Below are 576,716 nucleotides of genomic sequence, written 5' to 3' on the forward strand. Positions count from 1 at the left end.
TTTTATGCAACAAACAATGGAAACCATAGGGCCTAGTGTCATTAATGTGGTTTTTCCTAAGCTTTATTACTTTCATCCATCTCAATTTAGGTTTCTCTACTCCTAACAGAGTTCAAATGCAATGTTTTCGTATTGACTACCTTAACCTCTAACACTTGTTACACTTGACTATTGTCCTTGCAATCGACTCACAACATGATTTAGTGACTAATTCACCATTTCTACTATAGCATGAGCATTTCCATAAACATATTTCACATGCATGTTTTCACCTTCATAGTTAAATGTGCTTGCAATTATAAAATGTATCAATTTACATATGTATATGTTTTCCATTTGCACATTTTATGATTACTCGTACATATCTATTCAATGTGTCTTTACATTGTTTTTCTTGTCAACATACCATTTCAGAGGTATGTATCTCACCATGGTGCATTTGGAAGGTCTAGCTAGCACTCTAACACCTCATCCACGCACTTCCCCACTACTTGCTTGTTAGGTCCCTATAATACTAGTGTATTCCCTCATTGTTATTGACAGTGTAGCCCCCTTATTGTTATTTTTGTGCCCATGTAGTCCCCATATTGTTATTATTGTGCCCCATAGAAGCCCACTATTATTATTGTTGTGCACTTACATTATTATTGTTATGTCGACTCTAATTATATTGTGACCCCTTAGACTCCTATATACAGAAAAGAGGTTTTTTCATTTGAATCATCCAAGAATTCTTCATTTGTGTAATATAAAGGAGGTTTCCCCCTCAAAGCGGCTAGTTTTGAAGTCGTTGATCTATCCCTTCTTCTATTTTGTGAGCTGGTTGCATATCATTTGGTATCAAAGCTTTGGATTCTAGGGTTTTGCTTCTTCAAATAGGTCATCTTGGAATTTTCACTATAACTTTTTTTCTACGCAGTTTCAGAAGCTGAAATTTTTACCACGTGGAGCCGAAATCTCAGAGAAATTTTTGTAAAAATTTCATATCTTGGTTCACTATATTTTCAAAGATATGGCCTGAGGAAGTTTTGGTTTTTTCGAGCTCCTGAATTCTGTCTCAAACAGGTGACCTAGGGAAAATCGTCATAGTTTTTTTTTCTAAGAGGCTTCCGAAGCTGAAATTTTTATCATGTGAAGCGAAAATTGATAACTTCATGTAAAAATTTTAGATCTTGGTTAGCTATATTTTCAGAGATATGCTTTGAGGAAGTTATGGTTTTTGCGGGCATTAGAATTCTGCCTCAAACAAGTGACCTAGGGAAAATTAACATAACTTTCGTTTCAGGCATCAGATTTGAATTTTGTAAAAAGTGGCTAGAAGAGTACGGACTTTAGTTTTTTGTGTAGCAATTTTAAGGCCAAAGTTTGAAAAAATGACACATGGCATATCGTACAACTTTGCTCTACTGAACTAGTCCATAATCAGGTCATCATGGGCGATTTGGCATAACTCTTTCTTGAAGAATCCAATCTTGATCAAACTTGTGGGGTTGGAAAGGGGACTTCGAGAGCTACCACAAGAAGAAATTTCAGAACTTGGAGATCCAAAATTATAGAGTTACAATTGTTTCAAGATCGAGCTCCTAAAAGCAAAAAAATGTGTGTATTTTTTTAAAATTGCATAGCTTTTGTTTGAAAAAACAGTTTGAAGTGATTCAAAGGGCATGGTGAAGCTTATGTATCATTGTTTGATTTCAAAATGCCTCGAAGCAAGAAAATGGAAACACCTAGTAAGAAACCAGAAAGCTCTACTATGATGCATGAAGAAGAAGAAATGCAACATGATATATCAAAATTATGAGACCAAGTGCAACAAATTTCACTCTCACAAAGAGTAACCAAAATGAAATGGAAGCTAAGATGGATGGTTTGAAGAATAGCTTAAAATCAGACATGGAAGTTTTGAAGGATGGAATGAAAGCTAATATGGATGGCATGAAATATAATATGGATGGTATAGAATAAAAAATGAAAGGCAACATGGAAGATTTGAAGAATGGTTTAAAAGCAAACATGGAAGGTTTGACAAAGTTGCTACAAGAAATGCTTCCTAATGGTGAAAATGTATTAGATGAAACTCATGATGAGAAAAAAAGAAATGTTAATCATGATTTCATAGACTCTAACATTGGATTGAAGACCCACCATATTCCAAATATCGATATGAGGAAGTTTGATGGCAAGGATACGGTAGCATGGATACTACAAATGGAGCAATATTTTTATCTTCATAATGTGCAACACACACAAAGGTATGCATTGCAACTTTATATTTAGAACCCAATCATTTTGTATGGTATCGATGGCTTTGTTCTCATAAACCACTTGTCACTTGGTCAATTTTTACAGAGGAAATGATAACACATTATGAGGATACAAAGAGAAACACCTTCTTTAGCCAATTAATAAATCTCAAACAAAAGGGTTCAATGGTAGAGAACATTGAGGACTTCCAAAAATTGAATATAAGGGTAAATGATATTCTACAAGAGCATAGGATTGATGTGTTCACAGGGACTTTAAAGGATAACATCCAACATGAGGTTCGCCTTTGGGAATCCAATTCATTGGAGAAGGCATTCAGGTTGGCAAGAAACTTTGAAAGCAGAATTATGGAAACAAGCAATCCTACCACTCACAACTATAAATATGGAAGTGTTGTTGCCCCTAGCCTTCCACAACCTACAAGGTTGACACCACAACAAATGGAAGAAAAAAGAGCAAAAGGGATTTGTTACAGTTTTGATAGCAAATACACTAAAGGTCATAAGTGTGCTTAGAAGAAATTATTTTGCATAGATTGTGAAGAGGAGGAAGAAAAGGAACACGAAATGTCAAAATAAGAGGATATACACCAGGAACCGGCCCTAGATAAAGAAGAAATAAATCCGACCATATCTTGTAATGCATTGACAGGAATTACCACTCCTCAAACTCTCAAGATAGAAGGGCATATCAAGAAGAAAAATGTATTAGTGTTGATTGATTTTTGTTTTACCCATAATTTTATTCATTGTAAGATAGCCAAGGAATTGAATTGCTTTGTATATCCAGCACCAGAGTATCAAGTGATGGTTAAAAATGGAGGAACCATAAATTTTTGTGGAAATTTCCATAATATCAAGCTATCCATGGGAGAATATGTATTGAATAGTCCAATGATTTCCATTCCAATGGGTGGTGTTGATATTGTACTAGGAGTCCAATGGTTACAATCTTTGGGTGTGATAACTTTTAATTTTCAAGAACTTTTCTTGAAATTTTTTTGGGAAGGAAAGGAAGTTGAATTAAGGGGCATCGCAAGGAAAACAGGAAAGATAATCAACTCTAATGGCATGACAAAGCTTCTAAAGAAAGAACAATGGGGTGCAATTGCACGATTATGTTCACTAGAAGTTCAAACATCGAAATCATCTATTTCTCCAGATCTCCAAAAAGTCTTGGACAATTATTCCAAGGTTCAAGCATTGGAAGATCACATCAAGCATCAACAACAAGTTCTCCAACTCTTAAAGGATAACCTCACTTTGGCGCAAAATAGAATGAAACAATAGGCATATCAACATCGCAAAGAAAGAGGTTTTGATGTAGGTGAATGGGTATTTTTACGACTACAACCATACAAACAAATGTCCCTCAAGCAAGCTAAGAAGGATAATAAATTATCATCAAAGTATTATGGTCCTTACAAGGTGTTGCAAAATATTGGTACTATTGAATGCAAATTGGAGCTTTCTGCATCTACCCAGTTTTCCATGTTTCATGCTTAAAGAAGGTTATAGATTGCAAGCTCCTAGTTCAAACAATATTGCCAGAACTTAATGAGGAAGGAAAAATCATATTGGAACCCGAAGAAGTCATGGAAACAAGAACTCGATAATTATGAAATCGATCAATTTCATAGTATCTCATCAAGTGGAAGGACTTACCTACTGAAGATTCCACATGGGAGGATGAGAATTTTATACAGAAGCATCCATAACTACTCAAGAATTGAGGACAACACTTTTTTGAAGGAGAGGGGCATGTTAGGTCCCTATAATACTAGTGTATTCCCTCATTGTTATTGTCAGTGTAGCCCCCTTATTGTTATTGTTGTGCCCATGTAGTCCCCATATTGTTATTATTGTGCCCCATAGAAGCCCACTATTGTTATTGTTGTGCCCTTACATTATTATTGTTATGTCAGCTCTGATTATATTATGACCCCTTAGACTCCTATATATAGAAAATAGGTTTTTTCATTTGAATCATCCAAGAATTGTTCATTTGTGTAATGTAAAGGAGGTTTCCCCCTCGAAGAGGCTAATTTTGAAGTCGTTGATCTATCTCTTCTTCTATTTTGTGAGTTGGTTGCATAACATTGCTTAATTATTTGGATTCCTTTCTCTTCAACCCAAACACAAGACGAAGGACTATTATCCTTGGTGCTCATTAGTGTTTGAAAAATGGTTGCATCCCAAATATCAATTAAAATTAGAGACACCTCTAAATATTGGCGTACTGTTATAGCCTTTCTATTTTGATTCACCTATGGTTTCATACGTGGTTTAATTGGTTGATAGTTATTTTTTGGCTACTTACATCAGCCAAGGCATTTGATTTCTTTGTGCATATGATAATATTTGACATCACTTATTATTAGGTTATAGAATTATTTGCTTTAGACATGAAGACTTTAGCTAATACTCATGACCTGAAGCACATGCTATAAATTGTATTCACTTCCTCCATTCAAATTCATGCATTCCCTATACACATTCTTACCTAGTTGTTGTCCATTATGATGGCTCTCATATGCACAAATCCTTAGGATTTGTATCATTTCCTAGGTATTAGCAGCTTCCTTCCTTAATCATACTCCTCCTAGTATCCATGTAACAAATGCATTAAAGTAATAACATAATATTCAAATTATATCTCAACTTTGAAGGAATCCTTACCCAAATGCTTCAACTTATAAACCATTGTAACATGGTTGATTCTTATGCTTACATTGTTGCCACCACCATTTTACGTAGCTGAGAATTCCCTCGAGGAGTTCACCTGGGTCCTTACTTGGCTTCCCTTGATAAGAATTCTCTTGTCATGTTCCATAGAGTTTTTTCCAATCATATTATCATGCCTTAGCAATCTATCACTCTTGGCCCTAGGCTATTTCACAATTCAACTTTGTTTAATCTTAAAGATAGGCCTCACAACCCATATAAAGATAAAATTTCAAGGCTAAGTCCCTTTCCTCAATCCTTCCCTTAGCTCTAGCTCCTTCACCTAGTTGTTTACATCAACCCATTCAGGTCACCTAGACTAATTCTTATCCAATTATTCCCTCTTATGCTATTATGCAATTAGCTCAACATGGGTGCTTTGCAGGTTCATCCAGAACTTAACATGTTAATATATGTGGCAACTTTTATTTGCTTAATACTCTTACCAACCCAAAATATCACTTAATGAGCTTAGGGGGGCCCTCTCCTCGCACTCCTATGCATCTTTGTTGTCTCAACATATATTATATCGTTATCATTTTATTTGGCCCATATAATTGAAGCCATAATTTCTTTCAAATAATAATATGTAGCTTCTATCATTTGCATAATCCTATCTTCTTGGTAGAATGTTTCCCTAGTCCACCCAAGGGACCATCCATCTAGCAACCCTACCAGCTAGATTCAGCCTAATCCTATCAAATGATTTTAAATTTTGTGACAAGGCCAACCTTACTCAGTTGGTTTCTAGTCATCCCCATGCAGACCTTGCACTTCATAACAAATTCAATCAACCTAAATCTTAATTCAACCCCCTTTTCTCAATGATGGAAAATATCATATCTATCTTATCTATTAAAATGGTTGGAAAATAGTCCTACATGATTATTACAGGTTTATATAATTTAGCTCCCACTTGAAATTAGGGTATCATCCCTTAGTATTACCAACACTTACTATGTTGGTTTCCATGCTCATTTATGTGCAATGCTTGCCACCAATGAGAGAATCCATTTCACTTTAATACCTCAGGTTCTATAGAAATTTCTTGTAGATTCAAAGTACAGATTGTGATATGCTAAAACAATTGATTTGAATCTACTCTACTCATCAGCAGAAATAATAAACGATCGATGAAATCATGAAGCATAAACAAGAAAGAATTCAATCACACATAACACAATAAATTTCTGGGGAAATCCATAGCTAAAAACCCATGCTATCTATATATTGCATTAATCAGAAAATATGAGAAGATTACAATGCTTTTCTCAAGCCTGAGCAACCTCTGCATTATCTCAATCTATCTCATTGCTTCAAAAACAAGCTCCACCAAATACTTAGCCAAATCTGCTTCCTATCAAGCTCTTATTTCCTTGTGCAATTTCCTAGGGAATTAACCCTTATTTAATTGGTAAATTCCTCATCCATAACTGTGAAATCCATCATAGGCCTTCCTCTGATTGCATGCACCATCAATACAATTTGGATGATTATACAACTGACAGTACACTGTCCCTGAAATCCAATCTCAACTGGGTCTTTCTCTAATCTGAAATGCATGAGTTAATTATGAGTGAATCTTCAATTTATTGGTTGAGCAGTGTTGGTTACACCTCACTACTGGATCTTCCACTAATTCCTCCATCAGTTGGAACTAGTTTAATTGAATTTAACTCAGTTAAACCGAATTAAATAATTACAACTCAAAAGAACTCAATCTGGCCCCTAAAATTTAGAAACCACTCTACATGACTCTAGATAGAATCCCAACTCACATTAACTGAGCCAACTAAGTCAAATCAACTTAGTTAATTATTACAAGTTGTCATGAGATGTGGAATTACAATTTAATTCAAGGACAAATTAAATTAGGATTTTTTTTCTTGATGATATTTTTAACATTTCTTGTTTCTATTTTTAACACTCCCTCTCAACAAGAAAGGAATTCAACTCTATCCCGATCTGGTACCTTTGGAATATTCTACATGCAACTCTTGTCACTGTTGTTGTTGCTATTGCAACATCTACAACCAAAAATCATCCAAACAAAATAAATTGAATCAATTGTGTCTACAACTGCCAACTCAGAAAAATTGTGTTGTTGTTGACTTTGCTACTAAGCCTCCTGCTTTGTTGTCCACACTGCTCTGCACTACTTAGTATTTAACTAACGTTAATCCTCCTGCTACTGAATATTGTGGGCCACCTGCCCAAATTTCTACAACTCTTTGACTAAGGAATCCTTACCTCACACTTGGCTCAAAATTTCCCCCTACTAAAGGTCTCTACTTGAGTGGATATTTCCTCCCAGTCTCCTCTATGCTTCTCCAATTGTTGGTGCTCCACAATTGTTGAGGCTACTTATGAGGTTGCATGTTGAGAGGTAATCATGCTCCCTCTCAACCACCAAGTCTCTAGCCTTTTCCTTGCTCCTCAAGGCTTTGCATGCATCTTGTACCTCAAGAGCATACAATTTCTTGACTCGCACACTAGTCTGTTTCACTTGTCCCGTGGCAATGTGTCTAAGGAAAACATTTCCTTTGCTTAAAAAACACATCGTAGCCACGGTCTTCCAATACCACAATGGAAACAAGATTCTTCCTTAGTCCTGGAACATACATCATATCTATGAGTCTAAGAGGGGAGCCAAACTACCTCTGAAAAGTAACAGTACCGATGTCAGTCACGCTATACCTCCCATCATCTCCAAACTCTATGTTCTGCTTGAGGTCTTTCTCCTCCAAGTCACTGAATAGATCTCTATTCCAAGTCATCTGTAGGCTCCTTCTTGTGTTTTTTCTTCTGTGGGAATTTTATGGCATAGTGCCCGAATTCGTGATAGTGAAAACACTTAATGTTCGACAAGTCCTTCTTATTTCCACCCTCCTCGCCTTGGGATTTCTTTCCCTTGGTTTTATTTTCTTTTTTGACTAATGAAAAGTCCTCTTCCACTTCTTTGGATGAGGTTCCATCTCTGGTATTCCACCGAAACTCTTCTTGTACCAAGTCGAACCACAATTGCTCCCACTCTGGTAGCTTCTCCCTCCCATTACCTGAGTCCTGGTAACTATGCCAACTCTTAGGAAGGCCTAGAAGTGTTAGGCTCACTAGATCCTCTTCAGAAACTATAACACCGACACTTCCAAGCTCATCCTGACATTGGGTGAACTTGGTAAACTACTTCAGTATTGAGTCACCCTTCTCCATCTTGATCTTTCTAAGCTTGTCCTTCAATGCCAACTTCCTATGGTCACTGTTGTTTTGAAACAGGTCCTTCAAGGCCTTCCACATTGCAAATGGAGTTTCCTTACCATGGAGGTTCGAGACAATATGATCTCGAACTCCTTCTAGGATAATCCTTCTCGCCTTTGCCACAAACTTTCTCCACTCTACCATATCCTTAGCATCAGATGTTGGAGGCTTCGAGATATCATGATCTATGAATTCCTTCATCCCATTGTCTTCCAACACTGCCTCCTTCTTGTCCTTCCAAGAAATATAGTTCGAACTACCCTCAAGGGCATATTCGAGTCTCAATCCATAGAACGACATTCTGATGGCTCTTGAAGTATGATATTGCAAATTCGATTTCTCCTACAAGATACAAACTCGTATTATCCTCTTCTATAGAAATTTGAACTCTAATAACATGTAGAAATTCCTTATAGATTCAAATTGTAGATTGTTATAGGCTAAAAGAATTGAATTGAATCTACTCTACTCATCAGTGGAAACAATAAATGATCGATGAAATCACGAAGCATAAAAAGAAAGAATTCAATCACACATAACACAATAATTTTATGGGGAAAGCCACAGCTAAAAACCCTTGTTATCTATATATTGAATTAATTAGAAAATATGAGAATATTACAATGCTTTGCTCAACCCCGAGCAACCTCTACATTATCTCAATCTATCTCACTACTTTACAAACAAGCTCCGGCCAATACTTAGACAAATATACTGCCTACCAAGCTCCTATTTCCTTGCGCAATTTTCTAGGGAATTACCCCACATTTAATTGGCAAATTCCTCATCCATAACTGCGCAATCCATTATAGGCCTTCCTCTGATTTCATGCACCATTTGTACAATTTGGATGATTATACAATTGATATTACACTGTCCATGAACTCTAATCTCAACTCTGTCTTTCTCTGATCGTACATGCATGCGTTAATTAAGAGTGAATAATCAATTTACTGGTTGAACAGTGTTGGTTACACCCCACTACTACAGGTTACACCCCCCTACTGGATCTCCCATTAATTCCTCCATCAGATGGAACTAGTTAAACTAAATTTAACTCAGTTAAACTGAATTAAATAATTACAACTCAAAAGAACTCAACTTGGGCCCCTAAAATTTAGGAACCACTCTACATGAATCTATCTAGACTCCCATCTCGAATTAATTAAGCCAAGTCAAATTAACTTAGTTAACTATTACAAGTTGTCATGAGATGTGGAATTACAATCTAATTCCCAATTTAATTCAAGGAAAAATTAAATTAGGATTTTTTCTTGATGTTATTTTTAACATTTCTTGTCGCTATTTCCAATAGGTTATTTCTCATACCAATGAAAATAGTAACGAACCCTTCTATATGTCTCACATCACTCTCACAGCCTTGCTATGGGATATATTTTTTTCAAATTCAAGCATCTTCAAGGCCTTGCCATTTCCCTAATGGAAATTCACCTAAACACTTGCACAAGGAGGCCTTCCTCTTCCATGAGGAGACCATATATACATACATCAGTCTTTTTTTTGTAAGTGAGTAAAAGACATTGTATTAGCAAAAATATGTTACATAGAGTACATTCAGAGAGTAACTAAGAGGGCTAGTTATCATACAAAAGGAAGTATGCATGGTGCCCAGGCCCAGCTTAAAAGAACTAGAAATGAACAATATTCCCATGGAAGGGAAACCAGATGGCCCCTCATAATGAACATAGGTCTAACTGAAAAGCATGGATCATACAAAAATGTATAAAAGGCTTACAAGAGGAGTTGTTGCCCTTCAAAAGGAATTCGTGTTGGTGTGGCCATCAAAACTAAAACCATATAATGAACTAAGGAGACATAACAACAAATGAAACATAAAGAATGAATAGTTCAAGCCACCTGCTTGCCCTTAGAATTGGATGGTGCTTGTTGCACTTTAATTTTTCCTTCTTCACCAACTCTTGCATTGCTCAAAGGATTTTCTTCAACTATTAGGTAGCCATAGGAGTTGGTGTATTGTTGGGAGGGTTCTCATATAGTAGTATGGGTGGCGTTAGTTGGTGACTTCTTTGAATCTATCTCTTTTGTTGTAGGCTTCTGGCTTGGAGAGCCTTGAACTATGGGACTTTTTCCTTGCATTTATCCACTTAGGGATCAAGGAGAGGAGGGGAGCCAGGCTAGTTGGAAGAATTTCTTTTCTCAGAACTTTCCAAAGAAATGGAGGTCATCGGAGATAAAGGAATAAGTGTGAATTCAATGCTAATGGATCTAGATAAGTGTCACAATGAGAGACAATCACTGTTGAGTTGAACATATTCCTCGTCCATCCTACATTCAATACCCTCTCTAGTTAACTCCATGGTCCAGAGGTGGCACGCCAGCAAGTTTCGGACTTCCCAATGCCAATCTGCAACAAATGTTGATAGGAATATATGGGTTAAATAGTTCCATATGTTCGGCATGCCACATAATGAGAGGTGGACGTCCACAACCTCTACCTCCTTGTCTTGCTCTGTCGATCCTTTCTCTGACCATGGCAGTAAACTATGATTCAATGTACTTGGTGTAATGACCTCTAGAGACTATGGTAGGAAGAGAAGTGGAGTGGTTGTAGTTTTCATCTTTTATCCCCTGCATGAAGGAATGAAGGAATGAAGGGGGAAACCATGAGGCTAAGACATGTGAATTAACTGGTGCAACAAAGCAATCGTAAGGTTGATCACGAAGAGGATGTGGGAAAAACGAATCAAACAAACTATATTAACTAAAGTGTCTATCACCTTGAGAGAATTTGCAGTGCATGACCACCACTTGGAGGTCTCAATCACGTCGAGATTAATTATTGTCCTGCCCTATTTGACAAGGCTTAATGATCAAGAAGTTACCCAGATCCAGGAATACGTACAACAATCTTACTCACTTTTCGAGTGTGCATTTGCACTAGATTTGTTCAAGGAGATCATTATCTCTATAAAACACAATTCTTTTATAGGTTTAATTTCCCACACTTTACCTTGCTAGCAACAGGCCTTCCTACTATTCCATACACACATTTGCATTCATACATTTTTCCTACATATATGTTATGCATCATTCCAATACTAAAAGGGTACCTTTAGGTGTCCACTGCATACTTCACAGGCACATGCATATACCCTTGTACATCACTTCAATAATGATTTATTCTACTCAAATTTCATTACCTAATATGATCTGCAAGATCTCACCTTCCTTCTCTTCTACTAAATCACCTTCATCCTTTCCCTTCAATAATATGGCTCTTTTTTACTAGGAGATCCTTCTCTCGTGCACTTACTCCTATGAGCACCACGTGCCACATAGCCTCCCACTAAGGTAATTAGGTTGTATCTAGTCTAACCAACATAAACAAGCCTTGGTTTTTTATTCACTTAGCTAATCTACGTATATATCCTCATACAATTCAGTCAATCACAACCTTGTTCCTCAACTCTCTATTGCCCCATGCTCTACAATATATCTTTTCCTTTCTCTTCAAGGCACCATGCCTTAGTCATCCAAGTCACATATCCTAGAATTATAACCAAGGCCTTGTAACTCAGGACCTTCCTTTTTATCTCCTTATTAGCTTCAGACTTTCAGGGCCTTGCCTCATTAATCAAACTTCTCATTCTCGAGGGAACATTGTTCATAGCCACATCATCCTTATAGTGATAAAATGTTCCAAGCATATCCAAATATGTTCAATGCCGTTCCACCTTCTCACAGGTAAATATCCCTAACCCTTTTAAGGAACTCACAACCTTCAAAACAGGGTTGCTAGGCAATATCCCCTTTGCCCAATATTCTCACAAGTTGTATTCCTTGCACCTTCCACAAATCTCATAAATATTCCCCAGTTGACATCCACTTATCCACAACTATATCTCAATAATGTATTTTATCATTTCTTTTAATTATTCCCTTTTAAAGACACCCTAATTAGTACATACACACATATCCATATGTGTTTATTATGTAATAACACAACGACCACAATATTCATATTTTTATTCTTCCTAGTTGATTTCATCATTGGAACCAGTTACAAGAGTCATGCTCCTTTTAAAGAATCTTCCTTAGGGCACAACTTCTAAGGCATCAGTCTCTTTTCAACAGAAGCATTCTTCCACATATTTATTCCTTCTTAGGAAACATAACCTTCTTCCCAAGGTTTAATATGGGCAATGCTACTATTTCCACACACCACCAACAAGATTTATCGTATTCCAAAAAAAAAATCTATGATGTATCTTTGGCCCATTCAATACTAGAGTTTGAACCATAGCTCATATACCACTTTGCAATCTACCCAATCCCTAAAGTGACTTTAGGGAGGTAGAGTATCAATTTTTTCTTCTCTTCCCACAATCATCTTGGAACTATTTTATAAAGCCAATATTGTCTTCTACTTGTCGAGAGATTTCCAAATATATAAATTATACCTCATTCTAATATTTGGGCACAAAGTTATGACCCTCATAATATTTTACAGTTTATGCCATGTTAGCTTCTATACAATTGACACGTGGTTGACATGTGGCAACCTCCTCCCACGTGTTTCCATCATGCAATGCCACATTCATAGCTAAACATGTCATCCTACCCAATCCACTAAAAGTCATATTTGCCAACATGACATTAGGAAAATATACCACTCGGTTAACCCTTGTGTTCTCTCTTCCATTCAAGCTAATCATATGGTCAAATTGTTAATTGATGTACTCTACTTATCCATCAACCACCATCCCTATTAATTGGGCCACAAATCACAAGAGGGAATAACATGTTTCCCTTATAACTTGGTCCAATCCACTTGATGATTTTTTGACAAATGGAACTCCACCTGTTTCTATCAACAATCAGTTTTGTTAACTAGGCATGGGAGCCTTAAATAATTGGCTCATTGGTAGGATTCTCCATCGGTACAACTAGATCTAGATAAATATAAAAACATCGAATTTTCCAAAGTTTTGGATCCTTGGACTCCCAGTCTTCACATCATGTTCACCATGGGGCCCCACATCAACTACCATAACATATTCCTGGCCCTACTAAGCCACATTGGCATGCCACATCGGCATGCCACATCATTCATTGTTATCCTTAATACCACATCAGTAATGACATGTAGGCTGCTACTTTAGTGAAGACTCATCAATGACCCTTCCATGTGGACTCCATTGATCCTTTGTGTAGTCATCTTGTTAGCATCTAGATTTGGGTTTTTCGATTAATCCCCTTTATAAATCTTTCCATGATTCTAATATCTTACTATTAATAGACTTTAGTTATCAACATTTACAACTTCTAGATTCCGGTGTTTGCCACTTGACAAGTTCTACTAGCACTTCAAAAATTATTTGGATATATAGGTTTTCATTTCTTCTGAACTCATATAGGACTTCGAATTCCAAATCTATTCGAATCCAATAAAAAACCCAAAATGACATTTTCAAAAAACTTGGATTCCATGTTCTTTTACCATGCAGATTCGACTTATTCATACAATCGTGCCACGTCAACATGCCACATCAACCTACAATGTTAACCAACCCCATCCTATTCCATGTTAGTACCCACATCTATTGATATGTTATCTTCCTTATTAGCATCCAAATCTGAGTTTTTCTATTAGGGTGCATTTTCAAAAGTTCTATAATCCTAGACTTTCATCTCCAAATTTTGCTAAGTGGTGGGAAAACTTAATGGATATGACATATACTAGATCTCATATTTGTTATATATCCAAGTTCTATAACTAAACGAGAAAATGCTCGAGAGCTGGAAAAAAAAGGGGGTACTTGCAGGATTATAGTCCTTCATATCTATTGCAGTTCTACCAAGTGATGGAGATTATATCATTTCAGCAAACACGCTCAAATATCCTGGGTTTAATGAGGCAGGATATCAATTGCAAAGGTATTAACTCCTTGGCAGTGCTTGGGGCTAGAGAATGAGTAAGGAAGAGGAATGTTTCAATTTATTGATGAGAGGTTATGGGTTGATTAATGCAAGCCTACATGTATAGAAAGGTTGGTGGTGCATTTTGGTTCCAATAGTATATAGAGATTACTGGCTCCAAATCTCAGCACTGAGGATAGTTATTAAAGTTGCAAACATTATGGAGCATTTGTTCATTACAGAAAAGGAGGAATTTAATCGGAAGCTAGGTTATTTGACAACTACGATAGAGTATATAATGATTATGTTATTTGAGTAGGGGGGGATGAGCAAAGTTGATTCTAAGGCACAATCTTTTCCCTTGCACTAGAAAATTGCCTTATTGTAAACTAAGGTTGATATACTTCAAATGCCTTACAATACTTTGGGTTTGAAGAGGGATAAAGTGATTTCTTTTCTTGAAGGAAGAAACAACGATGTGGATAAGGAATTGGACCTTGAGATTCCTGAACTTTAGGCACAAATTCTAGTTACTCCAAGGGTAGCAGCTCCTGAGGACATTATGGCCTCGACTTCTCTTTCCTCTCAGCCACAAAGTGCATATTCTGAAGATGGTACCCCTCTTGGGTTGAACATTGGAGGACAACTTTCTTTAGTTTTCTTCCATGTTTTGTCAGTTTGTTTTTGTATTAGGAGTTTTTTGGCAACATTATAAGTTATCCCAAATTACTGTAGTAGTATGTTGATAGAGGGCCAAATGTGTCAACCCTTTTTCGTTTTTTAAGTGCACAAAGAATGAAGCTTATGAAGCAAATGTAAAAGGCTCTGGCCTTCAACCCAATTAAATTAATAGAAAAATCCTCTACCCATTCCATTTAAAACGCACACACACACATAATTTTTTATTTTATTAAATTACAATTTAAAAGATTTGGAGCAATAATAAATATATTATATTATATTAAAAATAATATATTAAAAAAAATTAAAAAATTAAAAAAAGAAGAAGAAGAAGTTATTTTTTATTTAAATAATGAAATAAAACACATACAAATATAATCATTATAGAGTTATATGTATACTATTAAACACTGTGAACTGTAATTGTGGTGCTGCATGTGGGTGATGTTGTAGTGGTATAAATGTTTGTTTGCAAACATTTACATGTTAGCTCAATTAATATTAAAAGTTGTAATTGTGGCTAGGAGCTACATGTGGGTGATGTTGTAGTGGTATAAATGTTTTTTCGCAAACATTTACATGTCTGCTCAATTAAAAATAACCAGCATAGATCCATCTAAGCTTTGGATCTATAAACTTAGAGGGATTAAATCTCTTGAATACAAACCTCTTTTTAAGTGAAAAAAGATTTGATCCCTCCCAATGCCTAGTAAATTCTGAGTAAAAATAAATCTATACTGGTATAATTATTAATTATAATTATAATTATTAATTTATTTTATTTTTATGTAGTTTGATCCACTCAAAATGTTTTATTGATCATTACAATTAAAAATTAAAAATTATTTTATTTTTATTTTATTTTGACTTAGTCAAACATTTATAGGACATTATATTACATTACAACATCTCTATCATACTGAGCTTGAGAGTGTCTCTAGCTAATAAAAGGTTAAAGTAAATGAGCAAGGAGACTCATTCTACATCCCAGCATAAGAGATGTGTGAGTTTGTTCTGTTCCCTTTAAAATAAAAATGTTAAATATAAATTATGTTCTAAATAGAAAAACAATTTCCGTTATAAAAAAAATGAATATGCTTTAATAATAAAAAAAATGTGTTTGTAAGACGTTTAAATCTTAAACTTTTCAAAATTATTTCAACTAGAGATTTAAATAAACTATTTGAAGATCTATATTAACTAATTTATATCGATATCAACTTCATATATATCTATATAGAGAAAAATAAAATATTTTAACATTCAATATCTATATATATATATATATATATATATATATATATATATATATATATATATATATATATGAGGTTAAAACCTTTATTTGGTCTTATATATGCTCTATTTAGCATTTAAAATTACAATTTAAATAATGAAATTTTGCACTCTAAAGAAGTTTGTACGTGAAGAAATTTGATCCCTCTCTGCTCATGTTAGATCCGTACTTAGGATGGATCTATGTTGATATAGAGCACATACTTAAGATGGATCTATGTTGATATAGAGAACATTTAACTGTCTGCTCAATTAATAATAAAAAATTAAAAGTAATAAAAATAAAATAAAATAAGATAAAAAATTCAATTTGTTAAATTAAAAAAAAATAAAAATAAAAAATTCAATTTGTTATATTGTAATTTTCTTTTTATTAATAAAATTAGGAACAATCTTCTAGATAAAACAAAATTTTAATATACATATCACATGTAAATAATGGCTATAAATTAAAATCCATTTTATCATATAAAATAAAATCAACCTAGATTAATCTTAACTCCAGATCTAGGAAGAGTCAAGGGAGATCAAATTTCTTGAGATGCAATCCTCTTTTAGAGCGAAAAGTGATTTGATCCCTCATCTTGAGTCAAGATGGATCTAGGCTAATTTTATATTAATATTTAAAAATAATTTTTTTATTTTTATTTTTATTTTATTTTATTTATAGTTTTACGTAGTCTCACTAAGTCAAAGTTACAATACCGAGTCAAAGTGTTAAACATTACAATACGGAGTCGCACAACACGTCTCCCTCTAGACCCAACTAGCAAATGTAAAATGCTAGAAGATTGGTGTTGTTTGTGGAATTTGTGGTTTTTTTAAGGATTGATTTTATAAACAATAAATATGAACAATTAATTAAAATAAATAAAACAAAAATTCATGAAAATTAAGTTCATACATTGTTGTCTAATGATCAGACATATTGTAAATTTGAAAGTAAACTAAACTAGTGTAGCCATATAAAGTAAAGGTGCAGTGTAAAGTAATGGTTTTTTTTGCTACAATGTAGTAATACAATTTTTATGGGATTGTGATTTCTTGTTATTTAAAATGTTTTTTTGAACCCATGGGGTGTAGACTAGTTTGTTTGTGTGGGGTTTAGTCCCTCATGGGGAGGGGCTGAGGAGTGGAAGCCACTTTGGGGAATAAAACTTCCTCATGGGGAGCAGGGGGAATAATTAACCTAGTTACAAAAAAAATGCATAAATAGATTCAACACTCTCAAAAACCTTTGAGACACTCAAAGTTTACAAATTGTACAATTTAAACTAATGATTCTTAAAATTCTCTACTTAATTTTAGGCAAAAATGACACTGACTTCTAACACTTACCTTGCCATAAATATCACATTACCAAGATTAAAAAAAAAATCATAAAAGTTAAACAAATTGTAACTTTATTTTAAATAATAATAATAATAATTATTATTATTATTATTTTTATAAAAAGAATTAGACCGTGGGGTATAGAGTAGACAGTGACAGGATGTTTTGTTAAGACACTTCGTGGTGTAAAGGTCACCCATCTTTGTGGGAAAAAATCCAACCATGCTAAGGGTTGTTGTGGTTGATTTTGACAACTTAAATGACCTTGGGTTGCAAAGGTCACAATGACATGATGTTTTTTTAAGACACTTCGTGGTGTAAAGGTCACCCATCTCTGTGGGAAAAAATCCAACCATGCTAAGGGTTGGTGTGGCTAATTTTGACAACTTAAATGACCCTGGGTTGCAAAGGTCACTGGTTAGAATCTTTGTGGGAAAAAATCCAACCATGCTAATGGTTGGTGTGGCCTAGGGGGTATGTGATCCTCAACTGATTTTGACAACTTAAATGACCCTGGGCTGCAGCTACTCAAACCACAGGTTAGGCGTGCTAGTCATCTCAGGAGGATATATGAGTTAAACATTTTTAACCAACCTAGATCCATTTTAACATGGGATCTATCAAGAGCCAAGAGATATCAAATATATTTCCACTCTAAAAAAGGTTTGCACTTAAGAGATTTGATCCCTCTCAACCCTTGGTAGATTTGGAGTTAAGATGAATCTAGATTGATTCTATTTTTAAAATGCAAATATTTTGTTAGATCTAAGGCTTTTGTGATACATAATGTAGATAAATGTCTTTCAGATTAATCCTAAAAATGTGATTAATCCGAAAGACATTTATCTGCAAATATTTTATTAATATAAATTTATTTATTATTTTAATCATTTTAATCAAATTATTTTAAATACAAATATATTTATAAATTTAAATTAAAGTTAATTTGAAAAGATATCATTTTAATTTCAAATTTTTATAAAATTTTAACTTGAAATTAAAATTTGATTGAATTTGATTTGAAATAAAAATAAATAAATTCACTCCTAGAAAATGAAAATATTATTGGAGATTATTTTGGAATAGACACTCATCACAATTCTTATATTTGAAATTTTTTATTTTGCATGATATATACTATCTATAAAATGAAACTCTAAAAATAATTTATTTTCAATTGATTTATTTTCAAAAATATATTCATAAGTATTATAGGGGGCATATAGATGAGCACACATCCAAGTAAAATTCATGTTTTATCTTACACAGAGAAAGTTAAACTACATGGAATTTTATGCCTTTAAATAGGCTACACCAGCATAGATCCATCTAAAGCACGGATCTAACATGAGTCGAGAGAGATCAAATTTCTTTCGTTTCAAAATTATTTTAGAGTGCAAAAAACAATGTTGTAATTTTTATTGTTTAAATTACATTTTTGAATGTTATAGAGATTACATAACATGTGTATTGAGTCATTTTATATTAATACATATTAAATATTCCATTCATAACCTACATTTAATATTTTCTTCGATACAACATTAAAATATTTTATTTTAATATATATTTTTCTATATATAGATATATAAAGTTGATATCACGTGTTAAAATATTTTTGAAAAACATAAGGTTTAAACATCTTACTCACATATTTTTTTTTTACTTCTAATTATTTTACTTAATATTAGATCATATGGACAATTTATTAAAAATGGATAGCATGTATTTTTTTCCCTTTTTTATTATAGCCCACATTACTTTTCTATTTAGAGAAGACATTAAAATATTTTCTTTTAACATATTTTCTTTTATCATTTTTTCTATACATAGATATATATAAAGTTGATATCACGTATTAAAATACTTTTAAAAAACATAACGTTTAAACATCTTACTCGCATTTTTTTTTCTAATTACTTTACATGATATTTTTTTTTCTCTGTAAATACTAACTTCTATTAACTGAAAGGCAAAATATTTTTACATATGATCGAGGCGTAACAGCACTCGTCAGAACAGAACAGCCCCATTACAGACATGAGCTGGGGAAACCAGTTACAAAGTGCAGGAGACCAGAAATCAGACAAAGAGAGAGACATGCTTTGCCGTGAAGGAGAACTGAGCCAACACAGAGATACAAAAGATTTTGCAACCCAGTATATAAAGAGTCATCAAATTCCACCTGGGAGCCAAAAAAACGATAGGACATTTGCATAGAAACCTGACCATAAACCTGAAACCGAAGCCGATACAAAAAGGAACAGTCCCAAGTGGCGTTACTTCTTCTCTGCTGGTGCATTGTTCTTCTTCTCAGCCCGATCAGTGTCTCCAGTCTTCAGACCTTCACTTCCGCTTAAATCACTGTCAGTGATAGCTATGGCGTGCTCCGCCTCGCCCTGAGTTCGGTCCTCGGCTGCAAGTCCTGTGTCTTCGGTTGGAGGAGGATTTTTAAGAAAAGCCTCCTGCTCATTTATCTATTTTCCCAATTCTTCATGCCATCTTTGCCCGAGGAGTTCTCACTGCCTGGAGAGGGGACAGGGGCGATGCAGGCCAAAGGGGATACAAGGTTTTCCTCTTCCGAGAGTATAAGGGTAATGTGGGTGGTGACCAGGGGTCTGTGCAGGTTTCTCTGAAATTTGAAGTGCGTTGTTTGAAAAGCATTGTTCGGAATGGGTTTCCTGCCAGAGCCAACAGAAGGTCTAGCATCATGGACAGGGGAGGGATTGAACGAATCTGGCGCTGTTTCCATGGCAAAACCAATTGGAGGTTGCAGACGGGTGTCACGACGTCCCTCAGAGCGTTGCCGCTTGCCTGAATGCACCATGATGACAGTATGAAGGTGGGACTCAAAAGGGTTATGAGTGGGATGACTACCAGGACGGGGTCGGGTAAGGCAGGAGGGTTGCTCGCCAGAGCTAGCGACCGATAGCACAGTATAACAGAGCGTATGGACCGCTATGAGAATTGCAGACAATAACAGAGAGCGAGAATCAAGAACAGGGGCGAGATTACCTTTGAGAAGGATGGCTTTGAGCCCGCAGCGATGCACCAGATTTAAACCAGCTCCCGCAAACCTAGTTCTATCACCGCGCGACAGAGCCCAAAGCTTGATGAATAAGTCTTGGATCGGCATGATTATAACCGGAGGCATAATGCATCGATCAACGCAGATCTTAATTGCAAAACCACCACCCGAGCTCGCATTAATATCCATTCCTTGCTCGCATGAGGTTACGTCCCGGGAGGCCACGCTGCTCTGCAGCTGGCAGTACTGGGCATTAAACTCATGCATGGAGAACTGTGGGATCTGTAATGACACCCGGATCCGGGATACTTTACATGATATTAGGTTATATGGACAACTCATTAAAAATGCATAGCATATATTTATTTTTTCTTTTTTATTATAGCCAACATTATTTTTCTGTTTAGAGAATATTTTATTTTTATTTTAAGAGGGTCGAACATACTTACACATGCCCTTTACACTGGGCTGTAGAACCTATAGATGCATTTTACCCACATAACTACCAAGAGCCTAGAGGGATCAAATCTCAAACTTGAAAAAAAAATTACATATCAATTAATCCATTTTAGTGTTTGATAAATATGTGATTAATATAGATTTATAGTGGTAATTTTCATTGTTTAAATTGTATATTTTGATATTTTATCATTATTAATAGTTTATATTAAAAATTGAATGGGTTACACATTTTCCTCTTATTAAGAAGTAACTACTCTAGCTTACCTTTAATTACTTTTTCTTTTCGAGCTAAAGTTAACATTAATACAAACACACACATATATAAACACACTTTCTGTAGAAAGAAAGAAAATTCATACTGAAATATATTAGTTAATATGGATATTCAAACAATTTATTTAAGTTCTATATTGAAATATTTATAAGAGAAATATATATATATTTTTGTAAAGTTATAAAAAATTAGATTATTTAAGATAGGCATCAAAATATTGTATTTATTACTTGAAGAGTGAAAGTGAAATATCAACCACGAAGTTAATTGTTGTGTTAATAGATTTTTCATTGTTTATTTGTATGGTTATTTAATTTTTGTTTTTTTGTTTGGTTGACATGAGCCAAAATTATTTTTATTATTATTTTTATAATGTGACATACGTACACGTCCCTTATACTGGATTGTAGAATGAGCCTATCGACTCAATTAGAGAATAATACCATGGGAAAAACCATAGGTTAAGAATACCATGGAAAAAACCATGGGTTGTCAAAACTTCTAAAAAACCATGAACTACTAATTTACCTTAATTTTATTTGTATTTTTATGTAATTTGATCGAGTCAAAATGTTTAACATATTGGATAAGACATTACAATATCTTTATGTAATTTGACCAAGTCTAAATGTTTAACAAAATAGGATAGGGCATTACAACATTTTTATATAGGACATTACAACATCTTTATGTAATTTAATGAGTCTAAATGTTTAACATGACAAGACAGGATATTGCAACACCTCTTCCATAATGGGTTGGAGAGCATTGCAATATCTCTTCCATAATGGGCTGAAAGCTCCTCCATAATGGGCTCGAGAGCACCTCTCAGTGCAACCATGGAGGTTCACCCCCATTTTACACCATAGATTATTAACATGTAAATACACTTTGTTGCAATACCATGGGCCTATATTAAGAATATTCTAGAATATTTTCTAGAGATTAAGTCTCTACCACCCACCTAATAACTAGCTCAACCATATAAATTAATTGGTTGGTAACTGCCAAAAGAAATCAATTCATAGTAAACATCAAAGCACTTCATACTACATTTCAAGTTGTTAACAAAAAAAAAATTATAAAACCAATTGAATTATTAGTATTATTATTACTATTATTACTACCCTAATATAGACATGTTTATTGTAGAATAGAGTTTCTAGAATTTTAATTTAATTATTAATAATCATTAGGTGGATGATAGAGATTTAACCTCCATAAAATATTCTAGAATACCCATAGTAGTATACACAAACCAAAGGTTGAGATTTATCTCCAAAGTAGTTATGCTCTCTTTTAATTTTTAATTAAATTGATTAATTTAAAAAATGTCATATGAACAAGTGTCATTTGAAGTGAGTTATGCTTTATGAGCATGTGGTAAAAATAAGCCATGGTATTGGCCCATGGTATTGTAACAAAACATATTTACATATTCTGAATGTCTATGGTAAAGTGGAATGAATCTCTATGATTAAGAATCTTGTTCCATGTTATTTTAAATGTATATACGCTTAAATTTATATATTAATAATTTTTATAATTAATAATTATCGGCCTAGACCCATCTTAACTTTGGATATACCAAGCAGGATGAAATCTCTTGAGGTGCAAACCTCTTTTACAATGAAAAGAGATTCGATCTCACTTGGAGATTGATAGATATGGAGTTAAGTTGGATCTAAACTGGTTTAATTATTAATAATTAACAATTATTATCAAAATGTTTACATAACATTATAGAACAAGACATTACAACATCTTTTCCATAGAGCACCTGTCAACCCAATAATGATTATGTAACTATATTTAAATTTAACTGATAAACACGTAAAAACTTTATAATTGCAATATAGCAAGATGCTTAACCATGAATATTCACCCTCACTTTTCCATGGATATTAACTTACGATGGACCAATATCATGACTTATCAATAACATATGTCCAAAAATCATAACTCATTTCACATTCAAAATATTTTATTTTATTTAATTTTATAACATTTTTTTAATTAATCCAAAAAAAAATGTAACAATTACTTTTGAGATATATCTAAACCCCCCATCCTATTCCATTGAAAAATAAAATTAACAATGAGAATAATTTTATATATAGAAATGCGAAATTTATATAATATGAATAATATTATTAAGGATTTACGTACATCCATTTTAACTAAAGGTCTACCAAGCTATGAGAGGAATCAAATCATTTGAGGTGCAAATATTTCCTCAATTTTGCACTAAAAAAAAGTTTGCATCTTGAGAGATTTGATCCCTCTGGGTGGTTGGTAGATCTAGAGTTAAGATGGATCTATGTTGGTGATTATGAAGAATGAAATGAAATGAGAGTGGGTGTAATAATTATTAAGAGTGAGAAGAAATTAAAGTGATATGAAAAATGATGTTAGTCAATATAGATCTTTTAGCAAGTTCCAAAAGTTATCATCATAAAGAGGGATCAAATCTCTTAAGACGCATTTTTTTCTTTTAATTACAAAAATTGAAGAAATGTTTGCACCTCTAGAGATTTAATTCTTCATAACTTCGTGAAGGATTCAAAGTTATGGAACATATATGAGTGTTTTATTAAAAAATAGAATGAGGATCCAACCTAGAACCATTATATTTCTTTAGAATTGGCAGTATCCCTTATGCGTTTCAAATTAAGCATGGTGACTCAATCCAAACCCTCAAGCGATATCTCTAAGATCCAAAAAATTGTTCCCTTTCCAACTAAAGATTTTCCAAAAAACTTCCAAGATCTAAATGCATTTACTTTCCATTACTGCTTATCGTTTATATTTTGTCTAACTTTTAGTTTTTCTTGGCGAGATGTTTTTTCCTTTTCCCAACTTGGATCCAATTTGTGTTTTCTAGTGGATCAATGGCATTGCTCTTCTGAGAGTGTTATTTGTCAGCTTTATCACTTTGTCCATATACCCAATCAACCTAGTAGATTGTGTTTTCAATCTTCCTATATACTTAGTGGGGGTTCCAAAGTTCACAAGAGTTTGTTGAACTTTTTCCTCCTTTGTTTCTAAATTCGGTGAATCTGCTTTGACTTGCGTTTCTTCATGGTTCTTTTTTTCTTCCTTCAACAAATATTCTTTGTCTTCTTCCTGGTTTTCTTTTTCTTCCTCCATATCTTGGAACTCTTCTTCCATGTGTACTACATAATGTTTTGTATGAGCACATTCCCACCATTTGGGCTTCCAGTTGCTTTTCCGAATTCTATTATTTAGTAGCCTCTTGGGACAATTCTTGATTACATGCCTTGTTTCATAATGTGAAATTTTGATTACTATTGTAGATACTTGTTATTATTCACCTATTTGAATATGTTATTTGTCTTTTGCAATTAACTTGCAACAAATATTGAATAAAACACAAATGCAACTTCACTGAAAAATAAATAACCATAGGAACTCATATGTGCACACACACATAATGAACACCAAATTTTTGGACAAATGTCCCTGGAAAAACCCTGAAGGGAAAACCAATTCTACATATCAAAGTTTTATCATTAATTATTTAGGAAAAATATTACAATTAGTTGCCATAAAATAGCAAACCTCCAAAAAAATATTTTCTTCACTTCTGCAAGTGTATCTGCCCTTTTGGGAGCAACTCAACCCCTCAGATCAAATTCAACGACCTGACAGATAAATTCATCCCTCCTGGCAACTCAACTTAGCTGAGAAAAGTGCTCGACCTCCTCTCGAAAATTTGATCTCACTGGCAAATCAAACTTCCTTATGCAAACCGACCCTCTTCTAGGAATTTCTTCCTTCCTCCGACAACTCAACCTCCTTGATCAATTCACACCACTACTGGAAATTCAACCTCTCTGTATAAGATCGATCTTTCTCTATCACTGAGAATTTGGAAATCTCTGTGAATATTTTCTCTTTGGAACTTTGATCTTTGATCTTTATTGAATCCCTTCTGCTAGTGTCCTTGTGTTGCCTTTGCACCCTTCCTCTCCCTACAATGTTGTGTCTCGATCTCTCATTGATCTTGTCTGTTCTCCAAATGACCCATTGATCTCCTCTTATAATCTCTCGTTGATGAATCAACAACCATGATCTTATCTCAATCGATGGCTAAGATCATCTTGACCCCTTCTCATGACTTTTCTGGAAGTCTCTAGAGGAAAATTGATTTACCCCAATTAATACTGATTAATTAAGCTATTTCCCTAAGTTAGACTTGAGAATTAATTAACTGCTTAATTAATTCTAATCAAGGATTTTTCTTGCAAAACATTTTTTGGATATTGGAGAAAATGTGTTCCCTAGCTTCATAGACACAATTTGAGACTAGAACACTTTTCCAAGCTGCACAAACCAACAATCCCTCTTAGTGAGGAAGGTGTTTTTCATAACACCCAAATTGTCTATGAAGAAGATGAATCTCACCTTCCCTAAAGTCTTAGTCAATATATATGTTACTTTCTTGTCTGTAGGTATAAACTGTAGTTAGGCAATCTTGCACTGCACACAATCCTTGATGAAGTGGTATATGATGTCTCTATGCTTGGACCTGTCGTGAAACACCAAATTATTTGACAACCTAATGCAACTTTGATTGTCACAATGTATCATTATCATCTCAACCCTCTGACCAAAAAAGGCTACTAGCAGCTTCCAAAGCCATATGGCCTCGCATGTAGCCATGCTTGCTATATGTACCCTGCTTATGCAGAACTTGTTGAGTTATGTAGCTTGGGAGGTACTCCACAAACCTAGGAGTTGGGTTTGTGTCAGTTTGCACCATCAAAGGGTTTGTGGCTGAAGAACCCAAGTAGAGGGATTTTAGGCCCAAGAAGGGGTTTAAAAACTAAAAAGGAAATATTATTATTTCCTAAGGTCTAGAGGACTCAAATCCTAAATCTAGAGGGTTCCTAAGAGGCCTAAGGAAAATCTATTTAAGAAGCCTTAAGGATTAAGGCTAGAAGAATCAAGTGAGTGAGTACCATGATTTGATCATAAAGGCTAGAGTTGTAGCCCAAGGAGAGGCCAAGATAGTAGGCCAAGTAAGGATGCTAGAGAAGGCCTAAATCTGGTCCATCCAAGTGCATTTCATCCAATAGGAAGACAACTCTAGGTTGTTGCAGGTCAAAGGAGCCAAGATGGAAGGTGAGGGAGGACGTGAGCTAATGATTCTTCCTCCATGTTTTATTTGGTCGTGTTGAAGTAGTTTTTGGCTGATTTTTGGCTGTGTTTCGGGCATACAGATGAGGCACATTGTCTCTATGATCTTGGTCGCAGAAATTATGTTTCTGTGAGGAGGAGTTGAGACATGGTTTATATGTGATTTGTGGTCATATAACCTAATGACAGAAGGTTGAGAATCCTTGAGGTATAACCCAAAGCATGAGGGGATAAATGTGAGGGATGAGCGAATATATGGAGGTTTATTATGGCTGAATTAGGGAAAACCTGTGGAAGCTACAAGTGCCCTAATAGGAGGCCAAAATCCTCAAGGTATTATGCTCATATCAATGCTTATTTGGACTGATATAAGAAGGATGACAACTTGTCTTCCGAGGTGGATGAGTGTTAGGGATGGATGGTTGTTCGAGATTTCAACAACAATTGTTTATATCCCCTAGTTGAGGGCCAAACCCTAGCTTGTAAGTGGGATGAACTCTATCCCAAGGTTCAAGTATATATGCTCAAGTTCGAGACCCTATAAACCATATATCCATGGTTGTTTGAGGGTCGTTAGTCCTTAAGAAAGCTCATTGGTGTGTTTTATAGGTTGAGCAAGCCTTTCAAGGAGAGAAGACCTACCTCTAGTGTGAACAAGAGAAATGAACAAGGGGATAAAAGAGTTGGGTATGTTCAGAACAATGAGGGACTGATATGAGGTTTGTTCATAGACTTTGAAAAAATATTTGAAGTAGGCTAATTAAAGATATCCTTGATGATTCAAGGACTATTAGAGGTTGAATTATGGTTTCCCTAGTTCACTAGTTTGATGTTACAAATCAAAGATAAGAGGGTTGGTTGCAAAATCCCTAAACAATCAAGGAGTGAATATATGTGGGCATATTTGAAAGCCCTAAGAAGTGTGACAGAAGTAGTTGATATGTCATTGAGGTAGGGCAATTTTAGAGACCCTAGGATCAGCCTGTTGAATTGGTAAGAAGGTTGACACATGAGAATATCTACATGGTAGTGCATTGTTCACAAACGAAGTTGCGAACAATGACTTTCATATGTAGTATGTAGAATCTTGAATATCTCAAGTACAATGTGCATGAAAGGAGCCATGAACTGTTAGGAGACAGATTGTTGGAACCCTAGTTCAAGAGTTGTAGATGAACAGACTCTAGTGAAAAGTGGGTAGTTCCATAACACCCAACGTGCGTTCATCCTAATGGAGTGGGAGGGTTGCTAGTGGGCAGATTGATATGCTAAAGTTCAGTGACACAAAAGGAGTTGTGATCATTGATAGTGGTAGGTTGAGAAGCTAAAGATGTAGTTGCAGTGATTAGCAGATGGGAAGGCAAGAGGACCCACTAGATGTTTTCAAGGTACGTGGATTGAAAGGGTTGTGTGTGGCCACCATCAACAAGTAGGCCAAGTAAAATGTGTTTAGCGTAGATTGGTGGTCAAAGTGATTGACACCAAGCCTTAGTTGTGTCCTTATATTAGATTGTATGTAAGGCCCATGATCCCTGGTACGGGAGCACTAAGATTTTTGTATTTTAGATTGTAATATAACAAGTAGAGGGTTTAAAATTTAAAAATTGTCTTGTGCACTAGTTGATTCATTGGTGTTTGTTATTCTGTTGTGAAAATTAGAAGTGTTGTGGCATTTGAATGTGTTTGTGTTTGGGATTTTAAGACCCAAACCAAATTCTTGAGTGTCATGGAAAATCAACAGAACTCAGTGCCATAGACTTCTACTTCCTATTGTACCAAGAAATAACTCTTGATCCCATGGTGAAGTAGCACCATGAAGTGATTTTCTGATCCACTGTGTTACCTGCCCAGTCTGCATCTGTATAGCTGACCAATTTGACACCATCACCTTGAGCACATCTAATCCCATACTTGATAATGTCACACAAATACCTCAAAACATGTTTAGTCGTTGTTTGATGCACTCTCTTTGGCTCCACCATGAGCTGACTAAGAGATTTTACTGCATAGGATATGTTTGGCCTAATGTTGACAAGATACATGAGAGAGCCTATCAGTTTCCTATACAAGGCAGGGTCCACATCCTTCTCCCTAGATGCATCTATATTCCTCTAATTTGTGATCATGGAGGAGACATGGCTCTGCAATCCTCCATCTCGAATCTCCTCAGGATCTCAATGTAGTATTTTTCTTAACCAAGGAAAATCTTGCCATCCATTTTCCATACCTCCATGCCTAGAAAAAAGTGCATGAGCCCTAAATACATCATCTTTAACTCAACTACAAGATCCCTCTTACACTCCTCGATGAACCCCAATGAACCTATCAAGAACAAGTCGTCCACATATAGGACAAGAATGAGAACATCACCCTCAATGACCAAGTAGTAGAGGTTAGAATCTGCCTCATTGTTCATAAAGCCCAAACCCTACAAGTATCTATCAATGCACTCATACAATGCCCAGGAAGCCTACTTGAGTCTATACAAGGCTCTATTCAACCTGCACATGTGGATCTCTTTGTTGTGTGCCTCAAATTCCTCCAGTTGCTCAGTGTACACCTCTTCCTCCAGTTCACCATTCAGGAACATTGCCTTGACATCTAATTGATGGATATTTCATCCCATCTATGTTTCTAATGAGATTACAGGTTGTAAAAAAGTGTACCTAGAAATAGGAGGAAAAGTATCCTCATAATCTATTCCCTCCTTCTGAGAGAACCCCTTAGCCACGAACCTAACCTTGTATTTCTCAATGTTGCCACCTACACCATGATTGATCTTATATATCCAATGTGATCTAATAACCGTCCTATCCGTCAATATGGGTATAACCTCCCATACATTGTTCTACATGATTGAGGAATATTCTTCAATCGTAGCATCTCGTTTCACCCGTTGTTGTTTGGCCTCCTGATAGTTGGAAGGTTTGTTATCCACCAACTGGTTGACCAATTCCATGCAACCAATGTAATGTTTTGGTTGTCTCTGCTCTCTCATGCCCATCCTATGAGTCCCCATAAACCCTTGAGCTTCCCTGAGTGTCTATTGAACCTCACTGTTCCTCCTACCAACAGTGGAGTTAGGAATATCCACCTCCATGACCTCCGGATGCATCTCTTTGATATGCCAAATCTGTTGATCCATGCTCTGCAAAGCCTCATGAGCACTCACATATAAAACCATGCTTGTACTCATTATTGTACTCGTGGTCTTCTGTTTCCCCTGCTTTTGCTTCTCAACTCTATGAGCTTATGCTAGTTGCTCACTCTAATCTTTAGTTGTTGGCAATTCTCTGGATCTCCTGTATGCCTTGTCCTCCATGAAATTGACATCTCACCCGTCTATAATCCTCTTGGCCCATGACATGATGATCTTGTATGTCTTTGAGGTTTCATTGTAGACAAAAAAGTAATCTCGCTCTGTAGTCTGATCCAACTTCAAACATGTCTCCCCTGGAATGTGTCAATACGCTAGGCTACCAAATACATTGAAATGACTGACATTTGGCTTCTTCTCATTGAATGCCTGCTTTGGTTTCATCTTACCAAACACTCTATGTGGGAACATTTTTCATATATAAATTGTCATACTACATGCCTCTGCCCATAAGTAACGTCTCATTGCAATGTTGTATCTCGATCTCTCATTGGTTTTGTGTGTTCTCCAAGTGACCCATCGATCTTCTCTTATAATCTCTCGTTGACGAATAATTTACCATGATCTTATCTCAATAGATGGCTAAGATCATCTTGACCCTTTCTAATGACTTTTCCGGAAGCCTTTAAAGGAAAATCGATTTACCCCAATTAATTATGACTAATTAAACAGTTTCCCTAAGTTAGGAAAATTAATTAACTACTTAATTAATTCTAATTAAGGCAATTTCTTGCAAAACCTTTTCTAGGTATTAGAGAAAATGTGTTCCCTAGCCTCATAGACACAATTTGACACTAAAACACTTGTCCAAGCTACACAAACTAATACATAACATGTGCGAAATTAGAATGAAACATATGCATAATCAAGCTTTTGAACCCATACATAATCTGGCGTTGTTGGATTGATGTCAGCAAGAAAACTCTCATTAAAATCCATCTTTGCACAATTCGAGCACATGTGGTTTTAGGGAAATGCTCATATCCTAGGCTGCAACTGTAATATTTTCCTATTGTGTTTTCAATAGTAGCGAACATAGATAAATTCCAAAGATGTAGGGGAAGGTTTTGAAGCATTACCCATATTGGAGCTAAGGAGATTGTCCATGTAACTGGATCAAAAGAAGGGGACCATGGTTGCATGAAGAAACCGACACTACCCCAGAAATAGGGCTTGAAATGCTAGTCGATCTTCTTATCCTCATGGTTAGTGAAGAGAACAACAAAAAAACCCTAAGCCAGAGAGAAAATATTCAGATCTTAATACAAGAGGGGTTTCCATGTATCAGAAATACACTTATGTAAATCAATCAACTACGACCAAAATCCATTAAATATACAGATCAAACCAAGTTCTAAAAAATATTTTGCACTGATGATGGCTTCATCCCCCGAAGGGACATTAAAAGTAGGAGCTTCATGTGCAATCAAAAAAGCATTTCCGGATTTCAACATGTTACCATAAGAAACCCCAACTTGATCTACTTGAGAAGAAAGAATTGCTAAACTAGCTGCGATTTCTTTAAGGTTCACTAACTTCTCTGTTGGGACACGAATATGCAAATTTATGTTGATTCTTATTAATATTATTTATGTTTATATACATTTCACATATCTATATAGAAATATTCTTATGTTTAATTTTATTAAAACTTTGGTAATACATATAGTTATATATTATAATGTTTTTTTGGTAAGCTCAAAATTCTATATTAACCAATGTAATATTTACATCACAAACATAAGATTATCCTATCAATTTTCCTTAGTTTTCCAGTCTAGAAACCAAATCAAAGGCAATATTTGAGACTTAGACATAAATCCTGCAAAACTAGCATTACATTCTTGGAGTGGCTAGTGTTCCTTGTACAAAACTTAGCATCAATACCAATGACATATCAACAACAAAAACAAAAAGACACATAGAACTAAGTAACTAGAAAACATAAAACATGGTTTCCATCTACAACATATCCAACAAAGACAGTGAGGATAATTGACAGGTGGAGGGTGCTCCAGGTTGCTTGGTGGAGATGGTTTGCTAGTGTGTAGAATGATTGCCTCCATGTGTTCCATGCACTCGTCCATAAGTTGATAACGCAAGTGTAGTTCCTCCATGTGGAGGAGAAGCTCATCCCTATTTTTGTTTCTCTTAGACAAAAAATTGCATAGAAGATTATTGTTTTTCCAATAAAGGCCAATAGTGTGAATATATTGATTTTTTCAACCTCTAGCGGTACCAAGATCAGGGACCTAATTTAGAACCAACATCATAACCTCTAAATTAGAAATATTGTCCCTTTCTTCTACAATATCTTGTTAAATATCATCAATTTCCCATTGAATGACCATTGGAGTGTGCTTCTGATATCTATTAGCAGAGGTGTGGGCTTTAGCTTGAGCTCGAGCGTTGCGGCCCCCATATCCCCCCCTTGAACATTGCAATTTTTGAGGCATAAAAAATTACCAAGGAAGCTCTCGATATGGACTAGAGGTGAAGAAAGGATAGCCAGTAAAAGAGGGGAGGGTGATACAACATAAATCATAAGGAGTAGGAGGTCAAGGAGAACCCAACGAAGGAGGGCACTCAAATGTTTGAAGCCGAAGATAATAAAAAGAAGCAAAATGTGCTGAGAAGGCGGTTGGAAATAATATAACAAATAAAGCGTAACAAAGACTAGCATAAAACAAGTGAGAACCACACTAATGAGAAATAATATACCTGCAACATAGTAGTCAAATTATGGTCAGGGAAGGGAGGCAACAATGCCAAATTTAAAGATTTTATGTAGAATTTGAGTTCCCCTTGTAGTTTGATGACCAAGGAGACAAATGTGATCAAACTTGATGATAATAAACATAGAGAAGAATGAACCCTGCCAAGAGGACCTAGTCCTTTCTATGCCAAGCAAAAACAAGGCAATTGACAATTTCCATTAAAGATTGAAAGTTCCCAAACTCTCTGCGAGACTTACCATTTCCTCTAGCATAAATTAATGAAAGGAATTAGAACGTTCCCCTTTGGGAAATATATTTTATGTGACAAGCTTTGGGACTGGTGTTACCATCAATGACAACCTCCCCGTTATTACAGACCTTTATTACACAATGAATTCTTAGGGACCTATGTTTGGTCAGGTTAGATCTTGCTCGAAGCTTATTAAATACTCACCTAATATAATCCATGTGGGAGGGTGTTCGACGACACATTGCAGGCCAAATTTTCACAGGTGCACAACCAGTTGTTGGCCCAACTCGTCACGCTCTCTTCTCAAGTCACCCCTAGCAGGGAATATATATATATATTCTTGGCATTTTTTGACATGTTTTATAATTTTTATAATTCAATCTTTTATATGTTTATTAATTACATGTTATAAAATATATGACTCATTATTATTTAACTTTATTTTAATATGATATGCATACTATGTTTTTTTGGTCGAAATGATTGTTTGTAATTTTATTAATAAAAATAAAATTACAATATAACAAATTAAATGGGCCTTGAGTATGTAATAGCCCTGGTCAAAAATCCATGTAATAAAGTTAATAAATGCAAAATAATAACCAAGGTCATGGGACATGTATTGCAAGATGAATGTTGGGCAAAAAATAGTGACGGGGATCACTTGTGATTAATTAATGGCTATGGAAATTGGCAAAGACAAAGGCAAAGGCTTTGGAAAGGCATGAGACATTTATTAGAATTTTATTTATGAAAATAATAAAAAATAGGAGAAAAGGGAGGTGAAAGGTCACAGGTTGCATGTGAGGAGGAAAATGAAGGAAAATAATGGAAAACTAAAGAAAATAGAGGCCTCATTAATAAAAATTCTTCTCAGAATGAGTTTGTAACCTTTTGTCAATGTGATAGATTTTTGTTAGTTTAGTTTTGGAGCTCTCATTTTCTACTCTCTCTCTCTCATACTCTTGGACACTTAGAGTTTTCTTGGATTACCCATGGAAGAGTGTGGCATACTTGGGATTTGGAGCAAGAAGGCAAAATAAGAGAAGCAAAGCGTAAGAGGACATTGGGATCAGCAACACAACAGGTTTTGCTTGCAGGTATTGAATCACATGTATGATTTCTTTCTAGTTTTGGCATGCATGGCGCATGCATGTGGTTTCTTGGTTACGATCTGTCATTGTCATGGAGGATTGCTTGCATTGATAGTGGCTTGCCTAGCCTTGCCATTTCCTGGATAGCCATGGTGTTCTGGGTTTCTTTCCTCTTGTTTTCTAGTTGGTTCTCATGTTCCTTATGGCTATGGGTTGAATTACTAGGTCCTGGAGCCTTGGTTGGACAAATTCTCTAGAAGCCCTATAACAACTTGGATTGAGTTACTAGTCCTGGAAGCCTTGGTTGGAAAAACGCTTTGGAGCTGTTAGTGGATTGAGTTACAAGTCCAGGAAGCCCTAGTTGGACAAACGCTCTGGGGCCCGACAACAGTTGTGGGTTGAGTTACAAGTCCAGGAATCCCTAGTTGGACAAACGCTCTGGAGCCCGACAACAATTGTGGGTTGAGTTACTAGTGTGGGAATCCTTGGTTGGAACAAATTCTCTTGAGCCCTAGACAACTTGGGTAGAGACTGATCTGGTGATGGTTAGTCATGTCCGACCGTGAGGTGGAATCACTGGTTGAGGGTTGAGGTGGTTTGGCCTTTGGAAGCCATGGTTTGGTTTTGTTTGATTTATTTCATGAGATCCCACATTCATGCTTGGAATATGGCACAGGGGTGATTAGCTAAAAGAGAGATTTGGTTCAGCCCAATCTATTGTCGGGTTGGTACGTGGAATTCCCTGACTGGTTGGAATTGCATATGTAAATAAGAGCTCCTTTTCCTTTGGTATTTTATGAGTAAATGTGATTGCCATTATGTGACCTTAATGGTTGTTTCCTCATTGATATATCTCTAGTTATTTGTTGGTTATAAGCATGTTTTATGACAATTATCATATATGTCTCTCATCATGTTTTGGCTAGTATATGAAATGTTAATGAATCAATGACTTAGTAGATAAAAATGCAACTATTGTGAGGAGATATCAGCTATCTTTGATGATTCTCAGATAAGTATGAGATCCCTATGCTCAAATCTGTTGTTGTGAACTGTAGATTACCTGTTTATGATATGTTTGACGAAATGCCTATCATGGCTAGTAAGGGTTAGATCAATTCCTTGTTCAAGTGTTTGAATTAGTAACCTAGTTTCAATGTTATTTATTATTTCTAGAAGTTTCATGAAGTTCTAGGCACTGGCCTGAGTCTTGGCCCTAAAAAGGTGGCACAAAATTCAAGGTCACTGGCACTGAACTGCATGAAAAAGGCCATAGTCGCATGGATGTCTTCTTGTGTGAGCGACTAGAGGGTCCCAATCATATGCATGCCTTGTCATGGGAGTGATTGAGGCTCTAGATCAGTTAAAAAGCAATTTCTCTTAGGGGTTGGACACCTGAAGGGGTTGGTTGGCCCTTGAAGGTTCTGAAGCTTTTGAGGAAGGTCAGATTCGTCTTGTCTTGTCGATTCCACTTCCTTAACTATACGTGGGGATTTTAATCATATCATAGTAACTCTTCGTCACATGTTTACTCCGGTGGACTGGTTAGCTTGGGTAAATGTGGGAAGAGGGTGTTATAGAGTGGTATCAGAGCATGGTTCATTCTCCTTGGAGGAATGTGTTGTCATATGTACATGTTGGTTGCATATGTGGCCTTATGCTTGTGGTTTGTGTGCTTATTGTGTATGCATGGTGGTGTTCATGGTTGTTGTTGTGATGTCATGCAAAAGTTGATGGTGTTGTTTCCAGAATGTGTTCGTCATGAATTATTATTATTATTTGTATGTATTGTGTATGAATGTGTGTCGTACATATCTGCATGCATTGTGTTTGGTTGGCGTTGTAGTTGTGGCATCATGTGTGGTAATTGGGTGATGATTGAGATGATGTGCATCTATTGTGATGATTATGATTATACATGTATTGAGCTAATCTGGTTATTCTTGCAGATGAGATATCCTCCCCTGAACTAAACTGAGGTACGTTGGTTTGTTTATTATTTAGTTTAGCTAGCATGATATAACTTGCAAGAAGAGAAGATCAAACATGACTAGCAATATGGTAGACTGCATATCACAAGATTCTCCCTATAGATCAGATGAGCAGCATGGTGAGGGATATTCTCCTGACATAGCAAACACCCTAAGAAGTTTGAAGGAAAAAATAAGAAGTTGTAAAGAAAATAATAATTGAATCATTCAATCACAAGAGAGACTTGTTAGGGTACACGAGGAATAAGCATAAGTCAATGCAGTGATTCTTTAGAGCTTGTCAGACTTGCAGAGACAAGGGCTGCTTAGAATCAGTCATGGACCGGAGGATAGGAGTAACAAATCATGTGGTAGCAGGTCACACGGTGGGCACAGGCTGGATAGAGATGACATGGTCAGAGATGGAAGATTCTTGGATACACCTAATAGATGAGGCAATGGACATGGGATTTACTCTAGTTCTAGTTTAGATAGGTATCATGGTCATCATCGTTATCATCCTTACAAGAGGAGTGATAGGGGATATTTTTCAGATGAGTTCAAGAAAGAAAAGCCACCTACATTTGATGGGGAAATGAAGAAGTCACAGGATTCCGAAGAATGGTTGCTTGGGATGAATAAGTTCTTCAGGTTGCATGATTACTCAGCGAACATGAAGGCTAGAATAGCTACATTCAGTCTTAAAGGTAAAGTAGATATTTGGTGGGAAGATGTAAAGAATGTCAGAGGTATTCATGAAGAGGAGTTGACCTTGATTGAGTTTGAGAGACTATTCAGGAAGAAGTATCTATCAGAGAGATACTATGATGACATGGCAAAAGAATTCTATGAGTTGAAGATGGGATCTATGACCAATGAGGAGTACACTAGCAGATTTTTGGATTTATTGAGATATGTGCCTTACCTCAAGGAGGAGAAGGCCAAGATTAAGAGATTCATCAGTGGGTTGTCAGTAGCATTTAAGGACAGGATTGAGTTTGATGAGCCTAGATCATTGGAGGAAGCCATCAAGAAGCTAAATCATTGTTATGAGAAATCAAAGCGTAGATCTGAGACTAAGCAGGTTTGGAAAGGTAATGAGAATAATAAAGGAAAATGGGATAAGATGCGAGCAAGACCTCAGGACATAGGTAAAAAAGATAATGCAACACCACCTAAGAAGTTCAATGCATATGATAGGGGACAAGGATTGCAGTTTGAGGAGAAGAACAAGGGTGATGGCAGGAAGCCCTCGCAATGTTGGAGTTATGGAGGAGAGCATCGCAGAAGAGATTGTCCGCAACATTAGGGTGGTAGGCCTCAGATCTACAGTGCACATGAAGCATAGAAAGTGGGGGATGTTGGACAGAGTATTCCACGGATTTTTGCAGCACTGGATAACAGGTAGGTAAATCACCAGGCGTCTATTATCAAGATGGACAGTAAGCTTTGTGATCAAGTTGTTTCTATTTTGATTGACCTGGATGTAATTATCGTTATGTAAATCCTGACCTAGTGGATAAGTGTGGTTTGAATAAAGAAGTGCATGTAGAATCTTGGTCAGTGCAGTTGGCTACAAGTACACATAAGAGAGTTCATCACTGGGTAAGAGCTTATGCATTTGAGGTGAATGGTATGCCTACATCAACACATATGAATGTACTTCCATTGGGATCATATAATATGCTTTTGGGTATGGATTGGCTATATCTTCATAGGACCAAGGTGGATTTTTATGAAAAAGCTATTGAGTGCTTGGATGACAATGGGGGCCAAAAAGTCTTGCAGGGTATGAAGAAGGCAACATAAGTTAGAATGGTGACAACCATGCAGGCTAAGCGCAGTCGCAGGAAAGGGTGTGTGTTATTTGTAGTGCATATTTCTAGTGATAAAGGTAAGGATGTTGAGGATGTAAAACTTATGAAGAGGTACCCAATCTTGCAATAGTTTTAGGATGTGTTTCTCGCAAAAATTTTAGAGTTCCCACCTCACAGGGAAGTGAAATTTTCTATTGAGTTGGTACGAGGGGCAACACCGGCGTCAAAGGCACCAGACAGGATGAGCACACCGAGGTTGGTGGAGTTGAAGTTACATTTGAAGGAAATGCTTGACAAGGGATACATTAGGCCAAGTGTGTCGCATTGGGGTGCACCAATGTTGTTTGTGAAGAAGAAGGATGGTACTCTCAGGTTATGCATTGATTACAAGCATTTGAACAAAGTGACCATCAAGAATAGGTATCCATTGCCGAGGATTGATGACTTGTTTGATCAGTTGAAGGGAGCAACAATGTTCTTGAAGATTGATCTGAGATTAGGATACCATCAGGTACACATTAAAGAAGAAGGCATCTACAAGACTACTTTTCGGACCAAGTATGGGCATTATGAGTGGTTTGACTAATGATCCAACTACTTTTATGTGCTTGATGAATAGTGTATTACGTCCTTATCTGGACAAGTTTGTTATTGTATTCATTGATGTTATATTGGTATATACTAAGAATGAGGAAGAACATGCTGAACATTTAGCAACTATGTTGATTGCTAAGAGAGCATCAATTGTATGCTAAGCTTAGTAAATGAAATTTCTTTTAGATAGAGGTACATTACTTAGGGCATGTGGTTTCCAAGGAAGGCATAACAATGGATCCATAAAATATAAGGGCTAACATGGAGTGGGAATCTCTTAGGAATGTGGATGAGGTAAGATCATTCATGGGATTAGCATGTTATTACAGGAGGTTTGGCAGGAACTTCTCACATATTACTTATCCTATTACATCGTTGCATAAAAAAGGTGAGAAATTTGAATGGACAATGGAATTTGCAGCAAGTTTTGAGCAGTTGAAGTAGTTGTTGACAAATGCTCCAATATTAAATATTGCAAATTGAAACAAAGTGTTTGTGGTGTGTACAGATGCTTGCAAGAGAATACTTGGTGGAGTCCTTATGCAGGAAGGACAAGTAGTATGTTATGAATCAAGGAAACTGAATGAACACGAGCAAAATAATCTGACGCATGATCTTGAGTTGGCACCAATTGTCCATGCATTAAAGATGTGGAGACACTATCTTCTTGGTAGGAGGTTTGTATTGATGAGTGATCATAGTGGATTAAGGTATCTATTTGACCAACCGAATGTAAATTCCAGGCAAGCTAGTTTGTTGGTCACTATTAGTGAGTTTGACTTTGAGTTGAGGTACATTAAAGGTAGAGAGAACAGGGTTGCAGATACTCTCAACAGGAGGATACAGGTACATCATATAACAAATATGAACTCCTATGGGACATATTTACAGGATCAAATTTTACAGGCAAGACAACTAGATGGCAGGTACATGGAGCTTATGCACATGTTACAACAGACTCACAGAGTACAGGTGGTCAATATGTGGACTATCATCTTACAACAGATGGTTTGTCAAATTTAGGGACAAGATATACGTGTCGGACAACAATGAGCTCAAGAAACTTATCTTGAGGGAACTTCATGCTAAACCATATTCAGGTCACCGAGGATATCAAAAGACATTGACAACAGTGAAGAAGTTATACTATTGGCTGAATTTGAAGAAGAAAGTGGCAAAGTTTGTGGCTAGATGCTTGGATTGTCAATAGATAAAGGTAGAATGTAAGCACCCAGGTGGATTGTCAATATATAAAGGTAGAATGTAAGCACCCAGGTGGATTACTACAACTGATTCTGATTCCAGAGTGGAAATCTGAGGTCATTTCCATGGATTTCATTACAGGTTTGTTGATGACATCTAGACAACATGATTCTGTCAGGGTTGTGGTTGACATGTTAACAAAGGTAGCGCACTTCATTCCAGTGAAGTCTACTTATTCAACCAATTATGTAGCACATGTCTTCATCAGAGAGATAGTAAGGTTGCATGGTATTCCGAAGAAGATTGTGTCAGACAGGGATGCCAATTTCACTTCTATATTTTGGAAAGAGTTATTTGCAGGTTTGGGTACAGAGTTGGCCTTCAGTACAACTTATCATCCACAGACATAGAAGGTCAGTAGGATTTTGGAGGACATTTTGAGGATGTATGTGATTCATCAACAATGGAGGTGGGAAGAGTATCTTCCACTTGTTGATTTTGCTTATAAAAATGGGTAGAAGGAGTCACCAAGGATGAGTCCATTCAAGGCACTGTATGGGTGGAGTTGTAATGCTCTCATCAATTGGAGTGATCCAGTTAACAGGGTGTTGATAGGACCGAACATGTTGACAGAGATGGAATAAGCAATGCCAGTAATCAAGAAGAATCTAAAGGAAACACATGGAAAACATAAAGGTTATGCAGATCAGAACAAGATGTTTAAGGAGTTTCAGGTTGGGGAACAGGTGTACGTACACATCAAGCCCAAGAAGAGATCCTTGAGGATTGGATCATGTGCCAAGTTGGCGCCTTGGTTTTTTGGACCTTTCAAGATCCTTGAGAGGATCAGACCAATAGCTTATCGACTTGCACTTCCTCCGACAATGAAAGTCCATGATGTTTTCCATGTGTCATTGCTTAACAAGTATGTTAAAGATGTTGATCATGTGATTGAATGGTTTGTATTGCAGGTGGAGCCATAAGGATAATTCCAGCTAGAACCTCAGTGCATTTTATAGAGAAATATGCTCATGCTCTGGAACCGAGAAATCGAGCAGGTTAAAGTGCAGTGGAAGCACTTTGGGCCCGATGAAGCTACATGGGAGATGGCTGATTAGATGTGGGCTATGTATCCTTCTTTATTCGTTGGTTGAGCAGATGCTTTGGTGTGATGTTTTGGTATATGTGTATATATGTATATGGATGTAAATACTGCCATGAATTGTGTTATAAAGATCCAATAAGCGGTATGGGTGTCATGTCCTTATGGTTGTCATGTTGTTATGTTGTCATGTTGGTTTTCTTTTAGCAGTCTGATCATTGTAAATACTGCGTCGACCTAAGTTATAAAGCTCCATGGGTAGTATGTTTTGTTTTTCAGCAGTCTTGTTGGTTTTAGGTGTCATTCAACACCGAGGACGGTGTCCCCCCAAGGGGGAGGGTTCTGTAACAACCCTAGTCAAAAATCCATGTAATAAAGTTAGTAAAGGAAAAATAATAACCAATGTCACGGGACACATATTCTAAGCTAAATGTCGGGAAAAAAAACATAATGATAGGGATCACTTGTGATTAATTAATGGCTATGGAAATTGGCAAAGGCAATGTCAAAAGCTTTGGAAAGGCATGAGACATTTACTGGCATTTTATTTATGAAAATAATGGAAAATAGGAGAAAAAGAAGGTGAAAGGTCGCAGGTTGCATGTGAGGAGGAAAATAATAGAAAATTGAAGAAAATAAAGGCCTCATTAATAAAAAGGCTTATGAGGATCAGTTTGTAACCTTTTGTTAGTGTGATAGCTTTTTGTTAGTTCAGTTTTGGAGCTCTCATTTTCTACTCTCTCTCTCTCTCTCTCTCACTCATACTCTTGGACACTTAGAGTTTTCTTTGAGCACTCTTGGAGGAGTGTGACATATTTGGGATTTGGAGCAAGAAGGCAAAAGAAGAGAAGGAAAGTGCAAGAGGGCATCAGGATCAACAACTACAATGGGTTTTTCTTGCATGTACCGAATTGCATGTATAATTTCCTTGCTAGTTTTGGCATGCATGACACATGCATGTGGTTTCTTGGTTATGATTTGTCATTGACGTGGAGGATTGCCTAGATTGAAAATTGTTTTTCCTAGCCTTGCCATTTCCTGGATAGCCATGGTGTTGTGGGTTTCTTTCCTCTTGTTTTCTGGTTGGTTCTCATGTTCCTTAAGGTTGTGGGTTGAGTTACCAATTCCTGGAGCCTTGGTTAGACAAATTCTATGGAAGCCCTGTAACAACTTGGGTTGGTTTACTAGTCCTGGAAGCCTAGGTTGGACAAATGCTCTTGAGCCCTTGGTGGGTTGAGTTAATAGTCTTAGAAGCCCTGGTTGGACAAATGCTCTAGAGACCAACAACAACTGTGGGTTGAGTTATTAGTCCTGGAAGCCTTGGTTGGAACAAATGCTCTAGAGCCTTGGATAACTTGGATAGAGACCGATCTAGTGATGGTTAGTGATGTCCGATCGTGAGGTGGAATCAGTGGTTGAGGGTGGAGGTGGTTTGGCCTTTGGAAGCCCTGGTTTGGTTTTGTTTGATTTGTTTCATGAGATCCCACATTCATGCTTGTAATATGGCACAGGGGTGATTGGTTGAAAGAGAGATTTGGTTAAGCCCAATTTATGGTCGGGTGGTACGTGGAAGTCCATGACTTGGTTCGATTTGCAGATGTTAAGAAGAGCTCCTTTTCCTTTGGTATTTTACGAGTAAATGTGCTTGCCATTATGTGACCTTAATGGTTGTTTCCTCATTGATATGTCTTTGGTTATTTGCTGGTTATAAGCATGTTTTATGACAGTTATGATGTATGGATCTCATCTTGTTTTGGTTAGTACATGAAATGTTAATGAATAATTAGCCTAATAGATAACAAGGCAACTATTGTGAGGATATATCAGTACTCTTTGACGATTCTCAGGTAAGTATGAGATCCCTATGCTCAAATATATTGTTGTGACCTGTAGATTACCTATTTATGATATGTTTGACGAAATGCTTGTCATGGCTAGTAGGGGTCAGATCAAGTCCTTGTTCAAGTGCTTGCATTACTAACCTTGTTTTAATGTTATGTATTATTTATGGATTTTTCATGAAGTTATAGGTAGTGGCCTAAGTCCTGGCCTTGAAAAGGTGGCACAAAATCCAACGTAGCTAGCACTAAAGTGCTTGAAAAAGGCCAGAGTCGCATGGATGCCTTGCTCTGGGAGTGATTGGAGGGTCCGAATCGCATGCATGCCTTGTCATGGGAGTGATCGAGGCTCTAAGTTAGTGAAACAGCAAGTTATCTCAGGGGTTGGACACCTGAAGGGGTTGGTTGGCTCCTGAAGGTTTTGTAGCTTCTGAGGAAGGTCAGATTGGTCTTGTCATGTCAATTCCACTTCCTTAATTATATATAGGGAGTTGAATCATATCATAGTAACTCATCATCACATGTTTACCTGGGTGGATAGGTTAGCTTGGGTAAATGTGGGAGGAGGGTGTTATAGAGTATGCCCTAAAACTGCTTATGTTTGGGTAAGAGTTCATCTTCCCCAAATGTAAGGAAACATGTTAACGACCCAAGGCTGAAAGGCATCTCGTAGAAGTGAAAGCCTATCCCCTTATGGACCACCATTTGGTCATTCCAAGTGGTGTGGTTTTCCTTGAATAACTATGATGAGTCAGCCCACATTCGCGGATAACAATCAAAGATGGTTGTCCTCACTGTTAGTTTGACAATTGAGTTATGATAAGTTTTCTCACTTAAAAAAAACGAATTAAATTGAATCGATTTATTATTTTTATTACTTTTTACTTATTTTTTAATTGATATTAATTATTTTAAAATGTGCTTTTTCTAATCATTATTAATTAATTTAAGAGGTGTTTTTTTGATAATTCAATATAAGGTAGATGTTTTAAGTATTATTTAAAAAATATATTATTAATAGTATAAAAGTTTTCATATCAAACATAAGTAAAATATTTTAATGTAGAGAGTGAATGTTTATTATTTACATAAATGTTTTTTACATTCCAGATAAAGGAAAGGTGTAATGTTTTTCAGGTTTAATATGGATTTAACATAAATATTTTAATTTAGAGAGGGAATGTTTAATATTTACATAAATGCTTTTTACGTTCAAGATAAAGGAAAGGTGTAATATTTTTCATGTTTAATATGGATTTAACACAAATATTTTAATGTAGAAAGGCAATGTTTCTTATTTATATAAATGTTTTTTACATTCAAGATAAAGGAAAGGTGTAATGTTTTCTATGTTTAATATGAATTTAACACATGGTATTTAAAAAAATATGAATAAAAAAATGATTTCAATATGTATTATAAATAAATTATTTCAATGTTTACCTTAATCTAAATATTTTAATATATAAAATACATTAAAATAAATAAATTTTTAAAGTTAAAATAGTTTAATAACAAGTTGATAAGTGCGAGGGAGATGTGTAATTCTTTACATGTTTAACGCAAAGTTTACAAACACACACACTATTGTAATAACCTCAACGATATATAAAACATACTAGAAATCAGAGAAAATCATAAAAACGTAGTATGATTCTTGAGTTGAAAATGACATAATGCATAGTTGTATGAACTTGATAGGCCAAAATATTTCATGTTGATGGTACTATTTCTTATGTTTGGTTTGTTGGCCGAGGATCCTCATTGAGGATTTGGTTGGTGGGAGTACCTTGCGATCCTAGGATCCTCATTGAGGATTTGGTTGGTGGGAGTACCTTGCGATCCTAGGATCCCAGTAGACTCTTTTGTGTCCTCATTGTCATTATCCTATGGTTATGAAACTATGACACTGACACCACAAACTGCTTTAAGCACCATCTTGATTTTTTTATCCATGAGGTCCAATTTAGATTACTTGATGTTAAATGCGCCTCTTCTCCACCACTTAAGATATAAGGCCTTTGTTAAGCCAATAAAGTTTAATTAATCTTAAAATCTCAGGTTTTAGATAATCCTAAGTCCAAATTCCACCCTTTATACTCCTTTTCTTTGCATTTTAGAAACACTTTTCCTTTTCTATTTCACAATATTCTTCATGCATGTGAAATTGCGAGAACCACCTCTCTACCTTGAGGGCATCCTTTATTACTCTAGCGGAGTGATGGGGAGGCCCTGTGTCAATATTCTCCATGCATGCAAAATTGTGATTGGAAGTGCTTCTCTACCCTGAGGGCATCCTTTATTACTCTAATGGAATGATGGGGGGGCCCTAGGTATTGTAGTGCCTAGAGATACATTTTAGTCTCCTTCGAGAGCTTTTTCAATTGGACTTTAGGTTGCCTTCTAAGAAATATTTCACCATGCTTGTTGTTTAGGATAAGATAGGGTAACTATATACTCGAGGGGGCCAAATATGGTATGATTGGTAGTAGAGGCCACATAAGTAGGGTTTCAAACATAAAAATTATAATGGGTAAGTTAAGTTTATAAAGAAGATTAAAAAGGTTAATAAGGTTTGATAAAGGTGGCCCTTATTCCCTATGGGCTTTAATTAGGGTTTGAAATTGGTTCTTGAAATTTTGAAAAGGAAATTACAGTGAAATCCATAGTACTACTGGAATATACACCAAAGTGAGGCTAGCAGAATACCTAACTAAAGAGTTTGTGGATGCATTAACGACTCTTGGTTTCAAGACTAGGTTCTCTCCATGGTTCATGAATTGAATGCCATATACCTTTGCATGTTTACTTTCTTTGCAAACTCTATATAGTTGATTACTCCATTACTGGTTACTCCTGTGATGGACCAAGCTTACAACCTCATTAAGCATTCATTTGCCCTAGGGCGGGCCATACCACCTTACTCTAACATGATCCTTCTTAATCTGTATCCACTCTGGTTTTCCTTTTCCCTCTTGTACCAAGTACTACTTGCCATTCGAAACATTATATCCTACAAACCTTTGACATTGACCATTTAACATAATGGAAAATATCATTTAAAACCAATATTATACATATAGAAAAAGAAATTAAGTAATTTAATCATTTAAAATAAGTTACAAATACTAGAATACCTAACTAAAAAGTTGGTGGATGCCTTAACGACTCTTGGTTTCAAGACTAGGTTCTCTCCATGGTTCACGAACTGAATGCCATATACCTCTGCATATTTAATTTCTTTGCAAACTCTCAATACTTGATTACTCCATTACTGCTTACTCCCATAATGGCCCAAGCTTATAGCCTCATCAAAGATTCATTCGACATAAGGACAGACCATACCACCTTACTCTAACACGATCCTTCTTAATCTGTATCTACTCTAGTTTTCCTTTTCCCTCTTGTACCAAGTACTACTTACCATTCAAAACCTTATATCCTACCAACCTTTAACATTAACCATTTATCATAATGGAAAATCGGCTCTTGGTTTGCAAGAGCACTTACTATCCCTTAAGCATTTTTGTAGAAGTGTGGGGATGCAAGTCAATATCAGCAAAACGAAAGTAATGGTTTTCTCTAAGAAAAGAAAACATAACCAGTATAAGTTCTACTTTGAAGGCAACATTCTGGAAGAAGTTACGGATTACAAATACCTCAGAATTGATTTCAACAAAAATCTAAGCTGGAATGGTTGTAGAAAGAAAAGAACTTTGGGGGGTTGGAAAACATTTTATGTTTTTCAAAATAGGTGTAGAGAGGCAGAGTTATGGGACCAGAAAACCACTCAAACTCTTTTTCGGCTTCTAGTGATTCCGGTGATTCTCTATGGTTGTGAACTATGGGCCAGCAATACATCCGACATGCAGTGGAGACAAATTGAGAAAATTCAGAAACGTTTGTTTACAAACAAACTTAAGATTAAAAGTGCAGTTCCTTATGCTATCTTGTTAAGTGAAACAGGGACTGCACCTATTGAAGCAATTGCTATGGTGCGAGTCATAAGGTATTTAAAAAAAATTGAGCAAATGGAAGAGGGTAGATGACCTAAGGTTGTCTTTAATGATAGATTGTGCAAGACCAAAAAAAACTTGGATGCAACAAAATAACAAATGGTTTAGTAAATGGGGTATTTGCTTGAACGCATGTCCCATAAACAACAAAGAGATAAAAGCTTTTGTTATGGAAAAGTTCCACAAGCGTACTTGGGATAAAGAGCTAGGAAGAAAGAAAAAGTACTATATTGAATTGTTTAATCCCGCTCATAGTCATCAACCAAATGCATACATAGAGGCCAATATCTCTTGGAGAGCCAAAATTCTTATTGCTCAGTTAAGGACTAATTCTCAACAACTCTGTTGTGAAACGGGGTGCTGGAAAAGGCCAAAGGAAGTGTGGGAGGAAAGAGTATGCATTTTTTCGTTCTTCTGGAAAAGTGGAAACAAAAAAACATTTCATTTTAGAATGTGAGGCCTTCAAAGACAACATGGAAAGTTATGCAGGTATGATGGCAGCTAGCTCTTAGAATAATCTATTTAGCGAGGGGTTTGTCGAGAAGCTGGGAGCATTTATTTTGAAGCTTCACAGAAAAAGGGCCGAATACATAAAACATATAAAGAAATAATATGTCCCATAAACTATCTTTAGCCTCGTAAACATTAAAATAATTCCTTTCTTTCTTTCTTCTTCTTTATTAAAACCAATATTATACCTATAGAAAAAAAATTAATCATTTAAATTAAGTTACAAATCCTATACCTTTCAAAATTAATAATACAAAGAGATTCAAACAAGCTTGTATGCAAGCCCCTCTTGGACTTCATTCTATGCCAACACATATACCTCTATCAAAGAAATACATATTAGCACATAAATAACTTTTAACAAATGAATAACATCATGAAATAAACTAACACTAATGGAAAGGATCTGCAAGTACCAACTAAGCCTTTATCGCACTGCATTTTCAAAATGGAATAAACAATTTATGACATAAATATGCGCTGACAGAAACGATCCCTTCCATTGATAGGATTGGGTTTAGGTTGGGGCAACATAGCCGATGATCATGATTGCCGTCCCTCTTTCCCCTTGTTGCCGTGGATGTCATATTATGAATCCTCGCCTCTTCCTTCACCTTGACATTTATGCATCTTAACATCATTGCGGACGGACGATAGCAGGGAGGCAATCTTAACATGGCAACCCCTGCGTTGCTCTTTGCGGGTAGTAGATTGGTGCATTACATCTTCATACGTTCATTCTCAGCTGCTGAGACCACAGAACAACGTACGAAGATGATACCATTTACCTTTCGCAATGGTGTTTCTCTTTGCAGGTAGATATACTAATTGTGGTTTAGCGCAACAAAGATGGTGCCTGTTGCGTTCGGCAGCAATGCATTTGGTGGCTGAGACTCGACCTCAAGTTGTCGTGACGAGGGAATTGGGGAAAAACGCTAAATTGATCAAGAAGCTGGTGCGTTTTCTTCCTTTCTCTCTTCTTGTTATTCGCGATATCAGCTCTTGCCTTCTTTAATTTTTTTCAAATCTGAGATAGCCAATCTATTCAATCCAATCTGTTGACAAACAGTTCAAGTCGACTGTATTTCTAATTTTGGTAGGAGCCCGATTGACATTATAAATTGAATTTTGTTTCTTAATTGCCTCATCGATTTAATATCCATTCAAAGGAAGAATCAAATTTGCCTCCCTGACAGCAGTAGTTTAGTTGCAAATAACAATTGTTTGTTCGTTCATAATTCATAAATAGACAATTGTTATTGTTTAAGCCTGAAATGGTTTAATTCACTATTTAATGATAATTATAATTTCCTCTGATATTTGGCTTTTCGATATACCTATCTCCTTTCCGTTTACAAAATTGCGGGCCGTTTTGTAACATAAGTTCGCCCGGGAGCAACTATACTAAATAAAATAGGAAGCTTGAACTGACTGGTTGCTATCCACCCCACAATTTACGGAGGAAGTGATGCGAAATTTGATATTTCAAGTGATGCACAAGCAAGACATGTCTCCCTTTAACATTCAAAGCATCAAGCAAAAAACCGTTTAATTAACTAAATTTTATCACGAGTTCAACGAAATTCATCAATATTACAGCCCTACTCTCTGCTGGATAAATATGCTGATGCTGCAGGGATTCAATGACAAGCTTCTTGTGACTACCTCGTTTTTCTTATTAGTCGCTCATACTGGAATTAACAACGCAGGCCAGCTGTCTTCCTTATGCTACTATCTCACAGTCAAGTATGACTGGGAGTGAGATTCTTTGACAACGAGGAGCAGTCCATTTTTATTTTTTTGTGCATTATAACGGATTTTAGAGTTTCTTAGATTCCTGGCCAAGATTTCTCCTCGTCTAACTCGTAAGATTACTTCCCCCAGGGCCTACATTGCTTGTAACTTGTAATATGACATCCCCAAGCTCTAGGCTATGTATTTTAGGGCTTAACTTATAGGCTCTGCAACTTTACTACATGATCCTTAGTTGCAACTAGATGAACAGAAAGCAGTCCCTACAATTACTGAACCATCTTAAATTGTCCTCGTTTCCACTTCAAGAAAGTAGGTGAGAGTCATGGTGTAATAGAGCCTCACTTAGTAAGTTGAGGTATATCTTGACTAATATCCGGAGGTTTCTTTGGGAGAATTGCCTCTTCATTGCTATAAGGTGTCATGATGGAGGGAATGATTCTGAAATCTGTACTCAACCTCAACTCTTGACTATGCCTTCTATGTTGATATACTTAACTAGGTTCGGATTTGTGAGTTTCTTGGATCACTGGCCAAGATTTCTCCTCGTCTAACTTGTAAGATTACTTCCCCCTGGGCCTACATTGCTTGTAACTTGTAATATGACATCCCCAAGCTCTAGGCTATGTATTTTAGGGCTTAACTTATAGGCTCTGCAACTTTACTACATGATCCTTAGTTGCAACTAGATGAACAGAAAGCTGTCCCTACAATTACTGAACCATCTTAAATTGTCCTCGTCTCCACTTCAAGAAAGCAGCTGAGAGTCATCGTGTAATAGAGCTTCACTTAGTAAGTTGAGGTATAACTTGACTAATATCCGGAGGTTTCTTTGGGAGAATTGCCTCTTCATTGCTATAAGGTGCCATGATGGAGGGAATGATTCTGAAATCTGTACTCAACCTCAGCTCTTGACTATGCCTTTTATGTTGATATATGTAACTAGGTTCGGTCTTCATAATGACATATGTAATCATGATTTTATGTATTTGATGTAAAGAGAAAATAAATTTATTATTATTATTCTTGAGGCATGGGTTTCATACTCAAGGGAAATTTATTTTTAGGTCAAGCATCCATTGTGTGCTTCTAGGGCTTGTCATGTAGTCTACAAGTCAATTGAGTCATTGTCATGTATTGAAGACCCTTTTGGGCATGGTACATATTGTAAATAAAATTTATTTGAGTAAAAAGTAGAGTCAAAGACCCTCCAAGACCTTATCAAACAAGTAGCAACAAGTCAGCCTACATGAAGGGACAAGTCGGTCTAAAGATAGCAATTTGTACCCCACAAAAGCCTATATATAAGAAGGAACTCGACCTCATTTGGACACACTCTCAAGCAAGTTCGATTTCCTCAAGATAGAAGTTGGAAAAGGACAAAAAAGAAGAAGAAGAAGAGCAAGATCAGAGTTTTTGGGCCTCTCTCTCTCTCTCTTATGTTAGGTTTTCTACAATTGTTGGGCAAGTCAAAGTGTTGGATGGTTGTTGGGGTCGAATTTGCAAAAGAAACTGTTGGGTCGAAGTTGCAGAAGAATCTGTTGGGCCAAAGTTCCAAAAGAATCTGCTGGGTCGAAGTTGCAGAAGAATCTGCTGGGTCGAAGTTGTAGAAGAATCTGCTGGGTTGAAGTTCTAGAAGAAACTACTAGGATCGAAGTTGCTGAAGAAGTCACTGGGGTCGAAGTTGCTGAAGAAGTCACCGAGGTCGAAGTTGCTGGAAGGAACACTCATTAAAGAGGAAAGGTTTGACTTGATCTTGTAGGGGTATTGGTCAAGGTTATAGGTCTTGGAATTCGTCAATTAAAGTTCTATAAGAAGAGAAGAATTCTTGTGTTTTTTCCTCTCAGTTAGAGAGGTTTTGGCCCTGGCTGATCGCCTATATCTTGTGTCCTCTTGTCTTATTGTTTTTTATGGTTTGGTAGTTGTTTGGTGAAAATAACATTAAGCATAATAAAAAAAAGAAGAAGCTAATTAAGTTAAGTAAAATACATCACAAATAGTTATCAAAGTAAAAGAAATCACCTAATCTAGTTGCCCTAGATTTCTCAACATGGTATCAGAGCTAAGGTGACTACATCAATGAAAGGCAGTTTAAAGAAGGATACTTAAGGGCCAAAGCACAAGAAGATGATCTGAGAAACATCGAGAGCATCAATCATCAAGAAGGACTAGCACGCTCATCATCTTGAAGAAAGTAATTAAGAGCATCAAAGAAAACCTCAAAACCCTAGCTCATTCAAAGAAGGGTTATTCAATTGAAGCATTCTTGGAAAGTTTATAATATTCATCACAAAGGAAAGAAGACCTCAAGGACTTGACATCCAAAGAAAGACCCTACATTTGAAGTACCTTGGGAAGACCATCACATTCTACACTATCATTCAAAGAAGCAAGAAGAGGTGTTGTCATCATCATCAAGGAATCAAGGTGATCTCCCTCTCTTTGAGCCAAGGATCACTTTTGAAGGAAGACATCTTCTATTATCAACATCATCATCAAAATCAAGAAGGCATCAAGTTGAAGATATTGTCATCAAGGAGTATCTTCACAAGTAAGTATCTTTATATATATGTCTGAATTTGTTAAAATGACTTCATTTTGCAAGGAGAGCAACAAATTGGTTGGGTCATCAAACTTCCTTGCATGGAAGAAGAGGACAAATTTGATCCTCATAGAAAATGAAGTCATTGGACATGTTAAGGGTTCAATCACTAAACCTCCAAAGGAAGAAGCTCAAGCTCTAGCTAAGTATATGAAAGGGGAGATAAGGGCTCAAAGGATCCTTATAAAATCCATCAAGGATCCCCTCATACCTTATGTCTCAAAGTTGGAGACATCAAAAGAAACATATGAGAAGTTATTAGAATTGTTCTTTGTAAGCACCAATGGAGAAGTCACATCTTTAAGAACCGAGCTATACAAGATGAAGATATCAAAGGAAGAAGGAATAACCTCATACTTTATGAGGGTGTCAGAAATACGAGACCAACTGCAAGAGTTAGGGGAAATAATGTCCGATAAAGAGATGACCACAATTGTGCTCAATGCACTACCTAATGAATGGGGCAACTTCGTATCAAGCATCTATGGAAAGAAGGAAGCAACCCCATTCAGTGAACTCTGGTCATTATGTAAGATTGAAGAAACTAGGTTAAAAGCAAAGAGCGATGTGGGACCAGGTGAACAAGTTCAAGCATTTGCTGCCATGGCTAAGAGAAAAGGAAAGTTTGGGAAATTTGGTTCTCAAAAAAAGAAGAAGGATATGTCGAAGATCCAATGCTATGGCTGTCAGGAATATGGGCATTACAAGAGAGATTGTCCGAAATTCAAGAAGGACAACAAGAGGAAAGAAAGAAATGAAGCTCATATCACCGAAGAAGTGGAAGAACCTGATGAGAAGAAGTCCAAAGGGATAGATCTTCACTATTAGGGTTTCTCCAATGCATAGCAAGGAGAAGTAGGAGGTGAAGAGATCTCCACCATGGCAGTCAAGATGAGAAGCATTATGACTAGATACATCTTAGTAGAAGATGGCATCATACTATTGTTGAAAAATGTAACTAGGTTCGGTCTTCATAAATGTATTTATCAAAAGAATTTTTATTATTGTTATAATAACTTATTAAAGCATGGGCTTTATGCTTGGGTCATCATTTATTAGTCAAAGTCCCCATTGTGAACTCCTAGGATTAATATTGAGTCATTAGAGACATTGTATATTTTATGAGGCCCTTCTTGGGCTTTTGAACGATGTAAAAAGAATTATTTTTGAGTCAAAGATGAATTATGTAACCTCCACACCAAGTCGACCTCAACTGGGCAATTTGACCTCACCAAAGGCCTATATATTGGGGCAAATCGAATTCATTTGGACACACACTCTCTCACAAGTTCGATATCCAAGTAAGAGCTGGAAAAAATGTGAAGTTGAAGGAGGCTAAAAGGAGTGCGAAATTGGTCAAAAAGGAAGGGAAGGACAAAATCAAAGTTTTGGGATGTCTCTCTCTCTCTCTCTCGTGTGGGCTACTTTAGGAGATCGAAGTCTCTCTGCAAAAGTCGAAGTTGTTGTTGTTGCCAGTTGTTTCTTGTTGCTACCAAGTCGAAGTTGTTGGGGTCGAAGTGTTGTTACTTCTAGGTCGAAGGTTGGATCGAAGAAGGAAAGACTGACTTGGTGTGGAGGAGGTCTGTGTCTAGGTTGAAGAATCTCAAAAAAAACTATTGAAGGAAGAGATTTTTGACTAGGTTTTCCCCTAGATAGGGGTTTTGCCCTGGCAGAGTGCCTACATCTTGTGTCTTGTGTTTTTGTGATCTTCATGCACACATAATTTGGTAATTGCTTGATGAAAGATAATATAACAAATAAGTAAAAGAAACCAACATAATTCACAAGTAATTATCAAGAAAGAGAAATTTAACCCTAATTCTACTAGAATTGATTTCTCAACATGGTATCAAAACTAAGGTTGAAGAAGATTGAAGATCACTTCGTTGGCTTGAAGGAAATGATTACTCCCTCTATGTCAATACTACAGGAAGATGGATCAAGAAGATTGTCTACTACTTATTCAACAAGGTCAAAAGTCAAGGGTTCTTAGCTGCACTTACAGGATCACTTAATGATGATAATGCATGGATCATTGACAGTGGAGCATCAAGGCATATGATAGGGGAAAGTAAACAACTTCAAACTCTATCAAAGGAACCATCTTCTCATGCAGTGGAATTGGGAGACAACAAAAGCTATGATGTTAGAGGCCTGGGATCAACATCTTTGAAGCTGGAGAATGGAGCAAAACTACATCTCAACAACATACTATATGTTCCAGGTTTGAAAAAGAATTTGCTTTCAATTTCTTGCTTAGAAGATAAAGGGGATATAGTTTTGTTGATGGAAAGGTCTTGGTTTGGGGAAAAGATTCAAGTATTGATAAAGCTAGGGTTATTGGAGTTCGTGAAGGAAGCTTGTATAGAGTCATTACACCACCTCCTCAAGCCCTAGTTCATATGGAAATCAATCCCATTGAGCTATGGCATAGAAGATATGGTCATCTTCACTACAAGGTCATTCCCACTCTTAAACATCTAGTTCATGGCATCCCCGATATCAAAGAAGATCGTGAAGGAGTTTGCAAGGGATGCTCTTTGGGAAAACATACAAAAAAACCATTTTCAAATAGTGAAACAAGGTCTAAAGAAATATTACACCTTATACATTCTGATGTGTGTAAGCCCATGTCTAACAAATCACTTGGAGCCTGGAGGTCATCTTTACTATGTAACATTTATTAATGATCACTCTAGAAAGACATGGCTCTACCTTCTCAAGAAAAATGATGAAGCATTTGAGAAATTCAAGGAGTTTAGATGTGAAGTGGAAACCCTAACCGAAATAAAAATAAAGACTTTGAGATCCGACAATGGTGGGGAATACACTTCTAAAGAATTGATTGCATATTGTGTAATGTCCCTTTCCGAAATTTTGTGGTATTTTTCTTAGAATTCTCTTTATAAATTTTATGTCGGCATTTTCAACAAAAACTCACGAAATTGTACAAAAATGCACCAGCAAATAGCAACCCAGAAATTATACAAGCACGACAATACATTGACAATTTGCATAAGTGAACCTAGAAACTCAAATAACATCAAAAAATGCAGCAAAAGAAATGACCCAACTTTATTTATCATAATATAGCATGCAAAGTACACCAGGAAATATTTTAGACAAAAGAGAAAGATGATAGTTGAGTGAACCTCCAAATATTCTGCTGATATGTCAATCCTGATCTCTCAAACTCCACAACGGCTGCCACTGAATCAACTAAAAGACGATGAAGCACCAATTGAGGACCTGAATGATCCTCACTCCAATATCCTTGAAGCTCTATGAAACTCCTAGATGAAGTCTCCTCAAAGAGAGTTGGGTTTCCGTCCAACACTCAACAACATACCTGAGGGTTTCTGCCCTAGGGCTACCAATGAAGTAGAGAACCAGGTTCTCAACCTCTCATACAAGAAGAAATATCAAATCCAAGATGTCCTCTAATGGCCTCCTCCTCCTCTTTTATAAATCTGATGGACCCCTCTAGAACCTCCTATTTTATTATTATTTTAATCATGGAGCACTTTTCCCTCTTTTATTTCAATTAAAATATTCTTTTTAATGTGGGAAAAGGGTAAATTGGCCACCATGCCTCCTCAGGTCACTGAAAATCACTTCTAACCATCCTATCCTGTAGATCTTCTCATTTTGGTTCCAACAAGCTATTACACTAAGGTGTTCTGCCAAGTATTCCTCCCAAAATGCCACCTTAAGCGTAATTAATTGAGTCAGGCCCATTAATAACTCTGTTTTTTGAAAGTTGTCAGAATGCAATGGAACGAAAGGCAAATTGTGTGAATAATGGAATATACCAAGCAAATGCCATGGGACCTCGTAAAAACTCCTCAAAACCCCTCCAAATCCCCTAGGTCCGCTGAGGACGCCAACCTGCACTTGTGACCTGTCTGCCCCCAACTCTAAAAGTCCATCCTAACCATGCTATAAGGAACACCAAAAAAAGGAACATTACATATTGTAAAGAAGCAAGAATTAAGAGAGAGCTTATTATTCCCTACTATCCCGAACAAAATGGAGTGGCCAAAAGAAAGAATAGGACAATTGAAGAAGGTGTACGAACAATGCTCCTTGATCAAGACTTACCAAAATTTCTATGGGGAGAATCAGAAATGGCAATCGTATATATTCAAAATAGAAGTCCTCATAGAATTCTTGAAAATATGACACCTGAGGAAGCATTCACAAGGAAGAAGCCAAGTGTGGACCACCTCCGAATCTTTGGGAGTCCTGCCTATATCCACATTCCTAAAGACAAACGAAAGAAGTTGGATTCTACAAGCATCAAAGGGATCTTCGTTGGCTATAGTCTCTCCTCAAAGGCATATAGAATGTACATCAAGGGAGACACATTGAAGTAAGTAGGGACGTTATATTTGATGAAAATCAAGCCTACAAAAGATCCAAGGACATTCCTATTGATTCTGATGACAAAGATCTACCTATATTTGAAGAAGAAGAAGTACAACCCGACAATCCTTCTACAATTCAAGAAGAAGAAGAAAGACCGAATGAGCCTATTCAACTTGTGATCATACCGAACATAAAGAAGAGGCCAAACTGGTTAAAAGCTGCTCTTGAAGATACTAAAGGACATTGAATTGCAAAAGGAACCTTTAGAGAAAGCAAAAGGTCGAAGAGATATTATGGATATGTTACATATATGACAAATTGAAATCATACCATCTAAATTTCAAGAAGCTGCTCATCAAGAAGTATGGAAGAAAGCTCTGCAAGAAGAATATCAATCCATCATGAAGAATGGGGTTTGGGAAATCGTTCCTAAACATAGTGACAAATCGGTTGTCACCTCTAAATGGATTTACAAGATCAAACACGCTGTTGATGGAAGTATAGATAAATATAAAGCCAGATTTGTTGCAAGCGGTTTCTCTCAAAAAGAAGGCATAGATTATGAAGAAACCTTTGCACCCACTACAAGGTATATTACCATTATATCTTTGGTTTCATTGGTTGCTACAATGGGATGGAATATCCATCAAATGGACATGAAGACAACATTTTTGAATGGGAACATCGATGAGGAAGTATACATTGAGCAACCCGAAGGCTTCAAAGCAGCGATGCAAAAGTCGCGATATTATCAGATTATCGCGATTTTTATAATTTAAAGATATTATCGGCCGATTATTAAACGTATTTTTTTCGCGATTTTTTCCTCGTGGTTTTTTCCGAAAAAATCGTGATAAAAACGAAAATTTCGCGATTCGATACGGTTGTTATCGTTGGGCCGACGGACAGCGGGTTTATAACACCAAAAAACAATTTTTTTTAATTCATTTGGACAGACAGCGGCAGCGGCATGGATTGGGAGTGACCTAGGAGAAAAACCTTGGTCGATTGGGAGCTGATTGGAGGAGAAAAACGACTCAAAAACCCTGGTGGATTGAGAGCTGAGGAGGAGAGGATCAATTTTCTCCGGCAAACCGGTATGGGCACCAAATTTATGTGTTTTGTTTTGGTTTTTTTTGTTTTTGGTTGGGTTTGGATAACCCATTGTTTATCAAATATTTTTGAGTTGATTTGATGGTGTTTTTGTTTGTTAAATTGTCAAAAATTCAATGTGTTTTGTCATGTTACTCATGTATGTAATTTTTTTTAATTTTTGTAACTTGCAATCCTTATTTTGCCATAGGTTCACCATTCAACTTCAAAGTTCAAAGTTCAAACTTCATCTTACAAATTTAAAACTCAAGAGTCAAGAGTTCAACCAAGTTACAAACATGCCAAGGAAATTGGACCCTCTGTGGGAATTTGGTGAACTTGATGGAGGGTTTGATAGAATAAACTTGAGTTGCAAGTTGTGTGGGCATCATATGTCAGGGGGGGTTTATAGATTGAAGTATCACCTTGCACAAATCCCTGGATTTGATGTAGGGCCTTGCACAAATACAAATCCGGAAATCATCTGAAGAGCCATGAGATCATTGGAAGAATTAGAGCACGAGAGAGAGGCCAAAGTAGAAATGAAAAAGTAACTAGCAAAGAGGGTGTTAGGCTCAGGTGAACAAGGAAGTAGCATTGGTTCTACTTCAGCATCAATATCTACAACCAACCCGGTAGCTACCTCATCATTTTTTGTTCCTAGAACCACGCCTGATTCACAACCATCTATCATTTCAATGCTTAAAAAAACTAAGAAAGAACAAGCTGACAAATTGTTGGCCAAATTTCTCCTTTAGGGTGATATTCCTTTCAGCGTTGCAAGGAATAATCCATTTTTCCAACCTGTTGTTGATGCTATTGCCACTGTTGGCCTAGGGTACAAAATGCCTTCTTATGATGACTTTAGAGGTCAGATTCTTCAAAATGAAAAGGTTGACTGCACCAAAAGATTGGAGGAGTTTAGGGCATCGTGGGCTCAAAGAGGATGCACTGTGATGTCAAATGGTTGGACTAACCAAAAGGGGATAACCCTTATAAACTTCTTGGTTAGTTGTCCCAAGGGGGCAATGTTTATGAAATCTGTTGATGCATCTTCACATATCAAAAATGCAAAAACTTTATGTGATTTGTTGGATGTGTTTATTTTGAAAGTGGGTGCAGAACATGTTGTCCAAGTCATAACGGACAATGCTGCAAATTATGTTGTTACTGGCAAGATGCTTATGGAGAGGCATCCTACTTTATTTTGGACACCTTGAGCTACACATTGTATTGATTTGATGTTGGAGGACATAGGAAAAATTTCCTTTGTCAAAGATATTGTTGACTCATCAAAAAGCATTACAAAATTTATATATAATCATACATCTGTGCTTAGCTTGATGAGAAAATTCACCAACAAGAAGGAGTTGGTGCGCCCCGCCATTACATGGCTTGCCACCAGTTTCATATCTCTTCAATCCCTCTTGAATTCTATGTGGGATGTGAAGAGAATGTTTCTCTCAGAGGAGTGGCATGCTTTGACAATGAGCCGCAAAGCAGAGGGAGAGGCCATATGCAGATTAGTTTCATACCAAGAAGAATTTTGGGCGGGAGTGCAGGAGGTGTGCACGTTACTAACCTTTGGTAAAGGTTCTTCGATTAGTTGATGGTGAGAAGCCCGCAATGGGCTATTTGTATGAGGCCATGGACATGGCCAAAGAATCCATTCAGGCCTACTATGATGATAAGGGAGATGAGGGGTTTCAGAAACAACTCCTCCTACGGGAAGTGAATAATGAACAATGGAACACACTCCATCGTCCCATTCATGCTGCAGGGATCTACCTGAACCCCGCATTTTCTTACCCATGTGGGTTCGTATTTGATGCTGAGATCATGGTTGGATTCTTAACTTATGTTCAGAGGATGGTGCAATCTCCAACAAAACGTACAAAAATCTCCAAAGAAATCGAGACATACAAGATGGCAGGTGCCACATTTTTCTTTGATATGGTTGTGACTGATAGGATGACTAAAACGCCAGGTATTTTTTAGTTTGTTTCAAATTTCATTGTCTCTTCAAGTTCATAACTTCATATTTTGCTTCAACTTTCAAATTTCATTTTCTTTCTTAAGTTTATTTAAAATTTTATTTGTAATTTTGTTGTAGATGCATGGTGGAGAATGTATGGTGCCAGGGTACCCCATCTACAAAAGCTTGCCATTTGAATTCTCAGCCAAACATGTAGCTCCTCAGGATGCCAGCGCAACTGGAGTGTATTTGAAAAAATACACAACAAGAAACTCAAGAAGTTAAACTTAAAACTTAAAATATTGCAAATTTCCGATTAATTTTTTGAATTCATTAAACAATAATTTTTTTATAATTATTATTTCATGATCTTTGTACAGGTTGGAGTCCCGGCAACTTAATGACATGGTCTATGTCCACTACAATCTTCGATTGTGGGTGAGGCAACTTGAGAGGATACCTAATATGGAGGCCATCTCATTGGATGGGATTGACACCACTGTTGCATGGAGGGTTGAGGCCGAGAGGCCTCTCATGGAGTCTGCCAATGATTGGTTAGAGTAGGAGGTAGTGGAAGGCGTAGAGGAGGAGGAGGAGGAGGAGGAGCAACAGGAGGAGGAGGTGACACCACCTACCCGAGCTACCCCTGCCACCAGTAGAGGTGTGGTCTACTTCCTGTAGCTCCTAGTTCTTTAGCTTCTAGAGCACAACAGAGTCCACTTCCAACTCCATTGGTATGTACATCTAGAGGGAAAGGGAAAGCTATTACATTTTCTCGCAAGAGGGGCAGAGGAAATCAATAGTATTAGACTTTAGTTATTTGGTTCATTTCATTGTATATGACATTATGACTCACGGTATGAGATGCATTATTATATTTTTTGTTGATATTTTGAGGCTAAGTTGGGACTTAGGAGTTAGGACTTACTTTTCAGGACATGATTCAATGTTATGTGTGATATAGCACTAGAAATGATATTACACATCTTATATATTAGTTCTTTTATCATATTTATGTGTCAATGTATTTATTTTATGTTGTAAATGCTTTAGATATTAAAAAAATTGAAAAAAAATGAATATTTTTGTATTTTACGATTTTTTTTGATTTTTTCCCTTGCCGATAATATCTCGATAACGATAACTGCAACATTGCTTTGAAGTAAATGGCAAAGATACTCATGTATGTAGACTCAAGAAGGCCCTATATGGTTTGAAGCAAGATCCTAGAGCATGGTATGTAAGAATGGATGCATACCTTCTAAGAATTGGGTTCGTGAAGAGTTTCGCTAATCCAAATCTCTACATCAAGGTTGTGAATAATGAGCCAGTCATTATTTTATTATATGTGGGTGATCTATTCATTATGAGTGTGGAGAGAAGAATATAAGAATGCAAGAAGATGTTGGCCACTGAATTTGAGATGAAGGATCTAGGACTAATGCACTATTACCTAGGTCTGGAAGTATGGCAAAATCTTGGGGAGATATATTTGTGGCAAGGAAAGTAAATCATCAAGTTGCTGCAAAAATTTGGGATGATGGATTCCAAGCCCATGACTACTCTTATGATCACCAATCTCAAGAAGTTGAGGAGCTCTACTCAAGTCTCGCAGATCCTACCTCCTATCTTCAGTTGGTGGGTTCTCTGATGTATCTAATAAATACTAGGCCAGATATATGCTTTGTTGTGAACATTCTTAGTCAGTTTCAGTTGGAGCCTTATCATGATCACTGGATAGCTGCCAAGCATATATTGAGATATCTTCGTGGCACGATACATCACTGCCTAAGTACAATAGCAAAGAAGTCAAGCTGATTGGCTTCACAAATTCTAATTGGGGTGGCAGTGAGACAAATGGAAGAAGCAATACCGGTGGATGCTTTAATTTTGGATTTGCCATGAACTCATGGATGAGTAGAAAGCAAGATCATGTTGCTTTGAGAAGTGTTCAAGCAGAGTACGTGGTTGCATGTGAAGTAGGAAAGGAGGTTGTATGGTTGAGGAAGCTTCTGACAGATTTGTTCAAGAAGCCTCTGGATCCTACTGTGATAATCAAAGTTGCATCAAGATGTCTAGAGACCACGTGTTTCATGCTATGACGAAACATATCAAATATAAGTTCCACTAAATTAGGAACTTGGTGCAGGATGGGATCGTGAAGCTACAGCCCACAGAAGATCAAGTAGATGATATACTAACAAAGTCTCTTCCTAATAAGAAGTTTGAATAAATTAGAAGCATGCTTGGTTTAGTTGATATTGTTGATCTTATTGATGATGATAAATTTTGGAAGAGATTTGTTGAGGCTTTGTGTGTGAGACTAATTGTCTGGGAAGACATCTGGCCCACATTATGTGTTGATGTCTAGTTCTCGAAGTAGGGAGGGTGGCGTTGGTCATGGAACTCTGACCTCGGATACGCACCTAGATCCCTGGGTTGATGGTTAGCATGTCTGATGGTACCTAGAGAGGTTGAAAGCTTTAGTCCATCTTAGTCCCACTCAGATAGATTTCCCTGGTCAGGAATCTAGTCTGTGGCATTGTGGTGCCTAAACTATTGAGAGACCTTGGATAGATTGCCCTGGTCAGGAATCTAGTCCATGGCATTGCGGTGCCTAAACTCTTCATAGTTCATATAGTTTGAGATCTTCCTTGTACTTGTTATGAATACCTCCCTAGTTAAGAGGGAGTGTTGAAAAATGTAACTAGGTTTGGTCTTCATAAATGTATTTATCAAAAGAATTTTTATTATTGTTACAATGACTTATTAAAGCATGGGTTTCATGCTTGGGTCATCATTTTATTAGTCAAAGTCCCCATTGTGGACTCCTAGGATTAATATTGAGTCATTAGAGTCATTGTATATTTTATGAGACCCTTCTTGGGCTTTTGAACGATGTAAAAATAATTATTTTTGAGTCAAAGATGAATTATGTAACCTCCACACCAAGTCGGCCTCAAGGAGATCAAGTTGGCCTCAATTGGGCAATTCGACCTCACCAAAAGCCTATATATTGGAGCAAATCGAATTCATTTGGACACACTCTCTCTCACAAGTTCGATATCCAAGAAAGAGTTGGGAAAAGTGCGAAGTTGAAGGAGGAGGCTAAAAGGAGTGTGAAATTGGTCAAGAAGGAAGGGAAGGACAAAATCAAAGTTTTGGGATGTCTCTCTCTCTCTCGTGTGGGCTACTTTAGGAGATCGAAGTCTCTTTGTAAAAGTCGAAGTTGTTTTTGTTGTTTGTTGCTGCCAAGTCGAAGTTGTTGGGGTCGAAGTATTGTTGCTACTAGGTCGAAGGTTGGATCGAAGAAGGAAAAGCTGACTTGGTGTGGAGGAGGTCTGTGTCTAGGTTGAAGAGTGTTAGGAAAAACTATTGAAGGACGATATTTTTGACTATATTTTCCCTAGATAGGGGTTTTGCCCTGGCAGAGTGCCTACATCTTGTTTCTTGTGTTTTTTTTATCTTCATGCACACATAATTTGGTAATTGCTTGATGAAAGATAACATAACAAATAAGTAAAAGAAGCCAACATAATTCACAAGTAATTATCAAGAAAGAGAAATCTAACCCTAATTCTACTAGCATTGATTTCTCAACAAGTATAAGGCTGAAAATGTGTTCATGTGTCATGATCTTCCATCATTTGAGGCATATCCCTCCAACTTCCAAATAGCTCCAAGGACCCCATGTCCACAAAGTGTCACCACATCATCTCCATGTGTCTCTAATGGTCAATCCAAGGTCTTCTCTCTCCAACATTATGACTCCATTAGAAGCAGCAAGCCCTCCCTAGTCATCTCATGGAAGACCATCCTCATCTGTGATCCAAATCATGGCCTACCCATCAGGTAGTGTCAAGGCCAACCTAGGTGCATGTTGGGTCTAGTGGTGCAATCATCAAGAATCTTCGATGTTAGGTCAAAGAAGATAAACATCATGGGTCCTAGGGGCGCTCTAGGGCATGCATTAGCTGCTCAAATAATCACAATTCCCAATGCTTTGATGTAAATGGGCAATGTTGCATCTGCTAAGTCATCAACCTCTCTAAAAGGCCTGAGCACTTGTGGAGTGGGTGTCCTCAAGGCCCAAGTTGTTGTGGACCCCCTGACAAAACCAACTCAAACTCCAGTGAAAGAAACCTTTAATTAGAGACTAAGATCATATAAGCATCTAAGTGGACCAAACTTGTATATTAAAGGCATATCAATACTTCAAACTTGGATCAACTTACGATATCTAACTAGACCAAGTCTCGTAATGGTGTTCCCTACCTTGATAGAGGTGGCTAACTGTCAACCCTATTAGGTGCTTCTAGCCCCTAAGGGGAGGTGACATTTCAAAGATAACCCCTCAATCAATAGGTGTTAGTGTGAATGAGTGGTAATGGGGGGAAAAGGATTCATGGCCAAGCGTCATGGTCAAGGGGACTAGCTAATGGGAGTCCACATCTTGAGTGTATAGATGTAATGGAGGGAGCAATCATGGAAGCATGAGTTACCCTACTCAACCTACTGTTTCCACCCCTCTAATGTGCATTTTACTTCTTTTTAATGATGCTTTTTATTTTGGGCATATAGCTCAAGGGTTAGAGCTTGCTCTCTATGATATAGCACTTAATTTTACCCCTTAAGATGAGATGTTCATCGTTTATCAGGGTTGCGACATGCAAAGATTCCTTTTGATGAAATGGAGCACCAAGTGCTCAAGAACCAAGGGATGACCAATGAGGAGGGTAGAGCTCATGCTAGGATTTTGCCCATGCGCTAATCTATGTCTCGGCCATCTTTTGCATTTTGATTTTCTTTGTTTTCTTTTATTGTAGCCATGATATGCTTTTCCATTCTTTTAGTTGCATTAGCCTCTAGGGCAATGTTTCCCGACCCTACTCAAGGATGTGTATAAGAGGGTGTCAAATCCCACTGAACTAATGATAAGTTAGACCAAAAGAATGGATATGGTCTATAAGGAGTTTATATAGTGACATGGAAAATGTTAAGTATGGTGTAAGGGAGAATGAACACACTATTTCAATCCATGTTTTCCAAGTAGTGCCCCTCCTATAACTCCAAGGTTTCAAGGGAGGTCCCATTAGACTAGGGCTAATGATTAACACCCCTGGTAAGATGAGAGAACATATTTATAGTCAAGATTGTTCAATCTTCCAAATCACCCCTTTATCCATACTAAATGCTCAAAACAACAAGTATAAGCACCCGATAGCAAAACTATCAAAGTACATGTTGAATAGTAACCCACCTTCATTTCAGAGGCAATGTCGGATTGTGAGAGGTACGCAGTTGATGCTGACGGTAGAGGCATATGGCATATCATCATCAAAAAGTGAATATCAAGGGTTTTTGACTAGCTGCCTGTCAAATGTAAGAGAAAAGTTCTCTCCTATGGGGTCACCCATTTTGGTGGGTAACAGGGCTAATCATCAGGTGTTAATGAGGGAAAAGACATGTACATTGGCAGCAAAGTCAATCTTGAGGGCATTCTCCTCCAGAGTACGTTGCCCTCAACTGTTCTAAAAATGGTGGTTCTATGCCAATGTTGGTCAAATCTCAAAATTACAAAGTTCACATGAGTTGGGGTGTTAATTTTAGGTATGTTCTATGCTTAGAGCAATTTACTTCAATTTTTCCATTTTAGCTCAATATCAATTCCAAATTTAGCAATCACGTCAGCATGATAATGAAGTGCAAATAGAACATAAACATAAACATCAAAAAACAAGCCAAGACAAGAGGACACAAGATGTGGCGCCAGCTAGGGACAAACCCCAATTTGGGGAAACCCTTGATCAAATCTTCTTATATTCTTCAATAGTTCAGCAGAGAGATAGATAGTACATATACATTTGAAGTCAACACTTTGACTTGCCAAGATAGGAGATCAAACATCAGAGATCTTCACCATGAAGATGACACAAAGCAGCAGATGATAGGCCTAGAGCAGGTCCACCAAATACCCAGAATACTGAAGCTTTCCTTCTATAAAGCTACTCCATTGATCATGACAAGGCTGCTGATCTGGCACCTTTCATATGCAATAAGGACTGATGCATTTCATAGCAGACCTGGACACTAGATAGAGCACAAACGTTGTGAGCTACAGCACTCTAAACAAACCCCACAGTCCACCTATTGACTGCAGCTTGCCTGCACACATTTTCTCCAATGATACACGGCCTTATAAGGTGTGAATGCAGCACTTAAAGAGGCCTTCAACTACTAGCTATGGCTTGCGGCCTAGCCCAGCAGTTGACTGTAACCTTGTCCCTTCATACAATGACCCAATCAGCCTTTATGCAGCAGCCCCATAGCTCCTCCTCATTGGATACTTTTGCCCAGCATATCATACCCAAACAATACAGAAATGGCCATGCTGTCACCTACAGCAATGTGGCATTATCCCAGCAGCTAGGTGACTGTGTAAGGCCTCCTTCTGGACAGCAACCAGCTGTTAGAACTCTAGCTGTGAAACAGCGTGTAAGGGCCTCTTAGAACAGTCACCCTTAACTGCGGATTGAGGCCTCTAATAACAGTGTATTTAAGACACCTTAGAACAGCGTATAAGGGCTTCTTTGACTCACCCTTAACTGTGGATTTATGGCACCTCTTGACCTGCGGTTTAGGGCACAATGGAACAACAGATCTGGTCTCCTTTTTACCAGCGTATTAGGGCCTCCTTATTACAGCGTATAGGGTTGATGATCAGCCCTTCCTTTGTTGCAGATACAGCCTCTTCATAACAGCGGATAAGGCCTCTTCCTTTACTGTGAATACGTGCCTCCTTTGCTGCATAAAAACCCTTTTTGACTGCGGCCTAAGGAACCCTTAAATGTGGCTAAGTCTCTCCTTTAGGACTGCATATGGGAGCCTTCTAGGACAGCGGATTAGGGCATCATTTGTTGTGGTTAGATCTCCTTCATGGCTGTGATTAGGGCGTCTCCTTACCTGCGTTAAAGCCTCTCCTAGGACTGCATAGGAGAGCCTCCTTTAGGGCAATGTAGGTGCCTCTCTTCAATGTGATAATCATCCTCCATGACTACGTCTATAGGGCCTGCGTCTAGATGTCTCATGACTGTAATTTAGGGCAGCGTATAGGTCTCTTTAGACAACGTCTAGAGCTAGGGCATCTCCTCTAGGGCAGTGTATTCTCTTAGGGACTTCTCCTTCCACCAAAACCCAAACAAGTGGAGAGGAAGAGATCACAAGAGGTGTGTGTCCAAATGACTTGAAGGCCACCTCTATTTATGGTGCAACGTTGAGGTTGAGTGGGGGTAATTTGGTTGCTGGCCGACCTTGATGAATTGTCACATAACGCAAATAAATTCATATCTCCATGAATACATGTCGAAATCGGATGATCTTTAGATCAATTCTACACCTCTCGACAAGAGGAATCCAAGAAAAATATCAGCTGCCATAAATAAGTAGACCCGCATGGAGTTTGGCCCTAGTTGCCAATTTTAACATGGGGGTTTATGTTTGTCAAAGTTGAAGGAGGAGTGGCCACCTCTTCCATCGAAGGGGAATGTGGTCACCTTAAAGGAAGAACTTGTGGTGGGTTTGAGCCAACATACAGAGAATGTGGTTAGTTCGATGCCAATTGAGGAGCCTTTTGTGTCTTAAGGGTATGTTACCTCCTTGTATTGCATAATGATAACTCGTGATTTTCATCACAAGATATGATTTGCAGCATGGTACCCATGAAGTTTTTGATTGATTGGGGGTATACACCTTCATTCTTTGCTTAGAAATATGATTTTATTTATTGATTTGGTGTGTTGGATTGGCGAATATCCATTGCTCTTTTGTGATGGATTGTCATATCATGGTTGCATATCTTTCGTTCATGGAGCTTTGGGGTTATTATTTTATCGTTTCACTGGATGCCTTGATTGATAGGTGCGAGATGCTCTTTAGAGCAATGGTATATCATCGGTAGATGTTGTTCATGGCAAACTTAGCCTAACACCCATATGTTTCACTTGTGGAACACCTTAATAGTTGTTGATGGATCAATAGAGACAGGGTGTGATTCTAGTTCATGATAGTATTTGTCAAGTGTAACAAATGGTCTCTTTAATTGTGACTTTGACTTAAGGTAGGGCTTACTGGGAGATACCATTTCTAGTTTCATGGTACAAAGCTTTTATGAAGTATACACCTTATTGGCACATACATGGCGGCAAGTATATTTTATTTTAATGGGACCACCCTCTTTACACCTTGTTGACTACTCTGTGTCAACTACCCTATAGCAGTACACCTTTTTTGCAAAGGGATTCCATCATGTTCGAGCATTCAGATCATCCTGGATTCATCATCATCAATCATCAGTTTGTCAAAGTTGTAAACCCATTCTGCAAAATGTTAATGTAAATGATGCTAGTAAGACCATGTATGTATGTAACAACCTAATTAAGCCTATTATCTTGGCGACAAATTTCATCCTAGGAGGTTTTTCGTCTTACTGACTCATTTGTGTTTTTAAACACAGATGATCGGCAAATTTTTTCCCTCCAACCTCACCCCGAAGCTAGGGTAGAATTTATCGTCAAGGTCTTAGGTGAATCCTAGTGTTTTAGTCGAATCTTCTGTAAAAGTGATTTGGGAATAATTTAAGCTAATTGGCTAAATTATTTTATTACAAATCACTTGGTCTACTAGATCATATTGAGTCGCAGAATTGGGTAATAATTTGAGGGTCTATAACGAATGGGTGTCCCCCCCTTTGAGGGTTGAAATCTCATTATCTTATGTAAAAAATATTTTAGTGCAAGATCCCTCATACTTGGACACCATGGCTAAAATATTAGAGGGTGGAAAAATATTAAATCCCCTCAAGTGTCAATTAATTAAATTTTCTGGCAAAAAATAAATTAAAATCCTAAGTCAAAAATTTAATTAATTAGAGTCAAAATTAAAATCCTAGAGAAATTAAATTCCCAAGTGGAAAAATTCGTGGGTATCAAAGAAATTAATTTTTGGAGGTCCCCCACCAAGGGAATATTGAAAATTTCAAGAAAAATTGGACCCTTGGGCCTTGGTGGTTAAGTCAAAGTCAACTTTTTAGGAAATTAGCTCAAAATAATTATTTTTGAGCCAATAAAAAATGGTATTTATGAGAAATTCGAAAAATCCTAAAAAATAAAGATTTTCAACAATGGAGATTAAAAGATTATCAAATATTTATCAATGGTCAAGATAATTTTGACGGGGATCAAACCAACTAACCGTTATTTTCCACTTGGAGGATTTATCTATAAATTATAAGTCATTTGCTTCTAAAGTTACCGAAAAATTTGGTAAAGAAGCTCCGAGTCAAGCTCTGTTGTAATATTTTTTCTGGAAATAATAAAAAACACTTTGGGTTTATTTATGGTGGTATTCCTCTTCTGCTTCTTATGGTAAATTTTGGATCATGTCCTTAATGCTCTATTGAATAATATTTTACAAGTTATTTTTTCTTTAACCATTGAGTGGATTAACTATTTGCACATGTATCTTGCATTAGTTACTGGGTTTAAACAGGGATTATAACTTGATTGATCTAGTAGGTATCTCTAAATCTTGAGGCTTATGGTGTTTATCCAGCCCCTATTGATCTAATAACTTGATTTTAAGTGTGTAGAGATCTCAAGGATCTAGATCTTGGGCGTGAGGGGAAGTCTTTGGTTGGACCAGCCAACTCCCAAGACAAGAAAGTTTAAGAGCCCACTGTATTAAATTGCATGCCTTATCTAATGATTGGTTTTTTGCAGAGATCTTGGCCAATTTCACACCCATTTAAAATATTTCACTCATCTATTTTGATCTGTTATGCATCTAACATATAGATCTGTTCATAAGAGCCATAAACCATTGTGAATATTGTAAAATAAAATTTTGTAGATACTTTTATTTTCTAACCCTTGTGTGCAGCTAGGGTTTTGGGGTTTTAGGCTTTATTTTATTTTTTGCACATATTGGGGTTTTGGGCTCTTGTAATTTTATTTGTAGGTGAACTTCAAGCTAGATCTGAAGATTATTCAAGGGTTCTCAAGGGTTTCAGTCCTTGGAAATTTATTCACCATCTATTCTTCCCTCCAAACCCAACATACAAGCTCAAACAGAGAACGTCAAGCTTCAAAGAAAATTTTGTGGTCATTTGAAGATAAATTTTGGAAATCTGAAGCTAATTTAAAATTTATGCAAGGGTTTGAAATTCATTTGAGCTCCTTGGTTGATTTCACCCCAACCGACACCCTTTTCTCCTAGCCGTGGGCTTCTCCTCATCTCTACTGCTCAATCAAGCCTGCCGCAACCCTTTTCCCTTTCTTATCTTTCCACAGTTGCCCTCCCTTTGCTAGCCGCCAGCCTTCCAGACCTGCTGGCCTAAGCCGCAGGCCTGTTGTGGCCCTTCTCCTCCTTAGCTAGGCTTGTCGCAGCCTCCTTTAAACTCTGACGTAGAGTGCGTTCTGGAGAAAATGGTTGGGTGCGTTAGACACACCTGGTGGGGTGCGGGCTCGCTGATCGAAGAACCCGGCTGCTTCTCATCCAAGAAAACAACGGGCTGACTAGTTGAAGAAACAACAAACAGCTGGGAGAAAAAAGAAAGAAACGTAATTGCTTTGAGGCTAGAACCGTGATGCTACACGAACTAACCTGACGAGTAGGCTTCGCGCTTAGCAACCTTTTCAACTACTCGATCTGGTCCTGCTCCTGGAACATACGGCTCTGAATACCGATCACGCTCACGAGCATCTTAATTACCACCATGAGCATCCCACTTTTCATATCCATAAACCGCCTTAGCTCCTAGGGGCATGGTATTAATTGACATCCGATTTCATTGATGGCGGCTCTTATGGTCGAGCGATTTCATTCCAGGTTCAAAAGAAAGAAAAATCTAGTTTCAAGGGTGAGCACGCGAACTCTCGACAAGGGGGAGAGGTACGTTAAGTGGCTATTACCGGCAGCTAAGACAGACTAAGGCTGCTATTATGGAATCACTTACTAGGGCTAGTTACCTTATCGCATTCTATGTACACAACTTCAGAGAGAGAAAGTCGTTAGTAGAAGTCAGGCTTAGCAAATAAGCAAGCCTAAGGAAAGGACAGGACCAACAAGCTCATTTCTTGCAGGTGTCACTGGAACCAGCGAGCTCATTAATCAGCTCCTACCGTCCCTTTCCGGGTGAGCCAGTGGAGCAACTACTACGGTGAGCGGGTTGGTGTTCTCAGTGAGCCTATAAGGTGTTACCCGCCATTGAGTAAGTTCCGCCTAGCTATGTTTTTGGATCCTTTCCGACCGGAAATAGAAAGCTGTTCTCCGGACCCGGTAGGCCCGGTAGGGGCTCACTATTCATATGGTGAGGGGGCTCGACCAAAGGCCCGTTAGGGGCTCGGCCGAGGTTACGAGGTCGAGGAAAGCTATCAAAATCATTCTTACTATCGTGAGGGGGGACTTCCTCGTGAGTGATGCTTGTATCTATCTAGTCAGTCTATATCTATTCTATAGGAAGCTTTGCACCATGCTATGAGTTTCTCTAAACTTCCTGTAAGTAGAGGTATACTTGGCAACAGGAGCAAAATGATCCTTTTAGTAAACTACCTCTTTTTGGGATAATCCTCCCCTGTTAGTCGAGCATGCTTTCGCATCAGCCCACCGCAGTCTCCATCTCTTCCTCCTTCTTTTCCTACCAATGTGACCCCTTTCTTCCCTGCGGCATTCTTTCTCTCATTGTTGTAACCTCCACAACCCCTTTCTTGCCCTGCGTTCCCCTTGCTTTCCTCTGCTTCCTCACGACAGCTCTCCTTCCCTCATCCATGAAGCCTTTAAAGCTGCAATCCCTCTATCGCAGGCCCTAGTGGGTCTCCTCCTTGCTTGAGCGTTGCTTTACCAGTCTCCCTTTGGCCCTTGTATCTCATCCTTGCTCCCTTATTCGTCTTCTACTCACTGTTTGAATCATTTCTTATTTCTAGGTTGATTTTTGATATCTTCCAGAGATATTGGTCACAGGAGTTATGTGTGCAGGTGGATGACATACTAAGGAAACTTGGTGCAAGAACACTATTCATCAGCAAAGCTTCCTAAACCTCTATATCCTAACTGTTCATCCACAACTATCTGTGTTGATTTCTGGTAGCATAGGATGTGCTCTAAGCCTCAAAATTTGTAGGGAGGATAGGACACATGTATTCCAGAATCTGTTAATTTTAGGTATGTTCTATGCTTAGAGCAATTTATTTCACTTTTCACAGTTAGCTCAATATCTTTTCCAGATTAGCAATCACATCAGCATTAAAGTAAACTGCAAATAGAACATAAACATAAATCACAGAAGACAAGCCAAGACAAGAGGACACAAGATATGGCCTAGCCAAGGACAAACCCCAACGTGGGGAAACACTTGATAAATTCTTCTTATATGTTCTTCAATAGTTCAGCAGAGAGAGAGATAGTACGTTTACAACACAAGTCAACACTTTGACTTATCTAGATAAGAGCATAGATCATTTCTAAGAAGATGATACATGAGATCAGTTGAAGACACGTTGCTTCAATTGATTCTCCAAGGTGACTCCTTCACCTATCGTTGTGCTGCATTTCGTCATCATGCTGCACCTCACCGTGTTGCACCATGTTGCACCCATCATCACTATGCTGCATCTCATCATGCTTCATTAATCATCACTGTACCCATCACTGTACTACATTATGTGCCATTGCTGCACCACGCTGCCATACTAACCTATGTGCTGGCTACATCTTGCTTTCTTGTTGTCCCTAGCTTGCTTATTGTCCATAGCATGCTTGTTTTCCCTAGCTTGCTTATTGACCATAGCATGCTTGTTGTCCTTTGCATGCTTGTTGTTGCATGCTAGCTGTAACATTGCATGCTTGGTGTATTTGCTGCTAAGTACCATACAACTGTCCCAATGTTAGTTAGTTGTCCCTTGCATGCTGCTCTCCTTCGAAGACAAATGCTTTGGCTGTTCCGGCAATTTCGGTTGTTCCCGGTAATTCTGGTAGTTCCAGCAATTCCGGCTATTCCCGGCAGTTCCGGCTTTTCTCGGCAGTTCTCGCTTCTGCCCTCTGCGTAAGCTTTCCCAGCTATTCTGGTAGTTCCCGACAATTCTGGCTATTCCCGGCAGTTCAGATAGTTTCGACTATTCCCGACAGTTCCAAGAGTTCCAACAATTCCGGCTATTCCCGGCAATTTTGGCAACTCCAGCTTTTCCCGACAGTTCCAGCAATTCCGGCTATTCCTGGCAGTTCTAGGAATTTCTGGCTATTCCCGACAGTTCCAACAATTCTGGAAATTCCGGCTATTTCTGGCAATTCCGACTATTCCCGGCAGTTCCAACAGTTCCGGCTTTTCCCGGCAGTTCTGGCAGTGCCCAACAGTTCCGGCAGTTCCGGCAATTCCGGCTATTCCCGGCAGTTCCGGAAATTTGGCTATTCCCGGCAATTCCGGCTATTCCCGGCAGTTCCTACAATTCCAACAGTTCCGGCAGTTCCAGCGTTTCCCGACAGTTCCGGCAATTCCGGCAATTCCAGCAGTTCCCGGCAGTTCGGGCTTCTGCCCTCTGGATTAGGGCAGCATTATCCCTTAGGATCTCTCCTCCTACTAAAACCCAAAGACAAGTAGAGAGGAAGAGATCCCAAGTGTGTTGAGATGACTTGAAGGCCACCTCTATTTATACTAAAACGTTGAGCACAAGTGGGGTTTATTTGGTTTCTGGCCGACCTTGACAAATTGTCCCATAACACAAATAAATTCATATCTCCATGAATACTTATCGGAATCGCATGATCTTTAGATCAATCCAACACCTCTCGATGAGAGAGATCCAAGAAAAATATCAGCTTCCATTAATAAGATGACCCACATGGAGTTTGGCCATAGTTGCCAATTTTAACACTCCCTCTCAACTAGGGAGAACTCCATCCGCTAATCCATATGTCCGACTGTACTATCTTTGCCATCAGTGCCCTGTACTGCTCTGCTCTGCTAAGCTCTGCTAAACCATGAAGAAGAAGAATTGATCGAGAATGTCTCATACCATTCTGTACTGATCCGAAGTCAGTTTTATTGATCCAAGATCAATATCACAAGAGAGTGTCTCAAACCACTCATACTGATCCCAGATCAATGGAGGTCATCCTAGCATAGGGAGTGCGGTAGATACATCGATGCGTCCATCGATAGTACTACTATGGTCCCTAACCCCATTTCCCTGCTCGTTGATCAGATGAGAGGTACTTCCCATGAGTCCCAGACTGCATGGGTAGGATGCCTTGACAGGAGAACTAATCATCTTGTCCACAGGAGAACGAATCATCCTGCCCCACAGTCACCACGGGAGAACTAATCATCCCGGCCCACAGGAGAACTAATCATCCTGTTTCACAGTTGCCACGGGAGAACTAATCATCTTGTTCCACAGTTGCCACGGGAGAACTAATCATCCCGGCCCACAGGAGAACTAATCATCCTGTTCCATAGTTGCCACGAGAGAACTAATCATCCCAGCCCACAGGAGAACTAATCATCCTGTTCCATAGTTGCCACGGGAGAACTAATCATCTCAGCCCACAGGAGCACTAATCATCCTGTTCCATAGTTGCCACAGGAGAACTAATCGTCCCAGCCCACAGGAGAACTAATCATCCTATTCCACAGTCGCCACGGGGTATCACAGGAGAAGATTGAACGTGTCATCTTGTACATAACACACCACCAAGGGAGGGTGAGTCGCCCTATGGTCGTATGTTGCTCCAGTAAGTACCCCAAGCCCCCAGAGCTCCCAAAGCTCAATGCATGCAACATGCAGGACCCTTATAAGAAGGTCTCTCAACAACTCCAAGTCGTTCGGGAAAGTCACACATTTGACCTTTCCCCGAGGCTTTGACAAAATGTTTCCGACCTGTACATCAGTGTCAATGCGATGGAGCCTCCTCGCTCATCGACTTACTATATCCCAGATAAGGTAGTATCTGATGTCTATCTGCTGGAGCAATCATCGAATACGAGATTCCTCAATAAGCGAATCCCCCCTCTAGTTGTCACAGAGAATCACAGTGGTATTCATCATGTGTACAAACAGCTCACTTAAGAGCTTCTGCAACCATGTAGCTTCACACAAGATCATACTCGTAGATATGTATTCGGTCTCGGCGATGCTTATAGCAACCGACTTCTGCTTCCTTCTCATCCATGATATCGAAGCAGAATCCAAAGAAAACCAGCACTGAGAAGTGCTCTAGTGATCCTCCACATTGCCTACCCAGTCAGCATTCGAATAATCATGCAGCTTCATATTTTTAGCAGTTTATCTCAATCCATGAGAGGTTGTGCCCCGAAGATATCTCAGAAGATTCATGGCACCAATCCAGTGAGGCTCAACCAAATATGAGCTCACGTTGCTAACTGCAAAGCATATGTCCGGACGGAAGTTCACCAAGAACATCAACGCGAATGAGTTTATGAAACTCAGAGGCATTTCCCAAATCTAGTCCGACATCACTACCATATAACTTCTGAAAGTTAAGATCCTCGAGGTAGTCACAGGCTTGTAGTTTATCATTCCACATCCGAAATCCAACTCCCTCTTACTTTTGCAAATGAGAGGGTTTGCACTTGTGAGAAATAGGTCATCCTCATAAGGTGTTGGTATGAGAGGTCTATCATCCACAACCTTCAAACAATGGTTTGGATCGACTTCACTCTTAGTGAATCTCAGCTTCATCTGATAGCTATCAATCCTCTCATACTATGCCTGGGGAGTTTTGCTTCAAGCCATAGAGGGCTTTCTTCCACCTGCATATGTGAGATTCCTAATTATCAATCTCAAACCCCTCGGGTTGTTCCAAACTTGTGGACATGCTACATGAGGGGAATGGTCCCCTTGTAATATTTTCCTTCGGTACATCTCCGACATGTACTTTCATGCTCTTTTTGAATTCAGGCATCTGAGTCACCATCTGACTCACATCGGGTAGGGTCCCATAGGTAGACCTCCTGTGTTATAGATGCGATATGTCAATTGACATGATCCCAATGGACCATCCTGCAACTTGATACAAATTGCCAACCCTGAACCCATGAGAAAAAAGAATCTTTGAAAATTCTATTTTCAAACACATACCTTTCCATTGATGAGTGCAACCTCGTAACCTTTGACTTCCATTGTTGAAATAGACACCAGGTTCTTCTTGCGATCAAGTACATAAAAGAGATTCTGTAAATGAATCGAGTTACCCTCATTCAATTGAGGGGCAATATTCCCTACACCCTTTCCAGGATAGGTGGCATCGGCTCCAAGTATAATCCCACGATTGTTTCCATCTCTACCAAATTAGAGAGTGCACCCTTCTATCCGATGAAGTGCCTTGAAGCACTACAATCAATAAGCCAGATTCCCAAAGAATCTGAAGGAGAGGGCCAATACAGGATAACGCTTCTTTATCTTATCAAAAACAACATTTGATTCTTCATACCTGGGGTTCCTTGCTTTCTTTGAAGATTCGGCCATTTCCTTGATGACCTGCATTACCTGTCATTCCTTTGATCATTGAAGATGTCCCTGGAATGATTGTTATCTTCATCAAGAGATGTGTGTTAAGTTATGGTATGTTCTATGCTTATAACAATTTACTTCTTTTTCTTATTATATTCCACAGATTAGAAATCACATGTACATAAAGTAAAGTGCAGATAGAACATTAAATGATCGACAGAAAACAAGCCAAGACAAGAGACACAAGATGTGGCGGCTAGCCAGGGACAAACCCCACAATGTGTGGGGAAACCCTTTGATCAAATCTTCTTTTATCTCCAATAATTAAGCAAAGAGAAATAGTACAATAAATTTGATTTATATCAGCAGTAACAAACCCTAGATCAGCAGCATCAGCATTAGCGGCGTCATTATCAAACTAGGGCAGACGATATCTCACAAACCGACCGTCAGATCAGCTTGATTCCACCACCAAAAGTTGCGGCTTCCAGAGGAGGTTTAGATGAACCTATAGTGCAGTTCAGATGAAAATATCTTCTAGTCCACGTAGGTCAAACTTTACTTCTGCAGTTGCAGCTTCAGTTTCGGCTGCTTCCGGCTTCAAACTGGGGCAGTCGATATCTTGTAAACCGTCTGTCGAATTGACTTGATTCCACCACCAAAAGTTGCGGCTTCCAGAAAAGGTTCAGATGAACCTACAACGCAGTTCAGATGAGGAGATCTTCTAGTCCACGCAAGTCAAACTTTACTTCTGAAGTTGCAGCTTCAGTTTTGGCAGCTTCCGGCTTCAAACTAGGGCAGTCGATATCTTGCAAACCGTCCGTCGGATTGACTTGATTCCACCACCAAAATTTGCAACTTTTAGAGGAGGTTCAGATGAACCTACAACGCAGTTCAGATGAGGAGATCTTCTAGTCCATGCAGGTCAATCTTTACTTCTGTAGCTTCAGTTTTAGCAACTTCTGGCTTCACGTGTGAGGGAGAGACCCTTTTCTGCGCAGTAGAGAAGAGGCTCTTTTCTGCGCAGTAGAGAGAGAGATGTGATGAGATGAGTGAGTCCAAATGAGGAAAAGTTCTCCTGTATTTATACACAAAGTTGGTGTTTGAATAGATGCGACTGTTGGGCTTCTGAGCCTACATGAGTTGTAGGTCGACTTTATAATAATTCCATAATCAAAATAAATTCACATCTCCATGAATACTTATCGGAATCGGATGATCTTTATATCAATCCTACACCTCTCGACGAGAGGAATCTAATAAAAATATTATCAGTGATGAATAAGATGACACACATGAAGTTTTGCCCTGGTTGCCAATTTTAACAATGTGTCTTTGCCATTCAGGCACTCCTTCGCATAATGGCCGAACTTATTACAACCAAGGCATCTGCCTTTCCTTCCACCCTTAGATCTGGACTTCCCAATGAAGTGATCTTTCGGTAGGCCATCAGAAACTTCTGCTGCGCTATTCTGATAATATTCTCTACTTCGACTTCACCCTCAGTGAATTTGAAGAGGGATGAGGAATCCACTAATCCTTTTGTCCTTTCCCAACTGTCTTCAGTGATTGCTCTTTCAGTCTTTCTTGGGCATTGGCTTCACCTCAGCTCTAATACCATGTTAATTTTAGGTATGTTCTATGCTTAGAGCAATTTATTTCAATTTTCACAGTTAGCTCAATATCTTTTCCAGATTAGCAATCACATTAGCATTAAAGTAAACTGCAGATAGAACATAAACATAAATCGCAGAAGACAAGCCAAGACAAGAGCACACAAGATGTGGCGCTAGCTAGGGACAAACCCCAATGTGGGGAAACCCTTGATAAATTCTTCTTATATGTTCTTCAATAGTTCAGCAGAGAGAGAGAGATAGTACGTTTACAACACAAGTCAACACTTTGACTTATCTAGATAAGAGCATAGATCATTTCTAAGAAGATGATACATGAGATCAGTTGAAGACATGCTGCTTCAACTGATTCTCCAAGGTGACTCCTTCACCTATCGTTGGCTACATTTCGTCATCATGCTGCACCTCACCATGCTGCACCATGTTGCACCCATCATCAATATGCTGCATCTCATCATGCTTCATTAATCATCACTGTACCCATCACTGTACTGCATTATGTGCCATTGCTGCACCATGTTGCCATACTGATCTATGTGCTGGCTGAATCTTGCTTGCTTGTTATCCTTTGCATGCTTGCTGTTGCATGCTAGTTGTTCCTTGCATGCTAGCTGTAACATTGCATGCTTGGTGTATTTGCTGCTAAATACCATACAACTGTCCCAATGTTAGTTGGTTGTCCTTGCATGCTGCTCTCCTTCGGTGACAGATGCTTTGGCAGTTTCGGCAATTTCGGTTGTTCCCGGCAGTTCCGGCAATTCTAGCTATTCCCAGCAGTTCCGGCTATTCGCGGCAATTCCGACAATTCCAGCTTCTGCCCTCTGCGTCAGCTTTCTCGGTAGTTCCGGCTATTCCCGGCAGTTTCGACAGTTCCGAAAATTCCGGCTATTCCCGACAGTTTCAGCAATTCCCAGCAGTTCCAGGAGTTCCGACAATTTCGGCTAGTTCCGGCAGTTCCATCTTTTCCCTGCAGTTCCAGTAGTTTCGGTAATTCCGACTATTCTCGACAATTCCGGCAATTCCCGACAGTGCCGACAATTCCCAGCAGTTCCGGCAATTCCGGCTTTTCCCGGTAGTTCCAACAGTTCCCAGCAGTTCCGGCAATTCCGGCTATTCTCGGCAGTTCCGGCAATTCCGGCTATTCCCGACAGTTCCGACAATTCCGGCAGGATCCCGGTAGATCACGACAGTTCTGGCAATTCCGGTATTCCCGACAGTTCTAGCAGTTCCGGCTTTTCCTGGCAATTCCGACAGTCCCCGACATTTCTGGTAGTTCCGGTAGTTTCGGCGATTCCCAGCAGTTCCAGTAGTTCAGGCAATTCCCGATAGTTCCGACTTCTGCCCTCTGGATTAGGGCAACATTATCCCTTAGGATCTCTCCTCCTACTAAAACCCAAAGACAAGTAGAGAGGAAGAGATCCCAAGTGTGTTGAGATGACTTGAAGGCCACCTCTATTTATACTAAAACGTTGAGCACAAGTGGGTTTATTTGGTTGTTGTCCGACCTTGACGAATTGTCCCATAACACAAATAAATTCATATCTCCAAGAATACTTATCGGAATCGGATGATCTTTAGATCAATCCTACACCTCTCAATGAGAGGGATCCAAGAAAAATATCAGCTTCCATTAATAAGATGACCCATATGGAGTTTGGCCCTAGTTGCCTATTTTAACAGAATCCCCAAAAATCGCTTTGGGAAATTCCACCCGGAGACAATTTTATTAAAATAATTAATTATTTTTAATGGATGCCTAAGTATAAACCTAGGAAATTAAAATAATTAAAGGGTATTAATAAATTGGGTGTGAATCTTCTAGAAAAAGACGGAGATCTAGTCAATATGATCTAAGTCATTGATTAGAATTTAATCTATGTTGTTGATTGATCAACGAGAGGATTATAAGAAGAGGCTTGATGGGCATTTGGAAGATATATCGAGTGAGAGATCAAAGATCGATTTCCTCAAGAGAGCAGCGCAGCAGTTGCCGAAGAGTTCATCGAGTAGATTTTTTGCAGTGAGGAGCAAGGATAGTTTTCCAGTTGGAGAGTTTCCTGATCTGAGGATACATTGCAGAGGAGGCAGAGAGAGATCCAGAAGAGGCAACAAGAGCCATGTTGAGGCAGCACGGAGCCTGAGAGGAGATTCAAAATTTGTTGGAGAGTCGAGTTTTAGAGCCAGAAGTCGGGGTGTGAGACTGGAAGGGCAGAAAGTCGAAGTTCCATAGGCAAATCGACCAGCAAGAAGGGTGACGCAGAGCCTAGTAGCTGTGATGTTGAACTGCGTAAGCTGACGCAGAGGCAATGTGGGGCTTGCCATCCAAAGCCTGGATCAGTATTGAATCTCCAGTGATAGTGTGAGGTATTTCTCACTAATTTCTCTGCCAGTCAGATTCTCTATATCGGATAGCCAGTAAGGCATCCAAAGATTGTATTTAGAAACCACTGCATAATAATACAAACCCTCAACTGTTGCACCGGTTTTCCCACATTGGGTTTTTCTGGGGACATTTGTCCAAAAACAACGGTGTCACTTGTGTGTGTTATTTCTTCTTGCTCAGTTCTTGTTTCCACATATAATTTAATTAGTGAAGGTTGCAGTCGTATTTACTTTGATATTTACAATGTAACACAGTAAATAACTTGCATGAATTAACAAGTAGGAGAAGTAATATCAGTTTGCTGCAGTAGGGATTTGGGTCTCCAAATTTTCACAATCTGATCATTCCTAAAGGTGATATTAAACACATCTGATATGATATGAAACTGATTGATAAGCTCCCTCAGATATTGTTGTGTCATCTCTTTTGTTTGGGCATTCACTTCTTTGGGCAAATTTCACAAACTTAGATGACTTTCATCTCTGTTAGAGCTGCATAATAAGATCTAAAATATTCATCAGCAACACAACCATTTTTCCACTGTATGCTTTATGTCTCAGATTTTTTAATTTAGCTTGAAAGGAGGTGAAATTTCTAGATCTGTTTGATACATTTGGCATTTGACATCTTACTGCTGTCCTAAAGATAATTTCTGTTCATTAATAGCCATTGAAATATAAGTGACATCAAAAAATTTGGGAACTGTTTGCATTGTTTGCATTAATAAGATTGGAGAGGTATTTCATGTGCAATTATTGGCATTGGTGAAGTTGGATGAGAGAACTAATGCTTGTTGTCTTATAAGCTCATTCTCTTTGCATATTAAATGTGCTCTAACTAAATCTAACCCTCTGCTGTCATAAAAAATTATCCACTGCTGTTATAACATTGGAGAACAAGTGACTTAAAGGCTATTGTTGATTGCATACTGTGAATGGGACAGCTAGCATTAAAGTGAGCTCATTGTTGGGTTATTGTCACATTGCTTCTATTTGTCTCAAGGGCACTAACACATCCTTGCCTTGTGTATTCTCAAAAGGTTTCAGGTTCACTCTTTAAAAGCACATTCATCTCATAATCTAATAATCTGGGTTTCCTAAATAGATAACATTCAAACTTTGGTAAAGAAGTGCTCTCATATTGTCATATCTTTCATTGAATGATAGCTTTACGTTGGCATCTCAAGAACTTAAAGACCTTCTTGCTTCAAATTGAACATCTACTAAATTAAATGATATTTCCTAATTCGAATAAAGAGCATTGATAATCTTGTGGTGTCATTGTCTAATAATCATTGGCTAAGTGCTCTAATTGTCATTTGACTTGCAATTCATGTGTTAAGTGGATATCTATTTTTGAACTCTATATTGGTGAATCATTCATTGGAATCTTTTGTTTATTTTGGCACTTGTTAACGTTCTCTTATGGTTAGGGATTGTCCCTTAATTTCCATTAATAAGTACTTATCGTCGTGATTGAAGAATAATTTTAATTGAAGTACTTAATCATTAAGAAAATCTTAGCCTAAGACTCGCTCATCATCCTTGCATCACATCCTAAGTTAATTTTCAACTTACCTCCAAGCATAAGCTTGGTTGATAGACCTCTAGGGCCACCCTTCTCATCTAGCTTGAGGGGCTTAGCAACTCTTCAATGGTTAACACGGTGACCTTACAGTCGTCAGAGCCACAATCTCTGCAGTGCCGGAGGCATCAGGTGATAAGAGTCTAACAAAAGGTATTGTTAATCAAGCCCTTGCTTGCTTCCTATTGGCCTCCTTCCCACAACCTACCTTGGAGCCTAGCTTCAAAACAATTAAGGGAAGGTCAAACTTAGATTAGGCATTTAACTAAAACTAACCAAGATCTTTGCATCATATCTAGGATTTAGGATTTGCATTTCATTTAGGTTAGTGAAGCATCAAAGCAGCAATTGTCCATCCAGTACTTGGTCTTAATTTTATAAAGCAAGAGTATTGACTCCATAAGGCACTGGTCTCAAATACAAATTCAATCTAATCCTTAAAATCTTGCTAGATTTAACCAAGTAACTAGGCCACTCAACTGTGTCTCCCGGACTCCTTGGTTCCCAACTTGTCCTTCATCATCTCATTTCCACAGGGTCTAACCCCCCCATAGCCTACTATTGGGAGATAGCTAAAACAGAGAGGTTGGGGTTCAGGGTGATAGCCCCCGACCTGAGTCGTTATCGCAGAGCCTGTACAATTTGAGCAACAACACACCTTAAACCATATCTTCATTGGAGCAAGATTATGCTAATAACAAACATGAAAGCATTTTACAATGTTTTATTTCACAATGGAGCCATCCCTTTCTACCTCATGTATTAACCTCATTATGATGTATCACTTTATACCATGGTGGGCACATATGTGGAGGCAAGGATACTATATTTTACCAAGGATTAACTTGTTCTTGCATTAGCTCGGAATTGTGGGTCATCATGGAATGTTAAATTTCCTTAGGACTTTGCAACTACTTAGTAACTTTCACAAAGATACAAAGTTCTTTAACTAATACGTAGCAGAATATGAACGCAAGGATAAAAACACAGTCACACAAAAGACACTATTTTTTCTTGGGAAACCCAACTGGGAAAACCCTCTCCTTGTTGTAGAATTTATTGATAGAGTTTGAGCAATTAGATCTCTTACAAGGCAATTTGTTCCGCTTTGAAAACCCACTTGTTCTCATTGCTAAACTAGCTTGAAACACACTGCAAAACCTTGACCTAGTTCCTACTTCCTTGTGGCTTGCCTAGCCCTATTTCCTTGCACTAATCTCCTCCTATTTCCTAGTGCAATCTAGCCCCTATTCTTTAGGACGAACCTCCTAAATCCTAGAGCAGAAATCCCACAAGGAAGTCTCTCTACAAACTGCATATTGGATCCTCCAAGGTATGCACTCTCAACAAGAAGATCACACACAAACTCGTGCATCAACTATCAATTACAATTGTGCCTTTGTCCTCCTTTTTATCAATTCAATCCATGCTAAAATTAGACAATTAACAAATTTAGAACACAAGTTGTGATTGACAAAGTTAACTTAGTCGAACTACTTGTTTAACTCATCCCTTGCTTCAATCAAGACTGAAGCTCGCAACTCGTCCTCTTCCAAACTTGAACTGCCACTTGGAGATCCACTTAATTGACCCTCCAACTTTGCGCATGAATTTACAATCTCCGCAAACTCATCCATGGTCAAAGGAAGACAAATCATGTTATCTCTGGCTAAGGCACCAGCTAAAGAAAACCTTTCCTTGCTACCATTTTCAACACTCCCTCTTACCGAGGAAGGGATTTTGTACACCTCCCAACTTATCTCTGAATATATACAAAATTGCTTCTTGCCAATGTCTTGGTCAAAATATTTGTTGTCTGCTCCTCTGTTGGAATGTATGGTAGCTTCACTATCCCTTTCTACGCACAATCTCTAAGATGATGATACCTGATCTCAATATGCTTAGAGCGATCATGAAACATTGGGTTCTCAGAGAGTTTAATGCAACTTGATTATCACAGTGTATCACAATAGGCTCCATCCCTTGTCTGAAAAGTCCCACAAGCAACTTCCTCGTCCAGATAGCTTCACATGTTGCCAAACTGGCAACCATGTACTTAGAGTCTTAGACTCTGCTAAACTGCGTGCAACTGATGTTTGCTTCCTATTATACAAAGAAACAGTTGTTGATCCAATGCTGAAAACGCCACCAGTGTTGAGAAATCTAGAGCAGCTAGATTAGGGTGATTTTTCTTACTTTGATAATTGCTTGTGATGTTCTTTTACTTCAACTTGTAGAATTCATGATCAGCTTCTTCTTCTCTTGATTAATATTGTGTTCTTATCATCAAACAGCTACCAAAACATGAAGATCAAATAGTACAAGTGGACACAAAATGTAGGCTGCAAGTCAGGGCCAAAACCTTTCCTAGAGAGGAAAAACCCACAAGAAATTCCTCTATTTTTATAGAATCTTGAGACCCCTCCACCAAGTCAACCTCTTTTAGATGAGCTTCACTTCCACAAAGTCAACATTAGTCAAACAGCTTCAAACTTCAAATTTCAGCCTCTATTTCAGAATTTCAGCTACAGCTTTAGGTCTGCAACTTTTTGGCCTCTACTACAGTGCTAGTATTCACACATGTGAGTGGCTTTAGGGAAGAATTAGGTCCTTTTGGACCCTCACTTGGATTGCTTCTTTCTCCTTAGTACTTCGGCTTCTTAACTTGATCCTTTTGATACCAAACTTTGTCTCCTTTAGATGACTGCAATTTGGATCTTGCTGCAACAAAGTGATGACCTAGTTCTTTGCATGTGTGAGAGATATGGATAGAGAAACTTAAGATTTTGGTTCTTCTTGTTATCTTCTCGCCTTCTTTTGTTCTTCGCTCTTCTTTCTTGCTTAGATAGAACTTGATTGATGTCCTTCAAATGAGGTCGAATGCTTCTTATATATAAAGGCTTTCTATGAGTGTGAATTGCCCTAATGAGGCCAACTTCATCTTTTTCTAGGTAACTTGTTCTCTTGCAGGCTGACTTGGTCTTGGAGGGACTATTGACACAATTTTGACTCAAATAAATTCTTTTGAATTGATACAAGATGCCCAATGGGATTTATTACATATAACAATGACTCTTTTAACTTCTTGACTCAATGACAAAAGCCTAGAAGCACACAATGGGTGCTTTGACCTAAGACAAATTGACCTAAAGCATGAAACCCATGCTATAATAATAATAATAAATTTATTTTTCTCTTTTACATCAAATACATAAACTCAAGAATACATAAGATATTATGAAGACCGAACCTAGTTACATATTTCAATACTCCCTCTTAACTAGGGAGGAATTCATAATACATAGAAGGTAGATGGACATTCTTATACTAAAGAATTCTCATAAGAAGAGTCGAATTGGTAAGACATCTCATAACCTATCTTTTCAGCTTATATTAGTGCATCTCATCATATCAACCAGCATTGTCATATAGCAAGGCCTTGATTAACAGCTATATCTCTCCACTAGATTAGAGCACAATGTTGGGGAGACAATGATTTATAGAAACCTTCATCATTGTCTCTCAAGGCACATACCCCATCCGGATGTTCACAAGGTATGTCCTTTTAGGACCATTCCCTTCTTGGATTTACACATCCTCAAGGAATTTCCTCTTCGTCTATTCTTTCCTATTGGATGCCCTACCTCATCCTCAAAAAGTATCGGTATCGGTCTCAAATGCTTACCCAATCCTCCATTCTTTCTTCATGATATGAAGACAAGAATGATGTATCTATCTCTCCCTTTGAATTGGGGAGGATCTACTCATTCCTATGAAGGAATATACCCAAGCTCCTTCTTCACTAGGGACTTGTTTCCAACAACATGTTATCTATTTTTCGTGGAGATCATGGTACTCTCAGCTACTTGTAGGGCTCCTCTTTCTATATGTCTTGAATAGACTTCAACTTCTTTATCATGGAGCCAACTTCTTCCACAACTTCTTCGTAGGGCTATTGGATGCCCTACCTCATCCTCAAAGAGTATCGGTATCGGTCTCAAATTCTTACCCAATCCTCCATTCTTTCTTCATGATTGGAAGACAAGAATGTTGTGTCTATCTCTCCCTTTAAATTGGGGAGGATCTACTCATTCCTATGAAGGAATATACCCAAGCTCCTTCTTAACTAGGGACTTGTTTCCAACAACAACTTATCTATTTTTCGTGGAGATCATGGTACTCTCAGCTACTTGTAGGGCTCCTCTTTCTGTATATCTTGAATAGACTTCAACTTCTTTATCATGGAGCCAACTTCTTCATAGGGCTTCGGCCATCTTCTACATCACTTTCCCTTTAGCGAAACATAGTTTTGAACCAATTAATGCTAGTCATGTCATCCTTCTTTGCATCGGAAAGTAGCCTTCTTTGTCATCGTCTGGTTGTCCTTCATACTGCTACCTCTTCCAAGTCATGCTCTTTCTAGAACCATTCATTCAATTCTAGTTGTAGGTAAATCTCAACAACCTTCTATTGGTAGCCCTGTTCCAATCCAACCATATGCTTGTTTTTCAAAAATAAAAAATGAACATCAAAACAAAATTACCTTTTTATGATGCCCTTTCGTCATAACATCTACTTCTACAACATCAACATCTTTTCTTTACGAATCCATCTCCAAAGCTTCCATTACAAAGGTTATCCTTCTTCATCATATTTATCAACATCTTCATAATTTCTTCATGGAGATGTCATAGCAAATCCCTTTTAACATCAAATGTTGATTATCCATACTATCTATGTAGTTGTAGACACGTCTTCATGAATTCTCCTATCAACTTCTTCACATACTGCTCCCTCGGGATCTCTATACATAGCTCTTCTTGCATAGAGACAATTGTTGTCCACCACCTCATATGAGGTCATATGATGTTGATTCTATCATGTCATAATGTAGAAGAGTTCAAGGCATATTGTTTTATGCCTTCATGTATCATTCATACGGAAGAGTTCCATCTTCTTCAATCATGCTCATGAGATGGAGTATTCCAACCATTCTATCTGCAACTAAGTAATGACATGACTTTACCTATCTATTAAAAATTATCTGATATATGCATACCTCTTCCTTCATGTGATCATCTAGACTTCCTTTAGCAGCTTCGTTTCCCTTGCTTGAAGATGGAGAAGTAATTTAACTAAATTATCATGTTGCACATTTTTGTCATCTTACCTTCATCCTTCCAAACTATGGATCCCACACTAGGTGGAATGTAGACTATCTATGTAACACTTGCTTTTTCCAAGTAGAGGTGAACCATTTTCAACAAAGATTCCGGTGGAGGATCTTGATGATCCTTTTCTGCAGATACTTCATTATAATGATGATGAGGTGTGATGAGCTCTTATCTTCCAATCTTGCTAGATGACTTACTTCAACCATGCAAATTGTTGTTTTTTCTATCCTTTCATGCTTCTAGTATGATGTTGTCTCAAATTAGGTTACTTGGGAGTGGGAGCAGGGAGCGACATTTTCAAAAGCTCCCGATTTGGGAGCGAACCAGGAGCGAATTTTTATATAGTCTATATTTTTATATATTTTGATGCATATATGTCAACAAAAGCATGTCGAATGATGAATTAGATATAAAAAAACATAAAAACATGGATTAAACCATATAACATCAATCATCTAGAAGTTACAATCCTCATCAACCATGTCCACAAGTTTGTAACATACAAGATATCGAGTCTCATGATTTATCAATCTTAAAGTATCAAACTTTCAAATTTCAATATATAACATTTATCATCATTGATCACTAAAGTTGTAACTTGTACTTGTAACCATTACCATTACCAAGTAACCAAACAATAACAAAGAATATCGAACATGAAATGAAATGAAATGTTTCAACTTTCATGAAGCATCATATTCATAATTCATCACTAATGGGTTATAATTGCCAACTTCAAACTTCAAACTTAAATTGTCATATATTGTTTACAAAAAATATCATAATAAATATGAAAGAGTCAACAATTATAAAAACTACTAGAAACTAGAAAAGACGAGTAAATCTATTATCTATTGCAAATACTTTCTCGCTGCCATGAGAAATATCTAATTTCTGAGAAAGCATGTAGAATGATGAATTAGTTATAAAAAAGCATAAAAGCATGGATTAAACCATATAACATCAATCATCTAGTAATTAAAATCGTCATCAACCACACGTCCACAAGTTACAAGTTTTGATTTATATAGCATGTAAGGGTGTACATAACCAAAATAGCATCGAGTGCAATCCATCTCTGAACTGAAAATACATCAACAAATAGGTTCTAGATGGCCTCTATCATCCAAAAATGTCATGCTACAACCATAGTTTTAAAAACCAAAACCGGTGACCGAACCGGTCCACCAAATAAATCGGGTTTCAAACCGGAACCGATCAAAGCAGGACTGGTCAAATCTCAATGAATTGGTCTTTAAAAAAATACATGAACTAATTAGTTTTTAATAATAAAAAAACTATTTTTAAGATTTAAAACCATGATTCCAAACCAACAGAAACAAATAAGCAATATTTTCTCATCTATATACCATGTAAAGGTGAATATATCCAAATGGCACCAAGTGCAATACATATCAGCAAGAAAATACATAATCAATGAGGCTCTAAATGGCCTCTAGAGTCTGAAAACAATGCTTTAAGCTATGTGGCCACTAGCCTACTACAAGTCTGCATATCAGTGATCAACAACATGATCACTCCTCATCGTGATCAAACTCATCACCACTACTAGACAAGGGATCATCAATATGAGCTATATAAAAAATATGGCTCAGAGTTTGAGGACTCCTAAAACTTCTCTACAACTTTAGTACTAGTAATAGTATTAGCAAATATAGAAATCAAAACTACAAATCACTAATCAACATGGTCACTCGTGAAACTCATCATTGATTCAGTGCTACTAGAAATGGGATCATCAACAAGAGATACATAAACATCATCTAGCTCAAAGTCTTTAGAGTTCGATTGCTCAACCTTATAACATGATAGAAATTGAAAATGTTTAACATACCTAACCAATGATTTTGGTTTGAGTGAAGGATTCGTCTCCTCAACCTTATAATGCGGTAGAAAAAGACTAGCATGCCTAAGCAGTTGTTTTCCTTTGAGCGAAGGGTACATTCTTGTTAAGGCCATGGTAGAGGAGTTCAACAATCAATGCCACCAACATCAACAAAGTTCAACAATCAATGTCACTAACATCAAGGTTCTTAAAGGGCTTCATGCTCTTGATCAAATGCCAATCTCATACCCTCACGGATGATAAAATCAAATGGAAACATTGCAAACCCCCAAACCATGAAATTCTGAAAGCCATTAAGTCTGCTGAATTTTGAGTGAAATCTAAAATTCTAGTTTCTCTGTATGAAATCCAATGAGGTTGAAACCACTCTCAAACATCCTGAGTCATTTCATGGTAATGTTAAAAATTTAAGTAAAAGGATGAAAATGAAAAATAAAGGAAATGTCACTTTTACTTTAAGAATTTAACATTACCATTAATTGCCAACATTGCTAGGGTTGAGATGTGTCAAGCAAATAAGAGGGTAGGCATGCTTTTCTTGGAGGGGCTGTTTTTTGAGGAAAACAACCCCAAATTTCCCTCAAAACAATTTCAAAACTCACAAAATTGCATTATGTGGGGTCTGTAGCTGGCCTGGCAATAAATCGGCCAGTTTATGAATGAACCGGCTAGTTTGGTTCGGTTTTTGTGATTTTTTGGTGAAGTCAACCCTTAAACCAAGTTTTTTGCCCGGTTCGACCTAGTTGCCTAATGAACCGACTGGTTTGACCAATTTCCGATTCATGCCTGTCGGTTTTTAAAAACTATGGCTACAACAAATACCTACTTATCATCAAAATCATTGCCTATCTTGGGATCTTTGTTATTAATATCGCAATCTAAGCATTATCATAAGATAGAAAAACATAGCATGCCAAGTCAAGGTTTTGTTTGAGTGATGGGTACATTTTTAGTAGGGTCATGATAGACGAGTTCGACAGCGAATGTCACTAACATCAAGGAACATAGAGGGATTGGTGCTCTTGACGAGTTCCATACCCATCACATGACCAAATCCAATGGAAACATTACAATCCCCCCAATCCTGAAATCCTAAAAAACTAATAAGTCTGCTGGATTTTGAGAAAGATCTAATATTCTACTTTCTCCATATGAAATCCAATGAGGTCAGAACCACTCTCAAACATCCTAAGTCATTTCATGGTAATTTTAAAAATTTAAGTTAAAAGATGAAAATGAAAGATAAAGGAGAATGTCACTTTTATTATAAGAATTTAACATTACCATGAATTGCATATCAATATTAGGGCCATAGGGCCATAGGCTTGATCATTAGGTTGTCCAACTCAAAAATTCTTGTTTCTTTGAAAAAAACTACGCTTGGAATGTGTTTGTATAAAAAAAATTGTGAAAAAAGCTAGGGAGCGAAAGAAAATTAGGGAGTATGCTCACGAGGCTCCCGAAGGGAGCGCGCTTCAAGAGCGGGTTTGGGGGGGGGCCGCTCCCCCGCAACCCAGGTCTCAATTACTGCTATAATGCATTTTATCATAACTGTAATGCTTCCTACTATGATTGTTGTCTTGAAGATAAACTTAATAAAAGAGAGACCTTTAATAGCAGAGATCTTTTACTTCTTCCTTCTTAGATTTCTTCTCTTCCGGTTCTTCTACTTCTTCGATCACATGGGCTTCACTTCTTTCTTTCCTTTTCTTGTTTCCCTTCTTGAGTTTAGGACAATTCCTTTTGAAGTGCCCATATTAATGACATTCATAACATTGAATCTTAGACGTCAATTTTCTTTTGAAATCTCTTCTGAGGCTCGAATTTTCCAAACTTTCCTTTCTTCCTTGTCATAGCTACAAATGCTTGTGTTTGCTCATTTGATCCAACATCATTCTTTGCTTTTAATATGGTTTCTTCAATCTTACATAATGCCCATAGATCATTGAATGGCGCAGCTTCCTTCTTTCCATAGATACTTGATACAAATTTTCCCCATTCATCTAGTAGTGCATTGAGTACAAAAGTGGTCATCTATGGATCTGACATTGTTTCTTGTAGCTCTTGTAGTTGATCTCTAATTTGAGATACCTTCATGAGATATGAAGCTACCCCTTCTTCCTTTAATAATTTCATTTTGTCTAATTTGATTCTTAAGGATATTATTTCCCTAGTTGTACTTACGGAGTATAGCTCTACCAATTTGTCATAGATCTCTTTTGATGTCTTCAATTTTGCTATAAAGGGAATGAGAGAATCCTTGATAGATTCAATGAGGATTCTTTGAGCCCTTATTTCTCCTTTCATATATTTTGACAATGCTTGAGATTGTTCTTGAGGAGGCTTTGTGATGGAGCCCTTGAAATACTCAAAAACTTCATTTTCTATGAGAATCAAATCTATTCTCTTCTTCCATGCAAGGTAGTTTGATGTACCAACAAGTTTATTGTTCTCCTTGCAGAAAGTAGTCATTTGATTTGTAGGATGAGACATAAATATAAAGTAATTACTTAACAAATGACGATGCCTCCTTATTGATGATGTCTTCTACTAGAGCGAGATTTAGAATAACGTAGAGATGATCTACCTTCTTCAAAATGATGGTTCCTTTTCTTCAAGATGAAAGAGAGATGTTCTTCTTCCTTCACAAGTGCTTGAGGTGTGATCTTTTCTACAATATGAGGGAGATCACTTTGATTCCTTTGATGACGATGAATAATGTGGAGGCTTCCCAAAATACCTCAGATGTGTCGAGTCCTCCTTTCTTTGAGATGGAGGTGGGGTCCTTGAGGTCTTCTTTTCTTCTTCCAAGAGTTCTTCCTTCAAGATGATAAGGTCCTTGTGATGTGATGATTATATCTTCTTGATGTTCTTCCTCTTATATTCGGCCCTTATGTATCCTTTTTCAATTGAATGATCATCAAGGCTACCTTTCATTGTCACCTTGGCTCTGAAAACGTGTTGAGAAATATAGGGCAGCGAGATTAAGGCGATTTCTCTTACTTTGATAATTGATTGTGATGTTCTTTTACTTCAACTTGTAGAGTTTATAATTAGCTTCTTCCTCTCTTGATTATTATTGTGTTCTTATCATCAAATAGCTACCAAAACATGAAGATCAAATAGTACAAGTGGACACAAAATGTACGTTGCAAGCCAAGGCCAAAACCTCTCCTAGAGAGGAAAAACCCACAAGAAATTATTCTCTTCTCATAGAATCTTCAAATGATGAATTCCAAGACCTTAAAGACCTAAGACTTAGACCCCTCCGAGACCAAGTCAACCTCTTTTAGATGAGCTTCCTTTCCACAAAGTCAACACTAGTCAAACAGCTTCAAACTTCAAATTTTGGCCTCTATTTCAGAATTTCTGCTACTGCTTCAGGTCTCCAACTTTTTGGCCTCTACTGCAGTTTTGGTTTTTGCACGTGTTAGTGGTTTTAGGTCAAAATTAGGTCCTTTTGGTCCCTCGCTTGGATTGCTTCTTTCTCCTTAGTACTTCGGCTTCTTAACTTGATCCTTTTGATACCAAAATTCGGCTCCTTTAGATGATTGCAATTTGGATCTTGTTGTAACAAAGTGATGTCCTAGTTCTTCGCATGTGTGAGAGATATGGATAGAGAAACTTAAGATGTTAGTTCTTCTTGTTATCTTCTAGCCTTCTTTTGTTATTTGCTCTTCTTTCTTTCTTAGATCAAACTTGATTGATGTGCTTCAAATGAGGTCGAATGCTTCTTATATATATAGGCTTTCTAGGAGTGTGAATTGCCCTAATGAGGTCGACTTCATCTTTTTGTAGGCCAACTTGTTCTCTTGCAGGCTGACTTGGTCTTGGAGGAACTATTGACACAATTTTGACTCAAATAAATTCTTTTAACTTGATACAAGATGCCCAATGGGGTTTATTACATATAACAATGGCTCTTTTGACTTCTTGACTCAATGACAAAAACCTAGAAGCACACAATGGGTGCTTTGACCTAAGATAAATTGACCTAGAGCATGAAACCCATACTAAAATAATAATAATAACTTCTTCTTTTCTTTCTCTTTTACATCAAATACATAAAATCAAGAATACATAAGATATTATGAAGACCGAACCTAGTTACATATTTCAACAACATGAAGTCCTCTTCCGATCTATGGAGCTCCATACCCAATATACATTTGTGAAGCTCTCAAGCCTCACTCCATCAACATGTTTGTACCACAATCCATAATTTGTTGTGCCTCTGAGATACCTCAAAACATGCTTTGTAGCAACCCAGTGAACTCTGGTCGGTTCCATCATGTACTGAAGCAACTGGCTCACTGCAAAACAAATATCAGGTTGTGTAGCATCCACTCGCTCGCTCTGCTCTGCTAGCATTTAACTTCCTCAAATTTGTGACTAAAGGCATGGCCATGGACCTACAATCCTGCAAATGAAACCTCTAGGGAATCTTTGTAGTGTACTTTGTTCGAAAATGCAAAGTGGTAGCTTATTAGTTCAATTTTTCTTGACCTCAATACTTGCTCGTGAACTTAGTTAGTCTTGTGTTCTTTATTTGGATCTTTTCATCAAACAAATATCAAAAACAGAAATATCAACAACAAAGGACACAGATATTAGGCTCTCAGCCAAGGCAAAACCCTCCAAAGGGAAAACCTGGAAAACTCTTCTCTTTTTATAGAATCTGCTGCAAATGAGACAACAAAGACCCTAGACCAAGTCCTTCTCCAAGTACCAATTCAGCCCTCCAACAAGTCCTTCCTGCTTTTGCACCAACTAGCTTCAAACTGCAACTTCGACCTGCCAGCTTCAATATTGCAACTTCAACCTTGTAGTTGCTACAGAAACCCTAATTCAACTTCCTCCTGAGACCTTCCTAGAGCAAGACACCTCTTCTCAAGATCAACGAGGTCAAGATACAGTATTCTTCCTTGTAGCTACAAGATATTGCACTTTGTCTTCCTTCAACTCGAACCTGCAGTTTCGACCTCCCTTTGCAACACCAGAAACCCTAGAACTCTGCACATGTGAGAGAGATAGAGCCCAATAAAGAAATTTTGCTTCCTCCTTGGATTCTTCTTGCCTTCTACACCTTCGCTCTTCCTTCTTCTTACTTCCCAGCTACAAATAGAATTTCTTCCTTGAGAGATCAAACTTCTTGGTGAGTGAGTGCCAAATGAGGTCGAACTACTCCTTTATATAGCCTTTCCAAGGGGTCGAATTCCCTCCTTTAGGTCGACTTGTACTTTTGGAGTTTCCAAGACTTTCTAGACTCGAAAATAATTCTTTTTCAAATTACATTTTGCCTGGAAGGGTCTTATAAACATGATGTTGACTCCTTTGACTCATGACAATAAATCCTAAGACCTAACAAACCCTAGAAGCATGAAGAACATGCTTTTACCTAGAAGACCATCAATAAAGAGCGCGAAACCCATGCTTTCTAATAATAACTTTTTATTTTCTTCTTGTGTTTGTTACATATGATACATATTGAAATGAGTAAAACAAGAATTATGAAAACTGAAACTAGTTAAATTTTCAACACTCCCTCTTAACTAGGGAGGTATTCATAATTGTACAACCAGTACAACATCATTCTCAAACTGAAGAGTTCTCATAAGAAGAGTCGGATTGATAAGCCAATTGTAAGCATCAACAATATGACCAATATTTTCTTTGAGGCCTAACTAGACAAGCTCCACTTCATTCAGGAGCATTATGTTGGGATAACGCACTACCTCTACAAGGCACATACCCCATCCGAATGTTCACAAAGTATGTCCTATTAGGACTATTCATATCTTGGATCTCCAATCTTGAGTCCTCAAAGAATACCGGTCCTCTTCGACCACTCTTCTCTTGGATACGTGTCCCATCCTCAAAGAGTGTTGATACCTTTTCTTTCTTGGATTCTTTATCCTCAAGGAAACCACAGATGCTTATCCAATCCTCCAACATTCTCTCTTCATTACCTGAAGAAGAGAATGCACATGTGATGTCCAACATCACTCCCTCTCAATCAAAGAGGATATCCCTATTCCCTTTCGATTGGGGAATAGATCCTTGCTCCTATCAAGGATACTCCTTTACTCCTTCTCAAAACCAGAGGAGATTTTGGACTTCCTTTCAGACTGGGAAGTCAACACCACAAGCCTTATAGCTTGTCTTTATGAGAGTATCAGCTACTTGTTCTTCATAGCCACATGGCTCCCTCTTTCCTTTGCATCTCTTGCATCGAGCTTGCTTTCTTTTGAGGTATCATGGAGCCATCTCCACTCTTCGATCTTGTGACAGGATCCAAGTCATCTCTCTTGCTCATCACTTTCATCTTCGAAATGAAGGCATTGCATTGAGCATTTCCAAACTTCAAGTTGATCATAGCTTCCTCATGGAAGTGATCTCCTTTGACCTTCAAGTTATCTTCTTGCACTACTACCTTTCAATCCCAAGATGGGCACATCTTGTCTTCGTAGTTGCCAGGTACTAGATGTTGAGCTTCTCTCAACATTCTTCATACATTTCTTGTCCATGCAGCTGAACTTGCCTCAACTGTAATCATGTATTCTTGTAACATTCTTCTTCGTAGTAAAATAATATGTTAACCAGATAACCAAAAATAATTAAAGTCAGACTTACCTCAGCATGATGTCTTCGCACTCCATCATCATCCTCATGGTCCATCTCGATATGAATCTTCCTTCATGCATCAGAGTGCCCAAGGATCGAACTTGATTACCAAGTTACACTAGATGTTAATCATTAATTACATATTCTAGAGAAAGTCTTAATCTTTTATACATCCTTAAGTAAGTCACATTCTTCCTTTTAAACATCAAACAATCATACTAAGCATGTTACAAGATTCTACACATGAACCTTAACCAAGAATCACTTTCAATGTGTTACAAATAAAACATATATAAATAATGTAAACAATAATAATCATAAATAATGATTAGTTAATTAGTAATTAGGTTGAAGAGGCATGTCTAAATGAGACATGACTCTTCATGAAGAGACACTTGCTTGGTATATAAGCAAGCCTCTTGATCTCATTGTAATCATTCATTCATTTTCATATTCATACATTTAATATATAATATTTGTAACCTCAATGGATATCTTCATATTCCAAGTCTTTTGGAGTAATTAATTTGTAGAAGGAACTTTGTTCGCTTCATTTGGTATCAGAGCCTCATTCTCTGGTCACCGGCCCTTGGCCATCAATCGTCATCAAGCTTGTTGCTGTCATAATTGAAGCGTTTCGCTACACATTGGGAGATTCTTCATTTTTCAAGCCTTTGGCCATATCAAGAAACAACCAAAAAAAATATATATATACTATATAAATCCTTTGGGGATTCGTTGGGTTTTATTCACGGTTTATTGCAGGTCTAACCTAGCTGCAGTCGTGAGCACCCTTTTTAAGCCTTCGGTCCTCCAAGAGCAAATCTCTAAGCAATAAATAGCCTAAACGGAAGTGTGGATTTTCTTAGGAGCAGGAACAGTAACCTAAGTTGCAAAACGTGTGATCTTTTTATCCATCTCTGTGGTTTCGGCCCTCTAGGGCAATAACTCTGTCCATAAGGGTTGTTTATTCATCTTTGAACCAACAAAGAAGCTTCGTTGTCCCCTGCGGCCTTGTAACCTCTCCGGACTTGGTATATGATTGAAGAAGGACATCTAAAATCAAGGAAAAATTTGTTGGGAATTCACCTCTCAATTTCGGAGCTCCTAAAAGGTATCCATGTGGTTTTCTTCTTGAAATAATTGTGGCCTAATCTTCACTGCGCACGCTGGTTGTTCTGAGGATTTGTCAAGGGGTTTTTATTGTCATTACTTATAGGTCTGTGGTACAAAATTCTGAACGTTGAATGTCTGCACAAACAGCGACAACTTGTTCGATCCGCAACCAAGTCCATTGAAAGTGCCATCAGTAAACTACAGAAGGGTTTCATAACTGGCGAACCATAAAGTTATTTACACTATAATTACATATTTGGGGTTCCATACGAACAAGTAGTTAGGATAAAGTCACAACGCTTCATCATATAACCATTGGTTATAAAAAACAAAAACTCCGGCTAAATTCACATTGCTTCTAAAAAGATTTGAAACTCTCATATCGTTTTGCTTTCCATAAAATAAATTCTTAATGGAATGTAATCTACTCCTATTTCAATTAAACAAATTGCATAAATAAATAAACATTATATGCCGAGATAAAGAAAAGCGGAGATTATAAGATCGAATCATTACAAGTATAGAATTATAAAGGTGAAAAAGTGAGGAAGTGGAAAATATTATATTTTAATAAAGTCTTATTGAAAATATTAAAGTGTCTAAAAAAAGGTGAGGAAGTGAATATAAAGTATCTTTTCATACAAAAAAAAGGAACAGTTATAAAAAGGTATTATAAAAATTGGAAAATTTGTGAAGGTATTTATAAAGGTAAATATATATATATATATATATATATATATATCACTGTTGATAATATCGGCGATATTCGAAAATATCGCGATATTTTCGGCAAAACGATATATCGCCGAGAAAATATCGCGATATTTTCAAAATATCGGCAAATATCGGAAAATATCGGCAAAATATCGCGATATTTTGAAAATATCGGCAAAATATCGGCTATATTTAAAAATTTGAAAAAATTATTTTTTATGCTTGCCGATATTTGCCGATATTTTGGCGAGATTTTTGCCGATATTGCCGATAAGATATTTTCTGGACCCTTGCCGATATTTTGCCGATACCGATATTTTCAACACTGATATATATACTCCTAAGAAGTACATAAAGGGGTATATTTTGTGAAATAAAGAGAAGATTCATAAAGTGAAATAGATTAAGAGAATATATCATATATAAATAAATAAATAAGAAAAAAAAATATGGAATCTCTAAGTAATAAACAAAAACAATTCCAAAGAGATGTAGAACAAGTAATCACAATACTTAAGCAACAATATGCTGAGGAGAAAGAGAGAAGGGAATCCCTATTCCATTCTCTACATCCATCATCACTCCCATAGAATGATGTAACCCAGTGTACCAAGAAAGTGCAAGAAGATCAAGAGAATGGAAAAATAGTCAAATCCAGCAAAACAAGAAAGCGTTAGAACACGAACATAAAGATCTTGTGGATATGCCTTACAAGGAAATAATGGAAAAGGACGAAGAAATTTCTCGTCTCAAGAGCCACGTCGAAAAATCACTGACGCAAGTGAAGAAGACTAAGGTCAACAAAAAAGAACTCAACAAGCACTTATCAGAACAAGAAGAGGAAACTTTGCGTTTAAAGAACCTTAATAAAAATTTATTGAACAAATCAGAGATCTAAAAGATGAAAAGCTTAAATTTCAAAACACTGAAAATAAAGTTGATCAATCAGAAATCAAAGAACTTTTACGTTTGAGAAACCATAATCAAAGTCTACTCACTCAAATTAAGAAGCTTAAGGATGATAAGAAAGCATTAAAGGATAAGTTGGAACAATGCACTCAAGAAGAAGTATCAAAATCTCCAGTCGCAACAGTTCAGGTTGAAAATAAGAGAACAAATACCGACCAAGTGAATATGACAACTCAAGAAGACAAGTCAGTTGAAACGACACACTTAGATGTTGCAGTTCAGACAATAAACACCCCCAGTGAATGTTTCATAACCAACTCTACAACATCTTCGCCAGAAGAAAATATAAAAATTGTTGCATGCCCAATAAGGGAAAATCAAACCAAAAAAGTTCCCTATCGGCATCCGAATCATGAGAGTAAACAACTCAACCATGCTATGTATCAGGACCATTCAGAACAAAAAAAACAAATTGATGTTCCAGAGAAGAGTAATGTAACCTCAATCCAATCCTACGATGACAAGTCGTTACAAAATTCCAGTGATCAGAATATTCCACAGAAGATTAATCTAGGATGGTCTGATCCCTTCTCAGTGCGACAATTTTGTTTGTCACTAAGAAGATCATATCAACTTGTATCGACGAAGATGACTATTACGAGATGAGGAGACATTTGAACCCGAAAAAGAGATCAAGCCTTTTTCATCGACAAGCTTTGAGGACAAAGCTTTTTGAAGAAAAAGGCAATGTTACAAATAAAATATGTTAAATAATGTAAAATAATGTAAACAATAATAATCATAAATAATGATTAGTTAATTAGTAATTAGGTTGAAGAGGCATGTCTAAATGAGACATGACTCTTCATGAAGAGACACTTGCTTGGTATATAAGCAAGCCTCTTGTTCTCATTGTAATCATTCATTCATATTCATATTAATACATTTAATATATAATATTTGTATCCTCATGGATATCTTGATATTCCAAGTCTTTTGGAGTAATTAATTTGTAGAAGGAACTTTGTTCGCTTCACAATGTGCATCCTTATGCCTCTTAGCCCATCATCTAGCTATATGTCATGTATTCTGACCCATTGCATTTCTTCATCCCTTTACCAGTATTGTTTCCACATTACATGGAATGCATACTAAGCTTATCATAGTGCTTCTCCCCAGAACCTTTCACAATAATGGTTCTTCCAAGATCATGATGATCCACCTAAGAAAGATGACTACCTCTAACATAATGTTAGATAATGCATGGATGAGCAATATGCAAAATGGTCTATCTATCTACTTTTAAAGACTAGATGATTTCTACAAAGCAACTTAACCAAGTAGACTCTACATATGCTACTACCACATGCTTTTCTCTATGATGTTATCAAAATTCATGTAAGCATCAATGCATACTATTCTAAACAAAAGATCAATATTCATAGAGAACCTAACCACCAAGGTGCCTTTTTCAGTAGTAAAGATCCTTTACTTCTTCTTTCTTCGGCTTCTTCTCTAGTTCTCTCGTTTCTTCAGCTATGTGAGCCTCACTTCTTTCCTTTCTTTTGTTGTTATGTAAACTAGGACAATCCCTCTTATAATGTCCATACTCATTGCACTTAAAGCATTGAACCTTGGACATATCTTTCTTCTTGGACTTCCGAAATTTCCTTTCTTCAGCTTCTTGACTCGAGCTAGAAAGGCTTGAGACTGTTCATCTGTACCAATGCCATATTTTACCTTGATCCTTGATTCTTCCAAAATGCATTGTGCCCACAACTCATCAAAAGGAGTTGAATCTTTCTTAGAGTAGATGCTTGTTGCAAAGTTGCTCCATTCTGGAGGCAATGCATTTAGTACACAGATGGTCATTTCCGAATCAAAAATAGTCTCTTCAAGTCCCTGCAAGTGATCTCTTAATTGAGAGATCTTCATCAGAAAGGATGCCATGTCCTCATCCTTAGATTTCTTCATTCTATATAACTTGTTCTGCAAAGACATCTTTTGTCCTGATGTACTTACAGAGTACAAGTTTACTAGCTTGTCATACATAGCCTTGGAAGTTTTCAAATTTGCAACAAATGGAACAAGAGGATCCTTAATGGATTCAACTATGATCCTTTGTGCCCTTACTTCCCCTTTCTTGTACTTTGCTAGATCTTGAGTCCTGTCTTTGCTAGGTTCAGTAATTTCACCAGTGACATATTCCATTACCTCATGTTATGTAAGTGTAAGGTCAATCCTTTTCTTCTCGTCTAGGTAATTTGATGCTCCAACGAGCTTATTGCTCTCCTTGCAGAAAGAACCCATATGACTTGCAAATTCAGACATAGAGTAATAATATGATACTTACTTGATAACCAAGATTCTCTTCTTCCTTGATGATGTCTTCAACCTTTCTTGATGCCCTCAAGACCTTTGAAGAAATTTCAATAATGTCCTTGAAAGATGTTCCTAGGATTCCTCCAACAACAACTTCCAAGAGCGATGAATGATACCAAGATCCCTTGATGCTTCCTTCAAATATACCTTCCAAATAGATCTCTTTACAACAGAGATCAACAAACTTCTCGTAATCTCCCTCTCCAACCTTCCTTTAATGAGAGCTTGATGTAGACTTCATCTTCTTCCATGTAGAAACCCTCCTTCCAGATCAATAGGTCTTCTACTTCTTTTCTTCCACGAATGATTCCCCTTTACAAGCAAACCCTTCCTTGTGTCCACAAGATGATTCTTCCAGTTGCCTTTTTGTTCACCTTAACTTTGATACCATGTTGGAAAATGCAAAGTGGCAACTTATTAATTCAATTTTCCTTGACCTTAATACTTGCTTGTGAACTTAGTTAGTCTTCTTGTGTTCTTTATTTAGATCTTTTCATCAAAAAAATATCAAGAACAGAAATATCAACAATAAAGGACACATATATTAGGCTCTTAGCCAAGGCAAACCCCCTCCAAGGGGAAAATCCAAAAAACTCTTCTCTTCTTATAGAAACTACTTCAAATGAGACAACAAAGACCCTAGACCAAGTCCTTCTCCAAGTACCAAGTTAGCCCTCCAACAAGTCCTTCCTACTTCTGCACCAACCAGCGTCAAACTGCAACTTCGACCTACCAGCTTCAATACTACAACTTCGACCTTGTAGCTAATATAGAAACGCTAATTTAGCTTCCTCTTGAGACCTTCCTAGAGCAAGACAACTCTTCTCAAGATCAACGAGCTCAAGATAAAGTATCCTTCCTTGTAGCTACAAGATACTGCACTTCATCTTCCTGCAACTTGGACCTATAGTTTCGGCCTCCCTTTGCAAACACTAGAAACCCTAGAACTTCACATGTGTGAGAGAGATAGAGCCCAAAAACCGAAATTTCGCTTCCTCCTTGGATTCTTCTTGCCTTCTAGACCTTCGCTCTTCCTTCTTCTTGTTTCCCAACTACAAATCACATTTCTTCCTTGAGAGATCGAACTTCTTGGTGAGTGAGTGCCAAATGAGGTCGACATGCTCCTTTATATAGCCTTTCCAAGGGGTCGAATTCCATCCTTTAGGCCGACTTGTACTTTTCGAGTTTCTAGGACTTTCTAGACTCAAAAATAATTCTTTTTAAAATTACATTTTGCCCAGAAGGGTCTTATAAACATGATATTGACTCTTTTGACTCATGACAATTAATCCTAAGACCTAACAAACCCTAAAAGCATGAAGAACATGCTTTTACCTAGAAGACTATCAATAAAGAGCATGAAACCCATGCTTTATAATAACTTTTTATTTTCTTCTTTTGTTTGTTACATACGATACATATTGAAATGAGTACGACAACAATTATGAAGACCGAAACTAGTTACATTTTCAACATAATTCCCCTGTCCCATGAAGATCTCACGATCGCCTTGCCAAACCTCCAATCCGAGGAAATAGTGCATAAGCTCTATATCCTTCATCTCAAACTCCCTTGCAAGGTCCTCCTTGCAATCCTGGATCAAGTTGTCTACTCCAGTCAAATGAGGTCATCAACATAAAGCACTAGCATGAGCGGAAGCCCTCCAACCATGATGTAGCATAGGTTAGCATCTGCCTCACTCTTAGTGAAGCCCAATCCTCGAAGGTAGATGTCAATACGAGTGTGCCATACTCTCGGAGCATGCTTGAGCCCATAAAGAGCTCTCTTTAGCCTACACACATGCTTGTCCCTGTTGAACTGCTCAGACCCCTCTGGTTGCTCTATATAAATCTCCTCCTCAACCACTCCATTGAGGAATGTTGTCTTCACGTCCATCTGCTGGATCTTCCACCCCATCTTTGCTGCAAAGGCCAGAATAGTCCTAATGGATGAATATTGTGCTATTGGGGAAAAGGTCTCGTCATAGTCTATGCCCTTAATCTGTGAGAAGCCCTTGGCCATAAACCTAGCCTTATACTTCTCCACACTCCCATCTGCTCCATGCTTCACCTTGTACACCCAGCGTGAGCCTACTACTGATTTTCCCTCTGGTCGTGGCACAATCTCCCAAACATCGTTCTTCATGATGGAGGAATATTCCTCCACCATGGCATCCTGCCAAACCTACTGAGAAGTTGCCTCCTTATAACAAGAAGGCTTAGTATCCACCAAACTTGTCATTAGTGCCATATATCCTGTGTACCTCTGTGGTTGCTTGCTCTGCTTGAACATGGTGCTAGGAGCCTCAACCTACTCATGGGCCTCCTGGATCAACCTATCAGCCCACTTGGCTCTCTTCCTCCCTGTAGTAGGAGTCTCTAACTAAGTAGTTTCCTGCTCTCGTCCTAGTCTCTCCTTGTCCTTTTGTTTGTCATTTGTTGGGTGGCCCTCTTGTGACCAGGCTATGACTCAAATTGTGATCCTGGCTATGACTTTTGCTTATGAGCGAGTACCTCCTGCTCAGGTACTCCAACCTATGCTCGCTCTAAGAATTCCCTTAGAGCCTTGTCCTCCTGGAACATCACATCCTACCTGATAACTATCTTCTTGAGTCCTAGTAGATACACCCTGTATGCCTGAGTTGTCTCACTGTATCCCACAAAAATTCCCTTTTCTGTTGTGGGCTCCATCTTCTTCCTGCTATCTTTGGACACATGGCAATAAAATTTTGTGCCAAAGATACGAAAGTGTGAAACATCAAGCTTCTTGCCTGTGAAAGCCTCCTTTAGTGTAACTCGTCCAAGCACCCTATGTGGACTCTTAATCTGCAAAAATATTGCAATGTTGCATGCCTCTTCCCACAAGAACATAGGCAGTCCCTAATCATGCAACATGGCCTTGGCTGCTCCAACAATATTGTGGTTCTTCCTCTCAGGCACTCCATTTTGCTGAGGGTTATGTGGTGCTATCAGCTCTCTCCTAATGCCCCCCTTCGCACATAAAACCTTAAAGGCATTGGAGATAGATTCTCTGCCATTATCACTCCTCAAAGCTTTGATCTTCTTCCCTGTCTAGTTTTCTACCAAGGTGTAATGTACCAGATACAATTTTTGCAGAAAATTTCTTCAAAAAATTAAGTCATCAAATTAAATAACAATTTGCGCACATTTAACCATAAATTTAATGGCAAAACTGGCATACACGATTTGCAACTGAAGAATAAACAAGACAAAACATGCAGAAGAAACTCAACCTTATTTTATATGCAACAAATATCATATGCTAGTACAATAATATGGGAATGGATGAAATAATGGTCACTCAAGAAATTTGCAACAATATTGCACTGGCCTCCAAAAGTAAAGCTAAGTTGATCACTGCTCTTGTGAATTCTGGATGAATCCACCAAGGGGAGAAATGGGTTATCACCCACTCTCACTGAATCACCCGGGGGTTTCCGTCCTCGGGCTACTAGAGTAGAGAACTAGGTTCTCAAACCTCTCACACAAAGACAATGCACAAAACCAAGATGTCTTCTAATGGCCTCCTCCTCCTCTTTTTTATAAATCTGATGGACCCCTCTAGCACCTCCTCTTTTATTATTATTTTAATCATTGAGCACTTTTCCCTCTTTTTATTTCAATTAAAATATATTTTTAATGTGGGAAAATGGTAAATTGGCATGCCTCCTCAAGCCACTGAAAATCACTTCTAACCATCCCATCCTGTAGACCTTCTCGTTCCAGTTCCAACGAGTCATTACACTAAGGTGTTCTGTCAAGTATTCCTCTCTGAATATCACCTTAAGTGTAAATAATTGGATTAGGCACAATAATAACCCCGTTTTACGAGAATTATCAGAATGCGATGGAACGAGAAGCAAGTTGTGCGAAATCAACCCTGATGATGGAATATGGCAAGTGAACTCCTCTAGACCCCATTAAACATCTGCAAAAGCCCCTTGGCCCACTGATGAAGTAAACATGCACCTATGATTTGTCTGTTGGAAATACTGAGAGGGGGCGTGAATCAGTATTCCTTAGCAATTAGCACTTTTAAATCTTTTCAGAGCATTAGTTAATCTTCAATTATTATTAATGTTTATGCAGTAATAATAGTAAATAAAAAAACACAGTAGGCATAAGAATTTTAGGTGGAAAACCCCCTCCGGGTCAAAAACCACCAAACACTTTTCTAATAAATTTGTTTATCTTCAGCCCCAATTGAAATGAAAGAAACAACTTCCTAGAATTCTAGAAAAGCATTCTTCTCCAGCTCCCACTGGAAGGACGCCCCAATCCCTTGGTTTCTTCAGTAATCAACTGAATGGATGCCCCAACACCCTAGTGAGCCTCAACTCACCCTAGCACCACCCTACCACCCTGAAGTGTTTACAGGCCCGAACCTGTAGGTGACTTCATTCCCCTGCCTAGCACCACCCTACCACCCTATAAAAACAAAAATTAAAAACAAAAGTGTGGACACTCGTACCAGGGACAATGATCCACGATACATGATTTTCAATGATTTTGACCGAACACCCAATCACACTATGACCTGCAACCCAACCATGACATCATCCCAACAAAGACTCCTATACCTCCCAATAATGCCTTTTCGACTCTAGGTAGATTGACTCTTTTACAATAATGACTCTTCCAATGATGACTCTTTTACAATAATGACTCTTCCAATGATGACTCTTTTACAACTTTACAATGATGACTCTTGGCCTTGACACTTCTTTACAATATACGGATGGTTGTCATGTCTTCAAAGGATGTCCCACTGCAATGCTTCCTTTGATTTGATACTTCTGCTCTTGAATTCTTGCTTGAAGTTGTATTTGAATCTTCTTCTACTTGCATGCAAAATTTGCCCGGCGAAACCAATCCCAAAACAAAACAAAATACCTTCAACTTAGCTCTGCATGTAAAACACTTGTAAGTGCATAATAATGAATAAATACAAATTAAAATTACAATGTGTACCTGAAGTGTGCTTATCACTTTTGTTGTTTACTTGTTGCAGCAGTAGACAAAGACTCCCACTCTTCATATAGGTCTGGACTCTATGCAAGACTATATCCAAAACTGACCTAAAGATATATACACTAAAAACTGATGACAGACCCTAGACTTGTGATGGACCAAGTTCTATGTACAACAACGAAGACCATTCTATCAACTATGAAAAGACAAGTAACATGAACTTGCAACATCATATAGATTTAGCAGACTTGGTGTAGCATCAAGAATATGTAGCATCAAATGTGTAGTATCAAGAATAGGACATCCGAAATATGGTATCAAAATTAACTGTGACATATAGAGACATAGAGATATAACCGAGACCCTGTATATACTTACATTGTCTTGCAAAAACATATGTCAGAGATGATACTCATATTTCAAATATCAACACTAATCATACATACCTTGTTGTAGGAGACTTACCCTTCACTGTTGATGTTGATGTGTGGTCCTTACTGCAGTGATCCTTGAATGCATGCTTTTTCTTGCTTTCTAGGAGCTCGATATTGAATCTGTTGTATCTATCTAATTTCAGATCTCCAGGGTCTGAAATATCGTCCTGTGGTAGCCCTCTGAGTCCTCTTTCCAACCCCACAGGTGTGATCAAGATTGGATTATTCAAGAAAGAGTTATGCCCAATCTACCATGATGACCTGATTATAGACTAGTTCAGTAGAGCGAACTTGTACGAAGTGCCACGTGTCACTGTTGCGACCTTCGGCCCTGAAAACGCTACTCAACAAACTATAGTTCGTCCTCTTTCTGTGACTATTTACGAAATTTGAATCCAATGCTCAAAGAGAGTTATGATGATTTTCCCAACATCACCTGTTTGAAATGGAATTCAGGAGCCTGCAAAAACCCTAACTTCCTCAGATCATATCTCCGAAAATATAGCGAACCAAGATCTAAAATTCGGTCCGAGGTTCATCAAGATTTCGGCTCAAATGGTTTTTAATTTCAACTTCTGAAGCTTCACAGAAAAAAAGTTATAGCGAAAATGCCACGATGACCTGTTTGAAGCCACAAAATCCCTACTAGAGGAGGATATGAGGGTCAATATTTATATGAATGTCTTGAGTTGAGAGGGTCCTCAATAAGTGAACGTTGGAGGGATTTTAGGAGAATTTTTTTTATTAATTATTGACTATTCAATGACCACAACCAATTATGAGTGCCATGCCACAACCCCATAGGGTTTTAGCCCACTAACTGGGATTACTAACTTCAAACACGAATATCTCTCAGACCGTGAAGAATTACTTGGCGTGCCATGTATCAACGGAAACATCTCGACGAGTATAATCCATCTAGAAGATCCTTGACTCAGAAGAGAGTAAGTTTTCAAGGCAAAATGCCCATGAAAGATCGGGGTAGTCCCTGGTGCTGCTTGGGTTGACATCAATGACAACCATTGATCAACACTGTCAACCTCCAACTCTGAAAGTCCATCCTAAACATGCCATAAGGAACACCAGAAAAAGGAACATCACACAAGGCCTTATACTCCATGAACTTGGAGAAGACCTCATTTTTCTTCTTCATAAAGAATATCCAAGTTTTACAAGAATAATCATCTATGAAAGTGACATGATACCTATGTCTCATAAGAGATGGAGAAGAGAAGGGCACACGTACGTCTCAATGCACCAGCTCCAAAATCCCTTTAGCTCTGATGTCTCGGCCCTGAAAAGAAGTCTTGGCATACTTGCCGAGTGTGCACACCTTGCACACATCATGATGATCAAAACTGCATGTTGGTAATCTTGTGGCTATCTACTGAAGAATCTTCAGCGCCCCATGCAAGTGTCCCATGCGTTTGTGCCAAAGTTCTCCAACATCTTTGCTCACCACCTGCCATGTTGCTCAAGGCTACGCATGTTTCAACCTGCAACCTGTAAAGGTTCTTCATTGTCACACCTATCTGTTTCACAAATCTAGAAGCTAAGTGCTTGAGGTGTAAGCCTTACCTCTGTTGAAGATGATATTATATCCCTTGTCCTCGAGGGTAGCTACTGAAACAAGGTTCTTCTGCAAGCCTGGAACATAGAGGACATCATTGAGATGGAGAGGGCTCCCAAACTCTCTCTCAAAGCTAATAGTACCAACTCCCCTTTATGTGTACTTGCCATCATCTCCTAGCTCGATCTGAAACTGCATGTCTTTCTCCTTCTATTGGCTGAAATACTCCTTGTTCTTGGTCATATGGAAGAACACTCTGGAATCAATATACCACGTGTTGCTCCCTACTAAGCTTTCCATGCAAGCTATCAATGAGAAATCTTTCTCAAATTAAGAAAGAAACACATCTACCTCAACTAATGCAGCCACATGATCCTGGTTGGATATCTTCTTCCTATTAGGACACTTAGTAGCATAGTGCCCAAACTCGTGGCAATGGAAGCACTTGATCTTGCTCAAATCCTTCTTCTTCTTGCCCTTCTGACTGGACTCAACCTTTCCTTTGCCTTTCTTGCCCTTGGCTTTGACTGCCAAGACAAAAGTTCTCCTCGTCCTCTGTCTTTGTTGATCTACCATCTCTAGTCCCTCTCCGAATTTCTTCTTAAATGCAATCACTCCATAACCTTTCCCAACTAGGAAATTTTTCGCTACCATTGACTAAATCTTGGAAGCTATACCAAGACTTATGAAGTCCTACTAGTGCAAGACTCACAACGTCAATTTTTGGTACATTCGCACCCACGCCGTCTAGCTCATCTCGAAAATGAGTGAACTTTCAAATATATGAGACAATGGGATCTCCTTTGCTCATCCAGATACTCCTTAGCTTATCCTTGAGAGCAAGCTTCCTAACATCACTGGAACCTTGATACAGATCTAAGATAGCTTTGAACATCTCGTATCCAATCTTCTTCTCATGGAGATGAGGAATTATATAATCTTTGACCCCCTCTAGAATAATAGTCTTTGCCTTTATATCATTCTTAGTATGTTGGGCCAATTGTTGGGGATCTTGAGGTGGTGCTATAGCTTGCTTGATAAACTCTTGCACCCCATTATCTTCCAACATTATTGTGATCCTCTCATTCCATGAGTAGAGGTTATAGGCTCGCTCTAAACAATGGTCTGCTCTTAGTCCTTGGAATGCCATCCTCTTTGTCCAAAGAATTGCACTTCAAAAAAAATCACAAACTGATCTATGTTCTTCACAAACTGATCTTTGTTCTTCGCAAACTTATCTCCGTGTGTTGGTCTTTATGTTGATCTTTGCTCTAATGCCATGTTAAATTTCCATAAAACTTTGCAACTACTTAGTGAATAACTAAAAACAAAGTAACTTTCACAAAGATACAAAGTTCTTTCACTGATAAGCAGCGAAATAAGAACACAGAGATAAAAACACAATCACACAAAAGACAATAATTTTTTTTGGGAAAGCCCTCTCCTTGCTGTAGAATTTATTGACAGAGTTTGAGCAATTAGATCTCTTACAACGCAACCTATTTCACTTTGAAAACCCACTCGTTCTCACTACTAAACTAGCTTGAAACACCCTGCAAAACCTTGAGCCAACTCCTACTTCCTTGCGGCATGCTTGGCCCTATTTCCTTGCGCTGATCTCCTCCTATTTCCTAGTGAAATCTGGTCCCTATTCTTTAGGACAGACTTCCTAAATCCTAGCGCAAAATTCTCGCAAGACTCTCTACAAACTGTGTATTGATCCTCCAAGGTACACACTCTCAACAAGAAGTTCTCACACACAAACTCGTGCATCAACTATCAATTACAATTGTGCCTCTGTCCTCCTTTTATCAATTCGATCCATGCTAAAATTAGACAATTAACAAATTTAAAACACAAGTTGTGATTGACAAAGTTAACTAAGTCGAACTGCTTCTTTAACCCGTCCCTTGCTTCAATCAAGACTGAAGCTCACAACTATCCTCTTCCAAACTCGAACTACCACTTGGAGATCCAATTAACTGACCCTCCAACTCTGCTCATGAATTTACAATCTCCACAAACTCGTCCATGGTCAAAGGAAGACAAATCATGGTCTCTTTGGCTAAGGCACGAGCCAAAAGAAGACCTTCCCTCGCCACCATTTTCAACATGGAATAGTGGAGTGTTAATTTTCCATAGGGCTACATTGTTCTTTGCTTTGATAATTGCATTTCTTCATTAACACATTAAGTTCACCCCATAACATTATAACATTATTCAGATTTACATCATTATTCATCAGCATATGCAACTATATAGAAAGAACAATATCATCATCATCAATGCAGCGGAACATAAAGGAACAATAGAAGAAAAGCATGCACACATAGAGACACCAAGATTGGTCGGAGACTAGGGCAAAACCCACTACGGGGAAAACCCTTGCAAATTCTTCTTCTTCTTAGATCATCATCAAATGATTCAGCAAAAAGGAGTACAATAATCCATATCTTCATCAATGCAACAAAACAATTAGAACATCCATGACATGACCCTAAACATACTTGTACTCAAAACCCTGATTCTAAGACTGAAATGCACCGTCATTGCCTATAGTCAACTGCTAAATATGGCTATCACTAAGCAGAATCTTCGGAATACTGATACTTCATCTTTTGGTCCCAGAAGCATGCTGAGACATTGTGTGCGTGCGTTTGAGACTGATCTGGACGCTCTCTGGAGAACTGGATGAGAACATCTGGGGACCAAACTGAACTGCGAAAACCCTAGCCTCCCAGACGCTCCCTTAGACACTGTGTGTGACCGTCTAACCCTGATCTGGATGCTCTCCGGAGAACTGGATGTGAGCATCTGGGGACCAAACTGAACTACGAAAACCCTAGCCTCTCGGACGCTCCCTTAGACACTGTGTGCGAGCTTCCGAGACTTCCCAGACACTCTCAGGACCATATTGTACCAGCGTCCAAGGACGAAAATCCTTAGTTACGAGCGTGCATCCGAGACTGAGAAACCCTAGACACGTACGAGCTTCGACCCTATAGTCTCAGACCTTTTGCGCGATCTTTCCTCCGTCAGACCTATGCGAACCAAAAAATAGAAGAGAGAAGAGAGTGCTTGATGATTATGTCCAAACGAGCTTGAGGTCTCTTCTATATATAGGCTTCCATGAGGGTACACTTAATGTTGAGACCAACTTGTCCAATTGTACATGTGCTTAGGGCTGACCTAAACCAATATACATGAGTAAATAGATAAATTCAAAAACCAACTTCTGATTATCCAAATAAGGTGATCTTTAGGTCAATTTTGGTCCTCTCGAAAAGAAGAATCTATTGCAAGTATTATCTTCATCATATGAGTTGTCCAAAGTGGAATTTGAGAGCAGTTGCATAATTTTGAACATGGAGTTCTCATTTACCATTAGAAGGGGAGGCCATAGTCTCCAAACCCTCTGATTGTTCAAAGCAAAATTGAAACTCCAAAAGAAGTTAACATGTCAAAGGAAGAGTATCATCCACATTTTGAAATGTGTCACAAATCTCTTTAGCTTGTTGGCATTTTTGAAAAAATCTATACATGTAGACTTATTTGTGGACCATTAAGTAGTTTAAACAATCAATTTTTTGGCTTGTAATCATGGGCAAAGGAATTAACTCTTATTTGTGCCCTAAACTAACTATCCATTTGAGACATGATCCACTTATGAAGTGTATATATGTGTTCTAGTAGCACTAATTGAACATATCATGAAAACAAACATTTCAAATCAAATGCCTGGAAACATGAAACATTCGAAAGACAGTATATAGATATACAGAATAACGAAAAAGACCATAGTTGATGTTTGGGATGAAAAAATTATGTATCTAGTCAAATAGTTATCTTTCCTCAAGAAATGTTCTAACATTGTTCCCGTCATCCATGCCTTTCTAAATAGTAAACAAGCCAATGGTCTAATCTATGCATTGTTGAAATATGTAACTAGGTTCAATCTTCAAAATGACATATGTAATCGTGATTTTATGTATTTAATGAAAAGAGAAAAACAAATTTATTATTTGTGTTCTTGAGGCATGGATTTCATGTTCAAGGGAAATTTATCTTTAGGTCAAGCACCCATTGAGTGCTTCTAGGTTTGTCATAAAGTCAGTTGAGTCACTGTCATGTATTAAAGACTCATTTTGGCATGTTACATATTGAAAAGAAAAATATATTGAGTCAAAATAGAGTCAAAAGACCCTCCAAGACCTCGGCATGGCACAAAGATGAAGTCGGCCTACATGAAGGGACAAGTCGGCCTCAAGATAGCAATTCATACCCCTCATAAGCCTATAAATAAGAAGGAATTCGATCTCATTTGGACACTCACTCAAGCAAGTTCGATCTCCACAAGATAGAAGCTGGAAAAGGACGAAGAAGGAGAAGAAAAAGTTCGAAGTTTTGGGCCTCTCTCTCTCTCTCTCTTGTTAGGCTTTCTACAATTACCAGGCAAGACAAAATTCTGAAGCTGTAAGGTCAAAACTGTGAAGCTACAAGGTCGAAGTTGTGAAGCTGCAAGGTCGAAGCTATGAAGTTGCCTCTAGGTCGAAGTTGTGAAGCTACTTCTATGTCGAAGTTGTGAAGCTGCTAAGTTGAAATTGTTGAAGCAACATCAAGGTTGAAGTTGCAGAAATTGTTGTTGGGGTCGAAGTTGTTGGAGAAGTTGCTGGAAGGTCAAAGTTTGTTGTTGGAAGTCATTCAAGAAGGAAAAAGTTGACTTGGTCTTGGAGGGTCTTGGTCAAGGGTTATAGGTCTTGGAATTCGTCAATTGAAGTTCTATAAGAAGAGAAGAATTCTAATGGGTTTTCCTCTCAGTTGGAGAGGTTTTGGCCTTGGCTGATCACCTACATCTTGTGTCCTATTGTCTCACTGTTCTTTATGATTTGGTAGTTGTTTGATGATAAAGAACACTAATAATAATAAAGGAAGAAGAAGTTAATCAAGTAAAGTAAAAATACATCACAAGCAGTTATCAAAGTAAGAGAAATCACCTAATCTAGCTTCCCTAGATTTCTCATTATGGTATCAGAGCGAAGGTGACTTCATCAAGGAAGGGCAACATAAAGAAGGATACTCAAGGGCCGAAGTATAAAGAAATCATATTGGAAACATCAAGAGCATCAATCATCAAGGAAGAGCTTGATCAAGGAAAAGAAAGGAATCTAATACCCAACAAAGGAAGAATAAAGAAGAGGGAAGCATTTTCTTATCTATTTTGGGCTAATTCTCCTCCACTCATGCAAAGTTTAGGGCCTCATTTGCAGCAGTGAAAGCCAAAAATTGTAGTCACCCAAAGAAGCCAAAGTTTGGGTCAAATAAGGGCTATTTAGCAAGTCGAATTGTCAAGAGGAGTCAAGGTCAAGTGAAGTCAAAAGGAGGCAAATCTATCCATATTCCAGCCACACGTGTGACCTAGGGTTTCTGCAAAAAAGGCCGAAATTGCAGACCTCCTACAGCAAGCCGAAATTCTGAAGAAGGGCCGAAAATTTGAGGTTGTGAAACAAGTTTGACTAGCATTGACTTGAAGGAAGAAAAACAGGAAAAAGCGTTGTCATCATCAAGGAATCAATGTGATCTCCCTTTAAGCCAAGGATCACTTTTGAAGAAAGACATCTTCACCAAGAAGACATCTTTTATTATCTACATCATCATCAAAATCAAGAAGGCATCAAGTTGAAGATTTCATCATCTAGAGGTATCTTCACTTGACAAGTAAGTATTTTTATAGCTATATTTGAATATGTCAAAAGGACTTCATATTGCAAGAAGAGCAACAAATTGGTTGGGTCGTCAAACTTTCTTGCATGGAAGAAGAGGATAGATTTGGTCCTCATAGAAAATGAAGTCATTGATCATGTTAAGGGTTTAATTGTTGAACCGCCAAAAGAATAAGGAATAGCCTCATACTTTATGATGGTGTCAGAATATGACACCAACTCCAAGAGTTGGGAGAATTAATGTCTCACAAGGAAATGACTACCATAGTGCTCAATGCACTATCAAAGGAATGGGGCAACTTCACATGAAGCACCTATGGGAAGAAGGAAGCTACTCCATTCAATGAGTTATGGTCACTGTGCAAAATCAAAGAAACCAAGCTGAAGGAAAAAATTGATGTAGGATCAAGCAAGCAAGCTCAAGTTTTTTCTACCATGGCTAGAAGAAAAAGGGAAGTTTAGGAAGCTTGGTCCTCATAAAAAGAAGAAGAACATGTCGAAGGTTCAATGCTATGGCTATCATGAATATGGGCACTACAAGAGAGATTGTCCAAAGCTCAAGAAGGACAACAACAAAAGAGGAAGGGAAGAAGCCCATATCACTGAAGAAGTGGAAGAAGCTGAAAAGAAGAAATCCAAGGAGGAGGAGGTAAAAGGTCTCTACTATGATTGAGATAGTCTTCCTCACCTAGTTCTTTTCAAGTTTTTGTTTCAGGTTTTCTGTTGTAAAGTATAACTATCATGAGAAGCATGATAGGATGCATCATGTTAGGAGATGGCATCATAGAAGCATATGATTGAAAGCAAGAGCTCATGACATCATCATAAAGAAGCATGAAAGATAGCTAAAATAGAAGTCTATGGTTGTCACCTATAGAAGGATGTAGCTCTTGGTAACCTCATTAGAAGCATAAGTAGTACTTATGGGAAAAAGAAAGTCATCTAGTATAGAGTTCATCATACATCACTCAAAAGGAGCATTCGCAGGATGGGAATGATCAAGATCTTCCGTTGGAATCTTCATTGAAAGATTCACCTACTAGAAGAAGCAAGTGTCTCGTCGGGAATTCCAACTTGTATGGGATTCATGGGATGATGGTATGATGTCAAAAGAAGTGAAGCGGGTCAAGGGATTGAAGTTTTTTCAATAAAGGAAATTGTCGAAGGAAGTCTAATTAATGATACCTCCCCCTGTGTTCCACTCACCCAATGCCTCCGGCACTACAAAGACTGTGGCTCTGACAATTGCAAGGTCGCTGTGTTAACTACTAGCAGAAACTAAATCTCTCAAGCTAGTGTGAAAAGGGTTGCCCTATATCTCTATCAACCTAGCTTATGCTAGGAGGTTAATTATTAATGCAAGCTAGATTTAGGATGCTAAATGCAAGATGATGAGTGAGGTTATCTTGAATTAAAATTGTTTGAGTTTCTTAAGTACTTATGCTATGATTACTCTTCATGACAATAGCACTTAACAACAATGGGAAAAACGATCTTAATACAAGATGAGTGCTTAACGATACAAGTGTAAAATTCGACTATAGGTCAATCTACAAGATGCTTAAGTAAATCAACTTATCTATCAATGATCATCAACACAAGATATTATGCCAATTCAAACTTAAAAGCCCAAAATAACTATCAACAAGATTAACTTCAGATTTTGAGTGCAAAGTTAGACAACCTTTAAGACCAAGATGAGATAAGCCAATTTCAGATTTATGACAGTCTATATTAGCAGTAATAATTCAGAAATTCCAGACTTTATTAATGTTATGACAACAATGAGGAAGCCACTTTAAATCATGAAATTTTGGTCAACCATGAAACATAAAAATTGTGAAAATTTCTGAATCTACACATCAGAAATCCTACTGCAATCACTGGTTTATCATCTCCTACTTGTTTTTACATTCAACAAGTTATTTACTTATTTAAACAGTGATGAAAAACACTATTGTAGACTACACTGACATACAGATCATAAACTGAAATAGATATGAGATAACCACACAAGGGACACCGTTATTTTTGGACAACACGTCCCTGGAAAAACACAATGCAGGAAACCGATGCAGCAAATACAGGGTTTGTATTATTAAGCAGTAGTTCTGAATACAACTCTAGATGCCCTCTTGACAATCTAGTTACAGAGATAAAATATACTGGCAGAAACCTAAGTGAGATTACTCACTTCACCTGGAAAAATCCCTCTGATCCGGCAACTGAACTGACTATCCCCAGCTACAAATGCACTGCCCCTTCGCAGTGGCTACGTGGGCCTGCGTGGAGCACTATGAGACTCTACATCAGCCTTGCGCTGCCTCTTACTGCCTCCTGGAGCTCTAACGTCAACCTTCTCGACTAATCTTGTTGCTCCCAGGTTGAATTCTGACTTCTGCAGGAGTACAGCTCTTTTGCTACACTGGCATTGCGTCAAGCAATGCGTGGGCCCTCCTGGCCCAGCGTCAGCCTCCCTTGGTCTGCACTGCCTCCTCTAGTGTATATCTACCTCTCTCTGCTGAGTATTCAGGGTCCCGAAGAAGATCCTCCAACTCGAAAAATCCCTACCCCTCTGCTGCAACTCAGATCACCTATTCGACTTTCTCAGCAAACCTCACCCTAGAAAAATCGAACTGACTGATCACTTGGTGCATCTCCAACTAACCCTCAAGCTTCGTCTTATACTTTTCCTGTTGATGAATCAACGGTCGAGATTAAGTCCCTAATCAACAGCTAAGATTAAAACAGATTTGATCCTCGTCTCTTAGAAGCTTCTCACCCATATTTTTATTAATACCCATTAATATTTTTATTTTCCTAAGTTTAAACTTAGGAACCCCATTAAAAATATTAATTATTTTAATAACTCACAATCCAGATGGAATTTCTCCAAACGATTTCTGGGTCTTGGAGATCTTATGTATTCTAGCCCCTCCACAAAATTTCGGAGCTAAAGCACATCCGATGCTACCCAAAATCAACACTCCCTCTTAGTGAGGAATGTGCTCTAGCAATACTTCCCAATAGAAGCATCACACTGATCCACAACATCGGTCCTCTGTGTTGTTGATGCTTGGTCTGTTGCCCTTCATCCACTACACTGCTGCATCATGTATTGTTGTCCATGGCACTGCCACTGTCATTGCTACATTTGTACTACAGCTCCCTCTCAATATGCTGCATCATGTTGCCCATAGCACTGCCACTGTTAACTGTTGCATTGCAACTCAGTTGCTGAGAAGTAAGAAATAAAATAAGTCACCCAAAAGTTGACATGTTGGTCAGTCTGGATACCCTGTGATGCTGAAGCTACCTCTGTTGCTAATCTGTGTTGACCCTCTGCTGCTACTGCACTGCTGCAATCTGCTCTATGCCTCCCGCACTGCTGCAACCTCCACTGCGTTGCTTCAAACTCTGGCACTCTAGCTCTCCCATTATTGCTCCATCATCCCTCGCACTAACTGACTCCCGTCAATCTGCTATTGTCATTAAGGGCTCTCGTAGCTGTATGTGATCCAAAAGTTTGGGCACCTCAAGGATCCTGCCCTTGTGTATTCCTCCCGACTACAACTCAATGTCGCCCCACCTCTTCTCCAGAGGTGCATGAGCACTCATGGCACAATCCTCATCATAATCCTCATTGTCAGCGTTCGTTGGAGCAGCCTTCGAGTCAGACTTCTCTTCCTTGCCCTTCTTTCAAGGGCACTGGGTGGCGAAATGTCCCAGTTGCCACACCTAAAGCATCTGACTTTGGTTATGTCTTTCTTTTTCCTCTTTTGTTGCCCTTGTTGTCCCGATGATGCAATCGTTGCATCCTCCTCCTCCTCCTTGACCCGGGCTCCTCTACCGCTACTCCCTGCCTTGGTTAACCTCCTAATCTCTTCCTGTCGAAGAGCTGCCCACATCTCCTCCCAACTGGGGAGAGAAGCTCTGCCCAAGATACTCTAGACAAATGTCTCCCAGTCTTCGATGACTACATTCAGGGCAAACCTGACCATAAACTCAGGGTCTAGTGTAGACCCCACGAAAGTCAGTTGGTCTTGAATCCCTTGCAACTTGAGAAGGAAGGTATCGATCTCTTCTCCCTTCTGCATTTGGTATTGTCTCAGTTGATTCTCCAATACCATCTTCCGTTGAACGGAACTCCCCTCGTTCAAAGTGGTCATCGTCTCCCACATCTCTCTTGTTTCCTTTTCAGCAATGTGTGGGACCACATGATCTTTGACCCCATCTAGAATCATGCATTTAGCCTTCACCTGGGCCTCCTCGTACTTCTTCAGCAGATCAGCATCGACGGGAACATCAACTACCTTGAAGGCATAGTCCTTGATGCGATTCTTGTTTAGGACTGCCAGGATCTTGGCCTTCTAGATGACAAAATTGGATGCGCCATCCAATCTGTCATGATCCCTTAGTCCATTGACTACCATCTTTGCTCAAACAAATGTAGGATTGGTTCTCTTCTCCCTCTCCTGCTGCTACTCCAGCAAGACTCGGATCCAGATTTCTTTGGCGCTAGAAATCCTCTAAGGAACAAGCTCCTCTAGACTCCCTCTGAGTCCTGATTTCCTTCACGGAAATCCTCCCACCAAATGTCGAATCACTCCTCTCCAATCCTCCTTTGTTGTTGCTCAGCAACCTGGATCTAGATTTCTTTGGCAAGAAATCTGCTAAGGCAGTGACTCCCTCTACCTCGGATTTGTTTCCTTAGACACTGTTTTGCACCAACAGTAACAACATCCCACCAGATTCTCAGATCGAATCTGCATTGCTCCTCCAACCCCGGCAACTGACTGATTTGAGCCTCTCAGGCTTTGCGTTGGCCTAGAGAGCTGACGTAGTCACTGCGTGAGCTCCTCTCGGGTACTACACCACCCTCTACAGACTCAAAATGTTGACGCAGGCACTGCGTGGGCCTCTGCATCACCCCTTTAGCTGCTCCTCCGCCTATGAAACAACACTGTCACTCGGGACAGTTGCTTCTCTGCAGCAAATTCACTGGATCTCCTGGCGGATGTCTTCAGTGTCCTATGATTTACAATGCTCTGATACCATGTGAAAATTTCTAAATGTACACATCAGAAATCCTACTGCAATCACTGGTTTATCATCTCCTACTTGTTTTTACATTCAACAAGTTATTTAATTATTTAAACAGTGATGAAAAACACTACTATAGACTACATTGACATATAGATCATAAACTAAAATAGATATGAGACAACCACACAAGGGACATTGTTATTTTTGGACAACACATCTCTAAAAAACCCAATGTGGGAAAATCGGTGCAGCATATAGAGGGTTTGTATTATTAAGCAGTAATTCTCAATACAACTTTGGATGCCCTCTCGGCAATCCAATTACAGAGATAAAATATACTAGCAAAAACCTAAGTGAGATTACCTCACTTCACTCGACAAAATCCCTCTGATCCAACAACTAAACTGACTATTCTTGGCTACAACTGTGTTGCCCCCTCGCAGTAGCTGCATGGGCCTGTGTGGAGCACTTTGAGACTCTATGTCAACCCTACGCTGCCTCTTATTGCCTCCTGGAGCTCTGACGTCAGCCTTCTCGGCTGATCCTGCTGCTCCTTGGCTAAATTCGGACTTCTGCAAGAGTACAACTCTTCCCCTGTATCAAGCAATGCGCAAGCCCTCCTGGCCCAGCATCAACCTCCCTTGGTCTGCGTTGCCTCCTCTGGTGCATTTTTGCCTCTCTCTGCTTAGTATTCGGGGTCCCGAAGAAGATCCTCCAACCCCAACTATCCCTGCCCCTCTGCTGCAACTCAGATCACCTGTTCAACTTTCCCAACAAACCTCACCCAAAAAAATCGAACTAACTGATCACTTGGTGTATCTCCAACTGACCCTCAAGCCTTCTCTTATATTTTTCTTGTTGATGAATCAACGGTCGAGATTAAGTCCCTAATCAACGGCTAAGATTAAAACAGACTTGATCCTCATCTCTTAGAAGCTTTTCACCCATAACTTTATTAATACCCATTAATATTTTTATTTTCCTAAGTTTAGACTTAGGAACCCCATTAAAAATATTAATTATTTTAATATTCATAATCCAGGTGGAATTTCTCCAAACAATTTCTGGGTCTTGGAGATCTTATCTATTCTAGCCCCTCCACAAAATTTCGGAGCTAAAGCACATCCGATGCTACCCAAAATCAACAAAAATTTCCAATGACCAACCAGCAAATGTAAATTAACTTGTTTAGCCCACTTTATGATGAAGTATTCAATGATATTTTAGATCTGATATATTTATAACAAAAATAAATAGATCACAGATCAACAAACTAATGAGGCCCAAAACAGTGCCCAAGATGTCCAAAAATAGTAAAATTTCACCAAAACTTGAAAAAAATAATTTTTAGGGCTATTTAGAGGATGTGATTCAGAAATTTCAGATCTAATCTATTTATTACAGCAGTAAACAGATGACATATCAGCAACCAAACAATGCTCAAGACAATCCCCAATATATCCAAAAATAGTAAAATTTTGTTGGAAATTCAAAATTCAAAATTTTTGGCCCTCTTTAAGTATTTGATTCAAAAAATTTTGCAGGCTTGATTCAGCAATTTACGCAGAAAATTCCAGCAAGCAAAAATTTAGATCTAGGTCAAATCCAAGATGCCCAAGTGGCCAAAACTCATGAAAATTAAGATTTTACAATTTTAAGTGATTTTGACCGTTAAATATGTGATTTTAGGGCTTAATTGTTGTTGATTTGACTGTTGTAATAAAACTGAAGTAAAACAAGGGTTTAGAGGTCAAACCCTAGGCCCAAGGCCTTGTAGAAACACTTGCCCAAGTGACCCAAAATTTTGGATGAAGATGCCACTTGAAAATCAGAATTTTTGAGCCTCAAAACCTGCAAAACCACCAAGTATTTAGCCTTAAAAATTTCAGATAAGGGTTTAGGGCAGATTAGGGCAAAAGAGGCCAAGGAAAGCCAATTTGTGGGGATAAAAGGGTTGAAATGATAGATCGGGGGCTGAAATGGCAAGAGGAGGCCAAAAACTAAAAACCCGTGTCTCGGAAAAAAAAATTCAGATCTGAATTTTGTCATCAAATATTCAATAAATGTCCCTGCAAAATTGTCTAGAAGCTAGATCTTACCCTCAAGGGCCTAGATCTAGCTCTTATCTCACTTGATCCTTTGATCCAACCTACAAAAAAGAAAATTAAAACACCCAAACCCCAAATATATTCAAAATAGATTTAAAACCCCAACCCAAGTTAGAAAAATAATTTACACTTAAAATTACAAAATTATTTTACAAATTGTACATGGATTTTTAAATAAATTTTGAGAAAATAATTTTTATAATATTTTTTCTTGAAAGAATGGCTAAAACGCTTCAAAAAAATTATTGTTCACTATAGCCCTAGCGAAGATTTAATCCACCATATAAAAACTAGGAATCCAAGCAAGATGATCCTTGCTCACAGTCTGTGAACTTGGAGACCAAGGATTGAGTACCTGCAAACACTATGTATTATCTCAAAATATATCAAGTAAAGCACCACATAAGAAGTTCGTAGTCAATATATACCACAGATCAATGAACAAGAACACCTTGAGTTGCACCCCAAAGTCTTATTATAGTAGAAAAAATAGTTCCCAGTGGGTCAATAATTTACAAAATGCTTCAGCAACGATTTTAGCCAGAGATCAAGATGACCAGAGACTCAACTGACACTCTAATTTATAGATAAATCCTCCAAATGGAAAAATAATGGCTAATTTCGTTGATCCTTATCAAAATAATCTTGGTCGTCGATAAACACTTCAAGATCTTTTAATCTTTGCCCTTGATTTTTTATTTTTGAGGAATTTTCGAATTTATCATTTAATTCCATTTTAATTAGCTCAAAATTAATTATTTTGAGCTAATTTCCTCAAAATTTTGAATTTGACTTAACCATCAAGGTCCAAGGGTCCAAATTTTCTTGAAAAATACAATATTTCCTTGGTGAAGGACTTTTAAAAATTGACTATTATAAGACCTACGAATTTTTCCATTTATAGAATTTATTTTCCTAAAACAATTTAATTTGACTCTAATTAATTAATTTTTTGACTTAGGATTTAAGTTTATTTTGTCAGAAAAATGAATTAATTTACACATGAGGGGATTAATTATTTTTCCAACCCTCTACTACATAAGATTTTCATTTACAAGACTCAAAAAGGGAATACACATTTGTCTTATTAGACCCTCAAGACACACAACCCATCTGCGACACAATATGATCTAGTAAACCAAGTGATTTGTAATAAAATAATTAAGCCAATTAGCTTAAATTATTCCCAAACCACTTTTACATCAGACTCGACTAAAAACACTAAGACTCACCTAATAATCCAACAATAAATTTCACCCTAGATTTGGGGTTTAAGCTGGAGGGAAAAAACTCTTATGATTAGCTATGTCGAAAAACATAGGTAATCAGTGAGGTTAAAAAACCTCCTAGGATAGAATTCAACATCAAATTATAGGATTACCTAGGTTATTACATAGACTCAAGGTTTTACTAAAATCATTTACAATATATAACTTGCAGAATGGGATGACCATGACACACGGACTGCTGATATGTGATCTGATCCTTGTTGAAAAAGCTGGTACTTCCGCTTCCTTGGAACTTTGACAATTTGAGTGCAACAAGTTTCATGCTCAAGGGAAATTTATTTTTAGGTCAAGCACCCATTGAGTGCTTCTAGGTTTGTCATAAAGTCAATTGAGTCATTGTCATGTATTGAAGACCCATTTGGGCATGTAACATATTGTAAAGAAAAAATTATTGAGTTAAAATAGAGTCCAAAGTCCCTCCAAGACCTCGTCATGGCACAAAGATCAAGTCGGCCTACATCAAGGGACAAGTCGGCCTCAAGATAGCAATTCGTACCCCTCACAAGCCTATAAATAAAAAGGAATTCGACCTCATTTGGACACTCACTCAAGCAAGTTCAATCTCCACAAGATAGAAGCTAGAAAAGGATGAAGAAGGAGAAGAAGACCAGGCTCGAAGTTTTGGGCCTCTCTCTTTATCTCCTTTTTTAGGGTTTCTACAATTACTGGGCAAGACGAAATTGTAAAGCTACAAGGTCGAAGCTATGAAGCCGCCTCTATGTCGAAGTTGGGACGCTACTTCTAGGTCGAAGCTGCTGACGCTGCATCAAGGTCGAAGTTGCAGTAATTGTTGTTGGGGTCGAAGTTGTTGGAGAAGTTGTTGGAAGGTCAAAGCTTGTTGTTAGAAGTCGTTCAAGAAGGAAAAAGTTGACTTGGTCTTGGGGGGTCTTGGTCAAGGTTTATAGATCTTGGAATTCGTCAATTGAAGTTCTATAAGAAGAGAAGAATTCTGATAGGTTTTCCTCTCAGATGGAGAGGTATGGCCCTAGATGATCACCTACATCCTGTGTCCTATTGTCTCACTGTTCTTTATGATTTGGTAGTTGTTTGATGATAAAGAACACTAATAATAATAAAGGAAAGAAGAAGTTAATCAAGTAAAGTAAAAATACATCACAAACAGTTATCAAAGTAAGAAAAATCACCTAATCTAGCTTCCCTAGATTTCTCAACATGCATATGAAGATCCATCACTTCTCACAAAAATGTTTGTTGAAGAAAACATTTCACTTTTGACAATTTAACCTAAGTATGCACATATGTAAAATTGTTGGACCTTCCATGTTCCTATGTCCATGAAAAATTTAGAGATAATCATCAATGGGTTCTAATTCTAACATACATACACACAGAGTTAGGACCCATTGAACATTATCCCTTGGTGTTTTATTTTTTATTATCAAAACATTTTAGAAAAATTGATGTATTATTTATCAAACCATAATTAAACAACAATAAATAAATTTGCATAGAGTCGTCTGAACCTTGGATCTACATCAAGAATGATCAAAAAAGGTGGGGTGCAAAATTCAATGTCTATTAAATAGTGTCTAAGGGTGCAAAAACATTAAAACTTGACCTCAAGTTTTTTCATCCCTGACACTACTTAATTGATCCAAGGCTAAGACAAATCTCTAATAGTAAAATGAGCAATCAAGTTAAGAGGCAAAATATCATATAAATGATCAAACCAAGTTAAGAGGCAAAATTTCATATATAGGATGTGTTCTCAATGCCCACAATCAAACACTTTTCTTTACAATGTTAAGCACTTTTATGATAGCATAAACATAACTAAAATGTTGAGAAATCTAGGGCAGCTAGATTAGGTGATTTCTCTTACTTTGATAACTGCTTGTGATGTATTTTACTTAACTTAATTAGCTTCTTCTTTTTCTTGATTATGTTTAGTGTTCTTTTCATCAAACAACTACCTAACCATAAAGAACAATAAGACAAGAGGACACAAGATATAGGCGATTAGCCAGGGCCAAAACCTTTTCAACTAAGAGGAAAACCCACAAGAATTATTCTCTTCTAATAGAACTTCAATTAACAAATTCCAAGACCTGTGACCCTTGACCAAGACCCCTCCAACATCAAGTCTAACCTTTCCTCTTTAATGAGTGTTCCTTCCAGCGACTTTGACCCCAACGATTTTTTCAGCAACTACGACCCCAACAGTTTCTTCTGGAACTTCCACCTAGCAGATTCTTCTGCAACTTCAACCCAGCAGTTTCTTCTGCAACTTCAACCCAGCAGTTGCTTCTGCAACTTCGACCCCAACAACCATCCAGCACTTTGACTTGCCCAAAAACTGTAAAAACCCTAACACAAGAGAGAGAGAGGCCCAAAAACTTCGATCTTGCTCTTCTTCTTTTTCGTCCTTTTCCAACTTCTATCTTGAGGAAATCGAACTTGCTTGAGAGTGTGTCCAAATGAGGTTGAATTCCTTCTTATATATAGGCTTTTGAGGGGTACGAATTGTTATCTTTAGGCCGACTTGTCCCTTCATGTAGGCCGACTTGTTGCTACTTGTTTGACAAGGTCTTGGAGGGTCTTTGACTCTATTTTTGACTCAAATAAATTTTCTTTACAATATGTAACATGCCCAAAAGGGTCTTCAATACATGACAATGACTCAATTGACTTGTAGACTAAATGACAAGCCCTAGAAGCACTCAATGGATGCTTGACCTAAAAAAAAATTCCCTTGAGTATGAAACCCATGCCTCAAGGATAATAAAAATAAATTTACTTTCTCTTTACATCAAATACATAAAATCATGATTACATATGTCATTATGAAGACCGAACCTAGTTACATATTTCAACACTCCCTCTTAACTAGGGAGGTATTCATAATCCATACAAGGTACTTGGACATTCTCAATCTGAAGAATTCTCATAAGAAGAGTCGGATTGGTAAGCCATCTCTTTGCATCATTCCAACCAGCATTGTCACATAGCAAGGCCTTGACTAACAGCTCTATCTCTCCACAAGATCAGAGCACAATGTTGGCGAGACCAATGACTACTAGACACCATCATCATTGTCTCTCAAGGCACATACCCCACCCGGGTGTTCACAGGGTATGTCCTTCTAGGACTATTCTTATCTTGGATTCCCAATCCTCAAAGAATATCGGTCCTCTTTGACTACTCTTATCTTGGATGCCCTACCACATCCTCAAAGAGTATCGGATGCCAGATGCTTACCCAATCCTCCATTCTTTCTTCACGAAGTGAAGACAAGAATGATGTGTCTATCTCTCCCTCTCAACTAGGGAAGATATACCCATTCCTATAAAAGGAATGTTCCCAAGCTCCCTCTTATCCAGGGACTTGTCCAAGCTCCCTCTTAACTTAGGGACTTGCTTCCAGTAGCTTTCTGCTCTTTGGTGGAGATCATGGTACTATCAGTTGCTTGTGGGGCTCCTTCTTTTGATGTCATGAATTTCATCTTCTTCATTATGGAGCCTTCATCTTTTGTAGGGCATCGGTCATCCATCACTTTCCTTCATGAACCATATTAGTCATGTCATCCTTCTCTTCATCAAAAAGTGATCTTCCAGTCCACATTTGGCTTTTATTCATACAACTACCTCTTCCAAGTCATGTTTCCTTCAGGATCTTCCAACCAACCACGTGAGTGCTAGTTGTAAGTGACATCTACAACTCTCTTTCGGTAGCCCTGTATCAACCCATCCAAATGTTGTTCAAAAATAAAAATTGAACATCAAATCAAAGTTACCTTTTATGATGGCCTTTCATCATGAAATCTGCTTCGTGCAACATCAACATCTTGCACTTTCATAAACATATCTCCAAGATTTCCAATGTCAAGGGTCTTCTTCCTTTTCAGACTTTATCAAGGTCTTCATACCTTCCTCATGGAGATGCCATACCAGATTCTTCTAGTCATCGGATGTTGATTCCTTATCTTATGTGACCATAGTTGTAGTTTTTCCAAGAATCCTTCTTCTTTTCCTCACATATTGTACCCCGGGAACATAGTTCCTTTATCTTGTCAACCACCTCATATTCCATATGAGGACATATTATGTTGACTTCATCTTATCAATATGTGAACTAGTTCAAGGTGTATACCTTTATGTATCAAGAAGAGATTCTTCTTTTTCCATCATGCTCATATTCAATCATGCTTTCTACAACTATATGATGACATGACTTAATTTATCAAATACATGCATACATACCTCTTTTCTTCTTTTGGTCATCTAGACTTTCTTCAGCAACTACCTTTACTTAATTGAAAGGATTTCAATTATCTTGACCTGCTGCACTTGCCTGCCACTATACCATCATCCTTCTAAACAATGTATCCCACACAAGATCAATGAGACACTTGCTTCTTCCAAGTAGAGGTGAACCTTCTAATGAAGATTCCAACAGAGGATCTAGATTATCTTCATCCGGCAGAAGCTCCTTTATCATGATGATGTTGTATGATGAATTCCTTCTATCATGCTAGATGACTTTCTTTCAACCATTTGCACTATATATGCTTTCAATGAGGTTACTAAGAGCTACATATGATGACTATTACATCCATGTAGACTTTACTTCAGCTATTCTATCAAGCTTTTCTAAAGATGTCACGAGCTCTCGCTTCAACAATATGCTTATAATATGATCAAATTCTCACAATCACAAAGCGTTTGGAAACCAAAAAGGGCATGGCGTCATCATTTTGAGGCTTACGACTCACACGTGTGGGTCTCTTGTGTCATAATTTCAGATTGAGCTAGTGGGTTGGCTTGCAACCCAAGGATTATTTTATGTTTACTCATTGTCAAACTTGTTTAGGGGCTTCTTAGGCTAAAATTAGGTGAGGTAGACCTCATATAAATAGAAGGTTACCTCACATCTCATTTCATCATCAATTATGGACTTTTTTGGCCTCCTTAGAGATTTCAGCCTAGTTGTTATAGCCTTGTGCTTTTGTGGAGCTGTGATCTTTGTGGATGATTTGCTATTGGAGACTAATCCTTGCTATGGAGACGTTAGTTTGGGATAATGAAGGATTGTTCATGCATACCTTGTGAGCCTTTTTGTTGAAAAACTTTGAATGTTTGTTACATGCTACATATTTGCTAAGGTTTCTATGTTCCTATTTAGTTGCACATACTTATATGAAATTTTCGTGAAATATTGTATGCTTTAATAAGAGAATCTTGGACATCCCTTAAGGACCTGCCAAAGAGCTTTCCTCTTGATTTTATCTCCACATAAAGTGATAGCTAGGGTTTTGAAAAGTGGAAAACTAGGGTTTACCCCTCTTACGCCCTTCTGGGGTTTGATATCTCCATAGTAGGTTTCCCATAGACTCCATCACCCAAGAAGTAGGCACTAGCTTCCACAAAGATGATTAAACATCACCAAAATGTAATGATTCTTTCTCTTTTTACCAATTTTGGCCCTTCAAGGCAAGTTGTCAGGGCGAGGGCATAGGGCCAAATTCAACTAGGGCTAAGTTGTTTCCTTGTTTGGAGGATTTTATTTTGGGTGGAACCTTATAGCATCAATATCTAGTCTTTTCCAAGATTGGAATTACCTCCCTAGGGCTAACATCACAAAACGTAGGCAATTTTGCCCTAGGAAACCCTAATCTAGCATTAAGGCTTCAACTTAGGGCTTGTTGAAGGCTATTGGTTCCTTTTGTTAATCATACATATTTTTCACAAGCCTTTTCTTTATATGCCTATGAAAGCCATTTTGTTGCATATTCCTAAAACCCTAGGCTATAAGTGCCCTTGATAGGTTTCTTGGAGAGCACATTGTTCCTTGTTTCATTGGATTGAGCCTTGTTCTTAGTCTGAGTGCCCTCCTTGAGCTTATCCCAATTGTCACCTCTGAACCATTGCCTTAAAATATCCATTAGGTGACTAGAACTGGGAAGCCTCCCTTGTGGTGAAAATCTTCAATAAGTAGGAGGTGGTGTGCTATGGTGAAAGTGGGCCTCCACCTCGTTGTTGTCCCTTGGTCTAGTTCTTGCCATGTGAGACCTTTCACAAGACCTGCTAGATCTTGAGGTAACATCTTCTAACGCCGTTGCCAGGGAGGATTTGAGAAATCTTTTCGTAATCCGAAGTTTGAACTTCATTTTCTTGGTTTAGCTTATCCCATACGCAAGGATAAATTTGCTCTTTTGGCGACTCCACTGGGAGAACAAAGCCCTAGTTCTTCATTGAGCTATACAATATCAATCTCTTAAGGCATTTTTGAATTCACCTTGGTGACTCCCTATTTTGGTGTTATGCAAGACTCAAGGCAATGGCTTCTTGGGATTTGCATGAGATGTACCCTACTTTGGATGTCAAGGATATTCCTAGATACCCAAATCGTTGGGATACTAATTCTATGGCAATTGTTCCATAGAATTTTCATTTTTTTGGTCGAGCTTATCCATAGGCAAGGATAACTTCGCTCTTCTAGCGACTCCATTGGGAGAACAAAGCCCTAGTTCTTCATTGAGTTTTAAAATTTCAATGGTTGTAGGGTTAAGCAAGCATCTCTTAAGGCATTTTTGAATTCACCCTAGTGACTCCCTATTTGGTTGTTATACAAGACTCAAGACAATGGCTTCTTGGGATCTGCATGTGACGTACCCTACTTTGGATGTCAAGGATATTCCTAGATACCCAAATCATTGGGATACTAATTCTATGGCAATTGTTCCAAAGTTTGATGGTGATCCATCTTCAACTGTGGATTGTGTTGTGAAATTCATTAAGTATGCTTCAGAGGTAAATGTAGTTCATGAGGATGTTCTGATGAGGTTTTTCATTACTTCTCTTGGGACTCGTCAAAGAGAGTGGCTTAAATATTCTTGTGGACCTAAAAACATCCATTCCATTAAGGTATTTATTGAAAACTTTCTCAAATATTGGGGGCCAATGTGTCATTTCAAACATACCCTTCAAGATTTAGCCATAGCCCTCCAAGAGGGATGCTGCCTTGATCATGTTGAAGTTGAAGATGAAGACCATGATCTAAGTAGAGATTCTACTTGTGATGAAGATGAATACCATGAGTAAGAGGAAGAATCCCTTCTAGATCATTAACATGAGTATATTGAAAGTAATCTTGAAGATGATCCAGGAGTGGAGCAATGTGTTAATAAGGAGAGTTCTGCTAAAAATGATGCTTTGACAAGTGAAGTTGAGGTAAGGTCCACCTTTTCATGGATATTAAGTTTGATGATACTCTTTGTGAAGACTTTGAAAAGGATGATCCTATTATTTCCCTGGAAATTAGCATTGATGAGTTTTTGCATGTGGAAAATGGGAAGTGGGATATGTTGATATGTGGTTGTCATTGATGTCAACCCAAGCAGCACTAGGAGTTACCCCACCTTTTGTTGACTAATATGACATGGCAGTTCATGGTTTTTTGTGTCAAGATCATCCTTGAATTCTCCTTGTCAAGCTGATTCCGGTGGTATGTGGCACGCCACATGGTTCTTTGCGGTTTGTGAGATATGCCTATTTGAAGGTGTAGGGCCCAATTTGTGGGTCAAAACCCCAAAGGATGGTGATGTGGCACTCTACCATTGGCCAACTCATTATTCAAATAAAGGACCTAGGGTTTTTCATCAATGTTGTGGATAATATAATTCATGGAGGGTCTCAAAGATTAAATTTTTGAGATTATAAGCCATGATGGGTTTTTGTTTCAAGTTAAAAATAAAATTTGATTCCTTGGGCTTCAAGCTTTCAAAACAATTCAAACTTTAAATTATATTCCTCCCTCCCAAATAGGAATCGAGCATCCTTTGAAACCCCATGGGTGGTAACCCATGTGGGAACAATTTCCCACAAAAATCTCCACCAAATATTCTCCCAAATCCTCCCAAATGTGCATTAACTTCATAAATTCAAATTTCCAAGTAGCGTTTTCATTTAATGCCAGAAATTCGATTTTATTTGAGCACATGTCATTTCCTTGATTTTAGGAGTCCACATCACCTTGGGACTTCACTTTAACTCCTCCATAATTTTCCACCTCATTTGCACAACATTTAGCATGTGTGGATATTTATTTTTTTCCATTTATTTAATTTTTGGCTTAATTAATTGCCAGATTTCCCACTAAACTTGGGAAAAGTGGGTTTTTAGGGTCCAAAATACATTATTAATCCTTCAAAGTGTGTCATAGTAGAAAGTTGAGGGTGAGAGGTGTAATTTTGATTACTCATACCCCATACAACTTCTCTAGACTACACTTATTACAATTTAAATACAATTTTATTTGCAATTTTTGCCCTGCGGGAAATCTAAAAAATTAAAAAATGACTACCTAGATCTAACCAAATTCCACGAAATTTTTTGTGTGATCTAGTATGGTAATATACATCGACTCTAGACACTAAGATGTGTCAGGGGCTTAATCTTCAAACCGTCTCCCCGGCTTTGGCGTAAAATGTGAGTGAAAAAACTTAGAAAATTATCCGCTTGTGAAAAAGAAGGGATAATTAACCAGATAAAAAAAACACTCCAACTTGTACTCATTTGCTAATCGAGTCCCAACATCCTAGGCCTGCTACAGACTCAAAACTCATCATTACTAGTATCACTTATTACAATTCCCTGTAGGGTGTGGAATTTGAGTACAAGAAAGATGATGAGAAGATTGAAGTAGAGTTAAAAGACTCTGTTGACTGATGATATCTGATGGTACAAGTGTCCTCTGGATCATCCTTGGGCATGGAGTCTTCATATAATCATCAGGTGCCACTCCAGTGGTCAACATTTGGCTCCATATGGGGATGCATGCTAGTGTACAAGAACCTGGAATCTGCATCCACTGACAAAAGACATATCAACAATATCCATTCAAAATATCATCAAATGACATAAAGTACAGAAACGAGGAAATGGAAATTTATTCTAAGAGCATAAATGACAATTTATTCATGAAATAAAATTACTTAAACAAAAATGACACGAGATAAGGTTAGAAATATGATACAAAAAGATGCCCCATGGCATTAGATGTCTTCGGTGAAATCCATCATGAGAGCCTCCCTACTCATAGGTAAGTCCATAGGTTCTATTTTTTGATGTGCCTTGCCAAATTTTGACTATCTTGGGATTATGACTTGCCCCAATTTTAACATGTTTGTGGCCATCAGATATACCAAACCTCTTCCTTTTCCGACTATTGATGTGTTGAGGCTTGATCCTGCTCAAGACTGGTGGTTCATTTTTTATATCTTTTTTGTTTTTTTTCGCTTTTTTATTTTCTTGGTGTTTAGTTGCGATGGTGGTGATGATTTATTTCCAATCCTACTGCTTTGTCTTGAAAGTGCTCTGATGGAAAATTTGAAGTACCCAATCTTTTTGAGCTATGCCTAATCTCTTCGTTTTGAATTTGTTCTATTAAGGGGGGAAGGAAATTTGTCAATAGTGCATCACCCCCTGTCTAGCATGATCTATAGATAATCTCATTGTTGGGTTTCCTTGGATCTTCAACATGATATCTTTTCTCTAACTCTTGATCAAGTCTGACAAAGGTATTATCAGGCATGGGGATGGTGGCATATGATAAGTCCATTTGAACGCTGCCACCTAGATCTAATACCCATTTTCTTGATAGGAGCATTCGCCATGAATCTGGAACATCTATCAGAACAATATCCATAGTCATTATTCTATCTGTGTATGCAGTTCGGAAAACCTGTAAATTTTTAATTGTCCCACACACTTCAATTCTTTTAGAATCCATTGAACATATGTTGTGATAGGGCCTAGAAACCTTTAAATTCAGTTGCTCCATGACTTTCTTGGTCATGACATTTGATGAAGCCCCTGAATGAAGCATGTAGTTGTGTAAAAGACGATCATTCACTATCAAAGAAACATAAAATGGTGGATGATCTTCATTCCCCACTTAACAATTCATACTTTTCAATACAATTTCCTCATCTTCTGGTTCGTCACTAGGCTTTTCTTCCCTTTGAGTAACTTCAATGGCACTTAGTAACTTGGCCCTTTGAGATGGTATCTTTAAAAGTTCTGTCACTGGAATAGAAACCTTTGCATTATTCAACCAATTGCCTAAGTCAAAATTCAATTCTGAAGTAGGAGGAGAAAAATTTCTGTGATTATTCTGGTCTTGGATATCCCTTCTCTGATAAGTCATCCCTTTGTGTTTTGCCATAGCAAGAATCTATCCAGATGTAGGTTTTTCCCCAAAAATCTTAGTGACCTCGTCAAAATTTGCAATCATATTGTAAACCCCAAGATTATTAGGCATATGGTCAATCTCTTGATTTCTCTCAATCATGTATATCTGATCCTCTATGGAGAACATATTGATTTGACCAATTGTCCCTACATGTTCATCTCCTAACATGCCACTTTCCATGATTCTCTTCACATATGGGCATGTGGCTTCTTCATGGAACTAATTACATGGCCTACAAAAAAGGGGAATCTAATCTAACATGTTGGTGGATTCCAATGGATTTGGAGGCCTATGCTCCTATTGAGGGCCTTTATTCTTTTGCCATCTATCATTTGGCCTAGGTTGGAATCTTTGCACTTGTGATCTCTCCATGGCCACCAACCTATTTTGCATGGCTTGCATTTCTTTAATGTGATTTGCTTCCATGCTCTTGATGAGTTGAGTTAATTCTTTTACAGGATCATGTGTAGTCTCTTCCTTGGCCTTGCCTTTGGAATCATTTGATTTTGATGGCCCTCTATTGAAACTAGGAATTTCAGATTTCCCTGATTACTTTCTAGTCCTTTCTATCTTCAAGGCTTCAGATTGAGTTACACTTGGATTCGTAGGCTCCTTCCTCCTCAACTCATAGGCAGTGTCAACCCCAAAAGCATCTAGATATGAGCATAAAAGAAATTCATCAGGAGGTTTAACAGTAGCAGGCATGCTTTTTTACTAATTCATTGAATCTCATGGTCTCATTCTCATTTTTCTTCATGTTGTTAATGGCATTAATCAAATGCCTATTTTCTTTCTTCTCTCCAAACTTATCTAAAAATGCAGTCAGAATGGCTTGTAAAGAGTTATATGAGTTAGCAGGTCGCTCAGTGAGTCAATCAAGAGCATCCTCTTCTAAAGATAAAACAAAAAGCCTCATCTTCACATCCTCATAATTAGCAGTGTTACACCATTTAAAGATACAAACATTAAAGTTTTTCACATGTGATGTAGCACTAATGGCATTGTTACCTTGAAAGGAAGGCAACTTTTCAATAGCCTTGTCAGGGATATTGTGAGGATAGCCATTTATGTTAGTGAAGTCACAAGGAGAAAAAAGATCATTCATGATGCTAGGCTCTACTTGTTCTTGAAAAAGCAAATGAATATTAGAAATAGCCTCTTGCCCAAGACTAGCAAGAGCTCTACTATGAGAAAGTCTATTCAACCTCTCTCTAAAAACCTTTTCAGGATCAGGAGAGGGGCTAACTAGACCACTTGAATTTCTCCTAGTAGAAACTCTTGCAAAATTTGGATTGAGTCGAGTTGCCACTTGAGCAAGAATCTACATCTGCTTAAAACCAAAAGGTTAGTCGATTTCCGAGGTACAAGAAAGCGTGTCCTCCGCAATAACGCCAAAGAATGTTGACCCTGCCACGTACACCTACCTAAAAGTCAGTGAGAAAAAGCCTTCAACCCCCCAAGGTGTGGTTGGTTGTAGGGAACTCAGAGAAGGGGTTGTCACACTAATCCCGACTCTTTCCATTTGAGCTATCTCCTAGGTTAGCTAAGTGGGGTGGTCTCTCATGAAAAGTTAAGTTAAAAGATGTGAGTTTCTAGGAAAGCGTTATAGTGAAAATGGATTACTTTTAAGGATTTATGGGCAAATATGAAGTGAGCAACTTGAAATAACAATGCCAGTCATTATTATGATTAAAAACTATAAAACCAGTCTCTTATAAGGAATTTGCTCAAAGTAAAATGCAATGCTCTCAAAAGAGAAAACAAAGTAACCCTGAAATGTAAATAAGAATTGTTAGCACAAGATATGTAAGAGACAAAATGCTTTTGAGATAATCAACTTTATAAATCAAAACATGTGAAACATATCTTGCCAAAACCCAAAAATTAGTAATTAACTTGGAAATGTAAAAGAAAGGAAGTGCTAAACCAAAGCATCAATATGCAATTAGACTTGAAACATGAAAAGAAAAAACTTGTTTGAAATGATTACAATACTTGCTTTTGGAATAGACTGCATATGAAAACTCAAACCATCAAGAGACAAGTAAAGTAAATGTAATGGAAAGTGCTCTTGGTTAATTTTATTATTTTTTCTCTACAACAAGATTACAATTTAACTCTTCAATCCTCAGACCTCATCCTCGCCCAATGATATGGATTTCACAGTGAGGAGTCAATAGAAGAGTAGAGGATCCCTAAGATATCTACTTCAACCAATTTATGTTGGAGGTAAAATTTTATGAGGCTTGGGGCCTTATTACACTAAAATGCCTAGATGAAATGCAAGTTGTGTTAATTCTCCAAATTAAAATAATGATACATGCAAATGCTTCAAAGAGATTGATTTGCAATGCTTCAACATAAGTTGCAATTATAACTTCAATTGGAGGAATAAAATTAGCTTACAAGTGTTGCATCAATGAATTAAAATGATACAAGTAATTTGCTTGAAAGTAAAATTTGTTTCAAATAGACAATGACAATAAATTGCTCCAGTATTCAAGATAACAATGTAGCGCAAAATTGAAGCATGCATTCAAGTGCTCATGAAACAATTTACCAAGGTAAATGGAAACAAATCAAAGTTTGTTACAAATATAAAATGCTTGCATGTAAATGATGAATTGCCCAAAGTAAAGTGTAAGCTTGTAGCTCTAAGCAACAATGAGAAAGAAAATGCAAAGCCCAAATGAAATTGTAACAAACTTTAGCTTAATGAAATGTGGTAGTGAGGTTGTGTTAATTCCCAATTAAAGCATGCAAGTGAATGAAGTATGAAAGCTTAAACCATGCAAATGTCAATCCACCCAAGAGAAGCCTCCCTCTAAATGGGGAGATAGGATACCATGGGAGAAATCACAAGCTTCCACAAGCAAGTTAGATCTTTTATTAATATTACAATGAGAAAAGGGCCCTTTAAAGTTCTCAACTATACTTCAAGGAGAGTCCTCACAATAATTTCTTGAAACTTGGACACTAGACCTCTTTTCTTGAGAAAGTAGTGACAAGATCTCACAAAACTTATGTAAGGGAAACAAGGTGTGAGTTTCTTCCAAATGCCCACAGCTTAAAGAGGAAAATGGGCAGCCCTCTAGTGAACTTGACTTGGCCAAAATAAGCGTCAAAATGGCTCACGACATCTTGGGAAATCGAACCCCCAACACTTGCCAAAGGTCCTGCAAACACTTGCTAGATGTTGCGGGAAGTTTCTCTTCAAAATCTGCCACACAAGAGTTAGTAAACAATCCAAACAATGGCTGAAAAATAAGTTAAGTATTAACGGAAAAATCAACGAGATAAAATGTATATGTACAATTATAATTTACAAAAGGCTAAGCTAAAGAGTGAGAGTAAATTCTCGTCTTTGCTTAGCCATCTTCAAGCTCTTAGATAACAAATGAAAGAAATGAAGTACAATATTTTTTTAAAAGAGATTTAAATTTAGAAGTTCTCGGCTTGTGTACAAGCTATATGCCGAAATCCCTGCACAACCACTTTGTAAGATAAGACTATGAAGGTTCAAAGAACAAATGAGAGCTCCTTTAAGAATGCATCAAGAGTGGGTTGGTCTCTCCAAAGACTTCCCCTCACGCTTGATTCTGTAACCCCAACAAGATGTTCCCTCTACAAAACTTCAATCAAGAATTAGTTCCATATAGATTTAGCAATAAACAATGATAAGAAACTCTAGAGATTTATTTAAAACCAACTAGAGCATTCTATACCTAGAGCATACTTCCAAATCAAATGTCAATGCAAGATAACTCTAAATTAACAAATCTACAAGAGAACATGGAAGCAAATTAGATCAAAGCATGAGTAAAAGGAATTATACCAATGCTCAACAATTCATCACACTCGTAAAGGAGGAACACCTCATGAATGAAACCCCAAAGTCTTTATTGATATTTCTAAAAGTGTAAAAGGTAGCAGTGCTTCTGCAAGCACAATAGCTAAACTCTAGAGATTTATTTAAAACCAACTAGAGCATTCTATACCTAGAGCATACTTCTAAATCAAATGTCAATGCAAGATAACTCTAAATTAACAAATCTACAAGAGAACATGGAAGCAAATTAGATCAAAGCATGAGTAAAAGGAATTATACCAATGCTCAACAATTCATCACACTCGTAAAGGAGGAACACCTCATGAATGAAACCCCAAAGTCTTTATTGATATTTCTAAAAGTGTAAAAGGTAGCAGTGCTTCTGCAAGCACAATAGCTAGTAACAATATTATATAATGTGAGAGCCCATGGCTCTATTATATAGACAGTTGGGAGCCAATCTCAATGTAGAAGTGATTAAACAAGTGGCATGAAGTGACAATTCCAAAGAGAAATTCGAATTTGTTGAATGGAGCTCCAATGCCAAGTGTAAAAATTGAATTCTGGCAAGTGGACATCATTTTCTTCTTCTCTTATGTGCCAAATTTGAATTTTATGGTGGAATGACAAGTGTATATGGGTGGTAACCCATGTGGGGACAATTTCCCACAAAAATCTCCACCAATTATTCTCCCAAATCCTCTCAAATGTGCATTAACTTCACAAATTCGAATTTCCAAGCAGTTTTTTCATTTAATGCCAGAAATTCGATTTTATTTGAGCACATATCATTTCCTTGATTTTAGGAGTTCACATCACCTTGGGACTTCACTTTAACTCCCCCATAATTTTCCACCTCATTTCCACAACATTTAGCATGTGTGGATATTTATTTTCTCCATTTATTTAATTTCTGGCTTAATTAATTGCCAGATTTCCCACTAAACTTAGGAAAAGTGGGTTTTGAGGTTCCAAAACACATTATTAACCCTTAAAAGTGTGTCATAGTAGAAAGTTGAGGATGAGAGGTGTAATTTTGATTACTCATACCCCATACAACTTCTCTAGACTACACTTATTACAATTTAAATACAATTTTATTTGCAATTTTTGACCTGTGGGAAATCTAAAAAATTAAAAAATGACTACCTAGACCTAACCAAATTCCACAAATTTTTGTGTGTGATGTAGTATGGTAATATACATCGACTCTAGACACTAAGATGCGTCAGGGGCTCATTCTTCAAACCGTCATCTCGACTTTGGGGTAAAACGTGAGTGAAAAAACCTAGAAAATTATCCACCTCTGAAAAAGAAGGGATAATTAACCAGATAAAAAAAACACTCCAGGTGTACTCGTTTGCTGATCGAGTCCCAACATCTTAGGCCTGTTACAGACTCAAACTCATCATGACTAGTATCACTTATTACAATACCTCGTAGGGTGTGAAATCTGAGTACAAGAAAGATGATGAAAGATAGAAGTAGAGTTGAAAAACTCTGTTGATTGACGATATCTGATGGTACAAGTGTCCTCTAGATCATCCTTGGGAATGGAGTCTTCATATAATCATCAGGTGCCACTCCAGTGGTCAACAGAACCCATAAGATTTTTGGGAAAAGACTTAGGAAGGAAAAGGAGGCGGAAATATTTTGTTGGTAAAGCATGGGGGCCACCCACATGAGGAAACATGCACTTGCCTTAGGGGAGAATTCGAATGGCTAAGAAGGGAAAGTCAAAAGGCTAGATGGAGGGACCCATGTGGGGAAAAGAGGTCCACAAATTATAAATAGAAGAGGCCCAACCTCATTTGGTATCTTTTGCCTATTGAATCAACTTAGTTGCTTGAGCTGCTTAGCTGGGTCACTTGCTATTTAGCAACAAGTTTTCCAAGCGGAGAACTCACCATCTCTTCGGTGGACCACGAGTGCCACCCTAGTGAGGTTCCATTCTACCGTTTTGGAGGAGTGCTGGAGAGAATTTAGAGCATAACACTCAGCATCATTCAGCCAATGCGTATTCTTGGAGGACGTAGGAAGGGAACACATGGGAGCTATTCCAAGGATATTCCAGGGTGCAATTGCTGGGAGAATTTTGGTGAAAGAGTTTCAGGGGGACACTAGACTTTGGGAGAAGTTTGGGAGCACGAGCTTGTTGCTTGAGAGTAGTACGATTTGCAGCATCCAGGGCCAACACAAAAGCCTATCACTGGGCACATGTGGGAGTTTGTGGGTCAAGTTGTGGGGCAAGTATTTGCTAGGAGAGATAAGGGGAATTTTATGGGAGAGTATCTCAACATTTTTGGAGTGTTTTGGAGGGTTTTTTTATGGAGTTGCAGGCAGGTCGTACTTTTCAATAGTTGGAGGAGGGCATGGCTCTTGGGACGCCGAATTTCTGGTGTCACAACCAGACCAAACCGTTTCTGCGTTTTGTTAGGATTTGTTTGAGGAGCTTGGGGTTAATTTGGTGGAATTTTCTGAGCACCAAAGGTGGGGTTTCTAGCCGCATCTTTACAACAGACAACACAGTTTTATTGGGGCAGCGCATGGCATCATTGCAACAACTGTTACTACCATCTGGGTATGCCATTTTATCACTTGGGCTTGGTCACGCCTGCCATTGAGGCAAGCCCAGGTGCACCTCTTCCACATTATTGTACTATTGCTCCCGTATCATAATACAATGGCTCAGCTAGTTGTTATTTTTGGATTTTACATGGGCGTGCACTGAATGTATGAATTTTATGGTGTTGTTTTTATTATTTGCTTTGCATATCATTGTTTTTCCTAGTTTGGAACATTACAATGGTATCAGAGCTTAGATCTTGGCTCAACCATGGGAGACTTTTCCTATGAATGAGGAGGACAGGCAGAACATCACTTACCAGAGGCAGAGGTATAGGAGTAGGGAAAGAGAGTTGGAGATTACACCTGATCTGGAGGCACGTGGGAAGACAGTAGTTGTAGCTGAGATGGGGGAACCAAGGAGTAAGGAAGAAGCAACATTCGATAGCCTCTTGAAGGCCTTGAATGACTTGGCTAGGGGACAGAAAGAGATGCTAGAGGAAATCAAACAACAAAATAGGGACAAGAGCCTCCATCTTGAGTTCCTATTTGGAGAGACTTCAGGGGCTTCACAACAGTATGACCACCCTTCACTAGCCACTCACCCATCAACCATTAGTGGGCCATCCAGAACCACGCTCCCTGCTTTGTTATCATCAGCACCTAGTGGGCATGGAGGACCGGATGATTAGATGCCCATGGGAGATTTCTTTAGGGAATGGCAAGCCATGGGGGAAGATTTCGAAGCAGCCTTGTCATTTAGAGACTATTGTCAACTCAAACAAAATGAGAAGGGCAGGTAGAATGGGGGACCGAGTTCACAAAACTCAGAGCTACAACGTACCATTCGGAGAATGTATCTCCCCACATATGATGGCTCTACCAAATGCACAGCTCGAGCTTGGGTGGAGAAGTTGGATATTTATTTCTAGCTTAATCGGATGACGGAGGTGGAAGCCATCAAAATGGCTACAATGCACTTGGATGGGGAAGCGCATGAGTGGTGGTTTCATGGCTTGTCCACATTAGGGCATGTCAGCGTGACTTCTTATGAGGACTTCACATGGAGAATGGTCGAGCGATTTGATAGGAGGGATCCAGAGCCTCACTCCAGAGAGTTGAACCAACTTAGACAGACCAACCAACCAGAGCATTACATATTAGAGTTTTTGAGGGTTTCAGTTATGGTGCTAGACCTATTTGAGGTTAGGAGGGTGTACACTTTGATAGAGGGGTTACTGGAGACATTGCGTGGACTGGTGAAGTCACACAGACCCTCGACCTTGTAGGAGGCACTTGTGCTAGAGGCTTGCATGGGGCAATCCCCAAGACTAGAGCACCTTTCCCCTCACGGACTCCCTACCCATAGAAGGGAGGTGACACCAGATCCCCACCATAGCGAGCAACTAGGGGCATGGGCACCAGGAGAGACATCTGGAGGAGGAAACTATATTTTACTTGTTGGAAGCCATGGCCACCAGGCCACTGGTGCATAGTCGGCAAGGCTCACTATATCGTGGTCTTCTCGGATACTGATTAGGAGGACGATGTGGATTTGGAGCTTGGTAGGGGAGATAGTGAGGGTCAAGCAAAGAGGGGATCCCCACCACCACCACGACCTGGGGGAGCATCTTTCACACCTACTGGGGGAGTCCTTGCTTCTTTGCATGGAGTTCCTAAGTTTTTGACTTTGAGGATACCAGGCATAGTACAAGGACAATATGTCTCAGTCTTAGTAGACAGTGGGGCCACCCACAATTTCATTGATGCCTAGATGGTTTAGAGGAGGGGCATCACTATAGAGGAGTTCGCGGGATTCTCAGTCCTGGTGTCGGGGGACTGGACTATGTAATGAAATCGATATGTTCTCGCATTGACAGTGACCATGGGGAACTATTTGGTGACAGATAATTTCTTCGTTGTGGATGTGTAGGACACCAACGTGGTGATGGGTGTCTAGTGGCTCTACTCCCTTGGTCGGGTCACCACTGAATAGAGGAAATTGGAGATGGAGTTTAGAGGGTCGGATGGCAAGTTGGTGGTTCTTCGGGGCATGCACTCATACCCTCCATAGATAGTTTCAGCGCACATGATGGAGGCTGACTCGAGGCATGGGGACATAGCGTGGGTAGTGGAGCTGAGGATTTCGGAGGTTGGAGGACAGCCCAAGCCACCTCACCCAGACATACAGACTATTTTGGACAGATACCCGGTAGTGTTTGGGGACATACCACCAGGGCAACCACTTGACAGGGGTTTTGAGCACACCATTGAGTTGGAGCTTGTGGTGCAGGCGGTCATCACCACTCGTTATAGGCATCCTAAGGCCTACAAGGATGAGATAGAGCAGGCTATCATGGAGTTGCTAGCGTTGGGGCATATTAGGCCGAGTTCTAGCCCCTTTGCTTCATTGGTAGTACTAGTGAAGAAGAAGGATGGGATCCTGTGTATGTGCATTGATTACAGGGCGCTCAACAAGAAGACCTTGAAGAACAGATACCCCATCTCACACATTGATGAGCTGAGAGGAGCCAAGTACTTCTTTAAGATAGATCTGTGCTCGGGGTACCACTAGATCAGGGTGAGGGATCAGGACATCCCCAAGATGACTTTCAAGTGCCACTATGGGCACTTTGAGTTCTTGGTCATGCCCTTCAAGCTGACCAATGCGCCTGCCACTTTCCAGTCACGCATGAAACATGTATTCCATGGGCAGTTGCAGAAGTTTGTATTGGTGTTCTTCAATGATATCCTGATTTACAACCACACATGGGAGGAGCATATGCAACAATTGGATGTGGTGTTGCGTATTCTAGAGGAGTAGCAGTTTTACGCCAAGTTGTCCAAGTGTGAGTTTGGGCTAAAAAAGATGCTCTACTTGGGACACATCATTGGCGCAGATGGAGTGAGGGTGCACGAGGAGAAGATTAGGGCCATCCGGGATTGGCCTAAGCCCCAGAATGTGATTGAGCTTAGGGGATTTATATGCATATGCATCTACTACAGGAAGTTGGTGAAGGGCTTCTCACAGCTAGCAACTGCCCTCACAGATTTGACAAAGAAGGGGGCTTTCACATGGACAAAGAGAGCACACTCAACATTTGATCGCCTTAAGGAGGTGATGAGCAGCTGCCCAATTTTGGCACTTTTGGATTTCACGCAACCATTCACATTGGAGTGCGATGCATTTGGCAAGGGGGTTGGCGTAGTATTGACTCAAGATGGAGACCCCATTGGTTTTAAGAGCCAGAAACTCCTCCCACATGAGAGGTCGTACTCCATCTATGACAAGGACATGTTGGCCATCATGCATGTGTCAGCCAAATTCTGGCAGTACCTAGTGGGCAATAGATTTCGGGTGAAGACAAACCACAATAGTCTTCGCCATTTCATGGGGCAACAGGGCCTCAATGACGGGCAACAGAGGTGGGTTAGCAAGGTGCAGGCCTACGATTTCGACATTGAGTATGTGAAGGGTAAGCACAACATAGTGGCAGATGCATTATCTAGGAGGCACATGACACTTTCACTCATGAGCATTTGTCATGACTGGAAGGCGCAGTTGCTGGTGGAGTACTCTAAGGACTGGAGGGCATTCACCTTGCTGAGCACTATAGGGTGATCGTTGAGGTTATTTACTACAAGGGGCGTATATTCTTGGTGCCGGGTTTGCAGTTGGAGGAGAGGATTCTCCACGCAGCTCATGACTCCCCACTTTCGGGACACCAGGGGTTCCGTAAGACATACATGACAGTCAGAGAGCGGTTCACATGGGAAGGCCTTAAGGGAGATGTGTTGAGATATGTGCAGGAGTGTGAGGCTTGCCAGAGAAACAAGGGAGAGTTGATTCACCTTGTTGGGTTATTACAGCCACTTCCCATTCTCGAGGGGAAATGGGAGAGTATCTCCATGGATTTCATCACGGGGCTCCCATCTGTGCAGGGGAAGGATTGTATTTATGTGGTGGTAGACTGACTGACCAAATATGCACACTTCTTCACCATACCAACCCGGTATACAACGTCACAGGTGGCCGAGTTATTCTTCAGGGAGGTCTTTCGCTTGCATGGACTCCCTAAGACCATAGTCAGTGACAGAGATAGTCAGTTCATGGGAGCGTTTTGGCAGGAGCTTTTCAGATTAGTGGGTACTAAGCTCACCCCTAGCACGAGTTACCATCCGTAGATTGATGACCAAACTGAGAGGGTCAACAAATGGTTGGAGGGCTATCTTCGGAACTACGTGACCGGGCAACAGAGAGCATGGATTCAGTGGCTACACCTAGGCGAGTACTGCTACAACACCACCCACCACATGTCCATCGGTATGTCACCCTTCCATGCCTTGTATGGATATGATGCTTTGTCTTTTGTTGACATTGTTTTTGGAGACAATAGGGCCCCAAAGGCCAAAGATTGGATCCAAGAGATCCAAGACATCCTCAAGGCTCTCAAGGATAACCTATTGACAACTCAAAACCAACAGAAGATGTATGCAGATAGGCACCGTGTCGAGAGGCAGTTTGAGGAGGGGGACTTGGTTTATTTGCAATTACAGCCCTATTGCTAGTCCATCGTGAAGCAGAAAGGGGCCAAGAAGCTACAGTCGATCCGGAGAGTTGGAGAGGTGGCTTATGAGCTGGAGCTTCTCCTAGGGAGCAAAATCTACAATATCTTTCATGTTTTATGCCTCAAGAAGATGTTGGGCCAGCAGGTGACAACATCTATGGAGTTGCCACCATTAGATGACGAGGGGCATTTGGTTTTGGAACTGGAGGCCATTCTGGAGACTAGGGAGAGGAAACTGAGGAGAAAGACTATTAGAGAGTATTTGGTGTGTTGGAGGAACTTTACCAGATGAGGATGCCACCTCAGAGGGTGAACACATACGTAAGCATCCAATGCTGAAGTTGCTTGGGGACATGCAACGTTTGGGAGGGGAGGGCTGTAATGTCCCTTCCTAAATTATTTTTTCACATGTTCATTGTTTTGTAATTTTGACAATTTTGGAAGCCTTGGAACCCATAAGATTTTTGGGAAAAGACTTAGGAAGGAAAAGGAGGCTGAAATATTTTGTTGGTAAAGTGTGGGGGCCACCCACATGAGGAAACACGCACTTGCCTTAGGGGAGAATTTGAACGACCGAGAAGGGAAAGTCAAAAGGCTAGATGGAGGGACCCATGTGGGGAAAAGAGGCCCAACCTCATTTGGTATCTTTTGCCTATCGAAATCAACTTAGTTGCTCGAGTTGCTTAGTTGGGTCACTTGCTGTTTAGCAACGAGTTTTCCAAGTGGAGAACTCACCCTCTCTTCGGTGGACCACGAGTGCCACCCTAGTGAGGTTCCATTCTACCATTTTGGAGGAGTGTTGGAGAGGATTCAAAGCATAACACTCAACCATCATTTAGCCAGTGCGTATTCCAGGAGGACACAGGAAGGGAACACGTGGGAGCTATTTCAGGGATCTTCTGGGGTGCAATTGCCGGGAGAATTTTGGTGAAGGAGTTTCAGGGGGACACTAGCCTTTGGGAGAAGTTTGGGAGCAGGAGCTTGCTGCTTGAGAGTAGTACGATTTGCAACATCTAGGGCCAACGCAAAAGCCTCTCACTGGGCACACGTGGGAGTTTGTGGGTCAAGTTGTGGGGCAAGTATTTGCTGGGAGAGATAAGGGGAATTTTGAGGGAGAGTATCCTAGCCTTTTTGGTGTGTGTTTGGAGGGATTTTTCTAGAGTTGCAGGTAGGCTGTACTTTCCAGCAGTTGGAGGAGGACGTGGCTCTTGGGAGGATGAATTTCTGGGGTCACAACGGGGCCAAACCCTTCCTTGGTTTTGGTGGGTTTTGTTTGAGGAGCTTGGGGTTAATTTGGTTGAATTTTCTGAGCACTAGAGGCGGGGTTTCTAGTAGCATCTTTACAGCAGACAACATAATTTTACTAGGGCAGCGTAGGGCATCATTGTAGCAGCTGTTACTACCGTCTGGGCTTGACATTTTATCACCTGGGCTTGGTCACGCTTGCCATTGAGGCAAGCCCAGGTGCACCTCTTCCACATTATTGTACTATTGTTCTCGTATCATAATAAAATGGCTCAGCTGGTTGTTATTTCTAGATTTTACATGGGCGTGCACTGAATGTTTGAATTTTATGGTGTTCTTTTTATTGTTTACTTTGCATATCACTGTTTTTCCTAGTTTGGAACATTACACAGTCCCACAATTGCATTTGAGAGTAGCCCTTCTCACAACGTTCTTGTTGTAGTACACAACTACTCTGAAGCTAGAATAGCTACTTCATCTTTGACACAATGCTTTACCATTCAAGTGCAATGATTTTAAAGACACAATATCAATGGTATCTTTAGAGCATCAGATTTATGGTCTTCAACAGTAAGGTAGCTTCATCATCTTGCAGTAGTTTGTGTCAAAACTTCAACAAGCCAATCACTAGTAAGGGTATCACTTAACAAGGTACAACTATCCTATGTTACATCAGTGTGGAAGAAGAATCATTCACATCTTGTAAGAGCCTTTCTGTCATTGTACTGCAAGGTTTTTTGGAATATGGGTTTTGGAATGATAAGAATAACAACCTTTAATCTTATCTTGGCTACAACAGTGTTATTATTGGCAAAGACTACATTAGTGTGTCAGGGTTTCATCTTCAATCAACAGAGAAGGTTTCTTCCAGTCATCCTACAACTATCTCTCTATCGAACACTTTTGGCAAGGGATTGTCTTGGTTGGGTTTTATTGCTATATCATTTGCAACAATATTCATTCTAAATGGGTCATTATCCCTGGTACGGGAGCCCATATTGAATTGCAGAAGTTGATTTATTGTAAGTGGGTCATTGTCCTTGGTACAGGAGCTCACATTGGTTGATTTTATTCGTTATCATTTTTAGGGTGGTTGGGTGGTGCTAGGAAAGTGGTTGAATTCACCTTCATGTTGGATTTTGAAAACACTTCAGGGTGGTATGGTGGTGCTAGGGCGAGTTGGAGGTTGCTAGGTTGTTGGAGCATCCTTTCAACTGACCGCTGAGAAAACCAGGGTGTTACAGCGTCCTTATATTTGGAGCTGGAAAATTGAATGCTTTTCTAGAGTACTAGGGAGTTGGGGCTTCCTTTCAGTTGGAGCTAAAACATTTTAGATGTACTCACAAAATTATTAGAAAAACGTTCAGTGGTTTTTTGTCTCGGAGGGGGTTTTTCATCTAAAAATTCTTGTGTCTATTGTTTACTACTCATTTATGATTTTGAATTGATGTTGAAGATTAATTAATGCTCTGAAAAATGTTAATAAGTTACTAATTGCTAAGAAATACTGATTCACCCCCCTCTCAGTATTTCCAACAATGCGTGGCCATCGTTTTGATAAGGATCCAAATTATGACACTAATGATGATGGAAAATATGATTTCAGTTTGCCTTGCACTCCATATGTTGATCATGAGGATATGATTATTAATTTGTTTGAGCCATCTTCTCTTCCTCCTTGTATAATCTTTGAGCCTTATTCAAATTTTATAAAGCCATCTTTGGTTGTGCCTTTTGAATTTGGTTTTCATAACAAGTAGCCTGTTTATCAAGACCTTGCCCCTCAGTCATCTCCATCCTCATGCAACCCGCAACATGTCCGTAGGGACATCAATGAGAGATGTATGCCTGAGATAGCTATTGAGCAAGAATTCCTGAAATTGAATATTGATTATTCCGTATTCAGACTGTAAGAGAGGATTTGGTGGTGTAAGTTGAATTCCTCCTTTCTCTCTTCATACTTGACTCCTTTTCATGATCTATGACCATTTCGTTTTCCCACCACCCCCCCTTGTTACTCTAATCTAGTTGTTGAGTATTATGAGATAGTAGTTACTAATCGCGATATTGCTTTGTTCTATCTTTTGATTAATCATAAGGGTAAGGGGTGTGATATTGACTTGATAATATGTTGGTTTCATTGGTTGTATGACTATACTTAGTTGTTAATTTTAGGTATGTTCTATGCTGGAGCAATTTATTTAATTTCTTTTCCATATTAGCAATCACATCAGCATAAAGTAAACTGCAGATAGAACATAAATATAAATCGTAGAAGACAAGCCAAGACAAGAGGACACAAGATGTGGCGCAAGCCAGGGACAAACCCCACAATGTGTGGGGAAACCCTTGATCAATTCTTCTTTTATGTTCTTCAAAGTTTAGCAGAGAAAGAGAGAGAGAGATAGTATATTTACAATAGAAGTCAACACTTTGACTTATCTAGATCTAGCATAGATCATTTCTTATAACGATGAGATCAGTTGAAGACATTCTGCTTCAATTGATTCTCCAAGGTGACTCCTTCACCTATCATCATTTTGCATCTCGTCCATTTGTTGCACCTGATCGTGTAGCACCATCATGCTGTATCATCATGCTGCTCATGATCATTGTGTTGCCCACACATCATGTTGTCCATGACCTCATACATCATGCTGCCCATGTGTTGTGCTGCTTCATGATGCTGCCCATTCATTATGTAGTGATGCATCCAAGTATCACTGAGCTGTTCTTAACATCATCACATTGCACCTATATGATGTGTACTCAATGACTGTTATGCTGCTCTTCTTATACAACATCACATTGCTACCCCAAATCAACAAGTATGTTGAGAAAGACAGATCCAGTCTTTTTATTGTAATATACTCCTTTAGTACGGCTGTGGGGTTAGTACTGCTGTAGGGTTTCATTGATCCCATTTATGGAGGTGAATATCACCAAGGAGGTTACAGAGATGAAACTCGAGTTCTGTTCCTCTCGATATAGCATATACATGTGCCCAAATGCGAAGTTCTGTATCTCCTTTTGACAGCGAGAACAGATCTCATAGCTGTGCTTAGATGTCTCCATTTATAGCGCTGTAGGAGTTTCATTGATGGAGTCTTCACTAACTGCGAGATTAGGGCTTGCGTGCCTGCTAAGCCTGTGTGGATATACTTGCGTGGATCATCCTCATCAGCAGCGTGGATATCCTCATGACTGTGTATGACTGCGTGGTGTATTATATGAATGACCAACATATATATTCAGTGTATATATTTCCAGCATATATACATGATGTGATGTATGGACTCCATATTGCGTTAACGTGGTTCCATATTCATATGACATGAACAACATTTGATATATAACATGAACAACGTTTAATATATGAACAACATTTGTATACATATCTCACCATGAACAGGCCTACGCTATCTGCGGCATTTTCATCACGTTGACTGCTGCTTCAATCTAGACATTGCCAGGTCTGCGTTTCACCATAATGCCACAACGTTCACCATAACTGCACTTCATCATAATGCCATGGCTGCCCAAATTACGCGCTGCCTGTTGTTCTACGCTACCAGATCTGTAAGGCAACGTAGGTTTCTTCTTGAACTGCGTTATGAGATCTTGAGCCTTCCTGTTGCTGCGTATTGAGTGACAACTTCTAGGGTTTCTACCATAACAGAGATTAGATCTAGATCTTAATGCTACTGCGGCTAGGGCATCATAGCAAATACTCTTAGCATTTTCTCTTTCTCCAAAACCCAGACGTGGAGAAGAGATCACATGAAGAGTGTGTGTCTAATGACTCCAAATCCTCTCTTATTTATACTAAAAGCGTAAGGTTGAATGGACATGACGTTTGGGCTTCTTGAGCCTACGTAAGAGCTGGTCGGCTAGATAATAAAACCATAATCTAAATAAATTCATATCTCCATAAATACATATTGGAATCGGATGATCTTTGGATCAATCCTACACCTCTCGACAAGAGGGATCCAATAAAAATATCAGCTGCCATAAATAAGCTGACCCACATGGAGTTTGGCCCTAGTTGCCAATTTAACACTCCTTCTCAACTAGGGAGAACTCCATCTGGTAATCCATAATTCCGATTGTACTATCTCTGCCATCAGTGCCCTGCACTGCTTTGCCAACTCAACTCAACTCTGCTGGCTTTGTTATGCTTTGCTCAGCTCTACTGGCTCTGCTCAGCTCAGCTCTGCTGGCTCTGCTCTTCTCTGTTCAGCTCAGCTCTACTGGCTCTGCTCTGCTTTGCTCAGCTCTGCTCAGCTTTGCCGGCTCTGCTCTGCTCTGCTCAGCTCTGTTGGCTTTGCTATGCTTTGCTCTACTCTGCTTAGCTCTGCTGAACCATGAAGAAGAAGAATTGATCGAGAATGTCTCATAACATTCTCCACTAACCCGAAGTCAGTCTCAAAGTGAGTAGCACTGGTCCTAGACCAGTCTTAACCGACCGAAAGTCAGTGTCATAGTGGGTACCACTCCTATCACTGGTCCCAGACTAGTATCACAGGCTTATAGAGGGTATCACTAGTCCCAGACCAGTCTCAATCGACCCGAAGTCAGCGTCATAGTATGTACCACTCTCACTTGTCCTAGACCAGTCCTGCACTGACATGAAGTCAGTCTCACCGTATGTACCACTGGTCCCAGACCATTCTTAACCAACTCGAAGTCAATGTCATAGTATGGTACAACTCTTACCACTGGTCCCAGACCAGTATCATTGATCCCAGATCAATGGAGGTCATCCTAGCGTAGGGAGTACGGTAGATACAGCAATGCGTCCATCGGTACTACTATGGTCCCTAACTTCATTTCCCTGCTCATTGATCAGATGAGAGGTACTTCCCATGAGTCCCAGACTGCATGGGTAGGATGCCTCGACAGGAGAACTAATCAATCCTGTCCTCACAAGAGAACACATCAATCCTGCTACAATCGCCATGGAGAACACATCAATCCAGGCCGCCATGGAGAACACATCAATCCAGGCCTCACAGGAGAACACATCAATCCTGCTATAGTTGCCATGGAGAACACATCAGTCCAGGCCTCACAGGAGAACACATCAATCCTGCTACAGTCGCCAGGGAGAACACATCAATCCAGGCCTCACAGGATAATTAATCATCCTGCTACATAGGAGAGTGAATCATCCTGTCCACAGGAGAGTGAATCATCATGTCCCACCAGAGAGCGAATCATCTTGTCCACAGTGCGCACCACCAGGGGAGGGTGAGTAACCCTGTGGTCGTATGTTGATCTAGTAAGAGCCGTGCACCCCCCAGAGCTCCCAGAGCTCAATGTATGCAACATGTAGGACCCTTTTACAAAGGTCTCTCGACGACTCCAAGTCGTTCGGGAAAATCACAAATTTGATCTTTCCCCTGGGGCTTTAGCAACCTGTACATCATCTCAGTGCGATGGAGCCTCCTTGCTCATCGACTTTCCATATCCCAGATAAGGCAGTATCTGATGTCTGTCTACTGGAGCAATTGTCGAATACGGGATTCCTCAATAATCGAATCCCACCTCTGGTTGTCACAGAGAAAAACAACTCACTTAAGAGCTTATGCAACCATGCAGCTTCATACGAGATCATACTCGTAGCCATGTATTCGGTCTTGGCGGTGCTTATAGCGATCGACTTCTGCTTCCTGTATCAAAGCAGAATCCAAAGAGAACCAGCACTGAAAAGTGCTCTAGTGATCCTCCACACTGCTTGCCCATTCAACAAATAATAATGCAATTTCATCTTTTTGGTAGTGTATCTCAATCCATGAGAGATTGTGCCCCGAAGATATCTCAGATGATTCTTGGCACCAATCTAGTGAGGCTCAACCAAATATGAGCTCACCATGCTAACTGCAAAACATATGTCTGGACGGAGGTTCACCAAGAACATTAATGCAGATGAGTTTATGAAACTCAGAGGCATTCCTAAATCAAGTCCGACATCACTACCATATAACCTCTGAAAGTTGAGATCTTCGAGGTAGTCACATGCTAACTGTTTATCTTTCCACGTTCGGAATCCAACTCCCTTTGTCTTCTACAAATGAGAGGGTCTGCACCTATGAGACATAGGTGCCGGTATGAGAAGTCTGTCATCCACAACCTTCGGATGGTTTGGATAGATTTCACTCCTAGTGAATCTCAGCTTCATCAGACAGCTGTTGATCCTCTCATACTATGCTCGGGGTGTCTTGCTTCAAGCCATAGAGGGCTTCCTTCCACTAGCATACGTGAGATTCCAGTTCATCAATCTCAAACTCCACGGGTTGTTCCAAACCTGTGGACCTGCTACATGAGGGGGAATGGTCCCCTTGTAAGATTTTCCTTAGGTACATCTCAAACATGTACTTTCATGCTCTTTTTGAATTCAGGCATCTCTGTCATCATTTGACTCACAAATCTCCGATGCTGTGTCAATGGACATGGTCCCCAGTGGACTTCTTGCAACTTGATACAACCTTGAACTTAAAAACATCTTTGAAAATTCAATTTTCAAACACGTACCTTTCCATTGACGAATGCCACCGTAAAACCTTTGACTTCCATTCCCTTTTCAGGATAGGTGGCATCAGCTCCAAGTGTAATCCCACGATTGTTTCCATCTCTATCAAATTAGAGAGTGCACCCTTCTATCTGATGAAGTGCCTTGAAGCACTGGGGTTCCTTGCTTCCTTGAAGAGTCGACCGTGTCTTTGATGACCTGCATCTCTGTCATTCGGACACTCCTTCGCATAAGGGCCGAACTCATAACCAAGACATCTACCTTTCCATCCACCCTTAGATTCGAACTTCCCAATGAAGTGATCTTTAGGTATGCCATCAGAAGTTCTGCTACGCCATTCTGATAATATGCTCTGCTTCGACTTCACCCTAAGTGAATTGTGAGGAACCCATTGATCCTTTTGTCTTGTCCCAACTGTCTTTGGTGATTGCTCTTTCACTCTTGCTTGGGCATTGTCTTCACCTCAGCTCTGATCCCATGTTAATTTTAGGTATGTTCTATGCTGGAGCAATTTATTTAATTTCTTTTCCATATTAGCAATCACATCAGCATAAAGTAAACTGCAGATAGAACATAAATATAAATCGTAGAAGACAAGCCAAGACAAGAGGACACAAGATGTGGCGCAAGCCAGGGACAAACCCCACAATGTGTGGGGAAACCCTTGATCAATTCTTCTTTTATGTTCTTCAAAGTTCAGCAGAGAAAGAGAGAGAGAGATAGTATATTTACAACAGAAGTCAACACTTTGACTTATCTAGATCTAGCATAGATCATTTCTTATAACGAAAAGATCAGTTGAAGACATTCTGCTTCAACTGATTCTCCAAGGTGACTCCTTCACCTATCATTGTTCTGCATCTCGTCCATTTGCTGCACCTGATCGTGTAGCACCATCATGCTGTATCATCATGTTGCTCATGATCACTGTGCTGCCCACACATCATGTTGTCCATGACCTCATACATCATGTTCCCCATGTGTTGTGCTGCTTCATGATGCTGCCCATTCATTATGTAGTACTGCATCCAAGTATCACTGAGCTGTTCTTAACATCATCACATTGCACCTATATGATGTGTACTCAATGACTGTTATGCTGCTCTTATTATACAGCATCACATTGCTACCCCAAATCAACAAGTATGCTGAGAAAGACAGATCCGGTCTTTTCATTGTAATATACTTCTTTAGTATGGCTGTGGGGTTAGTACTGCTGTAGGGTTTCATTGATCCCATTCATGGAGGTGAATATCACCAAGGAGGTTACAGAGATGAAACTCGAGTTCTGTTCCTCTCGATATAGCGTATACATGTGCCCAAATGCGAAGTTCTGTATCTCCTTTTGACAGCGAGAACAAATCTCATAGCTGTGCTTAGATGTCTCCATTTACAACGCTGTAGGAGTTTTGTTGATGGAGTCTTCACTAACTGCGAGATTAGGGCTTTGTGCCTGCTAAGCCTTTGTGGATATACTTGCGTGGATCATCCTCATCAGCAGCGTGGATATACTTGCGTGGATCATCCTCATCAGCAGCGTGGATATACTTGCGTGGATCATCCTCATCAACAACGTGGATATCCTCATGACTGTGTATGACTGCGTGGTGTATTATATGAATGCCCAACATATATATTCAGTGTATATATTTCCAGCGTATATACATGATGCGATGTATGGACTCCATATTGCGTTAACGTGGTTCCATATTCATATGACATGAACAACATTTGATATATAACATGAACAACGTTTAATATATGAACAACGTTTGATATATGAACAACGTTTGATATATAAATAGCGTTTGTATACATATCTCACCATGAACAGGCTTACGCTATCTGCGGCATTTTCATCACGTTGACTGCTGCTTCAATCTAGAGATTGCCAAGTTTGCTTTTCACCATAATGCCACAACGTTCACCATAACTGCACTTCATCATAATGCCATGGTTGCCCAGATTACGCGCTGCCTGTTGTTCTACGCTAAAGATCTGTAAGGCAACGTAGGTTTCTTCTTGAACTGCGTTATGAGATCTTGAGCCTTCCTGTTGTTGCGTATTGAGTGACAGCTTCTAGGGTTTCTACCATAGCAGAGATTAGATCTAGATCTTAATGCTACTGTGGCTAGGGCATCATAGCAAATACTCTTAGCGTTTTCTCTTTGTCCAAAACCCAGATGTGGAGAAGAGATCACATGAAGAGTGTGTGTCTAATGACTCCAAATCCTTTCCTATTTATACTAAATGGGTAAGGTTGAATGGACATGATGTTTGGGCTTCTTGAGTCTACGTAAGAGCTGGTCGGCTAGATAATAAAACCATAATCTAAATAAATTCATATCTCCATAAATACATATCGGAATCGGATGATCTTTGGATCAATCCTACACCTCTTGACGAGAGGGATCCAATAAAAATATCAGCTGCCATAAATAAGCTGATCCACATGGAGTTTGGCCCTAGGCCAATTTAACATTAGTCAACCTGTCATGTACTACAATGTTAGTGAGTTGCATTACATATTGTGTGAACATTCTAACTCTTGTAGTGCCATATTGTTGTGTTTCATTATAAATTTGTTTGCATTTTAGATAGATTTTACTTTCTCTACAAATTTTATTATTATCATATAAAACAAAGGTGATAACCAACACCCAGTGCACATGTTTCCAAACAAGTTGATTTGAGTGTGCAGGTAACAGGTCTACGAGCCCAGGGATTGCTGGAGTTCTCATGAACTCCTTGTTTGAGCATATGGATCATGCACTCTACGGTGAGCTCGTGTCTCCGAGTTGGAGCCAGATGTTACCCACCAGAATGGGTGACCCCATAGGAGAAAACTTTCCTCCTACATTTGACAGCCAACCAGCTAGTAGTCCTTGACATTCACTTCTCGATGATGATATGCCATATGCCTCTACCATCAACATCAACCACACGCCTCTCACAATCCTGCATTGCCTCTTAAATGTAGGTGGGCTGCTACTCAATAGGTACTTATACTTGTAGTTTTGGGTATTTACTATGGATGAAGGTTTGATCTGGAAGATTGACCGATCTTGATTTTAACTTGTTCTCTCACTTTACCAGGGGGTTAATCATTAGCACTAGTCTAGTGGGACCTCCCTTGAGGCCTTGGGGTTATAGGAGCGGCATTACTTGGAAAGCTTAGATTGAAATAGTGTGTTCATTCTCCCTTACACCATACTTAACACTTTCCATGTCACAATATAAACCCCTTATATACCATCTCCATTATTCTGGTCTAACTTGTCATTGGTTCATTGGGATTTGGCACCCTCTTATCCACACCCTTGAGTAGGGTCGGGAAACATTGCTCTAGAGGTCGATGCAACCAAAATAATTGAAAAGCATATTATGGCCACAATAAAAGAAAAAGAAGAAAAGTAAAATGCAAAAGATGGTCGGGACATAGATTAGTGTGTGAGTAAAAGTCTAGCATGAGCTCTACCCTCCTCATTGGCCATCACCCAGTTCCTGAGCACTTGATGCTCCATTTCATCAAATGGAACCCTTGCATGTCCCAACCTTGACGAGTGATGAACTGTCTCAAGGGGTAAAATTAAATGCTATATCATAAAGAGCAAGGTCTAATCATTGATCTATGCACCAAAATAAAAAGCATCATTAAAAATAAGTAAAAGGCGCACTAGAGGGTTGGAAAAATAGATCGAACAGGGTAACTCATGCCTCCATGATTGCTCCATCCATTATATCTATACACTCAGGATGTGGACTCCCATTAGATGGTCCCCTTAACCATGGCACTTGGTCATGAAGCCTTCGCCCCCCATTTCCACTCATCCAGACTAACACCTACTGATTGAGGGCTTGACCTTGGAAATGCCACCTCCCCTTAGGGGTTGGAAGCACCTAATAGTGTTGACCATTAGCCACCTCTATCAAGGTATAGGGAACACCATTACAAGACTTGGTCTAGTTAAATATCAGAAGGTGATCCAAGTTTATAGTATTAATATGCCCTTAACATACAAGTTTGGTCCACTTAGATGTTTATATGGTCTTAGTCTCCAATGAATGGTTGCTTTCACTGAAGTTTGAGTTGGTTTTGTCAAGCGGTCCACAATAACCTATGCCTTGAGGGCACCCATTACACAGGTACCTAGGCCTTGAGGGCACCCACAGGTACCTAGGCCTTGAGGGAACCCACTCCACAGGTACTTAGGACTTTCAGAGAGGTTGATGACTTAGCAGATGTAGTTGCCCACTTACATCAGAGCATTGGGCATTGTGATGACTTGAGCAACTGATGCATGTCCCAAAGCCCCCCCAAGACCCAAAACGCTGATCTTCTTTGAGCCAAAACAAAGGATTCTTGATGATTGCACTACTGGACTCAACATGCCCCTAGGTTGGCCTTGACACCACCTGATGGGTAGACCATGATGCAAAGGCCAGATGAGGATGGTCTTCCATGAGATGACTAGGGAGGGATTTTCGCACTTGATTTAGCCCTAAAGCTAGAGAGAGAAGGCCTAGCGTTGACCATTGGAGATCCATGGAGATGATGCGGTGACTCCCCAGCTGGACGTGGGACCTTTGTAGTTGTTTTGAGGTTGGAGGGATATGCCTCGAATAATGGATGATTATGACACATGAACACATTTTCAGCTTTATACTCACCATCACAAAGCATATGGAGCCCTAAAAGGGTCTGGTGTCATCATTTAGAGGCTTATTGCATAATTTCACATTGAGCTAGTGGCTTGGCTTGTAACCCAAGGATTATTTTGTGTTTACTCATTTTCAAACTTGTTTAGGGGCTTCTTAGGCTAAAATTAGGTGAGGTAGACCTCATATAAATAAAAGGTCACCTCACATCTCATTTTATCATCAGTTGTGGACTATTTCGACCTCCTCGGAGATTTCAGCCTAGCTATTGTAGCCTTGTACTGTTGTGGAGATGTGATCTTTGTGGATAATTTTTCTATTGGAGACTATTCCTTGTTGTGGAGACATTAGTTTGGGATAATGAAGGATTGCTCATGCATATCTTGTGAGTATTTTTGTTGAGAATCTTTTAAAGTATTTTTGTTGAGAATATTTTAAAGTATTTTTGTTGAAAATCTTTCAATGGTTATTGCATGCTTTATATTTGCTAGGCATTCTATGATCCTGAATAATTGCACATCCTTATATGAAATTTTGTTGAAATCTTGTATATGCTTTAATTAGAGAATCTTGGACATCCCTTGAGGACCTTCAAGGGAGATTTCCTCTTGATTTTATCCCCACATAAAGTGATAGCTAGGGTTTTGAAAAGTGGGAAACTTGGGTTTCCCCCCCTTATGTCCTTCTGGGGTATGATATCTCCATAGTAGGTTTTCCTTGGACTCCATCGCCCAAGAAGTAGGCACTAACTTCCAGATAAAAGATCAAACATCATCAAAACGTAATTATTCTTTCTCTATCTACTAATTTCAGCCCTTCAAGACAAGCTGCTAGGGCTAGGGCATATGGCCGAATTCAACTAGGGCTAAGTCGTTGCCTTTTTGAGGTTTTTCTTGTGGATGGAACCTTATAGCATCAATATCTAGCCTTTGCCTTGGTTGGAATTGCCTCCCTAGGCTGATGTCACAAACCCTAGGTATTTTTGCTTTAGGAAACCCTTATCTAGCATTAAGGCTTGTTGAATGCTGGTGGTTCCTTTTGTTGCTCATACATATTTTTCACAGGCCTTTTCTTGGTCTTTAATGCCTACAAAAGCCATTTTTTCGCATATTCCTAAAACCCTAGGCTATAAGTGCACTTGATAGGTTTCTTGGAGAGCACGTTGTTTCTTGTTTCACTGCATTGAGCCTTGTTCTTAGTTTGAGTACCCTTTTTGAGCTTATCCCAACTGTCACCTCTAAATCATGGCCTTAAAATATCCATTAGATGACTAGTACCAGGAAGCCTCCCTTGTGGTGAAAATCCACTAAAGAGCAGGAGGTGGTGTGCTGTGGTGACAGTGGGCCTCCACCCCATTGTTTTCCTTTGGTCTCATTATTGCCATGTGAAGCCTCTCACAAGACCTGCTAGATTTTGTGGCAACAGGCCCCTAGAGAGGGTCTGCCCCCCAACTCCAATCAAACCAGCTGAAAAAAGACTCCCACCATTGACTATATGGCTCTGTTCTCCTACAGCAAAACCCACATGTGTGGAGGCTGTACCTGCTGAACTCAGACCCACAACTGATGCTGCATCCTTTCCTGTATCTTCAATCAAACTTGCAACTGCTGAAACTGCAACTGTGATTGTACCTGTGCCTGTACCACCACCTAAGATTGTACCCGTGGCCATAGCTGCCCCTGAAACTGTACCTGCACCCTTTCTCTTAATCTTATCATCTTTATTTTTTCACATCTTGAATTGAAGAAGCCAAAGAGTCAATTGGCTTCCTTGAATGAAAGGCAGACCAAGCATGCTTAATGAAATTTATTTTAGCATTTTTTGCTATGAAGCTATAAGATATTCTTTTCCTCATTAGAAAATGATTATCTTGACTATCATAGATTGTTAGGTTCAACTCACATTTTTTGTGTTTTATTCCTATTGACAGCATCACTGTTGTCATTCTTGCTGTTCCTTATTCTATGTCTTCTCTATGGATTGATTCTCAGCATGCTTCATGTGAAGGTGCTTTACTGAAATATTATATGCTGTACACAAGTGGAGAGATCTAGTGGCATGCTCTCTCCAGTTTCAGTTTTTAAAAGTTTGTTTTGTTATGCTTCTCGAGGTTTGATGGAAAACTGATGCAGCTGGAAACACATGAATTCACCTTGTCAATAAAGGACATGCATTTTGGACCCTGTAATTTACTTGTTACATATGGAATTTCATGTGACAACACTTAAGATAGCAGGAATCCACAGGCTATTCTCTGAAACACAGTTAATGTCAAATTTACTGTAACAATGTGGAAATAACCCCATAAAACTCAACTCTAACGGGAGGGAGGCATCATCAATCAGGAAATAGTAAGTTGTATGCGAGAATAACTATATTCCTGTTCAAGAGATAATATTCTGGACTGTGAGTATCGGTCATGTTGTACATCTGCATATGTTACCCATAATCCTGGGGCTGGAGAACCTGTGACCTTAAAATAGTAACATTTTTCATGTTTGTTGGGTAAAATTATTTTGATATAAAATTGTTATTTATATCTTTATGTTATAATTATAAATCATTTGTGCTGCAGGGTAACCAAGGGATATCTTGTTTGGAGCTTCCCCTTATAGAACACAAGGATGGACCAGACTTAAAGAAACTCGCTTCTACACTTTGTGGTATTCTCTCTGCATCTGATGTTGTGGATCTTGTAAGAGACCATCACCAACAATAGAGAGGAACAATGGAACTTTCCAGAATTGTTCCCCAAAAATTGCATTTCATATTGCCATTATCTTTTTTCCTTTACCTCCTATGCTGCTTATCAATAAGATTTTGGATTTAAATTCTTTCAGTGCCTAAACTTGTTTTTCAACTAAAGAAAACTACAAGAAATTTCAAGATGTGTAGGTGAGAAAATTGAGGTTAACATTTCTGGAAAAAACTTTGCTGGATTTTTTTTTTCTTTAGTGACAAAAAGCTAGAAGATATCAACTATTTCTTTTGTCATGGAGGTAAGATAATTTAAGATAATTTGATAAATGTCCAACAAGTGACCATAAATAGGTTGAAGGGACTGCTAGGTACATCACAGGACACAATGGGGGTGTGAGTGCAGCTCCTGCAAAACACATATCTAACCTTTGGGGTCAAAGACCTAAAATCTGAAGTCTATTGTGTATGACATAGAAGGATACAAAGCTGGGAGTCCTAGAGAAATAAGGATCCCTCTTAAGAACTCTATAGCATAAAAGAAATGTCTTGATTGGAGGTGCCTGGAGAATGTCCTCAATGTCTGAAGGAGCCATTCCCTGCTGATGAGGAGGAGGATGAGAAGCTGCTAGCCTCCAAATCTGTATTAGCAGTAGGTAGAACTTTCCTACCATCCATGGTTGAAGTGAAGAAACCCCTTATGCAGGACTGTTTGGATGAACTGGAAGTATTGGAAGATTGTTTGAAGATTTCTGTGGAGGGTATCATGAGCTTTAGTGTTCGGAACTAATTCCACAGTAGTAGCCATTTTATGAATCGACGTTTCGAGTCTACAGCAAGACTCATCTTCAGGACAATACTTGAAATGTCAAGTATTTTCCTGAAGATGAGTCTTGCTGTAGACTCAAAACGTCGATTCATAAAATGGCTACTACTGTGGAATTAGTTCCGAACACTAAAGCTCAAGTATTGGAAGATTTGAGTGGAATATATTGCCTGGAAGAGGTTGTGCCTTGCTAAGATCTGGATGACCTCAAGGAAGGTGTTTTCTATGTATGAATGGAAGAGATGCCTAGGGCCTAAACCTAACACTATCACACAGGTCTCATAGGTAGAGGTCAGGGTCTCTCCAAGAATTCACAGAGGAATTTCTCTGTGCTTGTGCCTTGGTGGCATTGTTTTTGAGCATCGGGAAGTGTTCATATTGGTAGTGTCTAGTGGTGGTGGTGATGTAAGCATAGATTATCAAAAGCTTGTTACCGCTCAAACTAGCAGGGGACCTAAAGGGGATCCCTAAAGGGCAAATGTAGGTCAAGGGCAACAAATGGAGGCTTAGCCCATTGTCACCTTAGCTAAGGCTCCCTTCTATTTACAGATTTTCACTGATGGGAGGAGATCCGGTATATTATGGAGTCACCGATGAAGGATAAGTCAATGAAATGATGTGGAGTGACCCAGATAATCCTTTTCCTAGAAGAGTTAGAAGGATAAAGCTTGCTTGCTTTCTAAGCAAGGTACAATGTCTTCTAGGGAAAGGAAAGAAGGATTTGAGGATTAGGTTTATAGGATATGACTTAAGAAGGAGTTTCCCAATCCCTAAAATCCTTATTGAAATTGGTATTTCGGATGGTTCTTGAAGAATTGTCTCTTTAAAGGAACGGGACGACACGGGACCAAGTGGACCCAGTCTAGGGTAAGGGGAGAAGAGTAGGGAAATCAATGATTTTCCCTAACCTGGACCAGGTATGGAAATGGATCAAAGAAAGAATATCCACTTGAAGGTTTGAATTGATCCGATAAGGTACTAGCCTTTGGGGATGCTAGGGCAAATTTTGATATCAAATCTAGGGCTTGGCTTTTCTCACAACTCCACCGTCGGAATGGCCTCAAATTTGGAGCAGGACTTGAGGAAACACCAGCGCAGGAGACCCTACGAGATCGAGCTTTTTGGATATTAGATTGCCGGGAAAACGATGCCCTAGGTGGCCCAACTTGGCTAGACCTGGAGAAATGTGAAAAGGATGTGATTTTAGGTGACCACCTCTTGGTAGATCAGTGCCTCATTCTTGGGAGAATGGAGTCTATGATGAATATGAGTGAGGATCTTTGATTCCAGTCAAGGAGGCCTCAAGACCACTTTGCTAGCCTTCTAGGTCAAGGAGAAGCAATCTTGCAACTTTTATACTTTGATGTGAAAAGGGGATGGCAAATCAAGGTCAATTTGTTGATAGAATTACCTCTAGGAGATTTCGTTCACATTACATGGCCCATACATTGAGAGGTGCTATGATAGAGACAAAATTCCACAATTTTAAGTAGTAAATGCATGCAGTGATTAGCCCTAGAAATAGCGAAAATCCCTGTCTAATGTATATGACAAAGTAAAACAAGAAAAACATTAAAATCATGTACTTACATGTAATAGAATATATCCAACCATCCATAATTGACAAAAGAGAAGCTCCAAGATAAGATAGACCAATATCCACACATCAAAATTCATCCATAAAGCTCCAATTCATCCTCTAGAAAAAGTGCGAAATTCTCAAGAGAGAGAAAAGATCCAACCCAAAGTGATGATGAGAAAATGAACTCATCTTGTATTTATACACAAATTAGGAGTTCGAATTAGCCTCCTTGGCTTACATAAGCCCCAAAAATAAAGTAATGTTCTAATAATTCAACTTTTGGTGACAAGCCCACCAAACTAGCTCATAAATGAAAGAATAAGCCTCTCAAGAGGTCAAATAATAATCTATGCATGCCGTAGGGCCCTCTAGGAGGCCTAATGAGGTCATGGGGTGCCAAATGAAGAGTAGGACCCTCAAAAGCAGTGGACAAGGGGTTGGCCCGTTGTAATAACCTGTGGTGCTCCAAATGAGATGTGGGGGCACACAAGTGTCCTCATGGGTCTCCAAACAAATCGAAGGTGCTTGTAGATCGCTTGCAAGGGCTAGGATGATGGTGTAGGTAATGTCACATCATCATGCAAGTCCTAGATCATTTGCCAAGTGTATGGTGGACATTGGGGCCAGTTGGGCGTGATGGATCAGGTGCATCTTCCTCATCCAATGAGTGAACCATGAGCAATCTCTGAATGGTTATGGGGATCCATGGAGTGCTGTCTGCTGCTATGGAGGCCCATGGCTCTCAACGCACACCCTAGATGTGCCAATGTAACCCTCGGGAGGATTAGGACCTCGTATAGGGAGACCAAAACCAAAATGGAGACCATTTGCAATCTTGCATAATATCCAATGCGTCCCCTAGCCTTCCAGTACAACAATTCACTAGAGAAATTGAGGAAATGAGCTTACCAATCATGGACCATAGGTGGGGAATTCATAATGGCCTGCCCTTCCATAATGGGTTTCGAGATGTGCCAATGTCTCCTAAACTCCAAATGGGGTTAACCAATAATTCTATTAGGTGGTTTCTACTTCTAAAGGGGATAATATAGTCAAGGTACATCCTTCAAAAGGTGGTGGCATGTGACAGATAGGTGAATGAAGTAGGGGATGAGAAGGGGCAACAATGGGTCACATGTTGGAGTACAAGTGTGATATTCCCACTTAGCAAAATTGCTAAGGGAAATATCAATCTTGCCCAATTTTGTCTTATTTCATGTTTGCACTTAGGAGATGTGGGTTTAGAGGTTCCACATGAATTTTGGGATTAAGTGGGGGTCCAAATATTATGAAGGATGGGAAATATTGTAGTTCTAGTGGAGCGTGGGGGTCACCCCATGGAGAATTACAGCCCACATGTGGAAGACACTTCCATTGGAGCAAAAGTGGTGGGGAAAGTCGAGCTGGGCCCACATGGGAATCTTAGAGGCTCTTTGATAAATAGAAAAAGAGGCACTCACTTTAGTCATTCATTCATCTATTCAGAAATTGTGTCTTTGACATAGCACACTTGAGCTAAAGGCAAGTTTGTAGTGTTGTTTAGCATGTGAGTGTCTCTGAGCGGAGATCTCAACCCTTGCTTCGGTGGGCTTCGAGTGCTAGTGCAAGGAGGGAGTCCTACCTATACTAGTTCGTACTAGTTGCAGGGAGTGCGAGTTTGTGGAGAGGATTGGCAGCAACATCACAGAAACTGCACAGTTCTTGGAGGAGGCATGCTTGAAGGTTGAGGTGTGAAGGGAGTTGGGGGCTAAAACTTGAGGTGGAATCTGAGGAAGTGTTGTGGGGGCTTTTCCAGCATTTTGGCGGAGCAGCAAACAACATTTGTTACAGGTTACATCTTCTGCTTATGGAGGACATCCAAGCATTTGGGGGTCAATTTTGGAGCATCAAAATTAGGACAAACCCTTTCTGGATTTTTTAGGGTTTATTGAGGAGAGGCCAAGATTAATTTAGCAAAATGTTCTAGGCAGATTTGAGGGGTCAAAAACGGACCCCAACTCAGCTAGTAGCTACATTCCCTAGGGGGAAATTGGGCCGAAATTCCAAGGTCAACATTTGGCCAATTCCTTTGTGGGTTATTGGCGGAGAGCCCAGGGTTAATTTCTTGGAATTTTCTGAACATCTGAGGAGGCCCTAAAAGTAGTTCTTTGTAGCCAGCAACATATTTTCTGGGTAGTTTCAGCATAGAGCCAAGAGAGAGTAGCAACAGATTTGAGTGGGATTTCTTATTGTTCATTTGGGCTTAGCTAACTTGCCTTGAGGAAGCCCAGGTGCACTCTTTCCAAAACCACATTGTACCCTCTTATTATTAATAAAATGGCTCAGATCAGTGCAGTTCATGGAGATTTCTGGTTGTTAAATGTGCTGTAAATTTTTGTATGTGTTTTTGCTATGTTTGCTTTGTTTAACGTTGTATATTTCCATTAGGAATATTACAACAAGGGTAGCTAATAAGAGGGAAGCCCACACTTGGGTTTATAATGTATAGGAGGGAGCAATCATGGTACATGAGTTGCCCAGACCTTGATTTTTCCACCCTTTTTTATATGCCTTTTGCCTTTTTATGATTTTCTTTGATTAATTGCTCGGGGCTCAAGAGGTAAGAGCATGATGTATAAGATATAATAGTGAATACCCCCTTTTAAGGTAGGGCGGTTCATTGCCCTCCAGTGTTTGGGACAATCATGGGTTCCTATATGATGAAGGAGGTTCATAGAACCTCCTTCACCTAGGGTGATTGTTATGAAACCAGCTCACAAAAAGATAGAAAAGATAGATGAATGCCTTAGAAATAAGCCTCTTCGAGGGGGCAAACTCCTTTACATTACACAAATGAACAATTCTTGGATGATACAAATGACAAGACCTCCTTTCTATATATAGGAGTCTATGGGGTCATAATATAATCAGAGCCGACATAACAATAATAATGTAGGTGCCTAACAGTGATGGCCATGATGATGGGGTAGAGCTCATGTATTGGCTTTTTCCCATGTGCTAAATGTTTTTGTCCCGATCATATTTTGCATTTTGTGGTACATTTTCCTGTTGAATGTGGCCAAATATGCTTTTACCTATTTTTTTAGCTGCATCAACGTCAGGGCTTCATTCCAGGCTATGACTCAAGGTGTAGGCAAGAGGAAGGGGCAAGCTATCCCTATGTGGACCCAGGTGGGAGAAATGATGAATGGGGTAATAATGAGTGGAAAGAGGGTAATAGAAGTGGATAAGGGAGCGGGATCACGCAACCAAAATCAGAGTTTCCCATGAAATACCATCCCTAGAGCCAAATAGTCAGTAAAAGAGATCCCACGGGACTAAAATCCAAGGTTAATACCCAAAAGGGGTCTAGAAGACAATAGCACAAACCTAGCCCATTCTTTCCGTTGAATCCCTCCATTAATCCATGCCCAGAGGTGTTCATGATAAGAAAACTACATACTCAATTTCCAAATGACAAGGCATACCTTTAGGTTTGCGAGGCCCACTTTCAAACATACAATCAAGGCAGATGGGAAAGGGACCACATGGTTGGCTCAGGTGGCGGAGAAATGACACAATGAGCTAGCTGGTGACTGTAAGGGGCTGCCAACTGAGGACCATCTTGGAGAATTTTTTTCTCCTAGGGATATCACTCACAAAATAGTGGGTAACAAAGCCCAAAAGCCTTTCTTGTGTATAGAGCCAAAACTGTTGATCTGGATATTTAAAGAAGATAAAGAGGGAGTTCTAGGTCTCTTTAAAAGGAGTGGTATAAACCTTGGACATAATTGATAGGGCACCAAAAAAAGAAATACTCTATCTCAGTCTCATGTAGGTTGTGTTACCTCCCGAGTTCTCTCTTGGTGGAAAAGTTCAAATCCCAAGTGTGAGAATCCAAGGGAAACTTAGGCAAACTGCCCATTATCACCTTAGTATCCTTTCCTTTCTTTATTTAGACTAGTGGAGATCTACCTCGTTACCACAAAATCTAGCAGGCCTTGGAGAGGGAAACCCTACAACAAAAGAGCTAGACAAAGTGCTAACAATGGGGTAGAGGCCCAATGTCACCTTAGCCAAAACCCCTTTCTCTTTACGCATTTTCATTGATGGGAGCAGTCCTAGTAGATGAAAGATCAATTAAAATAATATGCTAGGGATGAGGTACAAAGTGATCAAGCTAGATCTCATTCGGAAGAGAGGCTTAATAATGGTTCAAGGCTTCAAGGAAGCAAAACGCTCTCAAAGGAAAGCCCTAGGAATTAAGGTTCAAGACCTAGGGTTTTGAAATTTTCAGTTAAAACAAGTGTTCACAATGTCAAGAGCAAAGAGAAAGGGTTTCTTACAATACTAATCAACTATCCCAAGGCTCATGAAACCCTCAATAAAGTCCTCAAGTTGATGGAGAAGAAACTACGGTTTCCCTCTTAGGGCAACAACTAGGGCTAGAGATTTTATGGATGAAATTTTAGTGGATGCCCACCAAATTGATAGGTTAGGTAGGCTAGACCTATCTCTTGATGTTTAGTCTATCAAATCACCCAAAAGGTTCTGTTGACCACTACCGGTCAACTACCCATAGCAGTACACCCCCTTTTCTTTGCAAAAAGGGTAGCGCTTGATCGACATGTCCGTGCCATTCGACAGTCATCGACAACTTGATCAATTTATGTTGTAAACCCAGTCTGCATGTATAAATTGTAAATAATCTTAGCAGATATGAGTCATGTATGTAAATTGCCTAGGTGGACCTAATTTTCTAAGTGATAATCTACGTTTCGAAAGGTTTTTCGTCTCACCGATCCATGATCGACAGAGTTTTCCTTCAGCCTAACTCCGAAGCCGGAATTGATTTTGTCATTAGAATCTTAGAAGAATCCTAGTGTGTTAATCTGCTAGATTATAGTTGTGTCGCAGAACTGGGTGGTTTTTGAGGGTCTATGTCAAATGGGTTTTCCCCCCTTGGGATGTAAAGTTGTAAAAGTCATGATGTAAAGTGTCTTGAGGGTTAAGAAATGTTTTAGTCCCCTCATAAGTCCTAGGTCCTAGGTGATTTTCCCAAAAGCTAAGTTCGAGGATCCATTTAAAAAAAAAAATTTAAGAAAAAAATAAAAAATAAAAAAGTAAATATAAATAATAATAAAATAAAGTAAAAAACCTAAAAATAATAAAATAATAATATTTTGAGTAAATAAATGCAGAATTTCAATTTTTTAAATACATTAAAAATTCGACGGATGAGATCAAGAGATATCTTGATCCTCATCGACGGTCGAGATCATTTTGACGTGGATCACTCGAACTAGCTGTTGGGAATTTTTCCTTTAAATAGGGTGCTAGGGGTCATTTGAGATGATTGGATCTTGGAGTCTTGTGCTGAAGAAGCTCTCTTGTAAACTTGTCTGGTGCTAATAAAGAAAGACTTTGGGGTTAAAAATCTTGCTGGTGTTACTCTTCTGAAAATGCTGTAAGATTGTTCTTTTTTTTTTTTTTTTTTTCTGCATAATTTTATTTTCAGCCATTGATGATAGCTTAATGAAGATTGATCTAGGCACATGTATCTTGTCTGATCTTTGGAGTTTGAATAATAGTTTAGATTCTGAAATATAGTGGCAGGTATCTCCATTTGATCGGGGTTTCACTATTGTTTTCTCCTTCTATGTTAATGGTTGATTTTAAGCTGTGTAGGAAATCCTTTTTTCAGATTATCGGGCGTTAGGGGAAGTTCTCGGCTGAACCAGCCAACTCCCGGGTTGTATTTTCTGAAAGAGCCTAGCCAGTTCTTGATCCCGAGATTATCATTCGAAATATTTTTTATGAATGCATGTAGGGTTTTTTGAAGCGTTTTACATTAAAATTAAATTCTGATAATATTACTGTGATTATTGATAAATCTAGCTTCTTAAAAGCTTTCAGTTTGTAAATACTGTAAATTTTTTGCTGGGTTTACGGTTTTCAGTTTTTTGTTTTATGCACATATCATTTTTGGGTGATTCTTCCTTCCAGGTTGCAGGGTTTCTGAAGATTTCCAAGGTTTATCTGCGCCGTTTCGCTGTCCAAGGGTTTCAATCATTGTTTTAAGAAACGGCCGTTTCGAAACCGAAACGGCCGGGTTGATCCGAGCCAATACCTTTTTCTATGACCCGGCCTTTGGAACGGTTCGACTGGCTGAGTCACAAAAAACGCCCAACATCATGTCAAACTGCGATTTAATAAAATTTTAATGGATTTTTAAATTGTTTTTTGGTTGGTTTGGACTCCAAGCAGTTATAAATTTTCATGGTAATGTTAAATTCTTAAAGTAAAAGTGACATTCTCCTTAATATTCATTTTCATCTTTTTACTTAAATTTTTAACATTACCATGAAATGACTCAGGATGTTTGAGAGTGGTTTCGGCCTCATTGGATTTCATATGGAGAAAGTAGAATTTTAGATTTCATTCAAAATCCAGCAGACTTATCAGTTTTTCAGGGTTTCAGGATTGGAGGATTGCAATGTTTCCATTGAATTTTGTCATGTATTAGGGTATGGATTTTGGAACTCGTATTTAATCAAGAGCACTAATCCCTCTATGTACCTTGATGTTAGTGACATTGGTTGTCGAACTCCTCTGGGATTCACTCCCAAACCAAGAGCTTCTCAAAATGTTGCTCTCGCTCCCCACTTTCGCTCTTGCTCCCAAGTAACACTGAGCCAGATGATGTTGGCAACTCTAGCAGTAGCCAGTAGTACTGGTCACAGAGTTTTGTTGTAGAGGCCATTTATAGCCTCCTTGATTATGTGTTTTTGTTTTGATCTCTATATCATCATCGTGTATGTATTGGACAATGTACTGGGTGCCATTTTGATATAATGGATATATTCATGAGCCTACTTTGATCATATGTTGTCTTCTATCTATATTCTAATGCTGTGTGTTTGGAAACATGAATTAAAATCTTTAAAATTATGTGTTTTTATAAAAAATAAATATTTAATGTACTTTTTACAAGGACCGAGTCATTGAAATCGAGCCGGCCGAGTCGATACCAAGTCGGACGAGTCGATACCGAGTCGGAGTCGGAGTCGGAGTCAACCCTCGGCCGAGTCGGAGTCGGAGTCGGAGTTTTAAAACATTGGTTTCAATTTCAATTGTTTTTCAGGTCCGGAAGAAATTTTACATCGGTTTCATTGATATCAGCTTCTGGGGTTTGGAATATTTTTCCAAGGACTGCAAAATCGTTTTTCAAATTCCCCAGCTATCCTCAGCTGCCAGAAATCTGCATAAAAATAAAAATAAAAACGCAGCTCCTTCTTCTTCTCCTTTGCTGTAACGCTGCCATTCACTTGCTGCATACCCATACTGCATGCGTCTATACCACAGCTCCCTCTCTCCCTCCGTTCATTCCAAAACTCAGCCATATTGCACGTTGCTCTCTTCCATCTGCTCGCTGCCCATCTCTCCACGCAGATAATACTCAATCCCTCTCTGCGTATTCATTCCAGCACTCAACGCTGCCATCCGTGCCAATCCCTGCAAACATCCTCCCCTCATTTTTTATCACCCTACGCTGCAGCCTTCTCCAGCTTACGTTTTCCTCATAGCTCCCACGCTGTCCATCAGCTCTTCTCCACGCAAACCTGCAGTCAACAACACAAACAGTTCTGCGGCCATTTATCTCTGCTCCATACGTTGCCCATCATCCATTGGCTTGCAGCTTGCTCATCCGAATCCCTGCAAACGACACTCTTGACCCCTCATCCGCTGCCCTTCCTGCGTACACTACCTAGCCCTCCTTTCTCCTGCACGCCATCGAAACCACCCGCTGGCCATTGCTCCAGCTCTCTCTGCTCGCGTCCAAACTCATTCCATTTCTTCGCAGTCGTTTCCCGCAGCCGCCTGAACAAACACGATATTTTCAGCGTTCATTTGCATTAGTTCGATTTTTTTTATTTTAGTTTGGCTTACGGTCCTGTATGTTGTATGCGTTGGTCTATTTAAGATTTAGATTTTTTTTTTTATATATTTTCATTTTGTTATAAATATTAGACATCAGTTCTTTTTTCTGTTTAGATTTATTAAATTTTAGCTTTAGTTTTAGTTATAGATTTGGACATAAATTTAGATTTAACTTTGGTCTTAATTTTTATTTCTATTTTAGTTTTTGTTTTATTTAAAAAAAAAAATCCTCTTTTAAATAGATTTTAGTTCTAGATTTAAATTTAACTTTACTTTCTCTATAGTTTAATATATATATATATATATATATATATAAATTAAAAAAAAATTAATTTTCTTTTGTTTAGTTTAGTTTAGAATAAATTTGAGTTTCATTTTCTTTTAAGTCTAGCTTTGTTCTGTTTTTACTTTGAAAAATAAAAAAAATAAAAATTTCATAAAATATAAAAACAATAAAAATATAAAAAAAAAGCAGTTTTGGGTTATTTTTAATTTAGATTTATATTTCAGTTTAGTTTAAAAAAAAATAAAATTAAAAAATCATTTTGTTGTCTTTTTTGTGATATTTTTCTATAGCTAAGTGCATTTAATGTTTATTTATAAGTTGGCTATGTGAAAGTGGTGGCAGCCAGCATTTAAATTTTATGATCTTTTAAAGCATTTAATTTTTCTTGAAGTTTAATTGCTGGATCATCGTTAAGGCGTTGTGCATTTGTGGAAAATCTTACATCGCTTATAAGTGATTGTTAATCATGGAATTATAAAGTTCATATTCCTGCAGCAATCGTTTAATCATTAACTCCATAAGGCACTGGTCTATTAACTTAATAAAATCATTTTAGTGTTGGTTGTCCTTCGTGTCTCCCAACCCAACTGATTCACAGTTGGTCATCCATTTTCCTATAGGGTCTACCCCCCTTAGCCACGGGAGACAGGCTTAAACGGAGAGATCGGGGATCAGGGTGACAGCCCCTAGTTTGAGCGTTGTTGTGACAATCTGTGCGACAAGAGGTTCCTTTGTAAAATTTTGCTTCTAGCTGTAGTTTTTCTCCCTAGCCTTAAAAGGACAGAATTTGAAAAGAGAAATTTATGGAGAAAATTTAAGGTTGATCATCAAGTGATAAGACCAGTACCTTGTCCTATGGGGCTATGGAGTCAAGGATGTTTAACATAAGCCAAATTTCTTCTAATGAGGTCCAAATTTGATGCCTTAGCTATCAAAATGTAATGTTCCGAAATAGGAAAAATAGTGATATACAAAGCAAATAACACATGCAAGCACAAAATTTTCGAAAATCAGTGAACACCTATGAAATCTCCACAAATACCAGGCAACTGAGTTGTTTTATTAAATATATGGAGCATGAGTACAATGGTATGGAAGGAGTGCACTTTGGCTTGCCTCAAGGCCAAGCTTGACAACACCCAGGTGAGAAACTGCAACACCTAGAAGGGAGAGTGAGCTGCCCCAAATAGGCCCTGCGCTACCCGAGAAAACTACAACGTCTACTGGAAAGATATTGCTGAAAGTCCTACCTTTGGTGCTCAGAAAATTATGAAAAATTAGCCCTGGGCTCCTCTCAATAAACCCATCAAACCCAGAAAGGGTTTGGCCTAGTTTTGACCTTCAAGAATCGACCCCAAATACCACGTCCTCCTCAAACTAGCTGGAAAATACGACCTGTCTGGAAATGTGCTGAAGCAGCTTTCCAATTCTCCCAAAAATGTTGAACTCCACTCCCCGAATGATCTCCTCAAACTCCTAGAACAACCCAGCTCCCAAACTCCTTTTCTCAACCTTTCACGTGTGCCCAGAAATTAGCTTCTACGCTGGCCCAAAAATTGTGCCACTGCCGCTATCTGAAAGTCGTTCGAGTCCCCTGCTGGAATACCTGGATTGGCCTGAATTTGTTGATGTAGTTTCCGCTTAATTTTTCCCACAAGACCCAGAAAGGAATTGATTGCAATCCTTCAAACCAAAAAACCCACAAAATGGAGCAATATTACCAACAATTGCTGTTTGGAAAGTGACACCTGTTTGACATTGCTAGAGTGCTCAGAAAATTCAGCCAAACTAACCTTGGCCTCTCCTCGATAAACCTAGAAGAACCCAGAAAGGGTCGGGCCTAATTCCAAACTTCCAAAATTGGCCCCAAATAATGTGAGCACCCTCTACAACTGAGTAATTCATACTACTTGGTAAATAGCTGCTAGATCCCTCCAAAATTCGCTGAGGATACCTCCAAGAATTATCCTTATGCCCCCTTGCAAATCTTCAGCCCCAACTCCGGTATAAGCCTCCACAACTTACATGCTCCTCTAATGACTGCGCAATCCTAATACGATTGCCTCTGCATGTGCACTGGAGGAAGAATTTCAGTTGGATGACCAACCACTGATTCAGCCCGGTAAACTCCACCCAAGAGTAGCAAAATCCAAGACAATTATGTCCCCAAAAGTCCGGAACCAATGCTTCTCTGAAGCTCCCTCTCCCGGGAAGTGCGTACTTCCCTTCTGCGTCCAGTCTTCCCCCAGAACAATTCGATTTCCTCTGTATAATACTCCCGAATTAGCTCAGAAGTGTGGAAATGTATCCCCTAGGGTGGCACTCGAAGTCCACCAAAGTAGGAGTTGAGATTGCCCCTCGGAAATCTCGTGTGCTGAACATTACTTTGTTGACGAAGCTAAATAGCTTGAGCAAACTATGTTTCAAATATCAAATTAGCAAAAGATCCCTGTTACCCACCACTTTGTGGGTGATATCCCTAGGGGAATTTTTTTCTCCATAATGAGACTCAGCCGACAACAAGTAGCCCCTTGATGCCTCCTACTAGCTCGTTGTGCCATTTCTTTGCCACCTGAACCAGCCATGTGGTCCCTCACCCACATGTATTGATCATATGTTTGAAGTTGGGCCTCCCGAATCTAAAGGAATGTCTTGTCATTTGGTAATTGAGTATTGGGCTTACTTATCATGGATACTTCTTTGTATGGATTGATGGAGGGATCTCCTTTATTGACCATTTGGTTCTAGGGTGGTACTACCTGGGAAACCCTGACTTTGGGTGCGTGGTCCTATTAAGTTATGGTATGTTCTATGCTTATAACAGTTTACTTCTTTTTCTTATTATATTCCACAGATTAGCAATCACATGTACATAAAGTAAAGTGCAGATAGAACATTAAACGATCGACAGAAAACAAGCCAAGACAAGAGACACAAGATGTGGCGGCTAGCCAGGGACAAACCCCACAATGTGTGGGGAAACCCTTTGATCAAATCTTCTTTTATCTTCAATAATTCAGCAGAGAGAAATAGTACAATAAATCTGATTTATATCAGCAGTAGCAAACCCTAGATCAACAACATTAGCATTAATGGCTTCATCATCAAACTAGGGCAGACGATATCTCACAAACCAACCGTCGAATCGGCATGATTCCACCACCAAAAGTTGCGGCTTTCAAAGGAGGTGCAGATGAACCTACAGCTCAGTTCAGATGAGGAGATGTTCTAGTCCACGCAGGTCAAACTTCACTTTTGCAATTGTAGCTTCAGTTTCAGCAGCTTCCTTCAAACTAGGGTAGTTGATATCTTGCAAACCATTTGTCGGATTGACTTGATTCCACCACCAAAAGTTGTGGCTTTCAGAGGAGGTTTAGATGAACCTACAACGTAGTTCAGATGAGGAGATCTTCTAGTCCACGCAAGTCAAACTTTACTTCTACAGTTGCAACTTCAGTTTCAGCAGCTTCCTTCAAACTAGGGTAGTCGATATCTTGCAAATCGTCCGTCGGATTGACTTGATTCCACCACCAAAAGTTGCGGCTTTCAGAGGAGGTTGAGATGAACCTACAGTGCAGTTCAGATGAGGAGATCTTCTAGTCCACGCAAGTCAAACTTTACTTCTGCGGTTGCAGCTTCAGCGTCAGCAACTTTCGGCTTCACATGTGTGAGGGAGAGACCCTTTTCTGCGCAGTAGAGAAGAGACTCTTTTCTGTGCAGTAGAGAGAGAGAGATGTGATGATATGAGTGTGTCCAAATGAGGAAAAGTCCTCCTGTATTTATACACAACGTTGGTGTTTGAATAGATGCGACTGTTGGGCTGCTGAGCCTACATGAGTTGTAGGTCGGCTTGATAATAATTTCATAATCAAAATAAATTCATATCTCCATGAATACTTATCAGAATCGGATGATATTTATATCAATCCTACACCTCTCGACGAGAGGAATCTAATAAAAATATTATCAGCCATGAATAAGATGACCCACATGAAGTTTTCCCTAGTTGCCAATTTTAACACTCCCTCTCAACTAGGGAGAACTTCATCTGCAATCTGTCTATCGGTCGTTACTATTCATCCATCAAATGCACTGCCCTATACAGCCTGACCCTTACCCTGCTCTGCTCTATTCTGCCTATTTTGCTTTGTCTTGTTTTGCCCTGTACTGATCTGTATTGTTCTGCTCTACTCTTGCATTGTTCTGTTCTACTCTGCTTTTGTCCGAATTATGAAGAAGAAGAAATGATCGAGGATGTATCATAATGACTCAAAGTCAGTCTCAGAGTATGTACCACTGGTCCCAGACCAGTCTCAACCAACCCGAAGTCAGCGTCATAGTGAGTACAACTCCACTGTTCCCAGACCAGTGTCATCCTCCACTGACTCAAAGTCAGTCTCAGAGTGCATACCACTGGTCTCGGACCAATCTCAACCGACCCGAAGTCAGCTTCATAGTAAGTACCACTCCTACCACTGGTCCCAGACCAGTATCGCAGTCTCAGAGAGTGTATCACTGGTCCTAGACTAGTCTCAACTGATCCGAAGTCAGTGTCATAGTATGTACCACTCTCACTGGTCCCAGACCAGTACTGCACTGACACGAAGTCAGTCTCAGAGTATGTACCACTGGTCCCAGACCAGTCTCAACTGACCCGAAGTCAGTGTCATAGTATGGTACAACTCCTACCACTGGTCCCAGACCAGTATCATTGATCCCAGATCAATGGAGGTCATCCTAGCATAGGGAGTACAGTAGATACAATGATGCGTCCATCGGTACTACTATGGTCCCTAACTTCATTTCCCTGCTCATTGATCAGATGAGAGGTACTTCCCATGAGTCCCAGACTGCATGGGTAGGATGCCTCGACAGGAGAACTAATCAATCCTGTCCTCACAGGAGAACACATCAATCCTGCTACAATTGCCATGGAGAACACATCAATCCAGGCCGCCATGGAGAACACATCAATCCAGGCCTCACAGGAGAACACATCAATCCTGCTACAATCGCCATGGAGAACACATAAATCCAGGCCTCACAGGAGAACACATCAATCCTGCTACAATCGCCATGGAGAACACGTCAATCCTGCTACAATCGCCATGGAGAACACATCAATCCAGGCCTCACAGGAGAACTAATCATCCTGCTACACAGGAGAGCGAATCATCTTGTTCCATAAGAGAGCGAATCATCTTGTCCCACAAGAGAGCGAATCATCTTGTTCCAGTGCGCACCACCAGGGGAGGGTGAGTCACCCTGTGGTCATATGTTGCTCCAGTAAGAACCGCAAGCCCTCAGAGCTCTCAGAGCTCAATGTATGCAACATGCAGGACCCTTGTACAAGGGTTTCTTGACGACTCCAAGTCATTTGGGAAAATCATAGATTAGATCTTTCCTCGGGGCTTTGACAAGGTGTATCGACCTGTACGTCATCTTAATGCGATGAAGCCTCCTTGCTCATCCACTTACCATATCCCAGATGATGTCTATCTGCTGGAGCAATCGATGAATATGGGATTCCTCAATAATAGAATCCCACCTCTGGTTGTCACATAGGATCACGGTGGTATCCAATGTAAATCCATATAGCTCACTGAAGAGCTTTCGCAACCAGACTGCCTCACAGGAGGCCATGCTAGTAGCAATATACTCTGCTTCGGCGGTGCTCAAAGCCACCGAATTCTGCTTCCTAATCATCCAGGATATCAAAGCAGATCCCAAGGTGAAATAGCTCTTACGGTCCACCACACTGCCTGCCCAATCAGCATCAGTATATCCAAGTAGTCTCACATCTGCGGCAGTGTATCTTAACCCATTAGTAATTGTGCCACGAAGATATCTCAGAAGATTCTTGGCATCAATCCAGTGAGGCTCAACCAAATATGAGCTCACAATGCTAACTGCAAAACATATGTTCGGACGGAGGTTCACCAAGAACATCAATGCGAATGAGTTTTTGAGACTCAGAGGCATTTCCCAAATCTGGTCCGACATCACTACCATATAACTTCTGAAAGTTAAGATTCTTGAGGTAGTCATAGGCTTGCAGTCCATCATACCAAATCTTTTCAGAATCTTTTTAGAATTTCCCTTGGCTTCTGCCACACTTCAAGTCCTTGGTTCTTCATTTCCAATTCAGAAGCCAACTCCCTCTTGCATTTGTGAATGAGAGGGTATGCACCTGTTAGAAAGAGGTCATCCACATACAACACCAGTATGAGAGGCTTGTCATCTTCAACCTTAAAGTAAAGGTTAGGATCAGCTTCACTCCTAGTGAATCCCAGCTTCATCAAGTAGCTATCGATCCTCTCATACCATGCTCGGGGTGCTTGCTTTAGCCCATAGAGAGCCTTCTTCAACCTGCATACATGAGATTTTCAATCATAAATCTCAAATCCTTCGGGTTGCTCCACATAGACCGCTTCTTTGATCGAACCGTGCAAGAACGTCGTCTTGACATCGATTTGATGTAGGTTCCATCCTTGTGAAGCCACAAGGGCTATGATCAAGCGGATGGTCGTATATCTGGCAATAGGTGCAAATATCACATCATAGTCTATACCTTCCTTCTGGGAGAAACCACGAGCAACAAAACGAGCCTTATACTATTCCATACTTCCATTTGCTACAACTTTATCTTGTAAAGCCATTTTGAAGTAAATATTGTCTTGCCCTGGGGTCACATCATTCTCCATAATGGTCATAGCATCCTTCCATACTTGATGCTTGACGGCATCTGAGAATGATGAAGGCTCATTTTGTATGATTGTGCTCATACTGGTCAGGTATCCCTGATACCTGTTGGGTTTCTTACTTTCACGGAAGGTTCCTCGGGGTGCAGCATTTCCTTCAGCATCATCAAGTAGCCCCCTAAGCCATGAAGGCCTCTTCCTGGAAGAGGAAGGCTCAGGTGGATAAATAGGATCCATCGGTTCTTCCATATCAGGCATTGTTACATCATCTAACCATAGAGACGGCTTCCACAATCGTACAGTGCCACACCATTCTGCTCTAGAGTATGTGGTGTGGTAGTCTCCCTCTTAATGGCAACCATAGGTATACTTGAGTGAACCAACTGTAATATATCAGAGGTCTTGCTTAGGCTTGAGGGGAATGGTCCCCTTTTAGGCTTTCCTTTGGCACATCTTGGACATACACCTTTCTCTACTTGGAATTCGGGCATCCCTATTACCATCTATCTTACATCGGGTAGAGCTTTGTAATGAAGGTGGGAAAACCTTCGATGCCAAAGTTTGGACTGAAGAGTTGTGTCACAAGACATGACACCTAGCAGACTTCCATTGACCTGATATAATGAATCGACATGAAACCCAAGAGTAAAGGCATCTTTAACATTATTTTTTCATATACGTACCTTGCCATTGCTGAAGGTTACCTTGTAACCTTTGTCTTCCATTGCTGAGATGGACTCCAATGTCTTTTTGAGGTCAGGTGCATTTAATACATCCTTGAATTTCTAGCCTTCTTGAATGGTTGTCCTCTTCCTTGATTTCCAGCATTCCTTTTACCTTTGCTATCAGAGGGATTTTGATCATCGTCCTGGAGTGAGTCCTTTCTATCAGGGCACTCCCTTGCATAGTGCCCTGCTTTATCACATATGTAACATCGTCCTTTTCTTCCACCCTTAGGTCCAGCCTTTCTTTTTGATTTAGTCCCGGAATTATTTATTTTCTTAGCATGAGAAGAAAAAGCAGCAAGAGGACCTTTAGGCAAGGGCATTTCTTGCTCTTCTACCCTTGTTTCTTCTTGAATGCATCTAGCCATTAATTCCTCGAAATTAGGAATTACATTATTGTTCAGAAGAGTAATCCTGAACACGTACCATTCGGATGGTAATCCTCCAAGAGTCGTGAGTGCCATTTCTCTGTCAGTAATAGTCTCCCCAATAGATAGGAGATCGTTCTTGATCTCGGTGATTCTTGAGAAGTATGCTTGCATACTCTCATCTTTACCCTTTCCTTCAGCTTATTTCTAAGAAACAAAACTTGATTTGCATCATTAACTTTAAATAAACTCACCAGTTTATCATAGATTTCCTTGGAGGTGTCTAGTTCAGAGATGTGGGCCACCAAGTGCTTGTCACTAGAGTCCCAGATGATCTTCTTTGCTTTAATTTCTCCATTCTTCCATTTGTTCTTGGCAGCAGGAGGTGCATTTGATGGAGGCTCAACAGTATTGCCTCTCACATGATCCAACACTCCTTGATCCTCAAGGGTTAGATCGATAGACATCTTCCATCCGTGATAGTCAGCTTTCTCACGGAGCTTGTCTTTGGCAGGAAAGAGTGTTGAGGACCCCATCATTCTTTTAGGATAGCCTTGCCAATCTTCTCTTCGGTGATTGCTCTTGCTCTTGCTCGGGCTTTGTTTTCACCTCAGCTCTGATACCATGTTAAGTTATGATATGTTCTATGCTTATAACAGTTTACTTCTTTTTCTTATTATATTCCACAGATTAGCAATCACATGTACATAAAGTAAAGTGCAGATAGGACATTAAACGATTGACAGAAAACACGCCAAGACAAGAGACACAAGATGTGGTGGCTAGCCAGGGACAAACCCCATAATGTGTGGGGAAACCCTTTGATCAAATCTTCTTTTATCTTCAATAATTTAGCAGAGAGAAATAGTACAATAAATCTGATTTATATCAGCAGTAGCAAACCCTAGATCAGCAGCATTAGCATTAGCGGCTTCATCATCAAACTAGGGCAGACGATATCTCACAAACCGACCATCGGATCGGCATGATTCCACCACCAAAAGTTGCGGCTCCAAGAGGAGGTTCAGATGAACCTACAGCGCAGTTCAGATGAGGAGATCTTCTAGTCCATGCAGGTCAAACTTCACTTTTGCAGTTGCAGCTTCAGTTTCAGCAGCTTCTTTCAAACTAGGGCAGTCGATATCTTGCAAACCGTCCGTCGGATTGACTTGATTCCACCACCAAAAGTTGCGGCTTTCAAAGGAGGTTCAGATGAACCTACAACGTAGTTCAGATGAGGAGATCTTCTAGTCCACGCAAGTCAAACTTTACTTTTGCAGTTGCAGTTTCAGTTTCAGTGGCTTCCTTCAAACTAGGGCAGTCGATATCTTGCAAACCATTCGTCGGATTGACTTGATTCCACCACCAAAAGTTGCGGCTTTCAGAGGAGGTTCAGATGAACCTACAATGCAGTTCAGATGAGGAGATCTTCTAGTCCACGCAAGTCAAACTTTACTTTTGCAGTTGCAGCTTCAGTGTCAGCAGCTTCAGGCTTCACATGTGTGAGGGAGAGACCCTTTTCTGCGCAGTAGAGAAGAGACTCTTTTCTGCGCAGTAGAGAGAGAGATGTGATGATATGAGTGTGTCCGAATGAGGAAAAGTCCTCCTGTATTTATACACAATGTTGGTGTTTGAATAGATGCAACTGTTGGGCTTCTGAGCCTACATGAGTTGTAGGTCGGCTTGATAATAATTCCATAATCAAAATAAATTCATATCTCCATGAATACTTATCGGAATCGGATGATCTTTATATCAATCCTACACTTCTCGACGAGAGGAATCTAATAAAAATATTATCAGCCATGAATAAGATGACCCACATGAAGTTTTGCCCTAGTTGCCAATTTTAACAGGTCCCTCTCCTTTACTTGCACATATTACTCCCTTTCCACTCACTATACCCCCATTCATCTTTTCTCCCATCTTGGGTCCACATTCCCATTCTGGGTCCACATAGGGCTAGCCTCCCTATCCCCTTGCCCCCACCTTGGGTCAGGCCTAGAATGATGCCCCAGAGGTTGAAGCAATTAAAAGAAAAAGTGAAAAGCATAATTGGCCACATTTAACAGGAAATTGTACCACAAAATGCAAAAGATGGCCGGGACAAAATAATTAGCACATGGGCAAAAGCCATTGCATGAGTTCTACCCCAATCCATGGCCATCACCCTGGTTCCATAGGCCCTAGATGAGCCTCCTCTATCATTCAGGAACCCATGATTGTCCCAACCCCTGGAGGGCAATGAACCGCCCTACCTAAAAGGGGGTAATCACTGCTATATCTTACACATCATGCTCTTGTCCTTTGAGCCCCGAGCAGTTAATTAAAGAAAATTCATAAAAGGCAAAAGGTATATAAAGAAGGGTGGAAAAATCAAGGTTGGGGCACCTCATGTACCATGATTGCTCCCTCCTATACATTACATACCTAGGTGTGGGCTTCCCCTTATCTAGCTACCCCTATGCCCCACTATGTGGCCCAGGACTGCCCCTCTCATTCCCTATTCCATCTCACTTATTTGTCACTTGCCACCCCCATTAGAGGGATGTACCTTGGACATACTATCCCCTTTAAGGGCTGAAACCACCTAATAAGGTACTTGGCTAACCCCCTTTGGAGCCTGGAGACACTAGCACATGCCAAAGCCCACTACGGAAGGGCATGCCATTATGAAGTGCCCTCATTGTTATCCATTATTTGTAAGCTCTTTTACCCGATTATTTTAATCACTGGTTGTACTGGAAGCCCAAGGGACGCATTGGATCTTATGCAGGATTACAAGGTGGTTTCCATTTGGGTTTGGTCTCCCTACATGGGATCCTATCCCCATAGTTCTACATTGGCACATTCAGGGTGTGCATAGAGAGCCATTGACCTCCACAACAACAAACAACACTCTACGGATCTTCATGGATGCTCAAAGATTACTAGCGATCCACTTTTGGGATGATGGTGATATGCTTGGTACATTATGCCCAACAGACCCCCACAAGAGCCCCACGCTCTTGACAGGTGTCCTAGGACTTGTACGATGTCATCGCAGCATTCATTCCACCACTTGGACCCTTGTAGAGGATCCCCAATTCATATGGAGACCCATGGGGTCATTTATGTGCCCTCAGACCCACTAAGAGCACCACAGGTCTACTACTTAGAGAACAAGGGGCCATCCCCTGTGCATCATATTTCAAGGAATTTATTCCTCAATATGGCATTTCTAGATATTATTATGCCTTTGGAGGGCCCTACGACATGCACATATTATTATTTGGCCCCTTATGAGGCTTATTTTTACATTTATGAGCTAGTTTGGTGGGCTTGTCACCAATAGGGGTTTTATTTGCACATTATTTTATCATTAGGGGCTAATGTAGGTACATAGGCTACTTCGAACTCCTTAGGAGGCTATATATTGATGTTAAAAACATTCATTTGTATCATCAATTAACTTGGGATCTCTTTAATTATAGAGAATTTCACACTTTTTCCTTGGTGGATATTTTTTGGAGATGGATGAATTTTGATGTATGGATTTGGGCTATTTCTCTTGTTTTGGAGCTTTATTGAGCAAACGAAATGCTGGTTGGATATAATCTATAACGTTGTAAGTAAATTTTAAATGCTATTATTCTTGTTGCTGCATACTCCTAAAATTAGGGCTAGTTGTTGCATTATTGAAATGTGGAATTGAGCATGTTTTAGCTAATTTATTATTTAATGTATGGGCAATTTTATATGAATGAAATGTCCTAGAGATTTATTTATCTCGAGAATCTTGCATCATTTGCTTTGAAGTATAAATGCTTGAAGGTCACTTTTCTTTTCTTTTTCTCAACACTGGATGAAGTTGACTTTCCGGACCTCCTTGATCAAGAAACCAAGTTCTTACTCATCATTATCCTTGACTCCATATCCCCAAGTGAACTAGGCATTGATCCTTCAAAAAGGGTGATCATTTTAACCCTCTTTTTACCATTTTCCCATTTTTCCTCAAGTCAAGCCCCACTAGGTCACCTAGGGCATCAATTTCTCGGGAATTGACCCAAGGAAAAACTTCGATCTCCTGTAGGCTATTGAGCTTGTGGGTCCCCTCCCCTCCTGTAAATTTGAGGCAATTATGACAGTGGAATCTCTGGGAATCCCAAGCCCTAGCTCTAGGATCGAATTTTGCCTAGGCATCCCCAAAGCTAGACCTCAATAGGATCAACTCAACCTTTTGAAGTAAATATTCTTCTTTGGTCCTTTCCCCTCACCTTGTCCAGGATAGGAACATCACTGGTTGCTACATTCCATCCCTGAACTTGGGCTAGGTCCACTTGGTCCCATGTGGTCCCACTTCTCATTAAAGATGATTTATTAAGGACCATTTGGGAATCCAAGTTTCCCAAGGATTATAGGGATTGAGAACCTTGTTTATAAGCCTATCCTTTCTCCCTCAACCCTCCAATCCTCACCCCTTATCCCTGGTGGACCAAGTTCCTTGCTTTAAGAGCAAGCGAGCTCCATTCTTCACTACATCCTCGGGAAAGGGTTTTTAGGGTCACTTCTCACCTATCCATTGACATATACTTTACAAGTGATCCCTACACTACCGGGACTCCTCTCATCGGTGACAGTCCATAAAGAGCAGGGAGACTTAGCTGTGGTGATAGTGGGCTAAGCCTCCACCGTTGCCCTTAACCTAGCAGTTGCCCTCTTAGGAACCGCTTTATGTCCCTTGCTGGTTTGAGTGGTAACAATCCGCAAAATTAGGCCCTCCAGCTCTATTTATCTTCTTGCCCCTTCTATTCCTTCATGTGGCCCCCACAATTCGAGTTACCTCTCCTCTTTCTCCCCACAAGTTCGAACTCTCCTAAGGGGTATGAATTCCCTTTGGAGTGGCCCCCACATTCCACTTGCACTTTGATTTATTACCTTTTCTAATGTTTGGAAGCCTTCTTTTCCTAAAAAGCCAAGTGGGGTCCTCCTAATCCACCTTTCCTAAGTTCTAATGCCAAAATATCTTCTGATGGTCAAAATTGCAAAAATGGAATTCCTTCATAACCATTGGGGACATTACAGTCCTCCCCACCAAAAATTGCTTGTCCTCAAGCAATGGTTGAACAAGCACCCCCTCTATCAACCGACCCAGAAGGTTACTGCAAACAATATCGGGGTCCTAAATGTGCCACCGAGTCATCTTTGATCTTTGCTCTACCTTGCCAGGATCCCAAGGCACCCTGATCAGCGTGAATCATCCCTTGCTCCACTCGCTGTCCAACTTGTTGAAGAATCTAGGGGAGACATAATTTAGATGATTCTTCATTACATGATAACAATTTGTGAAGCATTTATACCAATGTTGCATTAATCGTTATCGGGATAAATATCAGCGCTCAGAAAAAATCGTAATTATCGGGAAAAAATTGTTTGGTACAAAAATATTCATTTTTTTCAATTTTTTTAATATTTAAACCATCTACAACATAAAATAAATACATTGACACATAAATATGATAAAAAAACTAATATATAAGATGTTTAATATCATTTCTAGTGCTAAAATCACACATAACATTGAATCATGCCCTGAATAGTAAGTCCTGACTCCCGAGTCCCAACTCAGCCTCAAAATATCAACAAAAAATATAATAATGTATCTCATCATGTCATAATGTCATATACAATAAAATGAAGAAAATAACTAAAGTCTAATCCTATTGATTTCCTTTGCCCCTCTTGCGAGAAAATGCCACAACTTTCCCTTCCCCTCTAGATGTAGATGCTGGTGCCGGTGGAGTTGGTAGTGGAGTCTGCTATGCTCTAGAAGTTGAAGAACTATAAGTAGGAGCTATAGGAGGTAGACCACGTCCTCTACTGGTGGCAGGGGTAGCCCGGGCATGTGGTGTCACTTGGAAACATTACAATCTCCCAATCCTGAAATCCTGAAAAACTGATAAGTCTGCTGGATTTTGAATGAAATCTAAAATTCTACTTTCTCCATATCAAATCTAATGAGGCCGGAACCACTCTCAAACATCCTGAGTCATTTCATGGTAATGTTAAAAATTTAAGTAAAAGAATGAAAATGAAGATTAAGGAGAATGTCAATTTTACTTTAAGAATTTAACATTACCATTAATAGCATATCAATACTAGGGCCTAGACTTGATCATTAAGCTGCCCCACTCAAAAATTATTTGTTTCTTTAAAAAAAAATTGCATTTCGAACATTTAGCATCCCTTATAAAACCTCGCTGCCCCGACTGCCCGCGATAATTTCCGATTTTATCGCGATTTTTTGGAAAAAATCGCGATAATTTGAAAAACTCGCGATAATTTCCAAAAAATCGGGCAAAAAAAATACCGGCGATAATTTCGAATAAAACTCGCGATATTTTCGTTCTGCTGAAAAACTCGCGATAAAACGATAATATCGCGATTTTCACAACACTGATTTATACAATTTATCTTAGCTCAATGTTTCCTTCATTATTAGTGTGTGTATGGTAGCTTCATCAAGTTATTGTCAAAACCAAAAGAGACAAGAACACAAATGTTTGGCTTTTTGCCAGGGCCAAAACGTCTCCCTCTTGGAGAGGAAAACCCACGCAAAATTCTTCTTATGGAGATATTATTGACGAATACCAAGACCATAACCCTTGACACATTCTGCCTCTCCAAGACGAAGACATCAATCGTTTTCCCCATCGCTGCTGAGATCTTCATCATTCCTTCACTGCTGCATTATTGAGACCCTTACTGCTTCTGCATTACCATGACTGCTCCAGAGATTACCACAGATGTAATCTCTATACCTTCATCGAGAACATGATCTTCAAGTACAAGATCATATCTTGTGTCTGCACCTCGTTATCATCATTGTATCAAAGCTGTGATCATCATGGTTATTACTGCTCCTAGTAGCACGTCAAGACTGCATCATACTAGATCTAAATACTGTCTCCTTTATCTGGTATGCCAAGGATCTCTTTATCATCATCGAAACTTATTTCGTTATCAGAGTTATGCCAGGACTGTAACATCTAACATAATCTTCACTGAGCCAAAAGAATAGATCGATCATTGCTGTTCATTGTGTTTGGGCTGCTACAGGTATGCCACCGAGGTTTATATACCAAGACAATACGGTACCCTCGTCTGAGCTCTTCTCTACTTCAAGTCATAGGTATGCCGAGAGTGTATTTAGTCCAGAACTTTGGTCAACACTGCGTCCTCATCACACCTCCTAGATTTGGTTACGACTGTACCTCAGAGACATCTCTATGCCGAGACTATCTATTTGGTGACCTTACTGCTCCATCAATCTGGGATCCAGCTTGACTGCACCTTATACCCATCCGAGGTGTAGTCAAGCCTTTAGACAAGGAGACCTTAATTCAATGCGGATCTACTGCTCCTTAATGCGAAGACTTCAGAGAGAGATAATGTGAGATCTATCATCCTTGAATGCGGATCCTTGTACCCGAGTTCAGTTCACTTCATTTGCGGATACCTTATGCTTTGACTGCGGCAACTACACCCAAAATTTCAGAGAGGAAGAATGCAAAGTTCTTATTTGAGTTTGGAGGATACCTTGGTGGGGTATTTATAGTGGTGAGTACTTCATATTTGAGCCGACATGATCCCATGAGCCGACGTGACTTTTGCTCAAGCCGACTTGACTTTAATTTATGCATTTAATTTATTTTTGGAGCTGACATGAAGACCTGTTCCTTGTTTTCGCTTGCAGACTTCTTGAAGGATTATGCTTGGTCTTTGGAGGGCTTTTTCACAACTTTGTAGACTTGAATACATTTACATAAACTCATAAAGAGTTTCTATACATATGACATGACTCTTCAACATATAAATAAATCCTAAAGACATCAAGAAGAAGTCTTTCTCCTAATGACACTTCTTGCTCATGAAACCCATGTAGCAAGATTACAAAAAATAATAATTTATTACATCAATTACAAAGATTATGTCATTATGAAGATCGAACCTAGTTACACTTTCTTCAACACTCCCTCTTAACTAGGGAGGTATTCATAACGGTACTTGGTCTTTCTTAATCTGAAGAATTTCTCATAAGAAGAATTGAATTTGCAATCCATCTGTTACAACATCATTTCAACCTACGTTGTTTCCATTTACCAAGGCCTTGACTAACAACTCCATCTCTCACTTAGTTCAGAGCACAATGCTGGCAAGACCAATGATTGATAGACACGCATCATCATTGTCTCTCTTAGGGTCATACCTATCCGAGTGTTCTCCGAGTATGCCCTACTAGGACTATTCTCATCTTGGGTTCCCAGCTCTCAAGAATATCGGTCCTCTTGCCCACTCTTGTCTTGGATGCCCTACCACATCCTCAAAGAGTGTCGGATGCCAGATGATTACACAGTCCTCCATTCTTTCTTCCAAACTGAAGACAAGAATGTCATGTATAACTCTCCCTCTTACCCAGGGATGAGTTCCAAGTTTCTCCTTACTCAGAAACTTTCTCGAGTTCCTTTACTCATAGGAACCTCCCAGAGCTCCCTCTTACCCAGGAACTCTATCATCAGTGCTTTATAGGGTCTTCTAGTTGACGGATGATCCGAGATTTCGATGTCATCAATTTCTTCACATGTAGGGTTCAACCATCCATCTCTTTCCTTCGTCATGTCATTCCTTCTTTCCCGAAAAGTATCCTCCTTGGCTTGACATCTGGGGCTTTCTTCATAAGGCCATCTATCTTCACCTTTCCTTTAACGGTGATTGCTCTAGATCACGAGGTACATAGTTGTGACAACTCTTATTACCATGGCCCTGCACACATACCTAGACTTTCTCCAAGAGGTTAGAAACCAAAAACAAATCACATATTACCTTTCCGGTGATGGTCTTTTCCAGTGACATCTTCTTGTAGGTATCAACATCCTGCATACATGTTGACACATCTCCCAACGATATATGTTGTCAAGGGTCTTCATTTTTCCATCAGAGTCTTCACATCTTTCCGGGAGATTCCCTGATCCTCTGGATGTTGATTACCTTCACCATGGTTGCATGTTTCACGATCTCTTTCATCCTCATGTCTTTCATTCCTAAGAGCTCTCAGAGTTCTTCAATTGTAGTCAACTACCTCATACTTCATATGAGGACATATTATGTTGATTTCATCTAGTTTGACTTATGTCTTTCTGCATCCTTTCAGAGGAGGAGATCCTTTCCCTTTTGATCATGCTTGATCCATTTTACCTGCAACCATATATCATGACATTACGATATCAAATACAAATACAAATATAGGCATACATACCTCATTTTCCCTTTAGGCTACTTTCAACAACTTTCTTGATTGAACGGATCTTCAATCCCTTGATCTGCTTCATCATGTCATCAGTCCTTCATCTCATGATTTTCATAAGTTGGAATTCTTGATGAAGCACTTGCTGCCTTTCCAGTCTTAGGGGATCCTCTGCTGAGATTTCCATCCGAGAATCTTCAAGATCTGGTATATCCCCATCTGACAAATACTTCCTTTGTCCTAGATGACTTCTTCCTTTCCCTTAATGTACATTGAGATTCCCAAGAGCTATGTCCTTCATGGTTCCCATACGAGCTCTTGGTTCCATGATGCCATGATGCATCGCACTATCATATCTGCAAGGACTTCTGATAGGATCCTTTTGAGAGGGACACCATCTTATTCATAATGGAGATCTATTACTCCCTCTTTCCCTGATCCTTTCTTCAACTTCCTCCATCCTTCAGGTAATCTTTCCATAGTACTTATCTTGTCAACCTTTTCTTTGCACATTTTATCTCTTGTCTTTCTCTATTCAACATAGGGACCACAAATTGTTGATCGAGGTAACCTTCTTATTCACAGACATTTGTTACCTTGCTTATCAATATCAATATCAATGATGCTTATTTTCTCATCATTTTTCTCAGATCTCGTAACTGAGATCTCATGAAAATATTTCTTCATTCTTCTTTATTGTATTTCAAATATTATATCCTCTAGCATTTCATGTATCCTTCTTATGTCTCCTTACTTTATAGAACCTTAAGAGTTCTCATGACTTCAAAGGAGACCTTGATGTACTAACTTCACTTCTTCATAAGGATTCTATCAATCCTACTACAACAACTTTTGATGACTCATCTAACCTAGAGATCTTCTTGCAATGGTGAAGTCAATGAACCAAACTTGATTATAGAATGAAAAGATACTTACTTGATATGTGAAGATGAGATCTTCACCTTGATCACGCTGGCTGTTGTTCAGGTAGATGTATTGATGCTTCTTCTCGATAGGATCCTTGTTGAAGCTTATCTTCAAGCCTTCAAATTGATTGACTTGAATATTTGATCCTTGCAACATCGATTTGAGGTTGCTTGCCATGATGTAGAGATCCATCAATTAGTGTTATTATGGTTGTGGCAACGAACACCTCCATTCTACATCAAGCACTGTCCATAGAACTCATGCTATAGATTATCTACTTCTTTGAGTAGGAATTCGAGTAGATCTTTATTAAAAGGATATGCCATGATGTGGATTGTGGGAGTTACCAAGGCAGTTGCTATGCAACTTGAGATCTGACTATTTCATCCCCTGATTGATGTCTTTCAAAACCCTTTGCTGTAGACTTGATGATGTACACTGCCCCTAAGATCTAGGTCTTGTTCTTTGATTGTAGATCCTTTAGCTGATTTGATGTATTGACCTCTGAGTGTCTCTGTTCTGTCGCTTTTCTTGACTGCTGAACCAATCCCTCTGATACCATGTTGAAGAATCTAGGGCACACATAATTTAGATGATCCTTCCTTAATAATTTGTGAAGTATTTATATAATTTATCTTAGCTCAATGTTTCCTTCATTATTAGTGTTTGTATGTTAGCTTCATCAAACTGCTATCAAAACCAAAAGAGACAAGAACACAAATGTTTGGCTTTCTGCCAGGGCCAAAACCTCTCCCTCTTACAGGGGAAAACCCACGCAAAATTCTTCTTATAAAGATTCCATTGACGAATACCAAGACCATGACCCTTGACACATTCCGCCTCTCCAAGTCCAAGACATAAATCCTTTTCTCCATCACTGTTGAGATCTTCATCATTCCTTCACTGCTGCATTATTGAGACCCTTACTGCTTCTGCATAACCATGACTGCTCCAGAGATTACCACAGATGTAATCTCTATACCTTCATCAAGAACATGATCTTCAAGTACAAGATCATATCTTGTGTCTGCACCTCGTTATCATCATTGCATCAAAGCTGTGATCATCATGGTTATTACTGCTCCTAGTAGCACGTCAAGACTGCATCATACTAGATCCGAATACTGTCTCCTTTCACTGGTATGCCAAGGATCTCTTGATCATCATCAAAACCTATTTCGTTATCAGAGTTATGCCAGGACTGTAACATCTAACATAATCTTCATTGAGCCGAGAGAATAGATCTATCACTGTTGTTCATTGTGTTTGGGCTGCTACAGGTATGCCACTGAGGTTTATATACCAAGACAATACGGTACCCTCGTCCGAGCTCTTCTCTACTTCAAGTCATAGGTATGCCGAGAGTGTATTTAGTCTAGAACTTTGGTCAACACTGCGTCCTCATCACACCTCCTAGATCTGGTTACGACTGTACCTCAGAGACATCTCTATGCCGAGACTGTCTATTTGGTGACCTTGCTGCTCCATCAATCTGGGATCCAGCTTGACTGCACCTTATACCCATCCAAGGTGTAGTCAAGCCTTTAGACAAGGAGACCTTAATTCAATGCGGATCTACTGCTCCTTAATGCAAAGAATTCAGAGAGAGATAATGCGAGATCTATCATCCTTGAATGCGGGTCCCTCTACCTGAGTTCAGTTCACTTCATCTGCGGATACCTTATGCTTTTACTGCGGCTACTACACCCGAAATTTTAGAGAGGAAGAATGCGAAGTTCTTATCTGAGTTTGGAGGATACCTTGGTAGGGTATTTATAGTGGGGAGTGCTTCATATTTGAGCCGACATGATCCCATGAACCGACGTGACTTTTGCTCAAGCCGACTTGAATTTAATTTATGCATTTAGTTTATTTTTGGAGTCGACATGAAGACCTCTTCCTTGTTTTCGCTTGCAGACTTCTTGAAGGATTATGCTTGGTCTTTGGAGGGCTTTTTCACAACTTTGTAGACTCGAATACATTTACATAAACTCATAAAGAATTTCTATACATATGACATGACTCTTTGACATATAAATAAATCCTAAAGACATCAAGAGGAAGTATTTCACCTAATGACACTTCTTGCTCATGAAACCCATGTAGCAAGATTACAAAAATAAATAAATTATTACATCAATTACAAAGATCATGTCATTATGAAGACTGAACCTAGTTACACTTTCTTCAACAGAACTCATCATAGTCTCCCGACTCCCTCTGCATGTCGTCACTAAGTAGATCATCATGGTAGTATAAGATCCTGATCATCTCCTCATGAAACTGCTCTATCGAATAGTCCCTCTCGTGCACCTCAAGGGTGGACTCTTGAAGATGCAATCCAATCCTGGTGGTATTGAACTGTCGTCAGCCCAAGCCTCCCCTGATCTCCTCCTGCCGATCACCTTGTCGTACTGGTGAAGTTCCCCACACCATCAACGAATCACTAAAACCAAATGGAAGATCTGGATGACCCTCCCCTGTAGAAACTAGCTCACCTCTACGGGTAGTTGAACTGCTAAGCCCTGCTATGCCGGAATCCCCTGCCAGTCGCAGAAGGAACCTATCTTGCTGACATCGTGACACCCTGGTCATGCCTCACTGCTCAGCTTGCTCGTACTGGACCCTCTTGAGGCCAAAGGCAATGGTTCAGGTGGTCTTCGATCACAACAAAGTCCAGTTTATCTGCCCCATAAGCAATCTATGCTATATCGGTCAGAAACGGGCTTGACACGCCCACTTTTATTACTTAAATTCCCATCTCGAGAACATATTTTGTTGAAATTAGTTTGAATCAAACTACCTTTTCTGATCCGGGTTTGCCAGCATGTGGGGCGTCTAATTTCTCTATCGAGCGGTAGGCTCTGCAAGAAACCCTACTAATGGGGCAAGCAATAGCGAAGCGATCAACGCAACAATTATTCCGGCAAGCCTTAATGCATAACCTTAATGCGGTAAAGTGAATGCGGGGGAGGATGCGCAAGCAGGCTCGACTAAAAGGAGAGGAGAACTGGGCTTCATTCCAGGTTTCGTTATCTCGTCGTTAGTTGATAACGCGGATCCTCTCTAATCAACGTGTCCTGATATATAAGAGTTTATGCACCCCACTAACCAACCCACTTGTAGAATCGTAAATAAGCATGTCGTAAACCTCGCTCCTCTCTCGATCCACTTTTGCATAGAACATAATTGTGTCACCCTATCATTGTGTCAGCAAGCTAGCAGCAACGCTCAACCACAATTTTCGTCTCGATCAACGATATGACCAACCTGCCAGGGCAACTTTGCAATGCTCGAGTCTACCACTCTATGAGTAGCCTCGATCCTGAGCGACAACCTGCCTTGCCATATGCCAAAGGTCTCAGCGACTCTCCATGTGTCAGCCTGGAAAAAGGTTGGATCAGCCTCCATCGTAACCTTGCCCATCGATAAGTGGATGGATCCTCTCGCCAATCGGATCCCTGGATCCCCTAACCATACTAGGAGCTTAAAACTTCAACTCTCCATGGGTTGCCTCTGCATACCACTGCTACCTGCTAGAACCCATCCGACTCTCATCTTTGACCCCTGTCTGTCTCCCATAGGTGGACCCCAAGTGCTAAGAATTTGTCCCAAGCACGCAAATCTGCTCTGCTCTTGCCAACCCATACAATGAAATCTGCTATCCCAACTCCTAATGATAAACCTGAACACAACTCGGAGTCTGGGTACCCTCTTGTAGACAAAGTCTACCATCCACTGTCCCTCAGGCTCCTGTAGCGCCTCAACTGCCTCACCAAAATTGTTTCATGCAGCTCCCTAGAGATGACCTCCCCAAGTGTGAGCCTAGGGGTGGAACATGGGCTCCCTCGGTAGTAGACCGCCATCCCTAAGCCGATATCCTTCAGCTCGTGCACCCACCAAATTCCTCAATTGGAGCTTCTCCCTCTTGCCCATGAAACACTGTGTCCCATCCAACTGTCTAGGGTGAGCCTCCCATGTCCTGCTACCTGTACTAAGGGCACCATGGGGCAGCAACCCGACCCTCAGCAACTGTAAGCCATGCTGGAGAGCGATAGGTATGTAAGTCCCCACGGGTATGACCAAGAGTTCTACTGGACACCGAAAGGTAATCCCATGGATGCCCCTCTCTTTACCCTGGTTTTGCTGATAACTCCATCGAAGACCTGACTCTGCTGAGCAAGATGTCCCTAGATGCTCAACAATGCCCCCATCCATACGGTTGCGCTGCATTCAATGGAACGCCTCCTCTCACTCCATGGTATAAACCCGCACACCACAACACACTGCCATGCATTTACGTGCTCGCCCGCAAACCACTGCTCAACGCTACATGCTCCTGCACGCCATTGAATGCCCAGATCGAAAATTGAGATAGTACACGTCGACCCGCACCCTACTAGTATCGCCTCCTCTATTGTCGTATCACCGTACCCTTTGATGCATGGGCCTCGCCTCCAAATCCTCCCTGAGAGACATAAGGGGAAAATTTCCATATGTACCAGTGGCGATGCCACCACTGCTCTGCTCCTTAGTGATCGCTGAGTCCCAACTAAACGCAGAGAATCCATGGCCCCAAACAAGGCACTATTTGGTGGCCTGCCAATGCCACCTCCTCCAACAAACTCTTGCTAGAGTATGCTAATCATCTTGTGATCCCATGTATGACCATCATACCAAAACTACCTAGGGAGTCTATCCATAAACTGGTTGGCCACTAGTGCGGACCGAGATTCCCCTTAGCAAATGCGTGTGCTCAATCGCTGGGTCAACTATACCACCACGGTTGTAGTCAACCGACATATTCGGGGAATGATAGGTAGTCCCACCCGGATCCCAATGCCATTTTGGGCTTCCTGTATCCCTAATGCCTGAAAGCTGCTACTGAGCTTCACGCCCATCCACTACCATCTCCATAGCCCACTCCACTGGGTACCAACTCAGAACCTCTTGCCACCCAACCCCGAGAGAGGGATTGAATGTACGAACTCCCTTACACAGGACAAGCCCTCCATCCTCGAATGCTGCACCCTGTGCAGCTCATGTCGTCTTATCTCATCAGCTTGGTCAACACATAAAATATGTCGAGGTGGCTTTGCCTCTCCCTTTCCAAGCTGCAAAGGTAACCTAATGGCGCTACAAGCCCCATTTGTGTATATCTGAAGAGGGCTGCTCTGATGCTTTAATGTGCACTCTAGTTGTACCATTAGGGAATCCAATCGTTCCCCAATGCGAGTCAATTTAGTCGCTAACTCGGCACAAACAACTCTCATGCCCTCTAGCTCGTTTCACTGTAGAATGGCCTCTCGTACTGTCGTGGCCTTCTCTCTCAATGCTAGAAGGCCGACCTAGAACCGATAAAACTGCCGTGGGCATCTAACACCTGTAAATTTAGTCACAACTTCAGATACCTCAACAATTGTCAACATCTCATCCCCGGGTGGCATCTCCTCAACAAATGACTCTATGGGTGTATTCTCTATCCTCTCCACCATGGTGTCAACTGGTGCTATCGAAGAGGTCTCTAACAATGGTGACCCCTGTGCCCTACCGGGTATATCGATGTGCCCCTCACCTTCATGCTCAACCTCCTCCTCAGGTTCATGGTATCTAAAGCCAGGTCTCCACCAGCAAAAGCACCCCCTGGTCTCACTCAATTGTCTCTGTCCCGCCTGCTCCATTTCAGGAGATCTAGTGCCCTGATTCTGTTGACTTTCTCTAGATGATGTAGAGGGCTACACCCCCACGACTTGCGTACCTCTAGTGTCTCTGCTGTAAGGGTGAGGATGGGTTTGGACTGTCACCCTCCTCAACTGGGTCAACCTCTCATCGTCCCAACGGAGTCCACCCCAAAATTTCTACACACTGAATTTCTCGAGCCATGGATTTGTCTATGGTTTCACCTATCAATGCATATTCATACTCAATCCTCCCGTGTTCTTGTTGACTACCCACAACTTGGCCAAGATCAAGGCTCCGATACCACTGTATTGCTCTAAAATAGGAAAAATAGTGATATACAAAACAAATAGCATATGCAAGCACAAAATTTCCGAAAATCAGTGAACACCCATGAAATCTCCACAAATACCATGCATTTAAGCCTTTTTATTAAATATATGGAGCAAGAGTATAATGGTATGGAAGGAGTGCACTTGGGCTTGCCTTAAGGGCAAGCTTGAAAAGACCCAGGTGAGAAAATGCAACACCTAGAAGAGAGAGTGAGCTGCCCCAAATAGGCCCTGCACTGCCCCATAAAACTACACTGTCTACTGGAAAGATGTCGCTGAAAGTCCCACCTTCGGTGCTCAACAAATTATGCAAAATTAGCCCCAAGCTCCTCTCAATAAACCCACCAAAACCCAGAAATGGTTTGGCCTAGTTCTTACCTTCGAAAATTGACCCCAAATACCATGTCCTCCTCAAACTGGTTGGAAAATACGGCCTGCTTGGAAATTTGTTGAAGCAGCCTTCCAATTCCCCTCAAAATGCTGAACTCCACTCCCTGGATGATCTCCTCAAAGTCCTAGCACAAACCAGCTCCTAAACTCCTTTTCTCAACCTTTCACGTGTGCCCAAAAATTAGCTTCTACGCTGGCCTAGAAATTGTGCCACTGTCGCTATCTGAAAGTGGTTCAAGTCCCCTGCTGGAATCCCTGGATTGGCCTAAAATTGCTGTTGTAGCTTCCTCTTAATTTTTCCCACAATACCCAGAAAGGAATTGTTCCCAATCCTTCAAACTAGAAAACTCACAAAATGGAGCAATATTACCAACAATCGCTGGCTGGAAAGAGACACCTTTTTGACCCTGCTAGAGTGCTCAGAAAATTCAGCCAAATTAATCTTGGCCTCTCCTCAATAAACCCAGAAAAACCCAGAAAGGGTTGGGCCTAATTCCAACCTTCCAAAATTGGCCCCAAATAATGTGAGCACCCTCTACAACTGGGTAATTCATACTGCCTGGTAAATAGCTGCCAAATCCCTCCAAAATTAGCTGAGGATACCTCCAAGAATTATCCTTATGCCCCCTTGCAAATCTTCAGCCCCAACTCTAGTACAAGCCTCCACAACCAACATGCTCCTCTAATGACTGTGCAATCCCAATAATACTGCCTCTGTGTGTGCACTGGAGGAAGAATTTCGGTTGGATGACCAGCCACTGATTTAGCCCAGTAAACTCCACCCAAGAGTAGCAAAATCCAAGACAATTATGTCCCCAAAATTCCGTAACCAATGTTGCTTTGAAGCTCCATCTCCTGGGAAGTGCGTACTTCTCTTTCATGTGGCCTCCACAATTCGAGTTCCCTCTCCTCTTTCTCCGCACAAGTTCGAACTCTCCTAAGGGGTACAAATTCCCTTTGGAGTGGCTCCCACATTCCACTTGCACTTTGATTTATTACCTTTTCTAATGTTTGGAAGCTTTCTTTTCCTAAAAAGCCAAGTGGGGTCCTCCTAACACACCTTTCCTAAGTTCTAATAACAAAATATCTTCCGATGGTCAAAATTGCAAAAATGGAATTTCGTCTTAACCATATTAATTAATTGGGGACATTACACAAAATTTCAACAATTAACCACTTAGTGAAATAATGGATTTTGATGGAGAATAATAAGAAGTACTCCACTAGGAACATTCATTACATATTACAATGAGTAATATATAGAACATTCATCTAGATATTCTTCAGTAAATTGATCTTCAACAAATTAGGGCACATAATTTCAAGCTAGATTCAATAGTTCCATGCATTAGACATTCAAGAAAAAGATATTCAACAAAAAATTCCACTTACAAGATAACATGCAATATATCCTTCCATTAGACCAAGAAATAACTCTAAAGAATATCAAAATCAGCTTCCATATATCAAAATGCATCCAAGTATCTCCAAAATCATCCCCAAGAAGCAAGTGCAAATTCTCTAGGAGGTCCAAAATTCATAGTTTTGATGATGATTGATCACGAACGAATGATCTCTTATTTATACATGTTCTACTAGTTCGAATTAGAGCAAGAAGCCCCTCCTAATTCATAAAGTAATGTGGAAAATCACTCTAGGTCACATGCTGACCTAGTAGCCAATGTGTAAACATAAGAATTAACCCACAAAGAAGTCGAAATGTTGACGTCATGCATGCTTAGGCCCTTCTAGGGCATGCGTTAGGATCCTCTAGTGCTAAACTGAGTGTAAAGGGCTCCAAAAATCATGATCTAGGCGTTGGCCCCTAGATCTCCATGCAAATTAGCGTGTGGACCCTAGTTTGTGTTTGGGGCACAAAATGGGTCTCGTGGGTCTCTTGGTGACAAAATAGTCTAATTCTGCTCCAATGTTGAGGGCTCTAAGGATGGTGCTAGCCCTCTCGTGTCTCAAAGGGTGAGACAAACTCATTTGGGCCTTGGATTAGCTTTCAAACCATGTGTGCACTGCTAAGCCGGCTGGTGCACGTTGGTCCAAGTGCATAAGCTCCTGAATAATGTGGGGCGAAGTGCAGACTACTTGGGAAGCTTTAGGTGTCTGTGGAATGGAATGACGCCTTGCAAGTGGTAGGAGTCCCATGGCTCTCAACACTTCCCCTGTAGGGTGTCATAATGCTCCTCTAGTGGACTTGGGCCCCAGTTAGGTTGCCCAACTCATGATGAAAACCATTTGCCAATCACACACAATGTCTAGTGCTGCATATTCACCATTAGTTACAATAATCATTAATGCACCTAAGTGGACCAAGCTTCCTATTCAAGGGAAAATTGACACTTCATATGGGGCTTCCCTTCCAAATTTGAGGCTTTGATCACATAATAGTGGTACCTCCCTAGGTAGGAGTGGCTAATGGATGATCTTCTTAACTGTTCTCAGCCCCTAAGGGGAAAGACAGGCCTGTGGTACATCCCTCAATCAATAGGTGTCACGTGAATAATGATGGAACAAAGGGGGACACAAGGTCTTAGGGCCATATGCCATGCTCAAAGGGGTAGCAATGATGAAGAAATCCACATTTTGGGCATACAGATGTGAGGAGGGAGAAATTGTGGATGCATGAGTTACCCTGGTCTTTGTTTTTCGACCGCTCTTATTGCCTTTTTCCTTTTCTTGATTTTTCTTTGTATTACTCTTGAAAGTTCTAGGAAATGAGAGAATGCTTTGAATGATGTGTAGCAGTGGTTAGCCCCTTAATGGTGGGGCTGTTCATCGCCCACCACGGGTTGGGACATGCAAAGGTTCTTTTCCATGATGTGGTAGGGCAACATTGGTCCCAGGAACCAGGTGATGGCCATAAGAATAAGGGATAGAGCTCATGCTTGGCTTTTGCCCACGTGCTAATGTTAATGCCTCGATCATCTTTTGCATTTTATAATTTTCTTCATTTTTTTTGTTTCTTGCTTGTGGCCATGATATGCTTTTTACTTTTCTTTTAGCTGCATCAACCTCCTGGGGCAAAATTTCCAGGCCTGACCCAGATATGTGGACAAGGGGGGGGGGATGTGTGCTAGAACCCAGTAGACCCAAAGATGGGAGGTGGAGTATAAGGCTTGTAATGTAAGGACTCCGGAGGGAAATGATAAGTATGGAATGGGAAAACAGGACCATGCTATCTCAATCAGGGTTTCCCAAGTAGTGCCCTTCATAAATGCATGGGCCATTGGGGGAGATCCCACTAGACTAGGATTGAAGATTAACCCACCATTTAAGGCGAGGGAACAAAACCACAGTCAAAGCCCTTCCTTTTTCCAAGTCACCCAATAATCCATGCCAAATGCCCAAATGAAAAACAAGCATAAGCACCCGATTGCATAATGAATAACATACCTTTTGGATTGGATTGCCCACCTTCTAACACGTGCTCTTGACAAATGGGTGAGGAAACATATGGTTGATGCAGGTGGTGGAGATAAAATGGCACATCACATCGGCTACAAAGTAGCAGTGAGGGGCTGATGGCTGCTGGTTGGAAGAAGATGATTAGGAGAAAAATTCTCAATAGGGATACCTCACTCTTGGTGGGTTACATACCCTAAGGGGGCTTTCCTATGTTTAATGAAGCTTAATGCATGTAGTATGGAGTGGGAGCAAGAGATAGCTTAGCAACACAAAACAAAAGACAAAAATGTTTTCAAAGCTTTTTGTTTTTTTGGGGTGATGGATGAAATGGAAGATCAATGCTTTTATTTGCTTGGGCTATGGGTTAACACATGCAACTTTAGGAGGTTATTCTAATGAATATCAAGGGGTAGAAGATAGCCAAGGTAACATGCATGATAGCAACCCCAATTTGGTTGCTAGATCCACAAGTTTGATGGGGAGAGTGTCTATCTAAGATCCACTACTCAAGGCAACAATTAGGGTGGCCCCAACCAAAGATTATCTACAGATGCAATGATTTAATTAGATCACATGCATAATGTTTTCATCTTGAATGTAAGCAATACAAAAAGAATTCGGAAAATAGGGAGGAAAGCTATAATCTTAATTGTTTCCAACGTAGTAGTTGTACTATTCTATGGACTTGTATTGATTCCGCCAAGCAAAAACTTGCAAAATAAAGCTTCCAATGGCGTGCCTAGAATAATAGATGCCACACGTTAATGAAATTACACATACAATACATAAAGTTTAGACAAAAGTAGAGTACATTTGTTCCACAAGTTTGGAGCTCTTTCACTCATCAAATCCCACTTATAAATGGAGAGAGTAAAACCTTATATAGGTTTCAACTCTATCTCCCTTAAACAAATATTTGTTTTCCTAGATCCATTAGTCCTCCAAGGAAGAAAAATAAAATAATGCTCTCAACAACTTGCTCACTAAACATAGTGATAAGTTTGTTGAGATCTAGAATTTCCTCCAAGAAGTTACAATAAAACAATCATCCTCCACAAGGAAAACAATATATTATTGTTCTCATCTTCAGCTACCTTCATGAGACTATTTCAATAACAATAAAAAAATGAGTTAGGCACAATGTCCAAGACAATAACCTCCATGTTGTAAATTGATTTTGACCTTCAAAAGTGGCCACAAAAGAAATCTAGTAGTTGACTTTGGCATCCAGAAACTTGTGAAATAAAGCTTCCAATGGTGTGCCTAGAGTAGTAGATGCCACACATAAATGAAATTGCACATACAATATAAGAACATAGAGCATTTTGATTCCATAAGCTTGTAGCTCTTTCACTCACCAAATCCCACTTACAAATGGAGAGAGTAAACTCTTAGATATGTTTCCATTTTATTTCTCTTTATAATAAATAAGTATTTGTTTTCCTAGATTTGTTAGTCCTCCAAGGAATAACAATAAAATAAGTCTCAACGATTTGATTACCAAAAGTAGCAATCAGTCGAGAAAACAATAAAATATTTGTCTTTCGTGAGGAAACAATATACTAATATTCTTAGCTTAACTAACTACATGAGACAATTTCAATAATAACAACTATGAGTTAGTCAAGCAATAACTTCTCAAAACAGCTAGGAAGCTAACAACTTCCTCGTAGTAAATTGATTTTGACCTTAAAAAATGTTCACAGAAAGGAGATTGATCTATGTACTTGTGAACAAAGGGATGGATCCATGAGTTCATATGTCTTCATAATGCCATGATGTTACTTGAAGTGTTCGATAACCATGATCTTTATCTTGATCAATGAACAAGGTGGCTCCACAATTAATATCGTATGCACAAGGCCAATAAATACAGGGATTGATGGCTCAAGGTGAAAACTTAATCCCATGCAATAGATCTTGGAACATACATATTTGTGGTCATGAAAATTGATGGGAAGTGTTAGCCACATAACACACTCATAATGGCTCAAATTGGCTTGCATGAGCTAAAAAATCAAACAACGACCTGTGAAAACAAAAGGTGATGATACAGACAATGGCTCTTCATAGAAACAATTATAGTGGTTCCATGTGATATCCACCAACCATTAGATGGATGTATGACACCGCTAAAACTTATTTCATGAATAATTCAAATGTCAACGACGACTAATAAGGAGTTCAACTTGAGATGACAGTTCCATCCTTTGCACCAACTTGCTTTACCATGCCACGTGCCATAAAGACTTAGGGTATCACATAAGATAATAAAGTGGCAACTCCTCCAAGTATAATGTGGTAAACATAGACTTAGGCTGTCACATGAAATAAAGTGGTGTCTCCATCATTATGCACGTTGTGGCCCAAATATGCATCACCCCCCTCCCATATAACACATCTTTAATTCAAAGGGGTTTCATGCATTAATATTTGTGGAAGTTGTATGGCCTCCTCATTACATGAATTTATTCACATCATCCCATAGATCTTGGGCTGAGGTAGGAGACAAGGAAAAGGCCCCCTCGCATGAGGTTATCCACTTTATCATATGAGTTAAAAGATAGTAGTGTATGGATAAGTGAAGGGGATGGCCCCTTAAAATAATACCGTGTTCCTACTTTTCCTTGTTCATGGTTAAATTATAAAAGGGCATGGCCCCCTTACAATAGATTTGCTTGTAAAGATTTTGGCACCATTGATGGGCTTCTAAATTAGACATAAATTAAGGCCCGTGCCTCTAAATTAAACATAAATTAAGGCCTATGACCATCCTTCAACACATTGAACCTCTCTTTTTGCATTAGATAATGTATTTTTAACTTTAATATATTCATTAAGAAAGTTCATGAATAATTGCATATTTGTGCCTAATATTATTTATTTTTGTGGAATATTATCAGAATATTGGGCAAATTATGAAGATTTGGAGGAGGAGATAATTTAGGGACTTGCTCCCTACTACAAGAAGATCAATATTAAATAATGAATCAACAAGATATTATGGAATTATGACACAAATTGTGGAACTCCAATGATTGAGAAAATCTAGGAATGTATTCCTTGCCATTTAATGCAGATTCCTAGTATTGGGAACCAGATCCACTAATCAAGAGATTTTGGTGGGGAAAGCTTCCTCCTTTCATGGGGAATGATTCCTAATCATTTTGTATAAGTACCAAGTCGAATTTGCTTCTAGGGATAGATTTTTATTAGTGTTCTTGTGGAGATAACTCATATTTCTGCAGTTCCATTGTATTTTCTTGCAAGGATGTAATTGTATTGATGCAAATAATGAAGATTGGTGTCATGTTCAACTTCTAAATCTTTTTCTCCTCCATAGGTCTCTGAGTTTCCTTGGGCTTGGCCATCTTAGGAGCATCAAAACCCTTTTGTATCATTTTCTTTCCTTCTTTTCACTTCTTATTCACATGCATATCTTGTTTTATTTCTTTCTATTTTTGCGTTTAGTATAAATGATTTCTTGTTGTAGGATTGGTTTAAATGGTTGATGTAAGTTATCTTGGAAGATCACAAGCATTATTTCATCATTGGAAAAGATTCAGAAGGTCATAGTAATCATTGAGCTACTTGGATTAGTCTTTTTATTCCCAAATCTAGATTTCTGGTATTCTTTTGTGGCAACTAGCAGTAAATTTCTGCTATTTTTTAGAGCAAGCTAACAAGCTTCAATCAAGTTGATTCCACTTGTATTAGATCACAAAAACATTCTATTTCATAACAAAATTTACTCCATTGCATTTGCACTTGATTAGGTTATGCATTTGATGGATTTACTAGCTCATTAATTCTCAAATTTCTGATTTTTAGACTAGTAAATTTCTGTTATTTTTTAGCATGGGTTAACAGAGGTCTTTTTGAGTGATTTCACATGGAACGAAGAGCTAAGACATCCTAGTCAATAAAAAATTTGTCCCATCCAATTTGGATTTGATTTGCTTGGTAATTCAATGAATTATAATTTCGTATAGTAAATCTGTAACATCCTATAGTAAAACAAGGGATCCTGTAGGAGAACTAGTACATCCTGTAGGAAATTCTGTAGCGGTCTATTTTGAACCCGAATTGAGAAAAATCATCATTGAAGCTAGGATTAGGCCTCTACTTGACCTCCATGCTATCAAGACCATTTTAACCCTCTTCCTCCATACCTGTCTCCCCTGCCAAAAAACAAGTGAGGATTAGCATTTGCATTTATAAAACAAAAAGATTAAAAAAATAGTTCTTTTATATTCACATATGCACATAGTAGTTAATACTCCTTAGATCAGACTCCACGCTCAGTTAGTTTACATCATTGCATGTGATAAATAAGGTTAAGTTAGGTTTCTTTTACATTTAGTTCATGATCTTTATGCAATTAGAATATGTTTCTTTCCTCATACTTTATTTCTTGCAATAGGTTAAGGTTTTCATTTCAAGCATTTCATTTTCTGCAATTAGTTTAGGATTTGGTTTTAGTACATGCACTCCATTACATCATGAAAGCAAAGGAAGGACACATTGTATGCTGCACATATAGTGCCGATACCTCTTAAGTTTGTATGAACCCCGAGTTGATAATTAAAGTTGGTAGCCTTGGGAGTTGCAACATTCTTGCTGTAATACCGAGGCTCATCAACCATGCAATAAGAAGTGGTATCTCCTAGGCTACACATTTCATTATGCCAAATACCATCATGCTAGGGTCACACTTGATCCAATAGTTGTTATACGAGTGAGATATATAATTGTTTGGTTAGGGTAACCTTGAACAACATTTGCCAATGATACACCACAACACTAAAGGTATTTCACACTTATTAATCAAGGCATCAAGTGATACCATAAACTCATAACTCGCAAGCTCCATCAATCAAGGATATGCATCCATGAAGAAGGAACCTAGTTAAGATGATCCACCACATAAACCATTTTTCATTCCATGCATCTAAGATCCAATCCTTGGAGGTCTAGAACCATCATGCAGAATGAAGAGTACTGATAAATGAGCCATTTTCCAAAGCACCAAAACATGTCACCACTATACATATGAGCATCAAGTGTAATCATGAGGAACAAATCTATGCATCAAGATGAGCCACCATACAAACGAAGGAAAATGTAGCATCCATGCATCACTAGGATGTGTTAATTTTTAGGGCTAGATTGTTCTCTGCTGTAGATAATTGAATTTTCAAACTTTTTTCAATATTTTCATATAACATTCACCCCATAACATCATATCATCATTAGCAATTATGTAGAGAGAACAATAACATCAACAATGCAGCGAAACAATAAAGAACAATAGAAGAAAAGCATGCACAATAGAGACACCAAGATTTAGGTCAGAGACCAGGGAAAAACCCCACAAGGGGGAAAACCCAACCAAATTCTTCTTCTTAGATATTCATCAAATGTTCAGCTGAGATACAAAGTACAAATATCATGAGACAAGAGTCTTTCATCATCAATTACATCAGCAGACATGTATATTAGAGAGGCAAGCACAGGCCTCCATATCACACTGTCATAAGAGCACAATGTACATCACTGTCACAGTCATATATGATCTGCCATCATTGTCATATCATCATCATAGAGACAAGCCATAGATCAGATTGTCATTGCCATACACCAAAGGTCACTTGTCATCTCAAGGTCACTATCATATACACATGCATCAAGGTCACTGTCATCGAGAGTATTGATTATCACTGTCATCAGGGATGTTGTTGTCACTGTCGTATCAAGGTCAAGGTTATTGCCATAACAATGATCATTGCCATGGCAAGGACATTGTTATATCAAAGATCATTGTCATGCCTCTAGATCATAGTCATATGAATCATTGTCAATGTCTCCAGGTCTAGATCACTGTCATAATTATACATCATCAGACAACTATTATTTCAAAGTCAATGTCATATAATGTTATTGCCACGTTCACTGTCATCAAGAGTTCTGTAGAGTGTCACTACCATACAACAATTACTTTTACTTCCATGTCACGTTATCATTGTCATATTGATCAAGGTTATTGCCATACAAGGTTGCTTCCATCTCAAAGTTATAAGGACAACAATGCGAGCCACAGGTATAGAGCGATCCATAGATACCATGCAAGTTTAGATATGCAACAAGATATGAGCCTTAGAGAAATTGAGTTATAATGATTCGAGGTCATAACAAAAACGAGCCATAGAGATCTGAGCCACAAAACAAAATGATGCCACAAAGTGCTCAGAAAGAAATGCGAGCCTATGAGATATAATGAGACACAAAGATAATAATGCGATCCTGTGAGATATTTCATGCGATTTGTTCATGCGAGCCATTGTAACATAGAGATGCAAGCTAGCGAGAAGATGTGAGCCACAGGGTTATGCCATAGACTTTGAAACCGGATTCATCCAAAATAGGCTACATGTCCGAATCCCACGAATCCGACACGATTCGAATCCAAAAATGGGACACGATCGTGTCCCAAAAAAGTGAGGGTTTATGAGGTTTATGAGGTAGGGTTTATGAGGTTTGTGAGGGTTTATGAGGGAGGGTTTATGAGGTTTGTGAGGGTTTATGAGGGTTATTTTTGTTAGAACCGTACTGGCAGCTATGTACCCATAAGGATTTTTCAAGACTAGATTTATTTTATTCCTTGTCATGATTGCACTACCAAGGAGTGTTATCAGGACCAGTTGATCCACACTGGTACATATGTTCAGTCTTCAAACCAACAGCTGAACCAGATCAGGGGGCTAGTTCAGACCCATTCACAACTGGTTTGGTACTGACACCAGCTGGTTCACACCAATTCACACACTAATGGACTGTGGGAACACCAGTGGTTCCAGGGAGGGGAATGAAAAATAAGGGGAAAAGAGAAAACCCTTCCTCCTCACTGCCAAACCCTGAAATGTGCAAAATTTACATATTGGTGCCTAATGGTTAAGATATACCTATGCGTGTGTGTGTGTGAATTATTAAATTCAACATATTTTGTGTTTTTTTAGTAGACTGGTTCACGGGCTTGTTCTGGTTCTGTACCAGTCTGACTGTTGGTTGGTTCTGGTTCTAATAACACTGACTAAGTGTCGATAGAATCAGATTACTGAAGTCGAAGTATATATTATATTATTTTAGCAATGCCTTAGATATCATCAAATCTTCACCATTAGACATGTTATCTTTTAACATTGCATTCTGCCACCAATGTCTCCACTGCCACTGATTCTCTGTATGCATGATTCATTGATTTGTCCATGCTATTGACATTATGTGGCTTAGAATCTGATGAGTAAAACTGTTGGGAACCTATCTACATTATAGTAAATCTAACATCTAGATGAAGATCTATGTTTGAAATCAATGAATTTGTATCATTAATGAGAATTTGTGTAAGAAATATCTAATTTTAATATATATATATATATATTTTAAAATATATATATATTTTTAATAAAATAATATATAACGAATCCTACGTGTCCTGTTCCGGGGGGTCAACGTGTCCGAATCCGACACTCGAATCCCCGTATATATATATATATATATATATATATTTATATATATATATATAACGAATCCTACGTGCCCTGTTTCGGGGGATCAACGTGTCCCAATCCGACACTCGAATCCCCATATCCTATGAATCCCGAATCCCCGTGTCAGGTGACTTAGGCCATAGAGAATGAGTGCGGACCAAAGATATGTAGTACAAGCCACAAAGGTGTATAATTGAGCGAAAAATATATAATCGAGCCATAGATATATAATTGTTCCAAAGAGAATAAGTGCAAACCACAGGAGAGAGTGCGAGTCATCACATAGATTAGATGCGAGCCTTAGATGTGAGTGCGAGCCACAAAGTAAGACGTGCCACTGTAATGTGAGCCTCATAGTCACCAAAGCGAACTGTTGTCGCACAGATTGTCACGACAACGCTCAGATTGGGGGCTGTCACCCTGATCCCCGATCTCTCTGTTTAAGCCTGTCTCCCGCGGCTAAGGGGGGTAGACCCTATAGGAAAAGGATGACCAACCGTGAATCGGTTGGTTTGGGAGACACGAAAAGAAAACAACACTAAATTGATTTTATTGAGTTAACAGACCAGTGCCTTGTGGAGTTAATGTTTAAACGATTAATTATCAGATGCTGCAGAAATATAAACCATGTAGAGTAATCATTTATCATCAAATAACTCAAACAAAGATTTATTTTTTATTAAATGCGAGAAAATGCTTAAATGATACTCTAGCAATTCAAAACTTCGAAAGATAAAGTTCGATACACAACCACGAAATTTTAAACGCTAACCAGATATCACACTCATGATCATTCAAGCATACTAAATCACATCAAAATGATGAACATTAATTCCACATCAAAATTTTAATCTCAGCAGGAAAAAATAAAACGTGATAAGTCCCCGAGCCAAGACTGAATCTGGCAAAATATTTCCAAAATATTTTTTATGTTTTTCAAACAAAAATTTAAAACAAAAATTTAAACTAAATGCAACTTAAAAATCTAAATCTACACTTTAAAAGAAAAGAAAACTCCCTTTTTTATATTTTTTTTTATAAATTTTTATTGATTTTAAAATTTAATTTTTTTTATGTTTTTTCTTTAAAACTTTACACTTAAAACCTAAAAATAAAATCCTATATAATCTGTTCTAACACTAAACTAAAAAATATTAAATCTAAATCTAAGGTAAAAATCTATTAAAAATAAAAATGAGCCCCTTTTTTTTATATATATTTTTCATTCAAAAGAAAATAAACTAAAACTAAACGATATCTAACCTAGACTAAGTGAGATCAACATTTAAAGAAATATATACAAAACCGATTTATATGAAATACCTAACACGTGAATATATATGAAATCAAACGCAAATGAACACCTACGCATATATCTCTTCGCATATTATGTTTACCTCACACGAAAAAAAATTTGAAATCGGAGTTTCGTTTGCTGCTGCACCTGGAATGTTCGATAGCAAACGGCGGAAGACTCACGTGGGCAGCTAGCAGGAACAAGCTTGACGGCGCGTGAAATGAATGAAGTATGGCAGAGAGCTTTGCGTATGGTGTATTGCTGCAGGTTTAATGTGTAATGTGTGCAGGTGCATGGAGCTGAAGGGCGTATGGTGAGGAGGCAGCGTGCAGATTTACGGATTAGGGAGCTGCGTGGGTGCCCAAGACAAGGGCTGCGTAAATGGTTTTGGTTTGAGGGACGCAGATGAGTGTGGTAGCGGGAGGATGGAGGACTGTAAGCAGAGATTCCGGTAGCGTGAGATAGATAGCGTGAGGGGCGTTTTAAAAAAAACCAACGCTGCAAATAAACCAGGAATTTGATGTATGCTGTAGGAATGACTGCGTGTAGGTGAAGATAGAGGTTTGCTGGCAGATTCGGCACGTTTGTAGAACAACAACTGATGATGGCGTACAAATAGGAGAGTGAGGGGTATAGTAAACACTGCAAGGACACTTGAAATTTTTCAGAGACTTTAAAAATTTCTTCAGATCTGAGACAAACACCTCTGCAAAAGCTATTTTCTGGGGCCAGATCTGGCTTTACATAAAAGAAATTTTTATCAGACCTGCAACCTGCAATGGGAAAACAAGCACCCGGAGAATATATGCAAATATTAAAACTAAAACCCTGCAAACTGGTCCAAAATTACAAAATTATAGCTCTACAACAACCAAATTTGTCAGTTATCATCAATAATATTTTCAGAACTTTAGATTTGTTATGAAATGCTTTAGAAATCTCCCATGCAAATCAGAAAACAAACTTAAATAATAAACCCAGGATCGAAATTGGCTGGGCTCTGCAAGAGAGTGCTTGCGGGAGTTGGCTGGTTTAGCCGAGAACTTCCCCAAATGCCCACTGGTCTTCTTCAATAAGGGTTTCCTGCACAGCTCACTTCAACCATCAATAAGGAGAGAAAAAACAGTGCTAGATCTCAAAAAGCAATGGAGATACCTGCCATTACTTCAGAAATTATAATACCATTCAAACCCTAGCAAGTGAACAAGATACCTGTGCTCAACAATACTCTTTAATAAGCTGTTACTAATGGCTAAGAATTAAAATATGCAGAAAATAAAATGCTCACAGCACTTCCAGAGAGTAACACCAGCAAGATTTCAACCCCAAAGTCTTTCTTTATTAGCATCAGAAAAAGTTTACAAGAGAGCTTCTTCAGCACAAGACTCCAAGATCGAATGATCTCAAATGACCCCTAGCACCCTATTTAAAGGAAAAATTCCCAATAGCTAGTTCGAGTGATCCATGTCAAAATGATCTCGACCGTCGATGAGGATCAAGATATCTCTTAATCTCATCCGTCGAATTTTAATGCATTAAAAAATTGAAATACTGCATTTATTTACTCAAAATATTATTATTTTATTATTTCTAGGTTTTTTATTATTTTATTAATTTATTATTTTATTTTTACTTTTTTATTTTTTTTCAACTTTTTAAATTTTTATTTATTTATTTTTAAATGGATCCTCGAACTTAGCCTTTGGAAAAATCACCTAGGACCTAGGACTTAGGACTTATGAGGGGAGTAAAACATTTCTTAACCCTCAAGACACTTTACATCATGACTTTTACAACTTTACATCCCAAGGGGGAAAACCCATTTGACATAGACCCTCATAAACCACCCAGTTCTGCGACACAACTATAATCTAGCAGATTAACACACTAGGATTCTCCTAAGATTCTAATGAAAATCCATTCCAGCTTTGGGGTTAGGTTGAAGGAAAACTCTGCCGATCATGGATCGGTGAGACGAAAAACCTTCCGGAACGTAGATTATCATTTAGAAAATTAGGTCCACCTAGGCAATTTACATACATGACTCATATCTGCTAAGACTATTTACAATTTATACATGCAGACTGGGTTTACAACATAATATGATCAAGTCGATGATGACTGTTGAATGGCACGGACACGTCGATCAAGCGCTATCCCTTTTTGCGAAGAAAAGGGGGTGTACTGCTATGAGTAGTTGACCCGTTGTGGTCAACATTTGGCTCTACTTGGGGACACGTTGCTGAACTGTAGGAATGTGAGAATCCAGAATCTGCATCCACGCAACGCACAACAGAAATAAGTAGCGTCCATTCAAAAATCATCATATAACATTTAAGCACATAAAAGATAGAAGCTCTTTAACTATCTAGTAACATGAAAAGTAAATCTAATTCTAAAACAGAAATGAAATGCTGAAATGACAAGGAGTAGGGATAGAAATACAATACAAAGGATGCCCTATGGCATCAGATATCATCTTTGAAGAACAGCTTGAGCATTTGGCCATTTGCAGGTAGATCAAGTGGTTCGCCATCCAATCTGCTCAAGTGGAATGAGTTTGGTCCAATTATGTCTCGAATGATGTACGGTCCCAGGCACAAACTATCGAACTTCTTATGTTTTCCTAGTTTTTCATTCTTGCGATCCCAAAGAAGTACCATATCTCCCACCTGCAAAGATCTAGATCGAGAGAATTTATCAAATCTTTTCTTAATGTTAGATTGATTTTTACATATAGAATCAAAAGTTGTCCTACGAGCTTCATCTAACTCCACAATCTGATCTATTCTATTCTGAACAACATCCTTATTAGTAGAAAAATTTTGAAGGAGCTGATAAGCTGGCAATTTCAGGTGCACAGGTAAGGTTACATCCAAGCCATAAACTAATTCAAAGGGAGATTTACCAGTAGCTTTCTTCTTAGTGATTCTATCTGCCCATAAAGCATACTTGATTTTGCTATCCCATGATCTCTTATTATCTCCTACTATCTTCTTGATAATGGTTATGAGATTCTTGTTACTTGATTCAGCCAGACCATTACCCTGAGGATAGTAATTTGACGAATGAGATAAGACAATGCCATACTTGAAACAAAAAGATGAAAACTCTAAGGAACTAAAAGCTTTGGCATTGTCAGTAGTGATCTTAGCAGGGACACCAAATCTAGTAATGGTGTTATTTTCAATGAAATCCATAATAACCTTTTCAGTGGCATTCTTAGTAGGAATGGCTTCAATCCATTTAGTGAAATAATCCGTAGCAGTCAAAATCCATGAGTAGCCATTGCTAGAATTTTCATGGAACTTCCCTATGAAGTCCAGACCCCAATGCTGAAAAGGTGCCTCTACAATGACAGGTTGTAGGGGCAAGGCAACAAGCTTCTGTTTCCCAGTGAATAGTTGACAGGCTTGACTAGCTCTAACAAACTTGTGCACATCAGAAAAAATAAGGCCAATAATAGCCAGCTCTCAGGATTTTGTGGGCGGTAGTTCTAGCAGCATAATGACTACCACAAAAACCTGAATGAAACTCAGAGCTCAATTTCTTGGACTCAACGTCATCAACACACCTAAGCACTATGCCCTTAGGATTTCTCCATCCAAGGCCATCCTTCATAAGGCAATAATTAGTGGCTTTTAGTCTAAGAGCCCTTCTCTTATGAGCAACTAAATGGTTAGGACATGCAAGATTCATCAAGTAATAAACTATGTCCTTGTACCACTCATGCTCTGCTAATCTTTGCAATTCCGGCGAAGATAGATCGCTAAGACAGAACAAACCAAGAGTCTTTTCGTTACCTTCAGTTAACATTTGAGCCAAACCTTGGCCTTTGACCAGCTTGGTGGGTCTGATTTCTAAATCATATTCTTGTATTTTAGTAACCCACCTAGCACGAGTCCCTAAGCAATCGGTTTGAGTTAATATATCTTTAACAACAGAATGTGGGACGAAAGCAATGATTTTAGAATAACCCACATAAGTTTTGAAATGCTTAAGAGACTTGACCAAGGCATAAGCCTGCTTTTCCATGGTATTGTACTTCAATTCGGAATTTTGAAGCGCTCTACTCATGAAAGCGATAGGCTGCTCATGACCATCTTTATTTTTTTGTAACAGGACACCAGCAATGGTATCTTCGGAAGCGAAAGAAAAAATCATGAAATCCTTGGAATAATCGGGACTAACTAAGACAGGAGCTCTTGTAATAGCGCATTTGATTTCTTGAAAAGCCTTTTTGCTGTCTTCTTGCCAAACAAATTTTGCATCTTTCTTTAGAAGACTTTGAATAGGCTTAGCTATTTCTGCGTAATTTGGAATAAACCTTCTAATAAAATTTGTCTTTCCAAGGAAAGACTGAAGGGATTTAAGATTATGAGGGAGAGGAATCTTTTGGATTGCTTCAATTCTTTCAGGATCAATCTTGATTCCTTCCTTAGAAATGATATGGCCAAGTAATTTCCCTTCCGTTACTCCAAAAACAGACTTAGCTGGATTCAAAGAAATCCCGTATTCTCTGCATCTATCGAAAACCTGCCTAAGATGATTTACATGACTGATACCATCTTTAGAAAAAATAGTAAGATCATCTTGATAAATTTCAATAAATTTCCCGATCAACCCTTTGAAGGCATAATCCATAGCCTTTTGGAAAGTAGCCCCAGTGTTTGTTAATCCAGACGGCATTCTGATGTATTCAAAGGTACCCCATGGTGTGGTGAATGTGGTTTTATGACGATCTTCCTTCTTAACCCAAACCTGATTGTACCTAGAAAAACCATCTAGCAGCGACATCATTCCAGAACCGGTTACTCTTTGCAACAAAGTCTCCATGTTTGGCAAAGGGTAATTATCTTTCTTGCATGCTAGATTAAGGTTTCGAAAATCGACACACAGCCTTATCGTACCATTCTTTTTCCTAACAATCACCAGATTCGAACACCATGTCGAATGCCTTGTTTGAGCGATAATTCCTGCTGCAAGCATTTTCGCAAGTTCTTTTTGAACTAAAGGGGCTAATTTGGGATTAATTTGCCTAAGCTTCTGGCGAAAGGGTTTAGCATTTTCATCTTTTAAGGGGATAGTATGCTCCATGACATCTTCCCTATAGCCTTTTAATTCATCATAAGAAAAAGCTAAAACATCTCAATATTCGCGAAGTAAATCAATTAACTTTTTTCTTTCCTCCACACTAGTACCTCTACCAATTTTAACGATCTTTGGGTTTTCAGAAGTACCAATGTTTATCTCGAGATATTCGCCTGGGTCCATCTTATTTTCTTCTCTCAGCTTCGTGGCATCATGCTGATCAAAATGTTGCTCTAAGGCAACCACATTCCTAAGAGTAGGATTTATGATATGCTCATGATTTAAAGATCCATCCTCCTTAGAAACTATCCGGAAATCCTCAAACTCATCCAAACTATTAAGAAAACGAATGACTTGCTTTTCATCATTGAAGACCTGCCAATGCTCTGAGTTATCTGGAACAAATGGTCTAAATATTACTTCCATTTTGATCTTATCATTAATTAGCTCATCAAATAACTGGAAAGTAGTAGCAGCTACGGCAAGTTCATCTGCCAAACTATTTTGTTCTCTTGGGATAGCTTTGAGGTCAAGAGCATCAAAGTGCTCCATAGTATCCCACACAGCATTTCGATAATTCCTTAGTCTTTGATTTCTGCATGTGAATTTATTTTTAAGCTGCATGATAACTAAATCAGAATCCCCCTTAATGCTAAGCAATTTAACCTTCAAAGATTTTGCCAACTCAAGCCCCAACAATATAGCCTCATATTCAGCGACATTGTTGGTTGCTTCAAATTCTAATCGATAGGCAAACTTGAAAATGTAATCAAGGGGAGATTTAAGCACTGTTCCAGCACCTTTACCATGCCTAGACGATGCACCATCGAAGTACATATACCAAACTTTACCCTTGAGATCCTTAATCTTATCATCGGGAGGAATTATAAAATTAGACATGATGGCATAGTTCCCAATGTCAGATTGCTCTTTGATTATTTCGTTGTGAGGTCTCTTAGGATTTTCGACATGAAATTTTCTTTCGGGCTCTCTATTTAGTCTTACAAAACCATCACCCCTAGGAGAAGGAATCATAGCATATGACCAATTCATTTGAATACTTCCTCCTAGATCAGAGGCCCACTTTCTAGATAACAGCATACCCCAGGCATCAGGCACATCCACAACAACAATATCCATGACAATCATGATGTCTGGGTAAACTGATAGATGAACTTGCAAATCTTTGATTAAACTATGCACTTCAATTTTCTTAGAATCCATGGCGCATATGTTATAGTAGGGTCTAGAAACTCTTAAGTTAAGCTGTTCCATGACCCTTTTAGTCATTACACAAGCTGATGCAACAGAATCCAACATGCAATTATTCAATTTATATCCGTTAACTAACAAGGTGATAAAGAAAGGCTGGTGATCTTTGTTATCAGCATCTAAGCTTTGCAGATATATGGGAGCATCGTGATAGTCAACTTCCCAAGTCTTCTGTTGAGAAGTATTTACTTGAGGACCTTGAATAGCTTTTAGTAACTTGTCTCTTTGGGAAGGGATTTTAGCAATCTCGGAGACAGGAACCCAGATTTTTGCATTGTTAAACCAACTTCCCAAATCGACATCTAATCCAGGGTTCATACCAGGGTTAAAAGTTCGAGGGGGAATTTGATTCCCGCTTTGATCTTTATCCCTTCTCTGGTATGTCAAACCTTTATCTCTAGCAATTTCCAAGATTTGCTCGGGAGAGGGTTTTTCACCATATAACCTAGCCAAAATGTCATCTTCATTTTCAAGGTTATTTATACTAAAAGTTAATGAAGGATTCATAACGTCACGACTCTTTTCCTTGACCTCTGTCCAATCATCGATAGACAAAGGAAACTTGCAACCCACTACATTTATTTGATCACCTGTCCCAAACATTCCATTATCTAAAATTCTTCTAACGATGGGACAAGTGGCCTCTTCATGAAGAGCATCGCAAACCCGACAGTAAGGAGCATTATCAACCAAATTAGTTAGTGGATTAGGAGGTCTCTGCTCACTAGATTGACCCTTCTTTTGCCAATTATTATTTCTATTATTATTATTTCGAGGCTGAAAATTTTGCGTTTGCGTTCTTTCCATTTGGATCAACCTATTCTGAAAAGTAGCTATCTCTTTATTATGATTGATTTCCATCGTTTCGATTTTTTGGAGCAATTTGAGAACAAGTTCGCTTTCAGGTTCTTGAACTGCTTTTCCTTTAGGTTCCTTTAGTTTCGTAGCAGCCCTATCGAAACCTGGGATCTCAGACTTCCCAGATGCTGCCTTGTCCTTTTCAAGCTCTATAGCCAAGGCTTGGCAATCTCTAATCATTAAGCTTAGCACGCCTTAATTCATAAGATGGCTCAGGACTAAAAGCATCAATGTAAAAATCTTGGAGAGATTTATCTGTAGGTTTATAGTCTTGAGGTAATTCTCTAATAATACCATTAAACCTTTTATTAAATTTTTCAACAGTTTCATTCTCTCTCTTTTTTATTATGCTAATAGCTTTTACGAGGTGTCTTCCCTCTCTCTTATCTCCATATTTTTCTTTAAAGGCATTAATGATTGATTCTAAGGAATCAAATGAATTTTGAGGTTTTTCAGTAAACCATTCATGAGCATCACCTCCCAAGGTTAAAATGAAAAGAGTCATTCTAACATCTTCATGATCGAAATCAGGAGACCTCGCGTACTTAGCCATCCATATACTAAAATACCTCAGATGCGAATTTGCACTAATTGCATTATCTCCTTGAAAGCTAGGCAACTTATCTATCCCAACTGATGGAAGAGCATTGGGATATCCCGGAATGTTAGAAAAATTGCAAGGGGCATACATATCCATGGTGCTGTGCCTAACTTGACTAGTAAAAAGCAAATGGATATCAGAGAGGGCTTCTTGTCCAAGGTTAACAAGAAGTGTACGAGGAGAGTTTGTGTAATCGTACCCTGAGGACCTTTTCAGGATTAGGAGTAAGATTGCACAGACTGCTTGGATGTCTTTTAGTATACACTCTTGAAGATAATATATGAAGTGGAGTCGCCACCTGAACAAGAAGTGAAACACGGAAAAGCTCGAAATGAAAGAACCAAGGACAGAAAAACTCTATCCCCGGCAACGGCACCAAAAAATGTTGTCGCACAGATTGTCACGACAACGCTCAGACCGGGGGCTGTCACCCTGATCCTCGATCTCTCCATTTAAGCCTGTCTCCCGCGGCTAAGGGGGGTAGAGCCTATAGGAAAAAGGATGACCAACCGTGAATCGGTTGGTTTGGGAGACACGAAAAGAAAACAACACTAAATTGATTTTATTGAGTTAACAGACCAGTGCCTTGTGGAGTTAATGTTTAAATGATTAATTATCAGATGCTGCAGAAATATAAACCATGTAGAGTAATCATTTATCATCAAATAACTCAAACAAAGATTTATTTTTATTAAATGCGAGAAAATGCTTAAATGATACTCCAGCAATTCAAAACTTCGAAAGATAAAGTTCGATACACAACCACGAAATTTTAAACGCTAACCAGATATCACACAAGCATACTAAATCACATCAAAATGATGAACATTAATTCCACATCAAAATTTTTATCTCAGCAGGAAAAACTAAAACGTGATAAGTCCCCGAGTCAAGACTGAATCTGGCAAAATATTTCCAAAATATATTTTATGTTTTTCAGACAAAAATTTAAAACAAAAATTTAAACTAAATGCAACTTAAAAATCTAAATCTACACTTTAAAAGAAAAGAAAACTCCCTTTTTTATATTTTTTTTTAATAAATTTTTATTGATTTTAAAATTTAATTTTTTTAAAGTTTTTTCTTTAAAACTTTACACTTAAAACCTAAAAATAAAATCCTATATAATCTGTTCTAACACTAAACTAAAAAAAATTAAATCTAAATCTAAAGTAAAAATCTATTAAAAATAAAAATGAGCCCCTTTTTTTTATATATATTTTTCATTCAAAAGAAAATAAACTAAAACTAAACGATATCTAACCTAGACTAAGTGAGATCAGCATTCAAAGAAATATATACAAAACCGATTTATATGAAATACCTAACACGTGAATATATATGAAATCAAATGCAAATGAACACCTACGCATATATCTCTTCGCATATTATGTTTACCTCACACAAAAAAAATTTGAAATTGGAGTTTTGTTTGCTGCTGCACCTGGAATGTTCGATAGCAGATGGCGGAAGACTCATGTGGGCAGCTAGCAGGAACAAGCTTGATGGTGCGTGAAATGAATGAAGTATGGCGGAGAGCTTTGCGTATGGTGTATCGCTACAGGTTTAATGTGTAATGTGTGCAGGTGCGTGGAGCTGAAGGGCGTATGGTGAGGAGGCAGCACACAGATTTACGGATTAGGGAGCTGCGTGGGTGCCCAAGAAAGGGGCTGCGTAAATGGTTTTGGTTTGAGGGACGCAGATGAGTGTGGCAGCGGGAGGATGGAGGACTATAAGCAGAGATTCCGGTAGCTTGAGATAGATAGCGTGAGGGGCGTTTTAAAAAAAACCAACGCTGCAAATAAACCAGGAATTTGATGTATGCTGTAGGAATGACTGCGTGTAGGTGAAGATAGAGGTTTGCTGGCAGATTCGGCACATTTGTAGAACAACAACTGATGATGGCGTACAGAGAGGAGGGTGAGGGGTATAGTAAACACTGCAAGGACACTTGAAATTTTTCAGAGACTTTAAAAAAATTTCTTCAGATCTGAGACAAACACCTCTGCAAAAGCTATTTTCTGGGGCCAGATCTGGCTTTACATAAAAGGAATTTTTATCAGACCTGCAACCTGCAACAGGAAAACAAGTACCCGGAGAATATATGCAAATATTAAAACTAAAACCCTGCAAACTGGTCCAAAATTACAAATTTATAGCTCTACAACAGCCAAATTTGTCAGTTATCATCAATAATATTTTCAGAACTTCAGATTTGCTATGAAATTCTTTAGAAATCTCCCATGCAAATCAGAAAACAAACTTAAATAATAAACCCAGGATCGAAACTGGCTGGGCTCTGCAAGAGAGTGCTTGCGAGAGTTGGCTGGTTCAGCCGAGAACTTCCCCAAACGCCCATTGGTCTTCTTCAATAAGGGTTTCCTGCACAACTCACTTCAACCATCAATAAGGAGAGAAAAAACAGTACTAGATCTCAAAAAGCAATGGAGATACCTGCCATTACTTCAGAAATTCTAATACCATTCAAACCCTAGCAAGTGAACAAGATACCTGTGCTCAACAATACTCTTTAATAAGCTGTTACTAATGGCTAAGAATTAAAATATGCAGAAAATAAAATGCTCACAGCACTTCCAGAGAGTAACACCAGCAAGATTTCAACCCCAAATTCTTTCTTTATTAGTATCAGAAAAAGTTTACAAGAGAGCTTCTTCAGCACAAGACTCCAAGATCGAATGATCTCAAATGACCCCTAGCACCCTATTTAAAGGAAAAATTCCCAACAGCTAGTTCGAGTGATCCATGTCAAAATGATCTCGACCGTCGATGAGGATCAAGATATCTCTTAATTTCATCCGTCGAATTTTAATGCATTAAAAAATTGAAATACTGCATTTATTTACTCAAAATATTATTATTTTATTATTTCTAGGTTTTTTATTATTTTATTAATTTTTTATTTTTATTATTATTATTATTATTTTTTTCAACTTTTTTAATTTTTATTTATTTATTTTTAAATGGATCCTCGAACTTAGCCTTTGGAAAAATCACCTAGGACCTAGGACTTAGGACTTATGAGGGGATTAAAACATTTCTTAACCCTCAAGACACTTTACATCATGACTTTTACAACTTTACATCCCAAGGGGGAAAACCCATTTGACATAGACCCTCATAAACCACCCAGTTCTGTGACACAACTATAATCTAGCAGATTAACACACTAGGATTCTCCTAAGATTCTAATGACAAAATCCATTCCGGCTTTGGGGTTAGGCGGAAGGAAAACTCTGCCGATCATGGATCGGTGAGACGAAAAACCTTCCGGAACGTAGATTATCACTTAGAAAATTAGGTACACCTAGGCAATTTACATACATGACTCATATCTGCTAAGATTATTTACAATTTATACATGCAGACTGGGTTTACAACATAATATGATCAAGTCGATGATGACTGTCGAATGGCACGGACACGTCGATCAAGCGCTATCCCTTTTTGCGAAGAAAAGGGGGTGTGCTGCTATGGGTAGTTGACCTGTAGTGGTCAACACGAACCATAGATAAACATATACGAGCAACAGAAAAATTAATGTGATCCTTAGAAAATATATGAACCATTGAAGTAAGCGAGCCACAAAGATTAGCCATATGAATTCTCAAATCTTGTTGATGATCCTATCCATTTGAAGATGCTAGAATGAGCTTCCATGAATCCTTATTTATACTAAGTGATGAGGTGCCTTTTTGATGCCAATGTAACTCTTACTTTTGGTGAGGCTCACTTGGAAGAGACCCTTCTAATTTGTTCTTAATATTATTTAAAAATATTTGCCAAATGCTTAGATGAAGGTTTGCCCAAATAAATTTGTAATGCCATATAATAATAGGAGGACATTGAAAATAATATTTTCCTTTGTCCAATTTGAATTCTTCTTTGGGGCTTCTTTTGGGGTATATGGATTTTCCTTGGTTTCCTAAGGGGAAATTCGTCCCATAGCTGCCCTAATTTTCAACACTCCCTCTAAGCTAGGGAGGAATTTCCATCTGCATCAAAAGGCCTCATCTCGAATGTACAAATCTGCTGCCATGTCCCATCTCGTTTCATCTCATCTCATCTCATCTCATTGAAGAAGAATAACCCACAATCAACAATAGGGGAGATTGATTTACCGCAAGGGTAGAGATCCTCCAAACCATACTAGTTTCCAGGTCAAGTTCCATGACCTTCATCTCAATTGCATCAAGAAGACATCCATCTCATCACATCGCGTCTCAACTTGTCTCCTCTGATCATCATTTGAACAATATTGTCTCGATTTAAAGAAGAAGAATCATCATAGGGGAGATTAAACTACCACCCTATATCTAATGACAATAGGCAGGATACTACTTACCATGAGAGGTAAGAATCAGAACCATCCTATTGTCCCCTGATCTCGACAATAGGCAGGATACCACTTACCATGATAGGTAAGGATCACAGCTATCCTATTGTCCGCTGAACCATGAGAGGTAAGGATCACAACTATCCTATTGTTTGCTGATCTCGATGATAGGAAGGGTACTGCTTACCATGAGAGGTAAGGATCACAACTATCCTATTGTCCTTGATCTTGAGAATAGCCAGGATACCACCTACCATGAGAGGTAAGGATCACAACTATCATATTGTCTGCTGATCTTCCCACCTTGACCCTCAAGAATCAAGTGGTAGAACACCTGGATCCTTTAACTTGGGGAGGATACCCAACTTACCATTGGTAAGGATCACATACACCCAAATCTCTCCTCACCCATTTGTCAGATGGGTGGCAATCCCAACAAGCCTATCTTGTGGGTAGGATGCAAATTGGGGTATACTTGATAGTATGTGAGTTACGACTTACCATAGTTAAGGATCAGACACATCCTACTGTGACAATAGGCAGGATACTATTTATCATGAGAGGTAAGGATCACAACTATCCTATTGTCCATGAGTTCCCTCAAGCCCAGGAGCTCTCTGACTCCATCCCCCTTTTGGGAGCTCAAACAGGGGGGAAGAGCATAGCTCAATGTTCTCGATCAACCGTGACCACTTCTCGGAAGAGTCACACCCACCAGTCCATGCTGCTCTTTGAAGACCAAGAACTTCCCTTTTGGCAAAGACTTGGTAACAATGCCAGCTATCTACTCATCAGTCGAAATGTGATGGAGTCTCACTACTCTCTGCACCATCTCTTGGATATAGTGGTATTTGATCTCATTGTGCTTGGACTTGTAATGGAGCACAGGATTCTCTGAAAGTCAGATCCCACTCTTGTTATCATAGTATATCACAGTTGTATCCAGTATCTGCTCAAACAACTCTCCAAAGAGCTTCCTCAACCATACTGCTTCACAGCTAGCCATGGTAGTAGCAATATATCCAACGTCAACTGTGCAAGGGAAACAAACCTCTGATTCCTGCTCATCCAAGATATCATGGCAGAACCCCAAGCTACAACAACTAGATGTGCTTTCCTGTCAACACCATTTTCAGTCTCAGTCAACATTGGTGTATCCATCAAGTTTCCAACAATGTGTCTCCATCCATGATTAATAGTCTCATGTTTGGCAGCAACTCAATATACATATTTAGGCTCTATTCGGCTAAGAGTACACGATGCACGACAAGAATCCATTAAATCTGAATATGAAAAGGAATCTCTCTCAACTTCTTCAGTCATATTTATCAAGCCAAAAATCTCTGACAGCATACTTCCCACAACAAGGAATTCCTCATCATCTCTCTGTCACTCTTCTAAAAGTAGTTGATCATCAAGGCTCAAAGGTCAACTTCCTTTGGCACTGAACACGGAAATGACCTGATCCTGCTAGAAATAAATTGTTAGTATGTAAAACCTAATATCAAAGACATACCTTCAATCTTGAATAGGGGTTGAAGTCTGCATCAGATGTCCATCAATCCAAGCATGCCAAGTCCAAGGGACTAACTTGAGTCCAGATGGTACTTTCTTCAATATGTAATCATGAATCTCATCTCATCTGACTTAAAGACTTATTGCCAGCCCAAAACTTGATGGACAGTCTAAGTTGGTCATTACTAGTTGGGAGCAGTTCTTCCTATTGATGGAGTTCCTAAAAGATATTCAAGAGTAGATGTTAATTTTAGGTATGTTCTATGCTAGAGCAATTTATTTCAATATTCATAGTTAGCTCAATAGTTTTTCCAGATTAGCAATCACATCAGCATTAAAGTACACTGCAGATAGAACATAAATATAAATCGCAGAAGACAAGCCAAGACAAGAGGATACAAGATGTGGCGCTAGCCAGGGACAAACCCCAATGTGGGGAAAACCCTTGATCAATTCTTCTTATATGTTCTTCAATAGTTCAGTAGAGAGAGAGTGAGAGATATAGTACATTTACAACAAAAGTCAACACTTTGACTTATCTAGATAAGAGCATAGATCATCTCTAGGAAGATGATACGTGAGATCAGTTGATGACATGCTACTTCAACTGATTCTCTAAGGTGACTCCTTCACCTATCATTGTGCTACATCTCGTCATCATGGCGCACCTCACCGTGCTGCACCATGCTGCACCCATCATCACAATGTTGTTCCTCTTGCTGCTGTTGTACCAGTGTTTAGCACTGCTGTACCTAGCGCCACGGCTACACCATGCTGTCACCCATGTGCTTGCTGCACCATTGCTGCACCAAGTACTATACTGCTGTACCAATGTACTTTCAACATTGTGCATGCTGCTGTCCATGCTTTACCATGCTGTTGCTGTCCATGCTTCTTGCTACTTTCCATGCTTCTTGTTGCTGTCCATGCTTCACCATGCTTGCAGCTGTCCCAAGCTTCTTGCTGCTATTCATGCTTCACCATGCTTGCAGCTGTCCCATGTTTCACTATGCTTGCAGCTGTCTCATGTGTCACCATGCTTGCATCTGTCCCATTTATTAGCTTGTTGTCCCTTACATTGCTTGCTGCTGTCCAACTGCTGCATCTAAACATGTTGTTCCGTGCACATTACTGCACCATGTTGCTGCAATATACCATACTGTTGCATCCATCACATCATGCTGCACTCCTTTGGGGTATTCAACACTCCATGTTAACCCAACACGTGGCTCCCATAGGTTGCTCTGAATCTGATCCAAATCTGGTTAATATCCTTGACCCAACGCACCTCTAACACTGCTCCAAATCAACTTGTCACTTTGCTGTTCCTAACTATTCTGGTTAGGGCACTTGGGCAGCCCTAAACTCCTCTCAACAGTCCTTGAACAGCCCTCCAAATCTGCTTGTCGCTTTGTTGTTCCTAATTGTTCTGGTTAGGGCACTTGGGAAGCCCTAAACTCCTCTCAACAGTCCTCGAACATCCCTCCAAAATCTGCGTGTCACTTTGCTATTCCTAACTGTTCTGGTTAGGGCACTTGGGCAACCCTAAACTCCTCTCAACAGTCCTCGAACAACCCTCCAAATATGCTTGTCACTTTGTTGTTCCTAACTGTTCTGGTTAGGGCACTTGGGCAGCCCTAAACTCCTCTCAACAGTCCTCGAACAACCCTCCAAATATGCTTGTCACTTGGGCAGCTTCAACATGACTTTGTCTTAGGCAACTTCACCATGACAACGTCCTAGATCTAGGGCACATAGAGCTAGGCATCATCTTCTAAGAGTTGCATAGATTTTTTTCCCCATGGCAGCATCTAGGGCAACTCTTCTTAGGGCAGCATATCTCTTAGGATCTATGCTTCCACCAAAACCCAAAGACAAGTGGAGAGGAAGAGATCACAAGAAGAGTGTGTACAAATGACTAGCAAGCCACCTCTTTTTATACTAAAATGTTGAGCACATGTGGGTGTTATTTAGTTGCTGGCCGACCTTGACGAATTGTCTTATAACACAAATAAATTCATAACTCCATGAATATTTATCAGAATTGAATGATCTTTAGATCAATCCTACACCTAAGAGGGATCCAAGAAAAATATCAGCTGCCATAAATAAGATGACCCACATGGAGTTTGGCCCTAGTTTCCAGTTTTAACACTCCCTCTCAACTAGGGAGAACTCCATTCGCTGATCCATATGTTCGATTGTACTATCTTTGCCATCAGTGCCCTGCACTTCTCTTCTCTGCTTTGCTGAGCTCTGCTCAGTTCTGCTCTGCTGAGCTCTGCTCTACTCTGTTCTGCTGAACCATGAAGAAGAAGAATTGATCGAGAATGTCTCATACCATTCTCTATTGACCCGAAGTCAATTCCATATGAAGAGAGTGTGTCATATCACTTTTACTGACCTGAGGTCAGTTTTATTAATTCCAGATCAATATCACAAGAGAGTGTCTCAAACCACTCATACTGATCCCAAATTAGTTGGAGGTCATCCTAGCATAGGGAGTATGGTAGATACAACGATGCGTCCATCGATAGTACTACTATGGTCCCTAACCCCATTTCCTTGCTCATTGATCAGATGAGAGGTACTTCCCATGAGTCCCAAACGACATGGGTAGGATGCCTCAACAGGAGAACTAGTCATCCTGTCCCACAGTAGAACTAATCATCCTGGCTCACAGGAGAACGAATCATCCTGGCTCATAGGAGAACGAATCATCCTGTCCCAAAGTCGCCTCGGGTCTCACAGGGGAAGGCTGAGCTATTCACCCTATACACAGCGCACCATTAGGGGAGGGTGAGTCACCCTATGGTCGTTTGTTGCTCCAGTAAGTACCCCAAGCCCCCCTAGAGCTTCCAGAGCTCAATGCATGCAACATGCAGGACCCTTATAAGAAGGTCTCTCAACGACTCCAAGTTGTTCGGGAAAGTCACAGATATTGACCTTTCCCTGGGGCTTTGACAAAACCTCTGTGACCTGTACATTAGTCTCAATGTGATGGAGCCCCCTTGCTCATCGACTGTAATATCCCTTATCAAAGATATACCTCAAACACAAGCAAACTCCTGCCAGAGAAATAACAGTAATGCAACATACAATAACGCATACATGGAATATAAGCAGATACTCGAGAAATGCAGAGAGAAATGCTAAGCCATTTTATTCTACTGAGTAATGGAAAGAGTACAAGAGGTGATTAGAAAGATAGCACCTCTCTTGCACAAGGCAAGTGAAGAAATACACTCAGAATGGTAAGGAAATGGCCTCTCTCTGAACTGCGTCCAAACTGTCGGAGAACTACTGTGCTGCTGCTACTGTTGGAATCAAATGAGGATTTGGGGCTGTTCCCCTCCTCAGAAAATGTTGAAACTTTGGAATCAACCTCTGCTCAATAAACCCAGAAAAGCCCAGAAAGCTTTTCTAAAATAGCTGACCCCCAAAAATCACCCCCTTGGGGATCTACGCAATCCCTCAAGGCTCTGCGCTGCTCCTGAAGGGAATCCTCCAAAACTCTACCCGAAACTCTGCCAAAATCCTCCAATATGCAAGGGTTGATCCCTTGCTCAATCTCCAAGCTCAAATCCTCCACAAAACCCTAACCCAGAGCTCCTACGAAAAGAAACTGCGTCCTCTCCTCTCAAGACTGCACAGTCATCAAAATGCTCAGCTCCTCCTCAACTCCAGAAATCTCTCCTCCTGCAAAATACTGCTGAAACTACCTTGCCCGAGCAGGCACTCAAAGTTACCCGGGGCTAAGGGTGAGATCTCCGAACGGAGACACTCGATGCACTAAACAGTGCTGCAGACAGGCTAAACAACCAGCGTGCTCTAAGTCGAAGTGACTAGCTCAAATGCAACATAATCGAATAATCAAAATGAGGAGGCTCCTCTCTCCTTTATAGCGTTGGCCTCTCTCAAAACCCTAAGTCCCACCTCCTCCAACGTAGCCTCTCTCTTGCCATGTGTTCCTTCTCCATTTGCATAGTCCCTCCAAGTGTCTACGTGGGCCCCTTCTCTACATGGTCCTTGGGCCCCCTTGGCTCCCCTTTTAAGTTACAACATTGTGCTACTAAGGAGTGACTTTATTCACAAAGTGAGTTATGTCCCCCTTTCCTCACCTTTTATTTTATAAATAACTATAGAAGGCAAAATTGAGCAAAATCGAATATTCCAATTAGCCATGGCTAATTAGGAATATTACAGTCTACCCTGGAAAAATGTTGCTTGTCCTCAAGCAACTGAAGTGATGGATGCTGTAAAGTTTCCTCACTCTCCCAAGTGGCATCCTCATTTGGTAAATTCTTCCACCTCACCAAGAATTTCTGGACCGTCCTGCTCCGTAGCTGCCTCTCCCTGGTATCAATAATAGCCTCTGGCTGCAACACTAAACGCCTCTCATCATCCGTAGGTGGTAGCTCATTTGTCACTGTCACCGACTGCCTCAATGCCTTCTTCAAGCATGATACATGAAAAACGTTATGAATCTTGTTGCCTTGGGGCAACGCCAATTCATACGCAACCTGTCCAATCCTGCGTATCACCCTGTATGGCCCATAAAAGCGGGGCTTGAGCTTATCAACTCCCTACTGCTTTAGTGACGTCTGTCAGTATGGCTGTAATCATAGGTAGACTAAGTCCCCTACCTCAAACTATCTCTCCACCCGACCCCTGTCAGCATACAGCTTCTGTTAGTTCTGCGTTGTAGCCATATTATCCTTGAGAGGAGGATATCCTGAGTCTCTTGGATCCAAATCTTGGCTCTCGGAGCCTTGCTAGCACCAAACATCACGTTAGCAAAACATAAAGGATGATATCCATACAAAGCATAGAATGGTGACATACTAATGGACATGTGATGTGTAGTGTTGTAGCAGTACTCCCTCAGATGCAACCACTTCAGCCATGCTCGCTGCTGCCCACTGACATAGTTACGCAAGTAGCCCTCCAGCCACTTGTTAACTATCTCCGTCTGCCCGTCTGTCTGTGGGTGATAACTGGTACTCGGTGTCAACTCCGTCCCCACCAACCGGAAAAGCTCCTGCCAAAACCCGCCCATGAAACAGCTGTCCCTGTCATTGATGATGGTCTTAGGAAGACCATGTAGCCTGAAGACCTCTCTGAAGAACAGCTCGGCCACCTGCGCTGCTGTGTAGTGTGCGGATATGGCGAAAAAATGTGCGTACTTTGTCAGTCGATCAACGACGACAAAGATACAATCCTTGCCCTGCACCATGGGCAACCCTGTGATGAAGTCCATCGAAATACTCTCCCATTTCCCCTCCAGAATGGGAAGAGGCTGCAATAATCCTACGGGATGGCTCATATCCCCCTTGTTCCTCTAGCAGATATCGCACTCCCGAATATGCTGGAGTACGTCCTCCTTGAAGCCCTTCCATGAGAACCTCTCTCTAATGGCCCTGTAAGTTTTGGTAAACCCCTAATGGTCGGCTAATGGTGAATCATGTGATGCCTGAAGTATCTTCTTCTTGAGCTGAGATCCCTCATTCAAGAAGATCCGGTCCTTATAGTAGATGATCTCATCAATTACCTTGTACCTGTCATCCGCCACCTGCCCATCCAGAACCTCACATGCAAATCTGTCCTTGGAGTACTCTACTAAGAGTCGAGCCCTCTAGTCTGTGTCCAAGCTCATAAGAGACAACGTGGCTGGTCTACGTGAAAGGGCATTTGCTACCACGTTGTTTTTACCCTTGACATACTTAATGTCAAAGTCATATGCTTGGATCTTACTGATCCACTTCTACTGCCTCTCCTGTAGCTGTTTTTGCTCCAAAAAGAACCTGAGGCTATTGTGATTAGTCCTCACCTTGAACCTGCTGCCCACTAAATACTGCTGGAATTTGGCCAATGCATGCATAATGGCCAGCATCTCCTTGTCGTATATAGAATACAACCTCTCATGCGGAAGGAGCTTCCAGCTCTCAAAGGCTATAAGGTGACCTCCCTGCATCAACACTGCGTCGATCCCCTCTCTCGATGCATCACACTCCAAAACAAATGGCTGCGAAAAATCCGGCAATACAAGCACTAGGCAGTTGCTCATAACCTCCTTGAGCCTGTCAAAGGCTCGCTGTGCTATATCCGACCAACTGAATGCCTCCTTCCTCGTCAGATCTGTCAGGGGTGCAACAAGATATGAGAAACTCTTGTCATGTTCCTCGGCTCCGGCCAATCTTTGATGGCCCTGATCTTCTCCTCGTGGACTCTCACTCCGTCCACCCCTATGATGTGTCCCAAGTACAACATCTCCGTCAACCCAAACTCACACTTGGAGAGCTTGGCATAGAACTGCTACTCCTCCAAGATGTGCAACACTGTCTCAATGTGCTAGAGATGCTCCTCCCAAGTGTTGCTATAAATGAGAATATCATCAAAGAACACCAACACAAACTTCCTTAAGTGACTGCGGAACATGTGATTCATGCAGGACTGGAATGTAGCTGGGGCGTTGGTTAGCCCGAAGGGCATCACCAAAAACTCAAAGTGCCCATAGTGACACTTGAAGGTGGTCTTGGGCATGCCCTGCTCCCTCATGCGAATCTGATGGTACCCAAATCTCAAATCAATCTTTGAGAAGAACCGTGCCCCTCTCAACTCATCCATCAACTCATCGATCCTGGGTATGGGGTACGTGTTCTTCAGGGTCTTCTTGTTCAGGGCCCTGTAGTCAATGCACATCCTCAATGTGCCATCCTTCTTCTTCACCAACACCACAGAAGAAGCAAAAGGACTTGTGCTTGGCTGAATGTGCCCAAGAGCTAGCAACTCCTGAATGGCCCGCTCAATCTCATCCCGATAGGCCAATAATCACCGCCTGTATGCCCTGCTCAAGCTCAATGGTGTGCTCAAATCCCCGGTTCGATGGCTGTCCCGGCGTAATCTCCCCAAACACTGTGGCATACTGGTCAAGGATGGACTGTATCTCTGGGTGCACCGTCTGTCCTGTAGTCCTTGACTCTGATGCACGCAGCTCTACTGCCCACTCTACGTCTCCCTTTCGAAAGACTGCCTCCATCTGATGAGCCGAAACAGTCTAAGGCGGATATGTGTGCTTTCCCCGTATCTTCTCATGCCTCTCTGTCTTCTCATCATCCCAATCCATCTCTAGGGCCTTCCAATTTGTCGTGACCTTCCCTAGAGTGATAAGCCACTGAACACCCAGTATCATGTTGGTGTCCAGAATATCGACCACGAAAAAGTGGTTAGTTAGATTGTAGGTGCCCATCATCACTGATAACTCTGAAACATAACGAGCACACACCATGGTCTGATCTCATGGGACAAAAACTGAAAAGCCATCGAAGCTCTCTGTTTGTATACCTCTCTGCTCAACCATTTGTGCATCGATGAAGTTGTGGGTTGCCCCACTGTCAACCAAAACTGATACTTGCTGGCCACGTACTGTCCCCCGTATGCGCAACGTCAAATACTTGGGAACTCCTCGCAATGCTGCAAGGGCCCCTTTGGTAGGTGCAAAAGCTGCACCACCTGCTGGTGGTGGTGGAGGTGGCAAAGTATCCTGCACGAAATGACTATCTCCTACCTCCACATCAATGTTACTTGGGAGCGGGAGCGGAAGCGGGAGCGGGAGCGACCATTTTCAGAAGCTCCCGGTTTGGGAGCGAATCCCGGAGCGATTTTTTAAAAATATATATATTTTATATTTTTTAATTTTTGATACATATATGTCAACAAAAACATGTAGAATGATGAATTAGATATAAAAAACATAAAAAAGCATAGATTGAACCATATAACAACAATCATCTAGAAGTTATAATCTTCATCAACCACGTCCGCAAGTTAGTAACATAGTAACATACAACATATTGAGTCTCATGATTCATCAATCTTAAAGTTTCAAGCTTTCAAAATTCAATATATAACATTTATCATCATTGATCACTAAAGTTGTACTTGTAAGCTAAGTGTAATCATTACAACAAATAATATCTAACATGAAATGAAATGTTATAAAATGAAATGAAATGAAACAACTTTCAACTTTCATGAAGCATCATATTCATAATTCATTACTAATGAGTTATAATTGCCAACTTCAAACTTAAATTGTCATATATTGTTTAAAAAAATATCATAATAAATATGAAAGAGTCAATAGTTATAAAAGCGACTAGAAACTAGAAAAGAGAAGTAAATCTATTATCTATTTCTTATGCTTGGGCCTCTTGCCACCACGAGAAATGTCTAATTTTTTAGTCTTGTTGCAAAATCAGGATCTTTGTCATTAATATCACCCTCCAAGCATTAATATCTAGAGGTATCTTTGTCATTACCTTTGTATCTGTATAGGGATCTTTGTCATTAATATCACCCTCTAAGCATTAACATAAGATAGAAAAAGCATAGCATGTCAAGTCAAGATTTTGTTTGAGTGATGTGTACATTTTTAGAAGGGTCATGATAGAGGAGTTCGACAACCAATGTCACTAACATCAAGGTACATAGAGGGATTGGTACTCTTGATTAAATATGAGTTCCATACCCTAATACATGACAAAATTCAATGGAAACATTGCAATCCTCCAATCCTGAAATCCTGAAAAACTGATAAGTCTGCTGGATTTTGAATGAAATCTAAAATTCTACTTTCTCCATATGAAATCCAATGAGGACGAAACCACTCTCAAACATCCTGAGTCATTTCATGGTAATGTTAAAAATTTAAGTAAAAGGATGAAAATGAAAATTAAAGAAAATGTCACTTTTACTTTAAGAATTTAACATTACCATGAATAGCATATCAATACTAGGGCCTAGACTTGATCATTAAGTTGCCCCACTCAAAAACTATTTGTTTCTTTCAAAAAAAATTGCATTTCGAACATTACTACAAAAAAAAAATGCAAAAAAGGCAAAACGCTCCCGAAAAGGCAGGGAGCGAAATTTTTTTTAGGGAGCGCGCTCCCGCCCGGAGCGCGGATCGGGAGCGGGAGCGAGGGGGGGGGGGGGGCGCTCCCCCGCAACACTGCTCCACATCATCCTCCTCATCCTCTTCCCCGCTGCTCTCGGAGAAGACCTCAATAAAATGTGCTTTGCCAGCAGCACATTTGTGTCCCAGTGCCCACGCCTCCTGACAGGTAAAGCACAACCGCTTCTTCTTCAGCGCCCTCTTGGCATCATCATCAATTTGTGCTCGTCCTGGATTTCCCTTTGGAGGTGGAATCCTCACATCCTGCCCCTCAGGCTGGAAAGCCTGTCTCTGGGGGTAAGGTGTCGGGGTCCTGGGTAAGGCATAATGTAAGTCCCGGGTCCTGCTAATAGCATCCTGGAGTGTGGCTGGTCTAGTGGATCTGACTAGACCTCGAAGTGGCTCTGCTAGCCCTCAACAAACATGTGGATCCTCCGTGCTGCGGATAGATCTGGCACCATCACTGAAACCCTCAAGAAGTCTGCAATGTAGGTCTCTGGGTTCCTAGTCTGTTTGAGCCTCGTTAGCTCAACAAAGTGCTATTCTGGATCCCTCCAGTCAAACCTCTCTATCAGTCTCCTGGTGAACTCGGCATATGTCGTCACTGTGGAGTGTCCGAGTGTAACCAACCCATGGAACCACCAGTCCTGAGCCTCACCATCCAAATGTAATGTTGCCACCTTGATGGCCTTTGTCTCCGACATCTGGTTAAGCTGGAAATAGATGTCCAGCTTCTCCACCCAAGACTTTGCCGAATTGTTTGATGAGCCATCAAACGTAGGCAAGTGGAATCTACTAGTTGTGCGGTGGGTGTCTCCATCATGATAATGCCGGTATCCTCTGTGATGGTCGTGGGGTCTACTATCCCGTTGGAGCTGAACAATGTCTCTGAATGAGAGAGCATCCCTGAACTCCTGCCCATAGGCTTGGTACTCTGCAAAATTATCACCCATATGACCGGCCTCTGCCTCCTGCTGGGCTCCGGCCCTCGTGTCTGCTCCTAGGAAAGTGGGCATGGTAGAATGTGTAGGGGCATGTGAGGCCATCTACTGAGTAGTATCATGCTGAGTGGCACCCTGCTCTGGAAAATGGTTAGATGTATCCGATCCCTCACCAACCTGGAAAACCCATGGGTTCTCATGCTATCTAGCCTCCACCGTCGTGAATCTCTGCCCCATCACCTTGATCTGCCTCGACAGATCTTGCACTGATTTGAGGAGTATGTTCGCAAATCTCTTCCTGTCATCATCTGCCATTGGATCCTCCTGCTTTGCGTCCACCACAGGCTCCTCCTATCCTGTGTTCACCACAGGCTCCTCCTGTCCTGTGTCCACCACTTGAACACAGTCTCCCTCTCCGTAGGTGTTCTCCAACCTATGCTCGATATCTCTGTATTTCCTACCTCTGTAACAGATGTAGGCTTCTCCCTCGGTGTCATAGACTGCTAGCTCCACAGGTTGAGCCAGATCTATGCTCTGATACCACTGTAATATCCCTTATCAGAGATATACCTCAAACACAAGCAAACTCCAGCCAGAGAAATAACAGTAATGCAACATACAATAATGCATACATGGAATATAAGCAGATACTCGAGAAATGCAGAGAGAAATGCTAAGCCATTTTATTATACTGAGTAATGGAAAGAGTACAAGAGGTGATCAAAAAGATAGCACCTCAACTTGCACAAGGCAAGTGAAGAAATACACTCAGAATGGTAAGGAAATGGCCTCTCTCTGAACTGCGTCCAAACTGCCGGAGAACTGCTGTGCTACTGCTACTGCTGGAATCAAATGAGGATTTGGGGCTGTTCCCCTCCTCAGAAAATGCTAAAACTCTGGAATCAACCTCTGCTCAATAAACCCAGAAAAGCCCAGAAAGCTTTTCTAAAATCGCTGACCCCCGAAAATCACCCCCTTGGGGATCTACGCAATCCCTCAAGGCTCTGCGCTGCTCCTGAAGAGAATCCTCCAAAACTCTACCCGAAACTCTGCCAAAATCCTCCAATATGCAAGGGCTGATCCCTTGCTCAATCTCCAAGCTCAAATCCTCCACAAAACCCCAACCCGGAGCTCCTACCAAAAGAAACTGCGTCCTCCCCTCTCAAGACTGCGCAGTCATCAAAATGCTCAGCTCCTCCTCAACTCCAGAAATCGTTCCTCCTACAAAATACTGCTGAAACTACCTTCCCCGAGCTAAGGGTGAGATCTCCGAATGGAGACACTCGATGCACTAAATAGTGTTGCAGACAGGCTAAACAGCCAGCGTGCTCTAAGTCGAAGTGACTAGCTCAAATGCAACATAATCGAATGATCAAAATGAGGAGGCTCCTCTCTCCTTTATAGCATTGGCTTCTCTCAAAACCCTAAGGCCCACCTCCCCCAACGCAGCCTCTCTCTTGCCACGTGTTCCTTCTCCATCTGCGCAATCCCTCCAAGTGTCTACGTGGGCCCCTTCTCTACGTGGTCCTTGGGCCCCCTTGGCTCCCCTTTTAAGTTACAACGTTGTGCTACTAGGGAGTGACTTTATTCATAAAGTGAGTTATGTTCCCCTTTCCTCACCTTTTTATTTATAAATAACTATAGAAGGCAAAATTGAGCAAAATCGAATATTCCAATTAGCCATGGCTAATTAGGAATATTACATCGACTTACCATATCCCAGATAAGGCAGTATCTGATGTTTATTTGCTGGAGCAATCATCCAATACGGGATTCCTCAACAATCGAATCCCCCTCCTGGTTATCAAAGAGGATATGGTGGTATTCATCATGTGTACAAACAACTCATTGAAGAGCTTCCACAACTAGGCAGCTTCATACGAGATCATACTCATGGCTATGTATTCGGTCTCGACGGTGCTTATATCAACCGACTTCTGCTTCCTGCTCATCCATGATATCGAAGCAGAACCCAAAAAGAATCAGCACTGGGAAGTGCTCTAGTGATCCTCCACACTGCCTACCTAGTCAGCATAATCATGCTGCTTCATTTTTTCAACATTGTATCTCAATCCATGAGAGGTTGTGCCCTGAAGATATCTTAGAAGATTCTTGGCACCAATCCAGTGAGGCTCAACCAAATATGAGCTCACCATGCTAACTGCAAAACATATATCCAGATGGAAGTTCACCAAGAACATCAATGCAAATGAGTTTATGAAACTCAGAGGCATTTCCCAAATCTGGTCCGGCATCACCACCATATAACTTCTGAAAGTTAAGATCCTCGAGGTAGTCACGGTCTTGCAGTTTACCATTCCACATCCGAAATCCAATTCCCTCTTACTTCTGCAAGTGAGAGGTTCTGCATCTGTCAGAAATAGGGCATTCTTAGAAGGTGCCGGTATGAGAGGTCCATCATCCACAACCTTCAAACAATGGTTTGGATCGGCTTCATTCTTCAGCTTCATTTGACAGCTATCAATCCTCTCATATCAAACCCGGGGTGATTTGCTTCAAGCCATAGAGGGCTTTCTTCCACCTGTACACATGAGATTCTTGATCATGAATCTCAAACCTTCTTGGGTTGTTCCGAACCTGTGGATCTGCTACATGAGGGGAATGGTCCCCTTGTAAAATTTTCCTTCAGTACATCTCAGACATGTACCTTCATGCTCTTTTTGAATTCAGGGATCCCTGTCATCATTTGACTCACTAGCCTCCGGTGCTATGTGTCAACTGACATGGTCCCCAATGGACTTCTTGCGACTTGATACAAATTTCCAACCCTAAACCCATGAGTAAAAGCATATTTGAAAATTCTATTTTCAAACACGTACCTTTCCATCGATGAATGCCACCCTGCAACCTTTGACTTCGATTGCCGAAATGGACAACAAATTCTTCTTGCGATCAGGTACATAAAAGAGATTTTGTAAATGAATCGAGTTACCCTCATTCAATTGAGGGGTAACACCCTTTTCGGGATAGGTGGCATCGGCTCCAAGTATAATCCCACAAAAGTTTTCATCTCTACCAAAGTAGAGAGAGAGGACCCTTCTATCTGATGGAGTGCCTTGAAGCACTACAATCAATGAGCCAGATTCCCAGAGAATCTGAAGGAGAGGGCCAATACAAGATAACACTTCTTTATCTTATTAGAAACAACGTTTGATTCTCCATACCTGGGGTTCCTTGCTTTCTTGAAGAGTCAGCCATTTCCTTGATGACCTGCACTGTCATTCTTCTGATCATTGAAGATATCCCTGGACTGATTGTTATCATCATCAAGTGATGTGTCCCTGCCATTCAGACACTCCTTCGCATAATGGAATCTGCCTTTCCTTAGATCCGCACTTCCCATTGAAGTGATCTTTAGGTAGGCCATCAGAAACTTCCTTTGCACCATTCTGATAATATTCTCTGCTTCGACTTCACCCTTGGTGAATTAGAAGAGGGATGAGGAATCCATTGATCCTTTTGTCCTTTCCCAACTGTCTTCGGTGATTGCTCTTTCACTCTTGCTTGGGCTTTGTTTTCACCTCAACTCTGATACCATGTTAATTTTAGGTATGTTCTATGTTAGAGCAATTTATTTCAATTTTCACAGTTAGCTCAATATATTTTCCAGATTAGCAATCACATCAGCATTAAAGTAAACTACAGATAGAACATAAATATAAATCGCAGAAGATAAGCCAAGACAAGAGGACACAAGATGTGGCGCTAGCCAGGGACAAACCCCAATGTGGGGAAACCCTTCATCAATTCTTCTTGTATGTTCTTCAATAGTTCAGCAGAGAGAGAGAGAGAGAGACAGTACATTTAGAACAGAAGTCAACACTTTGACTTATCTAGATAAGAGCATAGATCATCTCTAGGAAGATGATACGTGAGATCAGTTGAAGACATGTTGCTTCAACTAATTCTCTAAGGTGACTCCTTCACCTATCATTATGCTACATCTCGTCATCATGGCGCACCTCACCGTGCTGCACCTTGCTGCACCCATCATCACAATGTTGTTCCTCTTGCTGTTGTTATCCCAGTGTTTAGCACTGCTGTACCTAGCGCCACGGCTGCACCATGCTATCACCCATGTGCTTGTTGCACCATTGCTGCTTTGTGTCCTTGCTGCACCAAGTACTATACTGCTGTCCCAATGTACTTGCAGCACTGTGCTTGCTGTTGTCCATGCTTCAGCATGCTTGCAGCTGTCCCAAGCTTCTTGCTGCTGTTCATGCTTCACCATGCTTGCAGCTGTCCCGTGTTTCACTATGCTTGCAGCTGTCTCATGTGTCACCATGCTTGCAGCTGTCCCATGTATTAGCTTGTTGTCCCTTGCATTGCTTGCTGCTGTCCAACTGTTGCATCTAAACATGTTGTTCCTTGCACCTTACTGCACCATGCTGCTGCATCCATCACATCATGCTGCACTCCTTTGGGGTATTCAACACTCCATGTTAACCAAACACATGGCTCCCACAGGCTGCTCCGAATCAGATCCAAATCTGGTCAATATCTTTGACCCAACACACCTCTAACACTGGTCCAAATCTGCTTGTCACTTTCTTGTTCCTAACTATTCTGGTTAGGGCACTTGGGCAGCCCTAAACTCCTCTCAACAGTCCTCGAACAGCCCTCCAAATCTGCTTGTCACTTTGCTGTTCCTAACTGTTCTGGTTAGGGCACTTGGGCAGCCCTAAACTCCTCTCAACAGTCCTTGAACAGCCCTCCAAATATGCTTGTCACTTTGCTGTTCCTAACTGTTCTTGTTAGGGCACTTGGGCAGCCCTAAACTCCTCTCAACAGTCCTCAAACAGCCCTACAAATATGCTTGTCACTTGGGCAGCTTCAACATGACTTTGTCCTAGGCAGCTTCACCATGACAATGTCCTAGATCTAGGGCACATAGAGCTAGGGCATCATCTTCTAGGAGCTGTGTAGATCCTTCTTCCCCATGGCAGCATCTAGGGCAGCTCTTCTTAGGGCAGCATATCTCTTAGGATCTGTGCTCCCATCAAAACCCAAAGACAAGTGGAGAGGAAGAGATCACAAGAAGAGTGAGTACAAATGACTGGCAAGCCACCTCTTTTTATATTAAAACATTGAGCACATGTGAGTGTTATTTAGTTGCTGGCCGACCTTGACGAATTGTCTTATAACACAAATACATTCATAACTCCATGAATACTTATTGGAATTGGATTATCTTTAAATCAATCCTACACCTCTCGATGAGTGGGACCCAAGAAAAATATCAGCTGCCATAAATAAGATGACCCACATGGAGTTTGGCCCTAGTTGCCAATTTTAACAGCAGACCATGGGAAACATGTAACTCTCTATTGCAGTAACTTTCTTTAATGTGATAATTTTCTCCTCATGCACCATGGAATAATCTCGATCACCATCTTTGAATCAAGTATGTACAAAAGTTAAATTATTTCACCTAATGAGGATTTCTTCTTTTGAACCCTTTATACATTGATAATCGGAAGTTAAACCCCTTTGACTTAAAGGTCAACCAACAAACTTACATGAACATTGACATGCTTAAAACACCAATAGAGATTTATTGCCTATGGTTAACTTCTTTGAGCTGAAGGCCTTTATAGTTTCATCAAAGTATCTTCCTAATTCAATCTCGAGCCCTTCCTGGTCATGGCCATTCTATACACATAGTAGATGTCCACTCTTTATACTCTGTATATTATTTATATACTTTATATACTAATATATACAGGGGAAAAAGCACACTAAGCATAGTTGATAGTTACACGTGTACACATTTGTTGAGCTTTGTTTACCATTATTACAGGATGCATGCTATCCTTTTGCCTGTTAGTGAGAGATTGGGCCCAATGAACAAAAGCAATGCTGTTGTAATGAACTAGAGAGAAGGAAAATCCCTTCTGTTTGTCTTGCCTTTTTTCTTTCGAGTAATTTGGGCAATTTGGAAGCTGATATTGTTTTCCTTTTTGGTATGATATATGTATTGTACTATTTTCTTGAGTCAGTTTGTACTATTTTCTTTTAAATATAATGAAGCTATGAAATAATGAAAGAAAGTCACTTTTATGGCCTACCTTTGTTGTTGGTGTATGTTGCAGATAATACATTTGATTGGATTGTGATAACCTCTCCAGAAGCAGGCTTGGTATTTCTAGATGCCTGGAAGTAGGTGATTCTGTCTTCTCTTGAAAAATTGGTATGAGTGTTATTATTGAAACTATGAGTTTGTATGTATCTAGAATGCAGTGGAGCATTTTTTTGTTATTGTTCATTTTTATTTTGATATTTTTTTTTTGTCCGAGGAAAATCCAGGCAGATCCACCCAAAGGGATCACATCCTGCTGGCTAAACTAATCAGAGCCTAACCCCAGGGCGTCGAGGAGAATTGACCTCATGAACTCCCAATGGTGAGATGCTTTAGCAATGGGACCTTGACCAATTGAGCTAACCCTCGGGGCTTTATTTTGATAAAAGATACTTTTATATACAGAAAATTATTTACATAAGCAACAAGAAAATAAAATGAAAGGGTATATATAATGGAATTTACATCCTCTTCATTAATGTACCTAAGGGCTAAAACAGCTCTGAAGTTAGAATAAGTGGCAGAATCTAACAGTTTGACATCTTTTATCAATAATGACCCTTCCTCCAGCAGCCACATATGTACCTTCTCTTCATAACTGACAAAATGCAGCCAAAGAATTGACCTCATTTTCAAACTCGTATTTGTGACAAAATTTCCAAAAAACAAATAAAGCTGAAACTTTCTAACCATGCCAAGAGCTTGCCAGAGAATCCATAATGACAGATCGGGAATTCCCCAACAAGGCTGCCCTCCAATACAGATGCTGCTGTGTGAGCTGCAACTACTCTCCAATGCAGATGCCCCTGTGCCAACTGCAACTACTGCTGTCCAATGCAAATGCTCCTAAACAATGCTTGCCCACTGCAACTAAACCTGATCCCAACAAGACCTTGCAAAAAAGCACTCCCAAAGGATGTGCTTGCCAGTTTCTTCCTTTAGATAGGAGAGGTAGAGTTCATCTGAAAGGCCACCCTTCGCCAACTGAGCCCTTGGGGGGGAGAGCCTGATAGGTCACCAAGCAAGCAAATAAACAGAGTTTATAGAAACTTGCATAGACCAAATACTATGCAACCACTGAATCCAATGACTTAGAAGGAGACTTGGAAGGTTAGGTTTTTTATTGCATTAGCAAAGTATCAAGTAGGCAATAAATCATTTTGAAACTTTACTCACGAGGGTTCTCTTTATTTTTAGTTATGATTTCTGAGTTCCAAACATGTTACTGCAATCCACTGGTCATCATATGTCATTATATGTGTTTGTGGTTTAATAGATTGGTTGAGTGTAGTTTTCCTCTAGGAACTTATCATTGTTGTTTGGGTTTTGGCAGGTCTGCAGAGTTTCCAAAAGTTCAGATTGGAGTTGTTGGTTCTGGTACTGCGAGAGTCTTTCAAAATATAGTACAATCAAATGACAACCTGCTGAAAATTGGTTTTTTACCATCCAAAGGTGTAACCTTTTTTTCTCGTAAATTTTGCCTTGTAGCCAATTTAGGCAAGGATGAGTATTGTACTTTCTCATAGCACATGCCTTTTCTGTTTTCCTCTCGAGGAACAGACAGAAATGGCTTATTCTATTTTTCTCTGGGATGGTGTACTGTTGTCGCGCGGATTGACACGACAACGCTCAGACCGGGGGCTGTCACTCTGATCCCCGATCCCTCCGTTTAAGCCTGTCTCCCGCGGCTAAAGGGGGTAGTCCCTGTGAGATGATGAGACCAACTGTCGACCAGTTGGTTGGGAGACACGAGATACGATATAAAAAGCACTAAAATGATTTGATTAATTGAGCGGACCAGTGCCTTAAGAGATTATTGTTAAAATGATTACTTGTTAGATATAGAAAAATAAACCGTGAACAACAATCATTTGTCATCAAAAGGTATCAGCGAAATCACATAACCAAACGATATCCAGCGACTGAGAATTTTGAAAAAAAGATAAATGCTTTAAACCACCACGAGAATCCTAGACCATTAACTAGATATCATATTCGCATCTCGACTTGAAAAATTCAGATCTTAAGATATAACATGAAAAACAACTGAAACTGGCAAAAATGATTTTCCAAATTTTTTATGTGATAAAATGAAACCTAAAAACCCTAAACCCTGATAAAAACAAAGAAAACAAAACCTTAATCTGAAATCTGTATATAAGCGAAATTTTGGAAACCCTAGATCAGCTAATTTAATGTACAGATTTGGCCCCTTAACAGCCAGATTCAGCAATAAGAACGGAAATATTTTAACGAAACGAAAATTTCAGATTTGTCACTGTGAAGAACTTCAGAAAATTTCTCATGCAAATCAAATAAATAAACCGAATGATAGACCCAGGATCAAATCCAACTGGGCTCAGCAAAAAATGCTTGCGGGAGTTGGCTGGTTCAGCCGAGAACTTCCCCGAACGCCCACAAAATTCCTTCAGAAAATGTTTTCTGCACAGCTCAAGACAACCGTCAACAAAGAGGGCAAAAATGCTGCTAGATCTCAAACAGTAATGGAGATACCTACCATTACTTCAGAAACCCTAACAGCACCCAAACCCCAGCAAGTGAACAAGATACCTGTGCTCACAATACTCTACGAAAAGCTATTATTAATGGCTGAAAATAACATATGCAGAAAATGAAATGATCTCACAGCATTCCAAGAGAGTAACACCAGCAAGATATGGACCCCAAAGTCTTCCTTTATTAACCAGAAACAGATTTACAAGAGAGCTTCTTCAGTATCTGACTCACAGATCGAATGAATCTGAAATGACCACCTAAGACCCTATATAAAGGAAATGATCCCAACGGCTAGTTCGAATGATCCATGTAGAAATGATCTCGACCGTTGATGAAGATCAAGACATCTCTTGATCTCATCCGTCGATTTATTCAATTAATTTTTTATTATTATTTTTTAAATTTTTTAAATTTCTTATTATTTATTATTTTATTATTATTTTTTAAATTTTTAAATTTTTTTTATTATTTTTTATTTATTTCATTTTTTTAAATTTTTAAATTTTTTATTTATTTCATTTTTTTAAATTTTTAAATTTTTTTATTATTTATTATTTTATTATTATTTTTAAAATTTTTAAATTTTTAATTTTTTTTATTTATTTCATTTTTTAAATGGATCATCGAACTAAACCTTTGGAAACATCACCCAGGACCTAGGACTTAGGACTCACGAGGGGATTTAAAACATTTTTCGACCCTCAAGATACATTACATCATGACTTTTACAACTTACATCTCAAGGGGACAAGCCCACTTAACACAGACCCTCATAAATCACCCAGTTCTGCGACACAACTATAATCTAGCATATTAACACACTAGGATTCTCCTAAAGTTCTAATGACAAAATCCATCCCGGCTTTGGGGTCAGGTTTGAAGGAAAACTCTGCCAATCCATGGATCGGTGAGACGAAAAACCTTTCGGGACATAGATTATCATAGAAAATTAGGTCCACCTAGGCAATTTTACATACATGACTCTGATCTGCTTAGATTATTTACAATTCATACATGCAGACTGGGTTTACAATTGAAATGATCAAGCTGCTGATGACTGTAGGCTGGCACGGACACGTCGTTCAGGTGCTACCCCTTTCTGCCAAGAAAAGAGGGTGTACTGCATGGGAAGTTGACCAGTAGAGGTCAACATCTGGCTCTACTTGGGGACACGTTGCTGCTTGCAGGAATGTGAGAATCCAGAATCTGCATCCATACAACACAAAAATAAGTAGCATCCATCCAAAATCATCATATACATTAAGCACAATAAAGATACAAGCTCTTCATTTATTAACTATCTAAAGCAGAAACGAAAATGCGGAAAAAACAAGGAGTAGGGTTAGAAATACGATACAAAGGATGCCTTACGGCATCAGATGTGTTCAATATAGTGCATACTGAGCATTTGCCTGCTTTCAGGCAAATCTGTCGGCTGCTTGTCGGATGTGCCATGTCCCATTTTGCATATGGTAGGACTCTTTCCTATCCGAAAATCAAGCTGCTTGCGGCCGTCTGATGCGTCAAATCTTCTTTTCATTTTCTTTCTTTTGCGCTTTTTCTTTCTGGCTGGTTGAATTACTGATGACCTGGTACTTTCTGTTTCAAAGCTATTAGATGAAGTATGTAAGATATGCGTGCTATGTCTTTCTTCATCTTGCATCTGATCTTTATCATTCTTAAGTCTGTCTGGATCACCCTCAATCAACCATCTTTCAATCGAATCAACAACCTCCCAATAATAAGATGAATCTTGTTGCAGCAAATGAGAAGACTCCTGATCTGTTGATGTTTGCTGGTTTCTCTTATCTTCCAATTGTTGAAACCTTTGAACCTGTATTCTAATGGCATTTATCTGTCTAGAGCATTCATCCCTTATAGCACTGATTTGTATGGCATGGTGCTCTTGCATGTGTTTTATTACTTTATCATTCTTTTCTTTTATGTCCATCAAGCAATGTTGCATGAAATTTATTTCTTCTTCATGATTCGCTTGCATGTCAGCCAACTGATTGTTATGATTGAACGTTATGATAGTCATTTCCTCATCCATAGTTAATAAATTGTTTTGCATAGAGTCAATTTCCCTATCATGATCAGCTTTAATGGTCACCATATTCTCTTCTAACTCTGACATCTTGCTATGCATGTTTCCAATTTCTGTTTCATATTTAGTTTTCATGGCCTCAATTTCTCTAGCATGGTGACTTTGCGTGACCTCAATCTCCCTATTACGTTTTTCCAGGTGGGCGCATAAAGTTTTCACATCATTGACATAATTAGTTTGGTTGATTTCCATATTCCTTACCAGCATCATTAGATTTCGTAAAATTTGCTTTTGCTCTTCCCTTTCATTGTCATTTGTCCCTGATTTTTCACTATCATGAACTTGATCTGCAATATTTCCGGTGGATGACACATTCTGACATGATGAATTGTCTTGGGATCTTTCAGCTGGACCTCTTATCAAATTACTTTCATTCTGTTGCACAATTTTAGAGGCAGAAGGCAAGCTGTTTGGACTATCATATCTATCTTTAAAAGCATTGAGAATGTCTTGTAAAGAAGTGAAAAAATCATTAGGAAAATTATTAAACCAATTCAAGGCATCACCCTCTAAAGAATGGACAAATAGACGCATCTTGAAATCTTCATGATTATATTGAGGAAATCTACAATATAAGATCATTACACAAGTAAACCTGTTTAAATGCTGTTCAACAGTGACCGAATCACCACCCGAGAACTTAAATAATTTACCAACGGCCTCTTTCGGAAGATCATGGAGATTATCAGTAAAATGACATGGTTTATATGAATAATCCATGATGAACAATGAAGGATCAAATGGATGATAGAAAGAGATTTCTGCTCAAGAAAATTAAGAGATGAGAGAAGTGGAGTCGCCACTTGAACAATGAATCTGATTCTAGGATCCAAAAAGTAACCACAAGCAGATATGAGGAAAGCTTTTTGTCTGGGAAAAATGAGAAAGTGGAGTCACCACCCAAACAAAAAACAGACCGAAGAGATGCTACTGATATGGCGAAAAATAAAGCAATAAAAGATCCAAATGATAACCCAAAAGGTTGAATTTGCCAGCTCAAAATGAGAGATGAGAAAGATGATAAGGTGAATGTCGATGAAACTCCAGGAACAGAAAAACTCTATCCCCGGCAACGACGCCAAAAAAATGTTGGCGTTGCCGGGCCAGATGAAGAGATAAGAAATGAGAAAAATGATTTGTCGTTTGAAACACCGAGAAAAAGCAGTCCCCGGCAACGGCGCCAAAAAATGTTGTCGCGCGGATTGACACGACAACGCTCAGACCGGGGGCTGTCACTCTGATCCCCGATCCCTCCGTTTAAGCCTGTCTCCCGTGGCTAAGGGGGGTAGTCCCTGTGAGATGATGAGATCAACTGTCGACCAGTTGGTTGGGAGACACGAGATACGATATAAAAAGCACTAAAATGATTTGATTAATTGAGCAGACCAGTGCCTTAAGAGATTATTGTTAAAATGATTACTTGTTAGATATAGAAAAATAAACCGTGAACAACAATCATTTGTCATCAAAAGGTATCAGCGAAATCACATAACCAAACGATATCCAGCGACTGAGAATTTTGAAAAAAAGATAAATGCTTTAAACCACCACGAGAATCCTAGACCATTAACTAGATATCATATTCGCATCTCGACTTGAAAAATTCAGATCTTAAGATATAACATGAAAAACAACTGAAACTGGCAAAAATGATTTTCCAAATTTTTTATGTGATAAAATGAAACCTAAAAACCCTAAACCCTGATAAAAACAAAGAAAACAAAACCTTAATCTGAAATCTGTATATAAGCGAAATTTTGGAAACCCTAGATCAGCTAATTTAATGTACAGATTTGGCCCCTTAACAGCCAGATTCACAATAAGAACGGAAATATTTTAATGAAACGAAAATTTCAGATTTGTCACTGTGAAAAACTTCAGAAAATTTCTCATGCAAATCAAATAAATAAACCGAATGATAGACCCAGGATCAAATCCAACTGGGCTCAGCAAAAAATGCTTGTGGGAGTTGGCTGGTTCAGCCGAGAACTTCCCCGAACGCCCACACAATTCCTTCAGAAAATGTTTTCTGCACAGCTCAAGACAACCGTCAACAAAGAAGGCAAAAATGCTGCTAGATCTCAAACAGTAATGGAGATACCTGCCATTACTTCAGAAACCCTAACAGCACCCAAACCCCAGCAAGTGAACAAGATACCTGTGCTCACAATACTCTACGAAAAGCTATTATTAATGGCTGAAAATAACATATGCAGAAAATGAAATGATCTCACAGCATTCCAAGAGAGTAACACCAGCAAGATATGGACCCCAAAGTCTTCCTTTATTAACCAGAAACAGATTTACAAGAGAGCTTCTTCAGTATCTGACTCACAGATCGAATGAATCTGAAATGACCACCTAAGACCCTATATAAAGGAAATGATCCCAACGGCTAGTTCGAATGATCCATGTAGAAATGATCTCGACCGTTGATGAAGATCAAGACATCTCTTGATCTCATCCGTCGATTTATTCAATTAATTTTTTATTATTATTTTTTAAATTTTTTAAATTTCTTATTATTTATTATTTATTTTATTTTATTATTATTTTTTAAATTTTTAAATTTTTTTATTATTTTTTTTTTATTATTTTTTTATTTATTTCATTTTTTTAAATTTTTAAATTTTTTTATTATTTATTATTTTATTATTATTTTTAAAATTTTAAATTTTTTATTTTTTTTTATTATTTTTTATTTATTTCATTTTTTAAATGGATCATCGAACTAAACCTTTGGAAACATCACCCAGGACCTAGGACTTAGGACTCACGAGGGGATTTAAAACATTTTTCGACCCTCAAGATACATTACATCATGACTTTTACAACTTACATCTCAAGGGGACAAGCCCACTTAACACAGACCCTCATAAATCACCCAGTTCTGCGACACAACTATAATCTAGCATATTAACACACTAGGATTCTCCTAAAGTTCTAATGACAAAATCCATCCCGGCTTTGGGGTCAGGTTTGAAGGAAAACTCTGCCGATCCATGGATCGGTGAGACGAAAAACCTTTCGGGACATAGATTATCATAAAAAATTAGGTCCACCTAGGCAATTTTACATACATGACTCTGATCTGCTTAGATTATTTACAATTCATACATGCAGACTGGGTTTACAATTGAAATGATCAAGCTGCTGATGACTGTAGGCTGGCACGGACACGTCGTTCAGGTGCTACCCCTTTCTGCCAAGAAAAGAGGGTGTACTGCATGGGAAGTTGACCAGTAGAGGTCAACAGTGTACCATTAGGTTATTTTTGATGTATGGTTGTGTTTACATTATCAAACATTTCTTATTATATATTTAGATAAGTGAATTATTTATTTAATTTATTCTTAGAGTTGTAATCGCTGTTATTTAGTGGCAAGAACTGTCATGTATTTTTTCGTATTGGCATTTAGATAAATATAGTTCAGCCCTTTGAAGTAAGTTTTTGTTCAAAATTGCATGGCGATAAATGCTTAAGTTTGTGTCATTTCATATTGAAGTACTTATTTAGGGCCCCATCAGATTCTATGCCATACTTTACTGGAATAATTTGACCCCACAAAGTGTTATTAAAAACTAGCTATCCATGGTTATTATCTTGCTCTAATTAATTTAAAGCAAGGGAGAGTTACATTAAAATTGAATTGGAAATTGTAGTAATGATGGTCTAAAACAAAAGAAAGATAAGATAATTTTATTAATGTCTGACAAATGACCACAAAAGTAGGTCAATGGGAATGAAGAGTATAATCAGTGTGGATACAATGTGGGAGTGCCAACGCAATTCCTAGAAAATGCCGAAAATAATACAAAGAAAGGGTCCTACATAAATATAACATCATAACATATATATAAAACCGTGACAAAGGTATAGTGATATGAAACATTAAGTGAGTTTATCCAAGATTGGAGAGATGGAGAACCCAACCCACAAACCTGTTGAGAGAGAGAGAGATCTTACAATGAGGCCGATGATGTCAAGGTCCCTTGAGTCTGATGGCTGAGGGTGAGGGGGGAAAATTGGGCACTAGCTTGCTGTCAGATTCTTATGGAACCATCAAGGAGCCCGACTACTCTATTTGGGGGGTTGTGAGGGGTGTACGAGTGAGGAATACTCCTAGCATCCAAGGTCAAAAGAAGGAAACTAGAATAGATATTTGGTTGCTCCTATGGATATGGGAGGTAGTTTGATGGATGGCAGGTGCTCTACTCGGGATCCATTTGGAGTTGATCACAGTAATGCTCTGAGAAAGTGTAGCCTTGTTACCCACCAAAATGGATAACCATATAGAAGGAAACTTTTCTCCTATTCTTGATAGCTAGTCATCCATCCACATAACTAGTAGCCCCTGACAACCACTGTTAGCGGATGATCCACCATTATTTTCTTTGCCACTTGCATCAACCATACACTTCTAAGTTCTCACCCACACCCATCCAGCATGAACACATGGATGAAGGTGGGTCTCCACTCAAAAGGTACTTTGATCATTTTGCAATTGGGTGCTTATGCTTGTTTGTTTTTGGGCATTTGATATGGATTATCGGGTGACTTAAAAGAAGGATGGGTTTCGACCGTGATCTTGTTCTCTCAGTGTAAATGGGGGGTTAATCTTCGATCCTAGTCTAGTAGGACCTCCCTTAATGGCCCAATGGGGTATAGAAGGGGCACTCCTTGGTAAGCCTTAATTGAGATAGTTTAGTTCCATCTATCCCTATTTCATACTCAACACTTTCCATCATACATTACAAGCCTTTATTTCACATCCATTCTTCGGGGTCAACTAACCATTGGTTCGTTGGGATTTGGTACCCATACATCCTCATACCTTGCTAGGGCTTGGAAACTTTGCCTTATGAGGTCAATGCAGCTAAAAGAAATAGAAAGAGCATATCATGGCCACAATAAAACAAAATAAAGAACATCAAAATGCAAAAATATGGCCAAGGACATACACATTAGCACATGGGAAAAAACCTATCATGAGCTCAACCTCACTCATTATGGCCATCACCTAGTTTTTGAGCACATGTTGCTCCATCACATCATAATAATTAACCCTTGCATGCCCTAGCCTTGATGAGCGATAAACTGACTCATCATTGAGGGGTAATACAACTGCTATATAACTCAAAGCAACCTATAACCCTTGAGCTATGAGCAATAATACAAAGAAAAATAAAGAAAAAATAAAAGGGCCACAAGAGGGGTGGAAAAACAAAGGTCAAGTTGGTAACTCATACATCCATGATTGCTTTCTCTTCACATCTATACACTTAGGATGTGGATCCCCATCATCCAGTCCCTTTGACCATGGCACTTGGCCATGAAGCCCTTTTCCCTCCCTATTCATCATTATTATTAACTAACATCTATCAATTGAAGGTTGGACTGAGGAAATGTTACTTCCCCTTAGGGGTTGGAAACACCTAATAGGGTTGTCCTTTAAGCATTCCTACCTAGGAAAAAAATACCATTGCGAGCTCAAGGCCCTAATTTTGGAAGGGGATATTTATTTGAAGTATTAAATTTCCATAACACTCAAGCTTGGTTCACTTAGATGCAATAATGATTTTTGTCGCTAATGGTTGGTTTCTTTCACTAGAATCTATGTTGTGATTGTCAGTTGGTTCAACAACCCTTTTCTTGGGCACTGTTACCCACCGCGCTTGGGTGATATCCATAGGAGATTTTTTGTCTAGATTGTCTTCATCTGATAGCCAACAATCCCTTGCAGCCACTAGATAGCTTGATGTGCCATCATCTCCACCACCTGAGTCGGCCATTATGCACCCTTGCCCATCTGTCATGATCGTATGTTTGAAGGTGGGCCTTTCCAACCCCAAAGGTATGACTTTCATTATGTAGTTGGGTATTTTTGCTTACTTTTCATGGACAATTATGGGCATGAATTAGTGGGTGGATTTGGCAGAAAGAATGGGCTAGGCTTGTACTCTTGTAGTTGTCCCCTTGTCCAACTTGGTGTTTAACCTTGTATCCTAGTCTCGTTGGATCTCCTCTATTGGATAATAGCTTTAGGAGTGGCATTACATGGGAAACCCCGATTTTGGTTATGCGGTCCCACTTCCCGACATCACATACATCACGCCCCTCTGCTCATTAGAGCCCATTTTCACATATTTCCCATTCGAGTCTACATTTGTCCATTGGGTCCACAAAGAGTTAGCCTCTCGTCCCCTTGTCCACACTTTGGGTCAGGCCTGGAACGATGCCCCAGAGGTTGATACAGCTAAAAATAAAGTAAAAGCATAATTTGGCCACTTACAACAGGAAATATACCATAAAATGCAAAACATGGCCGAAACATAAAAAATTAGCATGTGGGCAAAAGCCAAACATGAGTTCTACCCCTTATCATGGCCATCACCCTGGTTCCTAGGGCCCCTATATGAGCCCCCTGCGTCATTAAGGAACCCATGATTGTCCCAACCCCTAGTAGGCGATGAACTGTCCTACCCTAAGGGGGTATCCACAACTATATCATTTACATCATGCTCTCATTCCATGGAGCCCCAAACACCTATAAAAGAAAAATTAATAAAAGGCAAAAGGCATACGAAGAAGGGTGGAAAACAAAGGCTGACGTAACTCATGTACCACGGTTACTCCCTCCTACATCTATAAACCCATGTGTGGGCTCCCCTCATTATAGCTACCCTTGTATCATGGCATGGGGCTTGGAGCCTTCCCCTGCTACCCCACTCAATTCCACCATTATTTACACCTGCCATTTGATGGATATACATTGGACTAGTCGCTCCCTTAGAGGTTGAAGCCACCTAATAGGGTCCTTGCTTAACCTTCTTCTTGAGCCTGGGGACACCTGTACATTCTAAAGCCCATTATGGATGGGCATGCCACTTGGTTCCATGATTTGGAAGTTCATTTGCTCAATTGCACTAATGAATTGTTGTACTGGAAGGTGCAGAGATACATTGGATCTTATACAGGATTGCAAATGGGTCTTCATCTTGGGGTTTGGTCCCCTTATATGAGATCCAAGCCCTCTAGAGGGTCTTAATGGCATTTATAGGGTGAGTGTTGAGAGCCATGGGTCTCCACTACAACAGAGAGCAGATAACCACACCATGGGATCCTTAGCACCACTCATTGTTTGCTCGTGTCCCACTTATTCAATGATGATGATGCACCTGGACCACCTTGCCCAACCAACTACACACTTGCACCACACACTTGGCAGTTGATCTAGGGCCCAGATGGGGTTTTGTCTCACCTAGGGAGACAAGGGAGGGCTTGCATCATTGTTCCAACCCTTATAGATGGAGCACAGGCTTGTTCGATTCAGTTGGAGACCCATGAGGATGTTCTTAGTGCCCCCACAACCACTTGGGAGCACCACAAGTCATTTGCTTGGAGATTAAGGGGCCACCCCCTTCATCACTGTTATTGGAGCCCTCCTATTCATTATGGCACATGAGGGACTTCATTTGGCCTTCCAACAGGACCTTCTAGCTACTTTTCTATCATTTCGGCCCTCTTGAGAGGCTAATTATTCATGTTATGGAGCTATTTGGTGGGCTTGTCACCAAAAGTATTGTTATTTTGCACATTATTTTATTATAGGGGCATCATTAGGCTAAATTAGGCTATTCGAACCCCTTAGAGGATTGTATAAATATAAGAGAGGTGTTCTCTTTCATTCATCATCGCTTGCATTTGGGATGTATCTTTCTAAAGATTTCGAGCCTGCAATTTGTGGAATGATTTGGATGATTAAATGCATTTTGATGTGTGGAACATTTTCGCTCTCTCTCTTAGAGCTTCTATTTGGCAAGTTTATAGATGGATATACTTTTTGTTGTTGTGTAAGTGCTCTTTTCATATGAATTTCTTAATGTTTCATGTCTAATGTATGGAATGCTATGTCATGATTTTACTTATAACCTAAAAAATAATGCGGATTTATGAAACACTTATAATCTTGGCTCATTGCATATGTTATTCATCTTGGCAAGAAGAACGAATTTTCCTAGGGGTAGGTTGTGCACCTTTTACTTTGAAATTCCATCAAATATTGCATATCGAAGTATACAAGTCTAAAGTTGCTGTGGAGATGCATCCACAAAGAGCGTAGCTGCTTCTTTAGGCCTCCTTGTAGAGTGAAGGTCCTAAATCTTAATCATTTTGACTCCAACCTTCCCAATAGACAGATACTGGTCCTAGATCCTTGGTGATCACATTAACTTAATGAAATATCATTCTTTCACCTCTTTTCTTCATCCCCTAAGGATAATGAGATTTGCTAGGGTTTGGTCCAAATTTTAGGGACGAGGAATATTAGATTCCGTTCGGGCAAGTTTCTTCATTTATGTCTCCTCTAGGCATCCTCCAGTTTTGAATGAATTCCGACGATGGAATTTCAAGTAAATTGATGCCCTATCTATCACACCAAGAGGGAACCCTTGAAGTTGATTTGACTTGGGGATTTCTTGAAGGTTTGCACTTTGTAGTTCATCATTCAAAACCTTTTATATTAGCTATAGGTGATCATTGGATGAGCCTTTACCATGATATATCTCTCAACCCATGATCTCTTATAGTATTTCTCTCAAGGGGTTTTTCATGGAAAGTCACCCTCGCTTCTGCCAAATCTCACACTTTAATTGAATCTTTCCATTGAATGAGCCATCCTTGGCTCACTTTGAACCCTAGTATAAACACATCAATCACAAGTGATGGATTTTGGACATTTTGATCTTAGGCATTCATCATTTTTGAATATTCCTAAGCCCGAGGTCATCCTTCATAGGTCTTTCTTGGGGAGCCTTTCGACTTTTCTTTAGGTATTTGAACCATTAATTTAGCCTCTCCTTTAAATGGGTGTAGGAAATCACGTTATACCTTACCATTGATCCTATCATTCATGTGATTTCCTCCATATCGGGACTCCTCCCATTGGTGAAAGTCAGTAAAGAGCAGGGGACATTGACTGAGGTGATAGTGGGTCCTTGTCTTGTTGTTGCCATTTGGTGTAGTAGCTGTTCCTTAGGAACCCCTCCTAGGGCCCTTGTTAGATTGAACAGTAACATTTTTGGCACCATTGCTGGGGAAACGAGACGTGTGTCTTGTTACCCTTACGACATCATTGATATATCATTCTTGGCGACTCCATTTGAAAAACAAAACCCTAGTACTTCATTGAACTTCAAGATTAGTGCCTTTAGGGTGGAGCAAGCATTCCTCTAGGCATCTCTAAATTCATCTTAGTGACTCCTACATAATTTACATGTATATCTCAATAGGATGTCTTTCTTTGATGATTTTCCCACTTTGGACATCACTAGCATCCCTGGGCACCCTAATCATGTCATAGGGAGGATGGTATGTGGGGTGCCCATGTTTGATGGTGATCCACTCTCTGCAACTGATCATGTAGAAAGATTTATTGCACATACTTCAAAGATGAAAGTGGTCCACCAGGATGTCCTTATACTGTTGTTCATGAGATCCCTCCATGGTCATAATTCATGGTTGCATAATCACAAACCTAGGAGCATCTCATCTATTGAGGAATTCTTTGATGGCTTTCTTAGACATTTTCAAGTATGCCCTGCACTAAACATTCAAGAGGAAGCCTTCATTAAGCATCATGATGATGAGCAAGGAGGGTCCTCCCTAGGTCCACATGATGAAAAAGGTGATTTTTAGAACATGTGTGATAGGGAGGATGAGTCTATGGAAAGTGAAGTTGAGATTAGCCCTACCTTTTCTGAGGATACTATTTTTGATAATCCCCTCTCTGAAGACCTTGGAGAAGGTGATCCTGTAACCACTTCAAACATTGATATCAATGATTACTTGCATATTGAAGAAGGGAAATGGGAGGTTTATGGGAATCGTTTTGACAAGGTCCCTATCTATGACACTGATGATGAGGATACCAATAAGACCCTTGTCTCTCTTCACAATCCTAGGGTTGTAGTTGAATTACATGTGGACCCTTTCCTTCAACCCCTCTTGTAATAAAGAATCCTTTCTCTCACTTGAATATGATCATCATGAGCAACCCGCTTGTTGTGTCTCCCCATGTCATCAATCTCCCTTTCCGTCCAATCATGACCCTAGGGTGGCCATAAAGTGTGATATGAATGATAAGGACCATGATGGGGATGATATGCCTGAGGTTGCCATCCATCGAAGGTTTATGAGCTTGATTGTTGATATCTCTATCTTTTGGTTGGAAGAAAGGATCTTGTGAAGTAGAATGCATCCTTTTTTTCCCTCTTCTCCCGTGATACTCGATGTGTGGTCATTCTATTTTCCCACCTCCTGCCCTTGTGACCTTCCATATAGCCATTCCTACCCTTGCCTTTGGATCTATTGCATGAGTAAGCAGAAGGGTAGTTGTTCTCATATTGACTGGATGATATGTTGGTTGCATTGGGTCTATGATTACACTTAGTATTTGTATGATGTAATATGCATATTAGAGTAGGATGCATTGCATGCTGATTTTTGCATTAGAACTAATATCATATTCCTTTTATCATGCTAGACTAAATGCATTTAAAGTAGGATTTGCATTTAGAATTATATTTTATTTCTTGTTGATTTTTTTTATGGCCTAATAAAACAGGGGCGGTCATAAGATGCCACAAAAACACGCTGCCTTGTGTGCTTAGTCTTTAATGTGCAATTAACAGGTCTCTGGTCCCAAGAGATTGTTGATGTTCTCATGACCTCCCCATTCGAGTGTGTTTGTGCAATCTACTGAGAGATCATGTCCCAGTTGGAGCTAGATGTTGCCCACCACTCATGGGTGACACCTATAGGAGAAATTTTTCTCCTAGATTGTCATTAGCTGGCAGACAACAACCCCTTGCAGACACCAGATAGATCAATGTGCCATCATCTCCGCCACGAGCTGGCCATTATGCACCCTTGCCCATCTGTCATGATCATATGTTTGAAGGTGTGCGTTAAGGTATGGCTTTCATTATGTAGTTGGGTATTTTTTCTTACTTATCATGGACACTTTTGGGCATGGATTGTTGATTTTTGTTGCTTGTGAGGTACTCCAAGCCTTGAGGATCAAGGGTTTGGAGGAAGGAGCTCCACAAGTGGCCTTGTGGGCTTGGAACCCAAGCTTGGGGTTTTGCACCAATCAATGTTTGGGCCAAAACCGTGACGAGATTGTGACATGTGATGGATGATAGTAGATGATGAGACGAATCGAACGCATCGAGAACTGTCCAATTCCGAGTTGTCGTTGAAGAGATATGAATTTTTGAAGATATTATGTGTGCTTGTGGCACAAAGTTAAGGTCGGCTTGATAATTTAGTGACCTTATGATAGTTGGTAAGCCCTCTTGGAGGAATTCATTGAAGCCTCACACAAAGGTATAAAAGGAGGACTTGTGTGAGTTATTATGACACATTCAAAGGGAAATACGTCAAGGCTTTTCTCTTTGATTTAGGCGCAGATCTAAGGCATCCCTAGCCGTAGCTTAGGAGGAAAAACGATGAAGCAATAAGAGACTGTGTTTGGGTCTATGTGTGCCTATTGCAGTTCAGAAGTGGAGCAGAAGGTGGCCATGTAAGATGAGGGCTATGATGGTAGGTCTGTGTGTGTCTCTCTTACAAATCAAGGCCGAGAACTTTAGAGAAGCTATAGGTAGGGTCATGCCCTAGATAAGGGCTGATCTATGGTTAAATGAAGGCTAGAACAACACTTTGGAGTGGCCCTTGTAACAACAAAGAAGGGTAGGGTTACTAGCAAGGAGGACCAAAGTTTTTGGTGGAGAGAGGTGGTTGTTTTGATGCATGTCTGAGATAAGTTTTGTCTCTAATTCAGGCAATAATCTTTTTGTCATAATTACATAGGTCAGAACCTCATTTTGAGGAGGCCGAGAGCCCAACCTAGGCCGCAGTCACTGGAAGTAATAGCGAGCTTGAAGGACCTATTTTGGTGGACAAAACGCAGAGTTTGCAATAATGGTTTAGGGATAACAAGTACCCTAACCAGGTCTGTCAGTTCTTAGTGGAAATGCATAGGTGCCAAGGACAAGTGGAGGAGAATATTAGGCATGGCTGTCTTCATTTGTTGATGTATAGCTAGAGGATAGGAGGTCCTAGTGTAGGACAATTTTGGGTTGGTGTGTGCAAGTTTTGGTGTGGTTTTGTCTTATTTTTGTGAGCAACAGAATTGCAGAGAGGGCAAAAGGTGTAGTGGTTGTTTGGAGGAGCTTAACAGTGATCTATCGAAAAGGTGCATATTACATGTGTGGAATTTTTTTTTGTTTTCATCACATGAGAACATTTTAGGATGACACATTGGGATACTGATGGGACTTGTATCCTTCTTCAATATGCTTGGAGATAGTTCATATTAATGGTTGTTGATCATCCTTCCTAATCATGGTGTTACATATTGGTTCTCTCTTCATGGTTGCACTTGATGGATAATTGTGATATGCTTTTTGATAATGTGATATGTTATTGATGGATGAATCATGATTATGTGTTCATGGTTAGCCTAACCTATGTGTTGCTTTTTCAAAGAGAAATTTGATCTTCTAATCTGATAATTACTTTCCAATGATTTCTTAAACAACTTAACTTATGTCACACACATCATTAAACAATTATACATAGAAAATATCATCAATAATGCAATAATGACAATAGGATCATAAAGAGACAACGAAGCACAAGAGAGACACAAATTTACCCTGGGAAAACCCAACCTCGGGAGAAAACTAGCAACCTTTTCTTAGGAGGAATTGTTCAATTCAACAAAGTACAATTTGATATTTTTCTATTCAAGGTTGCTCAAACAAACCGAGGAAACCAACCCAGGTCAAACTTGGTCAAACAGACCAAAATTTGACCTTCCTGCTGCTGCCCAGAATTTGGTCAACCCTAGTTAACATGGCTGAAATTCGGCCTCTTGTAGCTTCCCAAAAGATTTGGCCAACCTACCCAGAATTTGATCAAACTATCCAAAATTGTAGCCCACACGTGAGGTCAAGGTGCTGGCTAATGTTCATCAAATGCTATATAAATTCAATTGCCACAAAAAAATCTTCCTGAGGAAACTCGGCCTCTTCACATGTGTGAGAGAGATGTGATGTGTTGGTGAAGAGTGGGTTGTCCAAATGAGAAGTTCGACTGTCTATTTATAGATTTTTGGATGCCCAAGTGGTGCGTCCTTTAGCTTGGCTGACCTATACTCTGGGGCCCATTTGAGCAATAAAATTCAAAATTCAAATTTTAGTTTCCCTCCTTTTCATGAGCCGACTTGTAACTGGGGAATACCAACCGCAGCTACCCAAAAAAATCAACACTCTCTCTTAGCTAGGGAGGTATTCACCTTGACTTCCTCAGATGTCCTCTTCGTTGAACAATTTCTCGATCCCAAGAAAAGATTGAATGAGCTCGCTATGTTAGTGTATGCATCCACTTCATGTTCTATCCTAGAACCATGTGGAAAGAATCCTGCATCAACATCATGCAAAGGATCTAGTTACCCATTAGCCAAATATCCTTTGCAAATAGATCTTGTCACCCACTAGCTAAATACCCTTTGGCAATATGGTCAGGTACCCCCTGACCGAAGTAAACACAAGACTAGTCTTGGGTCACCAACTATCCAAGTCATCACTTGGAACTAGGTCACTATCCCTGACCAATAGTGAAACCCTGGGCCATATTACCATTCCTTCATGTCTTCACATGATACTTGAATGGACCGTAAAACACTTGCCTGATGCTATGGGGCATTCACTCTAGGGCACTTTCTCTACTCGCTAGCTAAGTAACCCTTAGCAATATGGTTAGAACCTTTTGACTGGGGGAGCACTCTAGGCCCTAATGCTCTTTGGGCCATTTTCCGTAGCCACATTACATCGTGGTCAGTTCCCTTGACCTAGAGAGAATGTCTACCCTTGATGTTACAACATCAAAACTACGTCTAAATGAGGGAAGCATTCTCAACCACTCCAACCTTATCCCTGAAGTAAGCAAAGTTCATCTAGGATAGAGGCTTTGTGAGAATGTCAACAACCTGCTCGTCTGTAGAAATGTACCAGAGCCTCATTGCTACCTTTTGTACCATGTCTTGATACTTGATCTCAATGTGCTTCGACCTATCGTCACAGTCGTCTTCAACACCTAGTCGAACAATCCTGGAATCAGCTTCCGAAGCCACAATGCTTCACAACTTGCCAAACTAGCTGCAATATACTCAGTCTCTGTAGTGCTGAGTGTGACAAATATCTGCTTCTTGCGCATCTAAGGTATCACAACAAAACCCAAAATGAAGCAACATCCTGATGTGCTCTTCCTGTCTTCTGCACTCTCTCATCAACCTGAATTTGTATATCGCTGCAACTATACTTCATCATTTGACACATATCTCAATTCATTATCCAACAGTAGCATGCTGGTATCTCAACACATGTTATGTTGCATTCCTCGACTCAACCATAAACTGATCGACTTCCTTCACTGGATCCATCACCACAACTACTTTCCGGTCACCCTAATTGGGTGCTCCCTCTGACACTAAAACAAATCCAGTTTGGCAATCCTGGCTGCTCCCTCTGCCACTATTGCTTCCTCGTCACTAAAGCATATTTGCTATGTGGCATGGTCCACTCATAGAAGGCATATTGCTCTTAGAGATTTCCCGTCTTTGAGCGTCTAGTCTGACAATCTTGCATTCCATCATCTGAAGGATCTCAATTATATACTTCTTGACCAAAGAAGTAATGCATCAAATCTAGATCCTTCATCTCAAACTCAAAGGTCAACTCCCTTTGAAGCAGGGCTTCATGAGGTAATCCTAACTGCATCCTTTATCACTGAAGCAAATCCTCCTACCATCGCTGCTCCCTTTGTCACATGATTCCTTTTGCTCCTGTCAGAAACAAGTCATATAATAACAAGGCGTTACACTTGATGAAACCAAGACTCATCAAATATCCATCAATCTGAGAATACCATGCTCGGGGTGCTTGTTTGAGTTCGTACAAAGCGTTCTTTACTCTGCCAACATGAGATTCCCTCTCATGTACCTCAAAGCCTTGAATTTGTTTTATGTACACTTCTTCCTCAATTACTCCTTTGAGGAAAAGCTTTACTTTGTTCTTCCTCTTGTCACAAACTTTACTTTGTTCTTCTTGATGCTTCCATTTGCTGTTAGAGCTTTGGTAGCCTTCACGATGTACTTGCAAACCTCATATGGAGGCCATGGAAGAAATGATTATAACCAAACAAAAATATACAAAGACAAGAGGTTGACCAATAATAAAATAATAGTAACCAAGGAGGAAAGATGTGAAGTACTTGTCTCTTGATTTGAGGATTGTAGGGAACTATCAACTCGCTCTTGATCCTTGCCTTCTTGCAGAAATCATTGCAATCCAACAACAATCTCATCAAGCTAGAAATGCTCATCCTCATCATAAACTACTAATGCATGTAGCTTTCCTTTCCTTCCTTGCATGAATTTTATGAGCTAGGGCTTCACCAAAGGCTCAACTGCAAGCTAAGACATCTTCATGCTAACAGGAAGATGAACCAAGTATAAACTCCACTGGTATTCGACACTTTATGTCTTGTTCGAGGGTTTCACAAACCCTTAGGACCAAGACTTCAATACAAGTCATATCCTTCTAGACTTCTAAGGTAAACCCTAAGACTTTCAAATTTCATCGAATCCCTTTACAAGTCCAACAAACTTGTCATGTGCAAATTTACCATATTGAATCTTTGAAGAATATTTACCACCTACGGATTTGAGAGAAAATGACAAACACTTGCCAATGCCATGAAGAATTCTTCAAATAATCTGGTATTTCAGTAAGGTTTGAGCATTGCTAATTTCCCTTAAAAACATGCAGATCTCTTCATTCATCTCTTCTTCTGATTCACTATCCTGCTTTTCAATTTCCATCTCTTTTTGCTATACCATAATCTGTTAAGATTTCTACATCATGAGTGTCCTAGAAGGTAGTGAAAAAAAATATAAGATGCTTCTTAGGATTCACATCGCTTGTCAAATCATCTTTCAAAAAAGGTTGCCGCAGAGCACACTCATAAAAGCACAATATATATATATATATATATATATATATATACATATACATATATATATATATGTATATACATCTACATATATACATATATATACATATGTATGTATATATATATATATATATATATATATATATATATATATATATATTTAAAACCCTTTCAATCATTGAAACAACTTGATCTAGGTCAATTCTTAGAATCCCAAGGCAAGATTAACACTGTGATCAATGTCCATTCTTATTAGAGGTCTAAGCGCTTCCACATGCTTTTGATCCTTCCAGTCAAATTTATTGCTTTATGTAAAAGTAGGAGGCTTTCTCCTTAGCTCCCTTTGGCTCCTGAGTTCTGCCCATGGAGATGCCATGAAACCAACCTTTATTCAATCCCTCAAATCTTAGCTCGTTGGCCTCTCCATTGTCTGAGGCACTTTAGACCCGCCTGATTATCATACTGAGGCCTTTTCGACTCTCCTGTTCATTGTCTGAGGTCTTTCGGGCACTTCTCGAGGTCTCTCGTCCTCCTCCTATGACAGATCTGTGGCTTCTTGCCTCCTCCTAGGGCTTCATCCCTCCCTTCTTGAACATAACAGGCTACAAGGATAACTCGGCCAGACATGCCTGTGGTTAGCTTTCTTGTTCAACCGTTTTTACTTAATCCAAACCATAACCAACCTTTCTTTTGTGATTCATCTTCAGATATCCAGACTTGATGGCTGCTCTTTCACCTATGCTTTGATACCATGTTGATTTTTCAAAGAGAAATTTGATCTTCTAATGTAATAATTACTTTCCAATGATTTCCTAAACAAATTAACCTATTTCACATACATCATTAAGCAATTATACATAGAAAATCTCAACAATAATGCAATAATAACAATAGGATCATAAAGAAACAACCAAGCACAAGAGAGACACAAATTTACCTTGGGAAAACCCAACCTCGGAAAAACTCAACAACCTTTTCTTAGGAGAAATTGTTCAATTCAACAAAATACAATCTGATATTTTTCTAGTCAAGCTTGGTCAAATAGACTAAGGAAACCAACCTAGGTCAAACCTGGTCAAACAGACCAAAATTCAACTTTCTTGTTGCTACCCAGAATTTGGTCAACCCTAGTCAACAGGGCTGAAATTTGGCCTCCTGTAGCTGCCCAGAAGTTTCGGTTAACCTGCCCAGAATTCGGTTAAACAGAATTGCAGGCCCTCGTGTGAAGTTAAGGTGTTGGTCAACGCTGGTCAAATGCTAGATAAATTCCGCTGCCACAACAAATCATCTTCCTTGGGAAACTTGACCTCTTCCTCAATCCTCTTCGCACGTGTGAGAGATATGTAATGTGTTGGTGAAGAGTGGGTTGTCCAAATGAGAAGTTCGACTGTCTATTTATAAAGATTTTTGGATGCCCGAGTGGTGTGTCCTTTAGCTAGGTCGACCTATAGTTTAGGGCTGACTTGAGAAATAAAATTCAAATTTTAAATTTAATTTCCCTTCTTTCCTTGGGCCGACTTGTATCTGGGAAATATTGACTACAACTACCCACAAAAATCAACACTATGGAATATTTGAATAAGGATAAAGAGGAAGAATGGTGTGATCCTAGTTCATGATGGCATGTTTATTACTTGGTCCCATTTTATCAGTTCATTGGTGTTAGTTTCTGGTAGCATCAGATGTCCTCTAAGTCTCAAATTTTGTAGGGAGGCTTAGATGCATGCATTCTCCAATACCGAGAAATCGTTTTGGGAAATCCCACCCGGAGACACTTTTATTAAAATAATTAATTATATTTAATGGGTCCCTAAGTCTAAACTTAGGAAATTAAAATAATTAATGGGTATTAATCTAACTGTGGGTGTAACTTCTAGAAGAAGACGAGGATCAAGCAGAAATGATCTTAGCCATTGATGAATGTCAATGAGAAGATTATTTAAGGAGGCTTGAGGGTCATTTGGAAGACACAACGAGAGAGATCAAGAAGATCAAATTTCTTAGAGAGGGCAGTGCAACAGTGGCTAGAGGAGTGATGGAAGTGATCTTTTGCAGTGAGGGGCAGAGATAGTATATGCAAGAGGGAAGTTTTCCTGGGCCGAAGAATACAAGGCAAAGAGGGCATAATGACGTCCAGAGAGAGGCAGACGCTGTCCCACACAAAGTTGACGCAGTGGCAGCGCCGGTCTTAGAGGGAGATCGAATTCCTGCTGAGGAAATCGAGTTTCAGAAGCCGGGAGTTGGGGTGTGAGACTAGGAGGCAGAAATTTGGAATTTCCAGCTAGCAGAGGGCCCGAAGGAGGAGCAACATAATTCCCAGCAGGGGTGACGCAAAGACTGCATGAGGCTTATGCTGTTCTGCGCAGAGGCCACATAGAGGCTCCAATCCATTGTGATCATACTCGGATTCTTCCAGTGACAAGGTGAGAGCATCTCACTGTTTGTTTTGTCCAGTTTCTCTCTGTATCAGATTGCTAGTTGAGCTTCCAAGGAATTGTACTTAGAATTACTACTACATAGTAATAAAACCCTCAGATCTACTGCACCGGTTTTCCCACATTGGGTTTTTCCGGGGACATTTGTCCAAAAATAACGGTGTTATTGTGTTGTATCTCTCTATTGTTCAGTTTCTTGTTTCTACATATTATTTTAAATGGTGTAGGCTGCAGTGTATGTATTTCAATGTTTGTCCTAGGAAACTGCAAATAACTTGTTCATGTAAATCTAACAAGTAGGAGAAATATCACCAGTTGTTGCAGTAGGGATTCCGGTTTAGGAATTTTCGCAATTGTCTTATGGAAGAGTTTGCTAGAAGATACTATTTCTAATGATCATCCTCACCATTACACAAATGTGATGGTAAATGGTAAATGTATTATAATAAGGCCAAACCCTTTTATCATTTTAACCATTGTAAAGGGATATATATGATAAGGCAAAGTTGAAGGTTACGTTAGTAATGGGGCCAATTGCTTTCATCATCTCATACACTAAGCCGAACCACTATGTTCGCTCGTGATGAATTAATGTGAACATGACGTCATGACATATAATGGTTTATATGACCCTAAAGTTATATTACAAAAGGAGGTGCCCACTTTCCTTAACCATGCGATATCTTGTATGGTGTGGAAATTGCTGAGTTGAATAATGAGGGTGTTGTACAACCCCACATACATTAACATCATGCCTCATGGACTCCCTTTGAATTAATGATGTACTATATAAAAGCACACAATGCATGTCAGGTCCACCATGTGCATACATACCAAGGATAGAGCTATTGTTTTAATTTGTCTTGATGTGGATTGCCCATAAATTAAGACATGAAAGGGGGTTGGGGGGAAGTTGCAATGCATATATACCAAGATGAAGCCACATCTTCACTTAATTGCGAATTTCTAATCCCTGAATTTGTGTATGCCATATCATGTAGATCCATTGTTCATCAATTAAATTATGGTGTAGTCTAACTATTCTAGATTTGGCGTTTTTTTGCCTAGAATCCAATGATAGAATTTTTGGTGAGATCTTGTTTTTGTTGTTTAAAATGTTCTTTTGAATGCGTAAATGGATTCAACGTCCTAAACAACCTCTAGAGCACTCATATTATGCAGATTCCGCAACTCAAACTTGTGATTCCAACAAATACCTGCCAGGATTTGGGTAAAAATGACTGGAAAATATGCTTGGAAAAGGGCCAAAACGTATAAGAGTTAGGCTATGGCTTAAATTATTTGGTAAATCATGCAAATATCGTCATGAATGGGGCTGCTTCCCACTTTCGAACTTTGGCATATACAAAAGAGCCTGATACATGTGCATGTGGGACAAAGTTGCTATTTCTTATCTCCTTTATCTGCCCTCTCATTTTCCATTTTGTGCCATACATCCACGTTCCTAAGAAAGAAATGATCAACGTGGAGCCCCTTGGAATTAATGTTATTTTATGCTTCATTGACTTGAGGACGCTGGTACATGGGTCCATGAGTGCACGTCCAAGTTGTCGTCATCTCTAGTCTTCATTTTTCACAAACAAACCACGTCAAAGCTACATATGCTTCATTGACTTGAGGAGGTTGGTACATGGGTCCATGATTGCACATTCAAGCTATGATCATCTCCTATCTTCATTTTCCACAAACAAACCACGTCCGTTGAAGGGAAAAGTTCCCAAGGGCTAGGGTTGAGAGCCCCAATAGAGTGGAATAAAAAGATAACAAAGAAAACTGATGCAATTTGATCAAGCACTTGAATTCACAAAAGTTTGGACTAGAGACGTACATGTTTGAAGTAGATCTCGTAGGGTCCAAACCCTCAATCTTCGCCCAAGATGTGCAAACTTGCAAATATATCACAGAGATACGAGCAAATCACCGAATTCAAAGTACAAGTGTATATATATATATATATATATATATATATATATATATATATATATGTTAGATCATCATAATAATCATCACAAATTAACATTCATAAGATAACAATGCAATTTGGAAACAGGACATGAGTTTCTTTATTAACTGAAAAAAGCAAGAATAGGTGACGCTACAACTTGATCCTAACCAAAGGTACTAACGAAAGCTTCCTCTAGATCCATCTAGCCCGAGCCATCGAAGACTTCTCTTCAATATATCCAAGAAGATGCCATGTAAGGAGGCTGAGCATCTCTGAAAGGAAACAAAGGTTTCCTAGAGATTGGGAGTGCAGGAGGCATGGGAAAAATGCAGACCTGATCTAGGGAAATTTGGGCATAATATGGATGCCTCTCATTAGTAATGAATTAGGCCTACCAAGGGGGTGTATATATGCCACCTCAAACCAGTTAATTCGGCTAGGCCATAAGCTCTTGTAGGTGAGCTTTTGGTAAAACCCATATACCTCGCCCAAAAAATAGTTTTTTATATATTTTTTTCAAATTTAAAAGTGTGTACGTGGGTATTGTTCATAAGAACCGCGTACATATGCGCTTTTATAGTGGGTAGAGTCACATATGGATTTTGAAAAACACTATTTTTGAAATAAGGATAGGTCTGTAAGGGGAAAGGGAATTGCCTAGGCCATATAAGAGCATCTGGTCTACAGGACTGATAAAAGATGCTATAACAAATGCTCTCTAGTGTATGATGTAGAAGGGGGACAAATGGCTGAAATACATTTAAGTATAAAAGGGAGTCATTCAAAAGGCCGAAGAGGAGATCACCAGATTCCAGTCCATCAAATACTTGTAGAAGGAGTCAGAAAGAAAACTCATATGAGGCGGGCATACCCATGCTCAGAGATAGTAAGGCATGTCCGCTGATTAAGTTTAATACGGATCCAATATGTATACATAAGTGTGATGATGATTAGCAGAATAGATAATGGAACAACAGATCGTAGCCGCGAAAAAACACAACAAAGCTATGTGTCAATATCATATAGGAGGAAATTTGTACAAAAGATGTTGTATAACTGATCCTCACAAAAGTACTAAAGTCATATGAATGGAGTAGTGGTACTGTATAAAACTTGGGTGCCAACATATAAGATGCTGCTGAAAGAGTGTGCAACATATACATATGGATGTCACTAGCAGAAAGCTGAAGGAACTCTCAAGTGATCTGAGATGCTGACACAACCCGAGGTCTTCACTGACCGCAGATGGTATATTTCTACACCATGGGAATAAATGAGTTGAAGTCGACCATGTGAGAAATCGTTTGATTATTGGTCATTGATGTATACCGTTAACAAACGCGAGATAACTTACCAATAATGATAATGAGTGTCAAGGTACCCTAGTACAATCTAACAAGTGTGAATAAAGGAGTTGAAGTCGAACACTTGAAAGAATCTATCAATCAAAGGACATTGATGTATTCCCACCGTCAATAGCGAAGGAGTTTGCCACTAATAATTGCAAACCCTAAGGTACTGATAAAAGAACTTTAGACCTTGTTCCCAGAACAATGAGTTGGAGTATATGGGAAAAGATCTGCTGGAAGAAAGGCATTATGTTAATTTTAGGTATGTTCTATGCTTAGAGCAATTTATTTCAATTTTCACAGTTAGCTCAATATCTTTTCCAGATTAGCAATCACATCAGCATTAAAGTAAACTGCAGATAGAACATAAACATAAATCGCAGAAGACAAGCCAAGACAAGATGACACAATATGTGGCGCTATCCAGGGACAAACCCCAATGTGGGGAAACCCTTGATCAATTCTTCTTATATGTTCTTCAATAGTTCAGCAGAGAGAGAGAGAGAGGGAGAGATAGAGATAGTACATTTACAATAGAAGTCAACATTTTGACTTATATAGATAAGAGCATAGATCATCTCTAAGAAGATGATACATGAGATCAGTTGAAGACATGCTGCTTCAACTGATTCTCCAAGGTGACTCCTTCACCTATCATTGTGTTGCATCTCGTCATCATGTTGTACCTCACTGTGCTGCACCATGCTGCACCTATCATCACAATGCTGGACCTTATGCTGCATTGCTATCCCAGTGTTTAGCACTGCTGCACCTTGTGCCACTGCTGCACCAGGTTGTCACCCATGTGATCGCTGCACCATTGCTGCTTTGTGTACTTGTTGCGCCAAGTACCATACTGCTGTCCCAATGTGCTTGCAGCACTATGCTTGCTGCACCTTGTTGTTGTTGCTGTCCTATTATGCCATTGTTGCACAATGTCATAGCTGTCCTAATCATTGTGTTGTCCCAACATGCTGCAGTCCTAACATGCTGCTGTCCCAACATGCTGCGGCGCAACATGCTGCTGTCCCATCATTGTGCTGTCCAATGAGTTTGCAGCACCATGAACCATTGCTGCTATGTACAACAACACTACTGTCCCACTATTGGCATTGTTGCACCTTGTGCATCATGTACTTGCTGTCCATGTATCCACCATGAACCATTGCTGCTATGTACAACAACACTGCTGTCCCACTGTTGCTGGTTAGGGCATATTTGCCTGCTGTAATAACCCTTGATCAGCTACTAAAACAACCCTTCTTGACTGCGGCTTACCCTTGGAGAAGTGGTGGCTCCCATCGCTGCTGTTCTGGGCATAGACAGCCCCCAATACACCTTCACACTGCCTTGTTTTGGAGTGGCTAGGCCTGCGGCCTACCACAGACCTCCACTGCCACCTACAGCCCACTCAAACCACCATACGTTGCCCTCCAAACAGTTTGTAGGGCTGCGGCTTACCCACAACAGTCTACACTGCCCTTTACCAAGCGTTGGGCACCTAAGAACTCCTCCACGCAGGCTGCAACAGCCTTTCCTTGTCTCGGCCCTTTAGGGAGTAATCTCGACCTCCCTTATGGCAAACTCGACCCTCCAAAAGATCATGAAACAGGCCTCTATAACCACGTTGTTCAACTCTCCTTTGCTGCAGGCAAGGGCTATCTCCTTCACAACATGACTGCATCTTCTGGGATTAGGGAAGACTGCGGCTAGACATCCTTTAGGACTGTGTTTTCCTTGCTAGGGCATCATCTCTAGGGCATCTCCCTTAGTCTTCTTTCCTCCAACGTCTAGGGCTTCCACTTCTAGATTTCTCTTCCACTAAAACCCAAGACAAGCGGAGAGAAATCAAGATAGAAGTGTGTGTTGAAATGACTCTCAAGTCATCTCCTTTTATACTAAAATATTGAGCACATGTGGGGTTTATTTGGTTGCTGTCCGACCTTGACGAATTGTCTTATAACACAAATAAATTCATAACTCCATGAATACTTATCGGAATCGGATGATCTTTGGATCAATCCTACACCTTTCGATGAGAGGGATCCAAGAAAAATATTAACTGCCATAAATAAGATGACCCACATGGAGTTTGGCCCTAGTTGCCAATTTTAACACATTAAGGCATCCCACATCAACCAGCACAAGCGTAACTTGCAGGCCAATAATTTGAAAGGACTCAGATGAATAAGAATGAAGTAAACATCAGCAAGTACATTTCCGGTGTGCACAAGATGCGAAAGAAATCCTCTATGTTGATTTTCTAGTGCCATTAGGGCTAGCACAATATTTCTGAATTTTTGATAATTACTCTTGATGTTGATCTTCTTTTTAACTTATTCCAATATATCATTCAACAATTATACTTTAGAAATTCTATAGTAAAGTGTTGTAGAATAGTAGAGATCACAATTTGCAAAAGAGAGACAAGATTCACCCCGGCGAAAAACCCAACAACCTTTTCAATAGAGAAATTCTTCTTTTTCAATGAGAGAAACACCTAGACCTATGGTCAAACCTAGTCTTCTTCCCCAAGTCAAGTCACCTAAACTGGTCCTGCACTTTGTTCTTGATCTTGCAATTCCTGAATTTCAACCCTATAGCAGTTGTTCTAGTAGCCAAAAAAATTTCGCCCCCCTACAATGGTTGCCCCAGAAAATGTGAACCATAGAGAGAGACTTCTTCACATGTGCGAGTTGCTAAAGAGAGAGAGGAGAGAGAAAATTCAACCTTCTTCTTTGTCCTTCTTTGTCCTTCGCTCACTTGCCCAGAAACTATCTTGTGTGTGGAATGCATATTGCCCAAATGAGGAGCTCGAGTTACCTTTATATAGTAGTCTGTTTAGGGTGAGTGGACGTGTCTCTTGGCCAGGGCCGATTTGACTTGGAGGGAAGCCGACTTGTCACTTTTAGAGCCAAAAATTTCATTTCAAAAACTCAGATTTACATCTTTTAAATATTCACAATGTGACCTTGACTCATTTTTTCTCCTTTGACTCAAGCATTTATAAATATGCTTTACAATGATAAATATCATTACATCAAGTGACTAAAAGTACATTATGAAGACCGACGATAGTTACAAATTCAACACCATGAACCTACCAATAATGAACGCTGACATAGAGGTGAGGAATCCACCAATGGGGTCAAATGGAAATCAAGGTATTGCACAGATCCGAATGTGTGATAATGTAAGTTGACATTGAACACAAGGGAAGCCACTTAGTCAAAGACCCATGATGTTGATTGATGTTGGGCATAAGGCCACCTATCAATAATGTAAATAGGGCCAGGGTGCAATTCTAGGTCTACTCTTAGAGCAATTTGTCAAACTCGATAAGAGCATACCTGCAAGCAAGAAGTCAACGAGGACCTTCTTTACGGACATGAGTAAATGACCAAAGAAATGATCTGATACTGAGAATAACTTGACACACTGGGTATCGCTGACAGAAATGAGTCAAGAAACACCGCAGAATCGCTGACACAAAGGCTAACTTCCCTTGAACAAAAGCACGACATTTTGTGATTTTAAGGCAGCATAAAATGGACTTTGTATAAGTTTGTGATGCAAGAGGCATCAACAAACTCTCTATATGATTGGAAGAGTAACCAATTGGAGGAGTATTGATTCTAAGACAAGCTTTTTTGGCTTCCTAAAAGTCAAACTAAATCCCAACCTGATGGAGGGAAAGACTTATTTTTTAAGTGCTTTGTTCAAGGGTGACACAACCGACTCTACTGCCAAAGTGATGAATGAAACTCTTTCGGTTCCCTCTCTTTTTTGGAATATTTGTTTTTTTTGTCTTTTTCATATTATAAAGCCTGAAAGGGAATGAAACAATGCTTATAACATAGTCGAGGGAACGAGTGTGAAAGGGAAGCTAACTAGTTCCTGGGTTTGGAACATCCCTATTCTCAATGTAAGGTTACGGATGCAGGTCATCGACACTCATGGAACATTCCCTCCAATGTTAAAGGTGTCAAGTTGCAAAGGCTACTAAATGCATGGTTTGATCTTGCAGAAAAGTCATGTACAAAAGTGACTTATATGAGAGTAAAATGAATCTGGTTTAAGGTCAAAATGGAAAGGAAACTGATAATGCACAATGTAGGTGGTAAACCTAACCTATATGCCAGTTTCAAGATCTAATACTTGTCAGAGCAGATCAACGATGAAAATACCCAAAGAAGATGTCTTCAAAGTTCTTTTATGTACAATATGGTACAAGGTGTTAGTGTCAGTCTTTCCAGCCTTCCTCGAGTGATCAAATATGCTCTTACAAAGTGGTCTCAGAGTGTCCAGGTCAAATTTTGTCATTTCAAAGAGTTTTCAAGCAAAATTTGGTCACTAGGCATTAGGTCTAGGGTTTGCTTTCACTCCTTTCAAAATTGTCCAAATGTCGGTCCATGTCATCATTCTTCTGAGTTTATCATCATTCATAGGGTTTTCATTATCATGTCAGTGTCTAATGAGTCTTTTTACACCTTGTTCATGCTTCAGTTGCGCCTAGGTAAGGTCATTTTCCTCTCCTAGGGTTTTGAAGCCAATTTCTCTTGAACGGTCAAATCATCAGCAAAACTTGTATCTTGATGTTCATACACCTTCCCCTATCCTTAAAGTACCTTATCAAATGCTTCCCATCATTGAGATCCCCCAAATTCCTCATTTTTCCACAAACCCTAGTTTCTTGCTACAACCTGGCAATTTTCTAGGTTGGGCCTGTGTTTTGCCCTTTTGGACCCCTTCCCCTCACTCGATCTCCGCGATTCCACTTTCCCCTGCTTCCTAACATCCCTCCCTACTTCCAAAAATTTCCCCAAAAATTTAGAAGCCTCTTATCCCCTTCATTTCGCTTCATTTTGACAAAATCCCTTGTTCCACACATCGGGATAAGTTTCACTCAAAAGCTGTTTCAGAGTAATCAAAGATGAATTTTGGAAAACTGAGAGAGGTTTTTGTCCACAACATGCCAAAGAAGAAAAACCTCCTTCACTTTTTGCACAGGTGTCATGGTTTTAGAGAAATGTCAAAAATACAATCGCCAGATCCAAGGAGGTTGGCCAAGGCACTAAAACGACGGAAAAGGCCCGATCCACTCCAAATTTTGGCCAAATCCTCTTTGACTGAGCATGGTACTTGATTGGGGACTCCCAACCCAAATTTCAAGAATCAAGAAATTTGGAGAAAATTTTGTCAATTGTGAATTTTTTGTGCCACACACAGGTTTTTGCTCTCAACGCGTAGCGCGCCGCGCGCGACCCTTAAGATGGGCAACTCCATTTTAGGAAAACTCAACATTTTTGGATTTGTCATGCAAAAATACACTTGCTCAGCAATTGCCAAGAAATTTCACGAAGTTTTGAGCCTCCAGAAGGTCAAAAAAATGCAAAAAATGACTTTCTGCCACTTTTTTGACACACAGGAAGCAGTCTTGGGAGATTGCAATTTTGGAGGGGCAAATGGACACCAAATTCAGAAATTCCACTTGGGTTGGAAAGTAGACATCCAGACCTTTCCAACAAGCCCACTTTTGCCTCATTTGGACACCTGGAAGTACCTCAAAAGTTGCTCCAAAGGCGCGCTACGTGTTTAGAATCAGGGCGCTACGTGTTGGGCAATTTTCACAGAAATGCACCTACAGCTCAGCAAAACGCAGTTTTGACTGGATTTGACTTTTTGGAGTGGATTTTGATCCTCCTTGTTGTAAATGATGTAATTTTATGATATTTTGACACTCATTTATCTTTTCTAGAAGATTCATTCATGAGATAGGCAAAAATTTAATGAATGAATTGGTTTCCTAGCTTATAGAGGCAAGTTGTTTTGACTGCCTAGTTTTCAGTGCTCAGTTTAGAATTGGTTGAAACAGCTCCTAGGATAGTGAGCTCGACCCCTAGAGGCAAGGAAAGATGTTAGATTGCCTATATTATGTACTTTCTTGGTCATTTTCATGGTTGGACTCTTGAGGGAGAAAGCTTCTATTGTATTACTCATTGTATCTCTGCAATTTTGGCAAAGAAAGAAAGACCAGGGTTTTGCAGTCCTTTTTGGGATTCTTGTGGTTACATGTATTGATGGTGTGTTTCTCTTTGTACTTGTAAGTTTGTTATGTGAATCATCTTCTTACTTTTCCTTCTGCAAATTAGGCAAATGAAGTGTTAAAGTAGAATTCATGATTGCCATGCTCTGCTTTTAAGTTTGCTTAATATCAATGTTTTCATCTGTTTAAGGAGAACTCAAGGTGTTTACTTGCTCTCCTTAGCTCCTCACCAGTCAATCTTACCCATCTGACTCTTTCAAAGGCATCAATACAGTCTCCTACCTTGCCCCAAAGAACCCCCTGCAAAAACTGTGTCCAATCCCCGCACCCAAAATTGCCTTTCCCCGATTTTCCACCAAAATCCCAAAAATCTCAAATCAAACCTTTTATCAGTTTACTAGCCTAAAATCAGTGTTCTTTATTGGTTATCTCCGCCCTTAGAAGATCTTTGCTGAGATATACCGGAGAGAGCCCTCTCCTGCCCCGTAGGGCTAGCTACGAGGCTAAGTGGTTTGATGTTGCCTTGGAGTTTGCCTTTCTCAGCCTGAGGTGAAATTTCAAGCGCTACTAAGACAAGGTTTTTTGGCTTCCTAAAAGTCAAACTAAATCCCAACCTGATGGAGGGAAAGACTTATTTTTTAAGTGCTTTGTTCAAGGGTGACACAACCGACTCTACTGCCAAAGTGATGAAGGAAACTCTTTCGGTTCCCTCTCTTTTTTGGAATATTTGTTTTTTTTGTCTTTTTCATATTATAAAGCCTGAAAAGGAATGAAACAATGCTTATAACATAGTCGAGGGAACGAGTGTGAAAGGGAAGCTAACTAGTTCCTGGGTTTGGAACATCCCTATTCTCAATGTAAGGTTACGGATGCAGGTCATCGACACTCATGGAACATTCCCTCCAATGTTAAAGGTGTCAAGTCGCAAAGGCTACTAAATGCATGGTTTGATCTTGCAGAAAAGTCATGTACAAAAGTGACTTATATGAGAGTAAAATGAATCTGGTTTAAGGTCAAAATGGAAAGGAAACTGATAATGCACAATGTAGGTGGTAAACCTAACCTATATGCCAGTTTCAAGATCTAATACTTGTCAGAGCAGATCAACGATGAAAATACCCAAAGAAGATGTCTTCAAAGTTCTTTTATGTACAATATGGTACAAGGAACCACACAACCTTGCAACTTACGAATAATAGTTCTTCAAGACAAGCCCCTTGTGGGACTCAAGCCAAGGAATCCTTTGGTAGCTAGAACCCATAACTTCAAGTTCTGGAAGAGAATAGGGTCGATCAACCATAGTCATGGCTTCAAGGAAATCCTCCTGTGAAGGCAACTCAACATCCAAGAAATCATGAGAACTAGAAGGATCAACAGGGGGAAGCAAGGGTTCCCATGCCCCCATTGGAGAAATCACTCGATCAACTGCTGGGAGCAAATCTCGAGAAGGAAAATAGGAGTTCAAAGGACCCTTCATAGAAGCAATTGAACATTGAGGATATAATACCACGTAATTCACTCGTGGCGGGGTAGAGTCTACTTGGACACTTGGAACACACAAAGGGGTATTTTGAACTAAGGTCAAATTAGTATGGTGATTGTCAGATGCAAGCTGATTAATAGTGACAATGCTTACGTTGTGAGGAAAATACATCACTCGAAAGAATGTAGACACCACAACATTCATAACATAGACATAATCATGCCCAAGGAGCATATTAAAGTCTAAAGGGCCATCAACCACCATCATATCACTAAGACCATCTTCCCACCTAATGTGATAGGAAATTGGGGAAGAACACCCAAAGACTCACCTGGTCTTCTATCATAGGCTAGCAACTCACTGTCAGCTGCCAGCAGCTTTGTAGAACCCAAAGCTTTCCAAGCCGAGAAGAATATAATACTTGCAGAGGATCCTTCATCCACTATACATCGATAAACATTTGTGGAATTGACTCTAACCCTTATTTGAAAAGGTGCAGAAGAAGGAAGACAAGACTCTTAGAACTTGGGGGAGGTACACTTGAAGAGACCAACATGTCCCCTAGTCCAAAAGACTCTAAATTAGAAATCAAGAAGACTTGGTCAGTAGACACTTCACCCCCCAAAGGAGGAGTAGGATCGACCAAAGATTGCATTGGCTCGACCACTTCATCAACCAATGGCTGAATAGATTGCTAAGAAACAATAAGAGGTCCAGGAGTAGAAGAAACTTTAGACTTGGACAACAACCTTTGTACCACTGAAATCTCAGGGCACAAATAAGTAAGATGATCTCCCTTACATAGCCTACAAGGGAACTTAGGTTTAAATCTTCTACACCTAACTCTCTTATCAAGATCAATGCCCCCAACAAGAGTAGCAGTGGCTGGTGGTAAGTCTCCAACATGACTTGCAGTGGTTAGTGATTGGTCTCCAACATGACTTGCAAAGGTTAGTGGGTCATTCCCAAGAGAGACAGGAGTCATGCCCCTAACATCATTCAGAGAGGCTGGTAAGTCACCACCAACATGACTTACAGAGGTTGGTGACTCATCACCTACATGACTTACAAAGGTTGGTGACTCATCACCTGCATGACTTACAGAGGTTGGTGACCCATTGCTAGTATGAGTAGCAGTGACTAGAGTTATGCCCCCAACATGACTTGGAGCGGTTGAAGGCTCATCTCCAACATGAGTTATATAGGTTGGTGATGATTCATGGAGAGAATTCTTCTTTTTGTTCCTCCTCTTTCTCCTCCTTTTAGATTTCTTATTATGAGATGGAGGAGAAAGAGGAAGCCCATATTTCTCTAGCAAAGAAGATGAACAATTAACTTCCATTTGATGCCCTTGAAATAAAGTGTTTATCTGAGAAACTTCAAGAACATTCGGAATATTCGGAGTGGACCACAACCAAACTGGTAGTCCAACATTCAATCCAGGAATATTCAAGGTGGCCATCAAGGGGCTACCAACGTTTCTGAAGAAAGGAAAAGCACAAGGATCCCCTTTTGAAGAGGTCCCTTGGTTGGTATCCTCAGGAACATTGACCATACCCAACTTATGCACAGGTTCTTCCCTTGAAATAAAAACCCTCGGTGAAGGATTTGCCTTCGTTGCGTTAGCTTGGCTTGGCTCAAAAGAACCATAAAAATTTCTCCTACGCCTTCTAGGTGAAGGCTCGACACTCGCAAGTGAAAGCCCATAAAGCCTCCTAGATCGATGAACTAGCCAATCAACCACCTTTTATGAATAAAAGAAAATCAAAAGACTCAAATCACCTAAGGCAAGCTAGGAGCACAAAGCACTCACTAAAAAGTCCTAAAGATACAAACAAGCAAATGACCTTCAAGTATTTCCGCATTAGGTGATTAGGACCAGACACCAAGTCCTACTAGTGAAGGTATGAGAAACTATTTCGTTGACTTTCATACAGTAACCTTTGCCAGTGCAAGTACCCTCGCTTCGCAGGGCACCCTATAGAAGTATTATGAAAGTGATACAATATCTAGCTCAGGTACCGCAGGCATTCCCCTCCGCAATCACCTATGTGGTCCCTAGGAAAGGAAACTAAGGTTACCAATGCTTAATCAAAATCCAAGGGGGAACAATGGTGAGCATGTGGTTAGACAAGTAGGAGAGGGGGTATCTCTCTTTCCTTATCGTTGCACGACCTAGTGCTTTACTCCTGTGTGAGAGGAGCTTTCCCCGAAAACCTATATGACACTGGACTTCCACTCTTTAATCAACTTCTATACTTTAGTTTGAGTGGCCTTGGAGAGTTTACTCTCCACACACCTATTCCAAGGCCCTAAATATGCCCTAGACTAGTTGGTGTTTCTATGAAAAAAGAAAAAAGTCTAGTTCATTTTAATTAAGCGTTCATTTTAATGTCTGTTATTTAGGTCAAAGGATATGGAAGTGCAACTTGTGATGTTTTGACGCAAAAGAAACCAATAAGAAAACCTAGGCTACATGCAAATGCAACTCTCTTTTCTTCAATGAAAGCGATTTCTACAAGGTTCTGCAAGAATCTACTTAAGCAAAACCTTTTTCTTTTTTCTTTTTCTTTTGATAAGCACTCACACATTCAAAATCATTCAAAAGGGCCTAATTTCTTGTTCTAATGCACTTAACCCTAATGCACATTGATATGCAATGCAAGATTCAAATACAAATCTTAAGGTAAGCAACTGTGACAAGCAAGACTATGGCAAACCAAACAAACAAAGAAGAAAAACACTTCAATGCCAATCACACTCCCAAAACAAAAGGAATGTTTGAATTCACCACAAAGACTCCCAGGTTGACAAAACCAAAAGACTTCAAACTAATGAAATGAAAACAAAAGAAAAAAGAAACACAAGAAAATTTTCTTTTTCTTTGTTGAATGAAACCCAAATCTTCAAGAAACAAAGAAAGCAAAGCATCTCAAAACCATATGTATGAAAAATACTCAAGTTTACCAAGTTTAGGATTACAAATATAAGGAGTTTAAAAGGCTAATGCAAACAAGAGCATGAAACACTCAAAAGCTTGGCAAAGAAATATGTAGGAGGTTCAAAAGATCAAAAAGGCCTCAAGTAAATGAGGTCCTAGATCTTTCAAATGAAACTCAAATCCTTTCAAGCAAAAAAAGAGAATAATACAAAAAGATTAACCTCTAGGTCATACAAAGAAGCAAAAGAGAAAAATGGGCTACAAACAATCTTTAGACAGACATAGAGTTGTTCCTGAGAACAAAAACAATTAGATACTTCATAGAGAAGATCTGGATCCCAATTCCCTACTTCATAGTCTTCAGAAATTAAAAACCCTAGGTTGACGCAAGGTTTCTTTCACACAAATGAAAGATACCAAGAAAAAACTATTGACACCAAGATTTTCTCAATCCTCAACAGGGACACAAGACTAGAAACAATCATATTTAGGCTTTCAAAAGAATCAATCAAGTGAATCTCACTTTTTAGAAACATATGCGACTGTCAAGAAGAAAGTCTGTGTATGTACTATGTACACACTGTTTATATAGACAACCTGTGTATACTCGAGTTGTAAATAATACAACTGCGTATATAGTATATACACAACTGTTCTAAATAAAAACTACCTATAGATAACAAACTAAGGAAAAAATAACAAGCATGCCCAAATCTAAAAGATCAGGTTGACATATCTAATCGAACAAGATGCCAGGAGTCTGAGAAAAGAGTAAAACAACAGACCAAACTCCCAGATCAATCCGGACAACCCTTTAGGAAATACTTTAGAAGTATTCCTCCAAAGGAGTCACCAATTCTGTTGAAGGGAAAAGTTCCCAAGGGTTAGGGTTGAAAGCCCCATTAGAGCGGAATAAAAAGATAACAAAGAAAACTCATGTAATCAGATCAAGCACTTGAATTCAAAAAAGTTTGGATTAGAGAGTGTTACCACTCAAACCAGCAGGGGACCTAAAAGGGGTTCCTAAGAGGGCAACTGCTGGGTCAAGGGCAACGATGGAGGCTTAACCCACTGTCACCACAGCTGAGTCTCCCTGCTCTTTATGGACTTTCACTAATGGGAGGAGTCCCGATAGTATAGGGATCACTTTGTAAAGTAGATGTCAATGGGTAGGTGAGAAGTGACCCTAAAATCCTTTCCCAAGGATGGAGTGAAAAATGGAACTTGCTTGCTCTTTAAGCAAGGGACTTGGTCCACTAGGGGTAAGGGGTGAGGATTGGAGGGCCGAGGGAGAAAGAATAAGCTTATAAAGGAGTTTTTCAATCCCTATAATCCTTGGAAACTTGTATTCCCAAATGGTCTTTGACAAATAGTCTTTATTGAGAAGTGGGACCACACAGAGCCAAGTGGACCCAACCTAAGTTTGGGGATGGAATGTAACAACCAATGACATGCCTATCCTGGACAAGGTGAGGGGAAAGGACCAAACAAGAATATTCACTTTAAAGGGTTGAATTGATCCTATTAGTGTCTAGCCTTTGGGATGCCTAGGCAAGATTCGGTCCTAGAGCTAGGGCTTGGGATTCCCGGAGACTTGACTGTCAGAATGGTCTCAAATTTGGAGGAGAGGGAGGGGACACGCCAGTGCAGTAGCCTAGAGGAGATCGATTTTTTCCCTTTGGCCAATTGTCGGGAAATTGATGCCCTAGGTGACCCACTAGGGCTAGACTTGGGGAAAAAGGGGAAAATGGTAAAAATAGGGTTAAAATGATCTCCCTTTTTAAGGGATCAATGCCTAGTTCACTTGGGGATATGGAGTCAAGGATAATGATGAGTAAGAACTTGGTTTCTTTGATCAAGGAGGCCCAAAAAGTCAACTTCGTCCAATGTTGAGAGAAATAAAAGAAAAGTGACCTTCAAGCATTTATACTTCAAAGAAAATGATGCAAGCTTCTCAAGAAGAATAAATCTCTAGGACATTTCATTCATATAACATTGGCTCATACATTAAATTAGCTAAAACATACTCAATTCCACATTTCGATAATGCAGCAACTAGCCCTAATTTTAGCAGTATGCAGCAACAAGAATAATAGCATCAAAATTAACTTACAACTTTATAGCGTAAATCCAACCAACATTTTGTTTGCTCAATAAAGTTCCAATACAAGAGAAATAGCCTAAATCCATACATCAAAATTCATCCATTTCCAAAATATCCACCAAAGAAAAAGTGCGAAAATTCTCTATGATTAGAGAGATCCCAAGTCAAGTGATGATACAAATGAATGTATTTAACATCAATATATGGCCTCCTAATGAGTTTGAATTAACCTAGGGGCCCCTAAATATAAATAATGTGCAAATAATAATTCCTAAAGGTGACAAGCCCACCATACTAGCTCATAATGTAAAAACAAGCCTCAGAGAGGGCCAAATAATGATGTATGCATGTCGTAGGGCCATCTAAAGGCTCAGTAACATCCTGAAGTGCGATATTGAGGAATAAATTCCTTGGAATATGTTGGACAAGGGGGTGGCCCCTTGTTTTGCAAGTAGTAGACTTGTGGTGCTCTCAGTGGGTCTGAGGGCACATCAATGACCCCATGGGTCTCCATATGGATCGAAGATGCCTGTAGATCCTCTGCAATGCTCCAAGTGGTGGAATGATGCTGCCATGACATCGTACAAGCACTGGGGCATTTGCCAAGAGTGTGGGGCTCATGTGGGGGCCTATTGGGCATAATGCGGTGTTGATAATATCAATATTGGCAAAATATCGGCGAGGGTCCAGAAAACATCTTATCGGCAATATCGGCGAAAATATCGGCAAGCATAAAAAATTAATTAATTTTTTTTCTCAGATTTTTAAACATAGTCGATATTTTCAAAATATGGCAATATTTTGTCGATATTTTCAAAATATCACGATATTTTGAAAATATCACGATATTTTGAAAATATCACGATATTTTGAAAATATCACGATATTTTGCCGATATTTTGAAAATATCGCAATATTTTCAAAATAGAAAATATCACTATATTTTCTTGGCGATATATCATTTTGTCGAAAATATCCCGATATTTTCGAATATTGCCGATATATCGCCAATATTATCAACACTGGCATAATGTACCAATCATGTCACCATCATCCCAAAAGTGGGTCGCTAGTAGTCTCTGAACATCCATGGAGTGTTGTCTGCTGCTATGGAGTCCCATGGCTCTCTATGCACACCCTACATGTGCCATTGTGGACCTCTGGGGGTCAGGATACCATATAGGGAAGCCAAACCCAAATGGAAACCACCTGCAATCTTGCATAAGATCTAATGCGTCCCCTAGGTTTCCAGTACAATAAATCATTAGAATAATCGGGTAAAGGAGCTTACAAACCCTGGATAACAAAGTGGGCACTTCGTAATGGCATGCCCTTCCGTAGTGGGCTTTGGCCTGTGCTAGTGCCTCCAAACTCCAAAGGGGGTTAGCCAAGTACCTTATTAGGTGGTTTCAACCCTTAGAGGGGATATTATGTCCAAGGTACACCCTTCTAATGGGGGTGGCAAGTGACAAATAGGTGAGATGGAATAGGGAATGAGAGGGGTAGCCCTGGGCCACATAATGGGGCATACAGGTAGCTAGATAAGGGGAAGCGCACACTTGGGTATATAATGTATAGGAGGGAGCAGTCGTGGTACATGAGGTGCCCCGACCTTGATTTTTCCACCCTTCTTTATATGCCTTTTTCCTTTTATGAATTTTCTTTAATTAACTACTCGGGGCTCAAAGGACAAGAGCATGATGTGTATAATATAGCAGTGATTACCCCTTTTGAGGTAGGGCGGTTCATTTCCCTCTAGGGGTTGGGACAATCATGGGTTCCTGAATGATAGAGGAGGCTCATCTAGGGCCTATGGAACCAGGGTGATGGCCATGGATGGGGTAGAGCTCATGTGTTGGCTTTTGCCCACGTGCTAATTATTTTTGTCCCGACCATATTTTGCATTTTGTGGTACAATTTCCTGTTAAATGTGGCCAATTATGTTTTTTCTTCTTTTTTAGTTGCTTAAACCTTCAGGGCATCATTCTAGGTCTGACCCAAAGTGGGGGCAAGGGGTTAGGGAGGCTAGCCCTATGTGGACCCAAATGGGAATGTGGACCTAGGTGGGAGAAAAGATGAATGGGGGTATAGTGAGTGGAGAGGGAGTGATATGTGTGGATAGAGGAGCAGGACCACACACCCAAAATTGGGGTTTCCCAAGTAGTACCACCCTAGAACCAAATGGTCAATAAAGGAGATCCCACGGGACTAACATCATAGGGTAACAACCGAAAGAGATAAGGGGGCAGGAGCACAAACTAAGCCCACTCTTTCTGCCAAATTCCCCCATTGATCCATACGCAGAAGTATCCATGATAAGTAAACCCAATACTCAATTACCAAATGACAAGACATACCCTTAGATTCAGGAGGCCCGCCTTCAAACATATGATCAATACAGGTGGGTGAGGAACCACATGGCTAGCTTAGGTGGTAGAGAAATGGCACAACGAGCTAGTAGGAGGCATCAAGGGGCTGCTGGCTGCCGAATGAGGCTCATCATGGAGAAAAATTTCTCCTGGGGATATCACCCACAAGATGCTAGGTAACAAGATGTACCCAGAGGTCCTATGTTTGAAGTAGATTCCATAGGGTCGAAATCCTCAATCTTCTCGCAAGATGTGCAGACGTGCAAATATATCACAGAGATACGAGCAGATGACCGACTTCAAAGTACAAGTGTGTGTGTGTGTATATATATATATATATATATATATATAGATATATACAAGTTAGATCATCATAACAATCATCACAAATTAACATTCATAAGATAACAATGCAATTTGGAAACAGGACATGAGTTTCTTTATTAACTGAAAACAACAAGAATAGGTGAAGCTACAACTTGATCCTAACCAAAGGTATTGAAGAAACCTTCCTCCGGATCCATCCAGCTCAAGCCATCTAAGACTTCCTCTCCAATATATGCAAGAAGATGCTAGATAAGGAGGATGAGCATCTCTGTAAGGAAACAAAGGTTTCCTAGAGACTGGGAGTGCAGGAGGCACGGGAAAAATGCAGACCTGATCTAATACCACTCATTAGGAATGAATTAGGCCTACCCAAGGGGTGTATATATACCACCTCAAACTAGTTAATTCTGTTAGGCCACGAACGTAGGTGGGCTTTCGGTAAAACCCATAAACCCCCCCTGAAAAATAACTTTTTATATATTTTTCAAAATTAAAAAATGTGTACACGTGTATTGTTCATGAGAACCATGGATATACGTGCTTTTATAGTGGGCAAAGTCACGTATGGATTTTGAAAACCACTTTTTTGAAATAAGGACAGGTTTGCTAGGGGAAAGGGAACTGCCCAGGCCATATAAGAGCATCTGGTCTACAAGAATGATAAAAGATGCTATAACAACGTCAAAGCCACTTTTGTCCACTTCAAAGAACTTAATCTCATTATGCATGGGTGAATTTCTTTTGTGGACGTTTTTGAAGGTCAAAATCAATTTACTACATGGAGGTGGTTATTGTCTTGGGACACTATGCCTAACTAACTCATTTTTTCATTGTTGTTGAAATAGTCTCATGGAGTTAGTTGAAGCTGAGAATATTAGTATATTGTTTTCCTTGTGGAGGATGATTATTTTATTGTAATATTTTGGATCTCAACACTCATTGCTAGTATTAGTAAGAAGTTCGTTGAGGAGGTTAGAAAATGTAATGTTTTATGGCTATTCCTTGGAGGACTATTGGAATTAGGAAAACAAATACTTGCTTATTGGAAAGCGAGATACAGTTGAAACCTATATAAGTGTTTACTCTCTCCATTTGCAAGGTATGAGTGAAAGAGCTCTCAAGCTTTGGAATAAAAATGTTTCATCTTTTGTTTAAGCTATTGTATATTATGCGTACAACTTTATTTATGTGTGGCAGATATTCATGGTGTGCATATTGGTGGCTTGGTGTGTATTTTAAGATGCAACTTTTCATGAGTTATGCTGACATTTACTGAATTTTTTTTTGTACTAATCAAAATCACAAAAAATCTGACTATATTGTCACAGCAACTGGGGCAGTATTGGCCAGAGAACTTCCAAAGTCACGAGATCGTTGTACAGTTCTGTACCCAGCTTCTGTGAAAGCCAGTGATGAAATTGGTATGTTATACTCCAGGGTTTCCATTGACATATTCATGTTACTTCAAAATTTAGTTTGTCTGATACTTCAACACAGATAATTCAACATTCGAGAACATTGTGTCTACTAGATTACGTTGAACTAAAATTGGGAAGCTCTGAAATGAAGTCTGAATAATTTTGTCTTTTAGCAAATTTAACTGGCCTCCAACAATCGCAAAACAAATAAGCATTAAAAGGCCTGTCAAAATAAGGTGTATGCTATTCTTCAAACAAGGGGCACTGGGTTTCACCTTAGCATTGTTAAATGATTGAGGCACAGTTGATTGCTTTCCTGATGAGATATGGCAAAAGCTTCAGCATTTCTTTTGCCCGTAAGAACAATACATAGAAAATCATTACATCAAACAATAATTCAAGGCTACTGGAAAGATCACTAAATTATTCTTATGTTGACGTGAGCACTTGACATCCTCATTCCCACTTGTGATGGCCCATGGTGGTTCTTTGTAATGATCAATAAATAACACAGCCTTCTTTATCTGTTTCTAATGACTTCAAAATATCTGTTGTTAATTGGAGTTATTCATCACTATTTAGCTTCATTTCACCATTATTATCATTTTAATTATGCAACTTTCTTTGTTTGAATGAGAATCTCAGTTAGATGTTTTTTCAAAATTATGAATGTAACAATTTTCTTCTTTTCTATTTTCTGGTTTGCCAAAACGTGTAAATATCAGATTTTATATATTATATATCATGTTTTTTGAAACTCAACTATCTGAGAGCATTTTTTTGTTATTCTCTTCCAGATCACTTGAGGAAAATATGCTTTATTAGTAGATGATAAAGAAGTAACAATTTTAAGGCTTCTTGTGCATTGGCCACAGAACACAGTCTATCTGAGCGTGGATTTCAAGTAACGAGGCTAAACACATATTCAACTGTATGAATTCATGTATCCCAGCTTCATACTGATTACTAAGGGAAATTATTGACTGCCTTTCTTTATCTGCTTTGATGCAACCTACTCATGAGAGTGTAATATGTTTGTCTTGTCAGAAAAACGAAAGTTGGGAATTTGTTTTATTAAATTGAAAAGTCTAACAGGAACCATGGTGGGATGGATTGTGATCAGGTACCTATACACGAGGTTAACCAAGCAATGCTGGCAGAAGCAGCTTTGGCGCCTGTTGTTGCAGTAGCATCTCCATCTGCTGTTAGGTTTTCCCTACCGATAACCTTCCCTGTCCACAAATAACCTCACTGTAAATTTGTTACTTCTTTACATACTGCTTTCATAAATGTTGTTCAGATATCCCATTGGATAACTTCATATAACTGTGTTGCTAACAGGGCTTGGGCTAATATCATTTCAAAGTTTGAGAGTTGGAATGGTGCTCTTGCTTGCATTGGAGAAACATCCGCTTCTGCTGCTAGAGAGGCTGGCTTGCAGAAGATATATTACCCAGAGAATCCTGGGTTTGAAGGGTATCTCTCTCCCTCTCTCTTTTATTTTCTATTAACTAGTACTGTTCCTTTATATATGGTTGGCGGGAGTATCTGTAATTTAATGTTCATGCTTCTCAAATCAGTTTTTTTCATTGATTTTTCTCTCTTATTTTATTTCAGTACTGGAATCAGTTTGGCAAAACTTTGTAATATTAGAGGCTAATGCAAAATCTGCCAAAACAATGTCAAAAGCCTTCCCTCCTCATCTAGAGTAAAAAGGTAGATATCAAGTTTACTACCCCCACCAAGGAGAGAAGACGAGAATTGATGGAAAATAGTTTGAACAAATAAAGGATGGTGGAGGATGAGGCAATACCTTGGAGTTGAGAATATCCCTTATGGCTAGATGCCTCATGATGAACAATTTGCTATGTTGTATCATGAAATCCATGGTAAGGATGATGATGAAGAGGAGGAAGTTGACATCACAACTAGATGGACAACTCAAAAGGTAGAAGGGCAGGCAGTTCAAGAATCAATAGCTCAAGCATAGGCCCAAGAGGGAGACTCAAAAAAACTCGTGTATCTAAAAGGTTCTACCATGATTGAAAGCATGGGATTTACAAGAAAATGGGGATTAGGCAAAGAAGGACAACATATATTTGAAATGCCCACTATTGATTGAAGTCCTAAAGGATCAAGATTAGGAGTTAATCCTGCTTCAAGCATAGGCCCAAGAGGGAGACTCATAAAAGCTTATGTATCTTAAAGGTTCTACCATGATTGAAAGCATGTGATTTACAAGAAAATGGGGTTTAGGCAAAGAAGGACAACATATATTTGAAATTCCCACTATTGATTGAAGTCCTAAAGGATCAAGATTAGGAATTGATCCTACTACATTGATAATAGATAAGGGAGACCTCCAATCGACCTTCACACCAACATTAGATAAGATAAGATAATGATATTAACATCCAAAAAATGACCACAAGAGTAGGTCAATGGTTGTTGAAGTTTTTGTAACTTCGAAAGGTATTCTACATAGGCTTGGTGTCTTAGCATGTAGAAAATATTTGATTGCCTCTTTAGGTGCTTGTTTAATGGAGCAAGTGATATTATGATTTCTTTCCTAAGTCTAACTTAGGAAAAGTACAATAATTAATCTAATTAATTATTATGGACTATTAGGCCAAAATTCTAAGGATAAATAATAAAATTATTTATGTGACTTTGATATAATCTCAACTGTTGATCTCAAGTGAAGCTTAGGATTTAATCCTAGCTATTGATCACTTAGAAGATTAGGGTTAGGGATTTTGGCTTAATGAAATTATAAAATAAGCCTAAGGGAGAGGTGAATAGACATAGTTGTGGAGGAAGCAATTTTCTCTAGAGGCAGAGGCTCGACTAGATTGAGGAGATGCGAAGAGAAGTGCAACAAGGAATTTTGGGAGAAATTCAGGGAGGTCGAGTTGCTGAAGAGAAGGGATGAATTGTGGAGGAGGTCAAAATATTCAGAGAGGCCAATCTCTCAAGTGCGCAGAGGCTATATGAGGTGAGACGAAAGGTGGGCGGGGGGGATTCACTGGTGAGACATGTCAAATTCTATCGGGTTAGGTTTCTTTAGGAGGGTCGATTTCCAAGGCCCGATTTTTCGAGTGGGGTCGAGTTTCCAGGTTCCAACAGTTGCATTTTTCTATGTGTTCTTTGTGGGTCTAACCTAGAATTTTCCAGAGTTTAATAATATGAAGGAAGATTATGTTGGGTGTAAATTTATTGTAGTGCTTGATCTCTCCATTTTATTTCTGTTGCATTTTATTTTTTGAGTTAATATACCAATACGTTTATTTTATCAACAATTTTATAAATAGCTAAGATAAATATTTTTTGGGCTTTTAATAAATTGTTGAAGCAAAGTAAATTAGATTTGGTATAATAGAATTTAACATGGAATCAGAGCTATAGAAACTCTGTGGGAGAGATCTAATATCACACAGGTTTTATGACAAAGAATTATTTTATGGCAACATAATTTTCATTTTGTAATGAGGGTTTTGTGGCTAAAATCGATCTGGTAATATGGCATCATCAAGTCTAATGTATGGAGATAGATTGGAGGGGGCTGTAAACTTTAGTCCATGGAAGGAGCGAATCACCCTTGTTTTAGTGGCAAATGTGTTGGAAATGTTAGTTTTTGTTGATGCAGCTAAAATGAAAGTTAAAAGCATATATGGACACATTCAATAGGAAAAGTACCACAAAATGCAAAAGATGGTTGGGACAAAAATATTTAGCACATGTGCAAAAGCCAATTTATGAGCTCTACCCCACCATCATGGTCATCACCCTTGTTCCAACAGGTTCTATGAGCCTCTTCATCATATAGGAACCCATGATTGTCCTGACCCCTGGTGGGTGATGAACCACCCCACGTTAAGGGGGGAATTCACTACTATATCTTATACATAATGCTCTAACCCCTTGAGCCTCGAGAAGTTAATCAAAGAAAATCATAAAAAGGAAAAAGGCATATAAAGAAGGGTGGAAAAATCAAGGCCGGGGCATCTCATGTACCACGATTGCTCCCTCCTACAGCTTATAACTGTTGATTTTTTGTAGCATCGAATGTGCTCTAGCTCCGAAATTTTGTGAAGGGACTAGAACACATGAGATCTCCAAAACCCAAAAATCGTTTGGAGAAATTCTACCCGGATGAGGAGTCATTAAAATAATTAAGATTTTTAATGTGTTCCTAAGTCTAAACTAAGGAAAATAAAAATATTAATGGGTATTAATAAAGATATGGATGAGAAGCTTCTAAGAGATGAGGATCAAGTCTGTTTTAATCTTAGCCATTGATTAGAGACTTAATCTTGGATGTTGATTCATCAACGGGAAAAGTATAAGAGAAAGCTTGGGAGTCATTTGGAGATACATTGGGCAAATACTCAGTAACCCGAGGGAAATCGATTCTCAAGGAGAAGGAGTTCGATTTCAGAGGGAGAGTTGCAGGGTGAAGGAAGAGGGAGGGCTTTGATGCCGTGTCGCAGTGACGCAGAGGGAGAGCTCTGACGTAGTGACGCAGAGGGAGAGTAGTGATGCAGAGGGAGAGCTTTGATGCAGTGATGCAGGGGGAGAGCTTTGATGCAATGGCACAGTCTCGTAATGACGCATGTACTTCTGCCGAGTTTATTCTCTGTTGGGTGAGCCGGATTTGGTGCCCTAGTTGTATTCATAAATCTTCTTAATAATACAAACCCTCTATATGCTGCACCGGTTTTCCCAAATTGGGTTTTCCGGGGACAATTTTCCAAAAACAACTGTGTTGATGTGATTGATTCTTGTGCTTGTATATCACCGTTATTTTCTCTATGTAATTATGTGATAACTGCAGTAGAATTTATTTTAATTTTACTGAAGGGTTTCGTAAATAACTTATGGTGGGAAATAAGTAGGAGAAATAAATCAGTTACTGCAGTAGAATTTCGTGTTAGAACTTTTCACATGAGATCAGAGCAGAGATCGGGCAACAGGATTGAAGATTCTGCTGAGTCAGGAGCATGATGCTGGGGCATCACCTCAGAGGGGCTCATGAAGATCTCTAGAGAAAGAAGAGAGCATGAAGAATATGGATCATGATTATTCTATGTTAGCTTCTAGACTAGAAGGAGAAGTCGCTTGCCTAGCAAGTTCTGCCTCCTCTGAGGTTTGGTATATAGATAGTGGAGCTTCCTGGCATATGATAGGTATACGAGAATGTTTTTCGAATTATCAGGAAGAAAGGATGAACTTCCAAATCACCACGGGAAATATGTCAAAATGTACCCCCTAGGAAGAGGCACTATAGTCTTTCAAACAGAAGCAGGGATCGGCTTCGAGCAACCAATGTGCTACATGTGCTAAGATTTGGGATGAACCTACTCTCTGTATCTCAGCTTCAAAACAAGGGCTATGACGTTTTCTTCATTAAGGAGAAAGTATATGTCAAACACCTGAGTTGGAAAAAGGAGGCCCACATTGGAATCAGAAGTAACAGGTTGTATAGATTACAACTAGAATCTCAAATGGCACTGATAGGCAGCAGTGGGAAAAAGATTTGAATGAACTATGGCACAGGAGGATGGGACACTTGCACCATGGGGCTCTAAGAATTCTCAGGAGAACAATATCAAGAGTTCTAGAATTAAGTACTAAACGAGATGATGTATGCAAAGGATGCGCACTAGGCAAGTACACCAAGGAAACATTTTCCAGAAGCAACAATAGGGCTAAGAGTGTTCTGAGATTGATACACTTAGATATCTGCGGACCCATGTCCACAAAAGCTCTTACTGGTGCCGAATACTTCGTCACCTTCATTGATGACCATTCCAGAAAGACTTGGATCTACTTTCTAAAAAACCAAGGATAAGTTTTTCGGTCGATTCAAAGACTTCAAGGCTCTAGTTGAGAATCTGACAGGAAAGAAGATAAAGATATTGTGCTCAGACAATGGTGGAGATTACATCAACAAGGACTTCACTAATTTCAGCGCAAGGGAACTCATCAGAAGAGAGTGGACAACCCCCTATAATTCGGAGCAGAATGGAGTAGCAGAAATGAAGAACCGGAATATTGTTGAAGTAGCTAGGGCGATGTTGTATGATCAGGATATGCCCAACTTTGTATGGGCAGAAGTATGCAACATGGTAGTGTATGTCCAGAACAGGACTCCTCACAGGGCATTAGGTAAGATTACTCCAGATAGTGTCTTCATTGGTAAGAAGCTTGAGGTAAGTCATTTCAGGATATTTGGGAGTTTGGCATACTGCCATGTACCCGAAGAAAAGAGGAAGAAATTAGATCAGACTGCAGAGAAAGGATATCTTGTGGGATATAGCGAGAATGCTAAGGCATATAGAGTCTATCTTCCGGGGAATTGGAAGATTGTAATTCGTCAGGATGTAAAGTTCATGGAGGACAGAGCTTTAAGGAAATCTCGAGAAATGCCTTCCGGAGAGAAGTCACAGGATGATCTATTGGTCCAGCCACTTCGACCAGCAGAAACTAGCACTAGTGTTTCTCCTAAAGGTAAAACTCCAGAGGTGGAGGCTCACAAAGAGGATGAGTAGATAGATATACCCACTACGAGTGGTAGAATGAGCCGGGAACTTCGATAGATACTACGAGATGTAGAGGATTTCGTGGGGGCAACCAGGAACGAGAAAAGGGAGCGTAGACAACCAGAAAGATACCAAGCCTTGGTGGCTCAGGTTGGAGAACCCTCCAGTTTTCGGGAGGCCGTTCAACATCAAGTATGGGTAGATGCTATGGTGGAGGAACACAATTCCGTAATGGTCAATGATGTTTGGGAAGTGGTACCTAGGCCTCAGGACAGGTCATTTGTAGGGTCGAGATGGCTCTTCAAAGTCAAATACGCTGCAGATGGCAGTGTGGAAAAATACAAAGCCAGGTTTGTGGCTAAGGGGTTTTCTCAGAAGGAAGGGATTGACTACAAAGAAACCTTTGCCTCAGTAGCCAGGTATACTTCTATTAGATCCGTGATATCCCTTGTAGCACAGATGGGGTGGTAGATTCACCAGATGGACGTCAAGACGACGTTCTTGAACGGGGTGATAAAAGAAGTATGCATTGAACAACCAGAGGGTTTTGAGACACATGAGACGAAACCTCATATATGCAGGTTGAAGAAAGCTCTGTGTGGGCTTAAACAGACACCTATAGTATGGTACAGTCGAATTGATGGCTACTTGTAGAAGATGGGATTCGTCAAGAGTGACGCAAATCCTAACCTCTACTATCTGGTTGTAGAGAATGGGCCTCTAATCTTGGTTTTATGTGTGGATGATCTCTTTCTGACAGGCTCATCCAGGCTCATCAAAGATTTGCAAGGAGAACCTAGCCACAAAATTCGACATGAAGGATTTGGGACGGATGCATTATTTCCTGGGGTTAGAAGTTTGGCAATAGAAGGGTGAAGTTTTCCTTGGGCAAGGGAGATACGCTATAGAGATTTTGAAAAGGTTCAGAATGCAGGACTGTAGACCTATGGCTACTCCAATGATCACCAATTGGAAGAAGATTGATGCATCCAAAGATAAAGAAGTCAATCCCACCTTGTACCGGCAACTCATAGGGTCCCTGATGTATCTCATCAATACTAGGTCGGACATTTGTTATGCTATCAACACCCTCAGTCTGTTCATGGTGGAACCAAGGAGGGTGCACTAGGAAGTAGCCAAGCATGTTCTCAGATATATACAAGGAACAATCGAGCATGGAATAATGTACACCGAAGGCAATGACATCAGGTTGAGTGGGTTCACTGACGTAGATTGGGCTGGAAGTTTAGTAGATTAGAAAAGTACCACTGGGTACTGTTTCAAAATTGGATCAAGAATGACCTCCTGGTGTAGTAGGAAACATAAATCCGTAGCTCTGAGCTCAGTTGACGCTGAATATATGGCAGCTAGCATAGCTTTGTGCGAAGCCATATGGCTTAGGAAATTGCTTGTGAATCTATTCCAGAGAAAGATGGAAGCAACTAGTATTTTGTGTGATAATCAGAGTTGCATCAAGCTCTCTGAGAATCTAGTCCTCCATGATCGGTCGAAGCACATTGAGATCAAGTGTCACGTTATCAGAGACTGTGTCCAACAAGGGGCAGTACAGTTGAGGTACACCCCAACAGGAGAACAAGTGGCAGACATTCTCACCAAGGCTCTAGGAAGAACAAAGTTTGTTTACTTCAGGGAGAAGATGGGGATGATGAAGAATCTGTTCTAGCAGCAGAAGCAAATAGGATAAGGAGTTGCACTGTAGCAGTTCGCAGTGGCAGTGCTATGGGCAACATGATGCAACATATTCAGAGGGAGTTGCAGTACAGATGTAGCTGTGACAGTTGCAATGTCATGGGCAGCAACACGAGTTGCAGCAGCGCAGTGGAAGAGGGGCAGTTGGCTGAGCATCAACAACACAAAGGACCGATGCCGTGGATCATTGTGATGCTTCTATTGGGAAGTATTGCTAGAGCACATTCCTCGCTAAGAGGGAGTGTTGATTTTGGGTAGCATCGAATGTGCTCTAGCTCCGAAATTTTGTGAAGGGACTAGAACACATGAGATCTCCAAAACCCAGAAATCATTTGGAGAAATTCCACCTGGATGAGGAGTTATTAAAATAATTAATATTTTTAATGTGTTCCTAAGTCTAAACTTAGGAAAAAAAAATATTAATGGATATTAATAAAGATATGGGTGAGAAGCTTCTAAGAGAAGAGGATTAACTCTTTTTTAATCTTTGCCGTTGATTAGAGACTTAATCTCGGTCGTTGATTTATCAACATGAAAAGTATAAGAGAAGACTTGAGAGTCATTTAGAGATAAACCAGGCAAATACTCAGTAACTCGAGGGAAATCGATTCTCAAGGAGGAGTTCGATTTCAGAGGGCGAGTTGCAGGGTGAAGGAAGAGGGAGAGCTTTGCCGTGGTGACGCAGTGTCATAGTGATGCAGAGGGAGAGCTCTGATGCAATGACGCAGTGTTGCAGTGATACAGTGATGCAGAGGGAGAGCTCTGATGCAGTTTCGCAGTGACACAGAGGGAGAGTAGGGATGCAGAGGGAGAGCTCTGACGCAGTGACGCAGGTACTTCTGCCGGGTTTATTCTCTGTTGAGTGAGCCAGATTTGGCACCCTAGTTGTATTCAAAAATCTTCTTAATAATACAAACCCTCTATATGCTGCACTAATTTTCCTGAATTGGGTTTTTCTGGGTACAATTGTCCAAAAACAACTGTGTTGATGTGATTGATTCTTGCACTTGTATATCAATGTTACTTTCTATATGTAATTATGTGATAACTGCAGTAGAATTTATTTTAATGTTTACTGAAAGGTTTCGTAAATAACTTATTGTGGGAAACAAGTAGGAGAAATAAATTAGTTACTGCAGTAGAATTTCGTGTTAGAAATTTTCACAATAAACCCAAGGATGGGCTTCCCTCTTATTAGCTACCCTTGTGCCCTAGCATGTGACCCAGGGCAACCCCCTCTAATTTACTACCTTATTCACCTATTTGCCACATGCCACCACCTTTTGACGAATGTACCTTGACTATATTATCCCCTTTAGAAGCAAAAACCACCTAATGGGGTACTTGGTTAGCCCGATTGGGAGTTTAGGAGACATTGGTACATACCGAAGCCCATTATGGAAGGGCAGGCTATAATTTTCCAAACTTGGATAAACAATGATATATAAAGCAAAATCGATGTACAACACAAAAATTTTAAACATTCAACGAATACTCATAAAAACTCTAGAAGTAAGAACCAACTGAGCCATTTTATTAATCCAATGGAGCAAGTACAATAGTATGGAGAAATGCACCTGGGCTTGCCTCAATGGCAAGCATGATAGAACCGAGGTGATAAGACAATGATATCAAATGCTGATAATCACTGCTCCTCTAATGCTCAACGTTGCCTAGAAAACTGCACAGCTAGCTAGAAAGAAACTGCTAGGAACCCCACCTTCGTTGCTCAGAAAATGCTACAAAATTAACCCCAAATTCCTTGACCAAAACCCACAAAAACCCAGAAAGGGTTTGGTCTGAATCCAACCTCTCAAAATCAACCTCGAAGAAGCCCTATGCCTTCCAAGACTAATCAAGAACACAACCTGCAAAGATACCAACAAAATCCTCCTCCAAGGCTTCGGAAAAATAGCAATCTCCTCCACAAGTGCTTCCCTTAACTCTCCTCGCAAAGATCAACCTCAAAAGCTGAGACTCCACCTACCATGTGTGCACAATACTGCCTCTGCACTGGCCTAGGAAGTGCAAAAGTCACACTGAATAGGAGTTCTCTCCTCTAGCTCTAAAACTCACCAAAATGGCAGCCAAACACCTATGCCTCCTTTTCGAAATTTCTCCTGTCCAAAGCTCCTCTGGAAGATGTCACAATCACAACTCGGCCTCCCTTCACTGCGTCCTCCAGAAATACGCACCACCTGGAGATGATGAATGCAACTACTGGAAATCACAATGAAATCCTCCTCCGAAAGAATGTAGATGAACCTCTCTAGGGTGGCACTCGAAGTCCCCCGAAGAAAGGGTGAACTCTCTGCTTGAAATACTCTTGCTAAACAACAAGTGACTTGGCTAAGCAGCTCTAGCAACCAAAAAGAAGCTCAATATGCCAAAGATAATGAAATGAGGAGAGTTGCCTTCCTTTTATAGATTTCGTGGAGCACTTTTCCCTCCATTTTCCCTCCATCATGGGCCCCTCACTTAACCATCGACTTCCCCTCTCATGCAATTCGAACTAGGGAGTGTGTATTCTCCTAGTGTGGGTGGCCCCCCATGTATAACTTAACCACACTAAAATAACTTCTACTAAGTCTAAGCCTCCTAATATAATCGAATGGGCCCAATCACCTTCAAAATTGGCCCCAAAATGTAGTGATTAATTCTATTCGAAATTAATTTAGGAAGGGACATGTAATATCCCTATCCCAGAATATTCCTCAAACCCCAGCAAAATGTTAACCAGAAAAACGTACAAGTGGTATAGTAGCCAAGAAAATCACAGAGATATAATAACAGTAGTGCAACAACAATAATGTATATATGAAATATAAACAAATACTCAAGAAATGCAGCGAGAAATACTAAGCCATTTTATTATACTGAGTAGAAGAATGAGTACAGGAGGTGATCAGGAAGATGGCACCTCAACTTGCACAAGGCAAGTGAAGAAATACACTCAGAATAGCAAAGGAATGGCTTCTCTCTGAACTGCGTCCTAGCTGCTGGAAAACTGCTGTGTTGCTTCTGCTGCTGAAAATCAAATGAGGGTTTGGGGCTGTTCCCCTCCTCAGAAAAGGCTGAAACTCTGGAATCGGACTCTACTCAAGAAACCCAGAAAGCTTTTCTGAAATGGTCGACCTCCGAAAATCACCCCCTTGGGGATCTGCGCAGTTCCTCAATGCTCTGCGCTACCACTGAAGAAACCCCTCCAGAACTCTGCCTGAAGCTCTGCCAAAAATCCTCCAATATGCAAGGGCTAGTCCCCTGCTCAATCACCCAGCACAAATCCTCCTGCAAAAGCCCAATCCAAAACCCCTGCCAGAAAGAACTGCGTCATTCCTCTCAGTGCTGCGCAATCATCCAAGATGCTCAATCCTCCTACCCAAAATGCTGCTGAAACTACTGCAAAAATACTGATGGAAATACCTTGCCCGAGCAGGCACTCGAAGTCCCCCGGGGCTAAGGGTGAGACCTCCGAACGGAGACACTCGATGCACTCAACAGTGCTGCAGACTAGCTAAACAGCCAGCGTGCTCTAAGTCGAAGTGACTAGCTAAATGCACATAATCGGATGCCAAAATGAGGAAGCTCCTCTCTCCTTTATAGCCTTTACCTCTCTCAATCCCAAGGCCCACCTTCTTTAGCATAATTCCTTTCTTGCCACGTGTTTCTTCCCTTCTACGCAGTCCTTCCAAGTATCTGCATGGGCTCCATCTCTGCGTCCCCCTTTGGCCACCTTGGCTCCCCTTTAAGTCACAACGTTGTGCTACTAGGAATTGACTTTTATTCTAAAAGTGAGTCATGTCCCCTTTCCCTCACCTTTTTATCCATAAATAACTATAGAAGGCAAACATAAGCAAAATCGAATATTCCAATTAGCCATGGCTAATTAGGAATATTACAGTCTCCCTAGGCGAAATGTTGCTTGTCCTCAAGCAATTGAAGTGATGGATGCTGCAAGATTTTCTCACTCTCCCAAGTGGCATCCTCATCCGACAAATTCTTCTACCTCACCAAGAATTCCCGAACCATCCTGCTCTGCCGCTGCCTCTCCCCGGTATCAATAATAGCCTCTGGCTACAACACCAAATGCCCCTCATCATCCATGGGTGGTAGCTCATCTGTCACTGTCACCTGCTGCCCCAATGCCTTCTTCAGGCATGATACATGAAAAACGTTATGAATCTTGTTGCTTTGGGTCAGCTCCAACTCATATGCAAACTGTCCAATCCTACGTATCAACTTGTATGGCCCATAAAAGCTGGGCTTAAGCTTCTCAGGCCCCTTCTGCTTTAGTGATGACTGTCGATATGGTTGTAATTGTAGGTAGATCATGTCCCCTACCTCAAACTGTCTCTCCACCCGACCCCTGTCAGCATATAGCTTTTGCTAGTTCTGCGCTGTAGCCATGTTATCCTTGAGAGCTCGGAGGATATCCTGACTCTCTTGGATCCAAATCTTAGCTCTCGGAGCCTTGCTATCACCAAACATCATGTCAACAAAAGATAAAGGATGATACCCATACAAAGCATAGAATGGTGACATACCAATGGACATGTGATGTGTAGTGTTGTAGCAGTACTCCCCTAGATGCAGCCACTTCAGCCATGCTCTCTGTTGCCCACTGACATAATTACGCAAGTAGCCCTCCAGCCACTTGTTAACTATCTCTGTTTGTCTGTCTATCTATGGGTGATAACTGGTGCTCGATGTCAACTTTGCCCCCACTAGCCGAAAGAGCTCCTGCCAAAACCCACCCATGAAACGGCTGTCCCTGTCACTGACGATGGTCTTAGGAAACCATGTAGCTTGAAGACCTCTCTGAAGAACAGCTCGGCCACCTGTGCTGCTGTGTAGTGTGCGGATATGGCAAAGAAATTTGCGTACTTCGTTAGCCGATCAACGACGACAAAGATACAATCGTTGCCCTGTACCATGGGCAACCCTGTGATGAAGTCCATCGAAATACTCTCCCATTTCCCCTCCGGAATGGGAAGAGGCTGCAATAAACCCACGAGATGGCTCATCTCCCCCTTGTTCCTCTAGCAAACGTCGCACTCCCGGATATGTTGGAGTATGTCCTCCTTGCGGCCCTTCCATGAGAACCTCTCTCTAATGGCCCTGTAGGTTTTGGTAAACCCCTGATGGTCGGCCAATGGTGAATCATGTGATGCCTAAAGTATCTTCTTCTTGAGCTGAGATCCCTCAGTCAAGAAGATTCGGTCCCTGTAGTAGATGGTCTCATCGACCACCCTGTACCTGTCATCTGCCACCTGCCCATCCAGAACCTCACATGCAAATCTGTCCTTGGAGTACTCTACTAAGAGTCGAGCCCTCCAGTCTGCGTCCAAGCTCATAAGAGACAACGTGGCTGGTCTATGTGAAAGGGCATATGCTACCACGTTGTTCTTACCCTTGACATACTCAATGTCAAAGTCGTACGCTTGGATCTTACTGATCCACTTCTGCTGCCTCCCCTGTAACTGTTTCTGCTCCAAAAGGAACCTGATGCTGTTGTGGTTAGTCCTCACCTTGAACCTGTTACCCACTAAATACTGCCGGAACTTGGCCAATGCATGCATGATGGCTAGCATCTCCTTGTCGTATATAGAATACAACCTCTCGTGCAGAGGAGCTTCCGGGTCTCATAGGATATAGGGTGACCTCCCTGCATCGATACTGCGCCGATCCCCTCTCCCGATGCGTCACACTCCAAAACAAATGGCTGCGTGAAATCTAGCAATGCAAGCACTGGGCAGCTACTCATAACCTCCTTGAGCCTGTCAAAGGCTCGCTGCGCTGTATCCGACCAACTGAAAGCCCCCTTCTTCGTCAAATCTGTCAAGGGTGCAGCAAGCTGTGAGAAACTCTTGACGAACTTCTGGTAGTAAGTACAAATTCCAGTGAATCCTCGAAGTTCTGTCACGTTCCTCGGCTCCGGCCACTCTCTAATGGTATTGATCTTCTCCTCGTGGACTCTCACTCCATCCACCCCTATGATGTGCCCCAAATATAACATCTCCGTCAACCCAAACTCACACTTGGAGAGTTTGGCATAGAACTGCTGCTCCTGCAAGATACACAACACTGTCTCTATGTGCTGGAGATGCTCCTCCCAAGTCCTGCTGTAAATGAGAATGTCATCAAAGAATACCAACACAAACTTCCTCAAGTGACTGCGGAAGATGTGATCCATGCAGGACTGAAATGTGGCAGGGGCGTTGGTTAGCCCAAAGGGCATCACCAAGAACTCAAAGTGCCCATAGTGACACCTGAAGGCGGTCTTGGGAATGTCCTGCTCCCTCACGCGAATCTAATGGTACCCAGATCTCAAATCAATCTTTGAGAATAACCGTGCTCCTTTCAACTCATCCATCAACTCGTTGATAGGGTATGGGGTACCTGTTCTTCAGTATCTTCTTGTTTAGGGCCCTGTAGTCAATGCACATCCTCAATGTGTTGTCCTTCTTCTTCACCAACACCACGGATGAAGCAAAAGGACTCGTGCTCGGCCGAATGTGCCCAAGAGCCAAAAACTCCTGAATGGCCTACTCAATCTCATCCCAATAGGCCTTGGGATGCCTATAGGGGGTAGTAATCACTGCCTGTATGCCCTGCTCAAGCTCAATAATGTGCTCAAACCCTCGGTCCGGTGGCTGTCCTGGCAGAATCTCCCCAAATACTGTGGCATACCGGTCAAGGATGGATTGCATCTCTGGGTGCACTGTCAGCCCTGTAGTCCCTGCCTCTGATGCTCGCAGTTCCACTGCCCACTCTATGTCTCCCTTCCGGAAGACTGCCTCCATTTGATGAGCCAAAACAGTCTGAGGCGGATATTTGTGCTGTCCCCATATCTTCTCATGTCTCCCTGTCTTCTCATCATCCCACTCCATCTCTAGGGTCTTCCAATTTGTCGTGACCTTCCCTAGAGTGATAAGCCACTGAACACCCAGTATCACATTGGTGTCCGGAATATCGACCACGAAAAGGTGGTCAGTCAGTGTGTAGGTGCCCATCGTCACTGACAACTCTGGAACATAACGAGCACACATCATGGTCTGATCTCCTGGGACCAAGACTGAAAACCCATCGAAGTTCTTTGTCTGTATACCTCTCCGCTCAACCATCTGTGCATCGATGAAGTTGTGGGTTGCCCCACTGTCAACCAAAACTGATACTCGTTGGCCACGTATTGTCCCCCGTACGCGTAGCGTCAGATACTTGGGAACTCCTTGCAATGCTGCAAGGGCCCCTCCGGTAGGTGCAAAAGATGCACCACCTGCTGTTGGTGGTGGAGGTGGCAAAGGTCCCTGCACGGCATGACTATCTCCTGCCTCCACATCATCCTCATCATCCTTGTCCCCACTGCTCTCAGAGAAGACCTCAATAAAATGTGCTTTGCTAGCAGCACATCTATGTCCAGGTGCCCACGCTCATGACAGGTGAAGCACAACCGCTTCTTTGTCAGCTCCCTCCTGGCATCATCGTCAATCTGTGCTCGTCTTGGATTCCCCTTTAGAGGTGGAATCCTCACATCTTTCCCCTTAGACTGGAAAGTCTGCCTCTGGGGGTAAGGTGTCTGGGTCCTGGGTAAGACGTCCTGTAAGTCCCGGGTCTTGCTAATAGCATCCTGGAGTGTGGCTGGTCTAGTGGATCAGACTAAACCCTTGTTAAAATTGGCAACCAGGGCAAAACTTCATGTGGGTCATCTTATTCATGGCTGATAATATTTTTATTAGATTCCTCTCGTCGAGAGGTGTAGGATTGATATAAAGATCATCCAATTCCGCTAAGTATTCATGGAGATATGAATTTATTTTGATTATGGAATTATTATCAAGCCGACCTACAACTCATGTAGGCTCAGAAGCCCAACAGTCGCATCTATTCACCCACCAATGTTGTGTATAAATATAAGAGGACTTTTCCTCATTTAGACTCACTCATCTCATCACATCTCTCTCTCTCTACTGCGCAGATATGAGTCTCTTCTCTACTGCGCTGAAATGGGTCTCTCTCTCTCACACATGTGAAGCCGGAAGCTGTTGAATTTGAAGCTGCAACTGCAGAAGTAGAGATTGACTTGCGTGGCCTAGAAGATCTCCTCTTTGGAACTGCGCTGTAGGTTCATCTGAACCTCCTTTGAAAGCCGCAACTTTTGGTGGTGGAATGAAGTCAATCCGACGAACGGTTTGCAAGATATCGACTGCCCAGTTTGAAGCCGGAAACTGCTGAAACTGAAGCTGCAACTGCAGAAGTAAAGATTGACTTGCGTGGCCTAGAAGATCTCCTCATCTGAACTGCTCTGTAGGTTCATTTGAACCTCCTCTGGAAGCTGAAACTTTTGGTGGTGGAATGAAGTCAATCCGACGGTCGGTTTGTGAGATATCGTCTGCCCTAGTTTGATAATGAAGCCGCTAATGCTGATGCTGCTGATCTAGGGTTTGCTACTGCTGATATGAATCAGATTTATTGTACTATTTCTCTCTGCTGAATTATTGAAGATAAAAGAAGATTTGATCAAAGGGTTTCCCCACACATTGTGGGGTTTGTCCCTGGCTAGCCGCCACATCTTGTGTCTCTTGTCTTGGCTTGTTTTCTGTCGATCGTTTAATGTTCTATCTGCACTTTACTTTATGTACATGTGATTGCTAATCGGTGGAATATAATAAGAAAAAGAAGTAAACTGTTATAAGCATAGAACATACCATAACTTAACATGGTATCAGAGCTGAGGTGAAGACAAAGCCCAAGCAAGAGCAAGAGCAATCATTGAAGAGAAGATTGGCAAGGCTATCCTAAAAGAACTATGGGGTCCTCAACACTCTTTCCTGCCGAAGACAAGCTCCGTGAGAAAGCTAACTATCACGGATGGAAGATGTCTATCGATCTAACCCTTGAAGATCAAGGAGTGCTGGGCCATGTAAGAGGCAATATTGTTGAGCCTTCATCAAATGCATCTGCTGCTGCCTGGAACAAATGGAAAAATGGAGAAGTCAAAACAAAGAAGATCATCTGGGACTCTATCGACAAGCGCTTGGTGGCCTACATCTCTGATCTAGACACCTCCAAGGAAATCTACGACAGACTGGTGAGTTTATTTAAAGTTAATGATGCAAATCAAGTTTTGTTTCTTAGAAATAAGTTGAGGGAAATCAAGAAGGGTAAAGATGAAAGTATGCAAGCATACTTCTTAAGAATCACCGAGATCAAGAACGATCTCCTATCTATTGGGAAAACCATTACTAACAGAGAAATGGCACTCACAACTCTCGGAGGATTACCATCTGAATGGTATGTGTTCAGGACTACTCTTCTGAACAATAATGTAATTCCTAGTTTCGAGGAATTAATGGCTAGATGCATTCAAGAACAAACAAGGGTAGAAGAGCAGGAAATGCCCTTGCCTAAAGGTCCTCCTGCTGCTTTTTCTTCTCATGCTAAGAAAAGAAATAATTCTGGGTCTAAATCAAAAGGAAAGGCTGGAGCTAAGGGTGGAAGAAAAGGATGATTTTTCATTTGCAATAAAGCAGGTCACTATGCAAGGGAATGCCCTGATAGAAAGGACTCTCACCGTGACGATGATCAAAATCCCTCTCATGGTAATCGAAGGAATGGAAAATTCAACAACAAAGGAAAAAGGAATGCGGGAAATCAAGGAAGAGGGCAACCATTCAAGATGACATGAAATACCCAGTGAAAGGTGTAGGCAATGTTTCTCTTAAACTGAATCAAGGTAATACGATTCACTTACAAGATGTATTATATGTACCTGATCTCAAAAAGAACCTGGTATCCATCTCGGCAATGGAAGACAAAGGCTATAAGGTAACCTTTAGCGATGGCATGGTACGTATATGAAAAAATAATGTTAAAGATGCCTTTACTCTTGGGTTTAGTGTTGATTCATTATATCAGGTCGATGGAAGTCTGCTAGGTGTCATGTATTATGACACATCTCTTCAGTCCGAACTTTGGCATTAGAAGTTTGCCCCCCTTCATTATAAAGCTATACTCGGTGTAAGACAGATGGTAACAGGGATGCCCGAATTCCAAGTAGAGAAAGAAGGTGTATGTCCAGGATGTGCCAAAGGAAAGCTCAAAAGGGGACCATTCCCTTCAAGTCAAAGCAAGACCTCCGATATATTACATCTAGTTCACTCAAACATATCAGGTATGATGCCTGTGAACTCCTTGGGAGGATACTCATATTATCTCACTTTTACAGATGACCATTCTCGAAAGACCTGGATATACTTCTTGAAAAAGAAGGATGAAGTGTTCCCTTGGTTCCGACACTTTAAAGCCCTAATCGAGAATCAAACCGAAAAGAAGATCAAGATCTTAAGAACTGACAATGGGACTGAATATGAATCTAATGAGTTCCATGATTTTTGTAAAGAGGCTGGCATCAAGAGGGAGACTACTACACCATATTCTCCTGAACAAAATGGTGTGGCAGAAAGGAAGAACCGCACAATTATGGAAGCTGTCCGGGCCATGCTACATGATCAAAGTCTTCCTAAGTTTCTATGGGCTGAAGCTGCAAACACTGCTGTATATGTACAAAATCGATGCCCTCATCAAGCATTGGGTTCCAAGACTCCTAAAGAAAAATTCACCGGTAAGAAACCTGAGGTTTCTCATTTTAAAATTTTTGGAAGCCCTGTATACTTTCATGTGCCAAAAGAGAAAGGAAATAAATTGGGAGCATCTGGAAAGAAGGGAATTTTCGTGGGCTATGGTGAAAATACTAAAGGCTATAGAATCTATGTAGCCGGTCAAAGGGAAGTCATAATTAGTCATGATGTCACCTTTGACGAAGATATGGCTCTCAGCAAGGTGATCAATCTTCCGACTTTGAGGAGCTCTCAAGAAGCCGACACCAGGGAACCGAAAGAAAAGGATGATGAATCAATGCCTGATGTAGAAGAACCCATGGATTCGATTGATCCTCCTCCATATGAGCCTTCCTCTTCTAGGAAGAGGCCTTCATGGCTTAAGGGGTTACTTGATGATGCTGAAGGACATGCTGCACCCCGAGGAACCTTTCATGAAAGTAAGAAACCTAATAGGTATCAAGGATACCTGACCATCATGAGCACGATCATACAAAATGAGCCTTCGTCATTCTCAGATGCCGTCAAACATCAAGTATGGAAGGATGCTATGACCGAAGAATATGAGTCTATCATAAAGAATGATGTTTGGGAAGTAGTTCCCAGACCCCAGGACAAGACTGTTGTTACTTCCAAATGGCTTTACAAGATAAAGCATGCAGCAAATGGAAGCACAGAAAAGTATAAGGCTCGTTTTGTTGCTCGAGGTTTCTCCCAAAAGGAAGGTATAGACTATGATGAGATATTTGCACCTGTTGCCAGATATACGACCATCCGCTCGATCATAGCCCTTGCCGCTTCACAAGGATGGAACCTACATCAGATGGATGTCAAGACTGTGTTCTTGCATGGCTCGATCAAAGAAGAGGTCTACGTGGAGCAACCCGAAGGATTTGAGATTTATGATCGAAAATCTCATGTATGCAGGTTGAAGAAAGCTCTCTATGGGCTGAAGCAAGCACCCCGAGCATGGTATGAGAGGATCGATAGCTACTTGATGAAGCTGGGATTCACTAGGAGTGAAGCCAATCCTAACCTTTACTTTAAGGTTGAAGATGACAAGCCTCTCATACTGGTATTGTATGTGGATGACCTCTTTCTAACAGGTGCAAACCCTCTCATTCACAAATGCTAGAGGGAGATGGCTTTTGAATTTGAAATGAAGGACCAAGGACTTGAAGTGTGGCAGAAGCCAAGGGAAATTTTCCTATCTCAAGGAAAATATGTGGTAAATATATTGGAAAGATTCGGTATGATGGACTGCAAGCCTGTGACTACCTCGAGGATCTTAACTTTTAGAAGTTATATGGTAGTGATGTCAGACCAGACTTGGGAAATGCCTCTGAGTTTCAAAAACTCATTCGCATTGATGTTCTTGGTGAACCTCCATCCGAACATATGTTTTGCAGTTAGCATTGTGAGCTCATATTTGGTTGAGCCTCATTGGATTGATGCCAAGAATCTTCTGAGATGTCTTCAGGACACAATCTCTCATGGATTAAGATACACTGCTGGAGATGTGAGACTACTTGGATATACTGATGTTGATTGGGCAGGCAGTGTGGTGGACCGTAAGAGCACTTCCGGGTATTGTTTCACCTTGGGATCTTCTTTGATATCCTGGATGAGCAGGAAGCAGAAGTCGGTAGCTTTGAGCACCGCCGAAGCAGGATATATTGTTGCTAGCATAACCTCGTGTGAGGCAGTCTGGTTGCGAAAGCTCTTCAGTGAGCTGTTTGGATTTACATTGGATACCACTGTGATTCTCTGTAACAACCAGAGGTGGGATTCGATTATTGAGGAATCCCGTATTCGTCAATTGCTCTAGCAGATAGACATCATCTGGGATATGGTAAGTTGATGAGCAAGGAAGCTCCATCACATTAAGATGATGTACAGGTTGATACACCTTGTCAAAGCCCTGAGGAAAGATCTAATCTGTGATTTTCCAAAACGACTTGGAGTCGGCAAGAAACCTTTGTACAAGGGTCCTGCATGTTGCATACATTGAGCTCTGGGAGCTCTAAGGGCTTGCGGTTCCTACTGGAGCAACATATGACCACAGGGTGACTCACCCTCCCTTGGTGGTGCACACCGGAACAAGATGATTCGCTCTCTTGTGGGACAAGATGATTCGCTCTCTTGTGGAACAGGATGATTCGCTCTCCTGTGTAGCAGGATGATTAGTTCTCCTATGAGGCCTGGATTGATGTGTTCTCCATGGCAGCCTGGATTGATGTGTTCTCCACGGCGATTGTAGCAGGATTGATGTGTTCTCCTGTGAGGCCTGGATTGATGTGCGATTGTAGCAGGATTGATGTGTTCTCCTGTGAGGCCTGGATTGATGTGTTCTCCATGGCAATTGTAGCAGGATTGATGTGTTCTCCATGGAAATTGTAGCAGGATTGATGTGTTCTCCATGGCAATTGTAGCAGGATTGATGTGTTCTCCTGTGAGGACAGGATTGATTAGTTCTCCTGTCGAGGCATCCTACCCATGCAGTCTGGGACTCATGGGAAGTACCTCTCATCTGATCAATGAGCAGGGAAATGAAGTTAGGAACCATAGTAGTACCGATGGACGCATCGTTGTAACTACCGTACTCCCTACGCTAGGATGACCTCCATTGATCTGGGATCAATGATACTGGTCTGGGACCAGTGGTAGGAGTTGTACCATACTATGACGCTGACTTCGGGTCGGTTGAGACTGGTCTGGGATCAGTGGTACATACTCTGAGACTGACTTTGAGTCAGTGGAGGATGATATTGGTATGGGACCATTGGAGTTGTACTCACTATGACGCTGACTTTGGGTTGGTTGAGACTGGTCTGGGACTAGTGGTACATACTCTGAGACTGACTTTGAGTCAGTATGATACATCCTCGATCATTTCTTCTTCTTCATAATTCGGACAAAAGCAGAGAAGAACAGAACAATGCAAGAGCAGAGCAGAACAGAGCAAAACAGTACAGATCAGTGCAGGCAGAACAAGACAAAGCAGAACAGGCAGAATAGAGCAGAGCAGGGCAAGGGTCAGGCTGTACAGGGCAGTGCATTTGATGGATGAATAGTAACGACCGATAGACAGATTGCAGATGAAGTTCTCCATGGTTGAGAGGGAGTGTTAAAATTGGCAACCAGGGCAAAACTTCATGTGGGTCATCTTATTCATGGCTGATAATATTTTTATTAGATTCCTCTCATCGAGAGGTGTAGGATTGATATAAAGATCATCCAATTCCGATAAGTATTCATGGAGATATGAATTTATTTTGATTATGGAATTATTATCAAGCCGACCTACAACTCATGTAGGCTCAGAAGCCCAACAGTCGCATCTATTCACCCACCAACGTTGTGTGTAAATATAAGAGGACTTTTCCTCATTTAGACTCACTCATCTCATCACATCTCTCTCTCTCTACTGCGCATATATGAGTCTCTTCTCTACTGCACTGAAATGGGTCTCTCTCTCTCACACATGTGAAGCCGGAAGCTGTTGAATTTGAAGCTGCAATTGCAGAAATAAAGATTGACTTGCGTGGCCTAGAAGATTTCCTCTTTGGAATTGTGCTGTAGGTTCATTTGAACCTCCTTTGAAAGCCGCAACTTTTGGTGGTGGAATGAAGTCAATCCGACGAACGGTTTGCAAGATATCGACTGCCCTAGTTTGAAGCCGGAAACTGCTGAAATTGAAGCTGCAACTGCAGAAGTAAAGATTGACTTGCGTGGCCTAGAAGATCTCCTTATCTGAACTGCGCTGTAGGTTCATTTGAGCCTCCTCTGGAAGCCGAAACTTTTGGTGGTGGAATGAAGTCAATTCGACGGTCGATTGTGAGATATCGTCTGCCCTAGTTTGATAATGAAGCTGCTAATGCTGATGCTGCTGATCTAGGGTTTGCTACTGCTGATATGAATCAGATTTATTGTACTATTTCTCTCTGCTGAATTATTGAAGATAAAAGAAGATTTGATCAAAGGGTTTCCCCACACATTGTGGGGTTTGTCCCTGGCTAGCCGCCACATCTTGTGTCTCTTGTCTTGGCTTGTTTTCTGTCGATCGTTTAATGTTCTATCTGCACTTTACTTTATGTACATGTGATTGCTAATCGGTGGAATATAATAAGAAAAAGAAGTAAACTGTTATAAGCATAGAACATACCATAACTTAACAACCCTGAAGTGGCTCTGCTAACCCCTCAACATACATATAGATCCTCCGTGCTGTGGATAGATTTGGCACCATCACTGAGACCCTCAAGAAATCTGCAATGTAGGTCTTTGGGCTCCCTGTCTGTTTGAGCCTCGTTAGCTCAACAAAATACTACTCTGGATGCCTCCGATCAAATTGCTCCATCAATCTCCTGGTGAATCGGCATATGTCGTCACTGTGGAGTGTCCGAGTGTAACCATCCCATGAAACCACCAATCCTGAGCCTCACCATCCAAATGCAATGTTGCCACCTTCTCCACCCACGACCTTGCCGAACTGTTTGATGAACCATCAAATGTAGGCAAGTGTAATCTACTTGCTGCACGGTGGGTGTCACCATCATGGTAATGCCGGTACCCTCTGTGATGGTTGCGGGGTCTACTATCCCGTTGGAGCTGAACAAAATCTCTAAATGAGAGAGCCTCCCTGAACTCTTGGCCATAGGCCTGGTACTCTGCAAAATAATCGCCCATATGACTGGGCTCTGCCTCCTGCTGGGCTCCGGCCCCCGTGTCTGCTCCTTAGAAAGTGGGCATGGTAGAGCGTGTAGGGTCATGCGAGGCCACCTGTTGCGCAGTATCACGCCGCTCTGGCAAATGATGGGATGCATCCGATCCCTCACCAATCTGAAAAACCCGCGGGCTCTCACGCTGTCTGGCCTCTACTACCGTGAATCTCTACCCCATCACCTCAATCTGCCTCGACAGATCTTGCACTGATTTGAGGAGCATATCCGCAAATCTCTTCCCGTCCTCGTCTGCCATCGGATCCTTCTCTACTCTGCGTCCACCACAGGCTCCTCCTGTTCTGTGTCCACCATAGGCTCCTCCTGTTCTGCGTCCACCACCGGAACACAGTCTCCCTCTCCATAGGTATTCTCCAACCTACGCCCAATGTCTCTGTATCTCCTACCTCTGTAACAAATGTAGGGTTTTTCCCCTAGTGTCATAGATTGCTAGCTCCACAGGTTGAGCCAGATCTATGCTCTGATACCACTGTAATATCCCTAACCTGGAATATTCCTCAAACCCCAGCAAAATCTCAACTAGAAAAACGTACAAGTGGTATAGTAGCCGAGAAAATCATAGAGATATAATAACAGTAGTGCAACAACAATAATGTATATATGAAATATAAATAGATACTCAAGAAATGCAGCGAGAATTACTAAGCTATTTTATTATACCGAGTAGAAGAATGCGTACAGGAGGTGATCAGGAAGATGGCACCTCAACTTGCACAAGGCAAGTGAAGAAATACACTCAGAATAGCAAAGGAATGGCTTCTCTCTGAACTGCGTCCCAGCTGCTGGAAAACTACTGTGCTGCTGCTGAAAATAAAATAAGGGTTTGAAGCTGTTCCCCTCCTCAGAAAAGGCTGAAACTTTGGAATCAGACTCTACTCAAGAAACCCAGAAAAACCCAGAAAGCTTTTCTGAAATGGCCGACCTCCGAAAATCACCCCCTTGGGGATCTGCACAGTCCCTCAATGCTCTACGCTGCCACTGAAGAAACCCCTCCAGAACTCTGCCTGAAGCTCTGGCAAAAATCCTCCAATATGCAAGGGCTAGTCCCCTGCTCAATCACCCAGCACAAATCCTCCTGCAAAACCCCAATCCAAAACTCCTGCCAGAAAGAACTGCGTCATCCCTCTCAGTGTTGCGCAGTCATCCAAGATGCTCAATCCTCCTGCCTAAAATGCTGCTGAAACTACTGCAAAATACTGATGGAAATACCTTGCCCGAGCAGGCACTCGAAGTCCCCCGGGGCTAAGGGTGAGATCTCCGAACAAAGACACTTGATGCACTAAACAGTGTTGCAGACTAGCTAAACAGCTAGTGTGCTCTAAGTCGAAGTGACTAGCTCAAATGCACATAATCGGATGCCAAAATGAGGAAGCTCCTCTCTCCTTTATAGCCTTTGCCTCTCTCAATCCCAAGGCCCACCTTCTCCAGCGTAATTCCTCTCTTGCCACGTGTTTCTGCCCTTCTGCCCAGTCCTTCCAAGTGTCTGCTTGGGTTCCATCTCTGCTTCCCCTTTTGGCCCCCTTGGCTCCCCTTTAAGTCACAATGTTGTGCTACTAGGAAGTGACTTTTATTCTAAAAGTGAGTCATGTCCCCTTTCCCTCACCTTTTTATTCATAAATAACTATAGAAGTCAAAAATAAGAAAAATCGAATATTCCAATTAGACATGGCTAATTAGGAATATTACAGGACATTACATTCCTTCCCTCCCAAATGTTGCTTGTCTCCAAGCAACTTCCATGATGGATGCTCAAGTATGTGCTCACCCTCCCAAGTAGCATCCTCATTCGGTAAGCTCTTTTGACGCACCAAGTATTCTCTCATTATCCTGCTTCTGAGCTACCTTTCCTTGGTCTCCAAGATGGCCTTTGGTTCTAAAACTAGGTGCTCCTCATCATCAATTAGAAGCAACTCCACAACTGCTGTAACCTGTTGCCCAACACACTCTTGAGGCATGAAACATGGAAAATATTGTGGATCCTGCTCCCTGGTGGTAGCTCCAACACATAAGCCACTTCTCCAACACTCCTGATAACCCTGTAAGGCCTAAAGATTCTCGGTTGCAACTTCTTGGCCCCCTTTTGCCTCAGAGTGGATTGTCGGTATGGCTGGAATCGAAGGTACACTAAGTCCCCTTCCTCAAAATGCCTCTCCACTCGATGCCTGTCAGCATACATCTTTTGGTGATTCTAAGCTGTCTGCAAGTTATCCTTAAGAGCCTTGAGGATATCTTGGCTCTCTAGGATCCAATCTTTGGCCTTTGGGGCCCGACTGTCTCCAAAAACAGTGTCAGCAAAAGACAAAGCATCATAACCATATAAAGCACGGAAGGGAGCCATACCAATGGACATATGATCTGTTGTGTTGTAACAATACTCTCCCAAATGCAACCGTCGAATCCAAGCCCTCCGTTGCCCTGTCACATAGTTCTTGAGATAGCCCTCTAATCACCGGTTCACCCTCTCTGTCTCGCCGTCGATTTATGGATGATAACTGGTGCTCGGGGTGATCTCGATGCCAATTAGCCTGAAAAGCTCCTGCCAAAATACCCCCATGAATCGACTATCTCAGTCATTGACTATAGTCTTAGGGAGTCCGTGCAGGCGAAAGACCTCCCTAAAGAACAACTCTACCACCTGTGAAGCTGAATATCATGTCGGAATGGCAAAGAAATGTGCAAACTTGGTCAGTTGATCGACCACCACAAAAATACAATCCTTCCCTTGTACCGAGGGAAGTCCGGTGATGAAGTCCATAGAGATACTCTCCCATTTCCCCTCAGGGATGGGAAGAGGCTGCAATAGTCCTGCTGGATGGGTCAACTCCCCTTTGTTCCTCTGACAAGCCTCACACTCCTACACATGCCTCAACATGTCCCCTTTGAGGCCCTTCCAGGTGAAGTGCTCTCTCATTGCCATATAGGTCTTCCTGAACCCCTGGTGTCCAGACAAAGGAGAATCATGAGCTGCACGAAGGATGCACTCCCTCAACTAGGACCCCAAAACCAAGAATATGCGCCCTTTGTAGTATATAACCTCATCCATCACCCTGTAGCACTCATCTGCATAACTTCCCTCCAAGATCTCGCATGCCCGACGATCCTTGGAGTACTCTACCAATAGTTGTGCCTTCCAATCATGGCAAATGCTCATGAGTGAAAGTCCTACGAGTGTCCTGGATAGTGCATCTACCACCACATTGTGTTTTCCCCGCACATCAATATCGATATCATAGGCCTGCACCTTGCTGACCCATCTCTACTGTCTATCATTGAGGCCCTGTTGCCCCATGAAATGTCAAAGATTGTTGTGATTTGTCTTCATTTGAAATTGGTTGCCCACCAAGTACTGTCTAAACTTGGCCAATGCATGCATTATGGCCAACATCTCCTTGTCGTATATGGAATATGACCTCTCATGTGGTCGGAGCTTCCGACTCTCAAAAGCAATGGGGTACCCTCCTTGGTACAAGACTGCCCAATCCCCTCACCCGATGCATCGCACACCAGTGCGAAAGGCTGTGTGAAATCTGAGAGTGCTATACTGGGCATCAAATCATCAACTCCTTGAGGTGCTCAAATGCTGCTTGAGCCCCATCTATCCATGCAAAACCCCCTTCTTAGTGAGATCAGTAAGGGGTGCAGCCAACCGTGAGAAGCCCTTAACGAACTTCCGATAATAAGTACAGATACTCAAGAATCCTCTCAGCGCTATCACATATCTAGGCTCTGGCCAATCCTGAATGGTCCTGGTCTTCTCCTCGTGCACCTTGACCCCATTTGCACCTATGATGTGCCCCAAGTAGAGCATTTATGTCACCCCAAATTCGCACTTGGACATCTTGGCATAGAACTGCTGCTCCTCCAAGATATGTAACATTGTTTCTAGATGCTGCAAGTGCTCCTCCCACGTCCTGCCGTAGATCAAGATGTCATCAAAGAACACTAGTACAAATATCCTTAGCTGACCTCTGAACACATGGTTCATGCATGACTGAAAGGTAGCAGGTGCGTTGGTCAACCCAAAAGGCATGACCAAGAACTCAAAATGCCCATAATGACACCTGAAGGTTGTCTTCGGAATATCCTGCTCCCTCACCCGAATTTAATGATACCCAGACCACAAATCTATCTTAGAGAAGTACTTGGCTCCTCTAAGTTCGTCCATCAACTCATCAATACGCGGAATGGGATACTGGTTCTTCAATGTCTTCTTGTTGAGGGCCTTGTAGTCAATGCACATGCGGAGAGTCCCATCCTTCTTCTTCATCAGCGGAACTGATGTAGCGAATGGACTAGAACTCGGTCTGATATGTCCCAATGCCAATAGCTCCCTGATTTATAGGATTTTGGATGCCTATAGGGTGTAGTAATGACTATCTGCACACTAGGCTCCAGCACTATAGTGTGCTCGAACCCCCTGTCAAGAGGTTGTCCTAGTGGTATGTCTCCAAAAACTACCGGATATCTATCCAGTATTGCCTATATGTCTGAATGTGGTGGCTTGGCCTACCCCCCAACCTCTGAAATCCTCAGCTCTACTACCCATGCTATGTCTCTGTCCCTCAAATAGGCCTCCATCCAGTGGGTTGAAACTGTTTGTGGAGGATATGAATGCATGCCTCGAAGAACCACTTGCTTACCATCTGACCCAGTAAACTCCATCACTAGCTGCTTCCAATCGGTGGTATCTTAGCCAAGGGAATACAACAATTGGACACCCATCACCACATTGGTGTCTAATACATCCACCACGAAGAAGTGGTCTGTCATCGAATAGTTCACCATGGTCACTGTCAGAGTGGGAACATATCGAATGCACTGCATAGTCCTGTCTCTTGGTACTAGAACTGAAAACCCCTCAAACTCTGTAGTGGTGATGCTTGCACCATCTGGGCATCAATAAAATTTTGGGTGGCCCCACTGTCTACTAAAACTGAGACACATCGCCTCTACACTGTACCTTTGATCCTCATGGTTAAAAATTTGGGAATCCCACACAAAGAAGCTAGGACTCCCTCAGCTGGTGCAAAAGATGCTCCCCCATGTGGTGTGGTGGTCTCCTCTCTGCTAGATCCTTGTTGTCTCCCCCTCCAAGCTCCAACTGTACCTCATCCTCCTGTTCGCTATCCGAGAAGACCTCGTTGTATTAAGCCTTGCCTGCTATGAATTGATGGCGTGGTGCCCAAGGCTCTCGACATGTAAAACACAACTTCCTCCTCTTGAGGTCTCTCCTAGTCTAATCATCCAACCAGGGAGAATTTTAAGGATGGAAGCTTATCTTAAAGTTTAGAAACCTTGGTGAATCTTAGTAGTTCCTAATATGCAAATTGTAAAAATTTTGTTGATATTTTTGTATAAATATTTATATTTCCAATTATTTTATATTAGTCGATATAATATTTTGGTGAATTTAAAGTTAAAATAATGTTGTAATATAAAATTTGGGCGAATCATTTTAGAAAAAAATGGAAATTTGCGATTTTTTTTGTTTTAGAAAAAGCATGGGAAATTAACCTATCTGCGAATATGAGCCCCTAAAATTTTCCATGCATCCAATTGTCGCCGCCCTTGGGATGATCTTTGCACTGTGGGTGCTCTAGTGTCACTTCCCTTCTGAGGGTAGGGAGTGCGTGGAGGAAAGGGTGCTCGAGTCTTGGAGATGGCCCCTTACAAATCTCTAGTACAAGTCACTGCCTCCAGAAGATTAGATGTCTGTGTGACATCACCAGTCCTAGCAATGGCTTTGTCAACCCCTCCACAAATGTGTATACTCTCCTAGCATCTCACAAATCTCGCACCATGACTGAGACTCCCAGGAACTCTGAAATATAATGCTCGGGATGTCCTGTCTGCCTGAGCTGGGTCAACTCGCTTAAGTGAGACTCTGGATCCCTCCGATCAAAACACTTAGCTACTCTCTATGTAAAGTCCTCATAGGAGGTCACGTTGGCATGCCCCAGAGTGGACAAGCCATGAAACCACCAGTCGTGTGCCTCCCCCTCCAAATGCAATGTGGCCATTTTAATGGCCTCTACCTTTGTCATCCTGTTGAGCTGGAAATATGTGTCCAGCTTCTCCACCCAAGCACATGCTGTGCACTTGGTAGTGCCATAGTAGGTGGGAAAGTACATCTTCCCAATGGTGCGCTACAGCTCATAGTTCTGCGTACCATGGGCTCCATAGCCCTTCCCCTTCTCATTCTATTTGAGCTGGCAAAAGTCTCTGAAAGATAATGCCTCCCTGAAGTCTGCTCCCATGGACTGCCACTCCCTGAAATGCTCCCCCATAGGTGATTGATCCTCAACTCCACTCGTTCACCTTGTGCCAAAGGTAAGAAAGACGGTAGAGTGGCTCGAGTTGGCCCACTCGATGATGGAGGTTGCGCAGTGGGTGAAAGATGATCAAGTTGTTGAGAGGCCCTCGAAGTCTTTCCAAATAGAAACTCTTGGTGAGTGCTCCGCTCCCGATTTTGCATTTTGATTTTATCCAACATCTCATTCTACCCCTTCGCCAAATCGCTCAGAGGCTTTAGGAGACTCTCAAAGGCAATCTCTTCTTTGCTCTTGGGCTCCGCCATGTCCTCTGTTACCACTGCCTTCCCACAGTCCTCTGTGTTGAGTGATCTCCAACTCCCTCTCCCTGCTCCGGTACCTTTGCCTCTTGTAAGTAATATTCTGTTGGTCCTCCTCACTCATAGGAAAATCCCCATGGCTGAGCCAGGATCTGAGCTTTGATACCACTGTAATGTTCCAAACTTGGATAAACAATGATATATAAAGCAAAATCGATATACAACACAGAAATTTTAAACATTCAATGAATACTCATAAAAACTCTAGAAGCAAGAACCAACTGAGCCATTTTATTAATCCAAAGGAGCAAGTACAATAGTATGGAGAAATGCACATGGGCTTACCTTGGCAAGCGTGACAGAACCGAGGTGAGAAGATAATGATATCAATTGTTGATAATGACTGCTCTAATGCTCAACGCTGCCTAGAAAATTGCACTGCTGGCTGGAAAGGAACTGCTAGAAACCCCACCTCCAGTGCTCAGAAAATGCTGGAAAATTAACCCCAAGCTCCTTGACCAAAACCCAAAAAATCCTGGAAAGGGTTTAGTCTGAATCCAACCTCCCAAAATCGACCTCCAAGAGGCCCTACGCCCTCCAAGACTACTCAAGAACACGACCTGCAAAGATACCAACAAAATCCTCCTCCAAGGCTCCAGAAAAGTAGCAATCTCCTCCACAAGTGCTTCCCTTAACTCTCCTGGCAAAGATTAGCCTCAATAGCTGAGACTCCACCTCCCACGTGTGCACAATATGCTTCCTCTGCATTGGCCCAGGAAGTGCGAAAGTCACACTAAATAGGAGCTCTCTCCTCCAACTCCAAAACTCACCAAAATGGCAGCCAAACACCTATGCCTCCTTTCCAGAATTTCTCCCGGCCAAAGCTCCTCTGGAAGATGTCACAATCACAACTCGACCTCCCTTCACTACGTCCTCCAGAAATATGCACCACTTGGAGATGATGAATGCAACTGCTGGAAATCACAATGAAATCCTCCTCCGAAAGAATGTAGATGAACCTCTCTAGGGTGGCACTCAAAGTCCCCTGAAGAAAGGGTGAGCTCTTTGCTTGAAGAACTCTTGCTAAACAACAAGTGACTTAGCTAAGCAGTTCAAGCAACCAAAGAGAAATTGGATATGCCAAAGATAATGAAATGAGGAGAGCTTCCTTCCTTTTATAGATTTCGTGGACACTTTTCCCTACATTTTCCCTCCATCGTGGGCCCCCCACTTAACCATCGACTTCCCCTCTTATGCAATTCGAATTAGGGAGTGCATATTCTCCTAGTGTGGGTGGCTCCCACATATAACTTAACCACGCCAAAATAACTTCTACTAAGTCTAAGCCTCCTAATCTAATCGGATGGGCCCAATCACCTCCAAAATTGGCCCCAAAATGCAGTGATTAATTCTATTTGAAATTAATTTAGGAAGGGACATTACAATCCTCCCCTCCCAAATGTTGCTTGTCCCCAAGCAACTTCAATGTTGGATGCTCAAGTATGTGCTCACCCTCCCAAGTAGCATCCTCATCCGGTAAGCTCTTCCAACGCACCAAGTATTCTCTGATTATCTTGCTTCTGAGCTTCCTTTCCCTGGTCTCCAAGATGGCCTTCGATTCTAAAACTAGGTGCCCCTCATCATCAAGTGGAGGCAACTCCACAACTGTTGTAACATGTTGCCCCAACACCCTCTTGAGGCATGAAACATGGAAAATAGTGTTGATCCTGCTCCCTAATGGTAGTTCCAACTCATAAGCCACCTCTCCAACCCTCTTGATCACCCTGTAAGGCCCAAAGTATCTTGATTGCAGGTTCTCGGCCCCCTTCTACTTTAGAGTGGATTGCCGATATGGCTAGAATCGAAGTTACACCAAGTCCCCTTCCTTAAAATACCTCTCTACTCGATTCCTGTTAGCATACATCTTCTGCTGATTTTGAGTTGTCTGCAAGTTATCCTTAAGAGCCTTGAGGATATCTTGGCTCTCTAGGATCCAATCTTTGGCCTTTGGGGCCCGACTATCTCCAAAAACAATGTCAGCAAAAGACAAAACATCATAACCATATAAAGCACGGAAAGGAGTCATACCAATGGACATATGATGTGTCATGTTGTAACAATACTCTCCCAAATGCAACCATTGAATCCAAGCCCTTTGCTGCCCTGTCACATAGTTCCTGAGATAGCCCTCTAACCACTGGTTCACCCTCTCTGTCTGGCCATCGGTCTGTGGATGATAACTGGTGCTCAGGGTGAGCTCGGTGCCAACTAGCTTGAAAAGCTCCTGCCAAAATCCCCCCATGAATTGGCTATCTCGGTCACTAACTATAGTCTTAAGAGTTTGTGCAGGCGAAAGACCTCCCTAAATAACAATTCTACCACCTATGAAGTTGAATATCGTGTCGGAATGACAAAGAAATGTGCAAACTTGGTCAGCCACTCCACCACCACAAAAATACAATCCTTTCCTTGTACCGAGGGAAGTCCGGTGATGAAGTCCATAGAGATACTCTCCCATTTCCCCTCAGGGATGGGAAGAGGCTGCAATAGTCCTGCTGGATGGGTCAACTCCCCTTTGTTCCTCTGACAAGCCTCGCACTCCTGCATGTGCCTTAACACGTCCCCTTTGAGGCCGTTCCAGGTGAAGCGCTCTCTCACTCCCATATAGGTCTTCTTGAACCCCTGTTGTCTAGAAAAAGTAGAATCATGAGTTGCACGAAGGATGAACTCCTTCAACTGGGACCCCGAAACCAACAATATGTGCCCTTTCTAGTATATAACCTCATCCATCACCCTGTAGCGCTCATCTGCATAGCTTCCCTCCATGATCTTGCATGCCCGATGATCCTTGGAGTACTCTCCCAATAACTGTGCCTTCCAATCATGGAAAATGCTCATGAGTGGAAGTCCTGTGGGTCTCCTGGATAGTGCATCTGCCACCACATTGTGCTTTCCCCGCACATACTCAATATCGAAATCATAGGCCTGCACCTTTCTGACCCACCTCTGTTGTCTATCATTGAGGCCCTGTTGCCCCATCAAATGGCAAAGACTGTTGTGATCCGTCTTTACCTGAAATTGGTTGCCCACCAGGTACTGTCTAAACTTGGCCAATGCATGCATTATGGCCAACATCTCCTTATCGAATATGGAATACGACCTCTCATGTTGTAGGAGCTTCCGACTCTCAAAAGCAATGGGGTTCCCTCGGGACAAGACTGCGTCAATCCCCTCACCTGATGCATCGCACTCCAATGTGAAAGGCTGTGTGAAATTCGTGAGTGCTAATACTGGGCAACAACTCATCACCTTCTTGAGGCGGTCAAATGTTGTCTGAGCCCTATCTGTCCATGCAAAATCCCCCTTCTTAGTGAGATTAATAAGTGTTAAAATTGGCAACTAGGGCCAAACTCCATGTGGGTCTTCTTATTCATGGCAACGGATATTTTTCTTGGATTCCTCTCATCGAGAGGTGTAGGATTGATCTAAAGATCATCTGATTCCGATAAGTATTCATGGAGATATGAATTTATTTGTGTTATGGGACAATTTGTCAAGGTCGGCCAACAATCAAATTGCCCCCACTTGTGCTCAACGTTTTAGTATAAAAGGAGGTGGCTTGTTAGTCATTTGAGTAACATACGTTTTCTCTTGTGATCTCTTCCTCTCCACACATTTGGGTCTTAGTGGAAGGAAGAGTCACTAAGAGTATACGCTGCCATAGAATGAGTGCCCTAAGCATCTACGCTATCCTAATAGAGAATCATGTATACTGTCATGAAATGAGCCTAACTCCTATACATTGCCATGGAACCTAAATCCTATATGTTGTCATGAATTGAGCCTAACTCCTATACGCAGCTATGGAACCTAAATCCTATATGCTGTCATGAAATGAGCCTAAATCCTATACGTTGTCATGGAAGGGATGCCTAAACTATACGCTGTCCAAATGAAGCCTATACGCTGTCCTAAAACAGAGAGCCGCAGAAGGGTATTGACTGCACCATTGTCTTGGGTTTAGGTGTAGTCATGACCATGTGTAAGGACGCAACAATAGGTTGATATTCTCGACATATCTATCTCAGTATAACAATGATATAGCAGCAGTCATGACATATGTTGATCATGGTGAAGACTAGACAGTGAATAGCAGACTATGTATATGTATATGTATTACAGCCTTGCCATAACTCTAAAGGTGTAATAGGTCTCGGAGATGTACAAGAGATCCTAGGCATACCTATGAATGGAGATAGACAGTCTCAAGAGGTATCATTTGGATCTAGTATGATGCAATCTTGATGTACTTCCAGGAATAGTAACAACCTTAGCCTTGATACAATACATCGTCTCACTCTACAGTAAGGCACAGGCACAAGATATGATCTTGGAGTTGAAGATCATGATCTCAATGAAGGTTACATCAGTGGTAATCTCTGAAACAGTGATGCATAGTGCAGCATGGTGCAACACAGTGATGATGGACATGGTGATGGTGCAACATAGTGCACAGTGATAGTGGTGCAACACAATGATGCATAGTGCAGCATGGTGCAACACAATGATGATGGACATGGTGATGGTGCAGCATAGTGCACAGTGACAGTGGTGTAGCACAGTGATGCATGGTGCAACGCCGTGATGGACATGGTGATGGTGCAACATAGTGCACAGTGACAGTGGTGCAGCACAGTGATGCATAGTGCAGCATGGTGCAACACAGTGATGATGGACATGGTGATGGTGCAACATAGTGCACAGTGACAATGGTGCAGCGCAATGATGATGGACATGGTGATGGCGCAGCATAGTGCACAGTGACAGTGGTGCAACATAGTGATGCATAGTGCAACATGGTGCAGCGCAATGATGATGGACATGGTGATGGTGCAGCATGGTGCAACACAGTGATGATGGACATGGTATGATGGTGCAGCATGGTGCAACACAGTGATAGGTACAGCAAGGTGATGGAATCACCTGAGTCCAGATCAACTACCTCATGTGACATCTTCTTAGAGAAGATCTCTGCTCTTAATTTTGACAAGTCAAAATGTTGACTTCTAAATTATATGTACTCTCTCTCTCTCTGCTAAACTATTGAAGAACATATAAGAAGAATTGATCAAAGGTTTCCCCACATTGGGGTTTGTCCTTGGCTAGTGCCACATCTTGTGTCCTCTTGTCTTAGATTGTCTTCTGTGATTTATGTTTATGTTCTATCCGTTGTTTACTTTAATGTTGATCTGATTATTAATCTGGAAAAGATAGAGCTAACTGTGAAAATTGAAATAAATTGCTCTAAGCATAGAACATACATAAACTTAACAGTAAGGGGTGCCGCCAACTGTGAGAATCCATTAACGAACTTCCGATAATAAGTACAAATGCCCAAGAATCCTCTCAGTGCTGTCACATCTCTAGGCTCTGGCCAATCCCGAATGGCCCTGATCTTCTCCTCGTGCACCTTGACCCCATCTGTGCCTATGATGTGCCCCAAGTAGAGCATCTCTATTAGCCCAAACTCGCACTTGGACATCTTGGCGTAGAACTGTTGCTCCTCCAAGATACGCAACACTGTCTCTAGATGCTGTAGGTGCTCCTCCCACGTCTTGCTGTAGATCAAGATGTCATCAAAGAACACTAGTACAAATCTCCTCAGCTGACCTCTGAACACATGGTTCATGCATGACTGAAAGGTAGCAAGTGCGTTGGTCAACCCAAAAGGCATGACCAAGAACTCGAAATGCCCATAATGACACCTGAAGGCTGTCTTTGGAATATCCTGCTCCCTCACCCGAATCTGATGATACCCAGACTGGAAATCTATCTTAGAGAAGTACTTGGCTGCTCTAAGTTCGTTCATCAACTCATCAATGCGCGGAACGAGATACCAGTTCTTCAATGACTTCTTGTTGAGGGCCCTGTAGTTAATGCACATGCAGAGAATCCCATCCTTCTTCTTCACCACCACAACTAAATAATCAAATGGACTAGAACTCAGTTTGATGTGGCCCAATGCCAATAGTTCCTTGATTGCCCTCTCATTCTCATCCTTATAGGCTTTTGGATGCCTATAGGGTGTAGTAATGACTGCCTGCACACCAGACTCCATTTCTATAGTGTGCTCGAACCCCCGTCAGGAGGTTGTCCCAGTGGTATGTCTCCAAAAACTACTGGATATCTATCCAATATCACTTGTATGTCTAGATGTGGCGGCTTGGCCTTCCCTGCAACCTTTGAAATCCTCAGCTCTATTGCCCATGCTATGTCGCCATGCCTCAAATCGGTCTCCATCCTGTGGGCCGAAATTGTCTTTGGAGGATACGAATGCATGCCCCGAAGAACCACCTGCTTACCATCCGGCCCAGTAAACTCCATCACTAACTGCTTCTAATCAGCGATATCTCGCCCAAGGGAATACAACCATTGGACACCCATCACCACATAAGTGTTCGGTACATCCACCATGAAGAAGTGGTCTGTCATCGAATAGTTCCCATGGTCATTGTCAAAGTTGGAACATATCGAGTGCACTGCATAGTCCCGTCTCCAGTACTAGAACTTAAAGCCCCTCAAACTTTGTAGTGGTGATGCCTCTCCTCTACACCATTTGGGCATCAATAAAATTGTGGGTGGCCCCATTGTCTACCAAAACTGAGACACACTGCCTCTGCACTGTATCTCTGATCCTCATGGTCAAAAATTTGGGAATCCCGCACAAAGAAGCTAGGACTCCCAAAACTAGTGCAAAAGATGCCCCCACATGTGGTGGTGGTGGTGGTAGTCCCCTCTCTGCTAGATCTTTGCTGTCTCCCCCACCAAGCTCCAACTCCACATCATCCTCCTAATCGCTATCCGAGAAGACCTCGATGTAATGAGCCTTGCCTGCTGTGAACTGATGGCCTAGTGCCCAAGGCTCTCGACATGTGAAGCACAACTTCCTCCTCTTGAGGTCTCTTCTCATCTCATCATCCAACTGTCTCCCCCTGTTGGAATTTCTAAGTCTATCCGTTAGAAATTCTTCCTGTACTATCTGATTTATTTCTTCCTACTCGTTCATTTACTTAATAAGTTATTTACCATGTAGATACTAAAAATAAATACAAGTACAATATCAACACATACAAATCATCAACTGAAAGAAACAAGCACACAAGTGACACTGTTATTTTTGGACTAATGTCCCCGGAAAAACCCAATGCGGGAAAACCAGTGCAGCTATTAGAGGGTTTTATTATTAAACAGTTTCAGAATACAATCTGGGTGCCAGAAATGGCTCACCCAACAAAGAATGCCCTCGGCAGTAGTACCTCTCAACCAGAGACAGATATTCTAGCTAAATCACCAGATAAACGGTCCCATAGCAACACTACAACACTTCTGCTGCTCCTTGTCACCCTGATAGGGACTGCGTCACCCTATCCAGATCTTCGGCTCCAATCTATCCCACGAAATCTCCCAGTGTCAGCCTCTCTGGCCCAACATCAACCTCTCTGGCCCAGCGTCAGCCTCTCGGGGCTTTGCGTCAGCCTCTGGAGCCTTTGCATCTCCCATGCTGGCCCTCCTCAGGCTTTACGCAGCTCCTAGCTGCCTTTGCGTGGCCTCTAGCTAGCTCTACATCAACCCTCTCCCGGATTCTGCGCTAATACACCCAGTACTATCTCTACCTCTCTGCTATTGTATTCACTGCCCCTTAGCTGCAACTCTGATCACTCCGATTTCCTCAGCAAGCCCTGCCCCAGAAAATCGAATTCTTGATCAACTCGGTGTGTTCTCCAAGTGACCCTCAAGCCTCCTCTTATACTTTTCTCGTTGACAATTCAACGACCAAGATTAAGTCCCTAAGCAACAACTAAGATTAGATCTGCCTTGATCCATGACTTTTGGACCCTTCTAACACAGTTTTATATTAATTCACATTAATATTTTATTTTCCCTAAGTTTAGACTTAGGGACTCCATTAAAAATATTAATTATTTAAATATCTCCAAAACTGTTTAGAATCTGCCCAAACCATTTCTGGGTATTGGAGATCTCATGTGCTTTAGTCTCTCCACCAATTTTCGTGGCTAGAGCACATCGGATGCTACCCAAAATCAACACTCCCTCTTAGCGAGGACTGTGTCCTAGTAATAGTCTTCACTGAGCATCACCCTGATCATCTGGCATCGGTTCTGGTGCTGATGCTAGGCCTACTGCGCAACATCCTCTGTATTGTTGCATCATGTACTACTACCCATGGCCCTGCCACTGCCACTGCTGCATCCGTACGACAACCCCTCTCATCATGCTGCATCGTGCTGCCCATAAAACTGCCACTGCTAACTGTTGCACTGCAACTCAGTTACTGAGAAGTAAGTAACTGATCTCTCTACTCTAACATCTCTGTCAGGCTAGAGACACCCATGATGCTGAAACTCCTTCTGTCACTAACAAATGCTCCCTCTCTGACCTCTGCCAACTACTGCAACAACTCCATGCACCTCGCACTACTGCCTCACGCTGTCCTGGGACTCCTGCACTATAGCTCCCTTTGTCGCTCCATCCGCATCTGTCTCCACTGACATCCGCCAGTACTGCTACTCCTCTTCAGGGCTCCCGTAGCAAGGTATAGTCCAAGAGGCTGGGTATCTCGAGGATCCTGCCCCTTCTTGCCTGTAGTCCATCTGACTACAGCTCGATGTCTCCCCACTTCCTCTCAAGTGGCGTGTGAGCACTCATGGCACAGTCATCATTTGTCTCCACTTCCTTCTCCGCCCTTGCTAGCGCAGCCTTGGTCTCGGAAGCCTCTCCCTTGCTCTTCTTCCTCGGACACTGGCTCGCATAGTGACCCAGTTCCCCACAATGGAAGCATTTGACCTTGGAGAGGTCCTTCTTCTTTTGTTTCTCCTGCTTTCCCTTAGATGCTAGGGCAGCATCCTCCTCTTCCTCCTTGATTCTGACCCCCTTGCCGCTACTTCCTGCCTTGGTCACCCTTTTGATCTCTTCTTGGTGAAGAGCCGCCCACAGTTCCTCCCAATCTCGAAGGGTTGACCTGCCCAGTATGCTCTGGACAAACATCTCCCAGTATTCTAAGACTGCGTTCAAGACTGTCCTCACCATCAATTATTGATCCGACATGGCCCCTATGGAAGTCAGCTGATCCCAGATCTCTTTCAATCGATCGAGGAAGGTGTTGATATGTTCTCCCTTCTGCATCTAGTATGACTGCAACTGATTTTCTAGTAGCATCTTCCTCTGCATGGAAGTATGTTGATACAATTTCGTCAGGGCCTCCCACATCGCATTTGCCGTTTCCTTTTTGGCAATATGTGGTACTACATGGTCCTTGAGCCCATCAAGGATGATGCTCTTAGCCCTCGCCATTACCACCTTGTACTTGTCGTTCTCAACCGAGTCAATTGGGATCGCTATTGTCTTCAAGGCAAAGTGCTTGAGACAATTCCTGTCTAGAACGGACAAGATTCTGGCCTTCCAGACTATGAAGTTTGAGGCTTCGTCCTGTCTGTCGTAGTCTCTTACCCCGTTCACTGCCATTTCGCTACTCTACTTCCCTTCTGGAAGTTCTCTGTGTGACTCCCTCTAAGCCTCGATTTCCCCCCTGGAAACCCCTCTGCCAATGTCGAGATGCCCCCACTCCGATCATTAGTGCAACTACACCACTAATCTGGATTTTTTGGCTAGAAATCCTCGGCAGCAACTCCATCCTCCTTGGTCTTGCCCTGTTAGGTACTGTTCTAACCACAGTACCCCACCAGCTTCACTCTGCAACTTACTCACAACCTACTATGCCTCAGCAAACTAAAGATTAGAGCTTCTAGGCTCTGCGCAATCCTGGGACTAGCAAAATTTGCAGCTCCTAGCCATGGGCGTCAATACTTCCTGACTGAGAAAGATGACCAGGCACTACGTAGGTCAGGTCTGCTCCCTTCTGCCACTGCGTTGATCCTCCTCCCGGCTCAAACTTGATGACGCAAGCATTGCGTTACCCCTTCCTTGCTGCTTCTCCTCTAAGGAACAACTTCTGTCACTCGGGACAACTGTTTTTGCTGCTGCTACTCTGCTCGGCTGATGCCCTCAATTCTCTTGTGATCTGCAACCATGCTCTGATACCATGTTGTAATTTCTAAGTGTAATTGTTATAAATCCTTCATGTACTTTCTGATTTATTTTTGCCTACTTGTTCTGTTTAATTAACAAGTTATTTACCATGTAAATACTGAAAATAAATACAAGTACAATATCAACACATACAGAGCATCAACTGAAAGAAACAAGCACACAAGTGACACCGTTATTTTTGGACTAATGTCCCCGGAAAACCCAATGCGGCAAAACCGGTGCAGCTATCGGAGGGTTTTATTATTAAGCAATTTTAGAATACAATCTGGGTGCCAGAAATGGCTCACCCATAAAGAATGCCCTTGGTAGTAGTACCTCTCAGTTGGAGATGGATATTTCGGCTAAATCACCGGATGAACAATCCCACAGCAACACTGCAACACTTCTGCTGCTCTCTATCACCTTGAATGGGACTGCGTCACTCTATCCAGCTCTCCAGCTCCAATCTGTCCCACGAAATCTCTCAGCGTCAGCCTCTAGGGTCTACGTCAGCCTCTCTGGCCCAGCGTCAGCCTCTCGGGCTTTATGTCAGCCTCTCGGGGCTTTATGTCAGCCTCTGGAGCCTCTACGTCTCCCACGCTGGCCCTCCTCAGGCTCTGCGTAGCTCCTGGCTGCCTCTGCATGGCATCTAGCTAGATCTGCGTCAACCCTCTCCTGGCTTCTGCGCTAATACTCCTAGTACTATCTCTTCCTCTCTGCTACTATATTTATTGCCCTCAGGTGCAACTCTGATCACTCCTTCGATTTCCTCAGCAAGCCCTGCCCCAGAAAATCGAATTCTTGATCAACTCGGTGTGTTCTCCAAGTGACCCTCAAGCCTCCTCTTATACTTTTCTTGTTGACGATTCATTCGCCGAGATTAAGTCCCTAATCAACTGCTAAGATTAGATCTGTCTTGATCCATGAGTTTTGGACCCTTCTAACACAGTTTGATACTAATTCACATTAATATTTTATTTTCCCTAAGTTTAGACTTAGGGACTCCATTAAAAATATTAATTATTTTAATATCTCCCAAACTGTTTAGAATCTGCCCAAACCATTTCTGGGTTTTGGAGATATCATGTGCTTTAGCCTCTCCACCAATTTTCTTGGGCTCCCCCATGTTTTCTGTTACCATTGCCTTCCCATGGTCCGCTGTGTCTGGAGTGATCTCCAACTTCCTCTCCCTGCTCTAGTACCTTTTCCTCCTGTAAGTAATGTTTTGTCAGTCCTCCTCACTCATAGGAAAATCCCCATGGCTGAGCCAGGATCTGAGCTCTGATACCACTGTAATGTTCCAAACTTGGATAAACAGTGATATATAAAGCAAAATCGATTTACAACACAAAATTTTAAACATTCAGCAAATACTCATAAAAACTCCAGAAGTAAGAACCAGCTAAGCCATTTTATTAATCCAATGGAGCAAGTACAATAGTATGGAGAAATGCACCTGGGCTTTCCTCAATGGAAAGCGTAACAGAATCCAGGTGATAAGACAATGATATCAAATGCTGATAATCATTGCTATCCTAATGCTCTGTGCTTCCTAGAAAACTACATTGTTGGCTGGAAAGGAATTGCTAGAAACTCCACCTCCGGTGCTCAGAAAGTGTTGCAAAATTAACCCCAAGTTGCTTGACCAAAACCCAGGAAACCCATAAGGGGTTTGGTCTGAATCCAACCTCCCAAAATCGACCTCGGAGAGGCCCTACGCCCTCTAAGATTGCTCAAGAACACAACCTGCAAAGATACCAACAAAGTCCACCTCCAAGGCTCCGGAAAAGTAGCAATCTCCTCCACATGTGCTTCCCTTAACTCGACTAGCAAAGATCAGCCTCAAAAGCTGAGACTCCACCTCTCATGTGTGCACAACATGTTGCCTCTACACTAGCCCAAGAAGTGCCAAAGTCACACTGAATAGGAGCTCTCTCCTCTAGCGCCAAAACTCACCAAAATGGTAGCCAAACACCTATGCCTCCTTTTCGGAATTTCTCTCGGTCAAAGCTCCTCTAGAAGATGTCACAATCACAGCTCGGCCTCCCTTCACTGTGTCCTCCAGAAATATGCACCACCTGGAGATGATGAATGCAACTGCTGGAAATCACAATGAAATCCTCCTTCGAAAGAATGTAGATGAACCTCTCTAGGGTGGCACTCGAAGTCCCCTGAAGAAAGGGTGAGCTCTCCGCTTGAAGAACTCTTGCTAAACAACAAGTGACTCGGCTAAGCAGCTCGAGCAACCAAAGAGAAATTCGATATGCCAAAGATGATGAAATGAGGAGAGTTGCCTTCCTTTTATAGATTTCATGGAGCACTTTTCCCTCCATTTTCCCTCCATCGTGGGCCCCTCACTTAACCATCGACTTCCCCTCTCATGCAATTCGAACTAGGGAGTGCATATTCTCCTAGTGTGGGTGGCCCCCACATATAACTTAACCACACCAAAATAACTTCTACTAAGTCTAAGCCTCCTAATATAATCGAATGGGCCCCTTCACCTCCAAAATTGCCCCCTAAATGTAGTGATTAATTCTGTTCCAAATTAATTTAGGGAGGGACATTACACAAGCCATTATGAAGTCCCCACCTATGGTTTATGATTAGGTAAGCTCATTCTCTTAGTTTCTCTAATGACTTGTTGTACTGGAAGCCTAGGGGACACATTGGATCTTATGCAGGATTGCCACTGGTTTCCATTTGGGGTTTAGTCTCCCTATACGAGGTCCTAACCCTCCAGAGGGCTACATTTCCACCTGTAGGTTGAGTGTTGAGAGCCATGGTCCTCCACAACAATAGATTATACTCCATGGATCTCCACAACCATTCAGAGATTGCTCGTGGTTCACCTATTGGAAGAGGAGGATGCACTTGGTCCATCATGCCTAACCGGCCCCAGATCTACACCATACACTTGGTATATGATGCAGGAATTCCACAATGATGTGGCATCACCTACACCATCATCCTAGCCGTTGAGGGCGACCTATAGGCATCTTTGATTTGTTTGGAGACCCATGAGGACACTTGTGTGCCCCCACATGTCATTTGGAGCACCACAGATTATTACAAGGGGCCAAACCCTTTTCCAATGCTTTTGAGAGTCCTATTCTTCATTGTGGCACCCATGGACCTCATTAGATCTCTTAGAGGGCCTTACGAAATGCATAAATTATTATTTGACCCCTTGAGAAGCTTACTCTTTCATTTGTGAGCTAGTTTGGTGGGTTTGTCACCAAAAGGTTGTATTATTAGAACATTATTTTATTTTTGGGGCTTATGTAGGCCAAGCCTCAAGGAGGCTAATTCGATCTCCTTAGATGTGTATAAATAGAAGTGAGGTGAGATCATTTCTCATCATCACTTTGGATTGGATCTCTCTCCTCTTTAGATAATTTCACACTTTTTGTTGGAGGATGAATTGGAGCATTTATGGATGAATTTTGATATATGGTTATTGGTTTATCTTCTCTTGGAGCTTCATTATTGTCATTTGTGAATGGTTGGATATACTCTACTGCACTTTAAGTACAAAATTTTTGATGCTATTCTTGTTACTTTGTCATATATGCTGGATGGGATTTTCGTTGTTTTAAGGCTAATTGTTGCATGCAAATTGTTGCTTAATATTGTGGGATTGTTTATATCATAACGTTCTCTCCATGCATTGGCCCTTGTAGTATGAGCAAAATCTCCTAGAGCTAAAATTTGACCTTGACAAGCCGTTCCTCTTGTGCGTTTGAAGTATAAAAGCTGCTAGATTGCTTTCAGTTGACCTAGAGAGTTTTTGAAGTAATCTTGAGGCCTCCTTGATTGGAAACCAAGAAATCTTACACGTAATCAACATAGACTCCATTCTCCCAAGTACGAAGGCACTGATCTACCAAGGGTGGTCACCAAAATCCCTATTCTTTCACCTTCTCCCAAGTCTAGCCACATTGGGGTGCCTAGGGCATAAATTTCCCGACAAGTTAGCCACTGAAAAAGTTCAATCTCCTAGGGTATCCTGCGCTGGCCTCCCTTATAGACCTCCTCCAGATTTGAAGAGATTCCAACAGTGGAGTTGGGAGAAAAGCCAAGCCCTAGCTCCGGGACCAAAACTTGCCTTGCCATCCCCCAGGCTAGCACTTCCTAGGGTCAAACAACATCATTGAGTCAAATGCTTTCTTTTATCTGTCCCACCTTGTCTAGGGTAAGAAAATCATTGATTATTTCATACTTTCCTCATACCCTAGACCAAGTCCACTTGGCCCTATGTGGTCCCACTCTTTGAAAGGACTATTCTTCAACCACTATCTGGGACACCAACTTTAACTAGAATTTAGGGTGCAGGGAACTCCTTTCAAGTTCTATTCTCATACACTTAACTCCCAAAATCATCCTCCTTTTTGGAAGCACATAGTCCCTTGCTTAGAAAGCAAGCAAGCCCCATTCTTCAAAACCTTCTCAGAAAGGGTTTGGGTCACTCATATGCATTGACTTAATACACATTGGTGACTCCATACATATTGGGTCTCCTCCCATCAGTGAAATTCCGTAATAGAAGGGAGCCTTAGCTGAGGTGATAGTGGGCTAAGACTCCATTTGTTGTCCTTGGCCTAGCATTTGCCCTTTAGTGATTCCCCTTAGGTCCCTTGCTAGTTTGAGCGGTAACAATTTGGCGCCATTGTCGAGGTGGAAAGCAGGTCTATTTCTTGCGAATCATCGAGGAATTGATTCATGGACGACATATATAAATGCATTCCTTTGGCGACTCCACATTCTCTCTCCCGAATGGAAGATCTTGAGGTTATAACATACCATCGAAGGAGAGATGACGAACCCCATGTTCCTTTCTTCAACAAAAAGCTCAATCAATATAGGAAGAAACATAAGATATTTAGACCTTTAGACCTATCCTCCATGACCAGGGCTCTCTTTTGTGCAGTACCTGAAGATCCCGAAAGACCTATGTTTACAGGGAAAGAGGATCCCCAGGAACATCTCTTAAAGTTTGAGTACCAAACATGTGATGGACTATATAATGACTATAGCTAGATAATTGCCTTCGCTACAACCATGACAGGGAACGCCCGGGATTGGTATTTCAACCTTCCACCATCTTCCATCTCTACATGGGAAGGATTTGTCCAAACCTTTATAAGAAGATGGTTCCAAAAAAGGATGTGCTCCAAATATACAAAGGGCTCTTGTCTAGTGAAAAGAAAGAGGACGAGACCATTGCTGAGTTTAATCAACGATTCAATATGATTATCCGTTCTATCCCTCAAGAAATGTCTCCCCGAAAGGATGTAGCTATGACTGCTTACCTCAATGCCTTCAAAGGAGAGCTGGTCTTCGATGTTTGAAATAAAAACCCCTCTAATCTCTTCCAAGCTCAAAACATGATGGTTGACCTTGATGAAGCCATGAAGCATGTTTCAATTAACATGTTGCAAGTTGAAGATGATCCTCCCCCCTCAAATAAAAGTATTCCCCATCATGAAGAAATCATGACACAAAAACTCAACAACAAGGCAAAGGAACCTCCTGACCCCACTCCCAAAATTCCCTTGAGATTGATTTTAAGTTTGAATGATCCTTTTTATGTGGCTCTGGGAATAAATGGGCATACTTTGAAGAATTGCATCTTAAATTCAGGGAGCCCTATCCATATCATGCCTTTGAGTATCATGAAAATGCTTGGGATTACTCTTTCAAAAAAGTGTCAGGCAAGGTGATTCTCAATTGTGAAGAATCCAGGGTATGTGGGCTGGTAGAAGGTAGAAAGGTCTTTTTCCATACATATCCTGAGAAAGAATTCTCCATAAACATTCTCATTATCAAAACCAATCCAACATGGGGCATGATTATATCGAAACAATTCGTTGAGAACCTTAACCTGTCCATCAGTGAAGATAGTTCCACTATATACCTTCCTTGGAAAGAAAATTCCTACGTGTCCATCCCTAGGCAAGAATTCTCTGCCCCAATGATTGCCAACTCTCAAGAAACTGATAATGACTTGGAAGAAGAGGATGATAAACTTGGAGAATGGAGAATTTTCAAAAGTGAGCATATCAAAACTACCCCTCTCCATGGGATATGGGTCATGTATTTTGATGGGTCTCACTCTCAGGCCAGATCAGGGGCTGGCATTGTCATCATATCCCCTTCACATGAACACTTGTTATTCTCCTTAAGACTCCAATTTGCTTGCACCAATAACATAGCTGAATATGAAGCCCTCCTATTGGGACTTGAGGCAGCCCGATCAAGGGGAATCCAACACTTACTCATAATTGGGGATTCTGACCTTGTCATCTCGCAAGTAAGAGGGACTTTTGAAACTAAAGATGAAAAACTGAAGCCTTATAGGGAGAGAATCACTAGCATGATCAAGGGGTTCGAAAAGCTACAATTCTTGGCTCGAAAAGCTACAATTCTTGGCCCTAAATCGATGCCTTAATGACATGGCCAATGCCCTAGCCATAGTTGCATCCACATCCTCAACTATCCGCAGCGATGTTGCTAAAAGAGGGAAATGTATAATTGACACAATCCACCGACCCTCTGTCCCTAATTATGAAGAAAATTGGCTTGTTTTTGAAGATGATCAAGATATAGCCAATTTCCTTCAGGACCATGAAGATCCCGATAGAAGAGGCAAAGACTTAATAAATGAACAACAATTTGATAGGGATGATGTTACCACCGCTAAAAAGGATGATCAAGAATCACTTGATACATTGGATCTCAATCTTGGATCTGAAACCTCTCCTCAAATGGTCAAAATCGGAAAGAACTTGTCTAAAGAAGAGAGGGAAGAACTTGAGAAATTGTTAAGGGAATTCAAGGATGTCTTCGCTTGGTCTTATGATGACTTAAAAGCCTATAGCCCTGAGGTTATCCAACATACTATCCCTTTCAAGGAAGGTGCCAAACCCGTTAAGCAAAAGTTGAGAAGAATAAACCCCAAGCTTGCACCTTTGGTTAAAGAAGAGCTCCAAAGGATGGTCGATGCAGGGATAATAGCCCCCATATGACATTCATCTTGGATTTCCAACCCTGTGATCACCCGTAAAAAGACTGGAAACATTAGGTATGTATTGACTTCAGGGATCTCAATCGTGTGTGTTTAAAAGACAATTACCCCTTGCCCAATATGGAAAATCTCTTGCAAAGAATAACAGGTTCCCAAATGATGTCATTCCTTGATGGCTTTTCGGGGTATAACCAAGTTATTGTGAAGGAGGAGGATCGCTTGAAAATTGCTTTCACCACGTCGTGGGGAACATACATGTACCTTAGAATGCCTTTTGGTCTCCTCAATGCTGGATCTACTTTCCAAAGGGCCATGGATTTTTCTTTTAGAGACCTGTTGATGATGTTGGACCCACCAACATTAGGGGATCACCCCGGTATGCAGTCCCAACTAGACCTCACACTATTTGGTGTGGGAGTCCCATCCGGTATGATGGCTTGGTTGCTATTATCTTAAATATTTGCCTCAACTTTTGCTTGTCAGCGTATGAGAGTGGTATGCTTTGTCTTGTGAGAAGTGAGGTTTACGTGCTTGGTGATTGCTAGTGTCACTTGTGTCAATGGTTCTTTCATTGTAGAGGGAGAGGATGGGAGTGAGTCCCAAGTTGGTTGGGAGGAAGCCCCAACTCTGTTAGGAACACACAACACAATAGGACGTGCACAACTTCCAGAAGAACAGTCCACACAGATGCGGTAGTCACAACACACAAGGGAAGATAACACGTACAACACTCAACGGATGAGTCCGCGCGAGTGCAACGGTTGTTATAGCAAGTTTTATGTGAAAGGTCTGTTTGATGTCCGGGGAGGTAACCAACACAGGCGAGACAACGTTAACACCATATACAACACTTTTTCATTAACATATATGTATTACAAAAAGTGAATGAGTTCAAGTGTTAAACATAGGTTAAAGCAACATGCATTACAAGTGTTCAAGATTAGTCTTACAATAGTTACAATACATGTGTGAAAACGTGCTGGCCTGTTAGCAGGCTTCTAAATTAAGCGAAAGTTCCAAGACACATCGTTACACCATACATCACTAACCCTGTGGGTGGGGCGTTGGAGCCACTACTTACTCCTCAAAGAAAAGATTACAGACTCTCAAGGCTATGCAGGAGGAGCTGAGGTGAAAGAGTCCTTTGCATGTACAATTGAGGGGGTATTTATAGCCAAGGGTGAAACTGACCCTTGTGGCTGTTCGACTACCCTCACGACTGTTTGACTTCCATGACTTTTCGACTTTACATGACTCTTCATACAACAAGTGGGTCTCTTGGACTTCCATGTTACATTACATTGATTGACAACATGGCCCATAGTAGAGATGTGGACGACATAACTCGTGACATGACTCGACATGACAGTGCTGGTACATTCGAGCTGTTGTTGGTGTACATGTCAAGTTGCAATGCTACTGGGTGATGGATGTCCTCATGGTGTGTCACAGCTCTACCTCCGCATGGCAAAGTGCATGGAGTCTTCGATGGTCTTTGGTACGCTTGATGTTGGCTTCACACATTGCTTCTTGCTTGTATGTTGGTAAGCTTGATAGGTTTGTCTGTTCACGAAAGGTGCATGTTTGTCCGTTCGTCTATGTGTGAACACATCTTGCATGTTTGCTCGTCCGTCTGTCCATCTGCGAACACATCTTTGCATGATCATCCATTTGTTCGTCTGTTGGTGAACCTGTCCTTCTACATGTGCTCCCTTCGTTCATCCCATCTATCGTCGCGCCATGTTTGTTTGTGTTCCTGTATCTACAGTCACTCATGATGAGACGACATCGAATCCAAAAACCTCTTAGTCTACCATGTTGCATGATCGTTTCAGATGTAGGTGACCGAGAGAGGTAACAAGGTTGCGAGGTGGGATGGAGGCTCCGGGCACTGCTGATAAAAATTGCGCAAGAGTAACTGGGTGATGAAGATGGGCAATCCGGATCGACAGTGACTGTCCGTAGGGTCTAGGTTAGCTAAAGGACAAAACTATGCAGTTTTTGGGAGGAATAGTCCGGGTTACGGGAACCTGGGCAGGAAAAATCTACGCAATTTCCAGAATGAGCGGGTAGCAGGAGCTTGGCAGCTAAAACTGTGCAATCCCTAGAGGGCACTGACAGCTGGCTCCCGGGACACCGGTAGTTGGCTACTGGGACACTGGCAGCAAAAAATACGCAATTCCCGAGGGAACTGGCAGTCAGCTGCTAGGTCAGTGGCAGCAAAAACTGCGCAATTCCTGAGGGGAATTAGCAGTCAGTTGTTGGGTCATTGGCAGCAAAAACTGCTTAATTCTTGAGGGGAACTAATAGTCAGCTGCTTAGAGCTACTACTGGGAAAAATTGTGCTGATGTTGGGAGGCTGGCCTGCTGATCACCTCTGTGCAATTTCTGAGCTGAGCGGACTACTGGGTAGCAGAGGACTTGCTCATGAAAACTGCGCAATTTTCTTGATGAGCAGCCGGTCGACTGTCGGAAGGGCTAGATGGAAAAACTGTGCAATTTTCTGAGGGAGACAGGGACAGGCAAGGACATGCATTGGGTGTCTGTCTGGCCTGTCTACGCAATTTTCTCAATCAGCGAAGCGGGCAAGGTCTGCAGCCTCTGCGCAATTTTTGAGGGGAGTCAGTCCCGGCGTGGCTGTGGGGTCAAACTCTCCAGTTGACTAGCATGAACATTGATTGATTTGCTTGCAGGTAGCGCAACTTGAAATGGCTTGCTTGGTGCTTTTGTGCTGTTCTGGGTGACAGTCGATCGAGTTGATGGCGGGGTGATGGTCTGGCTATCAAAGGGGAGGCCAGTGGTCAGAACTTCAACAAAATGACTAAGTGTGTGAACGGGTGAAATATGCATATGTGATCTTGCAAACACACTTACATGAATTGACGACGAGACGACTCAAAACATCTAGACATACATGCTCAACATGGCTGATCGACGGTGTGAGCAACAAGTGCGACACTTGTGATTGATCGTTGGTTGACCATGACGACGTTTGCGCAACCGTGTATGTGACTCCATGTGTGAGTGCGACAAATGTTTTCATAGTGAACACAACATGTACACACGAAGCGAAGACCTTGAACATGGCCAAAACATGGTCGCAAGCATGACATTGACCTCAACATGCAAAAGTTTGGGTGAAATGATCAAGCAATGTGGGTGCGAAGACTCACACGGGCTCACGAAGTGAACCCGAGTGTGTGCAATCATCAAGTGAAACTCTCAAGGGAGGCTCCAAAATTAGATGTAGGCCAAAATTTTGGAGGGTGGTTGTAGCCACTACAACAAGACTTTATTGGAAAGATCATGGAGATCTACCAAGATGATTTAACTGTCGCTTCTAAGCAAAGACATGATCATTGCAAACACTTGAGAAAGGAATTTGAGAAATGTAGGCAATACAACATCTCCCTGAACCCTAAGAAATCGATATTCAGTGTTGACAAGGGTAAACTGTTAGGACACGTGGTCTCTAAGGATGGGATTAGTATTGACCCTGAGAGGATTCAAGCCATCAAAAGCATTCCCCCTCCTAAAGATCAAAGTGCCTTACAATCCTTTTTTGGCAAAATAAACTTTGTGAGGAGATTTGTGCCAAATTTTGCTGAAATTGTCAAGCCCATGAACGATCTCCTTAAGAAAGATACTCCCTACTCATGGAATTAGTCTACAAATGAGGCCTTCGAAGATATTAAAGAAAGAATTGCCTCTGCCCCTGTCTTAATCATCCTCGACTACACCAAGGACTTCATAATATATTCTTTTGCATCGAAAGACAGTATAGCTGGTATTCTCATGCAAAAGGATGAGCAAGGAGGGGAAAGGCTTGTGGCATTCATGAGAAAGCCTCTCAAAGATGCTGAGACAAGATACACCATTATTGAAAAACAAGGCTACGCTCTTGTCAAATCCCTTAAGTTCTTTAGAGCCTATGTATGGGACAATAAGATATATGCATATGCCCCTTACCCTACTGTGAAGGATGTGCTATCGCAGTCTGATTGTCTTGGATCTAGAGACAAATGGGTATCCAAGATCCAAGAATATGACCTTGATATCTGCCCTAAAAAGGTCATCAAAGGACAAGGGTTAGCTAAGATGCTTACTTAGGGTAATAATCAAGCCATTAAAAAAGGAGAAGAGGAGCAACTATGCGCTACATCCATTGAGCTCGAGAAAGACGATTGGTATGTAGACATAGTTTATTATTTGCGCAATCTTTCCGCCCCTCCCCATCTTGTTGATCACAAGAGGCGGTCCTTGAGGCTAAAGGCATCCCAAGATGGCCTTGGATGGATGAGTCTCGATGGGGTAATCCTTTGGTGTGTTAGCAAGGAAGAATTCGAAAAATTGATGAATGAATTCCATGCTGGTTTCTGCGGTGGACATTATGCTGCCCGAACTACCACTCATAATATTTTGAGAGTAGGTTATTACTGGCCCACCATCTTTGCTGACACCCTTAACTTTGTAAAACGATGCCAACCTTGCCAACTATTCGTGGGAAGGCAACACCTTGCCGCTATGCCATTAAAAAATGTTGTTATCGATGCACCTTTCCAACAATGGGGCTTAGATTTTATTGGTGAATTCAAGGATAATTCCAGCAATGGGCATAGATGGATCCTCACAACAACTGACTACTTCACCAAGTGGGTTGAAGTAATACCAACCAAGAAGGAAACTGACCAAGTGGTTATGGATTTCCTTGAGGACAAGATTATTACCAGATTTGGTGTTCCTGCCAAGATTGTCACTGATAATGCCAAAGCTTTTGATTCCATGGCTCTGACATCCCTTTGTAACAAGTACGACATTATCTTATCGCATTCCTCTAACTACTACCCTCAAGGAAATGGGCAGGCTGAGTCTAGCAATAAGAACCTCATAAAGATTATCAAAAGAACCATTGGTGATAATAAGAAAGGGTGGGATAGCAAGATCAAGTACGCCTTATGGGCTGACCAAACAACTGTGAAGGCTTCCACTGGTTTTAGCCCATTCCAATTGGTTTATGGTTCTGAGGCCAAGTTTCCTATTCAAATGCAGTTGCCCATCCTCGAATGCTTGAAGGCTTTCCCCGATCAACAAAGCACCATACAATCCCCGATCGGTGAACTAATTGAAGGCGATGAAAATAGAAGGAAAGCTTTTGACCAGATTGGCCGTAGTCATGATAAAATGAAAGCCACCTTCAAATATAGCTGACACAAAGCCTTCAAACCTGGTGACCTTGTGCTCTTGTGGGATAAAAGAAGAGAAAAACCTGGTATGCACAAGAAGTGGGATAACCTCTAGATAGGCCCATTCAAGATAAGAGATGTGGCAGGTGTGAACTCATATCATTTGGAGACTCCAGATGGAGAAGCCATTCCCCTTCCTGTGAATGGGCAACTCCTAAAGGAGTATTATCCTGAGGCTTGACATTGTATCATATGCATAGTAGAGTAGGATGCATTGCATGATGATTTTTGCATTAGAAATAATGTCATATGATATTTCTCATCATAGATTAGTTGCACTTAGATTTAAATCTGAATATATTTATATTTCTGTTGATTTTATGGCCTAACATATTAGCATGTGCGATCATGAAACGTCGTGAAAGCATGATGCCCCATGTTTTTCCATCTATTATATGTGCAGGTGACATGTCTACGATAACCAAGAGATTGTTGGAGTTATCGTGACCTCTTGTTCGAGTAGCTTCGCCCATTTCTTTGAGAGATCACGTCCCAGTTGGAGCTAGATGTCACCCACCATTTTGTGAGTAATAACCCTAGGAGAATTTTTTTCTCCAAGATGGTCCTCAGTGGACAGCTAGTAGCTCCTTGCAACCATCAACTAGCTCATTGTGCCATTTCTTCCCCACCTGAGCCAGCCATGTGGTCCCTCGTCCATCTGCCATGATTGTATGTTTGAAGGTGGGCATCCTAAAGCTAAAGGTAAGCCTTTTCATTTTGAAATTGAGTTTTCTAGTTTGCCTATCATGGACACCTCTGGGCATGAATTAATGGGGGGATTTGGCGGAAAGAATGGGCTAGGTTTGTGCTTCTGTCCCCTAGGCCCTTTAAGGCATTAACCTTGCATTCTAGTCCCGTGGGATCTCTTTTACTGACCACTTGGTTCTAGGGATGGTATTTCACAGGAAACCCTAATTTTGGTTGCATGCTCCTGCTCCCTTATGCGCTCATATTACCCCATTTTCCATTCATTATTACCCCATCCATCATTTCTCCCACTTGGGTCCACATTCCTCCATCGGGTCCACATAGTGTCAGCTCACCCCTTCCCTGTTCCACACCTTGGGTCATGACCTAGAATGAAGCCCGGAGGTTGATGCATCTAAAAGGAAAGGTAAAAGCATATATGGCCACATTCAACAAGAAAAGTACCACAAAATGTAAAAGATGGCGAGGACAAAAACATTAAGCACGTGGGCAAAAGCCAATACATGAGCTCTACCCCACCGTCATGGCCATCACCTTGGTTCCAACACGTTCTATGAGCCTCTTCATCATATAGGAACCCATGATTGTCCCAACCCCTGGTGAGCAATGAACCGCCCCACCTTAAGGGGGGCAATTCACTTCCACCACCTTTTGACGAATGTACCTTGACTATATTATCCGCTTTAGAAGCAGAAATAACCTAATAGGGTACTTGGTTAACCCCATTGGGAGTTTAGGAGACATTGGCACATCCTGAAGCCCATTATGGAAGGGCAGGCCATTATGAAGTCCCCACCTGTGGTCCATGATTAGGTAAGCTCATTTGCTCGATTTCTCTAATGACTTGTTGTACTAGAAGCCTAGGGGATGCATTGGATCTTATGCAAGATTGCAAATGGTTTCCATTTGGGGTTTGGTCTCCCTATACAAGGTCCTAACCCTCCAGAGGGCTACATTGGCACTTGTAGGGTGAGCGTTGAGAGCTATGGGCCTCCACAGCAGTAGAGTACACTCCATGGATCCCCATAGCCATTGAGAGATTGCTCATGGTTCACCTATTGGATGAGGAGGATACACTTGATCCATCATGCCCAACTGACCCCAGATCTACACCATACACTTGGCACATGATCTAGGACTTCCACAATGATGTGGCATCACCTACACCATAATCCTAGCCCTTAAGGGCGGCCTACAAACATCTTCGATTTGTTTGGAGACCCATGAGGACACTTGTGTGCCCCGACATGTCATATGGAGCACCACAGGTTATTACAAGGGGACAAATCCTTGTCCACTACTTTTGAAGGTCCTATTCTTCATTGTGGCACCCATGGACCTCGTTAGGCCTCATAGAGGGCACTACAACATGCGTAGATTATTATCTGACCTCATGAGAGGCTTACTCTTTCATTTGTGAGCTAGTTTGGTGGGCTTGTCACCAAAAGGTTGTATTAATAGCACATTACTTTATTTTTAGGGCTTATGTAGGCCAAGGAGACTAATTCAAACTCCTTAGATGTGTATAAATACAAGTGAGGGGAGATCATTTCTCATCATCACTTTGTATTGGATGTCTCTCCTCTTTAGAGAATTTTTGCACTTTTTGTTGGAGGATGAATTAGAGCATTTATGGATGAATATTGATGTATGGTTATTGGTTTATCTTCTCTTGGAGCTTCGTTATTGCCATTTGTGAATGTTAGATATACCCTACTACACTGTAAGTATGAAAGTTTTGATGATTCTTGTTACTTTGTCATATATACTGGATGGGATTTTCGTTGTTTTAAGGCAAATTGTTGCTTAATATTGTGGGATTCTCTATCATAATGTTCTCTCCATGCGTTTGGCCATTGTAGTATGAGCAAAATCTCCTAGAGGTAAAATTTGACCTTGGCAAGCCGTTCCTCTTGTGAATTTGAAGTATAAATGCTGCTAGATTGCTTTCACTTGACCTAGAGGGTTTGTGAAGTAATCTTGAGGCCTCCTTGACTGGAAACCAAGACATCTCACTCATAATCAACATAGACTCCATTCTCTCAAGTACGAAGGCATTGATCTACCAAGGGTGGTCACCAAAACCCCTATTCTTTCACCTTCTCCCAATTCTACCCACATTGGGGTGCCTAGGGCATCAATTTCCCAACATGTTAGCCACTGAAAAAGTTTGATCTCCTAGGGTTTCCTGTGCTGGCCTCTCTTCTAGACCTCCTCCAAATTTGAAGACATTCCGACTGTGCAGTTAGGAGAAAATCCAAGCCCTAGCTCCGGGACCAAAACTTTCCTTGCCATCTCCAAGGCTAGCACTTCCCAGGGTCAAACAACATCATTGAGTCAAATACTTTCTTTGATCCTTCCCACCTTGTCTAGGGTAAGCAAATCATTGATTATTTCATACTTTTCTCATACCCTAGACTGGGTCCACTTGGTCCCTTGTGGTCCCACTCTTTCAAAGGACTATTCTCAAGCACCATCCGAGACACCAATTTTAACCGGAATTTAGGGTGCAGGGAACTCCTTTCAAGTTCTATTCTCAGACACGTAACTCCCAAAATCCTCCTTTCCTTGGAAGCACATAATCCCTTGCCTAGAAAGCAAGCAAGCCCCATTCTTCAAAACCTTCTCAGAAAGGGTCTGGGTCATTCATATCCGTTGACTTATTACACATTGGTGACTCCATACATATCAGGTCTCCTCCCATCGATGAAATTCCATAAATAGAAGGGAGCCTTAGCTTAGGTGACAGTGGGCTAAGACTCCATTTGTTGCCCTTGGCCTAGCATTTTCCCTTTAGGGATTCCCCTTAGGTCCCCTGCTAGTTTGAGTGGTAATAGTACCAGAGAAAATTTGATTAGATAGGAAGCTTAGAAGCGGAAGGAAGAAATTGTCCAGATTGAGAGGGATTTTGGCAGTTCGATTTGCGCAAAAGCTAGCCAGGTAGTTTGAACTGTTGGGCAAAAGGTTTGAATTTTCTAGGGCAAGTGACAGGAAAAATTCGTAGCGCCCAGTGGTAGTTCTAAGCAGGCAATAGTGAAGCCGGGAAGTTATTCTAGTGAAGCAGATCAGTATTTTTGCTGAGCAATTTCTTTTGTCTGGGCACATAAGGTTTTGCAGTAGTTTTCCAAAGCAAGATTAGTGCTGGGCAGAAGAGAAATAGCACGCAAATTTGTCTGCAGTAAATTCTTCTGTAAAGTCATAGACATAATTGATATTTGTGAAAATTTGATTACTCGAATCACCATTGCAACAACTAATTAAGTTCCTTCTATTTGTTAATTACTGAACAAATTATTTACTGTTTCCTATAGTAAACACCGAAACTAATACATTGTAGTCTTCACCAATTAAATTAAAAGAGGAAACAAGAAACTGAGCAAGAAAGAAATACGCAACACATTACACCGTTGTTTTTGTACGAAAGTCGTTAGAAAAACCCAATGCGAGAAAACCGGTGCAACAGCTGAGGGTTTGTATTATTAAGCAATAGTTTTTCTAAATACAATCTCTCGATACCTTGCTAGATATCCAGTACAGAGAATATCACTGACATAAGATTAGTGAGAAATGCCTCACACTATCATTGGCAATCCTGACTGAGCCAACTACAGAATGGCTAGTCCCTTGCTGCCTTTGCGTTGCCTCTCCACAGTCACTGCGTAGGCCCAGTGTCACAGCTCCTAGGGATTGTCACTCCCTCTGCTAATCGATCTGCCTCTCTGAGACTTCGATTTTGTCCTCATGGTCTCACACCCCGACTTCCAACTTCAGAAATCGATCTATCCAACAAAAATACATATCTCCTTAAGGCTCTACGCTGCCTCTGCGTCAGCCTACGCTGGCCAGCGTAGCCTTTGTGTTGCCTCTCTCGGATCTCTCTCTGCCTCCTCTGTTGAGTATTCTCGGATAAGGAGAAATCTTCAACCGGAACTATCCCTACCCATCTCTACAGGAAATCACTTCAAATCTCTCTAGCAACTGTTGCACTGCTCACTTCAGAAATTCGATCTTTGATTTCCCACTCGATGTGTCTTCCAAATGCCCATCAAGCCTCCTCTTATAATCCTTATGTTGAGAACCGACAACCCATATTAGATCTTAATCAATGGCTCAGATCATTTTGGCTTGATCCTCATCTTCTTCTAGAAGTTTCACCCACAGTTAGATTAATACCCTTCAATTATTTTAATTTCCTAAGTTTAGACTTAGGCACCCATTAAAAGTAGTTAATTATTTTAATAAAACTGTCTCTAGGTGGAATTTCCCAAAACGATTTCTGGGTATCGTGGAATACATGTGTCCTAGCCTCCCTGCAAATTTTTAGGCTAAGAGCACACCCAATGCTTCCAGAAATCAACACCCCCTTTTAGTGAGGAATGTGCTCTAGTAATACAACCTGCTAAAGCATCACTCGGACTTTGTAATATCTCCCTTTGTGCTGCTAATGTTTGACATCACTTCCCACCAACTATTGTGCAAATGATGCATATGTACTGCTGCTGACACTGCCACTTCCAACACTGCATCTGTATTGCAACTCCCACTCAAATTCTGCATTCGTGCTGCTGCTGGCACTGCATCTGCATTGCAACCTTCTCCAACTGTCGCTGCTACTGCATCAACAACGGAAAGGTATCCAAAATTATTGAACATGTATTCAGTATGAAGGATCTTGTTGCTGGAGTTCTGACTGCTGCTAGTCTCTGCGTTGACCCTTTGAAGCCTCTGCGCTATTGCTAACCTCTGCTCTGTGCCAACTACACTGTTGCCAACTCTAGCTCTATGTTGCTCAGTCTTCGACACTCTTAACTACTGCAATTGTCACTTCGGCACTCCTCTGCACCAACTGACACTGGTCCATCCTGCTATTTCTGATTTGGGCTCCCGTAGCAAGGTATTGATCCAAGAGGTGGACTCCTCAAGGATCCTTCCCAACTGCAGTTCTTTCAAACTACAGTTCTATATCACCCCACCTCTAGGCAATCATGGAAAACTCCTCGATTTGTGCAGATGCAGCCTTCAGATCATGCTTCTCGTCCTTGTCATTCTTCTTGAGAGGACACTGCATAGCCATAGTGACCAAGTTCTTGACACCAGAAGCACTTGATCTTCGAAACAACTTTCGTCTTCTTCCACTGCTCCTACTGTCCCTTAGATGCGAAGGCTGCATTCTCATCCTCTTCCTCGGGCTTCGACCCACTGCTGCTGCTGCCATCAAGTTTACACTTGACCAAGTCCCTGCTCATCTCTTCTTGCTGAAGAGTGGCCCACATTCTTTCCCAGTCTGGCAATTTCTCCCTGCCCAAGATGCTATGGACAAATACTTGCCACTCTTCTGAAACTGAGTTCAGGGCCAGCCTCACCATCTCGGTAGGTTGAGTTGTTGACCCCACAACTGTCAACTCGTCTTAGGTTTCCTGAAGCTTTGCAAGGAATGGATCAATGCGTTCCCCCTTTTGCATCTGTGTGGATCTCATCTTCTGCTCCAAGTACATCTTTCGCTGCTAAGAAGTTCCCTAATATAGTGCGGACAAGGCACCCCACATCTCCTTGGCAGTCCCTTTGCTTGAGATGTGACATACTACATGATCCTTCACTCCATCGAGGATCATTCGCTTGGCCTTCGCCATCTCTTCCTTGTACTTTTTGAGCGGATCTGGATCTGCGAGCTCAGCTACCACATTGTCGACGTAGATCTTGAGAAAATGTTTATCTAGAAGGCATGACATCCCCGCCTTCCAGATCACATAGTTGGATGCACCATCCAACCGATCCTAATCTCGTAACCCAGTGGTTGCCATCTCTGCCAACAAAAGTGTCGAATTGCTTCCTCTCTCCTTTGCGCAGCACTGGGCTCGCCTACGAACTCCCTGCTAGAGTTAGTAGATCTGCTGCTACTCAGCAATAGAGAAATCGAATTCTCTAGCTAAGAATTCTCTGAGGAAGAAATTCCCTCAATCGTGTCTCCCTTTTTCCTTCTGACGATTTTCTGCCCCAACAACTGCTGCAAAAAATTGCGTCACACCAAAAAACTGCCTCTTCGCTAAAGCTGTTGCGCTGCTTCCTTTGACACTAGCAAACTTCGATCTAGAAGTCTTACCTCTTTGTTGACTCACTCAGAGAGAGACCTTTCTCGAAAATCTTTTTCCTCCTAACCTAGATTGCGCAATCCCTCTAGGGATTCAATTTGCTGCCTACACAACACATCGACTCTCCTCTTTAGCACAGGGCTCTTCCGTCTCTGCTCTCTTGCTTTACCTGCACCTCTAATACCATGTGAAAATTCGATTACCTAAATCACCTGTTGAAGTTTCTAACTTAGTTAGAAACCCTCCATGCACTTTATCTGATTTATTCCTACATACTTGTTATTTTCCTTAACAAGTTATTTACAATGTAAATATTGAAAATAAACACCAGTGCATGCTCAACATATTACAGATCAACAACTAAAAGAAACAAGAACAAACACACCATATGACACCATTATTTTTGGACTAATGTCCTTAGAAAAAGCCAATGCGGGAAAACCGATGCAGCTATCTGAGGGTTTTCTTATTAAGCAATATTAGAGTACAATCTGGGTGCCGAAACTGGCCTACCCAACAGAGAATTTCCTTAGCAGTAATACCTCTCAGTTTCTAACAAATCTACTGGCTGAAACCCCGGATAATCCTTTCGGCTGCTACTCAGCGCCAATCTGCCCCAGAAACCCTAGCGTTTGCCCAATCTGGACTGTGTCAGCCTCTCCTAGCCCAGCGTTGGTCTTGCATCAGCCTATCTTGGCATGCGTCAGCCCCAGGAGGCCCTACATCAGCTCTCTGAGCCTCTGCGTCAGCTACGCTGGCCCCTCCGATGTTCTGTGTAAGACTTAGCTGCCTCTGCGTGGCCCTGCGTGAGCACTGGCTGCTCCTTCGTCTCTCTCTCTGGCTACTCTGCTGCTATCCCGACACTATCTCTGCCTCTCTCTCTCTCTGTACTCAATGCCCCTCAGCTGCTCTCCCGATCATTGATTCTATCTCTCTTAGCAAACCCCTCTCTAGAGAATAGAATGATGGGTTACTTTGGTGTATCTCCAAGTGACCCTCAAGCCTCCTCTTATACTTTTCTTGTTGACATATCAACGGCCGAGATTAAGTCCCTAATCAACGGCTAAGATTAGATCTGGCTTGATCCATGTCTTTTGGACCACTCTAACACAAATTCATATTAATACATATTAATATTTTATTTTCCCTAAGTTTAGACTTAGGGACTCCATTAAAAATATTAATTATTTTAATATCTCATGATCTATTTAGAATCTGCCCAAACGCTTTCTGGGTATTGGAGATCTCATGTGCCCCAACCTCTCCACCAAATTCCGTGGCTATAACACATCCGATGCTACCCCAAATCAACATCACCGCTGCAACCACTGATTAAGTTCCTTCTATTTGTTAATTATTGATTAAATTATTTACTGTTTCCTAGAGTAAACACCGAAACTAATACACTACAGTCTTCACCAACTAAATTATAAGCGGAAATAAGAAATTGAGCAAGAAAAAAATACACAACACATTACACTCTTGTTTTTGGATAAAAGTCCCGGAAAAACCCAATGCGGGAAAATCGGTGCAGCAGCTGAGGGTTTGTATTATTAAGCAATAGTTTTTATGAATACAATCTCTGGAAACCTTGCTGACTATCCATTACATAGAATATCACTTACAAAAGATTAGTGAGAAATGCCTCACACTATCATTGGCGCTCCTAACTAATCCAGCCACAGAATGGCTAGTCCCTTGCTGCCTTTGCGTAGTCACTGTGTAGGCCCAATGTCACAACTCCTAGGGACTGCATCATTCCCTCTGCTGATCGATTTGCCTCTCTGAGACTTTGATTATGTCCTCTTGGTCTCACAACCCGGCTTCTGACTTCAGAAATCGATCTCTCTAGCAAAAATATAGATCTCCTCAAGGCTTTGTGCTGCCTCTGCATTAGCCTACGATGGCCAACATAGCCTTTGCACTACCTCTCCCGAATCTCTCTCTGCCTCCTCTGCTGAGTATTCCCGGATCAGGAGAATTCTCTAACAGGAACTATCCCTGTTCCTCTCTGCAGGAAATGAATTCGAATCTCTCTGGCAATTGTTGCGCTGCTCACTTCAGAAATTCGATCTCTGATCTCCCACTCGTGTCTATCGAATGCCCATCAGGCCTCTTCTTATAATCCTTCTGTTGAGAACCAACAACCCAGATTAGATCCTAATCAATGGCTCAAATCATTTTGGCTTGATCTTCGTCTTCTTCTAGAAGTTTCACCCACGGTTAGATTAATACCCTTTTATTATTTTAATTTCCTAAGTTTAGACTTAGGCACCCATTAAAAATAATTAATTATTTTAATAAACTGTCTCCAGGTGGAATTTCCCAAAACGATTTCTGGGTATTGTGGAATATGTGTGTCCTAGCCTCCCTGCAAATTTTGAGGCTAAGAGCACATCTAATGCTACAAGAAATCAACAATATTTAGGCAGCTTCATAATTATCTTCTAGATTGGATGATGAATTTGCTTGTTTGTCAGACTCAACTTCATAGGGTGTCTGGTATGTAGACAGTGAAGCGTCAACTCACATGACAGGGGTCAAAAAATATTTCTCTAGCTACAAGGAGGAGCAAATGGACTTCTAGATTACGATGGGAAGCAAAACGAAGTGTACACTAGTGGGGAGAGGTACCATCGATTTTTAGAGGAAGTCAAGAGCAAGTACTAGCACTACAGATGTACTTCATGTGGTAGGATTAGGTACGAACTTGATTTCAGTATCCCAGCTACAGGATAAGAGATATGATGTCCACTTTGTAGCGAAGAAGGTGTTTGTCAAACACCCGAATTGGAAGAAGGTGAGGCAGATTGGAGTTCGAAGCAACAGGTTGTATAGGTTGCAACCCGATTCTCCAATGTCACTAGTAGGCAGTTACAGTAGCAGTGGGAAGGAACTAAATGAGCTATGGCATAGGAGAATGCGACATTTACACCATGGAGCACTCTAGATGCTTAGGGAGACAGTAATAGGGGTTCCAAAACTTGACACGGAACACGATGATGTGTGTAGGGAGTGTGTGATTGGGAAATGTGCTAAGGTAGCATTCCCAAGAAGTGACAACAGAGCAGATGGCGTGTTAGGAATTATACACTCAAACATTTGTGGCCTGATGTCCACTAGAGCTCTTAGTGGGGCTGAATACTTTATCACCTTTATTGATGACCATTCTAGGAAAACCTAGATCTACTTCTTGAAGACCGAGGATGCGGTCTTCGATTGTTTTAGTGAGTTTAAGGCTCTCGTGGAGAATGCAATAGGGAAGAAGAATAAGATGCTTTGCTCAGATAATGGTGGAGAGTATATTGATAAAGACTTCACAGATTTTATGCGAAGGAAGGCATTAAAAGCGAGTGGACAACTCCATATAATCCACAATAGAATGGGGTAGCAGAATGAAAAAACCAAACTATAGTCGGGGCTGCAAAAGAAATGTTATATGACCAAGATTTGCCCAGGTTTCTTTGGGTAGAAACATGTAACACAACAGTGTATATTTAGAACAGGACTCTTCATAGGGCATTGAGGAAGAAAATGACAGAAGGAGTCTTCACAGGGAAGAAGCCAGAAGTTAGTCACTTCAGGATCTTCGACAACATTACTTATTGCCATGTGCCAGATGAGAAGCACACCAAATTGGATCAGATTGCAAAGAAGGGGTTTTCCATTGGGTATAGTAAAACCTCGAAGGCATACAGGATCTACATTCCTAGCAAAAGGAAGGTTGTAGTGAGACGGGACGTAAAGTTCATGGAGAACCGAGCTTTCAAGAGATCTCATGAGTTGCTTGCAGGTGATTAGAATCAACCAGTTGAAGCTCCATTAGTCCAACAACAGGGGCAGCTAGTGGGACCACCAGTGGTACAATTACAGGGATCCAGTAAAGTGACCAATACTAGCATTTTGTCAGGTGCAGGGTATCTAGTGAGATCATAGGAGACAGAGTAGCAGAGGCAGGATGAGGAGGAGTTGGTTGAACCTCCCACCACTAGTGGTCGAACCAATGGAGAAGTTTAATAGACATTGAGAGATGCGGAGGAGTTTGTTGGAGCTCCTAGAAGGAATAAGAGAGAGCGCAGACAACTTGACAGGTACCAAGCATTCGTGGCTCAGGTTGTGTTCCAACTTTTAGTAAGCCGCACAACATCAGGTGTGGCTAGATGCCATGGTAGAGGAGTACAACTCTATCATGACAAATGATGTTTGGGAGGTGGTGCCGAGGCCTGAGGACAGGTTAGTTGTAAGTTCTCAGTGGATCTACAAGATCAAGTACGCTGCAAAAGACAGTGTGGAGAAGTACAAAGCTAGATTCGTGGAAAAGGGGTATGCACAGAAAGAAGGGATAGATTATGAGGAGACCTTTGGCCCAGTTGCCAGAGACACTTCTACCTAGTCAGTTATATCCCTAGTAGCTCAGATGGGGTGGCAGATTCACCAGATGGACGTCAAGACAACATTCTTGAACAGGGTGATAGAGGGGGAGGTATACATAGAACAACCCAAGGGCTTTGAGATTCATGAAAGGCACATTCATGTGTGTAAACTGAAGAAAGCTCTATACGGGCTCAAGCAGGCTCTCAAGGCATGGTATGATCGGATTGATAGCTAATTGCAACAAATGGAATTCGTCAAGAGTTACGCAAATCCCAACCTTTACTATTTGTTAGTAGAGGATGAGCCACTCATCCTAGTGTTGTCTGTGGATGATCTCTTCCTGATAGGGTCATCAAGGTTCATAGAGGACTGCAAGAGGAACTTGGTAGCAGAGTTTGATATGAAAGATTTTGGGTTGATGCACTATTTCCGAGGATTGGAAGTATGGTAGAAGAACGAGGGGATCTTTCTTGGCTAAGGAAGATATGCTACAGATATTCTGAAGAGATTTAGAATGCAGGATTGTAGACCCATGTCTACACCCATGATCACCAACTGGAAGAAAATCAAATGACAAGGATGTTGACCCCTCCTTGTATAGACAACTCATCGGTTCTCTCATGTATCTTGTCAACACTAGGTCAGATATTTGCTTCACGGTCAATACCCTTAGTCAATTTATGGAGGAAGAGGGTACATTGGACAACGACAAGGCACATTTTGAGGTATGTGCGCAACACAATAAAGTATGGGCTGAAATATTTCCAAGGGGATGACGTCAGACTATGTGGGTTCACAGATGCAGATTGGGCAGGTAGTTCAGTGGACATAAAAAGTAACTTTGGGTACCACTTTAGTGTTGGATCAAGGATGGTTTGTTGATGCAACAGAAAGCATAAGTTAGTATCACTGAGCTATGCGGAAGAAGAGTGTATGGCAGCAAGCATAGCTATGTGCGAAGCTATATGGCTTCAAAAGCTTTTGGTAAGCTTGTTCAAGAAGGGGATGGAAGCAACGAGTGTCTACTATGATAATCAGAGTTGCATCAAGCTCTCTGAGAATCCAATATTTCATGGCAGATCGAAACACATAGATATTCAATGTCATTTCATTAGAGATTGTGTGCAACGTGGAGCGGTCCAACTACAATATGTTTCCACAGATGAGCAGGTTGCAGATATACTCACAAAAGCTCTAGGGAGAATTAAGTTCATCTATTTCAGAGAACTGATGGGTATGGTGGAGAACTCGTTTCAGTAGATGGGATAGAGTATTTTAGATGCTTCTCAGTTGCAGTAGTTGTAGTGGCAACAACAACGGTTGAGAGGGAGCATTAGTTTAATTGTAGTGCAGATGCAGAATTGGCAACAATACAGGATGTATAGTGCAGTGTCAACAACAACACAGATGAGGCAGTTTGCTTTAGCTACAGTGAGTGGCCGATGAATCAGGGTTAGCAAAGTGGTTAGTGGATAGTGGCAGGCAGATACAGTTGTCAGACATCAACAGTGTGGTTAGAAGATTTTGCAGATATCGGGTGTTGTGACAATTGTGCAGCACTAGTTGAAGAGAACTCCTTCCTCGCTAAGAGGGAGTGTTAGTTTTTATAGCATCAGATGGTGTTCTAGTCTCGAAACTTTGTGGAGAGGCTAAAACACAGGAGTTCTCCAAAACCCAGAAATTGTTTATGGAAATTCAACCTAGAGATGGTTCAGTTAAAAATATAGCAGTGGATACACCCTTTAAGGTGGGGCAACTCATTGCCCACCAGGGGTTGGGACAATCATGGGTTCCTAAATGATATGGGAGGCTCATCTAGGGCTTATAGGAATCAGGGTGATGGCCATGTAGATGGGGTAGAGCTCATGGATTGGCTTTTACCCGTGTCCTAAATATGTTTGTACCGACCATCTTTTGCATTTTGTGGTACATTTCCTTGTTGAATGTGGCCAATTATGCTTTTACTTTTATTTTTAGCTGCATCAACCTTCAGGGCATTGTTTCGGGCCTGACCCAAGGTGTGGGCAAGGGGAAGGGCAGGCCAATCCTATGTGGTCCCACTGGGGAAATGTGGACCCACGCGGAAAAAAATGATGAATGAGTTTATAATGAAAGGAAGGGGAGTAATGTATGTGGATGAGGGAGCGAAACCACACAACCAAAATCGAGGTTTCCCATGTAGTACCATTGTACCACCCTAAAACTGAAAGTCAGTAAAGGAGATCCCATGGGACTAAGATCCAAGGGTAAACTCCAAAAGAGGTCTAAGGGACAAGAGCACAAACCTAGCCCACTCTTTCTGCCAAATTCCCCCATCAATCCATGCCCAGAAATTTCCATGATAAGTAAACTACAATACTCAATTACCAAACGACAAGACATACCATTAGGTTTGGAAGGCCCACCTTCAAACATACAATCATGACAGATGGGTGAGGGACCACATGGATGACTCAGGTGGCGGAGAAATGGCACAACGAGCTAGTTGGTCGCTGCAAGGGGTTGTTGGCTGCTGATTGAGGACCATCTTGGAGAAAAAATTTCTCCTAGGGATATCACCCACAAAATGATGGGCAACATCTGGCTCCAACTAGGACGTGACCTATCGAAAAGTGGGCGAAGCTAGTCGAATGGGAGGTCACGAGAACACCAACAATCTCTTGGTTACCGTAGACCTGTTACCTGCACATATCAAAGACTAAGTCCACGTGGCAACATGTTTGTATGGTGTGTTATGATCACCCATACTTAATGTTAGGCCGTAAAATCAACAAATAATAAAACATGCAAATTTTAATCCAAGTGCAACTAATCTATCATGAGAAATATCATATGACATTAGTTCTAATGCAAAAATCATCATGCAATGCATCCTATCCTAACATGCATATGGTACAATGCTAATACTAAGTGTAATCATAAAGCTAGTGCAACCAACATATCATCAAATCAATATAAATATGCCAACCTATATGATTACTCATGTAGCAAAGACCAAAGCGAATGTGGACAAAATCACACATATGATAAGGCTGGTGGGACGCAGGAAACTAGAATGCCCACACATGGGTGATCAAGTGAGAAGAGGTAAGAAAAGGATGTAATCTAGTCCATGAGATCGTCTCTTCTAACCAAAATATAGAGATGTCAATGATTAGGCTTATAAATTTTTGATGGATGACAACTTCGGGCATACTATTTCCATGATGGTCGTCATATTTTATGGCCTCTACAAGGTTATGATTAGTAGGAAAGGGAGACTGATGAGATGGAGAAACACAGGTAGGTTGCCCATGATGATCACAATGAAAAGGGGAGATTATAGATTGATCATGATTTTGAGGGGGTTCCCAAGGAAATAAATAATTCTCAATGAGGGGGTCTTCCTCGACCCTATACTCAGAGAGGGGAGAGGGATCAAGGTCACTTGAGATCGTATGAGAACAGGCGCGGAAATCACTCTCAAAATGATGACTGAGAGAAGAAGGCAAAGGGGAGGGCAGAGTGTTATATGCAATAGGTTTCTCTTCCCTAAAGTCATAATCTGAAGGCTCAGGTGATTTGAATATAGAATCATAAGGAGGATAGGTAGGAGCCTTATCGATTTCCTTAGTATCACATATTGGGTCTCTCTTGAGAGGAGGATCAATCACTTCCAACTGCCCCTCTTCGTGCAAGGGAAATGATAATTCTCCTTCCCAAGGGTGTCAATGTATATGTTATCATAAATAGTACCTGAAAGAAAGGAGAGACCAATCTCATCCTCTTTGTTGATGTCAGAAATGGGAGCACAATCAAATTGAGGACCAATAATTTCCCATTTCTCTTTTTTAATATGGAAGTAATCTCCAATATCATCTTCCAAGGGGCAAATGGGATCACCTTCTTCAAGGTTCTCAAAAGGAAAGTCATTAGGAGTGATGTCCTTGAGAAATGTAAGGTTGGTCTCAACTTCCCCTTCCATATACTCATCCTTCCCAACACATGTGTTCTCAAAATCATCCTTTTGATCAGGTGGACCCAAAGAGGACTTGTCTTCATGCTCATTAGCTAGATCTTCAATGTCTTGATGATGCTCGATGAAGGCTTCCTCTTGAATGCTTAATGTCGGGTGTACTTGAAAATGTCTAAGAAAGCCATCAATGAACTATGCAATAGATGAGATACTCTTAGGTTCGTGATTATGAAACCATGAGTTATGACCACAGAGAGATCTCATGAACAACAACATAAGGACATCTTGGTGACCCACTTTCTCTTTTGAAGTATGTGCATTAAATCTTTGTACATGGTCAATTGCGGAGAGTGGATCACCATCAAACACGGGCACCCGACGCACCATCCTTCCTGTGACATGATTAGGATGCCCAAGGACGCTAGTGATGTCCAAAGCGGGAAAATCATCAAATCAAGACACCTTACTTTGGGTATACATGTAAATTTTTTAGGAGTCACCAGGGTGAATTTAAAGATGCCTAGAGAAATGCTTGCTTCACCCTACAAGCATCGACCATAAAGTTCAATGAAGAACTAGTGCTTCGTTATTCCAATGGAGTCGCCAATAATGATATGTCAATATGTCGTATGGGGAACAAAACACGTCTCCTTTCCTCGACAACGATGCTAGAAATGTTAATGCTCAAACTAGCAAGGGGTCCTAAAAAGGAATCCTTGAAGGGCTACTACTAGGCTAAGGGAAACAATGGAGCAATAGCTCACTGTCACCTCGGCTAAGGCTCCTTGCACTTTACGAACTTTCACCAATGGGAGGAGACTCGTTATGATGAGGATCACGAAATGGATGGACCAATGGTAGAGTGAGGGGTGATCTTGGAAGCCTATTCACAGAAGAGGCTCAAATATATGGCTTGCTTGCCTTGGAAGGCAAGGTTGTAAGCTCTCAAGGAAGGGCTTAAGGTGAATTTCAAGGTTTAGGTTTAGGGTATGTAGTTAAGAGGTCCCTAGGCCTTAAAATTCTTGTGAAGACTTGGGTTCCAAGTGACCCTAGAAGAATTGTCCTTAATGGTGTATGGGACCACACGAGACTAAGCAGGCCCGAGGTTAGGTCAAGGGAATGGGGTTGAGAAACCAATGATGTGCTTGACGTAATCAGGGAGGAGAAGGTGATCGAGGAAGGAATTTTCAATGAAAGGTAATGCAATGATCTCAGTGAGGTTTCTAGCCAAGGGAAACCTAGGGCAAGGAATGGTCCCCGAGCTAGGGCTTGCAATATCTTGAGATCCCACTATCGGATTTTCTTGAAATTTAGAGGGCCTCTAGAGCAAACTTCGATGTAGTTGTGGACCAAAAATCGAAGTATTTGGATGGCTAGAATATGAGATGAGTGATGCCCTAGGTGACCTATGGGCTAGACCTAGAAAAGAAGAAGGGGGAGAAGAAATAAGGTTTAAGGTGATCACCTGTATGGTGGACCAGTGCCTAATCCTTTGGGGAGATTTGGAGTTAAGAGTAGTTATGACTATGGACATTGAATTTTCTATGTCAAGGAGGCATCAAAGACAACTTCACACGACATTAGGGCAACAACAAAAGCAGCTTCAAGAACTTTATTCTTCGTTTTGCAAAATAGTTGGCTTATCAAGATGAGTTTCAATGAAAAAGCATCTCTAGGAACATTCATTCATAATAAATGACCATACATGAAGCATCACTATCTAGACACTGAAACCACAACTTTGCATAAATGGATGTAGTAAATTAGCCCTAGTATAGCGAAATCCAAGCAACAATGTATGTGACAAAATAGAAAAGAAAATAACATTAAATTATACTTACATGTACTAAGAGTATATCCAAACATTAAGAATTTTCCAATCAAGAAGCTCCAAGACGAGAAAATAATCCAAACATCAAAATTCTCTCCATGCTCCAAAATTCGTCCTCCAAGAAGGATAGTGAAATTCTCAAGAGAGATACAACTCCAATCCAAGTGATGATGCTAAAATGAATTCACATCACTTGTATTTATACACTTCTAATGAGTTTGATTTAGCTAATTAGGCCTACATTAGCCCCTAGAATAAAATAATGTGTAAAATAACTAACTTTCAGTGACAAGCCCACCAAACTAGCTCATAAACAAAAGAATAAGCCTCAAGAGGTCGAATGATCAATAATACATGTCTTTGGGCCTTCTAAGAAGCCTGATGAAGTCCATAAGTGCCATAGTGATGAATGGGACTCCCAAAAGTAGTGGACAAGGGGTTGGCCCCTTGTTCTCCAAATAATAAACATGTGGTGCTCCCAATGGGTGTGGGGGCACAAAAGTAACTTCATGGGTCTCCAAGTAGATCGAAGATGGTTGTAGACCATTTGTAAGGGCTCAGATGATGGTGTAAGTGATGCCACATCAACATACAAGTTTGGGTCATCTGCCATGTGCATGGTACAACTGTGTGGTCGGCTAGGCATGGTGAACCAACTGCATCTTCGTCCAATAGGAAAATCTCGAGCAGTCTATGAACATCTCTGGGGATCCATAGAGTGTTGTCTATTTCCGTGGAGGCCCATGGCTCTCTACACACACCCTACATGTGCCAATGTAGCCCTCTGGAGGGTTATGACCTCATATAGGGAGACCAAACCCAAAGTGGAGACCATCGATAATCCTACATAAGATCTAGTGAGTCCCCTAGCCTTCCAGTACAACAAGTCATTTAAGGAAATTGAGTTAAAGAGCTTACGAACCATGGACAATAGGTGGACACTTCATAACGACATGCCCTTCCATAATGGGCTTTGGCAAGTGCTAATGTCTCCAAGCTCCAAATGGGGTTAACCAAATACCCTATTAGGTGGGTTCTACTTTTAAAGGGGATAGTATGTCCAAGGTACATCCTTCAAAGGGTGGTGGTTGTGATAAAGTGATGGAACGGAGTAGGGGATGAAAAGGGGAAATCCTAGGCCACATGTCCGGGCACAAGGGTAGCTAATGAAAGAAAGTCCACACTTGGGTATATAATGTAAAGGAGGGAGCAATCGTGGTACATGAGTTATCTTGACCTTGATCTTTCCACCCTTCTTCATATGCCTTTTTCCTTTTATGATTTTTCTTTAGTTCACTGCTTGGGGCTCAAATAATGAGAGCATGATGTATAAAAATAGCAGTGGATACATCCTTCAAGGTGGGGTGGTTTATTGCCCACAAGGGGTTGGGACAATCATGAGTTCCTAAATGATATGGGAGGCTCATCTAGGGTCTATATGAACTAAGGTGATGGCCATGTAGATGGGGTAGAGCTCATGGATTGGCTTTTACCCACGTGCTAAATATGTTTGTCCCGACCACCTTTTGCATTTTGTGGTACATTTCCTTCTTGAATGTGGCCAATTATGCTTTTACTTTTCTTTTCAGCTACATCAACCTTTGGGGCATTGTTTCGGGCCTGACCCAGGGTGTGGGCAAGGGGAAGGTGAGGCCAACCCTATGTGGTCCCAGTGACAAAATGTGGATCCAGGTAGAGAAAAATGATGAATGGGGTTATAATGAATGGAAGGGGAGTAATGTATGTGGATGAGGGAGCGAGACCACACAACCAAAATCGGGGTTTCCCATGTAGTACCACCCTAAAACCCAAAGGTTAGTAAAGGAGATCCCATGGGACTAGAATCCAAGGGTAACATCCAAAATAGGTCTAGGGGACAAGAGCACAAACCTAGCCCCTATGAAACCAGATTCATCCCCTAGGCACTACGTGTCCCGAATTTGGCGAAGTAGACACGATTCAGGCAGATTCGTGTCTGAAAATCGGGTCATGTCGTGTTCGATCGGGACAGGACGTGTCCCAGTTTTCCGACACGAATCCGGAAATCAAGAACCCACATGACGTTATAGAGGCGTATTTACCCATCCTATTTGCACATTCGCTTGTTTAGTTTGCTGTGGGTGTTTGGGAGCAAGGAGCAAAGGGTGTAGGAGCATTTTGTATTTGCTATTTCTATTTTCCATTGCCATTGCACCACGTATGTAAACAGTAGCACATTTTGATTTTGATGACTTAATGAGAAAACTACAATATCTTTATCCTACTATCTTGTCTTTCTCCTATTGGATCATTGATGAATTGAATATGTATTATAAATTTATGATTTATCATTTATGTCACAATTGTATTTGTAATTTTGTATGCATAATATTACTTTGTAAAACTTACATCTAGATGAAGATCTATGTTTGAATCAATGAATTCGTATCATGAATGAGAATTTGTGTAAGAAATATCCAATATATATATATATATACCAATGTGGAAAAAGTCGAAGTCGGGATTAATTCGGCAAGGGTCCAAAAGTTGAAAAACTCGGCAAAGTTGGGAGTTTTTCGAAAAAGTCGGCAAAATTAAAAAAACACAAAATTATTCATTTTTTTAAATTTTTTTTAACATCTAGAGTATCCACAACATCAAATAAATGCATTTCCACATAAACATGTAAAGAAAGCTAATATATAATATGTATATGAAGTCTAGTGCTGCATCACATATCAAAATAGTGAATCAACTCCTGAATTTTGAGTCCTGTCTGAGTCTCAACTCTCAAGAGTCAAAATATCAACAAAAAATATAATAAATGTACATCATGAGTCATCTAAAAGTCATCAAGTAATCACTAATCAGTGATCCTCTTCCCCTTTTACGGGAATAGGGAATGGCTTTGCCTTTTCCTCCAGAGGAAGAAGACCCTGCCCCTGGGGATACAAAATGAAATGGACTCAATCGTCCTCTAGAAGCTGATGGAAGAGGTGGCCTCTGTGCTACGCTGCCGCTGTTGCTACCCACCCTAGATGGTGTCACCTCCTCCTCAGCATCCTCATCCAGCTTTTCTACTGTCTCCTGACCCTGATGTTGCTCCGCCTCCTCCTCCTCTATCTCTGGCTCTCCCTCCTCTGCAACTGCTACATCCTCTAGATCCACACCTAACCAATCCGGGATCGTGTCCAAGATTGGCCTCTCAGTCTCGACTCTCCATGCAGCGGTGGTATCAATATTGTCCAATGAGATGGCTTCCACATCAGTAGGTTTCTGAAGCTGTCTCACCCACAATCGAAGATTGTAGTAGACGTATACCATGTCATTGAGGCGTTGGGATTCCAATCTGTATTAGGGTCATAGATTGTAAATTAGTACTTAGAAAATTTAAATATTAAAATTAATCAAACGAATTCAAAAAAATTAATTTGAAATCTTTTTAGTTTTTACCTGTTGCGCTTTTTGGAGTGTATTTTGTCAAATACACTCCAGTTGTGCTCACACCCAGAGGAACTGCATGTTTGGCTGAGCACTCGAATGGCAAGCTTTTGGAGATGGGGTACTCTGGCACCATAGCTTGTCCACCAAGCATCTACAAGTTAAAAGAAAAATGAGAAACATAAAAAAAAACATTGAAATTCTAAACTTGAAAGTTTGAAACAAACTAAAGCTTACCTGGCATTTTGGTCATCCTATTCTTAATAGCCATGTTAAAACCAAATGTGCCACCTCCCATCCTATAGACCTCCATTTCTTTAGAAATCTCCTCACGTTCTTGCTCAGATGACACCATCCTCTCGACACAAGTGAAGAATCCATCCATCACCTCGGCATCAAATCTGAAACCACAAGCATAAGAAAATGCAGGGTTGAGGTAGACACCTGCAGCATGAATGGGGCGATGGAGGGTATTGTTCCATCGCTGATCAATCACTCTCCATGTGACCTGTTGTTTCTCTAACCCCTCGTCTCCCTTATCTGCATAATAAGCACGAATGGCTTCTTTGGCCCTATCCATGGCCTCATACAAGTAGCCCATTGCAGGCTTCTCTCCATCAACCAACCGAAGAACCTTTACCAAAGGTTCTGAAATGGCACACACCTCCTCTACTCCTGCCCAAAAGCTCTGATCATATGAAACTAGTCTGCATATGCCCTCTCCCTCCGGTTTGCGGCTAATAGATAAAGAACGCCAATCCGTTGAGAGAAACAAGCTCTTCACCTCCCACATAGAATTCAACAGAGACTAAAGAGATATGAAAGTAGTGGCAAATCGTGTAATGGCAGGCTACACCAACTCTTTGTTGTTGGTGAATTTTCTCATCAAGCTAAGCACAGATGAATGATTATAAATAAATTTTGTTATGCTCTTGGCTGATTCAACATCCCTCACAGTAGGAATTTTACCTATATCCTCCAACATCAAGTCAACGCAATAAGCAGCACAAGGTGTCCAAAACAAGTTAGGATACCTCTCCATAAGCATCTTGCCAGCTGCAACATAATTTGCAGCGTTGTCCGTTATGACTTGGACAACATTGCTTGGGCCTACTTCCTGAATGAAGAGGTCCAACAACTCACATAATAAACGTGCATCTTTAATGTGTGCAGATGCATCAACAGATTTCATAAACATTGTCCCCTTGGGACAACTAACCAAGAAGTTAAGAAGGGTCCTACCCTTCTGGTCAGTCCAACCATCTGACATGACTGTGCATCCAGTGTGCTCCCATGATGCCCTAAACTCTGCCAATCTAGCAGTGCACTCAGTCTTTTCATCTTGAAGAAGAGGCCCTCTCAATTCTGCAAAGGTGGGGGCTTTGTACCCCGGGCCAACGACAACAACAGCATCAAACATAGGCTGGTAGAATGGGTTTGTCTTGGCAATGTTGAAAGGAACATCACTCCATAGAAGACACCTACTGACCAACTTGTCAGCTTCTGCCTTTTCCTTTTTTTCATTGATGATCTGATCCCAGGTTGTGAACGAGTTGTTGTTCTAGGAACAAAAAAAGATGAGATAGAAGGATGAGTACCCATGGGTGAGGAAGGTGATGCTGCTGTAGAAGCACTGCCACTCTCAATTCCCCCCACTCTTGAGCCCCCTACAAGTTGTTTTGTTATTGCTGCCCTGGTGTCTTTTCCCTCCTCTTTATCCATCAATGATTGAATGGCCCGTCGGATGATTTCTGGAGTTGTGTTTTTGCAAAGTTCAACATTTTGCCCCAGAATTTGCCCCAAATGGAATTTTAATCTGTTGATGCCTCCTAACATATGCTTGCCACACAACTTGCAAGTCAAATACATTCTATTGACCCCCCCAGTTTCAGGTGTAGCATCAGGCTCACCAAACTCCCACATAGAATCCAAAATCCTTGGCATTTTGTTTTAAACTTTGAGCTGGAATTTAAAGTTTAAACCTGGGCACAAAAAAAATTGAAACAAATTCAAATCAGCAAAATATAAGTAGTAATTTGTATTACACTCATAATTTAGAAACAAATTAATGAATTTAAAATTTAAATTACAAATTTACAGTGATTTTAATTTTTAATTTTTTAAATTTTTAGACCCACCGAAGTTCGAACAGTGAACACTTAAGCCATATATATTTATTAATTATTATTATATGTTAACACTGTGGGCTCAATTTCTAAGCTAGCATTCTTCAAGTGGGACTGATATCCTTCACCAAAAGGGGACTGATATGCTAGAGTCTGCATTGCTAAGTTAACACCAGGTTCCTAATAACTTCTGTGTACTGTAACTCTTGTTATCAAGCTGAATGAAGGACTGTGTGTTCACTGTTTTCATTATAATCAGATTGTTCTTTCACAGTGGGAGATTGGATTGTAAACAATATATTTCTGAGTTAATAACTTAATATAACTATATATGCATTTCTAGGTTGAGCTTATTGGCATAACTTTTATTCTGTGTATGTATCTCTTTGAGAAAATAAACAAAAACATATGTATCTCTTTTAGCAAACAAACAAAAACATACCTACAGCCTACCTCACTCAAACTGTTCGATGAAAGTTCTCTGGAGTCTGAGACAAATTACACAAAACTTTGGAAAATTTATTGGGTATTTACTATTTAATATATCTGGAGATGAGGGTATCACCGTATCTTACAATGGTCATAAGTATAACTCATAAGTTGTTAACACTGGCTGAATGACCTTAAGTGATAACAGGACTCCTAAATATTAGTACCTTGATATGGTAAGTCCGTAAGTGACATTGTTTGACATGGCAATAACCTTGACCTTGTTTGATTTGGCAATAATTTTGTTTTGTATGGCAGTGATATATATATTATAAACAGTGACATAAGACAGAAATTCCTATGCTCATGTGAACGATATGTAATGACAAAAAGCTCTCACCACTGTGGTATATATCAGTGAAACTTAATAGTGAACACCGAACAGTTATATAATATACAGCGTACACATTGCACAATACATATACACTGTTATTTGGATAATGGGCCATGGCTTTCCGCTGCCCGCAGGGCCGCAATGCGCATTGCGCATAGCCATATATGTAATAAATATGAAATATATATTATATATTAATCATAATATACGTAACTTTTAAGTTTTAAATTTTAACTTTTAACAGCGTATGGTCTACCGTCTAAGGCTCTGAGCATACCTTAACCTTGAGGGCCGAGGCTTGCAGGCTCCTGTTGAGTCTTGACTCTTAATGCAATGGCAAGTTGGCAACGTTGCAACTGGAAAATGCACACAGAAAACTTAAACCCTCGATTCTCCACAGCACGGATCCGGAACAAGCCAAAACACAGTGAAAAAATAAATGAACGATTTCCAGCTTTTTATGCCCGCGGCTATAAATTTTATAATGCAAACGATTTTTTCAATCGACTCCCGATTAAATTGGGATTAATTCGATTTAATCGTGATTTTTTCGTTTTTTAAAAAATCGTCAAAAAGTCTGCCGATATAATCGTTTAGGCCAAAAAATCGCATTTTTAGGAATTAATCCCGATTTTTTCGGGACTTTTTCCACACTGATATATATAATATGTATCCGAACGTGTCCTGTTCCGGGGGGTCAACGTGTCCGTATCCGACACTCGAATCCCTGTATCCGTCGAATTCCGAATCCCCGTGTCAGATGACTTAGCCTAGCCCACTCTTTTCGTCGAATCCCCCCATTAATCCATGCCCAGAAGTTTCCATGATAAGTAAACTACAATACTCAATTACCAAATGACAAGGCATACCTTTAGGTTTGGAAGGCCCACCTTCAAACATACGATCATGACAGATGGGTGAGGGACCACATGGATGACTCAGGTGGCAGAGAAATGGCACAACGACCTAGTTGGTGGCTGCAAGGGGTTGTTTGTTCTCGTTGAGGACCATCTTGGAGAAAAAATTTCTCCTAGGGATATCACCCACACAATGGTGGGTAACAGGATCAACTATGATCTCGCGGTGTAGCATGAAGCAACACCCAGTGGCACTTAGCTCAATAGAGGTTAGGTACATGGCAACAAATGTGGTGAGTTGTGAGGCCATATGGATTTGCAATATGCTCACAGGATTATTGGTCTTGAGATGGGGCCCACTGTGATTCATGTGACAATCAAAGTTGCATTAAGCTTTTTGAGAATCTAGTGTTTCATGATAGGTCCAAGCATATAGAGATTAGATAGCATGTCATCAGAGACATGGTCTAGAGAGGTGCTGTGAGATTGTAGTACATCTCCACAAAGGAGCAAGTAGTAGATATTCTCACCAGAGACATGGTCTAGAGAGGCGCTGTGAGATTGTAGTACATCTCCACAAGGGAGCAAGTAGTAGATATTCTCACCAAGCCTCTAGTGAAGGGAAGGTTTGTGTTTTATAGAGACAAGTTGGGGTGGAGTAGGATCCATTCCTTGTTAGCAGCGAGTGTTGATTTTTGTAGTCTCAGAGTATATTCTACATTGACTTCGTGTCTTAGCATGTAGAAGATATTTGATTGCCTCTTTAGGTGCTTGCTTGGTGGAGTAAGTGATTTTATGAAGTCTTTCCTATAATTAAGTTTACGAAAAGTATAATAATTAATTTAATTAATTATTGTGGACTATTAGGTTAAATTTCTAAGGACAAATAATTAAATTATTTAAGTGACATAAGTATAATTTCAACCATTGATCTCAAGTGAGGCCTAAGATTTAATCCTAGCCATTAATCACTTAGGAGATTAGGGTTAGGGATTTTGGCTTAGTGAAATTATAAAATAAGCCTAAGGGAGAGGTGAATATATTATGTCGAGGAAGTGAGTTTCTGAAGAGTGAGAGGCTTGATTTGACTGAGGAGAATAAGGAGAGATTGCTGAGAGGATTTCAGGAAGAAATTCAAAGAAGCCGAGTTGGAAAGAGGAGAGACCAAGTACAACAACCAAGAGGCCAATTTTGGAGGAGGCTAAGTTGCACAAGTGTGTAGGTCGTACAACAGGTTTGAGGAGGCCATGAGTAGGGTGAAGAGGTCGAGCAACTCTAGATGAAGCTGATAATTTTTTGGGGCTGATTTGTAGCTAACAAATCAAATTTTAGGAGGTCGATTTCCTTGGGTGCCAAGTTACAGGTTTTCATACAACTGAAAATTTCTCTGTATATTTTCTTTGCGGGTCTAACCCAAAATTTTCTAGAGTTTAATAATGTGAAGGAAGATTGTTATTGGGTGAATTTTATGTTGTTACATGTCTAATTTTTCATGATATTTTCCACTACTATTTAATTTTCTAAGTTAATATGCCAATGCCTTAGTTTTATCAACAATTTCAAAATTTATTTGAGATAAATATTTTCTGGGTTTTTAATAAAATTGTTGATACTTGCCAAACATATTCAACATGTATCTGTAATGACCCGAATGAGAAAATTTTGGAACAAGCTCTTCACATAAAATTTATCGTACATTTAACAGAAGATTGCCATGTAAAAATAAACAAAACAGAGCATTGCAATCTCATAACACAATGAACAAGAAATCTTCAACTTTATTATATTAGAAGAACAGGGGTTTACATGCAAATACAACCCATATAGCTGAGATCAATGACCTCGGATAGATCTACAATAATGCCGCTATCAGCCTCCAAAACAAATTGAAAAACCAATCCACTGCAACCGTTGAACCCTGAATGGATTCACCAAGGGAAGATGGGTGCTCGCCCAACCTCTCTAAATCACCCGAGGGGTTTCGTCCCAGGGCTACCAATGGAGTACAAAACCAGGTTCTCAATCTCTCATACAAGAAACAATACTCAATCCAAGATATCCTCCAATAGTCTCCTCCTCCTGTTTTATAGATTTGATGGACTCCTCTAGACCCTTCTATTTTATTATTATTTTAATCATGGAGCACTTTTCCCTCTTTTATTTCAATTAGAATATTCTTTTAATGCGGTAAAAAGGTAAATTGGCCACCATGTCTCCTCAAGCCACTGAAACTCATATCTAACCATCCCATCCTGTAGATCTTCATGTTACGGTTCCAACGAGCTATTACACTAAGGTGTTCCACCAATTAATCTCCTTAGAATGCCACCTCAAGCATAATTAATCAAGGTATGCCCAATAATAATGCTGATTTCTAAAAGTTGTCGGAATGCGACGGAACGAAAGGAAAACTATGTGGATGATGGAATATGCCAAGTGAATGTCATCAAATCCCATAAAAACTTTGCAAAACTCCATTGGAACCCCTGATGCCATAAACCGGCTCCACTGACCTGGCCATCTCCTCCCCTGGAAATCCAACTTGGTTGCATTATGAAGAAGGATAAAAATGGGGACATGACAGTCCTCCCACCCCAAGATTGCTTGCCCTCAAGCAATCCAAATATGTGGACCAATCTGGTGGTCCGACACAACTGAGACCCAATGCCAGGATCCCATACAAACCACTGGGTGATGCTCTGTTCCTTTCTCAACCCACCATGAATGGACTCCTCGATGCTTGGATCCCAGATCAATCTCCGACAGAACCTGTCATCAACAAATCCTCCTGGATCCCAATGCCGCCAAGAAGGAGCATCAAGGCTCCACAACTCTTGTTGTGCTATAACTCTGGCTGTGAATGCTGCTCCACCTATCGTGTACCAACTCATCACCTCTCTCCAATCCAACCCTTGGCGTAGACCAAGGTCAATCTCATCATGTTGACGTTGTGTTGAAATACTGGTGAGTGGCCAGCCTACATCTTGTTGCCAATTGACGCATGCAATATCCCTCAACTTGGAGGGCACTTGCAATACAATGCTCCTAACTAAAAATGACACTCCATCAAAAGGATACCAACTCATTATCTCCTGCCAATCCAAGTCATGGACTCTTGTGTAAGGAACAAGTCTACTATGTTGATGCTGGTCCATGCTCAACTCATGCTGCCCTATCTTGTTGGTCAGCAATATCCGTCGAGAAAGGTCTGCCTCTCTCCCTGCAATGGGTACAAGTAGCGAAGTTGTGTCACAAGCCTTGTCTATGTACTCCTGGAGAGGGCTACTTCCCGAAAATGTTGTAGCTTGGCTCACTGCCACTGCACCTGTTTGCATCTCATCAATGGGTGGACCCAAAGATGGATGCACTGCCATCTCCCTCCCTTGATAGGACACTCCACACTCCTCCAATCCACCAATCTCCTGCCAAATTGTCTTGTCATACTCCAGCATCTCTTGAGGACAAGTGTCAGCGAACACCGTCACCCCGCCAGCTGTCTGTACATCTGTCTGCTCCTCATCAACCATTGATCCTGTTATCTCAAAATCAGATCCTGATAGGCTGCTGGTCAGGTTGACTCTAAGTAACTATTTCAACCTACTTTAGGCTGAGGCTTAGCCTCCTCAACCTGAGAGGGCTGTCTCTTGATGGATTAATGATTTTGATTAAAGATAAGATGGCTAACTCTTATAGAACAACTGTGAAAAATATGAATGGTGGAAACACATTAAACAAAACTATCCATTGGGCTTATGGAGTCAACAACACCTCAATATAACAATGAACTCAACCCTACATGGAAGTCAGGGCATTCAGCATTTAAACATTCAGAACATAAACTCATATGGGACCACACAGTTTATAAATGTATACAGGAAGTCAGAGCACATTCAGTGAATTCTGAGTGATTATACATCCATACCACTATAAGAATTAAGAAAAGGACAACATCACATATTCTGAACATAAAAAATCCTTCATGAATCCTGAGAAGTAAAGTCAAGCATGTATTACTGAAAATGAGTCTTACATAGGCCAAATACAAGCTTTTCCATAAAATTTTCCAACCCCTAATACATTATTTCTTCTCCCATATATAGAGTTCATGTAGATTCCTTCCTCCAGCATGAGGGGAATTCGAATTCCTCCTAATTTGACACCTATTGACACTTAAAACTAACTATTTAATACAAAGGACAGCTAACTAGGAGTCCTAGAGACCTAATACAACTAGGAGTGTAACTCCTTATTATGATTACAACAACCTTATCTAAACATTTAAAACATTATTTGACACCTAAAACTCCATGAAGTCGAATTTGATGAAGCCCATAACCTTCCAGTTGGCCCTTGATGACTCATCCTTTTGTTGTTCCTAGAAACTAGGAAACTATCCCTTGCTCTGTTCTGGCTGAAAAATAGGTCTTGGGACAGAGCTCATAACTTCTCATAAAAAATGTATTTCGAAAAACTGAAGGAGGCTTTTTTGAACCAATCCATGCTGAACAAAAACCTCTCTTGGTTTTTTGAAACATCTTTCCTACCGCCCAGAATGAGTCTTTGAAAAACAGGTGTAAAAATATGCTTGTGAAAAACTGCACCTACAGCAGTTTCGTAGCGCAAGTTTGATCATTCATTTCTCTCAAATAATAATGGATTTGAAGAAAGTGGAAGAGGTTTTTGTACTTCAGAATCTTAGGAATGAAAACCTCTTTCACTTTTCAGAGATGAGTTTTTAACTGCTTGTTAATCCCCTTGGAAGTCGACTGCTCTTTTCATAACATAAAACTTTGGAGTTCATAAAAGTCTTTCCTTTCCTTGTTTTGCCTTTGCTAGACACTTATACTTCGTGAATGCTCCCTTTCAGACCCTCCTCTTCAAATAATATTTCCCTTTGTCTTACAAAAATGGTCCATCAAATCACAATATGTAGCTACAGCAGTTTCGTAGTGCACTACGAAACTGTTGTGCATTAGGCATCACTTACAGCAGTTTCGTAGCGCGCTACGAAACTGCTGTGTAATTTCAAAAACACAGCTTACATGCCAAATTTGACTGTCTTGAGCTTCTTTATCTTGAAATGTCCTTCTCATCTGCCTTGAAACTTGCTTGCCTTGCTTGAGCCTTCAAAGAACTTTTATGTATGCTGACCCTGAGTTTGCCAAGTGCTTCTTATGCATGAAAGGAGCATGACAATAAGCAAGACCAAATCTTTCTTACCTTACCCTTTTCCTTTGAAATTTGTTTAGTGATAACAGATCCCAAGGGTGGTTGCTCATCCTCCATCATCACGGCTTCACTATGAACCTCCAACTAGCTCTCCCAAAAAGGTGCATCATGCATACTGTGCGCCTCATCCTCCTCAACTAACTCACGCTCCATCATATGCTGCTCACGCTGACTCATCACTGGTGACACACTATCCTGAATGTCTCTCCTAAGACCCACAGACTGCTTATCATATGAATCTGGCCTGATGTCAATGACCTGCCATGACTTATGTTCCTCTATGTGCTCTCTATGCTGAATCATCAGTTGCTCATCTGCTCCTTGATCTCTTTCCCATATGGGAACAATCAGCTGCTTCTCGTACTCCTCTACCACACATGGATGCATATCTGGGCTACTGTCATCAACTCCATATGACTACTTGTGCTCCTCTAAGGTATCATTATATGAACACATGGACTCGTCCAACGAAGAGCCCCTCACCCTGATAACCATGAAGAATATCTCCTTGCTCTACTGTTATCATCTCCTCAGTGTCACTCAAGCTTGAGTGGTATGGTCCCCAAGGTCCTTTGCAGATGAAGCAAAGTCCATTTCTCCTCATCTCATTCTTGCAGCATGAACCCCCAAACCTGAGCTGCTCCTCCCTAGTCAACTGACTCCTGAACAACCCAATGTTTTGCTCAACCAACCTCTCAGCTAAACCATAAGCATCAGGTGAGACCAACTGCTCTCTCCTCCAAACAAACAACAATCGAGACTGCAACTCCCGACAGATGGCATCATGGCCTCTCATACATGATGACAAGATGGACTGCATGTGTGCTATGACTCTGTCAGGATGATGTTTCCTAATGCTGAAGAAGCATTGGAACATCTGTAAGATCAAACCATCACACTCTAGATCAAACATGACTTCATAAGTCCTAGTTACAGCCATAACTTCTAAAATCTCAAGATTCATTCCAAATGTAGGACTCGCACTATTGTCCAAGTCCTGAAAAGTATCCACTATCAGCGTGAAAACTCTCCTCATAACATCATCATTGTAAGGAGCTATAGGGGTGGTTAGTCTCATGATGTTACTGAGACAAGATGCAACTGGAAGTCTAACCCCTTCACAAGGTTCCTCCAAGAACTTGGGCTGTATTAAGGCTAGCATGGCTGGTTTCAAAACCCACATCAACTTTTTCCTCCCTAACTGACTAACTTTGGAAAGGAGGGCATCTAGTTCATCAAGTTTGAAGAGAACTTTCCATGTGACCCTCATGTGTTTCAAATCGGTTCCAAGTGCAAGGATTTTGTGTCTTATTTCTGGCTTCTTCTGCAATTCTCTTGGTTTCTCATGGTTAAGAATGGCATGGATCTGTTTTGAGAGGTCTGCTGGCCAATTTTGTCTTCTAGTCTATATTGTAGCCCATTGAGGGACTGCTGTGTTGGTGCATGAGATGTTTTAAGTACTCTATTATTACAAGGCTCATACAATATGTCTACAGTGATTCAAGACTGGACATTAATAGCAGCTAAGGACATAAATTTATGGGTGACTATGTTAGTGCTAGAATTGTATGCAAGAGATGGAACATAAATCAACACCTATTGTGTCTACGCATGAATCACATGTAGCTGTCAAATAACATCAATCTCAGGAAAATTGTGCAATTCAGCTGTATTAGATCAAAATTAGAGAGATGCTTCAAACACAAAGAATTAAAGAGGAGCATAGTTATATTTCAGCCCCTTGAGCGAATGATTTGTAGCAGAACTGGGTGCCAAATAACTCCACAAAATACAGGCGCTCAGCCACGTAATCAACCCAGAATTCCAACATTTATTTCCTTGTCATGAAGTGTGCCCAGCAAGTGATACCACTTGGAACTTCCCACATTCAATGCTTGTGACGAGACTTGCATTTCACAGCAAGTGAACTAATCTGAAGATATAAGAAGAATACAGTCAGCGTCAACTATAGAATGCAGAAGTAAGTAGTAAATGCCTCCAACAGACCACAATATGTGTCCAACAAGAGTGAAAAGATTAGCGGAGATATATTTCACGTTCAGAGGCATTGTTATTCTATGCTCCACCGCAACCCAAACTTGTTTTCTCCGAGCCTTATGCACAGATCTTCTCTGGCAATCGTGATCACCAAACTCCCCTTAGATTGATCACAACAGATCAGTCAACCAGCGTCCCCACCAATCGGATGTCGTTGCGGCAAGATTCAGATACATGTTTATAAACTCCGCACTTTTCTACAACTTTTCCAAATTCGATTTTGATCAATATAAGAGCCTAGCCCTGCAGGACCAGCCACTGTCGGCTCACTTGCAATGAATCGATGGCGTCGATTTTTATGATAGCGCGGTCCAGCACAAGAGCTTAAATCACAATTAACTTCACCTAATCCCCTCGATGAGTGTAGTTGACAACTTTTGCTATGCGGAATGATTATCCCGATCTTTCACAATTGTGGCACGAGCTTGGCTTTGACCACGTACAAAATAAACAGTTGGAAATCGTTTTATCACCAACAATCAAATTTGATTGCAAATACGACCAACTCATGTCAACCTTTGGTGCTTTGACATAGTTGCATATTTGTTATTAACCAATTTAGTAATTAGATTTGGCACCAGTCAAACAAATGATGCGGCTTCCTGCAAAGTAGCAAATTCGGCCCTCATAAAATTATAACATGGCTCGAAAATCAGCTAGCGAATTGGCCATACCTAAACTTAATGGAATTTTTCCACTAACCAATTGTTCCCTTACACAAAACTGCTTGAAAGTGGTCACTTTGCTCGACGGTTGAGAATCCCTCTCTGCACAGTCGCTCTGTTCACGATCCATTAATCCTTGTTTGGCACCAAACTGAACGTCAGGCACACACATTGCTCCCAACTACTGTCATTGTGATCGATACATGATTTCCTCCTACGGTCAACGCAGCATCCACGCGATCGCTTGACGTCTCAACCCTTCGTCCTTGTGATTTTATTTGGTTTCGACTGCTGACTCGAGCTCCAATTCCAGGTAAACTCCGCCAATCGTCACAAGACAGAGGTACAATTCATCACCAGATACAAGTTGGACCTCCCTACAACAAATTTACACAACAATAGTCGAATCGACCCATGATACAGTAGTGGAATCGACCCTCACAAATTCGTCGCTCAAAAAAAAATGTTTACACAACGAAGAGTAGGAACAGGGATCTGTATCTGAGAATTAATTCATATCCCCATGCGCATTTCTGAATCTAACTTTTTGGCTACAGGATTGGCATGAAAGGAATCCAGTCACTGTTTCGATGCTCGATGATGGAAGCTGACACCCCTGTTGCTGTACGTAATCACTATTTTCATGTCCCCAGGGTTAGCGATCATCCCCTGGCTTCTAGTGACTAACTCGAGCCTCCGCTGATTTCCTTACTCGAATGTCATCGACGCTAGTTACACCACAGTTCAGAGTTTACTTTGCGGAAGTGATTGCACAAGCACTTCAATCATACCGTGTCTTACGTGCTGTCAAGACACCCTGCAAAGTGGGCTTTCTGCCGTCGTCAAGTTATTCCTAGAACTTGGGCTCATTGCAATTTTTTTTTTCACCGTGACACAAATTAGTCTACGACAACGCTTTTTCACTGGGATGTGCCCTTTGATGGGATCCTTGCTTCCAATAACGATCTGGCCTTGGTACACTACCTTACGTCTAGAACAAAAAAAAAATTCTTCATTCATTCACTGAGGCGATGCCCTTGGACTTTAGAGGAGTTCCGACAATTGGAAAATTTTAATAGATGCGGCCAGAAAACCGAAACCCAACACAAATTTTCAAAAAAGAAAAAAAAATGATAAACTTTGGTTTCCACAAAACTGTTAGTCAAAAAAAATATTTGATAACGTGGACCCCAACTTGTTCACGGTTCATGATTTAGCCCAAATTCGATGGCCACCTTCAATGATTATCCTCAGCCCTTCTGGTTCCATTAGAACTTTCAGGCCAAAATAAATCTTGATAATTTCAGCTTCTCTAGATGGTCTTCTATGGCCTTTAATCTTCGTCCCTCTCCATACTAACAGTGCTCAAGCGTCTGGCAATTTAACAATATTTTGGCCCCTTTGAGCGTACCTTTGGCCTTCTCAGAATTTGACTCCAACCAGATAACTTGATCTGCATAAAACCTCAGGCTGAGCCAAGACCAAGGCTCCGATACCACTGTAATGACCCAAGTGAGAAGATTTTGGAACAAGCTCTTCACATAAAATTTATCATACATTTAACAGAAGATTGCCATGTAAAAATAAACAAAACAGAGCATTGCAATCTCATAACACAATGAACTGGAAATCTTCAACTTTATTATATTAGAAGAACTGGGGTTTACATGCAAATACAACCCATAGAGCGGAGATCAATGGCCTCGAACAAATCTACCATAATGTCGCTATCAGCCCCCAAAACAAACTGAAAAACCAATACATTGCAACCTGTGAACCCTGAATGGATTTACCAAGTGAAAATGGGTGCTCGCCCAATCTCTCTAAATCACCCGAGGAGTTTCATCCTGGGGCTACCAATGGAGTAGAGAACCGGGCTCTCAATCTCTCATACAAGAAACAATACTCAATCCAAGATGTCCTCCAATGGTCTCCTCCTCCTCTTTTATAGATTTGATGGACTCCTCTAGACCTTACTATTTTATTATTATTTTGATCATGGAGCACTTTTCCCTCTTTTATTTCAATTAAAATATTCTTTTTAATGCGGGAAAAGGGTAAATTAGCCACCATGTCTCCTTAGGCCCATTGAAACTCATATCTAACCATCCCATCCTGTAGATCTTCCTGTTCTGGTTCCAACGAGCTATTACACTGAGGTGTTCCACCGATTAATCTCCTCGGAATGCCACCTCAAGCATAATTAATTCAGTTATGCCCAATAATAATGCTGATTTCTGAAAGTTGTTGGAATGTGACGGAACGAAAGGAAAATTGTGCAAATGATGGAATATGCCAAGCGAATGCCATCAAATCCCATAGAAACTCTGCGAAACTCCATCGGAACCCCTGATGCCATAAACCGGCTCCACTAACCTGGCCATCCCTTGCCCTGGAAATCCACCCTGGTTGCACTATGAAGAAGGATAAAAATGGGGACATGACAGTATCTCAACTATACCTGGGTTGTATCTTGATCTAGAAACACCATATTCAAGTATGGATATGTATCCCTACCATATATGCCTTGTCTCATAGGCCTATCTTTGTTGTACTTGTATTAGATATGCAATATATCATACTTGAGGCCTAGATCCCTCTTTTTTGAGTCTAACGTGATCCTTCTTTGGGATTTCTAGGGCTTATAGATATCAAAGGTTGTGCACGTTGACATGAATTCTTGTTTTGGTATAAGAAGTAGATCTCTTTTTCCATTGTTACTCAAGACTTTTTTACTCTTGTACATATCATTGAATGTATGGAATTTTTTTAGCTTCTTTTGAAGGGAATTTATTTGAATAGCTTTACACAAAGATGCATGAGTTTAGGGTTGGGAATGCATTTATATGATTATTGTAACTGTGTTAAAGCAGGTGGGTGCGGAGCATCATGGAGGCATTAAGATCTCAAGATTCATTTCAAACGGTATGGCAAGTATTCTATTTGTTTTCTCAACATATTCATCATGTTGCTTGAGTAATGTGCTCAATAACTTCATGTCATTATTGTTTCTAGGTTTGCAAAAATCAAAGGCTTATGCTTTTTAGTAACTTCATGACTTAATTGTTTCAGAAGATCAATTGCGTTAGACTTATGTGCATGGATTGAAACTATACATAACGGATGAATTAGAATTGCATAATATCACAACCATGGGCAAGGCTAGATGTAAGGAGAAAATCATCAATATTAGGTTAAAAAGGTCATCCCCCAAAAAAATTGAAAAGGTTTATTCAATATGGAAACCTCCCAAAACCATGGACAAGGAAAATCCAAAGTATCGTCCACAACATCTAGGAGAGGTTAATAAACTTAGTTTGGAGGCCCAAAGAATACAAGAAAGAAAAATATAAGAATTGTGGAGAAAAATGGGACCCTCGACATAAAGTTTCTAAAGGAGAAAACAAGGGAGACATAGGGACCCCTCAAAAGCTTTCCTCAAAATTAGATGATGTGAATCCACCAAGAATATCACTAGCAACTGTACTTGTATAACTCAACCACAAACATTAAAACTGAAGGGACATATCTATAAGAACAATGATATGGTTCCATAGGTATTGGAAGTACCCATAATTTTGTTGCTATAAATCTTGTAAGGAGAGTAAACTTTTTTGTTTATTTCATACCTAATATGAAGGTAATGATGGGAGATGGTGAAAAAAATTGAATGTGGGAAACAACCACAAACATAAGTTGCAAATACAAGATTATAACTTAGAATCCTAGTTCTACACCATACCTTTAGGAGAGTATGTTGTCTTAGGGGTCCAGTGGTTGCAAACATTAGATACTTATTCTGCCAACCACCAAAAACATTTCATTATGTTTAAGTGGCAAGGGAGAAGGTACAAGTTGTATGGTTTCTAGCCTTATGGCTCCTAAATTGTGTCATCTCATCAAATGGAAAAGCTAATCGAGAAGGGAACACCGACTTATATGCTACAAGGCTACAAACTGGAGACACTGGCTTCATAATTAGTTGACTGTGGACAATTAGAGATTCACGAATCAATTTCGAAAAACAGAAGTGTATTCCAAGAACTACCCATGGAGTTTACACTTGAAAGGAAGATCAAACATATAATTTAAGTGAAGCTAGGTTCAAGACCAATCAATGTTAAGCATTATAGGCATCAACACCACCATAAGGCAATAACTGAAAGATTAATCCAAGACATATTAAGATGTGGTGTTATTATGAAAAACAACAATCCATATACAATTTTGTTCTTCCATCCTCTATATTCCCAAATCAAAAGTGGGAAGAAATATCCATGGATTTAATTGAAGGTTTACCCATGTTTGAATGGAAAGACAAAATTTTTGTGCTGGTTGATAGATTAACAAACTATGCACATTTCAATGGTGTGAAGAGAACATATTTAGTAAAACAATTTGTCAAACTATTGTACAAAAATATTTTCAAATTACATGGATTTTTGAAGATAATTGTTAATGATAGGGATGCCAAGTTTAAAGGTAATTTTTGGAAGGAGTTTTATAAACAAAATGGGACCTCCCTTAACATGAGTTCAACTTACTCGCCCCAAATAAATGATTAGATAGAAATTGCCAATAAATGTTTGGAAGACTACCTTAGTTGTTTCATAAATAATATGTAGATTAAGTGGTTCCAATGGTTACATCTTATTGAAGTGTGGTACTATTACTACAAAATCCTAACACCAATGCAATACATCACTAAACAATCTAGATTGAGAACAACAATGGGATTACTTACTACTGTCACCTTAGCAACCGTTCCCCTGTTATTTTGTGGTCAAATACAATCCCCACAAGGAAGGCTTCCCCGACAAATCTCAGGGATGAAGTAATTGAAATGGTCTTAGGCTAAATACTCCCTAAGGTTTCTACTATAAGATTCACCCAAGAATAAATATTCAAAGATTAGAGTTTCAGGTGAGCTAAGGTACAATTCCAAGATAGCAAGTTCAAAGGACCCTATGGGACTAGAGGGATTAATAAGTCCTAAAGAGACTCAAATGGGTTGCCTAACATATGAGATCTAGAAGTTACACTCTTCTGTATAAAATAGGGTTTTAATTAGCAAAACCGTATAATGTAAATATTTATAACAAAAATAGGAAAATAGCCCTAGAATCTATGATAAACAAGTGAAAAATTAGAGTTATTCAATGAGTAAATAGGGAAGTAAATTACAACAATTTTCAATGGTTCCAAACACATAAAACAATAATAGAAGCCTTATATGTCAACCCTAATTAATGGCTAAAAAATGTATGTAAAATAATATTTTCACTTTTCCAATTAGCATGCAAAGTCTAACCGTTTGGAAAAAGGTCCAAGGTAAATAACGCTGAAAAATGCAGATTTCGCTATAACCCTGCCGCAATTTGTAATGTCCCAATTTTTTTATTCTTCTCCATATTACAACCAAGGTGGATTTCTAGGGCAGATTATGGCCAGGGTAGTGGAGCAGGTTTATGTCATTAGGGGTTCCGATGGGTTTTTGAGGAGTTTTCATGGCGTCCGATGGCATTCTCTTGGCATATTAATCATTATGAGCAGTTCCGTACGTCTTGTTTTTGGTTCCGTGACTTTCTGATAATTCCCGAAAAACGGGATTATTATTGGCATAACTTAATTAATTATGCTTGAGGTCGCATTCCAAGGAGATTAATTGATGGAACACCTCAGTGTAATAGGTCGTTGGAACCGGAACGAGAAGATCTACAGGATGGGATGTTGAGAAGTGACTTCCAGTGGCCAAAGAGAGTATGGTGTGCGATTTACCATTTTCTTTATGTAAAAATGACTTTAATTAGTCATTTAATTAAGGAAAAATAGTTAATTAGAGGAAATGGGCCAAAAGTGACTTAAATAAAATAAAATAAAAGGGGGTCACTTAAGATAAAGTTAATGGAGGAGCTTCTAGAATAATAATAAAATAAGATGCTTCTAGAGGCTTGGAGATCTATCCATCAGATCTATAAAAGAAAGGAGCAGATCATTTGGGATATCTTGGATTTGTGTATTGTTTCTTGTATGAGAGGTTGAAAACCCGGTTCTCTATTCCATTGGTAGCCCTAGGATGAAAACTCTCGGGCGATTTAGAGAGATTGGGCGAGCACCCATCTCCCCTGGGTGGATTCATTCAAAATCAACAAGTGTAGTGATTGATTTCATGTTTCAATTTGGAGGCCGACGTTAGCATTATTACATATCTTGGAGGGCCATGCCCAGCGATTGTATTGGCATCTATTTCTATATAATAACGCTGGATTTTGTTGCTGCATTTCTCATGGTTCCGCATGTTGTGATCTTTTAATGAGATTTTATTTGCAATTTATGGGTTTACTGTTTGGGTTTTACATGGCAATCTTTTGCTTGTGAATGTAATTTTTATCTGGAGTTTTTCTGAGTTAAAAATTCAAGTTTGTTTTAATTTATTTCATTTGGGACATTACACAATTTATCCTAAAAGGCATAAAAAAGAAGAAAATTTAGGATTTAATTTTTATTATTTTTTGTGATTGACACAAGAGAATGGATTAGTGCCTTTCTCAATCAAGGGCTAATGGAATCTAAGGCTAAGCTTCTATGGAAGATGATCGATGGAAGCAATTTCAAGGAGAGAGAGATAGCTACACTTAGGTTTATCAATTCCTTAAACGTTAGTGTCCTCCTATCTTCTTTGGAAGTTAAATGGGAGGAAGTTACAGTAAGGTTCTTTGAGAGAAACTTGATGAAAAATATTGTCAAGGAGATGTTAGATCCATAAAACATTTAACAACACTTTGGTGAATATTTCATCAAAATCTTAATTTTTCAACTAGTACAAGTTGGAAGAAGATACTTACAATAAATTAGCACAAAATGATCATAGAATCACCATTCATCATCCAAGAGAGAGGACCATACAATCATAGTATTCTCCCAAAGATAAATTTTCTCATTTAATGCTTCATAGTGACTAAGAGAGAAGAAGCTATCTAGTGCACATTAGTTTCAGAGTATGTATGTGTGTCAATGGGCCAAGAATAAATCGACTTTTTCTACTTATATGAGGGCAACCAAGTCAATTTTATAAAAAAATTGGACTAAATTCCCTAAAACTAATATTAAATGTGATTACAAGTTGGATAGGTCCTAGGTTGACCCCTTAAGATAACTATCTCAATGGTAAAACATAAAAACAAGCCTCTTTTAACCAACATTCACTTATATGTGCACGGAGTAAAAAATTAAATTAATGACTTTATGCCTAAGGTCCAAACTTAGGAAATAATTAAATAATTGATGTGAGAGAATTTTTGGTGATTTTCTACATGTCATGGCACTAGACCAATGCAAAATCACCTTCCAAACTACATTTTCAACACTCCCTCTGTTAATTTTCTTGAAACTTTGCAATTACTTGGATGAAATGTTGAAAACAAAGCAACTGAAAACTGAACCCAAATTTACTTTCACCAAGATACAAAGTTTCTTAACAATCTATAAGAACGGGAAAATAATCGAGAGATAAAAACACATGCACACAAATTGACACGCTTGATTTACCCAGGAAACCCAAAAGGGAAAACCTGCGTTCTTTGTTGTGATATTTTATTGATTGTTCTTGAGCATTTGGATCTATTACAATTTATGCTACTTTTGTAGCTAGCAATCTGTCTCTGAGAACAGAATTGTTCTCCTATTGAATAGCCTTGACTTGCCTTGAGAATCCCTGATCCCTGCTCCTATTTCCTTGCACACAGAAGCCCCTATTTCCTTGCGCACTTGCTCCTATTTCCTAGCTGACAATTGGGCTCCTATTTCCTTGTGCGCTTGTGGCCTCCTAAATCCTAGCACACAAGCTCCTCAATTCCGCACACACACACACACACACACAAGGAAGATCTCTCAAGAATGATGATCTTGTGCCTTCATCCTCCTCTTATAGATAGAATTCGAGCATGTAAGAAGGCCTAGTTCAATTTAGAAGTTCGAGTTGTGATTGCAATTTAATTGAGAGTTCTACTTGTTCTCTCTCCAATCAACACTAGAGTCTTAACTCATTCTCCCCGTTAGTTTTTCTTAGGGCTATATTGCTCTTTGTTATAGATAATTGCATTTCAAAATTTTTCATCATTTACATATGCATTCACCCGATTACTTCATAACATCATTAGCAATTATGTAGAAAGACAATAACATCAATATTGTAGCGAAACATAAAGGAATAGAAGAAAAAATGCACAAATAAAGACACAAGGAGTTAGGCCAGAGACCAGAGAAATGTTGAGAAATAAAGGGGCAACTATATTAAGTGATTTCTCTTCTTTGATAATTGCTTGCGATGTGTTTTAGTTAACTTGATTAGCTTCTTCTTTCACTTGATTATAATTAGTGTCTTATCTTCAAATTGCTACCAAACAATAAAGCACAATGAGACAGGACACAAGTTATAGGCTATCAGCGAGGGCGAAACCTGTCCTTTGGAGAGGAAAACCCACAAGAACTCTTCTCTTCTTTTAGAACATCAATTGACAAATTCCAAGACCTTGACACTTGACCATGTTAAATTATGGTATGTTCTATGCTTAGAGCAGTTACTTCTTTTCTTCTTATTAGCCACTGATTAGCAATCACATATACATTAAGTAAAGTGCAAATAGAACATTAAATGATTGACAGAAAACAAGCCAAGACAAGAGACACAAGATGTGGCGGCTAGCCAGGGACAAACCCCAATGCAGGCAAACCCTTTGATCAAATCTTCTTCTATCTTCAATAGTTCAGCAAAGAGAAATAGTACAAAATCAGAATTCTGTAATTTTATATCAGCAGCGGCAAACCCTAGATCAACAAAGTCAAATTTGGTCAAACGAGATGAAATTGACCTCCAATATGCTTGGTCAATTTCTTGGTCAACTAGTCCTCAAACAGTCTGAAGAAGCAACCCTTAAACAGTCCCAAAAACACAGTCCAACTGCTGTTGACTGAAGTCAACTTGCTGCCCAAACTAGGGCAATCAACGCTAGTCAAACCAGAGGTCAGATTACCTCAGTTTGCGTGCCAAAATTGCAGCTTGCCTAGGAGAGGCAGCCACACCAAAACCGCACTCTTCTAAGGTCAACGCTAGTCAAAGAGACCTTCAGCAGCTTCTACGTCCTTTTTGCGTCTTCCTTGCCCTTCTGCGTCCTCCTTCCCACGTGTGAGATGCTCCTTGTGTAACATAAAGCTAAGGAGAGAGAGAGAAGAATGAGTGAGATGAGATGAGATGATAATGAATCAACATCACTTGTACTTATATGATTTGCTGGGCATGTGTGCCACACATTTTAACTGTTGGCCGACCTTGACAATTTGTCAAGTAAATACAAATAAATTCATATCTCCATAAATATTTGTCAGAATCGGATGATCTTTAGATCAATCCTACACCTCTCGACAGGAGGAATCTAGGAAAAATATCAGTTGCCATAAATAAGATGACCCGCCTGGAGTTTGGCCCTAGTTGCCAATTTTAACACTCCCTCTCAACTAGGGAGAACTCCATCTACTAATCCGTCTGACCATCAGTATTGTCCCAGCGATCAAATGCATTGTTGGCTTTGCTCTGCTCTACTCTGTTGAACTATGAAGAAGAGGAAATGATCGAGGATGTATCATACCATCCTCCACTAACCGGAAGTCAGTCTCAGAGTGTGTCATACCACTCTCACTGATCCCGGATCAGTATCATTGATCCCAGATCAATGGAGGTCATCCTAGCATAGGGAGTACGGTAGATACAACGATGCATCCATCGATAGTACTACTAATGGTCCCTAACCCCATTTCCCTACTCATTGATCAGATGAGAGGTACTTCCCATGAGTCCCAAACTGCATGGGTAGGATGCCTCGACAGGAGAACTAATCATCCTATCCACAGGAGAACGAATCATCCTATCCAATAGTCATCACAGGAGAACTAATCATCCTGGCCCACAGGAGAACTAATCATCTTGTCCTACAGTCACCACGGGAAAACTAATCATCTTGGCCCACAAGAGAACTAATCATCCTGTCCTACAGTCGCCACGAGGTGTCACAGGGGAAGGTTGAACCTTTCACCCCGTACATAGCGCACCACCAAGGGATGGTGAGTCGCCCTGTGGTCGCATGTCGCTCCAAGAAGTACCTCGCGCCCCCCTGGAGCTCAATATATGCATCATACACGACCCTCAGAAGAGGGTCTCTCAACGACACCAAGTCGTTCTCAGTATGTCACCAATTTGACCTTTCCCAGGGGCTTCGTCAAAATGTCGGCGACCTGTTCATCTGTACCAATATGTTGGAGCCCTATTGCCCCCTGCTGTACCATATCTCAGATATAGTGGTACCTGATATCGATGTTCTTGGAGTGATCATGAAGTACGAGATTCTCTGATAAATGAATCCCGCTTTGGTTGTCACACAGGATCACGGTAGTATCCAATGTGAATCCAAACAGCTCACTGAAGAGCTTCTGTAACCAGACTGCCTCACAAGAGGCCATACTAGCAGCAATGTATTCTGCCTCGGCGGTGCTCAAAGCCATTGACTTTTGCTTCCTGCTCATCCAGGATATCGAGGCAAATCCCAAAGAGAAACAACACCCGTAAGTGCTCTTTCGGTCCACCACACTGCCTGCCCAATCAGCATCGGTATATCCATGTAGTCTCACATCTCCGGCAGTGTATCTCAAACCACGTGTGATTGTGCCATGAAGATATCTCAACAAATTCTTGGCACCAATCCAATGTGTGTGGTGAGGCTCAACCCTATGTTGGCTCAATGTGTTGACTACAAAGCATATATCCGGACGAGAGTTCACCAAGAACATCAATGCTCCGATGAGTTGATGATATTCGATAGCATTTCGTAAAACAGGTCTGGCATCACTACCACTTAAATTCTGAAGTCAAGCTCCATTGGGGTAGTCATAGGCTTGCAGTCCACCGTATCGAATCTCTCCAATATCTTCACCACATATTTTCCTTGAGATAGGAAAATCTCCCCTGGTTTCTGCGAGACTTCCAATCCTAGGAAATAGTGCATCAGTCCTAGGTCCTTCATCTCAAACTCAGAAGCCAACTCCCTCTTACATTTGTGAATGAGAGGGTCTGCACCTGTTAGAAAGAGGTCGTCAATGTATAGCACCAGTATGAGAGGTTTGTCATCTTCAACCTTAAAGTAAAGGTTAGAGTCGGCTTCACTCCTAGTGAATCCCAACTTCATCAGGTAGCTATCAATCCTCTCATACCATGCTTAGGGTGCATGCTTCATCCCATAGAGGGCTTTGTTCAACCACCACATGTGAGATTCCCTATCATGAATCTCAAATCCTTCGAGTTGTTCCACACATACTTCCTCTTTGATCGAACCATGCAAGAACGCGGTCTTGACATCCATCTGATGTAGGTTCCATCCTTGCGAAGCAGCAAGGGCTATGATCGAGCGGATGGTGGTATATTGGGAAACAGGTGCAAATATCTCGTCATTGTCTATACCTTCCTTCTGAGAGAAGCCACGAGCGACAAAACAAGCCTTATACATTTCAACACTTCCATCAACGACATACTTTATCTTGTAAAGCCATTTCGAAGTGACAACTGCTTTGTCTTGGGGTCTGGGGACCACATCCCAGACATCGCGTTTCATGGTGGACTCATATTCCTCAGTCATAGCATCCTTCCATACTTGATGCTTGACAACTTCTGCAAATGATGAAGGCTCATTTTGGATGATCGTGCTCATGATGGTCAAGTATCCCTGATACCTGGCCGACTTCTTACTTTCCCGGAAAGTCCCTCTGGGTGCAATGTGTCCTTCAACATCATCTAGTGTCCCCCTAAGCCATGGAGGCCTCTTCCTATAAGAGGAAGGCTCTTGCAGAGGGGGATCAATAGGATCCATAGGTTCTTCCACATTGGGCATCATCTCATCTTCCTTTTCCTTCGGTTCCCTGGTGTTACCTTCTTTAGATCCCCTTTGAGTAGGAAGATTGTCAACTTTGCTAAGAGCCATTTCTTCGTCAAAGGTGACATCATGGCTAATCTCGATTTCCCTTTGACCAGCCAAATAGATTCTATAGCCCTTAGTATTTTCGCTATAGCCCACGAAGATTCCTTTCTTTCCAGATGCACCCAATTTATTCCTTTTCTCCTTCGACACATGAAAATATACAGGACTTCCAAAAATTCTAAAATGGGATACGTCAGGTTTCTTACCAGTGAACATCTCTTCGGGAGTCTTGGAACCCAATGTTTGACGAGGGCATCGATTTTGCACATATACGGCGGTATTCACAGTTTCGACCCATATAAACTTTGGAAGTCTTTGATCATGGAGCATAGCACAGACAACTTCCACAATCGTACGATTCTTCCTCTCCGCCACACCATTCTACTCAGGAGTATATGGTGTTGTAGTCTCCCTCTTAATGCCAACCTCTTTGCAAAAGTCATGGAACTCATTGGATTCATACCTAGTCCCATTATTAGTCCTTAAGATCTTGATCTTCTTTTCGGTTTGATTCTTGATCAAGGCTTTGAAGTGACAAAACCAAGTGAATACTTCATCCTTCTTTTTCAAGAAGTATAGCCAAGTCTTGCGAGAATAATCATTTGTAAAAGTGAGGTAATATAAATATCCTCCCAAGGAGTTCACAGGCATCATACCAGATATGTCTGAGTGAACCAACTGCAATATATTGGAGGTCTTGCTTTGGCTTGAGGGGAATGGTCCCCTTTTGAGCTTCCCTTCGGCACATCCAGGACATACACCTTCTTGCTCTACTCGAAACTCGGGCATCCCTTTCACCATTTGTCTCGCATTGGGTAGAGCTTTATAATGAAGGTGAGCAAACCTCCGATGCCATAGTTCACACTGAAGTGATGTGTCACAGGACATGACACCCAGCGGACTTCCTCCGACCTGATATAATGAATGCACTCGAAACCTAAGATCGAAAGCTTCTTTAAAATTCTTTTTCCATACATGTACCTTGCCATCGATGAAGGTCACCTTGTAGCCTTTGTCTTCCATTGTTGAAACGTACACTAGGTTCTTTTTGAGATCAGGTACATAGAAGACTTCTTGCAAATGAATTGTATTACCCTGATTCAATTAGAGTGACATTCCCTACACCTTTCACAAGATATTTTGCATTGTCCCCAAGAACAATTTCCAGGTTGGTCTCCTTCTCTATCAGATTAGAGAGAGCTTCTTTGTAACCAGTGAAGTGCCTTGAGGCACCACTATCAATAAGCCAATTTCCCAGCGAGTCTGGGGGAGCAGTAGTAGAGAGGGCCGCTGGTAGACAATATTCATCTTGCTTATTGTTAACAACGTTAGATTCATACCTGGAGTTTCTTGCCTTCTTGAAGGGTTGTCCTCTTCCTTGATTTCTGGCATTTCTTTTACCTCTTACATTGGATCTGCCATTCCTTTGATTGCCTTGAGAGTGATTTTGATCATCGTCATGGTGTGAGTCCCTTTTATCAAGTCTCTCCCTTGCATAGTGGCCCATTTTGTTGCAACTGTAACATCGTCCTTTTCATCCACCCTTCGGTCCAGCGTTTCCTTTGGATTTAGCCCCATAATTGTTTCTTCTTTTAGCATGAGAAGAAAAGGCAGAGGGATTGCCTTTAAGTGCGGGCATTTCTTGCTCTTCCATCCTTGTTTCTTCTTGAATACATCTATCCATCAATTCCTCAAATCCTGGGATGACATTATTGTTGAGAAGAGTAGTCCTGAATATATACCATTCAGGTGGCAGTCCACTAAGAGTTGTGATAGTCATTTCCTTGTCAGGAACTACTTCCCCAATAGATAGGAGATCATTCTTGATTTCGGTGATCCTTAAGAAATATGCTTGCATACTCTCATCTTTGCTCTTCTTAATTTCCTTCAGCTTATTTCTAAGGAACAAAACTTGATTTGCATCATTAACTTTAAATAAACTCACCAGTCTATTGTAGATTTCCTTGGAGGTGGTCAGCTCGGAAACATAGGCCACTAGGCGCTTGTCGATAGAGTCCCGGATGATCTTCTTTGCTTTGACTTCTCCCTTGGTCCACTTGCTTCTGGCAGCAGCAGATGCATTTGATGGAGGCGCAACAATATTGCCTCTCACATGGTCCAACACTTCCTGATCTTCTAAAGTCAGATCGAGAGACATCTTCCATCTGTGATAGTCAGACTTCTCACGGAGCTTGTCTTTGGCGGGGAAGAGTGTTGAGGACCCCATGAAGTTTTTAGGATAGCCTTGCCAACCTTCGGTGATTGCTCTTGCTCTTGCTTGGGCTTTGTCTTCACCTCAGCTCCGATACCATGTTAAATTATGGTATGTTCTATGCTTAGAGCAGTTTACTTCTTTTCTTCTTATTAACCACTGATTAGCAATCACATATACATTAAGTAAAGTGCAGATAGAACATTAAACGATCGACAGACAAAAAGCCAAGACAAGTGACACAAGATGTGGCAGCTAGCCAGGGACAAACCCTAATGTGGGGAAAACCTTTGATCAGATCTTCTTTTGTCTTCAATAGTTCAGCAGAGAGAGATAGTACAAAATTAGAATTCTGTAATTTTATATCAGCAGCAGCAAACCCTAGATTACCAAAGTCAAACTTGGTCAAACAAGATGAAATTGACCTCCAATATGCTTGGTCAATTTCTCGATCAACTAATCCTCGAACAACCTAAAGAAGAAGCCCTTAAACAGCCCCAAAAACACAGTCAAACTGTTGTTGATTGAAGTCAACCTACTACCCCAAACTAGGGCAGTCAACGCTAGTCAAACCAGAGGTCAGATTGCCTTGGTTTGTGTGCCAAAATCTGCGGCCTGCCTAGGAGAGGCAGCCACACCAAAACTGCACTCTTCTAAGGTCAACGCTTGGTCAACGTTGGTCAAAGAGACCTCCAACAGAGTCTGCGTCCTTCTTTCTGCGTCTTCCTTGCCCTTCTGCGTCCTCCTTCTTCCCACGTGTGAGTTGCTCCTTGTGTAACCCAAAGCTAAGGAGAGAGAGGGAAGAATGAGTGAGATGAGATGAGATGATAATGAATCAACATCACTTGTACTTATATGATTCGCTGGGCATGTGTACCACACATTTTAACCGCTGGCCGACCTTGACAATTTGTCAAGTAAATACAAATAAATTCATATCTCCATAAATACTTGTCAGAATCGGATGATCTTTAGATTAATCCTACACCTCTCGACAAGAGGAATCTAGGAAAAATATTAGTGGCCATACATAAGATGACACACATGGAGTTTGGCCCTAGTTGCCAATTTTAACAGACCAAGACTCCTCCAAGACCAAGTCAACCTTTTCCTCTTCTACCAAAGTCAAACCAATTCAATCTTTCCTTGTAGCAGTTGCAATCTTTCCTTTGACCTAGACTTTGGACTTGCAACCTTGGACTACAATTTCAACTTGCAATTCTCAGCCCCTTCTACAGAAACCCTAGATGGAAAGTGTGATGTTTTATGATGATTTTGTCCTCTTCTCTCCTTCGCTTGAGATGACTTCTTCTTCTTGTCAATTCGGCTTGCAAGGGAGACTTCTTTTGACCCAAGACTCAACTTCTTTTGATAACTGCAATTTGAACTTGCTGCAACTTTAATGTGCCCTAGTTCTCCTTCGCACGTGTGAGAATGATGGCCCAAAAACAGTTCCCAAAACTCGATTTCTTCTTTAGAATCCTCTTCTTCTTTGTTGATTTAGGTCTCCTTCTCTTCACTTGATCGAACTTGTTGTGAGCTGCTTGGATGGTCTCAAATGTGATCGACTTCCCTCTTATATATAGGCTTCTAGAGAGCCTCATTAGGTCGACATGTCATGTCGAGGAGGCTGACTTTACTGTTTGATAGGCTGACTTGTTGCTTGCATGTTGACAAGTTCTTGGAGGCTCTTTCACTCAAATAAAATTTTCTTTACAATATGTAACATGCCGAAAAGGGTCTTCCATACATGACAATGATTCTTATGGCTTGTTGACTCAAAGACAAGCCCTAGCAGCACTCAATGGGTGCTTGACCTATAAATCAAATAACCTTGAGCATGAAAACAATGCCTCAAGAATGACAATAATAATTTTATTTTTTCTCTTCACATCAAATACATAAAATCATGATCACATATATCATTATGAAGGTCGAACCTAGTTACATATTTCAACACTCCCTCTTAACTAGGGAGGTATTCATATTCCATACATGGTAATTGGACATTCTCAAATTGAAGAATTGTCAGAAGAAGAGTCGGATTGGTAAGCCATCTCATAAGCTATTTTCTTAGCTTATGCCAAAGCATCTCATCATACCAACTAGCATTGTCACATAGCAAGGCCTTGACTAACAACTTTATCTCTCCAAAGGTTCAGAGAACAATGCTAGCGAGACCAATGGCTGATAAACACCGTTATCATTATCTCTCAAGGCACATACCCTACCCGGGTGTTCACAGGGTATGTCCTTTTAGGACAATGCCTCAAGAATGACAATAATAATTTTATTTTTTCTCTTCACATCAAATACATAAAATCATGATCACATATGTGATTATGAAGGTTGAACCTAGTTACATATTTCAACACTCCCTCTTAACTAGGGAGGTATTCATATTCCATACATGGTAATTGGACATTCTCAAATTGAATAATTGTCATAAGAAGAGTCGGATTGGTAAGCCATCCCATAAGCTACTTTCTTAGCTTATGCCAAATTATCTCATCATACCAACTAGCATTGTCACATAGCAAGGCCTAACAACTCTATCTCTCCATAGGTTCAGAGAACAATGCTGGTGAGACCAATGGCTGATAGACACCATCATCATTGTCTCTCAAGGCACATATCCTACCCGGGTGCTCACAGGGTATGTCCTTTTAAGACAATTCCTATCCTGGAATAACACATCTTCAAGGAATTTAATCTTCGACTACTCTTACCTATTGGATGCCCTACCACATCCTCAAAAAGTATCAGAATCAATCTCAGATGCTTACCCAATCCTCCATTTTTTCTTCACAACATGAAGACAAGAATGATGTGTCTATCTCTCCCTCTCAACTAGGGAAGATATACTCATTCCTATTAAAAGAATATACCCAAGTTCCCTCTTACCTAGGGACTTGTCTAAGTTCTCTCTTAACTAGGGACTTGTTACCAACAACAACTATCTGCTCTTTGGTGGAGCTCATGGTACTATCAACTACTTGTAGGGCTCCTCCTTTCGATGTCATGAACTTCACCTTCTTCATTATGGAACCTTCATATTCTAGATTTTCTTTGTAGGGCATAGGCCATCCATCACTTTCCTTTCAACGAACCATAATGTTGATCCAATAGTCATGTCATCCTTCTTTGCATCGGAAAGTGATCTTTCAGCCCATATCTAGCTTTTCTTCACGTAGCTACCTCTTCCAAGTCATGTTGGATCTTCCATCCATTCCCATGAGTACTAGTTGCTAGTGAAATCTACACCTCTCTTTCGGTAGCCCTGTTTCAACCCAACTAGATGTTCAAAATTAAAAAATGAACATCAAATCAAAGTCGCCTTTTATGATGGCTTTTCATCTTGACATCTGCTTCTTGCAACATCAACATCTTGCACATTTATAAACACATCTCCAAGACTTTCAATATTAAGAGTCTCCTTCCTTTACAAACTTTATCAAAGTCTTCATATCTTCTCTATGGAGATGTCATAGCTAATTCTTCTAGTTATAGGATATTAATCACTTATCTTATCTTATAGTTGCATTCCTCACGAATTCTTCTTCCTTTCTTCACATATTGTTCCCTAGGAACTTCTATACATAGTTCCTTCATCTTTTCAACCACCTCATATTCCATATGAGGACATATTATGTTGATTTCATCTTATCAATATGTGAATTAGATCAAGGTATATGCCTTCATGCATCTTTCTAAAGAAAGAAATCCATCTTTTTCGATCATGCTCATGAGATAGACCATTCAACCATTCTATCTGCAACTATATGATGACATGACTTCATCTATCAAATGCATACATACCTCTTTTCTCCTTTTGGTCATCTAGACTTCCTTCAACAACTTTCTTTCCTTGCTTGAAATTACTTCAACCATCTTGACTTGTGGGGGCCCTGATGTTTTTGGTCAACTCCTGTCCTGACATATGCTTCGTTGTGAACATGTTGAGTCAATATATGGTCGAGCCTCATCACATTCATTGGATTGTTGCCAAGAATCTCTTGAGATATCTCCGAGGCACAATCCACTATGGACTAAGATACATCGCTGGGAATTTGAGGCTACATGGATATACAGAAGTGTATTGGGATGGAAGTGTGGTGGATAATAAGAGCACATCTGGGTGCTGCGTCTCTTTGGGTCCTGCTTCAATATCTTGGATGAGCAGGAAGAAAAAATTAGTTGCACTAAGCACCACCAAGGCCGAATAAATTGCTGCGAGTATGGCCTGTTGTGAAGCGTTTGGTTGAGGAAGCTCTTCAATGAGCTATTTGAGCACGTGCTAGATACCACGATGATCTTCTGCGACAACTAGAGTGGGATTCATCTCTTAGAGAATCTCGTGTTCCACAACCGCTCCAAGCACATTGATATCAGGTACCACTTTATCCGGGATATGGTACAATGGGGAGTAGTTAGGCTCTAACACATCAAGACGGATGAGCATGTCGCAGACATTCTAATGAAGCCTTTGGGGAAGATCAAATTCTTAACCTTCCGAGAGAGACTTGGAGTTGTGGAACGACCCTCCTATGAGGGTCCCGTATGAGTTGGACATAGAGCTCTAGGAGCTCCTGGGGGCGTGGGGTACTTCTTGGAGCTATGAGTGACCATAGGGTGGGTGGTTCATCTTCCCCTAGTGGTGCGCTGGATACAAGGTGAGTGGTTCACCATCGCCTGTGATACACCATTATGGTTGACATGTGTGTAGGGTGAGTGGTTCACCTTTCCCTACCCGAACACATGCTTGTAGGGTGAGTGGTTCACCTTCCCCTACAATTGACATATGAATAGGATGAGTGGTTCACCTTCTCCTATGGCATTTGAGTAGGATGAGTGGTTCACTTTCTCCCGCTGATGCCCCGGCACACATCCTACCCATAAACCAATGTGGTCACTCGAGGCTATTTATCAATGCAAAAGAAATATTTGTACATAAGAGAGTTTCTCACAAATGATCATTACAAAATGACCCTCTATGCTCTTTAAATAAAGGTCATGGACTGCCTGAATGTTAATTCACATATCAAGGAGAATGTGAGTCATCAGATCACTCTATGTCTAGAACACATTGTAATTGTAAAATTACATAATTACAGATGCACACTAAGGAAACAGATTAAGAAACAAAGAAACAAACTTTCACTTACAGACACATTAGTACACATTGATATTAAGTAACTCGTAAGTGTAAAATCCTAACACTATGGGAATTGGGGCTCAAATTGGAGAATGTGACAAAATTAAAGCGATGAGACATATTGCACCAAGTACACCTAACTATTATGGATTTGTAGAAAGTTGTTGGGTCATTGGTTAACTTACCAATGGGGAATCTAATCATCAATGTCGAGCCATTTCTGTGAGATAGGTCTAAGAATGAGTCAAAACATTCAACTTACCATCACTTAGATAGAAGCCACGATGTTGACGTTACAATTGTTAGGTGTAACAGACCAAAACCAAGACCAAATTGTGCAAGTAGTGTTCATGGCCATGTGAATATAGTCATGAAGAATCACCTCATTTCAAACTCCCTATTGGTATAGAGTCTATCATGCATTGGAAATAGAGAGCACTAGTGCATGGATCACTTGAACTACCTTTGCATCTCTATTAATGGAATTTGTGGCACATCTCAATAATCTTGTGAATTCTTTCCAGTATATTGAAATAGGGGCAAATTTTAGAGAGTTAGTTGATACATCATGTTTAGCACAAGCTAAGAGTGTAAGAAGGTTTCTAGTGTAGGGAGTATGAAAAGGTGTAGTATTTATGGAAAAAGAAACACATGAGACTATCTATGTTCAATTATGATATTCGTCATTCCTTCCTTATCACATGCGATATGAACAAAAAAGCGACTTATGCATTTGGAATCTTACATGAAACATGAGCAAGAAGATGGTGAATGGAGGAACAATAGACCCCAGGTTGACCTTGGAGATCGAAATATAATGAGAAAGAAGATGTTAAATGTATGAACGATAAACCCATGTGATAAACTTTCTTTTAAGCTTCTAGGATAGTGTTGTTCATGGTTTTATCATAAGTTAGCATAAACGTGTTAGATCTTACTTATTACTAAGAATGCATTAGCAAAAGACCCGTCGCTATTTTAAAATCATCTTTTTATTTGAACTTTGATTTAAAGACTCAGCCTACCAGCACTAACTTACTAGTTTACAACTAATTCTTTGTTAATGTGATTTTGATTTGCAGTGAAAACCATTTGCAAAGAATCAAGTTAATGTGATTGTGATTTGCAGTGAGAACCTTTTGCAAAGAATCAAGAGAAACCTTAGGTGAAGAAAATCAATGCCCCGAAGAAGGAATGTAAGAAAATATGTGCAGTAACCACGGAACATGTTTTGTGCCAATAAGCAATGAAAGCACATTTTCTAATAAAGAATCTTTCCTTTAATATTTGCAAAGAAAAGAATTATGCATATTATGATGTGTTAGAGAGAGATCCTTTGAGTAAAAACTCCATAGCGTCCTTGTTGGGTTGGGGCTATTATAACGAGTCTCAAAGCATTGTTACATTCTAAAGGTTTATAAACGCTTGCATGATAGCATGCCTTGAACGTTGTACATGTATAAATGGAAATATGTTGGCTTTTTATATCATTACAATGAAATTGCTTTGGTTGTGAATTCAATTTAAGATTTAACCAAAGAAATCTAAAAATGTTACTATGCAATCGTAATGTTCATGTAATGTGTATATTGAATTTGATCATGAAATTTGTTGTTAAATAAAATGCTAAAATTAAAAATAAAAATAAATAAATTTCAATATTGTAATGCTTATGTAATATGTAGATTGAATTTGAATATAAATTTTGTTGCTAAATAAAATCAACTAAGAAACATAAAATATAAATTTTGTTGCTAAATAAAATCAACTAAGAAACATAAAATAAATAAAAACCAAATCCACTCTATAATAAGAATTTGAATTCTTGAAAGACAATAGGTTTATTGAAATAAAGATTCCATGTAGTCATAGTTTAATTTAATAGCTTTTTAATTACATTATTTTCATAAATATGATCCATATTTAAAAGGCCATGGTAACCCTTAGGCCTAATTGTTGTATTTTTTTTTTCAATTGAAATCCTTGTTTTGAATGCATACTTACATGCAATATTTAATAAGAACTATTAATGAGAGATATTTATAGTGTACAATAATTGAATTCATGCAACTGAAAATAGATTTTTAAAAATATTTAGCTATGAAAGATTATTCACTAGTTTTTGGTTTTGATTACTTAAATTTTTAACTAAAATAAAACCATTTCATTGCTTGTGATTAAAATGGTCGAATTAAGGAAAGAGTGGTCATGGAAGAACAAAAGTGATCATTCGAAGTGACCATTCTTATTATAATATTAACCAAATTACAAATAATAACTTAGAAATTAATATGAAGGTAGGTAAGGTAGAGTCAAACTTCCTCATAACCCTTGGTGGATTGATGATACTCATATTCTAATTTTCTTTCAAAGAAACGAATCTCATCAAAGTAAAATCATCTTTCCTAACTATCTCATTATGAAATCCATGGAGGATCGTAGTATGGTGGTCCATACTTCGACATTTTCTAGCATTTCTTTTGACCTAAATTTGTCCCACAAATTATCCCTTTGCTCTTAGTTGATGTGAGTGGATTCATTTAGATTAGGCCATCCATGCATCTATTATGTCCATGAAGTAAAATAATTGCTAAATAATAACAAAAAAATGAAAAGTTTAATGTCCAATAACATAAATATGAAGTCTTTATCCATACATTTATTATGCCCATAAAGTAAAATAATTGCTAATTAATAACAAAAAATAGAGGTTTAATGTCCAATAACATAAATATGAAGTCAACTCTTTGTTACACCTCTGCCCACGATGAGCATCCCCTTCAGTAATTGTTGATCGATCCCTCTCGATGGCCCCTTCAGAGGTTGCTCCGAAGGGAGGTCATCCTCCCTCTCATGCGCACCCCCCTGATCCAGCTGCCCAGGGATTCATGAGCCTCATTAGTTCACTCGGACCTCCTCAGGAGCAGCCTTTTGTCTCCAAGTTTGTAAAGAAGCTTGATGCAATCCCGAAAATTGAGTTGCCCCCTTCAATCCCTCACAAGATTGCTCTCTCCCTCGCAGAGCGAGGGTTGGTAGGATAGTTCACTGGATTGTGGCCCTCTCCTAAAATAGTTCAAAAATGGGTTGAACGAAATTGGGCTACAAAAACTCAAGGTCAAATCTCTATACATTTCTGTGGTAGGGGTTACTTCACCTTCTACTTTGAATCCAAGGAAGATCAAGACCTGATCTTCAGAAACAAGCCATATTTTATGGATTCAAGAGTCATATACTTAAATAGATGGACGTTGGATTTCAATCTCGAACTCGAGATACCTAGTACTATTCCGGTCCAACTTAGTCTTCCTCACCTCCCTCTCCATTGCTAGGGAGATGATTCGGTCAAAGCAATCAATAGTACATTTATTCACGAAATATATAGACATAAGTGAGCCAAGAGAAAATCTACAAGCATGCGCCTGAATATGTGTGGAAGTTGATCTAGGAAAGGGGTTACTAGCGTGTTGCGGCCTCAGAATTTTACTACCGAAACATGGGGGATAACCACCCTGTTCGAACCTTAAGAGAACTCTTTTTCCGTTTAAAGTGGTGGCTCCGACTGGGGATAATGGGACGAGTTTCCCAGTGTGGGTTTTAAGATGAGAGTGGATGGTTCACGAGTGTTTGCAATAGAATAATGATAATCTAAGTGACCTATTCTACGATGCAATTTCTCTAACTAACTTATTCTAATATAAACCTGGGTATTTCTGAGTGGTATGCGATCTATAAAGATATTTGTTTAACATGTGATAATAAAGATTGAACACAACTGAACAAAGGTGATAATGTAAAAGATAATTCCTTTGACTAAATAGTTAGTCAAAGGAATTTATAAATATATCACATATATGATGAGTTATATATGAAAATCACAATTTCAGCGAGGCATCATACAGAAGTGCAATTAGCACTTAACAAAAACAATAATCTCACATATAATTCATGAAAGTAAAGTTTTGTCACTAATTAAATGTAAACAGAATCAATCATACAAGATAATAGTACCATATGTGTGAAGTCCTACTCATTTGACAAGTGACAGACCAACTTCTTTCTTCAAATCAAAATGTCTCCCAAGAATACAAAAGCGCATCAACAAAGGAAAGTAGTCTGATATCTAAAAGAAATGATCATGTTCCATAATTTCACCAAAGCATTCACAAACTTACGATAGTTCATTTTTTGCAAATGTTTTTGATAAAATTATGGACCCTTATCTAAATGCACAAGAGGGTATACATATTATTCTAACTAATGTGCAAAAACAACCTTCCTCCTAACTAGGTAACTAACTCCAAAAATAAACAGAGGCTAACTAAACAGAACTAAGAGGACGACTTGTTGTCTGCCAGCTTATCATTTAAATCGCAAATATCGGTCATCGGTTGAATTTGAGGAGGTGCCCCGAAATGTGTCATGAGTTGTCCTGTGAAGATCGCATCGGTGAGCAATGGCAGCATCCGTTGAGTCGTATGAAGGGAATAGTTGAGAGTCATAATTTGGCTGTGCAACTTAACAAGATACTGCCAACACGACTCCCAGTTGGTCGTGGTCAGTTTTGTAATTGCGTCTCTTTGACTCCCCACCTTTTCTTGCCAACCTTTGTACAAAGCATTTAAATCTGGCATTTCTTTCGTATTGCCTTCATTAATGAGATTGGTGGTGAACATGATGTGATTCACTGCCTTAATGATATTCTTTGATACCCTGGTTGCCCTTGTGACTGCTAGCTCAGACTGTTTGATTCTCGCATCCCAATCTGTGAAGAGAATGTCTTTATGAGTTTCCTCAATCTCAGGTTGATTGGATTTCCTTCCATCTTTTGTTTCTTGCCATTTGATGAACTCAGAGATTCTGGTGTTTAAATCATTAAACTCCATTCTCTGGTCGATTGCCTTATCTGTCAGCTAGTCGCTAGTAGTCAGATAGGGAGTAATGTGTGACATCTTCTGGCAAAAATACTCCTATTGTTTCACCAGAAGGGAATTTAATTCCAGGGCCTCTTTATTAAAGTCATTAGTAGTGGGAACATCCTTGTATCTTTCCATGAATTGTTGCATTCCTTGGAGTTGCATGTTTTTGGCTGTTATATCGGCTTCATGGCTTATTTGCAAGACGTCCATGTCTTGCTGCAATTGTGCGAGCTGCTTAGCCACATGCCTGTTTGCACTTGCTTTCTCTGTCTCGAGCTCTTGTTCGAGTTGTGAAATCCTCTCCTTTCTCCCTTAGTAAAGTAGAGACTTCAGAAGCCTTGTCCATAGTGGCCGATGCGTATGCTCTTATGAACTGTGATAATCTAGTCAAATTTTTGGCCAAATTGAAAGGAATGTCCTTCCAAACAACGTCCATTGGCTTGTTTCTAGGTGGGAATTTGGGTGTATCTACCCTTCTCCTTTTTATCTACCTTCTAACTACAGCCTTGAGGAGAGGGCTATAGAACACATCAAGTGGAGGTATTTCAGTTACTTTCAGAACAATTTCTGATGTGGGCAGAGCAGGGATAATTTCAGTATGCTAGGACGTTGTCGCTTGTTCCTCCATAGGCGTGGACTATTTGCCGATAGACTTGGGCTCTGTATTCTTATGAACATGCAGAGGAGTTTTACATTCCTCTGTTTCTTGGGTATTTGAGGCTTTGGGAGTGCCTTGCAATTTCTGATTAAATTGATCCCACTCTTGCTCCAAAATACTACCTTTGACCTTTGAACTGATTTGTGTAGTTGGGGTGCTCATCACTTGTTTCTCCGCTGACTTCCTGCTGGACTCAACTGTGTTGTCTGCGTCTTGGGTTTATCTTGTGTTTGGTGTCTTCTCAATGTTTACCTGAGAGTCTACTTGAGAGCTAGGACCTCCACTATCAACAGTGACACTTGGTGTAGACTTATCCTCGGGCTTTAATAGATGCATTGGGATCACCTGGAGCCTCTCATTTCTGAATTCCTGAAATCTTTGAAAATCCTTAAGTTTCAAATTCGCCTTTGCCCATTCGAACGTTTGTTCGAAGGATACGACTGACTGTAACAAATCCTCAAAATAATTATCTTCATGGTTGTATGGCTTAAGTTTTACTCCAGTAATGACATTATATGCCACTTTGTTTAGATCAAATTGCGTCTTAGGCAACGTATGAAGCCTGAGGGGTTCCATATGTGCCAATTCCTTAGTGACATGAACAAAATTCGCTAAAGCAAAAGAATCGCATTTGACAGGGAAAGTGGGCCATAATGACTTCTTGCCGTCTTTGAGAACTTTAGTCAAGCCCCTTCCCACAGTATAGTGGGAAATCTCTCTTGCTAATAACTTATCAGAAACATATAAAGGAAGGACGTGTGGATCGATTGTTCTACCAAAAACCCTAATGTAGGTGAACCATTCTTTAATGAAATACTAACCGACAATAAGCAAGTTTGTTGCGGCTTCTTGGGAAAACCTAGGGGCTTTCTTATTGAAAATTATTTGATGTAGGGGCAACACAACAACATGAAATATCTTATAGAAGTGAGGTATGTAATGTGATTCCCATATTTGTTTATGACTGAGATGGATTGGGTAGGGATCTTGTAATGTCCATTTCCAACCCATGGTTGGAAATGTCATGCAAAAATAGATAGCATCCATAATGTAGGCACTAAAATAGAAGGGAGGGAGGTTATCTGAAGAGGAGGCTTTCTTCTATCAATATTTGGCAATGGTGTTGGCTAGGTTTTCAGATAGGATGGAAGGCTAATTAATGATATGGGAATTAACACAGACATCAATCAGAGGAATCCATTCTATTTAAAGCTTAGTATTATTGGGTAGCCCATACAATCTACATAACATGGCTGCTGCATAGTTGTATGGATTTGCCAAAAAGGCTATAACATACATACCCGATTTGTCATATTTGAATTTGTTTTCCAACACTCTCCAACTCTGAATTAGCTTGAAGGGGTATGGTTTCTCCTTTGCGAAGTTAGCCACAAATGTGTTGTCGTAGATATCTTGTGGGTCAGGTATGTGATACATTTTCTTCAAGTCCTTTGCTTTCAATGACCCTATGAGCTCCATTCTTGAATTCTTGAACTGCCTATCTTCAATGATAAGGTTTTCGATCACCCACCTGATCATATTTGTGTATGGGAGGATTTTAGCTCTTGCTCCTATCCTATGAAGGAAAGAATAGGAAGCATCTCTGCATTGAAGTCTTGAAGGCCTTGTTGAGTCAGTTGTTGCTCTCGTAACAGTGATTTTAGGACGCTCGTCCTATAGCCTATTTTAAGTTACTTCCCAAGCTGTTGCGCGTTCGACAACATCACAAACTGTATCAGCGAAGATAGGAATCATCTCTGTAAACTCATATTCAACAATGGTCAATTTGCTCTATTTCTGCATCACCTTTCTTAGTGACATGTCTTTTGTAGCTTTCCTGAAATAGACAAGATATATCAACGCAGATGATATCAGATAATCAAGACTCAAAGCTTCTCTGAAATGACTTTGGATTGTGAGAAAGGTTTAATGAGATACTCTATTGTAACTACCCATAACCTGGAAAATGATTATCCTTCTTCGAGCTGCTAAATATTTATTAACTTGTCAACTCGTTTGTTTTGGTATTTAAAATGTAATTATTTCACACGTTTTACCTCTCTTAATCGTGCATCGCAATCGTCAAAAGGATACAGTATAGCGCTACCAGATGCATCAAGCGAAATACGATTGCTAATATCACAATATTGCATTTCGCAAATCGCTGACAGACATTCTAATGGCATGGTTAAGTTTCTTACGAACTCTGCGAAGTGCGAAGTGCGATTCCGAAATGACAAGGTGTTGTTATTGGGTTATCGCAATGGGAGACCTAATTGCAGATTACAACTTTTTAAAGGTGTTTTAAGATAGTCATACGGAAAAGTGCGATTTGCGGTTTGTGATGTGGATTTCATCCTTAGTTTGTTTGGCAAGGTTTTGTTAGGTATTTTCTTAGAGTTAGGTATTATTATTCTATTCCTAAAAATTTAAAAGGGTCACCATTTATAACTCTAATGGTAGCTATTGTTCTTTATAAATGGGGGGGGTTGTTTCTTAGTACAACAATTGGCGATTCACTTGGGAGAACCAATTATCTTTGAGTAATTTCTGAAATTTCTAAAAAATTTCAACGTAATTAGAGTTATAAGAATAAGGATTACATCAGTTATAAGATAAACAACATTGCTCTCGAATCATCATTACTTGTTCAGATTATTTACTTAATTACTTTACTCTTGTAATGATAGAAGTATAAACGTTCACATCAACCAATAATAAGGTTTAAAGTAATATAGCAAGTGTATTATGTAGATTAGTTTTTTTGTGTTTTCTCATTTATCACAAATAGAGCCTCTGTTGCTAGAAGGCGTTGATAGCCCCGACAGGGTTATCTTTTAACCAACAATGATTCATTATCCCATCTGTATGAATTTTCAAATTTCAAAATGATATTCACTTGGATTGAATCTCACTTGGACCTTGTCCCTTTTTTCCCTTTTGAATGTAATCTTTTTCTTTTTTGGTTTCTTAAAAGACATTGTCTAGGCATGGTAACCTACTAGTGACAATGCCATTCACTGGTTGTAACTAAACTGAACAAGCTGGCTCTTGATGAGACCCCTTGTCTTTTGATCGAGGAGATCATTAGCTATTACCCTGTTTCATATACAATATTAGTAATATTAGTTTAATCACTTCCCTATGAAGATGGTAAACAAGCTCGTAATAAGATTTTTTATCTTCTAAGTTTATATATTTTAAAATTACACTCTGAAAAAGGGAAATTTTAACAGATGGGGTGAATCATTGGCTCTTTTGAGAGTTTTGGGTGGTAATTATAGAGTTTTTTTTAAGATACTGATCTGCAGAAAGTCCTTACCAGGTTAAAGATTTTTTTCTTGACTAATAACAAAACTTTCATATTCTATAAGGATAAGAGTTTGTTCGTAGAATAAATGTTTTAAGCAAGATCAAGTCTTTCCAAAGAAATCAAGTTTATTTTAGTACTCAAATGCCCTAATTATCCCTTTTAACTCTTACTTTCTTATAAAAGCGAAAGAACATAAATGTTATCAAAGATTTTATTTTGAAAAGTCAAAAATAAATACTAGTTAAACATTATTTTCCTAGAAAGCAATATGCTACAAAATTATAAGAGGTTATCTCCTAGGAAAAGTATTTTTTCAAAATTTGCCCATTAACGGGCAAAGAATCCTCCTTACCTGACAAGTATTATAAAAGAAATGTTGATTGTCCAATTTTTTCAATGATTTGGAGAGGGCCAAGCCATAGTCTTTGGAATTTGGTATGTCTACCTTTTTCCTCATGTGCTTTGTCCCATTTCAAAACCAAGTCACCTACTTCAAGAGTTTTTTGACTGGTAGAAGTCGTGTCAAAAGAATATTTGACTAATTGTTGATGATGGAAGTGGGTTGCTTTAGCCTTTTCTCTTTCTTCTTCAAGCTTGAGAATTTGAAATTGTCTAGCCTTGAGAGAAGATGGAGGGTTTCAATTGATGAATTGTACTAAGGAAAGAGATTGGATAACTACGTTTGTGGGAAGAACAGCTTATTTTCCATAGACTAAAGAAAAAGGAGAAGAACCAATAGAGGCTTTCTGAGTAATCATGTCTACCCATAGCGCAAATGTTAATGCTTTGTGCCAATTCCTGTGATTTTGATCAATAGTCCTTTTGGTAATTCTGATGAGGTTCTTGTTTGTTGATTCTGCTAATCCATTACCTTGAGGATAATAATTGGCTGAATATTTCAACTTGAAACCTCGCTTTAGAGAAAATTCTACCATTGTATTTCCAGAAAAGTAAGATGCATTGTCAAACATTAACGCTGAGGGTAATCCAAACCTGATAATTATGTACTGATCAATGAAGTCTGTGATGTTTTCTATATTAGCTACCTTTAATGGGACAACTTCCACCCACTTTTTAAAATAATCAGTAGTTGTAAGGATGTACCTACGTTGTTTGGAAGAGTTAGGAACAATCTCACCAATTATGTCTAATCCCCATTGTTCGAATGGTGGTTGGATGTTAACTGGTTGTAAAGGGAATGTTGAGTTTCTTTCTCTTCCGGCTGTGGTTTGACAAGTTTTGCACTTCCTTGCATATTCATGTGCATCTTTAAATACCGTTGGCCAATAATATCCTGCGCGCAAGATTTTGTGAACTGTGGTATTTCCTCCAAAATGTCCTCCAGCTGGTCCATCATGTAATTCCTGCATGGCCTTTTCGGCTTCAGGTTTCTCTAGGCATCTTAGCAATACTGAATCATAATTTTTCCTAAACAATACATCATTGACTAGCTCATATTGATTTGATTTCAATCTTTAAGCTCGCATTGTTTTATAATTAAGATGCATAAGAGCATATATGTTTTTTAGATAAAATTTCAAATCAACATATTGTGATTGTGTATCATTGAGGCTTACCTCTGATAGTTGCACTTCATTACCTTGATCTTCTTCTGGTGGTAACTAGGAAGCTCCTATTAACATCTTGCAAAAACCTTGGCCCCTGACAATTTTAGTTGGCCGGATTTCTACATCATATTCTTGGAGTGCAGTTACCCAATTAGCTCTTTTCTCCCCTACTTCTCTTTGGATCAATAGTTGTCTTACTGCAAGGTAGGGTACAACTATCTTTGTATGGGTTTTAAGAAGAAAAGGTCTGAAATGTTTCAAAGTTTTAAAAACAACAAATGCTTGTTTCTCAACAGTTGAATAATTTAATTCGGTGCCTTGCAAGTTAGAGCTGAAAAAGGAGATGGGTGCTTCGATATTTTCATCGTTCAGCTGTGTCAAAACAATTGCATATGATGTATCGATAAAAAAGTATATCATACAAAAGGTTTGAAAAAGTCAGGGGTTGTTAATGAAGGAGCAATAATAATGACTTTTTTAATCAACTCAAATGACTCTCTTTCATCCTTGTTCCATCTGAAAATTGCATTTTTTCTTATCATTGCTTGAAGGGGTAGGACAATTTGTGAAAAAATTGGGACAAATCTTTTTAAAAAATTTATTTGGCCCAGGAATGATTGCATGGTTTTTTTGTTGTGCGGGAGGGGAATCTTTTCAATCTCTTGGACTCTATCAGGATCAATGTAAATTCCTTTCTTGGGTACTATAAACCCAAGGAGTTTGCCTTCTGGTAAAGCAAAATAAGATTTTTTGGAATTTAAGGAAATGTCATATTTCTTACATCTTTCGAAAATGTGCTTTAGGTCACTTAAATGATTGTTCCTATCCTTCTAATACACTGTGATATCATCCAAGTAAATAACAATCAATTTATTAATTAGACCTTTGAAGGCAATGTCCATAGCACGTTGAAATGTGGCACCAACATTAATGAGCTCGAAAGGCATCTTCTGATAAACATATGTTCCCCACTTGGTCCTGAATGTTGTCTTTAATTTGCCATCTGAATGCACAAGAATTTGATTATATCCTAATAATCCATCTATAAAAGACATTAATTTGGAACCTGCAACTGATTACAATATCTATTCCATAGTAGGCAAGGGAAATTTATCTTTTTGACAAGCTTTATTCAGGTTTCTAAAATCAATACAAATCCTAATATCATCGTTCTTTTTCCTTACGGGTACCATATTCGACACCCACTTAGAATGTCTAATAGGGAAGACTATTTTGGCCTTCAGAAGCTTGTTCAATTCAGATTTGATTTGATTCTCAAGGTTTGGGTGAATTTTGCGAAGCTTCTGTTAAATTGGCTTTTCATTCGAAGTCATGGGTATGGTATGTTGAATTATAGAGGTATCATAGGTCTTGAGATTTGCATAATCCCAAGAAAAGACACCTTTATATATTTTCAATAACCTAATGAATGATATTCTTTCTTCAAATGATAGGTCAAGACCTAGGTTGACATTTGGAGGTTTTTCATTTGACCCTTGGTTCACTACTTCAAAACTCATAGTAGAACTTTGAGTTTTGTAGTTAGTAATTTTCTTGAACCTATCCTTTAGATCTTAAAGATCTTCCATATTAACCACAGACTTTGGGATTGGTTTTTGATCATGATTATTCTTGATTTCTAGATCATGCTCATATTCATCTATGATTTGTTCTTCATATGATCCTTCTGATGTAAGGAAATTAACTATATCCGCATCGTTGTTGAATACTCTCCAATTTGTTACATTATTGAGAATAGATGGCCTAAATATTAACTCTATTGAAAATATGTTTGGACTAAAGTTTTATGAGGGTATAAGCCTAGATGCCAAATTAGAAAGTCGGCATTTACGTTTTGCAGTCTAGGGACTGAAGATATGTTGAAAGCAGAAAAATGAGAATTCAATTTCTGAGCTAAAGGTTGATAGTGTTTAAAGTGCCCAAAGACATAATGGATTGTATTTCTCACCTGTTTCACAATTATTTCAGAATCACCATAGACTTGCAGGTATTTGACATTAAGACCGATGGCTTTATACAGTCCTTGGATCAGTGCTTCATATTCAGCGATATTATTAGTGCATTGGAATTCAAGTCTGTAGGCTAGCATGGTTTTCTCTCCTTGCGGATTGATCAAAATGCATCCTGCACCTGCGTCGTCTTCTGATTTAGAACCGTCAAAATAGAGAGTCTAGAACAGAGAGTTATTAGAAACTTTATCTACTAAATTTAGACATTTGGAAGCATCTGTTTGTGAAAAAATTTCGATTTGAGAAACTACAATGTTATCTAAAAAGGGAGACCTCTGAGCATTAAAGGATCCTAAAGAGGACTCGACTGAGTAATTTCCAATGATATTATTAGTGAAGGCAACAGGTTCGTTGCTTCCCTTGAGGTCAGTGACTGTATATTTCATGAATTTCTCTCGATCTACCCTGATTTGGTTTGGTTTACTATTGTGTGGCAACCACATGTGAGACCAATCAATTGTGAAATAACCGTGCAACTTTTCAGACCAATCCCTACTGAGAATCAAACCATAAAATTCAGGGATATCAGCCACCAAAATATCAATTATTTGTGAAACTTTTGGATTAGAGGAAAGCCTAATTGAAACTAATGCTATTTCTCCAAGCACCTCTACTTTTGTCCTATCTAACTGAACTATGTGTATTGCAGATTTTTGAGGTGTAATGTTCAATTTGGTACACACAACTCTTGGCATTATATTTGAGGAGGCTCCTGAATCAACAAGGTAGTTGTGAACATTCTTGTTGAAAATTTCATAAGTGAGCAGAAATGGAGGAACATGAGAAATAGACCTATCACCAATCAAAACTAGATCTGAAGGATCTACTTTGTTTGAGGATGAGGGAGGTTTTCTCATATCATAGGCAACTTGAGTAACTACAACAGATGGAAGGGGAGATACTAGAGATGCCTTCAATTATCGTAATAGAATCTTTTGTTGTTGCTTGAGTTTAGTGAGCTCATGCAATGAGATGTTAGATCTAGTATTTTTCATGTCTTCCACTATATTGTATTCGACTATATTTGAGATTACCAATGTCTTTGAGGCATTTGGGGAATCTGGAGGAATAGGATCGGTTTGGCTAGTCTTAGATTTCTTAGCTACTGTTTTCTCCTTTGCATGAGTAGCAACATTTTTCTTCTGATTTGTGATAGACATGTCAGGATAATTTTTACTTCTTGTAGTCATTGGCATTTCTTGTGCCTCTTCTTCAGTTGGGAGGATCAAATCCCACATCCCATTTAGTTCAATTTCTTCTTCTGTTTCAGCTTCCTCTTCGTTTGGCAATTCTTCTTCTGCTTCTTGGTCAGACTCAGCATTTGAAATGGTGTTCGGGGGTTGTGATGCAGAAGAAGGGTTCTTTTTGAATGATCGAAAAGGTTTCTTGGGAGCAGAGGATTCTGCGACGTGTTTTCTAATTTTGACCATTTCGTTAGACATTGTTTTAACACTTTTTGAAGACCTTCGAGATCGAAAGGGTCCTTTGAAGCTTTCTTCTTAGGGTCATCCTTAAATGTTACTTTCTTTGACTTCCTTTCGTCTGTTTGTGATCTCTTTTCCAAAGCTATGATTCTTCTTTCTACAGATAGGGCTTCTTTAATGTTTTCTACAAGAGTAGCCTTATTGGCTTTAGCTACAAAAATCGCAATATTAGAAGGAAGACATGATATATACCATTATATTTGTACATCTACAACAGGTTTAGAGGCAACTGGGGTTTTATTTAGCAATTTGTTAAATTTGGAGTTGAAATCTTTGATCTTTTCATCTGGATTAGCTTTCAAATTAGAAAGATCATTGATCAAGGATGCTATGGTCCTATCATCACCAAATTTTGCAAGAAATACTTCTTAAAAAGTATCTCAGTCTCTAATTGAACCTGGTGGGAGGGAAAAATACCAAGAGCCAACACATCCTTGGAAAGTATAAGGAAACATTCTGATTACAACATCTTCATGTGTAACGCCATTGAGATTCATGGCTAACATAAAATTATTTAGATGTTCTTTGGTCGGGAGAGCATCATCAGGATTATACTTAGGCAACCATTTTTCTGGGTTTGCTGGGAGTGCATTTGGATTTGCAACTAGGACAGCACCAGGATTTGTCCAAGGTTGACTGGCCATAACTTGAGTTGGGAACTGAGAAGATGGAAAGGTTGGTCCAGAAGTAGGTATAGATGGCGAAGAACTTACTACTGGATTAGTACTGTTAATTGTAGTACTAATTGGAGAAGTGGATAGTTTAAAAGTCGTGGATTGAGTAGGAGTGGATGGGGAAGTAAATGGATGGAAAGGTGATATGATCTCATTGGTATCTGATTCAGATGTTGATGAAGTGACTTTTCTATGTCGTGGAGGTATGGGGAACTCGAAAGGGGTAACCCCAAGTCTTTCACTTTGCAGTCTGGTCAATACACCAATTTGTTGTAATAAGGAGGTAACACTTTCTTCAGACACTTTGGGTCTCTCTGGTTTCTCGGCAGAAATGGATATCTGTTCCAATTTCTATATCAAATAATGAACTTTAGGAGACTCAAGAGTGTAATCTGGAGAGGGTGGTTGCCTTACTACTTCGGGAGATGTTTCTACAACTTCAGACTTCCGATCAGGAGATTCTGAACGAGTTTCAAAAGGTGTAGAAATGGTGGAGGGGTTTTGACTCTTATGAATGCCTTTCAAATGATATTTAGGTTTATATGCCATTCATAGTTGAAGGCCCTCCTTCTAGCGCCAAAATGTTGCGGCCTCAGAATTTTGCTGCTGAAACATGGGGGATAACCACTCAACCAGAACCTTAAGACAACTCCTTTTCCATTTAAAGTGGTGGCTCCAACTCGTGATAATGGGACTAGTTTCCTAGTGTGCGTTTTAAGATGAGAGTGGGTGGTTCATGAGTGTTTGCAATAGAATAATGATAATCTAAGTGACCTATTCTATGATGCAATTTCTCTAACTAACTTATTCTAATATAAACTCAGGTATTTCTGTGTGGCGTGCGATCTACAAAGATATTTGTTTAACATGTGATAATAAAGATTGAACACAACTAAACATAGGTGATAACGTAAAAGATAATTCCTTTGACTAAATAGTTAGTCAAAGGAATTTATAAAATATATCGCATATATGATGAGTTATATATGAAAATCACAATTTCAGCTAGGCATCATACAAAAGTACAATTAGCGCTTAACAAAAACAATACATCTCACATATAATTCAAGAAAGTAAAGTTTTTCCACTAGTTAAATGTAAACAGAATCAATCATACAAGATAATAGTACTATATGTGTGAAGTCTTGTTCATTTGACAAATGACATAGACCAACTTCTTTCTTCAAATCAAATTGTCTCCCAAGAGTACAAAAGCACATCAACAAAGGAAAGTAGTCTGATATCTAAAAGAAACTGTTATCACCCCAAGAAACTCTCCTAGGTTGTAACTCGGAGATGCTCGGGACATCACAAACTCAACATAATGTTGGAAATGGATGAATGGAAGGAATGATTCTTGTCCAAACCAGATAACCACTTCTACTATGCTTAACTCCAGACATGGGTGAACACCTCCAGACTACAAGGCTTTAGACCACCAATTACTCACCGTTTGAGGATTAGGTGAACATGGAGAATACTGACCACACCAGCAGATTCACAAGACCATGTGATGGCCGACTGCAACCAATAAAGAGGTTTGCAAATCTATTTCCGAATGCACAAACAAGATGACAACTCTCTGGCACTAAGTAAACATAAGCCTGCATAACACATTCAATGATGCATACTAGACTTAAACACAGAGGTGGGATGACAACCCCTCTGATGCTAAATATCAAGATCACATGAACAAATGCATAACAGGCACAGCCTAAAACAGAGTAGAAATGGAAAGTGAGCAATTAACAGCAAAAGAAGCTTGTATTAGCTGAAAATGAAGACCAGACACTGCATGTATCAAAATAGTTACAGTCTCCGGAAGTTGAACCTTACATCAAAACAACAACCATCAACCCTTATTACATCTGTTTTCTGGGTATATATAGAGTTTCTTTACAAAAATGTTATGTTATTCTATGCGTAGAGGGGTCATAATGAACCACCAACCACTTTAACTCTCTGATGGCGTCTCTGCTACAATCTGCTTGCTTTAATGAATTAATTTGACATTCTTTGGTACTATGTTGTACTCCTCTAGCAGGTGGAGTGTTATATGGAAGGAGTTCCATAACTGATAAATGCATTCAACTGCTCGAGGCCTGTCCTTTCCTTCTCAGCCATTCTGTCTCTTGAAAGCGGTTGTTGAGGAGCAAATGTGTCGGGTACTGGATATTGGCCTCCTTCTTCCTTTGGGCGCACAGGACAGGCTATGGATGTGAAGACTGCATGGCGGATGAATGGGCAAGACGGGAACAAATATCAACCGTTGGATCACATGGATGGACGGCGAAGATCTATCGGCGGGAGACATTAGGAAGAAGCGGGAACAAACAGTCCTGAGCCGTTGGATCTTGGGCAGATAGATCCAATGGTTATCGGGGGCAGAAGGTACACGGAGCTTTACGATTGGGGACGGGAAAATGGGTGGTAAGCGGTATGTATCGCACCACTTTAGGACCTATGGTGGTAATCGTACAAAGCCGCGTGATTCCACCCAGACGATGACGCGTGGCGGATGTGACGGGACAAAAACCGCTTTCCCCGCGAGCTAATGTGTGGTCAGTTTGCGAGAGCGGGAGGAGTGAATGACATCCGATCATGTCAGAGATGATCGGACGGTGGAAGATCGACACACATGTTTTTTGGTCAGACACGACCGAGGACCGTTGGATCGGGGTGCAGCAAACCAACGACTGAGATTACGACGGAGGGTTTATGAAGGCGTGCGAGCATATGAGCGTGGGGTCACATGGTTATGGTGATAAGGGATCTTAAACTTACCACTCGGGGCTTGAAGAACAGAGGTTTATTTCGGGTGTGAAGGAAAAGGAGGAAGATGACCGGTGTTGACCTTTTCTGAGCAAAAACCAAGGAAATGAGCTTACTTAGGCCCCTTGAACACCATCAGCATGTAGCAGAGCTAACACTGGCTCCTTCTGGGGATGAGATCCTCCCTATGAGGTCTCAAGAACTTGCAGATTAATGCCTTTCCTGTGAAAAACAAATTAGCAAAATTCCTAGTGTTCCATTGAGCATGGAGTCTGACTGAACCTACACTAAAATTGATAAAATAAAATATTTACAACTTTAAGGCCAAAAGACCTTAAATCACATAAATTTTCAGAGAACGCCCATTAATTGGGCCATCAAAAACTGCTTCTCCTCCCATACTTTTCAGTATGAGGGTGTTATTCCTTTGAATCTGAGAAATGATAAAAGGCCCTATCCAGAAAGCATCAAACTTTCCATGATTGCCTTTCTTTTCTTTTAGTGCATCCCACTTCAGAACCAAGTCTCCAACCTAAAAATTATTAGTTTTTGTCCTTTTATCAAAAGCTTCATTGCTCTTTTTCTGATGTGCTGCAGCCTTTTCAACCAGCTATTCTCTAATTTGATACCTCTGCTAAATCAGTGATCCTTTCTTCCATGTCTTCCTCCTCATTCTGTTCTTGTTGCAACAACTTTGCCACAGGGAGAGTCAACTGAATTGGGAACACGGCCTTAGTGCCGTATACCAGCCTAAATGGAGAATTCCCTGTGGATTTCTTAATGGTCACTCTGTCAGCCCATAGTGCATACTTGAGCTTAGAATCCCAATTCTTTTTGTTGTCCTCCAATAGCTTTTTGATTATCCTTATCAAGCTTTTGTTAGAGGATTCTGCTAGACCATTTCCTTGAGGATAATATGAGGTGGAATGAACCAGTTTAATGCCCATTGAATCGCACATATCCACCAATTCTTTTGCCCTGAAGGCTGCTACATTGTCTGTGACTAATTTATGTGGACAACCAAATCTGGTAAAGATATGCTTTGTCAAAAACTTCATGACCACATTATGATCAGCCTTTCTAGTCATGATTGCTTCAATCCACTTAGTGAAATAATCAGTGGCTACTAGGATCCATCGATGTTGGCCACTGGAGTGTGGATTGATTTCTCCAATGAAATCCAAGCCCCACTACTGAAAAGGTCCTTTTACATGTATTGGTTTTAAGGGCATGGACTTCAACTATTGTTTCCCTTCAAATCTTTGGCACCTGTCACAAGATTTAACAAATGAAAAGACATTAGAAAATAAGGTGGGCCAATAGTACCCAACTCTAAGGATCTTGTGGGCTGTAGTTTTCCAATAATGGTGACCTCCACACATGCTAGAATGAAACTGTTGCATAACTTCCATTGATTGTTCTTTGTCCAGACACCTCAAAAACATCCCAGTTGGATCCCTCCAATATAGAAAATTTTCATTAATGCAATATTTAGCTGCCCTAAGCTTAATAGTTCTGGCTTGACTTGCGCTTGAGCCGGGAGGGATTTCTAGCTTCAGCAAGAAATTAGCTATTACAGAGTACCAATCACAAGAAGCTAAATTTTCTACCAATGACTGCTTTCTCTCTGGTTCAGTTGCTTCCTCTTCTTCTGTTTGACCCTTTTCTGCGTCTGTGCTTCTGAGATTTATGTCCAATGTTCTGCAATTTTCTTCAGCTAACAATCTGGCAAGACCTTGACCTTTGATAAGTTTGGTGGACTTTAGTTCTATATTAAATTCAATCATCTTTGTAATCCATTTAGCCCTTCCTCCGTCAGCATCAGGTTGCATTAAGACATTTTTTATTGCAGCAGAGGGTACATATGCAATTATCTTGGAATGCAGAATATAAACTCTGAAAGCTTTCAAAGACTTGATAAGAGCATACGCTTGTTTTTCAATGATATCATACCTCAGCTCAGCATTTCTTAAGGTTTTGCTGAAAAATGCCACCGGATGCTTTGAGCCTTCTTCATCTGCTTGCAATAAAACTGCTGCAAGAGTGTCATTAGAGGCAAAAGAAAAAATATGAAACTCATTGCTGTAATCTGGACTGATTAAAGTACGAGCCTCCATAATAGCTTTTTTAATGGACTCAAAGGATTTTCTTGCTGCATCAGACCATTTGATTTCTGACCCCTTCTTCAACATGGAGGTAATATGCTTCACCAGTTCTGCAAAATTTGGTATAAACCTCCTCACAAAATTAATCTTGCCCAGAAAGGACTGGATGTCCTTCTTTGATCTCGGGACAGACAGGGTCTGTATTGCTTTTACTCTTTCTGGGTCAATTCGGACACCTGCAGTAGAAACAACATGTCCTAACAGCTTGCCTTCTTCTAAAGCAAATTGTGATTTTTTAGGATTGACTGAAATCCCAAACCTCCTGCACTTCAGGAACACTTTTTTCAAATGCTGCAAATGGTTTTGATGGCTGCTGGAGTATATCAAGGTAGACAAGGACAAATTTATCCTTCTCTCCCACAAATGCTATATCCATAGCTCTCTGAAAGGTAGCTCCAGCATTCATCAACCCAAAAGGAATCTTGGAATACATAAAAGTGCCCCAAGGATTGGTGAATGCAGTCTTTTCTTGATCATCTGGATGTACAACAATCTGGTTATAACCTGAAAAGCCATCCAGGAAAGACATTACTTTGGCTCCTAAGACCTTCTGCAACAAATGCTCCATTTTTGGTAGAGGATAGTTGTCTTTCTTAGAGCATCTGTTTAAGTTTCTGAAATCAACACAGAGTCTGATTTCTCCACTTTTCTTTCTCACCACAACCAAATTGGCTACCCATTTTGAATATCTGAGAGGGACTATGATTTTGGCAGCCAACAACCTTTTAATTTCTTTTTCAATCAGAGGGAGGAGCATAGGATTTATTGGTCTCAACTTCTGTTTGAAAGGTATGGTGTCTTTCTCTAAAGGGATTTTATGCTGAATGATCTTCTTATCATATGTTTTCAGGTCACTATATTCCTAGGAAAAAACGTCAGCAAATTGCTTCATTAGATTGCTGTATTCAGAACTTTGGTCACCAGACAAATGCGTGGACAGATTTATGTATCTTGGCTGACCTGGACTCCCTATATCATGCTTACAGACTGCATACTGATCTTCATTTTGGGCAGCTTTATAGGGCACGTCATTCTGGTCAAACAGTCTTTCTAGAGGAATTAAACCCTTAGGAATATGATTGCTGGGAAGTTGGACAATGCTATCTTTGCCAATTTTATTTCTAAGCTGGGATTGAGAGCTTTCTTCCAAGGCTTCATTTTCTTGGTCAATTCGCATTTCAGCAAATTCATCAATGACTTGCAGGAATCTATTCACTTCATCATCATCTTCAAAAACTTTCCAATGCTGGACATTATCAGGCAAGGATGGTCTATATTTCATTTGGACTTTATAAACTAGTCTGGGGGGCATGAGAGGGATAAACATGCTAGCAGACATAGTAAGGGAATCAACAATCTATTTTTTGGCTCTAGGGATATATGAAATACAAAAATTATCAAAGGAATCTTTGAGTCTCCATACCTCATCTCTGTATGCTTTAAGCCTTGGGTGCTTTGCTTGAAATGTTCTGTTTACTTGCTGAATGATAAGATCAGCATCTCCAAACACCTTTATGTTCTTGATTCCTCTTTCTTTAGCTGCATTAAGGCCCAATAGCAGAGCCTCATACTCTGCTATATTGTTGGTGACTTGAAAATCCAGCTTGAAAGACAGATGTGTGCTTTCTTGCCCTGGAGATATCAGCACCACCCCTGCTCCTGCAGTCTCCCTGGAACATGCTCCATCAAAGAACATCTCCCAAACCTGACTTCCTTGCTCTTCCTCGGCTTGAACTATTGGTTTCTTAAGCTGCATTGAGGCCTTCTGAGATTCTTCCATTTGGAGAATGCATGCTCCAAAATCAGTGTCCACGGCATAAATGGGATGATTGGATGGATTCTTTTCATCACTGATGATGTATGCCAGTTGTGCTTCTCTGTACAATCTCCTGCTTTCTCCTCCCAAAACTGGGACAATGGCATAAGATAAGTCATTATGTAATGTCCCACCTAGTCTCTTAACCCATCCCCTAGACAGTAGCATGCAAAATTTAGGAGGGACATCTGCTACCACAATATCCATCATCATACTCTTCATGGGCAGTTGAGTTAAGGTAATGGCCAGGTCCTTTATTAATCCTAGACATTTCACCTTTCTTGAATCAAATGAGAATAAATCATGATATGGTCTAGTGATGTCAAGGCCTAACTCTTCCATGACAACTTTAGGCATCAAATTGTGGTTGGCCCCTGTGTCTAGCAGGCAATTGTGGAGGATTTTGTCATGAATGGTCAAGGAGACATAAAATGATGGAGAATTATCATCAGCAGGTTCAATCATTGGGCTAAGCACAACTGCAGGCCTATCATCTTGCAAAATGATAGAGTCAGTGGAGGTTTGTGTGCTTTTCAGCTCAAGAGCTTCAAGGATAGGATTTCTAAACACTTTACTCCTTACAAGTTCTAACAGAGGCACTTTTGAACTTCTGACTCAAAACTGAAAGGGGAAGGGGACTTATCAGGACCTCTTACCTCTTGAGCTGGTGCTTTGAGGATGACTGGATCAGCTGCCGGTCTTTTCTGTCTGATATTCTATGATTCTATTTGGACGACATCTTTTTGGGCAGGACTCTCCTTGAGATTGTTTGCCTTTGACCTTAAATTATATCTTTGTTGTTCACTAGTCTGCAAAACAGCCTCTCTGCCCCATTCTTGACTGTTTTGGTCCTGCAATAGTGACTCTTCATATGCAGCCAATGTCAAAAAGGCAGCACTACCTTTGTCTTCCATGCAACGAATTTCATCCTCCTATTCAAATGACTCCTCCTCCACGACTACATTCTAGAAAAGGAGCTTTAACCTTCTGGTCTTCGTTAGCTTCTTTATTCCTTTGAATTATTTGTATCTGTTCATTTGCTCTTCTGGATGGATTTGGACTTCTTGGAGCAAATGTATTTGGAAGCTTTGTCTTTCTTGAGTTCTGTTCAACCTTCAGCTTAGCTATCTCAGCAGCCAATGACTCTATCATTCTTGTCATTTTATCTAATTTAGGCTCTGAAGATGATGCAGAGGAAGAAGAAGCCTCACTTCTTTGCCTTCTTCTATCAGCATGACTCCTGAGCTTTTCTGCAGCCATAATATTAGACTCTACTTCTAGTGTTGCATCCTGCATGTTAGCCAGAGTAGCACATGTTCTTTCTCTAAAAAATAAACAGAAATCAGAATCAAAGGCATTGGCATAGGCAAGTTTAGCAGAGGTGGGGGTAGGCTTCACTTCAGCTGGTATCTTATTATACATACGATTGAATCTTTTATTAAAATCAGGCAGTGATTCCCCCTTCTCCCTCTTCAGGTTACCAAACTCAGTATGGTAATACAGCAAGTCCTTTTTATCTCCCCAGTGCCTCAAAAATGCTTCATCTAAGGCTTCAATATCAACAATAGATCTAGGGGGCAGTTCTATAAACCACTTTCTAGCCTCTCCATCAAGGCTCTGTACAAAAACTCTCATCCACACATCATTTTCGCTTATATCCAAGTTATCAACATAGCTATAGAAAGATTCAAGGTGCTCTTCGGTTGTTACTCCCTCTGTGCCAGTGAACTTAGGCATGTATTTCTGATATTCTCCTGCAAGCATGGCGTTCAAAGGAACAGGCAAGACCAGGGGTCCATACCTAGCAGCAATAATTATTTCCATCTTCGTAGGCGCTTGCTGTCCTGCCATGACTGAGGTATGTGGAAGGATATTGGTAGATTGAGCAGTATGAAACAATGAAATGGATGATAGAGACAAAGGGATGTTATGGACTGTATGGGAAGCTTTCTTTGGACTGAGACTCAAATGGGAACTAAATGGACAAGGAGCTTTATGAATCTCTACAGGTGTTTCTTCACTAGAAATACTAGGCTCTATATCTTCAAATTGTGTATTCTCTATTAAAAACTCCTCATGCAGAGACAAATAAGATTTCTTGGGCTTACCTGATCCAGATGCTCCTTTCTGCGATGTTTTCTTTGGGTTAACAATCTTCTCAGGGTCAGGCACTGGAACAGCTGGTGATTTCTGAGGATTTATTTGTGTTTCACAAACTGAGCCAGGACTATAATGTGGAGTCGCCAAAGGTTGGTCTTCCTCCAGTGGAGTCGCTAGATAGATGGTTACAACTAGAAATGTGCCCAAACTTTGTCTATCATCAAAATCTAGAACTGTGTCATCTCCCAGGGAAGCTGAGCTTCAATCTCCTCTCCCCGCCAAATCGATGTTATCACCCCAAGAAACTCTCCTAGGTTGTAACTCGGAGATGCTCAAGACATCACAAACTCAACATAATGTTGGAAATGGATGAATGGAAGGAATGGTGCTTGTCCAAGCCAGATAACCACTTCTACTATGCTTAACTCCAAACATGGGTGAACACCCCCAGACTACAAGGCTTTAGACCACCAATTACTCACAGTTTGAGGATTAGGTGAACATGGAGAATACTGACCACACCAGCAGATGCACAAGACCATGTGATGGTCGGTTGCAACTAGTAAAGAGGTTTGCAAATCTATTTCCTAATGCACAAACAGGATGACAGCTCTCTGGAACTAAGTAAACAGAAACCTGCATAATGCATTCAATGATACATACTAGACTTCAACACAGAGGTGGGATGACAACCCCTTTGATGTTAAATATCAAGAGCACATGAACAAATGCATAACAGGCACAACCTAGAACAGAGTAGAAATGGAAAGTGAGCAATTAACAACAAAAGAAGCTTGTATTAGCTGAAAATGAAGACTAGACGCTGCAAGTATCAAAGTAGTTACAGTCTCCAGAAGTTGAACCTTACATCAAAACAACAACCATCAACCCTTATTACATCTGTTTTTTGGGTATATATAGAGTTTCTTTACAAAAATTCTATGCTATTCTATGCGTGGAGGGGTCATAATGGACCACCAACCGCTTTAACTCTCTGATGGTGTCTCTGCTACAATCTGCTTGCTTTAATGAATTAATTTGACATTCTCTAGTGCTCTGTTGTACTCCTCTAGTAGGTGGAGTGTTATATGGAAGGAGTTCCATAACTGATAAATGCATTCAACTGCTCGAGGCATGTCCTTTCCTTCTCGGCCATTCTGTCTCTTGAAAGCGGTTGTTGAGGAGCAAATGCGCCGGGTACTGGATACTGGCCTCCTTCTTCCTTCGGGCGCACAGGACAAGCTATGGACGTGAAGACTACATGGCGGATGAATGGGCAAGACGGGAACAAATATCAGTCGTTGGATCACATGGATGGACGATGGAGATCTATCGGCGGGAGACACTAGGAATAAGCGGGAACAAATAGTCCTGAGCTGTTGGATCTTGGGCAAATAGATCCAAAGGTTATCGGGGGCAGAAGGTACACAGAGCTTAACAAGCGGGGACGGGCAAATGAGTGGTAAGCACTATGTATCGCACTGCTTTAGGACCTACAGCGGTAATCATACAAAGCCACGCGATTCCACCCAGACGATGACGCGTGGCGGATGTGATGGGACAAAAACCGCTTTCCCCGCGAGCTAACGTGCGGTCAGTTTGCGAGAGTGGGAGGAGCGAATGACGTCCGATCATGTCAGAGATGATCAGACGGTGGAAGATCGACGCACATGTTTTTTGGTCGGACGCGGCCGGGGACCATTGGATCGGGGTGCGGCAAACCAACGGCTGAGATTGCGGCAGAGGGTTTATGAAGGCGTGCGAGCATATGAGCGCGGGGTCACGTGGTTATGGTGATAAGGGATCTTAAACTTAGCGCTTGGGGCTTGAAGAATAGAGGTTTATGCCGGGTGTGAAGGAAAAGGAGGAAGATGACCGGTGTTGACCTTTTCTGAGCAAAAACCGAGGAAATGAGCTTACTTAGGCCCCTTGAACACCATCAGCATGTAGCAGAGCTAACAGAAACGATCACGTTCCATAATTTCACCAAAGCATTCACAAACTTACAATAGTGCATTCTTTGCAAATGTTTTTGATAAAATTATGGACCCTTCTTTGAATGCACGAGAAGGGTATAAATACTATTCTAACTAATGTGAAAGAATAAATTATATAAAATTTGAGGAGGTTTCAAACAACCTTCCTCCTAACTAGGTAACTAACTCCAAAAATAAACAGAGGCTAAATAAACATAACTAAGAGGACGACTTGCTATCTGCTAGCTTGTCCTTTAAATTGCAAATATCGATCATCGGTTGAATTTTAGGAGGTGCACCAAAATGTGTCTTGATTTGTCCTGTGAAGATCGCATTGGTGAGTGGTGGCAGCATCCGTTGAGTCATATGAAGGGAGTAGTTGAGAATCATAATCTAGTTGTGTGGCTTAACAAGACACTGCCAATAAGACTCCCAGTTGGTCATGGTCGGTTTTGAAATTGCCTTTCTTTGATTCCCCGCCTTTTCTTGCCAACCTTTGTACAGAGCATTTAAATCGGGCATTTCTTTCGTATTGCCTTCTTTAATGATATTGGTGACGAACATGATGTGATTCACTACCTTAATGATATTCTTTGATACCCCGGCTGCCCTTGTGACTGCTAGCTCGGCCTGTTTGATTCTCGCATCCCAATCTGTAAAGAGAATGCCTTTATGAGTTTCCTCAATCTCGGGTAGATTGGATTTCCTTCCATCTTCTGTTTCCTACCATTCGATGAACTCAAATATTCTAGTGTTTAAATCGTTAAACTCTGTTCTCTGGCCGATTGCCTTATTTGTCAGGTTGCTAGTAGTCAGATAGGGAGTAATGTGTGACATCTTCTGGCAAAAATACTCCTGTTGTTTCACTAGAAGGGAATTTAATTCCAGGGCCTCTTTAATAAACTCCTCAGTAGTGGGAACATCCTTGTATCTTTCCATGGATTGTTGCATTTCTTGGAGTTGCATGTTTTTGGCCATATATCGGCTTCATGGTTTATTTTCAAGACCTCCATGTCTTGCTGCAATTGTGTTAGCTACTCATACACCTTCCTGTTTGTGCTTGCTTTCTCTGTCTCGAGCTCTTGTTCGAGCCGTGCAATCCTCTCCTCTTTCTCCCTTAGTAAATTAGAGACCTCAGTAGCCTTGTCCATAGTGGTCGATGCGTATGCTCCTGTGAACTGTGATAATCTAGTCAAATTTTCTACCAGATTAAAAGGAATGTCCTTCCAAACAACGTCCATCGGCTCGTTTCCAGGTGGAAATTCGGGTGTATCTACCCTTCTCCTTTTTCTCTTCCTTCTAACTATAGCCTTGTGGAGAGGGCTATAGAACACATCAAATGGAGGTATTTCAGTTACTTTCAGAACAATTTCTAATTTGGGCAGAGCAGGGATAATTTTAGTATGCTAGGACGTTGTTGCTTGTTCCTCCATAGGTGTGGACTGTTTGCCGATAGACTTGGGCTCTATATTCTTATGAACATGCAGAGGAGTTTTACATTCCTTTGTTTCTTGGGTATTTGAGGCTTTAGGAGTGCCTTGCAATTTCTAATAAAACTGATCCCACTCCTGCTCCAAACTACTGCCTTTGGCCTTTGAACTAATCTCTGTAGTCGAGGCGCTCATCACTTGTTTCTTAGCTGACTTCCTACTGGACTCAGCTGTGTTGTCTGTGTCTTGGGGTTTCCATGTGTCTGGTGTCTTCTCAGTGTTTACATGAGAGTTTACTTGAGAGCTAGGACGTCCATTAGCAACAATTACACTTGGTGTAGACTTATCCTCGGGCTTTAATAGATGCATTGGGATCACCTGGAGCCTCTCATTTCTGAATTCCTAAAATATTTGAAAATCCTCAGGTTTTAGATTCGCCTTTACCCATTCGAACGCTTGTTCGAAGGATACGGCCCACTGTAAAAAATCCTCAAAATAATTATCTTCATGGTTGTATGGCTTAAGTTTTACTCCAGTAGTGACATTATATGCCACTTTGTTTGGATCAAATTGCCTCTTAGGCAACATATGAAGCCTGAGGGCTTCCATATGGGCTGATTCCTTAGTGGCATGAACAAATTTCGCTAAAGCAAAAGAACTGCATTTGACAGGGAAAGTGGGCCATAATGACTTCTTGTCGTCTTTGAGAACTTTGGTCAAGCCTCTTCTTGCAGTCTGATAAGCAATCTCTCTTGCTAATAACTTATCACAAACATATAAAGGAAGGACGTGTGGATCGGCTGTGCTACCAAAAATCCTAATGTAGGTGAACCATTCTTCGATGAAATACTTGTTGACAGTAAGCAAGTTTGCTGCGACTTCTTGCAAAAACCTAGGGGCTTTCTTATTGAAAATTATTTGATGTAGGGGCAACACAACAACATGAAATATGTTATAGTGCAATTCCTATATTTTTTTATGACTGAGATGGATTGGGTAGGGATCCTGTAATGTCCATTTCCAACCCATGGTTGGAAATGTCATGCAAAAACAGATAGCATCCATAATGTAGGCACTAAAATAGAAGGGAGGGAGGTTATTTGAAGAAGAGGCTTTCTTCTATCGATATTCGATAATGGTGGTGGCTAGGTTGTTAGATAAGATGGAAGGCCGATTCATGACATGGGAATTAACATAGGCATCAATAAGAGGAATCCATTCGATTGAAAACTTAGGATTATTGGGTAGCCCAAGCAATCTACATAACATGGTTGTTGCATAGTTGTAGGGGTTTGCCAAAGAGGCTATAGCATACATACCTGATTTGTCATATTTGAATTTGTTGTCCAACACTCTCCAACCCTGAATTAGCTTGAAGGGGTCTGGGTTCTTCTTTGCGAAGTTAGCCACAAATGTGTTGTCGTAGATATCCTGCAGGTCAGGTATGTGGTACATTTTCTTCAAGTCCTTTGCTCTGAACGACCCTATGAGCTCCATTCTTGAATTCTTGAATTGCATATCTTCAATGATAAGGTTTTCGGTCACCCACCTGATCATATCTGTGTACGGGAGGATTTTGTCTCTTTCTCCTATCCTATGAAGGAAAGAATAGGAAGAATCTCTGCGTTGAAGTCTGAAGGCCTTGTTGTGTCAGTTGTTACTCTTGTAACAGTGATTTTAGGACGCTCGTCCTCCAGCCTATTGTAAATTACTTCCCAAGCCATTGCACCTTCGATAGTATCACAAACTATATCAGTGAAGATAGGAGCCATATCTGTAAATGGATTCAACAATGGTCTGTTTGCTTTGTTTCTGCATCACCTTTCTTAGTGACATGTCTTTTGTAGCTTGCCTGAAATAGACAAGATATATCAGCGCAGACGATATCAGATAATTAAGACTGAAATCTTCTCTGAAATGACTTTGGATCGTGAGAAAGTTTTAATGAGATACTCGATTGTAACTACCCATAACCTAGAAAATGATTATCCTTCCTCGGGCTGCTAAATATTTATTAACCTGTCAACTCGTTTGTTTTGGTATTTAAAACGTAATTATTTCACACGTTTTACTACTCTTAATCACGCATTGCAATCTTTAAAAGGATACAGTATAGCGCTACCAGATGCATCAATCAAAATGCGATTGCTAATATCGCAATATTTCATTTCGTAAATCGTTGACGAACATTCTAATGGCATGGTTAAGTTTCTTGCGAAGTGCGAAATGTGATTTCAAAATGACAAGGTGGTGTTATCGGGTTATCACGGCGAGATACCTAATCGCATATCGCAACTTTTTAAAGGCATTTTAAGATAGTCATATAGAAAAGTAAGATTTGCGATGTGGATTTCATCTTTAGTTCGTTTTGCAAGGTTTTGTTAGGTATTTCCTTAGAGTTAGGTATTATTATCATAAGCCTAAAAATTTAAAAGGGTCCCCATTTATAACTCTAACCTTAGCTATTATTCTTTATAAATGGGGGGTTTGTTTCTTAGTACAACAAAGCGGCGGTGAAGATCAAGGTAGATAAATGGATGCACATTCAACAACTAGATTATGAACAACTCCCATTCAAATGCAAGGTATGTCATGAATATGGTCATTTTGCAAATAGATGTTCTAAAAGAGTAGCAGAGGAACCAACAGAAACCCAAGAAGCGCAATGGGAAATAGTTAGACACAAAAATCTTGGGAACCCCAATAAATCATCTAAGCATGCAGGGCCTTCTCAATCAGGATCTATCCCATTTGAAGTCCACCCCTCTAAATCCACTTAATTTGAAGCCCCTCAATCTCTCCTCAACAATCCTTTCTCACCCTTTGCAACCCCCAATCTTGATCCCCTCGCAGCTCGTGAAGATGGTGAGATCCAAAAAGACGATCTAGAGCAACACAATGTTGTCTCCCCCCCCCCCCTCGTCTCCTAATCTACCCCATCATCTCCTAATCTTGCTCCACCTGATATTCCTCCCTCTAACCCCCACCAAGCCACATCCTATGCAGGGATCATAACCAGAAATAAATCCAAAGAAACGTTAGCCCCTCTAGAGAATCCCAAAAAATCTGGAAGGAAATCAAACAAGGAGATTTGAGACGAAGCAACACAAAAGGATATGGCAATGGGAATCTAACAACCAATGGATACATACATAGATAGAGGAGTAGGAATCAAGGACATGCAAACCCAGGTAGGGAGAGGTAAGGGCCTTGTTGCTCCATCACAAAGTAAATAATGAACCTAGTCTCCTGGAATTGCAGAGGTCTCAGGCATATCTCCAAAACAAACACAGTTAAAGATCTCATCAGATCAGAAATCCCAGAAATCTTTCTACTCTAGGAGACCAAGCTAAGTGAGGAAGAAATGGTGTCAGTAATCCAAAGAATACAATTTTTTTAAGGTGTAGCAATAAGTGCAAGAGGAGCATCGAGAGGAATCTGCACTATGTGGAATCAAACAATAATGGAACTCAATGGAGTTCACAAAGATCATCATTGGATCAAAACAAATTTTAAAAACAAAAATACAAGGAAGAGCATTACAATATTCAATGTCTACGCCCCAGTACATTATAAAGACAAGGAAATTTGCTGGAAATCCTTAAAAGACCAACTAGTAGCAGAAGGGAGCCAAAGTTTCATAGTTGGAGGAGACTTCAACTTGGTAATGAATGTTGGATAAAAACAAGGAGGTTCTTTCCTCCCAGACCCAAGCAGAGACAAACTTGAAAATATAATAGAGGAACAAAATCTATTGGATATTACTCCAAAGAATAGAAAAATCATTTGGAGCAATAAAAGAACAGGTCTGGGGAATATAAAGGAAATACTAGATTGTTTTCTAATTCACGCAAGTCTCATTACACAAGCAGAAATCATCTCATCAAAAAATATTTGAAAAACAACGTCGGATCATAAGCCTATCACGCTGACTTTCGGTGAAAGAAAAAATTTGGGACCTCTTCCCTTCCAGAACAATCCTCAGTGGTCCACCATTGAAGAGGCTAGGCAATTGGTGCACTCCACATGGAAAGCGAGAATCAATGGATCGCCAGGGTATATATGGGAATCAAATTTAAAGATGGTCAAAATTGCAAATAAATAATGGGCCAAAACTCAATACAAGGAACTAAAATAGAAGAAAATCGAGTTACAAAGAGCACTGGACCATGTACAAGAAAAATTGGAAAATGAAGAAGACACTAAAGAATTAAAAACCAAAGAAAAAGAGATATATTGGGAGATATACCAAAAAAACAGGAAAGTTTGAGGATCAAATCACAAAGCTTATGGATACAAGTTGGCGAGGAGAATACAACCTTCTTTCACAATCAAACTAAAGCAAGAAGAATAAAGACTTGTATAGAAGTGATAATTGGAGAAGGAAATGTAGCTATTGAATGGTAGGATGAGATCAAAGAGGAGGCACATCAACATTTCAAAAGGTTGCTAACAGCAGAGTCAGAGCCAAACAGTTTTGAGGATTTTCTAAGAACAATCCCAAAACTGGTTTCAAAGGAGGCCAATGCATCATTAACCAAACCAGCAGAGGAAGAAGAGTTGCAAAGCGCAATATGGAACTGACACCGTGACAAAGCACCTGGGCTGGATGGATTCACCATAACCTTTTATCGCACATTCTGGGGGCTCATCAAGAAATATCTTCTCAAAATGATTTGATGGTTCGCACAAGCGCAAAATAGGAGGTAACACAAACTCTACCTTTCTTGCTCTTATTCCAAAATAAATAAGATCAACCTCCTTTAATCGTTTTAGACCTATCCCTTTATGCAGTTCCTCTTACAAAGTCATAACCAAGCTCCTGGTTAATCGTCTCAAAACTCTCCTCCCTCACTTAATCTAAAAAAACCGAGGTGGTTTTGTTCCTAATCAGAAGATTGTAGATAATATCCTTTTAGTCCAGGACGCCATACACTCTAGCCTATCCCAAGAAGATCAAGGATTCACCCTAAAGTTAGACATGGCAAATGATTTCGATAAGGTTAGACAATCATTCCTTTTTGTTGTCCTAGACAAATTAGGCTTCGCCAGGGACTTCATTAACCTCATTAAAGCTTGTATCCATGGGCCTTGGATAGCCCCTTTAATCAATGGAAGGCCAGGGAACTTCTTCCAAAGCACCAGGGGACTTAGGCAATGTTGTCCTATCTCTCCATTCCTCTACATTATAATGGTTGAATCCCTTAGTAGGAAACTTGAGCAAGATAGGCAAAGAGAGCTCCTCACTGGAATTCAGTATAGCAAAGGAATTAAAAGCATGAATCACTCCCAATTTGTTGATGACACTTTATTTATAGGAGGTAATTCTTGTACTGTTTCTAGAAGGTTCAAATCCATTATGGATCAATTTCTAGAAGCCTCGGGAGGACTACTTAACAAGTTAAAGAGAAGAATATATGGTTGGAATACTCCTCCCAAAACACTCCAACGCATATCTCAAATTTTTGGAATCCCTTACAAAATAGATTGGACGCATTTTAAATATTTGGGAATGCAAATCTCCAAATTTCCAATGAAAGTAGAGGTTTGGACAGAGGCTATAGACAAAATGAAGAGAAAATTTCAACAATGGGGAATGCAATGGCTCAATCTGGCAGGCAAGATAATTTTAATTAAATCAATTCTATCAACCCTCCCCTTATACCAATATACAATTGTGCAAGCTCTCGCAGGGATTCAAAAGCAAATAGAGTTAATCATAAGGAAGTTCCTATGGCAAGGAGGCATAACAAAAACAAAAAAGTTTAGTTTAATAAGTTGGAAAAAAGTAATAACACCTTATGACAAAGGAGGGATAACCATCTGACAACCAGGATTGATGAATTTAGCTTTGGGAGAAAAAACATTTGGAGGTTAATAACAGGAGAATTAACATGGTGGAAGCAAGTATTAGAACACAAATACATCAATGCTCCCCAACACCATCTCCTTAATATATAGACACCTAGCAGGCCTTGTTCTCAAATTTGGAAGTTGTGCAAAAAAATCTTGCCTCTCATACAAGCCCACACTTCCAGAATTCCAAGGGGAGGGAAAGAAATTAACCTTTGGGATGATAGCATAATGGGCAAGCCCAAACTCACATCCATTCTAGATCTCCAACATCTTAAGAATTGGCTCCAAGGAAAAGGTATTGTAAATTTGGATCAAATATTAGTTTGGAACCAGCAAGACAACTCATGGGAAGGATGGAAAACACCTGCAATTCCACCGAAACTCCTTCAACAATGGAATCTACTCCTCCATCATCGCAAGGGAGCAAAACCAATCTTCTATATGTAGCAAGATAGATCTAAATGGAACCCGATAGGAAGGGACTATACAGTTAAAAGTGGGTATGAAACACTACAAGGAGAACAAGAGCAACAATCCAATTGGTTGTGGAAATTTCTAGATAGAAATCCAACTGTAGTGACTGATATTATTTCTTCTACTTATTAATTCAGAAATAAGTTATTTACAGTTTTTCTATGGCAAATAACGAAATAAATTCTACTACAGCCTTCAAAATTAAAATATTGTGGAAATTAAATGCAAGGAAAAATACTAGCACAAGTATAATCACAATGATACAACGATTTTTGGACAATTGTCCCCAGAAAAACCTAATGTGGGAAAACCGGTGTAGCAGATGAGGGTTTCTTTATTAATCTTCAACAAAAAGCTTATGTACAAGATACAACTAGTATAATAGAAGAGGAATCTCTGTGAGAAATTTAATGACAGTTCTCTCACACTTCTCGGCAAGATATTGGTCGAGGAGAGGACCTGTTTCCTGCTCTGCGTCTCACTGCATTAGCTTCTGCATGAGGACTGTGCATTCCTAGTGTCAGCCTCTACGTCACAACCTCTACATTGTCCCTTCTCTTCTCTGAGTCTTCTTCTCTTGCACTTCCAACTGATGTTGCTATCCTCTCTCTCCTCCTCACCTGCAACTCTCTCTCTGAATTAATTTCCTCTTGCCAAACTTTGACCATTGAGAAAATTGATTTTACTCGGGTAACTGAGTATCTTCTTGGTGTGTTTTCCAAATGCCCATCGAAATCCTTCTTATAATCCTCCAGTCGAGAACCAACGACCCAGATTAGATTCTAATCAATGGCTCATATCATTTGGACTCAATCTTCGTCTTCTTCTAGAAGTTTCACCCACAGTTAGATTAATACCCTTTAATTATTTTAATTTCCTACGTTTAGACTTAGGGTCCCATAAAAAATAATTAATTATTTTAATAAAAATATCTCCATGTGGAATTTCCCAAAACGATTTCTGGGTATTGTGGAATACATGTGTTCAAGCCTTCCTGTAAATTTTGAGACTTGGAGCACATCCAATGCTACTAGAAATCAACACTCCTTGTTAGCGAGGAATGTGCTCTAGCAATGCACCCTGCTGAAGCATCAACCTGTTCTGTAACATCTCCCTCTACGTTGCTAATGTCTGACATCATTGCCCACCAACCATTGTGCAAATGATGCATTTGTACTGTTGCTGACCCTGCCAATGCCAACATTGCATCTGTACTGCAACTTTTTGCCACTTCAACTAAGAAACCATATGTTTTTGCTACTGAAATAGGTTCTCTACCATACCCATTTGCTCCTTGAACTGGATGAACTTAACTCTTCCTAGAGATTTTGTGAGTACGTCTGCTACCTGATAACCTGTGGAGACATATTGCAATTGTATTGCCCCATGTTGAACACAGTCTCTAATAAAGTGACATCTGATATCAATGTGTTTCGACCGATCATGAAATACTGGATTCTCAGAGAGTTTAATACAACTCTGATTATCGCAGAAAATACTGGTCACCTCCATCCTTTTCCTGAACAAACTCACAAGTAGTTTTCTAAGCCATATAGCTTCGCACGTAGCTGTGTTGGCTGCCATATATTTTGCTTCTACTGAGCTTAGAGCTACTGACTTATGCTTTTAGCTGCACTAAGAGATCATTCCTGATCCAACACTGAAGCAATGCCCAGACGTACATTTCTGGTCTACTGAACTACCTTCCCAATCTACATCTATGAATCCATTCAATCTGACGTCATCTTTTCGGGTGTATTTCAACCCATATCCGATTGTTCCACGCACATATCTAATAATGTGCCTAGCTGCTGCCCAATGCACCCTTTTTAGTTCCACCATGAACTAACTAAGGGTGTTGAAAACAAAGCAAATGTCTAGCCTAGTGTTGACCAGATACATGAATGACCCAATGAGTTGTCTGTACAAGGTGGGGTCCACCTCTTTGTCTCCTGATGCATCTATTTTCTTCTAGTTGGTGATCATGGTTGTAGTGATGGGCCGACAATCCTACATTTTGAATCTCTTCAGAATCTTTGTAGCATATATTCCTTGTCCAAGGAAGATCTCCCCATCCTTCTGCCACACTTCCAACCCTAGAAAACAATGCATCAACCCCATATCCTTCATGTCGAATTCTGCTTCAAGATTCTTCTTGCAGTGCTTTAGGAGCCTAGATGGCCATGTTAGAAACAAGTCATCCACATATAATACTAGAATAAGTGGCTCATTTTCCACCATTAGATAGTAGAGATTGGGATCAACATCACTCTTGACAAATCTCAACTACTGCAAGTAACTATCAATTAGAGCATACCATGATTTAGGTGCATGCTTGAGCCCATACAGGGATTTCTTTAACCTACATGCATGAGTTTCGAAGCCTTCAGGTTGTTCTATATGTGTACCTATTCTTCTATCACCCTGTTCAAGAATGTTGTCTTGACATCCATTTGGTGAATCTCCCATCCCATTTGAGCTACTAGGGATATAATAGATCTTATAGAGGTATATTTGGCTACTGGGGCGAAGGTCTCTTCATAGTCTATTCCTTCTTTTTGTGCATACCCCATTGCTAGAACCTAGCCTTCTACTTCTCTATACAACCATTTGAAACATACTTGATCTTGTAGATCCATCTTGATCCTACAACTGATCTATCTTCTAGCCTAGGTACCACTTCCTAGACACCATTTGTCATGATAGAACTATACACTTCTACCATGGCATCCACCCATACTTGGTGTTGCACGGCTACCTAAAAGCTAGAGGGTTCTTCAACCTGTGCTACCAAGTCTTGGTACCTTTCAGGTTGTATACGCCGCCTCTTCTCGGTTCTAGGAGCTATGACAAACTCCTTTGTGTCCCTCAATGTTTTTCATACTTCTCTACTGGTTCTGCCATTGGTGGTGGGAGGCTTGATCAAATCCCCCTCTTGTTCCTGCCATTTCACCTACTGAGAACTACTTGGATTTCCTTCTTTTGAGGAAATATTGGTACTGGTCACTGTGCTAGTTCCAGGTGTCTGTCCTCCTTCTTGTCCTCCTTACTGCCCCTGTTGCTGCTAGACTAAAGGAATATCTATTGATTGATCTTCTGCTGGCACCTCTCGGGATTTCCTGAAAGCTCTATCCTCCATGAACTTCGCATCCTGTCTTACAAAAATATTCTTGCTACTAGGAATGTAGATTTTGTATGCCTTTGAGGTCTCGCTATATCCTACGATGTACCCCTTTTCTGTAGTCTGAACCAGTTTACTATGCTTCTCATTTGGAATGGGACAATATGCCACACTTTCAAATATTCTAAAATGACTGACTTCCAGCTTCTTCCCTGTGAAGACACCTTCGGGTGTTTTCTTCCCCAAAACTCTATGAGGAGTTCTATTCTGGATATACATCAATGTGTTGCAAGCTTTTCTACCCATAAGAATATAGGAAAATCCTAATCATACAACATAGCCTTTGTGGCCCCAACAATAGTTATATTCTTACACTTTACTACTCCATTCTCCTCCAGATTATATGGAGTTGTCCATTCTCTTTTGATGCCCTCTTTTGCGTAGAAATCTATGAAGTCTTTATCTGTATATTCTCCACCATTATCTAAATGCGATACCTTCATCTTTTTCCCCGTCATGTTTTCAATGAGAGCCTTAAACTCTCTGAACCGATCTAAGACCTCATCCTTGGTCTTTAAGAAATAAATCTAAGTTTTTCTAGAGTGATTATCAATAAAGGTGACGAAGTATTCACCACCACTAAGAGCTCTTATGGACATTGGACCACAAATATATGAGTGTATCAATCCCAATACACCCTCTGCTATGTTTTTACTCCTAGAAAAAGTTGCTTTAGTGTACTTCCCTAGTACACATCCTCTGCATATATCATCATGCTCAGTACTAAGAACTGGAACTCCTATAACAGTCCCTCTAAGCATCCTCAGTGCTCCATGGTGTAAGTGTCCCATTCTCCTATGCCATAGCTCATTCAGTTCTTTTTCATGATTAAGATTGATGCCTATTAATTCCATTGGAGAATCGAGCTACAACCTATACAGTTTGTTGCTTCAAGCTCCAATTTGTCTCTTCTTCTTCTAGTGTGAATGTTTGACATATACTTTCTTTCCAATGAATTATACATTGTATCCCTTGTCCTGTAACTGGGACATTGAAATCAGATTCACTCCTAACTCGGGCACATGCAAAACATTGGTGGCTCGGATGTTGGCTCCTGCTTCTGTTTGAAATGCTATGGTGCCTCTCCCTGCCAGGGTACACTTCGTTCTGTTTCCCATAGTAATCTGGAAGTCCATTTTATCTTCTTGATAGCTCAAGAAATATTCTCATACTCCAGTCATATGGGTTGAAAGCCCACTATCAATGTACCAAACATCTGTTGATGTTGAACTTGCCAAGCATGCAAATTCTTCTTCTAATCTAGAAGATAATCTAGAGACATCTTGATTTTCCATCCTTCTTTGTGCTATTTTCCTATCGATTTCTGATGCTTTTCTGCCCCAACAACTACTGTAAAATATCTGCATCCTAGCTAAAGATCTGCTCTGCAAGAAAAAATACACTGCTCCCTTCTGCCTCTGGTAAGCTTCGATCTAGAGATCAAATTTCTCTGTCGACTCACTCAGAGAAATCGATTTCTCCTCAAAACTTCGTCCTCCTTGGCCTTCAAACTGTGCTGCCTCTGGGGTTTCAAATTGTTGCCTCTGTAGTAATTTCGAAATCCTTTTCCTCTCTCTAAGCTCTTATTCTTACGATCTGTGCTCTGATAGCATGTTAAAATTTCTAGATAGAAATCCAACTACAGTGACTACTATTATTTATTCTACTTATTAATTCAAAAATAATTTATTCACAGTGTTTCTATGACAAATATCAAAATAAATTCTACTGTAGCATTCATAATTAAAATAGCGCGGAAAGTAAATGAAAGGAAAAATACGAGCACAAGTATAATCACAATGACACAGTTATTTTTGGACAATTGTCCTAAGAAAAACCCAATGTGGGAAAATTGGTGTAGGAGATGAGGGTTTCTTTATTAATCTTCAACAAAAATCTCATGTACAAGATACAACCAGTGGAATAGAAGAGGAATCTCTATGAGAAATTTACAGACAATTCTCTCACACTTCCCGGCAAGATAGGACCTACTGCCCCCTCTGCGTCTCACTGTGTTAGCTTCTGTGTGAGGATTGCACAGCTCCAGTGTCAGCCTCTGCGCTTTCCCTTTATGTCACAACCTATGCGTTATCCCTTCTATGCTATGTGTCTTCTGCTCTTGCACTCTCGACTGATGTTGCTACCCTCTCTCTCCTCCTCACCCGCAACTCTCCCTCTAAATCGATTTCCTCTTGCCGAACTTCGACCAGTGAGAAAATCGATTTTACTTAGGTAACTGAGTATCTGTTTGACGTGTTTTCCAAATGCCCATCGAATTCCTTCTTATAATCCTCTAGTTGAGAACCAATGGCTTAGATCACTTGGACTCGATCTTCGTATTCTTCTAGTAGTTTCACCCACAGTTAGATTAATACCCTTTAATTATTTTAATTTCATAAGTTTAGACTTAGGGTCCCATTAAAAATAATTAATTATTTTAATAAAACTGTCTTCGGGTGGAATTTCCCAAAACGATTTCTGGGTATTTTGGAATACATGTGTTCAAGCGTCCTTGTAAATTTTGAGAGTTAGAGCACATCTGATGCTACAAGAAATCAACATTGGCCTCTCTAGAAAATCATGTGGAAAACTGAAAGTTTGCCAAAATTCAAAGTATTTACATGGACACTGCTTAAGGGGAAGATCCTTACAGTTGATAATCACATTAAATGAGGCATCCAAGCCCCTTCAATATGCCCTTTGTGTTCGAGAGCTAAGGAAACCGTTCAACACCTAATTTTCTCATGTGAATTCTCAAAACATTGTTGGTAAGCCTTCGTTAATCCTCTTCAAGGTAAATTTCAAGCTCAACATCTTTGAATTCTTTGCCAAATGGAAATCTAGTTATCCTCATTCTTTAAAAAACAAAAATTTTCTTAAGTGATTTTGGACTAGTCTCCCAACGTTCTTATGCTGGCAACTTTGGTTAGCTAGGAACAAACATATTTTCCAAAATAAAAAGCTAGAAAGCAGGAAAGTAATGGCTAATATTTGGAGTCTCTCCACATAAGCCATCCTCTCAAAAGTAAACTATAAAATTGGCATTCAATCCTTGCAAATTAAAGAAAGTCTATGGTTCAGTTTCATTCTAGATGGAATACCCCAGAATGTTTGTGTCCCCTTGAGAAATCGACTCAACATAGTCAATTGGAAGGTGAGATTGAAAGATAAGGAATTTAGGGACTGGCTAAAAGCACATAATCATCCCTACCTTTTCTTTGACGGGGCATCCAAATTTAACTCTGGACAAGCTAGAGCGGGGGGATTAATCCTTGATCATGAAGGAACAGAAACAATTTCCTAAGAATGGGGATTGGGAAATGAAACAAATAAAAAAGAAGAGGCTTACGGTTTCTTTTTGGGCACACAGATCCTCCGTGAGTTTAACTATAAAAATCTATTATTAATTGGGGACTCATTCATTCTCATTCAACAGATGGATAAGAGAACGAGCCCCACTAATGCAAACCTTGGGAAAATTGTGATTCAAATTCAACAATAGATGAAGCATCTGGGAGAAACCTCATTCTTCCACATGATCAGAGAAAATAATAACAAGGCTAATGATTTGGCAAACAAGGTCTGTCGAAGACCCCAAAGAGAAGCCAAGATCAATGAAGAGATCCTTGTCAAGCATATTCCATGAAATGTTATCAGATCACATACAAGAAATGACATTAGAAGTGGTCATTCCAAATCGAATCCCCTAAAACGTTGACATGCATCACTTCATAGATCATCAATAAATCTCTAAAGGAGAAATTCCCTATCCCCATGCGGATCAACACATCCAAGTAAGATTCCATGTTCAACAAATCGTATACAGAGCCATGATTCTTATGATCATCCTCAAATATCATGTGTTTGACACCCTCTCCCCTTTGTCTAAAATGAGTTAAATAAGAGAAAATGGTTTTTGTTTTAAATTTAAAATGGATTCATGGTTATTCAAATACAAAGGGTGCTCTTTACTTAATTAAAAAAAGTTAAATATAAATCGCAGGGTGGGGGGTGTTAAATAGAAATAGAAAATAAAAATGGGTTTTTTTCTCTTTTACATGCAATGATAAGAATTAAATACAAAGAGTAAATGTTATGTATTTTTAAAAACAGGTGATGATTTATATCCATTAAAATAAGATTTTTTTTGTAAGGTAAGAAAATGATTTGATAAATAAATTACTGGTAATGAAAATCTTAGTAAAAGTGACTTAGGATACATGAATAAATCTAAACGCACACCCATACAGATGAAAATGTAGTTTGGGATGTATTAAAGCATGTACTAAGGTTTATTTAGCTGATGGTAAGATAAAATTGCTTTTAATATATATCGAACACGTGTTTAATATTATGATCATTAAATCATTGCATGATGTATATTATTGATGAAGAGGTCGTAGTTTACTAGGTCAAATTCAAGGATATTTTTTAATAAATATAGTTTAAAAGAAACTATACTAGCATTTGCACCAGATGTTGCAAAGAAAACGTCGTAAGGCATAAAGTGCGGAAATCCATTATCCATGTAGTGTGTGCATTATTCAACAAGGTGGATCTCTCTAAATTCGTTGCAAACATTTATGTTGTTGCATTTCTAATTTATTTAGAATCTACTACCACCTCCTCTTCTTGGAATATTAAATTTCTTATCACCCCATGATGACAATCCCTCTAATTATTGGCATCACAGTTTTTTCCACTTTAGTGGGTTTACCTTCAACCTAAAGAAACATGAATTTGAGTCACTCAATTAAAAAGAAATTGCTAAATTGCTATTTATCAGGTTTTGAGTAAAAACAATTAATAACTCATATTTACAACCCTTTAAATAATTACACCCTTTTAAGTCTTGTATTTATAACTCATATTTATAACCCTGTAAAATGAAACTGACTATCTATATTTTTATTAATAATAAAAAGAATCTTCTTTATAAAACCGACACTCACATGCTACTCCTATATATTTATGTTATATTTAATATTCAGTGTCCATCAATTGAATGACAAGATGAAAGCTCAACTTAATTGCACCTTTAAAACATGACTTAAAAGTTTAATTGGTAATTATTTATTTAGTAATTTGTACATTGTTAATTGCAATTTCTCTTGAAAACCAATGTTTATATCAAAATTTTAAAAATTAACACTCACTTCTCCCGTAGTCCGGTGTTTCTTTATTTGATCATGGTACTCAAGATTGCCTTTCTCCAAAGTATCCAATGTGAAGATGATATCTTATGTGTTTCTGTGTTTCTTTATTTGATCATGGTACTCAAGATTGCCTTTCTCTAAAGTATCCAATGTGAAGATGATATCTTATGTGTTTCCACTTTCTCAGTAGGTTCATGTGATTATTATTATTTTTGGTGTTAATTTTTATGTTTTTTTTATGCCCATCCATTATTTATTATCTAAACATTGATTGAAAATCCGTAAGTGGCTAGTGTGGAAATTGCAAGGTATGCTGAGAATTTGGTTATCTAGTAAGCTTAGAGTCATTCTTGAGTCATTATCTTTACCATCTCATGAAGAAGAAGAAGAAAAGCCTATTGAATTGAAAAAGAACCCTAAAAAGTATTAGGATCCATGGGTCATTTTTTTTGCATCATGTAGCAAGATCACATGGTTAATTGATTATGCCACATGAAGAATTAGCCTTTGCCAATATTTAGGCTTATGACTAGGTGATCTTTTCTACTAATAGTCTTATACCAATTTACCATGATAATTCTCTTTTAAATTAAAAGGCAAGCACCGTTTTTTAGTGTTTCAACTTCATTTATAAAGAGTTTAGTGCTGATAATTAGTAGATTATATGAAATTTTGAAAATTGCACTAATATATTATTGTTGTAAGGCTCTACATTCCCAATGGAACTCATATAGTGAGTGGATAAAGAAATGATAAGTTTTTCAAATGGTGAAATAATTTTCATATGCATGATATTGTGATCTAGATAAATAAAACCAAACTCTTCATTTATCATGTGTCTTAAGTCTTTTATATCTCCGGTGTATTTTTCGTACAAATAAGAAGCATTTGTTAATCATGCATCATGTAATATGATCTCCAATCAGTAGAAAAAACTTAATATAAAAGAAAGAAAGACAGAGGAAAATGCTTTTAATGTCCACAAATGACTCAATGTTACAAAAGAGATGCTTGCTAATGAACAGGATAAGGTAGCTTGGGAAAAGTGTAGTAACAGCTTTTATAAAGAATCCTATATAGATTTCCTGTTAACAACATATTAAGATATTCTAGAGAGTAGTTAAGTATGTTTAGAGATGTGCTAAAGAAGATAAGGTCACTAAATAAAAAAAGAAGATAAACATCAATTCTTATTCGAAAATAATACAAAAAAGAATTTGTGGGAACTTACTACTCTTGAGAGAGGCTTCCTAAAATTTCCTAATGGTGCTTCTCCTTAAATAAATAGGTTTAAGGCTACATCTAATTACATCAACATGGATAACACAAGCTCTCAAGGATATGGATGTAATTTAATTACTAGAGTTGATATTCATGAAGTGAGAGTGCACACATTAATATCTCCCAAGATTGAGGGAAGTGGAGGTTAGATTAACACATACATGACCTTTGTTGTAAAATGGATCAAAACAAACAAATAGATTTGCAGGAGTGCATCATAAAAACCTATTAGATGATGAAAAGTAGGCATGTAGGCACATTTTCTATAGTGTGGAAAATGAGCAAATTATATTTTAGTAGAAAATATTTTCCTATTATTTATAAGGTCTAATATTTTAACAAAAGATTGGCCAATATTTCACAATTTTTTAATTGAGAGAAATATACGTCTAAATAATATATACATATTTGGTTATCAATAAGACATACATATATATATATATAGAGAGAGAGAGAGAGGGAGAGAGAGAGAAAGATAATTTGTAACTTAAGGTTTTATATTAATCAAAAACCATATTTACATGGGTTTATAAGGATTTCTAGAGTGACCATGGAGGATACAACCTCTCATCGTTTGCTCCCTGAAAATATACCTTCAAGGTTCCTTAGGTGGATAACAGAGCTACTATACTTGACATTGGCAGTGTCCAGTAGCTTTTCTAGCCCAAAACCTGCTATGTATGGCTCCATGTCAAAGCCTAGAAGGATGTTGCTTGGCTTAATATTTCCATGAACAAACTTCCTTTCATGTAAATAAGCCAGGCCTCTGGCTACTCCCTTTGCAATTTTAAATGATAAGTCTGTGTTTACAAAACATAATCTACTGCAAGGATGCTAAGCTGGAAATGGCTATCTACCTTTCAGCGAGCATTGCTGACCCCTCCTCAAAGATTTCCTGGACAATGTCTATATTTTGCTGCTTTTCAACTAACTTAGACGATGAATCAGTGGATTTCCTTCTGAAAAAATTCTTAAATTTGCCTTCCTTCTTAACTGGAGCTGGTGGTGTGGATTTCTTAGGTGGGATCAAATCCACTACAATGCATGTAGTGTCGTCCCTAAGTCCTCTTATCCTCAAAGCCTCCTATAGCTAAAACGGTTAGGCTATGATAGAAAATAAACTTAAAGATGGTGACATTGATCGCTTATCCTTGTCAACAGTATTTGTACCTTAACAATTTGTTTTGCAACAAGTTTTGCTGGCAAGCCTCGGCAGCAATTTGCAGCCTTCTCAGAGCTCAATGCATCCCAAACACCATCAGTTGCAATGATAAGCCTTCCTCCAGCATTCAGTAGCTATTGAAACAAAAAATTACCAATCTAAATCAAACAGACACATTGTGACCATGTATTTTTTTCCTCCAGTAAATGGATAAAATCCATCCCTTGCCACTGCAACAATAATACACCATATATCACCTTCCCATTAAAACTGAGAATGAGCTGCAAGTAAACTGTGAGAATGTGGATGACTCATAAGAATGGAGTTAAGTTTGATCCCTGAGCTTCGCTACAATTATCAACTGTAGAAATATTGAAATTCTTAAGAAGACTCTTGCCATTTCATAAGCAGTTGAGTTGACAGCAGAGTTTGTCTGTTGCTGAGTCCCAATCATAGAGATGTCTATATGAGTTATGTCAATGTCTAAGTAGAGTTGTTGAATATGGAATGTGAGTGTAAGTCCTCATCTCTGTCCAACTTATGTCAAAGCAAGGATGCTACATAGGAAGAAAGAATTGGTTAATCGGTTGTGGATGATGGCATTTTTTCTAGAAAATGCAATACCTCCATCATTGATGGTCTCTTTTGAGGGGAAGCAGAAGCACAATTCAATGCAATCCCCACAGACACTGAGATTTCTTCCCTTCCTTCAACCTCTGGTCGAAGAGTAGGATCTATGATGTGCAAAAGGCGATACTTGTCATCTACAAAGTTTTGACCCCATGCTGCAAAATCCTTATCTGAAGGCCAGCATGCAGAGAAATGCCCTCAATAGGTGTGATGTCAGTTTGACAGACAAGAAGTTGCCTTTACTTTTATAATTTCGAAAAACAATGTGATAGAATTGAATAAAATATCATAAAATATCATAGACTGAAATGAACAAAATTATAATAAAATATAATATAATAGACTGAAATGAATAAAATTAAAATAAAATATTGAACAAAGAAAGTAGTAATCTTTCCATACAAGTAAAATTTAGTAGCTAATATTGCAGAGGGAAATCCCATCATATTACATAATGAAATCCCATCCTATTACAAGTAAAATTGAGAAATTTCATATACCACAATACAAGTAAAACTGAAACCAATCTTGTAGAGTGAAATCCCATCATATTACAGAATGAAATCTCATTCTATAGGATTTACTAGGGTCATTACAGAGAAAATAAACATAAGTGGAGAGCTGATTCACAAGGCATGACATGGACTCTGTAGAGTGAATACCCTAATCTTGTAGAGTGAATCCCATCATATTACAGAATGAAATAGCATTCTAAAGGATTTACCAGAAACATTACAAAGATCGCTATCACAATGGAGAGCTGCTTCACAAGGCAGGACATGGATTCTACTTACAGGATGTAAGCCCTTCATTCACCACAGAAACTCTTGTTGTTGAAGATAAGAAGCAACACAAAAGTTAGTCATTCCACATCTACTTCAAACTTACAACAATATTAACATCCTGCAAATATTCTCATCTATGAGGAGCTTTGGGGGCCTATAGATTACAAGAGAATAGCAGAAATTCTTCACCAAACATGTTAGTAGCGTACTGATCATCTTAGCTGTTGGAGACAGAACTGGTGTTGAAGCTCTCTTTCCTCACAAACCCAGCAGGGGCTTTCTTGTCATAATTCTGAGTAGAGAAAGGTTGGGTAACCGAGCTGTATGGCATGTATGGCCACAGTTCTGCACGCTTCCCAGTGCATTTCACTTTCTTCAGTACCTTGTTCGGCTTCACATATCCCGTGACTGTCACTTTCTGCATATTTCTATTTATATACACCATTTGAACTCCTTCACAAAATGTCCCACAGAAGAGAAACAAAAGTTATTACAATCATCAAAACCCCAGCTTATATTTACGTAGAAAAGAAAATGATGGGCCACTTTGGCCTGTGGCTTAGAGGTAGATCTCGATAGTAACAGGTGACAAAATTTAGCATCTCCTTACAGAAATCAGTAACAAAGCTAATGGATTGGTAATGAGCAAACATAGATCCTGAGGTGCAACTTTTAAAAAGCCCAAAGCTAAAAAAATTGGTAAAACAGAGCAAACATGAACTCTGAGTTGAAAAACTGAAGAAACTTTAAAGAATTAATCAGCACACAAGTAGTTAATGCTGAAAGCATTTGCAAGGCAGTGTATCATTCTTCCACTTTGATCCGCATTTCCACCATATGTGTCAGTTCTCCTTGTGGTTTAAATAACCAAGCAATGCCTCTTAGTTTTCCAGTATTGAACAACAAATTTCAATGACAGTTTCACCAGAGGCGAGGGAAAGATTTTAGTTAAGTAGTTTTCAAATACTAGGTTTCCCTAAGCTAGATACATTTGAAGAAACATCTTTGTTAAGCCATGGAGAATTAGTATGTAGATTTGCTTTTCAACTGAAAATACTTAGGCATCCATATGCACACAGTAAAGATATCATAACCTATAGCTATAATTTATTGTATGTGGCTTTGTGAAGATGGACATTGCAGTTCATAAGATACTTTTGTTTGGAATTAAATAATCAAATAGCCATTTGGAAGATGGAAACAAGTATAAGAGTTTGACACAAGCTACATTGAGGATTTGAACAAGTATCTTTGAGATGGGTTGCTCTTCATTTGAAATTAGGTTTTATATCATAAACCACTTGTGAATTTGCTTAGCAACTTGGAAGGCTACTCAACATAGTTTTTAAAGAAATTAAATTAATAAGATCTTCCACAAATGTTTTACATCATAAACCACTTGTGAATCTACTTAGCAACTTGGAAGGCTACTCAACATAGTTTTTAAAGAAATTAAAGTAATAACATCTCCCCATGACCTCTGTAACAACGACTATGGAAATATAGTGTCTCACCCCTATGCATGAGTGAAATTGGTCTGAAATTTGTTGCACATAATATGCCTATATGAAAGGCTCACATAAAGAAAGACAATATGGAAGGTTCCTTGTGGCTGCTAGACTCAATGTCTGTGATATTATAACCTTTCTTGATCACTAATATACCTAGTCTTTCTTTTCATTTTTACAAAATTGAAAAACACAAAAACCCAATACCACACATAATTCTCACAAATTTAAATTTAATTCCTTTTGACAAAATTTAATAACATGGAAAACCCAAAACCACACAAAATTTTCACAACTTAAAACTCTAGCAACTTTGAACAATTCTCTTACAAAAAACCAATATTACACTAAATTCTCACAACTTAAATTCTAGCAATTTGAATTCTCGCAACTTAAAATTTAAGAACTTTAAATAGGTACTTGCTACTTTGTAGCTACCCTTGTTTAATAATAGCAGAGGACTATATGAAAAAAGTGGTAGATAACCCTTTCTCACTAAATATTTTTCTTGGATGAAAGATTAAAAGTGTGTTTGAATTTTTTTTATATGATAAAAAGGATTAAGTAATTTTTCCATTAGTCTATGACACCTTTAGAAAGTGAATACAAGTTGTATTTCTCAAGTGCACCATCTATATAAGGTGGTTAAATAGTGTGCAAGACAAGTTTGATTCCAAGCATCAAATGAAAAGGGAAGGAAATATTTAAGTATCACTCAACCTTCTTATATTTATGAACACACTATTTGACCACAAAAAAGTGATAAGAAAATATTTATTGAAATATTAGTGAGACAATCATATCAGCTGAAAAAAACATAGTTCTGTGATGAGACTTATCCTACCAAAAAACATCGAGTGAAAAGGAAAGGAAATATTTAAGTATCACTCACCCTTTTTATATTTAAGAAGACACCATTTTGACAATATATATATATATATATATATATATATATGAAAAGTAAATTATTAAAATATTAGTGAGACAACCATATCACCTGAAAAAAAGCATAATTTCGTGGTGAGACTTATCCTATCAAAAAGCAATTATAGGATTAATACATCACATTAAAGTGATAACATTAAATTATATTTTTGAAATGAAGATCTAAAAAAGATTTAAGAAACAAATGTAATGTTAATGAAAAGTATTGGCCACATAATCTAATAGTTTGGACAAGCCATCCATAGATAGTGAAACGTAAAGCATGGTTATATAGTGTAAATGCGAGAGATTGATTATTGTTAAAATGGAGTTGCACACTATTTCCCAGTTGATGTGTGTAAGTTTGGAACTATGATCCTTTTTTATTAATTAGTAATGCACTTGCAAGATAGACTTCAAACCTATGTTTATTTAACAATAAAAATTTATTGGGACAAAATATGATACACGACTTCTCCAAAATGCTTAAGATGTGCTCTTTAGAAAAACTTTACAGCTGAATTTTAAAAAGTCGGATTGTGAAGTGAAAGGATTTAATGTGCATCTCAAAGCATTATTGCCAAAGTTATCAGAACCACATAGGTCAAGAACCAAAATTTCCAAAATCACAAAATAAACTGTACTTACCAAAAAAGTAGATTAAAACATTGGGCAACCGAAAAATACATAAATTGCCATGGATCAGCGTCATTCAGTAAAGTTGGAAAACACAGCTCCAAACCAGTTTAGGGGCAAAATTGCTCTGAATCAGAACCGAACAGTTTTCATAACTATGGTTCATGCAAGCTGGTAAGTGACGTACATCAGCCGGTCATCGATTAAAGCTTGGTGGATTGGACCATCGAATTTCAGAAAGAGATAAAACGAGAATGACTGGAGCCGGTGGAGTCACCAGGAAGATTCTGGCCTTGAAAAGTATGGCAGTTTGGACAGTGCAGCGCTAACCATGTGCACAACTATCTCAACGAGCTTGCAGACCCAAATTTGTTTGTACTTGGCCCTCCTCCCTTGGCCCTTCTAGAGGCAAGGCCTCTAATTTTGTACTGTTTCCAACGTTTTCAAATTCCATAACCATGCACTTGTTGGAATGCATTGCTTCCATAAGAGTGACAGAGTTCAGATAACAGGATGTCTTCTCGTATAGGTGAGAATTCAAATCTTAATCCATGTGAATACACAGTAAGGCAGTTTGTTTGGCTTGGCTGGTGACCTTAAATTGAAGATTTGCGAAATTTTCCATTTGGCCAAAAATACAAACCTCCAAAATTCTGCTTCAGCAATGCATGCCTATGCCTTTCCAATGATGCCAAAATGAGCAGAGAAATTCACGAACAAAGAATATCTACGCTGCCTGGCATACTCTAACTTCTAAGAATGTCTTAGCATTGGACAATAAGATACATTAATTTGATCTCGAGTTTGGAAGTTTGAGCATGGTGATGGCGAAACATTTGCAGAAAAACCCTCAACAAATTCACAATGCCAAATAGTTCTTCCTTGTGGAATACCTTCCAATTTAATATTTGAAAGGCAGATGTCGACAAAAGGGGTCTTATGCAGGCCCTTGAAGGATGGTGCATTATGTATGTCTTTACCCACAATATCTCTTATTATTATTCCCTTGATGAGTGGAAGAGCATTGAGGTCCCAGTTACTATCTGGGTGATCATTAGAATTAGCTGTGAACTTGATGGGTATCTTGACATTTTCCATTGTTACGTTAGAGATTGTGATATTGGTAATATAACCACCTCTCCCAATATCAGTCTTCACTCTGACACCTGCAGATGCATTATAAACATTCAAGTTTTCTACCAGTACACTTTCTATTCCCCCAGACATTTCACTTCCAATTCCAATCCCTGAACAAGTTGGAGTTGTTCCTGTCACTCGCCGAATAATTATGTTTGAGCTTGGATGCCCCACAGCTATTCCATACTCGTCCCATCCACTCTTTATTGCTACAAGATCATCACCACTGCGAATGTAGCAGTCTTCTATACAGACATTTGAGCTTGAATCTGCCCACAAGTATATGTGCTATGATGTTAGAGATAGACCTAGAATAGAACCTAAAGAAATATTAATACCTTACAAAACAGCAGAAGTGACAAGGATCACAAGAATGCCCCGTAATTAAGAAATTTAAAACTTGTAAGCAAATAACACAAGTAATAAGGATCACAAGACATAAGGACGAAGAAGCTGAACAAGCATATGAGATAGTACACCAAAAAGTGAGTCAGTAGGAAGGATTTGCACCTTTTTTTCAATATCTTATTACAATATGCCAATGTGTAACCTTACAAGAAATATTGTAGTTTAAGACCCAAGTTCTTTTGAAGGAGTTGGATTATATGGGAAATTGTGGATTGACCCAATTTTTTCAATATAGGGGAAACTTTAGCAAGAAACATGGTAATTTGAGCAAGGTAATGCATCTTAAAATATATCTATAAATCCCAGCCTAGTGTGCTATACCCAGTGATGGTTTAATACAGAGAGAAACATACTATATCCAGTGAATTAGAAGCCATCGTAGAAACCTCATAAAACTCATCCTCAAATTCACAAGAAAAGAAAGACTAGTGAATAGTTGAAGAAAATCAAGAAAGGTATCCCAATTCCAATTTCAGGAAACTCTTAAAACACTCACAACTTAATGCTATGGAAAAAAGATCTTAAAGGAGTAAGGTGGTTGCTTTTCACTTCTAGCCCTAAGAATGAGAAAATGGTGAAAATTATTGATGGTCATCCTACTAACTAATAACCATCAAACTCTACCTTGCCATTGGGCTTACTTTGGTATCAGACATGGAAGCTCCTCAAAAAAGAGAGACGAATCCAAATTCGTGACCCCAACCATGCATCCTACTTTCTATGTCCTCTATTGAGCCCCCGAGAGCAAGTCAGTATTTCCATACTCTTAATTTTCAGATTTGATAAGTTCAAAAGCTTGCCATCAAATATCTAATTCCACATCATCTAATGAAAAAGAAGTCAGTCCTTACAAAGGAAATAAAACGCAATTGGCACAAAGTGCTCAAGCAATTAAGGACCAGGAAATCATTGAAATAGCAAAGAACAAGAAAAATACAATAGGGTTATTGTGGCCTTAGCAATGTTCACATGTCAAGAAAGTCAAATCATGACATAACTAGTCAGTGTCATTAGAAGATGTTTACACCATGATTGATAAGGATGATTCAATATTCATTCAGGTTATGAAAGAGACATCATTAAATTGGAGAAAGATCACTTGCAAGAACCTTGACACGAGATATATCATTCGACTGAAGCTTCTTCAACTAAATGAATAAAACTCATCCTCAAACTCACAGGAAAAGAAAGACTAGTGCATAGTTGAAGAAAATCAAGAAAATTATCCCAATTTCTTAAATCAATTTCAGGAAACTATCAAAGCACTCACAACTTTATGCTATGGAAAAAAGACCTTAAAGGAATAAGGTAGTACTCCCCGAATGGGATGCCAGAAGCATGAGAGGGTGGGGGACGGGATGCCACCATCCACCAATCAACACGCCCAAGGGACGTGGGAGCACACCCCTCTAGAGGATTGAAAGGTACATGGAACAAGCACGGGAGTTCCAAAACACACATGAAGCTCCTCCGTCATTACACCATCCACTGCTCAATGAGACGTAGCACCATCCAACCTGATTTTGTATTTTTGATGGATTTCAGCTCAATCAAGAGCTTTGTCATTTTGCTTTGCCCCATCAATTCGACATTTATTCAAGGGCAGGCAAAGGCACTTAGCTTTCGCATTTTGCTCCAAGCTTTTATTATGCATTGTATATTGGAAAGCCTTTGGACAGTTCTCAAGTCTCAAGATGTTTATCAAGAAAATGCTCGTCCTTGGCTCTTGCAATTTCATTTTCTTTTATTTGTTGTGGAGAGTGAATTCGGGATTATGTTGTTATGGTTCTATGTCTTGTGGCTATTTTGGGATAATGCACACATTTGCAGTGGAGTCAGGCGTTTAGGCTGAGACCTCTGGCCTGCCTCAGTGGTTTCCTAGTGACCTACTAGTCCATTGTTAGGCTTTCTTGAATCTCAGTGAGTAAGGGGATGGAATTAGCCATGCCAGTAGGAGAACTCATTCCAAATTTCACTCTCTTCCAATGATGGAATGTGTCTGTGCCACATTTTGCAGGTCTAGGGGCTTTTCTTTATGGCATTTTTTTTTAAATTCTCACTGTGGTCGTTTCTGGGTGGTCTGTAGTTTTCAGTCAAGGGGTTAGCAGTAGCACAAGGCTTGCCCTTAGATATGGGCCTATTAGCCTTCCTTCGCCCCCCCGCCCAAGCCAATGACAATCATCCTTGGATCTTCACAGCCCATCCCAAGACACTCTGGGAGGTCCAACCTCGAGTCAAAAACACTTTCCATTCCAGCGGACTCCCCTACTCTGTTTGAGCAGCAAGACATGCTGCATCAACGTGCTCAGTCCGCTGAGGAGCGACTCATTACCAGGAGCGTGGCTTCGCCAAGGCCCAAACGAGAGTAGAAAGCTCAGCAGCCAGGTTTAGGGAACTTACACTGCAGCCAATTCAAGATGAATTGATTCAGCTGAAACGAGAGTTGACAGATGAGCAGTGCACCCTCATTGATTCCGAAGTTTTCGCTGAGGTTGCATAGTGGATGACCGACATTGGTCATACTCGGGGAAGATACAACCAATATATGTACACTGTGGACATCCACTGGCACCTGAAATTTTTCCTTGGTAGGGTTCTCCTTGAAAAAATGCAACCAGAGAGGACATGCTTCTCTCCCTGGATCGTATGCGAAGACAATTAGTGTCTATGGTTCAAAGGCTTGGACAAATGAAAGGCACATGGGCATCCCTCTAGAACCAGGCTGCTCTCCAGGCAGCATCTCTCCTTGGATCATACGCAAAGACAATTGGCAACAATAGATCGAAGGCTTTGACACATTGAAAGGCACATGGTCATCCCTCCAAAACCAAGTTGCTCTCTAGGCAGCAATAAGTAGCCCATACAAGTAGAAGCCATTGAATCTGATCACTCCTCATGATGGTTTTCTCAATTAGTTTGTTTATCCTCATGCAAAATTTTTGTTTGTTTTAGTTCCTTACAGGCCCTAGAGGCCTAGTTACATTTTTTAGACTTCTAGATATAGTCAACAGGGCTAGTTTTTGGACTAAAACTCTTTTGAAAAGACTGAAATTTTGTATCTGGTTGGGCCTGTCCAATGGAAGACTGTATCAACACTAAAATGTAACCCTATGTTATCAGGCAATAGAAATACTTACTTCACAAGACAAAAAGGAATAAGGTGATACCTTTTCACTTCTAGCCCTAGGAATGAGAATATGGTGAAAATTATTGATGGTCATCCTCCTAACTAATAACCATCAAACTCTATCTTGTCATTGGGCTTACTTTGGTGTTAGACATGGAAGCTCCTAAGAGAGACAAATCCAAATTGGTGACCCCAACTATGCATCCTGCTTTCTATGTCCTCTGTTGAGCCGCAAGAGCAAGTCTGTGTTTCCATACTCTTAATTTTCAGATTTGATAAGTCCAAAAACTTGACATGAAATATCTAATTCCACATCATCTAATGAAAAATAAGAATTCGGTTCTTGCAAAGCACATAAAACCCAATTGGCACAAAGAAATCAAGCGATTAAGGACAAGTAAATCATTGAAATAACAAAGAACAAGAAAAACATAACAGGGTTAAGGTGACCTTAACAATGTTTACATGTCAAGAAAGTCAAATAATGACATCACTAGTCAGTTTCATTAGAAGATGTTTACACCATGATTGATAAGGATGATTCCATATTCATTCAGGTTATGTAAGAGAGATCATTGAATTGGAGAAATATCACTTGCAAAAACCTTGACGCAAGATACATCATTCAACGGAAGCTTCTTCTCACGAGAGATGAAAACATCAACTACATTCAGGAAACTTTTAGTGGAATGGATACAAGGAATAAGTGTCTGACATATCTCAGAGATTTTGCCTTGGAGATAAAACTGAAAGTTTCTGGTAAAAGTTAAACTTCAGTTGGTTACTTAAAGTTAGTGAGGTCAAGAGTTAATACCCCAAAAGCAGAATTACTATTTGAGAATATGTAGGATGTTAGATAGCCACATAAATTTATGGATAATATACAGAAAAAATGCAAAATGAACTCCGAGCTCATGATAACCTGATGCATACTATAGCAATGCTCATGATGGTCCATTGTTTAGAGAATATCATAGGAAAGAAGCTTCAGAGCATATGTCCAGTACTAACGTGGCATTCTTATGGTCCTAGTATATGCTTCTTTATATTTGCAACTATCCAAATTGAGGTTATTTTGACCAGACTTATGGCAGGTTTTCAATAAACAAAGGGTACTTGTCAGATTTGCAGCCTTTTCTTACTATCCAATTGTCAATCGATTAATGTCTGATTGTGTGTACACCATACTTTACTAAGCTTTAAACATGACAGTAGAATCCTTTACTTATCCTACTTCAAACTCCCTGACTGTAACGCCATTGTAGCTTGGGGTCATCGCAGGGCACCAATGACCCGAATCTACAATCATGATAAGGATGACCCCTGAAACCTAGGGATAAATAACATTTGTTATTCTCAGTTGTGAATGAAAGCTCAGTTTGGCTTTGTGTATGGGCCCTCTGATGACCCAAATCTACAATCATGATAAGGATGACCCCTGAAACCTAAGGATAAATAGCATTTGTAAATCTCAGTCATGAACGAAAGCTCCGGTGGCCTTCAGAGAAATGTGAAAATTCAAAATCCTCCATCAAGTAAGGTTCTCCAGTAACGATTAACAGATCTTCATCTACCATTGTTATTGCTAAGGCCATGTTGTCAATCCTAGAGCATTCGAATAAATGAACAAGAGAAGTCCTGGAAGAGAGGGATAAAACCTACCTTCTAAAATGTCTTCAGAAGTGAAGACTCAAACCAAATTGTAGAGAATCATGACATAGCCGCTTATGTACCCTAAAGTTCATTTGAAATCAAATTGTAGCCCGTCATTACGAGGGTCTTTAGCTACCCGAAATATTGTCTGAAACTGCTACTATAAACTATCATCACAGCCATAAGGTCTCTGATTCTGTCAATGCATTTAACAAGAATGTAAATTTCATTTTTTTTAGATATACAGGGGAAAAATCAGAGATCTAAAAAACAAATAAAGCACAGTTCCCAAAGCAGTTTCAACGACATCCATTTCAGTAGAAAAAACATAGAGCATTTTGAAAAAGCGATCTATGGAAAGAGTTGCAATATTCAAAGAGAAGCTTTGATTGGTTTTCATTACTCTTTTGCTTGACATTCCCCATAATTTAAGAAATCTTCAGATAAATTTCCTCAAAACCAATCATTCTTTGGCAGAGAGAGAAAGATCTGAACTGTAAGTTGTGTTCCAGCTTGAGAAACTTAAAATTGATATCACGGCATGCTGTCACGGGCTATCTATTATTTGGATTCATATGTTTCCATTTGATGGGGTGAGAATTTGGGGGTTGCCCAAAATCCCAATTCCCAAATAAAATTTGAACCTGGACCTGTGGGTTATGGGCCCACAAGCCCGGACGAAAGCGTTCTAATTTTTTTTAAATGTGGATCTGTATTAAATATCGGACCATCCATAAACAAATACATGGGAACTATACAGATCTTCAGTTATAACATAAATTAATCCATGTCGCGCCATTTTGTACAGTAGAATTATCTGACTCATAGCTTGACACTAAATACAAATTATTCTGATTTTATGACCGTCGTTGGGCACTCTGATTTAAAAATTGTGATTACTAACATAGACGTGCCTGGGTATAAGCACATGCACATTCCACTCACTGAATTTTGCATTAATGTAATCTATTCCTACCATGATAGGCCCATGCAAGCCGATAGCTCCATTCTGAAATAAAAAGATCACCTACGTTTACACCAGGAATAGATCCAATTACCCTTCTAACTCGATTGACACAGAACCCTCTTTACATCATGATCGACCCAGCTTTCAGATCAAGCCATTTAAATTAGTGCCGCCAGGTCCATCTTTATGTGTGTCGTCGTCCTGCACAAGCTTCCGATGTGAAGCATTATAAATCAAAAGGGAATCTTCAGCTATCTGCGAAACTGTGGAACGGTGATGATAACCAGCTTCCATAACATATTTTGTATATATAAAATCCCAACTGAAATTGGTCACACAGACAGATGGGATACCAGCATCTGCTGCCACTCGACATGCCACAGGTACAACATGTGAGATCACTAAATCTCCCTTGATTGATTTCATCCATTCTACTTCAGTAGCCAATATTGAGGCACGTGGTACAACTGCTGTTTGGGAATACTTCTTTAAGGATGCAAGTCAATCAACAGTCAAAGCATCTGCCTGTACAGCTCCACAATCAAGCAAAACCTTGCGAAGAGACAAGTTAGAAGAACTTATTTCACTAGTGAAAACAAAGTCTGGAGCCCCAGTAAATAATCTCTGCCATTCCATACGATGATATACAGAACAATCACCTATAATAATTAAACAAGCTCACACACGGAATGAACGCAATTATAAAGCACACATATACACACAAATCTAAACCCAGGTTTATATATTAAACAAAACGGTTACATACTAAGGCATTTCAGCCTTATAAACGAGCTCACGCTCAAGCTACATCTTCATCACTCACAATTTCTTCCTAGAACAGATATCTCACGTCCTCTCGATCTCTGTCTTATATAAGAACCGCTCCTTTTTCTCCCACAAAAGATGCATGCATGCTTTAAATATGCTTTAAGTCTGCTTTATCTGCTTTAAATCTATTTTTCTGCTTTAAAACAGACTTCCCTCTGTTCTGATCCTCTGGTCCGCGTTTGCCATTGAGTGCTCCCGCATCAGACTCCCGAGGCACAAAAATTTATGACCTCCTGGTCATATGCTTCTGGTCTTCGTAATAACTTTAACTTGTGAGCTGCAATCTACCTCTGCAACAGCAAGCCCTCCTTGCTGCCTCTTACCTCACCAAGCTCTCCTCTAGACTTGGTCTTTTGGTAAACGCTTTAGGCTATTGCAATCTTCTCACCTTCCTCTGCTGCTACCTACACAAAATATAAAGACCATACCACTTCATACTTTATCAAGAACTGTACCTCCTTCCGCAGAATCTTTTTCTCGCTCTGATACCAAATTGATGGGATGAGAATTTGGGGGTTGCCCAAAATCCCAATTCCCAAATGAAATTCGAACTTGGACCTGTGGGTTATGGGCCCACAAGCCCGGACGGAAGCGTTCTAAATTTTTTTAAATGTGGATCTGTATTAAATATCGGACCATCCATAAACAAATACATGGGAACTATACAGATCTTCAGTTATAACATAAATTAATCCATGCTGCGCCATTTTGTACAGTAGAATTATCTGACTCATAGCTTGACACTGAATACAAATTATTCTGATTTTATGACCGTCGTTGGGTACTCTGATTTAAAAATTGTGATTACTAACATAGACGTGTCGGGGTATAAGCACATGCACATTCCACTCACTGAATTTTGCATTAATGTAATCTATTCCTACCATGATAGGCCCATGCAAGCCGATAGCTCCATTCTGAAATAAAAAGATCACCTACGTTTACACCAGGAATAGATCCAATTACCCTTCTGACTCGATTGACACAGAACCTCTTTACATCATGATCGACCCAGCTTTCAGATCAAGCCGTTTAAATTAGTGCCGCCAGGTCCATCTTTATGTGTGTCGTCGTCTTGCACAAGCTTCCGATGTGAAGCATTATAAATCAAAAGGGAATCTTTAGCTATCTGCGAAACTGTGGAACGATGATGATAACCAGCTTCCATAACATATTCTGTATATATAAAATCCCAACTGAAATTGGTCACACAGACAGATGGGATACCAGCATCTGCTGCCGCTCAACATGCCACAGGTACAACATGTGAGATCACTAAATCTGCCTTGATTGATTTCAGCCATTCTACTTCAGTAGCCAATATTGAGGCACGTGGTACAACTGTTGTCTGGGAATACTTCTCTAAGGATGCAAGTCGATCAACAGTCAAAGCATCTGCCTGTACAACTCCACAATCAAGCAAAACCTTGCGAATAGACAAGTTAGAAGAACTTATTTCACTAGTGAAAACAAAGTCTGGAGCCCCAGTAAATAATCTCTGCCATTCCATACGATGATATACAGAACAATCACCTATAATAGTTAAACAAGCTCACACACGGAATGAACGCAATTATAAAACACACATATACGCACAACTCTAAACCCAGGTTTATATATTAAACAAAACGGTTACATACTAAGGCATTTCAGCCTTATAAACGAGCTCACGCTCAGCTACATCTTCATCACTCACAATTTCTTCCTAGAACAGATATCTCACGTCCTCTCGATCTTTGTCTTATATAAGAACCGCTCCTTTTTCTCCCACAAAAGATGCATGCATGCTTTAAATCTGCTTTAAGTTTGCTTTATCTGCTTTAAATCTATTTTTCTGCTTTAAAACAGACTTTCCTCTGTTCTGATCCTCTGGTCCACGTTTGCCGCTGAGTGCTCCCGCATCACCATTAGCTATCAAGTATATTCACAGTGATGCACCCCATAAATTCACCAAATAGAGCAAGATCATAACAATACATAACATACTAGAAATTAGGTGGGAGAAATCACCAAAACTTAAGTTGATAAACATAAATCCTATAGTTCATCCCTTGATTGAATCCACATTCTTTGTACTTTTCACATCATTTCTGTTAGGCAGCGATTTAGCCCTAGGCAACATTCTAAACAACATTCATGATAATTGGACAAAAAGAAAGTATCTAGAAAATGAGATAGAACTAGGAGTGAGTTCATCAAAGCATGCAAACAGAACCACTAATAAAACTTTGTTAGCAGCGAAAACTACCTGGATCAATCCCATTTGTGTTAGGGGCATCAAGGGGAGCCAATATCGTCACATGTTTTATTACCACATTCCTGCAGGACAGTATCTAGGAGAAATGCTGTGAATAAGAACAACATCTATTCCAATGTATTCTTATTGCAAACAAATACAAATCAACACAAAACTTGCTTAACTCTCACACTCGAATTTTTTTATTATTAATTACCAACCTGCAATAGACTGGATGTATGTTCCAGAATGGCGAGTTAAGGAATGTAACATTCAAGAATTAAGATTCAAAACTTGAAGACTAGATAGATTACAAAAGTTCTCAGGCAATGATTTTATTGGAGTGTATGACAAATCCAAACCTTTAAGTGACAGGATACTACAGAAGCTGTCAGGAAAATCAGCAAGCTTGGAGCAGTTAGACAAGTTGAGAAACTGAAGCTATTGAAGTTGCTTCAAGGTTGGCAATCCTTTTATTGGAGTGGATGACAAATCCAAAACCTGAAGAGACGGGGTATTGTTGAAAATTCTTCTGGAATCTTTTCTAAACGAATATTGGAGGCTAAAACCAAACTCCTCAGTTCTGAACATCTCAAATCATTTGGCAGATCACGAATAGCATTATAGCCCACCGATATTCTTCTGCAATCCCTGGAAACTTTGTCAGTCGGAAAGCTCTGCAACTGTTGACCTGCTGCAAATAAGCATGTTCCCTCCTTTTGGCCTATGTCAATTTCCATGTCACGAAAAGCTTCATGAATCTTTAAATACTCGACACTGTGATAGTCATCATCAACAATATACTCCACACACTCCACCAAGCACCTTCTTACTAGTTCATCAATGCATTGCCGCCCAGCATCCATAAAATAAGGTGTCCCTGGCTTGTTGAGGAAGCCTTCCGCGTCCCACATCTGCACCAACGTCTCCACAACAATTTCTTCATCTTCCAGAAATGCTGCACAATTTAGAAAAAAAAATCTTTAGATGGAATTCTGACAATTCATTGCAAGTCCATCTTAACACCTGATAAAGCTCTGCGTCAATGGCCCTGAGATTTGTTGGGACGGAAGCATCTCTCTTTCTCATCGAATTTAAAGCATGGCTCCACTCATACTCATTCTTTTTAAACCTCATCGCTCCAGCAACTGCATTTATGGCCAACGGCAAGCCTCTGCAATCCGAGGCAATTTCTCTCGCTCTAGCCTCTACAGTGTCATTCTCAGGTCCATTTTCAAAAGCTCCTTTTCTAAATAAGTCCCACCCTTCATATGAGGACAAGGGTTCTATCTCCAGGGAGTAATCCTTTGCTCCCATCTTTTCAATCACTTGTGTGCTGCAGCTGGAGACTAAGAGTTTGCTATCAGTGTTATCCCCAATTTTGACGCCCACTTCACTAAGATCTATTTCCTTCCCAATGTTGTTCAATATAAGAAGCAATTTCTTTTTGTCTAGAGATGCACTTAATTTCTTCTTTTTCGTCTCAGGATTATCATTTTCCTCCCTACTTATATTCAGAGCCTCCGCAATGGAAGCCTGCAACTGTTCAATTTCAAAGTTCCCACAAACTGTAAACCAAATGACGAGATCAAAGAAACGGCTGACCTCTTTCTTGTAGGTATTGTAGATGATTTTGAGCAAGGATGTCTTACCCACACCCCCTTTACCATATAGACTGATTACATGAGCTTCCCGACGAGCTCCCTCCAACCAACCTTGCAGCTTCTCCCGGGCAGATTTAATGCCCGCCCCTACGAATTCGGAGTCAGGCACAGGTTGAAGAAGGCACTGTGCTCTAGGAGCGGCTGAGGACACAATCTGCTCTGCATTGGAGGACATCGAAAAAACCATTTCAAGCTCTTGCGACAGGGAAGCAAGAGCGGAGAAGATGAAAGGGTAAGGCGTGAACAGTTGCAACCACTCAACTACCTTCCCTTGATCGAACGATTAACAATCTTCTAATCGTCTAACACATAATCTAACGGAACACAGGGATGACACGTGGATTTTAGGGAAGTCCATTTCAGAGGGAAACGCCTTACGACGTAATTAATCAAACAAAGGAAAATCTTAATAAAAGAATTTTTTTTGTAATTTGGCAAAAACTTGTATTAATTGAAAAATAATAGATACATCAATAATTCCTACAACGGTTTACCACTAGGGAAATTAAACCAGTGGCAGAATAAAAGTAATTTTGCTCCAAAAGTAATACTATATACTCTAGTCTTGGTGTCATGTCAATTTACTAAGTAAACTAACGCAAGTGTTTTACTTGTCAATCTGGGTTTGTAGACTTGAAAGAACATCCAAAGTATATGGATTTCAGGTAAAGTCAATTTTGGAAGGCAAGGCTCAAAGGTTAAAGGAAATGCATATTACAAATAAATTCTAAGTTTGAAGAAACTAAAAAGTTTATGTTTCAAGATGCAGTAAGCGAAGGAAAAGGCTCCTAACTTAGAAGGTCCTAGTTGTCCTTCCCCATAGTACTTTCCTTAAGAAGAAAAACTAAAGAGCAACAATTTATGATGTGTAGAAAGCAAGAGAAGAGGCTCTTAACTTAGGAGGTCCTGGTTGTCCTTCCTCATAGTTCTACTCCAATAACATTACCATTGCATCAAACCATAAACTGTAATTCAAGAAACAATTCAAGAAATCCAAAAGGATGATTTTTAGTTGTGATTCATAATTTGATAGAAAGAGAATTTAACTTAAATCTTTGGTTGTCCTTTCAGACGCAAATTAGATTTTAAACCAAAATCATCCAAAAATCCTACAGAAATCATAACATATCTAAGTAACTGAATCATAAAACTGAAACAAGAAACACTGAATCAAAACTATGCTAATTTATACAAAATTTAACCAAACTGTACTTAGCTTGGTATGGGGGGCCTCCAACCTTGCCTTGTACACCTGAATAACTCTTCAGCTACAACTAACTTGATAAAACACTCACAACATGAACATCAATAAAACAATAGAACCGATTCTTCAAATTATCTCAAAAGTTTCCAATAGTCTCGATACAAAATTACACTAAATTACACACCTTTGAATGGTTCATAAACTTTGTTTAAATAAGAAAACCATAAACAAACTTTGCTATAATGGCTCTAATAGCGTTATCAATCATAATCCATCCATACAGGTCAAACTCATCAAGTCTGCTTCACAAAATCAGTAAAAATCCCACAAAATAATAAATATGCCCCTTTTTACTAGAGATTCCTGAATGACAGGTCAAGTTTGACCAGCATTGTCCAGCCCTATTTTTGCTCAGTTTGACCGAACCAATAAGTGTTCCTTCATATGTAGTTCCCAAGCTTTCCAAATATGCACCCAGATCTCGCCTAGGTGTCCTACACATATGAATTCAATTGAGCTATTACGGGAATTTTTAATGCAGTCCAAATTTACTCTTAGAACCCAACTTTTACAAAAAATTTCAAAAATTGAAAAACTTAATTTAGTTACCTAAATATGCAAAATAGGACTAAACTGAGGCATATATGGGTGAAATAGTATGGAATATGGTCGTAAATAAATGGATTTAGGATAGGAAAAAATGACCAAAATTGAGGGCCAACATCTCCTCCTTGTTGATGTTCAAGCATGTCCTCATGCTTGTCTTTGTCTCATTGATCTTCCGTTTCTGCATCCTGACCTCCCTGCTGTTCTGCCTATGGATCTACCTCCTGATGTAGAAGCCTTTGCTTGTGTTTTTTGAAGAAACATAATAGCCCTCTCCATTTCCTCCTCTATCAATTCAATTGGAGCACATCCAAAGATTAACTGAACTCTTTTCCATGTGAATCATTTCCATTACCATACTTTTGGAGACATGTCTAAAAGTTTTCTTTGATTTTGAAATAGGGCATTAATTTCCTTTATCTGAACCCTATGAGTGTCCTTATGCAACCCATACCTTTGTATCAACCAAACTATAATTTCCATTTCTCAATGCCCAATAATCAAAACTACTCTTTTTTCCCAATTCATGATATTGATAGGACATGAATTTTTTAAAAATCTTTCCAAAGTAATGATCATTCAATTCTAGCAATGCCAGTGAAGTTGAAGCAATTTGCACATTATAAAGTTACATTGGACAAGTAGCAACAAACTTTTTAAACTATTTTCTCATAAACTACAAACTGGGTTTCTTTGAAACTTTGCCAAAATATTTCTATCACTCCATTGCTTCTCTTCACCAAAAATTGGAAATACCCTCATCATGGATTTTGAGAAAAATACAAATTGGCTGTAGGTGACATTGCTTAATTTATGGAAAAATGAAAGTTCTTTTGGATTGAACTTTTTTGGGTTTATTAATCTTATATCAATGCATCTTCCCTCAAAATTTTGTATCAAATGGATATACAGTTTAAAAGTAATCAACAATTTTTGAAAATGCAACTATTTGCTTACCAAGACTCTGCAATATTTCTCAAAACATTTGAACTAGAATGTTGATTTGCTATACTGATATGTAAATTTTGACCCCTATTGAATATCCATGAGAATGAGGAGAAATTCCTGAACTTGTAATGTCAAATTTCTGAGCTGAGATACTACCTCCGTTTTCGCTGCTTGTGGAGAGAAGGCTTTGTTTTAATGCTTTGAAAACACATTTCTGGAAAATACCATGTCAAAATATCTCTGAAAACAATCTTCTGATCGCTACCGTCTTTATAAATCAAGTTCTAGACACCTACAGGTCTGGCAATTACAATTTTTTTAAATTAACCCTCTTTGCCTTCAACTTTTAAGAATCAACGCCATACTTGTTTTTTTTCAGAAATCGAATTCTGGAAATCAATGAGAAATTTATTCAAATAACCCTCTCTGTCTCCTCAGAAATCGAATGTTGGAGATTAATTTTTATAAATTTGAACAATTTCTTCAAATTCACCCTCTCTGTCTCCTCAGAAATCGAACGCTGGAGATTAATTTTTATAAATTTGAACAATTTATTCAAATTCACCCTCTTTGTCTCCTCAGAAATTGAATGCTCGAGATGATTCATTAACCTTCTGTTTTTTTTTAGAAATTGAAATCCATTTCTTCCCCGTATTTTAAGAACTTGAAATTAGATCCGGAGATGAGTGATTAACTCTCTGTACTTCTAGAAATCAAAATCGATTTCTTCTGTCTTCTTAGAACTTGTGTTCACTGCTTCTTGAGAAATTAAATCTTGGAGGAAATTGATTTCTGCATGTTTATCCAACAGTTAACATTCGTTTTCAGATTTTTCGCTGAGTCTCATTAATACTACTGAAGTTCATGTGTAAGAGTTTGAATGCAGACTTTTAATGCCATACCCAGTTGGAAACTCATATTTTAATTTAACTGCCACACCATCTACCAGCGTTTAATTCAATCTTAAACTCAAAATCCGAACTACTTGCAATGAAATCTTACTCATTGGGATATAATTGGAAATCTCAACAATTAATTTAGTGGGGTTATGATGAAACTTGGCTGTGATGATGAAGAAAAACCTCACTTTTAAACTGATGTAGCTTCCTTTTTCAATTCCGATGGCTTCTACACTTTCACCAAATGCTTGTTGTAGCTTCTAGGCTTTCACCAAATGCTTGTTGTAGCTTCTAGGCTTTCAACAAAGGCTTTCTGTAGCTTATATGGTTTCAACAAAGGCTTTTTTAACTCCTGTGGCTTCTATTCTTTCAAGAATAGCTTCTCAAAAAGTTATAAAAGCATTTTCATGCAATGTTGTTTTATCTGGGAAATATCTAAGCGTTTTTGGAGTTTTGATTTAACTCCCATTCATATGTCATCATATTATATGCATGCCCTTCTTTACACTACGATATTCTTTGTTTTCTCATAACATAAAGAGGCTCAAAACGTAATGTATTATAGGTCGTAGCTCCTATATAAAAATCGATTTTTTTTTAATTACATTTGGTATATAACTACCATATTTATTTTTTATTTTTTTTAATTGATTTTTATAACCATGAGTATTTGTAAAGGACTCGATTCCCTTTATATGAAGTTGTTTTTTTTATTCCATTTGTATGAGTTTTTTTTACAAACTTCATTATGATTGCATGCTAAAATGAGCCTTTTATGATGTATCATTCTTGTTGTCTTTCTAGTGATTTCAGTGATCCTTTCAAATTCCTTTTGGAATGATATATCATATCTCCATGTCTTCTACTTTTTCATGATGTAATCCATATGCTCTTTTAATGATTATTCTTGAAGTGGCTTTTGAAATGACCATTTCAAGGTCATTTCAACCAAAAGAAAATAGAATAATGCATCATGATTTCATAGTCCTTCATGCATTATAGCTTCTTATTTCAATCATATCTTGTTGCTATTTTTGTGACATTAACCATGCTTGCTATGACTTGTTTTTGCAGAAAAGATTTGTAGGCAAAGAGGCTAATCCTTCTTGTTTTGTAGGCAATTTTCCATGAGGCAAATTTTTTAGCCCAAAAAAGAGATGTGGCCAAAAAGTTTGGTCAAAAATGCAAATGAATGTGGTTGAGTGAATGATGAATTGATGAATGTAGGGTTATAATAAGGTTAATGAATGTAATAAGATGAATGAATAATGTATGTGACGTAGGATATAGGGTAATGTAGGATGATGTATACATGGATAGGGGTATTGCATATTCAAGTTTAAACTAGTTTATCAATCTTAGAAAAAATTTCAAAATCGAAGGCAATAAGAATAATTTAAACTTACAGTATTCTCCTTTCGCTTGATATCTCATTATCAATGTTTTTCTTTTGTTGATGATGAACTCAGCTCTTTTGTCAACATTTGACCTTTTGCTAATGATGACAATACTTTGACCTCAAAATGAATTCTGTTGAATGATTTTGCTGGATTGTATATGTTTGTAGTTGCTTCTCAGGTCCCTTTGATGTTGATTTTAAGATGAATAATCAAGTCCCTTCTGCAATAAAATATGGCATTGATCTTGTTCAGGTACTTTACTGATAAATATTGATTATGATGTCTCAGGTCCCTTCTGCAATACAACTACTTGACATTAAATCAGTTGCATAGTTTGTTGGTTTATTATGAATCTTACCCCTTGCTGATCTTGAGACTTGTCCTCAAGTCTTTGAATTTTAGAGGTTGATTATGCAAAATTAAATTGAAAAACATAAAAGAGAATTCATATTGGCCAAACAAGTTAGTTTTATGATATGAATTCAAGTTTGTATTATGTCGATATCCTGGATTTTCACAACCAAACTCCTTTATTATTTTTTATTTTTTATTATTTTTCTTTTTCTTTTCTAGATGGAGGTGGGGTATAATGGTGTAGGGAAGTATGGAAATCTTATGAAAGTAAGATAGGTTGAAGTCATGATCTAGGAGTAGATGGATAGATAGATGGAGGTGGGGTATAATGGTGTAGGGAAGTATGGAAATCTTATGAAAGTAATATAGATTGAAGTCATGATCTAGGAGTAGATGGATATATAGATAATATATATGAACTTCAATATGGTAGATCTAAATTATTATGAAGCTTAGTATACAATATGGTAGATGAATGAAATCATGAAAAATATGGATTATGAAAGACTTTCTTAGGTGATGGATGTGACTTGTCATGGTACAAAAACTTAACTTCTTCTTCTGATGATTAGCTTCATGTCTTTTGCTTCGATCTCGATTCATGTTGTAGGGTTGTTGGTGTTGTTGGTCAGCAACTGAAAGCAAGCTTCAAGAGTTTTGAGTTTCTTTGAATGAACTCAACATCAGGTGAATTCCACTTTTATTTTGACTTGAATATTTTCATTTCATATTCATATATATGAATTTTTAAAGATTGACTTTGAAAAGTCCTTCATCCATGGAGTTCACTCCTTAATTCTTCTTATGACCTGCAAAAACATAGCATTTGCTTGCAATACAATATTAGATGATGGAGGAAGAGAGGTGTACAGTCTCTCTTATTCCAAGAAATATGTAAAATAATTACAAGAATTTCTTAAAAACAAGTCCAAAGATGATATACAAAGAAAATGCATTTGTTTACCCCTTGAGGAATGGTGGCCAACCTAGACCTCCTAGCGGTATTTTGTTCACAAAATATTAATTTTAGGTCCAATTAGAGTGATTTCAAAGCCAAGTTTAATTGAATTCAAATGGCTACTTCCAATATGAACAATGTTTCAAAATAATTTAAAATGATACACTAAAAATGATGAGGAGTACCATGTTTGATAGAGCTTCTTGTAAATTGTTTATTAGACCAACAACCACTATTTGGAGTGTATTGTTTTCGTTAAAGATAAGATCGATGTCATTCCGCTTGAAGATTAAAGTAGATTCATTTTTGTCTATACAATAGAAATGGGTTTTTAAAATCCTTAGGTTTGATATCACAAAATTGTTGATGAACAGACCTAGGAGGCACAGTTCCAGTATGCTGATTTTAAAACATGCAGTCATTCAATGTGGCATAACTTTTTCATTTGACCTCCAAATGGGACTATTCAAATTGTTTATTGATATAGACTTGAATATATATCTCCCTTATAAAATAGTCTTGAAAATAAGATGATTTGGTATGTTAAATATGCCAATGAACAATCAAGACCTATAATTGTCACCATGCATATTTTTCGACAAGCAGTTAGTATTCTGAGCTTAACTTTTTCATATGATATCTGATTGAGGTGATTCAAATTGATTTGGAAACTAGATTCCAAGGGCTATCTTACCTATAAATATCATGTTCAAATGTTTCCATTAGACCCATAAAATCAAGGTTGTACTAACTCTAGCCTCAAAATTTCACTTGAGACCTAGTTTTTATTTTGATCATATTGTTTTATTTGTGATCCAAATTGAAAATTTCAAAATGGATTTAAAAACTATATTTCAAGAGATACTTTGTTTAAAAACATGCTTTGAAAATGATCCTTCATTTTTCCATGAAATCCTTCTAAATGAATATTGAACAATGATTTGAAGAATTTATTTATGAGAGTTTGAACAAAAAGTCTTATTGTGAACTCATTCTACCTAATTATTTATTTATTTTATTCTATCCCAATCTATTGTATAAAAAATAAGTCATTCTCTAAAGTATAAGAGAATTTCCAATCCATCCATTTGTGTAACAAGATCATAAGTAGACTCATATCCAAGTTTAAAAAATATACCTTAATCAATGCTTGGACATGAAAAGTTAGTTGGTCATAAAGATTTGATGTTAAAGAATATTGAAAAATGGAGTGGTGTTGTGGCCTAATGAATAGTTGAAACCAAGTCTTGAAATAATATTTGTTTGTTTGGTTTTCCTTAATTGTCATATCACAAATTTTTTCTTGTGAAATGTGTTCAAAATCATGAATGCACAAGGCATCATATGCTAGATATTCTTGAGTTTCTAGATTTATTGTTTGAATTTCATTGTATGTGATCCATAACTTATTGATATCCTTACAAAGATAACTAGAAGAAGCTTCCAAATTCTCTACTTGTGAATCCTCTTCATAGATGCTTTGTTTCTCTTCTATCTTTTGAAATGAAGATTCATCCCTAATGACCATTCTAAATTGTGGACAAGGGTTTAAGAAGATCCTTGTGGCGGCATACCCTCCTTCTCCAAATGACTTCTTTAGCATCATGTTTTGTAGATATTTGTTTTGCAAATGGATTTTGTAGTTAGTGAGTTTTTATTAGTGGTTGGGGATTTTGTTTTGGGGATCTACCTTTCTAATTTCTATATCTAAGCATGAATAACCATAATGAAAAGTGCTTTTGTTTTTATGTTTTTTTTTATATGTTTTCTAAACAATCTTCCTAACCAACTCTATCTAAGTGTGCTTCCCCAGCAATGGCGCCAAAAATTTCAGGTCAATTTACTAAGTAAACTAAAGCAGATGTTTTACTTGTCAATTTAAGTTTGTAGACTTGGAAGCACGTCCAAAGTATATGGATTTTAGGTAAAGTCAATTTCGTAAGGCAAGGCTCAAAGGTTAAAGGAAATGCATATTACAAATAAATTCTAAGTTTGAAGAAACTAACAAGTCTCTGTTTCAAGATGCAGTAAGCGAAGGAAGAGGCACCTAAATTAGGATATCCTAGTTGTCCTTCCCCACAGTACTGTCCTCAAGAAGAGAAACTAAAGAGCAATAGTTTGTGATGTGTAGAAAGCAAGAGAAGATACTCCTAACTTAGGAGGTCCTGGTTGTCCTTCCTCACAGTTCTACTCCAACAACATTACCATTACATCAAATCATAAACTGGAATTCAAGAAATGCAAAAGGATGATTTTAAATTGTGATTCATAATTTGATAGAAAGAGAATTTAACTTAAATCATTGGTTGTCCTTTCGTACGCAAATTAGATTTTAAACCAAAATCATCCAAAAATCATAACACATCTAAGTAACTGAATCATAAAACTGAAACAAAAAACGCTGAATCAAAATTATGCTAATGTATACAAAATTTAAACAAAGTGTACTTAGTTTGGTATGGGGGCCCTCCAACCTTGCCTTATACACCTGAAGAACTCTTCAGCTACAACTAACTTGATAAAACACTCACATCATGAACAACAATATAACAATAGAACTGATTCTTCAAATTATCTCAAAAGTCTCCAATAGTCTCAATACAAAATTACACTAAATTACACACCTTTGAATGGTTCATAAACTCTGTAAATAAGAAAATCATAAATAAACTTTGCTATAATGACTCTAACATCCTTATCAATCCTAATCCATCCATACAGGTCAAACTCATCAAGTTTGGTTCACAAAATCAGGAAAAATCGCCCAAAATAATAAATCTGACCCTTTTTACTAGGGATTCCTGAATGACAAGTAAAGTTTGACCAGCGTTGACCGGGCTTGTTTTTGCTCAGTTTGACCCAACCAATAGGTGTTCCTTCATCCGTGGTTCCCAATATTTCTAAATATGCACCCAGATCTCGCGTAGGTGTCCTGCAGATATGACTTCAATAGAGCTATTACGAGAATTTTTAATGCAATCCAAATTTACTTTTAAAACTCAATTTTTACAAAAATTTCCAAAAAATGTAAAACTTAATTTAGTTACCTAAATATGAAAAATAGGACTAAAATGAGGCATATATGGGTGAAATAGGATGGAACATGGTGGTAAATAAATGGATTTAGGATAGGGAAAAATGACCAAAATTGAGGGCCAACACTTGGCTCTATGCTCACTATATAAATTGGAGTCCAAATAGAATCTACAATTTAGATTAAAAAAATGTGCTTAGATATATAAAAGTACAATGTACTTGAAGCTAAACAAAAGCAACTCAATTTGAACCACAGTAATGAGGTTGGGAAACCTGAAAACATAAGGTTGCCTTGCTTGTCGACTAGGTCCCCACATAGAACACCCCTAGCCCAACTCCTCCACTTCCACAATAGTTTGTATCTTGTTGTTACCTTACGCAAGCCACGAACTTCGACTGAAAGCATAAGCATGATGCTAGGGCCTTCCCCAAATCCTGAAGTGTCTAGAGTGCCAGCAGTTTCGGAGCTCGCTCCTCCTTTGATAGAAAAAAACCAATAGAGGTAGAAGGCCACTTGATACCACTAGAGCAATTGTTAAAATGTCGAAGACTTTGACCATATTGCATGAAGTGTTGAATTTGTAACTATAGTTGGTCTTCATAATGTATATTTGGCCACTTTATGTACTTATATTGATTATTGAAAAGTATATTTTAAATGCTAGAGTCAAAAGAAAATTTATTTTGACTCAAATTCCCATTATGACTTTTAAAAGAAGAAAATTTGAATTTTTAAATTGTAATTTTTGGCTCCAAAAGTTGTCATGTTGGCCTCCCTCCAAGTCAAGTTGGCCCCTGGCAAAGGACACAACCATTCGAATCGAAAAATCTCTTTATTAAGGCATTTTGATCTCATTCTTCCACCACCAATTCACATTTCTTAAAGAAAACATTTTATGTGCATCTTAGTGAAGGTCAAGCAGGACAAAGAAGACAAATTGCATCTCTTTCTCTCTCTCTCAAGCTCGCATGTGTGGATAAATTCTCTTTCTTTTGGTTTGCATTTTTTCCAAGCGGTTCTATTGCATGGGGGGGGAGGGGAATTTTGGGCAGTTGTAGGGGCCGAAATTCTGGGGTAACCGGAAGTTGCAAGAGGGTCAAAATTCTGGGTCAGATCATGTAGAGCGAAATTCTAGATTAGATTGGGAGGCTTGACTTGGAGGGGTTGACCAAGTTTGACCATAGGTCTAGGTGTGTCTCTTGTTGAACAAAATAATTTCTCTATTGAAAAGGTTGTTAGGTTTTTCCCCTTGGTGGGTTTTCCTAGGGTAAATCTTGTCTTCTCTTTGTGCATTGTGATCTCTATTATTCTATTTTTCTTGTATGGTTGAATTTATGAAATATAATTATTGAATGTTATATTGGAATTATTAATCTTGTAGCTCAGGGATAAATTCCCTAGTCTAGATAGCCTTCCTCATCCAAAGAAGACCCTCTTTGCCCTTGGAAGAATTTAATTTGGTCAAGGAAAAAATAATTTTTAATGTGAAAACCCAAAAGTGCACACAAGTTTAGGTCAAATTTAAATACAAATTCAGTCTCCTCCAACACCTATAAATACAACTCATTAGCACCTCATTTGGACACACTGCTCACACATTAATTCTTCTTCTCTTGGAGGTTCGATTTATCTGAAAATTACGGGTTTTAATCCACACATGCGAAGAGGAGAGAGAAAATTTCAGATGGCTGAAATTTGTCTTTGACTAGCATTGATTTTTTGAGTTTGGGCATAGTTTGACTTGGTATTTTGGACTACTTTTGGAGGCCGAGTTCTTGGAAAAAAAGATCGAGGTTTTCTTGGCACTTTGACTATAGTTTACTGCAAATTTGATAGTTGACTTTCTCTCTCCATTGACCAGGTTTGACCAAGTTGTTTGGGACTATTTTGACCTCATTTTGACCATCTTTATAGACCACATTTTTGGGCAGATGTCTGAGCTCTTTGGAGGTGTTTTTACTATTTACGTATGGCTGGTTAGGGCATCACTTGTTGTTGTTGACTGTTGTTGACTTTGACCATGTTTGATAGTTTGACTAGACTTGACTTTTGGGCTCATCTCTTGAAGTTTTGGATATTGGTTGTTGGAAAGTCAAAGATGTTCACCTTTGACTCTTGGATGGTGAATTTAATCATTGTACTCTCTTTCCTAAACATTTTATGGAAATCTAATAAGAAGAATAATTTGAAAGGGTTTTCCCCATTGTGGGTTTTTCTCTTTCTCTGGTATTTGACCAAATCCTTGTGTCTCTTATTTCTCTTGAGTTTCTTCTATTGTAATTACATTCACTGTTATATCTAGAATTTTTATTTGTCACTGGAAAGATTAAATTGATTTGAAATTGATTGCTAATTGAAGATAAGATTGGGATAAAGGAAAATTAACATGGGATCAAAACCAAGGTGAAGACAAGCCCAAGGAGGCAAGAGACAAGAGAAATAATCTTTGAAAGAAGTTGAAGGAGACTATTTTACTTGGTCAGGATGTCTACCTCTTACTTCAAGGACTTTGAGAAGATGGGAGACTCGTCATATTTTGTTGCTTGGAAGATCAAGTTGGAAGTGATATTGGATGAAAATGATGCTTTAGAATATGTGGAAGGAAAAGTTCTTGTACCTCCGAAAAATTCTCCCGTTGTTGCCAAATCTAAGTACAAGAAAGGTGAACTCAAAGCCAAGAAAATTCTCATTGATGGTTTGTACGATCACTTACTTGTTTATGTTGGAAGCTTAAAGAAGCCTAATCCTGAAGAAATCGATGATAAGTTGGTTAGGATGTATGAGGTCGACAACTTGAATCATATCCTCTCCCTAAAAAAATCAAACTCAAAGAGATGAAGATGAACAAGGGGGAATATGTGCAATCCTATATCATGAGGGTATCCTGCTTAAGGGATCAATTGCAATTTATTGGTGAGAAAATATCTGACAGGGAGCTAGTGGTGGTGACTCTTCAAGGTCTTCCTCCTATTTGGGAAACCTTCATTAATACTCTAAGAAACAATAATTTTCTTCCGAAATTCGATGAGCTCATTGGTAAAGGTACTTAAGAAGAGACCTAGATGATTTCCAGAGGGAGGATTCAAGAGTATGAAGAAGGAGAGTCCTCTACATTTTCTACTCAAGCTAAGAAAAGGAAAGATAAAGGAAGACCATATAATCCAAGAAAGTCTTCTCTGGAATCCAAGGATTCCAAGAGAAGGTATAGAAAATATAGGCATCAGGTTGAATGTTTCATTTACCACAAGCATGGTCACTATGCCCAAGATTTTCTGGAAAAGACAAATTCTCCAAGGTCCAATCGTAGCTTCAAAAACAACAGGTTCAACGATAGAAGAAGTGGCGATGATAGAAGAAGAGGTGATGATAGAAGAAGGAGAGATGCTCTTGATGATCGTGAAGAAGGCCATCATCCGCAAAAGAGGTAAAGAAACTCTAGGTATGAAAACAATTTTGTTGCTAGTCAATTTGAATACATTCTTATTTCTTCTCTCTCTAGTTCTTCCCCTCCCTATTTGTACAATAATTGGTTGGTAGATAACTGTGGGGTTTTTAGACATTTCTATGGATACTGGGAAGTCCTCTCAAACTTGGTTGAGAGGGAGACAAATTTGAAAATTATTCTTGGAGATAACACTACTCATATTGTGAAGGGTTTTGGTTCTCTCGAATTTCATTTGGATTCTGGTGAATCTATTCTTCTTCATGATGTGATGCATGTTCTGGGACTAAAGAAGAACTTGGTATCTATATCTTCCTTGGAAGAGAAAGGGATGAGAGTATCCTTCATAAGAGGAAAATTCATCACTTGGCCAATGGAATCTCGCATGAGAGATTCTTTTACTTTGGGATCTCGAATTGAAGGACTCTATAGATTCAATGGAAGACCTATGCTAGAAATGGTCCACGACATCAATCATCAAATTATCTATGTCTCTGAAGGTTGGCACATCTACATTATGAATCCCTATTGAAATTGAAGAAGTTAGTCTCTAGGATGCCTGACGTTCAAGCTAGTCATGATGGAGTATGTTTGGGATGTGCCAGTGGAAGAAGACAAGGGGACCATTCCCCTCCAGCAAGAAGACTAGTGATATCGTTCAACTAATTCATTCTGACCTATGTAGACCCATGTCTGTGCACTCTATTGGTGAACATCTATACTACATAATATTTATTGATGACTTCTCCAGGAAGACATGGATATCTTACTTGAAGCATAAGCATGAGGATTTTGATATGTTCAGGTCTTGAAGGAGATGATAGAAAATCAAGCAGGGAAGAAGATCAAAGTCTTCAGGTTTGATAATGGTGTAGAATATACTTCAAATGAGTTTGTTGACTTTTGCAATCATGCTAGAATAAAAAAGGAAACTATCATGCCTTATAATCTTGAGAATAATGGTGTGGCTGAAAGAAAGAACAATTCCATAATGGAAATTGCTCGAGCTATGTTTCTAAATTTCCTCTAGGGAGAAGCTTAAAATACAACGGTTTATGTACAAAACAAGGTTCCTCATCAAGCTTTGGATAACAAGACTCCCGAAGAAGTATTCACAGGTGTTAAGCTTAACATTGGACATCTCAAGATATTTGGTTGCCTGGTATATTTCCATGTGTCAAAGGACAAGAGGAACAAGCTGGAAGCCACCAAAAAAAGAGGTATGTTTGTTAGATATTTTGAAAACTCTAAAGAATTTAAAATATATACATATGGTTAAAGGAAAATTGAGTTTATCAGGGGTGTAACTTTCAATGAAGATGGTGATCTTGGAAAACCAAGGGATCTTCCTTTGCCTCCTCCTATTGAGAAGAGAGATGATGACATGGACCTGCAAGAAGGTCCTTTTGTGCCCGAAACATAGAAGGATATTTTTTATGATCCCTTGGATTCTCCTCCTAGTGATCCCCATACCAATAAGAGACCATTGTGGATTTTTGATACATTACAAGATCCTGAGGGATATGTTCCTACCAAAGGGACCTTTACAGAAAGTAAGAAGCCATGCTGATACAAGAGATATGTTGTAGCTATGAGCTCCATCACACAGGCTAAACCTCCCACTTTTGAAGAAGCGGTGAAAGAGCAGGTTTAAAAGGATGTCAGGACCGAAGAGTATGAATCGATTATGAAGAATTATGTATGGGTTGTTGTTCCGAGACCTAAGGGAAAGTTTGTCATAACTTCAAAATGGTTATACAAGATCAAGCATGGAGTTGATGGAAGCATTGAGAAGTATAAAGAAATGTTTGTGGCTCGAGGTTTCTCCCAGAAAGAGGGAGAATATTATGATTACATATTTGCACCTATTGTCCACTACACCACCATTAGATTAATTGTTTCCCTTACTACTAGTCAAGGATGGACTCTTCACTAGATGGATGTAAAGACACCATTTCTTCATGGCATACTACATGAAGAAGTATATGTTGAGAAGCCTCAGGGATTTGAAGTAAAGGAAAAGAAGACTCATGTTTGCAAGTTGAAGAAGGCACTTTACGGTTTGAAGCAAGCCCCCAGAGCCTGGTATGCCCATATTGACAATTACATGGTGAATCTTGGATTCACGAGAAGCAGTGTTGATCTGAATCTCTACTTCAAAGTGGTATAATCTATTCATTTTATTTTGGTTTTACATGTTGATGATCTATTCTTGATAGGTAGTGAGCCTTCAATGCTCGAGTGTAAGAGGGAGCTAGACTCCAAGTTCAAGCTGAATGATCTTGGTTTGATGCATTACTTATTGGGATTAGAAGTGTGGCAAAGACCTAGTGATATTTTCCTTTCCCAAGAAAAATATGTCATGAAGTTGTTGGAATGATTTGGAATGGTAGATTGCAATTCCTTAACCACATCAATGGATATGAACTTCAAGAAATTATGTGGAGATATTACTAGAACTGACTTGGCAAACCCCTCTGAGTATTGACAATTGATTGGGGCATTGATATTCCTTGTGAACACTTGTCCGGATATATGCTTTGTAGTGAACACCTTGAGTCAATTCATGATTGAACCCCTTCATGCACATTCGGTTGCTTCCAAACATGTACTGAGATATTTACATGGGACAATTAACCTTGGTCTAAGATATATTGCTAGAAATGTATGACTTCATGGTTACACTAATGCTGACTGGGTTAGAAATGTAATTGACAAGAAAAGCACATTAGGATGTTGTTTTAGTTTGGGGCTGTGATGATATCTTGGATGAGAAACAAGCAAAAGTATGTAGCTTTAAGCATGATTGAGGTAGAGTAAATTACTGCTAGCATGGTTATTTGTGAGGTAGTCTAGTTGAATAAGCTATTTGGAGAGCCATTTGAGAACGTCCCGGATACTACTCGTGATATATTGCAACAACAAGAGTGGGATATGATGGACATAGAATCTCATATTTAATGACAAGTCCAAGAATATCTAGATCGAGTATCACTATATTCGAGACACGGTGCAAGGAGGAGTAGTGGGACTCCATCATATTTCGACTAACAAGAAGATAACATATATACTCACCAAGGCTTTGTCGAAAGGTAAGTTCTCGATCTTTAGAGAGTAGCTTGGACTAATGGATGTGACCCTCCCTGGTAGGGGTCTCAATTGATTGAGAACACTGAGCGTAGCTCTTCCACCCTATTGAGCTCCCAAGGTGAGGAATGGAGTAGTAAGGGCTCTTGGGGTTGAAGGAACTCATTGACAATAGGTGTGTATGATCCTTACCTCACAAAAAGTGTGTATCTCCCCTATTTTCATTGTAGGGTTGTCTCTGATCCTTACCTCACGATATGTGTGTATCTCCCCCTCTAAGTATACCTTAGTATGCATCCTATCCACAAGTTGGGCTTGTTGGGATTGCCACCCATCTGGCCAATGGGTGAGGAGACCTGGGTGTGTCTAATCCTTACCTTTTGATGGTAAGTGTGTATCTCCACCAAGTACCTTGGGTTGTGTCTAATCCTCACCTTTCATGGTAAGTGTGTATCTCGTCTCAAGGTAGTGGATGCAGGTGTTCTACCACTTACTCTTGTGGGTCAAGTTGGGAATATTGGTAGACAATAGGATAGTTGTGATCATTACCTCACAGTAAGTCGTATCTCGCCTATTGTCCTAGATAGAGGGTGGTAACTTGAGCTCCCCTATTATCTAAAACTCTTATTCTTTTAAATTCGAGAGTGTTTAACAAAGATGAGAAAAGACGATATTTGACTTGATGATGACGAGACATTTGAGATGATACACATGATGCAGTCAGAAATTTCTCCCTAGCTGAGAGGGAGTGTTAATTTGGAAACTCAGGGATATTGCTAGTCTATATTGCACCTATAAAATTAACAGAGAGATTACTTGATTGAATGCCATAGAATAGTGTTTGGTGGACCACTCTTGTGAGTGTATGTCTATTAAAGTCTATTGTGATTTGAAGGACTTGAAGGCTCCACCTCTCTCCTAATGTGGTTGGTTGACAGCGGAGTGCCTTGCCATCAAGGCCCTTGACACATTTAGCTTGGATATCACTTTGGTCAAGGGAATTAATGAAAGACATTGAAATGTAAAAAGAAGCTACAATAAGGTATGTCAATAAGTTGTGATTGAAGCTTAATAATTTTTCTAAAAAAAATGAAAAATAATTAATATAATTTAATAAGTCATAATTGAGATGTGAATTATAATAGTAGAATTAGAAGTAGGGTAATAATGTCTTTCTTATTCCCTTGTGTAATTGGTGGTTTGAGAGATTTCTTATTAATGATAAATCTATTTTAAGTATGATCTTGTCATTTGCCTGATGTAATGCTTATTGTTTCATTATAAGATGTCAATTTTATTCAATATTTGAGATATCTTTATTCTAGTGATGTAGTTCACATCTCAATGTGATTAATGTTGATGATGTTTCATAATGCCTTTTTGTACTTTTCTCTATCATTCTATTGCTTGACTTATATTTATGCTTGGTGTGAGGTGGCTTTTTAATTTTATGTTGATGAATAGTAGTGTTTCTAGTATGGTATCCCTTGTGGAATTTATCTGAGTTTTTGATATTGCATGATTTTTTCCTTTATTGATTTATTTTGAGTTCATTGTTTTGTATGAGTGTATATTTTCTTCTTGTAATTGTTTGAAGGAGTTCTTGAGAGTTTTGTTGAAATGTTTGAAGGAGTTCTTGAGAATTTTGTTGAAATGTTTTTATCCCTATTATTTCTAATCTCTCGCATAACTATGACCAGAAAATTAATGAAACTAACAACTTAGTGATAATGGTGTGATTAAAAAATGACACCTATCTCTAACAATGGGATTTGAAAATTAGAATTTAGTGATAATCCCATGATTTGAAAATGGCAACTTAATAATAAAGATGTGATTTAAAAGTGGAGCCTAGTGATTTTGGTCCTAAAATGAAATAATTAGCATGGTTTTTTTATATTATGGGTCCATTTATAGAACTACCAACTCAAAAGTGTCCATTTATTTGAAAACACGTATGGATAAACCAATCTTACTTACATATGTATTATGAATGTGTATTACATAGAAGATGAGTATATAACTAAATCAACGTAAATCCTTGCCAAATCATTAAAGTTCACTATTGAAAAGACTATTACGAGATGATTTGACAACACTGATAGTGGTATTCATGCTTGAGTAACCAATGCAAATTTATTAAAAATGTGAAGGAACATTACGAACATGGCAAATAATATTATATGTTATCCTAACTAATTACAAAATAATGATGGATTGTCACTTCAGCGCTGAAAGATGAGCTTAAATAGGAGACACTTGTGGATTATGTTGGTCACTCTTTATATTCAATAAAGGATGATACCATGACTTTAATTCAAAGTTGAATGTTTCTATGTTTGAGTAAAAATTCTTGTATTTTGTGATTGAAGTTAGATATGTTGTCTACCTTATATGAGCATGACAACATTTGATTCTTATCCTTATATGAGCATGACAACATTTGATTCTTATCCTTAGTCTTTGGTGAGACGAAAATATAGTTTCATTTATTGTTGGTCAACAATATCTAATTGAAAGTAGTAATGGAAATTTATTTATGTTAGATTATTATGTTATTTGAATGGTTTGGTGAAATAATTTTTTCCCAAATTTGGAAAGTTTTATTGAATAGTTGATTTTTTATTTGATATAATTATTGCATAATTTTTGGGTATTTTAATTTATTAATGGTTCACATTTATTTTACTAAAATTGTCATTGTTTTGATTGGATTAATTATTTTGGAAAAATTGAGTTAGTGTTGTTAATTATGAATTTTATTCAAGTTGGAATGCCAATGAATGTTTAAACTCAAGACTAACTCTCAAACTAACACCTTCTTATAACTTCTATAGGGCATATCTTGCTCACATTGACTATGATTTGTGCCAATAAAAGACATTGGGAAGTTGATGACCAACACTAGAGTAGGAAGGAATACAATTTTAGAATGATGGCTATTACATGCAAAGGACTAACTTCTCATGTGTTTAGGAACAAGGCCCTTTTTGCCAATTTGTGCTCGGTTTGAAGCTTTCTTCACCAATTCTTTGTGCAACCCTATAGAACAAGGGGGTATAATTTCATTTCTGAAATGTACTCAAACAATACCATCTCCTTACTTTAAATGGCCAATTCCATGATACCCTACCCTTCAAAATAGGCTAATTTTCCCCTAAGCCAACCGCCTTTAACCTTAGTGAACTCAAAAACCATTGATGGCCTTTTGACACAATGAATCAACCTATTTTGTAGCATCATGCCTATGGAAAACAATCAAAGATGTCATTGGTATGTACAAATTCCCAGGAAAAATGATGATGTGATAATTTTGTCCTTTTCCTCAAGGACTATTTGCACTAAAAAGTTGTGTTGGGTAATTCAATTGTGAGTTAAATTACTTAGTATTAAATTATCAATCCATGTTCGTATACTTATGAAGCACACTTGCACAATATATGCTAGGAAATTAACTTTCAATTTTAAAAGAAAGCCTTAACTTATTGAAATAAATCGCAAGACTAAAATAAAACCCTAATCATGAAATGACATCTAAAATAAGCACACACACTTTCTTATTCCATGGAAGTGAAAATACAAATTGTTCTAGAAAGGCAATAAGGTTTGATCTATGAAAAGCAATGAATTCTAGACTAGAAAACAATGAAATTTTAATATTAAAGCACAATTCTACTCTATGAAAAACAAATGTGATTTCATTCTATGAAACCAATATGAAAGATAACTATACTATGAAAGAAATAAACTTCTTATGCTATGAAAGATTTTAAGTTCCTATCTCATACCTATATTATTAAAGCTTCTTAACTCTATTCTTAAATTCGATTCTAATGAACATGAAGATAGAAATACTCTATGAAAGCCATAAAGTCTATTTTATGAATTGAAAGTTTTGTTCTAGAAAGTATCACAACTTTATTTCTAAAGAAGCAATTTGAATTCTATGGTAATGAAAGTAGATGCAACTTATTTGATGACAATAAACAAATTATATTCTAAGAAATTGAATTAAAATTGCATCTAATTATGAGATCAAAGCAAATTGAGATTACTAGTGTGCATGTTCAGAGTCTAGAATTCATTCATGTCTATGCGTTATCTAAAAATATCAGACTAACTAATTCCAGAGGTAAAAGACTTAAATCGGGAAGAAACTAATAAATGTTTTTGTTGTTTTCGTAGATTTATTCAAGTGCTTGATTTGCAAAAGAACAAAAGTGAAATGAGAAAAATAAAGTGCATAGAGAAATCAAAGTAAAACAAAGTATCTAAATAAAAGACATGAAATAAATCTTGTTGAAGATGAACATAAAGAAAACTAGTCTACCTTGCAAAAATGAAACATAAGGAAAATTAAAATACATTCTTACTCATCAGGGGGCCCTTTTGAGGCACACGAGATATGGAAAACTCGGTAAATTATTGATCAAACACCTGATATTATCGTGAAGGCATAATTGTATAAAAGGGTTGCATTAACTGAACAGTGTGTGAACTTCAACAATATTCATAACACCAAGTAATTGAGCATATCCAAGCTTTAACATTCTGCATTCAACATTATGGTTCACTTCTCAATAATGAATTTTATAGAGTTTTAGAATAACTACTTATGAGAAACCTATTGCTAAAGGCTAGCTCTATAGAGCAAAATCTTAGTCTTCAAATTTTATTAAGTCTCTTACTCATATTATTCACTATCACGGAAGCGAATCATGTGAGAAACACATCATCATTCCTCAAATTCTTTGTGATCTTTCTCACTTGATAAGGAGTCAAAATCGCTTGATACCTTTTTCAGATGCTTGATGTATTCAAATGCACCATGTTGCTATTGAATGTAAGTTTGACTTTGAGATTGTGGTCAACTAGGATTCTTTTGTTTGCGTCCAATAGGTGGAAATCCATGTACGAAACATTCGGCATTTTCACATGTGCTCTTGCTAATATATATCCCTTGGGATCTATTCGAACCTTGGATTCAACTGCAGAATGTTAGTGAGGCTGCAAAAAGTGTTGAATTTTGTAACTCATGCAAATTGATTCAAATTTATAAATAAAAAAGTATAAAATTGAGAGAACATTGGAACTTTACCTTATTTGCTAATTTATGTAGCTTTAATGGCTTTTTCTTTCAAAATACTAGTGTAATGATACGGAATTAATGGAACAAGAGTGAAAGAGAAGGTAACAAACTGTCAAAAAGATGCAATTCTTGTGGCCCAACAAGTTGATTTCCTGAATGTTTTCCTTTGCAAAAAAATATTGTAATTTAATTTTGAAATCAAATTAGATTTGATCTACTTCTTTGAAAAAGGAAAAAGATTTTAGGGTTGGTCCACTTATCACTTTTCTAAAGACATGTGTCTTGTGACCTAACCCTAGCCTATTCTTGTAAAAAAGAGGAAGACATTTGTAATTTGGAGAACTTGTTGAATATAGTATCTACGCTTTGCTAATTTATTTGGTTTTGTATTGGTTATTGCATACTTGTTCTTGTTGGGCTATTGGGATTGCACCTTTTTAGGTTGAGGATTAAGGGATAATTATGAATGTTCTTATGTTGACTATCTTCTCGAGGGGTTGGTTAGCTAAGTGTTTTTTGCCATTTTCTTGGATTCTTTATCTTAATTTTCCTTTCTAACAACTTTTTTTATATCTATTTTATGTGATTTTTTGTGTGAATTTTGGAAGGAGAAAAGTATATAACCATTAGTTGGTAGCTAAGAGACATATGAGTCCTTAAGGATAGTCCTCCATCTGACTATTTTTCACTACATATAATAGTCTTGTACCTCTCTTTCATTTTTTCTACCTTTTATTTTTTTTCTTTTTGTTCTTGCTTCCTTAAACAAGTAAATTAACCATTTTGGTTAGTTTACCCTTCCAAGATATTCTTCTTGATTGGTTAAATGAAAATTTATGTTTCCTTTATGTTTGTAAAATGGACCAAAAAATATTGTTAATCTTGCTAGGAAGTGAAATAGTTGCTTGTTTTACTTATCCTAGACAATAAGAAACTAAATGAGAACCTGCTTGAGGCAAAGGATCCAACAAGGAAGAAAAAAACATAGTGAACAATCTTGTGAAAATATCCCACACAATCATAATTTTTAATTTATTTTAAGTTTTTTTTTCATAATCTTTCACATACTTCACTATCACTATAGCAATAAATTTTAACATAAAATCTTGGATTTCAAGACATTTTTAGTTCAATTAGATTTTTGTGTTTTCATTTTATATATCATTTAATATTTTTCATTATAAGTTTATAGTCCAATAACCAACAAACTAGTTGAATTTTCTTTTGCACATGGAAATTATGTGGCATGAAAAGAGCTTCAATTGCATTCCGTCTAGCTAAATATTGTATTTAATTTCATCATTTTCTTTCCTCAATTTCATAGTTCCATGACACCTAAGTTAGAGGCTAAAGGTGCATAACCCTATGATTAGTTGATGGTTGAATTTCCTTTCCATCATACCTACTATGGTTAGCATCAAGTTTAGTAGGGAGGGTGAATTGATATTATTATTTCGTTTATATTTCTACCTATTTGTCATTTGGTCATCCACAACATCTGAAATAGATCTTTGAAAGATGTGGCAAATGCATAATCTTTAAATCCTATCAAAATCGTATTCTTTATTTCAGAAGGGAAAGTTCTAGGGAATGTCATCTCTAAGGATGTGATATCTGTGGACCTAGAAAGGACTAAACCAATCACATAGATCCCATTTCTTGCTAGAAATATATCAATTTAGTATTTCTCTGAAAAGATCAACTAATTTCACTGAAATTGTCAAATCACTGCAATGAATGGTTAAGAAGGATGCACAATTTAAGTGACTTGTATTAGGGAAGGAATCATTTCACAAAATTAAGGCTACTATATTAGCAACCCCCTCATTTTAGGGCCTATAATTTGGTGAGTATTTCTTTCTATATACTTTTGCTTTGAATTATTCTCTTATAGTAGTGCTCACCCAAAATGGTGAGAAAGGGAATGAATGTTTAATTTCTTTTATGAGCACTAGTCTACAAGGGGTTGAATTGAGCTACCCAACCATAGATAAGAAAGCTTATGCTGTTGAATTGAGACTTCTGTGATCCATAACAGTTATAAGAAGAGCTTCAGCATAAATCACATATAGAAAGACCTTTGTCGATGCATTTCGAACCAGCAAGTGTGGCTCATCGTCAGGACAAGTTGAAGAAACAGATCCAGCTTTGCATGTTAAATAGTTTGAGCAGGGCCTCCAACAACTATCTAGATCAACGGCTAGCTTTGACTTAGGGACAGTCAAAAAGTCAAATTGATTATTTAAAGGAAGATAGCTAATGACCATACCTATATATAAATATATAATTATATAAATGAAATAATTTTAGAAGGGGTTTACGTTAATAATTAGTTAAAAATGTATAATTTAATAATTAAATTTTTTTTATTAGATGGGAATTAGTTAAATTGAAGACCTAACTTTTTTATAAATAAGGTAAATGTAAGATGATAGTTAAATAAAATAAATAATAATAATAAAAATCAACGAATAAATAAATAAATATAATAATAATAATAATAATTATATATATAAATTAGTTATGAAAGAAATAATAAAATAAATAATAATAAGAAAATAAAAAATGATAATAATACTAATATATATTCGTTAATAAATAAACAAATTATAAATAATAACAATATAGAAAAATTAGTTACGAAAAAATAATAAAATAGATAATAATAATAATAATATATATTCATTAATAGATAAATAAATAAATAAATAAATAAATTAAAATATATAATAAAATATATATAAAAATAAAAATAATATATATAAATTAGTTACGAAAAACTAACAAAATAAATAAATAAGTAATAATAATAATAATAAAAATAAGTAAATAAGTATTTGTTATGACTATAAATACCAATATCAATCAGGGAAAAGGGAGCGACTCAACAATAAAAATAAGCAAATAAATAAATAATAATAATAATAATAATAATAATAATAATAATAATAATATATATATATATATATATATATTCGTTAAATAATAATAATAATAATATAAAATAAATAAATAAATAAATAAATAATAATAATAATAAAAATAAGTAAATAAATATTAGTTATGATAATAAATACCAATATCAATCAGGGAAAAAGGAGCGACACAAAATAAACAGGAGAAGGACTGGAAAGAGTCCAGAGCAAGAAGGATAAACCCTAGGAGATAGGAAGGCTCCAGGGGAATGACGAAAGCGAAAAAGATGAAAGAGGGGGGGAGACTAAGATGAAAGGGCAGGGATCCAACATCTACTGATCTTCCAGCCATCATCTCTATTGAGATTGTTAGGCCTTCTTTCGATCTCAATAGCTTCCCTGAGTTTACGATGATGGAACTGGGCAACTTTGGCAACAACCTTAGCCTCCTCAATACAAACGTGATGCTTGGTCTTATCCACATGCTCTGCTAGCGCTGAAGACTTGGTTCTCCCATGTCTTAGGTCAGCTGCATGTTCGCTAATCCTCTGATGGATGGAGCGCCCTGTTTCCCTGATGTAGGGGGTCCCACAAGAACAAGGGATCAAGTAGACACCCTTCATGTCCTTGGGGTTAACGGGATCTTTAACCGATCGGAGGGAATTACGAATAGTTTTGAGGGGTCTAAATGTAGAGGAAATATCATATCTCTTAAGGATCCGACAAAGGTCTTTCTATATGTGATTTACGCCGAAGCTCTTCTTATAAAAGCTTATGCTATATATACAACTATCAAATAGTTCAAACATTACATTCTAAAAAACCACACTAAGGTAATAATGTCATATCTTGCTACAAGGTTAGTATTTGCCCAAAAAGAGCTAGGAGAAAGTAGAGGTAATTGCATCACCTCTCTCCAAGAGCATGGCCTTAAATTTAAAGACACCATCATGAGAAGTCAAGGATTATGTAACTGATGGTTGAGGCTTTAGACCCAATTGATTTTCAATAATAGGGGTGAGAGAATGAGCTATCAATGTATACTAGAGAAATTCTCCATGAACCCACTCAAAATGATTCATGGTACTAGGATTTGAAGCAATATTTACAACATGGTATTTTCCATGATCATATAAACACCAAATAAAGAAGATCCAAGAGGCTCAAATATTCACACTATTAAATTGTTGGTGGTGTTTTCTTCAGGATAGACTACGATGGAATGCTCCTTTGTTGTTTTAAGAAGCAAGATGCAAATAGAGTACTTAGAACTACATGATGGACCAACTGGAATAAATTTTGCTAGAGAAACTACTACAAACCAAAATTTTGAGAGATAGTTATTATTGGCCTACAGTTTCCAAAGATTCACATGATTATGGTAGAAAATGCAAATTGTGTTAGAAGTGTGTAAGATGGGAAAAGAAGATTGTATTGCCTTTGTAGCCCGTAGTAGTTGAAGAAATTTTTCAGCAATGGGGGTTAGATTTGACTAGTGAGATCAACCCCCATTCCTCCAATTAGCATAAATATATACTTACTATATATTAGCTCATGTATTGGATCAAAGTTGTTTCCCTAACTAAGGTAAATGAAAAAATTGTAATCAATTTTCAAGAGAAATTGTTGATCATCATATTTAAGTTCCAACCTCTCTTGCTTTTTACAATGATACTTATTTTTCTTTGTTGAAGTTACCTAAACTAATGTTAGATAAAGGGATTATTTTAAGATATGTGATCAACCATTACCACCAAGGTAACCATATGGTTGAATATAGTTATAAAACTTAATTTGAATCTTAAATTGAAGCAAAATTTAGTTGACCATCAAAGAAATTGGCACAACACTCTACCAAATGCCATTTGTTAGATAAGGCCACACCAAAAACTACCCTAGGAACATCCCATTACTTCCTAGTGTATGGAAAATAAGTCATCCTACCTCCTAATGTCTTTCTATTATCCTTGCAACTATCCTAAGACTCTCAGGTACAAAGTTGTCAAACCATTCAACGAAGAATCAATACCTTGCTCAAGCTTGAGGAGAAAAGGGATAAAACGAAGAAGAAATTCACAATTTACCAATAGACCATTAAAAAATTGTTCAATAAAAATTATGCTAGTGACAAAGGCTTCCAAAGATGGTACCTAGTTCTAAAATGGTACAAGTTCCACAAGGACAAAAGGAAATGTTCATGGATTCATTAAATGTGTCTCCAATTGTTGTGTGAAGATCAAGACCTTATACTTATGATTTTTATTTTTGATGATGAGACTTTTAAGAAAATGCAAAATAGTAAATATTATTTGCTTTCGGTGAACTACAAGATTATTCTTTGTCAAAAATGAATTTAGTTTCTTTAACATTTTATCACGTGTCTTACCTTAATTCTAGGCTATGTTTGAAATGTTAATGGACTTATTCTTCCCCTTTTAGTCATTTTTTTGGAAATCATTTCCCTTGAATAAGCATATTTCATGAGGAAAAAGAAGTCACTTTCCTTGCAACATTGGGTATTAAAAGACACTTATTTAGTGACATAAAACAACAAAATTCATTTTCCCACTGAAACATATGAGAGAAAGCCTCTTTTCCAATCCACCATCACTCCGAAAGTTACTTTCATATTCATGTAGCTTTTGAAAAGAAAAAAAATGATTTCCTTTTTCATTTCCTCTAGAGAAGTCTCATCCCAGTGACATTTCATACCAAAAGATACTTCCCTTGTGATACAATGCAAGAAGAAGGGATTTCCCTTGCAATTTTTTCCTAACATTTAAACATGAAGTTTGGTCATGATTTCTTATTCATTTATCCCTAATTGTCTTCACTATTTTATAGAGGAGGCCATTTCCTTAGTAATATGGTAATGAGGAAGTCACTTCCTCAACAATTTAAGTATCAAAATGATTAATCAATAACATCACAACAAATGAACACAAGATATATATATGTACAATATTTTATATTACAAAAGGAAGCTACCACTAGAAGGGCCACAACCACAAGATTTACCAACTGCCATTGGAAAGAGGTGATAACCTCTTGAAGGAAACTACAACTTCCATCCCTAGCACCACCCTGCCACCCTATAGAATAAAAGATAAAACAAATCTTATTGGGTTCTTGTACTAGGTGTTGCATCTATTTCTTGAAGGTAGTTTTTGGTTGAGAAACTGTGCCAAGAAATCAACTCAACCTACTTTAGGCTCAATTTGGCCCTTGAACCAGAGGGGGTTCTCTCAAATGTTATGAGGTTAATTGACTATTCATAGAAATGACCAATATCCTTTTAAGTATAATGGAAATATTTAGGGGTTTGTGAGAGGTGGTTGTTAAGGGTTTCAAGATCCTTTCTCTGACTAATGAAGCCCTCCCTTTCAAAAGCCCAATCAAAGTGCCGACATACAACCATGATGGAGCAACATTAGCTTGAAAGACGTAGGGAGAATACTAGAGAAGGTATCAGCTAACAAATCTACACATTCTAAATATATAAGCTAACCAATAAGATTAGAAAGTGTGAAGAAATGCTTTTAACAACTCAACAATAGCACAAATTGCAACTATACAAAAAGAAACAATCTTCAAATACAAAGGAACTACCATAAATAGATAGTTTATTTAGCCTGCTCAGAAAAAAATATAACTCCACCGAATGAACTAAGAGAGATTGATACTCAAACTAGCCTCTACTTAAGATCCACATAACTTCAAATTATACAAAGAGAAAGATAGCGAACACAAAGAAAGCACTTACAACAGTGAACAAAGTCTCTCATAAATTAAAGCTAGAAGCCTTTACAAAATACTAGTCTTTTCCCCAAAGCGAATCACAGCTCCTTTGAAATGAAAGAATATATAGAAAAATATAATCCTGAGGCTGTTACAAGCTGTCAGGCATCAAAACCTATAAAATAAACTAACAATATTTGATTAAATGCAAGAAATCTGGATCTGATTGTTTGACTGGTAATCCTTTGCCTTAAAATATGAAGTTGTATGCTGATCTTGTTCCCTGAAATTTGCAAAAATCCTCAATTGTTGAATACATTTCCATCTATGAACTTGTTGAAGCTATATCCTAAAAATCTGTCAACTTCCCTTTAAACTGGGTCGACTCTGCCACCTATGCTCAGCAACTGTCCTTTAACTATTTTGAAGGAGTATGTCTTTCATCACCTTTGAGTATTCTTGTTTTTTTCCTCAATCCATTTATTTTCTCAGAAAAATCAAGTATCAAATGACTAGGAAAGTGACCACCTTCACAATTTGTGCTTAAATTCAGTTGAGTGTTGTATTTTTCAACTCTAGATTTTAAAAATTGGAGTCCTACCAAAGTCACTGTAATAACCAGATCCAGATCCATTGCTTTTCCCTGTTTGAAACCTGCTTTGAGCCCCAAGGAATTTACCAGGAAAACAAGTTTCGACCTACGACATTTTAGGAACATTGATTTGCATATGACCTCAGTTAAAAGTCGCTCTACAAACTCACCACAGATCCTTTTGAGATATGATAGAAGATAAATTGCATCACCACTTACTTCCAAGAAATAATTTGGAATTATAGAATGCAAGTTCTAGACCTGCAAAGCGACCTTTAAAGGAACACTCTCCTCCATTGACTACAACAACAGATACTACCTTTCATAAATTGTTATGCATCATTTCTTGGCATTGGATCATACGCTAATCTTGAAGACTATGGATTTTATCATAAGTTCAAACGATTTCAGCTGAAATTCCAAATTTGAGGCATCTTTCTTCACGGAGAAAAGATTCGCTAGGCATTATTCGAAATAGAAAATATTTGCAGATTGAATGAACCTTTCCTGGACTTAATAACACATAGGTTGAGGTTTTTTTATTTTTCACAGAAAGGAGAAGGTGAGTACTGGATGTCCATGGGGGCCAGCTTTGAAAATCGTTCCACGATTTCTGAAGCTAGAAGTCTAGTTTTCAAGCTTCAAGGTTGAACTAACTTGTATTCACTCAATTCGATTTGGTTATCAGAGATTATGTGCCGCTCTAGTGATAAATTTTGAACTCGTTTGCACAATGCTTGCATAGAGAAATTTCACACAACTTTTATTTTCAGTGGAAGTTTCTTGGAGGACAGGAATCTGTCTTTTATAATTATTTGGGAAAATGATCCTCATCCTTTGCCTTCTGTCAGTGATAACCTCTGGCAGCCCAACTGTATATTGATAACTTGTCACAGTTTTGTGCCCAAAAGAACACATTAGTGGTGCTGGGTGTCAAAAAGTCGTTGAGAATTTTGATCCCAACCACTTGACCATTCCTTAAAATTTCCATGTAAAATTTGTTCAGTGTTGTGGTATTCGTCATAAGCATAACATCCATGACAATGGTATTGTTAAAACCATAAGTGCAATCGTAGGAGGGGGGCTGGTTTTGGAAACCATAGAGGGAGGCCCCACTATTAACCTGTTGCTGCTACGTATTAAAAAGATGTTTGGGGAAACAATGAAACGCAGACCCTGCCCCACCTCCATTAAACATCCAGCATCCAGGGGATCGCTATTTAACTTCAGTTGTAGATGCGATTTTGGTCGAATCAAATTGTGTCGTTGATCAAATCTCATTTTTCGGGAAGGACCCATAGAGTAGGAAGATACAAGCAATAAAAAAGCAAAGTCGGTCTCTGGAGTTTTGGTGTTTGGAGTCGATTTGCAAAAATTCCTCTTGTAAATCTGTTTCTGGTTAATAAAAGAAGACTTTGGGGTCCATATCTTGCTGGTGTTACTCTCTTGAAATGCTGTGAGATTGTTTAATTTTCTGCATATTTTATTTTCAGCCATTAATAATAGCTTATTGTAGAGTATTGTGAGCACAGGTATCTTGTTCACTTGCTAGGGTTTGAGTGTTGTTAGGGTTTCTGAAGTAATGGCAGGTATCTCCATTACTTTTTGAGATCTAGCAGCATTTTTGCCCTCTTTACTGATGGTTGTCTTGAGCTGTGCAGAAAACCCTTACTGAAGAAGAATTAACGGGCGTTAGGGGAAGTTCTCGGCTGAACCAGCCAACTCCCGCAAGCATTTTTTGCTGAGCCCAGTTGGATTTGATCCTGGGTCTATCATTCAGTTTTATTTTCTAATTTGCATGAGAGATTTTTTGAAGTCCTTCACAGTGAAAATATGAAATTTCTGTTCTTTAAATATTTCTGTTCTTATTGCTGAATCTGGCTGTCAAGGGGAAAAATCTGTACATTAATCAGCTGATCTAGGGTTTCAATTTTTTGCTTTATGCAGATTTAAGATTAGGGTTTTATTCTTTTTCCTTTTTTATTTGTTTTGCAGCTGCTCAGCCAGCAGATCCGAGCCACCTGCGTTATAAATTCAGCGCATCACATTTGACTCATATGATCTCCCATCATGTTTCCCTTTAAATGCCACGTCAAGCTTCAATCAAAACACGTGTAATCAGTGGCATTGTTGGAGGACGTAGCTTATAACAGCCATTGCAAAACCTTTTCGTGGGCCTCAGATCGCTGTTGAAATTCCTTTGTTAATCAAGCAGCATCTTCAGCCACGTTTACACATTTCTGATACGCCTGTCTGCAAAATCGATTCAAAGCCGCATATCAGGATTATATCGCCAGAGTATTTGATCCCAGTTTCAAAACGATCTTCAACGACTGCAATCCATCCAGCGTCTTCATCTCTGCTGCGTATTATCGTTGAAATCACAACTGATTCGCGTTTTATTCCTCTGCCGTCTGCTATCAACACGTCCGGGTGAAGGAAAATCATGCTCAGTTCAGCGCATCATCATCTGCACATCAAAAAATCAATCTGAACGTGCCTCCGTCAGGGTATTTGCAGCTGGTTTCACGCATCAAACGTATTGTCAGGTATGTGGTTATGATTCAATTATTCTCGGGACATTATCGCGTTTTATTTCGAGATTGTAAGTTTCGATCCATGCAAACGAATGACCATCTTAAAGGTGATATCCGGTTAAATAATTTATGATTTGCGCGATTGTTTAAAGCATTTATTGAAATTTCCTTAAATTGCTGATCATTGTGGTTTACTGGATATCTTGCATCGTTCAGGTTATTTGATGACAAATGATTGCTGTTCATGGTTCATATTTTTACATCGTCTAGCAAGTAATCGTTTAAAAATCAATCTCATAAGGCACTGGTCTTTTAGATTCTAAATCCTTCTGGTGCTTATCATATCGTGTCTCGTGTCTCCCAACCAACTGGTCGGCAGTTGGTCTTCATCATCTCACAGGGTCTACCCCCCTTAGCCGCGGGAGACAGGCTTAAACGGAGGGATCGGGGATCAGAGTGACAGCCCCCAGTCTGAGCGCTGTCGTGTCAATCTGTGCGACAACAAGTCCCACAAGTGTTGTTGAATCTCTGGTGTAATCTCGGCTACAGGGAATATGACCGTTTTCTGAAAACTCGTTGACATTTCTTTCTATTTCAATGGATCAATTACTCCACTGTCGATTTAGGATCTGGCACCTTCTATCATATTCATCTGCTATAAAGATTGTGAACTTCCTGCTTCTTTTGCACAATTCATGATAGAGCTCATTCGATGGATCGTTGAAACTTAACATAAAAAGTAGGCTCTCCGTGTCTCACATGCAAACATGGGTCCATTTAGGTGTAATAGATGCAACAAATCAATGATTCCTCTCCGAAAGTGCAATAACAAAAATATTTTCAATATATTTTTTGGAAATTTTTTTTACCAACAACAAAAATATTTTCAATATTTTTTGGAAAATAAATTGACAAGAAAATGTTATGCCATCAGGACAATATACCAACTACAAAAAAAACCAAATACAACAACAATAAGCCTTTTTCAACTTCATTTCTATCCATTTTCATATTAATAATTCAACTAAGAAGTGCATACCTTAGATCATCAAAACATAGGTCCTCTTACTCTGGCCAGCTTCAAGACTCATCAAGACATCAACCTTTGCTTCCAAGGGTTCCTTTAGACTTCACGATCTGCTCCAAAGATATACTCCAAAACAAGTGTTAAATTCTACTCCCAAAGAGATTTGCCACAAATGTCAATGTCTGCAACAAAACAAGTTTCAAGGTATGCTTTCAAATTAACTCTCAAGGTTTACTTCAAATCATCAAAGGTCTGCTTCAAAAGACATCAAGAATGCTCCAAAAAGTTGCTCCAAAGTGGTTATAAGACTGCTCCAGAAATATGCTTCAACATGATTCAAGATTGTTCCAAAAGACTACCTTAAGAATACCCTCCAAAACATATTTAAAACCAACTCCATCTCTGCTCCAAACCAGGTTGAGTTTGCTCCTTCCATAGGCTGAGTTTGAGTCTATGGAAATTGCAAACTTTCCACAGGGCTGAGTTTCAGGCCTTCCACAGAACGAGCCACATGTTGAATTCAAAGAGTTGTAAGGATGCCAGGATTTGAGTTTTAAGAGGGCCAAAATCAATGTAAAAAAGTGTGCAAGTTTTTCTCAAAAATAGCCCAAAAGGAAGCTCCAAAATCTGATCCAAAGTGTCACCAAGAACCATAACCCAAGACCAAAAACTAAAAACCAATCCTTAGTATCTTCAATTTGCCTTTCCTATGATTTTAAATTTAGCACAAGGACTCGGAAATTTTATCTCGGACTGCTCCTTGAACCTTAGATGAATCACTGAATTCTTGCTCCTAGAATGTCAATGGTTGGTGTATAAATAGTGATTGAGATGGCCTATAATGGGGCCGACCTAAACCTTGAAAAGACATGTCTATGTTGGCATTATGATACAAGTGTTGTTCTTGATGGCAACTCACTCACAGGTCAATTCAGTTTTGGTAAAAGGCAACTCACAGTACAAAATGTATATTCAGAGGTAACAGGGCAGTGGTACAGAAGAACAGGAAGATGAAACTAAGGTCTACTGATCAGAATAAAGAAGGTAAAGGAAAAGGTTGATGTAAAGCAATTTAAGAAGTATACGCAGGTCCACTTAGTCAAAACAACATATACACGCTGATTCACATAACAAAAAGAGTGTATACGTATACACACACTCCCACAGGAGGAAAAGCGCATACATGTTGAAAAACCAAGGTTTTGGTCCAAGGTATTTGGTTCGAGGTATTTGGTTTGAGGTATTGACCCTAGGTATTCGGTCCAAGGTATTGGTCCTAAGTGGTTTTGGTCCGAGGTATTGATAAATGATCTAAGTATATAAGGAGGAGAAGATCAAAGGGCTAAGTGTACTATAAAAATTTCTCTATAGATCAGCTAGCTTTGATACCATGTAGAAATTCTCATTGTAGATTAAACTGATTATGCAATGCACTAAAGAAAAATAATTAATCTACTTCTACAATCAAACTTGTGGAAGCTTAATCGATTTGAGCAATTTCAAACAAAGCACATATAACGGAGAAGAAAATTCAATCACACATGAAATGCAGAAGAATACTCTGGGGAAAGCCTAAGCTAAAAACCGTGCTATCTGTATTATCATACAAGTGGAAATATTTCAGGATTACACAAAGCTTTAGCTCTCAAGCTATCCAGCTCTCAGTACAATCCCTTACTGCTGCTCATAGACAGAATAGACAACACATATGCCTTTCCTCTACCCTCCAAGCTCCTATTTCCTTATGCAGTTTCTCCTGTGTCCTCTAGCTGCAACTTGTGTGATGCTCACCTCACACACTGCTATGACCTCTGTAGAAACTGCGCAATCCTGAAGGAATGAATTCCTTCTGCATGGATGAGTTTCCTTTATAGGAAAATTCCTCCAACTGATAGTACAATGTCCCTATCTTTAATCTCAATTGGGTTTTTGTCTGAACTGACATGCATTGGTTATTTATGAGAGAATATTCAGTTATCTGGAGAACACTAGTTGCATGCATGCATGCATTAATTGACTAAACTCACAATTAGTTCCTCCAACTGTTTGGAACTAATTTAATTGGACTTAACTTAGTTAACTAAGTTAACTAAGTTAAATAATTACAACTCAAATACAACTCATCCTTATCTCCTTAATTAAGGGATAACTTCCTCAATCAAATAGATAACTGTTGCATGTCTTCACAAAGACTTCATGTTTGATTTTCTCCAACTAATTAACTCAATATGAATTAATTAACTATTTTTCAAACAGCTAGTGAGACTAAATTCGAATTTTAATTCGCAATTTTGATTCAAGGACAAATCAAAATTGGAATATATCCTGAAATGCTATTTATAGCATTTCTATTTCTTTTCTATTTTCAACAGAGTTGGAGTATATCCTGAAATGATATTTATAGCAATGATATTTTTAGCATATTTATTTTTATCATTTCTTGTTGCTATTTTCAACATGTACAAAGCATGAATATCTTATGAAGTGTCAGATAAAAGGCAAGTGTGCAAGTGTATGGGTTTCTAAGGAATACTTCTATCTGAAGTATATTTTATGTTGCATAGGCTATGGTTGTGATTTGATTTGAAATACTTTGTGCACCTTGAATTTAATATTGGATCAGGATCATGAGACCTGAAATGACTTATTATTGAACGATCTGATTGGGCTAGATCTGATTATGTACACCTATTTTATTCTTTAAATATCGTGATTTGGGTTTGTCTAAAGTCTGGAAGTGCAGCGAATTTATGAAGTAAGTATTTTCAAATCTGTATGCTAGTTCGCTTTGGTGAAGGTGCGTATACACATTGGTTCGACTCTTCCAAGTAGCGTATGAAAAAGAAAAGCTTGATGTTCAAGGATGACTGATCTATCAAATCAGTGCTATTGTTTTACTGTTGTGTGCCAATGAAGTCTTATTAGATCTCAATGTAAAACTGAATGAATAAGGATTTTGATATCTGATTGATTGATTATATAAGTGAGAAAGGTGATCTCTGTTGCTGCTTGTGTAAAGCTCTATAAATAGACAGTAGATAGTCAGAGTATTGCTAGTTGGTACAGACTTGATTCAGAAGTTTAATGTTTCAATAGTTTTGAAGGTATACACATGTTTGATTACAGGAAGTAGCGTATATACGCAGGTTGGGTTCAATAAAGTAGCGTGTACATTCTGATGCATGATTTTTGAGGTTGCAGTTGATTCCTGGGTTCAGCACAGATTTCTAGTGACAGTGATATGATTGTTTATATTAACTGATTGTTGGTTGATGCAGTTTGAGTTTCAAAGTTTTTGATGAGTCCAATATGAAAATTTGATGAAACGAGGCCTTCATGTGTATTGTTGTGTACCAGGATCATCCAGTCTCAAAATTTATGAAATTTGGTCCTTAGAAGAAGAAAGAAGGTCGTAGCCTTCTGTAGGCCGGCGTCTATGTACTAGTAATCACATTGGATAGTATAAGAGCTAGGGGGTTGCAGCTCCCTTCTAGTAGAAGCTGGAATGAGAGAAGGATGTAGCCTTCTGCAGGTGGGTGCCTATTTACTGGTATGATTCTTCACTAGTACAAGATTGTAAACAACTTTTCTTATTATTAAAATAAGACAAAGACGACAGCAGTAGGTGGTTTTCACCCACATTTTGTTTCCATCTTAAATATTGGCGTTCATGTGTGTTGCTTTATTCTTTTTTATTGCACTGTTTTATAAGTTACTAATGCTTTGGTTAAAGATCAACAGATAATAAATTGTCTAAATCACAAGTTCTCTAGGTATACATTGGTTTCTCTAATCACAGTTGCGTGTACACGCTAGTTCACTTCACAGAAGTAGTGTATATAAATCAGTTTTTGAAATAAAATTATTGATCTGATAATACTGATTCACCCCCCTCTCAGTATTATTTCCAAGAATTGGTATCGGAGCAGGTCCTTCAAAAGAAGCTTGATCACTTGAAGGTCGATCTTTCAAGATGAATAATCATGAAGGCATGGGATCCATCGGACCACCAGTCTTCAATGGGAGAAACTTAGTATATTGGAAAATAAGAACCAGAGCCTATCTACAATCACTTGGAGCAGATGTTTGGAAAATTGTGTAAGGAGGATAGAAATTCCCAACTACAATTCCTACAGACTCTGCAGGTAAGAAGTTATACGAAATCAATGCCAAAGCAGTCAACACATTATTGGGAAGTCTATCAGAATCAAAATTTGTCAAATTCATGCATCTCAAGAGAGCCAAAGAGATATGGGACATTATCATTTAGAGCTATGAAGGAGACTCTCAAGTAAAATGTGCTAAGCTTCAAACTCTTAGAATTCAGTATGAAACTCTTAAGATGCATAGTGATGAGAGTATTTCTAGTTACTTTTTACTCATATATGAGATTGTTAATTGTATGGAGAATCTGGGTGAAGAGATAAAGGAAGTTACTTTAGTTGGAAAATTTTGAGATCCTTGTCTCCTAAATTTGAGTCAAAAGTGTCTGCCATAGAAGAGAAACAGGATCTTCAGACTATCGCTGTGATTTAACTTCATGGAATCCTAACTTCCATTGAAATGAGAAAAGGAGGTCCATCAGATATGAGAGAAGCCGCATTTAAAGCATCAGCAAAGGGAACATAAAAGGAAGAGCACCATGAATTAGGACACATTTAAGAAGAAGAAGATGAAGTAAATTTTGTCAAGAAGCTTCAATGGGATTCCAGAATATTCATAGGTAAGCTACCTTTCATATGCTTTGCTTGTGGTAGAGTTGGTCACTATGCTGCCAAATGTCCTCATAAAGATAAATATGAAAAAAGGGAAGGAATATGCAAAAGAAAATAGAAAACAGGTTGTTAATAGAAGGAGTTATTATATGCATGAAGATAGTGATGGTTTATCTAATAGTGATGAAGATGAAACTGAACAAGATTATAGACTTCTCTTGGCCTATGAAAATGATGAATTTTTGGATGCATTAGAAGAGGAAGATTTTCTTGAAGAAATCACTAAACTCAAAATCTGTCTAGAAGAAAAGAATATGATCATAGATACTTTGACACACCAACTTGCTGAAAGGGAAAACACAATGAAAATATATAATGTGAAATTGTGGGTTTAAGAAAAGATCTTGAGAAGACAAAATCTCTCAATCTTAGATTTGATAAAGGATCAGAAACTTTAAATGAAATTATCAAAGTTTAGTGTTCTCCTCTGATAAAGACAAGTCTTGGATATATTGAAGTATCATCTCAATCACAAAAGCCATCTACCTCCACCAGAAGCTATCTTGATGCAGCAAAGACGAGTGAATAGTATGTAAATCATCAAAAAGGCCTAAAACTACTCATTAGGGAAATCATACTCAATTTACTCCAAGGATGAATATCAGTAGAAGCCGCAACCAACAGGTAAACAATATCAAAAGATTCTATGATCACAGGAACTTCTTTAATGGGCAATGTTTTTCATGTCATAACTTTGGACATAAGGCTGCTCAATGTTTTGCTTACCAAACCATCATGACTAGAGAAGCACGAAATCAGAGAAGTACAACAGGAATCAAGAAAAGTTCCTATAATAAATTTTCTCCTTTTGAAAATGAAATAGAATGCTTGATTTATAACAACTTTGGTCATGAAGAATGTGAATGCATGAGCAAATTTCGGCCAACATTTCAAAAGGAGAAAACACCATTAAATCCCAAGGTCTGGAGAAGGAATGAATCTCAATCAGAAAGATGTGGTATAGATTTGTATGCAGAAGGACAAGAAAACCAATGGTACATAGATAGTGGATGCTCCAAACACATGACATGTGATAAAGAGAAACTTCCTTCATATAGTGCTTTAGGAAAGGAAAAGAATGTCTCATCTGGAACTGACACTCCAACTATCATTAAAGGTAAAGGTTCTGTTTTCTTGAAAGAAAAGGTTAAAGCTGGAAATGTCATGTATGTAGATGGTTTAAAGAATAATCTATTGAGTGTCAGTCAAATGTGTGATCAAGGAAATGAAGTGGTGTTTTGATCAAATGAATGTGTTGTTCGTGAACTTGATACAGGAAAGACCATGATCAAAGGTACAAGAACTCCAAACAACTTATACATACTCAAAGGAGGACAACAACAATGCTATCTAAGCAAAATAGATGAAAACTGGCTGTGGCATAGAAGATTGGGACATCTAAGCTTTTCTCAAATAAGAAAAGCATGCAGGCTCAAGGCAGTTCGTGATCTTCCAGATATCAGCATCCTAGAAAATACCATATGCAAACCATGTCAAATCGGTAAGCAAACCAGAGTTCACTTCATTGAAAAGGAAGGGTCAACAAGTAAGCCTCTTGAACTCATCCATACTGATTTATGTGGACCAACAAGGAAAAAGTCACCTCGTGGAGAAGAATATTTTGTTTATTGATGATTTTTCCAGGATGTGTTGGATAAGTCTTCTAAAAAATAAAGATGAAGCATTTGAAAATTTTAAAGCCTTCAATCTTTAGTTGAAAATGAATTAGATCGAAAAATCAAATGTCTCAAATCTGATCGAGGGGGAGAATTCATATCAGATGAATTATTTGACTTTTGTGAACAACATGGAATAAAAAGCAGGGAAAATTTTAAGAACCCCCCTAAATTTATATATATAATAAATGGGTGAATCCCCATGATACATAGGAAAAATGGAAGGCGATTTTATCAATAATATAATATGTATATATAATTTTTTTGGCGAATCTCTCACCAAATTATATTATCTTGTAAAATCATGGCGAATCTTTCATTGGATTATAAAATCTTGTAAGATCTTGGCGAATATTTCACTGAATAATAAAGGCTTTGTAAAGGGCTAACAAAGTTCATAATGAGTATTTCTTGTAATGGCTTGAAGCCTTGCTAATCAATCCATCAAGAACCAAAACAAGTATATTCCTTATATGGAATATAAAGATATTTCTCATGGAAATTCAATTAGGTTTAGTGCAGGTGGTAGGGAGAAATCCTACATGTGACAATGTGTTGGACTCATAATGAGTATTTCTTGTAATGACTATGAGCCTTGTTTTCTAAGCAATCCCTCGAGGACTGAAATATGTATATTACTCATATGGAATATAAATATATTTCTCATGTATTGGAATATAAATATATGAGTGAGGAGTGGGAAATGAGCCACAATAAGTCCTTAGAAAATTGACATGAAGAAGATAAGTGCAAAAAATAAAAAAGGTGAAAATGGAAAAATTGAGAAGAAATACAAGGGGAAAATGCTGATACAACAAATTAATAATCCATGGGAGGAACAATGATTAGAGATAGTGAGGGAAGATGTTCCCTCAGCCTAGGGGTAACAAAGGTAGACATTAGAACTCTCACTTATGCAAGTGTAGCTAAACAAACATTAAGCTCTATGTCAGTCATGAGAGGGAGGAAATCTGGGAAAGAAATGTGAGAACAAGAATTTAAATGGAACAAAGCATTGGGATTACAATCCTTGCTCGTTGAGTTTGGGTACTTCCTTTGAGGCCTATTGAAAAATTAGGAATGATCTATCTATGTATCTTGTTATATAATTAGTTTGTAAAATAGTTGCCAAGTAGCTATGTTAGAGCATGGATTTTGTGAAATGTTTTTTACTCATCTTACCTATCTTTAGATGGAGATGAAAAAATATGAGTATTGGAGATAGAATTCTCCCATTTTTTTGTTGTAACAAATTGTACAGGTATAGCCATGTCCATCATTAAGTATGCCCCAACTGTATTGACAATATTCCCAAACCAAAAACTTTTTAGTACTAAAAAGCATAAAAAATCCAACATTACATACTAAAAGAACATATTAATAAAATCTGCACGGTGAAAATTAGCACGAAAGGATATAGCGCATAAAGGTTTGCAATAGAAATCAGCCTTAAAACTCCCGCGGCCAAGCAAAACAATGATAATAAGCCCGTGTCTCCCTTGGAATTTTATGTATCAAGATGAAACCCCAAAATGCAAAGCCCTAGCCGAAAATAAGTGAGAACCCCTCGCATCAGTCAAAGAAGAGGTTTCTGCCCTGCAAAAATGTTCAACATTTCAAAGCCACGTCCTTAAAATGTAGAGACCTACATATATTTGCAAGAGCTAAGAAGGAAGATGAGATTTTACTATTTGTGAGTAGCTAAATAGCCTGATCATGATTTAAGTGATGTTTTGTTAAATTTTGAGGGTTGCAGCTTGCAATTCAACTAAAAAAAATATAATGTAATTACCTTATTTATTCTTTATCTTACATTATTTTTTGAATTGCCAGTATTTACATATTAGTATCATCCTCCCAACAATTTGAGCGCAAAGAAGCCTATCATGTGGCAATGAATTTTTTTTTTCTACTAGGGTTTTGGATTTTAGACCATCATTGGAAAACTTGACTCGGTGTGAATAAAAATAAGTTTTGAATATTTAGTTTTTAAATATGTACTAATTAAAAAAGATTTATATAACATTTGAAACTAAGGAGAGATTTAGTTTCCAGTTTTGAATATTTATTTTTTAAATGTATATTAATTACAAAAGTCTAGGGAGAGATGTAGGTTTGAGAGAGATTAATAGATAAGTGTTGTTATGATTTTGCTTAGTGAACTGCAGTTTTAAAATTGTCTGTATTGACAAAAATTATTACAAAATATTTAAATTTTAAAATGAATATACATGGTCACCTTAGGTACTATGATTGTTTCCTTAACATGATAAAAAATGAACTAGCTAGAATCTAACAACACTTTAGGATACCTCTAAGGATACATATAAAATAATAATTATAGTTATCATATTAAAATAATAATTTATTTTTTATTTTAACGGAGTCAACATAATATTATATTGCATGATGGTTAATTTTCATATATATATATATATATATATATATAAATTAGGCAAACCCTTGTAACTTGAAATGACCTCTTTAGTTTTGGAATTAAATAATATATATATATATATATATATATATATATATATATATATATATATATATATATATATATATATATATATATATATATATATATATATATATATATTATGTTTTTTGAGTGACCTCTTTGTGGAAAAATATCATGTTTTAGTGATGATTATATAAATAAACCATTAAAAATTTAATTATATCTCAATTCAGAAATTGAAAGTGAACATAATTATTCACTCACAAATTTGGACAACTTGTAATTATAATTATCAAATCACTTTCCCTTTATATAATATTGTCTCATCAATAATTTTTATATCAAGTTAATTAATTATAATTTAAATGAATTTAAAAAAATTAACCATTAAGATAGAAAGTGATTAAGTCGTTAATATACCATATTTTACTGTACACAAACTATAAACTATAAAGCAACAAAAAAACATTTTCTCATGATATTAGAAAACCTGAATATCCCAACAACTACTAGTGCTTCTAGCTTTTTAAGCCCCATAATTGATATTTTTCATATTATTGATTTTTATTTTAATTTAAAATGAAAAAAAAATATATTATTAAGTGGATAGATGTCTTTGTTTTGGAATAGGGTTTCAAAATCATGATCAACCTATGCTAACCTCCCAAGTGATATGTAGAATATGGGCACTTAATAGGCAAGGGTCATAGATGTTTCACCTGATCAAAACCATAATCAAAAGTAAACCATATCCCTATATAAAAAAACCTTACATTTTGCAAATCCAATAAACTATATGCCTATGTTAAAAAACCTTACATTTTGCAAATCAAAGTATACTACTTTAAGAATTCACAATATACCTCTCTTTTGATACACACCAACTTAGATCCATCCTTAGTTAAGGTGAATGGGAAATGAGAATCAAAACTAATGGTTTCGACACTTAGGAAGAGGAAGAGGGAGAAGATGGATCTAGGCTAGTTTAATTCCTCCTTTAAAAAGACTATATTCCACATGAATATCTTGGAAATACCATTGGTTCTCATAAACTTGGAGCTCAAAAACCATTGGTACCTTCACAAAACAAGACAACATCCTTGGATGCAATAAAAAAAAACCTCCCAAATGATAGCTAGAATATGGACACTTAATAGACAAGGGTCATAGATGCTTCACCTGATCAAAACTAGAATATAGACACTTAATAGGAAAGGGTCATAGACATTGCACCTGATCAAAACCATAATCAAAACTCATCAAAACCAGAATATGGGCACTTAATAGGCAATACCATAATCAAAAGTAAATGATATCCCTATGTAAAAAAAATATTACATTTTGCTAATCCAAGTATACTACTTTAAGATATCCCTATGTAAAAAAAATCTTATATTTTGCAAATTCAAGTATACTACTTTAAGAATTCATAGCATACCTCTCTTTAAATATACACGAGCCAAGATCCATTCCTCTCTAAGCTTGAGAGATTGACAAATCTTGAGAGATCGACAATTAAGGCTAATGCGAAATGTGAATCAAAATTGAGGGAGAGAGACAGAAAGAGGGAGAATGAGAAGATGGATTTAGGATGGTATAATTCACCCCTTTAAATAGACTATATTCCACATGAATACCATGGGTTCTTATAAACCTTGAGCTCAAAAACCAGTAATGGACAAAACAATATCTCTTGATATAATAAAAAAAAAATAATGTAGATTTTTCATTTTTACATAGAGTTATTTTTATTTTTATTTCAAATTTACCTTTACTCAACAAAAGTTGATTAAAAAAAATAATAACCTAAAATTTTTACATAAAATAATAACGTAGACTTTTCATTTTAACATAGGGTTATTAATTATCAAATCTCTAGATAGATCCAAAGTTAAAATGGATCTAGGTTTGTTTAATTATTAATTATTATAATTATTAATTTTATTTTTTTAATGTAATTTCATTGAGTCAAACTATTTTTTTTTTAATTAATTAATTAATCAATTTTTTTTTAATTTGATTGAGTCATAATGTTTAGATAACATAACATGACATTACAATATCTTTTCCATACCAAAAATGTAATAACATTAAATTAAAAAAAAACCTATAAAATATTTTGATTGTAAAATGAGAGATGGGTTTTGGGCATGTGGTATTGATAAGTCATGGTATTGGCCCATGGTATCGTAACAAAGCATGTTCACAACTTAATAATGTCCATGGTAAAGTGGGGGTGAATATCCATGGTTAAAAAAATTGTTATATTATAAGTATTAAATTTTTATGTGCTTATTAATAAAGTTTAAATATGGTTACAAAATTATTAAACTAACTTATATGGCAAAATGGATCTTAATTTATAACTATTATTTATATCTCATATATTTGAATGTGATAAGGGATTTAGATATATCTTAAAAGTAATTATAATATTTTTCTTTTAGATTTAATTAAAAAATGTTATAAAATTAATAAATAAAATATTTATAAATATTTTGATTGTGAAATGAGAGATGGTTTTTGGGCATGTGGTATTGGCCCATGGTATTAAAAAAAATTGTACCCAATGTAAGGTATTAAATCATTTTAATCTCCCAAACCAGGAGCAAATATCAAAATTTGGTGATTTTAAGGGAATATAATTTCCCAAAACCAACGAATCGGCCAAATGAAGGTTCAGTTAGTTTATCTGCCCATTTTTTATTTTGGGCCAAAATAAAAAAATTAATTATTTTTTAAGTAAAATTACGGCTAACTATATGAAAAGGGTTTTAAATAAAAAATTCGCCCTCTTAAAATGTAAAAACCCTCAAATTTCGTCTTTGGGCAATAATTCACCCCTAAAATTTACCATGATAAAAAAGCAATTCTTTACCACAAGAACTCATCAAAATGGTGTGGTAGAAATGATGAATAGAATAGTTCAACAAATGGCTCGAGCTATGCTAGATGAATCTAAAACTCCTGCAACCTTCTGGGGTGAAGCTGCATTTGTTGCCATGACTATTCTCAACAAAGAAAATGTTCGAGTAAATAGCAATCAAACTCCACATGAACTTTGTTGTGGTAAGTCTCCTACTGTAAAACACTTTAGAGTTATTGGAAGCAAATGTTTTATCAAAAGGACTGATGAAAAACTTGGAAAGTTTGAACTTAGAGCAGAGGAAGGTATTCTTCTTGGTTATTCTTCCATAAGTAAAGGATACAAATGTTACAATAAAAGACTTCGGAAAATTGTTGAAAGCATTGATGTTGTAGTTGATGAAGCATGCATAAATCCAGAGCAAATGAAATCAATAGAGGAACATGACAATGAGGAAGATGGGGAATGCTTTCTCGCATCGAATCAAAATGATATTGAAGAAGAAACCAATGAAGCATCAAAAGAAAATACAACAGACAGGGAAAAGACTCCATCCAGGTATGTTCAGAAGAGTCATCCAGAATCTCAAATTCTAGGAGAAAAGGGGGCTGGAGTACAGACATGAAGAACTCTTACATGGACCTCAAGTTATCTTGCATTACTATCCTCCACAGAACCTCAGAATGTACATGAAACATGCAAAGATGAATGTTGGGTCAAGGCCATGGATGAAGAACTTGAGAAAATTGAAAAGAATGATACTTGGGAATTAGTTCCTAGACCTCATGATAAAAATATTATAGGAACAAAATGGATATTTAAGAACAAGCTTAATGAAAATGGAGAAGTTATTAGAAATAAGGCCAGACTTGTTTGTAAAGGGTATGCTCAACAAGAAAGTATAGATTTTGACGAAACTTTTGCACCTATTGCTAGACTTGAAGCCATAAGGATGCTTCTTGCTCTTTCTAGTTTTCGGAAATTCAAAGTATATCAAATGGATGTAAAATCAACCTTCCTTAATGGAGATTTAGAAGAAGAAGTTTATATTGAACAAACAGAAGGATTCATTTTTGGAAATGATGTAAAATTTGTATGCAAGCTAAAAAATGCTCTCTACAGTCTGAAATAGGCTCCAAGGGCTTGGTATTACCTTCTTGATAAATATCTACAACAACAAGGCTTTACAAAAGGTTATGTAAATAACAATTTATACACAAATATGAAAATGATAAATTGCTAATTCTTGTTGTTTATGTTGATGATATCATTTTTGGTAGGAATGAAGAATCCATAAGTTAGAATTTTGCTTCAGTAATGCAACAAGAATTTGAAATGTCCTTACTTGGTGAACTTACTTATTTTATTGGTCTACAAGTTAAGAAAACAAAAGATGGTGTCTTTTTTTCACAAACCAAATATCTCATGCAGATCTTGAAGAAGTATGGAATGGAAGATTCTAAACCAATATGTACTCCAATGGTAACAGGATGCAGTCTTAGCTCTAATGATGAATCACCAGCAGTAAACCAACCAAATTACAAATCTATGATTGGAAGTCTACTTTATCTAACAAGTACCAGACCTGACATCATGCATGCAGTAGGAATTGTTGGAAGGTTCGAAGCAAATCCTAAGGAATCACATCTCCAGGCAGTCAAAAGAATTTTCAAATATCTTCAAGGAACTCAGGACTTTGGACTATGGTATCCTAAATATACAGACCTTACTCTTCATGCATATATAGATGCAGATTGGGTAGGAAGTGTTGATGATTGAAAGAGCACTAGTGGAGGTGCATTCTATATGGGTTCTCGGTTAGTGTCTTGGTTAAGCAAGAAACAAAGTTCGATTACTTTATCTACAACTGAAGCAGAATATGTGGCTGCTACATCTTGCTGCACACAACTATTTTAAATGATGCAAACTTTGCAAGACATTCAGATCACATGTACTCCACCCATATCCATTCTATGTGATAATACAAGTTCCATAAGTATTTCAAAAAATCTAGTCATTCACTCCAAGACCAAGCACATACCCATCAAGTACCATTTTTTACGAGAACAAGTTCTTGAACAAAAGGTCAAATTGGAGTATGTTCCCTCCAAAGAATAGGTTGCTGATATATTCACTAAAGCACTGGACAGAGAAACATTTGAGTATCTCAGACAAAAGCTGGGAGTAGTTGTTGCATCATCCTGTTGTTAAATCCATTTTTTTTAGAGGAAGGTTATTATACGCGCATTTCATGAAGTATAGTTGTGTATACATGCGGGTTTCCATGGCTGAAGGAGCGTATATGTTTTTATGACAAAAAAATAGTGGGTCAAATTCTGATATGGGTGCTCTGTTTGATGTTGATGATTACAGTATGACGATATGCTCTTTTCATTGATTTTTATCTGGCTGACAAAGATGCCTTGATGAATGACTTGTTAACAATGCACAGGTAACACAGGTTCAGGGGGAGCATTAGCCTTCACAAGCATTCTGCATTGTTGGGATTATGGTTGCTGAGTCTAGCTATGGCTTGAGATATTTATACCATTTACTGTTTAAATCATGTAAAGGTCTAGGGTGTGATATGACTTATCATATATTTGAATGAGTCCTATTGGACAAATGATGTAATTTTTATTCCCAATTTGCATGGGATGGATGATGTAATATTTATTGTATTCCTGTCATGTATAAAAAATTGGTATATCCCCACTTGGTTTGGTGGATGAGTCAAATATGGTGTATCCCCACTTGGCTGGGTGTTTGATGTATGTATGAGTAATTGGTCATAAGGAGGTCATACTCACTTAGTTTAGTTATAGAGTCATGTTATTCTTTTGAATCATATCTCTGTAGACTCAGCATGTACTCAAGGGGAGCATGGACAACATAATGTATATCAAAGGAGGAAAGTTGCTTGGTTCACCCTTTGCCCTTGATGTCAAAGGGGGAGAGTATTTTGGTGTTGCATGTTATCTCTAACAGTTTCTATAGCTTGCAGTAATCAACACCTTCATGGTTGCCATCAAGTCCAAAGGGGGATATTGTTGGAATTATGATACAAGTGTTGTTCTTGATGGCAACTCACTCACAGGTAAATTCAGTTTTGGTAAAAGGAAACTCACAGTACAACAGGTATATTCAGAGGTAACAGGGTAGTGGTACAGAAGAATGGGAAGATGGAACCAAGTTCTACTGATCAGAATAAATAAATAAAAGGAAAAGGTTGATGTAAAGCAGTTTAAGAAGTATACCCGGGTCCACTTAGTCAAAACAATGTATACATGCTTGTTCATAGAAAAAAAAGAGCGTATATGTATACATGCACTCCTATAGGAGGAAAAGCGCGTACATGTTGGAAAACCAAGGTTTTGGTCCGAGGCATTTGGTCTAAGGTATTGACCCTAGGTATTTGGTCCAAGGTATTGGTCCTAAGTGGTTTTGGTCCGAGGCATTGATAAAGGATCTAAATATATAAGGAGGAGAAGATCAAAGGGCTAAGTGTACAAGGCATGAATATCTTATGAATTGTTAGATAAAACGACAAGTGTGCAAGTGTATGGGTTTCTAAGGAATACTTCTATCTGAAGTATATTTTATGTTGTAGGGTCTATGGTTGTGATTTGATTTGAAATACTTTGTGCACCTTGAATTCAATACTGGATCAGGATCATGAGACCTGAAATGACTTATTATTGAATGATCTGATTGGGCTAGATATGATTATGTACACCTATTTTATTCTTTAAATATTGTGTTCTGGGTTTGTCTGAATTCCGGAAGTGTAGCGAAGTTATGAAGTAAGTATTTTCAAATCTGTATGCTAGTTCGCTTTGGTGAAGGTGCGTATACATGCTGGTTCGGCTCTTCCAAGTAGCGTATACAAAAGAAAAGCTTGATGTTCAAAGATGATTGATCTATCAGATTAGTGCTGCTATTTTACTGCTGTCTGTTAATGAAGTCTTCATAGATCTGAATGTAAAACTAAATGAATAAGGAATTTGATATATGATTGACTGATTATATAAGTGAGAAGGGTGATCTTTGCTTCTACCTGTGTAAAGCTCTATAAATAGATAGTAGATAGTCAGTATATTGCTGGTTGGTACAAACTTGATTCAGAAGTTTAATGTTTCAATATTTTTGAAGGTATATGCCAGTTTGATTATAGGAAGTAGCATATACGCAGGTTGGGTTCATTAAAGTAGCGTGTACATTTTGATGCATGAGTTTTGAGGTTGCAGTTGATTCCTGGGTTCAGCACAAAGTTTTGGTGACAGTGATCTGATTGTTCAGATTAACTGATTGTTGGTTGATGCAATTTGAGTTTCAAAGTTTCTGATGGGTCTGGTACGAAAATTTGATGAAATTAGGCCTTCATGTGTATTGTTGTGTACCAGGAGGATCGAGTATGAAAATTTATGAAACGTGGCCCCTGGAAGAAGAAAGAAGGTCGTAGCCTTCTGTAGGTTGGTGCCTACGTACTAGTAATCAAATTGGCTAGTACAAGAGCTAGGGGGTTGCAGCTCCCTTCCAATAGAAGTTGGAAAATGAGAGAAGGTTGTAGCCTTCTGCAGGTGGGTGCCTGCATACTGGTATGAGTCTGCACTAGTACAAGATTGTAAACATATTTTCTTATTATTAAAAGAAGATAGAGATGACAACAGTAGGTGGTTTTCACCCACATTGGGTTTCCACCTTAAATCTTGGTGTTCATGTGTGTTTCTTATGTGTGATGCTTTATTCTGTTTTATTGCACTGTTTAATAAGTTACTGATGCACTGGTTAAAGATCAACACATGATAAATTGTCTAAATCACAAGTTCTCTGGGTATACGCTGGTTTCTCTAATCACAGTTGCGTGTACACGCTACTTCACTTCATAGAAGTAGTGTATATAAATCAGTTTTAGAAATAAAATTATTGATCTGATAATACTGATTCACCCCCCTCTCATTATTATTTCCAACATTCTATTCACAAGAGTCAACTTGAACCAATTAGGGCCGACATGAAGCAAGAGGATTAGAATTTATAATTTTTTTTTTTTCATAATGGCTTCTCTCTTGGATACTTGGACATGGGAAAATTGATTACACAATTAGGCCTTCTTCTAAGGGCAATGGTGAACCTTTGAAACTATGGATTCTTGGGGCATGAACCAATTCATTTGGGGAATCAATCTTCAACCTTCAATCTCTCTTCAACTAGGATGACTGTTAAAGCATGCAACCTATCACATGAAATGGTTTGATGTGGGCTATCAATGTAGGTGGACATGCATCCAAAATCATCGACTTTTTGCAACCATATCATATCAAAAGCCCATTCTTCCTTTGAAATCAATGAAAAATTCTCCCAACATATGTCAGTAATTTTTTTCTTTCTTAGCAACATTGTGTCGGTTAAAGGACTTTCTCTAGTGGAGATCTCTTGTTTCTAGTCCTCGTCACCAAAAACTTAACTTCCTTTGTGGCTTAGTGTGATGGAAAGTACTTTTTATTTTGATGAATAATTACTCCTCTCAATAATGAACTTGATTTTCATGCCCAAAAAAACAAGTTATAAAAGGGTGTTCCACCCACTTATGGTTGCATTCAATAATCCTATTATTTCCTACCTCATGCCTATTTTCAACCAATCACCCATGAAACATCAACATGGAATTTTCTCTCCACATCATCGATAAGGGTTTATCCATGCCTTTTCTTGGTTTCGAATATGCTAGTTACATGTTGGATTTTATTTTGATTCTCATTGGCTGACAATCCAAAGGAAAATTGGAATGTGGTTTCCCCCCATTTTACTTATCCACCATACACATATGTTGTCATTGTGTCAAAACATCAGGTAAGGACTTGGTTAATTGAGACATTATCCAAATCCTTACCTCGTATGTAGTGGCATTGCCCAACTCTAGGTTTTTTGGTGGAACATGGTGTTTGTTGAGGAATATTCACTCTTTCCATTTCCATCCAATGACTTCGAGATATCAAGAATTACCTCCCTCTTCTTTTCCTTCACACTATTCCCACTAAGATAGATAAAAGAATTAAATCCCTAATTCTAAATCATGTATGGTCGCCCTAGTACCCTAATTTTTTTCTTTGTAAGTGTAGGTGGTGCCTTCCTTTTCTATTTATAATATCCAATAAAACCAAATACATCGTTTTGGTGGCCTCAACCTGCCCCGAAGGGAAACCAAGTCTGTTGGCCACCTGAGTTTGCTATAAGCAATCCAAAAAAAAAAATTCACTAGTCTTTCCATCCAGGCTATATGCACTGAACAATTGAAAGTACTTAACAAACTAAGAACTATCATATAAACAACTGAAAAAAGAGTTGTCCGCTAAAAGCAGAAGAAACATTGAAGGATTATTCCTTCTGGTCATCAGTAATCAGATCAGCATTGGCAGGGGTTGCCATGGGTTCCGTGGGAGCTTGAGTCATCTGAGCCAGCCTCTGTTGGATCTCATCCAACTTGTTATCCTGCATAATCATAATCACCTGCAAATTCTTCATTTCCTTTTTGAGGTTTGGCATCCCTTGGGCAATTTCGGCCACTTCCCCTACCACCTGCTCCAGTGCCTTCGCAAGAAGTCATTTTAAAACCCAGTAGACATGAAGAGCTTGCCGATAGAGCGTCATCCATCCACGAGTGTTGCCAGGATCTTGGATTATGTCTGCCCACTCCTCTATCTCAGGGTCTGACTACTCTTCCATCACATTTGCCTCCATTTCTTGTATTAGCTGGTGGATGTCTTCATCCATACCCTCTCTGTAGGCTCTCGCAGCTTCCTGGACAACAGTCAACATGGATCTCCTCCCCCTCCGTTGGCTAGCAGGCGTTGTGGTTGACGGGTCAACTCTATTCTGCTGGCTTGGACGTCCTCTACCTCCACGCCCCCTTCCTCAGCCCAGGCGTGCCATCTTTCCTTTTATTGTTGCCTGTTTACAATTTTCATCAACAGAAGTTAGATTTTGAGGATTTACAAACTTGCCCTCCTCCTTAACTTTCTTGGCTCTTATCCCACCTCCCCTGCTCCAGTCACCTTCATTTGTCTGAGGTTTCTAGTGATTATCTTCTCTCAGATGCAGGAAGGTAAGTAGACCTTCTGTCATACTAACCAACGCCCGAGCCAGGTGTAGAGTTTTCATGTCTTGCCTCTCTACCTCCCTCATCCCATTCGTCGTGGGGTGAGCGGTCTGGTCCTTAGTATTTCCCCCCAGACTATCTTCTAGACCACACATCCTCCACCCTTCTTGTGCCACTCCCCGCGCCCTAGTACCCTAATCTTAAAATAAATAAAAAAAGATAAATTTTATTGAAATCCCCTCTCAAAATGAAACCATACATTTGTTTATGAATTTTCTAATGGAATTAACATGTTATCTTGTTTCCATGGGTGCATTCTAGGGAAATTTATGGTCACATATTACACGAATATAGGAAAAGGGATCATCATCAAGATATCATAGGAGGATAAAAAGCACACCCAACACTCTAGGACCTATTTTTGATGAAACTGAATGTGTCATTGACAATAATAACTCCTACCAATGGTATAAGTTCTACAAGATGTTCCAAAGGGAAAACAATATAACACTCTAAAAAAATGATCCAAAAATATATGTATACTAGGTTGTCAAGTGATCTTGGTCACACAAAGTAACAACTCATCCACTTTTCTTCCCACGCTCTGAAGCAATCTTGTGGATCATAAAGCACATAGCTATAGACAACTTCATGATCAAAGACTTAAAGGAAATGCCTTTTTCATATTTCAGGTCATTTAATATCAACATCTACTACAACTTAGCACCTAAAGAGATATACCTAGATGAAAATTAGCTTGATGGATTCAATCATGATTCCAGAGATATAAGGAAGATTTGGTGGATAAATGAGAACATATTAAAGTTAAGGCCATAAAGAAATATCTTAACAACTCAGAACTTTGTTTCAACTGGTAATTTCTACAGTTTGCAGATTATATGGAAGGAAAAGTGTAGATAAATATGAAGATGCATGGGTACCTATGATCTATTATATTTCCATTGTTGGGAGCAAGTTCAATTTGGTATATTTTTTGTCAAAATATCTAAAATAAAATATCCAAAATGCATAGGAGGAAGCTCCAGTGGAATATGTTGGAAATACTGAGACAGAGAGGTGAATCCATATTTCATTACTTTTGACAATTTTTCACTTAGTTAATCTTGAACACATAAATTAAAGTGAAAATCAAAATTTGAAGAAGAAATTATTGAAATAAATCTTTAGTTTTTTACGATATCTTGTGAGGACACCAATCCTATGTAAGCACAAACTTACAAAAATTGTAGGCTCCAACCTGTCATGAAAATAAGGACACCAATCCTTAGCAAGCACCACATTACAGTAATTGTAGGCTCCAACCATAACTCAACCTTCAATGCACCATCTATTATACTTCAAATTAGGACTGAACATAGCCTTCAAGACACCAAGATGTGGTCTTCAAAACAAGCTTGAACTAGATATTCAAATAGAAGGACTCATCCTTGAAATTCGACCTTCAAACAACGAACTTGTCCCATGGAACTTAGCTTTCAAACAATAGAATTTGTCCTTTGAAACTCGACCTTCAAATAGCAGTACTTAGCCCTTAGAAATGGATCTAAAAAAAACTAGAAACCCTTCCAAGAACAATGCCAAAAACCCTTTGAAAGATATGCCAAATCCCTTTCACAGAAAGCTCCTTCAACTCAATGCCACTTCACTTCTTCTTGGTTCATGAGGTATGAAATTTGGACCTCCCTTTTTGGTTTCCTAAACAAAAAACCAAGTACTTGAGTTGAATAGTTATAAATTCTCCTTCTCACACCTATCTATAGTTTGTTTGGACACTAGATAAGGGCCAACTTGTGTATTGGCTGGGCTGGCTAGTGCAACCAACAAAATGTATAGTGAATATTCAAAAAATATTTTCTCCTCAACCATATGGAGTTATAAGGCATGCCATATATTGTTGTAAAGGCATTAGATTAAGATTTCCATCCATATATCCTATGCTCTCATTTTTGCTAGGTAATTGGAGTAAAAATGGCTTCAAATATAGGGTATCCAAATGAGGCCTACTTGAACTTTGGTTGGGTCATCTTGAAAACATATTCAATATCTATTTATTCCTATGGAATTAGAGGTAGTTATATATATAATTGGAAAGGTATCAGAATATGATATTTGACTATGTAATTTCCTCTTTCATTTGGATAGCCTTTGACATCAATAACAACCATTTTCAACAAAATAGCCCAGATTTTATATGGATTCCTATCCATTGGATGTAGTATGCGTAAAACATACATTCCCATATATGATTTGGTAGTGGACCACTTTAGAGCCACTTATCCATGTATACTATCAAGAGTTGTGGGACTTCCAATATCACTCGTCATACACCGAGATATTCCACATCTTCCTTGTTTTTCTCTACCAAGATTTATTTAATGTCCCAACACCTTACTTGTTAGAAATGTCTAGGAAATTTATGTTGGCATTGTGGCACTGATTTAGAGCTATGGCACAGGTGTTTTCCTTGATGGCAACTCACTTTGGTGACAGATCTCAGTATAGGCTCTCAGAATGAAGGAAAAATATATATACGCAGGTTCACCTAGACGAAGGCGCGTATACACGCGAGTTAGATGTTACAAAGGCGTGTATGCGTATACACACACTTTCACTCAAGGAAAAGCGCGTATATGTTGGAGAACTTACTTTTGGTCTGTGGTATTTAGTCCTTGGTATTTGAACCTATGGTTTTGGACCATGGTATCTCGTCAGAAGTGTTGATCCCAAGTATTGGGTCCATGGTATTGTTTTATTATGGTTTTGGACCGTGGTATTGTGAAAGGCCTAAGACTATAAAAGAGGAAGGAGATCATTTGGCAAAGGATCATTGGAATTAATTGAATATCTGATAAAGGGCTAGATCTGGAATATTGGTTATTGGGTTATGCTGCAGATCTGGATCTGAATGAAGGAGGAACCTGAGCGCAAAGAGAAGGATAAGTTCCATTGATGGGTCATAATCTTAAGGCTTGAATAATTGTATCTTTGTATGATTTTGATCCGTTATATGTGGCGCATGCTTGATCTATAAATCTGGTAATCTGAGTTAATTAAGATCTAAATATTTGAATTATCCATTATAGATCTATACGTAGGTTCAGTGAAGTGAAGGCGCGTATACACGCCGGTTCTGTGAGTAAAAACAACGTATACATAGGTTGGTCCAAACACAGAAGCGTATGCACGTAGGTTTCTGGTTATTGAAGTAGCGTACATCTCTTGAGTTGTGTTCTAGCTGCTTCTGTTTGTTGGTGCAGTGTTCTGGGTTCAGAATTTGGTGTGTGATTACTGTTACTGTGTTCTGGGTACAACTGTCAGAGAAGTGTCTACTTGATTCAGTTCTAATTGGTGAAAAGGAGATTGTTTGATGCATAAATTCTTGATGATTGATTGATGTTCATGGATCCAGTCTGAAAATTTATGAAACGTGGTCCCTGGAAGAAAGAGAAGGTTGTAGCCTTCAGTAGGCCAGCACCTATGTACTAGTATCTTGGCTAGTCCAAGAGCTAAGGGGGTTGTAGCTCCCTTCTAGGAGAAGCTGGAGAACGAGAGAGGGTTGTAGCTCTCTGCAGGTTGCAGCCTGCATACTGGTAATGGACTGCACCAGTACATTGTAAAAAGAAGTTTCTAATTAAAAGAAGATAGAGACGAATTGTAGCAGGTGGTTTTCACCCACATTGGGTTTCCACCTTATATCTTGTGTTCTTGTGTGTGATTGTCTTCAGCTCTGTTTTACTATTTCTGGTTACTGTTTATTTGATTATGATACACAGATTATTGATCAACATCTGTAAGACAAATTAAATTATAAGTCTACATTGTATACACGGGTTTCCTTCTCTATAGTTGCATATATACACGGTTTTATCTATCTGAAGTAGCATATATGATCTGGGTTTAAAAAGAAAATAATTGACTTGATAATACAGATTCACCCCCCCCCTCTCAGTATTATTTCCAACAATTGGTATCAGAGCAGGTCCTTCTGAAGAAGCTTGATCGCTTGAAGGAAGATCCATCATCATGAGCAACTACGAGAGAGAAGCATCTATTAGGCCACCAATTTTTGATGGGACCAACTGCGTCTATTGGAAGGTAAGAGTTACAGCCTATCTTCAATCTCTTGGTACAGAAGTATGGGATATCATAGATACAGGGTATACTTTTCCATCCACAACTCCTACAGATCCGACTGGTAAGAAGAAATATGAAACAAATGCAAAGGCTGTCAATACTCTATTAGGATGTCTATCTCAATCAGAATTCGTCAAGGTTATGTAGTATAAATCCGAAAAAGAAATATGGGACAAGATTGTTCTGAGCTATGAAGGATATGAACAGGTAAAACGAGCAAAACTTCAAACCCTCAGAATTTAGTATGAAAATCTCAGAATGCACAATGATGAAAGTGTGGCTAACTATTTCCTTCGTGTAGATGAGATTGTTAATTGTATGAAAAACTTGGGTGAAGAAATAAAAGAGGCTGTTGTGGTTGAAAAGGTTCTAATATCTTTGTCCCCTAAGTTTGAATCTAAAGTTTCTGTAATAGAAGAAAAATAGAATCTACGAAACCTTACCATGTCACAGCTGCACGGAATTCTGACTGCTTATGAAATGAGGAAAGGAGGACCATCAGATAGGAGAGAAGCTGCTTTCAAGGCTTCAGGCAAAGGAGATTACTATGAGTCAGGACACGTGTCAGAAGAAGAGAAAGAACCAAATTTTGTCAAGAACCTTCAACGGGGTGCTGGAAGATTCAGAGGTAAGTTACCTTTCAAATGCTTTGCTTGTGGAAGAGTCGATCACTATGCTGCCAAATGTCCTCATAAGGATAAGATTGACAAGGGTAAGGAACCTGTTAGATAGAACAAGAAACATAATGTAAATAAGAAAAGCTATTACACTCATGAAGATAGTGATGGACTTTCAAATAGTGACGAAGATGAACAAGGTAATAAATATAAACTTTTAATGGCTTTTGAAGATGATGATTTTGTGGATGCTATAGATGAAGAAAGTCTTTATGAAGAGATTTCTAGACTCAAAATTTGTTTAGAAGAGAAGAATGTGATCATAGATACTCTACAATTCCAACTTACTGAAAAGGAAAAACATCATGAAAAGTTAGAATGTGAAATTGTGGGACTGAGAAAAGGGATTGAGAAAACAAAAGCTCTTAATCTTAGATTTGTTAAAGGATCTGACACTTTAGATGAGATTATCAAAGTGCAGCGCTCTCCATTAATCAAGACAGGTCTGGGATATAATGAAGAAACAACTCAAGCGCAGAAACCATCTACCTCCAAGAGTTATCTTGATGCTGCAAGGAGAAGTGAACAAAGACCCAATGGAAATCACCAGGTAAATCAGGGACAATTTACCTCAAGAATGAACAAAGACTACCAGGTAAATCGGGGGCAATCTACTTTAAGGACAAACAGAAGCTACAACCAGCCACAAGTAAAACCTTCTCAATTTTCCTCAAGAATGGATGTCAATAGGAACTACAATCATTTGGCTGGTAGATTTGATAATCACAGGAGTTTCTTCAATGGCCAATGTTTTTCTTGTCATAACTTTGGTCACAAAGCAGCTCAATGTGTTGCCTATAAGACAATAATGACTAGAGAAGCTCATAAACAGAGGAGTATGACTGGGATCATGAAAAGGACCTACAACAACTTCTCTGCTCTTGAAAATGAAATAGAATGTTCTATTTGTAACAATTTCGGTCATGAAGATTCTGAATGCAGGAGCAGGTTTTGGCAGACAACTCAGAAGGAGCAAGTCTCAAGTGTCAAATCATGGAGAATAAAAGAACCACAACCAGAAAGATGTGGTATAGCCTTATATGCGGAAGGGAAGGAAAATCAATGGTACATCGACAGTGGATGTTTGAAACATATGACAGGTGATAGAGAAAAACTTCAGCCATATAGTGCCTTAGAGAAGGAGAAGAAGGTCTCTTTTGGAAATGACATCCCTACTCTCATAAAAGGTAAAGGTTCTGTTCAGTTGAAAGAAAGGGTCAAAGCTGGAAATGTCATGTATGTTGATGGCTTAAAGCATAATCTATTAAGTGTCAGCCAGATGTGTGATCAAGGAACTGAGGTAATATTTCGATCAAATGGATGTAGTGTCGTGATCTTGATACAGGAAAAATAGTGATCAAAGGCCTAAGGACTCCAAATAATTTATACATATTCAAAGAAGGACAACATCATTGCTATCTGAGCAAGAATGATGAACACTGGCTATGGCACAAAAGATTGGGCATCTTAGTTTCTCACAGATAAGGAAAGCATGCAAATACCAGGCAGTTCATGGTCTTCCAGACATTAGAATTCCAGACAATACAATATGCAAATCATGTCAGTTTGGTAAGCAAAACAGAACTAACTTCCCTGAGAAGGAAGGATCAGCCAGCAGGCCACTTGAACTTGTCCATACTGATGTATGTGGTCCATCTAGGAAAAGGTCACCTCGAGGAGGAGAATAATTTATATTATTCATTGATGACTATTCCAAGATGTGTTGGATAGGACTTATGAAGCACAAAGACGAAGCCTTTGAAAAGTTCAAATCATTCAAAGCCTTGGTGGAGAACGAACCAGATCACAGAATCAAATGCCTCAGGTCTGATCAAGGAGGAGAATTTACCTCGAATGAATTTTTCGATTTTTGTGAAGAACATGGAATAAGAAGGGAATTCTCTACAGCTAGGACTCCTCAGCAAAATGGAGTAGTAGAAAGGATGAACAGAACGGTTCAACAAATGGCTCGTGCTATGCTTGATGATTCTGGAACTCCCACAACTTTCTGGGGTGAAGCCGCATTTTCTGCAGTTGTTATTCTCAACAAAACGAATGTCCGGGTGAACAACACTCAAACTCCACATGATCTTTGGTATGGTGAGACTCCTTCGGTAAAATATTTCAAAATTTTCAGAAGCAAATGCTATATCAAAAATACTGATGAGAATCTTGGCAAGTTTGAACCTAGAGTAGATGAAGGCATTCTCCTTGGTTACTCTCCTCACAACAAAGCTTAAAAGTGTTACAATAAAAGGCTTGGAAAAATTGTTGAAAGTATTGATGTAGTAATTAATGAAGAAGAAAACACTCCTAGGCAGGTAAGATCTAAAGATTTTGAAGATGATGAGGAATATCCTTCAACATCAAATCAGACTTATGATGAAGAAGAAGCTCAAGAGGCACCAGAAGAACAGATAAGGATAGAAGATAAGACTCCATCCAGGTACGTTCAAAAGAATAATCCAGAATCTCAAATTTTGGGGCAGAAAGAGGCAAGTATACAAACAAGAAGAACAATTGCAGAAGCCTCAAGCTATTTGGCTTTGCTCTCCTCCACTGAACCACAAAATGTAAAAGAGGCATGCAAAGATGAATGTTGGGTCAAGGCAATGGATGAAGAACTTGAGCAGATCGAAAAGAATAACACTTGGGAGTTGGTTCCTAGACCAAAAGATAAGAATGTCATAGGGACAAAATGGATCTTCAAAAACAAGTTGAATGAAAATGGGGAAGTGATTAGAAACAAGGCCAGACTTGTTTGTAAAGGGTATGCTCAACAAGAAGGAATAGACTTTGAAGAAACTTTTGCTCCCGTTGCTAGACTTGAGGCCATCAGAATGTTCCTTGCTCTCTCTAGCTTTCAGAAGTTCAAAGTATTTCAAATGGACGTGAAATCAGCCTTTCTGAATGGAGACTTAGAAGAAGAAGTGTACATTGAGAAACCAGGTGGTTTCATTCTTGGGAATGATACAAATCTTGTATCAGACTAAAGAAGGCTCTCTATGGTCTTGAACAGGCTCCAAGGGCTTGGTATTATCGTCTGGACAAATATCTTCATCAACAAGGTTTCTCAAAAGGATCAGCAGATAGAAATCTTTATATAAAAATTGAAACTAACAAATTGCTAATACTTGTTGTGTATGTTGATGATATCATCTTTGGCAGCAATGAAGAAGCTATGAGTCAAAGCTTTGCCTTGGTGATGCAGAAAGAATTCGAAATGTCCTTGCTTGGAGAACTGACATATTTTCTTGGATTACGAATCCAACAAAATGAAGGTGGTACCTTTTTGTCTCAAACCAAGTATCTCAAGTAGATCTTGAAGAAATATGGCATGGAAGATGCAAAACCAGTATGTACCCCTGTGGTTACAGGATGCAGCCTCAGTGAAAATGATGAATTAGCAGCAATGCATCAACCAACCTATAGATCCATGATTGGAAGTCTGCTTTATCTGACAGGTACTCGACCAGACATCATGCATGCAGTGGAATGGTTGGAATATTTCAAGCAAATCCAAAGGAAACTCATCTTCAGGCAGTGAAGATAATTTTCAAGTATATTCAAGGAACTCAAAACTATGGCTTATGGTATCCTAGAGATACAAATCTCACTCTTCATGCTTATACAGATGCAGATTGGATTGGAAGCGTGGATGACAGAAAGAGCACAAGTGGTGGTGCATTCTTTATGGGTTCCAGATTAGTATCTTGGTTCAGCAAGAAACAGAGTTCGATTGCTTTATCTACAGCTGAAGCGGAATATGTGGCTGCTGCATCTTGTTGCACTCAACTCCTTTGGATGATGCAAACCTTGCAGGATTTTCAAATCACTTGTACACCACCTATCTCCATCTTATGTGATAATACAAGTGCAATCAACATTTCAAAGAACCCAGTCATGCATTCAAAGACCAAGTGCATACCTATCAAATATAATTTTCTCCGGGAACAAGTGCTGGAACAAAAGGTCAAGCTAGAGTATGTTCCCTCTAAGGAACAAGTTGCTGATATACTCACCAAACCACTGCCCAGGGAAACTTTTGAATACCTCAGACAGAAGCTGGGAGTAGTTGATGCATCATCTTGCTGTTAAAACTTTTCTGTTTCAGAGAAAAATGGGTGTACGCGTGTTGCCTGAGGAGGATCCACGTACATACGTCGGTTTATACAGAGACAGTCGTGTATATGGAGGCTTGATGGATATCAGTAGGGACAGAATCTGGTTGAAAATAGTCTGATATGGGTCTGACAGAGACCATCTGGCACAGGTTTAGGGGGAGCAGATAAACTTCTAATGATGCATTGTTGGAATTATCTTAGAAGCTTTTGGTTCAAGTTCACAACTGTTGTTGGTTTCAGGTAGAAAAAATGCAGAGGGAGAACAGAAGGAAAACATGGTTTCTGATATGAATGGTGATTGACATATGCTGCTGATATCAGTTATTGGTGACTTTCATAAGTCTTACTCTAGATATTTCGTCTCTATGTCATGTATCTCTTTTATGGTGTCAAGGTCATGTAACGACCTATTTTGGTTTCCCCACTATGCCTGGGATGAAGATGTAATGTACTTGGTTGACATATGTAAATTTCTAATGTATCCCCACTTGGTTGGGTGATGGATGTATGTATTGAGTCTTTTGGTGATAGGAAGGTCTTTTATGATGTATAAGTCATGGTTCTTCTTGAAGAACATCTTTTTGCAGATCTTGCCTACAGTCAGGGGGAGCATGGTCAGCACAACAGGGCAGAGATTTCAGCATGTACTCAGGGGGAGCACAACCCTTTGCCCTTGATGACAAAGGGGGAGAATGACTTTGAGGATCTTGGGGTTGCCATCAAGTCCAAAGGGGGAGATTGTTGGCATTGTGGCACTGATTTAGAGCTATGGCACAGGTGTTGTCCTTGATGGCAACTCACTTTGGTGATAGATCTCAGTACAGGCTCTCAGAATGAAGGAAAAAGACATATACACAGGTTCACCTAGACGAAGGCGTGTATACACGCGGGTTAGACGTTACAAAGGCGCGTATGCGTATACATGCACTTTCACTCAAGGAAAAGCGTGTATATGTTGAAGAACTTACTTTTGGTCTGTGGTATTTAGTCCTTGGTATTTGAACCTATGGTTTTGGACCATGGTATCTCGTCAGAAGTGTTGATCCCAAGTATTGGGTCCATGGTATTGTTTTATTATGGTTTTGGACCTTGGTATTGTGAAAGGCATAAGACTATAAAAGAGAAAGGAGATCATTTGGCAAAGAATCATTGGAATTAATTGAATATCTGATAAAGGGATAGATCTTGAATATTGGTTATTGGGTTATGTTGCAGATCTAGATCTGGATGAAGAAGGAACCTGAGCGCAAAGAGAAGGATAAGTTCCATTGATGGGTCATAATCTTAAGGCTTGAATAATTATATCTTTGTATGATTTTGATCCGTTATATGTGGCGCATGCTTGATCTATAAATCTGGTAATCTGAGTTAATTAAGATCTGAATATTTGAAATGATCCTTTATAGATCTGTACGCAGGTTCAGTGAAGTGAAGGCATGTATACACGCTGGTTCTGTGAGTAAAAACAACGTATACGCAGGTTGGTCCAAACACAGAAGCGTATGCGCGCAGGTTTGTGGTTATTGAAGTAGCGTACATCTCTTGAGTTGTGTTCTAGCTGCTTATGTTTGTTGGTGTAGTGTTCTGGGTTCAGAATTTGGTGTGTGATTACTGCTACTATGTTCTGGGTACAGCTGTTAGAGAAGTGTCTATTTGATTCAGTTCTAATTGGTGAAAAGGAGATTGTTTGATGCAGAAATTCTTGATGACTGATTGATGTTCATGGATCCAATCTGAAAATTTATGAAATGTGGTCCTTGGAAGAAAGAGAAGGTTGTAGCCTTTAGTAGGCCAGCACCTATGTAGTAGTATCTTGGCTAGTGCAAGAGCCGAGGGGGTTGTAGCTCCCTTCCAGGAGAAGCTGGAGAACAAGAGAGGGTTTTAGCTCTCTGCAGGTTGCAGCCCGCGTACTGGTAAAGGACTGCACCAGTACATTGTAAAAAGAAGTTTCTAATTAAAAGAAGATAGAGACGAATTGCAGCAGGTGGTTTTCACCCACATTGGGTTTCCACCTTATATCTTGTGTTCTTGTGTGTGATTGTCTTCAGCTCTATTTTACTATTTCTGGTTACTGTTTATTTGATTATGATACACAAATTAATGATCAACATCTGTAAGACAAATTAAATTATAAGTATGCATTGTATACGTGGGTTTCCTTCTCTGTAGTTATGTATATACGTGGTTTTATCTATCTGAAGTAGCGTATATGATCTGGGTTTAAAAAGAAAATAATTGACTTGATAATACTGATTCACCCCCCCTCTCAGTATTATTTCCAACAATTTATTGGAATAATAAGATATTGGTACATTTAGGAGAATGGAACCTATATAAGAACATATGGCACTATAAAAATTCCTCGCCTACTACCTAGGTTTGTTATAGATAAAGAGGTACTATAAGAAATTGTATATCTAGTAGTAATAGGAGCAGGAGGAGATTTATCTAGAGAAAAAAAAAGGGCCATGGCCTCTAATGCCATTCTATATGAACTTTTATTCATTTAAACATATGAAGGAGGTGCAGGTAGAAGCTAATGGTTTTATATCTTTCCATTTTGGGGACCTGACATCCATAGATATGATCCTTAGTTAGTGGTGAGGAATCATTGCAAAACATGAAAATATAGGTGGGGGGTATCAATCAAAAAGTTGAATAGATGAGGAGAACCTAATGAAGGATATCAATTACATTGAAGTATTGTTTAAGATTTGGAGCACTTCCTAATAGACTCAAATTGGTAAAAAGAGATAAAAGATGAAAAAGGGGCCTTAAGGTAGAAAATAGTAGCATAACAAATACCTAAGAAGATATCTATGGAGAATAATTTGAAGGAAGATGTGGAACTAAAGAAGAAAAGGGAATAAGAGGAAGTGATATAAAAGGTGCAGGAAGAAGAGAGAAACAAAAAAGAAAGAAGAGGAGAGAAGAAGAGCTAAAAGCAAAAGAAAATGCTTAAGCCAACTAGATATAGGAGAAAAATACAACCAATAGTGCAATGGATATGGACATTTCACAAACTTGTACCCCAATAATCACAGGAGGACACTTTCCCTTTAACTATCTAGGCATTATTCCCACCAAGGCCTAGAAGGTCATTAACGTCATCCACCTTAGATATGACTAGACATCAAGAATGATAATCAAACGCATAGAGAAAACTCTACAAGTTCCCAACCTATCTCCAATATTGGTAACCATGCATAAAGTTATGGTGTGGGGCACATTCTCAAATCCAATGGAAATGGCTTCAATTAGCACTCTTTTCTCACAAGAAAATGTGAAAAATGTAAAAGATATGTTAGATCGGGCTTGGAACTATAAATATATAATTGTAGAGTTAGAGCAACAAAACAAAATGTTTAGAGTAGAAAACAAGGAACTCAAAGTGGAAAAGGCTAACCTATAAGAGTATAAAACATGTTCCACTAAAGTGCATGGAAGATTCAGAGCCATTGTTAAACAAGTCTACCAATGCGTTAAACAATTATACAAAATATTATAAAAAATACTCCTTTTATGGGATAAAGCTAAAGAAAGGAGCACATAGCTAAAGGTAATACTTAATGTTTTTAACCAACTAAAATAATGGCCATAAGAATATGCCAACCCCCCACAAAAGCTACCTAGAATAAGTGAGGATGAGGTCATGCTTGATTATGTAGTCATGAATAGCGAAATAAAATTCAAGATAAGTTAGAAAGTGACATGTCTGAGTTAGTGAGCCTCTATCAAAGAAATTATTCATTGTCTAAGAAGTTGATAAAAAGAAATAAGTATCCATCCATTGGTAATCGTGGGGAGCTAAGGCTATAATGAGTAATCCCTATAGAGCTTGAAGAAAAAATTAATGTGAAGGAGCTCATGTTTATCATATTCATGAATAAGGTGAGAAAGGAATCATTAAAGTAGCATACAACAAAACCAATTAGGTAGCAAGGAATCTTCAGCTCTTTCATTTTCCCCCTATACAAATATATTAAAAGCATAACACACATCACAACTAAATATCGCATCACCTTATATAGCTTACTGCCAAGCAGAATTAAAATGATTTCATCAAATTATCAAATTTGGGAAGCATATTTACATGAAATACTTGGAATCGTTGTCAATGATCCAATAGTTTTGTAATAAGTGAACCATATTCTCCATTTGAAAGTTTGTAATGATTATTTTGTTAAAGTAGGATAGGATAGAAGAAAGAAGTTGAAAAATTGTAACTTCCCTTGGAGAAGCCATGAAGTCCTCAGAAGAAGTTACAAGTTGTAACTATCAATGCCCAAAAACTCTATGAGAAAGGGGATTTTCTTGATATTATAATATAGATAATTATTTTTGAAGATAGCATTTGGAATACCTGGGGGCCATTCTTGAGGAAAGGTTGCGTCTAGTGTTTGTTGTGAGTTTTTCTGAACTATTTTATAATAATACATTTATTCTTACAACATGTGAGGTTTACTTCCAATGTAGCTAGCTATTCTCCTATTTAGTTAGAATAATCTCATGCTATCTTTTCTTTCATAATTTGTTTTAGATATAAATGAACAATGTTATTGTTTCCCTTGTATAGATTATTCTATGTATTGAATCAACTAGAATATTTCCAATTTTTTCTTGGATGGAAAAACAGTTAATAGTCTTCCATGTGTTTAAACAATAATTTGTTATTTACTGAACATTTATTTGCTATTAGTTTCTCCTATCTAGGATAATTTAGTATAGATTATGTATTTTCTGTATTTAGAATAGAAACAATTTCATTTTGTATTTTCTATTTAATCAATAGAAAATCAATCATCGGGTAACGGATTATAATCCAAAATCTAGATGGGTCTCTCGTACTAAAAGGTGTGAATTCTAATTGGGAGTTCACATCATAGAGCACCACTGTCTCTTACAAGGTATTCCATCCCTTTCAATAAAACCTCAAATTCCCTTCGAATTTCATTTCCATTCTTCCTAACTTCATTGTATTCTACTAGAAACATTCTACCATCATTTTTACTTTCCATTGTTCCAAGAAAATTCTTTAAAGACATACCAATTCTTGATACTAACATGATTAAAGAAAATGAACCTAACCCTATCATTCTCTTGTAATGATAACACAAACATCTTCATTACCACTTATTAATGCTTAACTTCCATTTTAGTAAATGTGTCTTAAGAATATCTTACACGAGTTTGGGAAAAATTTATAGTATTGCCTCATAATTTAGGAAGCCACTTATGGTACTTATTTGGCATAGCATGAGAGTCTCCTTGAAATTCTATGATGTCCATGGATATTTACAAATTTAGCTTCCATGGTGCCCTGATCCTTATTGAAGTTTTTTTCCTTATACTAACAAGAAACGAGAAACTTATATGTTCAAGAACTTCAAAGCCTTTTGTACCCAAGTATTATGATATCTAGGCTGATTAATTCCTTATTTTCTCATGTACATTTCTTTTGGTTCAACCAATGTCGACACCATCTTAATTCAGGATATTTTATATGGTATTTTTATTTTTGGAATTTCATCCAATGGAGTCACTAGATGAAATGTCTCACCAACATTCCTAGTGTATAATCATCAATTTCCAAGAAAGGGACTTGGCTTCCATCGATCTCTTCAACTTTGTGCCCATATTATCCCACCATGTAGTTCAAAGAGAACTTTTACCTCTAGTCTCTCTGTTTGAGATGCTTCCTCTTGGTATCAGAAAGTGAACCTATACCTTTTCAAATAATGTATTTATCACATCTTGTCCCTTAATGGGATTTTTACAAGTGATGAGAATGCATATCTTGCTAAATTTTTCAACTACCACAACAAGATAGTCTTTTCCCTTTCAGTTTTTTGGAAAACCACCCATGAAATACATGGCGATTCTTTCCTATGATCTATTAGGTATAGATATGCAATGATATAACAATTATTTTATTTTTGGGATTGATGTTATAACAAATCATACATGTTCTAATAATTTAATTTTCATCTTCTAGCATTCTAGGACAATACACGTACCTTTATAAGTTAGAAACTATCTTCCCAACACCAAAATTCCCTACATATTTGGAGTTGTTATCCTTTCAAATAAGTTGCAATATTTTACCTTTAGGAACACATTTCTTATTTTTCTTGTAGAGCAAGCTAGCCTAGAGATGATATTAATCCTTACTAAAATTGATTGGCCGCCTCCATATTGTAGGTGATGGGGCCCATCCATGACTCATTTTTGATCTACTATAATGCTTAATCAATTGATTGTTTGACCATGTTCAATATAAAATAATGGTTTTTCCAATTAAATTACAAATTAATTGAAATTTGGTTAATTATATGAGTTATGCTAATTATTCATTCTTGGTGTCTTGATTAATGCACATTTGCAAGGCTAACTCCAACAAGTTGAATCCACATAAATGATTTCTACCCCAACATGCTTTGAAGAAAATAACAGATCTGTTTCTCTCACCATCCTATAGAAGCTAAATATCCCTCAAGACACCTCTAGTTCTCTCATATGAACTATAAAGCCAAGGAATGGAATATATTAAGGGAATTAGTACCTAGAACCAAGGGCCTTGATCTCATGGATCTAGGGAGCATCACCCTTCAATCAATGGGTGATTCAATGGTTGAGTTGATAATAACTCCTACTATAAGAAGAGCTCAAGGGTCAGCCTTGAAAATTTAGTCTTTGTTAGTTATTCATAGGGCATTGTACACGTGTTGAAATAGTTTTAGATATTTTTCATTTTCATCTCTATTTTTGAAATGATATGATAATGGTAGGCTTTCATCTTCCAATTGGTTCTTAGTAGTTTCTTATAGCTTCCTTGTGAGGCCCTTGGTTAGGGACAACCCAAGGATACTTTGAGGACCATTTTATGTTGTTTAATGTCGTTGCTATCATTTTTGGTGTCCCTTTCTTATACAAGAGATGATGCATAACTATAATTTTCTTTCTTGTAGTAGTTTTGTGAGTATCATTTCATGGTAGCATTGTTTCTTTAATGTTAATAATAAATCTTAATCCAACTTCATTTGATAGATTTTACTTGCATTGAATGTTTTTTTATGGAATTCTAACATTCCTAAAGTTATTTCTGAATTCCTATACAGTTTCTCGTAGTAATCATTTTATATGACTATAGAATTTCATGTAGCACTGCACTTCTACAACACTTTTTCCATATTTTCTTCACTTAAATTATAATATTTTGTAAATACCAAAGGTATTGGACCACATATCACTTCAATTTCACTTCATGAGGGATTTACTAACTTTCCCTTCATTTTTCAATTTATGAGGGATTTACTTTCTTTCCATTGATTCAATTCATATTATGTAGTAGAATAACATGTAAGTAGGATTTGCTTGATTCAACTCAAGTAGATAGTTTCAATTTGATTTTTAGCATAATCATCTCTTGTTTTTTACCTAGAAACTCATACAATCTCATCTTATTTGTAACTTCAAAATATGATTCTCTTGTATTTGTACCCAAACTTTCCATTATAGGAAAAACACGGATTAGTCATTGAATCGCTTGGGCATATGAATTTTTGTTTGTAGTACTTTAAATTAATTTATAACTTTATTGGAACTTCAATTTTAGGTAATTTTTAGCTATCAATATCCCTCATTGGAGAATTTAAAGCAACCCAGGGAGGAATTAGGCTCTCCCTGTAGGTAAATTCATGTGTGGCTTTTACATAGATAGTGCACAATGCCTCTTAAGCTTGCAGGAACCTCATTTTGACATTAAAAGTACTAGATAAGGAGTGTAGCATTATTTCTACTATTCTACATCTCATTAATAACCTTCTTCTACATGAACCTATCCTTATATCTACTTAAACATCTTCTTTAATATCCTCATGTTATGTGTATGCCTCTTTACATGAATCATTAGTGAAAGGATCCATGTGCATAAGAGTTCCCAAGGATGTCATATTGTATGTTAATGTCCTCGAAAGCATGTCTAGATAATTGATAGTGTTTCCCTAATTCTTATATTTGATGATTAGATGGAATTGTTGTAAAATCCCAAACCACATGAAGTATCTATTTACATTGAAGCTTACTCTGAACTACACATAATATAGTGGTTGTTTATCAATGTGCATATGCTCTCCTTTCTCATTAGATAAGGCTTCCATTTCTTAATCCGTGACACATCAATTTGTCACATCTATGCAAATGATGCCAAATCTAGATCTTTTGCCTTCCAAAGAATTGTTGTCATCAATCACTAAGAAAGATGGAAAAAATTCCTCTTCATGAAGTATAAGAATCTTGGATTACATACCTCAAATACCCTAATTTTAGAGATCATCACAAGTGCACAGATCACAACTTTTGATGTCGCACTGATCCGATTGGATCTAGAAATAGAAGTGGCCTTAAAATAACTCAAAAATTGAATTCATCAGATGGAATTGAGCAGTCTTTAGGAATTAAAGCGAGGAGGATGAGGAGGGTTAGGGACATATAGCTCAGCGGTTAGAGCCTTTATCAGGTTGCAGGGTTCGAGTCCCGCTATGTCCATCAGTCTGATTCCTGGAAATTTCCACAAGCCGGTCGGAGGTCCCTAGTCTCATGTGTAGCAAAGAGTCTACGTTGCATGTTGTTCGAGGGGCTGATGGGAGGTGAGGAGTGGCAGTGTGCTGTCTCTCCTATGAGGTTCCCGTCAGGGTATGGCAAAGGGATGATGATTTGGCTCGGATGGTTGGGTTGGGTTTCAGGTGGAACTCCCTGGCTTGAAGCAGGAATGTGCTGTGTTGAAGTCTAAAAAAATAAGTCAAGGATGGAAGGCTGGTTCAGGGAGTGTCAGAGTTAGGAGATCAAATTTTAATGTCCGGAGGTCGCAGAGATAGAGGCAAGGCTATAGCAGCGCTATATAGATCTTGGGTTTGTTCTCCTAATCGAGAGCACTTTCGGTCTTATGAATTCTTAGGATGGACCTCGATAGGAACCGGGCCTTTGGAATTGATCCTCATTGATCTTGTTCTCTACGGGGGCTTCTGGTTAGCCCTATTCCTGACGCACCTTATGATTGTTCAGGGGCCAGAGGGATACACTTTGATTTGTGATCATAGTACACTACACACCTCTCATAAATGCTCTTGCCCCCATAGCGTTTCTTTATCTACGCCTTCTACCCGACGCGCTTCTCCTTATCATTGAACCGGCTGTTCACACGGCTTATTCGGGGCAGTATTGGGGCTCTTGCTCTTGCTCTTGCTCGTAGTGGTCCCGGCATGATTCTAGGTGGTCTTTGGCCGGGGTTTAGAGGATGAAAACTCATTTTGCGCCGAAGAGTCAAAGTTGCTCTGACTGGGTGAACTCGATCAGTTGCTTCAGGATCAACTTGGTCAGCGATTATTTACGGCTATGCAACTAGTGGGGAAACTGCAACTGCACTGGATCAATAATGAACATATGAAATGATATCCCGACGTACTCATTCTCCATTCGAATGGCCCTATCCCATATGCCTACTATGGGCGTTTATTTATCGTACATATGCCTGCGGAACCGGACTATAGGGTAGAACGTAGCAATAATGGGAGGTGGGATTCGGGCAGGCCCTTTCCTTTACTATTTCTCATTGACTACGGAAAACCTAGCCAAGACTAGGCTGAGACTAGTTTCTCTCTCTCCCATCCAAATCGATCGAAATTTCTCCCAATCCGCGGGACTGATCAGCGTGCTTGTATATCTCGTCTATATATAAATATGCATGTTTCTGTGGCAAGAATCGACACTATAGGTTTGGCCGAATCGAACCTAAGTGACCACCCGGAATAAGCGTGTTTCTGGAACAAGAATCTGGCCACTACCTGCGAGTTGACTAAGTAATCACTGACCGAGACGCGATGCTGCACCACTGAAACTAGGACCATATGATAGTGCTCATCGTTTTAATTCTAAAGGTGCACACACCACTCAGATCCGAGATAGTATGCTCAAGTTATGGCCAGTCAAAGTTATGGTCAAACTAGGCCAAGTGGTAGTCATTAACGAGGCAAAAAATTGGCAGAGACCCAACGCATGGAATCTAGCCACCGGAAAAGGAGAATTTGTCACCTGTTAATTCGCCTAGTGACCCTTTAAATTTGGAGGGAAATTTTTGAACAGTTGGACTATATATTAAAACATATATATATATTAAAGGTCAGTTGGCTAGAAATCAAAGCTGGCCAACTGGGCCCAACCATGTTGCACTATATATAAACATATATTGTAATGGGTGGGAGGGACACCAGCCAGTGGACCCACCTGACCCGACACTTGTGGTCGTATTATATGTGTGATGGGATCGGCGAGGTTTGAACTCGCCTAGCCCACGTGAGTCGGCCCACCAATCGAGAGGTCCTGCATTATATTTAAATCGTAAAAAAAAAACCACCATATTAATACAAAGTTCGAGCCATAAATGGGGTGCGATAGGTTTGAACCTAGCCCGCCCCCAAACAACACCCTAAACTTACCACTGGTTACCAACAAGGCAACGACTCAGTTTGGTAACTCCGCCCACACTATTATATTTAAACCTCTCTCATGTTGTTTGATCCCAAGGGGCGAAGGAGCAGAGCAGCGGAACCAAGAACAACCAGAGCTGGCGGAACCCTGAAGAGGGGAATCTTTGAGATGTTAAAAATATTCCTTTGGGGTATATAAGTGCTAGTGTCAAATTTTTGATAAATTTATAGTCCTTTTTATATGATTTTGCGACACAAATCCAATGGTGATGTCAGTTTCCACATTTGAGCTCTGAATTTTTCACCCATGACCGAGATTGGAGGTATAAGGGTCATTTTTGTGAATTTGATTGTAATTCATTTCTTTGCTACCACTTAATGAAAGAAGGCCTCCCCAATTTGAGCAAGGATCAAAGACGTAGACCACATTGGGTGAACTCCATAATCAAATAATTTGTGTGCCTTTGATCTCATTATTTCTTTATAATTTCCGCTTCTTTTTCATGTGTTAAGTTACTTGGTTAACATTCTCTTTTATATGTAATTTTGTATGTATCCTTGAAGTTAAAAGATCTAGATCAAGTTTGGTATTAGAGCAGGTCTTATTGATGCGAGTTGCATGAGTGAATGCTAACTAGGAAAAAGATCCAAAGAGGAGAAGGAAAACTTAAATCCTTTGATCCCAAAGCGGGGCCTGCACCACGAAGATAACACGTGGTAGATGAGGAAGGTCAAATGGAGGAAGAGCGAAATTATCGCAAGATCTTCTTCACCATTGTAAAGAAAGTTGACAAGTTGTTTGAAGAATATGAGAAGACAATCAAGCCTGAGAAAAAAGAACCAGATGATCATGCCTCAGTAAATCATAAAGGTGGAGGAGAAGAACCTCCTCCCTCTCTGTCCTCTAGTGAGAGTTCTTCTTCTTCCTCTTCTCGTCATTCTAATAGGCATCATAGGAATGCATATAAAAAGCCCCTTTTCAAGATGGTTGTCAAGATTGATTTACCTATCTTTAGTGGAGAATTTAATGCAAAAAATATAGATAACTGGATAAGAAAGGTTGAAGTATATCTCTGCATACAACAAATCAAAGAGGATGAAGCCAAGATCCAAGTAGAATCCCTTTGATTGAGTGGCACTTCTCTCGTTTGGTGGGAAGGAAAACTGCAGAAAGGTGGTAAGAATAGTCATAAACTTCTTTCATCTTGGTTTGAGTTTGTCTCTGCTATAAGAGGACTGTTTTACCCATTGGGCTACAAATAGAAAACCATGATGGAATGGAAACATTTGTAACAAAGTAAAGGTCAATTTTTTTATAATTTATAGAGGAGTTTAGAAAACAAGCATTAGCATTGAATGTTACACTAGACACTTCTGAGGCATTGATGAAATATATTGGCCCTTTGCATAGTCATTTGTGTCATTCATTGTTATTATTTGAACCTAAGTCTCTTGATGAACCTGGTGTGAAGGTTGTACATCTTGAAAGCAGGGGGACACATGAGAAAGATGACCACCCAAAGAGGAAAACACCATCCAAGAGAAGAGAAGCAAGGCCCTCTTGTACTCATTGTGAGAAAGAAGGCCATGACAATGAGAATTGTTGGAAATTGCATCCAAAATTGAGACCTAAGAGGAACAAGAGAAAGGATAAGCAGAAGACAGTTGCAACTATGCAACAAGACCAAGAATTTGAATCAAAGAATGATGAGAAGATCACAACTCTGGGATTTTCAAGTGTTGGACCAATTGACCTGGGATTAGACTCAAGTGACGAAGTGAAGATTGAAACTCTTGGGATTGCAGAGGATGGACCCATCAACTTGGGTTTTGATTCGAGCAATGAGACAAAGATTTCAGCAGATGTTGTGCCAAAAATGGAAAGGGCACAAAATGCAGCATGGCTCCAAGAACTCGAAGAAATAAACCAAAGAATTCGGGTGGAGACTGTTGAACTAAGGAGACTCCTACAAGAAATAGAGTAGGAGAAAAAAGGTTGCAACATCAGTTACAAGCCAAGGAGGAGGCCTTGGAAAAGTTGCAGCATAAAAAGCCTGAGGTAAAAAGTGATTCTTCAATTCCATGTACTTTTTATGATGATGATTTTGTTTCTTTTGAGAATTATACTACAGGAATTGGATCAAAATTTTTAAAGAAAATGGGGTATCAAGGAAAGGGCCTCAACATTAATGGTCAAGACATTGTGAATCCCATCAAATTTTGTATGCTTAAGTTATAGCCAGTCAAAGTTCTAGTCAAACTAGGCCAAGTGGTAGTCACTAAAGAGGAAACAATTTGGCAGAGTCGTGACACATGGAATACAACCACTGGAAAAGGATAATTTATCGCCTCTTTAATTCGCCTAGTGACCATTAAAATTTGGTGGGAAATTTTTGAACAGTTGGACTATATACTAAAAATAAATAAATATTAAAGGTTGGTTGGCTGACAGTCAAACCCGGCCAACCGGGCCCAACCATGTTGCACTATATATAAACATATATTGTAATGGGTGGGTGGGCCATCGATTGACGAACTTGCCCGACCTGACACTTGTCACCGTATTATATGTGTGATGAGACCAATGGGGTTCAAACCTGCCCGACCCTCATGGGTTGGCCTGCCAATAGGGCAATCCCACATTATATTTAAACCGTAACAAAAAAAACCGGCATATTAATACAAATTCTGAGCCATAAATAGGGTGCGGCAGGTTTGAACCCGGTTCTCCCCCAACCAACACCCTAAACTTGCAACTGGTTGCCAATGAGCCAATGACTCGGTTTGGTAACTCCTCCCACACTATTATATTTAAACCTCTCCCATGCCATTCAAGCCCAAGGGGAAGAGGAGTGGAGCAGCGGAACCACGAGCTGCTAGAGGTGGTGGAACGCTAAAGGGGGGAACCTTTGAGATGTTGAAAAGACTCCTTTGGGGTCTAGAAGTGTCAGTGTCAGAATTTGACACATTTATAGTCATTTTTATATGATTTCGCAACATGAATCTAGTGGTGATGTTCATTTCTACATCCGAGCTCTGCATTTTTCTTCCATGACCGAGATTGGAGGTATAAGGGTCATTTTTGTAGAGTTGATTGTAATTCATTTCTTTGCTGCCACTTAATGAAAGAAGGCCTCCCCACTTTGAGCAGGGCTGGAGACGTAGCCCACATTAGGTGAACTCTGTAATTAAATCGTTTGTGTGCCTTTGATCTCATGGTTGCTTTATGATATCTACTTTTTTTTCATGTGTTAAGTTACTTGGTTAACATGCTATTTTATATGCAATTTTGTATGCATCCTTGAAGTTAAAATATTTGGATCAAGCTTGAAAAGTAAACAAGTAGTGATACCATCGCTACTTTCCTTCATTAAAACTGTGACAATATTCTTACATGGGTAAAAAAAAAAAAAGGTAAATAAGCTTATATTCTAGAAGCCTCGTGGAGGTATCTATTCCAAAGCGGTGAAGATAATGAGGTCAAACTCCTACCATGATGGATATCATCCCTACCATAGTGGATCCCATCCCATCCATTATGAATCTAACTCCTACCTTAATCCACATGAAGTAGATCCACATCTTGGAAGAGAAATCATCAATAAATATTACATAGTACAAAGAGCCTCCACAATATTTCACTGGAATCAAACCACATACATCATAATGAACTCGATATAATATTTCCTTAGATATACTTTCACTACTTGGAAAAGGCTTCTTGACATTCTTCCCAAGTGCACACCCTTTACATACTCCTTCATGTTCTACCTACAACTTTGGAACACCTAGAACCATCTTTGTTAAGGTTGGAAAAGCTCTATACTGAAGGTGAGCATATATTTTATGCCAAATATCACATGGATTAATATCATTATGTACAAGTTCTTTGGTAGGTTGTTTTAAAATTTTTTACAACCTTCCTTCTTAGAACTGCATTCACTAGAGAAGAATCCATACTAGATCCTTTGTGCCAACCAAGCAATTTTCCATCAACAAACACTACTCTGTCTCCTTTATCTTCTAATAATGAAATAGAAACTAAGATCTTCTTCAACCTGGTACATATAATATTTTGCGAAGATGAACATTATCACCTAATTCTAGCTTAATGGATGTCTTCCCAATGCCTTTGACTGCATAACTGTTGTTTTCTCCAAGTTATACCTTTTTTTATAATATTCTTTCCATTAGACTTGTGAGGTTATCTCTATCTCTTGTCATGTGTCTTGAGGCACCACTGTATAGTAGCCACAAGTCTTCACCATCTACAAAAAAACCAATAAGAGCGGAAAAATAAAATAATTCTTTATTTCATAGATCTTCATTCTTAGGCTTCTTTCGAAGTTTATCCAAGTTTATTTTGGTAGCATGTTGGTTTCCTTTCTTCTTTCTATATGCGATCTTTCAGGAAAATTGTTGGAAAATCAAAGTAGTTATATTAGGGTTTTATTCTCCTTTCTTGATAATTACTTGTGAATGTGTTGGCTTTTTTTACTTCTTTATTATCTTATTTTTCATCAAGAAATTACCATATTATGTGTGTATTAAGATCACAAAACAAGAGACACAAGATATAGGCACCATGCTAGGGAAAAAATCCCCTCGAGGGGAAAACCCAGTCAAGATCATTCTTCCTTTCAATAGTATTCTTTGATACTCTTCACGATAGACCAAGACCAGGACTTCCCTTCACACCAAGTTGGCCTTCTAGATCTTCAACCTCTTCCAACAACTTTGACTAAGCAATAGCTTCTGACAACAGATGGATTCCGGCAACAACGAAACTTAGGAGACTTTGATCTCCCAACCCAAATCATGAAACAGAGAGAGAGGCACCAAAATTTTGATTTTTCCTTTCTCCTTAGACTTCCCCAAACTTGCATTTACTTTTGCTTCCAAACAACATACTTTGCACCTTTTCCCAACGACAAGAGGTATCGAACTTGTTTGAGAGAATAATGTGCCAAATGAATTTGATGAGCTTGTATTTATGGGATCCATGTGAGGTCGAATAGGGTCCTTAGGTTGACTTGATCTTCTTCTAGGCCGACATGGAGAGGAGGATACATAAATCATATTTGACTCAATACTTAACATTTTTACATGAAAGTACAATGACTCTATTGACTCAGAATAAATTGTAGAAGTCCTCAAGAAACATAGAAAACCCAACATTACCAAAAATTCAAAGGTTCGGGGTTTTAGACCTTATCATTCAACCTTAACAAGTTAGATTTTCCCGATCATGCCAAACTCCCAAACATGACATCATCAATGAAACTTCAAATATAATTTCGCAATATCCCTAAGCATATTAGGGTTTTAGACATTCACATTAGCATACCCTTCGGTTAGGGTTTTTCAAAACCTATCTAGGGTTCTACAAAATCAGTTAAGTGGGGTGGGTATATTTATCAAGAGATGAATCACCCAAAACAAGAATCATTATGATTCAATATAGCTATACATAACAATGTTAGTAATAGACTATCAAATGAATAATCCTTCAATATACAGAAATCAATGTATTTAAAGCATATCTTTGTTCCTTGACAAACCTTGTCTTGAGAGGTCCTCTTTCATACTCCTTGAAAATATAGCAGATTTCTTTCAGAACATGAATATATGTCGGACTTCCAAAGATTTGAAGGTGATCCATACTCGACTTCTTTTTTGTGAATACTTCTTTAGGTGTAGTATTATTAAGACTCTTATGAGGACTCCTATTTTGAATGTATACAAATGTCATCACTACTTCTCCCCATAATAACTTTGGTATATCTTGACCAAGGAGCATGGTTCGAATGTATTCTTTAATTAATCTATTCTTCCTTTTGGCCAATCCATTTTGTTCAGGATAATAGCAAACAATGAGCTCCCTCTTAATACCTGATTCCTTACAACCTGCAATTAATTCCTTAGAAGTGTATACCCCACGATTGTGAGACCTTAGCATTTTTATTTCCACTTCAGCCCTAAACTCCTTAAACTTATCAAAAACTTCTTATTTTGTCTTGAGAAGTGTTGTGGCCACCAACAACCCCCCTCCTTATTTAGTAGTAGCAATAACACTAGGTAAGTGGGGACCCTTAGTAAGAAATTCAAAAAAATCAATTAAGGCTCATGTATTTTACTCCTTAAAGAAACATCGCATCGCGCAAAGAAAGATAGGACATTTCCTTATGAGTAAAATGATAAACTGCGAGATTGCGACGCGAACCCCATCGCATTGCATGCATTAATAAACACTCACATTGGAAAACCTTAAAAATCATCGATATGCGATATCGCATATCACAAAACTGCAGGAAAGAAACATAACGATTATAACAATACTGCGACCCGCGATATTGTGATACTACGATCCGCGGCCTTGCAATAGCGCGATCAAGCAACCTTGCGATAGCCCAACACGATGAAATTGCGGTAATGGGATAACAGCGAAATGCGATAATAGCGAAATGCGATAACAGCGAAATGTGATACTGCGATACAGATCGCAGAAACATTCCATCACAGCTTTCCTGGCTCAATATTCAAGAAAAGTTTTCCATAAACCAAGAACTGGATATGCGCTTTAATGATAATTAATGAATTATATGACAGTTGTTAATGAAAGATGGTTTTGTGTTTTTCGAAGAGTCAGTTCACGTCAGGTGGCATGTTTTTGTACATCCGTAGAGTTTAAGGCTTTCCTGTCGATTTTTATTGTCATTACTCTTTCCTCACTTGTGAACTGTAGGAACGAAAAACATAAGTTACCCAAAGCGATGTGCAGGAAGCTATGAGGAAAAAGGGTAATGCTCCAACGTTCAAAGACAGAGAAAAGATGCCCTCATAAACAGATACCGCATGCAACAGAGTCGCAGATTCACAGAACAATGATGAGCCATCCATTACAGATCTTTCATTTACAGCCATGGTTGAATGAGTATTGAATGATGCTGATATCAACAGGCAGTTTAATGACTCAAGGTCAAGATCTCACGAAAGCATTATTTATGCAAATTTTGAAGCTTTATACTCGGTGAAGAAAAAGGAGCTAAAGGCGAAAAACACATTAGAGATCCCAGATCAAAGAACGGAGGCAGTTTTCGATACGCGATTAGTGCCTAGCGCTAATCGCGCATCACTGAGAAAATTGTTCAAAAAGCAAAGCCTCTAACTGCTCAGCCATTTGTAAGCCCGAAAAATGCAAGAAAGCAATGGTAAAGAACAAACTGGAAATAGAAAGCTAGAGGAAAAGGCAGAAGCAATTCAAGGGTAAACCAAGTTGAACTTGGATTATTACTGGGCAAACGCAGTAAATCCACATAGTCAGAGGATGAATCTCAAGTATATTATCTATCTTGCCAAGAAGGTGGTGCCAGCTCTTACCATTTCTATTTTCTTAGCTCAACCAAAAGTGGAAGACAATCAACCGACTATACCCAGGCAAAATACTGAATGCTTGCAATATTAAGGAGCAAATGCAGAAATAGTTAGATATTAGATTCATTTTTTAGAAATAGTTTTGCTTAGAAAAAGGGCGGTCATTTAAACCGTATCCTGAATCTGTGTAATTAAGTTATTTAGTTAGTAGTATTTAAACCCTTCTCATGAATTTAGAGAAGGGTCCAGAAATTTATCAAAAACTTGTCCTCAAAACATGCACTTTTGCACCCTCAGAGGAGGTTTTGGTGAATGAATGGATCAAGATTTGTTGATGTTTGCATTTGATATCTGCTACTGATGTTGCACTTCTGTACTCTTAGTGGATGTTAGAGCAAGGAGAGATAAATCATTGTTGCTTGAAGCTTATGAGTAGGACTAGTCATAAATGGTACTTTTATCTCTTGACCATTTCTGCTTATATGTTAAAGTGATATACAGTTTTTAGTTGTTTATGTGTTATTGCATGAATGCCTGAGTTATCATTTGGCACTTTTGTACGGTGATAGCTATTTATTTATGCTTAATGTATGAATAGCTTATTATGTGATATGTTTTTCACAACTGTTTCGTCTAACTTTTTATGCGAAGTGGTTCATCTTTATTGATTTCATTTCTTATAATCGTTGAATGATCTTTATTACCAGTTCTTATTTGAAATCTCTTTAGATCACATAATAGAAAAATTACATCCCAGGTTAGTATAGACTTAGATGTGCTGTTTATTAGATCACAATAGCATAGAATTAGATTAAAGTTAGAATTAGAATATCTTAGATAGGAACTGTTAGATCAACAACATCAAATTCTACACACACACACTCATAGATTAGGAAACTGGTCCTATTATCCCCAGTCGGACCCGCTATACCAAATGGATAAGGAGCTGCCAACCAAGGTCCGGACCGGGCGGGTATCCCCCTTGTTGTCGACCCGATTTTTGGGGCTTCAACATATTTGGCGCTAGAAGGAGGGCCTGAACTATGAATGGCAAGTAAATCCAAATCTGAATACCATTATGAGAGTAAATCACACTCACCATCTCCCCCGACTTCTCCATTACACTTAAATCCAGAGTTAGAAGTCACTCGAGTGTCAACCGCTGCTACGCACCCTGACATTTCAGAACAATCTACCGTTGAACTTCCTGAAGTCGAATATCTGATTCACAAACTTCATCGATTTTCCATTTCTCCTCAAAGGTCTAATAAATCTCAAGGTAGCGTGACTTCGCATTACACTCCTGCTCATCCCCTGACCAGGCTAAAGAGTGAAAAGTTTGGCATTCAGCCAACCGAATTACCTCTCCCCACCAGGAAAAGAGCGAGGAAATCACCCAAAGAGTCCAAGAGCGAGACTCTTTCATCAACATCGTCCATCTCAACTTCTTCACCGCGAAGTCAACCATCCACTCCACCACTCCAGATCATCGTCCATCTGTCCACTGGAACCCCCACAACTCTTCCTCAATCATCGACGATCGTAGTATCCTCATCCTCCCAGCCACAGGGATCATCTTCTGCACTTTCCTCTATTAGCAGTTCAACAATGGCCCAGTCTCCATGGAATAACCCTGGGGCAGTCTTAATTCCCGCACCCTTGAGTCAAATACCGACCCATCCTGAGAAATGGCTGCCTAAATTTAATCCAGAGGCAGGGATGCTAGCAGAAGAGCACATAAATAACTTCATGCTGTCCATTAATCTCAATGGGGTTACCAATGAAGATGATGTTGTTCGGCTTTTTCCTTATACTCTGCAAGGAATAGTCGGGTCATGGTATTTTTCATTACCCTCTGGATCCATCACAAGTTGGGACATCTTCCAGGAGCAATTCCTGACCAAGTTTGGTGATGACAGATCTATGGAAACGTTAATCAACGACCTATCCAACCTTAGAGCCGAATCTAGAGAGCCTATTAAGGATTTCAATTTACGTTTTAACAAAATCTTCAACAAAATTCCTACTTCTTCCCAGCCCAGGGAAGAAGTACGATGTGAATGGTATATCACCGCTCTACCATCGAACATAGCAATCTTCGTGGACAGGGCCAATAAAACAACCTTAGCCGATAACATGAAAGAAGCAATAGATGTAGAGAAATGAATAATAGCTCTGGAAAAGAAATCCGCGATAGAGGAACGTAAATCCAAAAAAGTCACCTTCAAGGAAGAGTCCAAGAAGAAAAAAGCAAAGGATCCATTCGATTTGGAAGGATTGCAGAAAGTTCTAAAGACCATGTCCAATGAAATGGTCGACATCAAAAAGCAAGTAGCAGAAACTTCTTCAAAAAATCCCTACAGAGCTTTTAAAAGAGGTCCTTCTACGGATTCATAGCCACCCAATGCCATTTCAAATTCTGAATCCGAGGAAGAGGAAGAGGAAATAGCCACTGAAGGGCAGACTGATGACGAAGAAGTTGTGGAATTACAAGGAATGTGGGATTTAATCCTCCCTCAAGAAGAAGATCAAGAAGTATTCCCAATTAGCACACAAAGCAAAAATCAGCTTGATCCTCCCCAAACTATCCCTAAGCCGAAGAGCGCAAGCTTTGCAATAAAGGATAAAGTTGCATCAAAGAAAACGACATCTAAAGCGACTCAAACCAGCCCAGTCCAAACAGACAAAACAACTCCATCTAAAACAATGATCGTGTTGGATGAAATGGAGTACAATATTATAGAAGACATGAAGAAGACTAGGGCCAACATCACCCTTTACGAACTGAGCAAGTTAAAGCATCAACAGAAGATAATGATGAAAGAATTACATGCCATGCCAGTAGCACCTTTGCCTGCCGCTGTACTTTCTCAAGCTTCTCATAATATGGGAAGACCTCCAACTAACGCGATCAATAAGATTGATCCAAATGACATCGCTCTAATTGGAGGAAGATCAAGATCTCACACTCCCCCGTTTCTCCTTACTTATGAAATCTTCAATAAAAATGTGCACAATTGTTTGGTAGATTCTGGTGCTTCATCGAATATTTTACCCAAATCCATATGTGCCAAGTTAAACGTTCAACCACAGAAATCCACTGTGCGCATAGTTCAGCTAGATCGATCTCAAGTCGAAGTGATCGACGAACTAAATCAAGTAACCATAAGGTTGTCATCCAACCCAAAGGTATGTCAAGTTATTGACATTCTAGTTGCTGATATTCCAGAATTCTATGGCTTAATCCTTAGCAGGGATTGGTCAGAAAAACTTCATGGATACTTCGCAACCGACTGGTCGCACATGTGGCTGCCCTACAATGGTAAACCGAATCAAATAAAAGTTGAACGAGAGCTACACCAGAAGTACATAGTAACGGAGCTAGAGGGGGAGAATGAACCAGTAGCGTATAACAGTAGCATTATTGGAAATTACTTGGTAGATTCTTTCCTCGGAAATTTCAATGCTCATGCGTCACCCTATTTAGAACACTCTGTTTTGTCCCAAGTCGAAATTTTTTCTCGAATTGATAGTTCGAAATGTATCAATTTTTTAGATAAACCTGTAAATAAATCTTTGTTTTGGAAATTATTTTTTGATGGTTCTAGATCTAACGAAGGAGCAGGAGCAGGATGCGTTTTAATTAGTCCAGAAGGAGATAAAATCATGCTTACATGTAGACTCGAATTTGATTGCACCAACAATACAGCAGAATATGAGGCTTTGGTCCAAGGCTTGTACAAAGCAATTGGGTTAGACGTCAAGTATCTTCAAGTTTTCGGAGACTCTGAGATTGTGGTTAAACAGGTACGTAACACAATACATTGCTTATCAGGTCATTTAAAACATTATCAATCCTTAGTTCAAGATCTGACTGAGCATTTCATAGCGTTTAATATTTCTTCAATCCCTAGACTCCAAAACGCAAGTGCAGACCTTTTGGCTAACGTAGCTTCTAAGCTTATTCCTTTCGAAGATTTTAGTCCAGATAGATTCTCAATAGAATTAATCTTTAGACCATCCATTCCTGATAACATCACAAATTGGAGAGTATTCAATGACGATCCCGATATTGTAAATTTCCTCACATCTGAAGGATCCTACTCCAATCAAATAATTGACGAAGACCAACATGATCGACAATTGCAACAAGATAGCACTAACAATGCTATACCTAAGTCGGTGGTCAAGTTAGAAGACTTGTACGATTTGAAAGATTAGTTTAAAAGGTCTACCAATTCAAAACTCCAAAGTTCAACCTTGAACTACGAATTAGTAAACCTAGGAACCGATGCCAAACCACAAAACATTAATCTAGGCCTCGGCCTAACCCTTGAAGAAAAATCAGCGTATATTCGTCTTTTGAGACAATATAAAAATGTTTTTGCCTGGAATTACGATGAGCTGAAAACATACGACACTTCCATCATTCAACATACTATTCCCATGATCGATAATGAAAAACCTGTCCAAGAAAAGCTGAGAAAGATCCACCCCAATTTAGAAAATCAGATAAAAACTGAGCTTAATAAGTTATTGAAAGCCAGAATAATCTTTCTCGTCAGACATTCCAAATGGGTCTCCAATATGGTACTCGTTAGAAAGAAAAGCAAAGATATTAGGATTTGCATTGACTTTCAAAACCTTAACAAGGCCTGCCAAAAGGATAATTTTCCTCTACCACCTATGGAACAGATACTGCAGGCAGTGGCAGGTTCAGAATTAATGTCTTTCTTAGATGGATTTTCAGGATACAATCAAGTGTTTGTACATCCAGATGATCAATTGAAAACCACCTTCAGAACTAAATGGGGCACGTACGCATATCGAAAAATGCCATTTGGTTTGATTAATGCTGGTGCCACATTTCAGAGAGCCATGGACATCGCATTCAAAGGTTTAGTCAATAAATATGTAGTAATTTATTTGGATGATATAACCGTGTATTCGAAGAAGCGAAGCGACCATCTCAAAGGCTTGAAACAAATATTTCAACGGTGTTTAAGGTATGGAATTTCACTTAACCCAAAGAAATATTTTTTCGCACTAAGTGAAGGGAAACTTCTAGGATTCATAGTGTCAAAATCCGGTATTCACATTGATCCGACAGAATCAAAGAAATTTATGAAATATCCCTACCTCATAACAAAAAAGCCATGCAATCTTTCCTTGGTCAGATCAACTTTGTAAAGAGATTCATTCCAGATTTTTCACGAATCGTGTCTCCTTTGCAAACCATGATTAAAAAGAACTCAAATTTTAAATGGGGCCAAGATGAACATGAATCATTCAACCTGATCAAACAAGCTATTATTAATGCTCCATTTTTAGCAACTCTGAATTTTTTAGAGCCTTTTATTTTATACACATTTGCCTCAGATAAGTCATATGCTGCGATACTAAAGAAAATCAAGAAAAAGTGGAAGCTCCAATTGCATTTTTCAGTTCAAACTTACAGGTTGCTGAATTAAATTATTCAGACGTGGAGAAACAGGCTTATGCCATTTTCAAAGTGGTTAAATACTTCAATCCTTTCTTACTTAAAACCCATAATAAGATTATAGTACCGTTTCCAACGGTAAGGAACCTTCTAGTATAGAAGGATGTGGGTGAGAAAAGGGCCAATTCGGTTACTGCCTTACAGGAATATGACATTGAGATTAAACTAGCAAACATTGTAAGAGGCTAAGGCTTCTGCAAAATGCTAGCTGGAGCATCGCAAATTTCTGAAATTCCATCTGAAGAAGTACAAATGTGCGAGGTAAGCCTAAACGATACAGAGTCATTATACGCTGATATCATTTATTATCTTAAGAATGGGTATGCTCCTTCACACCTCGATCATACTAAGAAAAGAGCTCTTAGGTTGAAGGCCAAACAATATCAGCTCACAAATGATATTCTTTTTAGAAAAAATTATGATTCTGTCTTAGATGTCTTGAGAAATTTGAAGCTGAAAAAGTTTTGCAGGAACTCCACGATGGGCTGGCAGGTGGACACTATGCTTGAGATGCTACTACACATAAAATCTTGCGTGCAGGATATTACTGGCCCACGCTGTTTAAAGACTCGCACAGTTACGTGAGGAGATGTCAAGTCTGCCAAACTACTGCTGGAAGACAAAAGAAGCCATCCTTGCCACTACAACTGGTAAACATCGAGCAACCTTTCAGTCAGCGGGGATTGGACATAATAGGTGAGATCGTTCCTCACTCTTCTAAGCAGCATAGATACATCCTCACAACAACATATTATTTTACTAAGTGGGTAGAAGCAGTTCCACTCAAGACGGCTAATTCTGAAAATATCATTGAGTTCATAGATCAATTTATAATCACCAGGTTTGGATTGCCATCCGCTTTAATGTTTGATAATGCATCATACTTTTCTGGAAATGCAATGACTGAATTCGCACTTAAAAGAGGATTCAAACTTAAATATTCGGCCAATTATTACCCGCAAGGCAATGGGTTAGCTGAGTCCACAAATAAAAACCTAATTAGGATTATTAAAAGAACAGTTGACCAAAATCATAAGAATTGGCACAAGGCTTTGATATATGCTTTATGGGCAGACCGAATAATGCAAAAATCTTTTATCAACACTTCTCCCTTTAATTTAGTTTATGCGAAAGAAGTGGTTCTTCCGACTTACTTAGCAATTCACTCTTTGTCTTTAGTTCAATACATTGATGAAGGACCCACTTCCTCCTTATAGCTGAGACAAATGGAAATAATTAAATTAGAAGAACAACGAGAACATGCTAGGAAAACGCATGCTCATCATCAAGCACTAGTAAAATCCTCTTTTGATTCAAACATAATGACCAGAAAAGATTTTTAGATGGGAGATTTAGTTTTAAAGTGGGACAAGGCTCATGAAGAAAAGGGAAAACATACAAAATTTCAAAGAATGTGGCTTGGTCCTTTTCAAATTGTAGAAGTCATAGGTCCATCAACGTTTGTGTTACAGGAATTAACAGGTAAGAGGGATCCTTTGCTTGTTAATGGAAAAATTCTCAAGAAATATTTTCCATAGAAGATTATTCTTCTATTTTTGTAGAGTAGTTGTCTTTCTTTTTTATAATAAAACCAGTTGTGAGTGGTTACATTAGGCATTTACGAAAAAGACACCAATTCTCTTTCATATTTTGAACTTTTCGCTTGTATAAATAAGCAAATCTTTGGGAAAACTGATCTTTATTATTGATAGATACAGTTAAAGACTCTAGCTCAGATATGATACTAGTTTCAACTTCAAAAAAGTTTGATGAAAACAACCTTTAGTGAAGAAATTGTTTTATCTCAGTACAATGAAAGGTATCAATAACAAAATAAAGATTAGATATCGTTTTTGGGATTCTCTGTAGAACAGTTGTTTCCAAAAACTCTATTATTGTCGTCCAGAGCTATCTTAAGAAAACAATGACTTCCTCCCTGCTAAGGAAATCACAACTTTCAGAGGAACAACCCAAGGATACACTTTTTCTTGAAGAATAAGAGGGCTCATCACGAGCCGGCTTATCATTATCACAAATATTATAACTTGCTGACTTTGCCAATACTGTACACCACAATAGGGCAATGACTTAAGATTGTTGCAATCAAAAGACAAGGGGTCTCATCACAAGACAGCTTGTTCAGCAAAGTTATAAATCAAGTGAATGACTGTGCCATAATTTGGCTACCAAACCAAGACATTGTTCTTTAAGAATAGAAAGAAAATCAAAGCAATAAGTGTGGATATGGATTTTTCTTTGAAAGTCGTAGGCTGCCTTAAGTAGGATACAGGATCATTGTTGGGTAACAGGTAACCCTGTCGAGGCTATAAACGCCTGATGGCAGTAGAGGCTCTACCTACGACAAATGAGCATATTTAAAACTGGTTTACAGAGGAGACTTTGTTTTATCTTTACAAGACCAAGTAATGGTTGATGTAAATACAAGGACTAGCCTGAGGAAGCAAATAATAAAAGCGGAAAATGGTTGAAATAAAATATCATTAACAGGTTAGAGCATAGTGTACTTTCTCTTTCTATAATAAAGTTTAATTTTCTGAAAAATTTTCTATTTTGGAAGTTTAGAAAATTCAATAGAAAAACAGAGATAACTGGTTCTTCCAAGTGAATCACCAATTGTTGTGGCCACCAACAACCCCCCTCCTTATTTAGTATTAGCAATAACACTAGGTAAGTGAGGACCCTTAGTAAAAAATTCAAAAAAATCAATTATGGATCATGTATTTTACTCAAAGAAGCATCGCATCGCTCAAAGAAGGATAGGACATTTCCTTATGAGTAAAATGATAAACTGCGAGATTGCGACGTGAACCCCATCGCATTGCATGTATTAATAAACACTCACATTGGAAAACCTTAAAAATCACCGATATGCGATATCGCATATCGCAAAATTACAGGAAAGACACATAATGATTATAACAATACTGCGACCCGCGATATTGTGATACTGCGATCCGCGACCTTGCGATAGCACGATCAAGCAACCTTGCGATAGCCCAACACGATGAAATTGCGGTAATGTGATAACAAAGAAATGCGATACTGTGATACAGATCGCAAAAACATTCCATCGCAAATTTTCCCGGCTCAATATTCAAGAAAAGTTTTCCATAAACCAAGAACTGGATACGCGCTTTAATGATAATTAATGAATTATACGACAGTTGTTAATGAAATATGGTTTTGTTTTTTTGAAGAGTTAGTTCACGTTAGGTGGCATGTTTTTGTACATCCATAGAGTTTAAGGCTTTCCTATCGATTTTTATTGTCATTACTCTTTCCTCACTTGTGAACTGCAGGAACGAAAAATAGAAGTTACCCAAAGCGATGTGCAGGAAGCTATGAGGAAAAAGGGTAACGCTCCAATGTTCAAAGACAGATAAAATATGCCCTCATAAATAGATACCGCATGCAACAGAGCTGCAGATTCACAGAACGCTGCTGAGCCATCCATTACAGATCTTTCATTTACAACTAAAGAGCTCACGAAAGCATTATTTTTGCAAATTTTGAAGCTTTATACTCGGTGAAGAAAAAGGCGCTGAAGGCGAAAAATGCATCAGAGAGCCCAGATTAAAGAACGGAGGCAGTTTCCGATGCACGCTTAGCGCGTGCTAATCGCAAATCGCTAAGAAAATTGTTCAAAAAGCAAAGCCTCTCACTGCTCAGTCATTTGTAAGCCCGAAAAATGCAAGAAAGCAATGGTAAAGAACAAACTGGAAACAAAAGCTAGAGGAAAAGGTAGAAGCAATTCAAGGGTTAACCAAGTTGAACTTGGATTATTACTGGGCATATGCAGTAAATCCACATAGTCAGAGGATGAATCTCGAGTATATCATCGATCTTGTCGAGAAGGTGGTGCCAAATCTTACCATTTTGTTTTCTTATCTCAACCAAAATCGGAAGACAGTCACCGACTCTACCCAGGAAAAATACTGAATGCTTGCAATATTAAGGAGCAAATGCAGAAATAGTTAGATATTAGATTCAATTTTTAGAAATATTTTGCTTAGAAAAAGGGTGGTCATTTAAACCGTATCCTGAATCTGTGTAATTAAGTTATTTAGTTAGTAGTATTTAAACCCTTCTCATGCATTTAGAGAAGGGTCCAGAAATTTATCAAAAACTTGTCCTCAGAACATGCACTTTTGCACCCTCAGAGGAGGTTTTGGTGAATGAATGGATCAAGATTTGTTGATGTTTGCATTTGATATCTGCTACTGATGTTGCACTTCTGTACTCTTAGTGGATGTTAGAGCAAGGAGAGATAAATCATTGTTGCTTGAAGCTTATGAGTAGGACTAGTCATAAATGGTACTTTTATCTCTTGACCATTTCTGCTTATATGTTAAAGTGATATACAACGTTTAGTTGTTTATGTATTATTGCATGAATGCCTGAGTTATCATTTGGCACTTTTGTACGGTGATAGCTATTTATTTATGCTTAATGTATGAATAGCTTATTATGCGATATGTTTTTCACAACTGTTTCGTCTAACTTTTTATGCGAAGTGGTTCATCTTTATTGATTTCCTTTCTTATAATCGCTGAATGATCTTTATTACCAGTTGTTATTTGAAATCTCTTTAGATCGCCTAATAGAAAAATTACATCCCGGGTTAGTATAGACTTAGATGTGCTATTTATTAGATCACAATAGCATAGAATTAGATTGAAGTTAGAATTAGAATATCTTAGATAGGAACTGTTAGATCAACAACATCAAATTCTACACACACACACTCATAGATTGGGAAACTGGTCCCATTATCCCTAGTCGGACCCGCTATACCAAACGGATAAGGAGCTACCAACCTTGGTTCGGACCGGGTGGGTATCCCCCTTGTTGTCGACCCGATTTTCGGGGCTTCAACAAGAAGGTAGAGCCATGTCTTTCTATAATGGTCATCAAAGAATGTCACATAATAGAGATGAACTCCAAGTGATTTTTCAAACATGGGCCCACACACATTGGAATGGATGAGGTCTAAAATCTCTTTAGTCCTAGTTTCATAAACTCCAATAATGATAACTTTATTGTTAAGTTTAGGTATGTTCTATGCTTAGAGCAATTCATTTCAATTTTCATAGTTAGCTCAATGTCTTTTCCAGATTAGCAATCACATCAACATTAAAGTAAACTGCATATAGAACATAAACATAAATCATAGAAGACATGCCAAGACAAGAGGACACAAGATGTGGTGCTAGCTAGGGAAAAACCCAATGTGGGGAAACCCTTGATTAATTCTTCTTATATGTTCTTCAATAGTTCAGCAGAGAGAGAGAGAGAGAGAGAGAGAGAGAGATAGTACATTTACAACAGAAGTCAACACTTTGACTAGATAAGAGAATCGATCATCTCTACATGAGATCAGTTGAAGACATGGTGCTTCAACTGATTCTCCAAGGTGACTCCTTAACCTATAATTGTGTTGCATCTCGTCCATGTGATGCACCTCACCGTGTTCCACCATGCTACAACATCATACCATGTTCCTAAGCTGCACCATGTTGCTCCACTTCTGAGTTGTACCTCATCACGTTGTACACAACTTGATGCTCTTAATCATCATGCTGAACACATCATGTTGCTGCACTAGCTGTCATTGCTTTATGAGATATCAACATTTAGTGCTCTTCCTTCATACAGTCAACAATGCAGGTCTTCAAGGTGAGGCTCTACCACTTGAGCGATCCTTAGATCAAAATGTGATGCTGACTATGGCCTATGGCCTAGCCCAGCAGCAAGTTAAGCCTATGATTATTGAGTCCAACAAGATTGACTCAATCCGAATATACACAAGGATAGTTTTCTTCATTGTATATAAACTATCCTCATGAACAACCACATCACTGCACTATCACCACACTTCTATGACACAGTCTTTGATGTTGTCATGATGACTAGTTAGGGCACTTCTTGGTTGTAGCTTAGGGATCCAAATAGATCTAAAACAACAACCTCTAGTTCCTCCTTATTGCGGATTCTACTGCCCATCAAGAATAACATTAACTTGACCAAACAGTCCTTAAATAGGCCACGCTGTCACCTACAACAATGTGGCATTACGGCAGCTGCTTAGATGACTGTAACAGGTCTCTTAGAGCTATGTATAAGGACTTCTTGCTATGGAATAAGGGTTGCACATAACAATGGCTAGGGCATCATCCTAACTTGTGTCTAAGACCTTTCCTTGACAACGTTTAGGAGGAGCTTCTTCAGGAAACATATAGGTCCTCCCTTGACTGTGTAAGTCTCCTTTAGGATTGTGGATTAGGGCTCCTCAACAACAAATAGATTAGGTCTATTTTGAAAGGTTTTAGTCCTCCTTTGTGCAGCGTATAGAAGCCCCTTAAACTACGTATATAGGGCTATATTTAGACCTTCTTTTACTACGTAATAGGACCTGCGGTGGGGCTCCTTCCAATTGCATCTATGCCTCTTTTGTGACTGTGGCTAGGGCTTATTAAGGCCTCCTTTATACAACATATAAGGATCCTCCTTGACTGTGTCTATAGGGCCTGCATCTAGATGTCAAGCGTACATATCTCTCCATGGCTGAAGCTTGATTTTCAATAGGGCAGTGTAGAGGTCTCCTTCATGACAACGTATAGGATAGGGCATCCTCTAGGGTAGCGTATCCTCTTTAGCTCTCTCCTCCCACTAAAACCCAAAGAAAAGTGGAGAGGAAGAGATCACCAAGAGGATGAGTGTCTAAATGACTTGAAGTCCTCCTTTATTTATACTAAAAAGTTGAGCACAAGTGGGGTTTATTTGGTTGTTGGCCGACCTTGATAAATTGTCCCATCACACAAATAAATTCATATCTCCATGAATAATTATCAGAATCGGATGATCTTTAGATCAATCCTACACCTCTTGATGAGAGGGATACAAGAAAAATATCAAATACCATTAATAAGATATCCCACATGGAGTTTGGCCCTAGTTGCCAATTTTAACACTCCCTCTCAACTAGGGAGAACTCCATCCACTGATCCATATGTTTGACTTTACTATCCCTACCATCAGTGCCCTGCACTGCTCTTCTCTACTTTGCTTTGCTGAGATCTGCTCAGTTTTGCTCTACTCCGTTGAACCATTAAGAAGAAGAATTGATCGAGAATGTATCATACCATTCTCTACTGACCTGAAGTCAATTTTTTTGATCCCAAATTAATATCATAAGAGAGTGTCTCAAATCACTCATAATGATCCCAGGTTAGTTACATTGATCTTAGATCAATTACATTGATCCTAGATCAATGGTGGTCATCCTACATAGGGAGTACGGTAGATATAATGATGCATCCATTGATAGTACTACTATGGTCCCTAACCCCGTTTCCCTACTCATTGGTCAGATGAGAGGTACTTCCCATGAGTCCCAGACTGCATGGGTAGGATGCCTTGACGGGAGAACTAATCATCTTGTTCATAGGAGAACAAATCATCCTGTCTGATAGTCGTCACTGGAGAACTAATCATCCCAGCCCACAAGAGAACTAATAATCATGTTCCATAGTTACCATGGGAGAACTAATCATCCTAACCCACAGGAGAACTAATCATCATGTTCCATAGTTGCCATGAGGTATCACCGGGAAAGGTTGAACCTGTCACCCTGTGCATGGCGCACCACCAGGGGAGGGTGAGTCGCTGCGTGGTTGTATGTCACTCTAGTAAGTACCCCAAGCCCCTCAGAGCTGCCAGATCTTAGTGCATGCAACATGTAGGACCCTTATACGTAGGTCTCTCAACGATTCCAACTCGTTCGGGGAAATCACAATTTTGACCTTTCCCTGGGGCTTTGACAAAGTGTCTGCGACCAGTACATCAGTCTCAATGCGATGGAGCCTCCTCGCTCATCGACTTACCATATCCCAGATAATGTAGTATTTGATGTCTATCTGGATCAATCATTGAATATGGGATTCCTCAATAATCGAATCCTCCCCTGGTTGTCACAAAGAATCATAGTGGTATTCATCATGTGTACAAATAGCTCACTGATGAGCTTCAACAACCAGGTAGCTTCACACGAGATCATACTCATAGCTATGTATTCGGTCTCGAATTCTGCTTATAGAAATCGACTTCTGCTTCCTTCTCATCCATGATATCGAAGCAGAATCTAGAGAGAACCAACATGGAGAACTGCTCTAGCGATCCTCCACACTGCCTGCCCAGTCATCATTCAAATAATTATGCAACTTCATATTTCTGGCAGTGTATCTCAATCCATGAGAGATTGTGCCTTTAAGATATCTCAGAAGATTATTGGCACCAATCTAGTGAGGCTCAACCAAATATGAGCTCACCATGCTAACTGCAAAGCATATATACGATGGAAGTTCACCAAGAACATCAATGCAGATGAGTTTATGAAACTCAGAGGCATTTCCCAAATCTGGTCCGGCATCACCACCATATAACTTCTGAAAGTTAAGATCCTCAAGGTAGTCACAGGCTAGCAGTTTACCATTCCATATCTAGAATCCAACTCCCTCTTACTTATGCAAGTGAGAGGGTATGCACCTGTCAAAAATAGGTCATTTCTTAGAAGGTGCTGGCATGAGAGGTCTATCATCCACAACCTTCAAACAATTGTTTCGATCGGCTTCACTTTTAATGAATCTCAGCTTCATTAGACAACTATCAATCCTCTCATATTAAGCCCAAGGTGTTTTACTTCAAGCCATAGAGGGCTTTCTTCCACCTGTATACATGATATTCCCAATCATGAATCTCAAACCCCTCAGGTTGTTCCAAACCTGTGGACTTGCTAAATGAGGGAAATGGTCCCCTTGTAAGATTTTTCTTCGATACATCTCAGACATGTAACTTGATTCTCTTCTTGAATTTAGTATGTGAGTCACCATCTGACTCACATCGGTTAGGGCCTCATAAAGTAGATCTTGGGTGTTATAAATGAGATATGTCATGATCCCCAATGGACCATCATACAACTTGACACAAATTTCCAACCCTAAACCCATGAGTAAAAGAATATTTGAAAATTTCATTTTCAAACACGTACCTTTCCATCAATGAATGCCACCCCATAACCTTTGACTTCCATTACCAAAATGGACGCCAAGTTCTTCTTGCGATCGGGTACACAAAAGAGATTTTGTAAATGAATCGAGTTACCCTCATTCAATTGTCAGGGGTAACATTTCCTACACCCTTTCCAGGATAGGTGGCATCGGCTCCAAGTATAATCCCACAATTGTTTCCATCTCTACCAAATTGGTGAGAGCACCCCTCTATCCATTGAAGTTCTTTGGGGCACTACAATTAATAAGCCATATTCCCAAAGAATCTAAAGGAGAGGGCCAATACAAGATAACGCTTCTTTATCTTATTAGAAACAACACTTGATTCTTCGTACCTGGGGTTCCTTGCTTTCTCTGAAGAGTCGGTCATTTCCTTGATCACCTGCATTACCTGTCATTCCTCTGACCATTAAAGATGTCCCTAGAATGATTTTTATCATCATCAAGTGATGTGTCCCTACCATTCGGACACTCCTTCGTATAATGGCCGAACTAGTTATGTTGGGCATGGAATCCCCCCAAGGCATGTTTTGGGGCTTAAAGCCCAAGTTTTGACCTAATCTTATTATAAAGCTCCGTGAATTGCGAGTGCGAGGCGTGAAAGTATGATGGAGTCACAGGGTTTTCCACCCTAGTTTTGTAATGTAATGTCAGCTGGTTAGACCTACCCATGGTCCGCAGACCATGGGATTGTATAAATAGAGCAAGGCTCTAATTGTAAAAGAAGGAACAACTAGAGGAGCATGAGAAGTTTGAGTGATTGAGTCCTAGGGTGAAGTGTGTCTTTAGGTCGTAGAGTAAGAGAAGGCTCTGTAGCTCTGTGCACATAGGCCTAGTAGTCTGCAGCTGAGTGCATGGACCCCTGCAACTGAGTGCACAGGGTGAGTCGAGTCTGTAACCGTGGAAAGAATCAATAAAGAGAAGTTTTGCTATAATTTTGTGTATCTTTTCTGGTATATTGCATGAATGAATGTAATTTACAAGTATACTGTTTATTTACTGCGTGAACCTATATGAAGGTTTTATGTTGTTAAGTATAACTTAAAGCACTCAAGTAGGTAAAGATAATTAACTAATATTGGAATACAAGCAAGGTCTTGGGTAATAGTGCAGAACGTGGTGCACAGTCCCTGGGTAGGGCTACGCGAAGGTGGTATATCACGCTGCGAGGAATGGGAAAGTGCGTGAAGCAACATGCACACAGGGACAAATCGCGGACTAGTCGAACTCATCAAACATCTCCAGGGTGCGGAAACCTGGTTCTAGCACCCTCCCTTACTACTTCGGGTGAGACCTCAATCTGCACTCCGCGGATTGTTACCGAAAGGGCCAGTAGTACCAGGATTTGTTTGGCTAATTAACTCTGAACCTGGGTCAGGCCCAAACCAGCCAAAAAATGGTTCCATTACCGGGACCGAGATCTGCATAGAGATGTCTGATGTCGTATCAATGGAATTTGACAAAGAAAGGAATTGAAGAGTGGTTGGAAAAAAAAATTCACGAGTTCGCGGTGCAGGAAAACATGAATCTGTGATTATCAAAGGAAGAGTGGTTAGTTTGCTACTTATATACGAAAATCCATGAAATTTTCTTTGCATCCTTCCCTACTGAGTTGTACGAGTGGATCACTAGGTTAGCAAATAGACAAGGAAGGTGTAAACTCGACAAACCTATTGTGTGGACTCTAGAATTGGTGCGCAAACTGGAAGCATTGGAAGATAAGATTGCGAGTGCTGTCAATCACTGGCTGGATTGAATCATAGGAGGGTTCATCACTAAATTCGCGGTAGATAATTCGGTCAGTTATAGCGAGGCAGAATGATGCTTCCTCAAGGGACCGTGAGGCAAGTACATTAAATCTTTGAAAACTTGGATTAAAATGCTACTGTGTGAAAAGTGGGTTATGCAAATTAATTGATGTTTGGGGCTATGTAGAGTGGGAGGATCTACAGAAACAAAGATAGCACAAAACTAGAAACTAGCCCCTTGATTTCACCTCCACGAGGAGGTGAAGAGGAGCTCGCGAAGGTTTCACCAAGAAGTGTGATCAATTTGATAAAGCAGAGAATTCTGCGCATACCACCCCCACCCACACCACCACCAGTTTCACCATCTTCACCCACAACTTCACCCATACAACCTCCGCCACCACCGCGAAGCAGTATGGCCAGTGCGATAAAACTACTAGTGTTCAAGGGAGTAGGGAATGAAAATTCGGACCAATTTTGGTTCGTGGTAAAAGTTGTATGGGAAGAACAGGGTGCCACAGATGACAATATAAAGAAGGCAATGTTGGTTAGCGCTCTGCAGGATCACGCGATGACCTGGTACATTAAGCATTCCAATGACAATTCGAATGTAGGGATAGCGAATATCCAAGTTGTGCTAAACAAGGAATTTAGCAAGCAAAAATCAGAGGCACAGTCGATCATTCGATTCAAGGAAATCACCATGCTACTAGACGAAACCTCGTGGGAGTTGGATCAAATATTGAAGTGCATAATTCGTGAAGCGAACATGACCTTAACAGATGGGCAACATCGTGAATGGTTTGTAGCCTTGTTAACACCACATCTATGGAACGCACTATCGGAACAAAGGCTAACCACGCAGGCTGAGGCTTTGGAGGTTGCGATGAGATTGCATGAGACTCTGATTCAAGATCCTAACCTGGGAGTCCAGTAGATTCATGCACAGTTAAAAAACTTGTGCCTTGAGATGCAGAGTTCGAAACAAGACAGGACAGCTCGTCCAGAAGTGCATGATGAGGTATGGTGTGTAAAATGCAAGGGCAAGGGGCATGACAAGGACCACTACCTGGTGTTCACAAATTACCTCACGGGAGGAGGACCAATGCCATTGAGACCAGAGGCACAATTAGGACCAAGAACGATGCTTGCATTATGGTGTGCGATTTGTCATATAGGAGGAAAACATGCTACAGATAACTGCCATCTACTACAGAAGTATACGTAGAATTCCCAGCAGTTTTTCTATACTTTCTGCAGGTCAGTAGGCCATGATGAGGGCACCTCTAGAATTTATGAACTAATGATGGATCAGAATCCTACCTACATAGTTTAGGCCGAAACACGACCCCTCGATAAAAATGCAGGAATGGCGTGCACTGGATTTGAGGGGTGCGGACGAGGCTGAGGTGGAATGGGACCAGGAAGAGGTCGCAGGCAGCTGATATGTTACAATTGCGGAGAGTCGGGGCATTATGCCCGTGATTGTATAAATCCAACGAGACCATCATGCTTATATTGTACGCAGTTTGATCATGAGACAGAGGACTGTCCCACACTAATAGTGGCCACTTGACTAGCCGAGGGAGGAACAGTCTTAGTGCTCCAAGCAATTGAAAGGAAGTGAGGGACTATAAACTACTTTGCCCGGAAGTTGCGCGAGGTTGGTGCTGCGCGTAGAAACAAAAAGTCACAAGGTCTGTGACCGCACACAGGGGGCTGCACTGCTGTGTGGGTTGGCTAGAAAGTGGTTGTTGAAGTCACTATTCAAAATGGGATGCTTGACTTGAGGCCAAATGGAGCGGGCGGTAGGCATTTAAGACGCGATTTATGGGCAAGATTTGGAAAAATTTGCAACCAAGGGAGCATTGATGAACCGGATTTGGGGGGAACGGTTTAATTCAAATTCAAAAAGTGCTATAAAATACAAAGGGCTGCCCAACAAACAACACTTTGTCATTTGCAAATTAAGCGATTGAGAAGAGCCCTGATTGTTGTGAGCCAAGCATTGACTGAGCCCTTGAGTTCGCGAATGCTAGATTTCTGGACGAATACGATGGAAACAGCTAAGGACTTTATGGACATAACCAAAATGATTGCCAGAGAGGCTGCACAAGCCTTGGCTGTGGGAGATGCTCCGAAAGGAGCTGGGATTGTGGCAGAAATCTAGAAATCACTGCGTGCACCAAGACCTAAGAAGGAGAAACAAGCGATGGTTCCCGTACGTGTGTCCCTGTGGAACTTGCTGTGTAGCAAGTTGTCAATGGAGGAGAAGGGGAAAGTCGTCACCATATATACCAATGAAGAAGAAGAAGATCTGGAGGATCTTATCATCGCAGAGGATGAGGATGAAGGTATGGAGGAGGACACTCAGCCTGTGCACCCCCCGACAAAGTTTCCCACCTATGTCCCCCCATAAAAAGGGAAGGCTAAAGTGCCCAAGGACTTGGATGAGACCAAGAGCTCGCTCCAGACCCCGTTCCTCCCAGACAACATTATTTTTTGGGGTACGCACCTGGGGTGGGTACTGAGCCTAAAATTTGAAGATTGGGACCTCACTTACCATGAGAAGTTCCCTAACCTTGAGACTAGGAACCTCATGAAGCCCAAGCAGAACACCGCGGCGGGGGTGACAGAATTAGAGCCGCAGAAGTGGTTGCGCGGAGTGGAAAAGGTTGGGCTACTGAACCTGCTCTGGGTGTTGCACTTCCACCACGCCCCAATAACCATTTTCATCATCAAGTAGTTGCTCTGCCTGGTGCATGATGGGTTTTTATGGGTGGAGGAGCCCATCCCCATCACGACAGACCTGATTCACCACATCTCCCAGCTTCCATGCAAAGGAGAGGACCCCACGGACATCTCAGAAGGGAAGGGTAGTGACTTGGCCGTCACAGAGGCCATGAAGAAAAAGTAAAAGATGGAAAAGAAGAAGAGGGGCTACGCCATCTCCAACATCAAGGACAAGGCAGTATGCATGGCGACCCAAATCCTGGCAGGAAAGGTTATGTGCAAGGGCCACACGGACGAAGTACCCGCGCCGGTGGTAGCACTAGCTGAGCAGTGCACGGAGGGGATCCAGTTTAACTGGTCTGAGTTCCTCTGCAAGGAGTTTTTAGAAAATTTCTACGAAGCTCAGGAATAGGGCAAAACATTCCACTATGCATGGCTTCTACTGTCCATAGTGTTCGTGGCTCAGGAATTGCTGGAGGATAGTCAATTCCCCATAATTGATAGGGATTTATCGGAGGCCACGAAATACGCTTCACTCTGGGCCACAAAGGATGCTAAGAGGACCAACGATAGTAAAATCTTCTGGGTGTTCATGGAGATGAAACTTAGAATGGGGATCAATCGTAAGCGGCGGTTGTCATCCACTATTTACAACAGTCTGCAGAGTTTTGCATAATTCAAAGTGGACATGCATAACATTTATATCAGAGTGCACAAGGACCCGACCAAGTAGTGGATAAAGCTACCCTTCATAGCAATAGACGATGTCATTTTTAATGTACTAGAGGCATGGCCATCAGAGTGGCACACCCCAGACATTGCAGAGATCGAGAAGTCGGTGGCGCAAAGAAAGAAATATGAGGCCAAGCTTTGCATTACATAGTTGGCTGAAAAATGAAGGAAGGAAGCAGAATTGCAAGCAACACGGGACGCGACATAGAAAGCAGCTGAGCAGGGAAAGGCCACAACAGCAGAAGTAGCACAGGAAGCAGCCACGAAGGCGGGCAAGGGCCAAATGATTCCTTCGCAGGGGCAGGAGGCAGAGGAAGCAAAGACAGAAGAGGGAGGCGTGGACCCACGAACTGCGTCAACACAGCTAAAGTGCCAGTACCCAACAGAGTGGGCAGGGTTGTGTAAGAAGGTCAAGGCATCAAAGTTGTCCATTGACCTGATCACACTAATCGAGGGTGATCTGCATGACATCGGCGAAAAAGTGCACAATGTCACCTCTGAGGCTCTCCAAGATTTCATGCAAGAGAACCCGTTTGTGTTGGGGGCCCTCAGAGCGCAGTTGCAAGAATTACAGGCACACCCTCCTTAGGTTGGTACCCTTTCAACCAACTTCGCAGTCTACTCCATGGCAGCAGAGTAGATGTTGCGTGTGCAGATGAAAAATACCATAGTGTTGCCAGAATGGGCATTAGTCACAACAAATGAGGTTGACAGGCCTTCGGTTAGCACATTGAAAGGTCTTGGTATCAATATAGTTGCACTCCTGCGTGAGACCTTATATGTGTTGCAGGATGGGATAACTGCCGAGCTGCGAGCTAGGGAGAGCCGCGCGCTCCAAGTCCCCAGTGAGAAGAAAATAAATATGGAACAACTAAGCTTGCAGCGTGACGAAGTGCTGTCATAGAATTAATAACTGGTATAGGTGATAGATGACGCTTGTCAAAGTGTCCTAGAGTTGGCCATCCCAGCGGACATGATAGTAGAGGGGTAGATCCACAGGTTAGCAGCAGGGGTTCACAAGGCAAGGGAAGAAATGAAAAAGGTTCAGTTGGAGCTGAACCTTCAAATCGCTGAGTTGCGGTTGAAGGTGCAACTGTCCACCCCTCCGGAAGTAAGAAAATAGCATGTTAGCGCTATCACAGCGGGACTAGATGAGATTGGAGGTGCAGTGCGAGACTGCACCAGTATGTTGGAAGAATCACTTGAGGTCCTCTCAAATCTGCCAGAGAACCCCAACATCCAGTGCTTAGAGACAGAGGCGTGAGAACTCCAAAAACAGTATGATAGTGTTCGAGTAACTATGCAAACGGTGGTCCTCACTCACAGGCTTGTCTAGATGCAGCAGGCTAAAGTGCTAAAGGAGCAGGAGGACGCGACATGACATAAGGAAGCATTCCTAAAGGTGCGCGTTCAGCCTTAGATCGACGAGGCTTTCACCATCATGGAAAAAATCAAAGGCAAGCTCACACACATGTAGGGGATGCACGTACTGATGCAGAGAAGCATTCCTTGCATAGAGGTCACGGAACAACATATGCAACAGATCCAGCAAGCAATAGCTCAGTGCGCTGTTGACCTTGATGTAGTTTGAGAACAATTGGAGGGACTTTGTGCAAAGATCTCCGCGTCGATAGAGTGACTCGAGGGCGAGTCACGATGTTCGTTTTAGGGGCCCATTGGGCATGGAATCCCCCCAAGGCATGTTTTGGGGCTTAAAGCCCAAGTTTTGATCGAATCTTGTCGTAAAGTTCCATGAATTGTGGGTGCGGGGTGTGAAAGTATGATGGATTCACAGGGTTGTCCGCCCTAGTTTTGTAATGTAATGTTGGCTGGATAGACCTACCCATGGTCAGCAGACCATGCGATTGTATAAATAGAGGAAGGCTCTTAGTGTAAAAGAAGGAACAACTAGAGGAGCATGAGAAGTCTGAGTGATTGAGTCGCAGGGTGAAGTGTGTCTTTAGGTCAAATGGTAGGAGAAAGCTCTGCAGTTGTGTGCGCAGAGGCCTAGTAGTCTGCAGCTGAGTGCGCGGACCCCTGTAGCTGAGTGCGTAGGGCGAGTCAAGTCTCTAACCGTGGAAAGAATCAATAAAGAGAAGTTTTGCTATAATTCTGTGTATCTTTTATAGTATATTGCATGAATGAATGTAATTTACAAGTATATTGTTTATTTACTGTGCGAACCTGTATGAAGGTTTTATGTTGTTAAGTATAACTTAAAGCACTCAAGTAGGTAAAGATAATTAACTAATATTGGAATATAAGCAAGGTCTTGGGTAATAGTGCAGAACACAATGCACAATCCCTGGGTAGGGTTGTGCGAAAGAAGTATATCAGGTCGCGAGGAACAGGAAAGTGCGCGAAGCAACCTACGCATAGGGACAAACCGCAGACTAGTATAACTCATCAGACATCTCCTGGGTGTGGAAACCTAGTTCTAGCACCCTCCCATACTACTTCGGGTGAGACCTCAGTCCACGCTCCACGGATTGTTGCCGAAAGGGCCAGTAGTACCGGGATTTGTTTGGCTATTTAACTCTGAACCTGGGTCAGGCCCCAACTAGCCAACAAGTTATCTGCCTTTCCTTCTACCCTGAGATCTGGTCTTCCCTATGAAGTGATATTTAGGTAGGCCATATTTCACTGTGCCATTCTAATAATATTCTCTGCTTCAATTTCACCCTTGGTGAATTTGAAGAGGGATGAGGAACCCATTGATCCTTTTGTCCTTTCCTAACTGTCTTCAGTGATTTCTCTTTCACTCTTGCTTGGGCATTGTCTTCACCTCACCTCTGATACCATTTTAAGTTTAGGTATGTTCTATGCTTAGAGAAATTTATTTCAATTTTCATAGTTAGCTCAATATCTTTCTAGATTAGCAATCACATCAGCATTAAAGTAAACTGTAGATAGAACATAAACATAAATCACAGAAGACATGCCAAGATAAGAGGACACAAGATGTGGCGCTAGCCAAGGACAAAACCCAATGTGGGGAAACCGTTGATAAATTCTTCTTATATGTTCTTCAATAGCTCAGCAGAGAGAGAGAGAGAGAGAGAGAGAGATAGTACATTTACAATAGAAGTCAACACTTCAAATTTCTAGATAAGAGAATCGATCATCTCTACATGAGATTAGTTGAAGACATGGTGCTTCAACTGATTCTCCAAGGTGACTCCTTCACCTATCATTGTGTTGCATCTCGTCCATGTGCTGCACCTCACCGTGTTGCACCATGCTACAACAACATACCATGTTCCTGAGCTACGCCATGCTACTCCACTGTTGAGTTGTACCTCATCACACTGTACTCAACTTGCTACTCTTAATCATCATGTTGCACACATCATGCTGTTGCACTAGCTATCACTTCTTTATGAGATATCAACATTCAATGCTCTTCCTTCATACAGTCAATAATGCAGGTCCACAAGGTGAGGCTCTACCACTTGAGCGATCCTTAGATAAAACCGTGTTGCTGGCTATGGCCTATGGCCTAGCCCAGTAGGAAGTTAAGCCTATGATTATTGAGTCCAACAATATTGACTCAATATGAATATACACAAGGAAAATTTTCTTCATTGAATATAAACTTTTCTCATGAACAACCTCATCAATGCACTGTCACCACACTTCTATGACACAGTCTTTGATGTTGTCATGATGACTGGTTAGGGCACTTCTTGGTTGTAGCTTAGGGATCCAAATAACCCTAAAACAACAACCTCTAGTTCCTCCTTATTGCGGATTCTACTGCTCTCAAGTATAACATTAACTTGCCCGAATAGTCCTTAAATAGGCCACACTGTCACCTACAACAATGTGGCATTATGACAACTACTTAGATGACTATAACATGTCTCTTAGAGTTGCGTATAAGGTATTCTTGTGACGGAATAAGGGCTGCACATAATAATGGCTAGAGCATCATTCTAACTTGTGTCTAAGACCTTTCCTTGACATCATTTAAGAGGAGATTCTTCAGGCAGCATATAGGTCCTCACTTGACTTCGTATAAGTCTCCTTTAGGATTGCATATTAGGGCTCCTCAATAGCGGATAGATTAGGTCTCTTTTGATAGCGTTTATGCCTCCTTTGTGTAGCGTACAGAAGCCCCTTCTACTGCGTATATAGGGTTGTATTTATACATTCTTTTGTTGTGTAATAGGACCTGTGATAATGCTCCTTCCAACTGTGGCTATGCCTCTTTTGTGATTGCGGCTAGGGCTTATTAAGGTCTCCTTTATACAGTGTATAAGGATCCTCCTTGTCTGCATCTATAGGGATTACGTCTAGATGTCCAACATATATATCTCTCTATGGCTGAAGCTTGATCTTCAATGGGGAGTGTAGAGGTCTCCTTCATGAAAGTGTATAAGATAGGGCATCCTCTAGGGCAACATATCCTCTTTAGGTCTCTCCTCCCACCAAAACCTAAAGACAAGTGGAGAGGAAGAGATCACTAAGAGAATGAGTGTCTAAATGACTTGAAGTCCTCCTTTATTTATACTAAAATGTTCACCACAAGTGGGGTTTATTTGGTTGCTGGTCGACCTTGATGAATTGTCCCATAACACAAATAAATTCATATCTCCATGAATACTTATTGAAATCAGATGATCTTTAAATCAATCCTACACCTCTCGATGAGAGGGATCCAAGAAAAATATCAGCTACCATTAATAATATGACCCACATGGAGTTTGGCCCTAGTTTCCAATTTTAACACTCCCTCTCAACTAGGGAGAACTCCATCTGCTGATCCATATGTCTGACTATACTATCTCTGTCATCAGTGCCCTGCACTGCTCTGCTCTGCCGATATCTACTCAGTTCTGCTCTACTCTGCTGAACCATGAAGAAGAAGAATTGATTAAGAATGTCTCATACCATTCTCTACTGACCTGAAGTTAGTTTCATATTACTAACCCAAAGTCAATTTTATTGATCCCAGATCAATATCACAAGAGAGTGTCTTAAATCACTCATACTGATCCTAGATCAGTTACATTGATCCCAGATCAATGGAGGTCATCCTATCATAGGGAGTATGGTAGATACAATGATGCATCCATCAATAGTACTACTATGGTCCCTAACTCCATTTCCCTACTCATTGATGAGATGAGAGGTACTTCCCATGAGTCCCAGACTGCATGGGTAGGATGCCTCGATAGGAGAACTAATCATCCTGTCCATGGGAAAATGAGTCATCCTGTCCCACATTCACCATAGGAGAACTAATAGTCCTAGCCCACAGGAGAACTAATCATCCCGTTGCATAGTTTCCACGGGAGAACTAATCATCCCAACCCATAGGAGAACTAATCATCATGTTCCATAGCTGCCATGAGGTATCACAGGGAAAGGTTGAACCTGTCACTCTATACATAGCGCATCACCAAGGGAGGGTGAGTCACCCTGTGGTCATATGTCACTCCAGTAAGTACCCCAAACCCCTCAGAGCTCCCAGAGCTCAGTGCATGCAACATGTACGACCCTTATACAAAGGTCTCTCAATGACTCCAATTCATTTGGGAAAACAACATATTTGACCTTTCCCCAGGGATTTGACAAAGTGTCTATGACTTGTACATTAGTCTCAATGCGATGGAGCCTCCTCGCTCATCAACTTACCATATCCTAGATAAGGTAGTATTTGATGTCTATCTAGAGCAATCATTGAATACGGGATTCCTCAATAATCGAATCCTCCCCTGGTTTTCACAAAGAATCACAGTGGTATTCATCATGTGTACAAACAACTCACTGATGAGATTCCAAAACTAGGCAGTTTCACACGAGTTCATACTCGTAGCTATGTATTCGGTCTCAACGATGCTTATAGAAACTTACTTTTTCTTCCTGCTCATCCATGATATCGAAGAAAAATCCAGAGAGAACCAACACTAAGAATTTCTCTAGCGATCCTCCACACTGCCTGCCCAATCATCATTCGAATAATCATGCAGCTTCATATTTCTGGCAGTGTATCTGAATCCATGAGAAATTGTGCCCTGAAGATATCTCAAAATATTCTTGGCACCAATATAGTGAGACTCAACCAAATATGATCTCACCATGCTAACTACAAAGCACATATATAGATGAAACCAAGAACATCAATGTAGATGAGTTTATGAAATTCAGAGGCATTTCCCAAATCTGGTCAACATCACCACCATATAACTTCTGAAAGTTAAGATCCTCGAGGTAGTCACGGGCTAGCAGTTTACCATTTCATATATGGAAGCCAACTCCCTCTTACTTGTGCAAGTGAGAGGGTCTGCACCTTTCAGAAATAGGTCGTTTCTTAGAAGGTGTTGGTATGAGAGGTCTATCATCCACGACCTTCAAACAATGGTTTGGATCGACTTCACTTTTAGTGAATCTCAGCTTCATCAGATAACTATCAATCCTCTCATTAGGCCTGGGGTGTTTTACTTCAAGCCATAGAGGGCTTTCTTCCACATGTATACATGATATTCCCAATCATGAATCTCAAACCCCTCCGGTTGTTCCAAACCTGTGGACCTGCTACATGAGGGGAATGGTCCCATTGTAATATTTTCCTTTAGTACATCTCAGACATGTACCTTCATGCTCTTCTTGAATTCAAGTATATGAGTCACCATCTAACTCACATCGATTAGGGCCTCATAAAGTAGATCTTGGGTGTTATAGATGAGATATGTCATGATCCCCAATGGACCATCCTGAAACTTGACACAAATTGCCAACCTTGAACCCATGAGTAAAAGCATCTTTGAAAATTTCATTTTCAAACATGTACCTTTCCATCGATGAATTCCACCTCATAACCTTTGACTTCCATTGTCGAAATGGACACCAGGTTCTTCTTGCGATTAGGTACACAAAAGAGATTCTGTAAATGAATTGAGTTACCCTCGTTCGATTGTCAGGGGTAACATTTCCTACACCCTTTATGGGATAGGTGGAATCGGCTCCAAGTATAATCCCACGATTGTTTCCATATCTACCAAATAGGTGAGAGCACCCTTCTATCCATTGAAGTGATTTTGGGAACTACAATTAATAAGCTATATTCCCAAAGAATCTGAAGGAGAGGGCCAATATAAGATAACACTTCTTTATCTTATCAGAAACAACATTTGATTCTTCATACCTGGGGTTCCTTGCTTTCTTTGAAGAGTCAGCTATTTCCTTGATGACCTGCATTACCTGTCATTCCTATGACCATTGAAGATGTCCCTGTAATGATTGTTATCATCATCAAGTGATGTGTCCCTACCATTCAGACACTCCTTCACATAATGGCTGAACTAGTTATCTTCCTTTCCTTCTACCCTGAGATCTGGTCTTCCTAATGAAGTGATATTTAGGTAGGCCATATTCCACTGCGCCATTCTGATAATATTCTCTGCTTCGATTTCACCCTTGGTGAATTTGAAGAGGAATGAGGAACCCATTGATCCTTTTTCCCTTTCGTAACTGTCTTCGGTGATTGCTCTTTCACTCTTGCTTGGGCATTGTCTTCACCTCACCTCTAATACCATGTTAAGTTTAGTTATGTTCTATTCTTACAGAAAATTATTTCAATTTTCATAGTTAGCTTAATATATTTTTCATATTAGCAATCACATCAGCATTAAAGTAAACTACAAATAGAACATAAACATAAATCGTAGAACACATGCCAAGACGAGAGGACACAAGATGTGGCACTAGCCAGGGACAAACTCCAATGTGGGGAAACCCTTGATCAATTCTTCTTATATGTTCTTCAATAGTTCAACAGAGAGAGAGAGATAATACATTTACAACAGAAGTCAACACTTCAACTTTCTAGATAAGAGAGTCGATCATCTCTACATGAGATTAGTTGAAGACATGATCCTTCAACTGATTCTCCAAGGTGACTCCTTCACCTATCATTGTGCTACATCTCATCCATGTGTTGCACCTCACTGTGATGCACCATGCTACAACATCATACCATGTTCCTGATCTACACCATGCTGGTCCACTGCTGAGTTTTACCTCATCACGCTATACACAATTTGCTGCTCTTAATCATCATGTTGCACACATCATGTTGTTTCACTAGCTATCACTGCTTTATGAGATATCAACATTCAATGCTCTTCCTTCATACAGTCAACAATGCAGGTCTTCAAGGTGAGGCTCTACCACTTGAGCGATCCTTAGATAAAAATGTGTTTTTGGCTATGGCCTACGGCCTAGCCCAGCAGCAAGTTAAGCCTATGATTATTGAGTCCAACAATATTGACTCAATTTGAATATACACAAGGACAATTTTCTTCATTGTATATAAACTGTCCTCATGAATAGCCTCATCAGTACGCTGTCACCACACTTCTATGACACAGTCTTTGATGCTCTCATGATGACTGGTTAGGGAACTTCTTAGTTGTAGCTTAGGGATCCAAACAGCCCTAAAAAAACAACTTGTAGTTCCTCCTTATTGCGGATTCTACTTCCCCTCAAGAATAACATTAACTTGCCCAAATAGTCCTTAAATAGGCCACGTTGTCACCTACAACAATGTGGCATTATGACTACTTCTTAGATGACTGTAACAGGTCTCTTAGAGTTGCGTATAAGGTATTCTTGCTATGGAATAAGGGCTGCACATAACAGTGGCTGGGGCATCATCCTAACTTGTGTCTAAAACCTTTCCTTGACAACGTTTAGGAGGAGCTTCTTTAGGCAGCATATAGGTCCTCCCTTGACTGCGTATAAGTCTCCTTAAGGATTGCAGATTAGGGCTCCTCAACGCGGATAGATTAGGTCACTTTTAATAGAGTTTAGTCCTCCTTTGTGTAGTGTATAGAATCCCCTTCAACTGCAGATATAGGGCTGTATTTAGACCTTCTTTTGCTGCGTAATAGGACCTGTGGTAGGGCTCCTTCCAAATGCGACTATGCATCTTTTGTGACTGCGGCTAGGGCTTATTAAGGCCTCCTTTATACAATGTATAAGGATCCTCCTTGACTGCATCTATAGGGCCTACATCTAGATGTCTAGCGTATAGATCTCTCCATGGCTGAAGCTTGATCTTCAATGGGGAAGCGTAGAGGTCTCCTTCATGACAACATATAGGATAGGGTATCCTATAGGGAACCGTATCCTCTTTAGGTCTCTCATCCCACCAAAACCCAAAGACAAGTGGAGAGGAAGAGATCATCAAGAGGATTAGTGTTTAAATGACTTGAAGTCCTCCTTTATTTATACTAAAGCGTTGAGCACAAGTGGGGTTTATTTGGTTGCTGGCCGACCTTGATGAATTGTCCCATAACACAAATAAATTCTTATATTCATGAATACTTTTCGGAATCAGATGATCTTTAGATCAATCCTAGACCTCTCCATGAGAGGGATCCAAGAAAAATATTAGTTTCCATTAATAAGATGACCCACATGGAGTTTGGCCCTAGTTTCCAATTTTAACATTTATCAATACTAGAGTGTTTTTCCGAAAACCAATACTTTTCCATTAACAAAAGAAATTCTTTGCCTTTTGTCTTCTAAACAATAATTTTTTTTTTTTTTCAAACCTGAAACATATAGAATGCAACTTCGATCCATTATCCATCTTCAACAATGTTGATCCCATGCCTCTAACAACAAAACCTTTTTTACATGATAAGATGGCTACTTTGATAGTGTATAATGTTGTTTACCTTCACTTGTCATGTGTCTCAATGCTACACAATCAATGATCCATGCATTGTCATCAGTAAGAGAACCTGTAAGAGCAACCAAAAATCCTTGACTCTTGTCCTTATTGAACAAGTAGTAGATATGTTCTTGATCCAACTTCCAGTAGAGTTCAAACCAATTCTTATGTAGTTCATCATAGAGAGAGAATCCATGCCAACAAAGTGATCTTCGACTTTTCCTAACCTTAGCTTTGATACCATGTTGGAAAATCAAATTAGTTATATTAGGGTTTGATTCTCCTTTATTGATAATTACTTGTGAATGTGTGTCCTTCTTTTACTTCTTTATTATCTTATTTTTCATTAAGAAATTACCATATTATGTGTGTATGAAGATCACAAAACAAGAGACACAAGATATAGGCATTATTGTTGGGTTGTGTTATTTTCTTTCCACGACTAGCCCACTTATTTAACCAGGGGTTAGAGGGGGAGGGTCACATGGGGTTTTAGATTTACCCATAACCCCACTTTATGGGGTCCGGGGTAGCGCCCCAAAAAATTTTGGTTTTGGACCCTATGTTAGGTTGGGCGGACCCACCTATGGTTTTGTGCATGATTTTCGCACATGTTTTTTGGACGCGATGGTTTTCGGTCCATGGTATTGGATGCTTCGGCATGTATAAATATGTATTGTAACATTGAAAGGAACATAATGAAAAGTCAAGCTAGTAGTCTTGGATTTGGGATCCAAGGGAAAATCTCCATGTATATGTGTTTTATGTGTTATGCTCTTGCATTGTTTATTTTATGTGTTTTAGAATTCGTATGCAGGTAATTTCTGTACAGGGTTAAAACCTACATATGGTATCAGAGCTGTTTTGGCTTCTAGGGATGCCTTTGTTGCTGAGTGGTTTCGCTCGGGCCTGTGGTAGACCCTGTTCAGTGGGATATCTACAAGATCAATTCTGGTGGTGAAAGAAGATGGCGAGTAGTGGAAATACAGAGATAAAGAAATTTAATGGTTAGAATTTTGAGTTGTAGAAAATCAAGATGGAGGATCTGTTGGTGGATAAATATCAGTGGATCAAGGTAGATCCGGGTACTAAACCAACAAGAGTGTCCAATGAAGAATGGAAGAAGTTGAATTGGAAGGCAAAGAGCAAAATACAATTGTGTGTCTCAGATTCAGTATTGCTAAATGTATCAGGGGAAGCTACGACGAAGGCTTTGTGGGAAAAGTTAGGGACTTTGTACCAATCTAAGTCTCTGGTGAATAAACTATTCCTGTAGAAAAAGTTATATAACCTGAGGATGAAAGATGGAGACTCAGTGATAGAGCATCTAAACGCATTTAATACTGTGGTAAGTAAGTTAGCGTCTATTGATATTAAAATTTCAGATGAAGATAAGTGCATCAATTTGTTGTGTTCTCTACCAGATTCGTGGGATAGTCTGGTTATTGCAATAGGTAGCAATGCAACTGCCTTGCAGTTTGATGAAATAGTCTCATCCTTGCTAACGGAGGAGATGAGATGGAAAAATATGGAGAGCTAGAATGTTGATGCCTTGTCTGTACAAGGATGGTCCCAGAACAGAAACAAAAATAAGTCATTGAGTGGGAGATCTAAATCTAGAGGGAGATCTAAATCTCCAGGAAAACCTGTAAAGGTGGTGTGTTGGAAATGCGGAAAGGAAGGGCACTGCAAAAGGGACTGTAAATCTAAAGCTCCTGATAAAGGAAAGAGATCTGATGATGCCCCTTCTGCAGAGGTGAAAACCACCTCAGATGAAGGTGGGGATGTGTACTTGGCTTCTTCAAGTACACATGTAGATCATGAGGCATGGTTGATTGACTCAGGTGCATCCTTTCACTTCACTCCCCATAGAGAGTGGTTCTGCGAGTATGGGAAATATGATGGTGGTGATGTCTTCTTGGGGGATGACATGAAGGCTAGAATCATTGGTTGTGGAAAATTAAAGTTGAAGCTGCAAGGTGGAAGGGTTAGAACACTTTTGGGTGTTCTGCATATTCCTGCATTAGCTAGAAATCTTATTTCTGTTAGCAAGTTGGATGATGGAGGTGTAAAAATAGTGTTCGAGAAGGATATCTACAAAATGGTTTGGAGAGCACTGGTATTGATGTGGGGAGTTCGAATTGGAACTCTATACAAGCTGCAAGGTAACACTGTTATTGATGGGTGCAATAGTTCTGTGGTTCCTGAAAGTGGAGCAGAAAATCTAGTGGTCTTTGGAGAGAAGACCATGTTGTGGCATCAAAGGCTGGGACATATTGGAGATAAGGGCCTTCGTATACTTCATGGTAAAGGTATGGTAGAAGGTATGAGTAATATCTCTCTGGATTTTGATTTCTGTGAAAATTGTGTATATGGGAAGTAGAATCAGGTGAGTTTCCCCTTTGGTGGTAAGAGGGCGAAACGGATATTATATCTTGTGCACAATGATGTGTTTGGACCTGTGAAGGTTCCATCATTGGGTAAGTTTGTGTACTGTGTATCATTTATAGATGACTTCTCAAGGAATACATGGATATATTTCCTTGAGAAGAAATCTGAAATCTTTGACAACTTTAAAGAATTTAAGGCTCTGGTGGAAAACCAGACAGAGAAGAAGATAAAGGTGTTGAGGACAGATAATGGTGGAGAATTTTGCAGCAAGGAATTTGAAGAATTCTGTAAGACGTGTGGTATAGCATGACGAAATACTACTCCATATACACCTTAAAAAAATGGAGTTGCAGAAAGAATGAATAAGACGTTGATGGAAAGGGCAAGAAGCATGCTCAGTGGTGTCGGGTTAGGACAAGAATTCTGGGCAGAGGCGGTGGATACTGCATGTTACTTGGTCAACAGGTCACCTTCATCAGTGTTGGAGGATAAGACTCCTCAAGAGGTATGGACTGGTAAGAAACCCTCTCTTTCATGTCTGAGGGTATTTGGATGTGATGCATATGTACATGTTCCAAAGGAGAAACGAACCAATTTGGATAGTAAATCTGAAAAGTGCATCTTTATTGGGTATAAGGATGGTTTAAAGGGTTATAAGCTTTGGAACCTAGTAACAAGGAAGGTTGTGTACAGCCGAGATGTGGTGTTCAGAGAGGTGAAAGATGTTATTAAACATGAATTCCAACCAAAGGAACTTGAGAAGATAGAGTTTAAACTAAGGAGGAAGAATCAGACTCTACAACAGAGGAGGAATCAAAAGATGAAGAGCCACAAACTCCCGCTTTGAGAAGATCAATTCAAGAAATAAGGTAGCCAGAAAGGTATAGTCCATCTGCATTCTATTCAAATTTTTCTTTGTCTGTTACTGATGATGATCCCAGAACTGTGAAGGAAGCAGTGGATTCAGAGGATGGAAAACTCTGGAAAGAGGCCATGGTTGATGAAATGGCATATTTGCACAAAAATGAGGCTTGGGATCTAGTGGAGTTACCAGCTGGAAGGAAACCCATTGGCAGCAAATGGGTGTTCAAGAAGAAGAAAAATGCAGAAGGAAAAGTGGAGAAATATGAAGCTTGGTTGGTAGCAAAAGGTTATTCCCAGGTGCCAGGAATTGATTTTGGTGATATTTTTTCTCTTTTTGCCAAGGTAACTTCTATTAGATTACTTTTATCTGTTGCTGCTGCTTTTGATTTTGAGGTAGAACAGATGGATGTGAAGACAACATTTCTTCACGGGGATTTGGAAGAGGAAATCTACATGAAGCAACCCTAAGGCTTTGCGGTGAAGGGTAAGAAAGAACTGGTATGCAAGTTAAAGAAGTCTCTGTATGGGTTAAAACAATCACCAAGGATGTGGTATCAGAAATTTGATACATTTATACGGGGACTAGGCTTCATCAGAAGCAAAGCAGATCACTGTGTGTATTTTAAATTAATTGGTGACCGTGTTATTTATCTGGTCTTGTATGTGGATGATATGTTGCTGGTTGGAAATGATAAAGAAATTATACAGGATTTGAAGACCCAATTGTCCTCCAATTCGACATGAAAGATCTTGGTGCTGCAAACTAGATTTTGGGCATGGAAATTAAAAGAGATCGGGAAAAGAGGAAGCTTTGGTAAACCAAAGGAAGTATGTCGAGACAATACTGCAAAGGTTTAATATGCAGGATAGTAAACCAGTGAAGGTTTCTATTCCTGTAGGTGTGAGGTTATCTGCTAAACAGTGTCCCAAGACACAAGAAGAGGAAGAGGACATGTCCCGTGTTCCATATGAAAGTGCAGTCGGTATCCTAATTTATGCAATGGTCTGTACTAGACCAGACATTGCACATGTAGTGGGAGTATTGAGCAGGTTTATGTCAAAACCAGGGAAGGAGCACTGGACAACAATGAAGAGGGTTTTCAGGTATTTATGTGGCACTAGGTGATTATGGTTTGTGCTACCAAGGAAGACCAAGATTGGACAGAGTGTTGGATATTCATGGCTTTATTGATGCAGACTGGGCTGGAGATCTGGATTAGAGAATATCTACAAGTGGGTATGTGTTTAACCTATTTGGAGGTGCAGTCAATTGGATGAGTAAGAAACAATCTGTAGTGGCACTATCAACTACAGAGGCAGAATACATGGCAGCCACTCATGCAAGCAAGGAAGCAGTTTGGTTGCAGAGATTGTGTTCAAGTATGGGGTTAGTATAGGAAGCTATAAGGATAGACTGTGACAGCCAAAGTGCAATTTTCTTGGCAAAGAACCTCACATATCATTCAAAGACAAAGAATATTGATGTTCAATATCAATTTGTGAGGGATGATAGAAGACAAAAAGGTGTTGCTGGTAAAGGTGGACACTTTGAAGAATACTGCAGATGCATTGACAAAATCTGTGAGCTCTGAGAAGTTCTATTGGTGTAGAGAGACAATGGGCATTTCAGGGTTGGAAAAATGACTAAACTCTCTTGTGGCCCCCTGTGGAAAGAAAACAACAAGTGGGAGAATGTTGGGTTGTGTTATTTTCTTTCCATGACTAGCCCACTTAGTTAACTAGGGGTTAGAGGGGGAGGGTCACATGGGGTTTGAGGTTTACCCGTAACCCCACTTTATGGGGTCTGGGGCAGCGCTTCGGAAAATTTTGGTTTTGGACCCTATGTTAGGTTGGGCGGACCCACCTATGGTTTTGTGCATGATTTTCGCACATGTTTTTTGGACGCGATGGTTTTCGGTCCATGGTATTGGATGCTTCGGCATGTATAAATATGTATTGTAAAATTTAAAGGAACATAATGAAAAATCAAGCTAGTAGTCCCGGTTTTGGGATCCAGGGGAAAATCTCTATGTATATGTGTTTTATGTGTTATGCTCTCGCATTATTTATTTTATGTGTTTTAGAATTCGTATGTAGGTAATTTCTGTACAGGGTTAAAACCTACAATTATGCCAGGGAAAAACCCCCCTCGAGGGGAAAACCTAGTCAAGATAATTCTTCCTTTCAATACTATTCTTTGAGACTCTTCACCCTAGAACAAGACCATACCTTCCCTCCACACCAAGTCAACTTTCTGGATCTTTGACCCCTTCCAACAAATTCGACTAGGAAGCAACTTCCGGCAACAAATGACTTCTGGCAACAACAAAAATTAGGAGACTGTGATCTCCCAATCCATACCACAAAACAAAGAGAGGGAGGCACCAAAATTTAATTTTTTCCTTTCTCCTTGGAATTCCTCAAACTCGCATTCACTTCGGCTTCTCGGCAACAGACTTTGGACCTTTTCCCAACTACAAGAGAACTTCACACATTTTTTCCCCATCTACAAGAGATATCAAAATTGTGTGAGAGAATGATGCTCCAAATGAATTCGATGATCTTGTATTTATATGCTCCATGTGAGGTCGAATAGGGTCCTTCGACTAACTTGATCTTCTTCTAGGCTGACATGGTGTGGAGGATACATAAATCATATTTGACTCAATACTTAAACTTTTTACATGATTCAAAAGCCCAAGAAGGGTCTCTTTAAAAGTACAATGACTCTATTGACTTAGAATAAATTCTAGAAGTCGTCAATGGGGACTTTGACATAAAACAAGGTGACCCAAGCATGAAACCCGTGATTTAATAAGTCACAATAATAATAATAATAATTATTTTCTTTATTCTTTTGACAAGTACATTACATGATCACTCAAGTACATTAATGAAGATTGAACATAGTTACATTTTCCAACAAAAATCACTTCTATGATGACCAAATTTATGACAATGATAGCATTTAACATTTGAAATGTCTCTCTTTTCTTGAGGAGTGGATATTCTTTCTTTGGGTCTTCTTCCTTCATTTCTTCTTCTTCAATTTCTTCTTTGAAAGCCAAGCTTCTTTATTCCTTCACCTTTCTTAAAATGTGTTTCATAAGCTTCAGATTCACCTTCTTCGCATATTTGAATCTTTCCTCTTAATATGAGTCTTGATTAATTTTTAGTACAAGTAGTCCATAGTTCATCAAACTTTGAAACATCTTTTCAGGCACATATTCTTGCTACAAATGAGTCCCATGATTCAGGTAAACCACTAAGTGTTGTAGTTACTAGTTCCTTTTCAGGAATGATTTCACTAATCACTTGAATTTTATCTCTCAATTGAGAAATCTTCATAAAAATATGATGCTATAGTACTATTCCTTTTCAAACTCATTACTTTACCAATATTATTGATAGTGTACAATCTAATTAGGGCATCACATTTTCTTAGAAGAGCCAACATTTCCAATATATGGGATCCAATGATCTTTGATGGAGTATACAATGATACTTCTAGATCTAGTATCATCTTTATAAAATTTTAATTTCTCTGCATCTTTTTTCAGGATCATTGAACTTTCCCTTCACAATACCCAAGAGATCCTTTTTTGCAAGAAGAATATCAATCCTTCTTTCCAAGTCCTAAAATTTGTAGCTCCTTCTTCATGTGCAAACCCATATTCACGGAAAAGAAAAATAAATTGTAGATATAGGGTTTTCCTCAAGAGTGTTCTCAATGTACTTTTCATCACCAAAGCTTTGATACCATGTTGATTTTTCAAGTGAAATAGATACAAGTACAATATTTATGAAATATTGATAATTACTTCTAATGATATATATCTTGTTTTAACAAGTCCAGTTTACATTAAGGAATTACACTTTATAAATAAAACCATAAAACCATAAGAACAATAGAGATCACAATTCACAAAGAGAACACAAGATTAATTTTGGGAAAACCCACTTAGGGGAATAACCCAACAACCTTTTTCTTAGAGAAATTCTTCAGTTCAAAAAGAGATACACCTAATGATGCTAGTCAACTCTAAGTTTAAATTGACCAAAAAATCGTATGTTCAAACTTGGTCTCCATTCCTCAAGTCAAGCCTCCAATCGTCCTTGCAACTCGTCATGTTATGATACACCCTAGGTTGAAATTTATCCTCCCAGAAACTGCCTAGAAACCTAGAAATTCACCCTCCCATTATGCCCAAAATATGTTACCCAAAATATGCTACCCATAAAACTGCCAAGAAACACAAGTGCGAGTTAGAGAGAGAGATGTGAGTTAGAGAGAGAGAGAGAGAGAGAGAGAGAGAGAGAGAGAGAGAGAGAGAGAGAGAGAGAGAGAGAGAGAGAGATGATATTCATCCTTCTTTTCCTTCGCTTGGATTACTATAAATTGTGTGTCTTGTGAGAGGTTGAATGGTGACTTTGTGGAGGAGGTTAAATGTCGTTATATATGTTCTACCTTCACGAATGGGTGTGTCTCTTCACTGGTTCCAACTTGACTTCAAGGAGGGTCGACTTGACTATTTGGGTGTAAGTTTTAACCCTGTACAAAAATCGCCTGCATACAAATTCTAAAACATAGAAAATAAACAATAGCGAGAGCATAACACATAAAACAAATATACATAGAGATTTTCCCCTGGATCCTAAAAACGGGACTACTAGATTGATTTTTCATTATGTTCCTTTCAATGTTTCAATACATATATATACATGCCGAAGCATCCAAAACCATGGACAAAACCATGGGTCCAAAAAACAAAAATTCCCTGAGGCGCTGCCCTGGACCCTGTAGAGGGGGGCTAACTGCTCCCCTCAAACCCCCCATAGAGGGGGGCTACTGCCCCCCTTGTGACCCCCCTACTGCATAGTCATGGAAATAATATAACACAACCCAACATTCTCCCACTTGTTGTTTTCTCTCCACAGGGGGCCACAGGAGAGCTTAGTCATTGATCCAACACTACAATGCCCATTGTTTCTCAACACCAAGAGAACTTCTCAGAGCTCACAAATTTTGTCAATGCATTTGCAGTATTATTCAAAGTGTCTACCTTTACCAGAAACACCTTTTTTTCTTCTATCGTATCCCTCACAAAGTGATACTGAACATCAATGTGCTTTGTCTTTGAATGGTAAACATGGTTATTTGCTAAGAAAGTTGCACTTTGGCTGTTGTTAGCACTCCTTCGGATCTCCAAGGTTGAGGAAGAGTCTAGTTGAGGTAACCACAAACCAAATTTTTTGACTTGGTAGCTAGCCCTACCAAGCCAAAGAGGGATCTCTCCAAAGAATCACAACTAAGAGGGTTGGATGGATTAGGGTTTTAGGCTAGGTATAAAGTGCATATGGTTGTTTGATTTGATTTGATTGGGGTAATCACTGGATGAATGAATTAGGTCAGAGAGTGAACTAGGTCAGGGAAAATGAAAATCATAATTGCATACATCTGATGGGGCAAGGTAGGCAAGTAATTTAACACTTTGCAGTACCTTGATGGAATGGTTTAGACTAATGAGGTGCTAAAAATAGCATGGAAATCATGAATTCTTTTTAAACTGAAGAAATGAAACAAATTATGATGATTTTCCAAAAACAAAGCATAGAAGATGAATTCTTCTTATCAAACTTGAAAATCAAACATATTTAGAAGTGAAATGGATCATAGAAAATACACAACATTCACACATATGTAACTGAAGAAGAAATAATGTCAAAATACCATGCCATAGGAATCCCACCAAAATAGCTGCAACTCATCCAATATATTCCATGCCAAAGTTTGAATCATTAGTACAACATCCAATGGAGTCCAACCTCTGAAAAAAGTGAAGAAAAGGAAGCTATAAACATCAAAACAAACTCCTCCCAACCTAAAGGGTCGAATCCATTAGAAGAGGAGCAATTCCACCAAAATCTAAATTGATAACTAGAGTGTAGGGTGGTCAAAGTGGCTCATCCCTAATTACATTGAAACTGATTCACCTGACTTGATGAATACTATCAACCTAATGTATTTACCCATAGGTAATAGTAGAAGGCCATAATTAAATTTACCATATCAATTAAATTAGTAAAAAGTTGATTTCCTGTAGGTGAAAATCAAATTTGGAAAAAAACAATGAAAATTAGGCAAACTATCAAGTGCGCCATTTTTGTGTCAAGTGCACCCTCACAGTGTCAAGTGCATAGTGTCATCTTCAGACCCACTTTTTCCTACCTTCTCAGTGTCCCAATTGAGCCCGGGATAGCTCATTGGAAAGATATCCTATCTAGTTTCCAAATCTGCCTTTAGTTTTCAAAATGGGCTTGATTTGACCCTCCAAAACATCATTCTCCCAAGACTAGTCAAGTGCATGCTTAGGTGGCTGGTTATCAAATTCAAGATAATATGTGGGATCTTGGGTTTGATGTGAATATTTTTCCTAGGAAAACCTGGGTAGCATTAGCAGTGCCTAGCTGAAAAAGATGGTAGAAACATGATTTTTTGATAGTTTTTTGCCCTTGTCACCTACTAGTTTTGCAAACTAGGGCTAGAAACATGGTTTTCATAGATGTATTGGTCCTTTTGCATCCATTGGTGGTTTCCATTTTTCCAAAAGTGTCCCAAAAAAGTATGCAGCGCCTAGGGCGCTGTGCGTTTGACCATGCAACTGATATTTAAATTGCCTAAAAACCACAGAAAACATATATTTGCTAAAATGTGCTAAGAGGCTTCAAAATTGGTAAAGGAGTTGATGTTTGGTGTAGCTAGGCTCAATGGAGTGAAGCCTCTGCAAGTATTTCAAGCTTCTCCTTCTCTTTTTAGTGAGTTAGGGCTTTAATTTTTGCCTTTGCAGCCTTGAGTTTTGCCCTGGAATTCCTTTCTCTGTTGGCATAATGTTTTGCCATCTTCTTCTGAATTTCATTTTGCTAATTAGCTTTGTCTAGGAGCTTCGCTAAATTCTAATTGACCTTATCAAACCATGCTCCTGGTTCTCATTGATCAATATGGCAAATTTCTCATTCCATGTGAGCTCATTAGCAAGATTAGCCTCCTTTTTTGGAAATAATACTAAGAGGGGGGGGGGGATTGAATCAGTATTAGCAAGTCAATAATATTTCATTTCCATAATTAGATTCATATATGCTACTTCAGTTAATGGAACTTGCGTGTATACGCAACTGTATTTAAGGCAACTAGCGTATATCCTGCAAACTTATGATTCAGTTAATTTATCATATGTTGATCTTTAATCAGTGCATCAAAACTAGATAAACAGTAACCAGGTGCAGTAAAATAGAATAGACAATCACACACACATGAACACAAGATATAAGGTGGAAACAAAATGTGGGTGAAAACCACCTGCTACAATCGTCTCTATCTTCTTTTAATAATAAACTTCTTTTTACAATTTCTGTACTGGTGCAGTCTTATACTAGTTCGCAGGCTTCTACCTGCAGAAGGCTACAACCTTCTCTCATTCTCCAGGTTCTCCTGGAAGGGAGCTACAACCCCCTAGCTCTTGTACTAGTTGATATGATTACTAGTACGTAGGTGCTGGCCTACAGAAGGCTACAACCTTCTCTTTTATTCTAGGGACCACATTTCATAAATTTTTAGACTGGATCCATCAATAACATCATTAAAACATCAAATACATCTGCATCAATCAATCTCCTTTGCACCAACCACAACTGAATCAATCAATCACTTTTTCGAATGTTGTAACAAGAATACCATAACCAGAAAACAGTAACTAGAACCCAGAACACTGTAACAACAACCAGAAGTAGCTAAAGCATATTTTATGAGATATACACTACTTCAATGTGTCGAACCTGAGTGCATACACACTTTTCTCAAGGTGAACCTGTGTACAGATTTGTAAATCAAATTTAAGATGTATACGCTATTTTGATATGCAAAACTAGTGTGTATACGCTTCTTTTCTAAAGTGAACCTGCGTAAAAATATATAAATGATGATTTAATCTTTACAACAATTCCAGACTTCAATTATACCCAGATCATCATATTTATAGTCTACAACATGCGCCAGTTATTCAGATAAAATATCAAAACACACAAAGATACTTCACTTCAAGCCTTAAGATCTTGACCCATCATTAGATCTTATCCTTCATCAAGCGCTAAGGTTCATCCTTGATTCAGATCCAGCTGTGCACCATAACCCAATAACCTATATTCTAGATCTTGCTCTTCATTAGATATTCAATACATGAGTGCCTTTGCATAATTATCTTATCTTCCTTTTATAGTCTTAGGCCTTACTCAATACCATGGACCAAAACCACATAGAACCAATATGTTGGACCAAATACCTGGGGTCAACACTTCAGACAAGATACCTTGGACCAATACCAAGGATGAAAATACCATGGACCAAATACCACGGACCAAAAATAAGTTTTCCAACATGTACATGCCTTTCCTTCTGTGAAAGTGCGTGTATACACTATACGCACCTTTTGGTCTGGGAACTGCGTGTACACACAAATTGGTCAATGGGGAACCTGCATATATCTCTCTTTCTTCATTCTGTGAGTCTGAGCTGTGATCTGTCATCTGAGTGAGTTTCCATCAAGGAAAACAGTTGTGTCATAGTGCCAAATCTGTGTCATAATGCCAACAATCTCCCCCTTTGGACTTGATGGCAACCCCAAGTTACTCTCCCCCTTTGTCATCAAGGCAAAGGGTTATGCTCCCCCTGAATATAAGCAAGGTTTGCAAAATGATGTTCTAATAGAAGAACATGACTCTATACATCATAAATGACCTTCCTATCACCAATGACTCATACATACATCCATCACCCAACCAAGTGGGGATATACTAAGTTTGAATCATCCACCCAACCAAGTGGGGATATACCAAATGTTTATACATGTCAAAATAAGAACATTACATCATCCATCCCATGCATAGTGGGGAAACAAAATAAGTCGTTTCATGACCTTGAAATTAAAAGATATACATGAAATAGAGAGAAAATATCTGAAACAAGACCATGATAGTTATCAACAACTATCATCAGCAACATCTTTCAATCACCATCTAGACCAGCAACCATGATCTCCCCCTGAACATGTTCCACCTGAATAAAAAACAATTGTGAATTTGTACCAATATCTTCTAAGATAATGCCAACAATGCATTATTAGAAGTATATGCTCCCCCTGTGCCAGATGATCATTGTCAGACCCATATCAGATTCCTTTCATCCTGAGTTTGGCCCACTGTTTTTCTTCAAACCAACATATACACGACTGTATCCACAGAAACCGGCGTATGTATGCGGATATGCTTCATGGAACTCGCGTATAACCACTTTTCTCTGAAACAGATAAGTTTTAACCGCAAGATGATGCATCAACTACTCCCAGCTTCTGTCTGAGATATTCAAATGTCTCTCTGGGCAGTGGTTTGGTGAATATATCAACAACCTGTTCTTTGGAGGGAACATACTCCAATTTGACCTTTTGTTCAAGCACTTGTTCACGTAGAAAATGATATTTGATGGGTATGTGCTTGGTCTTGGAATGCATGACTGGATTCTTTGAAATACTGATTGCACTTGTATTATCACATAGAATGGAGATGGGTGGAATACATGTGATCTGAATGTCTTGCAATGTTTGCATCATCCAAAGGAGTTGTGTGTAGCAAGATGCAGCAGAGACATATTTTGCTTCAGCTGTAGATAATGCAATTGAACTTTGTTTCTTGCTGAACCAAGACACTAATCTGGAACCCATATAGAATGCACCACCACTAGTGCTTTTTCTGTCATCAACGCTTCCTGCCCAATCTGCATCTGTATATGCATGAAGTGTAAGATCTATATCTCTAGGATACCATAAACCAAAATTTTGTGTTCCTTGAAGATATTTGAAAATCCTTTTGACTACCTAAAGGTGTGATTCCTTTGGATTGGCTTGGAATCTTCCAACTATTCCCACTGCATGCATGATGTTTGGTTGGGTACCTGTTAGATAAAGTAGACTGCCAATCATGGATCTGTAGGTTGGTTGATGTACTGCTGCTAATTTATCATTTGAGCTGAGACTTCATCCTGTTACCATAGGGGTACATACTAGTTTAGAATCTTCCATGCCATATTTTTTCAAGATCTGCTTGAGATACTTGGTTTGTGACAAAAAATACCATTTTTCTTTTGTTGAACTTGTAGACCAAGAAAATATGTGAGTTCACCAATCAGGGACATTTCAAATTCTTGCTGCATTACCAAAGCAAAGTTTTGACTCATGGCTTCTTCATTGCTACCAAAAATGATATCATCAACATACACAACAAGAATTATCAATTTATTATTGTCAATCTTTGTATATAGATTTCTATCAGCTGATCCTTTTGAAAAACCTTGTTGATGGAGGTATTTGTCAAGACGGTAATAGCAGGCCCTTGGAGCTTGTTTTAGACCATAGAGAGCCTTTTTGAGTCTGCATACAAGTTTTGGATCATTTCCAAGGATGAATCCATCTGGTTGCTCAAAATATACTTCTTCTTCTAAGTCCCCATTAAGAAAGGCAGATTTTACATCCATTTGGTTTACTTTAAATTTCTGAAAACTAGAAAGAGCAAGGAACATTCTTATGGCTTCAAGTCTAGCAACAGGTGCAAAAGTTTCTTCAAAATCTATACCTTCTTGTTGAGCATATCCTTTACAAACAAGTCTGGCCTTGTTTCTAATAACTTCACCATTTTCATTCAGCTTGTTTTTGAATATCCATTTGGTTCCTATGATATTCTTATCATGAGGTCTAGGAACTAATTCCCAAGTATTATTCTTTTCAATTTGCTCAAGTTCTTCATTCATGGCCTTGACCCAACATTCATATTTGCATGCTTCATTTACATTTTTAGGTTCGATGGAGGAAAGCAATGCTAGATAGCTTGAAGCTTCTGTAATAGTTCTTCTTGTCTGCACACCTGCCTCTTTCTATCCCAAAATTTGAGTCTTTGGATGATTTTTTTGAACATACTTGGATGGAGTCTTTTCTTCTGCCATTATCTATTCTTTTGGTGCTTCATTGGTTTCTTCTTTAGAATTAGTCTGATTTGATGTGGAAGGATAATCCTCATCTTCTCCAAAATCTTTGGTTTTTACCTGCTTTGGATTTTTGCATGCTTCATAAACCACAACATCAATACTTTCAATAATTTTCCCAAGTCTTTTATTATAACACTTATATCCTTTACTTCGAGAAGAGTAACCAAGGAGAATGCCTTCATCTGCTCTGGGTTCAAACTTGCCAAGTTTTCATCAGTCCTTTTGATGTAACATTTTCTTCCAAAAACTTTGAAGTATTTTACGGTAGGAGTCTTACCATACCAAATTTCATGTGGAGTTTGAGTGTTGTTTACCCAAACATTTTCTTTGTTGAGAATAGTGATGATAGCGAATGCAACTTCACCCCAGAAGGTTGCAGGAGTTCTAGACTCATCTAGCATATCATGAGCCATTTATTGAACAGTTCTATTCATCCTTTCTACCACTCCATTTTGCTGAGGAGTCCTTGCAATAGATAATTGCCTTTTTATTCCATGTTCTTCACAAAAGTCAAAGAATTCATCCGAGGTGAATTCCCCTCCTCGATCAGATCTGAGACATTTGATTTTGCGATTTGATTCATTTTCAACTAGGGATCTGAAGGCTTTCAACTTTTCAAATGCTTCCTCTTTATGCTTTAGAAGCCCTATCCAACACATTCTGGAAAAATCATCAATGAAAAATATAAAGTATTCCTCTCCACGAGGTGACTTTTTCCTTGATGGACCACATACATCAGTATGAACAAGTTCAAGAGGCTTACTCACTAATCCTTCCTTTTCAGGGAATTTCGACCTATTTTTCTTACTAAATTGACATGATTTTCATATTGTATTTTTTGGAATGCTGATATCAAGAAGATCACGAATAGCCTGGAATTTTCTTCCTTTTCTTATTTGAGAGAAGCTTAGATGCCCCAATCTTCTGTGCCATAGTCAGTGTTCATCATTTTTTCTTAGATAGCACTGTCGTTGTCCTCCCTTGAGTATATATAAGTTGTTTGGAGTTCTTATACCTTTGATCACGATTTCTCCGGTATCAAGCTCACGAACAACACATCCATTTGATCGAAATACTACTTCATTTCCTTGATCAAACATTTCACTGACACTCAACAGGTTATGCTTTAGACCATCAACATACATAACATTCCCAGCTTTAACTTTTTCCTTCAACAGAATAGAACCTTTACCTTTTATGACAGTAGCAGTGTCATTTCCAAATGAGACCTTCTTTTCCTTTTCTAAGGCATTATATGATTGAAGTTTTTCTTTATCACTGTCATGTGTTTTGAGCATCCACTATTGATGTACCACTGATTTTCTTGTCCTTTTGTGTACAGGGCTATACCACATCTTTGTTTTTAGTTCTTTATTTCTCCATATTTTGGGATTTAATGAATCTTGCTCCTTCTGAGATGTTTGTCGAAATTTACTCTTGCATTCAGATTCTTTGTGACCAAAGTTGTTGCAGATAGGGCATTCTATTTCATTTTCAAGAAGAGAAAAGTTATTGTAGGTTTGTTTCATGATTCCCGTCACATTCCTTTGATTTCATGCTTCTCTAGTCATGATGGTCTTGTAAGCAACACATTGAGCAACTTTGTGTCCAAAGTTATGACATGAAAAACATTGGCCATTAAAGAAGTTCCTGCGATTATCGAATCTACTGACCTGGTGATTGTAGTTGCTATTGATACTCATTCTTGAAGTAGATTGAGTATGATTTACCTGAGATTTGTAGCTTCTGTTCATACTTGAAGTAAGTTGAGCTTGATTTACCTGGTGATCTGATTTATGCCTTTGTTATCGATTTTCAAACTGTTCACCTCTCTTTGCTGCATCAAGATAGCTTTTAGTCATTACTATTTTCATCTTCATCACTATTTGATAAACCATCGCTATCTTCATGAGTATAGTAGCTCTTCTTACTTACACTTTGTTTTCTATTCCATTTTGATGATTCCTTACCTTTATGAGGACATTTGGCAGCATAATGACCGACTCTTCCACAAGAAAAACATTTGAAAGGTAGTTTACCTATGAATATCCCGAAACCCTGTTGAAGGTTCTTGACAATGTTTGCTTCTTCCTCTCCTTTTGAAATATGTCCTGATTCATTGAGCTCTTCTCTTCCTGAAGCTTTGAATGTGGATTCTCTCATATCTGATGGACCTCCTTTTCTCATTTCGAAAGCAGTTAAGATTCCGTGCAGCTGTGTCACAGTAATAGTATGAAGATCCTGCTTTTCTTATATGGAAGGTACTTTTGATTCAAACTTAGTAGACAAGGATCTTAAAACCTTTTCAACTAAAGTAACTTCTTTTATCTTTTCACCCAAGTTCTTCATGCAATTAATAATCTCATCTATACATAAGAATTAACTAGCGATACTTTCATCATTGTGCATTTTGAGAGTTTCTTGAGAGATTGCAGTTTTGCACGTTTTATCTGATTGTCTCCTTCATAGCTTAGAACGATCTTGTCCCATATTTCTTTGGCAGTTTTGAGTTGCATAAATTTGACAAATTTTGATTGTGATAGACTCCCCAATAATGTATTGACAACCTTGTCATTGGTTTCATATTGCTTTTTACTTGCCGTATTTGTAGGAATTACTGATGGAAATGTATTTCCTCCTTCCACGATTTCCCAGACATCTGTTCCAAGAGATTGAAGATAGGCTGTGGTTCTTACCTTCCAATAAACGAAGTTGCTCCCATCAAAGATTGGTGGTCTAATGGATCCCTCTCTTTCATCGTTACTCATGATGATAGATCTTCCTTCAAGCGATCAAGCTTCTTCTGAAGGACCTACTCTGATACCAATTGTTGGAAATAATACTGAGAGGGGGAGGGGGGGGGGGGGGTGAATCAGTATTAGCAAGTCAATAATATTTCATTTCCATAATCAGATTCATATACGCTACTTTAGTTAATGGAACTTGCGTGTATACGCAACTATATTTAAGGCAACTAGCGTATATCCTACAAACTTATGATTTAGTTAATTTATCATATGTTGATCTTTAATCAGTGCATCAGAACCAGATAAATAGTAACCAAGTGCAGTAAAATAGAATAGAAAATCACACACGCATGAACACAAGATATAAGGTGGAAACCCAATGTGGGTGAAAACCACCCGCTGCAATCGTCTCTATCTTCTTTTAATAAGAAAATTCTTTTTACATTTTTGTACTGGTACGGTCTTATACCACTACGCAGGCTTCTACCTGCAGAAGGCTACAACCTTCTCTTGTTCTCTATCTTCTCCTAGAAGCAAGCTACAACCCCCTAGCTCTTGTACTAACTAATATGATTACTAGTACATAGGTGTCGGCCTACAAAATGCTACAACCTTCTCTTTTCTTCCAGGGACCACATTTCATAAACTTTTAGACTAGATCCATCAATAACATCATTCAATCATCAAATACATCTGCATCAATCAATATCCTTTTCACCAACCACAACTGAATCAATCAATCACTTTTCATAATGTTGTAACCAGAATATAGTAACCAGAAAACAGTAACAAGAACCCAGAACATTGCAACAACAACCAGAAGTAGCTAAAGCATATTTTATGAGATATACGCTACTTCAATGTGTCGAACCTATGTGCATACGCACTTTTCTCAAGGCGAACCAGTGTACAGATCTGTAAATCAAATTTAAGATGTATACGTTGTTTTGATATGCAGAACCAATGTGTATATGCTTATTTTCTAAAGTGAACCTGCGTAAAGATCTATAAATGATGATTAAATGTTTACAACAATTCCAGACTTCAGTTATACCTAGATCATCATATTTATAGTCTACAACATGCGCCAGTTATTTAGATAAAAGATCAAAACACACAAAGATACTTCACTTCAAGCCTTAAGATCTTGACCCATCATTAGATCTTATCCTTCATCAAGCACTAAGGTTCATCCTTGATTCAGATCCAGCTATGCACCATAACCCAATAACCTGTATTCTTGATCTTGCTCTTCATTAGATATTCAATACATGAGTGCCTTTGCCTAATGATCTTCTCCTCCTTTTATATTCTTAGGCCTTACTCAACACCATGGACCAAAACCACTTAGAACCAATACCTTAGACCAAATACCTGGGGTCAACACTTCGGACAAGATACCTTGGACCAATACCAAGGATCAAAATACCATGGACCAAATACCACGGACCAAAACTAAGTTTTCCAACATGTATGCGCCTTTCCTTCTAGGAAAGTGCATGTGTACACTATACGCACCTTTTGGTTTGCGAACCCGTGTGTACACGCGACTTGGTCAATGGGGAACCTGCGTATACCTCTATTTCTTTATTTTGTGAGTCTGAATTGTGATCTATCATTTGAGCGAGTTGCCATCAAGGGTAACACCTGTGTCATAGTGCCAAATCTGTGTCATAATGCCGACATCCTTTTGTTTGTGTAGTTCTAGAGCTCTTTTCAGCCCTCTAGTTCTAGGCCTTTTTCTAGGTTCTTTCTCTTCTTCAGGTTCACCATACCTGTCATAGGCCTCATCTAGCAATGCCTTGGCTTTCATTGCTTCCCTCCCTTGATGAGCTTAATCTCCATGACATCATGTTTGGCTTGAAGCTGCTTATTCTCTTGCTCATGATATGAGATGATGTATTTAGACCTCTCTATGTTGATCTAGAGCTCCCTAATGAGTGCATCTTTTTCTTTGATGACAATGCTTGTGCTCTCACTATCATCATGCTCACCTAGGTAAACCAAGTCAAAATCCTACTCTGTTTCATGGAGGTCGTCCTCCTCATGATGAATCTTTGTCTCTGGCATCTTTTCCTTGCCCTTCTGTACCTACTTTGCTGATGAAGAAGGCGAGGCCCCTCCCACAATATGTGGGGAAAACACTTGCCTATGGCCTCTCTGACAAATGTGTGTAGAAGTGCCCAAATCAACCCCTTTAGGCTTAATAACCTCAACCCGTTCAATCTGCTCCTGCTTTCTGATTTCATCTCTATTAGGTGAATGAATATGCTCATGAAATGGTGATGATGGAGGTGACGGTGAGGGTGACTGATCAGATGAGGATGAATGATCTATGGGACGAGATGGAGGAATGGAGGTGGAAGGATGAGATGATGAAGGGATACTTTGAATATTCTAAGTAGATGAATCAGTGAATATGGGATTGGCTGTGAAGGTACTCCATGCAATTTTGAGCTCTTTAAGATGATAAAGGATTATGATTTTAATGAGGGAATGATGAAAGAAACTCTTCATTTGATGTTCATACTCCCTTTTCTGGACAATGTAGGCCATCTTATCAATGCTTTGAACAGATAGTAGGGTATATTGAGCATTTTTAAAAGCCGGACGTGATAGGAATAAAGCCTAGAAAATCTACCTTCACATGAAAAGTATTTCATGATAATTTTCATCATGGGAGCATATCTGTCTAATAGGTGAGAAAAGGGAAAATATCCCTTTATTTCATTTCAGTACCTTGGTTTTATGAAAGGCTCATAATAAAGTCTCTCCATATCACCTTGTGTGAACCATTTCTCCCTAAAACCTGGGATTCCAGTGGTAGATGATATAATGGAAGTAGATAAAGTAAAAGTGACACCTGCTAAAGTGACTTGGTTGTCTTGGATTTTGGATATGAAGAGTCTAGTCAACATAGGATGTTGTTGGACTGCCTAAAATTGCTCACATAAATAATAACAACCTATATATTTGAAGGATGTCATAGCCATAGGAGATTCCAAGAGTTCCCTCAGATTTGTTTGCTCAAATCTGAGTATCCTGCCTCCTTTGTGTGTTTTCTTGACTTCTGTTTCTTCTTTCTCACTGTATGGTTTATATTCCTCTTCCACCATAGTGTTTTAATATCAAACCCTAGGGAGGCATAAGGTTGTTGGAATGTGGTTTTTTGGGAAAAGGGAAATATGAAGGAGATGGGTGAAGGGATGTATGCAATGGAGAAGGATATGGGGTATTAATATGATAGATTTTTGGGATGGGGGAACTGTTTGCAATGTAGGGGGTTTGGGAGCCTAGGTAGTTGTAGCACTTAGGACTTAGGGTTTAGGTACATAGGTTTAGAGAGTATTTGGGATAAAAGGGTTTAGGGAAAGGGAATGAAGGTGTAGGGGGAATATGAAAGTGTAGGGGAGTTAAAATTTAGGACTTGAGAGTGCAAGGGTAGTTTTTAGGGAGATACTAGGTTTTAGATGTGAAAATAACACCAAATCTTCAACAAAATTTCAAAACACCATGAGAATGATTTTAGGAGGTAGAAAAATGTAATATTCAATTGTCACTTACTTGTGGGAGGTTGAATACAAATTTGGTGGAGTTGAGGAGGCGATTTTATCTTTCCTTGACAAACACACAGCGCCTGTGGCAAGTGCATAACACCTCTAGAAAGACTGCAACGCTTGAAGGGAATGCACAATGCCCATGGCAAGTGAGCAGCGTTGGGAAAGCGCGCAGAGCCTAAAGAGAACGCACAAAGCTTGCTCTATTTTGATGATTTCACCTAGAATGGTGAAAACTGGTCTCTTGGGGTTTGCTCAAGAAATTATAAGAGGAAAATGGAGTTAGATGCTAGGAAGGCCTTTATACTCAAATGAATTTGATCTTTTAGCTTAAAATCCAATTTCTAATGTTTCATTTCTCCTTTTTGAAATGCTTGCTAATTTCCCTTTACTCTCTAATTCTTCTTCTTTGCAGGTTGATGATGCATGGAGTTTTGGCACTCTTCACATTTGAATTTTCTTGGATGAAGTTGGCACATAGTTCTTTGAGTTGACAGCTTAGGAATACTAACTTATTACATATAATGAACATAAAATTACATAAATTAGAAAAAAATATTACATCTTTGTTTTTTAGAATAAAATTACAATCTGAAATAGAACTGATACTTGGAAAGAAAATTAGAACTTGGGCAATCACAGTTACATGTTTGCTAATCCTCTTTAAATACAAAAAATGATATTATATTCCTCACTCTCATACTTTTTGCTGGCTTTATGCAGTGAAATGGAGTATTATTGGACCTTGAAAGAATGAAACCTAGTGGCCTAATGGGACCTTGAATGACCAGACTCCATGTGGACTTGAATGACACAAAACATGATGAAATGAGCTTTTATGATCAATGTATGATTGGTAAGACACAAGAAGGTGGGCCAAAAAATATTGATTTTTGAGGGAGAGAAGGGCTTTTGACATAGGGCTACCATCAACGAGTAAACTTTTGAATGAGGACCTAGGTGGAATGACAAAAATTCCAGAATGGCACCCTAATATGATATAAAAGAGGAGTTTTGATCACTGATGGTAGTATGCAAATACTGACTCTAACAACTGTCACAGTCTATTCTTATAGCTCCATGTACTCAACCAATACTTGAACACAATCTCTGCAACCAAATGTCTTCCTTGCTTGTATGAGTGGCTGCCATGTATTCTGCCTCTGTAGTTGATAGTGTCGCTACATATTGTTTCTTGCTCATTCAACTGATTGCACCTCCAAATAGGTTAAACACATACCCACTTGTAGATATTCTCTGATCCAAATCTCTAGCCTAGTCTACATCAACAAAGCCACGGATATCCAAAACGTTTTCCAATCCTGGTCTTCCTTGGTAGCACAAACCATAATCACTAGTGCCACACAAATATTTGAAAACCCACTTCACTGTTGTCCAGTGCTCCTTCCCTGGTTTTGACATAAACCTGCTCAATACTCCCACTACATGTGCAATGTCTTATCTAGTACATACCATCACATACATCAGGATACCGAATTTCACTTGCATACGGAACATGGGACATGTCCTCTTCCTCTTCTTGTGTCTTGGGACACTGTTCATAAGGTAAGTTTACACCTACAGGAATAGGAACCTTCATCGGTTTATTATCTTGCATATTAAACCTCTGCAGTATTGTCTCGACATACTTCCTATGATTTAACCAGAGCTTCCTCTTTGCCTGATCTGTTTTAATTTCCATGCCCAAAATATAGTTTGTTGCACCAAGGTCTTTCATGTCAAATTTGGAAGACAATTGGGTCTTCAAATCTTGGATAATTCTTTGTCATTTCCAACTAGCAACATATCATCCACATACAAGACTAGATAAATAAAACATCCACCAATTAATTTAAAATACGCACAGTGATTTGCTTTGCTTCTGGTGAAACCAAGTCCCCATATAAATGTATCAAATTTTTGATACCACATCCTTGGTGACTGTTTTAATGCATACAAAGACTTTTTTAACTTGGATACCAATTCTTTCTTACCCTTCACCGTAAAGCCTTCAGGTTGCTTCATGTAGATCTCCTCTTCCAGATCCCCATGAAGAAATGATGTCTTCATATCCATTTGTTCTACATCAAAATCAAAGCAATAGAAACCGATAAAAGTAATCTAATAGAAACTACCTTGGCAACAAGAGAAAAAATATCACCAAAGTCAATTCCTGACACCTGGGAATGACCTTTTGCTACCAACTAAGCTTTGTATTTGTCCACCTTTCCTTCTACATTTGTCTTCTTCTTGAACACCCATTTATTGTTAATGGGTTTCCTTCCAGCTGGCAACTCCACCAGATCCCAAGCCTCATTTTTGTGCAAAGATGCCATTTCATCAACCATGGCCTCTTTCCAAAGTTTACCATCCTCTGAATCAACTTCTTCCTTCATAGTTTTGGGATCATCATTAGTAATAGATAAAGAAAAATTTGAATAGAAAGAAGATGGATTGTACCTTTCTGGCTACCTTCTTTCTCGAACTGATCTTCTCACAACCAAAGTTTGTGCCTCTTCATCTTCTGATTCCCCTTCTACTGTAGATTCTAATTCTTCCTCCTTCAGATCAAACTCAAACTTCTCATGTTCCTTTGAAGGGACTTCATGTTTAATAACATCTTTCACCTCTCTTAACACCACATCTCGGCTGTACACAAATTTTCTTATTATTGGGTTCCAGAGCTTATAAACCTTTAAACCATCCTTATACCCAATAAAGATGCACTTTTCAGATTTAATATCTAACTTTGTTATTTTCTCCTTTGGAACATGTACATATGCATCACATCCAAATACCCTCAGATGTGAAAGAGAGGGTTTCTTACCAGTCCATACCTCTTGTGGAGTCTTATCCTCCAACGTTGATGAAGGTGATCTGTTGACCAAGTAACATGAAGTCTGCACCGCCTCTACCCAGAATTCCAATCCTAACCTAACACCACTGAGCATGCTTCTTTCCCTTTCCATCAACACCTTGTTCATTCTTTCTACAACTCCATTTTTCTCAGGTGTGTATGGAGTATTCTTCTTCCATGCTATACCACACTTCTTACAGAATTCTTCAAATTCCTTCTTGCAAAACTCTCCACCGTTATCTGTCCTCAACACCTTTATCTTCTTCTCTGTCTAGTTTTCCACCAGATCCTTAAATTATTTAAACCTTTCAAAGACTTTAAATTTCTTCTTGAGGAAATATATCCATGTATTCCTTGAGAAGTCATCTATAAATGATACATAGTACACAAACTTACCCAGTGATGGAACCTTTACAGGTCCTAACACATCACTTTGTACAAGTTCTAATATCTGTTTCACCCTCTTACCACCATAGGGGAAACTCACCTGACTCTAGTTCCCATACACACAATTTTCACAGAAATCAAAACCCTGAGAGATATTAGTCATACCTTTTACAATACCTTTACCATGAAGTCTTCGAAGGCCCTTATCTCGAATATGTCCAATCCTTTGATGCCATAGCATGGTCTTTTCTCTAGAGACCACTAGATTTTCTGATCCACTTTCAGGAACCACATAATTGTTGCACCCATTAACAACAGTGCTACCTTGCATCTTGTACAGAGTTCATTTTCGAACTCCCCACAGCAATACCAGTGCTCCTCGAACCATCTTGCAGGTATCTTTCTCAAACATTGTTTTTACACCTACATCATCCAACTTGCTTACAGAAATCATATTTCTGGCTAATACAGGAATATGCAGAACACCTGGAAGTGTTCTAATCCTTCCACCTTGCAACTTCAAATTTACTTTTCCACGACCAATGATTCTAGCATCCTTGTCATCCCTCAAGAATACATCACCACCATCATATTTTCCATACTTGCAGAACCACTCTCTATGGGGAGTGTGTTAATCAAGGTTGTCATTAATGTCAATATGGTAGTGTTTGCGATGGAAAATTCTTGTGATCATAATGTTTCCCATGAAGGACCCAAGGATTGAATACAACATATGGAGTGATATATATATATATATATATATATATATATATATATATATATATATATATATACAGACATAATAGAAGTAATAGACCCAAGGAGGAAAGCCAAGGAGAAGCAGATTCATGAAGTAACAGGAGCAAGAAGCCAAGGAGGAAAGCCATTGGAAGACAAGAACAAGAGTCATCAGAGAGTAGCCATCGGAAATCACAGAGAAGCCACAGGAAAGCCAAGCCAAGAGTAAGAGTCTGTTAAATTTTTTTTTTATTGAAATATCACATATGCTCAAGAGTAAGAGCCATATCATAGATATCGCATGAAATATTGGAGCAGCTAACATAATAGAGGAGTTAACATTGTTATCGGAGGAATTATATCGACAGATTATTTGTTACCACTCGAATTCCCCGATTGCGATTTGAGTTGCAGACCCAACTGCTCCAATAGAACATGCCCTAATTAATATCACATATGTCATATCAGAACCTTCGCGTTGCAAGTTATGAAGGCTTGTCACATTAAAACTCTGATTTTGATATAATATGCGGACCCAATCAGTGTATGGTAACAATCCTAATGTAATATGGCATTCGCCTATCAGAACTCTCATATCACAAGTTATAAAGGGCTATCACACTGAACCATCGATTGTGATAAACCCCCGAACCACCAATTGTGATAGCATTGCTGACCTGCTGCACCATTATAGCATGGCTTAAACAAATATCACATCCGCAGTAATCACAAAGTTCAAAGGAATTTCAAACTTCTGATTGTGATAAAGTTGTGGACCCAACGAACTTATTAAAATAGTTTATTAAATATCACATCTACCATGGGGTGATATGTGAATATCGGTGTTATTGAATGTTGCAATTGTGGGATTCTCATGAAGTTGCAATCATGGGATTAAGCCATGACATGAGGTGTGGGGACCTTTATTAATGTGGATTTTCATAAAGTTGCAATTGTGGGAGTCTTATAAAATTACGATTGTGATAAAGTGGTGGACCCAATGGGTTTATCAAAATAGTTTAATATAATATTGCATCCAGTAGGGGTAATCGGCCATCGGCTATGTTATGGGCACGACTTGTAAAAGACCTTCGAAAGTTGCGATTGCGATTGAGGTAGTTACGTGGCATGTGGGATCTCCCTGTGGGTAAAGACTCTCTTATATGGTTTCCATGAATAATCAAGTATATGGATAAAAGACTCCCCGATATATATTTTTAATATACAAGCTGACCTCCCTCCAATAGACATGTCCTTTGGTCATTGGTGAAACTCATATAAAAACGAGTTAAAACGCTTTAGTTTTAAGCATCTATCTCGGGCATAAAAATAAAGCATAAAGAAGTTCACAACTAGTGAACTTGAAGAGACAAAGGTAGCCAAAGATCGGGAAGATTGTTAGGGTCCCACCCTAACCCCCTTATTTATGTCTTGGGATCACGTCATAGTCAAGAGTCAATAAAGCCCATATTAATATTTGTAAGTGGTTAACCCGCAATTAATGACGGGACCACAGTTAGTTGCAAATGGGCGGAAGTATTAGATAGATGGTAAATGGGCGGTAGTATTAGATAGATGGTATTAATAAAACCCACGATATTGGCCCGTGGTATTGCATGTATGAGTCATATATAAAGGATAGAGACTCCCTGCGAGGAGTGTCGTGTCTTGTTTTGTAATCGAGCTCTGCTCTATTGGAGGTTGCCCCCTCGAAGAGGCCTGTGAACATTTCTCTCTGAATAATAAAATCATTGCTATTCTGTGCTCTGGGTATATTTTCTTCGCATATTTTGTGTTCTCGGTATCTTTTCTTCGCAAATTCTATCTTTGGGTATTACTTTGCAGGTTAAGAGGATAACAAGTGGTATCAGAGCACTTTCCAGGGCTCGGTGGGATCTCCAAATTTTAGCAATTTTTTTTTTGGCTAGAGACGTGTTCCGATGTCTTTAAACCACGGGATCTGTCGTTAAGCGCATAAACCTGCGGATTTGGGGAGGCATGCACACAGGAAATACAAGAGGTGGTCACGTCTATTGGACTCCCTTGTAACCCCTGTGGGTACCCCTTCGAGTAGTAGCGCATTAGACAAAACCGCGCACAGACTGTCTTCCATGTACCCTCTGGGTATATAGGAAGTCCCCTAGCTCCCTTGAAACCTCGCCATAGATAAACCTTCGGCCGTCTTGTGGCTACAGTACACCGAGAACAGCACTCGGAGAGATTACTCGCCCGTACGATAGGGTAGTCGGGTTGTACGGCTAAGGGTACGGTCGATCCTCCTTAGTTAGAGCCCTGAAACATTGGGCCGAGTACTACTGTCAGACCCTTATGTATATTGCGATCTGTAGCCCCTGACACTCCTCAAGACCATAGCTCCCTTTCTATCGGGGGATCACACATCACCTATTCCAGATCAGCAAGGGCAACAGCAGTAGACATCAGTCCCGCAGCTCCATCAGATCAGCAACAGCAGTTGTTCCACCATTTAGATCTCTCAGATCCACCAGATCGGAGTAGTTGTGAAGGGTTCCTGTCCCTGGATATAATTTTCGCAGGACTTTTGGCGGCATTGACATTCTGAGGATTTGGCGACTGCAGTATTGATCAGGAAGGAGTAAAACTCCGTTAGGAGTTTTCCAAAAAAAAAAAAAAAAGTCTGAGATCTTCCGGGGTGCTTATTGGTGACCTAGCCCATCAGAATCAGGACGACGAGCTGAGCAAGGTGGTACCATTCAATTTCTTAGTAAAAATTTTTTAGGCGGTCCCAATTTTTGTCCTCAGGTTGGTGTATGGTAGAAACTCGCGCCCAAGTGATGGCCAATGAAAGGATCGACAAAATTGAAGAGCATGTGCACTCCCTCCAATTGGCGGTGAAGCTTATCGAACTTGAGCTTAAAGGAATAAGTAACCAGATACATGATGCACTCCCAAAGGGCAAGGAGCCAGCCCACGAGGAGGCGTATAATGGCCATGAATACCATGAGGGTGAGTGTAGCCACTCTCATCAAGTCTGGCACACCCATCCACCACCTAGTCAGCGACCTCCCAAGTTGGATATGCATAAATTTGACGGTTCTCACACGTCTGCATGGCTAGCACAAATGGAGCAGTATTTCCAATTGAATCATATCATAGATGAGGGGACTAAGCTTATGGTGGGCACCATGTACTTGGACAATGAACGATGGCAATGGAAGGAATGGCGTCAGCGTTGCAATGGACAGTTTCGGGATTGGGCCCAATTTGCCAAAACTCTTCGCAGTCGCTTTGAACAGGAAGACTCTTTCTTGGGGCGTCTCACTAAGCTCCGACAGAAGGGTACAGTGGAGGAATATATTAATGCTTTTGAAGCCTTAGCCTTCCACACTAGGGGACTCACAGATGAGTTCTACATGGAATGCTTTATCAACGGTCTTAAAGAAGCCATCAAAGCTCAGGTTCTACTCCACCACCCTCCCACATGGACAGAGGCTTGCCAGGTAGCCCGTAAGGTGGAACGTGCATTAACAGCCCAATCCAGCCGCCCCAACTTCTCCGCTAAAGGTTGTCCCTCACAGGCTCCCAAT

At 39.3% G+C, this 576,716-nt stretch overlaps 1 protein-coding gene across 6 annotated transcripts; it reads left to right on the forward strand.

Moving 5' to 3' along the window:
- Positions 1-47,072: 47,072 nt before the first annotated feature.
- Positions 47,073-382,522, forward strand: LOC149251368 (uroporphyrinogen-III synthase, chloroplastic-like). 6 transcript variants are annotated; one of them, XM_089459377.1, is made up of 12 exons: positions 47,079-47,351; positions 47,464-47,603; positions 156,691-156,778; positions 233,794-233,860; positions 235,114-235,232; positions 276,831-276,923; positions 277,796-277,851; positions 278,044-278,129; positions 278,262-278,396; positions 364,484-364,538; positions 381,765-381,838; positions 382,083-382,522. In XM_089459377.1, the coding sequence occupies exons 1-11, from the start codon at positions 47,324-47,326 to the stop codon at positions 381,816-381,818; spliced, it is 921 nt and encodes a 306-aa protein (XP_089315503.1). In that variant the 5' UTR covers positions 47,079-47,323; the 3' UTR covers positions 381,819-381,838; positions 382,083-382,522. The 6 variants fall into 6 exon arrangements, with proteins under 6 accessions (XP_089315508.1, XP_089315503.1, XP_089315504.1 ...); XM_089459378.1 differs by having other exon boundaries at positions 47,080-47,351; positions 364,487-364,538; XM_089459379.1 differs by lacking the exon at positions 381,765-381,838 and having other exon boundaries at positions 47,080-47,351.
- Positions 382,523-576,716: the final 194,194 nt, after the last annotated feature.

The sequence above is a fragment of the Pinus tabuliformis genome, chromosome 7 (genome assembly GCF_031772625.1).
Source record: "Pinus tabuliformis cultivar Carrire ecotype Pingquan chromosome 7, CPIR1, whole genome shotgun sequence".
In the NCBI taxonomy this organism is placed as follows: Eukaryota; Viridiplantae; Streptophyta; class Pinopsida; order Pinales; family Pinaceae; genus Pinus; species Pinus tabuliformis.

Bases quoted from the DNA above. Each gene is read 5' to 3' on its own strand.
- LOC149251368 (XM_089459377.1), top strand. From the start codon at position 47,324: ATGGCAACCCCTGCGTTGCTCTTTGCGG. The intron at 156,779-233,793 runs GTATTCTCTCTG...TGTATGTTGCAG, and splicing joins ACTCGCTTCTACACTTTGTG to ATAATACATTTGATTGGATT. The intron at 364,539-381,764 runs GTATGGCAAGTA...ATGAGCAAGAAG, and splicing joins CTCAAGATTCATTTCAAACG to ATGGTGAATGGAGGAACAAT.